General features: G+C 40.9%; 8 protein-coding genes, 1 long non-coding RNA gene and 2 pseudogenes across 19 annotated transcripts; 6 read left to right on the top strand and 5 right to left on the bottom strand.

Moving 5' to 3' along the window:
- The first annotated feature begins 2,855 nt into the window (after positions 1-2,855).
- On the top strand, positions 2,856-22,708 carry CIDEA (cell death inducing DFFA like effector a). Its single transcript, XM_045815171.2, has 5 exons — positions 2,856-2,988; positions 12,231-12,375; positions 13,769-13,915; positions 19,915-20,096; positions 22,102-22,708. The coding sequence occupies exons 1-5, from the start codon at positions 2,951-2,953 to the stop codon at positions 22,247-22,249; spliced, it is 660 nt and encodes a 219-aa protein (XP_045671127.1). The 5' UTR covers positions 2,856-2,950; the 3' UTR covers positions 22,250-22,708.
- Positions 13,928-16,594, top strand: LOC148107472 (uncharacterized). The gene is made up of 2 exons (XR_015722364.1): positions 13,928-14,824; positions 16,469-16,594. It is a non-coding gene; the product is annotated as an uncharacterized LOC148107472 (long non-coding RNA).
- Positions 22,709-47,249: 24,541 nt separating the features above from the next.
- Positions 47,250-62,177, top strand: TUBB6 (tubulin beta 6 class V). Its single transcript, XM_045815095.2, has 4 exons — positions 47,250-47,415; positions 47,797-47,905; positions 49,762-49,872; positions 60,684-62,177. The coding sequence occupies exons 1-4, from the start codon at positions 47,359-47,361 to the stop codon at positions 61,745-61,747; spliced, it is 1,341 nt and encodes a 446-aa protein (XP_045671051.1). The 5' UTR covers positions 47,250-47,358; the 3' UTR covers positions 61,748-62,177.
- Positions 62,178-64,462: 2,285 nt separating this feature from the next.
- On the bottom strand, positions 64,463-109,576 carry AFG3L2 (AFG3 like matrix AAA peptidase subunit 2). Its single transcript, XM_045815094.2, has 17 exons — positions 109,267-109,576; positions 104,834-104,933; positions 104,196-104,273; positions 101,241-101,347; positions 100,950-101,102; positions 98,279-98,353; positions 94,814-94,938; positions 92,784-93,057; positions 91,242-91,379; positions 88,659-88,812; positions 80,787-80,894; positions 80,562-80,687; positions 78,042-78,152; positions 75,094-75,209; positions 71,000-71,200; positions 69,063-69,257; positions 64,463-65,291 (listed from the first exon to the last, which is right to left on the bottom strand). The coding sequence occupies exons 1-17, from the start codon at positions 109,381-109,383 to the stop codon at positions 65,049-65,051; spliced, it is 2,421 nt and encodes an 806-aa protein (XP_045671050.1). The 5' UTR covers positions 109,384-109,576; the 3' UTR covers positions 64,463-65,048.
- On the top strand, positions 81,695-88,032 carry LOC123803548 (WW domain-binding protein 11 pseudogene; annotated as a pseudogene).
- A 30,620-nt stretch (positions 109,577-140,196) lies between the features above and the next one.
- On the top strand, positions 140,197-165,583 carry PRELID3A (PRELI domain containing 3A). 4 transcript variants are annotated; one of them, XM_045815155.2, is made up of 7 exons: positions 140,197-140,326; positions 151,787-151,955; positions 153,301-153,390; positions 154,178-154,248; positions 154,353-154,455; positions 164,560-164,675; positions 164,967-165,583. In XM_045815155.2, exons 1-6 carry the CDS (start codon positions 140,295-140,297, stop codon positions 164,641-164,643), a joined length of 549 nt encoding a protein of 182 aa, XP_045671111.1. In that variant the 5' UTR covers positions 140,197-140,294; the 3' UTR covers positions 164,644-164,675; positions 164,967-165,583. The 4 variants fall into 4 exon arrangements, with proteins under 4 accessions (XP_045671111.1, XP_087713614.1, XP_045671110.1 ...); XM_087857488.1 differs by lacking the exons at positions 164,560-164,675; positions 164,967-165,583 and adding exons at positions 155,972-156,059; positions 157,155-161,636; XM_045815154.2 differs by having other exon boundaries at positions 164,560-165,583.
- A 7,564-nt stretch (positions 165,584-173,147) lies between these two features.
- SPIRE1 (spire type actin nucleation factor 1) lies at positions 173,148-380,401 on the bottom strand. Of its 2 annotated transcripts, XM_045815141.2 has the most exons (17): positions 379,965-380,401; positions 355,802-355,836; positions 291,028-291,261; positions 279,012-279,137; positions 243,106-243,183; positions 238,932-239,096; positions 221,081-221,167; positions 220,287-220,416; positions 203,239-203,411; positions 200,411-200,501; positions 190,393-190,535; positions 187,917-188,090; positions 183,742-183,879; positions 183,073-183,143; positions 182,286-182,313; positions 182,053-182,189; positions 173,148-176,537 (listed from the first exon to the last, which is right to left on the bottom strand). In XM_045815141.2, the coding sequence occupies exons 1-17, from the start codon at positions 380,284-380,286 to the stop codon at positions 176,279-176,281; spliced, it is 2,391 nt and encodes a 796-aa protein (XP_045671097.2). In that variant the 5' UTR covers positions 380,287-380,401; the 3' UTR covers positions 173,148-176,278. The 2 variants fall into 2 exon arrangements, with proteins under 2 accessions (XP_045671097.2, XP_045671098.2); XM_045815142.2 differs by lacking the exon at positions 187,917-188,090.
- Positions 380,402-383,064: 2,663 nt separating this feature from the next.
- On the bottom strand, positions 383,065-414,132 carry CEP76 (centrosomal protein 76). Of its 2 annotated transcripts, XM_087857489.1 has the most exons (13): positions 413,733-414,132; positions 412,518-412,673; positions 411,082-411,163; positions 410,248-410,472; positions 408,837-409,022; positions 407,102-407,199; positions 406,632-406,760; positions 402,171-402,359; positions 398,224-398,390; positions 396,987-397,320; positions 394,623-394,840; positions 393,839-393,881; positions 383,065-383,282 (listed from the first exon to the last, which is right to left on the bottom strand). In XM_087857489.1, exons 1-13 carry the CDS (start codon positions 413,793-413,795, stop codon positions 383,142-383,144), a joined length of 2,031 nt encoding a protein of 676 aa, XP_087713615.1. In that variant the 5' UTR covers positions 413,796-414,132; the 3' UTR covers positions 383,065-383,141. The 2 variants fall into 2 exon arrangements, with proteins under 2 accessions (XP_087713615.1, XP_045671104.1); XM_045815148.2 differs by lacking the exon at positions 383,065-383,282 and having other exon boundaries at positions 391,652-393,881; positions 413,733-414,129.
- Positions 414,133-414,235: 103 nt separating this feature from the next.
- Positions 414,236-434,536, top strand: PSMG2 (proteasome assembly chaperone 2). 2 transcript variants are annotated; one of them, XM_045815150.2, is made up of 7 exons: positions 414,236-414,426; positions 417,887-418,058; positions 421,590-421,648; positions 424,955-425,073; positions 425,953-426,126; positions 433,519-433,639; positions 434,223-434,536. In XM_045815150.2, the coding sequence occupies exons 1-7, from the start codon at positions 414,370-414,372 to the stop codon at positions 434,313-434,315; spliced, it is 795 nt and encodes a 264-aa protein (XP_045671106.1). In that variant the 5' UTR covers positions 414,236-414,369; the 3' UTR covers positions 434,316-434,536. The 2 variants fall into 2 exon arrangements, with proteins under 2 accessions (XP_045671106.1, XP_045671107.1); XM_045815151.2 differs by having other exon boundaries at positions 417,887-417,953.
- A 26,543-nt stretch (positions 434,537-461,079) lies between these two features.
- On the bottom strand, positions 461,080-462,231 carry LOC123803604 (protein OSCP1 pseudogene; annotated as a pseudogene).
- A 24,032-nt stretch (positions 462,232-486,263) lies between these two features.
- Positions 486,264-568,510, bottom strand: PTPN2 (protein tyrosine phosphatase non-receptor type 2). 5 transcript variants are annotated; one of them, XM_045815080.2, is made up of 11 exons: positions 549,988-550,126; positions 543,606-543,696; positions 523,384-523,484; positions 517,858-517,956; positions 513,725-513,862; positions 506,405-506,614; positions 504,527-504,679; positions 498,644-498,825; positions 493,919-494,020; positions 493,027-493,119; positions 486,264-486,631 (listed from the first exon to the last, which is right to left on the bottom strand). In XM_045815080.2, exons 1-10 carry the CDS (start codon positions 550,096-550,098, stop codon positions 493,068-493,070), a joined length of 1,239 nt encoding a protein of 412 aa, XP_045671036.1. In that variant the 5' UTR covers positions 550,099-550,126; the 3' UTR covers positions 486,264-486,631; positions 493,027-493,067. The 5 variants fall into 5 exon arrangements, with proteins under 5 accessions (XP_045671036.1, XP_045671039.1, XP_045671037.1 ...); XM_045815083.2 differs by lacking the exons at positions 493,027-493,119; positions 549,988-550,126 and adding an exon at positions 568,315-568,508; XM_045815081.2 differs by lacking the exon at positions 493,027-493,119 and having other exon boundaries at positions 549,988-550,122.
- Between the last annotated feature and the right edge of the window lie 8,206 nt (positions 568,511-576,716).

The raw sequence follows: 576,716 nt of genomic DNA on the forward strand, positions 1-576,716 counted from the left end.
TGACCCTGCCACCTCTGCTGGTTCCCCACTGAGAGCCACGGTCGCTGTGCGTTCGGAGCTGTGCAAATTCACTCCAGCATGGCTGCCCTGAGTGGTCACGAGGCGTTCTCCTCTAGGAGCCCCCCCACACCCCCACAGGACACCAGACACGCCAAGCAACGCAGGATAGTGCCTCCGAGCACCACATGCTTTCTCACGCTTCAAGCCTCAGCCCCAGGGTCCCTTCCTGGACATCCTTCAGGCAGAATTCATCGTCTTGTTCCCTTTGCAATTTGCATCCACAGATTGCTGATAACATAGCACCTCGTTCATCAGTCTTCACAAGCTGCCCTAAGTGCCTGAGGACCCAGATGCCTGTCTAGACCCTAGAGATATGGAAATTAATTGCCCCCTCTTGCCCTGATTGGTTATTGGTGTCGGAATCTCCTGTGATCTTGACCTTCACTGTTCCAGAACAGGTCTAATACATTTTTATCTCAGGCACAAGAAAAAGGCCTTATATGTAAGGTGGGGATGTTTGGGGAGCTTGACTATAGACTGAGTATTAGGTGCTGTTAAGAGATCATTTTCATTTTGTTAGGAGTGCTAATGTCACTGCGGTGTGTGTAAGGAGGTCGGTGTTTCTTCGGAGACACAAGCCGAAGAATCTGATGTGAAGGGGTTCCATAAAAATTCAGATAAATAACAAGCAAATATGTCAAAATGTTAACAGTGGTTGAGTCCAGGCCCTGGGCATAAGGGTGCTCACATAATGTTCTGCCTATATGTCCCTACATTGGAAATTTTTCATAATAAAAAGTTTTCCAAAAGGTGAATTGAGTTGGCTTGCCTGGACCCCGTTCTCATCTATCAGATCGGGGTATGCGTTCGTCCATGCGGGCAGCTATAACAACTTACCACAGAATGGATAGCTTATCAACAACAGAAAGTTACTGCTCACAGTTCTGGGGCCTGGAAGCCTGAGATCAGGGCGAGAGAGCTGATGGGAGCTCTCTTCCTGGGTCACAGCCAGGACCTTCGTGCTGCGTCCTCCCAGGGCAGAAGGAGCTCGGGATCTCCCTGGGGCCTCTTTCAGAAGGCACCCATCCCTCGTGTGAGGGCTTCACCCTCATGGCTGACATTCCTTCCCAAAGTCCACCTTCTTTTTTTTTTTTTTTAAGATTTTATTTATTTATTTGAGAGAGAGAGAGCATGAGGGGGGAAGGGTCAGAGGGAGAAGCAGACTCCCTGCTGAGCAGAGAGCTGGATGCGGAACTCGATCCTGGGACTCCAGGATCCTGACCTGAGCCGAAGGCAGTCACCTAACCACGTGAGCCACCCAGGCGCCCCCAAAGTCCACCTTCTAATGCCATCGTGTTGGGCATTAGGACTTCAATATATGAATTTGGGGGTGGGACACAAACATTCAGGCCACAGCAGGGTATCAGTGGGAAGAGCCCCAGCCCCAGTGGCATGGAGCAGAAAACCCAGCTCTGTGCTCTGGGGCTGGCGAGTTCCCAGCAGGCCCTGTGGAGTCCAGGACTCTGGAAGGAAATTGCTTTTGGCTTCAACACACCTTCAAGCAAGTCAAATGACGTTTGTTGACCCCAGTGGCCCTAAAGGGAAAGAAGCGTGTGCTTGTTTCTGTGAGCTAAATTGAGGAATGCAGACAGAAGGAGCCACGTTTTGGGTGACCAAGTCAATGTGCTAAAACCGAGTTGAGTCAGGAGAAGGGAGGCAAAGGCCAGGCTACAGCTCTTGGGAAACACCACTCGCAATAGGGCAGTCAGCAGTTACTAATAATTCATGAGCCAGTCGCTCGACTATGTGCAGGACGGTATGTACTAACAACTCTATGTCCTCCAAAGTTGAGCTGGAATGAAGGGGCTGTTTCACAGCTAAACCCACTCAAGAGACTTCTGCTTGATTTTGTAGGTAAGAGCTCCGTGGCATCCCCAACGAGGTCCCTGCCGGCTTCTGAGGTCTCCAAGCAGCCAGAGTGCATCTTCTGGGGTGCTTCTCTGTGCCTTCAGGGCACGAGCAAAACCCCCCTCCGCCCTGCCTTGGTCTTTCTGTTGCCTTCCTTACTCTGAGAACGTCTCTTACTATAGCTAAAAGACTGTTAACAAAGTCCAAAGGTTTCTTTACACCTCCGTTTTGCATACCCTTCTTACTGTCCCCAAATGCCCACGATAACAGGAAGGGAGTCAAGGCTCCCCAAGCACCTGAGGGGCTATGTGTCAAGCTGTTTGCAGCTTGCTGCACATAGCAGTTTACCCTGCCTACTGGCTTGCTGAGCTTGGAGCGGGACTTCGTGGGCTACAGTCCGGGCGCCAACCCAGCACGCCCCAGGGTAACTCACCCCTGCACCTCCTCTCCTCCACCCTGGCCTCTCCCACCACGGCCTGGGTTTGAACACAGCACATCTGGGGCGCCGGGGTGGCTCAGTCGTTAAAGCGTCTGCCTTCGGCTCAGGGCGTGATCCCGGCATTATGGGATCAAGCCCCACATGAGGCTCCTCCGCTATGAGCCTGCTTCTTCCTCTCCCACTCCCCCTGCTTGTGTTCCCTCTCTCGCTGGCTGTCTCTATCTCTGTCAAATAAATAAATAAAATCTTAAAAAAAGAAAACAGCACATCTGCCTTTTCACAATCAAAGCCACGCTGCCTAGGCTGGTGATGTCGCCAATTACCTAACAAGGCAAACAGTGACCATCGGGGGACCCGCGGAGCAGCTGGGGGTACCGTCCTCTTCAGCTGTCTGCGAGAGCCGCTTCCCTCTAGGGGCCCCGAAGTTGCACGACCCGGGCGCGCTCCCACAAGGCCAAGCCGCGACCTTCGGCAGCGGAGAGCGGGTTGCCAAGGTCCTCGCCCCGCGCTGGGCGGGCCGGCCAGGGGCCGGGGCGGGGCCGGCCTCGGGGCTTTAAGAGGGAGCGGGCGGTCAGAAGCCAGCGTGTGAGGGGGACCCTAGCGATGGAGACCGCCCGGGACTACGCCGGAGCCCTCATCAGGCGAGTGCGGCGCCAGCCCGGCTCAGGGCCACGCCTGAGCCCCCCGCCCGGCGCCCCGCATCCCTCTCCTCTGAGCGCCGCACCCCCCGGGGCCCCTCGTCCCCCCTTCGCCTCGCGTCTCCTTGCATCTCAGGCACCCCGCAACCCGGAGCGTCCCGCGCCCCCGCGCCACACATACCCCTGCGCCTGTGCACTCTGCGTCCCACCTGCGCCCGCTGTCCCCCCACGCCCTGAGCGTTCCGCATCCCCCTGTGCCTGGCACCTCCGTGAGCCCCTTGTCTCACCTGCGCCCGAGGTCCCCCGGCACCCCTTGCACCCTGCCACCCGGAGCCCCCGAGGCCGCGTCCCAGCCCACGCACCCAGCCTCACCTCTGGTGCGCACGCCTTCTGGCAGCGCGGGCGGCAGAGCCCGAGCAAGCCGCGGGGCTCCTTCCCCTCCTCCAGCTGGCCGCTAGGGCAGGTGCGGCGCTCCCGAGATGCGCGGGCAGCCACGGAACAGGTGACAGTGGTAAGTGCGGGAGTGGCTGAATTTCTTGCTGCTGCTGCTGCCGCCGTGCAGATCCTCGAGGACCCCGTCCTGCGAAACCCGGGCAACGCCTCCACGGGGCGCGGGGACAGGGCTTCTAGGGTACCTCGGGATCGCGATGGGAGCTGGGGCGCTGGTGGGGACACTCGGCGGCTTTGGGATGGTCCAGGCTTACCCCTAAGGACAAGGGAGGGCTCTGAGCTCCAAAGGGAGGGTGGGCTGAGCCGAGAGCACCCCTTGGGCCCTGAATGCGCCCTGACCGCCTGCTTGATGAAGCCCCCCAAGCTTGTAAAGGAGTATTTGGGGGGGAAGCGCTCCCCCTGTTCGCCGCATCCGAGAGCGCCCTCGATGCCCAGGGAGGAACGAGGGGCCCGCAGACGCCTGCGGAGTCTTCGCCCCTCTCCCCCTCTCCCGGGGCTTTGCCACCCGCGGGGGGGGGGGGTGAAGGCACCCCAGCACTTCCCCCCACCCCAACCCAGCTTCGGTTCATCTTCATATTGATGTAGGAAGGAAGGTTAGGGTTCGAAGCCTATGGCCAAGAAAGAATTTTTGAGAGGTGTTTGGTGCAAAAAGGTGATTTTATTAAAGCACGGGGACAGGACCCTGTGGGCGGAAAGAGCTACAATGGGGTCCTGAGGAGTGGCCCATTATATACTTTGAAGTTGGGAGGGGGTTAGGGATAGCCTAAGCCTCCCAGGTGTTTTGGAAACAAGGTTTCCAGGATCCTGAGAGGGCTAGCTATTGTTAGCAAAGGTCTTTTATTACTGTTTAATAAACCCTCAGTCATCAGACCCTTCAGATGTATATGGGTGGGTCATATACTTGGGGGATGATTGCTAACATGTATCTTGTGGGGAGAACTAAAGGAAGTTTCTAAAGGAATTGTTATATGTTAAAGTAGACTTACAGGATCCTGGGGGAGGAGGAGGGTTGGGCTGGGATTGTCTTTTGCCCTAAGCAAAGTATTAACATATAGGCAGTTGAGTCCCCAGAGGAATGTCACTCTGCCTGTTTCAAGGACTGTCAGTGGGCTGCAGGTAGTTAAGGAAATTTAATAATTTCTCTTCTGCTTTTGTTTCCCACATCAATATTTTGACATACGGAATCCTGTCCTTGTTGATAAAATCCAAATATTGCATGGAAGTAATTTTTAAGTGTAGATTTATGGAAGGGGTAGTGCTTTGAAGATCTTCAAAGTACTTCAAAAGGGACAGAGAAGCCGTTGAGTTCTTTAAAATGCAGGTTTTCGGAGGTGACCGATCCCATTGGTAGCAAAGGGCAGAGGGACAGGGTAGGATGACAGGGAAGGGTGGCAGGCGAGAGAGTCACTTTACAAAACTGTTGTGATCACAGGGGCTGAACTTGCTGTGTGCACCACTCAAGGTTAGAAAAATAGCTTCCAAAATGTAGAGGTGGTCTGTCTGAACTGCACGGGCTTTCTCTTTAAAAACCCACCAACAAACAACAGCAGCAAAAAACAGAAGTCAAGTAGTAGGAACCAGGGAGGGCAAGAAACAGACTTGTTTCCTGAATCTTCAGTAATGCACGTAAGCATGAAGGTAAAGCCTTGGGTTTCTTTCCTTTCTGTTCCTCTCCTTTCCCCCCACCACAGTCCCGCTCCAGGGCATAACAGCTGGTGACAGTTTGGAGTGCAATTCTCAAATATGCAAACACCCATTCTGCAACTTCTTGGGAGCCCTGGGGAGGTGGCAGGTTTGAGGTTTAAGGATGGGGAAATAGGCACTAATTCCTCACTGGTGTTGCCTGGAGCAGGAGAGGCCCACCAATCGAAGGCCGACCCTGCCCTTCCACCCGATTCCTACACCAGGATGCCCAGATCCAGAATGCATCGGGGTGAGCTTTCTACTAGGTCAAGTGTGTAGGGAAGCGACTCGCTTGTGAAATGTTGGCAAAACAAAACATAAGGAAATGTCTACTCGAAGACACATCCCTTCTGAGCTTGGCAAACTCTAAAAGTGAGTGACCATTTGTTAGGGACACACTGTGCAGTTCTTTGAAAAAATCTACCTGCTTCTAAACTAAACTGGAAGAAAAATAATCCATACTACTTGTTGAAAGGAAAACACTTCTCTTCCCTGTCCCTTAGAACCATGTCCAGGCTGCAGACCCATTTGAGCCACAGGCAAGGTGAGGGCCACGTTTGTTAGTTAGTCTTGCTGAACTTCTGTCTCCTCCGTGTTCCTTAATTTGACATAGATGGCCCTAACTCTTTCATTAGTAGATGACTGTCTTTTGCCAAAGAAATAAATTAGTCCACATACACATCTTTTTTTAAGCTCAGCAATTCTAAAGTCTTAAACCAGTCATTAGTTTGTTATCGTCTGCGATCCCTCAAAACCATAGTCATAGCAAAAGCAGCCTGATGTCTCTCAGCAGAGCTCTGGACGTCCGGGATGCCCACACCAGTGTGTGTTGTCATAAACGGAGCTGCTCAGACTTTGGGTCTGTCCGTGAGAGCGTTCACACTGACCTTGAAGCTGGTTACAGAGCTGAGAGATACTAAACCGTGTGCAAAATTGCTGCTTTTGTTGCTATTTGGTACGTCCTTCCTTTCCTTGAACAAGGATCTCTGGGTTTTGTATAGCTGGCATTTCAGGACACATTTTACCACTGTCTTATTAGTGACGGAAGCAAGGAATTGCACTTTCTACAAGTCAGTCTCCCCGGTTACTGACGCTTACTCCTTCGCGGGTCTAAACTCTTATCTTAATAACATTTCAAAGTGTCCAAAGACTTCATGGTCATACACTGAATCCTCTCACTGCATCATGCATTTTGATAGGTTGGTCAACGTCCAGACGGGAGCCGGCCTCAGTCCCTGTGGGGCAACGGTGCCCCATGTGTGTAAGCCCATAACAAGCCCCCGGTGCTGCTGGGGAGCAGAAAGCATCACGGGGGCTGACCCTCCTCCAGCTGCAGCCATTGAGTTAGACCCTGACACGGTCCCTACCGCTTGCCCAGATCCAGCCAGGCCTGATGACCACTTTTCAATCCTATCTCTCTGCACTGCTGTATTGGACATCACCACTTCCCTCCCTAATGTCCTCGTTGTCACCAGGCTTTGGTGGTAGTGCTTGGTTGACTTGCCCCCCATGTCTGTGCTTACTTACATTCGGGTGGGTTCCTCCTTTCCGCCTGACAAGAAAACGAGGGACCGCTCAGACACGGCAACATACATTTCCCTCCGAATGTTCCCCGGGGAGTGGCCTACACGGCCTTAGAGAGCCACCTCATCACCGCTGACCCCAAAATGTTTCTCTCTGGGGGAGACTTTGTTCCCAGGCCTGCCCTTTTCCTCCTCCTTCCACTTTTGGAAGAAAGGACAGCCCACTGGGTGGCATGAAACATGCTTTTTCATGCCCTGTGGGGGCTGGCCTCGTCTTCCTGGGGTAAGGCTCTCTCTGCGTGCGCCTGTGGCTTGTGGCTTTAATTGCCCTGCTGTTACAAGTTCGGCATCCTGGGTTCCCTCAGGGAAAAACACAAAGATTTCTCTGTTTTCCTCACTTCTGGGAGATCTGCCTCTTCCCAGTTTTGAAGAATGTTCTAGGAAGTCTGACATCTCTTTTTGTCTTGATTTCCCCGAAACAATCTGTTTCCTTGAACAACCTGTTTCCTGGTTTTTCTTTTCCTTTTAGTGAGCTGTTTCCTTCCCGCCTCATCGGCTTGTCTGCACTTTCCCAGGATGAGAGGGTGACTGACATGTGATGTATCTAGTCCAAGGCTTCTCAGAGCTCCTGTCTCGATTCGATATATTATACTATTGAGGGGAGAATAGCAACACGTTTTAGGCGTTGTGCTGACAGCCGGGGAATAGATGATGCCGCCAGGAGGACCAGGAGTGAGCACGATGAGTGTGTTGCTTTGTTCGCGTAGCTAGCTGGTTGACCCTGCTGCTCCTTCAGCTGGAGCAAAATAAATACTCCTGTAATAATTGGTAAATGGGTTTAGCGTACATAAAATTTCATTTAACCCCTTTTCATGTTATCCATAAGAGAGTCTCAATTTTATATAATTTGATACATCGACTCACCCTCCTTAAACGGATTTAATTTTCACGTCTCTGAGGATTTTTTTAGGTGCGCTCCATAAGCCCGTTCTCTGACAACGATCCCATTCCTGGTTAGGAAACCTGACGGGTAAGAAGAGCATGGACTGTGTGTCCTTTTTGATTGAGGATGGCTATCTCGAGGGCAGCATGGAGAGGGAGGACCGGAAATCACTGCCGGCACTTATCTTGTCTGAAGTTGAAAGACAATAAGGGCTTTGTATAATCAGCTGTACTCCGGAACCAGAGCACTGGGGCTGAGGCGTGATTGTCTGCATCCAACACGGAATACAAGACCACGACTAACTAGGTCAAAGCTGTTCGTGCCCACGAGGTGTGCCGTTGGCCTCTAGCGCCTCCACCTAGGAATCCAGGACATGACCTTTGTTCTCCCATTTCTCTGATCTTGTCCTAGCCTGTCTTTTACTCGGTGAATAGATTGCATGCCAACAGTAAGCTAGGGGCTGTGGGGAAGTCAGAAAATGTAGAAAGAGACCCTGGCCTCAGGGAGTACAGATTCTAGAAGGACTCCTGGTTCATGGCAATGAGTTCCTGCTTTGTGGGGGGAAGAGAGGCTCTTGCTGGAGAGGGTCCAGGGTTGCCCTGTCCCGTAGGAGGGTTTTCACCTCGTAGGGCAGACACCATGGTGCACAATTGGGAGCTGGACTCAAACCCCTGTTCTAGCACTTGCTAACTCTGACCTTATTCATTTCTTAACCTCTTGAGCCTCACTTTGGCTCGTCAGACATGCCTGCCTTGTCAAGTTGTTGAGTAATGCACTAATGTGCACGGTGTCTGGCAGTGAGTGGAACTGGTGTCTTTCTCTCCTCAGAGGAACTTCGCCTGGGAGTTGTAAGTTTCAGCTGCCATGAGTAGGTTGCCACCAAAGCCCAATCCTAAATGTAGAGCGTAATATGGAAAATCCTCGCTGCCCGGTCCACCAGATCGGCAGAGACGGAACTGTGAGTGGGGTCTCTGCCGTGTCAGCTCAGCAGAACGCAGGCATCTTGTTCATCGGGTTGTGTAACCAAGGAACCTGGTGTAACTTCTTGTAATCAGGGCCAAAGTTCAGAGGCTGTCTGCCGGCCTCCCTGCTGTGTCGGTTCAAGGCTTGGATTCACTCGTTGGGTCTGCGCTCCATCTAATGGGGTGCCTGAATCAGAGGCCCTGGCACAATCCCCTTGCAGTTGCCTCCTTAGGATCAAATAATGCATGGACTCTGCCAGCCTTGAAGGGAAAGGAGCTGTCTTTTCCTTCTTAACTGCGTGACCTTGAGAAGCCGCTCTGAGCCTCAGGTTTCCCATCTGAGAAATGGGGTGATACTTTCCCTGTAAAGTTGTGATGATAATTAGTTAATATGTTAAGAGCAAGCACAAGCTGGCCATAGTGAGTGCTCAGATGTGAGCAGTTAGGACACACTAATGTGAAGCTGGCTGAGTGCACTTCAGACCAAATCCGTGCTAACGATCCAGGCCTGATTCCTAGAACGCCAGTTTGTTGCCGGGACAGAGGGATAAGGTGCAGACACTCGCTATTACTGGAAACCTTGCTGAAACTGGCTGATCATGCTCCGAGCATGAGCCTAACCAGACAGTTTTTGAGAGCTGGCTCATTACTATACTATCGGTTTTTCATATAGAGAATTACTTGGTAGGGGTGCCTGGGTGGCGCAGTCATTAAGCGTCTGCCTTCGGCTCAGGGCATGATCCCGGCGTTATGGGATCGAGCCCCACATCAGGCTCCTCCGCTATGAGCCTGCCTCTTCCTCTCCCACTCCCCCTGCTTGTGTTCCCTCTCTCGCTGGCTGTCTCTCTCTGTCAAATAAATAAATAAAAAAATCTTAAAAAAAAAAAAAAGAAAATTACTTGGTAAATCACTGAATTTTCACTATGTCTGTCTCTAGAGCTTCAAATTAGACCACATACTATTTAAAACATATATGCCTAATGCTAGTGTAGGCGTTATGGGAGATGCAACAAAAAAGCTTTCGTCTGTAAGGAAATTCCAATCTGGTTGGGAAAATAAAGCATGGATAAATAAATGACAGTATCGGTGTAAGTACATACGTATACGTATAAAATAAAGTACTAAATTCTAGCCAGGAGGCATTCACAAAAAAGTAAAGAAGTCTCTAGAATTTTAGCCTTCACAAGGTTAATCTAGACAAGCTTTTACAAGTGTCAGAAAGCAGTGATATCCTCACTTTGTATTTTCTACAAGATCGCCCTAACAATAAAGCCCTTTGTTTCCTTCTCCTGAATGTCACCGTACAAACCATTTGTCCAAACTGTCAACAACTATTTGAGCACCTGAAATCGGTAGGCACCGTTCAGGTGTAGGGAGAGCGAAGCTTACTGTAGGGGCTGTGAAGATTAAATGAGGTCATGTATCACTTATCGCAGCACCTGACACGCTGCTAACTTATGTTTATATATATATTTTTTAAGATTTTATTTATTTGAGAGAGTATGTCAGCAGGGGCAGTGGGGGCAGGAGAAGCAGACTCTGCGCTGAGCAGGGAGCCCGATGAGGGGCTCGATCCCAGGACCCTGAGATCATGACCTGAGCCGAAGGCAGACGCTGAACTGACTGAGCCACCCAGGCACCCTGTTTCTATTCTTTTAAATAATTTCTTTATGGTCATATTCTTAAATATAAAACAGCCCCTAGTCCTGGGTGAAAACGACACATTCTAGACCAGTCTCCAAAGACACTGAAGCCCCACCTAGTGCCGTGGCCAGGCGCCTGTGTTTCCCCTCACAGAGTTATTTTTAAATACCTTCTTGCATGTCTGTTTAAAGCACGTGGTGGTGTCAAGGGTGGTTTGCTTTAATTGCTCTCGAGAGCCTCCTATGTTCCCGTGTATGCAAACGTGTCTTACTCTTCAGCGTGTGGCACCTAGCGAACCTGTACGAGGCCAAGAACAGGTGCTTGGGTCCTAATCCCAGCTCTGGCTCCCACCGGCTGTGGGGCAGCTCTCTGGCCTGATTTTCCTCCGCTGCAAGTTGAGAAAATCAGGACTGTATCACAGAGTTTTCTGAGGGTTGAGTGAGTTAATATTGACAAAGCAAATGTTGGGGTGCCTGGCTGGCTCACTCAGTGGAGTGTGCAACTCTTGATCTCGGGGTTATGGGTTTGAGTCCCATGTTGAGTATAGAGATTACTTTAAAAAAAGTCTTTAAAAACAAAAGTGATTGTTAAATAACTGCTAAAGCTATAAGCTTCTCATTTATCCCCATCACATGTGTGTGTGTATTTGTATGTTATATATGTTATAGTATATATATATATTATATATATAATATATATAATAATATATATATTATATATATAATATATTATAATAATATATAATATATATTATATTATATATATTATATTTTCTAGGTAACTAAAATTTGATAATCAAGAGTTGGAGATTATTTTCCTCGGAAAATTGTCTTGATTTGGTTTTGTTAGTTATTTTCCTTCTCCGCGTTAGTTTTTATATTTTTTTATTTTTATTTATTTATTTATTTTTAAAGATTTTTTTATTTATTTATTCAACAGAGATAGAGACAGCCAGCGAGAGAGGGAACACAAGCAGCGGGAGTGGGAGAGGAAGAAGCAGGCTCATAGCAGAAGAGCCTGATGTGGGGCTCGATCCCACGACGCCGGGATCACGCCCTGAGCCGAAGGCAGACGCTTAACCGCTGTGCCACCCAGGCACCCCTGCGTTAGTTTTTTTAATAGTGAAATTTTGAATTAATTCTTTGTTAAATGTGGAACTTTCTCCAAAGTGTCATGTACCATATGGCCCAAAGTTCTTTTCCTTCTTGTTATTCCAGCCACAATTATTATAGTGTTCTGTTGTTCCTTGTTTATTCTAAATTAATTTCTAAAAATTAGCTTATTGGTCTAGTGACCAATATCTGGCTTTTCGGTTCCTGGCTTAGTCTCACTGTACAATATGTCATTTTTGTGCGTGTGCACCTAATTCTTTAACTCTGCTTGGCCATTTCATAGCCTCTGGAAATCTTTTTCTTTTCTTTCCTCTTCTTTTCTTTCTTTCTTTCTTTTTTTTTTTTTTTTTTTAGGATTTTTTTCAGCTGTAAAAGCCATGTTTGCAGAAGAGAATTCTTATTTCTTGTTTGAGTTTGATGCCCTTACCATTTCTTTCTCACACAGTTACCACAAGGACTTAGAATGTTCTAGTAAAGTGGGTGTAATAATATAATGGTTGTGGTTTTTAATTATATATATATTACTTGTTGGTTTTTTGGATATCAGAATATATGTGCATATATATATAAAATTTTCAATAATCCCCAACTATTGATTTTCTTTCTTTCAGATGCAAATATTAAAATTGTTTTAGGGGCGCCTAGGTGGCTCAGTCCTTAAGCGTCTGCCTTTGGCTCAGGGCGTGATCCTGGGGTCCTGGGATCGAGCCCCACATCAGGCTCCTCCGCTATGAGCCTGCTTCTTCCTCTCCCACTCCCCCTGCTGTGTTCCCTCTCTCGCTGGCTGTCTCTCTGTCAAATAAATAAATAAAATCTTTTAAAAAATAAAATAAAATTGTTTTAATTCTGTGAAATTTAACCCTCTCTTTAAAGGCTCTTTTTTGAAGATAACGTCCAAAATATTTTTATTTTTCTCCTCCATTTCCAGGCCCCTGACGTTTATGGGATCACAGACCAAGAGAGTCCTACTAACTCCCCTCATGCACTCGGCCCGCCCTTTCCGGGTCTCCAACCATGACAGAAGCAGCCGGCGAGGGGTGATGGCCACCAGTCTGAAGGAACTCCTCAACAAGGTGACAGGGGCCACAGCGCCTCCCCACTGCTCACAGGAGGGCCCCCGACCACACACGGGGCTCTGGTGTTGGGTACTAAGCCAGTGCAGAGACAGAAGTGTCACTGTCATGGCCTCAGAGACTCTAAGGGGAGAAGAAAAGAATGAAAGGGAACCTTACGGCTTCTCTGTACCATAAAGGATTTAGCTGCAGAAACAAAGGCCTTAAAAACAGTCATCAGCTGATAATGTAGCCTTTCTTCTTTGACAAAGGAGAACACAGGGAAGCAGCAGGCTTGGAAATCTGTTTTCGGTTACAAAGCCGAGGGAACAATAGTCCTTAATCTGAAACAGTGCCCGAGATCACCAAATAAGGAAGAATCACAGACTCTCAGAGTCTGTGGACGTGGGGTATGGAGGCACAATCCTTTTTTTTTTTAATGATTTTTTATTATATTATGTTAGTCACCATACAGTACATCCCCGGTGTCCGATGTAAAGTTCAATGATTCATTAGTTGCGTATAACACCCAGTGCACCACGCAATACGTGCCCTCCTTACTACCCATCACCGGTCTATCCCATTCTCCCACCCCCCTCCCCTCTGAAGCCCTCAGTTTGTTTCTCAGAGTCCATAGTCTCTCATGTTTCATTCCCCCTTCTGATTACCCCCCCTTTCTTTATCCCTTTCTTCCCCTACCGATCTTCCTAGTTCTTATGTTCCATAGATGAGAGAAATCATATGATGATTGTCTTTCTCTGCTTGACTTATTTCACTCCGCATTATCTCTGGAGGCACAATCCAGGCAGACTCCCGTGGAAATAAGTGAGCATCCCACATCTAGAGCCTACAGCAAGGGAGGTGCTCAGATACGTGACGCGAGACTAAGGCTCTTTACCGTACGGCTGCATTATTCGTTTTATCTGTCAAAATAAGTAATTTTAGAAACTGTAAATTACTCAATGTCTTCATTTGTCTCATGTCATTGAAATCTCTGAAGAAGGTAGATCCATTAAAAACCTGAACTTCTCTTTTTCCAAGCGAAGACTTAGTCCTAGACACCAGTTAAGGTAGATCTTTACCATTAAAATTTTAGCAAGATCAGACAGTACTTCTTTTTTTTTTTTTAAGATTTTATTTATTTATTTGACAGAGATAGAGACAGCCAGCGAGAGAGGGAACACAAGCAGGGGGAGTGGGAGAGGAAGAAGCAGGCTCCCAACGGAAGAGCCTGATGCGGGGCTCGATCCCATAACGCCGGGATCACGCCCTGAGCCGAAGGCAGACGCTTAACCGCTGTGCCACCCAGGCGCCCCCAGACAGTACTTCTGAAACGATAACTTAATCAGGGACTTTGAGTGGTCAAAATGGAATCCCTGCTTTCTTCCATGTCTCCGGTGCATTGCCAATCTAGACCCTGGAGGCCTTAGTTATCACCAGTGGACTGGTCACTTTGGTGCTGGAGGACGACGGAACCGTGGTGGATACGGAAGAATTCTTTCAGACCTTAGAAGACAACACACATTTCATGATCTTGGAGAAAGGGCAGAAGTGGACACCGGTAAGCAAAAACACTTATCCGAACAGCTACGGGGTAGACTTTTTTACCCACAAACGTACATTCCCTAGTTTGGTGTTGACTTGCCTTCTTTCTAAATATATACTTTGTATTCACCTAATAACTGGATCTGCTAACCTCAACAGGTTGCTTAAAAGTATTTTTGGGAAACTTGGCATCTTAGTGAGCCTGGGCTATATGATTAAATGCACGTAATTCTTTTTCTTAATTTAAGTTCAAGTGATTAACATATAGTGTATTATTAGTTTCAGAGATAGAGGTCAGTGATTCATCAGTCTTATATAATGCCCAGTGCCCATTACATCATGTGCTCTCCTAATGCCCATCACCTAGTTACCCATTCCCCACGCACATCCCTCCAACAATCCTCAGTTTGTTTCAGACAAATAAGAGTCTCTTATGATTTGTCTTCCTCTCTGGTTCCATCTTGCTTTGTTTTTCCATCCCTTTCTCTATGGTTCTCTATTTTGTTTCTTAAATTCTTCGGATGAGTGAGATCATATGATAATTGTCTTTCTCTGACTTATTTCGCACAGCATAATACCCTCTAGTTCCATCTACGTCATTGCAAATGGCAGGACTCCATTTTTTTAATAGCTGAGTGGTATACCGTTGTATGTATATACCATATCTTCTTTACCCATTCATCTGCCAATGGACATCTGAGCTCTTTCCATAGTTTAGCTCTTGTAGACATTGCTGCTATAAACATTGGAGTGCAGGTGCCCCTTCGGATCACTGCATTTGTATCTTTAGGGCAAATACCCAGTAGTGCACTTGCTGGGTCGTAGGGTAGCTCTGTTTTCAACTTTTTGAGGAACCTCTGTATTGTTTTCCAGAGTGGCTGCCGCGGCTTTAAAGCAAATAATTCCGAGGAACAGGTTTAGGCCAGTAAGTAGCTACAGATCCTATTAAGGTGTGCAGATGTGACCTGGGGACTGTTCCCTGTCCCTGTCCTGAGGATGCCAAAAAGCTAACCTAGCCAGTGAAGTTAAGTAGGGATGCGTGTGTGTGCGTGTGTGTGTGTGTGTGTGTGTGTGTGTGAATGTACAGTGATTTAGAAAGGTAAAGAGATTGAATAAGGGTTTCTATATCCAGGAAAACTACAGATTATATATATCTTAGATCCCACTATAAAACACCTAAAGTGCAAAGCAAAATATCAAAACATGTTTTACGTGCTTACCGACGTTCAAGAAAGGAAGACCCTCAGAGGCCAGAACTTTTAGGAACCAGAATCCAGAGACGTAGCTTACCTGTGAACATCTCCCCTGTGGCCATCCACTCACCTCGGTGACGAAGGGCTGCAGTTTTGACAGGTGCTGGCAGGAAAGGAGACAAAGTCTTGGGCTGACACAAGGTAAGGGGCCAGATTAGAGACGCCCACATAAAGCAGAGACTCTTGAAGTTCTCTCCCAAGAATCTGTGGACACAAGCTGCCCTCATGAGGTTTAAGGACTCTTGATTCCAAAAACATTCAAGCTGAGAATTTAGTTTCCAGAGCCCTGGGGAGGGAAATATCAGTGGAAGGACTTTATTCACTGAGTTCTCTTTGTTCAACTGGTCCCTCTGTCCAGCCCCAGTGACCTGGGGTTGATTGTGTCCCCATGTAACCAGTAGGAGCAAGGAGGCTCAGAATGAGCATGGATCCAGGCATCAAAGGGAAGGGTTTCCATTCCTAAAGCTCCAACAAATATGAGCTCACAACCAAACCATGGAACACCATGACCTAGGGCACTGTATGGGAGAGCAAGCGGACATAATGAAGTCAGACCTCCAAAGACCTTAGATGTTGGAATCATCGGACATAGAGTATAAAATGAGTGTATTCAAAATGTCCAAAGAAATATAAAAGGTAATCAAAAGTAAGAAGGGACAAGAGGTAATCAGAAAGGACTAGACTTGAAAGAATCAAATAGAAGTTCTGGAAATGAAATGAAAGTAAATGGAGACAGGCAGCACTGAAGATACGTCTCAAGAAGGTTCCATGACGTAGCATAAGAAGATGGCGGGTAGAGAACACGAAGGAACCTGGAGACATGATTGAGAAGGTCTCATATATGTTTGACATCCTTAGGGTGTTTTGTTTTTTATTAACAAGACAATGCATAAATCATTTTTTAAATGATGAATTTCATTAAGAATTTTGTTCACCAAAAAATACTATAAGTATGTAAAGCAAAAAGCCACAAGTGGGCAGAAGGTGTTTTCAATATAACCCAACAGAGGATTAGTATTTGATAAATTTAGGAATATCCCAGAAATCAATTATGGAAACAATGGACAGACAATCTGAGAGAAAAATGGGCAAAAAAACGGGGACAGGTGTCTGCAGAATGGACAATAAAACGTAGGAAAAAATCTTCAACCTCATTGGTGATTAGGAAAACATAAGTTAAGACCGCAATAAGATACCGTTTTACACCATTAGATTTGGTATTATTAGGCCTTTCCATTTTTTTTTAAGATATGGAGCAATGGACTCTTTACACTCCCACCAGCAGCTGTTTAAAACGGTGTGCCTTTATCCCATAGAACTGAAGTACCACCTACGACCCCGCCCGTCCTCTCCTGGACATACACCCAGCACGCGGACACCCAGCCACCCAGCCACGTGCTTCTGTGTCAATACACGTAAATAAATCCTCCAGTGTCTCTTCATTGAATGGAATACTCTTCAGCTGCGGAAACGCAAGGAGGGACAGCTACAGGCATCTCTATGGATAAATCTCATCGACTCTGTTGAGGGAAAACATCAGAGTAATCCGTTAAGCAAGTGATCTTCAAACTTTTTGACCTCAGGACCCCTTTACACTTTTAAAAATGAATGATGACCCCCAATAGCTTTTGTTTATATGGATTTCAATAGAAACTATAGATATCCATCAAGCAGAGGTTCTCAGCTGGGGCTAATCTTACCACTTGAGAGGCATTTGGCGGTATCTGAAGACGTTTTTGGTGGCCACAACTGGCGCGGGATTGGAAGAGCATAGGGTGAATTAGACAAATCTTTTTTTTATTTTTTTAAAAGATTTTATTTATTTGACAGCGAGAGAGAGACAGCCAGAAAGAGAGGGAACACAAGCAGGGGGAGTGGGAGAGGAAGAAGCAGGCTCCCAGCAGAAGAGCCTGATGTGGGGCTTGATCCCAGGACCCCGGGATCACGCCCTGAGCTGGAGGCAGACGCTTAACGACTGAGCCACCCAGGCGCCCCTAGACAAATCTTTTTTTTTAAAAGGCGATCTTGAGCTGGACTACTTTTTGCTTGAGGAAGATGTTGTGGGCAGAATAATGGGATCCCAAAGGTACCCCCAGCCTAATCCCTAGAGTCCATGCAGGTGTGACTTTACTTGGCAAATGGAGCTAGCAGGTGTGGTTAGCTTAAGGGTCTTGAGCTGGGGAGATGGGCCTGGATAAGCTGGGGACCAGTGTCATCACGGGGTCCTTACAGAGGGACGGGAGGGTCAGAGTGAGGGCCAGAAGCAGGGAATGTTGCAGGGGAGATGTGAGGAGCCAAGGAACAAGGGCACGTCCAGAAGCTGGAGAAGGTGTCCCCCCGCCCGCCGCAGCCTCCAGAAGGAACCATCCTGCCAGCTCACTGCGGACCGCCAACATCCAGATTGTTAGGGTCTAAGTCTCTGTTGTTTCAAGCCACTAAGTTTGTGGTAATTTGTTACAAGAGCAACAGGAAACTAGCTCAGAAGGGAAGGGCAGTTTCTGTTTGTTTTTATAGCAGACACTGGGTTAGTGGGCCCTTAGCACGGGTGGGCGCCGGGAGACCGAGCCAGAGCGCAGGGCGCTGGGGGGCTGTGGATGCAAATAATCCTGGGGGTGGGGAGTGTTCAAGGGGGCAGGAGGCCGCTCAGCCCCTTAACAGCCTGCTTGACAAGCGAGTTGGGGTCGGTGTCTTCTCTTAACTTAGACCTTTCAACCGTCTTCCCTCCAGCGGAAATGGGCACCTGGGAGCTGATCCTAAGATCCTACCCACCTTGCAGGCTCGTATTTTTTTTTAATCAGGGAGGCCGATTGTATTTAACTCCAAGGAGAATGGCCGTCCAAGAAAGAGCCGCCAGGGGTCGCCCGTCTTCAGTCTGGGCGCTGGGAGGCCTGGGAGGGAGCAGGCGGTGTGGCGACCGTTTCTTCTCCCTTAGCCAGCAGGTCTGAGAAATCCAAGTCGCCAGCAGATAGCTTTGTCACGGCTTGGTTTTGATTCAAGACAAAAACTTAAGGAAGACGTTTAGGGGGAATAAGGTACAAACTTCCATACGTCAGAAAGGAACATGAGACAGAAAGAACAGTAGCCAGATTATAGGTAAAATCTTCCTTTTTCATGCTTTTTTTTTTAAGATTTTATTTATTTATTTATTTATTTATTTATTAGCGAGCAAGAGAGAGAGAGAGAGAGAGAATGAGGGATGGGGAGGGAGAGGGAGAAGCAGACTCCTTGCTGAGCAGGGAACTCAACGGGGGCTTGACCCCAGGACCCCAGGACCCCAGGATCGTGACCTGAGCCAAAGGCAGACGCTTAACTAAGCCACCCAGGTATCCCTCATTCTATAATCTTAATTTTTAAAAATAATGTTTCTTACGGGCACCTGGGTGGCTCAGTCAGTTAAGTGTCCCACTCTTTTTTTTTCCTTTTTTTTTTTTTATTATTTATAATGATTTTTTATTTTATTATGTTAGTCACCATACAGTACATCCCCGGTGTCCGATGTAAAGTTCAATGATTCATTAGTTGCGTATAACACCCAGTGCACCACGCAATACGTGCCCTCCTTACTACCCATCACCGGTCTATCCCATTCCCCCACCCCCCTACCCTCTGAGGCCCTCAGTTTGTTTCTCATAGTCCATAGTCTCTCATGTTTCATTCCCCCTTCTGATTACCCCCCCCTTTCTTTATCCCTTTCTTCCCCTACTGATCATCCTAGTTCTTATGTTCCACAGATGAGAGAAATCATATGATAGTTGTCTTTCTCTGCTTGACTTATTTCTAAGTGTCCCACTCTTGATCTCAGCTCCAGTCTTGATCTCAGGGTCGTGAATTCAAGCCCCCCCCCCCCCCGCATTGGGCTCCACACTGGGTGTGGAGCTGACTTAAGAAATAACAATAATACTGCTTCCTCAATTCTGGACAGTTAGTACGCCCTAAAGAGGCAGCAGGACCTCTTGTGCATTAAACAGCAAGCTACCACCCGCATGTCTCGTTGCATGTGTCCTGCGTGGGAGGAGAGGAGGGTGGCTGCAGCAAGAAGGGTCGGGGTAGTTTTAGGGGAATTTATGTTTTAACTTCACATAGAGTCATTGCTGTCATTGGTGAGTTTAACAGTTCTAGCCTCCACTAGTCCCAACCCCAAAGGTTCCTCCGTCCTGGTGGTGCACCTGAATCCTCAGTACTGCAAGGTCAGTGCGTGCAGCCAGCCCGACGGAGAGCTGAGTTCCCTTCCTGCTTTTCGCAAAGCTTGCTGTGGCGAAGATGTTCTCGTGCTCTTTGTGACCCTAGGGACTGACAGAGGTCTCTGGCTTTCTCCCCTGACCTGGAGGGCCTGTTGATGTTTCAGGAGGACCTACATGGCATTTGGAACCAAACAGCTGTCCGTGTCCCCAGGAGGTCCGCGTTCATCCTGGGCGGTGATGAGAAAGCAGGGGCAGGCCTGGAAGTTCTCGCCCTGCCCCTTGCTTTCGCCGCTTGCTTCCGAAGCTTCCTGCCTGGCTGCCTCTCGAAAGATGGAAATGGTGCTGCTCGCTGCTCTTTAAGCAGACTGAGCACTACTCACGAGATCATGCACGTCAGTCAAGTCACCACGGGTGGCCCGAAGTGACTGGCCTGCTCAAAACATTCCTCAAGTCATTAGCAGCTCAGTCACTAACAGATTTTAAGCCAGCAGAGTCAAAACTAGCAAAAACCTAGAATTCTAGAATTTGCATGTCACAGCTGGAGATGCTCCTAAAGTCCCCCCCTCCCTTCCTGGTTCTAGGGTGGCAGCTGTGTCTCCGCTCGCCAGCAGCCAAAGAAAGCGGGAATAGCGAGAGTCACCTTCGACTTATATAAGCTGAACCCCAAGGATGTCATTGGCTGCCTCAACGTAAAGGCCACCATGTATGAGATGTACTCGGTGTCCTACGACATCCGGTGTACGGGAGTCAAGGCCCTGCTAAGGTAACGCTTCGGAAGGCAGCTGGGGGTCTGGGCGCTGCGTGGGCACTGCGGGGTGGCCTGTCCCCGGCTTGGTGCTCGGCCTGCCGCGCGCAGCCCCGTGGAGGCCCTGACCCGGCCGGTGGCTGCCGACCCGCACTAATTCATGCTGTCCTCTGGTAGTTTACGCCACACACTGAAGTCAGAAAACAAAAGGTCTTCAGCCAAAGTATTTTTTTTTTCCTCCAGAGACCATTAAATACTACATGAAAACAAAAATTAAATAAGAAATATAGAAAAGCACCAAATTTCTTTTAAAAACAAGGGCTGTGCATTTTAAAACCTGTATTCTAAGCAAAGAGTGACGGCTGGAATGTTCCTCTTCCACACACTGCCAGGGCACCGGCACTCCACAGGCTGGGGCCAGGCGGGCTGCGCGGCCCCCCAGGGGAGACTGCACAAGCCCAATCCCCAGTCCATACCCCGGGTCTATCTGAATACATTCTGTGTATTCCCCAGGAACACTCTGGTTGGACAGCCCGCCCCTGAGCCCTGCATGAGAGCCATCCCCCCCCCCCCCGCCCCGCCCCAGTCCCTCCCAGCCTTGCCTCTGAGCAGCCGGCTGTGGGACCTTTAACAGGCTGCTTAACCTCTCTGAGCCTCAGTTCTATCATCTTTAAAATGACAAGGCTGCTTCCAAGTTCTTTATCATTGCATAGGCTCTGAAAACACCTACAGACGGAAGGTCCTCTAGTAAAGTCGGATTGATCCTCTAAATAGCTAATTCCTGTGGAGGGATGGATGGAGGGGGAGAGACTGGCAGTGGCAGAAGGTCTTTGAAGCTAGTCTAGAAAGGTTTTGACTGCTGACTGTGCTCCGTGCACAGCCCCTCCGGGCAGGGGCCCCTGCTTCTCAGAAGGCACTGGCTCCTTCTCTCCACTGGCTCCGTCATCCTTGAGCCCAAGTGCAGGGCAGGAAATGCCTTGGGAATGAGACTGGTCTCCTCTGATGGGGCCGCAGGCCCAGGCACAGAGTTGGCTCCCACAGTGGCCTCTGGGTGGCCTCTGTTTCCCACCCAGATCCATCAGTGGCCAACTCGTAGACAACTGTCGCTGTCCCTGTGTTGAAATCTTGACTCCCAGGGAAGCTTCCTCTTTTGGCTGAGATGGGAGAAAATAGCTTGACTGCTTGATTTTTCTAAAGCGAGATAAGAGAGTTATACTAACTTAGAAAAGTATAATGAAGAAAGTGAGCTTCACCCCAAATCCTGCCTCAGCAAAATCTTTCTTGAGAGGCAAATGTGGCCTTCTTGTCCCTAATTCTTACCATCTGAGATCTGATGGCCCCACACGCAGCCACAGAAGTCATCAAGGTCCCCACATTGAAAGCATCACGCCAGGGGCCTGTCCTGGCACCCCAGGGGCAGGGGGCTCTCCAGACCAGCGTGGCTGACCCCCAGGCCTTGTGAAGTGACAGACCTTCAAAACTGGAATGAAATCCTTTTGCTTCAGACTCAGTAGAGAGTAAGAATTTGAGTTAAAGCCACTTTTTTCGTCCGAAATAACAGTAATGCCAGTCTGAGCCTTAGGGTTTAGATGCCGGAACAGGGCCCAGCTGGGATGTCCCAGCCACCCTAAGCAAACAGGTCACAGGGCCACTGTCCTTCAGCCTGGCTGCTCCTTTCACAGCCGCCTTGCCTGATTTTAATAACAAGTCCCGCACACCCAAGGTGGCTGGAGTAAGCAAGCAGCCAAAGGGCACACACTGTGTGCCCTCTCTGTGCTTCCTGATTACTGCACAACGGGCCACGTTTGGAAGTGGCTAGAGGAAAGGTAGTCCCAGGCCGTCTGTGTCAGCATCTGCACGTCAGCCAGCCCTGGCAGGCTGAGGGCGGTTCCCTAAAGCTTGCACATGTGAGCAGTGCCTGCTCTGAGTGCATGTTTGGGGGTGGTGAAGAATTCCTGCGCGTCTGTCCCTTGCGGGCCCAGAACGCCCAGCCTGACGTGTGCCTTTGTCCCCTCTGTTGCAGGAGCCTGCTGCGGCTCCTGTCCCATGCCGCCCAGGTGACCGGACAGTTGCTCATGTACGCTGGCTCATACATGCTCCAGCTGCTGGGTGACACGGAGGAGCAACCTCCCCGCAGGTCACATTCCAGACGGGGGTTCATGTGTGGATAGCGAGGCACACTGCAGGGACCCAGCCGGCTCGTGACCCAAGCATTCCCTCTCGAATGATGATTTTGAAGATGCTTCTGTTCTAATCCACACACATTTGTACACTGCGGGTCACCTGTGCTCGGGAGTGGCACCCAGGGGAAGGAGAAGGAGTTGATGGCATGTGAGATGGGGATGCACAGTGGGAGGTCCCAAAGGGAGGAGATGGGCAGGTGCCTCTGCAGGAGGAGGGGGGGCCGCTCCGGAGCAGCACAGCCCTGCATTAGGCCTTTCAGCTCCTCGCCTCCTGCAATAAACCGATCACAAGAGCTACTTTTCCTATGGGCAATGCTTCCTCTGGGCTCTTTCCCATTTCGAGAGGAACAAAACTTCTATATATAAGCGAAACTCAGCCAGAAGAGCTCTGCTAGCAGATATAATCACTTTTAAATCTTTGTAAAACTAATGAACTGTCAAATGTTACTGTGGGGTTTTTAAATACTTTTTTTAAAAAGGTTTTATTTATTTCTTTGTCAGAGCACAAGCGGGGAGCAGCAGGCAAAGGGAGAAGTAGATTCTCCTCTGAGCAGGGAGTCGGGCTCGATCCCGGGACCCTGACATCATGACCTGAGCCAAAGGCAGATGCTTAACCGACTGAGCCACCCAGGTGCCCCTGTGGGTTTTTTTTTTTTTAATGTAGGTCCTGAATGAGCCCAAAGGGACCCACAAGCTTAAGAACCTGATTTCTAGAGGTCTTCAACCAGCGTTTAGAGCTTAAAAAAACAAACCAAAACAAAACAAAAAACCCATGAAACTGCTTGAAACCCAGACATGAGGATGCATGGCACTAGTGGACCCCGTCTTCAGGTCCTAATGTCACCGGGGTTGCCAGGTGGGACCCCTGGTTGCGAATGGTAGGACACTGACCCGGGTAGCTGTGAGCCAAGACGGCGGCTGCAGCCACAGGCACTGCGGGGAACAGGCAGGCCCTCAAGCGAGGTGGCCAGGAATCTGCCTTCCTAGCTCTTGGTCCTGCTTCCGTTTGAGTTGGCGTCCTCTTCAGGCAGCTGTCCCCACATGAAAGTGAGAGGCCAGCCCCCCTGAGCAGGAAGTCCTGGGGCTGTGTGTGTCCCAGGGGCCCAGGAGCGAGGCTGTGACATGCGGGGCCACACACCAGGTCCTGCAGGCGGAGAAGGATAAGTCCCAACCACACGGGTGGGGTGGGGGCAACGTGGCTCCCCAGAGGAAATGGGGGCGCTGCTCCTAGCATAAGACCCTCCTAAGATGCTAGGAGACAAATGCTCTCCGACTCCGATTTGCGATTGTCCTCCTAGGAAACCATACCCCGGAGGCCTTTTTTCCTTTCCTGGCTGACAGTTCAGTGAAAAGAAACCCCAGCGAAGAATACCCTGCCCAGCCTTTCCCGGGGGCCTCGGCGTTGCTGCCCTGCACACGCAGTCCAGAGACCCTCCTGCGGTCCCGGCGGGCAGGTCTGCTCCGCCCGGGTCTCTGCCTTCCTGAGCTGCCTCCTTGGAGAGGCTTTTCCCGGCAGAAGAGACGAGAGTGAAAGGAACCACACAGCATTCCTCAAAACACAGCCTGGGCTTTCAGCATCATGACAAACAGGCATTTTTAGCACCCCTGCCCCCTTCTGTCTCCTTCTAGAACCGGACGCTGTGCTGGTAGCAGAGAAGGCTCAGACAGTGCCTCCGCCGCCCCATAAAAGCCCCGGGGCGAGGGTTCCTATATAAGGAGCTCTGCGGAGCCGCCTGCCCTCCGTGGGCTGGGGCCGCAGCTGGGGCTGGGCCGGGAGCTCCACGGGGAAGGAGAGGGCCCCAGCAACTGCTCCCGTCTCACTCGCTAAGCTAAGCCGTCTTTCCAGCACCCTCGGAGGAGTGGAGCGCGGCCCCAGCCTCTCCCTGACCGAGGGCTTGCGTCACTTCCCGAGGATTCTGCAGTCCTGGAAAGAGACTGCCTGGCTTCCAAAAAAGGAATTTTCACTGATGGGACTGATCCTGTTGACTCAGCCGGCGCCCTCCCTCGGTGTGTCCTTTTCCTCACCGTGTCCGCAGGGCACCCTGGCCTATTCTGGGGGGAGAGGGATTAAGCAGAAGGACAAGGGGGAAGTGCCGCCTCATTATCCAAAAGGGGATCCATTCAGAAGGACTTCTTGGAATCTGGGGGCTCCCTTCCCCTTATCCCGTGTGGTGCTTTGCCGGGATGGCCTGGGACAGAGCAGCCCCGACAGAGCGCTCAGGGAGGGCTAAACCCAGGCCTCCAGGCGCTAATGCTCAAGGCCTGCGGAGGGGGGAGGCAAAGGCTGACTTTGCAAACATCAAAGGCTTCCAGAGGCCCCTCATGAGGCTCTTGATGGGAGAGAGCCAGCGGAGTCAAACCCGACTCCATGTCTGGGCAGGGCCCCGACAGGTGCGGCTCCCCCTTGTCTCCGGCTGGCATTCCAAATGTGACACTTTCTCATTCTGTTGTAGTATCGCCAACCCACATTTAGCCCCCTGGCTGGGAGAAAGATGTGGTCCCCGCGGGTAGCAGGAACGGCCGGGCTGCTCGCCGGGGCTCCAGCCAGTGTGGACCCTGCAGAGAAAGGGCTACAGGATTTGGGATGTCACCAATAAATAACGAAGTCAGGAGCTGAAGCTGCTCCAGTGGCTCGTGTCCCTTGCAAGGGCTCAGGGTCTCTCCTTGTGCCCTTGATTTACAGACTTCTGGCAGCACAATTCAGAAAATGGGAAATCATCCCTCTGCGCGCCGAGTTCGTGACCTCCTATTTCAGGGTGCACCCCAATGTTTATTAGTGTGCCCCCTTTCTCAATCACACAGCTCCACGTCCCCACACATCCTGGCATCTCCACCAGGTGGCCAGGCCTGGCATGGACTGAGAGCGTTAACATGGCCAAAGACAGACTCTGATTAGAACCACCCGGCTGCGAACAGACTTCCCCATCACAAGACTCTTCATCTCTGTGATTAGGATTAAGACAAGGTGGTCCGGGAATTCCAATCCCAGACAGGTATTCTTGGCACAGGGTTAAAAAATGTTAACAGAGCACCTTTTGTCAGCCTGGCACTTTCCAATTCACCACATTTCTACTCTTCTGCCCAGCCCCCAGGAAAGTGTCTGTTGCCTGCTGGCCCCGGGACCCCAAGTCAGTGACCCTGCTGTAGGCTTTGTCAGACAAGGATCTTAAAACCAAAATCCAGTTACTCCAAGAAAAGTTCTCTTTCTCCTCACATAGCAAAGGTGTGCACGGCCACCCCTACACAGCAAAGGTGTGCACGGCCACCCCTCGGAGCTGCCCTCTCACAGAGAGAGCCAGAGCCTGGCCCTGCGCCTGGCCGTCCTGGGGACACGGGGTGGCTTTCCCGCAGTGCCCAGACCTGGGAGAATGTGGCCTTTCTCCAGGAAGCCATGCCTGGTGTGCTCATGGCCCAGGGACGAGCCGCAGACAGTGACCTGCCCCCACATCTGAGGAGTGTTGTTCCCATTCAAGGGGTCCTGCCTTGTTCCCAACTCCTCTGTAATAAATAAATCGTACGTAAATAAAACTGCGGGGAGCATCCCTCTCCTTTCTCTTATAGGACTCCTGTCCTTGTACAATTATCTGAGTGTCTGCAAGAGAGTCAGGACCACCGTCACGTGAACAACTGCAAACACCGGGCTTGTTCTGGGGCTACTTACGTTTGTCGCGCCCCGAGAAAAGCCCAGCTCTGAGAGAGGCCAAGGATGAAATGTGCCTCAGACAGCCGCCCAACAGCACAACTGGCCCCAAACTCTTAGAGCAGGTTTAAATCCCAGGACACAGATGAGTGGACCAGGAGAGGAGATTTTCCCCCTTAACTTTGTAGGGGTGGCAAACTGGGGAGAGAAAACACACATAACATTTAAAGAAGTGTGGCTTTTTTTTTTTCTAAAGATTTTATTTATCCATTTGACAGAGAGAGAGACAGCCAGTGAGAGAGGGAACACAAGCAGGGGGAGTGGGAGAGGAAGAGGCAGGCTCCCAGCATAGAAGCCTGATGTGGGGCTCGATCCCAGAATGCTGGGATCACCCCCTGAGCAGAAGGCAGACGCTTAAAGACTGAGCCACCCAGGCACCCCAGAAGTGTGGCTTTTTAAATCTAATTGTCAACTCACTACTTTCTACTTCAAGCCTCTGTCCCACTGAGTGGTCCCCTCACCGCACACCCCAGGAGTCCGTGCCAGGTGCTCTGGGGGCTAATATGTCAAGGTACCATCGCAGCTCCTGTCCCACCCAGGCCTCCCCCAAGATGCCCACTGGCTTTGGAGCTCAGCCTGTGAATGTCATACCACATCTTCCCCGCCCCACCTGCACGGAGTCGTCACGCCTCCACTGCTCGGAACCAGGTCCTCCCGGGCCTGGCCAGGACCTGAGGGCCCCCGCACCGTACAACAGTTGTGGTGTTGGGACTCCTGTGCCAGGCTCGGACAACTGCAAGGTGTGCTGGCTTCCAGGCTCCACCAGGAGAGGGAGTACAGGTCCACGCACCTGTTAGCTCCCCAGGCTTCTGACTCCAGGATCTAGGATCCAGGATCCAGAATCTGACCCTCCCAAAAGGACTCCATCTTTCCTAAGTGAACCTAGCCTGTACTTCTATTACCCCTTAGCAAGCACAAAAGCCAGGCTACAAACCGGGCCCTGTCCCTGGAAGGCTTGGGGAGGGTGGGTGCAGAAAGAGTACCCGTGCATCGAAATCACTACCCCGGCCACACATTCTCCTTGTCCACTAGGACATGATTCACGGGAACTCAGTGAGGGGCCATTGAGACGGGATGACCCTGAAGCCTGCCAACACCCGTCTCACTGGTGTATAGCCAGACCTGAAACATACAAACAACATAAAATCTGAATGGATGCTGCTTCCCCTGTACCCAACGCACCTCGGTGCATTACCGCTCCAAACGGCACTTGGCTTTAGAAAAGATCGCCCCTATCTCAAGGGCTGAATCGTGCCCAGATGAGGGCCCTCGGAGGGCAGGAGGATGGACCCAGCTGAGGGCCAAGCTGTCGTCTCAACATGAATCACAGATGTCACTGTGTCGTGGGTGTGTGCAGAGACCCTCCCACCCCATCCAGGACGCTGGTGCTCCGTCCTCATCCTTGGGATGAACACGTTTAGGGGTCACATTCCTCACAAAAGCAGCTCAGTCTATCTGTGGACAGTTGTGCTAGATTTTTTTCTTTTTTCTTTTCTTTTCTCTTCTTTTCTTTCTTCCTTTCTTCCTTTCTTTCTTTTTTCTTTCTCTTTTTTCTTTCTTTCTTTTTTTTTTTTTGGTCAAATATCTCGGTCCCTAAAACTTCCGCTCACAGGTTCTACCTCTGCCCTCTGAGTTATAAAAAAACGAATCCTACCTTCTCCCCCAGGCTGTGCCTTTAATCGCCCCAGGTGCCGGCCCTCCCAGCCTTCCCGCCGGCGTCTGGGGCCGCCCGGACCGACCCCCAGCCGGAAGGGAGCGCTCCGGGAGCGCAGGCTCCTTTCCTCAGCTTGGACTTGCCCTGCAGTCCTGCCAGGGTGGCGGGTGCACGCTAATATCAGGACAAGCTTTCGGAAGGGGCAGAATGAAAGCAGAGGGTGTTGTTGACTTGGGGGTCCCGCTCAGAGTGCGCGGACCGGGAGGGGTCTGGGGCCAGGGACCGGGCGGCGGGGGCGAGGAGGGGGCGTGGTGGGGGACGGGCGGCCGCGGGTAACGGGCGGGACCTCTTGGGGGCTCTGAGCCGCCAGTGCTGGAAGGATACCTCTAGGATCCCTCCCAGGGCGACTTCAAAACCTCTGGGAGGGCGAGAAGATCCCCTGCCAGGCTCCTGGATCCTGGGGCCATGAGTGCCTCGGGCCGTGCTGCGGCCTTTGGAGTGTGTGCGCTAATGCAGTTGTGCGAGTGCATGCCGTGTGCATGTGTGTGCGTGCCGTGGGCACATGTACACGCATGGGCGCGTGCATGGTGTGTGCGTGTGCATGCTGTTTGCACGGATGTGTGCCCATGCTGTGCCTGTGTGCACCTGCGTTGTTAAGGGAGAGACCTGAAACTGCTGAAGAGTTCATGTGAGAGGTTGGGCGGGGGTGGGGGGAGAGCCCAAAGAAGGTCTATTATTTTCATTACAACATTATTTAAATATGTACGAACATAAAATCAGATACGAACCCTTCATTCTGATTTCTTCTATACAACTGTTCTTTCAAATTTACATAACAAATATAAACAAGACTGGAAACAACCACTCAGTTCGGGTTAACAGCATTAATTTAATGTAGATGATGTTTCTGAAGTTAAACTGTGGCTTGCGATGGGCCTCTGACTTGCTGTAGGAGAACTCTGGGTTTGCTCAGATCGCTGCAAAGCTTCCCTTCCCACGACACTGTCCCACCCTCTGCCAGCACCGACTACAGCATCTTCACATAGAAAGTGCTCAAGAAATGTTTGTTAATTAATGGAATAAATAAATCAAGGAATGAAGTCCCCCTCTACTCTTCTCTTAGGAGAATTATTTGGCACACCACAATAAGGAGCACAAAAATACACAGAAGACTGAAATACACATATTATGCAATAACACGATCCTCTAAATTAAAATACAGTATAAAACTTCTCAGAGTGAGAATTCGATGCCCACTCAGAAGCTTGGCTTTAGTGGAAACTGCAGTGTGAGGTCCTACACTTGAAGACCTCCCTTCTCCCCGCCACCTGGCTGCCCACCTCCCGTTCTGTCTGACTCAGGGCACAGCCTCCCAGAGCATCATTTTGAAGCTGTATAATTAGAAAAAAATATCCACTCGCTCTGAATCAGATCTCAGGCGGATTGCAAGGGTGAGACTACACAAAGAATGTGTGAACATTTTTAAAGTAGTGGGAGCTATTCAGTCGCAAGTGACTCAGGTCTGTAAATTCCCCATCTTGCTGGGGAGTGATTTTTTTTTTTTTTTTAGATTTTATTTATTTATTTGACAGAGAGAGGCAGCGAGACAGGGAACTCAAGCAGGTGGAGTGGGAGAGGGAGAAGGAGGCTTCCCGCCGAGCAGGGAGCCCAGTAATGTGGGGCTCCATCCCAGGACCCTGGGATCATGACCTGAGCCCACCGGTGGATGCTTAACAGCTGAGCCACCCAGGCGCCCCATGGAGAGTGAATTTAAAAAGAAAGAAAGACAGGGGTGCCTGGGTAGCTCAGTTAAGGTTAAGGTTAAGCATCTGCCTTGGCTCAGGTCTCGATCCCAGGACCCTGGGATCGAGCCCCAGGTCAGGCTCCCTGCGGCAGGGAGCCCTCTTCTCCCTCTCCCTCGGCCTGCCGCTCCCCCTACTTGTGTGCTCTCTGTCAAATAAATAGATAAAAAATCTTTAAAAGAAAGACAGAGGCCAATAGCAAGTGCATTTTTCCCAATTCCCTTAAATTTTATTTTTGCGATGAAAAATAATCGACAACAACAAAAAGTGGCTTATTACTGATAGTGACGTATGTTTTGATTCAAGTTGAAAATACTAAAAACACATATATCTCATCAGAATAGCAATCATGTTATGGCAAAGCTCAGAATTAAAAGAAAATGTATAATTGTCGATAAGGAAAACCATTCACACTACAAGCCACTTATAATAATGAAAACTTTCAGAAATGTAATCAAAGGCAATTGATAAAGCAAAGGAGAAGCATTTAGAGGACATCAAAGTTCTTAGGGTTGCCTATGGTATGGTCAAAATAACAAACAGATTCAAAAATTAATTTTTAGGTATGATAATGGTTACGTTCCCTAAAGAACTCCCTACGTTTTAGAGCTATAAACTGAAATACTTACAAAGTAAATGGTATTTGGGATACGCTTCAAGATACTTCGGAATGGGGCAGGAAGTAAATGAGAATAGAGCTGCAACAAAAGTACTCATGAACTGACCATTGTTGATGGGTCCAGAGGGGTTCATTATGCTATTTTCTCTTTATGTTTAATATTTTCCATAATAAAGAGTGTTTAAAAACCAAGCATTTTCCAGGTGCCTGGGTGGCTCAGTCAGTTAAGCATCTGCCTACAGCTCAGGTCATGATCCCAGGGTCCTGGGACCAAGCCAGCCCTGGTCTCCAGCTCTCTGCTCAGCAGGGAGCCTGCTTCTCCCTCTCTCTCTGCTCCTTCCCGCCCCACTCATACTCTCTCAAATAAATAAATAAAATCTTAAAAAAAAAAAAGAAATCAAACATTTTCAGAACTTCAAGAAAACATTTATATGGATTATGGTCTTTCAATGAAGTGTTTTCTTGACTTGGTTTTCATGAGATGGGGATACAACAATTTTGGTTAATGGTCCTGTTTGTTCCAAAATGTCTAATGTGCCTTAGACAAGCTGGGAACTGAAGAAGACTGGTCAGGCCTCGATGGGCAATCTGTGGGGCTCGAGCTAGAAAAGCAGTGTGAGAACCATCACACTTTGTATATTCACTGTAATACAAAACTGGAATGGAAGTCCTTAAAATTCTGGAAAAGAAAAACATTAAAAAACATCTAAAAAAGAGATTTGGAAATTATAAATTATAGTCTCGGAGAAGCGCCAATACTTCCTTCGATTGTGTCAGAAAGAACATTTTCAGTTATTAAAAATGACAGATTAATTCCATAAGTTATAAAAGCGATCAAATATTTAAAATAAACTGAGCTTGAAGGAGAAGACACTTTGAAATGGAGACACAGGAAACGCCATTTGTAGATACACACAATGAAACATCAACTCCAGGAGAAAACTATTTTTTCCCATTGATAATGTCTAACCAATTATATCACAATGCACTTCTGGTTTGATGACAAAAGTGAAAAAAAGAACAATATTTTCCAGTATTTCAAGTTATTGAATTATGTTCCATGGCTTGAAAATGAATAAAAATCAACAAGATGAAACCACTTACTAAATAATGGCATTCTAATAAAGTGTTTCCACAGCTTGGTCAAAGACAGATACTGTATAAAATCTTAGGGAGTGTCAGAGAAGTCTAGAAGTCCTTCGAATGGAATTACTGCTGGTTTAGTAGAACTCATGAATACCAAGAGCAATACCGTTCTCCATACAAGTCACCCAATGTCTACCGATGTCATTCCCTGTGTCAGACCGCGGCTCAGGCGATGGCATCATTTAGCTAGCAGCCACCAAGTCATGCACGGAGATCATATGAACATTTCCTAAAAATCAAAAAGTGATTGAAAATTACTAAAATGATTTAACAAATTATGCTACAAATTTATCACATGATTGGGAGTTTCATAATGTACAGTTTTGTTTAGGAATAAAAAGAAATCGGTTTTTATTTTTTATTTTATTTTTGAGAGTGAAAGAGAGAGAGAGTGCGCATGCGCTTGGGGAGGGGCGGGGCAGAGGGGGAAGATCTTAATAAGCAGACTCTGTGCGAAGCTTCGAGCCGGACTTAGGACTCGGTCTCATGACTCTGAGATCATGACCTGAGCCCAAATCAAGAGTCCAGAGCTTAATCTACTGAGCCACCGAGGTGCCCCTCATTTTATATTTTGATTGATTGATTCAAGTTTTACAGTACTAGTTCATGCCATTTTTTAATATCACCCTGTGTTTGCCTGACATAGATGTTTTCTTTTTCTTTTTTTTTTTTAAATTTTATTTATTTATTTGTCATAGAGACAGCGAGTGAGAGAGGGAACACAAGCAGGGGGAGTGGGAGAGGAAGAAGCAGGCTCTCAGCGGAGGAGCCTGATGTGGGGCTCGATCCCAGAACGCTGGGATCACGCCCTGAGCCGAAGGCAGACGCTTAACCGCTGTGCCACCCAGGTGACCCGACATAGATGTTTTCTTGAAGACTCCTACAATACGTGGGTGCTGGTTCCAAGGTCTGCTATTTTGCCAGCTGTGGTGACATTGGGGGAGTTAATTGATATTGCTAAGATTTAATTTCTTCATCTGTAAAATGGGTATAATGTTATTTTTTCCTTCCCAAGAGCCATGTTATGAGAGTTGAATAAGATAATTGATGCTAAAACGGGCCGAAAATATTAATATAAACACAAACAGTAAGCTTCTATTAAATAATGGGAGGAATACACATAGTTCCTGAGAGCTGGAAAAAAATAACAGAAATACTAACAAAACTATCTAAGGCAGGTCACAAATGAGAAAAATAGTTTCTAAAAACAGATACTCAGATGAACTCAATGTATCAGACATGAGCAACAATTTCCTCCTTGCTTCTCTCCAAGTAGACTGGTCTCTTAAGCCCTGGGGAGACGAGTTCTCTTCCTCCCTCCTGGGGCATAGGCTCTTGCCCGGTGCTGGAGCCCCATGATGGCAGGTTTGGTATATTCACACCAAGCCTTCGGTGTGCACGCCTGGCCTGCCCTGGGCACTCGCAGGGTGGTCAAGACGAGAACATGGCTAGGTAGCCACTGCCCTTCAGCAGGGCCCCAGAGCGAGGCTTGTGGCACGGGACTGACCCTGCCCCACAGCCTGGCAGCCACACTCAGATGACCGGCAGAGCTGCCAGCCGTGGGGCGGGGGGGGGGGGGGGGGGGGAGGTGCAGAAAAGAAAAGAAATGCCCATTGTTCAAGCCACTGTGTTTTGGGGCCGTTGGTTGTGCAGGATCTTTCAGCAACAGCAAACACAACCCCCGCCCCCCCCCCCATGCCAGAGTCCTGTACTCCTCTCGGTTGTCTTGGCTACGCGTTTCTGTGGCGGGGGTGGGGGGGTGGGGGGGGGCTTCTCTCTGCGCAGTATCCCTTCCTGCTCTTCAGGTGAGACAAACACACCCCTCTTTGAGGAACAGCTGGTACTTGACTCTCCAATGTCTGGATGGAGCTGTGCAAACATGGCCCAGGCTGCAGCATCCGTGGTCCCCGCCACCTAAAAAGCCCAAGAGACCAACACCGAGCCCAACCTCAGAGAAACGAGAGGGAGAGCACAGGGGCAGCGGGGTCGGGGTCCTCTCTGCTCCCGTGGCGGGCCCGTGGCTGGGGCCCCCTTTGACTCTCTGAGTCACCATTTCGGGCAGGGTTCAAAGCAGGAAGGACAGCCACTCTGGACAGCTCCAGCAGGGAAGGGTGTGCTGCAGGGAATTAGGGGCTCTCCTCGGGGGGAGGACCGGAGACCGGAGGGCCGGAGTCAGGGCTGCCTGGGCTCTGCTGCCCTTGCTCTTCCGCACGCCCACCGCCCGAGTGGGTCGGCTGGGGTCCAGCGAGGTGGCGGGAAAGGCAAGAGGAAGAGCTCTGCTTCCAAACCAGCGCCCCCGCCCCAGGATCTCACCGGCCACCCACCGTTTGCAACCAGAATCCTTGCCCGCAGGAAGGGCAAAAATTGTGTTCAATTGTCCGACCTCTCCTTCTAGGAGGAGGGCAGTTTTAAGCACCCACAAGGATTCTGACCCCTGTTGGGTCAGTCATGTTCCAAATAACTTCTTTAAATTTTTGAATTTTTTTTCATTATGAAATAGTTCCATAGTTTGAAGACAGCTGTATTTGATTTGCATCACAATGCAATTAAGATCCTCGTTACCATGATTACCCTGCAGCTGAGGAAGCCTAGACTCAGCATTTAAGTGCGTTTCTCCAAGTCCCATCAGCGCCAGCCCAGGGCTCCGGGCGCCTCGCTCCATCTCTTCCCAGACCCCAGGAGCCTGGGGAAGCTGTTGCAATAGATGGGGAACGTGGACCTGGAATGGGGTTTGGCAGGCAGCAGGCATCGGAAGTGCTGGGAAGGAAACATCCTTCACACTGAGGAGAAAGAAAGACATAACAGAAATTCAATATGCTATCTTCAAAATATCTGACCCATTTATTTTCCCATTTCTTCCTGAAAAAGGCAAACCAAGCTTTACTATAAATCTGACAGGAACACACCCTTTTCTTTCTTTTATCAGGAAAGAGGTATACTGTCAAGGTTTGCTTAGGAAATCCTTCCGGGGCGCCTGGGTGGCACAGCGGTTAAGCGTCTGCCTTCGGCTCAGGGCGTGATCCCAGCGTTATGGGATCGAGCCCCACATTGGCCTCCTCCGCTATGAGCCTGCTTCTTCCTCTCCCACTCCCCCTGCTTGTGTTCCCTCTCTCGCTGGCTGTCTCTCTCTCTGTCGAATAAATAAATAAAATCTTAAAAAAAAAAAAAAGAAATCCTTCCACATGAAGCTGGGTTCAATATTTTATGTCTAATTTGCAACTGTGTAACATTTTTTATATTGCAAAGGGGGCTTTTATTGATTGAACTTCAATACTTCCTCCGTCCCAGGGAGCTATGAGTGAGGCAAGCCCTTCCTCTAACCACAGATCTGACCAAGGCCCGGCCAATCCACATTTGTGGAGAGCAGCCCCGCCTGCCCCCACATTGCCCCAGGCTTAGCTTTCAGTCAGGGTGGGCCACAGGGACACCCCAGGGTCTCATTACAGCTGAAGCCGGGGCTTTCGTTGAATGCATCCCCTCCTCAGAGCGCCTTTGCTATGCTCTCTCCTCTGATGGCACTGAGGTCAGCAGGTGGCCCAAGCTGCTGCCCCACACTGTTCTCCCCACCCGGCCCTGCCACCTGGGCCCTGGCAATGGCAGGACAGAACTGGCCTTAGCTTGTTCCAGAAATGGAAAAGGAACCAAGGGCACCCACATCACCCCCAGCTACGACATGAAAAAGGCATTCTTTTTCCTCCTGGTATCCTTGCACCTAAATCCTTGCACATTTCCAGCGTCCCTAGAACAACAGTCAGGGGCAGGGCTGGGCATCTGCAGCTGTCTGGGCGTCACCCACCTGCCGTGGCATTCCTCAGGCCTGTTGCTGCCTGCCAGGCCTGGTCGAGAAGGCAGATGGCCACATAAAAATAGCCGGGGAGCCCTCGAGGTGCCACTTCTCCAGCTGCTCTGTTGAGTGGAAGCCAGATGAGAGAGGGGACAAGGCATGGACTCTGTTTGGAGCAGAGGCTGGCTGCTCAGTGGCCGTGCTAGGCGGTGGGTGAGTGCAGACTCTCGTCCAGGGAGGAGGAACAGGAAGGACAGGGCCAGGGAGAAAATCTCACAGCTCAAGGAAAGCCCTGTGACCCCCAGCTCTCCCTGGAATTAACAGCGGACAAAATAGTTCTTCCTGTTTCATCAGTTTCCAATCAATTCTACTGCAGCTGAAACAGTTGTGCATCGCGCCAGCGTAGATACAGCCCCTGAGCTCCGGGACCCATTTCTTGTTTAAGAAGCTAGGATCTAGGGGCGCCTGGGTGGCTCAGTCGTTAAGCGTCTGCCTTCGGCTCAGGGCATGATCCCAGCGTTCTGGGATCAAGCCCCGCATCACGCTCCTCCGCTGGGAGCCTGCTTCTTCCTCTCCCAGTCCCTCTGCTTGTGTTCCCTCTCTCGCTGGCTGTCTCTCTCTCTGCCAAATAAATAAATAAAATCTTAAAAAAAAAAAAAGCTAGCATCTAGGCAACGGGGAGTTACTCATCAGCAGGCATAACGTTTCAGTTGAGCAAGATCAGTGAATTGCGGACATCTGCTGTGCAGCTTTGTATCTATAGTCAATAAGGATACAATGTATGCTTTGCTAAGAGGGTAGATCTCACCTGAAGTGCTCTTACTATGCAACAAAATGTAAAAGAAGAAAAGAAAAAGCAGCAGCTAGAGTCTAAGAGAAGCCAGAGGCCAGGACCAGTTACATGGCCTCTCTCAGACTTGGTTTCCTCATCTGCAGAAGAGTGAATGAGACCTGCCTTGGGAAGGACGGCCTTAAATGAGATGCGTTGCATAAAGCACCGTGCTCCCTGTCTGGAGCACTGTGGATACAGCACCTGCTGGCTTTCTCTCTCCTGTCAAGCGAGTGAGCCTTATAGCAGTGAGTCACAGACACACTTTAGGAGGGGCGAGCTGAAGAACTGGGAGATGAGCAGTCAGGGTGGGCGCAGAGCGATGCTCTCTGGATCACCGGGCCAGCTGGGAAGCGAGGGAGGGGCTGCCACGAAATTCCTGAGGACAGCTGAGACAGCTGCAAGCGGGTGGGCTCCAGTTTGAACTGAGCTGAACTCCCGGAACAGCTGTCTCTTACTACGGAGAAGGAACGATAAGAACGTCACATTGCTTTGGTCTGGAACTTTGGAGTCTGCAGGCGTCTTCACGCCCGTTACGTCAGGTGCTCCCAGCAAGCCTGTCAGGTGGAAACACCCATCCCACTCCAGAGCCCCGGAGCGGGAGCCGCAGGGCTTGTCCCCCACCTTCCCAGATGCCCCCCACCAGCAGGAGCAGCCAGGGCCACGGCCAAGGCTAGATGAAAACTCAGTCCCTAATTAGCCCAGTGGGGGAGAACTAGGCACAGAATTCAGGCAAATAACTGGTTGGTCATAATCTGTGGCAAACCATCCCGACTCTGCTCTGCAAATGCCATCGGGATTTATATTCAATTCTGAGAAAACCCTGGTGGACACTTCTTTGTGCAGGGAGGCATTACCAAATTTTTCCTCATTTCCCCTCATAGTATTCTGGGTCCTCCCTTCAGAAAGGAAAGTCCTCTGCCCTGCGAATTTTCTTCCACTCCACGTCTTCATTTACTGTCATTTACTGGATGCAGGCGCGTAGTAAGTAGTGCGCGAGTGCTGTGGGCAACATACGGCACATCCAGGCTCTAAGCTCGGGAACTGACAGTCTAGTGCAGGAGGCAAGCCTTCTAAATGTGGGACACCTGGACAATGTGATCGTGGGGACAGTGAGCGCATGATACTGGGGTTGGGGCAGACACACAGGGCAGACTGGAAGTTCACTGCTGACGTACCTGTGTGGCGACGTCATGTCCAACTGGAACCTGGGACCAGAAAAAGAGCACATCAGGGACGCCTGGGTGGCTCAGCCATTAAGTGTCTGCCTTCAGCTCAGGTCGTGATCTCGGGGTCCTGGGATTGAGCCCCACATCGGGCTCCCTGCTCGGCGGGAAGCCTGCTTCTCCCTCTCCCACTCCCCTTGCTTGTGTTCCCTCTCTCGCTGTCTCTCTCTCTGTCAAATAAATAAATAAATAAAATATTTTAAAAAAAGAAAGAAAGAAAAGGAGGTGAGGGACGTGGCCAGAGGGGCTCTGACAGAGGCAACAGGCAGAAGTCCCAAAGGCGGGTGGAGCACATTGCCAAGCTCCAGCCAGAAGATACAGGTAGCAGTGATGCCGAGGGGAGCAGGAAACAAGAAGGAGGGGCTGCACAGGGAGAGGCCCAACGCCTCAGGAGGCTCGGGCAGGGGGACCCACAGTAATGTCCAAGTCACAGGGAGATAAAGTTCTATGGTGGGAAGTAAGGGTCAAGGTTCAGGGCAGCGATTAATTAAATCTTTTTTCTAGGAATCAATGAACACAGGTTCAGGCGTATAAGATTTTTATCACAAAAAATGTATCCTGGCAGGCATACAAATGCTCATTGGATTCATCACGAACAAGATGCCAGCAACTCCGGTCAACCTCAGGAAGAGAAGGCGGAGGTCGCAGGAGGTCCCCAGGAACCCCTGCTTCCTGGGATTTGGTGCACAGAGCCACTCCTTGCCCGGAAGGTCGGAAGCATCATGCAGTCCCCCTCACTTTTGGGGCCTCCCAGCCTTGTTGGGAGACCCCGAATCTCATTAGGATGGGCCCTTTGGGTCCTGAGTGTCTAGTCGATTATTTTCGTGCTTTCCTGGGGTGGGGGTGTGGGGTCTGCTCTGCCTGTGCAAATAAGTCCCGTTGAAATTCTCCTTCCGTGATGTTTCCCACGTAACTGCCCTCTCTCACACGCTTACGGGCAGACGCGTTCATTCACTTCCATCACTTTCTTCCTTAATATTAACAGGATAAAAATATTTTCAAGTCACTTAGTAGTAAGAATGATGGCAATCCCTATTCCCAGCATATCACATTATTATAATTTTTTTTTAATCTGCTGCAGAGGTTTCTAAAACTTCCTGACAATTATAATCAGTCATAGCCCAGTGTCTGGGATGCAGTAAGCACTCACCATTTGCTGAAGAAAAGAGTGAATAAATCAATGAATCATCAACACTCAGAATAGTCTCCTACGACAGAGCCCAACAGGACAGACTGATGTTGGCTCTGACCTTGGAGCTTTGACCCCCTAACCCTGCCAGGGCGCAGGTCCAGCAAGGCAGAGGGAGGATCCAGGACAGACAAGTGTGGGTGCTACCCCCAGGGGCAGATCCGTCTGTAGAAATACATGTTCTGTTTTCTATTTCTCCTTTTCCTTTTAAGCATGGAGGTCTGGCTCTTCCTTTTGGTCCTCTTCCTGCCCTCTCCTTTCTCTTCCCTAATAGAATTGAACACTTACTGCTTTATCAACTAAGCAAATATTTGTTTGCTGACAGGAATCTATCAAAATCCTAGAGGAGAAGGGCACCTGGGTGGCTTAGTTGGTTGAGCGTCTGCCTTTGGCTTGGGTCATGATCCCAGGGTCCTGGGATCGAGTCCCGCATCGGACTCCTTGCTCAGTGGGGAGCCTGCTTCTCCCTCTTCCTGCTGTTCCCCCTGGATGTGCTTTCTCTCTCTCTCTCTTTAATAAATACATAAAATCTTTTTTAAAAATCCTAGAGAACACAGGCAGCAACCTCTGTGACCTCAGCCACAGCAACTTCTGGCTAGACATGTCTCCAAAGGCAAGGGAAAAACAAAGGCAAAAATGAACTATTGGGACTTCATCAAGATAAAAGCTTTCACACAGCAAAGGAAACAGTCTACAAAACCAGAAGACAACTGACAGAATGGGAAAAGATATTTGCAAATGGCATATCAGATAAAGGGCTAGTATCCAAGATCTATAAAGAACTGACAATCTTAACACCCAAAAAACAATCCAGTCAAGAAATGGGCAGAAGACATGAACAGACATTTCTCCAAAGACATTCAAATGGCCAACAGACACATGAAAAAATGCTCAACATCACTTGGCATCAGGGAAATACAAATCAAGACCACAATGAGATACCACCTCATGCCAGTCAGAATGTCTAAAATTAACAAGTCAGGAAACAACAAATGTTGGCAAGGATGTAGAGAAAGGGGATCCCTCTTCCACTGTTGGTGGGAATGCAAGCTGGTGCAGCCACTCTGGAAAACAGTATGGAGGTTCCTTGAAAAGTTGAAAATAGAGCTGCCCTATGACCCAGCAATTGCATTACTGGGTATTTACCCCAAAGATACAAGCGTAGTGATCCGAAGGGGCACCCGCACCCCAATGTTCATAGCAACAATGTCCACAATAGCCAAACTATGGAAAGAGCCCAGATGTCCATCAACAAATGAATGGATAAAGAAGATGTGGTATCTATATAAATATACACAATGGAATACTACTCGGCCATCAAAAAATGAAATCTTGCCATTTGCAACAATGTGGATGGAACTAGAGGGTATTAAGTCAGTCAGAGAAAGACAATTTTCATATGATCTCACTTGTATGTGGCATTTAAGAAACAAAACAGAGGATCATAGGGGAAGGGAGTGAAAAGTTAAACAAGACTAAATTAGTGAGGGAGAAAAATCCTAAGAGACCCTTAATCATAGCAAACAAACAGGGTTGCTGGAGGGGCGGTGGTTGGGAGGATGGGGTCATAGGGTGATGGGCATTAAGGAGGGCATGTGATGTAATGAGCACCAGGTGTTATATAAAACTGATGAATCACTGAACTCAACCTCTGAAACTAATACTACACTATATGTTAATTGAATTTAAATTTTAAAAATAAATAAGAGGTAATTACCTATTTCTCTTTCTCTCTCTCACACACATACACCCTTCCATATCACTCGATCACTTAAATCGATTTCTATTTCACTTAAACTTAATTTTTCACAGCCCTAGGACTGCAACAAAACGAAGTCGTCTTCTGCAGTTCTAGGACTGAGAGATTTATGCATTTATATGGTACATACCTGAAGACAAACATGCTGAGTGCCTGCTCTCTGCCAGACATCTGACAAAAAGACCCTCTACATACCCAATACATAGTCTGCCCAACAGTCTGGTAAGGCTGGAGTTATAGTCCCCATTTCCCCATGTGGCGGAGCGGAAATTAAGCCTACTCTGTACAGTCTCAAAGCTCCATGAGTCACTAATCCCAGCCGCCTCACTTTATTAGTGGGAGAGTTATGTGCTCTAACATTCCCAAGCAGAGGACACTGCAGACGCCACATAGAAAGGGACAGAGAACACTGTGCACATGAAACCATCAGGGATAGTCCCCGTAGGACGGGTGTGAGTAAAGTGGCCCTGGGGGGTATAAAGAGTTGTACTGGTGCGGCTCCCATCACATTAGGGCAGACTCTGGGTAGAGCTGGTGTCCTTCCCTGCTTCAGTGACAGGCTGAGTGTCCCCGGGGCCACCTCCATCTCTCCAATCAGGGCAGGGCCCCATACCTTCATTCACACACACCAGACCTCAAGCCCTTGCCCGCTGAGCCTCTAAGGTATTTCTTCTTTAAGGGAAAAGCACAGGATTTGTCTCTCTTTCTCTCTCTCAAAGAATTCCAGGCATCTGGAGACCAGGAGAGAAGGTTTGGGGGTTGGTAAGGATCTTCCTCTTCACAAAGAGATTCTTGTCCTCTGGTTGCAATGAGGTCTTTCCTGCCGTGCTCCCCTCTGCCTCTCTTCTGGAAAGAGGACTGACAACACGGATCGAAAGCCTTTTAATCATAGCGTTTGGTGCAGTAATTCCACTTTTAGGAACCCATCTTCAATTCTAAATTCACAAATATTTCATGCACAAAGATGTTTGTTGGAGTATGACTGACAGTAGCGGAAAACTGGAAACAGCCCAGATAGCCAAACGGAAGGGGATAATTAGGATGCCCTATAAAATGTTGTGCGGTCATTAAGGACATGGTTTTTATGAAGCACCATACAGACGCCAAGAAGCTACACTTACCAAGTTCAGTGTTTCAAAGCCCACAGGCAACATGAACCCAAATCAGTTTAAGAAAACTAGTTGTAGGGGCGCTGGGTGACGCAATCGTTAAGCGTCTGCCTTCAGCTCAGGGCGTGATCCCGGGTCCCTGGGATCGAACCCCGCATCGGGCTCCTCCGCTGGGAGCCTGCTTCTTCCTCTCCCACTCCCCCTGCTTGTGTTCCCTCTCTCGCTGCCTGTCTCTCTCTGTCAAATACATACATAAATAAAATCTTAAAAAAAAAAAGAAGAAGAAGAAAGAAAACTAGTTGTAGAATAAGACTGCCAGGAAGGGTTGCTGGAAGGGAGGAGGGCGGGGCATGGGCCAGGTGGGTGATGGGGATTAAGGAGGGCACTTGTTATGATGAGCACGGGCTGTTGTATGGAGGTGATCAATCACTAAATTCTACACCTGAAACTAATATTACACTACATAGTAACTAAAAAAAAAAAAAAGACTGTCAGGAAATGTGTCCAAATGTTAATTAATTATTTAATTAATTGATGGTGTTTTGGGAGTTGGATTTTTGTCTTTTGTTTACTTTTCAGTCTTCTCCAACTTTTGTGAAGCTTGTCTATTACTACCCCACCCCTTTTTTAAATTGTGGTTTAAAAAAAGTGCACAACATAAAATGTGCCATCTTAACTATTTTTAAGCATACAATTCAGGAGCGTTCAGTATATTCACAGTGTTGTGCAACAGATCTCCAGAATTTTCATCATGCAAAACTCATCTGCTAGTTTTTAATGGGAAAATAAAGATTATTTTAAAAAATATAAACTGCCCAAGGCTAGCCCTGAACATTGTCCTGCTTCAGCTGGTTTTAAAAATCCCGGGATGAAGGCACTTTCCTTCCTTCCCTTCGTCTCTAGCCTGTCACCTGGCTGGGACATTCCAGAGCCCCTTCAACCCGGGCAGCTCCTCCCAGCACTTCTCTCCCCTCCTCTGCAGCACCTGGGCTGATCGTTGGGGCCTAGGCCCCCCGCCCCACACCCTGCAATGTGTGCGCTCAAGATCAGGGCCAGGGTGAGGAACAATGAGGGGGGATGGTCCCATGAGTGTGGCCTGGGTGTGCTGGGCGGGGGGGGGGGGGGGGGGGCTGGCTGTTTAGACTCATGGTCTTTGCATCTTTTTTTTTTTTTTAAGATTTTATTTATTCATTTGAGAGAGAGAGAGAACAAGCAGGTGGAGAGGCAGGCAGAGGGAGAGGGAGAAACAGGCTCCCCACCGAGCTGGGAGCCCCACGTGGGGCTCCGTCCCAGGACCCAGAGATCGTGACCCGAGCGGAAGGCAGACGCCCAACCATCTGAGCCACCCAGGCGCCCCTGATCACTACTTTCTTAGAAAGAGGTGAAATGCTACAACGAGGTCGCATTTTAGATCAGCGGGCTTTTGTCTGATTTAAGTTAGGACATGTTGATCAGTCACAGGATATGAGAGCTGCAAGGGAGTTTTAAGATCGTCTGGTCTTACTCTGACTGATGAGGAAACGGATTTTATCTAAACCTAGAACCTCCAGGATGCAGGGTTAAGAGTCACAGTTAACTTTCCGATTCGTTTCCCATGTAGACCAGGACAAGCTGCCGACAGCCCCACACCACATGGTCTCCCTGTGGCACTCCAGGGAATAAGCCATTCCGCAAAAACAAAGTTATTCTCTAATCACACATCCCAAACCGGTCTTGTCTAGCAAAGGTCTATAAAACAGGATCTTTATTTTTGTTCCCAACCTAAAACAAAAGCGGCCGGAGGGAGAGCACGGGTGGGTGCGGGCCACCACGTCACCCGACCGTCACCACCGCCCAGATGAACCCAATCCTGGAAACTCCCAGCGGGGTGCGGTGGGGGCTGCGTGCGACGTGTGTGCGTCGTGCGTGTGCGTGCGTACGTGCGTGTGCGCGGGAGCTGGGCTCAGCCTCCTTGGTTCTTCGGCGCTTCGCTGAGCCATCTGCTTACCTTTGCGAGGCGGCGTCCGCAGCTTTCGGGCTCGCAGCGCAGCAGGGCTCCTGGCACACATAGCTGTTCAGCTCCTGCTGGTGAGGCGGGGTTCGAGGCAAAGGAGCCCCGGCCCCAGCTGCCCAGCCAACATCGCAGGGGCGCCCCAGAGCTCTAGAGTGAGTGGGCATTCGCCTCTTCCCTCTCTTCCCACTTGACTCAGAAAGCATGGGAGAGTCGGTGCCCTGTTTTCAAAGACCTCCAGACCTCGGAAGCCCTTCCAGGAGGTCCTCTGCCTCTGTTAGAGGCTCTGTTTCTCAGCCACGTGGAACTCTGTGCTCATTCATCCCATCTCTGTGCCCGGGGAAGGGAGAACAGCCAGCACCGTACTCTTGGCCCCAGCTTTTTACCAACAGAAACTGAGATTGTGGCCAGGCCGTCTGTGTCCCCCGTTCACTGGGCTCCTTCATGCACGGGCCCTGCCCTGCCACCATCCCTTCGTTTGAGAAGTTTACAAACCTATAATACGATAATCAGATGAACACCTATCTAGATGTACGTATTGCTAACATGTTGCCACAGAGAAGACGGTCCCTGCCTTGGGCTGCCCTGCTCCCCGCATGGCTGCTGGGATGTGCCCACACCACTGCTTCAGCAGCCAGGACAGGAGAATGTCCCCCACAAACGTCCCAACCTGCTTCCAACTCTACCCCCGCTTTGGTGGACGGTGACACTGATGAGCACAAAGGGGTGGCCCCGGGATGGATATGTGGGGGCTGGGGAGGACTGGGGTGTTCACGGGAGCACAGGAGGCCCTTCCCAGTGTGGGATGGAGTTGGAGGGGGAGAGAGGGGGGCAAGCTGAGAGTTGGGGCTGGAGGCTGGAACCCCCCCCCCCCCCCCCCGGCCACTGCCACTCCTGATGCAAATCCCCAAGGCGTCTGAGAATCCTACATTGGAACCTGGCCTTCCAGGCAGGAAGAGGCAGGAGGACCGAAACACACTTTCAAACTTCTGCAGGCTTGATTTGTAACTTGTGCAGCCTTAGACACAGGTGTCCTCTTGCTCCAGCCCCGTCACTGTGAGGGCCTTAACCATGGGCTGGGATCCTGTCACCCACTCACCAGCAAGGTGATGCCCGCTCTGAGCATCCGTTTTCTCATCTGTAGTAATACCTGCCTTGGAGGGATGTTGTGATGATTCTGTACGTTCTGTGGAAAAGCGTGCAGCAATGAGCCTAAGTCACCTTAGTTACCCGCCCTCGTGATGTGGATGGAAGGCCGGGGTGCCGGTCAACAGAGGGTGTCCATCAGAAACTCCAATAAATCAATTTTCCGCCGTCGAATCCCAGTTAGAGAGTTTCCTGAAGCCATACCGACACCTGCTTTCTGGTTCCATCAAATATGTCGGATTCAAATTCCCACCCAAGGACTAGCACTGAAAATGTGGTTATTTCCGCAAACCACCAAAGTTCCTGAAGTAGCTTTCTTTCTGTTTTAAAAAATTTTTTTTGAAGATTTTATTTATTTATTTGACAGAGAGAGAGACAGCCAGCGAGAGAGGGAACACCAGCAGGGGGAGTGGGAGAGGAAGAAGGAGGCTCCCAGCAGAGGAGTCTGATGCGGGGCTCGATCCCAGGATCCTGTGATCACACCCTGAGCCAAAGGCAGACACTTAACGACTGCGCCACCCAGGCGCCCCATGAAAGTAGCTTTCTTTCTGTGGCTTGATTCCGCAGGGGCTATGTGACCAGAGCTGAGCAAAGGCTCTTCCAGGAACCCGAGGCCCTCCACTCCCCCAGCTCCCTACACTGGACTCAGTACTGGGAGACGGAAAAAGGGAGCGTTTACTTGGAGTCAATAATTAAATGGAGCAATGGCCACAAACACCCGAAATAAGGGTGCTGACTGCTCAGAAGAGGACAGCCAGGTCACCTCAGGTTGAAAGTTTGACGGTGGAGTATGGGCAAGGCTGTGGTCCCTCACCTGCTTCCCTGGCATTGAGAGGGTGCGGGAGGGGACCAGGCCCAGGGAAATCGATCCTCAAAATTGGAAACATTTGGGAAAGTCCAAAAGAAAAAACATCTCAAGCTCTCCACCTCTTTCCAACCACACCCCCGTGAGGACTTTCCCAAAGTTTTCATATATCTAAAAAGAAACTGCTGGGGCAGAGTACAGAGCACTGTCCCTTCCTCTTGGTGTGGCATTTCCATTCGGCCTGGGAGGGGGTGCAGGCCGGGCTTCCCAGAGTCTCCCGACCTAAAGTGCTCACACAGGGAAACTCATGCAAAAGTCTCTGGTGGATGTACATTCCAGCCGAAGGTGCCACAGAAGCAGAGCCCTCGGATAATCCTTTTGTTTTACACATGAATAAACGGGAGCCCAGAGAATTGGAGTGAACACAAAGCTAGTTGGAAACAGAACCGGAATTGAAATCCAAGTCACCGTGACTCACCACGCAGTGGTCATTCCTTTCTACCACCCGACACCGCCTGGGAGAGGGACTACTGCTCCCTGAGGGCCTAACTCATGCCTGAAGTAACCGTGATTACCCCTGGCATACGTACATCAAGTACCTGCCGCATGCGTACATGAGAGAGTGAGCCCAGCCAGCTGGAAGCGTCCACAGCAGTGAACCAGAGAGAGTTCTAGGTGGGCGGGTGTCCGTGGTGAGCATGCCTATGGAGAGGGCTGGCAGCAGAGGGACTCGGGCCCGGTGGGGCCCACGGAGGGGGTGGGGGGAGAATGAGGGCAACTGAGCAGGGAGGGGTAGGGGGCCAGAGCCCAGAGGGCCCGGATGCCAGCCCCTAAAGTGAGGACTGTGCTACCTGCCGGAGGGTGTGAAGGGAACAGGTGCCTAGGAGGGGCTGCCCGGCAAACACCGGGAAATGGGAGGATTGGAGTTCAGAGAGAGGCCAGGGCTGCACCATGTTGTAAGAGAAATATGGAGCCATGCTTCGCGTAGGCACAGTTGTCTCCAAGTCCCCAAAGAGGGCTTAGTTCATTCTGCAAGGCATCGGCCTACCTTTCCGTGGTCCCTTGAGGATAGAGAGACCTTCCCTCTAGCGTCCTCACTCCTCCAGCACCGCGCTTACCTAAAGAACAGGCACACAGGCACGCCCCCCTCCGAACAGCAAAGGGAGTCCCTGGCACCCAGGAATAGGGAAGGTGAGGGAACGGACAGAGGTAGAATCCAGCCCTCTGCGCCCTCCTGGGGCCAAAGAGCTTTTTCATCGCTGACTTCCAATGGAGAGGCTGCATAGACACCTGTGGAGGGGTGTGTGTGTGTGTGTGTGTGTGTGTGTGTGTGTGTGTGTTCACTGTCAGATGCCACCAGGTGTTCGCTTTAAAACCCACTACAAAAGATTCGGAGTCGTCGGAATGGAATGGTACCTGTATTTCGAGACGGACAGGCAGGAAAGCAAGGACATTAAAACCAATGCCCTAGGTTAAGGGGCATGACGGGTGTCGGAGTCACGCTGAAACACTGCACTTTCGTGTCCCAAAGCCCGTCTCTCTGCAGGGTTTGACCCCCGGCGCGGGGGGAGGGGAGCGGGGAGCCGGGAGGCGGGTACCGTGCGCACCCACAGCTGCAGAGCCGCCCGGCCCGGCCAGCCCCGCGCGGCCCCGGAACCCAGCCCGGGAGGCTCCGGGTGGGACCCCCTCCTGCCCACGACGGCTCAGCGGGAACGGTCTCCCTCTGGGCAGGGTCGGCAACAGGGGGGTGGGGCAGCAAAATGGGGCGGGGAGGGGCCGGAGCCGTGTCCTTCCTGCCCGCCTCCCCACTTTTAAAGTTTCCAACGTCTCACCCTATCTCCGCCCCTAAACCGGCTTCAGTAGGCTCATTTCCCGGCCTGACTTCCCCAGCGAGGGGTCCTCAGTTCCCCTTTCTGTTCTCCCTCCTGGGACAGCACCGCGTGGAAGCGCCCCGGGAAGATGGCCCAGGGGGAGGCGAGCCGAGGAGAGGCGCCGGCAGCGGGGTGCCCAGGGAGGGAGGTCTGGGGGGCGAGGAGCAGAGGCCAGGGGGAGAGGAGGTAGGCCCAAAGCCCGCCTGGACGGGAGGAGGCGCGGCCCGGAGGGCGCGGCCGGGGGGTGGGGGCTCTGGAGGCGCTGGGGAGAGCGGGGGGCGGTGCGCGGTCCGCGGGGGCGGAGGGGGCGCGGTCGGGGAGGGCGAGGCTCGCGGCCATTGGTCGGGGCAGCCCGGATGGGGGGTGGAGAGCAGGCGGAGGGTCGAGTCCCGGGGAGCGCGCCGCGGGCCCGCAGTCGCCGCCGCGGTCCGAAGAGCCAGTGCCCCGAGCGCAGAGCCGGTGCCCGCCATGAGGGAGATCGTGCACATCCAGGCGGGCCAGTGCGGGAACCAGATCGGCACCAAGGTGGGCAGGGCACTGGGCTCCCTGCGGGTGGGCAGCTGGCAGGCCTAGGGTGTCGGGGCTCGACCCCTCGGTGCGGGCGCCCGCTGCGCACCCTCTGCGCGCCTCCGTCCTCGGAGCCCAGTCCTGGCCCGCGCGGCACCCGGGAAGTGCTCGAGGAGTGGCCCGCCCGAGGAGGGGGCGTCATAGCCAGGGACCCCCTGCCCCTCACCCCTATCCCCACCCCAGCTGGGAGCGGCCGCCGGCGGCTCAGGCGCGCCTGGAATTCGGCAGCCGGGCCCCGCGCACCCCGCCCCGCCGGGCCAGCCCTGGCGTGAGCCGCGGGGGAGGGCGCCCTAGGCTCCGGGTTCTGACCGTCTGTTCCCCCGCCTTGCCCTTCCCAAGTTTTGGGAAGTGATCAGCGATGAACACGGTATCGACCCAGCCGGAGGCTATGTGGGTGACTCGGCGCTGCAACTGGAGAGAATCAACGTCTACTACAATGAGTCATCCTGTAAGTAGTGCGGCGCCTCTGGGACCCCGCCCTTCCCCGTCCGACCCCGCAGTCCCCCTCCCAAACCCTCCGCCATCCCCGCCCGGACCCCGGTCGTCTCCGCCCGGACCCCGGCCATCTCCCCCTCACACCCTGACCACCCCCCTCTGGGACCCTAGCCATCCCGTCCCGGACCCTTGGCCACCTCCGCCTAGACCCCGGCCATGCCCCTCTTGGACCTCGGCCAACCCCCTCCCGGACCTGGCCTTACCTCCCTGGGACGCCGGCCTTCCTCCTCTGGGACCAACCTTCCCGGCTCTTCTCCGGCCGATCCAAGGTTGGCTCTAGGGATGCCGCCCTCGCGCGAGGGTAGTTTGCCCTCGGAAATTTTCCCGGGATATAGCAGGATGCCCGACTCCTTCGTCGCTTCCCCTGGGGCGGGAAATCCGCCGTCAGTTGCTTTCAAACAACCGAATTTGACCTATCACGGAGTCTGAACTCTTGAACTAGACAACCCGTTAGCGTGGTGAAATCACTTACTGGGTCAGGTCCGACTGCTTGTTTTGTTTTGTTTTTCAGTTTAAATGTATCTCTTAATGGAGATTCTTGGCTAAAAAATTGAAAGGCACCCCGTTAAATGACTTTTCTGACCTTGTACCAACCTCCAAAAGCACTTTATGCTCCCTGGAAGCTGAAACTACAATTTTGGATAATTGATAGAGTTCAGTAAAAATTCTAAGCTGTGGTTTATCCAAGTTTGGGAATAATATCACCTCTACCCTGGATATCTACATACGTATTGTGGCTACATGTATACATTATTTGTTACAGTTTTTATTATAAAAGTGATACGTGCCCCAAAAAAAAAACCAAAAAAACCCAAAAAAAAAACAAAAAACTAAGACTTTGAAAGAACACCCAGAAAATGCCAGCTACCCTTCCACGTGCATGACATATGTCCCAAGAAAGAATTACGCTGGTTTTTGGAGTCACTTGCTGTTTGTCCACACAAGAGTTGTGAAGAGCAGGTTACATCAATCACTGGGTTTTATTTATTCAGCAGCTAGAAGAAAAGGTCTGGACCAGCAGGACATAGAATATGAAATCTCTAGCTAGCACTGGAGAAAATTTCAGTTATACATTTGCACCTCTTGTTAACCCTTTGGTGCAGCTTATTAACTTCCTTTCTTCAATCTGGGTGTGTGTGCCACAGGACAGGAGTTGTAGGGCAGATCCTGTGTGCAATCCTATTAACCCCATCCTCCCTCAGAACAAGTTCCTGTCCAATAGGCAGGAAAATGTGCTTGCTAACAAAAAGGCTACACAGCAACGCTCGTTCATACATGAGAGTGTATCCCGGAAACAGCCCATGGGATCGTACCCATAACTAGCTGCTCAGACTACAGCTTGGATTCATGTATATGCGTGCCTGAGGGAGGTGCCCCAAAGTGGAAAGAATGTCAGAGCAACACAGTAATTTGCTGCAACAGATACAGTTTATTTCCATGGAGCTAAAAAGGTAGAACTTCCCAACAGGAAAGAGGTATCAGGGTAAAGTGGAAAATACAAAAGGCAGGAAGTCAGGAGACTTAACTTCTCATCCTGCTTATTCCTGGCACTTCCTCTGCCCATTCATGCTTGGGCTGGTTTCCTCACCGGAACAGCTTCAGCTGGGCTTGTGTTCCCTCAGGCCCCTCCCAGTGCTCATGTTCTGGGATCCTAAGAAAGTCCGTGTTCTGGACCTAAGAAAGTCTGTCTCTGAAGAAACCCTGCTTCCTACCATCCAGGCTGCTGTGCTGGGGGGATTTGCTATGGAGCAGTCCATCACTCTGGAGACCAGAAAGTGACCCTTGGGGGTGGGCTTTGTTCTCTTCCAGCTCAGAAATACGTGCCCAGGGCTGCCCTGGTGGACTTGGAGCCGGGCACCATGGACAGTGTGCGGTCTGGGCCTTTCGGGCACCTCTTCCGGCCAGACAACTTCATCTTCGGTGGGTTCCATCTCTCCTGCTTCCTTCTGCCTCTTTCTGTTTTTTTCACACATCAAACTAATTTATGTGCAAGATTAAAAGACAAAAGCTTAGGATGGAAATCAGCAGTCCCCAGTGTCATGACAGGGTGCTGCCCCTTTCAGTTCTTGACTTTTCTTTAGGAATTACTTTCTCTGCATCTCTAAATGAAATGTTTGTATTGATAGTTATCGGTTTAACAGATTTTGTAGACATTAACTTCTTTCTTCCCCTTATAAATTATCATAATATGATGATAATCATTTGTTTTGGTTCCTAAGTTGTTCATCTTTTTTTTTTTTTTTTAAGATTTTATTTATTTATTTGACAGAGAGAGAGACAGCCAGCAAGAGAGGGAACACAGGCAGGGGGAGTGGGAGAGGAAGAAGCAGGCTCCCAGCGGAGGAGCCTGATGTGGGGCTCGATCCCAGGACCCTGGGATCACGCCCTGAGCCAAAGGCAGATGTTTAATGACTGAGCCACCCAGGCGCCCCCTAAGTTGCTCATCTTTTAATTGCAATGTGTTTATACCTATATTTCTCTTTCATTGCCTATAGACAGTTACTCTGCTTTCTTCCCAAAGGCTGGCACCGTATGAATTTGTTTTGTTAGAACTGGGCAAATCCTTCCCTCCCTTCCTCCACCTAAGACATGGTGAAGGCCCTGCCCCTCTGCACTCTCCCGAAGAAAACTACGTCACATTAAATGAAGTGGCACCGTTAGTAGTACCAGCCTCCATCACCCTGGAGCCATGGTTTATAGAGTCAAGGTTACCAGACAAAATACTCAAAGGAGGAATATCCAAAATATGCAAGAAGAGACAGAATCCTGAAAGATTTTATTGGTACACGAACTGATGACTCTAGTAGAGCCAGGCCATGACCTGTTATAAAGGGGGCTCCGCAGGATGAATGTTCATAAAGTTTATGAATCCTTTGGGTCTTGTCCCCTTCCCCGTCACCATGACAACCTACACAACCAACGGGACAGGCAACATTTCTGATACTAAGTTGTTCAAGCATTGGGCCTTGATTGGCCCCAAGCAAAACCTCTTCTGGACCCTGCAGCCCAATGTGGTAATCACTAGCCACATGTGGCTATTTAAAGTTAATAGAAATGATCTAAAATCAATTCACTTCCTCAGTTGTACTAACTACATTTCAGGTGCTCAATAATTAGATGTGGCTAGTGGCACCGTATTGGAGATCCAGAACAGTTTTAGCCGGTTCTAGTGCAGCCCGTTCTGTTGGATAGCAGTGCTCAAGGCCTTAATAGAGATACTCTACTAAATGAGGGGAATGAGGAGAGGAAATGGAAAGGCACCACACGAACACGAGGCCATTCATAACCACTTCTCCCTTAGGAGCCAAGGTAGAGCCTACAGGACTTGAAAGTGGCAGATTTGAAAGTGTTCCGTTCGACAATCGTATTTTACTGTTAGGTACCACACATTCACTTGTGTTCTTTCTCAAAAACTGCCAATGTAATTGAGTAAGAAATGTGCCTAGAGAGAAAAATACTACTTAGACACAGAAGTACCTCAATCAAAAACAAACACAATTTCGGTGCCCGTAAAAGGTAAAGAGTCTTACAAGGAAATGAGAGACTCTTAAGGCCGATCCATGGCTTAAAGTTACGGTGGTATAGAAATGAAATCGATCAAAGATGTACTTTCCAACCCCTTCCTCAAAAGGCACCAGATAGAGACGATCTCATTGAGGGTAGCAGATAATCCTCTACTATTTAAGCCCTATGTATCTGGAGTATCTCCTACACAGTTAGTGCTTGATAAGTATTAGCAACATCCTAGGAATGCAAGGATGGTTCAACGTTGAGAAGTCAGCTAATAGATTAAGAGAGACAACATCTTAATAGGTCCCAAAAATACTTGATAAAATTCAGTATGCATTCCTGACTTGTAGAGGACAAAAACCCTATGTGCAAGCTGGAAGTAGAAAGATACTTCCTCTGTTTAAGAATTCTCTACCAAATCCATAGCAACGTCACACTCACTGGTGAAACATTAGAAGTATTCCAGGCAAAGTCACATGTGAGAAAGAGATGTCCATTGTCTTTACTATTGTTCCATGTTTTGAAGGTTCTAGCCAGTGCTCGAAGACCAGAGAAAGAAAAGAGATACAGGTCATTTAAAGGAAAAGACAGAATTGTTATTCGAAGGTGGAATGATTCTCTTGGATTTTCCGGATAGGCTATCCAATGAACAGTGATTGGCACTTATAAGACCTCAATAAGGCAGCCAGACCCAAGATAAAGACTCAGACGTTATTGCTATGGGGTGACCAACTGTCCTGATTTGCCTAGGACTGGGGGTTTCTCAGGACACTACCTGCTCAGTGCTGAAACTGGTAATAAGTTGATCTTCTTAAAGGCAATAATCAAGTATAAAATATAATGGGAAAATATCCTCTTCACAGTAGCAATGAAAGTTATAAATACGTAGGGACAACATTTACTAGTAGTTGGGAATGAGGAGGAGTCCTTAAAACAGACATTTTTCTCCCGACAGACTGGGTGGTACTTGAAAAACCAACAGCTAGCATGGGTGAGGTGGTTTGGGAGACCGAGTTGTACATTGTCAGAGATCAGCTTAATGGATTCAGCAAATCAGGAATTTTGATTCAACAGCTTCAGTTCAAGGAATTTGTCTTAAAGAAATGGTTGCACATGCATCATGGACATTGTGTATTGGTTTCTAGAAGAGCTGAACCCCTTTGCCCGCCCCTGCCCCCTTGCCCTCACCAGTTGGCGTGAGTCCCTGTCAGTTCAATGGACTGCTCCCTCAGCACCTGTGATGGAGACTTGATTCTATGTGCCCCGAAGGAAAAAAGGACGACTCCCCCATGGCACTGATCTTGACACAGATCAATGCCATCTTTCTCTTACTAAGTGGGCATAGATTTTTAGCAGCTGTAGACCTTGCATGCACCACTCCACTGGGTTACTGAGTTCAGGTCACCAAAAAGAGAGCACTGAATGGGGAGAAGGGAGACTTGGTGGCTAATTTCAGGTCTGCCACCTCTGCTGTTATCAGTTCCCTTCTTGGGGCTCTTTCAGCTTCATTATCTGAGGAATGAAGGGCCCCCAAGCATGCAGGCTTCTGTAAGAATCTGAGGGAAGCAAGGGCCCGTCTCCCCCGCGCGCACAGAAATACGCCTCCACATAGAAAGCTGCTCAGCTTCTGCCCTTGAACGTTGAACTGATGTTTGGTAAGACTCTGCGACGTTTCTTGAACCTGAATTACAGTTGGCTGAATCTACCTCAGTACACGTTACCAAACAAAATTAACAGATTTCATCATTAAGAAAAGTATACAGTTGACCCTTGAACAACACATGGGTTTAGGGGTGCTGACCCCCTGCACAGTCCAAAATTTGCTTATAATTTTTGACTCCCTGAAAACTTAACTGCTAATAGCCTGCTGTTGATTGGAAGTCTTACCGACAACGTCAACAGTTGATTAACACCTATTTTGTCTGTTCTCTATATATTCCATGCTGTATTCTTACAATCAAGTCAGCTAGAGAAAAGAAAATGTTACTAAGAAAATCATAAGGAGGAGAAAGTACATTTACGGTTCTGTACTTATCAAAAATCTGTGTATAGGGGCGCCTGGGTGGCGCAGCAGTTAAGTGTCTGCCTTTGGCTCAGGGCGTGATCCCAGCGTTCTGGGATCGAGCCCCACGTCAGCTCCTCCGCTATGAACCTGCTTCTTCCTCTCCCACTCCCCCTGCTTGGGTTCCCTCTCTCACTGGCTGTCTCTGTGTCAAATAAATAAAATAAAATCTTAAAAAAAAAAAAAAGAAATACAGGAAATGGAAAAAAACCTCTGAACTTGGCAAATCTGTATGAATTGTCAGTCTAAGAAAAGAGAAACTTGCACCCCCAGAAACAGGACTCACACATAGAGAAACCTGAAGACCCAATATTAAAATACAACTCAGTGAACCCCGTTCCCACGGGGAGGGGCGGTTAGTTGACACACACACGCACGCGTGCACACACACACACACAGGTGCCCCTTATTGCTTCTTGAGAGAAAATAGAAAAACATTATCTAATTGTATCCAAATGTATAACTAATTATATATAATATACACATGTTCACAGGCTTCGTGGAACCCTGTTATGTTTGATTTCTTACAGTGGGTGGTAGGTGTGTAGATATTAAGTCTGTTTCATAGCTTTTACATCGGTTAGTCTGTCCTGACAAATGTCGGCACGGCTGAGGCGGTGGCTCTTGTTGACGCGCTCGCTGGAGAAGGTTTCTGACAGGACCCTGGAGGCCACACGCCTCCCTCGCCTCACCTGTCTCTCACCCAGCCTCCCCTCAGCCACCACTCCTGTGCAGCCGGACCTGTGGAGCTTTCTGGTTTTTTGGAAGATTTTTTTATTTATCCATTAGAGAGAGAGAGAACGAGCAGAGGAGAGGAGCAGAGGGAGAGAGAGAAGCAGAGGGAGAGAGAGAAGCAGACTCCCCGCTGAGCAGGGAGCCCAACGTGGGGCTCGATCCCAGGACCCTGAGATCATGACCTGAGCTGAAGGCAGACACTTAACCCACTGAGCCACCCAGGCGCCCCATGTGGAGCTTGTTAAAGAGTCTTTATGACACAAAAAATATACCCGAAAAGAAAAAGGCTTTACGAGATTGGATCAAACTATTGAAGTTGTGCAAAGCTGGTTTCTCGTGGCAGCAGCTTCACTGATGGTGGAAGTTTCCTTTGGTTTAATTTACTTGAACTGAACACTGAGAGGGCCCAAGAATGGTCTGGTCTCATCTTTCTAGCTGTCAATAAGTGGGACAAAAAAGATTAAGAACAAATGCACACAGACCTACGGTGACCATTTAATGATCTAAGCCACTGCCCTTGTAAACCTTCAAGAATGTTAGAAACGGCATCTGGCTTTGAAGCTGCCTCTAGGATTGCTTCTTGTAGCTGCTGCTTTGTTAGGATATGCATCCCGATTTTTGATTCAGAATATTTTAAAATTTTAGCAGATTGTGCTGATGTGAAATAGCTTTAATAGTGATTTTTATTTTATTTTATTTTTTTTATTTTTTAATGATTTTTTATTATATTATGTTAGTCACCATACAGTACATCCCCGGTTTCCGATGTAAAGTTCGATGATTCATTAGTTGCGTATACTTAATAGTGATTTTTAAAGCCAACACTGAGGTGCCTGGCTGGCACAGTCGGTAGAGCATGCAACTCTTGATCTCAGGGTCGTGAGTTCCAGCCCCACACTGGGCGTGGAGCCTACCTACCAAAAAAAAATTAAATCTAAAGCCAATACTATTTTTTTTTAAAGACTTTATTGATTTGACAGAGAGAGAGACAGCCAGCGAGAGAGGGAACACAGCAGGGGGAGTGGGAGAGGAAGAAGCAGGCTCCCAGCAGAGGAGCCCGATGTGGGGCTCGATCCCAGAACGCCGGGATCACACCCTGAGCTGGAGGCAGACGCTTAATGACTGCGCCACCCAGGCGCCCCAAAAGCCAACACTATTTTTAATTAAGAACCAGGAATTGTTTCAATGAATGCTTATTTTGTTAAAATAGCATGCTTGTTTTGGGGAATGGAGAGGTGTCCAGAGTGTATAACCACAGTATATTGTTTGAGGACACAGTTGTTTTTAAGTCATTCTCTATTTAATGAAAGCGGCAGAATTGCCTAGGAGATGGGTCAGCCCCCAGGGGCTTCAGAGCTCCCTGTTTCCGAGTTGGTCAATTACAGTAAACCAGTGTCGTTCCAGCTCTAGGTATGGTTTAAAGTGGCTTTTAAAAAAACACTGACTTGAAGTAATGTATAATTTTAAAAGGGAACGTTATCTGCGTTTAAGTTTTGAACATGAATATACTTAAACCTTTTTCTTGACGCATTGCTGGTTGAATTGCTGGTTGCATAGCAGTTGTGCGCAGAGACAGTGGGCGAGAGTTTTGCGGGAGACACCGGAGTGCCAGAAAGCCTCTCTCTGCTCCTGTAACTTTCCCTTCCAGACTTGGGGCTAGAGGGGCTCAGGGAGCACTTAATCCCTCCCCGGATGGGAGCGAGAGGTAAACCAGAGGGTGGGCTGAGAACCCCTGGGGACCTGTTGCAACCCGCCTGCGGGAGCTTGGAGATTGCAGCCTTGTGTTCTATGGTCCTGAGCCGCTGAACGATGTCACAACAGCGCATTACAGAGCATGTTCAACTCATGACCCCCAAATATTTAACTGGGAACATCTGTTGCTAGGAGACGGTGGCAAAATATTTTCAGAAGTCACTGGCTTCTTCCTTTTGTCAAGAGCAGAGAAAACCTCCCGGCTTAATCACGCTGTAAATACTGAGGCAGCCGCGTGAGCCGTGGGAGCCGGGGGAAGAGTCAAGTTCGGGAGCTGGCCTTGCTGTGGCTGCATGTCTGCCTGAAGCTGCCTATTTGTTGTCCGTTGCTGGGTTCTACTCTGTTCTATAGCATTTTTAAAAAAGATTCTATTTATTTATTTGAGAGAGAAAGAGAGAGAAGGGGCAGGGAGAGAGGGAGAGGGAGAAGCAGGCTCCCCCCCGAGCAGGGCTCTCCTAGATGCTGGGGTCATGACCTGAGCCGAAGGCAGACGCTTAACCGACTGAGCCACCCAGGCGCCCCTCTACTCTCCTTGCCTCTTTTTGACAATCGCACTCGCGTTCTTCCCTTTGTGAAGGTGTGCGAGTCCTACCCCGAGCTGTGTGAGCGAGGCTAGCCCTGCTCTCGTTCCTCCCTGAGCCTCTGGTGCCTGTGGCTGGGCCACTGCGGGCTGGGTTGGGTGGGGAGGGGTGGCACGAGTTAGTGGGGGGCACAGGAAGGACAATGGCTATTTCTGAGTCAGCTGGGCTGGAAAAAAGAGAATCTCTGTGGGAGAGAACGCAGTCACCTCCTAGACAAGGAGATGGCCACCAGAGAGGGCCACGTGGCCAGTGCCCTCGGGGGAAGCCGCAAGCATGGAGGGGCTTGCTGCTGCCCAGCCTGGGCCCCTGGTGGAGCCACGGTGCCGCCGTGCCCATCATCCTGGGGCCTTTGAGCAGATGGGACAAAGACAACAGGAGTGAGAGGCTGAGCTCCCTTGTGAGGTGGGGCTGAGACAGCTGAGCAAGGGCCAGCTATGTCTCATTCCGTTGGGCAGCTCGGCACTCCTGGACCTGTCACTATGGAATATTTAATTGGGCTTAGTGTTTTCATCATGAAGTTAAAACTGCACATGCTTTCTTCAGACCCACAAGTATGCAGTATAAAAATGCAGCCTCCTCATCCCTTGTACAGATGACCCTGGGATTTTATTCCCTGGGGATAACTAGTGCTGTACACGGTGCCCGGTCTCTTCCCATGTACACATGTACTTGTGTGTGTGCGTGCACGCGCACACACACACACACGCACGGGAAGGCAGGCAGGCAGCTGAGTTGGTTTTCAGAAAATGTAATCATGTTACACATCCCATTTTGCGGCTTTCTGACAAGTTCTTCAACATAACTGGGACATCCCTGTGACTGTCACAGTGCCTTTCTGCTGAGTGGGTGTCCTCGTGTAGAAATGCCCCCACTTACTGATATTTTTAAAACTTCCCTTAAAGCCATGTTTTCATATTTTAATTTTCTCTTATCATAAGAGACATGCTTGTTTAGTTAGAATGTTATAAGCAGTATGTAGTGTTGAAACTTAACTACCCTACTATCCCATCTTTCAGAGACAGCCACGATTATTAGTTCACTGTGCGTTTCTCCAGCTCATTTCTTTTTTTTTTTAAAGATTTTATTTATTTATTCGACAGAGATAGAGACAGCCAGCGAGAGAGGGAACACAAGCAGGGGGAGTGGGAGAGGAAGAAGCAGGCTCATAGCAGAGGAGCCTGATGTGGGGCTCGATCCCAGAACGCCGGGATCACACCCTGAGCTGAAGGCAGACGCCTAACAGCTGTGCCACCCAGGCGCCCCTATGCCACCCAGGCACCCCTAGCTCATTTCTGAAATGCATTTTATATGTTTTAACAAAGTTTAAAATGTCCGGTTTGCTAGTTAGATAAGACACTTACGTGGCCCAGGACTCAGAGGGAACAAGAGGGTGTATAGTGAAAAGGTGGTCTCATTCCAACCCCAAGCTGGTGCCCACCTAGGCTCCTTCCCAGAGGCAGGACTCTAGGATTCCTGTGGTCATTCTGGGACACACATACAATGACAGCCAGCTGCATACACCATTTAGTACTTTGGGTTTTTCCCCCCCCCTTAGCAATATACTTTGAAAATCTTACCATCTCAGTGCCAGGGCTGATGGCTGCTCATCTTCCTTTGCATAGAAACCATCGTTGATTTAACCAGGCCTCTGTTAAAAGATATTTAGGTGGTTTCCTTTTTTCTTTACTGCTCCTCAGCACATATGTGTCTACATGTCATTTTCCACATGTGCCATATACCCGTCTAGGCAAATTTACGGAAGTAAAACTGCTGAGCCTCAGGGGACTAATCTTGGTAGATCCGCTCAGTTCTCCACAGAGGCTAGTCCTCGTTGTGCCTCCCCCACAGCCCCAGTATATGGAGGGGCCTTTCCCCAACTCTGGCCAACAGGCTTTGCCGGCTTTCCGATCTCTGTCAATTTCACAGGGGAGAAATTGAATCTCTTTTAATGTACATTTCTCTTAGGAATGCATCAAATGTTTGTTATTTGAATTTCCTTCCCTGTGAACCGTTTATATCCTTTGCCTATTTTCCTAAAGGTTACTGTTTTCCTGGGGCGCCTGGGTGGCCCAGTCTGTTAAGTGTCTGCCTTCAGCTCAGTTCATGATCCCAGGGTCCTGGGATTGAGCCCCATGTCTGGCTCCCTGCTCTGTGGGGAGTCTGCTTCTCCCTCTGTTCGTCTTCCCTGCTCACGCTTGCTGTCTCTCAAAAATAAATAAATAAATAAATCTTAAAAAAAAAAAAAGTTACTGTTTTCCTTACTCATTTGTAGGACTTCTTTAGGTATTCAAGGAGGATATGCCTTTGTATGTGACACAAGTCATTAGTAGTCAGTACATTTTAAACTTACTGAAGAGCCACAGGATTTTGGTTGTTTTTCTTGTTTTACAGATTTCCACCTAACACCCACAGTGTTTAGCACTGATAAATACTGTAGAAAAAGCAAGGAAATTTGAGATAAGACCCATTCCTCCAAAAATAGGCCCTTGTGTAAGGCCACACCCACAGCACACCGCAGAATCCAGGGGGGGCCAGCAGCAGGGCTCAGTATGAAGACCCCAGCCCGAAGTGCACGAGTGCCTCCCATCTGCTTGTCTCACCTGATTTAGCACTGGGCCACTCTCGGGAGGCAGTCGGAGTGGTGTCACTGCTTTCCCACTCAGCTCCCCACTGGTGTGCCCTGTGTCTGGTATGCACCTGCCTGCCCAGGGCAGAGAAGCTGGTCGCTGGATGGTGGTTGTGCATTGTTGCCACCAGCTGGGTGTAGACAAAAACCAAGTGAACATCTTTGGAGTAAGTGGAGAGAGGTCCATACAGTAGGATTCCAGCCCTGTCTTAGCTCTGAGCAGAAGGGCAAACAGCCCTGGCATCTGTTTCCTCTCGTTTTTTATGTCCACTTGACACAATCAGATCGGCTGCCAGCTCCTACAATGCATCCTGGTCCTTTTCACCCAATACATAGGGAACGTTTGAAAGGGATGCTGATGAATTTATTTTTTAATTATTTATGCATTCTTTTTAGAACTAGATTTGATATACACCCATTTACTAAATAAACAATGCCTTTTAATAATCTTCTTTCTTCTTAAATAACTTATAATTTTGGCTATAAATTACATTGCTTTGTTACCAGTTAAAATAATGGGCAACAGCAGTGCCTTGTTTTTATAGTTTATTACTAAATAGATATATTATGTCTCACCATCAGAGGGGCAAAGCCAGGCACGGAGGTGGGGGAAGGGGACCATGTTCATCATGAGCTCGAGGAGGTCAGCATTGAACATCGACTTTACTGCTTTTATAATTTACCCTACAGTGTGCTCGAGTGTAGTTCTAAGTGGTTTTTCTAATAATCCTTGAAATGTGTATTAACGTATTGATTTGGATTGAAAAAGTCATGTTTTTCTGACAAAGTAAGTCCGGGGCGCCTGGGTGGCTCAGACAGTGAAGAGTCTACCTTCTGCTGGGGTCATGATCCCAGAGTCCTGGGATCCAGTCCCACGTTGGGCTCCCTGCTCAGCAGAGAGTCTGCTTCTCCCTCTCCCTCTGCTGCTGCCCCTACTTGTGCTTGCTCTCTGCCAAATAAATAAATGAAATCTTTTTTTTAAAAAAGAAAGCAAGTCCAGTTTGGAGGATTGCTCTTATAATTAGGACTGTCTTTGCCAATTAAGAGTATATGGCTTACATTTTTTATAACCTCAATAAGCTAAGCTTCAACCTAAAAATTCTTTCCAGTAAAAACATATTTAAAACATTTAATTAAAAAATCCTATTGGCAAAAGTGTATTGGAATTAATATTTCCATTTTCCCAACTCTTTCCAAGGCTATTAGATTAAGACAAGTGCCTCTCAGTAAAAGAGGCAACATCTGGGTAAGTCCTGGTGGCAAAGCCTCTTGATTTCTTCCAGAAACAGAAGAGAAGGATGAGCTAACTCAGGTTGTTTCCAATGCTGCTTTCCATAGAATTGAGTTTGGGGCTTAAAGATGTGTTTTTTTCATCACCGTCTTAAAAGTATGAATAAGAGTGAGCTGCCCCCCATCCCCGTGCCGACCTACTGAAATTGTACGCCACTCTTGTGCTTTGTCCCAGGACAAACGGGCGCAGGCAACAACTGGGCGAAGGGGCACTACACGGAAGGGGCCGAGCTGGTGGATTCGGTGCTCGACGTGGTGAGGAAGGAGTGTGAGCACTGCGACTGCCTGCAGGGCTTCCAGCTCACGCACTCGCTGGGCGGGGGCACGGGCTCCGGCATGGGCACGCTGCTCATCAGCAAGATCCGCGAGGAGTACCCCGACAGGATCATGAACACCTTCAGCGTCATGCCCTCGCCCAAGGTGTCCGACACGGTGGTCGAGCCCTACAACGCCACCCTGTCGGTGCACCAGCTGGTGGAGAACACGGACGAGACGTACTGCATCGACAACGAGGCGCTGTACGACATCTGCTTCCGCACGCTCAAGCTGACCACGCCCACCTACGGCGACCTCAACCACCTGGTGTCGGCCACCATGAGCGGCGTCACCACCTCGCTGCGCTTCCCGGGCCAGCTCAACGCCGACCTGCGCAAGCTGGCCGTGAACATGGTGCCCTTCCCGCGCCTGCACTTCTTCATGCCCGGCTTCGCGCCGCTCACGGCCCGCGGCAGCCAGCAGTACCGCGCGCTCACCGTGCCGGAACTGACGCAGCAGATGTTCGACGCCAAGAACATGATGGCCGCCTGCGACCCGCGCCACGGCCGCTACCTGACCGTGGCCACAGTCTTCCGGGGCCCCATGTCCATGAAGGAGGTGGACGAGCAGATGCTGGCCATCCAGAACAAGAACAGCAGCTACTTCGTCGAGTGGATCCCCAACAACGTCAAGGTGGCCGTGTGCGACATCCCGCCGCGCGGCCTCAAGATGGCGTCCACCTTCATCGGCAACAGCACGGCCATCCAGGAGCTGTTCAAGCGCATCTCGGAGCAGTTTTCCGCCATGTTCCGGCGCAAGGCCTTCCTGCACTGGTTCACGGGCGAGGGCATGGATGAGATGGAGTTCACAGAAGCAGAGAGCAACATGAACGACCTGGTGTCAGAATACCAGCAGTATCAAGAAGCCACCGCCAATGATGGCGAGGAAGCTTTTGAAGACGACGAAGAGGAGATCAATGAATAGAGGCGCATTCCAGTCTCAGACACCACAAATCAGATGTTGGCTCTCTAACTCTGGAGCATCGTGACCCTGATGGCCACTACATGGTGCTCTGCTCTAAATATGTGGGTCTAGGCCTCTCACCAGTGCGACAAAATCGCACTACCAGTCATCTGGAAGGAAGAGAGTACATCGGAATAGCAGAGAATCGGCAGTCCTACCCAATCAAAAGATCCCTCCACAGATTTTCTACTGGAGGACTTGAAACAAAAAAGGGGCCATCAGCGAAGGGCTAAAAGAATTGACCTCCCCTTCTGTCAAGAATTTCAGCCATGCTGAAAACAGGGGTTTTCATCCTTTGTGATGAAACCTGAAGCTGTGCAGTGTTGCCTTATATTGAAAATGCAATCTGGAACTTTAAAACACCCTATTCATAATAAAACACTAAAACCGATTCTTTGCCTCTTCCAGCCTGTTTCCCTGATAGATTTGTTTGTGTGGTTATAATAGTTACTTGGGTACCTTGTCTCTTTCTGGGGTGAACTGCCCCTGCCACTCAGTGAATGAACTCAGAGGAAAGGCTTTCCTTCAACCCAGACCTTCAGGGTGGCAGCCAGAATTCTCCTGAGCATCAGAGTAGCACACACGTAAATAAAAGCCGGTTGTCCCCTTTTGCAATTGGGGGGACAGTCTTTCATCTTCCAGCTTCATGTCCTGGGCTAGTTCCGCCTTCCCTAACAGCTGGGCAGAGATTTGCCGGAGGAGCTACGGAAAATGACCTTCAGGCTTCCAGCCAGATCCAGGGGGACGTGCAAGCTCTTGGTGGGTGAGTGGGGAGCTGGCAGGGCCAGCTCCGAGGGCTGTGTGCTTCCTTCAGGAGTGCTCAGGCTCAGCGCCGAGGTTGAAGGCTATTTTCTATATAACAAATCAGCACTTTACAGTTTCTGTAACTTGACACAACTTCTGTTAAGAGGTCTTGTAAAGTCAAACTCCGTAGGACATGACCAGGCTAGTCCTACTAGTAATTAGCAGACATTGCTGTTCACCAGTGTTTCTGGTTTCTTTCTTTCTGCCCCTTTGAAGTTAGCTGTGAACGTGACTTTGGCCAAAAGAATGTGAATAGCACGTCACTTCCAGGTCGAAGTGTCTAAATGCTAGTTCTGGACCCTCAACTCTTGACTCTGACGGATTCCTCCAGTAACTGCTGAGCACAGCCCCCTCTGACCTTTGTTGGACAAGGAAGGAGCGAGGAAGAAATGACTGTCATTTGGAGCTATTTGGATCTGGGGTTACCCCACAGTATAACCTAGCTCCCCCACCTGACAGAAGGCCCGAGCTCTGTGATGCCATGGCTTACACCCAATAACTATTCTGTGCTGAGCCCCAACCTTGGGAAGACAGGGAATCACTAAAGACCATAGCATGACTTGAACTGTGGTGAAAACAGGCCCCATTTCTGCAGAAATCGGAACTATCCTTTGTGAGACCACAGTAAAAATAAGTATCTTATCATCCACATCTAACCTGGAAATATGCTAAGTTTGGCTGACCTTGGGAGAGAGAAAGGATGAGTGCTGTGAGCCGCTGGTGTGAGTCAGGCTCCATGAGGGAGCCAACATGAGCATTGCTCACCGCAGTGCTGTGGGCCTCCTTGTGCAGAGCAGGAAACCCGAGGACGGCTGTGGTAGCTATTCCAGGCCATGCTGGCTGCCTTCTAAGACTCCACAAGCTTGAATTAGAAATGCAGACTTGAGTTACCATCTGACCAACCACCTCATGCACAGCTTTGTCTCTTTCCTTACTGAATCAAACCTGACTCATGTTTGGCACCACCCACTTCATTCCACTCAGGAGGCCTCGCAGCCAAGGCCTACCAGACTCCTGCACTTGCTGGCGCCTCTCCCTGCAGTGGCATGAGGAAGTACAGTCTCCTCACTGTCTACGGATTGCGTGGGGAACAGCACACTGACACCCTGACGGCCAAGTGAATCATACAGCCTTCAAACAATTCTTCCCTGAATCACCTCCCACAAACATCCTCTGAGGAAGAGACGCAGTCAGTGTGTTACCTCTGCAGGTCACTGGGCAGAGCAGCTGAGAGACTGCAGTATGAGCGGAGGGAGGCTCCCATGCTCCTGGAATACTGAGTTCCGGCGTCCACACAGATGGTTCTGCGGTCCGGTGAGCTGGAGCTCGGCATCTCTGGGCCACCTGGAGGCGTGGTCCCGGGACAGAGCAGCCTGCCCACGCCGCCTCCTTCCCCAGCGGTCCAGTGCTGCTCCCAGGATGCCATCGGAATCTGCCTCAAGTCTGAGAAGCCGTCGTTCCCACAACATACTTAACTGCATCAAGAACACACAAGGCAAGCTGAAATAACAGAGCCACGTGATGGCCTGGGACAGCCGCCGGACCTGCTATGATCAGTGACTGCCAGACCCAGCTGCCAGGACCAACGTCTGGTCATGACCAGCCTAGTGACCAGCCTTACATGCCCAGATGTACCTGATGCCATTATCACTGATTCTTGCACTGACTTTGTATTAATGTACTTTATATCCAGAATTCATCACTCCAGAATGTACGAATCTAGAAGTTACCAAGCCTCTTGTGGGAGCTGGTAAGAACCAGCAGGACTGAGGTTTTGAAGGATTCCTCTCTCCCATCAGAACACTTAATTCCTTTCCATTATGTTTCCTAAAAGAAAATACCGCAAGCATACAACAGTAACCCTTTGTTGAGTTCAGAAGGAAAAAAGTACAGTACACTTTATTTCTGATGTAAAGAAGCCGTATTTACATAATACATTCATGTTTGTAGGTATGCTACAGCTCTCCATAGAAAACCATTCCATTAAAACAGCAACATGTGATCTGGATTCAATCTTTGAAATATTAAGTCAAATTAAAATATCCTTATCAGGACTCCAATGTAATTTCACAGCTCATCCACAGAGGGAAACTCTGAAGGGAAATAGGAATGAAGAGTGGGTGATGGAAAGAGAAAAATACACCTCTCCCCCACGGGCAAGCCTCCACGGATGGTCGATTGATCCCCGACACACATCAGCCGGCACCACGGATGGCAGAGGGAGCGGCGCTGGGTGCCCTCTCCACGCTCCCAGCCACTGTCTGAGAGCCTGGCGGGCTCGGGGACACATTCTCCTGGGCCTTTAGAAAGTCACCCTGACACCCAGGCAGTGACTTCAGAGGCTGAGGACTAAGGACTCCTCTTCCCACCATCTCAACCAGGTCAGCAGATGGTTGTGATTAACCCCGCAGTGCCCTTATTCCTCTGAGAAAGCCAGAGTCGACCACGAAGCCACAAGCTAAAATGGTCTCCCTTCTCGGATCTGGTTGGCGATTTTCTCATCCTGGGGCTCCTCTTTCTCCTTTTCCCGTTCTTTGTTCCAGTCCTTAAGGCCCTCTGGAAGCGAAGTGTCCTCATCCAAGCTGCCAGTGCCTTCTACAAATTCTTCATAGGTAGATTTTTCCGCAAATGGTCTGGGGCCCAAAAGTTCAACCATATCATTCTTATCTAACACTTCTTTTTCTAATAATAGAAGAGCAACCTGAAATACGAACAATTCCCATTAAACACAATTACTTCGCAAAGTTTTTGCAAAGCTAGTGATTTTTTTATTCATAGCTAACCCATTACAAACAGGATTTAAGACCGCTGAAAAAGATATGGACAAGGTCCCAGGATTTTAGAGTAAAATATACAAAATATTGGAAAAACAAATGTCCACCAGTAAGAGAGGAGCTAAATACATTTTGATACATTCACACAGTGAACAAGTATGCACCTGTAATGAAAAATCTGCTCTATATTCATCTTAGAGAGGCATGTTCAGTGAGAAAACGCAAGATGTACACCCCTTACCGTATGCTACATTTGCCTTTAAAAGGAGAGAAATATCTATCTTTTTATGTGCTTACATGTACACAAAGAAGTTCTGGAAGAACACATTACAAACTTATAGAAGTGGCTGGGAGGGCAATTTGAAGGAAAGGGTAGAAATAGGGTAAGCAAGAAATTTAAAAAGTTGTTAGTTGGAAAAGATAAAGACAAGGGCAGAGATACAAAAGGAAGCCAGGAAGGTTTATATGAACACATGTATCTTGAAGTTCTAGTCATTTCTATGCTTGAACCACAAATCTGACAGTGCACATCTTAACAGGACATCAGGAAAGGGACACCTGACCAACTACGTGTATGGAGGTGAGTAAGGGTGGCAGGGGAGCAAGACAATGGTTATCAGAGCGTCTGACCTTTACAAAGACAGCAAAGCAGGTTAAAATATCAATTGACCTCATAAAATAGATTTAGTTCCTAAGGTAACTCCCTACTTAGAAATTTGACTTACCTGCACTTTTACACTAGATGCCATGGTTTTAAGGATACCAAATAATAAAGCAATTTTATTCTGTTTTATCAATTTTAAAAAACGTTTTTATGGAATATTGCAAATATGCATAAAAGCGGAAAATGAATAACATATCCCCATGTAGCCACTATCAACAGTCCTCAAATTAGAGCCATTTTTGTCTCATCTACTCCCTAGATTACTCTAAAGAAAACCCCAGTCATATTTTATCCATATATATTTTGGTCTCTATTTCTAAGGGATAAAAACTCTTAAAAACCTAACCAGGTTATCTTCTTAAACCACCATTAATTCTTAATTTGCCTATTTACACAGTTGTGGGTAACCACTTACATTGCAGTAATATATTTTATTTAACCTAATATATCAAATGCAGTATCATTTTTCAAAAAGATTTATTTATTTATTTTTTATTTATTTTAGAGAGCGAGGAAGGGGGGAGGGGCAGAGGGAGAGGAGAGAGAGAGAATCTCAAGCAGACTCCAAGCTGAGTGTGGAGCCTGACACAGGGCCCAATCCCATGACCCTGAGATCAATGACCTGAGCTGAAATTAAGAGTTGGATACTCAACCAAGCCACCCAGGTGCCCCAAACACAGTATCATTTTAACTGCATTTAACTACATTTAACAAAGTAATGATAGAAACAATGAGATATTTTACATTCTTTTTTTTTTTTTTTTTTTTCATGGCAAGTCTTTAGAACCCTGTGTGCTCAGAGCACACTTCAACTGGGACTAGCCACATTCAACAACACAGGCTTGGTCAGAGGTTAATGGCAAGGGCTCTGCAGACAGAACACTGGTCCAAATCCTGGTCTTGCTGCTTATCAACTGCATGACCCTAAGCAAAGTTATTTAACCTCTCCATGTGCTCATTTCTTCTGTAAAATGGGATGATAATGTTTCAACCTCCTGAGGCTGCAGGGAGCTTTAGAGAAGTTTATACATCTTATGCAGTATCTGGTACACATGAGATGATGGGTGGATGCTAGCCGGTTACTCTTATTCTCCTAAAGCTTAGCCCTTATGTATTATCCTGTCTAGCAAAGGAGTAAACTGAGGCCCGGAATTTGGAGGACACTAGTCCAAGCAGCAAACTCTCCAGCCACGTCTCCTCTTGATGGCTCCCTATCTCCTGACTGGCTCAACATTACTCTTCACAGATTTTATTTTCTCAAATGGACCAAACAGTACTTCAGAACACTGCAATGTTTCAAGATCCTCACTCCGTTGAACCAATTTCCCTTTCCCAAACATGTCTTTGTTACCACTGTCAGTACATGCATCGTACATGCAGAAGGATAGGTAACTGGGTGAAACTCCCTGGACCTGTTTGGCATCTATGGCGTGCACCTGGAATCTTCCTCTTGAATCCGTGTATGCACACTGTCCTCCTGCAGCCAGGGGTCTTGAGTGAGCTCCTCCACTGTCTTCCATAGCTTAGGTCCTTCTTTTCCACAACTGGCTATGGGGGGACCACCAATAGATCCTATCTCCAGTCTGGACCTGCTGTACGTATTTCATTTGCAAATGCCCACTGCCTGTGTTCTCTTGGGTTCAAGAGTGACCCCCACCCCCTGTGTTTGCCACTAGGAGTCATCTCAAGGGCTTTCTTCTAGTTCACTCTGTGCATTTAACCAATCAACTTTTTTTAAACCAATCAGCTTTTTCAGATCTGCCTTTGCCCTACTTCCACTGCTAGCCCCAGCACCGTGTCAAGACTGTGAGACCCGCAGCAGCCTCTGAGCTGGTCTCTGCCACTCCCCCGGGCTGGCACACTGCCGCCACGCTCTCCTGCAAATGATGAACTTCATCGTTTCAACACTCTTTAAGGACGCCTTGCTATAAAACGAAGGGGCTGGATCAGATCATTTTGAAGGTCACTCTTATTTCTAAAACTGTGTTTCTAAACCTTCTAGCTAGCTTTTGAGAACCTCCGTACTGCAGCTCCCTCCCAACTATCCACTCAGCCTTGCCCTGCTCCCCACACACTTCCTGCTCCCCAGGCCTCCACGCCGCCATCTGCTCCCATCCTCAACTAGTTCACTATAATCTGACTACCCTTCTACATAAAATCTCAGTTCTATCTTCTATATGAAGCTTTCACCGACCACTCTGATCTTCCTCTCAGAGCTCGTGTGTGTGCTTTCCAGTGTGCAGGGCTCCCCGTCTCTCCGCCTGCACTGGGCACTTTTGTGAAAAGACATCTCAGATGCTTCTGGATTGCCTTACTGATGGAACAGCATATCTTGGAATATTCTTTTATCTGTGGCAATCCCTCCTAGAAGGCTTTCTCCTTTGTGCCTTAGGAATGTGGAATGTTCAAAGAAAAAAAATTCTAATTTGGGTTGCATGGATTCTGAATAATTAGTAGTTTACTGGATGCAAGAAATCCACTGAATTCAGAAGGAAGCCCTCCCTTTGGTAGGAGCTATCCTATGAAGTAGGACAGAAAACACGGAGCGTTATTTATTCGCAAAGCTCAAAATTAAACCAAAGGTAATTTTCATGTGCCAATTTCATGTGGGCTAGCTTTTATTTACACTTTCATCACTACCTGTTTATTCCAGAGGTGAAAGACAACGGTAAATTCCCATCAGTCCACTGTGCTCCTTACTGAGGCGTACGGGTAACACACACGGTAGGGGGAGGGCTGCCTCACTTGTGTATTTTGTGGTTATTAGCAGATTCCATTAATCCTGCACTCACATTCTAACAGCCACAAGTGCTGGGGCTGTGTCCTCCTTTTGCTCACTACTGCACTTCCACCGGCTCCGAGACAGAGCAGACACAGAATCAGAATGAAGAAAGGAACCCAAGACTTAGCCAGTTACAGGAAATGCTACTGTCTATAAACTAACCCAAATAGTCAATCCATCACTTTAACCCTTCTTTCTTTTTCTTTTTTTGGAAAAACCACGTGGAGAATTATTCATATGACTAGCACCTACCTTCTCCACATCAGCTTTCTTCTCTGTGAGGAGAGCCACTGTTCTTTTATAAGCATCATTAATAAGTATCCGTACTTCGTCATCTATCAGTCTGGCAGTGGCTTCGCTGTAAGGCTTCTCTAAAACCATATCGCCTTGACGTGGGAGATCAAAGGAGATTTGCCCAACCTTTTCATTCATGCCAAACTGAACAATCTGGAAAAGAATACATGGTTAGTGGTGGGCACTGGGTTCTGCTGACAGGCTGACTTATAAAATGACAGGGAGTTTTTATAATGGCATTAACTCTGCACACTTCACTGTAATACCTCTTTAACCTGGCACAATCTACATGGCAGCCCTGGGTTGGCTGAGTGGACAAGAGTGTTCTGTGCAGACAGTGCAGCAATGGATAGCATTTTAAACTACTCAACTAGGGACACAAGACAAGAAACCCATGGACAACATCTATGAGACCCGCAAGATACTTCTCCCTGCGTGAGGGCAAGGAGAGAAGCAAGAAGGATCCGACAGACCCAAGAGGATAAACCTGCCCTCCAGGCTCTTCCGGGAAAGGGCAGTGTGCCAACCTGAGAACAAGGGATCCTGGAAAAAGCGTGTGCATTTTCCTGTTACCTGAAGACATGGGGCCTAGCCCGGACCCTAGGAGCCCCCAAAACCAAAAAGCCCCACATAAAGAAGTTTCTGAAAGTAAAATCCAAATTGACTAGAAAAGAGAAGGCCCAGATGAAAGTGAGGAGTGGGAACAGAGCCAAGAGAACTCAGAAAGCAGGAAGCCACACTTGGTTTTTGTTTTTTTTTAATTAATTAATTTGAGAGAGAGCGAGAGAGCATGAGCTGGGGGGGAAGGGCAGAGGGAGAGGGAGAAGCAGACTCGCCGCTGAGCAGGGAGCCTGACGTGGGGCTTGATCCCAGGACCCTGGGGTCATGACCTGAGCCGAAGGCAGACACTCAACAGACTGAGCTGCCCAGGCGCCCCTCAAGTCTTTTTTAAAAAAGACTATTTTTTTAGGGATGCTCTCTCGCTCTCTATCAAATAAATAAAAAAGACTTAAAAAAGGGACAGACTAGAAGAAAAGCTGACATATGGGCGATAGGAGTTTCCAAAGAAAGTCATCTATATGAGGTTCCGAGACAGCAAAACTGTATTGTTTGGGGATGTATGCACCAGGGATAAACAAGGAAAATGTGGGTATGGCAGTAACAAGTCAGGAGAGCGGCTGGTCCAGCAGGAAGGGAGGGGACCAAGAAGGGACGCTCTTAGGGACAGCTCTTCGAGTACCGGCAGTGTTGCACTGTGGGATCACGGAGGCTTACAACAGAACTTTAAACTCTGCATACGTGCTTTGTAGACTCTTAGTAATATAGGTAGCCCCTGCCTTTCGAAAGTTCATCTTGTGCCGCTTCATTTTGGACCTACAGCAGTACTGCCGGAAGACCTACAGCAGTACCTCTTTCGCCAACCGGAAGAAACTGAAAGAGGACTTTCCCTGTTATGAAAAAAGGTGAAAAGAGCATTCCGCATGTGTTCTGCAGTGAGCTGTTCCAGAAGCAGCACACCCCTGAGCAGTGAGCAGCACTGCCAGGCTCCATGACAAGACGTGTCCCAAGGTCTAGCAGTCTACCAGAGGTTAGTTTTGCGGTCTGGTAGCTTTCAGAAACTTCTCCATCTCAATTAACAGTAAGTGCTTCTTCGCTTTCAGTCATTTCAGCTTTCAAAAGGTTTAATAGGAATGCTCGACATTCAGATAGTGGGAGAAATCTGTAAACTTTAAATGTTATACCACCAAAAAAAAAAACCTGTTTCTTTCGGGAATTCTTGCCTGAAAAGCCTAAGCTGTTCAACCCAACAGTACTGTTTCAGAGCCAGCCACAAATGTCCATTTCTTGGCAAACGTGAGAAAGCAAGGAAGAAACACTCCATTTCATATACTTACTTGAGCGTAGGCACTCTGAGTTACTTTTCTCAAGTCATCTTGAGCACCGGTTGTAATCCTTCCAAAGAAGATTTCTTCCGACACCCGGCCGCCCAGGGTCATGCACATCCTGTCCAAGAGCTGCTCTTTGGTGTACAGGTATTGTTCTTTGGGTAGGTACTGGGCGTAACCTAGTCCTTTGCCCCGCGGGATGATGGAGACCTGGCAAGTAGAAAACACGCAAAATGCTGAGGATTCCGCCACCAAACACTGACCACGATGTTTATCCATATATAGATAAGCTCGCTGCCGAAACCTAAGCACAGCAGCTGGGCAACCCGTCAGCCTTGGCAAGACGAGATCTAGCAGGAGCTGACTGTTCAGGGGGAGTATTTCCTCTTAGAATAACTTCGCCTTAGAGTTCTACAAAGTATTTCTTGTCTTTTTATAAAACACACTTGAAATTATTTAGTCTTGACCAAAGGACAGCTGGTGAGGGAGGGCTCCTTCTGACAGCTCAAGCCTAGGTGCCATTCAACTTCATGGAGCCCCAGCCACCTCCTCCTTTACAGGACCAAGGGGAAGGCAGGCAGACCTAGGTGCTCGGCAGCCTGCATTTTCTTTCCTAGTGCTTTTTGCAACAGAGTAAATTCCTTAAATTAAAAAAAAAAAAATCAACTTTATTGAGGGATAGTTTATATCCAGTAAATACACCCATTTAAAATGTACAGTCCAATGAGTTTTGACAAACACAACCTCCTACCACAACAGAGATACAAAATCTTTTCTTCGTCCTGCAAAGTTCATTTGTATTCCTTTCTGGTCAGTCTTCGCTCCCCTGCCCACCCGGCTACACTCCAGGCCCAGCTGGGGATATGCGACCAGTCCCTATGGATTAATTTTTTTTTTTTTTTAAAGATTTTATTTTTATTTATGTGACATAGAGACAGCCAGCGAGAGAGGGAACACAGCAGACGAGTGAGAGAGGAAGAAGCAGGCTCCCAGCGGAGGAGCCCGATGTGGGACTCAATCCCGGCACGCCGGGATCACGCCCTGAGCCGAAGGCAGACGCTTTAACGACTGCGCCACCCAGGCGCCCCCCTATGGATTAATTTCTGGCACTGCATATAAACGGAATCACACAGTATGTACTTTAATGTGTCTGGTTTCTTTCACCGTTTCTGAGATTCACCAGCACTGCTATGTGTATTAGTAGTTCATTCATTTTTACTGCTGGGTAACATTACATTGTATAAATACCCCAAACACCCACTTCATTCCTGAGGGACATCAGGGTTGTCTCCAGCTTACTGCTATTATGAATGAAGCAGTTAAAGTCTTTGTGTGGACATGTTTTTATTTCTCTTGGGTGATTATAGAGGAGTGAGATTGTTTGGTGGTATGGAAGCATTTGTTTACCTTCATAAGAAACTGCCAAACTGTTTTTCAAAATGGTTATAGCATTTCACATTCTCATCATCAATGGATGAGAGCTCCAGCTAGACTGACATCTACCAACACTTAGGACTAACTTTTTAACTTTGACCATCCCAGTGGGTATGTGGTGGTATTTCACTGTGGTTTAGTTTGCACTCTCCTGATGACTAATGAAATTGAGTATCTTCATGTGCTTCATGTCCACTTGTATACCTTCAGCTCTTCTGCCCATGGTTTCACTGGGTTGCTTATTTTTGAGTTTTAAGAGGTGTTTTTTTTTTTTTCCATATTCTAGATACAAGCCCTTTGTCATATATATATACTGCAAGTTTTTTCAGAATATGTGTCTTGCTTTTCATTTTCTTAACAGTGTCTTTCAAAGACAAAACATTTTTAATTTTGATGAGATCCCATTTATTAACTTTTTCCTCTGTGGTTCATGCTTTTTGTGTACTAAGACATTTTGCCTATTTAAGGTTACAAAGATTTTGACCGACGTTCTCCTCTAAAAGTTTATTGTTTTAGCTTTTACAATCTATTTCAAATTAAATTTTTTTGAGAGTCAATAACCTTTTTCCCCACATGAACAGTGAGCTGCCAGAATCATTTGTTGGTAAGACAATCCTCCCCACCTTGAATTACTGTGGCACCTCTGTTGAAAATCAATTATGTGTGAGGCTCTATGTCTGGGCTCTATTCCATCCCACTGATCTGTTTAGTCCCTTCCACAATACTACTCTTCATTACTGTAGCTATATACAAGGTCTTAAAATTGGCAGTGTAACCCCTTCAAACTTACTGTTTTGGCTATCCTAGTTGACCTGATTTCCATATAAATTTTAGATGTGCTTATCAATTTCTACAAAAAAATTCTGCTATGTCTATGACAGAGATTACTGAAACTATACATGAATCTAGGGAGAATGGTGATAACATTGAAGGAAATAGTATATCTCTCTTTTTTTTTTTTTTTAAGATTTTATTATTTGACATGGGGCGCCTGGGTGGTGACGTTAAGCGTCTGCCTTCGGCTCAGGGCGTGATCCCAGCGTTCTGGGATCGAGCCCCACATCAGGCTTCTCCGCTGGGAGCCTGCTTCTTCCTCTCCCACTCCCGCTGCCTGTGTTCCCTCTCTCGCTGGCTGTCTGTCAAATAAATAAATAAAATCTTTTAAAAAAAAAGATTTTATTATTTGACAGAGTGAGCAAGAGAGAATGAGTGGGAGGAGGGGCAGAGGGAGAAGCAGACTCCCTGCTGAGCAGGGAGCCCAGTGCAGAACTCGATCCCAGGACTCTGGGATCATGACTTGAGCCAAAGGCAGATGTTTAACCAACTGAGCCACCGAGGCATCCCTATATCTCTGTTTTTATTTAGGTCTTGTTTCACAGATCCTACAAGTACCTTAATAAATGTATCCCTACATATTTCATGTTTCTGGATGCTGTTGTAAATGAAACTGAATTTGTAAAATTTCATTTTCTAATTGTTCATTGCTAATATATAGAAATACAACTGATTTTTGTATACGGATCCTGAATTCTGTAACCTTGCTAATTTCACTTATTGGTTCTAGTGGCTTCTCTGTAGATTCTCTATGGTGGTTATTTATTTCCGTATTTATTTATTTTTTAAAGTAAACTCTACCCCAACGTGGGGCCTGAATTCATTACCCCAAGGTCAACAAGAGTGGTACCCTTTACTGACTGAACCAGCCAGGCACCTCTATCTAGGATGTTTTCTGCACACTTTAATGTTATCTTCTCTGTAGTCCCCTTGCTTCAGGGGATCCCCCTCCATTTCCAGTCGTCCCCTGACATTGCAAGTCAGACTGCGGCTTCCTGTTGTTCATGCTACACCAGTCTGGGGACCGCACTCAGTTGAAAAAGCAAAAATATACCAATCTCACTTCATGCACCCATCTTTCAGATTTCCCTTCGGTCTCTGCTTTCTTTTTTGCCAGGCTCTCTGGGGTCTCCCTGTGCAGGCATAGTTTAGTGGTCAGCTAGGGAGCTGGGCAGTTTCTACTTGGAGTGGGTCTCATTCCTCTGTAGCTTTCTTGCTTCCAGGATTTTCCTGTTAAATTTCCAATATTCTTCAAATCCCAAATTCTTTCCTCTGCCACCTCACTATGATAAGATCAGCCTCTTCCATCGCTGTGGCCATAGAAAAAACCCTCAGGCAAGGCAGCCACGAGCTCCCAATTCTAATCCACTGCAGCTACTGCTTTTCAAAAGGAAGCTCTCCTCCAGCTTTGGTCTGCTTTGGACACTGTTCCATCCCTTTAAATAAGTTTTCTTTTTTTTTTTTAAAGATTTTATTTATTTATTCGACAGAGATAGAGACAGCCAGCGAGAGAGGGAACACAAGCAGGGGGAGTGGGAGAGGAAGAAGCAGGCTCATAGTGAAGGAGCCTGATGTGGGGCTCGATCCCAGAAAGCCGGGATCACGCCCTGAGCCGAAGGCAGATGCTTAACCGCTGTGCCACCCAGGCGCCCCTAAATAAGTTTTCTTTCCAAACTTTGTAACTTCTCTGCAGGAGGGTTTGCATAACCTCTTCATCCCACCATCATTACCAGCTGTCTTGGCCAAAGCCTATCCTTTGTGGGAATGCCATTTTCTCCTCAAGTAATTGCTCACAGGATCAGTTGGCTTGCTTACTGTTCAACAAACTGCTTTACCTTTAAAAGTGGGTCCGCATGTTCCAGATACCACCCGGCAACTGCATGACCTGCCTCATGGTACGCCACGGTCTTCTTCTCCTCGGGCTGCAGAACCTGGGTTTTTTTCTCTAAGCCTGACAAAATAGTAACAAAAAACCAAAACCACTGCCTCAGTGGCACCGACATAAAAAGATAGTTGTACAATCAACACACTGCCTTATCTAAAAGGTGACTTAGAGACTAAGCTGCCTATGATAGCTTGGAAATTCCCAACCACATTCAGACTAAAAGTGAAGGGCCAACTCTAAAATACACCCAGCTCCCTACAGAATGCATTCACTACCCCCAGGCCCACTTTTTTCCTAACTCTCCCACTCTTTTGAGCCATATATCTTGGGCAATAAAAATGCAAAGTACAATTCAGCACCTAAGTCACTTTAAAACATAAAATTCAGAGAAGACAAAGAGGTCTGGAATGATCTCCTTTTTAATGCAGGTACTTGGAATTACCAAACGCTAGGTAAACAAACAGGCATGAGACTGCTTGCTCTCTGTTCCTGATGGAAGGCATACAACAGAGGAGGAAGGGAGCTGGCTGAAGATCTGAAAATACCTAGTCAGCGAGTTGGCTAGGCCAATGCTACAATACCAGGCACACTAATCAACTGACCCAGGGGGATCCAAGAGCCAGCAGCGGGGTAGACCTGAGAAAATAAACCCAAGAGACCCCCCTGGGTGGGGGGACCCCTACTCCAAGTACAAGTCTTCTCTGGCCTGGATCAAGGTGGATACTAAACCTCCTTTGCCCTTTTGTACCACAGAGACATAGTTTGTACTAATACAAATCGCCACGTGTGACAAAAGTAGTTTTGTTGTGTTCAAGGTAACACATCTGAGAGAATTTCTCAAATGATAACATCTTAGTGAGTCTGAAAGATTTAAAAAAAAAAAAAGAGTGCTATGTTCCCAATAACATAACCCAGGAGAATAACAGAGCTGGAAGGGCGGAGACTTACCGAAGGAGAGTTAATAAGTAGAGATAACAGTTCTTGCTTATATAAGAAAACAAGAACCCTGACCCCACCACCCCAGTTTATCCCTCGAAGTTTACATTTTCCCAGGGTGCCTACTCCAGGACAACTGCTTGTGGCCAGTGTAAACTGGTAGCTGAGCTGTGAGCAGGTAAGTGTCTGTGCACCTCAGAGCGAGGGCCCCTCTTGGACTTGCCACCCTGGCGTCTTTCACACTGAGCACCGACTGTCCCCCCACCTAAAAGGCATAGACAGATATGCAGCTTTCACCGGCCTCTACAGTGAATTGCTTCCATTCTACTTACAACTCTATCAACTTAGATTTTTTCCTTTCAGTAACGAATTTCTAGAATAAGTAGTCCATTCATTCGTTCAAGGGTTATTTACGTAGCACCTAATCCAGCTTAAACACACTGCTATACTAGCCTCTAGATCCTCGCTGGACTCTCCATTAATTTGGCTTTGTATTATCCACTCAGTTGAAACTGTCATGTCAGAAGTCACCAAGAACAATCTCGTTGCCAAATCCAAGGTCATCCTCCTCAATGTCTCACATCACTTGATCTTGCTCACGAGTGCTTTATAAACGTGTCTTTGCCCTTATCTTCCATCTCTTCTAACCTCCTGGGTCTCCTTTAATGGCATCTTTTCCTTGTCTTATTCACTGATGCACCTTCTGGGCCTGTGGCACGCAAGCTCTGGTGACTCCACTGGCTCACTTTCCTCCCCTCTGCTACCAAATGCAGGAAGTGTTTACTGTGTGGGCCCTTCCCCCGGAGCCCTCTCACCCACCCCCACGCCACAGGAACCACAGTCTGTGGCACTGTGGTGCTGCACAGTGCCACATGGATAGCCTGCCCCATCTCAAATTCTGCCCATCTCATCTTCTGCCAAACCAGCTGCCTCTTGAAGCACCCCATTCTTCCCAAGGCCTGTAAGGCTGTCCTTTATTTTTTGCCTATTACCACTGGAACTACTTATGCTAAAATCCACTATCTCACATTAATGACTACAAGGGTCTTTGCCTTCAGATGCTTCCCTCTTCTTCAACGTCAGAGTCTTTTTATTAAAATATCACTGATTATCATGCTACTCAATGACTCAAGAAAAATTCCACGTTAGTTCAATACTGGCCGCAGGACAATAGTTTTAAAAGCCCTTTAGCTTAACGTTCAAGGCTTTCTAAAATCTAGACTTAAGCAATTATTTCCAGCTTTGCCTTACCTCCCAAAGGAACTTAGTCTGACTGGCTTACCTTCCCTCCCTGAAACACACATAGGGTATAACACTGCTACCAACCACCTTCTGTTCCTGCCACTCTGACACCAACCTCGTCTTTCAATTGAGCCTGCTTTAAATCCCGCCTCTCCTGTAGAGCCCTGCCTGACCCCAGTGCCCTTCCCTTCTTTGAATGCCCAAGCTCTGGAATTGCTAGTTATCTTTTTATGGGTATTAAATTGTAAGCTCCCCAGAAAGCAAAGAAAACAGCTTATGTATATCCCTGACTGTGCTTGTGGGGTGAGCATTTCCTGCCTAAACAGTTGTTATAGCTGTTTACCCATCACCTATACCTAGCAGAGAGCACATTTAGTTCAAGCAATATGATTTTTGGAAACAGAAAGGTTTCCTTCAAAACACTGGACTGGTATAATTCAGGGGAAGACACTCTGCTGCCTGCTGCCATGTGAGTAAGTTGTGCTGTGCAATGCTGTCTGTCTCAGACTCACCCAAGCCAACAGCATCCATCTCTACAAGACCGTGGCTGGGGGTGGGGGTGCACCCTCGCAGCACTGAGGAAACACAGCAGGTCCATGGTAACCCTAGGCTGGGTGGATAGACTTTTCTTTGCTTCTAGATCTTGCCAAAACAGAAAAACCCATGGCCTCAAACTCATTTTATCAGCCTTTTGACTTGAGTTACATTCAGTTTGCTTACCACCAATCACTCGCTCAATTGCTTGTTCAAAGTGTTTCTGATTTATGGAATCTGAAAGGTGTCTCGCAGCAATCAGAGCCGCTTCATTACAGACATTAGCAACATCAGCTCCTACAAAATGAATGTACAGAACAGCTTACCCACCAAATATACTCGAACTGATTCGTCACACATTATGGATAACCATATCCACAGTCAGTTTCTCAACCAGCAGTAGACTGAATAGGGTTTAATGTAACATAATTCAGTTTCATTCATGATAACCATAAGCTGTTCTAGCATTCAGTAGTAACCTGGTACAATCCTGGTCCTTTGAACTAAGAAGCAAGTATTAGTAGTAAGTAGACAATTATGGGCAGCTACCTTTATAGGCAATATGGCTCATACAACAGTGAACTAAGACAGTCTTTAAAAAATGCCCATTAATTAACTTAGTTCTACAAGCTCTGCTGGGAGAGTGACTAATGTGGATATCAGGCAACACGCTGAAATATAATGAACATAAGCATTAAAATAACTCAGTGCATTCAGTTAAGTAACTGAAGTTAAATATGTGAAGCCTGCCAAATGCTTTCTAGATCCATAAGTCTCTTTTTAAAAATTAATTAATTTAACTTATTTGAGAGAGAGACAGTATGACTGGGGCCAGGGGGTGGGCTGAAGAGGGAGAAGCAGAGTCCCCACTAAGCAGGGAGCCCGACATGGGGCTGGATCTCAGGACCGAGATCATGATCTGAACCAAAGGCAGACGCTTAACCGACTGAGCCACCCAGGTGCCCCCATAAGTCTCTTTAAATTCACTTTTCAGATGAAGTACATGGTAACTCAAATAAGCTATAACACCTGTATATACTCAATCAACACTGAAATGTTATAAATTCCGAAGTCCAAAGATAAGAAACAAGTAAAAAAGTTAGGACATTTGAGATGCCTATCTTCTTCTAACCATACACTTAAATATATAACCCTCTCAGACTCTCCAAATGTTCCTCTTTAAGAAAGGCTCACATTTTACATTTAAAAACTCTTGGAATAAGCACAAGCAAAGATGCTCAACATCCATAGTCATCAGAGAAATGCAAATGGACCCATGAGGATACACCCGGGTGGCTACAATAAAAAAGACAGGCAATGACGAGCATTGGCAAGAGCGCGGCAAACTGGAGCGCCCATACTCTGCTGGAGAGAATGTAAAATGGCATAGCCACTTCAGAAAACAGTTTGGTAGTTCCTCAAAAAGTGACTCAGCAGCACTACTCCCAGGTATATAACGAGAGAAATGAAACGTATGTCTACACAAAAGGTCTACACATGGACGTTCATAGCACCATTATCTCTAATAGCTGAAAGATGGAAACAACGCAAACGACGGATAAAGATGTGGTCTATCCACACAATGGAACGTGATCCAGCTGGAAAAGGGATGAAATGCTGACACATTCTGCAACACAGCTGAACTCTGAAAACACTATGCTAAGTGAAAGAAGCCAGGCAGGAAAGATCGCATGTTGCATAATTCTTTTTATATGAGCTGTCCAGAATAGGAAAATCTATAGAAACAGAAAGTAGGTGAGGCATTACCTAGGGGGGGTAGAGGGAGTGGCTGCTAATGGATTCTTCTGGGGTGATGAAAATTATCTAAAATTAGACTACAGTAGTTACAATGTAACCCTGTAAATACACTGAAAACCACTGAATCATACACTTTACAATTCACAGACGAATTTTATGGTATGTGAATTTTGTCTCAATTAGAGTTGTTTAAAAAAAAAAACAAAACCAAAACCTCACAAGGCACCTGGGTGACTCAGTTGGTTGAGCGTCTGACTCTTGATTTCATCTCAGGTCATGATCTCAGGGCGGTGAGATCCAGCCCCATGGCAGGCTCTGTGTTCATCGGGGAGTCTGCCTGAGATTCTCCCTCTGCCTGTCCACTCAACCAAGGGCTCATGTGCGCTCTCTCTCAAACAAATAAATGAATCTTAACAACAACAACAACAACAACAACAAACCCCCTAAACCCAAATACAAATAATCCAGAGGCAGGAGGAAGAGGGTGGGGTATATGTGAAGGTTCCACATGAATTAATAATTGTTCCGGAAGCTAGGTGATGCCTGCAGAGGGTTTCTTTCTTTCTTTTTTTTTTTTTTTAAAGATTTTATTTATTTATTCGACAGAGACAGAGATAGCCAGCGAGAGAGGGAACACAAGCAGGGGGAGTGGGAGAGGAAGAAGCAGGCTCATAGCAGAGGAGCCTGATGTGGGGCTCGATCCCGGAACGCCGGGATCACGCCCTGAGCCGAAGGCAGACGCTTAACCGCTGTGCCACCCAGGCGCCCCTGCAGAGGGTTTCATTACACTATTTTCTCAACTTCCGTAGATGTGTGAAATTTCCCACCATAAAAAGGTAAAAATATATACTGAAGAGGCCCCAAGGTGAGAGGTAAAAGTAAACTGGTACCTGGCAAATGTCATTGACCTAAAGGACTAACACACAGAATGGGCTCTGTTCCACTCACCTGAAAACCCTGGAGTCAAGGATGCAAGTTTTCTTGCCAGTTTCTCCTTTTCCAGGGCACTGTCCAGTTTCAGTGGTCTGAGGTGAACTTTGAAAATAGAGGCTCTTCCTTTTATGTCAGGTGGTCCTTGAGAAATCATTTTTAAGGGGAAAAAAAAAAATCACAGTGAAACAGTTACATCTCTCCTCAAAAGAAGTGGACTGAACCCAATGAAGATCATCTCACCAATAAAGATTTGCCTATCAAAGCGCCCTGGCCGCATCAGTGCTGGATCTAGAATATCTGGTCGATTGGTGCCTGCCAGAATGACGACGTTTGTTGTTGTGTTAAAACCTAAAGAGACAATAACAAAAATGCAAGACTTAAAGCTTTAATAAAACATCATTTTTCTAAACACAAATACTGAACACTTGAATTTATATAACTATAAATTGAGAATATGATGTCCATTTTTTAAACACTTAAAAAAATTTTTTAAAGGTTTTATTTATTTGAGAGAGAGAGAGTGGGCACGCAAGAGTGAGTGTGCATGAGTTGGGGGAAGGGCGAGAGGGAGAAACAGATTCCCCGCTGAGCAGGGAGCCCCGACTCGGGACTCGATCCCATGACCTCAGCTGAAGGCAGGTTAACCAACTGAGCCACCAGGTATCCTCATTTTTCAATTGTTTTAAAACCAGTGAGCTCAGAGGTGCCTGCGTGGCTCAGTCAGTTGAGCACCAGACTCTTGATTTCAGCTCAGGTCATAATCTCAGAGTCCTGGGATCGAGCCCCACGTTGGGCTCAGTGCAAAGTCTCCTTGAGATTCTCTCCCTCTGTCCCTCCTTCAACTCAAGCTCACTTGCTCTCTCTCGCAAATAAATAAAACCTTTAAAAAAATAAAATAAAATCAATGAGATTAAATTTGCAAACAATGTGTCTAACCTCTCTGGGTCACAGGACAACCCAATGAATATTTGAAGACAGGTATCAAACTACACCTCAAACTTCTTACTCAGGCTCAACTTGCTTGGTTCTACCGGCCACTTCTCCAATGTCAATGCCTTGGCTATAGAGCCTTCACCCTCAGGCCTCTGGCCCCAAAAGAGCTCTGGTACTGTTACCCCACATATATGGCTCTACATGGACTGACCACCATGCGGTAAGGGAAGAGCTCTATCTTCTTAATCTGGATATAGACAGACCTTGTTTTATTGCACTCTGCTTTACTGCACTTCATACATATTATGTTTTTTACAAATTGAAGGTTTGTGGCAACCCTATGCTGTACAAGTCTATAAGTGCCATTCTTCCAATAGCAAAATTTGCTCACTTTGTGTCTCTATCACATTTTAGTAATTGCAATACTTCAACATTTTCACTATTATTATTATTAAAGATTTTATTTATTTGAGAGAGAGAAAGAGAGAGCACAAGCCGGGGGGGAGGCAGAGGGAGAAGCAGAATCCCACTGAGCAGGGAGCCCGATGTGGGGCTCGAACCCAGGACCCTGAAATTGTGACCTGAGCCGAAGGCACACGCTTAACTGACTGAACCACTCAGGCACCCGTTGTTATTTTTTAAAAGATTTTATTTATTTATTTGAGAGAGTGTGAGAGAGTGTGCGTAGGTGAGGGAGAGGGAGAAGCAGACTCCTTGCTGAGCAGGGAGCTTGACTTGGGGCTTGAAACCAGGAGCTGAAGGCAGACACTTAACCAACTGAGCCACCCAGGCACCCTCATTTTCATCACTGTATTTGTTGTGGTGACCAGTGATCAGTTATCTTCAATGTTACTAGTGTAATAGTTTTAGGGCACCACAAACTGCATCCATACAAGTGAACTTAATTGATAAATACTGTGTGTGCTCTTGACTGCTCCAGCGACCAAGCGTTCCCTGTCTCTCTACCTCTCCTTGGGCATCCCTATTCCCTGAGACACAATATTGAAATCAGGCCAATTAATAACCCTACAGAGGCTAAGTGTTTAAGTGAAAAGAAGAGTCGCATGTCTCTTACTTTACATCAAAAGCTCAGTAAGGCGGGCACACTGGAAGCCGAGACAGACTGTAGACTGAAAGCTAGGCCTCTCGTGCCAAGCAGTTAGCCAAGGAGTGAATACAAAGGATAAGTTCCTGAAGGAAATTAAAATGCTACTCCAGTGGACACATGGTGATAAGAAAGCAAAACAGCCTTATTGCTGATATGGAGAAAGTCTGAGTGGTCTGGATAGAAGATCAAACCAGCAACAGCGTTCCCTTAAGCCAAAGCCTAATCCAGAGCCAGGCCCTAGGTCTCGTCAATTCTGTGAAGGCTGAGAGAGGTGAGGAAGCTACAGGAGAAAAGTCTGAAGCTGGCAGAGGGTGGTTCGTGAGGTTTAAGGAGAGAAGCTGCATAACATAAAAGTGCAAGATGGAGAAGCAAGTGCTGATGTAAGCGATCAGAAGGCCTGGCTGAGATAGTGCGAGGGCGGCTACGCTGAACACCTTTCGATGTAGACAAAACAGCCCTATATTGGAAGCAGATGCCATCTAAGACTTTCACAGCTAGAGAGGAGTCAATGTCCGCCCACAAAGCTTCAAAGGTCAGGCTGACTCGCTTGTTCACTGCTAATGCAGTTGGTGACTTTAAACTGAAGCTAGTAATGCTCATTTACCATTCCCAAATCCCGGTGCCCTAAAGAATTATGCTAAATCTCTCTGCTTGTGCTCTAGAAATGCAACAACAAAGCCTGATAACAGCACATCCATTTACAACATGGTTTACTGAAAATTTTAAGCCCACGGTTGAGACAGCTGCTCAGAAAAAGATTCCTTTCAAAATGTTACCGCTCACAGACAATGCCCTGGTCACCCAAGAGCTCTGATGGAGATGCAGAGAGTAATGTTTCGTGCCTGCAAACACAAAAGCCATTCTGTAGCCCATGGATCAAGGAATAATTCGGACTTTTAAGTCTTATTTTTAAGAAATACATTTCATAGGACTGTAGCTGCCACAGATAGTAGGAAGGCTTCCCCATTCTAGATGCCACTAACAACGTACACGATTCATGGGAAGAAGTCAAAATATCACCACTGCCAGGAGTTTGGAAGAAGTTGATTCCACCCCACATGGATGACTTTGAGGGGTTCAGGACTTCAGTGGAGGTGGTAACTGCAGATGTGGTGGGAACAGCAGGAGAATCACAAGTGGAGCCTGAAGGTGGGACTGCTTTGCTGCAGGCTCATGGTAACACTGTAATGCATGAGAAGTTGCTTCTCATGGATGAGTAAAGGAAGTGGTTTCTTGAAATGGAATCTATTCCTGGTAAAGTTGCTGTGAAGATTGTTGAAATTACACTAAAGTAGGGCCCCTGGCTGGCTCAGTTGGTGGAGCATGTGACTCCTATCAGGGTTATGAGTTCGAGCCCCACACTGGGTGTAGAGATTACTTGAAAAATAAGATCTTAAAAAAAAAAAAGTTGGGGGGAGGTGCCTGGGTGGCTCAGTCAGTTAAGCATCCGCCTTCAGCTCAGGTCATGATCTCAGGGTCCTGGGATTAAGCCCGAGTGGGGCTCCCTGCTCCACAGGGAGTCTGCTTCTCCCTCTGCCCCTCCTCCTGCCCCACTTGTGCTCTTTCTCTCAAATAAACTTAAAAAACTGCCACAGCCACCCACCCTTCACAGCCGCCACCCTGATCAGTCAGCAGCTGTTAACACTGAGGCAGGACCCTCCACCAGCAAAAAGATTACAAATCACTGAAAGTTCAGATGATGGTCAGCATTTTTTACCGATACAGCATTTTTTAATTTAAGTATGTACATTTTTTTAGACACATATTGCACTTACTGGACTATAGTATAGTGTAAACATAACTTTTATATGCACTGGGAAACCAAAACATTCATTTGACTCGCTTTATTGCGATATTCACTTTATAGTGGTGGTCTTGAACCGAATCTCCAGTATCTCCGAGGAGTGCCTATACAATGCCGAGCTCAGTCACATAAAGCAGTTCAATACTCAGCACTGTATTACTCTCTCTGAGCACACAACAGCATCTGTGTATCTTACAGCAGGAAGCATTCTTATATCCTACAAACTGGCTTTCCTAATAAAAGAAAAAGCTGACTAATGTGGAAAGATTGCTATTCTCATAGGAGGAGTATTTAAAATCTGCCAAATTCACACTTGGTTATGCATGGGTTTTCCTGATGCTTCAGAGTCATAAATGGTTTTTTTTTTTTTTTTTTTAAAGATTTTATTTATTTATTCGATAGAGAGAGAGACAGCCAGCGAGAGAGGGAACACAAGCAGAGGGAGTGGGAGAGGAAGAAGCAGGCTCATAGAGGAGGAGCCTGATGTGGGGCTCGATCCCAGAACTCCGGGATCACGCCCTGAGCCGAAGGCAGACGCTTAACCGCTGTGCCACCCAGGCGCCCCCATAAATGGTTTTAAGAATGAGACTATCGGGGCACCTGGGTGACTCAGTTGGTTAAGTGTCTGACTCTTAATTTCAGCTCAGGTCATTCCGGGTGGTGAGATCAAGTCCTGTGTCAGGCGCCCCGTTTAGCAAGGAGTCTGCCTGAGAGTCTCTCTCTCTCTCTCTCCCTCTGTCCTTCCCCCCTCTTCATGTTTGCTCTCCAAAATAAATATATCTTAAAAAAAAAAAAAAAAAAAGAGGGGCACCTAGGTGGCTCAGTCAGTGAAACGTCTGACTCTTGGTTTCCACTCAGGCCATGATCTCAGTGTCAAGGGATCGAGCTCCATGTTAGGCTCTGTGCTCAGCTCAGAGTCTGCTTGAGATTCTCTCTGCCCCTCCCCCTACTCTCTCTCTCAAATAAATAAAAATCTTAAAAAAAAAAAAAGAGTGAGACTATAATTCTTTTGTGGATCATTTCACCAATTTTTCTCTTATTCAACAGCAGGGACAAACAACACAACACCAATATTAAGTTATGGCACGCTGCTAGGTTAGGAATATTTTGCTATTATTTGTACTGGTACAGGGGAGCCTTAAAAAAGGGCTGTTTTAGAGAACGCTTTTTAAAAATTGATACTATCAGCATAAGGATTCTCAGGTTAGAATATAGAAAACAATTAGAAAGTGTAGTTTATCTCCAAGACTGAAGACAGGAAAGAGACTAATTGTCGAGGCCCCAGCCCTGTGATGGCAGGAGAACAGGAAGCCTTGTGGCAAAGACCCAGCTTGGATAGCAGGAGGCGTGAAAGAGAGCATGCCGCAGGTTGTACGAGCTGCAAAATGCACTCGCGATTATCTAGAACTGCGCTGTCCGGTGCAGCAGCCGCGAGCCACGTGCAGCTACTGAGCATGTGTGGCTCGTGTGACCGGAGTTGTGCTGGAAAATTTAAGGTGCCCTGAATTTTGAATTTAGTAAAAAGAAAACCAGTGTCTAGTATCTCATTAATCATTTTTGTATTGATTACATGTCAAACTGATATTTTGGATATATTAAAGTGTATTAAAATTGAAAAAAAAAGTGTAGTTTAAAATATGAAAGACCTCCAAGATGGTGGTGGCTGGGTGGCTGACTGGCAGACAGAGGTGAAGGCCCCTATGAGGTAGAAGAGGCCGAGAATTGTCCCCTCCCCATTTCTTAAGTTCTAGGAGCCCAGCAGAAGTGTTGTTTTGTTTTTTGTTTTCATGAACAAGTACATACATACATATAAGCTGTCAACATGGATGGAGAACTACACCATCCACCAAGAGTGGAAAATTTATGAACCCCACAGACCAAGCCTGAAAAGAAGCCCGAAGACAGAATTAAAGAAGAACAAAAAACAGTGCATGATGGTATGAGCTGCAGTTTTGAAAATGAAGGATCCCACACAGATTATCCAGAACATGGAGAAATTGGATGGAGTTTAACCCGGTGCCTCAACCCCACCACTTGAATGCGAAGGCACTGAAAGACGTGTAAAGAGCTGCACAAGACCTCTGATGTATTACTCTACAACTCTATGAAAAGGAGAATCCGGATATTTACAAAGAATTGAGAAAGCTAGAAGCAGAATACGAACAGAAGAGGGCTCAACGGAGCTGATAGCCTGACGCTGTCCAGAATGCTCGGCCTGAGAGAGCAGACGGCATTCCCTTGCCGGATGTTCCACAGGCTCCTTCCAACATCCTGATCCACCAGGACATTCTACTTCCTTGTGTCCAGACACCCTCCACCCTTAGAAGACCCTAGCCTCAGCCTATGGACCTCCAACAGGGGCAGTTTCTATACTTCCTCTTCTTGGACATGGTGTGCCATGTTTGCCCCCTGGCAGAGAACCTCCTGGTCCCCCCCGCAGTCCATCACCTCCTCAAGTCTTGCAAATGTATGGCCGCAAAGGGGGCTTTGCCCTAGATCTTTCCCCTTGTAGACAGGATAAAGACATGTTATATAGCCTGGAATGCTCGATAGGGTCATGATGAGGACGTTTCCAGCACGAGTGAAGATAAGCATGATGCCCGTACTGATGACAGTGACATTGACAGATCAGATGGAGAGAGTGAAGGGGATGAATTTGTGCATCGTGACGATAACGAGAGACAATGAAGAAAAAGAGTCAGGTCTGAGTTTAAGATTTATAGATATGCCTAGAAAATCAAGGAAAAAAAGAACATGAAGGAGCTAACTCTTCCTCAAGCCATGATGCTTTGAATGGCAGGTCAGGAAATCCCTGAGGAGGGATGAGAAGTAGAAGAATTTTCAGAGGATGAGGACGAAGAGGACTCTGATGATTCTGAAGCAGAAAAGCAATCACAAAAACAGCACAGGGAAGAATCTCTTTCCGATGGCACATCTACTGCTTCTTCACAGCAGCAACCCCCGGCCCCCAGTCTTCCTCCTTCTCAGATCCAAGCACCTTCCGTGCTAGGACCACCTCCTGGACCACCTCTGGGAGCTCCTCCATTCCTGAGACCACCTGGAAGGCCAGGACTCCGAGGACCTTTACCCCGACTTTTGCCTCCAGGCCCACCACCAGGCCAACCCTGTGGACCTCCCCCAGGTCCACCTCCAGGTCGGCCTCTTGGCCCTCCTCCTCAGGAAACCTCACCAAGGCTACCTCCCCCCTGCACCTCCAGGTATCCCTCCACTTCATCCGGGCACAAAGTGCCCCCCTTCAGTGTCTCCACTTGGACCTGCCCTACTTTTTCCCACCAGCTCCCTTGCCGAACCCGGGGTTTAAGTGCTTCACCCAACTTGATTCAGCGATTCAAGGTGAATGATACAGGCGCAGCCACCAATGAGAAGAAAACCACAGCAATCCATCAGTGCCAAGCCACAGATCATTAACCCCAAGCCAGAGATTACTCGATTTGTACCCACTGCATTGAGGGTACGTTTGGAGAAAAAAAGGGGTCACTGCTGCTCCCCAGAGAAAGTCAGAGGATGATTCTGCCGTGCTTCTTGCCACAGCAGCTCCCACATCTGGTCCATCTGGTCCTGTCCCAGTGCAGACTAAAGATGATGTTTATGAAGCTTTCATGATGGAAGGGCTCCTGTGACAGCTCTTAATGCCAGAGCAGGCTTCCGCTCCCATCAGTGGTTTGTGGGGAAAGAGGCTCTTACTAAACTTAGTGAAAGAGTGACTTTCACTGTCAAGGTATTTTTAAATTTCAGTTCAAGGAATACCCTAAAGTTTAAGCCTTATTCAGAATTTATTGCATTAAGAGATGATTATTTCATTCAGAATAGACTGCTTACTAAAGTGCTGCTAACATCCATTCCCTTTCATACCACGATTTTCATCCCGTTTGTTCCCCTTCTGCAATTCTTTGGAAACTTGGGACTGGGGGGCGGGGGGGACATCTTTGTTATTTATTTGTTTTGATTCTCTTCTTGTGTGCGGTGGCCACCGGAGTAGAGATTTCTGAAAAAAGTTTGTTTTTAACCCCATCTTGCCTTTCATGTTTGAGTTATTTTAATATTTTCTTCTAAGTACTTTTGCAATCTATTAGTGAAATGGATTGCAATGTCATTTCCTAATACAAAGCCAGATATGTGGGAAGAAAATGTACAATCCTTTGATTAAAATTATTTCCTACTGACCTAAACTTTAAGTGTTTCATGGAATAAATAAATGTTCTACACCAAGAAAAATAAAATAAAATACGAAAGCTTGAATATTCACCATCCATTTCCACAAGCAGCTGATTGAGTGTATTCTCCTGCTCACTCTGTCCCCCAAAGTTGCCTCTTCCTCTCTTCCTTCCCACCGCATCTATTTCGTCAATGAAGAGAATGCAGGGGGCGTTCTTGCGAGCAAGGGCAAATAAGTCTCGGACCTGGATGAAAATATAAACACTAGAGTCACTTGACAAGTGAATATTATTTTCCTCCTACTAAAATAAGCATCATGCTTCCATCCAATAGAAAATCTTTTTGTTACACTGTACAGTACATATTTAAAAAGTTATAAGGAAGGAGGTGGCAAATGAAGTTGGTTGATAACTGATTTAAGGTAAACAAACATTTCTATAATAAGTTACTGTATATATATATATATATATATGTCATATATAATATATGCCATAGGCACTAAAATTATCTATTTTTATAGCAACTTATTAATACTACACATTTTTGCCCTACAAAAAGATAACACGATAGAACTGTAAACTTTATATTCAGTTTAAAAGTTCAAACTACTCTGGGGTTTGCATTTCATGCCCAAGGCAGCTGATGACAAGCAGACACTTACTAACAGATCTAGGCAGTACATATACACACAGCCAAGGCAGTCACTTACCCACGCCCACGCAGTGACCACCCCAGAGCGTAAGACAGTGTCCTGCCCTCAGCCCTGCTGCTACAGGAGCAGGTGTGAGGCCCCGCACCTACATTCTATCCTACTAAACATGTCCCCTCAGGCCACTGGTTCAGGTGGGCTGAAGGAGTGGCCGTCCCCACATCTCACCACCAGTCAAGAGTTCAGAGTCTCACCCTATCACCTGCCCCTTCTAAGAGATCCAGAAATAGTCTCCTATGCGTCACATCCCTCTTCACCTCACTCACCAAAGTCCAAGTCTCCCTGCCTGGACTTACAGGTGTTCATTGCTATACTTCTACGAACACATCCTCTAGCGTAACTCATGTCCCTCTAGAGCCTCCCCCGCTGAACTCCAGAACTGTGATCAACAGACCCCCAACCTCTCACACTCTTCCCTAAATACCTCCTTCACCCTCTAGCCTGAACTCAAATTTGGCTGTCCCTGAAAAGCTCTCAACTGGAAGGCGTTTTTTGTCTTTCTTTCTGGGCCCATGGGAGTTGAAGTCTATCACACATGCCATGACTACTGCCAAAATAGTTGTGCTGGAAAACCCCTGCTCAAGGAGGCTCTCACCGTGGGGCAGACACATTACCCTCCTTGTTGTAGCACTCCCTGGGCCTGATTTCCTACTCTTCCACCCCACCCCACCCCATCCCCATTGGACACTATTTTCTTAATGGTTCCTGGCTGGTCCATCCCCTGATGCACCTGTTTCAATCACCTTCTGTTATGCTCTGCCATGGCCAGCACTGCCAAAGTTTCCCTACACAACCAGCTTCCCGCAGTCTACTCTGACCCCCTCCTATCAGTCTGGCCTGCTTATGTGCTCAAGCCTCTCTGATAGCTGGCTCCTCTTAGATCTCTACCTCATTAGATTCATTGCTTTCCCACCACCCACAGCTCCTGTCCTGTCGTCAATCAACCCCACTGCTCCCACCCATATCACATTCCCCAGTCCAACATCATCAACACTTAACTCCTTCAGACTCCCCTAGCTGCCTGACAAGACTCCTAGGAATCCACCTACTTCGCCTAAGATGCCATCAGTGGTACGACGTATTACTGATACACTTGCCATTGACCTCCCCCCTCCAAATGCTGCCAGTTGATGACACAACACCTAGTTACTGATTATATGCTGTATCCTGATGTTTGGAAAAGCAACTGTGATGGTACTTTACCCCTTCGAGGTGTTAAAAAAAAAAAAAGTCAATATTTAATGAAATACACAAGGGAAAAATTTAAGTGCTGCTTTAAAAATTAATCCATACCCACACTTCCTGATTTCAAAACTTACTGCAAAGCAACAGTAATCAAGACTGTGGTACTTTTATAAAGACAGACATACAGGTCAACAGGATAGAATTTAGAGTCAGAAATAAACCCATGTACCTACCTATGGTCAAGGGTGCCAAGACCATTCAATGGAAACTTGTCTTTTTAACAAATGGTGCCGGGAAAACTGGATACATACATGTAAAAGACTAAAGATGGACCCTTACCTTATGCCTTATTAACTCAAAATGGATCACAGACCTAAATGTAAGAGCTAAAACTACAAAACACTTAGACGAAAACATAGGAATAAATACTTATGACCTTGGATTTGGTGACAGATTCTTAGATATGATACCAAAGTCCAAGCAATGGCAAAAAATGGATACACTGGTCTTCATCAAGATTAAATGCTTTTGTGCTTCGCTATCAAGAAAGAGAAAAGGCAAACCACAGAATGGGTGAAATTATTTGCAAATAATGTATCTGATTAGGATTCAATATCCAGAATATACAAAGAACTCTCACAATTCAATGACAAAAGGACAACCCAATTAACAGACTGCCCTAGTCTGGGCCGGGGCCATCTTTACCAACTCCATATTCAGGGGGAAGCTCAGGGGAGAGAGGGTGGAAGCTGTGCCATCATAACAGAACAAACGACTTACTCTAGCTGGACCCACACCAACAAACATCTCCAAAAACTCAGATCCACTAACAGTGATGAAAGGGACGTTGGCTTCTCCAGCTGTGGCCTTAGCGAGCAGCGTCTTCCCGGTGCCTGGAGGGCCAGTGAGAATGGCACCCTTCAGATATAAAAAAGGAAAAGTATCTTTAATTAGGATTTCAGAAAAGTAAATTGCATATCCATAAATAGTTCTGAGATATAAATCTGTCTATAAACTCTACTGATATATACCAGATGTTCCTCAAACATCTGAACTATGGCAGAACATTTTTATATTACTAAGAAAAGGATTTTTAGAGACTGTTCTTCAAAATTTAGTAAGAATGTGAAATCTTAAATACTTCGCTTATAAGATGTTTAGTGTTGCTTTTCAGACCTTTAGACTTAAGCTGAATATCTACTAATAAACCAACTGAGGTTTACTTAAATAAGCCAAGGAGACATAAGACAACACACTCTCAAATTACATTTTGCTTACTTTCGTCCCTTTAAAATTTCACGAAGTAAAAATTAATGACCAATCATGAACATAGTTAAAAAGAGAAAATGTGCTTGTTCAAACAGTATAATTATTTAAGTTGAGGAGATGCCTGGGTATGATGTACACAGGTACTAAGTAAGTAACAGCAAATTATATAATTATCAAATATGACTTTTTAAAAAATTTTATTTATTTGACAGAGAGACAGCCAGTGAGAGAGGGAACACAAGCATGGGGAGTGGGAGAGGAAGAAGCAGGCTCCCAGCGGAGGAGCCTGATGTGGGGCTCAATCCCAGAACGCCGGGATCACGCCCTGAGCCGAAGGCAGACACTTAACGACTGAGCCACCCAGGCGCCCCTCAAATATGACTTTTTACCCATAGAGGCAGGACATGGAAATCAAGGAAATGATGATCTCCTTCACAAAGGATTCCTTTAAATGTAAACTTTATTAATGGATTTTTTAAATAACTAAGCATACTGGATTCTTATACTTAATGACTGAGCCTGGCCCTCAGAGCACAAAGATCAACAAGGCCAGCCCATCGCCAGCAGTGGGCACTGGGATGTCTCCTTGGAGAGGGGGGAAGGCTGGAATTAGTGTTGTTTATCTCTTCACCAAATCCTGCGCCATGAGTCTGAGTGTCAGGCACAGGCAGAGAGTTTGCTCAAACTTGCTCAGGGAGGGATAACTGGGTGACAGCAGGGGGCAACATGCTCTCGTGCATACTTGCTGAGAAATGGGTTATCTAAATCTGACTGGAGGAAGAAGAAAGGCAAATCAGGGAAGGCTTCCAAGGGGAAAGAACACAAATCTTCCTGGGAATATACACACTACGTGCAAGCAGAAACATTCCCACAGAATAAATGATGTGAAAAAACCCCGGAATAAAGCAGAGACTGGTAAGACAGAAGGAGAATAACAGATAATTTATCATAAGTAATCAAACTTCATAAAATTATAACTTTAGAGATCAAGAAGTAATTCAAAAAATTTTGGGGCTAATCAGTTGAATATAATCTTCTGAAAGTTCACTTTACCTTTGGGATTTTTGCTCCTAGATCTTGATATTGCTTTGGGTTTTTCAAGAAATTCACAAATTCCATTATCTCTAGCTTGGCCTCCTCGCAGCCAGCCACATCTTTGAACTTCACATCTATCTCATCTTTCAAGACTTTGGCAGTGGTTTCTCCAACGCTGAAGAGTCCACCCATCCCCCGGCCCGTCCGGCCAATCCCGGCAGGCCCTCTCCGGATGGTGTACAGTAAGAAAGTGATGATGAGCACCGTGGGCAACATGCTCAGGAGAAACGAGCTAAAGGAAACCACACACAACACTGACATGTTTTTAAGTCTGGTAACCTCTGGCTTTGTAAAGGTTCTGCAAGATACACTTTTTGGTAACTGCTTAGGATACAACTGTACAGATTTCCTATTTTTAGAAAACCTGAATATTCTAATATTTTGTCTGAGGCACAAAGAGAATCTTAGTGCCTCAATATCACTGACGTAGAACTGCAGAAGATGAGACCAAAGAAAAAGCTGTTCTTTACATGCTGTCTTCTGAGATTTTCTTTCTATCCCGATAATCACCATTTATACACAAAACCGACCTAACCGTAATTCACTATCATTATATCTGCAGTTCAAAGAAATTTCTTTTGAATTACTCACTTAAAAGTTTTAACATTTTAAACATGATCTGGTGTTAGCCTGGGCAGAAATTCCAGTTCTCTTATTGGAATACACTGACTTATTCTAAAGAGATGTCTTCCAAATTATCAAATCCTTGCTAAGGTAACAGCAGACCAGCTTCAAAGTCCTGTGTACAATGGTGACAACTATCTCTTGGTGAGCGCTGTGCAGGCCACTCTTCGCAGCTTGTGCGGACTTAAAAGAATGACTCCCAGGGGAGCAATCATCTGTCCTTCAAACTCGTGCCTGCTCTGGAGGACACTGCTCAGATAGGACATAAAGCCTGGGGATACCTTTTGCCTGTCTTAGTAAATTTCAGTACAATTATGGGTATGGAGACGTACTCATATTGGTTAACATAATGCAATTTAGCTGAATTTACCCTAAGAAATTTGGATCAAAACCTCATAGACAGGTTAGCTCAAAACCAAAACCAGGATCTACTTTCTAAGTTTTCATCTTTTACAATATTTTAACTGCTCCTACCGCAGGCAGGAAGAACTGTGAAAACTTTACCTTTGGTTTATTTCTGGAGGGGAAAAAAATACACACCAGCAGTAAAAGTTTAAAGAATGTTGTAACAAAACTTTCTGTAACATTTCAGCAGCAAAGTTAACCGATTATACAACAGCCCCGGAGGCCGAAGGACATAGCATAGGTGAAACCACCTTGATAGCTATCTGGATCTAAATATGGAGGGAGGCCGCAGATCCACACAAACGGAAATGCAAGAAATCTCTAAAATAGAGTAACACTACCTGCTCGATCAGCACACCAGCAATCTGTTCTTCTGCTCTTTTACATATTCAGAAAATTTAAGAATTCTTTCTACTTTCACTCTTGAACTGGTCACTCCATAGTGAGGTATACTTCGATATGAATGGAGTGACTGTGAGGAAAGCTACCCCTGCGTAGTATGCGGGCGAGTATCCAAAGACAATATAATCCCCACAGAACTCAAAGATAAGTGACTCTTGAAATCAACGGGCCCTTCGTGAAAGACTCAGACTTGTAACCCTTAAGAGAAGCAACAAGTTCTGACAAGAAAGGAAGAAGAGTTACTTAAAATTCTTGGTAAACTCTGAAACATAAATATAAGTGATGGTTAAAAGGTGGCGATGCCACTCTTTCACACAAAGGGGCTCTTCATGCTAAAATCCTACTGAGGGACGGTCATACCCCAATCTACTGCTTAATCAAAGATAAATATAAATGTGTAGAAAATCAGTCATGAGCAAAAACCAGTAAATTACCAATGATTTACAAGAAGTCTGGCTACACTGGGAAAGGCCTGTTTGAGAATGCTGTCTGTAACCTGCCACCTGGTGACAGAACACACAGTGAGCCGCGCAAGGCACAGTCAACAGTCTTCTTACCCATCACTTTCAGCAATGTAGACAACAGGAACCCGATTCTCCCCTTCTATGCCCAATTCCTGCTGTAAGGTTTCCAGATTCCGCTCAAAGGTGTCCACACTGCCAATATTAAACCAGACGTACTGCTATAAAAACACAAAAACAAAATATCTTAAGAACGAAAGGGAAGCAAAGTTTAATTTACTGGAAGATTCAAGTTTTAAAGAATTTCTCAGAAATACTGAAAATTCAGAAATTGAAAAAAAAACCAACAATAATAAAAGATTGGTTTTAATGAGGCAGCAATTAAGTTTCACTCAGTGAGAACAATTGGCAATCCTTGCAAATAAGCATTTCTTAAGCAATATTCCTTAGTGGCTCTACAACTGTAACTCAAACATGAAAAATCTATTTAAAAAGACAATCCTTTTCATAAATACGTGTCCTTTCCCTCTTCTTCATTTCCCACATATTTCTCAGTTGCCCATCTCCAAACTAAAAACTAATGTGACACAGTAACAACACATAAAGTTTACTGAGCACTCACTAAGTGTTAGGCATCGTTCTTAGTCCTTTATTTACATGAACTCCTTCAATCTTAGAACCACCCTAAGAAGTAGGTACTATCACCAGAAGTCACATTCAAAATCTGAACATTAGGAAGGCAGCCCCCCCCCCCAACCAGCCAATGACAACAGACGCGTACCTCACTGTGTCAGATGTTACTCTTCTATTCACCTGATGTGGTGAGTTCCTGAGGCCCTGAGGAGGAACAGCTGAAGGGTCTGAGGCAATGGCTACCCACCCGCCAGCGCCAGCACGTCAGTATTCCCCACCGTGTTAGCTGTTTACTGGCTGAGATCAGCCCTCTTACCGCCCCCATTTTACAGATGAGAAAACTACAGCAGTGACTTCACTTGCCCATGGTTACAAATCGAGTAAGAGGCTGGATCCAAACCCAAGCAGTCTGGCTCCCAAGCCGGTGACCCTAACTGGCCCATTACACTGCCTCTCTTCTACAACCACACACGTACTTAATCACAACTCACACTTACGGAGTTTCTAATATACCAGAACCCACTCTAAGCACTCAGCAAGGAGGAGTTGCATTTTATAGCAAAAAAGACTCTGTTCCTCCTTAAACCTGCAATCACTTTAAAAAGTTTTTTTTTTTTTTAAATCAAAACAATAAATCTAGGATACAAAACTCAGATAATTTACAGAAGAGAGGAACATGTTATCCCACATTCCTCCCACCAACCAGTGCTACTGAGTAGAGGGTATCACTCTGTGGTATCTAAGTATCTAAAAACAAAAGATGGAGAGGAGTTTTGTAATATGTACGTTTTTTTTCTTAAGCTTTGTATTATATAACAGTCCTTGCTACATTGTTCATTGTCAAAGCTACAAAATTCCTGTGGTTACGAGCCCCTAAACAAGTCAGTAATAGGCTAACCACATGCGACTGAGCATTTCCTTACTTACACCTACTATCAGCTGGACACTGTGCTAGGTGCGTGACTCACAGAGAGAGTTGGGGCAGATAAAGGACCAGCCGCAGATCTGGGGACCAGATCTAGTTAAGAGCCTCTGAAGGTGGTCCTAGCTCTAAGTGATTCTTACACATACTGAAGTTTGAAAACCTCCACTGACATTCATGATCTCATTTAGCACTAAACACTAAAGAGTTGTGATTGCTGTTCTGATCTTAGCAATAGAGAAACCCAGGCTTAGGGGTCTTAGGCCATTGAGCCAGTAAAGAGTAGAGCTGATCTGAAGCTGAGTCTGTCAGAATCCAAAGATATACAACACAGCAACTAACACTGCTACCCTGACAGGTAGCAGGACACTGCAGGACATTGCAAATCTTCTGTTTCTGAAAGCTCAAAATAAAGGTTTTTATTAAACAGGTAATACAGGCCCTCTGTAGAAAGCTAAGGAAATACAAACATAAAGAAAATAACCATCTGTAACCTCAACATCCAGGGACAAACACTATTAGCAATTTTGATGCCATTCCTTCAAGATTTCATAATATCCTCTTTACAATCTTGAAACACATGCACAATTTTGAAATTGATATAAAACCTTAACTGCAATATAAAGGAGAAACAAAAAGCAAGCAATTTATAATAAAATAGTATGAATTTCAATACATAAATGTGCACGTCAATACTGGATGTAAAAATTGCCCTCTAGGGAAGGGGACTGTCCCGCTGAGCCACTGCTCTAGAGTGGCGAGATGAAAGAGAAACGAGGAGCCCCTAACATTAACCAGGTGCCTACTGTGGACATCTACCGATTTCCAATTTTCTGCTCTAGAAACAATGTTCTGCAGGACATCCTTGTATAAACATCTTTACATGCGTCCTTAATTATTTCCCTAGGATACAGTCCTGAAGCAATGCTACCGAGTGTGTGTGTACTTTCAAAGCTGCTGATATACACGCTGCCAAAGTGTCCTCTTGAAAGGGAGTGCCAATTTAATTTTCAGCACGAAAACTCTGAGGAACAGTTTTTGGGGGAAAAAAAAGGAGCGTGGTTATTAATGAACATTTCATCATAAGGTAAAGAGAGTGGGGAGGGGGGCAGAAATGAAGGCAGGCAAAAGAACTTACTCCTACAAGTGACTGAAATACCAGAGCCACACAGCTTTATTATAATATTATATTATATAGGAGTATTATAAATACTCCTCTATTTACTGATGTACTGCAAACAGAGGTGGTCACCATCCGTTCTAGTTTTCCTTAAATGTTGCCCCATCCAGGCAGGATAACTAGGAAACGGTTAATTAAGCAAAATCATCTGGAGGGAGGGATGCAACCTGGCAAAGAGATCTGGCCATGGGGGAGGGCGGTAAGACAGCAGGGCACCAAGGGACGAGGGGTCAGGCCCAGGGAAGGCTGGGAATCCCCCGGGAACCTCATTTGCCCCTCTGCTGCCTTCCCCAACAATCCCCTCGACCAGGTCTAGGGTGTCTGGAATAGAGTTCAAACTGGTTGGACCGGATATACAAGTTATTTTTGAAATGGGGAAAGAAATGTAAATTAAAATAATCCAATATCACATAACAGGTGGGAGAGAGATGATCGGAATGCTTCTTTAACCAACTCGAAGAAAACTATCTCAAAACATAAGCAATGCAGATTTAACAGTTTTTCCCTAACCAAACAATTGCTTTCTCAGTCTTGAGAAATCATAGATGATACTGGAACACCGAAAACTGGGATTTCACGGTTTCCTAAATGTACAGCCAAATGATTACCAAAACCAAACCCAAACCAACCCAAGTCTTCAGAACACAACTACATACACAGTGTTCACATTCTCACCCACGGTAGTGAAATGTGCAAGTGTTGTGCTGCCTAATTCTGGTATCCCCAGTGCACCGAGCCACCGCAATGTGAGAAATGCCTGCTTTTCCACTCTAAATCTGAAAAGTTAATTTTCAGCTAATCCACATCAATTAATAAAATCATTTACCCCATCGACGGGAGTCTTTCCTGGTGTAAAAGTCACTCGAACAAAACGCTTGTTGACGACTTCCAGTCGGTCTACCTGGAATTTTAAAAAGTTCAATATTCAGACATAAATTTACAAAAAAGACTTGAGAAATTCCCTCAAGCACATTAAAACTGCACATGCTATTTTAGACAACACAAAGAAGAATGACAAACATAGGGAGGACCCATGTCCCTCCCCTCCCCGGGCTGAAAAATAAAAACGTCACAAACACTGTTGAAGCCCCCGGTCATGTCCTTCCCAGAGGTGGCCATTCTCGGCATTAGGTGCTGCCTGTCCCAAAACACGTCCTGGTGCTTGTGTCACGCACAGAACATAACCCTAAACATACACTCACTGTTGCCTGTTTTTAGGACTTTAAAAAGGTTCTGCTTGGCATATATTCTTCTACAACTTTCTTCTCCTTCCTATCATATTTGTGAGGTTCGTCCTTGCTGGCATGTCAGTCCTGCATGGTATCCCACTTTACGAGCACACCCCAAGTCATTTATCCATTCTCCTATTAATAGACATTTAGGCTGTTTCAAACATTCACTACCACTAAGAATACTGTCATCAACAGCCCTGCATATACCTTCTTGGGCACATCTTCAAAAGTTTCTCGGACACGTACCTGTAGATAGATACAGTAAGGCTGGGTTGCAAGATATATGTACTTTACTAGACACTGTGAAACTGCTCTCCAAAGTGGCTCTCCAATTCACACTGCACAACAAAATATTCCTATTGGTCTACATCCTCAATTGCTATTAGAAGACTTTAATTTTTGCCATTCTATGGGTATAAAATGATATAAACTTTTTTTTCTATAATATCCGAACTATACAGGGTTCTTAAGAACACTAAAAACCTCATCTCAAAGTTCTAAGTTGACTTGGAGCATGAACCCTTTGGAAGAGGCTTGCTTCCTGCTGTCATTAAGTCTGCTCTGGCACAAGTGTGAAAGGTACAAGTCAATGGGACGCCTGGGTGGCGCAGTCATTAAGCGTCTGCCTCCGGCTCAGGGCATGATCCCGGCGTTCTGGGATCAAGCCCCACGTCAGGCTCCTCCGCTAGGAGCCTGGTTCTTCCTCTCCCACTCCCCCTGCTTGTGTTCCCTCTCTCGCTGGCTGTCTCTCTCTGTCAAAATAAATAAATAAATAAATAATCTTAAAAAAAAAAAAAAAAGAAAGGTACAAGTCAAAAATGGAAAGTGAGGGAGTCCTGATAACTCCAGGAGGAGCTGGAACAGGGGACTATCTGTTCCTAAAGGCACGCCATCTGGAAAGAAGTGACTAAAGTACTCTACTCCCCGTAAAACTGGGACAACAGCAGACTGATTTCAAAGAAGCAGTGGGCCAAAAGGAGATGCCTCTCTGGAGAATCTTCCCCAAGGCCCTGTCACCACACCTGGAAGGATGGCTACAGCCTCCTCCATACATGGACACGAGTTACTTCTTAGAAAGCAGGCTCTCGCAACATTTGGGATATATACATAAACATCTTGGCTTCCACAAGAAACATCTGTCTCAAAACCATGAGTAAATAATTGTTTCCATTTTTTCCATCCTCACCTTACTGTAAAACTTTTAAAAGTAACTGTTGAGGGGCACCTGGGTGGCTTAGTCAGCTGAACCTCTGACTCTTGATTTCGGCTCAGGTCATGATCTCAGGGTCCTGGGATCCAGCCCTGAGTTGGGCTCTGCACTCAGTGCTGAGTCTGCTTGTCCCTCTCCCTCTACTCCTCCCCCTGCACACCCTCTCTAATAACTAACTAACTAACTAATTAAATAAAACCTTTAAAAAAATACAAATAAAAAATAAAAATAACTTTTGAGTCTTTATGCCACCAGTAAGTATAACTATCTTACCTTTATTTTAATCATTTCATTGATGAAAAGCCCAGCAGCGAGAGGTTAAAAAATTTCCCCACAGTGACACAGCAGCCTGGTTCTCTTACTATCACTTCATTTCAGCAATTCTAAGGTGGACGTTTTTCATATTTTAATTTCTGAGAAATTAGGATATGTTTGACAACTGGTATTATTTTATAGTTTCATTGGCAGCTTACTAAATGTTTCTCAGGAATACATAAAATAACGTGTCTTACAGTCCACAGCATCTAAAAGATCCTGGAGTAGAGTATCACTGGGTAAAGACCCACTGGTAGTAACAATGGCTCCTGAGCAGCCCTGCCCGGGCCCCCACTTAGAGCCCATCTGCTCTCACTTTCAACACTCGTTGTCACTTATTTATCCAGTTCCAAGCCCACGGGAGATTACAAGCCCTGGAAGCATAAAGGAGCCAGGAGAGGCTGGCACACTGCAGCAGGGGGAAGAGGTGACGGAGAAGCACACAGGAAAACGATAAAATGATGAAAGTAGATAGAGGATGGAGGGAGCAAGTCAAAAGCTAGGTTCTAGTAGAAGTGAAAGAAAAGGATTTTGTGGTAAATGTGGGGACTGCTGGGCCAAAACAAACAGGGTTCTTGATTGCAAGTACTTTTTCTAGCATTAAAAAAAAAAATCGAGATGAAAACAGTAACTGTACAATGGACAAGCTGGGTATCTAGTTGACTGTTACTTTATTGGTGTAATCTACTGAATTTCACCTTTGGAACCACGATAAACCACTAATCCCATAAAATACTTACTACTCCTTTGGAAAGATAGTTATTGACAAAGTCCTTCCATGTGATTTCTCTCCCGGAGCTCTTGAACAGGAAGTAAAACATGACTCCACCCCAAAATAGAGCAGTCCAGAGAAAGTACATCTTGAATTCCTTGTCATCCCATGGAAAGTCACCCTGGGCAAAGAAGGAGACAGTCTCTGTCAAGAATGAAATGTCACAATATGATCTATGCTATATTGGACACACATCTCTCCCAACCTCTCCTGGGGCTACCCCACACCCTCCAAATTAATACACAGTTTGGAATCACACCTTCTGGAATCGGGACCACCAGTGAGAATCATCTTTCTTGCCACCTCGTTTTCCACCACCACCAGCTCCTCCTCCAGAAGGGCGCGGGGTAGCAGCTGGCTTTGATTCTGTTCATCAACAGAGAGCACATACAGCGGCACAGCAGTATTTTATATCTCTCAACAAAGTTTTCATTAATACGGTTTAATGAAAGACTTATACAAAAGTTCTCCCAAGACTTGATCTTTTTTCATTAAGATGTATCCAGAGCCAACTATTAATAGCTGGGACCTCTTTGTTGTACTATATGCTTAGAAAGAATATAGGCCTTTTATTTCTGGGAATCAGGAATAGGAAACCCTGATTCTGGAATCAGCCTGTGTGTTACGGTGTCGTGACAACACTCGGTATTCAAAGTTCGGATGAGTTTGAAGGAAATACTGTTTCACTCTGTTACAACTCACATACACTTCTTTGATGTTACTAAAAAATAAGGAGCCAGAGTTTCATTAGGCGCACACTAAATGTTAGCTTCGTTATTTGATAGTTACATCAGGTCTTTGTAAGGCAATCCAATCCTGTACCTCAACTAGATTTAAACCAAGTATAAAAGTCATTGAGCACAGAATAGGTATACTCTTGGGAGACAGAAGCATCAATTTGTTGTTACTGTGGCTTTAGAATAAGTTTTGACCTTGACCGAGGAATGAGAAGCATATCTAGGATTAGAATCCAGTTTTTTTCAAATTACCTTGATGCCTTGAGATTTTACTTAACCTCTTTGTGCTCCTGTCAAGTAGGAACAATAACGTGAATAATAGCATCTTCCCTATTTGGTAGGGTAGTATCAAAACTGAGAGGGAAGTTCCACAGTCTTTGAAAAAAATTAAAACATTCTACAAATCCAAAAAAAAGGACTTCTTGCAAAATTGCTTATTGCAACTGATCAGTTTGCTACGAGAAAGGAGACTAGCAGAGAGTTAGCATTTGAGGCGGCTTGCCGGCGCTTTACACACAGTATCCCGTGATCCCTGCACAATACACCACCAACCTGGTAAGTACCCTACTCTACCCATTTTACAGATAAAAAGGTGTAGCTTAAGAAACTTGGTAAGTAACTGGTTGCAGCGTTAAGTGACACAGAGAGTGACGAAGTTGTGTTTGAAGTGAAGGTAAAGGAATCCCTGAATCCCCACCTGCAGGCAGAAAGGAGGCGCTCCCCTTTCCCATTCCCATGAAGGGAATACTGTAACAGTTTCTTCTGTAAGCGAGGCATGACTTTGGTAACTACCAAAACCCCCCCCCAAAACCCCCAACAAAACAACACCCCAAAAACCTTACCCACATAAAATTAGTTTGCAAGAATCTGAAATTAGTCACTGTTACAGGCTGAATTGTGTCCTCCCCCAAATTCATGTGTTGAGTCCTAGCCCACTGTGATCTTACTTGGAAATAGGGTCTTTAGAGAAAGATAATCATGTTGAAAATGAGATCATATGGGTAGATCCTAGTCCAATAATAACTGGCATTCTTATAAAAAGAGTAAATTTGGACACAGAAATGCACAGAGAGAAGGCAGCAAGGGAGAAGACGGTCACTATAAGCCAAGGAGAAAGGTCTGAAACAGATCCTTCCCTCGTGACTCTCAGAAGAAACCAACCCTGCCAACACACTGGTCTTGAGCCTCAGCCTCCAGGACTGTGAGACATAGATTTGTGCTGCTTAGGACGCCCAGCTGTGCAGTGTTGTTTCAGCAGCCCTGGGAAACCAACTGCCATTAACATGCCTCCCCCCCGCACTTTTCTATCCTCTCAAAGACTCACAAATACTACTCTAACATCTTCAACTACGATGAAGCGATCCTTCTACTGTACAGGATGAAAAGCTGCAGCTACCTGGCACTGAGTTCCTGACGTGTTCACCCCACCACGATGCACCCAAGGAGCTTCTGCACCCCTGTCTTGGTGAGGTAGGGCCTGAGAGAGACAAGCCCTACCTGTAGTGAGGCGGAGGACTGGGAAACAGTAAAGCTCATTTCTGAAGTTGTCTGACAAGATTCCCTACTACTCTGGGACAGGACAAAGTAACACATATGCAAATGGTACGCAACAGGCTGTATTTTAAAATACGGACCTATTATCCTTAATCTGCCCCAAACCAAGTAACCAAAGTAACACATATGCAAATGGTACGCAACAGGCTGTATTTTAAAATACGGACCTATTATCCTTAATCTGCCCCCAAGCCAAGATAAAAAGACGAGCCACCATGCCCTTGGGAAACACTGTACAAACTGTCCATGTTTCCAGTCAGGCCACACTAGCACTTCTCCCTTCTCTTAACCCCTGGCGTTGCTTTCACTCTCTGCATTCTCTGAGCATGTATTTGTCTCTCCAACTAGATCCAAGTTCATTTAAAAACAAGGGCTGTATTATATTTTTCCTTACATTTCCCTAAAAAATGCCAACTGAAATGTGCCAGGCATTGTGCTAAATGCTATCACACGTATGAAACGGGGACAGGAGACTCAGGGCCTCCACAGTCCCCCCAGCCACCAAGCTCTAAGAAACCCTATCTGAAACCCCAAGCTAAGATAGGCTCTGACAAACAATTTGAAAAACACTGCACTATATCAAAATATGTGCCAGATAAAAATGCATGTATTAGGTTTCTAGGATTTTTCTTAACTATTTAGATGTGTAAAGTGTACTGACCAAATCTGCAGTTAAATATGACTGATATTGACCAGTCAATATCTCTAAGGTGAACTTAAATTAATTCAATTTGAAAAACTACAAGAAAATATGAACAGAAAAATAAGGTAAAATGAAACACAGGGTCTGTAGAATTTTGCATGTACTTGTAACCTTCCACTTCAGAACTGCCTTAAGAGAACACTTCCTTTGTTCAGCGAAAACGATTGGCAACATCATATGTTAAAGTAGTGAGTTCAAACATAATCTTTTTAAAAGGTACCTTTTTTTTCTCCTGTAACTTCTTTAGGTTCACTAGCTTTTTTCCCATTTTTTCCATTAGGAAAGTATTTTTCAAATCCTGTTGGAAAAAGAAGAAAAACACACACCCTCAAACTAAAATTCATTAGGTTTTATGTATGGGTGTTCATTTTTAAAGATGACACATCATTAAAACACTTAAGCTCAAAGTACAGCATTTCTTGTGTAGAAGTAACTCAATGCTTAAATAACCAAAGGTGTTAAAGAAATAAGCCTCATTTGCATGCCAATTTCATTACCTACAAAAGTGATATAATTGAAGGGGGTACATTTTCATCACTGCAATCAGACAGAAGTAGGTAGGGGGTGGTTTACAGGAGACAGAAACTAAGAGTCAACCTGAAACAGCTATGCATCTATTAGTGAACACCTGCTCTTGGCACTTTTTTTTTTTTTAAGATTTATTTGAGAGAGCGCGAGAGAGCACTAGCAGACTCTGCACTGAGCAGGGAGCCCAATGTGGGGCTCAATTCCAGGACCCTAGGACCATGACCTGAGCCCAAGACAGATGCTCAACTGACTGAGCCACCCAGGCGCCCTGCTCCTGGCACATCTTTAACAAGAGTATAGAACATTATGATCACACCTGTGTGTGCTTACCTTTTGGAGGGCGAGAACAAAATCTTTGATAAGCAGCAATTACATCTGTCAAAAGAGAATTTCTGCTGGTTGTTGCTTGAGTTGTAGCATATCGATAAAGCTGCAACATGACATATAAATAAAAGCATAAAAGTTATATCAAGATAAAACATTTAAAAGGACTTCTTTTCCTAATATCTCAAAGTGAATGAAATGTTTCTCCCCTCAACAGGTGGTTACACACCAGCATAGGGGATTCCCCCACTTTAAAAGGGAGGACTATCGTTGCCCGGGACTGTGCCACTCTATCCCAGCAACCCAACCAGGAGATACAAATTATGATCCAGAAGACAAGAATACTTCAAAGTCCTGCCTAAGTTAGAACTGTGGCCCAATTACTATTCTCCACCAACACATTCACCTGGGCATTGTTTACTCAATTTGCAGCATTCAAAAGACAAACTGACACAGAAAATCTGCTCCTTCATGCGGTCTCGTTTGCAGGGTCTATAAAACTGCGAGACTATTTACCAGAAATTTCAACAGCACTGCTTGTAAATATAATACTAAATTCATCTTAGTTCCAGGATAAGGAAGTTATGGTCCCACATCACTGATAATCCTTACACTAGTAACATTTGCTGAAGATATTTGATATATTGTCATCCTAGTGAGAATGCAGGTTATGCAAGTCCCATTATAGACACACCTCTGCTTTAAATAACATATGTTGCTATAAAGTTATTTTTTAAATACAGTCTAGGTAAATTACACTATAACATAAACAAACTGAACAGGTTCCCTACTGAGTTTTTAGATTCACAATTAAAAAAGCAAGGTGCACTGAGGGGATACATCCAAATCTGGCAGTGAAAAACTTTAAGTAATCCTATCCCCTGGCAAAGTGAAAATTCATCACCATTTTTGGGGAGAACAAGCTTTTAAATACAGATGAGAATGTTTAAAGAGAAGTTCATCTGTATTAGTATCCACCAGCATTGCCTCATTTATGGTCTGATGAGGAAAACAGAACACAAAACCACATCTGCCAGGGTGACAATAATCAAAAAGACAATAAAAAGCGCTGGTGAGAATGTGGACAAGCGGAACCCTCGGGCACTGCTGGTGGGAATGGGAAGTGGTACAGCCACTTTGAAAAAGTTCAGCATTCTCAAAATGTTAAATGCAGAGTTGCCATGTGATCCAATCAGTCCACTCCTGCCCAAGAAAATGGAAAACATGTCCACAGAAAACCTTCCACAAGAATGCTCATAGCAGCATTATTCACAAGAGCCAAAAAGTGGAAACAATCCAAATGTCCATCACATGATGATGAAGAGATAAATGTGGTATACTCGAACAATGGAATATTATTCAGCCATAAAAATGACTGAAGCCCTGATACATGGATAACCTTAAAAACACATGCCTAAACCTTAAAAACATTAAGAACTTAAAGAAACCTAACTTAAAGAAACCAGACACAAAAGGCCACATATTATATGACTGCACCTATATGAAATGTCCCAAACAGGTAAATCCAGAGACTGTAGATTAGCAGGTGCCTCGGGCTAGAGGACTGGTTGTAGAGAAATGGGGACTGACTCTAATTTGGTTACAAAGCTTCTTTCCTGGGTGACGAAATGTTCTGGAATTAGATAGTAGTATGCTTGTATAACCATGTGAATATACTAAAAACCACTCAATTGTACACTTCAAAATGATTTTATGAGATGTGAATAAAAGACTCAATAGAAAATAAAGAATGAGCTGATTTAACTTCAAATTAATACATGACTCTACACAGCAAAATAGAACAGAAACACTGACCCTGATCTTGGTTGACAGCACTGCTGGTCCGACAGAATTTGGAGCTACCGTTGTGTTAGGCCCTCCCTGACCCCTGGGAACACTTGGCCTATGAAACAACCACTGATAATAGGTAAGAATGTATCGTAAGTGAATAAAGCCTTTCCAATACCAAATCCATTAAGGATACAGATTAAAATGACCTGTTAGTCAAGGTGGATAAACCAACAAGTCACATTGATCCACTGAGCCATCTACTCCAGGCCACGCATTGCTAAGTGGTGGGGGTCTGGAAGTCAGAACCAATCCCTACCCCCAAGAAACTCCGAAGTGTAAGGGAGAGAGTCCTGAGGACAAATCTATTATAGGATGGTATAATACACACAGCAATATAAAACCTCTCAGAGGAGGAAGTGATTACATGTTCAAGGGACTGAAGGAGTTGTAAGAAAAGTGCCACCTAGGCCTGGGATTTGAAGGACCTGTAATCACCAGGCAGACGGTGTAAGAACTTCTAATTTTGTTAAAGCTAGAAATCTGAATTTTTTGAACGACAATCTTTAACACATCTCATATTAGGAACTTCAGGTACACATCTGTAATGGGAGGAAACAACTAGCTCCCAGGGATGCCACCATGAGGCTCAAATGCAATTACGTATGTAAAAGCACTGGTAAAATCGTATGGTGATACCTAGACTTAAATTACCATTTCCAATTATTCTGAAAGCCATTGGAGGGTAAAAGTTTACACCACCATATAAAGTAAGTCTTTATGTCACCATAAACATTTATTGACCGATAAACCTCCTTCTATTTTCAAATTGTGTTGACCTGGAATACTTCTAGCAATAATCCTGTAACTGCTTTTAACGCTGAGGTTATTTTCTTCTCTACGGGCACCATCAACAAAAATTTTCTCTGCTTATCTAATCCAAGCCCATTCAAAGGATACTATAAAAAATATCAACTCGCAAAATTTAAGGTTAGAGCACCTCATTTTAGAGGATTAGCTTTTATGTTTGACAGGATGAGCATTTTTTAGCTGCTTTTTCATCAGTCCTTATTCCTCTGAGCATAAAACCTGAAAATGGACATCTCATATCAAAATCTTTTCCCCAGAAAAACTGTGAGAATCATACTTCTGTGTCTAGCCTTTAACAGCAGCACAAACCTAAAGGCAAATGTTCTTTCAGACTCCCTTGCAGGAAGCACGTCAAAGCCATAATGTCCCCATAGAGATCTTATTAGCAACACCAGGGAACCTGTCACAGACCACCAATCAATCAGCTAGGGCTATCAGCACAGGGGACTTCCTTATACTTCAGCATCCGAGACTCACAGGACAATGTGCCACCCAAAAGAAAAAGGGCATTCAGATAAGATTCCTGACATCATAACTGCAAACTCACAAGGCAGATCCGTATCTGCTTCTTACTTGTCTGAGTCCAATATTCACTAGGGACAAAAGGAGAGGACAAGGTAAGATGGCAACATCCATGCAATGCAAACGTTAGGCCTAGCACAGGGCAGTAGAGTAAGAAAGAGATGAAGATACTCCAAGATTGGCAAGATTTTCCAAGAAAATCAGGAATGCAGGTACTATTAATATCCCATTTTAAGTGGAGAGGCTGAGATAATTTCCTCAAGGGCATCTGGCTAGTAAGTGACAGGTTCCTGTGACTGACTCAGGGCCCTAACCACCATGTTCTTTTGCCCCTATGCCCCTAAGTAAACCAATGCAAGGCTGGCCTCTAAAAAACCGGCAGACGGCAAGAGACCATGTGGCTGAAATAGCTGATACCGACTACCCACCCATTATATGAACCTTAACTTGACAGATTACTGCCGCTGTTCCGAGAAAACATATGATCATCACTACAGAAACACGTCCTACCCTAGCCCACACGTTGGAGCCCTGTTATCTGCTCGTTACCACCAGCAGAGAAACAGCCTCCTACTAAAGACAGGACTTCTTATGCAACAAAAAACACATTCTCTACTCTGAGGTGATGTTATTAATAATCATAGTTAATATGTATTATCTACTGTGTGCCAGACCCAGAATGGCAGCAATAGCCCCATTCAACAGAGGGAGAACTGGAGGCTCAGAAAGGTTGAGTAGCTTACCTCCAAAACCTGTGATTTCATTAAATCATGCTCATGTTGCCAACCTAAACACATGCACAACAGCTGCTATTTCCCGATACCATGAAAGCAGGTGAAAGAAAGGCAACCTATATTGGTGATATGACAGGCAAGTTCCTTAACGGTCTTAGGTCTCAGTTGCTCTATCTGTAAAATGGGCTCGTCCTGAATGACGTGGAGGACCCTCACACATGATCCTTTTTGAAGCTCCCTGACGCACAAGTATCTCATTGTTTTCAAAAATCCAATTCTATACCCAGGGTTTGACACGCACTGCGCGCTTACGAGAACCATGGGATAAATGATCTGAAACGCCGGGCATTCTGGCATTGAACACGCAGGGCACGCGGCCTCATTCACGCGAGGAACCCGCCCCGGACGCCCCAACAGGCGCGAGCGCTCCCAGGGGCCGGTGACCTTGACACCCTGCTCTCCCGGGCCGGAAGCAGGCCCGACGGTCGGGCCGGGGGCGAAGGGCGCTGGGCCCCCGGGACTCACCGTCCGGAGGCAGGAGCGCTCGGTGGGGTTCATGCGGCCGCCAGGCACGAGCAGTGGGGGTAGGCCGCGGGGCCAGCAGCCTCCCCGGCCCCACAGCCGCAGGCAGCGGTGCGCCATGGCCGCCGGCGCCGCCTGCTCGGGCCGGGGGCGCTGCGCAGGCGCGGCTCTGCGGCCGGCGGACGGGCAGGCGGCGACGGACCGCTGAGGCCGCGAGAGACAGCTCCGAGCAGAGTCAGCGAACGGCGCTACGGGTCGCGGGCTCACAAGCGAGCCCACGCTTCCGACGCGCGCGTCTTCTCCCGGCCCCACCCCTCCCGGCGTGCTGACGTCAGCCGTAAAGCGGGCGCTTGGGTCGAGGGCCGCTCCTATGGCTCCCGAGCGTCCTCGCTCCACTAGAAGCGGGGTCGAAGGAGGAGGAGCGTGCAGGGCGAGAAAGGGCGGTGGGCGGAGCAGAAGGGAAAACGGAGGGGTGCAGGGTTGGAGGCGGGGCTTAAGGGAGGCGTGCGGAGGGCGGGCATGGAGGTGGGCCTAGAGGGAGGAGCGTGAGGTGGTGGGCGGGGCAGGGGAGGAGCGCGGAGGCGGAGCTGGAGGCGAGGCCGAAGGGAAGGAGGGCGAGCCGAGGTAGGGACTGGAGGGCGGAGCCAGCCGGGACCTGCAGGGAGAGAGCAGCAAAGGCTGCTGGGGCCCAGGAGAAATGGACCTTTACTTATTTGGGCGCGAGGCCATTTTCGACATTTTAGGCATTCACGCTGGGCGTGTCACTCGCGAAATATTTTATTGAGCGCCTAATCAGTGGCGGCATCATCCAAGGCTCTGGAGATGCTAAGACACACATCCCCAACCCTCGGAGAGCAAAGCAAATAATCACAAATCAGTGAGCTAAATGCAGTAATAGAAGTGTTGAGACTGTGACATCTGGCTTGGGCCCATCGGGGACCGTTTCAAAGAGAAATGATTCTCGGATGAACTCAATGGAACTGTTTCGAACTCAATGCGCTGTTTCGCACACCATGACTGTGGAGTAGAGAGAGGACTTTGGAGCCAAGTTTTACATGTCACTGTTTTCTATTAACTATTCTAGTATGTATGATATAAATGGTAGCTATGTTATGGGGGGGAAGGAAAGGCAGGGGATGAGGCTGAGGAAGGGTACAAAGGTGGCATCAGAAATTTATTCACATATGCACATTACAGATAGGAAAAATCTGGAAGAACAGACACTAAAATGGTAATGAAATTTCTCACCTGTCACGGTGGCAAAAATCCAAACTGTTGACAACTAACTCTACTGGCAGGCATTCTCAGAAATAACTGGTGAGCACACAGAATGATGACAGCTTATAGAAGGAAATTTGGCAATGTCTGCCTAAATGTCAAAGGCATGTGTTCTTTAACCCAGATATTCCATTTATGGAAATGAACCCTAAAGAGGCTGCACGCATATAAAATGCTATGAGCACAAGGTTAATAATTACAGCATTGTTTGTAGTTACAATTATTGGAAATAACTTGAATATTCATCTATAAGGGACTGTTTAAAACAATGGTAAATTTATACCATTATTAAAACTTTTTTATTGAAGTATATTTGACATACAATATCCTATTTCAGGTGTACATGATAGTCAAAATTGTTAATACATTATGAAATGATCCCCATTAATCTAATTACCATCTATCACCATACAGAGTTATTACAATATCATTGACTATATGCTTTATAGCATATTACGTTCCCACGACTTAATTATTTTGTAACTGGAAGTTTGTACCTCTTAATCCCCTTCACCTATTTCACCCACCCCTCAACCCTTCTCCCTCTGGTAACCAACAGTTTGCTTCCTGTACCTATGAGTCTGTGTCTGTTTTGTTTTCTTTTTTTGATTCCACATATAAGTGAAATCTTCTCTGTCTACCTTATTTTACTTGGCATAATGCCCTCGAAGTCCACCCATGTTGTTGCAAATGGTGAAATTTCGTTCTTTTTATAGCTGAGTAATATTCCATTATACGTATGTATGTTTATATATATGTATGTATATATATACACCACATCTGTAGCCATTCATCTCTCGATGGACACTTAAGTTCCTTCTATATCTTAGCTATTATAAATAATGCTGCAATGAATATAAGGGTGCATATATCTCTTCTGATTGGTGCTTTGTTTTCTTTCGATAATACCTAGAAGTAGAATTGCTGGATCAGTTGGTATTTCCATTTTTATTTTTTACTTTTTAAAATTATTTTATTTATTCATTTGTCAGAGAGAGAGAGCACAAGCAGAGGGAGTAGCAGGCAGAGGGAGAACCAGGCAGAGCGAGAAGCAGGTTCCCCGCTGAGCAAGGAGCCCAATGCCGGCTGGATCCCAGGACCCTTGGATTATGACCTGAGCCAAAGGCAGAGGCTTAACCAACCGAGCCACCCAGGCATCCCTCCATTTTTAATTTTTGAGGAACTGCACACCATTTTGCACAGTGGCTGCACCAGTTTACATTCCCGCCTACAGTGTATAAGCGTTCCTTTTTCTGCACATCCTCACCAACACGTATTATTTCATGTTTTTTGATGATAGCCAATCTGACAGGTGTGAGCTGCTATCTCATTGTGGTTTTGATTTTCATTTCCCTGATGATTAGTGAAATTGAACATCTCTTCATATGCCTGTTGGCCATCTGTATGTCTTCTTTGAAGAAATGTCTATTTATGTCTTCTGCCCATTTTTAAATCAGGTTATTTGGGTTTTTTAAATATTAAGTTGGGTAAGTTCCTTATAATATTTTGGATATTAACCCCTCATCAGATACAGGACTTGCAATTATCTTCTCCCATTTTATTGATCTTCTTTTCATTTTGTTGATGGTTTCCTTTACTGTGCATTTCAGTTTAATGTAATCCCATTTATTTATTTTAGATTTTGTTACCCTTTTGCCTAAAGGGACAAGTCCAAAAAATTGTTGCTAAGGCTTACGTGGAAGAGCTTACTGCCTCTGGTTTCTTCTAGGAGTTTTATGGTTTTAGGTCTTACATTCAAGTCTTTAATCCATTTTGAATTTATTTTTGTATATAGTGCAAAATAGTAATCCAATTTCATTCTCTTGCATGTAGCTGTCCAGTTTTTCCACCGCCATTTACTGAAGAGATTCTCTTTTCCCTATTGTATATCCTTGTCTTCTTGAGTTGTTTTTTTCTGGGTTCTTTGTTCTATTCCCATTGACCTATGTCTGTGTTTGTGCTAGTACCAAGCTGTTTTGATTACTATAGTTTTGTAGTATATTTTGAAATCAGGGATTGTGATATCTACAGCTTTGTTCTGCTTTCGCAAGATTGTTCTGGTTATTTGAGGTCTTTGTGGTTCTATACAAATTTTAGGATTAGTTATTCTTTGTTCAAAATGCTGTTGGTATTTTGATGGGGATTATACTGAATCTGTAGATTACTTTGGGTACGATGGACATTTTTTTCTTTTTTTTTAATGTTAATTTCAGTATAGTTAATATGCAGTGTTATAGTAGTTTCAGGTGTCCAATACAGTGATTAAACAATTCCATATGTCACCTGGTGCTCATCACAGCAAGTGCACTCTGTAATCCCCATCACCTATTTCACCCATCCCCCCACATAATATGGACATTTTAACAATATTAATTCTTCCAATCCATGAGCATGGAAATTTTTCTATTAGTGTCATCTTCAATTTCTTTCATCAATGTATGATAGTTTTCAAAGTACAGGCATTTTGTTTCACCTCCTTGGTTGAATTTATTCCTAGGTACTTTACTCTTTTTGGCGCAATTTAAAATGAGGTTGTTTTCTTAAATTCTCTCTGATATTATTATTAGCATATATAAATGCCACCAATGTCTGTATGTTATTTTTGTATCCCGAGACTTTACTGAACTCATTTATTAGTTCTAATAGTTTTTTAGTGAAGTCTTTAAGGTTTTCTATGTATGTATCATATAATCTGTAAGTAGTGATAGTTTTACTTCTTCCCTTCCAATGTTGTTTCATTTCATTTCCTAATTGTGGTGGCTAAGACCTCTAATGCTAAGTTGAATAAAAGTGGTGAGAGTGGCATTCCTGTCTTGTTCCTCATCTTAGAGAAAAACTTTTTTCGCTTTCCTCCATTGAGTATGATGTTAGCTGTAGGTCTGTCACCTATGGCCTTTCTTACATTGAGATACATTTCTTCTACACCCACTTTGTTTCTTCCATACCCATTATGCTGAGGTACATTTCTTGTATACCCATTTTATGGATGTTTAATTTTGTCAAATGCTGTTTTTCTGCCTTTATTGAGATAATCATATGATTTGTATCCTTCATTTTTTAAACGTGATGTATCACATTGATTGATTTGTAAATGTTAAACCACCTTACATCCCTGGAATAAATCCCACCTGATCGTGGTGTATACTCCTTTTAATGTATTGTTGAATTCAGTGTGCTAGTATTTTGTTGAGGATTTTTGCATTTATATTCATCAGGGATATTGGCTGGTAGTTCTCTTTTTTTGCATGGTGTCTTAGTGTTTGGTATCAAGGTAATGCTGAGCTCGTAAAATGAGTTTAGAAGCCTTGCTTCCTCTTCAATATTTTGGAGTAATTTGAGAAGAATAACTACTAATGCTTTTCTTAATGTTTAGCAGAATTCATCTGTGAAGCTGTCTGGGCCTGGACTTCTGTTTTTCAAGAGTTTTTAAATTACTGCTTCAATGTTATTACTTGTAATTGTCATTACTATTCAGGTTTTTTATTTCTTCACAATTCAGTCTTGGGAGATTGTTTCTAGGAATTTACCATTTCTTCTTGATTGTCTAATTTATTGGCATATAATTTTTCATTGTAGTCTTTTATAATTCTTTGTATTTTTGTGGTGTCCATTATAATTTCACCTCTTTCATTTCTGATTTTATTTATTTGGTTCCTCTCTCTTTTTCTTTTTTCTTGATGAGTCTGATAGAGTATTACCAATTTTGTTTATCTCTTCAATGGACCAGGTTTTAGTTTCATTGATCTTTTCTATTGTTTTAAATAAAAATCTCTATTTTTTTCTGATCTGATCTTTATTATTTCCTTCCTTCCACTAATTTGGGGCTTTGTTTATTCTTTTTATAGTTCCTTTAGGTGTAAGCTTAGATTGTTTATTTGGGATTTTTCTTGTTTCCTGTGGTAGACCTGTATCACTATGAACATCCCTCTTAGAACTGTTTTTGCTGCATCCCATAGATTTTAGAAAGTTGTGTTTCCATTTTCATTTGTCTCAAGGTATTTCTTTGGTTTTCTCTGTCATTTATTAATTGACCCATTTGTTGTTTAGTAACATGTTATTTAGTACTCACGTGTTTGTGGTTTTTCCAGTCTTCTTCTTGTAATTGATTTCTAGTTCCATATTGTTATGGTGGGTAAAAAGATGTTTGATATAGCAGCAATTTTTTTTTAAATGAAAGAAATTTCTGCGCCCTTACAACAAGGAGCAATAGGGCCTGAAACAGCTGGTGGGGAGGAAAAACAAAATATATGAAATACAATTTTTAAGACATTGAATATCAGGCAATGAAGACAGTAATCGCTGAGAGACAAAGGACAAGATGAGCCCTAGGATTACCCCACCTTATTACAGGAGAGCATCTCCAGGCAGTGAAGCACAGAGGGGAAACCAGGCAGAGCCCAGTGGTCTTTCTGAGTTGAAGATATGGATCCAGGAACCTGGAAAGACCCATAATGAAGAGAAAAATCAAGCAAAGAAGATTAACCCTAAAATGACACAGGTAATAGAATTAATAGACAAGGATATGTAAATGAATTATTGTAACTATTTTTTGTTATAATTTCATCTTCCTTGCAGATATAAGAAGCCCAATGAATCACAAGCACAAGAGACATGGGGAAAGCTACAGCAAGACACAGAATAATAAAACTGCTCAATACTAGCAATTTAAAAAATCTTAAAATCATCCACAGAAGGAAAACATAGGTACAGAGGAACAAATATAAGGATGATAGCTTGTGGGGAACAGTAAAAGCCGAAAGACATCAAAGAACAACATGCTATTCAAAGAACATCTTTGAAGTATGTTTTTTTGATTGTCAACTGAAAATTCTTTATCCAGTGAAAATATCTTTAAGAAACAAAGGCAAATTAAGGACTATTTCAGGCAAACAATAGCTGAAAGAATTCATCACAAGATCTACTAAAACAAATGATAAAAGTCCTTTGAGCAGAAGGAAAGGTGTTCTCAGATGGAAATCTAGATCTACACAAAAGAATGAAGAGCACAGGAGAGAGTAACCACATAGTTAAAAAAAAGAGAGGTTTTTTCTTATTATTTAAATCTTTCTATAAGATATTCTATTGTTAAAGTAAAAATAGTAGGAATGTGTTCTGGGTTGTATAACATACATAGAAGTAAAATGTATGGCCACAAAAGCAGAATGGCCAGGAGGTGAAAAATGGTCATATAATGTTGTAATGTTCCAATTCTATATGCAGAGAGGTACATTATCATGATATTATATTGTGATAAGTTAAAGATGTATACTGTAAAACCTAAAATAACCATTAAAATAACACAACAAGGATTTATAGCTAAAAAGATAACAGAGGAGATAGGATAGAATAAAAGAATACTCAATTAATCCAAAGGAAGGGGGAAAAAAGGTGAGAAAGAGAAAAAAGAACAGTTGAAACAAAGAGAAAGCAAATTGCAAGATGATAGATTTAAAATTAATCATATCAATAATCACATTAAATGTAAATGGTCTGTACAGCCTAATTTAAAGGCAGAGATTTTCAGAATGGCTTACAAAAGAAATTCAACCACATCTACATACAGAAACCTACTTTAAATATAAAGACAAATAGGTGAAAAATAAAAGAACAGAAAAAGATATACCATGTTTACACGAATCAAAAGAAAACTGAATGGACAAAGTAGATTTCAAAGCAAAGAAATAAAGCACAGGTGCCTGGGTTACTCAGTTGGTTAAGCGACTGCCTTCGGCTCGGGTCATGATGCTGGAGTCCCAGAATTGAGTCCCACATCAGACTCCCTGCTCAGTGGGGAGTCTGCTTCTCCCTCTGACCGTCCCCACTCTTGTGCTCTCTCTCTCTCTCTTTGCACTCTCTCTCTCTTTCAAATAAATAATATCTTAAAAAAAAAAAAGAAATAGAGGACAAAGTTGTTCAGAGCAAGCAATATTACCAGGGATTTATAAAGAGTATCATTCTGTATGATAAAGAGGTAAATTCATCAAGAGGACATAATAACCCTGAACATCTTTGCACCCATTAAGAGAACTTTAGAATGCATGGAATGAAGACGGACAGAACTACAACTTAACAATTATATTTGGAGCCTTCAAATCCTTCTTTGAATAATTAACAGGACAATTAGACAGAGAACTCAGTTGAGTATACAGAAGACTTGAACAACATAATCAACCAACTTAATCTATTTAACATTTATAGAAAACAGCCCCAAACAACAGCAGAATACACATTATTTTGAAGTGCACATGGAAACATTAAAAGGAATCAAGTCATACAAAGTGTATTCTCTGACCACAATGGAATTAAGTTGGAAATCAATATCAGGAAATGTATCTGGAAAATACATCAGAAAAATATTTGGAAACTCAGTAACATACTTTTAATGACCCATGGGTCAAAGAAGAAATCAAAAGGGAAGATGCAAAGTTTTAAAAACTGATAAAAATTAAAGTACATCAAAACCTGGGGGATAAAGCTGAAGTGGTAGTTAGATGGATTTTTATTGCCCTAAATGCTTGCATTAGAAAAGAGAAAGTTCTCAGATCAATGATCTCAGCTTCTACCTTAAGAAACTAGACAAAGAAGAGGAAATAAGACCCAAGAAGAAAAAAGGAAGACAAGAACAGTAAAAATCAATGAAATTGAAAAAGGGCTGGGAGAGCAGGGAGAGAAGGAGTGAATGAAGGAATGAATGAATGAAACAGCTGTTTCTTTGAGAAAATCAATGGCCAGACTTATCAGGAAAAAAAAGACATAAATTGCCAATATCAAGAATGAGAGAGTTGGGGGCGCCTGGGTGGCACAGTGATTAAGCGTCTGCCTTCGGCTCAGGGCGTGATCCCGGCGTGATGGGATCGAGCCCCACATCGGGCTCCTCCGCTCTGAGCCTGCTTCTTCCTCTCCCACTCCCCCTGCCTGTGTTCCCTCTCTCGCTGGCTGTCTCTCTCTGTCAAATAAATAAATAAATAAATAAATAAATAAATAAAATCTTAAAAAAAAAAAAAGAATGAGAGAGTTGGTATCACTTCAGACTCTACGTACATAAAATGTAATAACGGAATACTATAAGCAACTGCAGGCCAATACATTTGACAAATTAGACGAACTGGACAAATTCCTTACAAGATATGAGTTACCAAAACTCACTTTTCAGACAACTTAAAAACTATATATTTATTAAAAGAATTGATTTATTAGTTAAAAACCTTCCACAAAGAATAGTCCATGCTTAGATGGCTTGATTAAGGAATTCTACCAAACATTTAATGGGGAAATAATACCAGTTCTACAGAAAATTCAAATGAGGACATACTTCCCAATTCTTTCCATGAAGCCAATATTACCCTGATATCCAAACCAAAGACATTACCGAAAAGAAATGAAAAACTACATACTAATATCCCTCATGAGCATAGATGCAAAAATGCCTAATCAAATCTTGACAAATTGAGTCCAACAATACAGAAAGAGCATAACACATTATGACCAAGGGGTTCATCCTAGGAATGCAAGTTGTTTTGACATTCAAAAGTCATTAGTGTAATTCACCATAGTAAGACTAATATATAAAAATACCACGAGGTCATCTGAATAGATGCAGAACAAAAGCATTTGACAGAATTCAACATCTGTTCCTGATTAAAACACACAAAACAGGGGCGCCTGGGTGGCACAGCGGTTAAGCGTCTGCCTTCGGCTCAGGGCGTGATCCTGGCATTATGGGATCGAGCCCCACATCAGGCTCCTCCGCTATGAGCCTGGTTCTTCCTCTCCCACTCCCCCTGCTTGTGTTCCCTCTCTCGCTGGCTGTCTCTATCTCTGTCAAATAAATAAATAAAATCTTTAAAAAAAAAACTTAAAAAAAAGAAAATATTAGCAAATCACCTAACAGAAACCATTCCTTAAGAAGCCCAGAATTTGGGGGCACTTGGGTGGCTCTGTTCTTTGAGTGTCTGACTCTTGATATCAGTTCTGGTCTTGATCTCAGGGTTGTGAGTTTGGGCCCCACAATGGGCTGCACACTGGGTGTGAAGTCTGCTTAAAAAAAAGAAAAAAGGGGCCCAGACATTGGACTTACTAGACAAAGACTTTATTTATTTTCCCTTTATTTATTTATGTATTTATGTATTTATTTACTTATTTATTTATTAAAGATTTATTTATTTTAGAGAGAGAGAGAGAGACTGTGGGGGGGAGGGGCAAAGGGAGAGGGAGAGAGAGATTCTCAAGCACACTCCCCACTGAGTGTGGAGCCTGATGCAGGGCTTAATCTCACGACCCTAAGATCATGACCTGAGCTGAAATCAAGAGTCAGATGCTTAACCAACTGAGCCACCCAGGCACCCCTTTTTCTTTTTTCTTTTTTTAATTTAAATTTTGAATATATGGAGAATATAGAGTGCAATATTGGTTTCTGGAGTAGAATTCAGTGATTCATCACTTAATGTGCTCATCACTTGTGCCCTCTTTATAACCCATCACCCTACCCACCTCCCACCATCAACCCTCAGTTTGTTCTCTATTGTTAAGAGTCTCTTGTCAGGGGCACCTGGGTAGCTCAGTCAGTTAAGCATCTGACTCCTGATTTTGGCTCAGGTCATGATCTCGGGGTCCTAGGATGGAGCCCTGTGTTGGGCTCTGTGCTCAGCAGGGAATCTGCTTGAGCATTCTCGCTCCTAGTGTCTCTGCTCTTCCCCCCAGCTCCCATGTGCACTCACGTGCACATGCACTGTCTCTCTCCAATAAATAAATAAACCTTAAAAAAAAAAAAAAGAGTCTCTTATGGTTTGCTTCACTCTCTCCTTTTTTCTTTTCCTCCTTTCCATATGTTCATCTGTTTTGTTTCTTAAATTCCACATATGAGTGAAATCATGTGGTATTTGTCTTTCTTTGACTGACTTATTCCACTTAGCATAATATACTCTACTCCACCCACGTCATTGCAAATGGCAAGATTTCATGTTTTTGGTGGATGAGTATTATCCCATCATATATATATATATATGTATATATATATGTATATATATATGTATATATATGTATATATATGTATATATATATGTATATATATGTATATATATGTATATATATATATATATATACCACACCTCAGTCAATGGACATTTGGGTTAATACCCAGTAGTGCAGTTGCTGGGTCATAGGGTAGCTCTATTTTTAACTTTTTGAGGAAACTTCATACTGTTCTTCAGAGTGGCTGCACCAGTTTACATTCCCACCAACAGTGCAAGAGCGTTCCCCTTTCTCTATCCTCACCAATACATTTGTTTCTAGTGTTAATTTTAGCCATTCTGGCAGGTGTGAAGTTGTATCTCATTGTGATTTTGATTTGCATTTCCCTGATGATGAGTGATGTTGAGCATCTTTTCATATGTCTGTTACCCATCTGGATGTCTTCTTTGGAAAAGTGTTTATCATGCATTTCCTAACTGGATTGTTTCTTTTGGGGCGTTGAGTTTGATAAATTCTTTGTAGATATTGGATACTAGCCCTTTATCAGATATGTTGTTTGCAAATATCTTCTCCCATTCCATAGGCTGCCTTTTAGTTTTGTTGATTGTTTCCTTTGCTGTGCAAAAGCTTTTTAACTTGATGACATTCCAATATTTCATTTTTGCTTTAGTTTCCCTTGCCTGCAGTGTTGTATCTAGTAAGATGTTGCTATGGCTTGAAGTCAAAATAGTTTCTGCCTGTGTTCTCCTCTAGGATTTTGATGGTTTCCTGTCTCACATTTGGGTCTTTTGTCCATTTTGAGTCTATTTTTCTGTATGGTGCAAGGAAATGTTCCAGTTTTATTCTTCTGCGTGTGACTGTCCAGTTTTCCCAACACCATTTGTTGAAGAGACTGTCTTTTTTCCATTGGATATTCTTTCTTGCTTTGTCAAAGATTAGTTGACCGTATAGTTGTGGGTCCATTTCTCAGGTCTCTATTCTGTCCCATTGATCTATGTGTCTTTTTTTTGTGCTACTACCATATTGTCTTGATGACTGTAGCTTTCTAATATAGCTTGAAATCTAGAATCATGATGCCTCCAGTTTTGTTTTTCTTTTCAGAATTGCTTTGGCTACTCAGGGTCATACAAATTTTAGGATTGTTTTTTCTAGCTCTGTGAAAAATGCTGGTGGTATTTTGATAGGGATTGCATTAAATGTGTGGATTGCTTTGGGAAGTATAGACATTTTAACAATGTTTGTTCTTCCAATCCATGAACATGGAATGCTTTTCCACTTCTTTGTGTCCTCTTCAATTTCTTTCATAAGTGATCTATAGTTTTCAGAGTGTGGATCTTTTACCTCCTTAGGTTTGTTCCTAGGTATCTTATTGTTTTTGGTGCAATAACAAATGGGATCAATTCCTTGATTTCTTTTTCTGTTGCTTCATTATTGGTGTATAGAAATGCAACAGATTTCTGCACATTGATTTTATATCCTACAATTTGCTGAATTTATGTATTAGTTCTAGCATTTTTTTTTTTTGAGGAGTCTTTCAGGTTTTCTACATAGAATATCATGCCAACTGCAAATAGTGAAAGTTTGACTTCTTCCTTGCCAATTTGGATGCCTTTTATTTCTTTTTGTTATCTGATCACTGAGGCTAAGACTTCCAGTACTATGTTAAATAGTAATGGTGAGAGTGGATATCATTTTCTTGTTCCTGACCATAGGGGAAGGGCTCTCAGGCGATATTAGTTGTGGCTCTTTCATATATGGGCTTTATGATGTTGAGGTATGTTCCATCTATCCCTACTTTGTTGAGGGTTTTTATTAAGAAAGGATGCTGTATTTTGTCAAAATCTTTTTCTCCATCTATTGACAGGATCATATGGTTCTTATCCTTTCTTTTATTAACATGGTGTATCACATTGACTGATTTACAAATATTGAACCTCCCTGCAGCCCAGGAATAAATCTCACTTGATCATGGCAAATAATTCTTTTAATGTACTGTTTCATTTGATTTGCTAGTATTTTCTTGAGAATTTTTGCATCCATGTTCATCAGGGATATTGGCCTGTAATTCTCCTTTTTAGTGGGGTCTTTGTCTGGTTTTGGAATCAAAGTAATGCTGGCTTCATAGAATGAATTTGGAAGTTCTCCTTCCACTACTATTTTTTGGAAAAGTTTGAGATAGAGTAAGTATTAACTCTTCTTTAAATGTCTGGTAGAATTCCCTTCTAGGACCACCTTCACTGCATCTGAAAGGTTTTGGACTTTCTTTCTTTCTCTTTTAAAAAAAAAGATTTTATTTATTATTAATTAATCAATTAATTAATTTGTCAGACAGAGAGAGAGTGAGCACAAGCAGGGGGAGGGGCAGGCAGAAGGAGAAGCAGACTCCCCACTGAGCAAGGAGCCTAAGTGAGACTTGATCCCAGGACCCCGAGATCATCACCTGAGCCAAAAGCAGATGCTTAGCTGACTGAGCCACCCAAGCATCCCTGAACTGTCATGTTTTCATTTTCATTTGCTTCTACATATTTTTTAAATTTCTTCTTTGAGTTCCTGGTTAACACATTCATTCTTTAGTAGGATATTCTTTTTTTTAAAAAATATTTTATTGATTTGACAGAGAGAGTGGGCACAAGCATGGGGAGCAGCAGGCAGAAGGAGAGGGAGAAGCAGGCTCCCCACTGAGCAGAGAGCCCGACATGGGTCTCAATCCCAGGACTCTAGGATCATGACCTGAGCCAAAGGCAGATGCTTAACCAACTGAGCCACCCAGGCGTCCCTAGTAGGGTGTTCTTTAACTGCATATATTCGAAGTCTTTTCAAATTTTTTCTTGTGGTTGACTTCAAGTTTCATAGTGTTGTGGTCTGAAAATGCGCATGGTATGATTTTGACCTTTTTGTACTTGTTGACGGCTGACTTGTGACCCAGTATGTAATCTATTCTGGAGAATGTTCCATGTGCACTCGAAAAGAATGTGTATTCTGCTGGCTTAGGATGAAATGTTCTGAGTATATCTGTTGAGTCCATCCAGTCCAGTGTGTCATTCAAAGCCAGTGTTTCTTCATTGATTTTCTGCTTAGGTGATCTGTCCAATGCTGTAAGTGGGGTGTTAAAGTCCCCTACTGTTATTGCATTATTATAAGTGAATTTCTTTATGTTTATTATTAATCGATTTATATATTTGGGTGCTCCCAAGTTGGGGGCATAAGTATTTACAACTGTTAGATCTTTTTGATGGATAGGCCCCTTAATTATGATATAATACCCTTCTTCATCTCTCATTATAGTCTTTGCTCTAGAATCTAGTTTGTCTCATATAAGTATGGCTACCCTGGCTTTCTTTTGATGTCCGTTAGCATGGTAGAGCATTCTTCATCCTCTCACTTTAAATCTGCAGGTGTCTTTAGGTCTAAAATGAGTCTCTTGAAAGCAGCATATAGATGGGTCTTGTTTTTTTAATCCATTATGATACCTTACATCTTTCAATTGGGGCATTTAGTCCATTTACATTCAAAGTAATTATTTATAGACAAGAATGTAGTGCCATTGTATTGCCTGTAAAGTCACTGTTTTTGGAGATTTTCTCTGTTCCTTTCTAGACTGGTCTTTTTTTCTTTACTCAGAGAGTCCTCCTTAAAATTTCTTGCAGGGCTGGTTTAGTGGTCACAAACTTCTTTAGTGTTTGTTTGTCTGGGAAATTCTTTATCTCTCCTATTCTGAATGACAGCCTTGCTGGATAAAAACCTCTTGCTGCATATTTTTTCTCATTCAGCATGTTGAATATTTCCTGCCATTTTCTTCTGTTCTGCTACGTTTCTGTGGACAGATCTGCTATGAACCTGATCTGTTTTCCCTTGTAGGTTAAGGACTTTTTTCCTTGCTGATTTCAGGATTCTTTCCTTATCTATATTTTGTAAAACTTGACTCTGATATGCCTTGGCAATGGTCGGCTTTGGTTGAATTAAATGGAGTTCTCTATGCTTCTTGGATTTTGATGTCTATGTCCTTCTCCAGATTAGGGACATTTTCAGCCTTAATTTGTTTGAATAAACCTGCCCCCTTTTTCTCTCTTCATCTTTTGGGACTTCTATGATATGAATGTTATTATGTTTTAATAAGTTGCTGAGTTCCCTAAGTCTACCTTCATGGCCCATTACCTTTCTTTCCCTCTTCTTTCCAGCTTTATTATTTTCCATAATTTTACCTTCTATATCACTGATTTGCCCTTCTGCTTCATCCATCCTCATTTTTATGGCCTCCATTTGGGATGACATCTCAGTTTATAGCATTTTTAATTTTGGCCTGTTTAGATTTTAGTTCTTTTATCCCTGCAGTAACAGATTCTCTAGTTTTTTCAAACCCAGCTAGTATCCTTATAATTGTTGTTTTAAATTCCAGTTCAGACACCTTACTTATATCTGTATTCATTAAATCCCTGGCCATGAGTTTGACTTCCTGTTCTTTCTTTTGGGGTGAATTTCTCCATCTCATCATTTTGTCCAGAAAAGAGAAGAAGAAAGAAAGAAAAAAAAAAAAAACAACCATAAAATGAGGAAAACAAAACAAAACAAAACAAAACTAGCTCCTGGGTGTGTTCTGGACTGCTTGCTAAAAGAATCTAGATTCCAAAATTTTAAAAAAAGGAAGAAAGAAAGAAAAACAGAAAAGAAAAAGAAAGGGAAAAAAGAAAAAACCTGAAAATAAACAAAAAATATATACAAAGTATGTATATAAAACTAAAAAATTTTAAAAAATAATAAAAAATTAAAAAGGGAATTGAAAAAATAATAGACTAAATGAAAAAAATAAATAAAGAATAAAAGTAAAAAGTAAGCTGGATCCTATTTTGCCTAAACCTGAAGCTTTGCAGCACTCTACGATCAGTAGACTTGGTGCAAACAAGTTGTCTCTGCTCATACTCTGGGGGAGGGGTCTGCTGTGCTGATTCTCAGGCTGACTTGTTTCAGTGGAAATGCACCTCCAGGGTGCAGGGGGATGGGGCTTGGCATAAGGGACTGTGGCCTTCACTAGGTGATGCTGTTTTGCTCTCTGAAGGCTTTCAGCGCTGATGGGCAGGATGAATATGGTGGTGACTCACTCTAGCCTGGATGTCGAAAGTTCATGGCCCCACTCTTCAGTGAGCCCTCACAGAACAGTAATCAATCACCTCACTTGTGTCCCCAGTTTTTGTCTGAACCCTGTGTTCACCCAGCCTGTGTTCAAGCTTTTTTATCTCAGGTGTGCAATTGAGTTTCAAAACTCCAAATTTTAGGGATGCTCGCAGCACAGACCCATGCTATTTCTCTGGGGGAGGGTCTGGCCACACTTCTGTGGTTTGCTGGCCAGTCCCAGGAAAACAGTTGCATGATTGCGCAGCAGTTGGCCGTTTATGGCAAAATAGAGCAGAAAGCTGGCATGAAGACCTGCTGCTCTCAGCCAGCTTCCCTGATACTATGCCTGGAAACAGCACAGCAGGTTGGCACCACCCAGTCTTCTTGCCACCCAGCGATCCTCAGACCATGCTGTGACTCCTGGGATTCTACCCTGCTTTGCCACCTGAGCACCTTTAAGCCATGCACATCCCCGACAGCAGTGGAGTTCTAAAATTTCAGATATTGTGTTCCACAGCTTGCAATACTTTGTGGTAACCTCCATAAGCAGGCTCCCTCCCCACCATCATATCCACAGCTATATCTCCCCCACGTCAACTCTCCGCACTGCCTACCTTCCAAAAGGTGGTCACTTTTCTACTTGTAGACTTGCAGTTTTTGTTCTCTCAGACCTCCAATTGATATCTTGGGTGTTCAGAATGATTTGATAACTATCTAGTTGGGTTTGAGGGATGAGACAAGTTTAGGATCCCTTTACTCCTCTGTCATCTAAACTCCTCCCCAGACAAAGAGTTTAAACCAGCTGTCTTAAATACACTCAAGGAGCTAAAAGAAAGCATGTACTAAGAACTGAAAAAATCAGGAAAACAATGTATGAACAAATACAGTATATCAGTAAAGAGACAAATTATAAAAAGGAACCATAGAAATTCTGGAGCTAAAAATTACAATAACTGAAATGTATTTTTCACCAGAACAATTCAACATCACATTTGAATAGGACAAAGAATCTGTGAACTTGAAGATAGGGCAACTGAAATTCTGCAATCTGAGGAACCCACAGGAAAAGGAATGGAGAAAAATGAATAGAGCCTACCGGACCTGTGGGACACCATAAGTGGATAAAATGCATTATGGGAGTCACAGAAGGAGAAAAGAGAAAGGGACAGAAAGAATATTTGAAGAAATAATAGCCAAAAACTTCCAAATGTGGTGAAAGTCATGAATCTACAGATCCAAGAAGCTCAACAAACTCCAAGTAGACTCTGAGAGACCCACACTGAGATACTTTATAATCAAACCACTGAAGCCAAAGACAAAGAGATGATCTTGAAAGCAACAAGGAAGAAGCAACTCATCACATACAAGAGATCATCAATCAGATAAACAGCCAATTTCTCATCAGAAACCACAGAGGATAGAAGGCAGGGGATGATATATTTAAAGGATTGAAAGAAAAAAATATGTCAACCAAGAATTCTTTATCTAGGGGCGCCTGGGTGGCATGGCGGTTGGGTGTCTGCCTTTGGCTCAGGGCGTGATCCCGGCGTTCTGGGATCGAGCCCCACATCAGGCTTCTCCGCTATGAGCCTGCTTCTTCCTCTCCCACTCCCCCTGCTTGTGTTCCCTCTCTCGCTGGCTGTCTCTGTCAAATAAATAAATAAAAATCTTAAAAAAAAAAAAAAAGAATTCCTTATCTAGTAAAACTGTCTTTCAAAAACGTAGGAGAAATTAAGTCATTCCAGAAAAACAAAAGCTGTAGGAGTTCATTTCCCCTAAACCTATCCTACAAAAAATGCTAAAGGAACTCTTTTGGGTTAAAATGAAAAGGACACCAAACAGAAACTCAAACTCTAAGAAGATCTCTGATATAGGTAAACAAATAGATAAATGGAAAAGTCAATATCATTGTATTTTTTACTTTTAACTCCATGTTTTATTTCCTACATGACTTAAAAGACAAGTACATAAAACTATAAATCTAGGTTCTTGGGCACACATTAAATAAAGATGCAATTTATGATAACAACAACATAAAGAGAAGGATAGAGCTGTAGAGCAGCAGTGTTTTTGTTTTTGTTTTTTTAAGATTTATTTATTTATTTTAGAGGGAGAGTGCGAGCAGGGGAGCCTGATGCAGGGCTTAATCCCAGGACCTTGAGATCATGACCTGAGCCAAAGCCAAGTGTTGGCTGCTTAACCGACCTAGCCACCCAGGTGCCCTGAGTGGCAATTTTTGTATGCTAATGAAAACACAACATACCAGGCACTGGGTGGCTCATTGGTTAAGTGTCTGCCTTCAGCTCAGGTCATGATCATGGGGTCCTGGGATCAAGTCCCGCATCGGGCTCCCTGCTCAGTGGAGAGCTTGCTTCTCCCTCTCTCCTTGCTCCTCCCCCCTGCTCATGCTCTCTCTGTCAAATAAGTAAATAAAATCTTTAAAAAAATTGTTTTTAAATAAAAAAAACCCCACAATATACCAAAACTTGGAATGTAGTGAAGACATTGCTCAGGGAGAATATTTGTAGCTGTAAATGCCTATATTTTAAAAAGAAGAAAGACATCAAATCAATAACATAACTTTATACCTCAAGGAACTAGAAAAAGAAGTTCAAACTAAACCTAAGACTAGAAGAATAATAAAGATTAGAACAGAGATAAATAAAATATAGAACAGAAAAACAGTAAAGAAAATCAATGAAACCAAGAGTTGGTTCTTCAAAAAGATCAAGAGAATTGATGAACCTTTAGCCAAAGTCACAAAAAGGAGAGGAGACACAAATATCTAAAATCAGAAATGAACGTGAATCATTACTATCAAACTGGCACATAAAAAGCTATAATAGTATGAGCAGTTGTATGCTGATAACTAGATAACTTAGGAAAAATACCAAGAAACACAAAAATTACCAAAACTGATTCAAGAAGAAATAGAAAATTTGAACAAACCTATGCAAGTGAAGAGACTGAACCAGAAATCAAAAACCTTGCAACAGCAAAAGAACAGGACCCGATGGCTTTGCTGGTGAATTCCACAAAACATTTAAGGAAGAATTAACACTAATGCTTTTCAAACTGTTCCAAAAATATAAGAGGAGGGACCACTTCCTAACTCATTCTGTGAGGCCAGCATTACTCTGATACCAAAGACAGATAGACATCAGAAGAAAAGGAAATCACAGACCAATATCCCTTATGAATATTCATGTGAAAATGCTCAATGGAATACTAGCAAACCAAAGCCAACAACATACTTGAAGGATTATACATTATTACAAAGTGGTATTTATCTCAGAATGTGTTGGTTCAACCTAAAATCAACTGATATAATATATCACATTAAAAGAATGGTAAAAATGATCATTTCAATTGATACAGAAAAGGCATTTGACAAAAATCCCACACCATTTTATGATAGAAAACACTTAGAAAATAAGGAGTAAATGGGAACTTTCTTAGCATAATAAAGGTCATTTGTGAAAAGCCCACAGCCTGGGGCGCCTGGGTGGCTCAGATGGTTACACATCTGCCTTCAGCTCAGGTCATGATCTCCGGATCCTGGGATTGAGCCCCACATCAGGCTTTCTGCTCAGCAGGGAGTTTGCTTCTCCCTCTCCTCCCCACTGGTGCTCTCTCTCACTATCTCTGTTGCTATCTCTGTTTCTCTCTCTCTCTCAAATAAATAAAATCTTAAAAAAAAAATTCACAGCTAACTTCGTACTCCATGGTGAGAGACTGAAATCTTTCTAAGATGAAGAACAAGACAAGAGTACTCACTTTCACCACTGCTAGTCAACATTTTACTGAAAGTTCTAGCCAGATCAATTAGACAAGAAAAAGAAATAGTTGGCATTCATATAGGAAAGGAAGAAGTAAAACTATCTGGATTCACAGGTGACATGTTCTGTTTTTAGAAAATAATAAACAATCCATAAGAAGTTATTAGAAGTAACAAATGCAGCAAAGTTGCCAGGTACAAGATTAAAACACAAAAATCAGTGTGCTTCCTGGAAGTCGACTCTCAACTATAGAGAATAAACCGATGGTTACAAGAGGAGAGGTGGATGGGGTCATGGGTGAAATAGGTGATGGGTATTAAAGAGGGCACTTGTGATGAGCACAGAGTGCTGAATGGAAGTGTTGATCACTATATTGTACACCTGAAACTAATATTACACTGTATGTTAACTAACTAGAATTTCAACCAAAAATGCACAAAAAAGAAAAAAAATCAGTTGTGTTTTTACATATTTGCAATGAACAGTCCAAAAGGGAAATTGAGAAAACAATTGCATTGACAACAGCATCCAGAAGAATGAAATACTAGGAAGAGGTTTAACCAAGGAAGTGGGAGACTAGCACACTGAACGCTAAAATACATTGCTGAAAGAAAACCCCCCAAGATGGAAGGACGTTCCATGTTGATGGAATGGAAGATTTAATATTGTTTATTTTTTAAAAAATTTTCAAAGATTTTATTTATTTATTTGAGAGAGAGAGCTAGAGAGAGAGAGCATGAGCAGGGGGGAGGTGTAGAGAGAGAGAGGGAGAAGCAGATTCCCCGCTGAGCAGCGAGCCCGATGCAGGACTGGATCCCAGGACCCTAGGATCATGCCCTGAGCCAAAGGCAGACGTTTAACCAACTGAGCCACCCAGATGCCCAATTTAATATTGTGTAAGTAGCATTACTGCCCAAAGCAACCTACAGATTCAGTGCAATTCCTATCACACTTCTAGGGTTTTTTTTTTTTTGTCCAGAGATGGAAAGACCAATCCTCAAAATTCATATGGAATTGCAAGAGGCCCCAAATAGCCAAAACAACCTTGAAAAAGAACAAAATTGTTGGACTCACACATCCCAACTATACAACTTACGACAATCAGAACTCTTTGGTACTGGCATGAGGATCGACACATGGGATAGAATTGAGAATCCAGAAATAAACTCATACATCCATGGGCAACTGATTTTGGCAAAGGTGCCAAGTCCATTCAATTACATACTATTTTAAATAATCATTTACCAGTGTTTTGGGAGCAGGACCTGGAGACGGTTCATGCAGAGCTGTGCTGCATATTTCCCCACCAGGTGGCAGGAGAGGTGTATCAATGGCTGAGAGGAGCACACGTGCTTTTCAAAAGCTCGGGAAAGGAACCTAGAGACGTAATATTAACATGTCCTAGATGATAATGAATAAAAGAAGGAATCATGACATTGGTGCAGGTTGTAACAGTGCAAGTGTTATGAATGATAATAGCAGGACATTTAGAATCTTCCTAATCACCACTTTACTTGATAATGATGAAATATTTTTGTTTTGTTTTGTTTTTCTTTTTCTAATTAGGCTCCGTGCCCAAGGTAGGGCTTGAACTCACGACCCTGAGATCAAGAGTCACGTGTTCCACTGACTGAGCCAGCCAGGTGCCCCAATAATGACCAAATATTTTCCTAAGAGTGCTGGCCACAATAGTGTCTGCAAATCTGAAGTTGCTAGATTTTTCCCAGTCCTGTCTTCTTGCGAGAAAACCGATGAGTGTTTTGGACACCACCCCCTGAGTCACAAGCCGTCTTCTGCAATGCCAGCAGGCATAATGGGAAGGGGGTTTGCAAGCTGGGAAGGACATGGTGTCTTCTGTTTCTAGTGAAAAACTATGTAAGCTGTGTGGGATAAAGTGCTCAGAAGCAGAAATAAAGAGCAAAATTTAAGCTATATATTGGAGGGACTTACTTTGGAAATTGTATGTAGGGGTTTGGGATAGTTCTGAATTTAGAGGACATGTCTTTGGATTCCAACAATATTCTCTAGGTAGGACCTTAGAAGATCTAGATGCATATGGCCCTCTGCCGTCTTGTTCTGACAGCATGGCAGTGTGAAATCTCTGTAAATCCAGTCTTTACTGTCGCTGTATTTGAGGGTCAAACACCAGAGACTAACGAGCCGTGGGGGACGTATGAACCGCTGAACCACTGTATCGTACTCCTGAAACTAATATAACACTGTATGTTAATTAACTGGAATTAAAGTAAAAACTTACCCCCCCAAAAAAAATCACAGCTTAATTTTTGTTATAATCCTGGGATAATGAAGCAATAACCATGGCAAATGGGAAAGAAACAGCTCTAAAAGTTCTTTAAACTTCTTACCTACTGGGAGATTGATTTTCTCTCTGAATTAAAACACTGTTCTGCTACAGCAGTTTTCAAACGTACTTATTTTTAGCAACAGACTCTTGTAAAAATGAAATTTTGACACAAGGTCTCAATATATAGAATCCAAACGGATAAAATGCAAAGTAGGACTCTCAGTTGAAAGCCTCTCAAGAGGAGGCCGGAGGGCTTCCCAGCCGGGCGACAGCCGACAGCCGGGCGACAGCCGGCTCTGCCAGGGTTCCTGCAGGTGGAGCCCCACCCGCCCCGTGGCCAGGCCACTCCCAGGTTCATGACTGCCGTGGAGTCATCCCTGACTCACTGAACAAGCAATTACCAAGTGCTTACTGTTTGCCAGGTCCTGGGACGGATCCTGGATACACAGAAATGAGTAAGGCTCAGTCCTCATCCTTGAAGAGCTCACAGTCACGTGGAGGACTCCTTTCCACACTTCAGGGAGCCTTATAACTGCCTAGGCTGCTCATCGAAAATGTCTATTTCTGGCCCCCCCCAACAGATGCCAATTTTAAGGTAAGAGGTGGAGCCCAGAAACCTGCCGCCTTAATAAGCATCAATCTAGCGGGAGAGGCAGAAACACAAACAAGCAGAGTCATCCTAGAATGTCGTGCTACAGTCATGGTGGAGGCGTGTGGGAACAGTCACAGGAGGACAGGGGAGTGAGAAGAGCCGGCGGGGTGGGGGGTTTGTCAAATGTAGCTTTGGAGAGGGTGCGACATAGACTGATGACACCAGAGTGACGTTTGGGCATGGGAATGGCACCATTCGGAGAGGCTGGCTGAGTGGCCTTGAGATCAGCTAGGGGGCCATTGGAGTAACCCAGAAGAGAGGTGGAGAAGGGCTGGGCTAGGTCAGCGGTGGCAGGTGGTAATCCAATGCTAACAATGAGAATGGCTGACACTTCTTTTTTTTTTTTTTTTTACGATTTTATTTATTTATTTGACAGAGAGAGACACAGCGAGAGAGGGAACACAAGCAGGGGAAGTGGGAGAGGGAGAAGCAGGCTTCCCGCTGAGCAAGGAGCCCGATGTGGGGCTCAATCCCAGAACGCTGGGATCACACCCTGAGCCGAAGGCAGACGCTTAACGACTGAGCCACCCAGACACCCCCAGCTGACACTTCTTGTTACTTCCCACCAGTCACTGTACTAAAGGACTTGCCCTAGAGTCTCATTTAATCCTCACAAATCCTACAGGGTAGCTACTGCTAGTATCCCCATGTCATAGATCATGACACGAACATTTGGAGAGGTCAAGAAATTTGCAGAAAGAGAGCCAGGACTGGCACCCAGGTTTGTTCATCTGCAAACCTATGCCTTCGACTACAACTGTCAAATCACACTGGCTCTTAAAGCATATAGAATAATGAATGGCTTAAAACAATCTGTAAGAGGTAAACTCTAAAGGACGTGACGACTGGTTGGATGTAGAGGGTAAGGGATTACTCTAGCTTGGGGCATCTGGGTGATACCATGACCCTGGAAAGTGAATTCTGGAAAGGAATTTGCTTACGGTGGAAGATGCTTGGGCCATGAGGAGTTTGAGGCACGGACCCAGGGGATATCCCGTGGGTAACCGGATAGATGGGTGGGAGGCTTGGGGTTGAAATGAGATCGAGACACAGGTTTGGGAGTTTGTAGAAACCATGAAACTCAGTGAGTTCACTCAGGGAGAAGGCGTAGAGTGAGAAGAACAGAAGAAGGCAGAGCGGGGAGAGGAATCTGTGAAGGAGACCGAGAAGGAATATGACTCAGCAATGAGATGTCATTGGAGCCAAGGTAGCAGAGTGTCAAGGAGACACCGCTCAGGAGTTCAAGTGCACTAGAGAGGTCTAGGAGGGAGGCTGAACAACAGCCACTGGATTGGACAATGGGATGGCTTCTGGTGACCCTACCGAGAAGAGTCTCGGGAGCCCGTCACACATGGGGAATCTAATAAGTAGTAACAAAGCGGGGAGAGCAAATGTGGACTCTTAAAGACGGAGATGAGAAGTGGGGAGACATTTTTCATAATACTTACAGGGGAGTGTAGCAGCCGGAAGAGAAGTTTCAGGAGCTTTACACACACAGCTTTGACACTGGCCACCATAAACTCCTAGGACGGCACGTGTCCTTCATCCTTCCCCTCGTCGCTTTAGTAACCGCACAAGTGACCCTGGTTTTCAAACCAAAAAAATGTGGAGGAGGCTTTTCAGCCAAAGGGAAAGGCGAGGGATGACTTTTGCTCCTGTCTTCCATTCCTTGCGAACTTTCCTTCGTTCCCACAGCTGCCGTGGCAACAACCAATCCAGACCCGCGCTGCTGTGGGAGGTTCAGGCAACAGCTGAACCTGTCATCCCGTCTTCGCCTGATGATTACTGGGGAAACGACTGGATCCTGTGCGTGGCGTAACCAACGAACACACGGCCAGTCGCCCTTTTCACGGGCACCTTTCCAGTTCTACAGAAATCATAAAACTAAAACAACAACAAAGAGCTGTTGGGTGGCCCTGGATCAGACCCATGTGTCACCTGGCCGTGAGCATGCCCGCCACACCTGCCGGAGTCTGTCCTGACTGCTTCACAGAACGCGTGTCACCTCCTGCTGAGTGTCCAGGAACTGCCTAGGAGCCGTGTGTCTGCCCAGCACCCCCTAAGCTAGCCTCCATTTCTGCTTGAATATTCCTATGGAACAAGAGCATTGTTTCATTTCACATTTATTTATTTACTTATTTGAGAGCGAGCGAGAGAGAGCGCGAGCACATGCTGGGTGGGGGGGAGGGGCAGAGGGAGAGAGAGAAGCAGGGTCCCCGTTGAACAGGGAGCCTCGCACGGGGTTCCATCCCAGGACCCTGAGATCGTGACCTGAGCTGAAGGCAGATGCTTAACCGACTGAGCCACCCTAGGGCCCCTCATTTCACATTTAATTAAAAATAACAAATCTTTGCCTCTTTAAGGGGAGGGTGATTGGGAATTGCTCCTCTGTTTTCTGCAAACCCCAAGCAAGGAAAAATCCCCCTACCTGGTTTGTTTGGGATGAGCAGGGGTACAGGAGCTCAGGTCCTGGGCTCCTCTAAGGACCCACAGACAGGTGCAGAGTCAAGCGGGAGATTTGGAGGGTTTTCTGTGTGGGGGTTAAAGTTAAAAGTTGGCCGTATTTATTTATTTTTAAGATTTTATTCATTTATTTGACAGAGAGACAGTGAGAGAGGGAACACAAGCAGGGGGAGTGGGAGAGGAAGAAGCAGGCTTCCCGCTGAGCAGGGAGCCAGACTCGGGAGCCAGATGTGGGGAAGCCACACTCGGGGAGCCAGGGAGCCAGATGCGGGGAGCCAGACGCAGGACTCGATCCCAGGGCCCTGGGACCATGACCTGAGCCGATGGCAGACGCTTAACGACTGAGCCACCCAGTTGCCCCAGAAGTTGGCCTTTTTTATAATCCAGAGTAGATATGGAGTGAAATGCCCCATGGGTGGAAGAAATGGGAGCTATGGAAGGGATGGCTAGTGGAGCAGGTACCTAGGAGACAGGGGACCCAGAAGAGCGGGGTGGTCACCTGAGACTGGAGGGTGGGAGGGGAGCTTGGCCTGGGTCTAGCTCATGATAAGAACCACTATATATTGGACACCTGCTACATGTCTGACACTGGTGGGCGCTGACAGCCATTGTGGCCCATTCAACCATTCTACAGACAAAGAGACTCGGGGTCAGACAAGTTAAACAACTTGCTCAAGGTCATACAATTAGTAGTTGGTTATCCAGTGTCGAACCTGGGCAGCCTCCCTCCGGGAATGGCGCTCTTAGCAGCACGGCACACTACATGGCCCAATGGGTTTTAAGCAAAAGGCCTGAAGTTGAAAGAGATCACACCTCTTGGCTTAATTGTCTCCATTTAGCAAGAAGTAAAGTCATCTGCCCAGAGTGGGGGGGACAGGAACTGAAGGGGAGGCATGGAGACAGTGGTAGAGGTTGGCAATCACCTGGGGGATGATGCTATTCAAAGACAAGGAAAAGTGTCCTTAGAGGGTCTGGATGAAACAGAACACCTATTGTTCCCTCTGCAATTATCTGTAAGATTGTGACCTCTTACCAGTAGCACAGAGTCCTCTGGGCCCTGACCAGAGATGACAGATTGTAGCATCTGTCCAACATGGAGGGGAGAGAACTGGGGTCAGTTCTTTGTGAACTGTGACCTAGGAAGTTCAGGAGACACTGACAGAATGGGAGGGAATGGAATGTTCCAGGGGTGAGATGGACTGGAGGCTGTTTTCAGAGGGTGGGTGTACCAGTTGGGGGCTTTAGGCTAAAATATGAATTCAAACGACATGAAACAATGAGAACACTTATGGCATGGCTGTGAGTCCCTGGCTAAGGGTGTTTCAGGCTGGCTGAGAAAAGGTTCACCATTGCCTTTTTCCTATCAGTTTCCATTCTCGGTGCTGATTTCATCCTCCTGCTTGAAGCAAGGGGGTCACACCAGTTCCAGGAATTAAGCAGTGGAAGTGATGGTTTCTGGTGACTTGCTCTTTGGAGCAAGGAACTTTCTCCCTCCAACCTCGCAGCAGGCTCCCTCATGCTCCGTGGCCGGCACTGGGTCACAAGCTGGCTCCCAAGCCTCAGACCTCAGCCCAGACCTGAAGCAAGTGGGGTGGGATCTGCCTTCTCTGAACATTTATGGATGTGAGAGAGGGGCCACCTAAATAGTCATTGTCCTGTTGGGGAGAAGAGACAGTCCCCCGTAGTAAGATACTGGAGCTTGAGATGTTTAAGGTGGAATTTGAAACATAAGCAAGATCCAGGCAGCAGGCCTGGTGGGGAATGGGTGGCTGAAGCAAGTGGGGACAAAGGTATCTAAAGTTAGGAAGGTCCAGGAATCAGAAGCCAGGACTTCTTCTTCTTCTCCTTCCTTTTTTTTTTTTTTTTAATTTTTTATTATGTAATGTTAGTCACCATACAGTGCATCCTTAGTTTTTGATGTAGTGTTCCATGATTCATTATTTGCATAGAACACCCAGTGTTCCATGCAATACGTTACCTCCTTAATACCCATCACTGGCCTATCCCAATCCCCCACCCCCTCCTCTCTGAAGCCCTCAGTTTGTTTTCCAGAGTCCATAGTCTCTCGTGGTTCATTCCTCCTTCTGTTTACCCCGCCTTCATTCTTCCCTTCCTTCTCCTACCGATCTCTCTGCTATTTCTCATGTTCCATAAATGAGTGAAACCATATGGTAATTGTCTTTCTTTGCTTGACTTATTTCACTCAGCATAATCTCCTCCAGTCCCATCCATGTTGCTGCAAATGTTGGGTAATTGTTCTTTCTGATAGCTGAGTAATATTCCATTGTATATATGGATCACATCTTCTTAATCCAGTCATCTGTTGAAGGGCATCTCGGCTCCTTCCACAATTTAGCTATTGTGGACAATGCTGCTATGAACATTGGGGTGCATATGGCCCTTCTCTTCACTATGTCTGTATCTTTGGGGTAAATACCCAGTAGTGCAATTGCTGGATCATAGGGTAGCCCTATTTTTCACTTTTTGAGGGACGTCCACACTGTTTTCCAAAGTGGTTGTACCAACTTGCATTCCCACCAACAGTGTAAGAGGGATCGCCTTTCTCCACATCCTCTCCAACAATTGTTGTTTCCTGCCTTGTCCATTTTTGCCATTCTAACTGGCGTAAGGTGGTATCTCAGTGTGGTTTTGATTTGAATTTCCCTCATGGAAAGCCAGGACTTCTGCATGCATCATCCACACAGATGTGGATGGTGCCCGGCTGGCTCAGTCGGTAGAGCATGCCACTCTTGATCTCAGGGTCGTGGGTTTGAGCCCCACGTTGGGCGTGGAGCCTACTTAAAAAAAATAAAATAAAATTTGGGGAAAAAAAAGAATTAGGGCACTATATGGCGAGGGCGGGGCAGTGGGAGTGGAGAGAGGAACCCGCAAGCCAAACGGCCAACTCCTCAGTAAACGACAGGGATGAGGGACAAGAGGGAAGGAGGGTGGGCGGTCCTTCCTTTCCTTCTCCACTAAACCCAACTGATTATAAGGTCTTCAAGTGTTTTCAAGTCTTACCCCCACTGTGCCGGCCCAAGAACTCATTTATCCCCTCTGTGCTGGGGCAGCAGCTGCTAGACCGGCCACATGAGAGTCCACTGAAGCAAAAGCCCCTGGGTGGATTCCAGGCATTGGTACTTTTCACAGCTCCTCAGATTACTCCCACACACAGCCATGGCTGGGACCACCGCTCTACCTCTCACGCTGTGGCTCCTTATCGTCTCAAAAGGCAGTTGGAGCAGATCCCTCCTACTCACTCAGTGGAATGAATGGATGAAGCCCCTATTCCAGGCACTGGGAATAGAAGAATGAAAAGCACGTGGTCGCCTCTCCGCCAGACGCCCACCCCGGGGATATAGGCACTCACATTGCCGCAGTAGAGACCCGTGGGTGCCTCCAGACAGGCAGGCTCCACAGCGTCAGGGTGACTCTGAAGACAGACTGGGACAGGCGAGGCTCTTGGGGATGTTAGCAACTTCATCTCCATTGCACTGAGCCCCCCACAGCCAGCCAAGTGTACTTCCCGGATCTTGCTTGTATTTTGAACTGTTTTGCCTCAGAGATCTCAAACTCTAAAATCTGTCAAAACCCCACTGTCTTCAAAATAAAAATCTCAACTTCTTGGAATGAAATATAAGGCCCTTTGTGATATGGCTCCTTGTCCACCTTTCTAGCTTCAATTCTTGCCACTTTCCCTGGGACCTTGCAATCCAGCCCTACAGGCAACTTACAGCCTCCTAAGAGCCCTGTACCCTCTCATGTTTCTGGATTTTTGCATCTACTTCTCTTTTCATCTGGAAGATGCTTCCAGGACAAGCACGGAGAAGCACATTCTGGCTGGAAGAAATAGTATGGGCAAACGTCTGGGGATGACAAGGAAGCACCTTGCCCAATCCGGCTGGCAGACTGGGCAAGGTAGATCTGAGGCAGTTGGTGTCCGTCGGCATCAGAGTCCCTGGGAGAACTTGTTAAACCTCAAATGCCCGTCCCCCTTGGCTCCCCCTGTACTGCATGGCGGGGCTGAGGGTGGGGCCCAGGATGTCCATCTCTGAGAGGCTCCCAGGTGCTGCCGCTGCAGGTAACAGAGCGAAGGAAAGTGTGGTCTTGGCCCAAAAATGGAGGTATCAGGATAGGACTTCAAGCAGGGAAGTGACTTGTTTGTTGTTCAACAATTATTGATTCATTGTGTACCTACTATGTTTCTGACTCTGGAAATACCAAGGATAAGGATAACCTAGTTCCTGATCTCAAAAGGTGTTTCAGCCTGGCGGGAGAGGCAGAGCAACGCAGGTGATCAGAGTGCACTGTGGTGAGTCTCGGAGGGAGGAGCGCATAGGCTGCGATGTCGTCATGAGGACAGAGCCGCGCAGAAAGGAGGACACTTGAGCTTGGTGTGGCTGCCTGAGAACCCACAGCTGTGTGTCAGGGAGACCTGAGGGCAGGGCAAGGGCAGGTGCCTGTAAGGCTGTGCAGCGTTGTCCAGGGACAGAAGTTGGTCCTCATCTCTCCCCCCTTCTCGGTTGCCCAGCGTCACCACTGCACAGCACGGCTCTGTACCAAGGTGCCACCTCGTTACGGTCTTAAGATGCAAACTCAGCAGCTCATCCCTCTCAGACCTGGAGCAACCTGCAGGAGCCGTCTCCCCTACAGGGTGTTCTAACTCACCATCCGGCTCCACTCCTTAAGCCTCACGCTCCATCTGCGTTTGCGGAAAATGCTGATTGTAAATGATGACGCTTTTTAAAGACCAAAATAACAGCACCTAGCTTCCTAGTGCTGAGCACATAGGGAGTGCTGCACCATGGGCCTGATCTTAATGGCGAGCCACTGTAGCACGGGTGTGAGGGGGAATCCTGCAAAACCCACTGTCCAGTCCTACATGGCTAGCTGAGGTCTGTCAGCAGCTCCGCCCTCCACGAGCCCCCAGAGGAAATGCTGTCCCTAACCCTCTGTGTCAGCAGTTCCATCAAGGGCCTCTTCGGCCAGGTGGCCCCTCCATTCGAGCACACTGCATTGCTCTGTGGGTTCTCTACCTAACTGCCCCTAGAAAGGACAGAGCTTGCCCCTCTTTTCAGGATGCCAAGGCAAGGCCTGGGAATGGCCAGTGCTGGTTTTCTGCTCCATCCCTTAGTGGGTGAACCCCCAGAGAGCTTTTATACTGACTTGACCCCCAGTTTGCTCATCTATAAAACAGGCATAGTAGCACCGACTTTGGAAAATTACTGTAAGGTGAAACCCATAGGTGGTAAAGGTCATCGTAAGTAGACAGTAGCCTAACCTAGGTCTTTTGGCTGTTTCTGTGAGCTCTTCCCCCTCCACTTCCAACGGGCTCAGGACTCCCAGCCAATGCCAGGTGCTGCGCTAAGCACTGGGATTCAGTAGCAGGCTAGAAGAGGTCCCCTGCCCTCACACCCCATCTCATTCTGTGCAGGTTTCTCTTCTTTGCCAAACAAGCATCTGTTTCTTTGCACCTGAACTTTGGTTGTGGTAGTGCAGAGTAATTACAAACCTAAAAAGCAAAAAAATTGATTTTTCCCTGGTGCAAAAGGAAAAGAGCCTCTCCTCTAGAAAACTTGTAAATTCTTTGTCCTTTCGAAATGTGTGTAAATTCTTTGTCCTTTCGAAATGTGTGTAAATGTTTTTAAAAAGCTAAATGTTTTTAAGAAGTAGGCCTTTTGCCAGTTCTAACCCAGAAATGTTTTTTCTCAAGGTCCTGGGAGCCATCTCTCTGAAATGTTTGCTTAATTTCCAGGAGTACCTGGCTTCCGACCTGCCTTCTATGGTAATGACATGAGAATTTTATTGCTCCTTTGGATAAAGACAACCAGCAAACAAAAACAGCCACTCTAATTACCAGGTAAATTTAGGGTGAACTCTGTGTGACAAAAGGTGCTGTCGAGTCCTCCCACTTGATGTAGGTCGCAGCTGCCTGCCGATATAAAGGGTGAGATTTCTTGCTGTCTTTGCAATATCTTTAGGGGACTGCTTGCGACACGCATTACGTTCTGGTTTCATGCGACTCAATACTTAAACTGATTTCTTTCTCTTCTATTCCCTTGGGGAGTTTTTGGGGGTCTGGCGGAAATTTTTATTTTTCTTTATACTTACCAACGGTAGAACCAGGCTGGCTGGAGAGCGCTTTGGGAGAACTTGGACAACCTGAACGATGAGCATTAGTCCCTCGTCTCCCATCCCTGCATTTGCAGCGGGTGCTCTCCGCACATCTCCCTGCCGCAGCGCAGATCCCCCACCCGCGGCTACAGCTGAGTCCCGCATCCCTATTTTTAGCCGCCAGAACCCTCGTGGCCCAGCAACAGGCAAGAGGGCGGTGCCTGAGAGCGCCCGGCCCCGCCCCCGCCCCCGCCGCGCGCGCCCCGCCCCCAGGCGCCGGGAGGGAGGAGCCGGGAGCGCAGCATCGGGCGCGCTGAGCCCGAGCCCGGAGCCCGCGCCCTGCGGCCGGCGGCCGGAGGCGATGAAGATCTGGAGCTCGGAGCACGTGTTCGGGTGAGGTCGGGCTGCGGACCACGGTGGGGTCCGGACCGGCGCCTGCTCCTGCCCCCGAGCCGCGGGGGGCGGCCGAGGAGAGGTTGGACCCCAGACCGGGCCCTCGCCGAGCCCGCCCAGCCCCGCGCTGGCCGCTCCCAGACCGCGGCCGTAGCATCCTAAAAAGAGGGGGCAGGCTCTGTCCCTTCTAGGGCGTCGTTAGGTGGAGAGCCGGCGGAGGGGTGCAGTCTGTTTGATGGAGGGGGCGCCTGACTGACGGAGGCCGGTGGTGGAGTCGTCGAAGCTGGAGAGCGGGGGTGGGCCTTTTCCTGGGGGGCTGGCGGAGGCCCGGGCCGCGGGAGGGATCTCAGGCAGCCGAATGGGGCCAGACGGCGCGGGCCAGCGAGTGCCCTCGGCGGCGGGCGCCGCGGTGCGCATGGAGGCCCGGGTGGACGCGGCGGGGAGGGGAGGGGACGTGACAAAGTGACAGTGCTCACTCCTCAGCCCACCCGGGAGCAGGCCCGGTCTCGCCTGCGCAATGCGTTCTTTGGGGCACGGAGAGCAGAGGCCTGGAGAGCAGGCCCGGTCCTTTGGTGAGATTGTGCAGTGCGGCTGAACACAGACACTAAGCTGTGAGCTCGGGAGGAAGCCAAATGTGGAGAAGGCTTGTGGGGGGTCTTTCACCCTGAATGCACTTGTGGGCATGGAAGGCCTCCAGGGCAGCATGGAAAACTGAGAGCTGTTTAAGAGTAAAGCTACCATCCTCGTGACCTAAATGGTGACTTCTCCTAAGTCGCTCGATGTGTGACACTGTGAAATTATACTTTTAGAATATTTTTTGAAGGAACAAAGATTTTAAAGGTTCCTTGACTCCACTTAGAGGAGCATTTCGTTTTTGGGGAAAAAAAAAACTGCGTCAAATGCGATTGTCATCCTTTGGCTTTTTTATGTAAAATTATTATAATAAAAATTTATCAAGTGGTTTAAAACTTCTGAAATTATTTTTAATGAAATCTTTAGACTTTACGGGATACAGTTTTAGTGTTGATTTTTGTACAGTCTGCAGCCTTTCTCAGCTGGGGATCCTTGAGAGATCCAGTGAAAACCCCAGTGAGAATGACTCCAGAGATTCTTTTCTCCGTTTGGGACATAACTGGCACCATCAGAATGCAGAGGGGAGGAGTTAAGTCATTGCAAACTGTGTGCCCAGGCGGTGGGGCACACCGAGAAAGACTGTCCTAGAAGTTAATGAAATGTTGCTTGACCAGCAGAAGTGAAAGGTCGGCTGTGGGTCGTCACTATTGATAAAATTCACCCACTTAAAGTGTACGATTCAATGATTCTTGGTCAATTTACAGAGTTGTACCACCATCACCATAGTCCGGTTTTAAAACATTTCCATCATGCTACAAAGACACCCCCCCCATTCCCATTCACAGGCGCCCACCACTCTCATTCCCAGCCCCAGGCAACCCCTCATCTGCTGTTTCTCTAGATTTGCCTTTCCAGACATTTCACATAAATGTCATCATAGAATATGTGCTCATTCGTGTCTGGCTTCTTTTACTTGGCACGTTTTTTTGAGGCTCATTGGTATGGTAGCCTGTATCAGTCCTTCATTCCTTACCTCATTCGTTTTGTGTCCCTGATACTCTGCCAGTGCCTGGCACACAGTAGATGCCCAGGGAGGGGCTGAGGAATCTCAAGGAAACCAGGTGCCCTTCCAGAATGAGAGCAGCTGTCCACCAAAAGAACTCCAGGGAGCCCCCAAACTGCCGTGGACTAGGTACTGATCCTCTGCCGTTGATTTTTGAACTCACAGTTGGCGAATGTGGAATGCAAGTGGCCGAGGATGATATTGGGTAGGCCCCTGTGGCAGACGGGTAGCGAGTGACATGATACTCTGATGGCAGGCCATCTGTAGGACAGTACGAAACTGGAAGCCTCACTTTCTAGCTAGGCTTCTTAAGGAGTTTCCCTTTGCCTAGTCCCTTAAAATCACTTTTTTTTTTTTTCCTTTGGGGATTATAAACCTTTCTTTTTCTTTCCATACATGTTTGCTTTTTATATATCTGTTGTGCTGGCAGGTGAATATTTGATTGGAAGTTCATAAATTTACTCTTGAAAGGCAAAGAATAATCAGGCACAAAAACTTTGGCATTTATCAAGTTTTCTTCCTATGTCCACATACTGAAGAAACCCCAGGGCCCAGGGGTGCCTGGGTGGCGCAGTGGGCTAAGTGCCTGACTCTTGGTTTCAGCTCGGGTCATGATCTCAGGGTCATGAGATGGAGCCTGCATCTGGTTCTGTGTTCAGCGCGGAGTCTGCTTGAGTCTCCCTCTCATTTTTTCTCTCTCTTTCTCGGAAATAAATAAATAAATCTTTAAAAAAAAAGAAGGAAAAGAAAAGAAAAGAAAAACCCTAGGGCCCAGAGTGGGACCCAGCAGAGAGCAGTATGAACACAGCTATGGAAATGGAGAGCCCTTTGGGAAAGCCATCGGAATTAGCATGTGTGTTACCTAGACAAGGTTCAATATAGTTTACATAGTAATGAAAAATACAAGACTGCAATATAAACATATAGAAAGGGACATTCAAAATTAACAGGTTTATAAGTTTCATCCTCACAGCGCTGACCAAGGTCTCAGGTAGGCCCAGAACAGAATCTTTCCTAACAGCCCACAGAAGTACCTTGCCGGCCGCATCAAGGTCATACGCTCCTTGGATTCCAGCAGCTACCAGGAAAGGTATCCAGAAGGCGATAACCATCTCAGGGAAGTCAGGAGCTCTGGAGGGGATGTGCCCTGCAGCAGGCTTGCTTTCCAGCCGGGAGCAGGGAAAAGCACCTCCCCACTGTTTCTTTTAAATAAGAGAAATTGAACGTTACAGACAGGACTTGAAGTGCCTCCCAGTGCTGTCCCCTTTCTCCCCACAGGCAGACAAGATGATGAACTTGGTGGGTATCATCCCTCTGAAGGTCTGTTTGACTACATTTATGTGTGTGTGTGTGTGTGTGTGTGTGTGTGTGTGTGTGTCCCATAGCTGCACGATATTCCATTGTATGAATGTGTCACGATTTATCCTTTCTCTTATGGAAGGGACATAACATTTCCCCCTTTATTCCATATCATACTGCAGTGACCACTCCTGTCTACGTCTCCAGTCCCTTTAATCAAGGGCCCACTTAGGCCAGCGATTCTCAAACTCTTCAGCCTCAGGACCTCTTTACACTCTTAGAAAATATTGGGTGCCCCAGACAGTTGTTATGTGGGTTATATCTACCACTATTTACCACATTAGAAATTAAAATGGATACATTTTAAAATATTTATCAATTCATTCAAATTAATAATGATAAATCCACGTCATTAATATAAGTAACATTTTTATTAAAGAACAAACCTGTATTTTCCAAAAGCACAAAAATTAGTAAGAGTGGTGCTGTTTCATTTTTTTTTTTTTTTGCTAATTTCTGGCATAATAGAAGATGGCTTGATCCTCCTGTCTGCTTCTGTGCCAGGGTTTTGCAGTCTGTTGTTTTGGTTCAAATGTATAAATAAAACCCAGCCTCACTCTATGAATAAAACCCATTTGGTATTTTAATGGTCTTTTAAAGTGATTGTGGCTACTTTAAGTAATTTGATGCTACAACAAGACCAGTGGTTTCTGAAGTTCGTTGCAACGTAAGATCTGAAACCATAATGACCAGCGTAGTTGGCCTGCCTCATACACGAGCGGGTCTCTCACTGTGACATCTCGCACCAGTCACTTGGAACATATGGGTTCATCAGGTTTGCGGGATGGGGCAGTCATCAGGCTCCTGGCAGAGAATACAAGTTTTCTAAAATTCTAATTTGCATTCCAAAGCTCAGATTTTCTCTTTGGCAGCAAATACAATCAGTTGTTCTTGAAGGGATAGGCTCACTGTATTCATTTTTGAGGAAATGTCTGCCGCATACCTAAGTCTGAATAACCAAAGTCCGTCCCTCTGTTGTTCCATTGAGAAGTGCTGGGGGGGCTGGGGAAGCAGCAGCTCGCTGGGCCCACCGCCCTCCAGCTGCCCAGCGCTCCCCCAGCCACCGTGGACCTCCAAGTGCAGCCGGTCTGCTTCCTGTGCGCCCTGCTCTCTTGCTCAGGACATTAATAGAGGGGTCCTTAGGGGTCTCATGTAAAATTAATAATCTTACTATTTCATAATGGATATTTTTAAGACACTGGCATTATTTTCCTGAGTGGACAGCAGTGAGTCCTGATGCCTGTGCCGTTTGGGGTCAGGGCCTTCATTCGTGGGGAGAGGCCAGCAGCTTTGCCCTCTGTTGCTTTTGCGGCACTGCACTGGGGTAAAGGTCAATATGGTGACAACGGCGAATCATGTCTCAGTAGCACTGAGGCAGTTTTGGCCTGGCAGACCTCTGGAAAGGGCCTGGGAGCCCCTGGGTGTGGACCACACTCGGAGAACCACTGGTCTGGGCCGAGAATTGCCTTGGCTGGGTGCGGGAGTGCGTGGCCTTGCTTGTGGCAGCCCTCATAGTTTTTTTTAAAAGCTTGTCATTATGGAAATTTTTAAAGTATGCAAAAATGGAGAGCTGAAAATAGTGAGTGCCCACTGCCATCTCCCACGTTGACAGTCACCCTCTCACAGCCCGGCTGGCTTCACGTGTCCCTACCCACCATGCCTTCCCCCTGGGTTATTTTAGGCAAATCCCAGGCATCCTATAATTTCATCCCACTTCATCTTTCTGACACCCTGGCTGTGGATAGAGAGATGCCTTTCCATTCCCTAGTGTGCCAGGTGGACCGAATCCTACCACCTCCTCGGCTGCTGGGCCAGGCGCCTCAGAGATGATGCCTGGCGCTTCTGCAGCCGCACTGTGCTCTGAGGCAGCCACCCCCTGGGAACGGATTCACACTCCACTGTGGTCACTGTGAGCCACAGACACAGCCGGGACCGTGCCTCCCAGGATGAACCTCAGCCGATTCCCGGCCTGCCTAACCTGCCTAACCCAGATGCCTGCGCACAAGCCCTCACACCAGGGTGCCGGCCCAGCATCTCTCAGGGCTTGGGCCGATTTACCACCCACAGCTCAGTCTCCCCCTTTTTTGCAATGCTTGATGTTGCCGGATTTTGCCAGTCGAATGAGTGTCAGGCTATTTCCTTTAGCCAGGAAGTAATACTGACTTGCTGTACTTAATCCTTGTTATTTAAAAAAATGTTTTTCCTGCATCTGTTGATGTCTATATTAACTCGTATTGGTCCTCCTGCTATAATCAGTAGAATTATTTATTATGTGAGGGTTTTAAGTGGCTTGTATTTAGTTTAAATCATTAGCTAGAAAGATGCAAGTTTTCTCTATAAAAGAAAAATTATTAGGTAAGGTATGCTTCATACGAATGCTTCAACTTTTTGCTAGTTTTAGGTAATTTTAGGAGGCAAAGCCAATTCTGCTTAAAGTAGTGATTTTTATGGGAACAACTCTTAGGACCTTAACCTGCAATGCTCACAGAGCATTTCATTGAAAAGGCCCCATGTAACTCGGTCCCTTGATGCTGTCACGTATGCCAGATTCTCCGTCCTTCCCTAGATCTTGGATCGACCATGTGTGGGGCAGTTCTTCTTCAGGGAAGAAGGCTCGGCTCTCTGGGTCCTGCAGAGTGATCAGGTGTCATCACATCTGTGCGTCTCCATCACTTTATGTGAAAGCTGGAGGACAGACCAGCTCAGCGACACGATTCCAGGGTTTGAAAAAGCATTTCTTTGCTTAAAAGAGGAGATTTTAGACCAGTTCCTGACAATTTAGAGGCCATGGAAGATAATGGAAAGAACAGAGGGTGGGGGGCTGGGAGACCCGGTTCTAGTGTGGGCCCTGCTGCAAACTTCTTGACACGGGACAGAGTTTTATGAGGATAAAGTAAATTAATGGTCAGTAACTCATATTTTATTTTATTTTTTTAAAGATTTTTATTTATTTATTTGACAGAGATAGAGACAGCCAGCGAGAGAGGGAACACAAGCAGGGGGAGTGGGAGAGGAAGAAGCAGGCTCATAGCGGAGGAGCCTGATACGGGGCTCGATCCCATAACACCAGGATCACGCCCTGAGCCGAAGGCAGACGCTTAACTGCTGTGCCACCCAGGCGCCCCAGTAACTCATATTTTAAAAGGACGTAACGTATGGAGCAAAACCTGTCATTTCGATCGTCCTCTTTGATATTTGACCTAGTAATTTCATTTCTAGGGTTTAATCTTAAGGAAAAAGTAGGTATGTGACAGATCAGTGTACACAAACATTTGCTACCGACTTTATTTTATAGAGCAAAACTGGGAGCTATCTACATAACCTACCGTAGGGAGCCAGTCACATGTAAATATCTACGGGATGGCTTACATTTTGTAAGGGGCGTGTGCGTGTGTGTGCGCGGGCGCGTCTGCGTGTGTCCAGCTCTTGACGCTGGGCTCTGTCTACACATGTTGTCTAAACTGGTCTGGGTACATCTGCAAAAATGATGGTGGTGTTGACATACTCATCTTTGCCGGGGGCGCGGTTGCTTCCTGGGAGCACACACATCCCGAGGGAGGAAGAATTAGGGGAAGAAGCTTCAGGGGGACGGTCTACCCTGCAAACCTGAAGGGGACACCTCTGACTCCGTGTGGACAGCCAGAGGGTTCCGAGCCGAACCAAGCAGTAAAGAAGCATCGTCCCAGCAGCAGGGCAGCCGTGAGCGTGGCTCGGGACCTCTCCGATAACAGGACACAGGACAGGGACAGAGGTGTCCACCCTTCACCTCAGGGGCTCAGGGCCAGAGAAAGAGTGTGGCCTCCTGCAGGAGAAGCTTCAGGGAGAGCTGGGGGCCCCTTCAGGGACTCCCACACAGCCTGGCGTCATCTTTGGACAGCGGAATTGTGGATGCTTTTATTTTCATATTTTATTTTTCAGTATTTTGGATACTTTTTATAATCAGAAACAAATATGTTGGACACTTCATGCCGCATACCACTTCAGAGCTGGGACAAAGTACAGTTGACCCTTGAATCATGTGGGGGGTTAAGTGTGCTGACTCCCTGCACAGCTGAAAATTGTGTGTAACTTGTTTAAAAATCCCCTTTCAGGGGCGCCTGGGTGGCTCAGTTGGTTAAGTGGCTGCCTTTGGCTCAGGTCATGATCCCCAGGTCCTGGGATCGAGTCCTGCATCGGGGGGGTGTGTGTCTCTGCTCAGTGGGAAGTCTGCTTCTCCCTCTCCTACTGCCCCACCCCTGCTCATGCTCTCTCTCTCTCTCAAATAAATAAAATCTTAAAAAAAAAAAAATCCCCTTGCAGTAAATGGCCCAACTATCCACACAGTTGTTCAAGCCAGAAACCTGGGCATCATTCCTGAGTCCTCCTCTCTCCTTAGTTTCAGGGTTAATACATAATTTATCATCCACATTGGGATGCCTTGGAAAGTGAAAGGGGATACTCTTCGTATGTGCGATAGGACAAAAGGCAAAAATTGGAACTGTCCTGGGCAAACTGGAATGTATGGTCACTTCCTTTCTCTTACAATTAGTTACAAAGTACTACTGCTTCCTAAATATCTGTTTTTGTTGCAGTACAGTTGACACACGTTACTCTCGTTGCAGGTGTCGCACACAGTGGTTCAGCGTCTCTGTGTGTTACCCCCTGCTCCGCACAGGTAGCCACTCTGTGCCCCACAGCGCTGTTGCGGGCCCCTGGCCACACTCCCTGTGCGGTCACTCTCATCCCCGTGAGGTCCTCCTTCCATGGCTGGAGGCCGGTATCGCCCACTCCCCTTCGCCCATTTTGTCCTTCCCGTTACCTCTCTCCCCTCTGACAACCACCTGTTTGTTCTCTGCATTTCTGCATCTATTTCTGCATTTTATTTGTTGATTCGTTTGTTTTGTTTTTTAGATTCCACATATAAGTGAAGTCATAGGGTATTTGTCTCTCTTTGTCTGACTTATTTCACTTAGCACGATGCCATCTAGGTCCATCCATGTTGTCACAAATGGCAAAGTCTCATCCTTTTTATGGCTGAGTAATGTTCCATTGTACATGCACACCACGTCTTCTTTATCCATTCGGCTGTCGATGGACACTTGGACTGCTTCCATATCTTGGCTATTGTAATTACAGCTGCAGTAAACATAGGGGGGCTATATCTTTACAAATTAATATTTTCGTTTTCTTTGGGTAAATACCCAGTAGTGGAGTTGTATGGAATTGTATGATATTTCATTTTTAATGTTTTGAGGAACCTCATACTGTTTTCCACAGTGGCTGCGCCAATTTTCATTCCCACCAACCGTGCACAAGGGTTCTTTTTTCTCCATATCCTCACCAACACTTGTTTGTTTCTTTTTTTTTTTTTTAAGATTTTATTTATTTATTTGACAGAGAGAGACAGCCAGCGAGAGAGGGAACACAAGCAGGGGAAGTGGGAGAGGAAGAAGCAGGCGCCCAGCGGAGGAGCCTGATGTGGGGCTCGATCCCATAACGCCAGGATCACGCCCTGAGTCGAAGGCAGCCGCTTAACCACTGTGCCACCCAGGCGCCCCAACACTTGTTGTTTCTTGTCTGTTTGCTTGTAGCCGTTCCGACAGACATAAGGTGGTAGCTCAGTGTGGGTTTTTTTTTTTTTTTAAAGATTTTATTTATTTATTCGACAGAGATAGAGACAGCCAGCAAGAGAGGGAACACAAGCAGGGGGAGTGGGAGAGGAAGAAGCAGGCTCATAGTGGAGGAGCCTGACGTGGGGCTCAATCCCATAACGCCGGGATCACGCCCTGAGCCGAAGGCAAACGCTTAACCACTGTGCCACCCAGGCGCCCCATCAGTGTGGGTTTGATTGCATTTCCCTGATGATTCGTCATCTGAAGCACCTTTTTGTGGATCTGTTGGCGCATTCGGAAAAATGTCTATTCAGGTCCTCTGCCCATTTTTAATTGAATTATTTGCTTTTTTGGTGTTGGGTTGAATAAATTCTTTATATATTTTAGATGTTAACCCTTTATCAGGTACAGCATCTGCAGATACCTTCTCCCACTCACCAGGTTGCCTTTTTGTTCTGTCGATGGTTTCCTGCGCTGTGCAAAAGCCTTTCGTTTTGGTGTCTTCCCAGTAATTTCTCTTTGCTTTTGTGTCTCTTGTCTTAGGAGATGTATCTAGAGAAATATTGCTACAGTCCATGTCAAAGAACTTACGTCTGTTTTCCTCTAGGAGTTTCATGGTTTCATGCCACACATTTAGGTCTTTAATACATTTTCAATTTATTTTTTTGTATGGTGTAAGAAGGTGGTCCAGTTTCATTCTTTCGCATGTAGCTGTCCTGTTTTCCTAGCACATTTACTGACAAGACTGTCTTCTCCCTATTGTGTATTCTTGCCTCCTTTGTGGTAGATATAATGACCACATAAGTGTCAGTCTGTTTCTTGCTTGCTACTCTGTTCTCTTCATCTGTGTGTCTATTTTTTTTTTAAGATTTTATTTATTTATTCGACAGAGATAGAGACAGCCAGTGAGAGAGGGAACACAAGCAGGGGAAGTGGGAGAGGAAGAAGCAGGCTCATAGCGGAGGAGCCTGATGTGGGGCTCGATCCCAGAAAGCCGGGATCACGCCCTGAGCCGAAGGCAGACGCTTAACCGCTGTGCCACCCAGGCGCCCCCATCTGTGTGTCTATTTTTGTGCCAGCACCATACTGTTTTGATAACTACAGCTTCGTAGTATAGCTTGAAACCTGGGATTGTGATACCCCCAGCTTTGTTCTTCTTTCTCAAGATCACTTTGGCTATTCAGGGTCTTTCGTGGTTCTAAACAATTTTTAGGGGCCACCTGGGTGGCTCAGTCGGTTAAGCGGCTGCCTCCCGCTCAGGTCATGATCCCAGAGTCCTGGGATTGAGTCCCACGTTGGGACTGAGCCCCACGTCAGGCTCCCTGCTCAGCAGAGAGCCTGCTTCTCCCTCTCCCTCTGCCTACTTGTGCTCTCTATCTATCAAATAAATAAAATCTTTAAAATAAATAAACAACTTTTAGTATGATTTATTCTAGTTCTGTGAAAAATGTTATTGATATTTTAACAGGGGTTACAGTGACTCTGTAGATAAAAATAATGTATAACTTTTGATTCCCCCAGAAATTAACTACTTAAAGCCTAATACGGACCTTACTGATAACATCAACAGTCAATTAACACATATTTTATACATGTATATATAAATTATATGAATTATATAAATTATATAATATTATATAAATTATATGAATAAATATATAAAATTATATAAATTATATAAATTATATGAATATATATGAATTATATATTATATATAATGCTACATATTATATTATTATTATTGTATTATATACTGTATTCCTACAATAAACCAGAGAAAAGAAAATGTTATGAAGAAAATCATATGGAAGGGGTGCCTGGGCGGCTCAGTTGATAAATCGTCCGACTCTTGATTTTGGCTCGGGTCACGATCCGAGGGGCATGAAATTGAGCCCCGCATCGGCTCTACACTCATCAGGGACTTTGCTTGAGATTCTGTCTCTCTCTGAAATAAAAAGTTAATCTTTAAAGAAAAGAAAGAAAATCATAAGGAAAATACATTTACAGTACTTTTCTGTATTTATTGAGAAAATCCACATGTAAGTGGACCCGTGCAGGTCAAACCAGCGTTGCTCACGAGTCCGCTGTAGCTGGTTCTCCGCAGAGCAGCGCTGGCTGGGCGTGGTAGCCTGTTCTAGATACGCATAAGGCAGGAGCATGACTGCACTGTAATAGTGCTGAGCTCCAGGTGGCGAGCTGGTCAGTTAGGTCAAGGAGCCCAAATGGAAGTCACAGCCAAGCCTTTGTTCACCGCAATAGTGGGGGAAAGAGGCAAATAAACTCCAACTCCCCAGTGTTCCATCCCTACCGCGGAATAGCACGGGACTGGGGATGGGGAGACGTGTGTCTCTCTACCCAGAAGCTCCAAAGGAAAGGGTGCTGCCTCTTTAGGGACTGGGGGAGGGCAAGGGGATGGGGGTGGGGTGGTGGAGGACGTGGACAGGAAGGTGCTGAGTGGAGGGAGGGAATGGCTCAGCCAAGGCCCCAGTGCTGGGGTGGCCTGTGAGTGCAGCACGTGGGCTGGGAATACAGACAGACTGAGCATGGCCACCAACAGCCTGAGACCTCTGTGTCCCCAGTGCCCTGTGAGTCCCGCCAGGCAAAGCCTTCGGATGGCCTCTGGTCATCCCAGATGGATCGCGGGATCCAGGATTCGGGTATGGAGCCGGATGCCTCAGACAGATTTGTGTCAATATACCTTTAATTAAAACCAAACCAAACCAAAACAAAACAAAACGTTTAATGAGGGCATTAGCATCATCCCCGTTCCACTCTGTGGGCCCCAGCATCTCTGGCTGCCCCCTGCCGCTCCGGCACACTTTACAAATGTAGGGACTGCCTGCTCATTCTGGGTGATTATATTTTTCCCACCAGCCACCCATGGGACACCGTCATCAAAGCTGCCATGAGGAAGTACCCGAATCCAATGAACCCCTGTGTCGTGGGAGTTGACGTGCTGGAGCGCAGTGTGGACGGCCGCGGCCGGCTTCACAGCCACCGCCTCCTCAGCACCGAGTGGGGCCTGCCCGGTTTCGTGAAAGCGGTGAGCCTGCCGCCGCTTGCCCCGCGGCACCCGCAGCACCCCGCCGCGCCACGATGGCCCGGCTGCCCCCGCCCTGTCCCCATCGCACAGCCAGGCCACACCCGCATCGCCGGGCTGCACCCACCTTGTCCCCGCCGCACCCGCATCTGTCCGGCTAGTGCCCACCTGCAGGAACTGACCTTTCCTTAGGGCACCGCGCAGGACTTCGGAGAAGCCTGCGAGATGGCTTGTGTCTCTGTAAACGGTTTAGTTTCCATCTCCGTGGTCCTGACATCCCCTGACGCCTGGTGAGGCTTCCCCACCCTCGGCCGCATCAGCACCGAATCCTTTCCTGCAGCACTTCTCGGCGCTGTGTCCCCTGGGGCCACCCTAACCAGATGCCACAGACTGGGGGCTCCAACAGACACTTGTTTCCTCACAGCTCTGGAAGCTGGAGGTCCAGGATCAAGGCCCTGGGGGGTGGGGGGTGATTTCCCTGAGGACCACAGGGGAGGGTGTTGTCCAGCCTCTCTCCTTCTCTCCTTGGTTGGCAGACTGCTGCCCTCTTGCTGCCTCACGCATCCCTTGTGTCTCCCCCTGTCCTAATGTCTCCTTCTTACAAAGGACACTGCTCAGATTGGGATAGGGTCCCTCCTAATGACCCCCATTTAAACCTAACTACCTCTCCAAAGGCCCTATTTCCAAATACAGTCACACTCTGAGGTGTTGGGGGTCAGGACGTCAACATATGAACTTTAGAGGACACATTCAGTCCATGACAAGTCTTGTGCAGAGCCATGGAGAGGTCATTGAAAATGTAAATCTGAGCATGACTTTCTCCTGCTTGACCGGACGCCTGCTCTCTTCTCAACACAGAGTACAAGCCCTGACATGAGCCCAACACCCCAGTAAGCCCACCTTCTCCCTCCCCTGCCATGCTGGCCTCTCAGTGCTCCAGGAGCTCAGGATGTGGGTCAGGGCCCAGGAGGCCGCATCTGCAACTGACCCCGCTAACCCCTGGACTCTGCCTTGGTGCCTCTCCCTCCCTGGCTAAGCCCCCCCCCCCCCCCCCCGGCACAGGGGCTTCCCCACGCTCCCTCCCCTCATCTTTTTCTTTTCTGTCAAGGCATTTATCACTGCCCTACACTCACCTCTACCAGAATTCATTCATTCGACCAGCATCGGCCTCTGCCACGGGGGCGGAGGCCCCTGGGGGTGGGCAGGGCTGTCCGTGGCTGCATCCCCAGCCGTATCTTTGTTGAATAGATCAAGGGCTTAATTAGTAAACGAAATGGCGTTTTGTGTTTGATGCGAGGGAATGACATTTTTGCCGTGTCACTATGCTAGTTTTGCTTTGTTTTTTTAGATTTTGGGGACCAGTAGGACTTTGACATACATCAAAGAACATTCTGTTGTGGATCCAGTAGAAAAGAAAATGGAGCTTTGTTCCACCAATGTAAGCAATGGCCTAAGATGAGAAAGGTGCTTGGTATTTCCTGGTGATGGTGGGTAACGTCTTCATTTAATTTTATTTCCGGCCCACCTTTGGTCTAAGTGATCTTTTATTTTTCATAGAATGGCTGAATTTACTTAGCAGTATTTATTTACCTTCTTATTCTAGTATAATAAATGCACAGAACAATGCGCATAATGAATTGTCACAAAGTGAACACACCTTTGTAACCAGCAGACAGATCAGAGACAGAGTGTGACCATCCCCCAGGAGCCCCCCCTTGCGCTCCCTTCCGGTGGGCGCCCCCACCCTGCCCTCAAGATAACCGCTGTCCTGACTTCCAACAGCAGAGGTGATTTTTAGCAGTAATTTTAAAAGCACCTTTTCCCCTTCACTCCTCTCTCACTCAAAAAAATTCATATTGGCTTACTGCACATTCAAAAAATACGTATGGGAAAATGCATGGACTAGAAACGTGCTTTATGTTCATAAAATCATATTCTATAAAAAAGCTCGTCAGCTGCTTTGCGCTCATTTAACTGGATGCTAACCCAGAAGCTGATGGTTTGGCGGTTGGAAAGAGCCTTGAAGGCCAGACCAGACTTAGGTTTGGGTGTGGAGGACAGGTGCCGGTCGCCGGAAGGAGCGGCCAGGACGAGGTTTCCCTGGGACTTGAACGTTCCTTCTGTTCTGGCTTCAGCGAGTGCCGATTTGGGGATGAAAGGCATGGACACATGGTCTGGGCAGAAATGCAAGAGAAATACAACCTAAAGCCATTTTTTGTTTTAAGATCACGCTTACCAACCTGGTGTCGGTGAACGAGAGGCTGGTGTACACACCGCACCCGGAGGACCCTGAACTGTAAGTCACCGCGTCCCGGGGCTGCGCGTGGCTTCCAGGGTGGGGGCGGCCCGAGGCTCCCCTGCGCCGGGCTGCTCCGCCGCTTTACCTGCTGCTCTTCCTAGGACTGTGCTCACGCAGGAAGCCATCATCACGGTGAAGGGCATCAGCCTCGGCAGCTACCTGGAGAGTCTGATGGCCAGCACGATATCATCCAATGCCAGGAAGGTACGGCTCTCGGCCCCGTGTGCACCCCGCTGTCAAGTGCCAGGCAGGGGGGGTGTATGGTCCCGAGTCCTTCTGAGGGCAGTGGCCCTCTGTGGCCGGTGAGCCTGTGATGTCAGAGCATTTCCCGCCGGTCCGTTCAGAGCCGGCCGCAGGGAAGGCTGGCCTAGGCCTGAGGGGGAAGTGTGGGGTGAACGTGGACCAGAAACCCAGCAGAGGGAACTGCCACTTCAAAGAGCCGAAACAGCACAGGCTCAGTGCCCAGGACAAGCCCCACACATTAAGGCTGTCAGGCAGCCTCTTCAGGAATTGTACTTTCCCACTGACTAGGCTTTGGCTGAGCTCCCGTCTGCCAGGCCCCCCTGGACTTAGCTGCCGGCTTTGTGCCTCCCTTCTGGCAGGGTGGGGGAGTAAGCTTTGTGGAGGCGACGGGAGAAAGGTTGGCTGGCAGGAGGCCATCCTCCCCAGGTCCCTAGTTGGAGGGCGGCCTTAGTGAGGCAGACACCGGTCGTGGAGTCCAGGCTGCCCTCTGCTCCCCAGATGGAAAGAGCTCGGGTGTGTGGAAGCTGTTCCACGAGTTCAAGGTAACGTCACTTGCCAGAGCAGGGCCTTTGCTTCTCCCCTTAGCGTCCCTGCCGGGCTGACATCTTCCCGGCTGTCCTCTCCTTCCCTCCTGTCTCCTGGTTTATTTTGGTCAGAAGTAGTTCTCCATATGGGGGATCCGTGGGAAGCCTACCATGCTTGTCACAATTTAACTAGAAAACTACTTATGGCCTGCGTTTAGCCTCGGCGCTGACAGAAGAGCCCGTCTGCCCTGTTTTTAAGGAAAATCCAAATCTGAGCAACGTTGGCAGTGGCTCAGCTCAGGCCCGGGACGGCGGGGGAAGCACGGGGCCTGCCCCGTGTCCGCACTGCGAGCCCCCGCGGGACGAGATGGAACCTTACTCATCTCTGTGTGTCCAATGTCTGGCCTGGGGCAGGCGCCCTAAACGTTTGCTGGAAAAAATAAATTACAGGAGGAAGGGACTACTTACTTGGTGAGGCCAAATCCCCCCGAGACCTCTTAGGAGAAAAGTCGGGGGAAACTCAGTGAGGCCACACGAAAGTCTTTTATTTCAGTTTAGGTTGGGGTTTGCTGTGTTGACACCTGCCAGAGAGTCACTTCCTCCCCCGCGCTGGGTTACCATTTGATAGCATCCCCAGGAGACAGGAGGAGGCGCGTGGGTCATCCTGGGATCTGGGTGCGATGAGCCCCGAGGAGGCTGCCAGGCCGCCCCGGGCCGGCTCTCCGGAGCTGATGGCGCGGCTGATGGGTGCCAGGGTGGGTGCAGCCCAAGCCGGTGTGAGAATTTCCGGCACAGCACGTGCCACCTGATTTCTGAGCTTGAGAAACCGCCCAGAGGGCGAAGACTGTTCCGGAACAGTGACGGCCAGTTAAAGTACAGGCTGTGGCCTGCTGTCGGCAGTGAGAGAAGCAGCATGTCTTACACCACGTTGAACTCTTTCTGTGTTGCTCCAGGGGTGGGCTGCTATTGAGTGGATAATTGAGAATTCCGAGCGCGCTGTGAGCTAACGGGGTCTGCGCCTGCACCTTGTGACGAACAGTGGTAACTATCTGCTCTTGGGCCCCGTAGAGAATTTAGCGTCTTGCCAGCCGTGTGCAGGGTGGGCGGCACCGGGCATTGCAAGGTGCAGCTGCATGCGTCTCCAGCCCCGGGCTCCTTGGCGTCTTCCGGAATGGAAACAGCCATCATTAGTTCATCCTCTTCCTCGTTCATCTCCTTGTTTCATGGCAGGATTTCCTTCCCAGGAAGACTTGGATATTTGTAATCTGGTCTCTAAGAGAGGCAGTCCAGCTTCTCCCCAGCTGTTCTCAGTACCTGCTTGCTTAAACGTTTCCTAGAATTAGTGCGTCATCAGGAAGGAGGCTTCCGCGAGTCGTTCCAGACCAATCAGAGGGGAGGAGTTTTTCATTTTGGGCAGGATCGGGATATTTGCACGTGTTCTTGTAAAGAATGCCCTGTGCCCTGGCATCAGGGCTGCTGGGGAGGGCGGTCCTGCTCTCACTTGCTGCAGGCCAGCACCAGCCGTGTGACTGCCGCTGGCTCTTTTCTTTTAGTGGCACAAGCCATTTCTAGCATCTTCTTGAGCTTCACGACCATTCCTTGGTTTCCTAGGCCACCAGGGGCTGCATCGTCAGAAAGGGATTTGACGCTTAATTGGTCAGCGGTCATCTTCATACTTCATAGGGGAGTCAGAGAGTTTTCTGCTTCCCTCTGTTTAGGGAATCCTTATACTCCTGCCTTGAAACCTCACCCTGTTGACTTTCCATACTGTGCTGCTCTGGGGCCCGCTTCCCACGGTGGGTCCGTCTGTCTGTCTGGCTGCAGCATGCGTATTATACACACTTGGTGCCTAGTCAGCAAACAGGAGCAGTATGGTTCAGGTTCCTGTAAGAACTTCTGCTGAAGCTTCAGTTTGCCAGAGACCTTCACCTTGAACCCAAGGTCATGATCTGCTGCTGGGTCTCTCTTCTTCCGTGGATGCACCACTAAGGTGACCACACGTAGAGACCCCGCCTGCCTGGTGAGCTCAGTGGGTGTGGACAGTGTGGCGTGTGTGGTGGGTCACTCTGAGCTGTGGACGGTGTCACATTCTGTTTCCTCATACACTAGAGCTAAACTGCCTCAATCTTTAATCAGATGCCTCACCCAAAAAATCAAAGAAGAAAGAAAGAAAGAACAAAAGAAAAAAAGGAAGGAAGAAGGAAAGGAAGAAAAAAGGAAGAAATAAGCGAGCCTTGAATACGGTTCGCCCCGTCTGGGAGAGGTGTGGAATCTGCTAGAATCTGCCACTTGCCTGATCACAGCCTCCACCGGGCTCTTTGGCCGTGACCTCTCAAGACAGGAGGCCCGTCTGTTGCAGAGTGAGACCCAAAGAAGGGAAGACCCCTAGCAGGAGGAGGCGAGGGCCGGAAAGCCCCCACCCTGCCACTGCCCACAGGCCAGCCGCCCCTGGGCCGGTGTCAGACTGCTCTGTGCCTTGTCTGTCTTCCCCTGGGCAGCAGCTCCCAGCAATATTCTGCTGACTCTTGGGATCTTACTAAACAACTTTGCTCTTTCCTGATGACTCCGTTTCCCTCCCATGCCCCTCGGCCAACCGTCTGCACCGCCAGTGTCTTCACACGTATCTGGCCACCGTCTGTCACGTCAGATGCTGCCGCCGTGCAACCTTCTCACCAGTGTTAGCGCAGGTCTGCACACGCTGGAATAGGGGCGTCCACCCCACAGTGATGCGTGTGGTGACAGTACCATGGGCTCTCCCATCACACAGCTGGCATTGGTCAAGGGAGCAAAGTGCTCTGCCCTCAGGCTGTGGCTGCTTGTCCTGGACTCTGGGACCAGCGACCCCCGGGAATGAAGGCTTGTGGTACTTGTCACCATTCAGACCTGTCCATGGGGTGGCTCATGCACATGCAGCCACTTTGATGAGACGGTGGCTGAAGTGCTTGTGAGTTTGAGCTGTCCCATTAGCTTTAAGGCACTTCCAGGTGGGAATTTTAACTTTCTCATTTTCTCAAGTAGAATGTAAAGTCTTTCAGTCTACTTTGAATTCAATTTTTTTTTATTTTTTAAAGATTTTTAAAAATTTATTCATTTGAGAGAGAGAGTGAAAGAGAGAAAGAAAGAATGAGCAGGGGGAGTGACAGGCAGAGGGAGAAGGAGAAGCAGACTCCCCGCTGAGCTGGGAGGCCAATGCGGGGCTCAATCCCAGGACCTGGAGATCGTGACCTGAGCCGAAGGTAGATGCTTAACCATCGGAGCCACCCAGGCGTGCCTGAATTCTAAAAACTTTAGAGAAGGCCTCCTCCATAAAGGATGAGTGGAACTGTATTCTACTGTTTTTTTAGATAGTGCTTTTTGTTTGATAATAGTACTAATCCAAAATGAAATTATATTCATTTATATTTTTATCAGAATATTTTATTCTTATAGCTCCTGGTAAAAATGGAGTTCAAAGACTTATAGTAAAATAACCTCCCTTACTCCTTCTGCAAAACATGTTTCTACTCTTTTGAGGGGACACTCAACTCTTTTGGCAGTTTTTGGCTTTTACTGCTAGATTTCTAAATAAATAAGCATATCCTGCTATCTCTTGATTTGCCAATTTTAGACATTATCTAGATATTATTTACCTGTTTGGTATTCTTTTATCTCTCTTATCTCTTTCTCCCATCTCCATTCCCCCAAAATAGCTATATTGTTTATGGTTGAAAGCACATTCAGAGTTTCCATAATTCTGAAAATACATAGCTATTGCTTATTACCAAGCCATAATTGCATTTTCTTTCTTGTACTACTTTTTCCCCCATGGAGATAATAATTGTCTAATTCTTTTCATCTATTTAATTTTATTTTTTAAAGGTCTCTGGCTGAGTGCTTCCACACTCTTACTCACTCTCTGCAGTATCTCGTGATGTCATTTTCCACAGGTCAGTCTTTTTGCACAGCACATTCCCTCCCAGTTTCCCTGGCACCATCCTTTCTGAAGTCAGGCCTTACTCTCTGACCGAACAGCCATGTGGCTGTCTTTCCTTTTCCTGGGCACTTCTGGACATTTTCTAGACCTTCTCCTCTCCTGAAACCCTTGTTTCCCTGCTTCCCTGCCTTCCTCTTTCTCTTTCCTCTCATAGGATGGGGAAGAATATCTCATCATGGCTTAGGGCTTAGCCCTAAGTCTCATCTTAGGACTTGGCACATCTGAAAATGTCTCTTCTGTTCTCATACTTCATTCATAGCATAGTAGGACATATAATTCTAAAAAAAAAAAACCACTCAGAATTTTGCAGGCATTGTTCTGTTGTTTTCCACTCAGATTAACGATCCTCTGTATGTGACTTCTTTTTTCTCTCTCTGAAAGCTTTTAGGATCTCTTTATCCTTGATGTTGTGAAATTTCATGTGGTTAAGCCTCATTTAAAGAGAACTTTTAAAATCCATTGTGCTGCACTGTGCATGTTAAATTCCTGGCTTTGGTATTGTATTCTAATTACGCAAGATGTTATTGGGGGAAGTGGGTAAAGGGTACATGGGACATTCCTGTACTATCTTTGCAGCTTCCTGTGAATCTATTATAATTTCAAAATTAAAAGTTAAAAAAATAGAAATAGTAACATTGTGGAAAATGGTAGAGGCAGGTGCTCCCAGAATTGGTCCCTCCAGTGAAACAACCAGTAAGCTGGCAAAAAAGTGGCAGAATCCACTTTTGTAGGACTGTGGATCCTAATAGAATACATCAACCAGGGGAGCACTTAATGAGTCTTGATTAACCTACCCTGCAGATTTTGGACTTGCCAGTCTCCATAATTATGTCAGCCAATTGCTTAAAATAAATCTCTGTCTATATATACACATTCTCTTGGTTCCGTTTCTCTGGAGAACCCTAATACATTATTAAAACTAAACTGGTATCAGTTCAAATTAGATTTTTCTGAGTTTAAGATATTAATTACAATTATCAGGGTAACTAGTAAGAAAATAACTAAAACATATCCTGTAAAGAAATAGGAGGAATCAGAATGCTACACTAGAAAATAAGCCAATCAAACACAACAGAGGATGGAAAGAATTCAGGAACAGAAAATTACGAAACTCGGAGAAAACAACTACCAGTGTAAGAAGTTAGTGTTTCTTTAAAATTAATTAGTTTGAAGATAAATAGATTAAACAAACCAATGAAAGGACAGAGACTGGCAGAATAGATGAAAAAAACATGATCCTACTCTCTATGCTGTCTACTCAGTTTAGATCCAAAGACACAAATGGGTTGAACGTGAAAGGATAGAAAAAGATTTTCCATGTAAAGAATAACCAATAGAGCTGGAGTGGCCATACTAATACCAGGCAACATCTACTTTTTTTTTTTTTTAAAGATTTTATTTATTTATTCGACAGAGATAGAGACAGCCAGCGAGAGAGGGAACACAAGCAGGGGGAGTGGGAGAGGAAGAAGCAGGCTCATAGTGGAAGAGCCTTATGTGGGGCTCGATCCTACAACGCTGGGATCACGCCCTGAGCTGAAGGCAGACGCTTAACCGCTGTGCCACCCAGGCACCCCAACATCTACTTTTGATCAAAAATTATTACAAGAGACAAACAAGTATATTATACATCAATGAGAGGGTCAGTTCCTCAAGAAGACCAAAGTTATAACCATTTACACACCAAGCTACAGAACCCCCAAATATATGAAGCAAACATTAGCAGAACAAAAGGAGAAAGGCAATTCTAAATAATAGCTGGAGACTTCAATAATCCACTCTCAATAATAGATAGGACATCTAGACAGAAGATCAGTAAGGAAATGGAGGATAAGAACAACACCATAAACCAACTTGACCTAACAGACACCCATAGAACACTTCATCCAACAGCAGAATAGACATTTTTCTCAAGAGCACATGGATTATTCTCCAGGATAAAACAGGTGTTAGGCCAAACACCAAGTCTCAATAAATTTAAGAAGACTGAAATCATACAAAGTACCCCAATGAAGTGAAATTTGTTTTCACTTTGTTATCCCAATGAAGTGAAATTAGAAATCAATAGCATATAAATGGAAAATTCAGAAATATATGGAATTTCAAAATTATATTTCTAATAACTAGTGAATCACAGAAGAAACTACAAATGAGCTTATAATATTTTGAGATGAATGAAAATGAAATCACAACATACGAAAACTTACGGGATGCAGCGATCAGAGGGAAATTCATAGTCGCAAATACCTACATTAAAAAAGAGGAAAGATCTCAAATCATTAACCTGACTTTAAGGAGCCGGAAAATGAAGATCAACCTAAACCCATGGCTTGCAGAAGAAAAAAAGATGATAAAGATTAGAGAAGAAATAAACAGAAGATAGGAAAATAGAATTATTGAATGAAAAGTTGTTGCATTGAAAAGTTCAACAAAGTTCACAAACTTCTACATTGACCAAGAATAAAGACAGTATTCAAGACAAAATATCAGAAATGAAAGTGGGGCATTACTACACATCTTACAGAAATAAAAGGATATAAGACAATACTGTGAATGATTGTAAAACAAATCAGATACCCTGTCACAAACTACTAGACACACACAAATTACCAAAACTGATTTGAGAAGAAATAGAATAACAAGCTGAGGGCTTCAGAGGGGAGGGGGGTGGGGGAATGGGATAGACTGGTGATGGGTGGTGGGGAGGGCACGTGTTGCATGGTGCGCTGGGGGTTGTGCACAACTAATGAATCATCGAGCTTTACATCAGAAACCAGGGATGTACTGTATGGTGACTAACATAATTTAATAAAAAAACATTAAAATAATAAAAAAAGAAGAAATAGAATCTCAATAGGCCTGTGACAGTTAAAGACATCGAATGAATAATTAAAAACCTTCCAACCAAAGCCTCACAGAGGGCAGCACAGGAAGAGCGCCTGCAGTTGGGTTTGATGCCCAGGCAGATGGGCTGAGGGCAGGCATCTGGCCTGACTGCTGACACTGCCCAACAGCAGCTGCAGACTCATAGCAGGCAGAGAGAGCCGCTGCAGATGACTGACCTGAAGGCAAGTGCATATCTCAGGCACAACAGTAGGACACACACAGCCCACACAGGAGACCTCCCTGAAGTGCCTGGTTCCAGTGAACAGGGAGCATGGTGCTATAGGACACCACCGGTCCTCTTCTTCCTAAGGCTACTACTTTCCTGATCGAGACATGTAGCAGAGTTTCCTACCCATAGAAGCAATCACAGACAAAATGAGGAGACAGAGGAATATGTCCCAAATGCAAGAATAGGACGAAAATCACAGCCCAAGAGCTAAATGAAATGTCTGTACGTACCTACATGTATTCATGCGTACAAAAAGCTTGGGTCAGGTCAGCAAGACATCAAAAACAAAAACAACCCCACAACTCGTGTTGGGAAGTGGGTGGTCCCTTTGGTTCTGGTAATGATTTCTTTGATGATTTCCCCACTACTCTCTCGTCTTCTTTTCTGGAAGTCTCTTAGTCAGATGTTCGCTTTCGGGATTGATCTCGTAATTTTCTTATATTTTCTTTCATCTGTGTTCTACCTTTTGGGAGATTTCCTGGACTTCATCTTCCAACGACTTCACTCATTTTTATTTGGGCAAATTGTAGTTTCAGTTTCTCGAGCTGTCCCGTTCCTGATGGCGTCCTGCTCTTGCTTCACAGATGTAGGTCTTGCCCCCTCTCTGCTGAAGTAGATGCGAAGTGAAGCTTTCCACGGCATCTCGGTGTCTCCTCTGCGCCCCTTCGCATGGGAGACTGCCCCAGCTGTCCTTAGTCCTGACATACCCGACACAGGCCGAGGTGCAGGGGGGGAGGGAGGCTCCCCACCGAGGGCTAGGCTTCAGTGCAGGGCGACACTGGAGGCTGTCCTGGGCTTTTGCCTGAGCCAGTGACCTTTTCTCCGGAGTGGTTCCATTTCTCCCAACAAGACTCCTCAACTTCTGGGGGCGAGGGGGGCAGCTGGGGTCTACAAGCCAGGCTCCCCAGCGGTCCCGTGGGTCCCCTCCCTGTGGACACCCCCAGGCTCTGAACGGCTCGTGTCAGGCCCCCTCCAGGGGCTCACAGCTCGCGCCTCTGCTTTCCACCTTCTTGTGGTGGCCGGTGAGGATGCTGACTCCGTGGATCTGAATTTTGTTTCTGTTGTATTCCCAATAGTTTCGTGGACAAAGGGCCAAAGGTTTTTTTCCCCACCATCTTGAGATCAAAGTTCTGTTGGCTTTAAAAACAATACTCTTTCAAAAAATACATAAAAGCAGTCCATTTTTATGGTAAAAAAAAAAAAAACCCAAAAAACCAACAACACAGGACTCTCTGTTGAAGAGGAAAAGCCTGCCCTTTAGAGGAGGAGAGCCTGGCCTCTGCTGGTTAACTCCTGATTTTTAGGAAGGCTTCCAGAAGTGTTTTACGCAAATGCAATTTATGTATTTTTTTCTTTTCTTTCTTTTATTAAACACAGACGGAACTATACTGTATATACTATTTAGTGCCTGTGTTTTTTCTATTTTAAAGCAACATTGTCTTAAAAGTTTCCGCCTGAGATTTAGCTGAAGTCTTAATTCCAGAAGGACTTGAGGGCTCCTTGCAGATAAACCCCGGATTTGCAAAGGTGGTGGGTGCGGGTCAGAACACCTGTCGCTCTGTTGCAAACCGTACTCTGCCCCCACGAGCGGGTGTCGACCTAGACACTGTTTGAACCCTTTCTCTTGTCGCACTAGGAGGTAACTCTGTTGCACTGAGGTTACGTGTAACCTGGCAGAGGTAATGGTTTAAAAATTGTCATGGAAGGGGTTCTGTTTTAGAGGGGAGCATGGAAATTTGTGACTTGGGAAACCACGTTGTGAAGCAGGGATAAGTGTATCAGAAAAGGTAGATTGTCTTGAGCCTCGAAATGGCTAGAATGTGCAGGGGAACCCAGAGTAGTTTCGGAGGAAGACTGCATTTTTAGGGCAAGGGTAGGTAAATGTCAGTTACTCAGCCACTTCCAGTTTTTGGTGGGTGGAAAGTGTGGTAAAAATAAGTGCATGGACGTGTTGGGTTTTTAATTCTCCTCTGCTTTCCATTATAAATTTAAAAAAATGTGAAGATAGTCATTGAGAAAGTGGTAGTGGTTATTTTCAAAATTTCTTCAGTATGAAATAGTTTGGCTGTGTAACTTTCATTTGGGTCTGGGAGTGGCTTCAGTATTTATTTGTGCAGCTCTGCTTGGAGTTCACCATGAGCACAAAAAACAAATGCTGTGTGACAACATATCGTGGAAGCCGGGCGGCAGAGCCACGTGAAATCCAATCTCACTTTTGAATTTGAGAGAATATTCAAAAGGCCAGCTTTAATCACAGCAAATCATCTGTCGGCACTGCTGTGGCGTTGCGGTTCAGTAGGTAACCCCAGCACCCGAAGGGGCCTCATGTCCTGAGATGCCCTCCTGCAGAAGCTTTAGAACAGAAGCGTGATGGGACCCGAACAGCGGCGGTCTTCGTCTTACAGGTCAGGGGTGCACACCCCCGGGAGTTCTCAGTGCTGTTCTCTCGGCAGGGTCGCGAGGCCTTGGAGTGGGTGATCGGCCGACTTAACACGGAGTTGGAAGGCCTGGCAGCCCCCGCCTGCGCCCGAGCGTGAACCCCGGTGGCGCCCAGGACCAGGAGACGCAGGTCCGGCAGCAGGTGGCCCCGGTCAGCCCCGCCCCCAGCCCCGCCCCCAGCCCCAGCCCCGCCCCCGCAGGGGACTGCGCGGTCGCTCCACACCTGGTCTGTCCTAGGGAGCGTTCCTGATGAGTGCATGCCTAGAGACGGTTAGGAAAGGGACCCTAGGAAAGCAAGTGAGTTTGCCACATCTTGGCCGATAGCTTACCTTCACCTTTATCTTTACTTCTTTTTTTGGGGGGGGGATGGAAAATTTTGTTTAATAAACAAGCAGCTAAATCTCTAATATCCCTTCCCCAGAAGCCAAAACATCAGAGTGTAAAAGGGAATGGCTTTCTCCCAGCGTTCACATAGAGGCTCTTCGTGGGTTTTGATCCTGAGTTTGCAAGGATCACAGACGCAGGAGAGTCCGGCTCTGGCGTGAGAGCTCCGGACCCTGGAGCTGCGCCCCTCCAACGCGGGCTGGCGGGGGTCTCTGCGCTGTGCTCTGCCCTGACCCGCCCCTGCTGAAGTTTGGGGGCATTCCACAAATGGTACAGCTGTCCTGCATGGACACTTAATTTACTGACCAGATTTTAGCTTCCACTAACCACAGAACTTAGATTTAATTTGGGATGTGGGTTTTTAATTATATGCATCCGGCAAATAACATAAAGCATCCCTATTTCATTTTAGTGTCTGAACATGAAATAAGATACTTTTTTCCTTATTTATGTTTTAACTAAGCCAACCAGTTTAGTTTTTAGAAGAGAAAGGACTATCGAGAGAAACTAGTTATTTCAATGTTATATTACTTGATTTTATTGCCCGAAGCATAGAAATAAATCCAGACTCCTGCTGCCTTTCCTTCGTTTCCAGTGTTACACCCCTGTTATTGTGGTCCTTGAGTCTAGTAGGAATAAAAGTTGAATACACTAGTTATTGTCTCCACTCTTCAGCTAAACCGGAAGTTACTGGGGTGCTCTTTCCTCTTGGAAGTTGGGCTTTCTCGAGTGGTGTGAGCACACAGGCCATCCTATGGTCTTTGCATTGGTACCTGCCTTTCTGATTAAGTAGCTGCTTCCAGAACGTTCCTCTAGAAGCAGAGCCAGGTGCTCTCTGGAAACAAGGGTTCCCTTTGGTTGTACTGCGTGTTCTTTGAAGATCGTTCCACCCATTTGGTGTTAGAACCAACTATTAAAACTGTATCTGATTTGAGCCGGTGGTTTTTTGGCTTCTGAAGAGTAGCTGACTGCCTCCAGTGTCTGTCCTCACATTAAGGAAGGGTTAGGCATGCTTTGATATGGGAGTTAATTGCTGGGTGTCTCTGCTGTGAACTTCACCTTTTTCTCCCCGAACGGCCCTCCCTAGCAGACCTCTCCTTATGGCTGAGCTTTAGTGAATGCCCAGTACATTCACGACAGGTATTCACACGTGCTGTTACACTGCAGGATCCAAAGAAGGAGCAGGCTTATTTATTTGGGTGACTTGGGCGGCTGAGGAGGGTCCCTTTGCGCACCAGCTGCCGGATTATAGCTATGCACGGGGCACATCTGGGCGGTGCTGACAACCGAGCTTCAGATTCCTCAACAGAAAATGCAGACGCTGATACCCACCCCAAAGGACGGAACCAGGAGGCAGATGGGAAGTGCCGCAGGGTAGCCTGGTGGCAGCTGGCCCACGGCGCTGTTAACGGCTGGCACTGGCCCACCGTTGGGCTGCAGAGTTCCGTGGGGGGCACCGCTGCGCGGGGCCGGAATTGGGAACGCTGGGCTTCATTGATGGAACATATGTTTTTTGGTCGTGCGTATATTTCAACTTTTATAATCACTGGTAAGAGTTAACTGTCAATGGTAAGAGAGGCTAAGCGGGAAGACGGTCGTGAGTCCTACCCCGGGACTGATTTGGGTTTCTGGCCTTGACTGCTCATCACGCCCTATGCTTGTCTTCCACTGTTACAGGACAGTTTGCGTAGGCCAGGGGCTGGCAGGCTACAGCCTATGAGCTAAGGATGGTGCTGGCATTTTTAAAGGGTTGTAAGTAACCCCCCCACCCCCCCAGACGAGGATGTGGCAGAGACCACATGAGGCGTCCAGGCCTCTTATTTACTCTCTGGCTTTAAGGGCCGACCCCTTTCTTGGGGATTCCACTGCCTCTCTCCGTCAACGTGAATAACACTAGATTTGTTTCCCTTTCACCAAACTGCTTTCTGTTCCCCCATTTCTAAGTAGTGCTTCTTCCATTTTCCAAATACAAAACCTGAGTTATTTGAGACTTCTTGCTCCTTCTCGTTCTCTCTGTAGCCATTTGGAAACCAAACGTTCCTTTAAAAGTCTCGGGTCAATTCTGTGCCTTCTCATTTTCGCTGGCGCACTCGGCCTTGGGTGCTTCTCACCCTGGTGCCAGCGGGAGGGCAGGCCACGTGCCACGTGGTCTCCTCCCACCCAGAGCAGTGTGTGACCGGCAGGATGCGCAGAATATTCCACGATGCTCTGTGACCTCCCAAGGCAGCTCATAGGAGACACCGTGACTTGTACCTTGCTCGCTGGTGCATCAGCGGCTCTGGGGCGAGCCAGCTGCCAGGTCCTGACCGACAGGAGGGGCCCGACAGGGAGCCATCTTGGCAGCGGATCTTCTCGCCTCAGGGAAGCCTTGAGCTAACTGCGGGCCCAGCCGCCATCTTGACGGCAACCTCATGGGATGCTGGGCCAGGACCACCCGGCTGAAGCTGCCCCTGATTTCCTGACCCGTGGAAACTTGTGAGATAATAAATGTTAATGTTTCAAGCCACAGCGTCTTGGGGTAATTTGTTATGTAGCAATAGATAACTAATAGTTCATTTTATATTAAATATGTATAATCGCTTTCTAAGTGGTCCCCTTTTCATTCTGTTCCACTTCTTGTTGACAGAGCATTTCCAAATAATCTCATTATAACTCTTCCTGAAGAAAGAGTTACAGAGGTTTCTCATTCCTTTTCGGAAAAAGTCAAAACCAGGCCCGGCTGGCTCTGATGCAGGTGGGCATCGGCCTGCACTGGGGGTGCCCTGACTGCTACCAGTCACAGCTTACTATGTAGTCCTAGACGTGTACGATTCCTGGGACTGCGTTTTTTAAAAATCTGTTCACCTGTGTGGCCGACCAGTGTCAGTTCCTCAGGAGCCAAGATCAGATGTTCTGCTTCGGGCACACAGTCCTAGGCCCCGTAAGGGCTTTGGCGATGTGAGAATTGGATTCGGAATCCTAGCAGCTAATAGGAAACAGCTGGAAATGCAGCAGGGCTATGAGCACAGCTTTGGAACTGGCGATGCCTCAGGCCGGATGCTGGGCTGGTGTTCTGACCTCGGGCAAATGACAGCTTGTTAGTCCTGTTTCTCGTCTGCAAGAGAGGATATTAATAGTGTCTCCATCGGAGTTGAGTGTTAAGGGAGAGAATATATCTGATAGCGGTATGTGCTCGATAACTGGTAGTTTATCAGTAGCTACTGAAAATCAAAATATTTTAAAAATTATGTCTTAATATAAGTAACACACATCACAGAATGTCTACTATCATAATGCTTATCTCCACAGTTTTCCTTATACTTGTAATGACCAAAGTGTTTTACTGTGACGAATTAAAACTACAGTTGTCCCTGAACAATGCAGGAGGTAGGGGCACTGATACCCACCCCCCCCAGTCAAAAAGCCCCATATAACTTTTGACTCTCCCAAACTTAACAGCCTATTGATTGGAAGCCTTACCAACAACGTAGTTAACACATATTTTGTATATGTATTCTATATGGAATTCTCACAATATCGTAAGCTAAAGAAAATACTCAGAAAATCACAAGAGAAAATATACTTACAGTACTTTACTGTATTCATTAAGAAAAACCAATCTGCGGTAAGAGGACCCACACAGTTCAAACCCATATTGTTCAAGGGGCAACCGAAGTGAAACATTTTGAAAATTTCAGTCCAGTTGGCACATCAAGTTTAATCAAAATGCTAGAGAAAGTTAACTCCCATAGTGTCAAAGAGGCAAGTGGTAGAAAGTTAATGAACACAGACTCAGTACCGATAAATACACCCTTTGCATTTACGCAGTAGCTTCAATTATAGGTCTCCAGGGTGCACATGAATTTTGTTAATGGGAAAAAGCTGGTCGGGGAGCAGGGCTGTGCACGGTGACTCCACCCAGGAGCACTGGAAGCAGACGTGGGCCCAGAGACAAAGGTGTGGGGCATGTCATTTATCAGAGATAGGTAGAAAAACCCAGACTGGCACATAAGGTTTCTGGAGCTCCAAGTCAACCATGTGAATGGTGTGAGGTACTGATCAAGCTTCTCTATTCTAATTAGCTGCTTTAGGACTGCAATGATTTATTGACTTAGAGGAAAGACATGGGCTGCACGTAGCAGTTACCTGTTAGAGAGCACAGATTAAAACTACAAGTGTTTTGAAGAAGTCTCGATGATTCCATCTTTGTGTTTCTCATTTGTTCTCATTTCCACAATGAACCTGCTCATTCATTCATTCATTCACTCCACAAACATTTATTGAGCAACTGTTACATGTCAAACATTTCCCCAGAAACTGGGGATACAGCAGTGAAGAAACCTGACAGAGATAACAATTTAGTAGGGTGTTTAGGTGCTAGGTGCAATGGAGAAAAAATGCAGAAGGGAGGAGGGAGAAGTAGGAAGTGTTGCAGGGAGACAGGAGAATTAAGGGACTGTTTAAGGCAGCCCCTTGGGAGAGTCGGCGCATTCTGCAGAGCCACATGAGACAGAACCAAGGGGTAAACAATGGGACTAAATTACATGATGAGTGCACTTCCCAACTATTGTATTAGAGTTGTTCAAAGATAGAGCTTCGCAGAAATAAGTGTCTCCCCGGTCCTGGACACGTTTAAACAGAGCTTAGAGCTTGCCGTTGGCTGTAGTGAGGACCAAATGCCTTCTTGGATCACTTTGAGCTCTGAAAGTCACTAGTAGAGATAAAATTTGGTGGAGAAGAGAGCCAGGCAGTGATGGGGTCTACCACACTGAGAGGGCCAAAGAGACGGGCTTATTGGCTGGGGGATCCCATTACTACGCTTGCAGGCGTATCCATATTGGAGATTCCCTGTAGCCGTGGTGACTGGTTCTTTGACCAAGCAGGATAACAAGAGTTGCCTGATCGTTTGCTTCTTTTTAATGCAATAAAGATAGATAGTCTGTTATGCGTAGTTGCCCCTAAGGCTACCGGCTTCTCTTGACGTCTGGACGGGAATACACAACACACTGTGGGATCAATGACTTACCAGGTCTGACAAGGTCTTCCCATTGCATAGTGTTGGGAGATGAACCATCAGTAACCAGACGTTATTGATGTAAAACGCTGGGGTTTTTGTGTCTGTTTTTAATATATATCAACTCATCTTTCTGAAATTTTCCTTTTTAATTTTGGGAGACCTACTCAGGATTTTTTTTTTTTTTTTTTTTACCATGAGGTGTAACGGACACACAAGGACTCAGATTCTTTATAGCAATTAGTAAAGCTGAATTTTTGTCTTTGCCTCCCCAAGTTTCAAACAGATGCAGCATGTTTTGCACTTTTTCTTGTGTTTGTGTAATACACATAATCAGGTTTGTCATCAACACAGATATTGCCTGGAAAGTACCAGTCACGTCACACTTCACTCTAATGAAAGGGCTGGCTTGGATGCACAAAGATTTTTCTCAATTTCTTGTTACGATTGGCTCAGGCTCTTCACTACTTACTGGTCGGTACCTATGTCGTACCGGCTGTTTGATCCAGTGTGTCGAATGCCTCTTCCTGGTTAAAACTGACCTTAGAGATCACCTCATCCAATACCCTTGCTTTAAAATGGAAGAAATTGAAATCCAGAATTGTTAAGGAACTTTCTCAGCGTCACATAGCTGTTGTCTGGAGCATAGTTAAGTTAGAACCATTTCAGATACTTGAAACCAGGTACTGCTGAAAGAATCAGCTTCGCTGATTATGGACTAGTTTGTTTCAGTCATCGAACAAAAGCTCATGGGCCCTGAAAAATCCTTTTCGCTAGGGTTGGGACAGAGAAAGGTCCCGTTCTTGCTGTGAAGAAGGTGTGTCTACCAATGGCTACACCTGGGGGAATATTTTCGGCTGTCCTACGAATCACTTGGGGGCTGGAGGGCCAGTCCAAGTTTCTATTCTGTGAATCTGAATTCTGAAATGACCTTGAGAGGGTGCTGGGATGACTCCAGGCTTGTCATCTCAAGTCACGTTCCCCTCCTTGGTGGGCAAGCTGCAATCTTTTTAGGCTTCTCTTTGGGCTGTCGAAAATCAAAATTGCTTCCATTTAAAAGTCGAAGTGATTCTGTTTCTTGTTTACACCTTAGGCTCTATAAAGCTGTGGCTACATTGTTCAGATTTACCTGTGCAAAGCCCTGCTATTGCTTCTTTCTTCCACACGCTTCCCTACAGCTTTCACACTGCGTTGGCTTCGGAACTTGATACTCAGGGTAGCTCTACAGAAATCCTCATTTGTCGTTGGCATTTCCACTTTTTCGAACCCTGCGGCTCCTGTAAAGAGTTGGGATGTGATGTCCTCTGCTGCGTCACCCTAGGGAAAGGGACTGACGACAATTCCTCAGTCACAAGGGAATACCGAAGCAAAGAATATATAGAAAGGCAAACTTGAAGTGAGCAAGCTTCCTCTAGGTTGTCCCTCCTTGCCAGCCACACCCAGGAGTTCCCCCTTTTTTCAATCCATAGACGAGATTCATTAGTACAGCTTGTGAGAGCATTCCTAGTGCAAGACCCACAGGGTCAGGCCCTCTGGGGAGCAAAAGAAATCTGAGCACTGAGTTGTGCTGAACGTGGTGTAAGTTTAACCATCCAGAGGATTCTTCAGTTCTTAAGCTGCAGGACATAAAGGAACTTTTGACGCCCCACTTTTCAAGAGCCATGTCTTATCAGTTCTGAAGCTCTTTTATTTCCACTGCTTCAATAATGCTGAGGTGGCTCGGATTTTGCTGCCGGCAGAAAGAGTGCTGCAGATTTTTTTGCATAGTAAGATCTAAATACATAAATTATATATCATATACATTTTAATGGAATGCATCAGAGTAATAGTGCAACGCCAGTCTGCCAGCTAATTGCACCTGAACATTTAGTTAGTGCAGGCAGAGTTTTATATTAAGTAGGTTCTTAGCTCCTCAACTTTTTGGGTAGATAAAAGGTTTTTAGACACGGGCCTTTGGCTGACATGGGAGAAGGAGCATACCCTGGATGAACATTATAATGAATCTGTGTGTGTGTGTGTGTGTGTGTGTGTGTGTGTGTGTGCGTGCGCGCACGCATTCTGCACAGAGACAAGAACTGGAGTCTAAACACATCATATGTGCAATCAAGCCCTTTTCTAAAAATAGTTCTCTTTATGAAATGCTAGACTATGGTGATTTACAACTGCCTTCCTGCACTGAAGCTGGGAAGGAAAGAGACATACGGTTAGAAAGGTTATCCAAAGCTTTCCTCTTCGTGGTATCCGAGTTTTCTGTATCTCTGGAGTCTAGGAGGCACAAGGCAAGGACTCTGACTTGGACTGAGCAAGTCAATGAACATTGGGGCATGAGCTGGACACACACACAAATGTCTTGTATATGTATCCTCACAGAGAAGCTTCAGTGGAAGGAGATCCTCAAAAGTGCCTGACAAATAAGGGGACAGCTTGTGTAAATGGGTATCAACCTCAGAATCAGGTAGCATTTGGGATATGTAAAAATCTTAAATGATGCTAGTTGGTTAACAGAAACATAAGAACTTCCCTAAGCTCACTCTGGGATTAATCTTTCTAATTTTCTCCTCAAGCAATTTATGCGCTACAATAGGAAATTTTCTTATGGGACATTTTAGGAATATGCCCCTTGAAGAATTCTATTTAGAAAAAAAATACATAAAAGCTTTATTTTTCTGTACATAATTTGTCTCCACCCATGTGACTTCTTATATAATGAAACATTTTACACTATTTACAGAATTTTAATTTCCTACACTGTTGAGGGTAAAAGAGGAAGTTATAGCTTCTTGGTAACACAGCCGAGTTATGGCAGTGGCTCCATTTAAAAAATTTTTTTCTTTTTTCTTTTATAAATGAAAGTTTTTCTTTACCTTTTTTTTTTTTTTAAGATTTATTTATTATTTGAGAGAGAGAAAGCACAAGCTGGGGGAGAGGCAGAGGGAGGGAATCTCAAGCAGACTCCCCGTTGAGCACAGAGCCTGACGTGGGGCTTGATCCTACGACCCTGAGATCCTGACCTGAGCCAAAACCCAGAGTCGGACACTTAACTGACTGAGCCACCCAGGTGCCCCTTTTTAAAATTTTTCTAGTGTGGTCCTCGTCAGATTGTCGATCTCAACCTGATTGTAACTTCTGATGATGCAAGTATCTTTGCCTTCCTAACCTAGACGGCTTCTGCCAGCTGGTTACCAAACGACATCGCCATTTTACAACAGGAACTCAACACAGAAGTTATGATGGAAAGCCATTTTATTTTTCCCTAAATTTTAAAAGACTTGAAGGAAAACGTTTAGTACCGTCATGTCACCCTGAATGCCAGCAATACCGTGACTTTCATACACACAGGAAGCCAGGGCGAAGTCCAGTCAGTGCACACATCTCTCCATGGCTCTTCGAACAGTTTTGCATGAACAAAATTTTCTGCCATTTTGCTTTAGCAAATAGCAACATAATTTAAACCTTTCATGTCTCCTATGTGACCCCTAAAATCCAATGCTATATTTATTAATACAGTTAGAAAAATAAAAGCCTTAAAAAATTCATGGTATGAGTTCACGGTGCTAATCACATCATCTCTTCAAGTGCAAGATCATTTTTAAAACTCCTACGTAACAACCTTCTGGTTTAATTTGAAAGGCTTAAGACTTGAAATCTAGTAAGACTGTTAAGTCAACGTACACATCAATTATTTCATTTTTACTTGTCCTGGGAGAGTTAACTCCCATTGTCCACTGAATGAATGCCTTTCAAACATTAACAAATATATTACAGTATTTACAAGCATTCTTACCTACTCTGACACTGGTAGAAAGTTAGGCTGTGGGGAAGGAATGATCTCCCAGCGGGGCAAGCTTGTGAAGTCTGGGACAAAAGAACAGGTGCTGGAGGACGAGCCAAGGGCTGCTCAGGTGAGCAAGCGAGCTCTCAGACACATCTCCTTCTGACCAGCTAACCACAGTTGTTGTTGGATCGGGTGGAAACGCTGAATAGCCGGAACATGGGGGAAAAGGAACACTGTGAAGGTCTGTTATTTTAGTAGTTAGGAAGAGGAAGACAGGCTTAAGGTCAGACTAAGGTTAACAAGGGTAACACCACGCTCCATAAGCTGTTAGTGAATTACTCTCTGGGAACTACCTAATTTGGTTGAGGTGTTGGGTACATGTCATGGATACGGGAGAAACTGTTGTAAGAAATTGTTTTGGCAATAAAAAGTGATGCAAATTCGATTTCTACGTTTTTAACTGTGTCACGGGTCTTCTTCTCACACTGCGGACTGTCTCATGTCGACCTACCACTCCCTTGACAAGCCTTGTTAATGCTGCTGACGGATTCACGTTCTAATGCTCTGGTAAGAGACCATAATGCCCTAATCAGCCTAGACAGCATCATACATCTGCAGGAGTGAAGCCGAAGATTGAGATGGGCTAGATATCTGCCTTGTGAACGTGAATGAAACTCTCACTTTAGGGGCTTAGTTTCTCATGTTTTAGGAACAGCAGTAAACTAGTCATTATTTTAAAGAGCATACTATCGTGGGTCATGTCTATATACATACACAAACACCATTCCCTTTCCCAGTCGTCATTTTAAGCCCCAAACCTGGGCCCTTATTGGGTGTGTGGCTTCCACCAAACCCTCTGGGGTATAGAGTCCAAATAGTCCTTGGAAAATTTTATAGGTGAGAGATTCACCCCATATAATGTTTAAATATTACATGAGAGTCTTTAGAATAATTTAAACATGTGCAAAATCAAGAAGGGTTCTCTGGTGGCCCACTTTTACATGCAAATACAGACGAACTGTTAACATGCATTATTTTAGTCAATCGGTAAAGTTTATTTCATAAGTATAAGTAATTTTAAGCCATTTACTAAATTGCAAATTTCAATCCATTAAAAACTACTACCAGAGCAGTTCTGAGGTATTACTGTTAATCTAATATAGAAATGTTACTATACGTTGATGTGGAATGGAATGCGACTGCCATGCCTTTTATTAAATGGTGCTGCTGCAGTGCTGACTGCAGATGGGTCCTATAGCTTTTAGGAAATTCTTGTGCGTGTGCATTAACTGATTTTCCAAACATCAATGGCAATTTGATTGGTTGGTCATTTCTACGCATACTAAAATAATAAAGTACAGCTCCTAGCATGGGACAAACAAGCTGAGAAATTTCAGGTATACAGTGCTACCCTCCAACCGGCCTTCATCGAAAACCCACCCTACTCATTCCAGTCGTTTACAAGGAAAACTTGTGCAAAAAGCATCCAAAAAGTCTATCAGCAGGTTAATTTTCTTGTAATTTTAAAAGAACTAGACAATGTTTTTTCCCCCTTAAAATTCATCTATAAAAATAAATAAATTTCAGTTTGAGACCTTAGGTACCAAATTGTGGCTTAATTTAGTTGTGATGGCTAAGACTATAAAGTTATGAAAAATGCAGTGGAAAACGGATGAGCTCCAGCTCATTCCCCGCAGTGTGGCAACGGCTGGCACCTATGCTGTCACATTCCTTCTCATAGTTAACCAAAATACACTCGACTTCTTGATAAACTTTAAGCCTTCCTTTGTCCTGAAACTCCCACAAAACTTTAATTCTTAGACCTCTGTTACAAAACTGCAAGTACCCATAATACATTCAAGATAGGGAATGAAAACCTGTCACCCGCTCAGGAGACACTGATCCATTGCACCGGGGCAAACACAGCAGCTCAGAGGAAATGGTCACCCACTGGGGTGTACAGCTTATCCAGATGTTTTGCACTAGAATGCAGGCATGAAGTCCCTCCCGTAGTCTTTAGCCCAGAGCAACAATAATTTAAAATCAGTTTGATAGTGTGAGCAAATCCTTCCAGGTTTTGTGCCGTGAGATGATGCACGGCCTGGCCCGACGACTCCAGGTATCTGGGATGTGGCAGGGCCCGGCCACTGTGTCCGTTAGATAGGAACACTGTCTGGTGGAAGTGCCAATATGACTTACTGCTTAGAACTGTGCTAACATCGACACCTTCGTGAGGCTGATTTCTCACGTCAGAAGCTTTTTGCCTTAGTCAGGAAATGATCTGAAGAACAGTAAGGAACCAAACTAAGGAAAAAGTCTCTGGCCTCCACATCCACACACAAAAGCAAGTTTCAGACCGTTGTTCTCTCTTGGTGCGAACAAGCGACTGGCTGACCTGTCACGTACCATCAATCGATATGAACACAGCATTCAGTCTGTGGAACAACGTGATGCAGCAAAAACCTGATCTAATGCGAATTCAAGCCTATTAACTAAGACCACGGCAAGGAGAGACAGTCCAGCTCAGTGTTCTCCCGCGCTAGTGCCGCCTCTGAACACAAAGCGACTGAAAGGCACAGGCTCAGATTTCATTGATAGTCCTCTCTGAAGGGCAGTACTCCGAGGCGCCCGGTGAGGACATATAGAAAGACTGCGTTTTCCTTTTTAACCGGGCTCTTTTGTTGGCCAACACCAGGCTGCGCCGGCTCGAACTGATGATTTCCGAAATAAACTTTTTGCAGTCTACACACACCTCCATAGCGCTCCAGTCCTCCATCAGCTCTTTGGGAAACTGCAGCTCTTCTTCTGATTTGTCCACAGACTTAGATTTTGAGGAGAACCTGGAACAACACAAAACAATACCCAGTATTGTTACTTACAGTTCTACTGCAGTACTAAGAAAATACGTGCAGAAAAAGTAAATCTGTTGCCAAAGCATTATGGAATGGGCGAGTCGCCTCAGGTTCTTCCAAAGGAAGAACTTCTAATTGGAAATAAAATTCAAAATATTTTTTTTTTTAAGATTTTTTATTTATTTATTCGACAGAGATAGAGACAGCCAGTGAGAGAGGGAACACAAGCAGGGGGAGTGGGAGAGGAAGAAGCAGGCTCATAGCGGAGGAGCCTGATGTGGGGCTCGATCCCACAACGCAGGGATCACGCCCTGAGCCGAAGGCAGATGCTTAACCGCTGTGCCACCCAGGCGCCCCTCAAAATATTTTTTTAAAAAAGAAACCAGGGAACATGTTTTATTAGGAAATAATAATACTGAAAAAAAAAAGAAATAATAATACTAAAAACTCTTAGTATCCCTTCCAGAATGTTTGGAAAAAAAGCAAATTTAGAGTATTCACCTGAATACCATACATGATATACGGTGGACTTTAACAACGAAAACGAATCAAAGTACATGTTGCTAATGTCCTATCGATAATTCAGAAGGGACTTCAAGTTCTTTCTCCAGTGACCCTGCATCAGAGTTGGTGACACGAGTCAACTGTAGATTGTAGGGCGAACTATAATAGTAAACGGAAGTCAGTCGGTCTTAATCCTGAAAAGTTACCTGTGGACCAGCTTCCTCAGCATTTTTGCATTTATCAAATGTACCTTCCCCTCTCCAACAATTCCTCTATTTGGGTGACTAATTACCTGGATTCCAGAGAGCTGGAGTTAACTAGATCAACATTGTCATAAATGTTTTGGTAACTTTTGGAAATAACTAGGAATCATCTACTCATGGACGACTTTAGTGAAACCAAACAGGAACGTAAGTTTAGAGTAAGTACAGAAAGGAACAACAACGTGCCCCACAGCCTTGAGCTCACAGGTGACGATCCACAGTCGGAGGCTATCATGCAGCAGCAAGCAGTGTCTCAGAGCGGAGTCGGCGGCCTGGGGGGGCCACAGTGCTAGGCACAAATCACCAGCTGGGCTCGGGGCTTCCCTGCCTCACTGCCCGCAGCCGCGGAGTGCAGGAGTAGCACTGTCCAGCACCCAGCACCAGCGCTGGGCTCCCTCCCCGACTGGGGGCAGCTGGTGTGTAAAAAACCCTCACTTTTTCGGCCCTGTGAGTGTGTGAACCAAGCTGGCCTGACCTCCTTCTGTCCTTCCTTAAAGACCAACAGTAACCTTACTCTGCATTAAATGCAAAGGGACTGGGACGCCTGGGTGGCTCAGTCGGTTAAGCGTCTGCTTTGGGCTCAGGTCATGATCCCAGGGCTCTGGGATCAAGTCCCACATTGGGCTCCATGCTCGGTAGGGAGACTGCTTCTCCCTCTGCCTGCTGCTTCCCCTGCTTGTGCTTTCTCTCTCTCTCTCTGACAAATAAATAAATAAATAAATAAATAAATAAATAAATAAATAAATAAAATCATAAAAAAAAAACCCAAAATGCAAAGGGACTGATATTCAGTCAACTTTTTTTTTTTAAATTGCCTTAAAGCTTTTGGCATAAAGCTTTATTTTTGCTGTATTTACAATAAGAAGATAAGCCAAAGTGATGGCAGACCATTGGAAACCTAGAACTAAACAGATTTGCTTTTAAAAACTAAAGAAGAAAGATTAGACTGTAGTTACATGCAAATTTTCAACTCCACTGAAAACATGGTCAGCTTTAAAAATGACTTTTTAAACTTATGTTATGTGAGTCACCATACAATACATCCTTAATTTTTGATGTAGTGTTCCATGATTCATTGTTTGCATATAACACCCAGTGCTCCATGCAATACGTGCCCTCCTTAATACCCATCACTGGGCTAACCCATCCCCCCACTTCCTCCCCTCTGAAACCCTCAGTTTGTTTCCCATAGTCCATAGTCTCTCATGGTTTGTCTCCCCCTCTGAGTTCTCCCCCTTCATTCTCCTAATATCCTCTATGCTATTCCTTATGTTCCATATATAAGTGAAACCATATGATAACTGTCTTTCTCTGCTTGATTTATTTCACTTAGCATAATCTCCTCCAGTTCCATCCATGTTAATGCAAATGGCGGGTATTCATCCTTTCTGATGGCTGAGTAATAGTCCACTGTATATAGGGACCACATCTTTATCCATTTGTCTGCTGAAGGGCATCTCAGCTCCTTCCACAGTTTGGCTATTGTGGACAATGCTGCTATAAACATTGGGGTGCATGTGCCCCTTCTTTTCACTACATCTATATATTTGGAATAAATACCCAATAGTGTAATTGCTGGGTCATATGGTAGCTCTATTTTAAACCTTTTGAGGAACCTCCATACTGTTTTCCAGAGTGGCTGTACCAACCTGCATTCCCACCAACAGTGTAAGAGGGTTCCCCTTTCTCCACATCCTCTCCAACATTTGTTGTTTCTTGCCTTGTCAATTTTTGCCATTCTAACTGGTGTAAGGTGGTATTCTCAGTGTGGTTTTGATTTGAATTTCCCTGATGGCTAATGATGTTGAACGTTTTTTGATGTGCCTGTTAGCCATTCGTATGTCTTTTTTGGAGAAGTGTCTGTTCATGTCTTCTGCCCATTTTTGACTTGATTATTTGATTTTTGGGTGTTGAGTTTGAGAAGCTCTTTATAGATCTTGGACACCAGCCCTTTATCTGTAGTGTCATTTGCAAATATCTTCCCCCATTCCACGGGTTGCCTCTTTGTTTTATTGACTGTTTCGTTTGCTGTGCAGAAGTTCTTTATCTTGATGAAGTCCCAAAAGTTCATTTTCGCTTTTGCTTCCCTTGCCTTTGCAGACGTGTCTTGAAAGAAGTTGCTATAGCTGATGTTGAAGAGGTTACTGCCTTTTTTTTCCTCTAGGATTTTGATGGATTCCGGTCTCACATTGAGGTCTTTCGCCCAATTAGAGTTTAATCTTTGTGTATGGTGTAAGAGAATGGTTGAGTTTCATTCTTCTGTATACAGCTGTTCAATTTTCCCAGCACCATTTATTGAAGGGACTGTCTTTTTTCCATTGGATATTTTTTCCTGCTTTGTTGAAGATTATTTGACCATGCAGTTGAGGGTCCATTTGTGGGCTCTCTATTCTGTTCCCATTGATCTAGGTGTCTGTTTTTGTGCCAGTACCATTCTGTCTTGGCAATCACAACTTTGTAATATAGCTTGAAATCAGGCAACACGACGTCCCAGCTTTGGTTTTCTTTTTCAACATTTTGTCGGCGATTTGGGTCTTTTCTGGTTCCATACAAATTTTAGGACTGTTTGTTCCAGCGCTTTGAAAAATGGCATTGGTATTTTGACTGGGATGGTGTTGAAAGTATAGATTGCTCTGGGCAATTTTAACAATGTTTATTCTTCCAATCCATGAGCATGGAATGTTTTTCCATCTTTTTGTGTCTTCTTCAATGTCTTTCATCAGTTTTTTGTAGTTTCTGGAGTATAGATCCTTTACCTCTTTGGTTAGGTTTATTCCAAGGTATCTTATGGTTTTTGGTGCTATTGTAAATGGAATCGATTCCCCAATTTTCCTTTCTACAGTTACACTGTTAGTATATAGGAAGGCAACTGATTTCTGTGCTTTGATTTTGTATCCTGCCACGTTACTGAATTATGAGTTCTAGTAATTTGAAGGTGGAGACTTTTGGGTTTTACACATAAAGTATCATTTCATCTGCAAAGAGAGAGAGTTTGGCTTCTTTTCCCACTTGAATACCTTTTATTTCTTTTTGTTGTCTGATTGCTGTTGCTAGGACTTCTAGTACCATGTTGAACAACAGTGGCAAGAGTGGGCATCCTTGCTGTGTTCCTGACCCTAAGGAAAAACCTCTCAGCTTTTCCCCATTGAGAATAGTATTTGCTGTGTGCTTCTCATAGATAGCTTTTATGAAATTGAGGAATGTTCCCTCTATACCTACACTCTGAAGAGTTTTAATCAGGAAAAGGTGTTGTATTTTGTCAAATGCTTTTTCTGCATCAATTGAGAGGACCATATGGTTCTTGTCTCTTCTCTTATTAATGTGTTCTATCACATTGATTGATTTGTGAATGTTGAACCACCCTTGCATCCCAGGAATGAATCCCACCTGGTTGTGATGGATGATCCTTTTAATGTACTGTTGGATCCTATTAGCTAGGATCAGATTGAGAATTTTGGCATCCATATTCATCAGGGATATTGGTCTGTAATTCTCCTTTTTGAGGAGGTCTTTGCCTGGTTTTTGGGATCCAAGGTAATGCTGGCCTCATAGAATGAGTTTGGAAGTTTTCCTTCTGTTTCTATTTTTTGAAACAGCTTCAGGAGAATAGGTATTATTTCTTCTTTGAATGTTTGGTAAAATTCCCCTGGGAATCCATCAGGCCCTGGACTCTTGTTTTTTGGGAGGTTTTTGATCACTGCTTCAATCTCTTCACTGCACGTAGGCCTATTTAAGTTGTCAGTCTCTTCCTGTTTCAGTCTTGGTAGTTTATAGGTCTCTAGGAAGGCATTCATTTCTTCCAGGTTGCTTAATTTATTGGCATATAGTTGTTGATAATAATTTCTAAAAATTGTTTCTATTTCTTGGTGTTAGATCTCTCCCCTTTCATTCACAATTTTATTAATTTGGGTCCTTTCTCTTTCCTTTTGGGTAAGTCCGGCCAGTGGTTAATTGATCTTATTAATTCTTCCAAAGAACCAGCTTCTAGTTTTGTTGATCTGCTCTACTGTATTTCTAGTTTCTAATTTATTGATCTCTGCTCTAATCTTAATTATTTCTCTTCTTGTGCATGGCTTAGGCTTTATTTGTTGTTCTTTCTCCAGTTCTTTAAGGTGTAAAGTTAGTTGGTATATTTGAGATTTTTTTCTATTTTTTTGAGTGAGGCTTGGATGGCTATGTATTTCACCCTTAGGACTGCCTTTGCAGTATCCCATAGGTTTTGGACCGATGTGTTTTTGTTCTCATTGGTTTCCATGAATTGTTTAAGTTCTTCTCTGATTTCTTGGTTGACTCATTCTTAAGCAGGATGGTCTTTAGCTTTCGAGTGTTTGAATTTCTCCCCAATTTTTTCTTGTGACTGAGTTCCAGTTTCAAAGCATTGTGGTCTGAGAATATGCAGGGAATAATCTCAATTTTTTGGTATCGGTTGAGACCTGATTTGTGACCCAGGATGTGGTCTATTTAAAAATAACTTTTAAAGGACACACAAACGTAATCATTTCTAAAGTAGAAAAAAATGATGACATTCAAATATGCTTCAAGCAGTTAGCCATGTTCCCTTGTCAAGTTACCTTTAAGAAGTTTTGGAGACCTGTGTGCAAGTCAAAACTATATTAAAACCAACCACCCAGCCACCCCAAACCACCCTGAGCCCAAACCCTACCTCGTCAGCAGTCCTCAAAAGGAGGATTCTTCTTTTACAGAGGATGATCTGAGGTCCCAGGCCCCTTGCTTACCTGGCAATGCTCCGGAGTGGCCGATGGTGGCCAGTGGTAGGCTTTTCTGGCCTCATGCAACTTTCCCCTCTTTGCAAGGCAGAAGGTCCCAATGAAAAGATGGGAAGAGTGGAGTATGGTTTGGAGGGCAGCCGCATCTATTACCCCAAATAAAACCAAGAACGATCAGTACTGTTAAAGAGACAGACTCCTTAAAATTAACACAAGTTATAATTTCACCAAGCTTAGCTTACCTTTTTGCAACACTGTGAACACACCGGCCTGTATACAAAATCAGAAGTGTTACTCAGCATGACACCATAGACACGACGGCTAAGTCAGAGAAGCCAATGGCTGCGTGGTTGTGACTTTCTATAATAAACTGCAAAAACTCTCTGGTTTTTCTACCAGCATGTAACGAATTGATACAACTGTGGATCACCAGGAAGACAATCTGTAACCTTAACTCTTACGCTGTTTCCTGTACAAGGATCAACTTACATCTGTCTGGGATTTTCTTACTTGTCTATCCAGGGATCACATGACAATCACATCTAAATTTTTTCTGTTCCAACTGGACATATGGTTATTAGAGTGATCTTAGTTATGTAAATAAAATACATGTGGAGAAACATCTTCCAAGTTCAATTCCGAGTAACTATTTGCTCTACTCTTTTTTTTTTTTTTTAAGATTTTTATTTATTTATTTGACAGAGAGAGAGACAGCCAGCAAGAGAGGGAACACAGGCAGGGGGAGTGGGAGAGGAAGAAGCAGGCTCCCAGTGGAGGAGCCTGATGCGGGGCTCGATCCCAGAACGCCGGGATCACGCCCTGAGCCGAAGGCAGACGCTTAACGACTGAGCCACCCAGGCACCCCTGCTCTACTCTTTTGAAGAAATCAGTTATTATTAACCCCCAAGCATGGCACAATCTGATAATGGGTTGGGTAATCTCTAATACAGTTCCTGTGTAGGAAAATGATTCAACTACGAATATATCGATATTTCTTTGACTACGGTCATTAATTACAAAAAACCTTACCTCTTACAGAACTGACAGGTATAAGACCAGGTGAAGAAGGAAAATCTCCTGGTTCGGCAACAAAAGCAGAGCTAAAAAAATACAAATTTAAAGGGAGAAACAAAGCATTGCCAGCAGTTAATCTCCTAACTTACACATCTAAATACACTTTACATTTATATATTGGGGAAGTTTCGCAGACAGAAGGAAAAAGGGAATTCAGAAACCCTGTTTTCAAGTTTGCCTCTGTGATAATTATAATTTGGCTCTGTATTTAGTTATAATTCCACTCTTAAAAGGTAGTAATACACCATAGCTCTCAGAGGCTCACCATCATGGAATCAATCTGAAGAAGGTTCTGAGACAGTCAACAGTCTCTTTCTGAAATATAGTTTCTTTACAAGCCTTTAAAATGCAGACATGGTTTTATGAAGACATGCCATTATTTATTGTGGTTGTTTTAAATCTTTCACAGTTTTTTATTTCTCAGGGAGAAACAAAAACACTTTTTTTTTTTTTTTTTTTTTTTGGTAAGCAAGGCAGAATAGGAATTGTGTATTAGAGAATAAGCCTCTTACCTCCTAAAATCCCCTACAAGTCCTATACCATCTGGCTGCCAGCAGACCACTCCCTCAGGAGACCAGACCATTCTTCTAACCCTGCTTATCAACCAACTTGAAATAGCTCTACCTTTCCTTTTTTCAGGGCGGTGTAGACATCTTTATACTGTTGGTATTTTTCCAGCTCTGCCTTCACCAGGACCTGACGAATATGCATCACTTCCTCCACAGTGAGAGCTAGGCATTCCACTGGATAGCAGAATTCCTCCTGAAATTCGAAAGTCCACATGAATGAGAAACTCCCACCCCCCTTTTCTGGCATTGCACAATTTCCCTTCAGATCAGACACCTGGTTAGTAGCTTCAGAGAAGAAAAGAGGTTTCCCGATGAACACTGGAACAGAGCCGGCTCACTCTGGGGACCACATCATTTCTAATTACACTAAGACAACGATGGCAGAAAACTTTTGGGGACCATGTCAAACACCATAGCCTATTGAAATTTCCAGGAAAGGAAAGTTCCTCACATTTGGGTGCATATTTTGCCTCAAGTTTCTATTCCATTAAGCACAGCTATGGCATCTATGCGTTGAAATGTTGAAGAAAATTTTCTTGTTCTAAACCAAATTGATGTGAGTTTTCTCTTATGATTATGCAGACATTCCTTCCTGTTGTGTTGTGTACTATATGCTAATAGAGAAATAGCAAATCTACAACACTGGTACTGTTTAGAAAACTGGTCTGTGGTACCCAGAAGAGCCAAAATAAGGTGGTTAGTAATTTATACTGAGAAGCATTATTTAGTGGTAAGTTACATCAGCACATCGTGAAAAATCCTAATGGTACGAGAGGAGCTGGAACATGTAACTACTGGAACCACCTCTCCAGGCTGCCCCCCAGTTCTCTGGATTTCTGTTGTTACTTTTAAACAACTGCCGAATACACAGTCAGCTCTGAAAAGACGTGGAGAAAATCTTAAGAATTTCACAATAAATATTTATGCCAGCTGTCTTATGTTAATGGTTTCCCTAAAAACAGCCGAGGAAGATGTTGATGTAACTGATCCCACTGAATAAAAGAGCCTCACCCCCATCTGCTCCCCACCCGGCTCTGCGCTTGATTGGTGGGTCTAATAGAAAGACAGAACGGTCTTGTGCATTCTCACCCTGCCAGGCTTCACAGGGGCCATTGTGGTGCAGGGACACTGAAACTTAATGTTCTCAGTACAAACACATTATAATTCACTCCCCCCCACACACAATAGCATTGCTCACAGGCATTCTGGAATCAAACAAGCCAAATGGGAAAGCACATGACTATGAATGCAGTCAGTTTATGGAGTTTTAACATTCAGTTCTGTCTTTCAATCAGAAAAACAAAAAACAAATCTAGGTTGCAAACTTGATAAACATTAGCATTTACTAAAAAAAGTAGTTTGAAGAACTGCTTCTTACTAACAATCAATACAAAATCATCTCTGTTCAGGTTGACTTGAAGAAAGTTAAATTTGCTTAAAAATGTTTTTGGGAAAAAATCCTGCAATTGAATTTTTAAGAGGAAGAGCTTACTTAGTATCTGGAGGGTGGGAAGGTAGTCTGTTCAGGAAGATTATATCATGTGGTCTAAGATGTCTAAAATACTTTTTAAAAAAATTACCATCACATAATTTTCTCTTTCAATGGGAAAAGCTTTCAAAGATAACAGGATTAAATGGGCTTGTCCAGTGTCTACTCTGTTTTGCTCCACCCTGAGAAAATAGCCTAGTGTCAAGTGGGAACAATGCACTGCCTGTGGTTAGGTTAGACCACTAAAATTGTGCATGAGATAAGCATTGTTGGCTGCACACGTCTGAATGATGACTTTTCTCAGCTTTTAACACATTTCATAAGCAGCTTTCCTTTGGTCTTTTTTATTCATTAGTGATGAGTGTGACTGTGGTGCATTTCTGACAGCCAACTATGTGGCCGCGGAGCTAGAACAATCTAAGTTATGAATCTAGCAACTGGCCAGGTCCTCACTACCTGAGATTGGTTGCTGTGCAGGTGGGAAGACAGCAAATAGTGTCAATTTAGTTAACTTTACAACTAGGGCTGGTAAACACTTCTGGTAGATGGGAATCCTTTTTATTTGCAGGGATATCCTAGCACACACAAGAGACCTGACAGGTGTTATTTCCCTCTTAGTCTCACGTCACAAACGGACTTAGTCAAGCATACTTTCGACTTACTGCTTTGAACCATATGAAAATCCAGTACTTCGTAGGACAGAGTAAGAAATTGTATGTGTGTGTGTTCTTGTCCTTTTTTAAACTTTCAAGTAGATTACTGTTGAGTAAAATAATTTCCATTGGGTCAAATGCTAATGTTTTAATTCTGGTGCTTTCCCAAGGACAACAAAACTTTAATGCAACATGAAAGAAAATAATAAATAGTTACTAGAATTATTTTTCATTATTTTTTTTTTGATTGAGAAAAAATACTAATTCAACAGCCCCGAAGCCAAATTAAGCCTTAGCCTTAACAGATCTTGCTGAGATGCTAATGCTTCAATCTGCGAGGAGCACTCAGGCTTTAACAGTGAGTGAGAGCTTTACACTGGGCTTGGTCACTCCTCCTCATGCCCTGAACTCTCTGTCAGAGCCAGACACGGACTTTAAAATCTGCCTGCTTCCCTGTGCTTGAATCTCACTCCTAAATTTAGGAAAGGGAAGCTAAATCTGAAAGAGTTTTAATAAAGATTCCAATATGCTATAGGAGATGAGCCTTTAGAACTTACTTCATATGTATGTCACTAAAATCACTAAGCTTTTTATTCAATATTCTGGTTACATTTACCATTTAGAAGGGTCAGAGTTAGGGAGCACTGGAATTCCAGAGCATAATGTAGACTCTGGTTTCTGAGTCACAGAGAGAATGGGAATGTGCATACTTTATACAGTATTTTTAATGAGCAAAAACTTTGTAAGTAGCATATATCCGAAAATTATCTAAAACCACCATTTTCTTGAGTTTTTAATAAACCCAAGGCAGATTTAAATTAAAATAGCACCTATTAAGTTTGATTACTCTTCTCTTTTTTCAAGTTCAACTTTAAAACTCAAAGTGAACTCTTTGCCTACAGTAATAGTATAGCCTTAGTAGACAGAGATCTCTGTTTGGGGAGGATTGATAATAAAAATGAAAATGCCAGCAGATCTTCGGTAATAGTAGTAAAAGTGACAGGAGTTAAAATGCCATCCCTGCACCTGACCATGTACTGCCCAAAGGGCCAGATCTAAAATGGGAAAAAGAAAAGAGATCTATCCTCTGTTTCATGACAGTAAGACGAGAAAGGAATTTGATGTATTTCATTTACATTCAGTGTCTCTTTCCCAAACCAAGATGGGAAATAAAGATTAACAAAGAAACCAGCTGCTGGTTCATTTGTCAAGGATAGGTTTAGTAAATAAAGGACCTAGAAGAGCCAGGACCCCGTATGAGGCGGAACAGGCCAAGCAGCTGTAAACACCGGCAGCGTGGCGGCAGTGCGTGCTGCTCTGGGGGCAGGGGAAGCTTTCAGCATAGTTTGAGAGCTTCTTATTTCACTGGGGTTTGGCAGGTATTATATTTTTTTTTAAAAATATATTCTGCATGAAAAACTAAAAAATAATGAAATGCATAAATTTAAAATATTTAAAATAACCCCATTAATAAAAGGAAAACTTAAAATTTCTACAGAGAAGTGGGTTGTCATAAAAACCACTTAACACCCTGACCCACACAACACAGCTCTGTGAAAGATGCTGGGGAACAGAGAGATTCTGAGCCCAGGGTTGGCACATGCTATGGGTGCACAGCCCCTTGGAGCCCATGGTGGGGTGTGCGGGAAATGGGGAATGACATGGTTCCATGGGTGGGGGAGTCCCCGTGGCTATGTGGCCTGGCAGAAGGCTGCTCTGTCAGCTGAGTGAGGGAGCAAACGCTGTTCCGATGGCGGGAAGGCCCGGGGAGGAGAGCACCCCGCAGGCTGCCGGGGAGTGCCTCCTGCACACGGAGAGGAGATGGCATGCCTCCTGCTGTACAAGTGGGTCGCTCACAGGTCCCTCTAATCTGATGCTGCATTTTGAGTTTGTTGTCCTTTCAAGGTCATTTTCCTTTCAACTGAGATCATGGTGTCATCTATGCATCCTACAAAAGACTGGAATCAACGATCAGAAGCAAAGTGCCCATCTAAGCTGTTAATTGTTCAGAGTGCGGCAGTTGTGGTATCACTGTCAAAGAGATAGAGAGAGTAAAATAATTCCCAGAACCAGCAGAAAGAGGCCAACCTTTGAGGATTTCCACCTGCTGGTAAAAGCTCTCTCACATAGATAATACATAGCCCCTGCTACCCCAAACATGGCTGCTTCAAAAGGATGAGAGCTGAGCAGAGAAGCTGTTTGTATGGTAGAAAACAGTGGTCGGAAAGGCGTCCTTGGCCAAACACTGGTTATCCTAGGAACCTGAACAATAGATAAGGGAAAAAGAAAATGGCAGGGGGAAAAGAAAAGGAGAAAATAATGCTGAACATGAGTGACCTACAATAGTGGTTACAGAGCATGAAAGAAAAAAACAAAACAAAACAAAAACACCACTGAGGACGTTAACGGTAGATTCCACATGTGTGTGACCACACCAACGTCTGCTCCCGTATGTACAAATCAGTAATCACACCAGGAAATGATTCCTAGAGACTCTCGGAGTTCACGCGGCAGACACTTAAGATGTTTCTAACTTGGCTGTCCTGGGAACAGCTGCCTCCCGGCCTGTGAGAGCGGGGCTGGGGAGCGTGCACCAAGCAGCACCTGCTCCCCAGCCCCTGGGGAAGGTACTGAAAGACAAGCTGCTTTTACTTCGATGGGCAATCATCCTCGATCATTTGACCAAGTGATGAAAAAAATTATGTTTTAAACATTCTAAGGAAAGTGAGGGAGATACAATAAAAAATAAAAACGAAAACCAATGAAGACGTTCCTGCCATTTTCAGTGGAGGGGTTAAAAATACAAAATGATTCCTCGTTTTCTTAAATCTAGCTAAAGTTTTAAATTGTCATACTTTTAAAAATGATACTTACCAAGCTAGAGGGCACTACCACAAGATGAGTATGACTTTATGGATTTCCCAAAACAAGCTCCTAGCAAGAAGGGTCACTACTCTGACTTGGATGTTACTTTGTCCCGGCTGGCGCCCTGGGCCCTCCGAGGGAGCTGTGGTTCCATGTGGAACCTGAACGCCATCCAGTGCTGGAGAGAAGTGCTTTCCCACCGACTTTCACTGAGACTCTTCTCTGAGACTGCGGATTGGTTTTATCTTGCTCTTCTTCGCCACAAAAAATAACTCACAGCCTGACCTAGAACACACTAAGAGTTCCCCTTTGTCAGGAATACACTTCTGGGCCCTCCATGTGGGCTGATGGTCTTTCTTCTTTTACTTCTATGGTATTTTTTCTCTTCTATTCAAAACTTCTCTTAGTAGCTGAAATTTCTTTTAATTGATCTGACAGTTCCTCTACATCGATAATTTTTAAATTTAACATGAACGATGGTGTCATGTGGTCACAAGGCCCAGTACACAGCTGAATGATAAACTGGCTTCTAAGAGAAAAGTTGGGTGAAGAGAAGAATCTCCTGATTATTGGACTGGTGATCTCTTACACACTTTTAAGCTGTGACAATAACTATATTTTGCTAAAGCAAAAAGTTGTTCATGTTAACAAAAGTCTTTGGATTCTGAAGTTTGAACTTGTCTGGTTAAGAGTTCTGTTTTTCTACTGGTAAACCACTGGTGAGGCTATAGTTAATCAACGTTTCAGTGATTATTTAGGAGTTAGAGGAATTCTATCAGGAATTGACATACAATCACTAGTTCTTTAATCAAACTGTTGGGGAACAGAGATGACTGACTAAATTTCAACACTATAAAGCTCTGTTCAAACTTGGTATCTTCACAATAACCACACTAGCTTCCTCTACTTTGAGGGAGGGACACCAGTTATTGCTTCATTTGAACCCTTGATGATTCAAGATTGTGTAAAAATATAGCCGAAAATATGGGATAAGCAGATTCCAGTGCTTTTTATTCATGAGTATCTGAGAGAACATTAGCTATTAGGTTGCTGGTAGAATTACTGATTGAAGTCTTCATTTCACCTGCAAATATTTGTGAAGTCAAGTGGGACTACAAAAGCATCTTTGCAGAGCTCCCTTGGTTAGAGAGTCTGTTACTTCTTCCTGGCAGGGGCCTACTGTCCTGGGAATCAACGCCACTAGACAAACCTGAAGTCTTGGGAAAACAGCAAAACTGTCATCCAGTGCAAACAGCAGCTTTGGCTCCAAGATCATAAAACATACTTGAAAACAATGTACAATGGTTTCTAAGGGATCAAAATTCTCCCCTCATACTTCTGCCTCAATAAAATAGTATACTGTAGGCAGACTCCACTAACTTTTTGATGAGCTTTACTAATTTTTAAGCAGACTAATTCCCTTTAAAAAGAAGAAAGCCTTATATAATAATACATATTTCAACCACTGATAAGTCTTCTGGAAAAAAAAGTACTTTAAAATGAACAAAGAATGGTCAAATTTCATTTAGGTTACTGTTAGAGTTGGTTTTCTTATGATATTAAAAGCAAATAAAAGTGTTTAAAGTTCATTTTAATGTTTGGAAGTTTTTTTTCCCTCCTAATCATCGTCTCAAGAAAGCTAATGATAACAGGCCTCTAACTGCTCCTTAAGTGACTATGAAGTCTTCCAGTTACTTACAAGAGATCGGGAGCTCTGCTTGGATGGTGGCAGAAACTGTCTTACATTTGTGGGTGTTTCCTTTTCAATGGAATGTCGTCTCTGGGGTGGCTGCCGTCTCTCTGGCTGGGGTGTTGATGATATGGGCAAGAATTTTGGAGGCTCTAAAGAAATGAAATGGACCAAACTGAAATGAACTTTCTTACAAAATAAAAATCTTAAGATTCTGAATTTCTAACAGAAAACCCTTTGTCACTTGTGACAAACACTGCTTTCAAAGATGAAGTGGTTATTTCATTAGAGGGTTAAGACTGGAGGTCCTTATGGGGATACTATGAGGATTGTTATAGAAAAATCTCTGCAAGATAAACTTTCCTAGAGAAATCGTGAGGAAAAAAGAAAAAATATTTCATATTTTTAATATTCATTCAAATTTATACATAAAAACACAATTATAGTCTCAGCTTCGTACATACAAATGCCCTCATGTTATATACCACCGAATTTTGCAATTAGAGTCTCAGGCATGTAAAATATGTAAATTTTGTAAAAATACATATTCTGTGTGTCCAAAAAGACTACCATGTCATGCCAAAATTTTCAAGCGTACAGTCCTTTTATATTCTCCTTTTTAAAAGATGAAATATAAAAACTCTTCCTTTTTGATGTTTATCAAGACATTTTGTCCTCAGATTTAAATCAAGCTCTATTTAAATTTCAAAAAGTAAATTCCAGTTTTGATGTTAATATTGTTAACACTGCTCTCTTCTACCTACTAATATTTTGGGACAGGGCTTAAAAGGAGAATGTCTTAGGGTTTGAATGGTTCTGGATTCACATTGTGAAAACGTAAGAAGAACATTAGAAATAAATTATGTTGCTAACCTCAGTTTTTTTGGTACTTCCTCCTACTCTCCCTGCAAAGTAAGCCTGCTGCAGCAGTGTTATGGGTGAAGAAAGTGAAAGTCAACACAAAGTTAAAAGTGACCCATCTATTTGCACAGTCCCACCAAGAGAAATCACCAAATAAAAACAACACAATTTCCACGATCAAGAAAGATACAGAAATCTATTATGTGATTTAATTGAATCTCTATAATATTTAACTGGCCTGGCCAAATACCAATTATAGGTAATAACCAAGGTCAGCCCCTACTGTTCTTGATATAATCTGATTAAGTAAATCAAAATATTAAATAATTTTAATCACTAAAAACTCCACGTGTATAAGAAATCGAATCAATGTTTTAAGAATATCTTAATATATAAGTGTTTTTCTCCTGGAAAGTTTTTTTTTCATTGCAGTAAAACATACATAAAATATATTTAGTGTATTTTATTTTTTTAAAAGATTTTACTTATTTATTTGACAGAGAGAGCACGAGCAGGGGGAGAGGGAAAGGGAGAAGCAGGTTTCCCCGCTGAGCAGGGCCCCGGGATCATGATCTGAGCTGAAGGCAGACATTTAACTGACTGAGCCACCCAGGCGCCCCTGCCTTTTTTTTTTTTTTTTTAAATATTTATTTATCTACTTGAGAGACCAAGCAAGCACATGAGCGGGGGTAGGGGTAGAGGGAGAGAATCCTCGAGTAGCCTCTCCAGTGTGTGTGGAGCTCCACACAGGGCTCAACCCCACAACCCCATGAGATCTTGACCTGAGCCTCAACCAAGAGCCGGACGCTTAACCACATGAGCCACATAGGCACCCCTACTGTCTTTATTTTTAACTGTACAGTTCAGTGGTATTAAATATTTACATCATTGTGCAACCATTATCATCTTCCATCCCCATAACTCTTCATCTTGTAAGACTGAAATTCTGTAACCATTACAATAACTTCCCATTCTCCCCTACCAACAGCCCCTGGCAATTACCGTTCTATTTTCTTTCTGTATGATTTGGACTACTCTAAGAACCCCATTATAAATGGAATCATACAGTATTTGCCTTTTTGGAATTGCTTTTTTCCCTTAGCAAAAGGTCCTAAAGGTTTGTTGGTGTTGTAGCTAATTGCAGAATTTCCCGTTTTTAAGGCTGAGTAACGTTCAATTGGATGGTCCATATTTTGCTTAGCTGTTCATGCTATTGTGAATATTGCTGCTCTGAGCAGGGATATATATCTCTTTGAAACTCTGATTTCAATTCTTTTTTTTTTTCTGCTTTCAATTCTTTTGCTTATATAATCAGAAGAATTGTTGGATTGTACTTAATTCTTTTTTTAAATTCTCGAGGAGTCACCATACCGTTTTCCACAGCACCTGTACCATTTCACATTTCCAACAGTGCACAGAGTTCCAATTTCTCCACATTCTTGCCAACACTTGTTATCTTCTGGTTTTTGTTTTGATAGTGGTCACTTTAATGGGTAGGAGGTGGTATCTCACTGTAGTTTTGATTTGCATTTCCCTAATGATTACAGTGATACTGAGAACCTTTTCATGTGATTATTGGTCATTTGTATGTCTTCTTTGGAGAAATGACCATTTGAGTCCTTTGCTCATTTTTTAATTAGGTTGTCTTTTCTGTTGTTGAGTTTCAGGACTTTATATATTCTCTGAATATTAATCCTTTATTAGATATATGACTTGAAAATATCTTCTCTTCTGTGGGTTGCCTTTTCATTCTCTTAATATCTTTTAATAGCACAGAAGTTTTCTATTTTCATAAATTCTGATTTGTCCATTTTAAAAAATCTGTGCCTTTGGTGTCATATCCAAGAAACAATGCCAAATCTAATGTCATGAAGCTTTTGCCCTATCTTTTCTTCTAAGAGTTTTATTATTTTAGGTCTTACATTTAGGTCCTTAATCCATTTTGAGTTAATTTTTTCATATGGTGTTAGGTAAGGGTCTAATTTCATTTTTTTATAAAGGTTTTATTTTTTTATTTGACAGAGAAAGAGAGAAGGAGTGTAGCAGAGGGAGAGGGAGAAGCAGACTCCCTGCTGAACAGAAAGCCCAACTGGGGGCTCCCTCCCAGGACCCAGAGATCATGACCCAAACAGAATGCAGATGCTTAACCGACTGAGCCACCCAGGTGCCCCTAACTTCATTCTTCCACATGTGGATATCCAGTTTCCCCAGCACCATTTGTTTAAAGACTATGTACCCATTGAATGGTCTTAGTACACTTGTCAAAAATCTTTTGACCATATAGGTGAGGGTTTATTCTGAGCTCTCTATTCTATTCCATTATCTATATGTCTGTCTTTATGCTAAAGAGTGTTTTGATTACTGTAGTTTGTAATAAGTTTTGAAATCAGGAAGCACAAATTCTCTAGTTCTATTCTTTTTCAAGACTCTTTTGGCTATTTGGGATCCCTGAGATTACATAAGATTTTAGAATGGGCTGTCTTCTGGGGCACCTGGGTGGCTCAGTTGGTTAAGCATCTGCCTTTGGCACAGGTCATGATCCTGGAGCCCTGGGATGGAGCCCTGCTCATCCGGGAGTCTGCTTCTCCCTTTCCTTCTGCCCCTCCCCACTGCTCGTGCTCTCTCAAATAAATAAATAAAATCTTAAAAAAAAAAAAAAAGAATGGATTGTCTTCTATTTCTGCAAAAATGTCATTGGCATTTTGATAGGGATTGCACTGAATCTGTGGATCACTTTGGGCAGTGTAAACATTTTAACAATATTAAGTCCTCCAATCCATGAACACAGGATCTATTTCCCTTTATTTAAGTCTTCTTTGATTTCTTTCAGAAATGTTTTGCAGTTTTTAGTGAGCAAGTCTTTCACTTCCCTGGTTAATTCCTAAGTATTTTATTCTTTTTGATACTATCATAAATGGAATTGCTTTTCTAATTTCCTTTTCAAATTATTTATTGTTTGTGTATAGAAATACAACTTATCTTTGTGTGATTTTATATTTTGCTACTTTACTGAATTCATTTATTCTAACAGTTTTTTTTTGTGTGTGGAATCTTTTAGGGTTTCCTTACATATAAGATCATATCATCTATAAAGAGATAATTTTACCTCTTTTTTTTCCAGTCTGGCTACCCTTTATTTCTTTTTCTTGCCAAATTGCTCTCCCTAGCATTTCCAGTACTATGTTGAACAGAAGCGATGAAAGCAGGCATCCTTGCCTTGTTAATGTTTCTTAGAGGAAATCCTTTCAGTCTTTTACCACTGAGTATGATGTTTGAGGTGGGTTTTTCATATATGGCTTTTATTATGTTGAGGTAGTTCCGTCTATTGCGAAGTTCCTCCTAGTTTATAAAGTTTTATTTATGTATGTATGTATTTATTTATTTTATTTTATTTTTTTTAAAGATTTTATTTATTTGACAGAGAGAGAGACAGACAGTGAGAGAGGGAACACAGCAAGGGGAGTGGGAGAGGAAGAAGCAGGCTCCGAGCGGAGGAGCCCGATGTGGGGCTCGATCTCTGAATGCCGGGACCACGCCCTGAGCGGAAGGCAGACGCCTAACGACTGCGCCACCCCGGCGCCCCTATAAAGTTTTTATCATGAACGGGTGTTCAATTTTGTCAAATGCTTTACAGCATCAATTGAAATAATCCTGTGGTGGTTTTTCTTCACTCTCTGAATGTGGCACATTATACTAATCAATTTTTATATGTTGGATCATCCTTCCAGTCAGGAATAAATCCCACTTGGTCAGGTATATAATCCTTTTAATATACTGCCGAATTCTGTTTGCTAGTATTTTGTTAAAGATCTTAAAAAAAAAATCAGTATTTGTAAAGGGCACTGGTTTGTAGTTTTCTGTCCTTGTAGTGTCTTTGTCTGGCTTTAGTATCAGGGTAATGCTGGTCTCATAAAATGGCTTAGGAAGTATTCCCTCCTCTTCATTTTTTTTGGGAAATGGTTGAGAAGGATTGGCAGTAGTTTTTAAAAAGTTTGGAAGAATTCACCAGTGAGGCATCAGAGTCAGGCCTTTTCTTTGTAGGGAGAGCTTATGCTTACTAATTCAGTATCCTGACTATGGTTGCTGGTCTAGTCAGATTTTCTCTTTCTTTCTGATTCAGTCTTGCTAGGCTTGGCATTTCTAGGAATTTGTTCATTTTATCAAGGCTATGCAATTTGATGGTAATTGTTCATGATACTCTCTAGCTCTTTTTATTTCTGTAGAATCAGCAGTCATGATCCCCCCTTCATTTCTGATTTTAGCGATTTGAGTCTTCTTTTTTTCTTAGTCTAGCTAGCTAAGGGTCTGTCAATTATGTTGATATTTTTGAAGAACCAATTTTTGGTTTCATTGATTTTTCTCCATTGTTTCCCTATTCTCTATATTTTATCTCTGCTTTAATCTTTATTGTTTCCTTTCTTCTGCTAGCTTTGTGTTTAGTTTCTCCTTTTTCTAGTTCCTTAAGTTGTAAAGTTAGGTTGTTGGTTGGTTTGTGCATTCATTCCTTCCTTTCTTAAAACCAGAACATTTATTGTGCCACTAATCACTGAAATTTCTTGTTTTTAATGTGTTTATAGCAATAAATTTCATCTTAGCACTGTTTCCACTGTGTCCCATAGTTTTGGTATGTTGTGTTTTCATTTTCACTCATTTCTAAATATTTTCTAATCTCTCTGGTGATTTCTTCTTTGATGCATTGATTTTTAAAAAGTGTGTTGTTTAATTTCCACAATTCTGTGAATTTTTCAGTTTTCCTTTTGCTAACTTTCCTTTCTAACTTCGTCCCGTTGTGGCCAGAGAAGACACTTTGTATGATACCTACCCCTTAAAATCTATTGAGACTTAACTTACAGTTTAACATATGGTCTATCCTTGAAAATGTCCCATGGGCCCTGAAGAAGAATGTATTTTCTGTTGTTGGGGGGAGTGTTCTGTATATGTCTGTCAGATCTAGTCTGGTTTATCGTGTTGTCCTGGTCCTCTATTTCCTTATGCTCTGTCTGGTCGTTCTATCCATCATTGTGAGAGGGTACTGAAGTCTCCAACTATGATTGCAGAACTGTCTATTTCTCCTTCATTTCTGTCAGTTTTTGCTTTATATATTTTGACGATCTGTCATTAGGTGCATAAATGTTAATTGTTCTATCTTCTTACTGCACTGAACCTTTATTAATATAGTGTCCTTCTCTGTCTCTTGTAACTTTTTTTTTTTTTAAAGATTTATTTATTCGACAGAGATAGAGACAGCCAGCGAGAGAGGGAACACAAGCAGGGGGAGTGGGAGAGGAAGAAGCAGGCTCATAGCGGAGGAGCCTGATGTGGGGCTGGATCCCATAACGCCGGGATCACGCCCCGAGCCGAAGGCAGACGCTTAACTGCTGTGCCACCCAGGCGCCCCTCTTGTAACTTTTTTAACTTTTTTTTGATTTAAAGTCTATTTTGTCTGATGTCAGTATAGATTCCCCACGTTTCTTTTGGTTACTATTTGCATGGAATATCTTTTCCATCCTTTCACTTTCAATCTGTTTGTGTTTTTGAATCTCAAGGGAGTCTCTTCTAGCCAGCATATAGTTGGATCATGTGTTTTTATCCATTCTGCCAACCTCTAGCTTTTGATTAGAGAGTTTAATTCATTTACATTTAAAGTAATTACTGATCAGGAGGGACTTCTGTCATCGTGCTATTTGTTTTCTAGACGCCTTAGAGCTTTCGTCCCTCTTTTCCTTCATTCTTGTCTTTCATGTTAAACTGATTTTTTAAATAATAAAATGTTTAAATTCCTTTCCCATTTTCTTTTTGTGTATATTCTGTAGCTATTTTCTTGGTGGTTACCATGGAGACTACATTTAACATCCTAAAACTGTAACACTCTGATTTGGATTTATAGCAGCTTAATTTCAATAACATACAAAACTCTGCTCTTCCCCAGCTTTGTCTCTGTCCCTTTTGGCTGCTGGTGTCACAAAATTACATTTTTTTAAAAAAGATTTTATTTATTTGACAGAGAGAGAGACAGCCAGCGAGAGAGGGAGCACAAGCAGGGGGAGTGGAAGAGGAAGAAGCAGGCTCCCAGCGGAGCAGGGAGCCCGATGTGGGGCTCGATCCCAGGACCCTGGGATCACGCCCTGAGCCGAAGGCAGACGCTTAACGACTGAGCCACCCAGAGGCCCCACAAAATTACATTTTTATACATTGTCTTCCCCAAAATATACACTAATAATTCTTTTAAGTGCATTCGTCTCTCAAATTACATAGCAAACAAAAAGTGCAGTTATAAACCATTTTTACAATACTATTAGCTTTTATAATTGCCCATGTATATTACTGAGATCTTTATTTCTCCTATGGCCTTGAATTATTGTCTAGTGTCCTTTCACTTCCCCCTATAGGACTTCTGAGCATTTTTTACTGGGAAGGTCTAGTGGTTATGAACTCCCTCAGCTTTTGTTTATCTGGGAACGTCTTAATTTCTCCCTCACTTTGAACAACAGTTTTGCTGGATATAAGACTGCTGGTTGACTTTTTTTAAGCACTTTGAATATACAGATTTTCCCCACTATCTGAAAGTAGAGCATTCCTGTGAAACCTTTTGTAAGCTGAAATAGCAACTGAAGCATTCTGTAAAAGTGAAAATCCTCTTTGGATTTCTTTCAGTTAGCTAAAACAGGTATTAATGTTGACCTCTCATAAAAAGTGAAGTGGTGTAAAGCAAACTTTCAGATAGTGGGGTGGAAAGCTGCACTGGTCCAGTATCTTCTGGCCACCAAAGTTTCTGATGAGAAATATACTGAAAATCTTATTGAGGATCTTTAGTATGTAGTGACTCATTTCACTCTTGTTCTGTCTTTGGCTTTTGAAAGTTTGATTACAGTATGTCTTGGTGTGGGTCTCTTTCATTTTAGTTGAGCTGCTTGAATGTTTATATTCATGTCATTCCTCAAATCTGGGGAGTCTCAGCCATTATTTCTGTAATTATTCTTCCTGCCCCTTTCTCTCTCTCCTCTCCTCTGGGGACTCCCACAGTGCATATGTTGGTCCACTTGACGGTGTCCCACAGGTCTCAGTCTCTTTTCCTTTTTTTTTTTTTAAAGATTTTTTTTTAAAAGATTTTATTTATTTATTTGACACACAGAGAGAGGCAGCAAGAGAGGGAACACAAGCAGGGGGAGTGGGAGAGGGAGAAGCAGGCTTCCTGCTGAGCAGGGAGCCCAATGCGGGGCTCGGTCCCAGAACGCTGGGATCATGACCCGAGTCGAAGGCAGACTTAACGACTGAGCCACCCAGGCGCCCCTCTTCAGTCTTTTTTCTTTCTGTTCCTCAGACTTGATGCTTTCCATTGTCCTATCTCCAAGTTTGCTGATTCTTTCTTCTGCCTGTTCAAATCTGCCTTTGGATCTTCTAGTGAATTTTTCATTTAAGTTATTGGAATTTTTGGCTCCAGAATTGTTTGTTTGCTTCATTCTAGGTTTTCTAGCTCTTTACTGATCTTTCCATTTTGTTCACATACTGTATTCTTGACTTTCTCCACATCTTCTTTTATCTTTGAGCATTTTAAAGCAGTTTTTTAAAAGTCTTTGTTTGGCATATCCCCCTCTTTTTCTGGGACAGTTTCTGTTGATTTATTTCTTTACTCTGAATGGGCCATACCGTCCTGTTTCTTTGTATGCCTTGTGATTTTTTGTTGTTGTTGTTGTTGAATATTGGACATTTGAATCTAATAATGTAGTAACTCTGGAAATCAGATTCTGCCCCTTTCCCAGGGTCTGTTGTTTTTTGTTATGGTTTTTGTTTATTGTTTTCTTGATTGTTGTAGGCTGCCTCTGTGCTGAGGATCAGCCTGAGAATGTAAACTTAAGATCTTCTCGGGTCTTTTATGAGCCATTCTCTGGGCATGCACTGTCACTTTATAATTTTCTCTGTATATGTAGTTTCTGAATATCCTAGTCTTTAATGTCTGGCTCCCAAAAGGGAAAAAGCTAAGAAGGAGGTGGGTAAGGAGACTAGCCCTTTAGATAGTGAATACTTTAGCATTCAGGGAACTTGCAACAAAGCAACAATAATCACTGCCACTTTGTCTACACCTTTGGAATCAGATGCAGCAATCAGAAGACGGATTCCCAATATTTGGAGGACTGGGTCCTTTTTGCCCACCCTAGCTCCTGTAAGCTATGTGCAAGCTGCTTCAGGAACAGTACACTGCTGCCTGCCATGTGGCTGGGGGTGGGGCACGAGTAGCGGCTATTGTGCTAAGAGCTGAAAGTGACTGAAATTAACCACAATTTTTCATCTAAATCTTCCCATGGAAGTTGAAAGCCTTCAACAGACTCAGAGTTCCAAAGGACTTACATCAGACAGATTCTGCCAGTACAACTGTTGTTGAAGTGGGAGACAGATTCCTGGTGCTTCCTACTCCACCACCTTCCCAGAATCCTCTCCCTTAATGTGTAATTTTTAAATCTTTTATAATGATCTTATACATAAAAAAGATTATTAAAAACATTTAGAAATGTGGTGCCTGGGTGGTTCATTTGGTTGGGTATCTAACTCTTGATTTCAGCTCAGGTTGTTATCTCAGGGTCGTGGGATCAAGCCCTGCATCAGGCTCCATGCTTGGTGTGGAGTCTGCTTGAGATTCCTTCCCTCCGCCCCTTCCCCCACTTGCACTCTCTCTCAAATAAATAAATACATATTTTTTAAAAAAGCATTTAGAAATTAGTTAACTTTAGATTTTGTGTTCAGAACCTATGAAGAGATATAAATGCGTTTTTACTACTCATCATGTATGTGGGTGTGGATATGTGTATATGTGTGGGTGGGTGGGAATGGTAACAAGTGTGATTATTTAGGGCTCCCAGCTTAAATTCAGACAAGGAGGTAAATTAATCTAAAAAATACACACAGACAGTTGACTTTTCCCCACAACCATTATCTGTAAACCCAAAGGTGACTGATCTAAGTTAAGAACCTGAGGCCCAGTTATCAGTTCAGCCCTACCTTACTATGTCACTTTAGGAATACAACAATATTTTTGCTCCTGACTAGGGAAAATTCCAGGGTTAGTTCCTTCTACCCTAAATGATCACAAAGCACTCTGGGATTCCCTATTCTAGGTCCAGTGTGTTTTTGAAGGAATCAGAGGCTAGCTCTTTGTACCACAAATACTCACTCTTCCTCGTGGACACAGCCTCTACTAAGGGATCTTCAAGGAAGGAGGGAGATACACTGCTGCTGCTGGTTGACTTGTGTAGAGTTTCCTCCTGAGAAAGGTGTGGGAAGAGAAATAGAGAGACTCCTAAGATACTAGTGCTCTCATGCTAATAACATTTTACTGTTAGAGATTTATTTTAATGTGAGGCACCAAATTATGTCAAAGGTTCAAGGAAAATAGAAGACAAGCTAGAAGTTATCTAAAAAGAGACAAGCCTGGGTTTGTGTCCTGGCTCTGTCCCTCATTAGGGTGATGTGACACCGCAAGTGTCTCATCTCAGTATCATCATTTGGTATTTAATACCATCTTTACACTGTACTATTGGATCAGATGATATAATGCACTCAAAATGCTTAACATTACCAGGCACACAGTAAATGGTGGTTAATATCATTATTAGGGAAGTATTTAACACATTTATAAAAGTAACAGATTGGTAACTGCATGAAAGTAGATATTATGTGTCTCATTCATTGTTGTTAGTAACAAACCCACCGTTAGTGATGAATAAATATTAATATTTGTTGAATAAATAGATGAAAATAAATATTTCACAAAATGTCACATGAATCTAGAAAAATGCCTACATTATGCAAAATAAAATTTAAATTCCGATTGCCAATGAGATGAGACCTTCTTAATTTGTTTCAGATTATACCAAGATGAAGTACAATATTCATGAAAACTTTATTGTCTACTATGTGATGGAGGGTATATATGAACCACAAGACAATGTATTTCCATAATATCTACAGAAACTTGCTAAATATTTTTAAATGTGCAAGAAAGAAAATTAGGTTAAAATATTCACCTATGACTATGTGAGACAAATAGTGAAAAATCTCTCTGACCTACTTAAAGCGACTTTAAGAACTAATTTAGCCATTCACAATAAATGGCCTCACCTAAAATCTACTGCTGAAAGCACTGGTTTCACATAAGCTACAACACAAAGGATCTGGTCAAAGAACAGGAGATGAAAAAAGGCGGTGTAAACCACACAGTTCGAATAAAGAAGGTCTGAATGGTGACCCCCCACTCTTGGTACATACCATGAAGACTAAATCAAGCAACAGAACCAAAGCCTTAACCCCAAACACGGTGTAGAGGTCACACAAATCTCAGAAAAGCTAGCAAGCAACTAGAACGACCTCCTCCTGCCTATGGAAGGTCAAAAGGAAATAAAAGCCAAGATGATCTCTTAGGAAAAGAAAAAAGGAGCCATACACAGTAGTCCCAAATAATTATGAGGTAGGTGCCACCTTGATTTAAACAGCAGAACCCCTCCCCCCCACCTCACATACCTCAGCCCTCCTTACCCAGAAACATTTTTAAAGCCCAATTTTACAGAATTCGGAGCATGCCCACATGCTCCACACCACTCCTCTTTACAGTTCTGACTTGCTCCCACTGTGAACAACTAAGAGCCCATCCTGGGGCAGCCAGGTGAGTGCAAGTCAGTCAGTAAGAGACAGAGAAGTGGTGAGGACACTGGCACGGTGTGAGGCCTTTTGGGATTTGCTCCCAGAAGCTGCTGGTGATCCTCTGCCCCTACAGGCCCACCACAGGCAGCTGCACTCAATTTCTCACTACTTGAAAACGAATCTTCGTTAGGCTTAGTTCCTGGCCCAGAGGAATCACACTCAGAAGGTGCCAGCGGACTTGGAGGTCAGATCTCCTCAGAGAGAGGATGTGGGTGTAGACTCCTGCTTGCTTGCCCTGTCATGTCCATTCCCTCGACTAAACACTTGGCTGGGGGATCCTGATGGTCTCTGACCTCTGAAACTATTGCCAGGCCTGCTCTCTGAAACTTGCTTGTTTGTACTGATTCAGCTGAGTGTCTCTGACACTCACGAAACTAGGCCTTTTCTAGTTCTACATCCTGACCAGTGACTCTTAACCAGGTCCTGGCTGGAACAAGGTCACTTCCAGAACTCCGGCTCCTTCACTGCTGCTTTGCTCCTAGGGTGGTACTGAAGGCTGCCAGAATCGTCTCAGAAACCAGTCTGGGTGATTAAAGAATAATTCCTTAATTCTAACTTGGATGAATGTGGAGCGGATGGAGCCAGCAACCACGACAGCAAACAGAAGCGGGGAGGCTGGCTCTGTGTGTGTATTGTCTGTCTGGCAGGGCCTAAGGGAAGAGAGAGGCAAGGAGGTAATTTCATTTTACACAGTGGAGATACATAATACCGATGCTGTAGACAGAGGGCTTGAGAGAGATTTAGGAAGCACTAGCATCCTGATTATTGCTGGAAAACAGGGAGGACGTGAGATCTTCCTCCAAAGGGCAGCAGGGGAAAGATGAAATCCGGAGAACCCTAGCAGAGTTTTCTTTTGCAGATCTGTCTATTGGTATTACTATTACAGAAAGAACAGGCTTCACTTTGGGTTGGTTTGTGTGTGAGACAGAGAAGAATCCATGGAAAAATACTTTTCTTTTTCCTTCCCCCAAACAAAGGGAAACACCCTGAAGATAATACATTTGCCTTTTTTTTAAACTTATTTTAGTACCACTATAATCTAAGACCACACAAATATTTCAAAACTTATTCCATAAACTATGAGCACTGTACTGGTCTTTCTGAAAAACCAGTGTTTTTGTGAATCCACTGTGAATCCACTGTTTCATTTCCTGCTAAACAAATGGATTTCAACTTTATTGACTGGAAGATGGGAAGAGATTAAGCAACAACTGAGGCAACACGGTGAGTAAACTAGGTCAGAGAGGGCTCACGTTCTGAACATGGAGTCAAGGTGTGTGAAGCAGGCCGTCACGGACTCACCTCGGAGTCAGAGCTGTCCAGCTCAGCCAGAGTGGGAGCTTTGAGGAGTTTCTTCCGCGGCACAGGCACCTGCTGTGCGGCACTCAGCCCATTTTCTTTCTTTTGTGATGTTAAACCTCCATTCACCATTGAGGATTCCACAACGTTCTTTGGAGGTTCAGGGGTAGTCACATCTGGCAAAAGAAAGGCAAAAGGTTACCTTTTCTCATGCTAAGAAAGGTAACCAGTAGACCAAATGCACTTTCCCAAGTACCCACTTGGTAGCACAAACCACAAGCCAGGTAATGTGGCATTTCCATGTCACACAAATACAAATATAATAACACTTATGTATATAAAACATTTTTGTTAGATAAGAACTGTCAGATTAGAGAAAACCTTTAGATGAATAGTAACAGATTCACATTTATACATCAGAATTTAGAGCTGGAAGGAATCCTATAGGTAACTGACTCTAACCTCTTAATCTTGCAGAGACCCAGAGAGGCTAGTTTTACTCTATAGTCTCCAAAGAGCTAGTGACAGATGGATCAAAGTGGTGGCATACACAAAGCCATAGCAGGCATATGGCTTTAAGATTTGAAAATGGTTTAATTTAAAAACCAAAATAGTGAATAATCTATATTTACATAAACGTGAACACAAAGAATCTGGGACCCATTCCCTTGGATAAAGCTGACTTAGATTAATTATTGAGAGCTCAAATCTGAGTGGGAAGGCAATACAACAGATCAAAGAAATGTGGCAGCAGAGTATGGAGTGTACAGAGTACAGAACACAGAGTACATAATGTATGAGTACAGAGCATGGAACATACAGTATAGAGTATAGATTACGGAGCACCGAGTAGTACAGAAGGTACAGAGCATGGAGTACACAGAGTATGTAATACAGAGCCCAGAGTAGAGAGTAGAGAGCACAAGGTGTATGAAATACACAGTACAGACTACCGAATATAAAGGATACAGTATACAGTACAGAGTATAGAGTATATTTTTGTAAAGTGACTTTATTTTGATATGCATATTATTCATTCAATTTCATTTTTCATAGTGCATAGCTATGTATGGAAGTATACAGGGAAAAATAAACATTAGAAATACCTTAGGATGGAAGTATATAGGCAAGGATGACATTCAGTATATCCCCATGAACAGGCTTAGAAGCATCACAGGACAGCATCCATTAGAAAAGAATGAAAGCCATGCAAAAAATCTATCCAAACCACGGCAGAAAAATGCAATCAGTACAAGTTATAGTTTCTTGTATAGGACAAAAGTATACATGTTCTTTGGATTGGAAACATAATATAAATAAATATGGTTTGGCTTTTATGCCCAAACCAAAAATCATCTATAGAAGTAACAAGTGTGGATGCCACATGTGACAATAAAACATTAAAGGCCACGGTATATAGTCTAGGGTGAGTAGTACAGAGGAGAGTACAGAATGTTAGTAGTACAGAGAGTACACAGAGTGTATATTGTATAGAATACAGAGTACAGACCAGAGCACAGAGTACAGAGTACAGATCATAGAACATATAGAGTATATAGTATGGAATACAGGGTATATGCAGCATGTAGTATATAGAATGTACAGAGCCCGGAGTATATAGTATGCAGAGTACAGGGCACAGAGTACAGAGAGCAGTGCACAGACTGTATACAGTACAGGGTACAGAGAATATAGTACGCAGTATACAGTAGAGCATGGAGTAGAGTACAGAATACATAGTACAGAGTATAGACTAGAGAGTACAAAGCATAGACTACAGAACACAGAATAAGAGTACTGAGTACATAGTATAGAGGACAGGTTATCTAGTATAGAGCACACAGCACAGAATATAAAGTACTGAGTATAGAGTACAGAGTATACGTTATAGTAAGATGCAAAGTTTTGGGTTCAAAGTCCAGCTCTGCTGCCAGTTGTCTGACAGCTAGGTTAAATTCAAAGGTTAAGCAAGTTACCTAACCTCTTGTTTCATCATCTGTAAAATGGGCCTAACAACAGACATGGGCTCTTTTTGAAGATTAAGTTAACAACTGCATACAATATACTTACTCAATACTGTGTGTAATAAAGGCAACACACAATAAATCTTGGCAATTATTAACACTGATTTTTATCTCTATTTGTAAGTAAATTAAGGCTCAGGGTGACTTAGCCAGTTACACAGCCAGTGTGTGGCCCAGCTGATACTTGATTCCTTGTTAGTATATGATTCTAAAGGCCACCTTTTTGCCCCTGTAACCTGTACTTACTCTTCTAATGCAAGTGGAACTAATTTTCTTCAGTATTTCGAATGATGTGTTAAACACAAAGTTTAATAACTACTAAATTAGAGCATTTACAAGCGAAAAAAAAGTGAAAAAAAAAAAGCAGTCACCGCATAATTTAATTTACAGACCAACAACACGAAACTGATCTTTGCACATGGAATAGTCTGTGAAACTCCTGTGGTTGAAGGTAAAGGGTGAAAGCATGAAAGTGGAATAAGACATGATTAAAGCTCCTTTAGGAGGGAAAGCACTGTCACTGCATTACTGTAAAATATAGCAGTTTCCCTCCCAACATACAATTTTTATACACTTGAAGTGCAAGAGGTGGATTTCTAGGAAACATTCAGTTAATAAGCATGTTCTGGCATAAACTTCCTTGACATTATTAAAAGAATCATGAAAATTATTATAAATGACACGTATCTAGTTAAGTATTTACAATTTTTGCTATTTTTAGGGATCAAAAAGGTCAGAGCACATGCCCTTGTGAACGAGAAGAAAGGGTCTGAGTAAGCAAGAAAGGAGGGAGGAAAGGAAGACATGGAAGACAGATCAGTCTGTCAATCATTTATTTAACATAAAATTTTTCATAGAAAACTTGACAAGACATGTGTTAATTTTCTTATTCCCTTTCCAGATGTTAAGTAGCTGTAACAAAAACATAACTGGGGAAGGGGCTGCGCTGAGGGGGACTAAGGGCAAAAGCAGCAAGTTTTTACAAAAATTTAAAGGTGAAAATCTTTATTTATTTTATTTTTTAAAAGATTTTATTTATTTATTTGACAGAGAGAGACAGCCAGCGAGAGAGGGAACACAAGCAGGGGGAGTGGGAGAGGGAGAAGCAGGCTTCCCAGTGGAGGAGCCTGATGTGGGGCTCGATCCCAGAACGCCGGGATCACGCCCTGAGCCGAAGGCAGATGCTTAACGACTGCGCCACCCAGGCGCCCCTAAAGGTTAAAATCTTTAAATAAATCTTTCCCAAGGGGGTGTAGAGAGCAATAGTCTGCCACACTTAACAGAATAATTGAGAAGCTTTCCAGAGAGCAAAGGAGGAAATGATAGGCTAACTGATTAATTCCTACTCAAGAAAAAAGGTAGTGTTCAAATACGGTCTTGAAGCATATTTTAAAAGATCTTATTCTATAGTTTATCTTATTCTATACACTTCCTGTAGAATTGCTCATGTTGTTGTAGTAGTTAGGCTTTCAAGAGAAAGCACAAAGTTAAAACACACACATCTTTTGTCTCCTCTTAGCTGCCCGGATTCCAGTCGAGGCGCCCACACTGCAGGTACCGTGAGAAAAGAAACCATCAGCTTTCTGAGGTGGGTCTCACATTTCCATTCCTCCAAGTCAGAGTTTCCCTATGGGTGAGACCACTAGTAGTGCATGGAGGAACACTGGAAGTTTTAATGGTTATATATTTATTTTAATTCTTCAGAAAAAAATATATCAGATAAATGGCTTTATAGATGTTTTTCCTTAAGAAATTTAAAAAAAAATCATGGATGGTATATTAAAATAATTTAAATAATACTGGTGGTACTTAAAGCCTGGCAAAAATCTAACCTAAAGTTTAGGGAATACTGTTGAGTGACCATGGCTGCCATGAGTTCATTTCATTGTCAATGCAGGAGATTTGAGAAATGACCTAAGAGCTCTCTACTTGTCTGAACATTACTATGAGGTTGATAACTGTATTTGAGCTCATTGACTGAAACTGAACTCATTGACTGAAATAATAACCTTGTACTGAATTCAAAGCTTTGAGATAAATGGAATTGATAAAAAAAATTATGTAACAGGCTTCAGGATGATCTCCACATATAAGACTAAATACCATGTGTGATTTTATCTCATACTTTATATTTGAAAAGATCCACTGGAACATATTTTTAGAGAAATTTTTAAGTAGTTTGATTACTAATAACTTTCTGCTCCAATGAAGAAATCCTTATTATTACTTCAAAGTATCAAGTGAGAAAACCAAGGAGTTGTACCTCTATATAAGATAGAACTTCTTGAGAAAAAAATGGTGATATTTATAAATAAGCAAAAACATTTAAGACGCTAGATATGGCTTTAGAAGTCACATACCTCAGAGTCAGAATCTAAAATGCATAACCATGATATTAAATACTTTATGTAGTAACTTTATATATGTTAGATTCACCCAACTGCTGCCTTATTTGGTTGGAGGAAATATGACTGTGATACAGATTACACATTTATTATTTGCATTGTAAAAATAAATTATACTTACCTTAATTAATGTTGAATGGATTACGATTTTCCACTAAGCATTAATATTTCTAAGACATACCTAAGCAGCAGAATATACTTCATTATGTCTTATTCTATACTTAAGTTCAGAGGCATTATCTATACTACATATTTAAGTATTTACTCCTTAGTGTGTTCATTTCCCAACTTAGAGAAGAACTGTATTCCAATCTTTGCAATTAGGTTACAAGAATGGATCAATTTTTTCCATTTATTATTTGGGACATTTTAATTGATTGGTCAAAATGCAACAATGAAAGCATAAAAGTAGCTAGCACAAGAAATCGAGAATGAAGCATGTGGAAATCATGAAGTGCACTTAAAATAGCAAATGATAAGCAGCTGAAAGCAAATACATTTTTTTGCTATTTTTTTATATCATGGAGGTTATGAGCTTCCTTCCCAAATCAGAAGCCACCATATAACCTATAAGAACACGAAATACACTTATATATAACGTGTGTGTGGGCATGCAAACTGTCCAGATCAGCTACCCGTGCTTAATTTATGTCAGCCAACAGTCAATGTGTTTAGATAGCCAGCCACTCCCTTGTAGTCCAACTGATGGAAACATCTCCAGAAAAAGAAACACAGTCTCTAGAATATATACTGCCAACTTTTGGAGATTATCAGTAACAAGTATGTACCAAAACATTTCTGAGTTTATTTTCCAGACCATTTTTATAAGGTTTTTCTTTTTCTTTCTTTCTTTCTTTTTTTTTTTTTTTTTACAACATTTACTCTCCAAATGGTTGATAAAATAAAAATTTTCAAATGAATAAAGAAAATAGAAAAAGCTCTTCGGTGGTCAGTCAAAAGTAGTAAGTGAAGATTGTAAAATATTTATCTGAGTTTTTTAAAAGCACAAATGACAGTGATGCCTGAGACCTACAAATATAAACAGAAATTTAAAAACAGTTGGGAACTAATTTAGCAATTGGAGGGTGCTCAGTAAATATTCATAAACAGAATAGGATACAAGAACTCTTTGGCTCTTTAAATATGAATTTGTATATAAGCTATGCCAACAATTACAGAGCATATGAAAGAAAACTCTGGAAGAAAATATTAGTGCCAACATCTTATCTCATTTTACATTCAAAACGACAGCTTCCAGGGGAGCCTGGGTGGCTCAGTCAGTAAGCAAGTGCCTTAGGCTCAGGTCATGATCCCAGGGTCCTGGGATGGAGCCCCATATAGAGCCCCACGTAGGGCTCCCGTGAGCCGGGAGCCTGCTTCTCCCTCTCCCTCTGCCACTCCGTCTGCTCATGCTTGCGCACGCGCTCTCTCAAATAAATAAAATCTTTAAAAAACAAACAAAAAAACAGCTTCCAAAATGAAAAATTCTAACTTGCAAAATATTTTATTTGGATTAAGTTGGCTTTGAAAATTCATGTATAAAAACTCAATTTAAAAAGGGGCTGATATTAGAGATCAAATTTAGTCATTAATGGTTATCTGTTTCACTATTAATCCCTGTCTATTTAACAGCAGGGATCTAAACTTGTACTACAAACACAGAGCACATTAATTATACAGTTGATCCTTGAACAAAGCCAGGCAGGGGTTAGGGGTACAGACTTCCACCCCAGTCAAAAATCTGCAAATAACTTTTGACTCTCAAAAACTTAACTACTAATTAAGCCTACTGTTGACTGGAAACTTTACTGATAATATAAACAGTCAATTGACACATATTTTGTATGTTATATGTATCACGTGTGTGTGTGTGTGTGTGTGTGTGTGTATATATATATATATATATATATACTGTATTCTTACAATAAAGCTAGAGAGAAGAAAAAATTTTTAGAGAAAAGAAAATATTAAGAAAATCATAAGGAAGAGAAAATACATTCATAGTCCTATATGCACATTTACTGAAAATAATATGTACGCAGGCAGGTCAGGCCAGGCTGGAGGCAGCAGTGGGCCTGGTACCATGATGGTGATATTTTGCAGCCTGAGGGCCTTAGCAGAGGCAGCTGCCTGCAGCCACAATGGCCTGGGGATACAGTAGAGCTGCCCTGTCTGCCTGCAAGTGCGGGCACACATGAGTGGGAGGGGAGGAGTCCATGCTTGGTATGGGGTGGCCCCAGGCCTGCAGCAGCCTGCATAGCCCCTGAGCCCTGTGCAGGGAGGACTAGGGAGCAGGGGGGGTGGGTGTGTGGGCTCCCTGTGCAGCACCACCCTGCTCTCTGGGCACATTACCTGCTTTAGCTCAGCATCCTGTCCACCAGCCCTGGGTGTAGACCCTGACCGTCCTGTCAGCAAAAGGGGGCAACCTGCAGCCCTGTTCAGTCTTGGGTCCCTGGGGGCTGCTGACAACCTCAACAGGCCTCCCTGGGCCTACATGGGTCCTCGGAGGGCAGGAGGTTAGTTGCCTTCCATTTGGTCCAAAGAAGACTGGGGTGGACAGTTGTACATAAATGTGTAGCTTTTGCTGTCAACTCCTAAATAAAAAAAATATGCCTGTAAGTGGACCTGAGCAGTTCAAACCCATGTTGTTCAGGGTCAACTGTATTTTACAACCAAAGCCATTAGAACATATCTGTATTTTTATAATCTCAAACAGCACTCAGAATCATTGGTGACTAGGCTCTACCCAGAGGGAGCACTGGGACACCAAAGACAGCTCCTGCCTGTCAGCTGAGGAGTGGTGGTCCTCTGAAGTAGCTGACAGCTTTGAGTCTAATTACTTAAATAACTGAATGCTTTAGAGAATACGAAGTGTCAAAGCTTTGTTTCTTGAAATTTTTTTCTATTCTCTTAAGGCAAAGTTCTGTTTTAGATTTCGACATTGCTGCTTTAGAAGAGTGTGGCTGAGGGGTGCCTGGATGGCTCAGTAGATTAAGCATCTGCCTTCAGCTCAGGTTATGAACCCAGGGTCCTGGGATCGAGTCCTGCACTGGCCTCCCTGCTCAGTGGGAAGCTTGCTTTTCCCTCTGCCCTTCCCCCTGCCCGTGATTTCTCTGTCTCTCTCTCAAATAAATAAATAAGTTCTTAAAAAAAAAAAGAAGAAGAAGAAGAAGAAGAAGAAGAAGAAGAAGAAGAAGAAGAAGAAGAAGAGTGTGGGTGAGAGACAGTGACCGTAAGGATGGGCAGTCAAATTCTATAACTACAGGGATGGCATAATGATTCTTCTATAATCCCTCACAGGCAACAGATTTATTACTGTAGTTTTAATATTTTTTAAGGATATGGTTTTCAAATAAGCAGAATGTTTTATCTTACTGACCACAGCTTAGAAGAAGCCTTTCAATTTTCTTCTTATACATGTTTGGACAAGCAGATGAATGAAATGTTTTCACAGAAATCACAAAACCCACGTCAGGTGTGAAGTGTTTTTTTTTTTGTTTTGTTTTTTTTTTTTTTTTTACCTGACAAGTCAAAACTGTAAGACATGCTAAGTGGCCGCATTGCTGAAAAAAGAAAACAAACAATAAAAAGAAAATAATTCAGCTTTAGGAATATACAGGGATGACGAAAAAGGGAGGAAGATTCAAGACCTAGAATGGCACATTTCAGACTTAAAGGCAGAAGGCAGTGAATAAAAATCTGAAATACAACAAAACCATGAGTTTTAGTTTCAATTATATCACTAAGACTTGAAATGGAGTAACAACAAAAGAAAAAAAATAACTTTTTAAAGAACATGTTAAGAATGAAAGCATGATAAAGATACAAAACACTTTAAAGAAACATAGTATAGAATTTTGGCTTAAATATAACATGATTTTAGGGTACACATCTTTTTAAATTTAAAAATAAATGTGTTCTTAAATAATTATTTCAGGATGAAAATCTGACCAAAATCTCTGCCCAAGGTGAAACACTTCATAAAAATTCTTCAGGAACTAGCATCACAATGTGTCACTATACTGTCTATCGTAGGCAGTGTAAACTAGCAGTTGAAGAGAGGCCCCAGGAGCCAGAATGTCTGAGTCTGAATCTCAGCTCTGCCACTTACTAGCAGTGTGATTCTGGGAAAGTTACTTTGCCTCTCTGTGCTTCAGTTACTTACGCTGTAAAATGGGAAGAATGGTACTTATCTCATGAGATTGTTGAAGAAGATTAAATGACCCTACCAAAAAAAGGTGCTTGCACATAGCAAACAGTGCTTCACACACAGTAGAAGCTCAATAAATATGATTTCTTAAGAATAAACTTATTTATGTCTTTAAATTTTTATTACATATGCTTAAAACCATTGAATTGTATACTTTATATGGGTGAATTTTATGGTAGATAAATTATGCCTCAATAAAGCTATTTTTTAAAAAAGCTTACTGCAAAGATTTGATTAATTTGGGTATTCATGACAGTGAGAATTAACTATTTTCACTGCGGCCCAAAACTCTTACCAGACTATCTATTCTATGACCTAGGCTGAGGAAGGACAGGTACCTTTACCGTCAGAAGACGACAGAACCTTAGATCTATAGTGGGGATGGAGGCATAGGCATAATGGGCAGAATGTCTCCCCTGTTCATGTCTTCCAGGTAGACTGCCTATAGAGTTCTAACACCTAAATTTAATAGAATGTAAGTATCTCTCAATATGTTTCTTGGCAGATGTTTTTAAAGGAATAATTTATACTTACAATCCAAAAACACAGTATTAAAAAAAAATGACGTGAAGGTAAAGCATTGAGTTAGATCCCAAATGCAACTAGGCAAGATGCTGGAATCATATGCAGATGTTTTCAAAAGCACTTATGTCAACAAAGGAGATGTGTATCTTAAATGGGGCAAATAAAGCAACAATTTGTTGACAATCACACTTATTATTTGATGACCAGGAAATAATATTTTAAGTATTTCATTCTAGTAAATAAATTAGGATGTAACTTTTAAATAAGCATTTTACTGTGTTTTAGTTATCTCGCAGAAAAGTAATCAGAATTTTATACTGATGAGAATAATCCTCCACTCACCATTCAAAAAACCCTACATTTCTTGTAGAAACACTTTTCTAGATATGTCTCCTCAGGCAAGGGAAACAAAAGCAAAAACAATCTAATGGGACTACACCGGAATAAAAAACTTTTGCACAGTGAAGGAAACCATCAACAAAACTAAAAGGCAACCTACTGAATAGGAGAAGATATCTGCAAATGATATAATTAAGGGGTTAATATCTAAAATATATAAAAAACTTATGTAACTCAATACCAAAACCCCCAAATAATACAATTAAAAATGGGCAGAGGACATGAATAGACATTTCTCCAAAGAAGACATCCAGATGGCCAACAGACACATGAAAAGATGCTCAACATCACTTATCATCAGGGACATGCAAATCAAACCCACAATAAGATATCACATATCACACCTGTTAGAATGGCGAAAAACAAAAATATAAGAAACAACAAATGCTGGCAAGGATGTGGAGAAAAAGGAGCCCTTGAGCACTGGTGGTGGGAATGTTAACTGGTGCAGCTACTGTAGAAAACTGTATGGAGGTTCCTCAAAAAATTAAAAACAGAATTACCATATGATCCAGTAATTCTACTACTGGGTATTTATCCAAAGAAAATGAAAACACTAATTCGAAAAGATATATGCACCTCTATGTTTACTGCAGCATTATTTACAATTGCCAAGAAATGGAAGCAGCTCAAGTGTCCAACAATTGGACATCAAAGAAGATGTGGAATGGATAAAGAAGATGTAAAGAAAATATGGATGCGTGTGTGTGTATATACATATATATATATATACATATATATTATATATACATATATATGTGTGTATATATATATACACATATATATATATATATACACACATATATATATATATACACACACACGCATCCATACAATGGAATATTGTTCAGCCATAAAAAAGAATGAAATCTTGCCATTTGTAGCAACATGGATGGACCTACAGGATATGATGCTAAGTGAAATATGTTGGTTAGAGAAAGACAAATACCGTGTGATTTCCCTCATATTCGGAATTTAAGAAACTAAACAAACAAAGGAAAAAGAGACAAAGAAAAAAAGACCTGGTGGTTACCAGAGGGCAGGTGGGGGTGGGTGGGTAAAACAGGTGAAGGAGACTAAGAGTACATTTATCCTAATGAGCACTGAGAAATGTATAAAATTGCTGAATCATTATATTGTACACCCGAAATTAACTGTATTAACTGTATGTTAACTGTATATTAACTCTACTTGAATTAAAAAAACCCACCTATTTAAAAAAGCCTGCATTTCTGTAAAAGGCATCTGAATTGGCAAGAAGAAGTCAAACTCTCACTCTTCACAGATGACGTGATACTCTATGTGGAAAACCCAAAAGACTCCCCCCCGCAAAATTGCTAGAACTCATACAGGAATTCAGCAAAGTTACAGGATATAAAATCAAAGCACAGAAATCAGTTGCATTTCCATACATTAACAATGAGACAGAAGAAAGAAAAATTAAGGATCCCATTTACAATTGCACCAAAACATATAAGATACCTAGGAATAAACCTAACCAAAGAGGCAAAGGATCTGTACTCAAAAAACTATAGACCACTTAATGAAAGAAATTGAGGAAGACAAAAAGAAATGGAAAAACATTCCATGATCATGGATTAGAAGAACAAATGTTGTTAAAATGTCTGTTCTACCTATAGCAATCTATACATTCAGTGCAATCCCTATCAACATTTTTTCACAGAGCTGGAACAAATAATCCTAAAATTTGTATGGAGCCAGAAAAGACCCTGAATAGCCAAGGGAATGTTGAAAAACAAAACCAAAGCTGGTGGCATCACAATTCTGGACTTCAAGCTATATTACAAAGCTGTAATCATCAAGACAGCATGGTACTGGCACAAAAACAGACACATAGATCAATGGAACAGAATAGAGAACTCAGAAATGGACCCTCAACTCTATGGTCAACTAATCTTCGACAAAGCAGGAAAGAATATCCAATGGAAAAAAGACAGTCTCTTCAACAAATGGTGTTGGGAAAACTGGACAGCCACATGCAGAAGAATAAAACTGGACCATTTCCTTACACCATACAGAAAAATAGACTCAAAATGGATGAAAGAGCTAAATGTGAGACAGGAAACCATCAAAATCCTAGAGGAGAACACAGGGAGCAATCTCTGTGACCTTGTCCACAGCAACTTCTTGCTAGACATGTCTCCAAAGGCAAGGGAAACAAAGGCAAAAATGAATTATTGGGACTTCATCAAGATAAAAAGCTTTTGCATGGCAAAGAAAATAGTGACAAAACCAAAAGACAACCAACAGAATGGGAGAAGAAGATACCTGCAAATGTCTTATCAGATAAAGGGCCAGGATCCAAAATCTATAAAGAACTTATCAAACTCAACACCCAAAGAACAAATAATCCAATTAGGCAGGGTGCCTGGGTGGCTCAGTCCGTTAAGCGCCTGCCTAGGGCTCGGGGATCTCAGGGGAGTCTGCTTCTCCCTTTCCCTCTGTCCCTCCACCCTGCTCATGCACACTCTCTCTCTCATAAATAAATAAAATATTAAAAAAAATCCAATCAGGAAATGGACAGAAGATGTGAACAGACATTTCTCCAAAGAAGGCATACAAATGGCCAATAGACACCTGAAAAATGCTCAACATCACTTGGCATCAGGGAAATACAAATCAAGACCACAATGAGATACCACCTCATGCCAGTCAGAATGTCTAAAATTAACAAGTCAGGAAATGACAGAGGTTGGCAAGGATGTGGAGAAAGGGGAGCCCTCCTACACTGTTGGTGGGAATGCAAGCTGGTGCAGCCACTCTGGAAAACAGTATGGAGGTTCCTCAAAAAGTTGAAAATAGAGCTACCCTACAATCCAGCAATTGCACTACTAGGTATTTACCCTAAAGATACAAATGTATTGATCCAAAGGGGCACCTGCACCCCAATGTTTATAGCAGCAAGGTCCACAATAGCCAAACTATGGAAAGAGCCCAGATGTCCACTGACAGATGAATAGGTAAAGAAGATGTGGTATATATACACAATGGAATGCTACTCCGCCATCAAAAAAATGAAATCTTGCCATTTGCAATAACGTGGATGGAACTAGAGGGTATTATGCTGAGCGAAATAAGTCAATCAGAGAAAGACAATTATCATATGATCTCACTCATATGTGGAATTTAAGAAACAAAACAGAGTAGCATAGGGGAAGGGAGGGAAAAATAAAACAAGATGAAATCAGAGAGGGAGCCAAACCATAAGAGACTCTTAATCATAGGAAAAAAACAGGGCTGCTGGAGGGGGGGTGGGGTGGAGGGATGGGGTAACTGGGTAACGAACATTAAGGAGGGCATGTGATGTAATGAGCACTGGGTATTATATAAGACTGATGAATCACTGAACTCTACATCTGAAACTAATAATACACTATATGTTAATAAAAAATTCATACAAGAAACTTGAAGTTCAATAATCAAGATATTCTGGATGCAGAAATTACGTATTTCAAACAGAAAAGGATTTCATAATTTAGCTAACATTCATTGAAGAAAATAAATAAGTGTTCTCCTCAAAATGCTAACTTTACAAAAGTGCTATAAATTTTTTAATGTTTTTCTAAAGAAAAATCCAAACATTAATTATAATTGTTTATAATTATTTTTTAAGACTTCTGGGAAGGAATATTACAATTAACCCTTGTAGAAGTAAATATCCAGTTTCTGCTGTCCATAATCTGATTGATCTAATCATAGTATTTATATATGCATTAGTGTGAGGTTTTCAAATAAATATCTGTGAATCATTAAAAAAAAACCCTGCATTTCTGAATTCAAATATTATCGACTTTAGATTTTTCAAATTATACATAGCAAATAAAAGACAACATATTCTCAAAGCACTTGCCACCCTTCTCTAGTATCTTCTCATTCTATTCTTCTGATACACGAATCTATCTTTTGAAATACAAATGACTACTGCATAAGAAAAGGATGCCGTTATTTCTTGGAAGATGAGGTTTGGATCTTTTCGAAGCTCTATGTATCACAAAGAGGAGAGAAATCAAGCATAACAGCAATTAAGAAGTTTACAGAAAAGATGTTTTTTAAAGGTACAATTTATATTTAAAACCCAAAATCTCAATTCAGTATATGTTAGGAAAAAGAAAACGACTGGACATGAACAAAGACTGGTGCACAAGAATAGTATTTTCAGACTTAACAGGAAAAAAAAAAAGGAGAGTCTGTCAAACAATAGGGAAATAAAACACACTTTAGCCATATATCAGGATACAAGGGCCTTATGAATGCTATTTAATGACATGGGAAGATGTTCACATCACACACAACGCTAAGTGAAGAGAACAGAATACTGTGCATACAGTTCTTGTCTCCATTTCATACTGCACAAGTAGATTCACAGGGGATGCTTCTGGGTGTTGAAACAACGGGTGACATTTCTTCTTCAAACATTTATGTATTTCCCCAATTTCTATAGTGGGATTCTGCTCACAATTACATGGAAGGGAAAGGTTATAAAAATATGTAGAAAACTTCTCAAGTTCAGTCTGCCAACCTCATCCTACTTAAACTCCCCAAAGCAAGATTTATGGTAAGAACCAACGTAGATCTGCAGAAATGAACCCAAATCCCTTACTTTCCAGTAAGATTCAAGATCAGTTTGAATGCAGAATTCTAGAAGTAAGACTCTCACAGATGAACAATCGCTTTCTATAACAGCTCAGTCCTGGCTGTTGTGAAACACCACTCGTAAGGTTAAAATAAAAAATAAAATAATAAGATGTCCTCGTAATGTAAAATTGATATTTACTTATTTTTTTAAGGTTTTATTTATTTGAGCATGTGAGAGAGAGAGAGAGAGAGCCAGTACGAGTGGGGGAGGGGCAGAGGGAGAGAATATCCAAGCAGATTCCCGTGCTGAGCCCTGAGCCTGACACGGGGCTCCATCCTAGGAGCCATGAGATCAGGACCAAGAGTCGGACACTTAACCAACTGAGCCACCCAGGCACCCCTGATATTTAATTATTCTGAAGTAGGTTTCCTGTTATTAAGCATCGAATTTGTTTAAAGTGAAATAGAAGAATATGTATGTGACAAAGGCTTGCAGTGACCCTTTCAAGCAATGAGGGTGTCCCCTTGACACTTACAGGGACTGCTAGTCTCTCCCTCAGATGGCCTCACTAATGCCTTCTGATTGGCTGCTGTTAATGGTCTTGCAGCATGAACATACATGACACTCTGGAGTCCTTATTCTGTAAGCATTTGCGGACAGGCATTATGCCTTGTTCATCTCTGCACCCCAGGAGATGACATGGTTGTTTAATAGAAAGTAAAGCTTCAAAAACTATCAGAAGAGTGGAGGAACTATATGTCAAATATCATCCACATTGTACAAGAACATCTATAAGTACTTCAACTGACGCTAACAATCCCTCAGCCTAATTCCTGTAAATCATGAAGCTTACTTTTCTCACGGTAATGTATTTGTTTTGCCTCATAGTTTTGTTGAAATCTTTTCTTTTACCCCATTTTTTAATTCTCAAGGTACACCAGTTTAAAAAAATCCAGTCTTACGCTTCCTTATTTTTCCACAGTGGTTCTTACTCTTAGAGGCTGTGCACTCTTTAGGAAACCGAGGAAAGCTATGGACCCTCTCCCCAGAAAAATGCACATACATACACTTTGTGAAATAAGCACACGTTTTGTATTTCAGGGGACTCACAGACTCTCGTCAGGCCCATTTGAGGACATCAGGATAAGTACTCTTGGTGCATATGGCTTCTTCTTCTTCTTTTTTTTTTTTTTTTAAGATTTTATTTATTTATTTGACAGAGAGAGACAGCGAGAGAGGGAACACAAGCAGGGGCAGAGGGAGAGGGAGAAGCAGGCTTCCCGCCGAGCAGGGAGCCCAATGCGTGGCTCGATCCCAGGACCCTGGGATCATGACCTGAGCCGAAGGCAGACGCTTAACGGCTGAGCCACCCAGGCGCCCCGGTGCACATGGCTTTTATGTTTTAGTTCATTATTATACAAATGCTTATATGGATTTGTCACTTAGCATGCTTTAAACATTATTTTAAAGAGACAACACTTGCTGCCATAAAAATTAGACAGGGATAAATTGATACAACCTTTATTCACTCAGTAGCTTTGTAACTGAAAATACATTCAAGTACTTCAGCACCTATGGGAGCACTTCTACAACAATGAACAAGACAGATCTGGGCCTTGCTGGCAAGAAGCTCACAAGGTAAAAGAAGGGCTGAGAGTCTAACAAAAGGATACGACTGAAGAGTTCGAGGTTGGAAGCAGGGACAGCAGTCAAAGCTGATGTGATAAACTAGACAAGAGAAGATGACAGGCTGGGTTAGGATAGTGTTGGGCTAAAAAGGGGGAAACGAACAAGATCCAGAACAAGAAACATCAACAGGGCTTGGCTGTTAGGTAGGAGTCAGAGATGACGCAAGGTTCTGCCTGAGCACACGGAGATGGGGAAACAGGAGAAGGTGGTTTCGGAGAAAACAGATGGGTTCCCCTGTCCTACTGTAGGCCCTAGCTAGCAGACAGCTGGATGAACGGGTGTGAGCTCAGAGAGATCCATGCACAGATGAGAGCTTTTGTAGCCAGAACAAAAACCATGGAAAAGGGTGTAGTTGCTCAGAGAGAGGTGAGCCCAGGACAGAAATCTAAAGGACCAAGGAGAGTCTAAAAGAGGCAGGAAAAGAGATCAGAGGAGAAAACTAGGAGAGTGTGGTTCCCTCCCTGTTCAGATGCCACTATCATCTATTTTCCTAAAGGAAGTTTCTCTGAATTCTTTGGGCATCTTTAATCTTATAAATAGGTGGAGAGCTGTATAGACAAAAATGTTTACAAATATTTTATAATATGGTCTTGCTATCTATCAAAATCGCTGTGTGTTTATAGTACACATTTAAAAACAAATACACATAAAGGAAGCTTGGGAATAAGTTAAGTGATATCAGGTAACAATCGATGCTTTCATCACATAATACTGTATCTTTAAACCCATAATTAAGACAACAGAAATGTGAAGTAAAACTATGTATCATATTTCTAAAACATAATAGCTTTGTATATGTATTACGGTTTATGAAGTATTTTGACCACAATCCTATTTAATTCTTACATAAAAGCCATAATTAAAGCACAGAGGAATTTTTATCCCCCTTCTGCCAATAAAGAAATCAACACTCAGAGAGGTAAAGAGACTCTCCTAAAGCCACAGTCTAGAGAATGGCAGAGTAGTTCCCACTAAGACATGGCGCTCCCATGTACTTCAGTATCCTATGGGGAAAGAATTTCCTGTTCTGTGAATTTCAAGTATAAACTTCAAGTAAGTACGTGTATGTCAGAGAGAGAGAGGAACAAACACTGCTTTTACTTTGCACCATTATGCCACTACTTTTCACTGGGCTGGTTGTACACAGACACTACTTCAAATGGCTGAGGCTAGACCAGCGGTGCAGTAAGCAGCTGACTCACCTAACCTGCTGCGTCTCATCTCCTCCGGTGAGACGGGCCGCAGCTTTCTTTCTGCTTTGATTTCTTCTAATATTCTTTCATGGAGGCTCCGTGGCCGTGGTGGGGTGGGTTTCAGTTTTCTGGCTGAGACCTTGGGGAAAAAAAAAGAATGGCTATAGACTTCAGTAGTTGTCCTTAAATAATTCTTACTGAAGTCCATTCCTATACTACAGTATTATGCAATTGTATTTTATTGATTGCAACACTGTCTTATAATAAAAGACTAAGCAAGAGGGAGATCACTGGATTTCACAGTAACTTGGTCATATGTGCTCAACCAATTGTAAGGAGTCCGTTTTGCTGAAGTTATAATTATGTTCACAATATGCCACCATGATAGGCAATCAACTGAAATGTAACCTATACTTTATCTATTACTATTACTGTTTTTAAAAGTAACATTTTTGAGGAAATCATCACAACCTTCTTGGATTACTATCGTTGTCTTCTTTCTATGATTGAAGAAATAAACGCTCAGAGAGGCTGATTAATTTGTTTAGGGACACGTGGCTACTGAACTGCACCGTAACTCAGGTTGTTTTCAGTTAAAACATCCTAAGACGGCCTTGTATTGAGTAATTTTCAGTATTTTTTCTGTGACTGAAGAATATAATTTACAGTTAGGCTTTATCATTCTGAGAACAAAAGATGGGTGTGAAAAAACTACCAAGAGAGCTGAGTTCCAGAGACCATGTCCTAGAAGAGAGCACATTGCTACGTGACCTCCAACCAAGGGGAACACTCAGATCACATACCGGATTCAAAGGGGGTCTTGATCTGATGAAGTCCAGGATGATTTCATGAGCACTTTTTTTTAACCGAGGGGGAATATCACCGTTGACCTGAAAGGAGACCACAAGTACAAGATTCATATGACTATAGGATTATCATTATAAGTTTCTGGGGACAGCTGACACCTCAAAATTACTGAAAGTGCACTCTGGCTCTACCAAAGACGTGTTTACAATCAATAAAATGGAAAATAAATAGCTGAGTGATTCAGAGCAAAAATAACCATGTAGAATTGAAGAAAATACAAGTTCATAAATTGAATCACTAGTTCTACCGTTTGGGGAAAAAATATACTAGATTCATCCTTTCCTACAAAAAGTTTCTAAAATTATGAATGTGAATGGAATAAATAATACTATGCTTTATTAATAATTTTATAACTTATAAAGCCTTCTACTTCTTACTTTCATCCTAGGTAACAGCAAGGACTGGTGACATGAGTCACATTCTGTAGATAAAACTCAGGCTCATGTCAAGGAGGGTCTCTGCTACATTCACACAATTAGTAAGTTCAAGAGTTTTGGTAGAGACCTCATCTGTCTCTGACTCCTGCTCTAATGTACTCACTTTTTATAGCAATTTGTTATAAAAAGAAAACTTTAAAAGCAATTTAAGAAAACCCCAGAAACCCACAAAAAAATAACAATCTAAACTCACATTCTGACCACCCCACAAGGCACAGTTGTGACCATTTTGTCCTATTTACTTTCCAGTCTTAATATGAAAAAAACAGAAGCTGCTGGCATTTTCTGTCATGCTCCTCATGAAAGATGGATGAAAAAAGAAATGTTAACAAGTTATAAAGACATGAAAAGGAAAACAGTGGCTACCACGAAGCAGAAGCATCTATCCATTTGTCTTCATTTCCTACCCACAACCTCCAAGTTCAAAAAACGTATTCTTTATAGCTAAATAGATTAAATGGTAAGCAGATGCATCACTGATAATTATTACAAAGAACACATTAAAATCACCTGTCATTCTGAAGCTCACAGAACCCTCAACAAACAAAAAGCTTAAATAACTTGAGCCTTGAAAAAACTTTTTTTTTCTATTTTTGTCTTCAGTAATACAGAACCACTTGTGATGATGTAAGATCACAACTAAAAGTGTACAAAGCTGAGCTATAGTTTATGGATTAATATTGGGGCCCAATCAGATTTCTTTTTTCCCTCGGCCTTACTGAGGCTGAACTGACAAAGAAAAATTATGCATATTTAAAGCATACAGCGTGATTATCTGGTATGTGTACATGCACTGTGAAATGCTTAACACAACCAAGCTAATTCACACATCCATCACCCCACACTGTTACTGTTTTCTTTTTTTGGGGGGGGCACTTAAGATGTACACGCTCAGCATATTTTGAGTACACAATACAGTATTATTAACTACAGTCACCATGCTGAGTCCCCAGAATTTACTTATTCATCTTATAATTGAAACGTGACCTTTGACCAACATTTAATCAACATCTCGCCAGTTCCCCCATCCCTGAGCCCCTGGAAACCTACTGTTCTACTCTCAGCTTCCATGAGTTTGACTTCTTAAAGTTCACCATACAAGTGAGATCATACAGTATTTGTCTTCGTGTGCCCAGCTTATTTCACCTCGCATGACGTCCTCCAGGTTCATCCATGTTGTTGCAAATGGCAGGATTTTCTTCTGTTTTATGACTGAATACTATTCCACTGTAGATGCATACACGTTTTCTTTATCCGTTCATCTGTTGACATTTAAGCTGTTTCCATAACTTGGCTACTGTGAATAATGCCGCAATACACGTGGGAATGCAGATATCTCTTTGAGATCCTGATTTCATTTCCTTGAGGTGATGACCTAGTCTGTGTCTAATATTTTAGCCTCTCCTCTTTCCACGTTTCAGTAGTTACAGTACTGAAGTGGAAAACATACTCTATATCCAGTCTCCACCTCATATGGGCTTTATTTTAGCATCAGGCTATTCAGCAGTGTTTCTCTGTGCTCTGAGCTTCTTAGAAAACTCAGTAAAAATCCTTTTTCTCCCCCTTCTTAAAATTTTATAGAAAACAGTTTGTCTCACTTTTTAAAACCAGTATCTGTATATATGTATCCATATACATATAGAAGTACATGTAACATGCCCCAAATGCTATTGAGTTGATGGCAGAATGGAGATTCACAGTTACCCTATTTCCAGAGTCACTGCTCTTAAGCATCATATATATTGGCTAAAACACTTTAAAAAGATGTTTGATCTTACTCATTAAGAAATGGAAATTAAATGAGATCAGACCTATAAACCTGGTAGATAAAAGTTTGAGAGTGTAACACAGTATTAGTGAAGAACACAGAAAAGGCATTCCTACACACTTATAAAAGGAATGGATTTTTTTGAATTAAAAAAATATAAGAATGGAATCCTATGAAGGGCTTTTTGTGGGTTTGGCTTTTATTGCTCACCATTATGTCTCAGAGATTCAATTACATTGCAGCATGTAGGAGAAATTAATTTTGTTGCTCTTATTCCATTTATTTGTTCTCAATTTACTTATTTCACTGTTGGCGGACACTAGGTTACTTCCACATTATGGGACAACAAAAATGTTAGTTAGTATATTCTTGGATAAGTCTTCTGGTGCACAATGTACACACCCATCCTATTTAAAGAAATCTCTGCCTACCTCAAGGTCAAAAAGATGTTCTGCTATGTCACCTGTTTGAAGTTTTATTGGTTTATGGTTGGAAGAGGTCACTGAGAGGACATGCCCACTGGCTGGACCTGGGCAATTGAAGGCTCCTTACCCCCACACCCTGTCCTTGGAATGTACATTCCATAACTGTTCCCGTACTAAGAGTTACTACTATGAGCCACGCTTTTCTGTTTTGTTTTGTTTTGTTTTTTGCTATCTATAATGTTTTGCTATAAACTGGACACTTAAAAAATATATTGTAAGAACTCTGGATTTTGATTTCTCCTTGCAGGGGAAGGGTATTGTTGTTTATTTGCTTAGTGACTTGTTTACACTAATTCTGTTAAGTCTACTTCCGCAGCCACATGTAGGTTCTAATGTCTCTGCTCAATATTTTTTCTTTTTAAAATTCGTGTTTTTATTTTTAAGCTTGGCTTTCTAGGAGTTGCCCCTGGGTCAGCCACGTACTTAGAGATCAGCCAGTGATAGGTCAGAAGTGGTACATAAACACAGTGACGCCAGTAAGGCTCCCTTCCTCTGTCACGGGAGTTAAATGTCTGCCCAGCTTTTACCTTCTGCGTTCACAAGACCTCTCTATTTGGCCAGGGATAAACAGCTCACTTTAGTCTCTCCCAAGTGGGCCCAGCATGAGCACAACCTTTGAGACCCGCAGGAGTAAGTGGGATCTTACCCAACTTTGGCTGTCTTGTTTCCTAGGTTACTTTGTTCAATTTCTGAGTGGTCTCAGCCACTACTGAGGCCACAGTCTAGCCTCCTTAACTCTCCCGATTGTCACCAAGCTCTCTACTGCTTCTGATAATGGCTCTGGGTGTGGACCTACTGTTTCAAATAAAGCCGTTCAATCCTGGTCAGCTGGGCAGAACTTCCAAGATACAAAGCTGGCACCAAAGGCAGTGGCATGGAAGCCATCTCTGCCTAAAATGCCAGACTCCCACTGGTCTTCCTTATATTTTAACATTTCAAGTAAATGGAAGGATTCTTGCCATTAAGCACAAGAACTGAATCCTCAAGTGACTTTTTTCATGAGACAGCATCTATCTGTAAATATCATGAAAGGCTGCTACTTGTAGCTGTCATAATCCAAAAACTTATTCAGCTTTTTGTTAAAAGAAACCACCATCCAAAGATGAAACTACCTGGTTAAAATTTGAATCTTCCTCTACACACACAGGAAAAAGAGTAGCCTGATAATGAATGCATAACTGTGGAACGCAAACAATAAGTGTGGCATGAGAAAGGAATATATTGTAGTACTGAAGTCTATTTCTTTTAGAGAGTAGATGTCAATTTTGGGGGTAAATTTGCTTACTGAAGTATAAGGTATACATGGTAAAGTGCAGAAATCATAATTATATGAAAATGAATATAACCTATTGAACTATCACCCAGCTCAAAATACAGAATACTAGCAGCTCTCCAGTGCCTTCTCCTAGTTGTTACCCCACCTCTACTTGTGATAAACACTATTCTGATCACCATAGATAAGCTTTGCTAGCCTAAGTCACTCATTTACATTTACCTGCTCTGTACATAAAAACATCTGAGTTTGCTGTTATATCCCAGGATGAAGCCTGGAAAAACCAGATTACATTCATAATATACTATAAGGATGTCAAAGAGAATCACACGCAATATTCTCATATTCATATAAAATACTCACAACTAAGAAACTTATTTCATTAGACTTGAGAGATCTGGTCAACAGGACCAAAAATCATTCCCTATATTTACAGTTAAGTTGCGTTTTTGCTTTTCAATTGTCCCAAATCCTTAAGCATAAAAATTATTTTTAGTATCCATGATAACATAAAAACATACAGTTTAAGATATTAAATCATACTAAAAATTATTTTTACTGCCACCTACTACAGCCTCCCCTTTAGCAATGTTTTGGAAATGGAAAACATTAAAAAATTTTTGCTTATTTATTTGAGAGAGAGAGAGAAAGAAAGAGCGCATGTGCCCGGGGTGGGGGGCAGGGGGCAGAGGGGGAGGGGAAGGGACAAGCAGACTCCGTGCTGATCATGGAGCCCGACACAGGGCTCAATCCCATGACCCTGAGATCATGACCTGAACCAAAACCAAAAGTTGGATGCTTAACCGACTGAGGCACCCAGGCACCCTTGCAAAAACATTCTTATATACCAATTACATTTGTGCATTAATATTTGTTTAAAGCAGTAGAAATCCAATTTATGTTATTTACTGATTAATAGTTATATAACATTAATAGAGTTTCATAAAACATGTGGCCTGCCACATACTCCCTGTACCACCAACAAACATACTTGAAAGAAAGGGTAAGATAGTTTTCTTCAGAAACATGGGAAGTTACATTTTGTCATTAAGACTTCAAATATACATCTAATTTTCACACCACAAGGTAGTTTACAAGTGTTTTAGACAAGTTGCCAGTACCTACCAAAGGCCTTAAAGACAAGTATATTCACTGATCCAATAGTTCCATGGTTAGAATTTACACTAAGGAAATTAATACAGTTTTTTATATAATACTAAGAAATGGTAAATCTACAACCACCTCATATTTGTTAGAACGGCTATTATCAAAAAGACAAGATATAACTGTTGGCAAGAATGTGAAGAAAAAGAAACCCTCGTGCACTGTTGGTGGGAATGTAAATTGGTGCAACCACTATGGAAAACAGTATGGAGGTTTCTCAAAACAATTAAAAACAGAAATAACATATGATCCAGCAATTCCGTTTCTGGGTACTTATCTGAAGGAAATGAAAACACTAACTCGAAAAGGTAGCTATACTCCATGTTCATGGCAACATGGTTTATAATAGCCAAGACATGGAAACAGCCTAAGTGCCCACTGACAGATGAATGGATAAAGAAAATGTGGTGCGTGCACACATGTCCACGTGTGCATGCACACACACGCACATGCACACGCGCGCGTACACACACACACACACAGGAGTAGTATTCAGCCATTAAGAAGGAAATCTTGTCATTTGCGACAACATGGATGGACCCTGAGAGAATTATGTTAAGTGAAATATGAGAAAAAGAAATACTACATAATCTCACTTATGTGGAATCTTAAAAAACAAAACAAAACAAAACCCAAAACTATCCCCAAACTCATGGATACACAGAACAGATTTGCTGTTGCCAGAGGCAGAGGATGGACGGTGGACAAAATGGATGAAGAAGGTCAGAAGATACAAACACCTAGTTACAAAATAATTATGTCTTGGGAATGTAATATACAGCATGGTGACTGTAGTTAATAATACTGTATTATATATTTCAAAGTTGCTAAGAAAGTAAATATGAAAAGTCGTCATCACAGGAAAAGTATTTGTAGTGATAAACGGTGACATATGTTAACTAAACTTATTGTGGTGATCATTTTGCAATATATACAGATACAAATCATTGAGGTGTACATCTGAAACTAATATAATGTTATATGGCCATTACATCTCAGTAAAAAAAAGGGTAAATCTCAACACAGGAGATTAATTAAATAAATTTTGGTTGTCTACTCAATAGGCTACTTTGAGCCATTAAAAATGATGTAGAATGGAATATAATAAAACTGTAAAAAACAAAGAGAAGCCTTTTATTTTTTATTTTTTTTTTATTAATAATGATTTTTTATTATGTTAGTCACCATACAGTACATCCCCGGTTTTCGATGTAAGGCTCGATGATTCATTAGTTGTGTATAACACCCAGTGCACCATGCAATATGTGCCCTCCTTACTACCCATCACCGGTCTATCCCATTCCCCCACCCCCCTCCCCTCTGTAGCCCTCAGTTTGTTTCTCATAGTCCATAGTCAAAGAGAAGCCTTTTAAAAAATATTTGAATTTAGAACCAGGAAAATGTATTACATATTCAAAACTAAATTATTAACAAATTTTTAATGATTTAAGAATTGTATTTTGTGATATGAAACAAAGTCTACAAGGTATTAAGCAGGGGGAAAAGAGTTCCAATACAATATGTACCCTTTAACCTCATTTTGTATTTATAAATTATATGTCACAGAAAACTCTTGGAATCAAATTATTACAAAGTGGTAGAAGTAGTCTTAGAGTGGAGAAATTATGTGATTTAAAGTGATTTTTCCCCTATTATCCATATTTTCTATAATGAGCATGTCTATCTTCAAAATAAAATGAAAAGTTAAGGGTGTCTGGGTGACTCAGTTTGTTAAGCATCTGACTCTTGGTTTTGGCTCAGCTCATGATTTCATGGTTGTGAGATTGAGCCTTGCGTTGGGCTCCACACTCAGTGCAGAGTCTGCTTGGGATTCTCTCTCCCTCTCCCTCTGCCCCTCCCTCCACTCGCGCACACAGGAGCGCACTCTCTCCCCTCTAAATAAGTATGTAAATAAATAAAGGAAAATTTAAAAAAATAAGAAGTTAAAAAGAAACTTAAAGTGATGTAGTGAAAATGGCAGAGTAGGGAACGCCAGTGTTGTGTCCTCCACAAAAACAACTAATAAGGTAGCAAAAACTGTCAAACTTTACAGAATTAGTTTACAAAGGCATTAAACAAACAACTCAGAACAAGCTGCAATAATAAGCTTCCCAAGGGTGAGGAGAATCTGATTGTGAGTTGCCACATTCCAGGTATTCAAAATCCAGGTGTCAGTAAAAAGTATGAGGTACGCAAAGGAACAAAAACTACGGCTTGTTCTTAGAAAAAAAGGAGGAAATTCATAGAAACTTCCCCAAGGAAGCACAGAATTGGACTTATTCGACAAAGACTTTAAATGGACTATCTTAAATATGCTCAAAGAGTAAAGGTAAACTGCAGACAAGAACTAAAGGAAATCAGAAGGACAGTGTCTCACCAAATAGAGAATATTAATACAGAAACAAATTATAAAAATAAACCAAACAGAAATTCTAGAGCTGAAAGTACAATAAATGAAATTTAAAAATCCACAAGAGGGATTCAACAGCAGATTTAAACAGACAACAAGATGAGTCAGCAAATCTGAACAGAGATCAACTGAGATTTTTCAGTCTGGGGAGAAGAAAGAAAAAAAAATTTTTAATAGAACCTGAGAGAGCTACAGGATACCATCAATTGTACAAACATACATGAGTTCCAGAGGGACACAAAAAGACACAAAATACGTGAAGAATTAATGGCTGAAAACTGCTGAAATTTGATAAACACGTGAATCTATTCATCTAAGACGCTATATAAACTCCAAGCAAAATAAACTCAAAGAGAGCCACAACAGGACATCTTATAGTCTAATTGTTGAAAGACAAAGGCAATCTTGAAAGCAGTAAGAAAGCAGTGATTGTCATACATAAGAGATCTTTAATAAGATTAATGGGTGATTTCTCATCAGAAATCATGAAGGCCAAAAAGTAGTGGGATAACATTTAAAGTACTAAAGGGAGGGGAAGAGCGCTGTCAACAAAGAACTCTGTACCCGGCAAAACTGAAGGTAAACAAGCACTGCAGGAGTTCACCACTGCCCTACAAGAAATGTTAAAGGGAGTTGTTCAGGCTTAAAAGGATACTAGGCAGTAACTTGAACCCATACAAATACTTACAAAAGAAAGGTAAAGTTAGCTATATAAGTAAGTATAAAATTCAGTGTTACTGAATTTTTGGTTGGCAACTACTCTTTTTCTCCAATACAATTTATAAGACAAATGTAAAACAATAATCATAAATCTATGTTAATAGACACAGAATGTATAAATCAGACATATTTTATGACAATAACATAAGGGGGAAATGAGTTGTGACAGAGAAGAGTTTTATACATTATTAAAACTGATATTAAGCTGATATTAGTTCGAGCTTGATTGTTATAAAGATATCAATTGTAATCTCCAGGGAATTACTAAGAAAAAAAGCTAAAAAACTACAGAAAAAATAGGAAGAGAATCCAAATGGGATATAGGAAAAAAGAAATCACAAAAGGCGGCACCAATGAAAAAATCAGAAGACAAATGAGATTTAAAACATATAGAAAACAAATATCAAAAGGCAGAAGTAAGTTCTTCCTTGTCAGTAATTACATTCAGTACAAAGGGAATAAACTCTCCAACTGAAGAAATTGACAGGGCGCCTGGGTGGCACAGCAGTTAAGCGTCTGCCTTCAGCTCAGGGCGTGGTCCCGGCGTTATGGGATCGAGCCCCACATCAGGCTCCTCCACTGGGAGCCTGCTTCTTCCTCTCCCACTCCCCCTGCTTGTGTTCCCTCTCTCGCTGGCTGTCTCTCTCTGTCAAATAAATAAATAAAATCTTAAAAAAAAAAAAAGAAATTGACAGAATGGATAAAGAAAATATGATCCAATTTTGTGTTGTCTACAAGAGACTCAACTTAGATCCAAAGACATGAATAAGCTGAAAGTGAAAGCATGAAAAAAGATATATATATATATATATATTTAAAGATTTTATTTATTCATTTGACAGAGAGAGAGACAGCCAGCGAGAGAGGGAACACAAGCAGGGGGAGTGAGTGAGGAAGAAGCAGGCTCCCAGTGGAGGAGTCTGATGTGAGGCTCGATTCCAGGACCCTGGGATCACGCCCTGAACTGAAGGCAGACACTTAACGATTGAGCCACCCAGGCGCCCCGAAAAAAGATATTCTATGCAACCAGTAATCACAGGAGAGCTGGGCTGGCTATATTAATATCAGACAAAACAAACTATCAGACAAAAACTGTCACAAAAGACAAAGAAAGACAGTATACATAGATAAAGGGTCAATAAATCAAGAAAATATAATAATTATAAACACACCGAAATATATGAAGCAAACATAGAAAAAATTAAAAATAGAAGTAGTTCTACAATAATAGTTGGAGACTTGGATAATGGATAGAACAACTAGAGAGATCAGTAAGGAAAGAGATAACTCGAATAACATACAGTCTAACTTAAAATAAACCAACTCACATAGAACATTCTACCCAACAGCCTGCTTTTCCTTAAATGCAAAAACAACATTCTCCGTGTTAGACCTAAAACAAGTCTCAACACATTTAAAAAGACTGAAATCATACAAAGCATCTTTTCTAATCACAAAGAAATGAAAGAAACCACTAGCAGAAGGAAAGCTGAAAACATTCACAAATATGTGAAATTTAAAAAAACAAACTCCTAATAACTAGCAGGTCGAAGAAGAAATTATGAGTGGAATAATAAAAAAACTGAAATTAATGAAAATGCAACATACAAAAACTTTTGGAATGCAGAGAGAACAGTGCTCAGAGGGAAATTCATAGGTGTAAAGACCTATATTAAGAAAGAAGATCTCAAATCAATAACCTGATTCTATATCTTAAGGGTCTAAAAAAATATAAGCTAAATCCATCACTTGCACAAGGAAGGAAATGATAAAGATTAGAGAAGAAATAAAGAATAGAAAAACAGACAAAACTAAGCCAAAAGTTGTTTCATTGAAAAGATCAACAAAATTGACAAACTGATCAAGAAAAAGATTCAAAATACAAATATCAGAAGTGAAATTAAAGTGAAGACATTACTACAGACCTTACAAAAATACAAAGCATTATAAGAGAACATAATTGTACATTAACAAATAAAATAATCTAGGTGAGATGAACGAATGCCTAGAAAGACACAAACTAACAAAACTGATTAAAAAGGAAGGAAGGAAGGAAGGAAGTGATGGAGGGAGAGAGGGAGTAAGTAGAGAGAAAGAGAAAGGAGGGGCACCTGGGTGGCTCATCCAACTCTTGATTTCGGCTCAGTTCATGATCTCAGGATAGTGCACTGTGCTGTGCTCCATGCTGGCTGTGGAGCCTGCTTAAGATTCTCTCCCTCTCTCTCTCTCTCCCCCTCTCCCTCTGCTCCTCCCCCTTGCTCACACTCTCTCTCTCAAACAAAAAGAGAGAGAGAGAGAGAGAGAGAGAGAGAGAGGAGATCTGAATAGACTTGTAATAGGTAAAAAAAATTCAGTCAGCAATCAAAAATCTCCCAACAAAGAAGAGCCCAAGAACAGAACACTCCACCAGTGAATTCTACTCAAACATTTAATTAATTAATTTGAATTCAATTAGCCAACATACAGTACATCATTAGTTGTTGATGTAGTGTTCAATGATTCATTAGCTGCATATAACACCCAGTGCCCTCCTTAATGACCATCACCCAAAAAAAAGAATTAACCTCAATCCTTCCCAAATTATTCCAAAAATTAGAAAAGGAGGCAACACTTCCTAATTTATTCTATGAGACCAACATTACTCTCATATCAAGCCAGACATGGACATTACAATACTATGGATTAAATTCCTTCTGAATATGGATGCAAAACTCCTTTCTCCTACTAAGCTGACTTTAGCAGTATATTAGAAGGATTATACCTCATGACCAAGTGGGATTTATTCCATAAATGCAACGATGGAACTATATACCACATTAATGGTAATATACCACATTAATGGAATGAAACAAAAGAACCCACATGATTGTCTTAACTTATGCAGAAAAAGGATCTGACAAAATTTCCACACCCTTCCATGATAAAAACACTCAACAAAGTTGGAATGGAAGGAAACTTCCTCAGCATGATAAGTCATTTGTGAAAATCCATAGCAAATACTATACTCAGTGATGAAAAACTGAATGCTTTCCCCCTAACATCAGAAAGAAGACGTGGATGCCTGCTTTTTCCATTCAGCACTGACATTTCAAGGCAGGTTAATTAAAAGGCACCCAGACTGGAAAGGAAGAAGTAAAAGTATCTCTCTTCACAGATGACATGATCATGTATATTAAAAAATATCCTGAAGAATCCATCAAGAAAACTATTAGTGCTAATAAACTCAGCAAAGTTGCAGGATATAGGAGCAACATACACAAATCAGTTGCATATGTACATATATGCATACATAATATATATACATATGTGTAATGTATATACACTAGAAACAAATGATCCAGAAAAAATGAAGAGAACAATCCCATTCCTAGTAACAACAACAAGATAAAATACTTAAGAACAAATTCAATCAATGAAGTGTAAGACCTGTATACTGAAAACCATAAAACACTGCTGAAAGAAATAAAAGACATAAATGAACGGAAAGACATTCTATGTTTATGGACTGGAAGACTTAATATTGTTAAGATGACGGTATAACCTAAAGTGATCTAAAGATTCAATACAATCTCTCAAATTCTTAATGGTATTTTTTGCAGAAATTGAAAACCTACTCTAAACGTCACATGGAATCTCAAAGAACCCTGAATTACCAAAACAATCCTGAAAAAGAAAAACAAAGTTGGCGGACTCACTTTTAGATTTCAAAGCTTATCACAAAACTACAATAATTAACTGTAATATATGTATTATATTATAATCTCTCCACAATGTGGGATGGGCATAGGATAATCATAATAGATCAATGAAATAGAAATCAGAGTTGAGAAATAAACTCATACATTCAACTGATTTACCACAACAGTCCCAAGACCCTTAAATGGGGGTAAGAATAGTTTCTTCAACTAATGATGCTGGGACAAACAGGTATTAAAATGCAAAAGAATTATGTTTGATCTTTACCTCACACCATATATAAAAATTAAAACAGATCAAAGAGCTAAATATATAGAAGTCTGAGAAGAAAACGTAGGGGTAAATCTCTATAACCTTAGATTTGGTAATGTATTTTTAGATATGACACCAAAAGTCTGAGCAATGGGAGAGAAAGAATAGATAAACTGGTCTTTGGCAAAATTAAAACCTTTATTAAGAGGGTAAAAAGACAACCTACAGAATGGGAGAAGATATTTGCAAATCATATGTCTGTCAAGAGTCAAATATCCAGAATGTATAAAGAATTTTTATAACTCAGCAATACAAAGACACAACACAATTAAAAAGTGGGCACAGGATCTGAACTGACTTTTCTTTTTCTTTCTTTCTTTCTTTTTTTTTTTTTAAGATTTTATTTATTTGTTTGACAGAGAGAGACAACCAGCGAGAGAGGGAACACAAGCAGGGAGAGTGGGAGAGGAAGAAGGCTCCTAGCGGAGAAGCCTGATGTGGGGCCCAATCCCAGAACGCCGGGATCCCTGCCCGGGCCGGAGGCAGACGCTTAACGACTGTGCCACCCAGGCGCCCCTGAACTGACTTTTCTCCAAAGATATACAAATGGCCCACAAGCACATGAAAACACATATAACATCATTAATCATTATGGAAATACAAATCAAAACCACAATGAGATTCCACCTCAAACTCACTATGGTAGGTATAATTAAAAACAAAAATGGACAATAACAAGTGTTGGCAAGAATATGGAGAAACGGAGACTCTCATACACTGCTGGTGGGAACATAAAATGGTGCAAGTGGTGTGTGAAGCAGTTCGGTGGTTCCACAATAAGTTAAACTCAGAATTAACATGACCCACCCATTCCACTCCTAGGTATATACCCAAAGGAACTGAAAACAAGTATTCAAACAAAACTTGTATATGATTGTTTACAGCAACACTATTCACAATAGTGAAAAGGTGCAAAGAACCCAAATATCCATCATGTGATGAATGGATAAAAAAATATGGTATATGCACATAACAGAATGTTATTCCACCGTAAGAAAGAATAAAAGTACTCCTACATGCTACAATATGCATGAACCTAGGAAACATTATGCTAAATGAAAGAAGCCAGACACAAAAGGTTACATATTGTATGATTCCATTTATATAAAATATCCAGGATAGATAGATCCATTGAGACAGAGTAGAAAAGGGGTTGCCAGGGGCTCAGGGGAGGGAAGATTAGGAGTGACTGCTTCATGGCTACAGGGTTTCCTTTGGGGGTGATGAAATTATTTTGGAACTAGATAGAGGTGGACGTTGCACAACACTGTGTATATACTAAATGCCACTATACTGTATATACACTTTATTTATTTTTTTTTTTAAAGATTTTATTTATTTATTTGACAGAGATAGAGACAGCCAGCGAGAGAGGGAACACAAGCAGGGGGAGTGGGAGAGGAAGAAGCAGGCTCCTAGCGGAGGAGCCCGATGTGGGGCTCGATCCCAGAACGCCAGGATCACGCCCTGAGCTGAAAGCAGACGCTTAACCGCTGTGCCACCCAGGCGCCCTGTATATACACTTTAAAATAGGTAATTTAATGTGACTTTTACCTTAAAATGAACTAATGAATGAGAGAAGTAAAGAATAAAAAACCAGACTCTTTAAAAACCTTTCATTTACCACAGAAGAATAATTATTTATGCTTGTAAATACCTTCCAATTTGGATGCACAATTCTTTGTCATTATGTCTAAGTATAATCACATACCATTATTTCAAAGTACATGATCTTAAGCCTCACCCAATGTCATGTTTTATATCATATTACAACCCAGCTGAGAGCTGTTAAATCAGCATCTACAAGAGGAATCCATCCCATGTAATTCTTTTTTAAAAATATTTTATTTATTTATTAGAGAGAGAACGGGTGGGGGGAGGGGCAGAGGGAGAGGGAGAAGCTGACTCCCTGCTGAGCAGGGAGCCCAAGGTGGGGCTCAATCCCAGGACCCTGGGATCACGACCTGAAGGTAGATGCCCAACAGACTGAGCCACCCCGGTGCCCCTGTCCCATGTAATTCCTAGTATCAGACAAGTTTAACTACTATTTAGCACAATTATTTTTTCTGATGAAAAATAGAATGATTTAGCTATATCGCGGGTGACAGGTGAAAGACTTTAGTTAGAAATGTTAATAATCTGGGGCACCTGGGTGGCTCAGTTGTTAAGCGTCTGCCTTCAACTCAGGTCATGATCCCAGCCCCGCCCCCCATTGGGTTCTCAGCGGGAAGTCTGTTTCTCCCTCTCCCACTCCCCCTGCTGGTGTTCCCTCTTTCACTGTGTCTCTCTCTGTCCAATAAATAAATAAAATCTTAAAAAAAAAAAAAAAAAGAAATGTTAATAATCTATTTAGCAGAAGCAACATTTACTTATTTTAATCAATAATACGAATTTCCAAATAATTCCTTCAGGATAAGGAGGAAAATCACCTGTGATTACTGTTAAGTGTTTCCACTCAGGATAAAGTTAAGTAGACATTTTTGAAAAAGATGACACTGTCAAGTATTGGCAACAGAAATTATCTTGCATTATTAGTAAAAGTGTAAATTGGTACAGTCTTTCTGGAGAAAAGTTTCCCAACATGTATTAAAATTTAAAATGTGCATTATCCTTGATCTATCCATCTCACCAACAGAAATTCAAACCAAGGAGATAACTAGATGAGATGTCTGTATGAGGATATTCATCATAATACTAATTAAAAAAATGAAAACTGGAAACAATCTAAATGTCTATTAATAGAGTCTTGGGTAAATAATTCACAGTGCACTAGGAAATACTGTGAAGTCATTTAAAAAAGAAACCATCTACATTTATTCTTCACAAGAATTATAGAGTGAAAAGGGCTCCAATTATGGAGAACTTCTATTGTTTTCTTGTGTCAAATCCCATTATTTCTTGGACTTTGAATGATATTTTTTGGCATATAGCCTCTTACACTTAGCTTATCACACTGTTAATTAATGTTTGCCTAATTACTAGTGGCTCCCACCATACTGTGAATTTCCTGAGAATGAGGACTGTATTATGTCTTTTTTCCAGAGTCTAGAACAGTGCCTGGCACACGAGAAGTGTTCAATAAATATTTGTTAAATTAGGGTGACTGGGTGGCTCAGTCGGTTAAGCATCTGCCTTTGGCTCAGGTCATGATCTCAGTGTCCTGGGATTCAGCCCTGGCATCAGGCTCCCTGCTCAGTGGGGAGTCTGCTTCTTCCTCTCCCTCTGCCCCTCCCCCCTGCTTGTGCTCTCTCTCCCTGACAAATAAATGAAATCTTTAAAAAGATTTGTTAAAATTAAGACATACAAAATATGGCATATGTTTTTAAATGCTTAAATGCACTTGTAATCAAAGAAATATAGATTTTAAAAATGAAAGAGAATTTTCTCCCAGTCAAATCTGTCAATCCCCAAAGATACCCACTTTGGTCAAGGATAGGAGGAAATGGAAAAAACTATTATGTTATAAATAGTAGTCATCACAATATAACTGTGAATTTGGCCACATGTGTGTAGCACACAGCACAGATTCTGAGGTCAGACAGAATGAAAATGAAGATAGGCTTTGCCTTATAACTAGTTGTCCGAAATTGGGAAGTTATGCAGCACCTCTAAACTTCAGTTTCCTCACTCGTAAAGGAAATCAGATTTACTGAGAAGGAAATCAACATCATACTTAGCTGCAATACTTAGCTGCAATACTGCAGCATATTAAAATTAACAAAAAGCTGAAAGAGCTACTTAAATCTATTTTTTTAAAGTTTATTTATTTATTTAAGTAATCTCTACACCCAGTTGGGCCTCAAACCCCTGACCCCAATATCAAGAGTGACACGTTCTTCAGACTGAGCCAGCCAGGTGCATCTACATAAATCTATTTTAAAACTAAGCGATGTGTTTCATAAGAATCTTCCACATAAAATAGCTAATTAAATTTTCTCAAAAAATGTGGATATAACTCATTAATTCATCCCACAACTATTTGTTGGGCACAGTATTCAGTATCTGGCTGTGTGTCAGCCACACGGTCTAGTCACAGGGGATGTTAACAGTGAAAGAACTAAGTTCCTATCATGGTAAGAGAGATAGAGAGCAAATCTGAAAATACATGGCAACGTGAACTACCGAAACATGTGGGTAGAGAGGCGGAGAAGACTTCTCTATGACGGGACACTTGAGCAGAGACCTGAAAAGTGATAAGGCAAGTTACATAGATGTATGGGAAAAGAGAGTTCCAAGAAAAGGGGCAGCAAAGGCTCAGTTGCAGAAGCACGTGACAGCAACAGAGAGCAGCATGGCTAAGGAGGAGAAATCAACCAGGAAGGGTGGTAGGAGCTGAGTTCTGAAAGGTAACCCGTATCAGACTCTGTGGGGTTTTGCAGGCCAAGGTACGGATGTGGAGTTTGTTCCAAGTGTGATGGAGAACAGTGGAAGGTTCTGAGCAGGGCAATGACATCATCAGTTTTTACCTTATGAGGTTTACTCTGGCTATTTTGGGGGAAAATTGACTAAAAGGGGAAAGAATGAAAGTGGGAAGGCCACTTAAAGGCCACTGTAATAGTGTGAGCGAAAGACAGTGGCTTGGAACAGAGAGCATCTGAAGTGGTGTTGGTGAGAAGCAGTCACGTTCAGGATATATTTCAGACATAGTGCTGTCAGGATTCCACTTCTAAGAACTTAACTCAAAGACTTCATATTGCATGGTGCACTGGGTTTACGCAAATAATGAATCATGGAACACTATGTCAAAAACTGAGGATATACTGTATGGTGACTAACATAACATAATAAAAATTTATTATTAAAAAAAACAAAGATTTCACTGTTGCTATTCAAGAAGATGTAAATTCAAGGATACACAAAATAGTCTGCTTAAAACATGATACAAGCTGATTGGTTTAATAAACTCTGGTATAGCCACAAAGCTATAAAAGAGGTAGTCCTTTAGAAATGATGATTTTGAACACTTAATGACATGGAAAAATGTTCATATACTATGTTAAGTGAAAATAACTGGTTACAAAGCAAAGTCTTCAATATTAATCCATTTGTCTAAATAAAATGTACAGAAAAAAGATTGGGGGCGCCTGGGTAGCTCAGTTGGTTAAGCATCCAACTCTTGATTTCAGCTCAGATCACGATTATAGGGTCATGAGATAGAGCCCATGTCGGGCTCTGTGCTTAGCAGGGAGTCTGCTTGAGAGTCTCTCCCTTTGCCCTTCCCTCTGCTCACCTGCTCTCTCTTTCCCTAAAATAAATAAATAAATCTTAAAAACAAACTAACAAACAAACAAACAAACAAACGACTGAAGGTTATACACCAGCATGTTAACAAAATATTTCTCTGGGTTGTCACTTTTCTTCTTTGAGCTTACTGTATTTTTCAAATGTTCTGTAAAGACAATGTATAACTTCTATGGGAAGAGACGATTTTTAAAATGTAATACTGAGAGGAACATTTTTGACAAATAAGATTACTGAAGAATAACCATTTGAGTCTATTAATAGTTTTCTTTGTTACATACCATTACTTTCCGCAAAGTGTATCTTTTGGATCGAATATCGTCCATTAGCATCTCATAAGGGGTGAGCTGATATTCAATGGGCAAAGGGTTGTACTGCCGCTCTTGGACCTTCTTAAGTTTTACTCCATTCCGCAAATCCCTCATCACCTGAACCCAGAATCGAGCCTAAAAGAACCAAGGGTGGAGAGATGTCCGTGAATAAATTTGTTAGTTTCCTCTCAATAGCTACAAGTCACAGAGAAAAAATGAAGAGCTTGGCTTGCAAAACACTGAATAAACCAAACAAAGCCACTTTTCAAAATCAGGTTTAAGAATATTAAAAGGTGGGTAAAAAGCCAGTCTAGAATCACAAGCTCTAAGCGCTGAGTGTAAACCCTCCCTCACCCACTGTGGACGGTCTCGTTAATGGCCTCAGTTCTTCATGCCTCCTGTGTCTACACCCTGTTACGTGATTTTGCTCACTAAAGAGCAGTATGTCCCACACCCTAATATTGGATTTGGCTATGTGATTTGCTTGGCCACTGAAAGAGTAGTTGATATGATGTGACCAAAGGCTGCAAAGGCAAATGCACAATGGGCTTGTCACTTGTGCTTCTATTATTGCCATGAGGACCTCACGCCTGGACTGGCATGCTGCCCAGGAGAAGGATGAGGCATACATAGAGAGGAGCTGCCGCAACTGATCTGCACACTCATGAGCTAAATAAATGTTCTGCTTTATGTGACTATGATCCTGTAGTGGTTGGTTATACAGCATTACTGTGACCACAGCTAATTGATATAACCACCTATTAGCTACCTGACATCCAGCAAGTTGCTTCACCTTTCTGAACCCTCAATTCCTCATCGATAAAAGAAAACGGTACTTCATAACTTGCTGAGATGGTCAGAGCTGATATACAGTGTTCTGTACACAGAAAATGCTCAAAAATCATAATTTTTATGTTATTACTATCCTTGCACAAATTACTTAATATCCATTTTCTTAACAAATAATGGTGAATTACCTTGTTGGCTCTTCAAGAAAATGAGATATATATGAAGTTCTTATAATAACATAAAACACATTAAATATGTATATTATTATTATACCTTAATTCTTTTATTTTCCTGCCTATAAGCTAAGGTGTCATAGTCTCTACTTCTGTGAAAAGTAAATCATGATGATATTAACTGAAACACTGTAGTTTGTTAAAATTAATAAGCGGCTCAAATAGCTACTTAAATATATTTATTAAAAACCAAGTGACGGGGCATCTGGCTGGTTCAGTCAGGAGAGCATGGGACTCTTGATCTCAGGGTTGTGAGTTTGAGCCCCATGTTGGGTGCAGAGATTACTTAAATGAATAAAAAAAAAAACCTTAAAAAAAACAAGTGATGCATTTCCTAAGCATTATCTACATAAGATAACTCTGGATTAAATTTCTTAAAAATGTCTTCAAAAACAATTTATGATTTTAAAAACATGTATGCCATTTCTTATTCCACAAAGGATTTGACACACTTAATACTGTGGTCTATCCACTAGAATACCTTCTAAAATATTCCTATTTTAAACAGATTCTTAGATTCTGCCATTAAAGTTACTCTAATACAATATTCCTAAAATATTTAGATTTTTCTTTTGAGAATGCTCTTGTCCCAAATTCTCTTAGACTCATTCCTTTAAGATCTAGTTCATATATCATCTCAACTTTTAAAATTCTGTCTCTTTTCTTGACCTCCCTGGGCTTTAAGAAACTCTGACATATGTGACTTTTGAATTCTCAAACCAGATAAATTAGAAGATAATTACTCACATTTGAAGATTTTGCTATAATTAGGAAAGGATTCAAACAGACCTTTTATATACACAGTTCTTTATATATATTATCGTTTGGCAAAAATTTTCAGAAATTTAATTCAGAAATTAAAGTCACAGTTATCAAATAAAATTATACACAACTGTCATTGTATGTACTTCCAGAGATTTAATTTACCTCATATTTCACCAGGGAGATCCTGAGATGTTTAGATACTGCCATTAAAGATATCCTAATTCTCCCTCATTCTATTCCTCATTCTTTACTCATTTCTAATATTTCTAAATAATTCGTTTTAATGGCCTTACAAGAAACAGACTGGTGATCTAGGCAAACAGAACTCTCTGAAGTTAGTGCATCTCTTGTCAGTGATCCTACTAGTTTTTAAAAGAGCTTGCCTGAAGGCAATACATTAAATTTTTCGTTCAAGTTTATGTTAACTGTGATAAATTCTGACCACCTAGAGTTATTTTTCTGGCTTCCATGTCTAAGAAAATAAATTTAAAATGTATTAGCCAAGACGAAATATACCTGGAAAAAGACTACTGAAATATACCTGGAAAAAGACTACCAGAGTATTCTATACGAAGGAAACTTGATTATCAGTATTATTCTAAAATGACAATACCCACTTACAAGATATTACAGCTACTTGTTTTTTAACCTTACTCTTAAATGTTTCAGATTAATATCATTCCAAATATCTAAGTAAAGATATCATCAATAAATTAAGAATATTTACATTCATACAATACATGTAGATCCATACAATGGAACAGACTACTACTAGTAATAAAAACATTAAACTATTGATACAGGCAACAACATAGATGAAATCTCAAAAGAATTATGCTGAATGGAAGAAGCCAAGCAAAAAAACAGTACATACTATATGATTACATCTATATAAAATTTAGAAAATGCAAACTAATCTATAGTGAGAGGAAGCAGATCACTGATTGCGCCTAGAAACTGGGGAGAAAGAAAGCAAGAAGTAGGATTACCAAGGGGTATGAGGAAACTTTGGGGAGTGATGGATGGGCTCGTTATTTTGATTATGGTGATGGTTTCCTGGGTATGTATGTGTGTGTGTACATGTCAAAACTTATCAAATTGTGCCTACTAAATATGTGCAACTTATTGCATGCTGATTATAATTTAATAAAGTTATTAGAAAAGAATTAAACAATTAAAATCTAATATGGTCAAAAGAACTTGTTCATATCCCCCAGATCTGCCTCTATTCCTAGTCCCCCATTTAATGATGTCCTTATTTAACCATTATTTCTCCTTAACCTGAAAAGTCAGAATCCTGAAATGTGCCTTCCCACTGACACCTGAACATACCTCAGTCTAATTTCATGACATTGACTCTCCTGTCCTCAACATGGTCATGCCCACCCAACTCTAAGTCATATATGAGGGCAGGGACTCCTGGTTTCACTAAGATCTAGAATCATGACAGAAAAACAGTGACTACTCAAAGTGTGTCACATAAATAAACTGCAGTCATCTGTGCTGAAAGTCTGTCTTGTTTAATGAGGGCAGAGATCCTGTATTATTCATTTTGCATCCCTGGAACACTAATCCAGGAACTGTTCATTGGATAAATGAAGGTACCACATTATAGTTTCACACTGTATCCTGAAACAGAGCTTAAACTTTGACTTACAAGAGTATGTTGAAGTATTAATACAATTAGAAAGGTCAACATTTTAAAATACCTAAATTCTCAGAAGACATTGGGGGTGGCTTTAATAAAACCAGTTAGTTTTGTAAAATGGGGAATAGATATTTCCTCAAATATAAGACTAGACATTCAAATTCATATAGTATCAATTTGTATTACAGCCCTTAATAACAAGCGTTTTATTTTTTAAAGAATTTCTTTATTTCTTTATTTGAGAGAGAGAGAGAGAGGGAGCATGCGCAGGGGGAGGGGCAGAGGGAGAAGCAGGCTCCCCAGTGAGCAGGGAGCCCAACGTGGGGCTCGATCCCAGAGCCCTGGGATCATGACTCAAGCTGAAGGCAGACACTCAACCAACAGAGCCATCCAAGCTCCCCACTAACAAGCATTTTAAAAAACATTACATTGTGGGGCATCTGGGTGGCTCAGTTGGTTAAGCATCCAGCTCTTGGTTTCAGCTCAGGTCATGATCTCAGGGTCCTTAGATCGAGCCCTGCGTTGGGCTTCCCACTGAGTGGGGAGTCTGCTTCCACCCTCTCTCCCTCTACCCCTCCCACCCCCACCTGTGCACTCTCTCTCTCCAAAATAAATAAAATAAATCTTTAAAAAACAAAACAAAATCCCAAAAACACATAACACTAGGTCTTCAACACTAAGCAGAACAGAGAATGTCCAACGACCTTACCCAGTCAGCATTTTTCAGCTCTTCCAGGTCTGTGTTAGAGTCATCACTCTTTTCCATTTCTTGAATCTTCTTAAGATTCTACCAATTAAAATGAAAAAAAAAACATTTAGGTATAAAAATTTCATTAAGCTACCTTCTCAAATTAAAATTTCTAACAGATACCTTCAGACAAAGTATATACAGAAGTGTTATTGAAGCAGATAGTACAGAATCTATTTCTCTGTAGATTTCAGTCAATGGTAGACTAGAATAAATACAATACTACAGAGGGATGAACAGAGATTGCTCATTCTAATTTCCTTCTAGCCTTGTGGCTAAATTTGTCACCATATTTACTTGCACCCCTTAAGATGTATTGACACTGCCCTCTCCCTCAACCTCCATATTCAATCCACCCTTAAACCCCAAAGATATTACTTCCTCCGTATAACCTAAGCCCTCTTCTTTTTCTCTCCCCCTGCAGATCTCTTAATCTAAACACTATCTAATTTTTGCCTGATTTCTGGTGTGGTCTTGCCCTGAATGCTCTCCTCTCCTCACCCCCATGTCTGGTCTCTTTCATTTCCTACTTCTGCTCTTCCTTCAGGTATTGGGCTCAACAGAATCACCAATTCTTCAGGAAAACCTTTCCTTCCCCCTGGATTAAGCCAACTCTTCCTGCTACACAATGGCATATAGCACCACCCACCTTCCTCTGTAGCCCTTATTACACTGTAATTTTACATTTGTTTGTGCCTTCCCCCTAGGTTTCATGAAGCAAAAGTCTATTCTCAGGGGCTAATATAAGCACTGGCACTTTTTATGCTCCATATATATATATCTGTCAAATAATTTCATGAATAAATTTCAATATATAAAATGCTTTTTATTTATTACTTGATACATGTATATATTGCAAAAATCATTACTGCGATAAGGTTAACTACCACCTCTATCACCTCAGATAATTACCGTTTGGTATATGCGGTGAGAACCTTTCAGATCCAGATCTACTCTCAGCAATTTTCCAGCACATAAGACAATATTGTTAACTATGGTCAACATGCTGTACATTAAGTCTCCAGAACTTATTCACCTTATAACTGCAAGTTTGGACCCTTTTCCCCTCAATTTTTAATTTTTTTTATTTGAGTATCGTTGACACACAATGTTACACCCTATGAAACTGCATTAATCCAATATTTGCAATTTTAAGAAAATCTTGATAAGTAAAACGTCTATTCACCTATTAATTACCAGTTTGCGTTATGCCATTCTTACTTACAATAAATCAACTCTAGTATATTTTACTTTTTGTTGAGCCTATTTTCCTGATTGCATGTGGACCGAGTTTAAATGTACTGTATGCAATCTAGTTTATTTTATATGAAAATAATAAATACTTAATAGGAAACATTTCTAAAACATTTATTTTTGGCTTCTCAACATCGCAGATTGACCTTCCGCAAAATGAGAACACCACCACCTGCTTTTTTTTTGTACTTAATTAATGTGTGGAAGTATTAATATACAAAGAATAAAATTACTCTGCACATTTGAAGAAAATGTGGTATAAATAATGCATTAGTTCTTCTCTTGTGCTAAGAAGAAAATTAGCAAGTAGTTTCACTTGTTTCAGAATGTGTTTCTTAATTGCAGGTATCTTCCGATTTCTGAAAGTTCACAGAAGCCTCTTCACTTTAACTGAAGACCTGCCCTAGCACCTACACTGTGTATGCCAGCTGAAAGAAGTCCAAGAAATTTTGCTTTTAAGGAAAAGGCCATTACCGTCCTAATGTAGGTCTTTCACAATGTAGGTTTTCTGTAAAAGTGAAGTGGCATAATGTGAACTTTTGGAAAGCAGGGGAAACCACATTTTAAAACGAAGTCAGTTTTCTTCCTTGAGATTATGTAATAAGACACTTGCCACTCCTCAGCATGCTCCATTACCATCTTTGGGCCTGTGTTTCCCCACCTTTAAGAGGAAGGTATTACCATCTACCTCACGATGCTGCTGTATTTAAAATACAATCAGTTAGTCATGGGAGTTAAGATGGCGGAGGAGTAGGGGGCCCCTTTTTCAGCCGGTCCCCCGAGTCGAGCTGGATAGGTACCAGACCAGCCTAAATAACCACGGAATCAGCCTGAGACGCAGGATGATGCATCTGGATCTCTACAAATGAACATCTCCAGCGCTGAGTATTGAGGTACGAAGCGGGGAGCCATGAAACCGTGCACGGATATCGGAAGATAAACGGAAGGGGGAGGGAGCTGCCGCGTTTGGGCGCCGGGAAGCGGCAGCCACCTGCACGGGGGAGCGGGCGGACTCACAGAGGGCACCCGCGAGAGAGCGGACTGAGACCGGTGAGCCGTGAACGCCGCGCCACCAGGCATCTCCCGGAACACCGGAATCCCGGTGTGCTCACGGGATCCAGACTGAGACCGGGAACTCCCGGAGTGCACGCGGGGTGGCTGGCGGCTGGCGGGCCACCTGCACGGGGGAGCGGGCGGACTCAGGGTCGGCACCCGAGAAACAGCAGACTGAGACCCTGAACCGGGTGCGCGCGTCACCAGGCTTCTCACGAAACTCCGGAATCGAGGTGTGCTCACCGGGCATAGACTGAGACCGGGAGACCCGGGAGCCTGCGGGGCGGCCGGTGGCTGGCGGCATTAGAAACACAAAGGACAGAGTCGCACCGGCCCTGGAAGTGAGGGCAGGGACGCCGGGTGTGGGGCGCACATCCCGGGACGCTGCAGGGTTGAGCAGCACCAACAGTAACAGAGTTAAAGTGGCCAGAACATCAGTGGAGAACGGGCCGCAATCCCTCTGTTCTGCGACAATGCAGCCTCTGCTGCTCTGACCCTCAGAAGAGGCATAGCCGGCCGCCAGGGAAAGCCGCCAGAGAACAAAAGCCTGGAAATACCGGCTCACAGCGTGCCCATCCCCATTCCCCCTCACAGGGGACACGGAGACTCTACCCAAACCGGGCTGCCTGAGTATCGGCGCGGCAGGCCCCTCCCCCAGAACACAGAAGGCAGGCTGAAAAATCAAGAAGCCCACAACCCGAGGCGCCTGGGTGGCGCAGTCATTGAGCGCCTGTCTCCTGCTTAGGGCGTGATCCGGCGTTCCGGAAAGGAGTCCCTCATCGGGCTCCTCCGCTGGGAGCCTGCTTCTTCCTCTCTCACTCCCCTGCTTCTGTTCCGTTCTTGCTGACTGTCTGTCTCCCTCTCTCAGATAAGTAAATAAATAAAATCTTTAAAGAAGAAGCCCACATCTCTAAGATCCCTATAAAACAAGGGGCACGGCCTGGGACCCAGTCAATAATTTTGGGCTCTGGACAACCCCGCAACCTCCCCTCATTAGAATGACAAGAAGGAGAAGCCCCCCCCAGCAAAGAAAAGACAGTGAGTCAGTGGCCTCTGCCACAGAAGTAACGGATATGGATGTAACCAAATTATCAGAAATGGAATTCAGAGTAACAATGGTCAAGATAATGAGTAGACTTGAAAAAAGTATTCAGGAAAATGTTACTGAGAATATAGAATCCCTAAGGGCGGAAATGAGAGCGAATTTGACAGAAATTAAAAATTCTATGAGCCAAATGCAGGCAAAACTAGAGGCTCTGACGGCCAGGGTCACGGAAGCGGAGGAAAGGGTTAGTGAATTGGAGGATGGGTTAATAGAGGAAAAAATAAAAATAGAAGATGGTCTTAAAAAAATCCACGCCCACGAATGTTGGCTACGGGAGATTACTGACTCAACGAAACGATCCAATGTTAGAATCATCGGCATCCCCGAGGGGGTGGAGAAAAACAGAGGTCTAGAAGAGATATTTGAACAAATTGTAGCTGAAAACTTACCTAATCTAGCAAGGGAAACAAAAATTCGTGTCCAAGAGGCAGAGAGGACCCCTCCCAAGCTCAACCATGACAGACCTACACCACGTCACATCATAGTGCAATTCGCAAATATGAGATCCAAGGATACAGTATTGAAAGCGGCCAGGGCAAAGAAATTTCTCACGTACCAAGGCAAAGGCATCAGAATTACGTCAGACCTGTCTACACAGACCTGGAATGAGAGAAAGGGTTGGGGGAGCATTTTTAAAGCTCTTTCAGAGAAAAACATGCAGCCAAGGATCCTTTATCCAGCAAGGCTGTCATTCAGAATTCATGGAGAAATAAAGACATTTCAGAATCGACAGTCACTAGCCAATTTCGTAACCACGAAACCAGCCCTACAGGAGGTATTACGGGGGGTTCTATAAAAGTAAAAAGGCCCCAAGAGTGATATAAAACAGAAAGTCACAGCCAATACAAACAAAGACTTTACTGACAACATGGCAGAATTAAAAGCATATCTCTCAGTACTCAGCCTTAACATTAATGGTTTAAATTCTTGCTTTAAACGCCACAGGGTTGCAGATTGGATAAAAAGAAATGACCCATCCATTTGCTGTCTACAAGAGACTCATTTCGAACCCAAAGATGCATTCAGACTGAGAGTAAGGGGATGGAGTACCATCTTTCACGCAAATGGACCTCAAAAGAAAGCTGGGGTAGCAATTCTCATATCAGATAAACTGGATTTTAAACTACAGACTATAGTTAGAGATGCAGAAGGGCACTATATTATTCTTAAAGGAAGTATTCAACAAGTGGATATGACAATTATAAATATATATGCCCCCAACAGGGGAGCAGCAAGATACACAAGCCAACTCTTAACCAGAATAAAGAGACATATAGATAAAAATACATTAATAGTAGGGGACCTCAACACTCCACTCTCAGAAATAGACAGAACACCCTGGCAAAAACTAAGCAAAGAATCAAAGGCTTTGAATGCCATACTCGACGAGTTGGACCTCTTAGATATATATAGAACACTACACCCCAGAACCAAAGAATACTCATTCTATTCTAATGCCCATGGAACATTTTCAAGAATAGACCATGTTCTGGGACACAAAACAGGTCTCAGCCGATACCAAAAGATTGAAATTATCCCCTGCATATTCTCAGACCACAACGCTCTGAAATTGGAACTCAACCACAAGGAAAAATTTGGAAGAAACTCAAACACTCGGAGACTAAGAACCATCCTGCTCAGGAATGACTCGATAAACCAGGAAATCAAAAATCAAATTAAACAATTTATGGAGACCAATGAGAATGAAAATACAACAGTCCAAAACCTATGGGATACTGCAAAGGCAGTCCTAAGGGGGAAATACATAGCCATCCAAGCCTCACTCAAAAGAATAGAAAAATCTAAAATGCAGTTTTTATATTCTCACCTCAAGAAGCTGGAACAGCAACAGAGGGACAGGCCTAATCCACGCACAAGGAAGCAGTTGACCAAAATTAAAGCTGAAATCAATCAAGCAGAAACCAGAAGTACAGTAGAGCAGATCAACAGGACTAGAAGCTGGTTCTTGGAGAGAATCAATAAAATTGACAGACCACTGGCAAGACTTATCCAAAAGAAAAGAGAAAGGACCCAGATTATTAAAATTATGAATGAAAAAGGAGAGGTCACGACGAACACCATTGAAATTGGAAGGATTATTAGAAATTTTTATCAACAGCTATATGCCAATAAACTAAGCAATCTGGAAGAGATGGAATCCTTCCTGGAAACCTATAAACTACCAAGATTGAAACCGGAAGAAATTGATTTCTTAAACAGGCCAATTAATTATGAACAAATTGAGTCAGTGATAAACAACCTTCCAAATAACAAAACTCCAGGCCCGGACGGTTTTCCTGGGGAATTCTACCAAACATTCAAAGAAGAAATAATACCTATTCTCCTAAAGCTATTTCAAAAAATAGAAACAGAAGGAAAGCTACCAAACTCATTCTATGAGGCCAATATTACCTTGATCCCCAAACCAGGCAAAGACCCCCTCAAAAAGGAGAATTACAGACCGATTTCCCTAATGAATATGGACGCCAAAATCCTCAACAAGATACTTGCTAATAGAATCCAACAGTTCATTAAAAGGATTATCCACCACGATCAAGTGGGATTCATACCTGGGATGCAAGCGTGGTTCAATATTCGCAAATCAATCAGCGTGATACATAATATCAACAAGAAAAGACTCAAGAACCATATGATCCTCTCAATCGATGCCGAAAAAGCATTTGACAAAATACAGCATCCTTTCCTGATTAAAACCCTTCAGAGTGTAGGAATAGAAGGTACATTTCTCAATCTCATAAAAGCCATCTATGAAAAGCCTACTGCAAATATTATTCTCAATGGGGAAAAGCTGGAAGCCTTTCCCTTAAGATCAGGAACACAAGGATGCCCACTCTCGCCACTATTATTCAACATAGTACTAGAAGTCCTTGCAACAGCAATCAGACAACAAAAAGGGATCAAAGGTATTCAAATCGGCAAAGAAGAAGTCAAAATGTCTCTCTTCGCAGATGACATGATACTCTATATGGAAAACCCCAAAGAAGCCACTCCCAAACTATTAGAAGTTATAGAGCAATTCAGTAACGTGGCGGGATACAAAATCAATGCTCAGAAATCAGTTGCATTTCTGTACACGAATAACGAGAACGAAGAAAGAGAAATTAGGGAATCCATCCCATTTACAATAGCATCAAAAACCATACGTTACCTTGGAATTAACTTAACCAGAGACGTAAAGGACCTTTATTCTAGAAACTATAAATCACTCTTAAAAGACATTGAGGAAGACATAAAAAGATGGAAAGATATTCCATGCTCATGGATCAGAAGAATTAACATAGTTAAAATGTCCATGCTACCCAGAGCAATCTACACTTTCAATGCTATCCCGATCAAAATACCGAGAACGTTTTTCAAAGAACTGGAACAAATAGTCCTTAAATTTGTATGGAACCAGAAAAGGCCCCGAATCTCCAAGGAACTGTTGAAAAGGAAAAACAAAGCTGGGGGCATCACAATGCCGGATTTCGAGCTGTACTACAAAGCTGTGATCACAAAGACAGCATGGTACTGGCACAAAAACAGACACATAGACCAATGGAACAGAATAGAGAGCCCAGAAATGGACCCTCAGCTCTTTGGGCAACTAATATTTGATAAAGCAGGAAAAAACATCCGGTGGGAAAAAGACAGTCTCTTCAATAAATGGTGCTGGGAAAATTGGACAGCTACATGCAAAAGAATGAAACTTGACCACTATCTCACACCATACACAAAAATAAACTCCAAATGGATGAAAGACCTCGATGTGAGACAGGAATCCATCAAAATTCTAGAGGAGAACATAGGCAGCAACCTCTACGACATCGGCCAAAGCAACCTTTTTCATGATACATCCCCAAAGGCAAGAGAAACAAAAGATAAAATGAATTTAAGGGACTTCATCAAGATTAAAAGTTTCTGCACAGCCAAGGAAACAGTCAGAAAAACCAAGAGGCAGCCCACGGAATGGGAGAAGATATTTGCAAATGACACTACAGATAAAGGACTGGTATCCAAGATCTACAAAGAACTTCTCAAACTCAATACACGAGAAACAAATAAACAAATCAAAAAATGGGCAGAAGATATGAACAGACACTTTTCCAATGAAGACATACAAAGGGCTAACAGACACATGAAAAAATGTTCAAAATCATTAGCCATCAAGGAAATTCAAATCAAAACCACACTGAGATACCACCTTACGCCAGTTAGAATGGCAAAAATAGACAAGGCAAGAAACAACAATTGTTGGAGAGGATGTGGAGAAAGGGGATCCCTCCTACATTGTTGGTGGGAATGCAAGTTGGTACAGCCACTCTGGAAAACAGTGTGGAGGTCCCTTAAAAAGTTAAAAATTGAGCTACCCTATGATCCAGCCATTGCACTACTGGGTGTTTACCCCAAAGATACAGACGTAGTGAAGAGAAGGGCCATATGCACCCCAATGTTCATAGCAGCAATGTCCACAATAGCTAAATCATGGAAGGAGCCGATATGCCCTTCAACAGATGACTGGATTAAGAAGTTGTGGTCCATATATACAATGGAATATTACTCAGCCATCAGAAAGAACGATTACCCAACATTTGCAGCAACATGGATGGCACTGGAGGAGATAATGCTAAGTGAAATAAGTGAAGCAGAGAAAGACAACTATCATATGATTTCTCTCATCTATGGAACATAAGAACTAGAATGATCAGTAGGGGAAGAAAGGGATAAAGAAAGGGGGGGTAATCAGAAGGGGGAATGAAACATGAGAGACTATGGACTATGAGAAACAAACTGAGGGCCTCAGAGGGGAGGGGGGTGGGAGAATGGGATAGACCGGTGATGGGTAGTAAGGAGGGCACGTATTGCATGGTGCACTGGGTGTTATACACAACTAATGAATCATCGAGCCTTACATCGAAAACCGGGTATGTACTGTATGGTGACTAACATAATATAATAAAAAAATCATTATTAAAAAAAATAGATAAAATAAAATACAATCAGTTAAATCATATAATATATAATCATATAATCAGTTAAATATACCAGAACCTTGCCTCTGAGGAAAGCAACTCCAAAAACGTAGCTCTAAATTCTCCGTACTGCCCCAGCCCCATTCCAGAGCCTTGCCCTTTTCCAATGGTCCTGGCTGCTTCTCTTGGCTGCAGCAGGGTGTGGGGAAATAATAATGACAGCTAACCAGTGCTGAGGCTTCAAGCAGCCCACATCTAGCCCCAGGCACAAACCTCGTTATGGCTGGACTCACAGCTGAGGCTCACAAAAGCTAAATGACATGGCTACAGTCTCCCTGCAGGTGGAATGGAGCAGAACGAAGTAGGTAGAAGTGGCATCAGGGTCCCAGACATGAGGTATGATGTATGGAAGGAACACCAGATGACTGGTCCTGCTGGGAACCTAAGTGTCCTGATGCTGCCCCCAATGGCTTAGAAAAGTCTTAGAAAACAGATAGATAAAGTTGTACTTCACTTTTGCTAAAATTAGTATTTATGAATTCATATTACACAAGAAAAAAGAACAGAGTTTATGAATTGTAACTGGGCTTTGCAGATTTGGGGCACTTAATACTTGGTACAACATTATGTCAAAATCTGAGTAATAATCATTATTACTAAATTAGGACTTTTCATTTTTTGTGTCTAAAGACATACCAGATGTCCTGGTATATGTAATATTTCTGATATTCAAAATACCTAATTTTTTTGCTAGGGATTACTAACTGTCATTTTAAAAAGCTCTGATGGGGGCGCCTGGGTGGCGCAGTCATTGGGCGTCTGCCTTTGGCTCAGGGCGTGATCCCGGCGTTCTGGGATTGACTGACACCAGTTTTTTTTTTTTTAAGATTTTATTTATTTATTTGACAGAGAGAGAGACAGCTAGTGAGAGAGGGAACACAAGCAGGGGGAGTGGGAGACGAAGAAGCCGGCTCCCATTGGAGGAGCCTGACGTGGGGCTCGATCCCAGAACGCTGGGATCATGCCCTGAGCCGAAGGCAGACGCCCAACGACTGCGCCACCCAGGCACCCCTTAAAACCAGTTTTCAACCCAAGTCCACAATCTTAATCAAGTATTCCTATTTTGAAATCAGAGCTGAGCAGAGAGGCGACCGAAAGGAGAGGCACACACACTTTTATTTTGTTCCTCTGAGGACTGCAATCCAGGCTCTAGATCAAAAAACAATTAATGACTTAAGGTATATATTATTCTATTGACTAGAAGAGTATTCTTTCCAGCTTTTCATAATTAAAATAGTGAAAGAACAGAGATTTAAGGAGGTGAACTCCCTCTGGACACCTAGGCACTCTATCAGGCTATGATGTCTCTATTAGCAGCAGGGCTCCTCCCTCCCCAATCCAAAAAAACCAAGAGCTGAGAGTAAGTACCTTATCTCTTACTATTTCTTCCCACTCCAGCCTTCGGGCATTTGCATTGGCTATTCCCTCTTGCCAGAATGCTTTACCCCACATATCCACATAGCTAATTCCCATACATCCTTCTCATTTTTGCTCAAATGTCACCTTCTCAATGGGACCTACCTTGACAATCCTATACAAATCCCAAGCTCTATGCCCTGCAACTCCCCTCGTCTACGCCATCTTCCAGAAAGCACCTTGCCTTCTAACACTCTGCATGACTTAATATGTTTACTGCCTGCCTCTTGCTGCCAGATTTTAAGCTTTAATACTTAAGGAAGTATTTTTGTGTATTTTGTTCCCTGATGAGCTCCTCAAATCTCTAGAAGTATGCCTTGCACTTGGTAGGTGCTTGGTAAGTATTTGTTGAATAAGTGAATTAATAAGACCTTTCAGCCAAGAACAGTCAAACTCTTAAATCTCCTCAACAGTTCTTGTCGAGTCAACTTTAATAAGAAGTTTCCATTATGAAAGGGAAAATTATTCAGAGAAAAACCTGAATTTTCTCCTCTAAAGTCAGAATGCACTGGAGGGGTGGAGAAGAAAACTGTCTATGCCACACAGAGAAATATGCTCTCCAGTTCAGGGAAATAAATATGTAACCCAAGTTCACATTAAAGTGTCTCATTCAGTCAACAGATGATAAAATAAATAATAAAATTAGTAAGTTAAAAGGAAAAATTAATAAGCCTAATACCACACAGAAGAAATGAAGTAATAATAATACCAAACAGGTCAACAAGATTCAGTCAGCATCAAAATATATTGGTTTGAATCCTTAATGCCTGAGAAGATCAAGTGTGTGTACATGGGCCAACACCTTAACAACACACCTTCCCCATCTGTAACCAAGAGCACAAAGAGCCCCATACAACACTGAATTCTTTCTGTCGTATTTCCCCCATCACCTTAAGGCTGATTCCACAACGAGCACTGTATTGTTTACCAATGATCTATAAACCAGAAGATAATGGAAAAAGCTGAAAACATGTTGGAGAATCTCATTTTTACAAGCTAATATTGTTTTTTAAAAATTTCCAATCGTCTCTAGGCCCTTCTAGGATCCAAACAACAGGCAAGACAAACAGTATGGATACAGTAGAAGATGGGTGGTCTTTGGCAGATGAAAATATTTATCTTTTCTTCTTGATTCCTGCTACTACTACCAAAGTTGATTATAGCAAATCTCTCAACTGTTCTTTCTGCTCCAGTTTCTTCCTCATTTGGTTTAACTCTTCACTCCCCTATGATGGGTTCCCAGTGTCTCTGATGTGGCCTTCAAACTGGGGTACCTGTTCTTCTGGGGACCTGTGGCCAAACAGTACAGCGATATGCCAGGGAGCATTTACAATGACATACAAACAGGACACATTTCCTGGAGTGAATTTTACTCACAGATAATGTAATGGATGCTGTGGTCGGCTGCCCAGGTCCACAACCTGCACCCCCTTCCGGAATGAAGTACTCTCTTCCACTGGCTGCCGGAGGTGTTGTTTGCCAAAGGCTCAGAACCTGATCCCGCTCCAGGAGCAGCACTCAGCACTCCGAGCAAGGAGCAGCCTTGCCGCGGGTATGCCCCGCCTCTGGGGTAGCCCGCACCCAGTCATCGGTCTGTGTGGCAGTACACAGGTCAGGCCCCCTTGCCTCCCTTGGAACAACTCTGAAGGGCCATCTCAACTTCAGAGCTCTCTGTGGGACTGGCTGAGGCCTGCTGCACCGGCATCATACTTCAGCTTTTCCTTCACCCGCTCAAAGCCATTCCCGATAAGACCTCCTAAATTCAAATTTTAGCCCTCAGAATCCGTTTCCTGCAGGAACTCAATCCACACATGGAATGATTTTAAAATATTATAACAGATGCAGACATATAAAACAAAATTTACATGGATTTTAAAGTTAAAAAACATGACCTCAAAGACATTTTGACTTGCAGTAAACAGTATATCCCTCAGTGGGCGTCTGCTGCTTTGTCTAGAAACCTTGAGTAGGGCTAACCCATGCCCGGCGCACCTTATCGCCTACGCACAAGGGTGAAGACACAGCCTCCACCAGCCAGTGGGGCCCATTTTCCTGACCACAGGGACTGGTTCTTGCACAGGTACATTCCTGAATTTTCCTCCAAGATACTTTTGCCCCAATTAAGAGAAAAGACTTTCTGCTGGAGTTACTGAACTGAGAGAACATGAGGTTTAAGCTACAGACTGCCATCTTACCTGCCTTTTAGTAAAAGCCCATCCTGGGGAGTGAGACAGAGAAAGCCAGCCCTGGTTATAGGTTTTGAGACACTGTACCGAGCTGTACATACCCTTAGACTTCCCATTTATGTGAGCCAGTAAATCTTTCACCCAGTCTACCCATGCTAACTTGAGTGGATTTCTGTTACTTGCAATAGAAGAGTCATGATTTAATAAGTCTCCTTGGTCCAGAAATATGAGTCATGCTTCTGTGTCTTAGGAGTACTCTGGTGGAATAATAATATGAGAAGCACATGGTCCCTTTCCCACCCAACCTTAAATTTTACTGCTCTCCAACTCATCCCTGACTAAATGTAGTCTAGATGGTCTCACTGTTGCACCTTTACACATCTCTACCTTTACCTCTGGGCTGTGATAAAATCCCTAACTCCCTGCTACTAAGAAAAACTATCCACTCTTCATAATACTAAAGATAGCTTAAATGAACAGTCCAAGAATTTCACGTTTCCTTATTCTTCTGAACAGTAGCAGAAACTGTAGTTCAGACACTTCCTAGCTTGTGACTTTACACAAGTCATTTAACTGCTCTAGTCCTTGGCTTGTTTCCCCATCTATAAAATGCAGATAATAACCACTTTTTGGATTTTGTTAATATTACATAAAATGATACAGAAGAAATATTGAATACAGCCTGGTTCATGTAAAGCATTTAGTATTAGTTATAAGCCAATAAATATCTGTGAGGATTTTATTATGAACACTTTCTCAAACACAAAAACATTTTATTCTTTTACCAAATGAGATCTTTCTCTAGTCTCTTCATGAAATCAAAATCTTGACTCACAAATAAATCAAATAAAATAGTTGAGAATCTGTGACTACTATAATTGAACAAGCCTGAACAAATGTGCAACTAGAAATCTCAGGTTTTCTAGTTAGCAGAAAAAAAAAACCATCAGTAATTTGAAAGTAAATTCCATATTTTTCTAGTTTTAGTGGCAAGCTTCAGTCAATTATATTCTAGCTTCTGAATAAATTATTTTACATGTACAAATATAATAACAGATGCCAACTTGTGCTTGGAATATGGTGAGAAAGTTCTAAGTGAGCACCCCCACATGGCAATTAACTCTGCATTTCTGACATAACAATTCTCAAACTAGCAATTAGAACTGCTCCATGCCAACACTTTCTGTTTCTGGCATCTTAAAAAATAAACAAATAAAACCTACTCTGTGAATCACAAGTATATCAAATGCTCAAAGAATAATTTTAATTCAATTGTGTAGAGTCAACATCAGCTCACATACAATGCCCGCCCTTATAAATATACTCATGGAGGCACCTAGGTGGCTCAGTCAGTTAAGCATCTGCCTGCAGCTTAGGTCATGATCCCAGGATCCTGGGATCAAGCCCCACAGTGTGTTCCCTGCTCAGCGGGGAGTCTGCTTCTCCCCCTCCTTCTGCCCCTCCCCCCGCTTGTGCACTTGTGCCAGCTCTCTCTCTCACTCTCTCTCTTGCTCACTCTCTCTTTAAAATAAATATATAAAATCTTAAAAAAAAACACACAAATCAACAAGTGAAGACCAATACTCCATTAGAAGAATGGGCAAAGGATATGAACTGGGCAACTGATAAATACAAATGTGTCTTAAGCATATGGAAAGGTCCCCAATCTCATTCATTCATAATAAGGAAAATGTAAACTAAAACTATAGAATACAAATTTTCACCTATCACCTAGAAAACACATTGTGTCGGAAAACACTCTCACACAATCCTAAGGACAGTATGAATTGGTAAAACTCTACTGAAGACAATTTCATACTTAATAAAAATTATAAATGCACACTTCCTTTGAACCAGAAATTCTAATTTTCCTACATATATGATTATACCCATGAAAAACAGCTTTAGAACTATCCATTGCAGCATTATTTGTAATCGCAAACATTTGGAAGTAATCTAGTAATTGTCAATAAAGGGCTGATTAAATCAATCACACTATATCCACACAACAGAATCTTATGAAGACATAAAAGATATAAACACTATGTACAGATATGAAATGATCTCCATGATATATTCTTTTTTTTTTTTTTTAAAGGTTTTTTATTTATTTATTCAACAGAGATAGAGACAGCCAGCGAGAGAGGGAACACGAGCAGGGGTAGTGGGAGAGGAGGAAGCAGGCTCATAGTGGAGGAGCCTGATGTGGGGCTCGATCCCACAACGCCGGGATCACGCCCTGAGCCGAAGGCAGACGCTTAACCGCTGTGCCACCCAGGCGCCCCTCCATGATATATTCTTAAATGAAAAACAGAAAGTTCAGAACAGCATAAAAATGGAAGAAAAAATATTATATTTTTGTTAGTTATGGATAAAATATCTCCATAAGGACAAAGAAAAAATTAACAGTATTTGTTGTCTGTGGGACAGGGACTGTGTAACTAGGAGGAGGAAGCAGAAGGGTATGATTTACTATTTCTGAAGAAACAGTACTCCTGGAGTGTTTGAACCATGTGAATTTTTTTGTTAAAGTTAATTAAATTGAAGGATTTACAGGACAAGTAAAGATTCTTCTGCAACATTTTAAGCAGGGAGAGTGGTGATAAGAGCAAAGATACCCAGGGCAGAGAGGGCAATTTAATTATTTCTGATGAGGTGAGTGCTTTGCACATTTACTAACATTCACAAAATAATAAATCAATCGAAAAGAGACAGACATTGACAAGGGCCCTGAAAAGTTAATGACGGATGATATCATTAAAATGAACAAATGGCAACCTTACAAACAGACATCTGGCGGTAGTTCTTTCTTTCAAAACAGGATATGTTCACCACTTGGAAGAACATAAACCCATTTTAGCTGTAGGGAGGAATTAAACACTACAGTTTTATTATTGGAGGTGTTGTGAGCAGGCATGAGGAGAATGAAAGAGAATACGAGAAAGCTGAGTAAAATACACTTCAATATGTGAATGAGACAGAGGTCTTGTGGCTTTAACTTTGTGAGTGTAGTCAAGCAGAATATAGTCGGAAGTCACATCACATGCAGATGCCTTAGTGTAACTGAATGTGGTCATTGGCAATGGTATAACACAGGTGGATCTGATCTTGGCCGATAAGAGATGGTGGGTGGGAAATATTTACATTTGATTTTTTTCAACCAATCGCAGGTAATAAAATGTGGTTATTTGATTTTTTTAAAAGATAAAAAATATTTCATAACAGTGTAGTCAATTCCAAAAACATTGTTTTTCCCCTAGCAAAAAGATACTTTATCTATCTATCTATCTATCTATCTATCTATCTATCTATCTATCTATAATTTGTGTGTGTGCATAATATTCCACTTTAAGTAAAATATTTGTTAATAGTCTTATCTAAGATAAACTGAGCTCAAAGATTTCATCATGAAATTCTCATTTCTTATATAGGACTAATAATAATAGGACACTTAATGAAGTATCACAGTAGTTGTTGATTATGTAGTATAAAAACACTCATATAATATTGTGAAGACTTATTATAATGAGCCATGCTTATTTCCAATTCATCTACTTACCCTGTAATTCCAATATCTGGTCAAATATTAGCAGCTAAAGATAAACTGGCTTCAATCTAGGCATCTAAAGATCATCCTCTCATCACAGGATTTTTATTACATTTAGGGTAAGATTTAACCATTCAGAAGAATTTGAATGACAAGGTTTAAAATAAAGTCACATATAACTAAGGATCCTTAAACATTCAGAAAATCAAGACAGTGGCATAATGCTACTATATTTATCCTTTTTTTTTTAAGAACTAGATCTCATTTTTTTATTTTAAGAGAGAGAGACAGAGAGAGAGAGTATGAGTGGGAGGTGCATGGAGGGAGAGAGGGAATCTTAAGCAGATTCCACGCCCAGTGGGGCTCAATCTCACCACCCTGAGATCATGACCTGAGTCAAAATCAAGAGTTAACTGACTGAGCCACCCAGGTGCCCCTGCTATTTTTTCTAAAAATTTTTATTTTTATTCAAGTGTACTTGACACACAATGCTATATTAGTTTCAGGTGTACCATTTAGTAATTTAAGAAGTTTGTACATTACACTCACCAAGGCTCACCAAAAGTGTGGCTACCATATGTGCCCTCACATCACTATTAAAATATCATTGACTGTATTCCTTATTCTGTGCCTTTTACTCCGGTGCCTTTTCCATTTCGTAACTGAAAGCTTGTATCTCTCACACCTATACCCATTTTACCCAACCTCTCACCTTCCTCCCTCCCCTCTGGCAACCATCAGTTTTGTTCTCTGTATTTATAGGTCTGATTTTACTTTTTGCTTATTCATTTGTTTCCTTTATTTTTAGATTCCACTTATGAGTGGAATCATATAGTATGTATTTCTCAGTGTGAATTATTTCACTTAGCATAAGGCCTTCTAAGTCCATCTATGTCGTTGCAAATGGCAAGAGCTCATCCTTTTTTATGGCTGCATAATATTCTAGATCTTGGCTATGGCAAATAACACTGCAATAAACATAGGGGTGCATATATCTTTTTGAATTGGTGTTTTTGTTTTTTGGGGGGGTAAATACCCAATAGTGGAATGACTGGTTCATATGGTAATTCTATTTTTAATTTTTTGAGGAACCTCCGTACTGTTTTCCACAGTAACTGCAACAGTTTGCATTCCCACAAACAGTGCACAAGGGGTCCTTTTTCTCTACATCCTTGCCAGCACTTGTTATTTCTTGTCTTTTTAATTTTAGCCATTCTGACAGGTGTGAGGTGGTGTCTCACCGCAGGTTTGATTTATATTTCCCTGATGATGAGTGATGTTGAGCATCTATTTTTTTACATGTCTCCTGGCCATCTATACAACTTCTTTGGAAAAATGTCTATTCAGGTTCTCTATTTTTTAACTGGATTACTTGGGTTTTTTGGGTGTTGAGTTGTAGAAGTTCTTTATATATTTTGGATCTTAACCCCTTCTTGGATATATCATTTGCAAATCTCTTCTCCCACTCAGTAGATTGTCTTACTGTTTTACTGATGGTTTTGTTTGCTGTACAAAACCATTTTTATTTTGATGTGGTCCTGATAGTTTATTTTTGCTTTTGTTTCCCTTAAGTTAGGAAACATATCTAGAAAAACATGGCTATAGCTGATGTCAGAGAAATTACTGCCTGTATTCTTTAAGATTTTTATAGTTTCAAGTCTCAAATTTAGGTTGCTTTAAAAAAAGATTTTATTTTATTTATTTTAGAAAGCAAGAGAATGTGCGGAGAGGGGCAAAGGGAGAGGACAGGAGAGGGACAAGCAGACTCCCCACCCAGCACAGAGCCCAACGCAGGGCTTGAATCCCAGGACCCTGAGATCACGACCCGAGCCAAAACCAAGAGTCAGATGCTTAACCAAATGAGTCACCCAGGTGCCCCTTACATTTAGGTCTTTAATCCATTTTGAGTTTATTTTTATGTATGGTGTTAGAAGGTGGTCCACTTTCATTCATCTATGTGTAGCTGTCCAGTTTTCCCTAAACCATTTGTTGAAAAGACTGTCTTTTCCCCATTGTGTACTCTTGCCTCCTTTGTCATAGATTAATTTCCCATATAATCATGAGTTTCTGGGCTCTATACTCTATTCCATTGATCTATGTGTCTATTTTTGTGCCAGTTACAACTTTATGGTACATCTTGAAATCTGGGATTGTGATATCTCCGGCTTTGTTCTTTCTCAGGATTGCTTTTTGCTATTTGGGGTCTTTTGTGGATCCATACAAATTTTAGGATTATTTATTCTAGTTTTATGAACACTGTGGGTATTTTGATAGGGATGTCACTGAATTTGTAGATTGCCTTGGGTTACAGGGCTACTTTAACAATATTAATTCTTCTAATCCATGAGCATGGAATATCTTTCCATTTATTTGTGTCTTTAGTTGCTTTCATCAGTGTTTCAGGCCTTTCACCTCTTTGGTTAAGTTTATTCCTTGGTATTCTGTTCTTTTTGGTGCAATTGTAAATGGTGTTTTTTTAATTTCTCTTTCTGTTACTTCATTAGTAGTGTATAGAAACAATTCTGATTTCTGGGTATTATGTATCTTGCCACTTTACTGAATTTGTTTATTACTTCTAGTAGTTTTTAGATGGATTGTTTAGGGTTTTCTATGTATAGTATCATGTTTTCTGCAAATAGTGAAAGTTTTACTTCTTCTTTACCAATATGGATGCTTCTTTTTTCTTTTTCTTGTCTCATTGTTGTAGCTAGGACTTTCCATACTATACCGAATAAGAGTGGCAAGAATAGACATTCTTGTCTTGTTCCTGATCTTAGAGGAAAAGCTCTCAGTTTTTCACCACTGAGTATGACGTTAGCTGTGGATTTTTCATATATGGTCTTAATTATGTTGAGGTATGTTCCCTGTAACCGCACTTTGTTGTTTTTAATCACGAATGGATGTTGAATCTTGTCAGATACTTTTTCTGCATCTATTGAGATGACCATATCATTTTTATCATTAGTTTTGTTGATGTGGTGTATGATGTTTGATTTACAAATACTGAAGCATCCTTGCATCCCTGGAATAAATCCTACCTGACTGTGCTGAATGATTTTCTCATGTATTGTTGTATGTAGTTTGTTAATATTTTATTGAGGATTTTTACATCTATCTTCATCAGGAATATTGGCCTTAGTTTTCTTTTTTGTGGTGTCTTTGGCTGGTTTGGGGTTGAGGATAATGCTGATCTTGTAGAATGTATGTGGAAGTTTTCCTTCCTCTTCTTTTCTTGGAATAGTTTGAAGAGAATAGGTATTACCTCTTTTTTATGTGTTTGGTAGAATTCACCTGTGAATTCATCTGGTCCTGGACTTTTATTTTTTGATTACTGATTCAATTTCGTTACTCATAATTGGTCAGTTCAGTTTTTCTATTTCTTTCTGGTTCAGTTTTGAAAGACTGTATGTTTCTTAGAATCTGTCCATGTCTTCTAGGTTGTCTAGTTTGTTGGCATATAATTTTTCATAGTCTTTTCTTATAAATCCTTGGTATTTCTGGGGTGTCAGTTGTTACTTCTCTCTCATTTCTGATTTTATTTACTTGGGCCCCTTCTTTTTTCATGATGAGACTGATTAAGATAGTCTGCCAATTTTGTTTATTTTTTCAAAGAACCAGATCTCAGTTTCATCTATCCTCTTCTGTTGTTTTTTTAAGTCTCTATGTCACTTATTTCTGGTCTGATCTTTATTATTTCCTTTTTCTTCTGCCCACCTTAAGGGCTTTCTTTTTCTAGTTCCTTTAGGTGTAAGGTTAGACTGTTTACTTGAGCTTTTTCTTATTTCTTGAGGTAGGCCTCTATTGCTATTTACTTACTTCTTTAAACTGCTTTTGCTGTGTCCCGAAGATTTTGGACTGTTATGTTTCCATTTTCACTTGTCTCATGTATTTTTTATTTCTTCTCTTATTGCTTCATTGACCCATTGGTTGTTTAATATCATGTTGTTTAGTTTCCACATATCTGTGTTTTTCTAGTTTTTTTTTTCTTGTGATTGATTTATAGTTTCATACCGTTGTGGCTGGAAAAGACGCATGGTTATGATTTCAATCTTCTTAAATTTATTGAGGCTTGTGGGGCACTTGGGTGGCTCAGTCAGTTAAGCATCCAACTCTTGATTTTGGCGCAGGTCATGATCTCAGGGTCCTGGGGTCAAGCCCCATGTTGGGCTCCATGCTCAGTGAGCGGGGGCATCTGCTTGAGGATTCTCTTCCTTTCCCTCTACCTCTCCCTCCCCCACACTCACGTGTGTGCTCTCTCTCTCTCAAATAAATAAATCTTCAAAAAAATTTATTGAGGCTCATTTTGTGGCCTAATATGTGATCTATTCAGGGGAATGTTCCCTGTGGACTTAAAAAGAATGTGTATTCTGTTGTTTTTGAATGGAATATCTGTGTCCATATGGTCCAATGTGTTATTCAAAGACATAGTTTCCTTACTGAATTTCTGTCTGGATGATTTATCCATTAATATAAGTAGAGTGGTAAAGTTCCCTACTATTATAGTATGACCATCAGTTTCCCTCTTTATGTCTGTTAATATTTGCTTTACATATTTAGGTGTTCCAGCTGTGGATTTTTCATGTATGGTCTTAATTATGTATTTAGGTGTTCCAGTGTTAGGTGCATAGATATTTACAACTGTTATAACCTCTTGTTGGATTGATCCCTTTATCATCACGTATGTATCCCTTCTTTGTCTCATTTTGGTCTTTGTTTTAAAATCCATTTTGTCTGATATAAGTATTGCTACCCTGGCTTTTTTTCACTTCCGTTTGCACGGTGAATGTTTTTCTATCCCTTCACTTTCAGTCTGTACATGTTTTTAGGTCTGAGGTATGTCTCTTGTAGGAAGCATACAGATGGGTCTTGTTTTTTTTAATCTATTCTGCCACCCTACGTCTTTTGATTGGAGCATTTAGGCCATTTACATTTAATTACTGATATATATGTACTTATTGCCATTTTTAAATAGTTTTCTGGTTGTTTTTGTAATTCTCCTTGTTCCTTTTTTTTTTTTCTCTTTTGCTCTCTTTGTGACTGATGAGTTTCTACAGTGTTATGTTTGGTTTTGGGTTTGTTACCAGGAAGCTCATACATAACAACCTAAGGAAACAGCAATCTATATTAATTTGATGGTCATTTATGTTCAAACACATTCTTAAAAAACAAGAAGAGAAAAAACATCTTTTTCCCCTTCTCTTCCCTTTTTACTCCCTTCTCCACCTTATCATATTTTACATCTTTTTATTCATAATTTTCTCATGTCTAATTACGGCCATATTTTACACTTGAAGAAGTTCCTTTAATATTTCTTGTAAGGCTTGTTTAGTGGTCATAAAATTCTTTATCTTTTGTTTGTCTAGGAAATTCTTTATCTCTGCTTCAAATCTGAATGATAACCTACAGTGTTCTTTGTTGTAGAGGACTCCCTCTGGCCTGCAGTTTCTGCTGAAAAATCAGCTGATAGCTTTATAGGTTTTCCCTTGTATGTAACTTTTTGTTTCTCTCTTGCTGCTTTTAAGATTTTCTCTTTAACCTTTGACGTTTTAATTATTATGTGCCATGGTGTGGACCTCTGGGTTCATCTTGTTTGGAACTCTCTGTGCTTCCTGAACTTGGATGTCTAGGCATAATGCTTTTAATTTTTTTAATTCTTCTTAAGATTTTATTTATTTATTTGAGAGAATGAGCGAGAGAGAGAGAGAGAGAGAGAGAGAGAGAGAGAGCATGAGCAGGGGGACAGGGAGAAAAAGACTCCCTACTAAGCAGGGAGCCTGAAGCAGGGCTCAATCCCTGGGCTCATGACCTGAGCCAAAGGCAGAGGCTTAACCAACTGAGCCATCCAGGTGCCCCTATTTTTTTAAAATTTTTTATTTAAATTCAATTTAGTTAACATATACTGTATTATTTGTTTCAGGAGTAGAATTTAGTGATTCATCAGTTTAGGCATAATGCTAATTTAAAACAGTTGTAGCTATTTGTATTCGCAAAGGAAAGACAATGTTTCCTTCCCTAGGTTAGGCGCTCTTCTTAGGTGCTTCCACAGGGCCCTGCGTTCACTTACTGTGTCCCTCATCACACTGCTGGAATGGCTGCTCCTATACTGTCATTCCTACTTGAGTGTAACTTCTGTGAGGACAGAAACCACATTTATCTTGTTCATTATTTTGTTCCCAATAAAAATGGAAGTAATAATGGCACTTAATGCATGGCTTATTGTGAGAACTACATGAATTAATGCACATATAAATCTTAGAATCTAACACAGAGTAAGTGTGGAATAAATATTAGCTATTATTAACTACAGTGGCACCTATCACGCAAGAGACACATTAAATATCTGTTGTATGAATGAATGAATTTTGCCAACTGATTCTAGTTCTGAAATTGAGTGCTTCTTCACTCCTGAGCATTTGTGACAGCTAAGTATGGCTGTTATGCTCTCTCAAACCTTCACCAAGCCACCCAGGTCACTCACGGCTTCTCCCAGGTTGAGGTTTATAGACCCGTCTTTCACATCCTCCTCAACTCTTATCTCAAGATCCATTTCTGTAGTTTGTCATTACTTCTAAAACATTAAAAAGTAGCACTAATCCCAATTCTTTCCATCACCATAAGCAGCTAATTCATTATAAGTATAACAGTAATTAGAATGTACTATGATTAAGCGATAGCAGCAAAACAGACTGCTCTATGAATAAATACAGAGAAAAAAGAAATTAAATAGAAAAACCATTTCAGAGTAGTAGACATTTGAGTTAGGTTGTAAGAATAAGTAAGCATTTTCTAAGTGAGAGAAGAGGGGGAAAGGGGCATTTCAGGTAGATACAGAGCCTCTGGGAGCTCAGGGACTGGAGGAGAGGTTGCATATGCGAAAAAGGAATGAAGAGCCTGGAGAGGTAAAATTGGGGCCTGATTGTGAATGGTCCCCTATGTCATGTCAAGGGTCTAAACTTTCTACCTACAAGTACCAAGTAGCCAAAAAGATCTCTACACAGGGACATAACACTGGTGGGTAGACTGTACATGTAAAGGGAAACATTACGAGGCTTTGCCATTGCCCAGGCAAGAGATGCCAGTCCACTGCATGAGGAAGGCACAAAGCAGTGAGAATATGAAAGAGGCTCTGCATTCTGGAGACAAGAATGTCACGGGACCAAGATTCAAGATAGGTGGTATGAAAGAAGATCTACAGTAGCTGAACCAGATTCTCTAATTTATCCAACACTGATCAAATATTTACCGAGGCCCTATTATATTGGGATACAGCAGTGAATTAGAGAAAAAAGGTCTCTGCCCTTGGTGAGATAATTTTCTAGTTGGCAGACACCAATGAGTAAGAAAACTGTGATAGCTGTGAGGAAGGAAATAAACAGGGTAACTGATTTTAAAGAAAAAGGCTGAGTGCAATAAATATATAAGAGTATTGAGGGGAGACCTGAGGATATGTCCTTTCAGCTTAGGCCTGAAGAATGCAAATAAAAAACCATAATCAAAATGGTGAATGAAGACAGAATTTATAAGAGGAGTTTAAGATATCAATAAGAAACGAATTAAGAACCACACTTAAGAAGAGATCAAAGACCATTATAATCAGATAATCAGAAGTGACACCTGTAGAGGCTGCCTCTGAAGAAATCCAAGATGGCTTAACTATATAGACATTTTATCCCTTAAAGATCAAAACATTTGGAATATTCTACTTTAGTTCTTGGGTTTTTATGTATATGCATATTATGTATATATAAGAAAGTGCAAGGGGAAAGAAAATTTTCATCACTTCACATACACAATCTCCTAAAAAACAGAAATTATGACTTTATTTTTATTTTTTTAGAGAGAAACAGAGAGCATGCACATGCGAGTGGGGGGGAGGGGCAAAAGGAGGGAGAGAGAAAATCTTAGGCAGGCTCCACACCCAGTGGGGCTCAATCTCACCACCCTGAGATCATGACCAGAGCCAAAATCAAGAGTTGGACACTTAACCAACTGAGCCACCCAGGTGTCCCCAGAAATTATGACTTTAAAGTCTATTTTACATGCTTTCTAATATGGAGTTCTTACTGCAATAATATGAACATACAATGTTTCACAAATCTCAATTATTTTTACTGTTCATTCATTTATGACTAATATTGTATTAGGAATTTCTTCTTTACTGGAATTTTTTTTTACCATTAGATTTTAAAATACAGAATTTTTAGTGGATACTGACATTGATATAGTAGTAACGTCAATATTGACAACATTGAGCTTTCCTCTAAAATCTACAACACTGAATTGCTTTCCTACAGAATCCATTTCAAGTTTAAAATATGATGTAAAATAGTATAAAATAGTATATAAAAACTTCATAGCAAATTTTACTGGGCATACACTTAAAATGTTTATCTGTATACTTTTTGCCTATACAACAAAACTTAGAAAAATGAGAATGAATAAAACAAAGATTTAGCCCCATAAACTGTACTTTTTGCAGAGAAGTTCATGACTGGAGGAACTAAGCTTAGCTAAATGCCCTGTCCTCCCTTTCTAAAGATAAGTGGACAGAAATCTAGCAAATGCTATGTGATGCAAGAAAGAAGTCACGTGAATAATGAAAGAAAATGGTTCATCAACCATAAAGGGGCTTTTAAAAAATGACCATTGTTAATATAAATATTATAAATATAAATTTAAATTGAGTTATTTGCTTGAAAAAAGTGTTCTTCCATCGAAAGATAGATTCTTTTTACACAGTATACTTCTCTGATACATCAAGTTTTTCTTTTTCTATTACAGTAAATATACCTCTACTGCGTAACAACGTATTAATGTAGAATTGGGGTGTGGAGTCAAGCACACTATACACTAATAACGAAGAGGTAATGGCGGTTGGAGCATGCTAGGAACATACTGGAATAAAATCAATGACTTCTACTAATCTTAAAATTATTTTCAGTCTTTGACATTTCTAGGATGTTCCTGTCTTGTCCCATCTCACAGCTTCATATTATTTCACACCTAAACTTAACATGATATCTTCCCCTCCTCCCACCCCTTTCCCATTTGTGTGCATGTGTGAGACAGACAGACAAGACACACACACACACACACTCTCTCTCTCTCTCTCTCTCTCTCTCTCTCTCTCTCTCTCTCTCATGAACCCTCTCCTCCCCCAGCTCCAAATTTTATTCTCTCTGGCTCCCACAAACTTCTTTACAATCCCGCTCAGAAGTCTAGACTAAAGTATACATCTACATTTCCCTTCAGGAACTCTCTTCAACTTTGTTCCAATACAGTCTGCACTATGTGACTGTTCTTATAATTATAAGAAAACAGCAGTAACACATTCGAGCACCTTCACGGGGATGAAGACAGAAATGCTGGCATCAGAAGTGCTGAGAGTTGACTTCTGTGTTAGCCCCTAATCTCTCTAAGCCTCAGTTTGCCAAGCTGCAAAGTAAGAGTCACAGGATTACTCATGAGGCTTAAATGGAGGAAGCAACAGAGGCCACTTTGTAGCTGTAGGAATATAATACAGGAAAGCAGAAGGGATTATAGTTTGAGGGACTGATAATTTCATTTAATAATAGTAACACAGGGACTGATGATCAAACATTACCTAGACAGCACTGGAGTAAAGGACATTACCATTAATATAACTTCCTTTTTTCCAATAAAAAGCTTACATTTGAAACTGCCAAGCTAAATTCTCCACTCTCCAGCAGCCACTCTCACTAACCACATTTGCTGGTAGGGTTTGGGTGGTGGCAGGTTACTGGCAGTAGGGCACAGGCTGTCTCTTCTTTCATACAACCTGATGCACTAAATGGATTGCTTAGCCAGTCCCTCCATCTATAATTACGTACAAGGATATCATATTGCTTGTAAGACACCGTAATATGTACTTATTTTCAAGGATATCAAATTGCCTTTGAGACACAGTAACAGGAGGCCCATCCGAAACTTCTCTATCATTCACAGAATAACCTTAATGGATCTCATTCATTGTTTAAGAAGGAAATTATCACATCATGAAAAGATTAGAATGAAAATGAATTTGCTTTCTAAATAAACAGATGATGAACTACAGGGCCCTGTGCTTTGTAAAGTAAGCCAGGTCTAATAAACATAATTACTACGTCATAGAAGAACTGTAACACTTGGGAACAGATCACGGGTTTTACTTATATTTTAATAAATTGCCAATTGAGTACATAAGAAATTTAACATGAAGCACTTTGGTCTATGAAATTAGGAACATTATCAGCAACTGAGTTCAAATGTTTTGATACTAAGATTTTACCCTAATTTTATACACACACACACACACACATGCAGATACAAGGTAGTGTGAAACATCACTGATGATCAGATAATAAACTTGTTAAATCAGAGGCTATCACTTCGAAAATTCCACTTGATATATATCAACTCACAGGTACAGAAGAAATGCTTTTTGATTCTTAAAATGCATAGGCATACCTCAGAAATATTGTGGGTTTGGTTCCAGGCCACCGCAATAAAGCAAATATCATAATGTGAGTCACATGAGTATTTTTGCTTTCCCAGTACATATAAAAGTTATGTTTATACTATATTCCAGTCTATCAAGTATGCAATAGCATTATATCTAGAAAAACAATGGACAGACCTTAATTAAAAAATACTTTATTGCTAAAAAATGCTAAACATCATCTGAACTTTCAGCAAGTCATAATCTTTTTGTTGGTAGAGGGCCTTTCCCTCAATGTTGATGGCTGCTGACTGATCAGGGTGGTGGCTGCGGCAATTTCTTAAAATAAGACAACACTGGAGTGTGCTGCATCAAGTGATTCTCCCTTTTGCAATTTCTCTGTAGTATGTGATGATGTCTGATAGCATTTTACCCACAGTAGAACTTCTTTCCAAATTGGAGTCACTCCTCTCAAACCCTGCCACTGTTTTACCAACTAAGTTTATGTAAAACTCTAAATCCTTTGTTGTCGTTTCAACGATATTCACAGCATCTTCCCCAGGCATAGGTTCCAGCCCAACAAAACCACTTTCTGATATTATAATAGTGTTGTATGGTGACAGATGGTAGGTACACTTGTGGTAAGCATAGCATAACATACAGAGATGTTGAATCACTATGTTGAACACCTGAAACTAATGTAACATTGTGTGCTGACTACACTCAAATAAAGCAATTTTTTTTTACAAACCACATCCTTCGCTTATCCATAAGAAGTAACTCTTCCCCCATTAGTTTTATTACAGTGAGATTACAGCAATTCAGTCACATTTTCAGGGCTCCACTTCTAATTCTTTTGCTATTCCTACCACATCTGTAGTTACCACCTCCACTGAAGTCTGGAACCCCTCAAAGTCATCCATGAGGGTTGGAATGAACTTCTTCCAAACTATGCTAATGTTGATGTTTTGACCTCTTCCCATGAATGCTTTTAATGGCATCTAGAATGGTGAATCCTTTCTAGAAGGTTTTCAACTGATTCTGTCCAGATCTATCAGAGACATCACTATCTATTGTAGCTAGAGCCTTATGAAATATATTTTCTCAAATAGTAAGACTTGAAAGTTGAAATTATTCCATGATCCATGAGCTGAATAGATGTTGTGTTAGCAGGCATGAAAACAACATTAATCTCACTGGACATCTCCATCAGAGCTTTTGGGTAGCCAGTCAGTACACAATAACAATTTGAAAGGAATCTTTTTCTTTCTTTCTTTTCTTTTTTTTTAATAGGTCTCAACCGTGGGCTTAAAATATTTCGTCAACCGTGTGGTAAACAGATGTGCTGTCGTTCAGGCTTTGCTGTTCCATTTATAAAGCACAGGCAGAGTAGACTTAGCATAATTCTTATGGGCCCTAGGATTTTCACACGGTAAGTGAGCACTGGTTTTAATTTAAAGTCATCAGCCGCATTAGCAATGAACCAGAGAGGCAGTTTGTCCTTTGAAGCCAGGCACTGATTTCTCTTCTCTAGCTATGAAAGTTCTAGATGGCATCTTCTTCCAAAAGAAGAAGTATCTTAGCTAGACCTCGTAGATAACTTGCTGCAGCTACACCAGCACTTGCTGCTTCGACTTGTACTTTTATGTTACGGAGACGGCTTCTTTCCTTAAACTTCATGAACCAACCTCTGCTTGTTTTAAACTGTTCTTCTGCATCCTCTTCCCCTCTTTCAGCTTCAAAGAACTGAAGAGAGTTAGGGCCTGGCTCTAGATTAGGCTTTGGCTAAAGGGAATGTCGTGACTGGTTGGATCTATCCAGACCACTAACACTTTCCCCATATCAGCATTTGCTTTCTTAATTCATGTATTCACTGGAGTAGCATTTTAACTTCCTTTAAGAACTTTCCCTTTACATTCACAACTTGCCTAACTGATGCAAGAGACCTAGCCTTCAGCCTATCTCAGCTTTTGATTTGCCTTCTTCACAAAGCTTAATTATTTCTAGCTTTTGATTTAAAGTGAGAGACGCGTGACTCTTCCTTTCACTTGAACACTTACAGGTCTTTGTAGGGTTATTTATTGGCCTGATGTCAATATTGTTTTGTCTCAGGGAACAGGGATGCTCAAGGAGAGGGAGAGAGATGGGAACAGCCAGTCAGGGGAGTAGTCAGAATACACATTTATCAATTAAGTTTGCTATCTTATCTGGGAAGTTTGTGGTGCCCCAAAACAATTACTATAATAACATTAAAGATCACTCATCACAAATCACCATCACAAATATTACAAGAATGAAAAAGTCTGAAATACTGCAAGAATTACTAAAATGTGACAGCGACACGAAGTGAGCAAATACTGTTGGAAAAATGTCATTGATAGACTTGCTTGACACAGAGTTGCCACAAACCTTTAATTTCTAAAAAAAACAAAACAAAATAAAACAAGAAAACCCCACAGTATCTGTGAAATGCAGTGAGGTATGCCTGTATAAAGTATTTTAAGACCTTTAGAAAAAATATCAAATTAACAGGGCATTTTAGTAAGAGTGTGAATTTAGTGCTCTTGAGAAAAGGTAAAAATGACTGTCATACATAACACGAACGTGTACGAAAATATTCATAATTTCAAGAAAGCAGCATACATTGCAGAGGGAAAAAAAATTCATTTGACCATGATAAGACTTTACCTCTAAAACCTCAGTGTTGACAAACAATTTATGTAACATAAAATCTGTAATTAAATGGTACAGAATGTTAAGTGTCAGGATTTCCCCATATTTTATAGCTTGCCTTATCAATACTATTAAATGAGTTTTTATGTTAAATTTAAAGAATATCAAGAGCATTCAAAGACCTACTATGTCCCCATAAAAGTTCTCAGTTTTACTAAAAATATTTTAGCCAAATGTTTCTAAGAATCACAAATGCTTTCAAAACTGACTTCTTTCAACCAGACAAAAACCTCTGAAGTTCTGGAAAAACAAAGATATGAGGTATAAGTTATTTCAATTCAACAAATATTTCTGGACTGTTTCCTATGTGCATATACTACATTAAGAGTCGTAACATAAAGACGATTGAAAACACACTCGTTTATCTCCAGAAGTACCTGGTCCAGCTGTGGAGGGAATAAAAAGCACGAAGACATAAGCAAATAACTACCACAGAGTATAAGAAGTGCAAGCCTGAAGGATGAACTAGATAGAGAGGAACTGGAGGATATAAAACTCCGCTGGGTCGGAGGGAGGTCTGAATATTGCACAAAGGAGGCAATACGTGAGCTGAGTTTACATGGATAAATAGGAGTTCACCTAGCAGACAATGGGAGAAGAGAATTCCAGGCAGAAAGGAGAGGATGTGCAAGGGTCACAGACCTACGACAGCATGATGTATTCAGAAACCATGAGTAATTTTGAGTGGACAGTGTAAAATGCAAAGAAGATAGTGCTGAAAAGAACAATACAAACGTAAGTAGGGGAAATATAATGAAGGGCCCTGTGTGCAACAAAATGGAGTTTAAATTTTAGTCTGTAGCTGATGGGGAGCCATATTAATCAGGGAAGCAACACGGTTCTTTTGAGTTGCCAGGTGTCTCATGGTCAGGTGAAATGAGCCAAACCAAAAGTACCTGCACAGTGAGAACAAGAGGCCAAAAAGGATGTTTTGCTTCTCTTGTTCCACTTATTTCCCCACAGAATGACACCCCACAGGTGACATGCAGGCAGGTGGGGGAAATCCTCTCATTGCCGAGGAGTAGTGGACAAAACGTTCCTGCCATTTTATGCACCTGAGGGCTGGTGGGAGGGAAAGAAGGAAGGATAGAAAGAGAAAGTTCTGACTCAGAGGGGAGGAAAGCTCGTCAGTCAAGGCCCTGGTGAAGGCACCTGGGCTAGGGATGCAGATGTGTGGGTGAGCATGGCTGGCCCAGAGGGGAGCTCAGTGTCTTTGCCATTCCCTCCAGAAAACCAGGGTGCAGAACCCTGGCTGTGTACCAAGTCAAATGTGGGAGGGCAGCTTCCCCTAGCCTATGAAAACTAGCCTATGGTCACACATAGGTATGGGACTGGGCTGGACTCCTCGGATCAGACCTGTGATCTACAAGAATCATTTATGGACAATGTGAAAAATGAAATTGATGAAGAGGATTCACAGTGACAAGGGGACTGGTGGGAGGCTAGTATAACAATCCAGGTTGGACATGTGACCTGAACTCCTGGGAAAGTGACTGAACCTAGTCCACCCAGGAAGGGCTGATAAACTGGGAGAAAAATGGGGGGGTCAAGAGACTGGAAGATGGGCTCAGGTGGCAGTGAGTGCTAGAGCTTGCCAGGGCAGTTAGGAAGGGGGAATGAGAGCCCAGGATTTCCAAGGTGGAATAATCGCAGGTGGTCACATGGCCAGAAGTGTGCTTAGGTAAGCAGAGCAGTGAAATAGAGGGGAAGTCAAGGATACAGAGCTATGGTTTCTTTTTATCAAAGAAATCACACAATTTGGTGGCAGATGACAGTGGGCAGACAATTAAAGAATCGTTGAACACTACATCAAAAACTAATGATGTACTATATGCTGCTAATTGAACATAATAATAAAAAATAAATTTTAAAAATAAATAAAGTTAAGCATTTAATTGAAAAAAAAGAAAACTTGGAGATATACACTTAAATATATATTATACATTTTAATTATATTTTTAAATATATCTATTTTTTCCTTTATAGAAAATCAGATGATGTGTATTAAGAGAACAATTTTCTATTCTGCCTAAAGGTTTGGAACTGTATGTGTCAGAAACAAAGTCGACCAATAAACTCTATACCAAATTGCTGGAGAAAAAAAAGTAACAGAAGCGGACAGCACGAGATTTCTGTACAAGAAGAGCAGTTGTTTGGAAGCGGCAGAGGAGAGAGAGAATATTACCAACCCACCACAGTGCACAGATAGGAAGATATGCCAGAGAGAGAGCAGCTTCCCATGAGAGGGAAGCACCAGAAAGCACTACCCTCAGGGAAGTGAGCATCCTGAGAAGAGTCTGAGGGCACTGAGGAGTCCTCTCTAAAAACGGAGCAAGTTCCAGAGAAAAAAATGGAAAGCAAGGAAACAGAGTAGGAGAGGAGAAAACAGGACAGAACCAGTATCTACAAAGAGCTAAATCTGGGGTGGTGCCAGAGGATGACGTGATGAGATGGGGCTGGAATGGCCTCAGGGGCCCCAGCTTCGGTCAGCGCCTGGCCAGTCTCTGCGGGCACTGCCACACAGCCACCAGCCACTGTTGTTTACTCTGCTTGTGAGATTTTTATTTAAATAAACTTTGAAAACGTTTAAATTTCTTTCTTGGAATGTGTTTGACAAAGCTCTAATCAAGAGCAAAAAAAAATTTTTTTTAGCTCACTGGAATAAAGTAGAAAAAAATACTTATTAATACAATTCTTTAAGCTCAGAACTGGCTCCTGAGAATGTGTGACAGTGCATTTAATTTACTCTATCAACCCCACAGGACTATACTTACACCCTAAAAATAATGCTTGTTTCTCTGGAGAAGGCAATCTCAAACCTAACAAGCTGGGGAAGACAATTACAGGCTTAAAAAGTAATCTTTTCTACTATTTACTAAACCTTCTTTGAGGTTGTACTTTCGGATGTTTACTCTGAAGCATTTAATCAGATCTTACAACCTCTCGTTCTATCCAAGAGGAAAAGCTTGTCCATGATGTATTTACGATTATTCTCCAAATAACACTTAGTTCACCCTTTTCCACCCTTTGAAGACCTTCCTCTTGGTCTAACTCTATAAAATCCTAAAAAAAAAAACCACATAGCTTTTCATTGGCCTATAACAAAAAGACAGACTATGAGCAGTATCCAGGCTAGGACAGAAAAGGAATGCTTAGAGCTCTTATTCATACGTATGAAATGGATTTATTAAGGGTGATCTGGATGACACATCTGTCACTTACTACCAGAGCTAATTAGTCTTATTAGGCTAGTATAGGTTAATATTTTCCTTCCAGTCTTACACACCCCACTGTATCCCTCCCCAAACTGTGTCATCGTAAGTTTTAAACTAGTGCTTCAGATAAACTCTGTACTTTAGTCATAAAAGAAATGATACCCACCACCTATCATGTACTGAGCTCTTACTGTGTGCCAGATGCTGTGCTGCTGTATATAGATCTCATGAATCTTCACAACCATCTGTGTGATATACAATATGGTGATTCAACTTGTAAATAAATTAGAGTGATTCTCTTTGGACTCTACACATAACAGTTTAACTCACAGACACTGATGAAGAATAATGAAAGAAAGTAGCTAAAATGAGATTGTCAACTATATGAGTATTAATTCCAATCATCTCCATTAAATATTTAACCAAATCCACTATAAAATAAATTATCAAATATGTAGCCTCCTTCCTAAGTCCTTATCCCTTCCTGTATATCTTTAAAGATAGAAAGAGTGGCAGAAAGATGGTGAAAAGCAAGTCATATGGGAAACTGATTGAACTAATTCAGTAGCATTTTATTTCTCATTTGTAAGGAAGCTTTATAAAATGGATTCACACACTTTCATTTAAACAACAGATTTAAAAAATTAAGAACAAATTTAATTTTAAACAAAATCAGAAATGAAAGAGGAGAAATAACAACTGAAACCATAGAAATACAAAGGATAAGAGAATATTACCAAAAATTATACACCAACAAACTGTACAATCTAAAAGGAATGGATAAATTCCTAGAAACATACAACCTCCCAAAATCGAATTAGGAAGACAGAAAATTTGAGCAGATGAATTACCAGAAATGAAATTAAGTAGGTTATCAAAAAAGTCCCAGCGAACAAAAGCCCAGGACCAGACAGCTTCATAGGTAAATACTACCAAACATGTAAAGAAGAGTTAATATCTATTCCCCTCAAACTATTCCAAAAAAATAGAAGAAGGAAAGCTTCCAAATTCATTCTATGAGGCCAGCATTACCCTGATACCAAAACCAGATAAAGACACTACAAAAAAAGAGAACTACAGGGGCGCCTGGGTGGCGCAGTTGTTAAGCGTCTGCCTTCGGCTCAGGGCGTGATCCCGGCGTTGTGGGATCAAGCCCTACATCAGACTCCTCTCCTGGGAGCCTGCTTCTTCCTCTCCCACTCCCCCTGCTTGTGTTCCCTCTCTCGCTGGCTGTCTCTCTATCAAATAAATAAATATAATCTTAAAAAAAAAAAAAAAAGAGAACTACAAGCCAATACCTCTGATGAACATAGATGAAAAAATCCTCAACAAAATACTAGGAAACAGAATCCAACAATACAGTAAAAAAGTCATTCACCACAATCAAGTGGGATTTATTCCTCGGAATCAAAAGTGGTTCAACATTCACAAATCAGGTTTTGGATAAAAACCATATGATCATTTCAATAGATGCAGAAAAAGAATCTAACAAAGCACAACATCCATTCATGATAAAAATCCTCAATGAAGTAGGTTTAGAGGGAAAATAACTCAACAGGATAAAGGCCATATATGAAAAACCCACAGCTAATATCATATTCAATGCTGAAAAACTGAGAGCTTTTCCCTTAAGATCAGGAACAACACAAGCATGTCTGCTCTCACCACTCTCATTCAACATAGTCCTAGAAGTCCTAGCCATAGCAATCTCACAAGAAAAAGGAATAAAAGGCATCAAAATTAGTAAGGAAGAAGTAAGACTTTCACTATTTGCAAATGACATGACACTATATATAGAAAACCCTGATTTTCCACTCAAAACTACTAGAACTGATAAATGAATTCAGTAAGGTCACAGGATACAAAATCAATGTACAGAAATCTGCTGCACTTCTATACACTAAAAATGAAGCAGCAGAAAGAGAAATTAAGAAAACAATCCACCCGCCAAAAAGAAAAGAAAATCAATCCTGCTTACAATGGCACCAAAATAATAAAATACCTAAGAATAAATAAAAAAGAAGGTGAAAGATCTGTAGTCTGAAAACCGATCAAAGAAACTGAATATGACACAAACAAATAGAAAGATATTCCATGCTCATGGATTGGAAGAACAAATATTTTAAAACGTCCATATTACCCAAAGCAATCTATAGATTTAATGCAATTTCTATGAAAATACCAACAGCACTTTTCACAGAACTAGAGCAAACAATCCTAAAACTTATATGGAACCACAAAAGACCTCCAACAGCCAAAGCAATCTTGAAAAAGAAGAACAAAACTGGAAGTATTACAATTGTAGATATCAAGATATACTATTGAGCTACAGTAATCAAAACGTTACAGAACTGGCACAGACACTGATAAAAATACATAGATGAAGAGAACAGAATAGAAAACCCAGAAATAAACCCATGATTATATGGTCAATTAATCTGTGGCAAGGAGACAAGACTATGCAATGGGAAAAAGACAGTCTCTTCAACAAATGCTATCGGAGAAACTGCACAGCTACGTGCAAAAGAATGAGACTGGACCACTGTCTTTCACCATTTATACAAATAAACTCAAAATGGATTAAAGACCTAAATGTGAAACTGAAACCATAAAAATCCTAGAAGAGAGCACAGGCAGTAATTTCTCTGACATCGGCCATAACAAAATTTTTGTAGCTACGTCTCTCGAGGCAAGAGAAACGAGCAAAAATAAATAATTGGGATTATATCAAAATAAAAAGCTTCTGCAAAGCAAAGGGAACAATCAACTAAAAGACAACCTAACAAATGGAAGAAGATATTTGCAAATCACATATCCAATAAAGAGTTAGAATTCAAAATATATAAACAACTTATACAACTCAACATGGGGGAAAAAAAAACAAATAATCCAATTAAAAAATGGGCAGAAGACATGAATAGACATTTCTCCAAAGCAGACATCCAGATGGCCAATAGACACATGAAAAGATGCTTAACATCAGTCATCATCAGGGACATATAAATCAAACCCACAACGAGATATCATCTTACACCTGTCAGAATAGCTAAAATCAAAAACACAAGAAATAACAAGTGTTGGCAAGGACATGGAGAAAAAGGCGCCCTTGTACACTGTTGGTGGGAATGCAAACTGGTGCAGCCACTGTGGAAGACAGTATGGAGTTGCCTCAAAAAATTAAAAATAGAATTACCATATGATCCAGTAATTCCACTACTGGGTATTAACCCCCCAAAAAAGAAAACACCAATTCAAAAAGATACATGCACCCCTAGGTTTACTGGAACATTATTTACAATAGCCAAATTATAGAAGCAGCCCAAGTGCCCATCGATAGATGAGTGGATAAAGATGATGTGGTACAGATATATAATGAAGTATTACTCAGCCATACAAAAGAATGAGATCTTGCCATTTGCAACAACATGGATGGATCTAGAGGGTATAATGCTAAGCCAAATAAGTCAGAGAAAGACAAATACCATATGATTTCACTCTTATGTAGAATTTTAAAAACAAAACAAATGAACAAATGAAAAAGAGACAAACAAAAAAAGAGACTCTTAACTATAGAGAACAAACTGATAATTGCCAGAGGGGATGTGGGTGGGAGGATGGGTGAAAGAGGTGAAGGAGATTAACTACACTTAGGGTGAGCACTAGGTGAGTAACGTATAGAATTGTTCAATCATTACATTGTATATATGTCAACTATACTGCAATTTAAAAAAAATAGATTTAATTTTGCCTAAGTTGATTCTTTCCTAAATAATTTTCAGCACTCATTATAAGGATGGTAATAAATATTTTAAATATTATGATGGACAGTGTTGAAAATTCAGGTTAATCTTTCACAATGTCAATAAATTTTAAAAAGCAGTACTTACCTCCTTTGCACTCTTAATTTTAGTCAGAAATGTATGCAGCTCCATTGTTTCTGCAAACAGTGCACGACATACTGCCTGATAATGATTTGGTGCCTCTGATTCTGCTGGAAGATGAGCAGCACATAACTATGGAAGAGGAAAGTAAAATAATAATGCTCATTTATTATTTTGGGGTTTTGGTACCTTAAAAACAGACATACCTCATATATTCATATTTTCATATGCAAGGCAATTCCCATCATCCAAAGTCTAATGCATCACAAACCATCAGTAAAATCTACACAATTATATGGGAAAAGTGCTCTATTAGCAAACATCCAACAGCACAGATGAACCTTATAAAATTTGTTAGCTCCTATTTGAAAATGATAGGACATATATAAAAGTTTTGGTTGCAAGCAGGAAGTGAACTACCATTTACTATTAATCATAACACAGGTGTTTTAATAGCTATCATTTATTTTTTACCATGCCAGGCACTTGTATTTGACATGTCATATACACAGCATAATGGCATTTACTCTTCAGTGTAACCCTGAATTATCTCCCTTTTATAGCAAAGGAAACTGAGGCTAAGAGGACTCAAATGACTTGTCCACAGTAAGAAAGCTGACGTGAGGGAGAAGAATTAAACACAGTCTTATAGGATTCTAAAGCCCAGGCTCATTCCAATACGTGCTGAACTGTGTAACGCAGTAAAAAGACAGGGGCCCCTGGGTGGCTCAGCCAGTTAAGCGTCTGTCTTTGGCTCAGGTTGTGATCCTGGAGTCCCAGAATAGAGTCCTGTGTCAAGCTCCCTGCTCAGCCGGCAGTCTGCTACTCTCTCTCCCCCCTCCCCCCGCTGCTAGTGCTCTCTCTCTCTTGATCACTCTCTCTTTCTCTCAGATAAATAAATAAAATCTTAAAAAAAACCAACTATCAGAATGATAGGTGGACCACTGGGAAGATGCTGCATCAGTAAATGGAGAGTGGAATCAAGAGGGCAGAGGGCAGAATAATTCCACCGGTGGTAGCTCCAGTCCCAATGTCCTTTACTGTACATGGTCCACAACCCCCAAAACTACTGGTCGGTAAAAGGTGCAATTTAGATTATACACAACAATTTAGAAAAATCAAACACCATTTAATTTATTAGATTGGAAAAACACCCTCTCCTGAGTCTAGTGCATGGGAATAATTTTACTCTCGTAAAGTAATAATTTTGTATCCACACACTACAGTTATGTTTTAAGGTACTTCATTTGCTTTAAAAAGCTGTGAGTTCTCCCTTAATTCTTTACTATCATTCAGTAAATTTGATATTAATTCAATTACTAAAAATATACATTTTATTATATTTTAATAATAAAATATATCTTTGTAGATTATCCTTCACAATGTGGCTTTTTTAATTTGTAATAAGTATCATACACAGTTTACTAGATAGATTACTAACTTTAATAAAGTATATTCTTCTCAAGAAAAGTATCTTGGGTTTCAGTAAGAAATTTTCTCCACAGTACCCAAAACAAGGCTAAGAACTGATTTATCAGAAAGCATGAAAAGCAAAAATCTCACAAGCTATACAATGGAATATTATTCAACCATAAAAAAGAATGAAATCTTGTATTAGCAACGACATGGATGGAGCTACAGAATATTAGGCTAAGCATTACATCGGAAACCGGGGATGTACTGTATGGTGACTAACATAATAAAATAAAAAATCATTATAAAAAAAAAGAATATTAGGCTAAGCAAAGTAAGTTGGTCAGAGAAAGACAAATGCCATATGACTTCACTCATATGTGGAATTTAAGAAACAAAACAAACAAGGGCGCCTGGGTGGCTCAGTAGGTTAAGTATCTGCCTTCAGCTCAGGTCATGATCTCAGGGTCTAGGGATGGAGCCACATGTTCGTTCCCTGTTCAGTGGGGAGTCTGCTTCTCCTTCTCCCTCTGCCTCCCTGCTCATGTTCTCTCTCTGTCTTGCTCTCTCTCTCAAGTAAATAAATATTTTTAAAAAAATTATCGTTTCCAAGATAATGAAAAGCAACTACTAAGAGTTTCATCTTTATCTAACTAATCCCATAATTTTACATTATAATTACATGATGTATAATACGGCAGAATACTTTTTTACTATAATTCCTGGTAAAAAATATATTTTATACAAGACTCAAATATATGCAAACAATCTATGTTTTATACACAACAATTTCACAAAACAAAACGTACACATTGGATTGATTTCATGATCCACTAATAACTTGTGACCTGCAAGTTGAAAAACACTGGTGACAAACCATGAGAGACTCTGGACTCCGGGAAACGAACTGAGGGTTACAGAAGGGAGGGGGGTGGGGGGATGGGGTGACTGGGTACTAAGGAGGGCATGTGTTGGGTTGAGCACTGGGTGTTATACACAATAATGAATTGTTGAACACTACAACAAAAACTTATGTTGTACTATATGTTGGCTAACTGAACATAATGAAAAAAATAAAATCTTTTAAAAAATTATAAAAGAAAAACACTGGTATAAAGGTAATAACTAGGTCTAAAAATGTATTTAAAAATGCATAGCACATAATCCTGTACATACATAAAATCCAAAGGAATCCACAAAGAACTATCAGAGCTAATGAGCAATTTCAGCAAAGCTGTGGGATACAGGATCAACACACACAAAAAGGTGTATTTCTGTATCAATGAACAATTGGAAAATGAAATTAAGAAATCAATTCCAGGGGCGCCTGGGTGGCACAGCGGTTAAGCGTCTGCCTTCGGCTCAGGGCGTGATCCCGGCGTTACGGGATCGAGTCCCACATCAGGCTCCTCCGCTAGGAGCCTGCTTCTTCCTTTCCCACTCCCCGTGCTTGTGTTCCCTCTCTCGCTGGCTGTCTCTATCTCTGTCGAATAAATAAAATCTTAAAAAAAAAAAAGAAATCAATTCCATTTATAAAAGTATTTAAAAATGATTAAGCAACAAATTTAACCAAGGAGGTGCAAGATACATATACTGAAAACTGTAAAACATTGCTGAAAGACCCAAATAAATGGAAAGACATCCCATATTCATGGGTTGGAAGGCTTAATACTGTTAAAATGGTAATACTTCACAAAGTGATCTACACATTGAATCCAATCCCTAATACCAGTGAATTTTTTTTTTTTTTGAAGAAACAGAAAAGCTGATCCTAAAATTCATATGGTACTGCAAGGGGCCTCAAATAGCCAAAACAACCTAGAAAAGAACAAAGTTGGAAGACTTATAGATTGAATTTCAAAACTTACTATAAAGTTACTGTAATCAAATCAATGTGGTATATAAGGAAAGACCTATAAGTCAATGGAACAGAACTGAGAGTTCAGAAATAAACCCATATATTTTTGGTTGATTAATTTTGACAAAAGTGCCCAGACCATTTAATGAGAAAAGAACAGTCTCTTCAACAAATGATGCTAAGAAAACTGGATATCCACATGCAGAAAAACGAAGTTCACCGCTAACTCATACTATATAAATAAAAATTAACTCAAAATGGATCAGAGACCTAAATATAACAGCCCAAAATATAAAACGCTCAGAGGAAAACATAGGGATAAACCTTCTTGTTCATGGATTTGGTAATGATTTTTTAGATATGATACCAAAGCATAACCAATAACAAAATGGATAAATTAGACTTCAGCAAAGTTAAAAGTTTCTGTACATCAAGGGACATTTTCAAGAGAGTTAAAAGGCCCACATAATAATGGGAGAAAATATTTGCAAATCAGATATCTGATAAGGGTCTACTATTCAGAACATAAAGGAACCTTTTTTTTTTTTTAAGATTATTTATTTGAGAGGGAAAGAGAGTGGGGACATAGGGGAGAAGGCAAGAGAGAATCCCAATCCCAAGCAGGCTCCACACCCAGTGCCAAGCCCAACATGGGGCTCCATCTCACAACCCTGAGATCATGATGTGGGCTGAAACCAAGAGTCAGATGCTTAACTGACTGAGCCACCCAGACACTCCTATAAAGAACTATAAACACAACAAAAAGACAACGCAATTTAAAAATTGATTTAAACAGATATTTTTCCAAAGAAAATATACAACTGACCAAAAGGCACGTAAAAAGATGCTCAGCACCATGAGTCATTAGAGAAATGCAAGTCAAAACCACAATGAGGTACCACTCAGACCTAGTAGGATGGCTACAAAAACCAAAACCAAAAATGGAAAATAAATGTTGATGGGAATGTGGAGATATCGGAACCCTTGTGTATTGCTGGTAGAAATGTAAAATTGTACAGCCACTGTGAAAACCAGTTTGGTGATTTATCAGAAAGTTACCATGTGAGCCAGCAGCTCCACCCTTAGGGGGAACATCATTAACCTTGAACAACAGGGGTTTGAACTGCTCAGGTCTATGCACACGCAGATTTTTAAAATACAAATACAGTACGGTACTGTATTGTATTTGTAAATGTATTTTCTCTTCCATATGATTTTCTTAGTAACATTTTTTCTAGCTTATTTTATTGTAAGAAGGCAGTATATAATACATATACAAACTATGTATTAACTGTTTGTGTTATCAATAAGGCTTCTGGTCAACACTTGGCTTGCTTAGCAGTCAAGTTTTTGGGGAATCAAAAGCTGCATGCAAATTTTCAGCTGTGCAGGGGGTCAATGTCCCTAACTTCTGCTTTGTTCAAGGGTCAACTGTTTATCAAAAAGAATAGAAAGCCAGTGTTCAAACAAAAGCTTGTATATCAATGTTCATACCAGCAACTATTCATAGTAGCCAAAGGTGGGAACAATTCAAATGTTCTGAACTGATATGTGGAAAAACAAAATGTGGTATATACATACAGTGAAATCTTATTCATTCGGAATAAAGCACTGACACACATTATAACACGGATGAACCTTAACCCCATTATGCTAAGTAAAAGCAGCCAGACACAAAAGATCATATATTGTATGATTCCATTTATATGAAATTCCCAGAACACACAAATCCACAAAGTCAGAAAGCTGATTAGTGGTTGCCAGGGGCTGCAAGACAAGGGATAAGAAGTGATGAGTATGGGGTTTCCATTTGAGGTGATAAAAAGGCTCCGGTACTAGCTAGTGGGTATGGTTGAACAATACTGTGAATGTACTTAAATGCCACTAAATTGTACACTTTAAAATAATTTACGTGATAAGTTGCATATATATTTTACCACAGTTTAAAATGTTGTAAAAACGTAACAAAGGATAATGAAATTTCACAAAGTCTCCATTGAGCCAGAGGGAGAAATAGTCCCACAGAGGAGAAATAATCCAAGTGGTTATTTCAGTGTCCACGAACTGCTTGACTTTTATTTTGTTCTTTGTTCCTAAATGCATCATTTCATTTAATCCTTACAACAATCCAACTGATAGATATGGAAACTGAGATTTAGAATAGCTCAGTAATTTACCCAAATCACACAGCTAGGCAGCAGAACTGGAGTCAAACCCAAGCAGTGTACCTCTAGAAGCCAAGTTCTTAAGCACTCTACTTTAGAATGAATGTATATTACTTTTATATTAAAGAAAATCATATTTTAAAGTAGTTAAGCATACAGCATGGCATACAGTAAGCATACAACAAAACCATCTTTTACAGTTACCAAAAAAAAAAAGGGGGGGGGTGGACAATATGGGGGAAGAGGAACATAATTAACGGAGTAGGTTCTGTCTCCTATCTATCAACACGAGGTTATATGACCTGGGAAAATTTATTTGATGTTGCTGGATTTCAGTTTATTTCAAGAGAGGAATGGACTGTTATCTCTTACTTAACCTACCTGCCATTGTTCTATGAATAGATTTTTAAGTTTAAATACCACCTAAAGGCTGATGACTCCCCAACTCCTACTCTAGGCCCCTCCTGATACCTGCTTATCAGAAAAAGAGCTATTTTACTTTTATTATTATTTTTTAAATACTTTATTTATTTATTTATTTATTTATTTATTTATTTATTTGAGAGAGCACATGCAAGAGAGAAAGCACAATTTGGGGGGGGGCAAAGGGAGAGGGAGAAGCAGACTCCCCATTGAGCAGGGAGCCCGACTCAGAACTCGATCCCAGGACCCTGAGATCATGACCGGAGCCAAAGGCAGATGCTTAACTGACTGAGCCACCCAGATGCCCCTATTTTACCTTTATTCTTGAAAGATATTTCGTTAGGTAAAGAATTTTAGGTTCTACTTTAGAACTTTGAAGGTATTATTCCATTATGTCTTCCAGCTCCCACTGTTTCTACTGAGAAGTCACTGCAGTCTAATTTTTCCTGTAAGATTTTAATTTTCTGTTTGTGATTTTTGGCAGTTTAACTATGAGGAAACTAAGTTATTTTCATATTATTTTACTTGCTCTTGATTTGTGGGGCTTCTTGAATTGGTGGCATAGTGTTTTCCATGGTTTTGGAAAATTTTTAGTTTGTATTAACTAATATGTATTAACTGTTAGTTATGACCTTAGTATGTATTAATTCTTAGTATTTGAATATTTCTTCCATCCTCCCTCTTCCTTGTTCTCCTTTCAGGATTTTAATTGAATATACTGCCTTTTTATCTAACCCACTATTCTGCACTCTATTCTTTTTGTGTCTCCGTATTTCATTCTGAGTACTTTTTACTGACAATATTCCATTTCATTCTTTTTCTCTTTATCTCTGTCTAGTCTATTAAACCCATTCACTAAACTTTTATTTCAGTTAATTTATTTTTTGGTTTTAAATTTCCATTTGGCTCTTTTTATATATTTTCCAGTTTTCTGTTCAAAGTTTCAACCCTGGCTCCTGGAATCTTCAACATAAATTTAAAAATCTGACAACTCCATTATCTGGATTCCTCGTATAGAATCATTAACACTATTGCTAGAATCCAAATAAATTTTCTGAAGTTTTCATTAAACACATAAGACCTTGTTACATATTTTCAACAAAACTTGAAAATATTGGGGCGCCTGGGTGGCACAGCGGTTAAGCGTCTGCCTTCGGCTCAGGGCGTGATCCCGGCGTTCTGGGATAGAGCCCCACATCAGGCTCCTCCGCTATGAGCCTGCTTCTTCCTCTCCCACTCCCCCTGCTTGTGTTCCCTCTCTCGTTGGCTATCTCTGTCTCTGTCAAATAAATAAATAAAATCTTTAAAAAAAAACTTGAAAATATCTGCAAACTTTGTTTAGATAGATGTGATTAGAAAAAAAAGACAACCTACAATACTTGCTAACGTTTTGAAACGTTTTGATGTTTTTGTCAAATAAGTTAGCATCTATATTTTTGAATGCGCCAACAGGAGGAAAAATTTTATTTATTTTTTAAGTAGGCTCCACGCCCAGCGTGGAGCTTGAACTCATGACCCTGAGATCAAGACCTGAGCTGAGATCAAGAATTGGACGCTTAACCGACTGAGCCACCCAGGTGGCCTGAAAAATTTTTATTTGATATCACATCAAAGATGTATGCCAGGAACTCAGAAATTCTATATATAATCCCAATTTTTTTACCCTAATTAGTATCAAAATACTATATACACCATCAAGTTCTTAAAACTTCAGCACAATTGAGAAAAGAGTTTTTGCTTAAATTCTAAATTCCAAAGCATTTATCGATCCATCACCCTTTGCTTAGAAACATGTAATTACAATGTTTGTAATAAAAACTCAATCATCCCAGAAAAGAAAATGGCATAATCACAATGGTATCGTCTTAGATGTTTAGAATTTATCACATTACAGTCCTTTGTTGATAATATTAGACTCCAGGATTTCCGCATAATTTATTGTCAACTGTTGAAATTCAAATGTTTTTAAAAATGTTCAGTTCACAAAGCTTAGAATTTTATTTGCAAAACCTAAGTAAAATATCATTTTAAACTATAACTAAAATGTTTTACCTAATGAATATAATCATATATTTATCACAGAAATTAATAGCTAAACAAAGAAAAAACTGTATAAAAAATGTCTTCACTAAATTTAGCATCATACAGTTAGGATAAGTTACTAAATTTTTGCCTAGATCAGTAAAAACAAATTAGTATGTTCCCAGCAAATTTCAAAACTTAACACGACATTCTGAAGTACAGAGAATTGCAATTTCTTTTTTTGGAGTGTCTCTAATTTGACTGATGAACACAGTTCACCCAACTAACCTATGTTCGGAGGACCTTTTTTTTTTTTTTTAAAGATTTTATTTATTTATTTGGCAGAGAGAGATAGCCAGCGAGAGAGGGAACACAAGCAGGGGGAGTGGGAGAGGAAAAAGCAGGCTCATAGCAGAGGAGCCTGATGTGGGGCTCGATCCCATAACGCCAGGATCACGCCCTGAGCTGAAGGCAGATGCTTAACTGCTGTGCCACCCAGGCACCCCTGTTCGGAGGATCTTAATTCAGTAATGACAAGCTCAAACAAACATTCTGCCCACAGTTGTATATGCTCCATTAAACCTAGGCAACCTTCGTACACAAATGAAAATAACAGATTTATCCTATATCAGCTATTTGGGCTTTTTAGAAATGTATTTATTTATTTGAGAGAGAGAGAGAGAGAATACGAGCAAGAGTAAGTGCAGGGAAGGTCAGAGGGAGAGGGAGAGAAACTTTAGCAGACTTCCCACTGAGCACAGAGCCCAACTTGGGGCTCCACCTCATGACCCTGAGATCATGACCTGAACCGAAACCAAGAGTCAGCTGCTTAACCAACGGTGTCACCCAAGCACCCCTGTATCAGCTATTTGTAATACGTGTACATTTTGAAAATGAAGACAAACTCTGCACTGGGCTAATCTAGTTTGGCATAATAAAATTAAATACATAAAGCTTGTTTCTATTTTAAATCACATTCTACAGTACTATTTGTTTCTTAAACTTTTCCTCTGAGTTGTTTTCACAATTGTATGCAAATTCTGACATTACATGGCAAACCAAAAACCTACTAGCTTTTTATAAGCAGGGCTTATTGTGTGCAAACTTTGTGCTTATATTTGTAGAAACATGCCACATTTTGTTTTAAATTATGAATTAACACTGAAAGCATAACTTATAAGACTACTCACGGCCAATACCATACTTAATATACTAAAATTTTACAATCTTGTATTATATAAATGGTAAGCAATAAGAGGAATGGAATTTCTGAAGCTAAATGGTTCACCCTGAATCACAACATCACTAACATACTATTTCAGATTACCAGTTTCTTCCATTCTTTATCCATATACTAGTATATGCAGGTCGCTTTTCTATTTATTAAAGCAGAAATTTTCCATATTACTAAATAACTCACAGAATTATAATTTTAGAGACTATATAATAGTCCATCTAGTTGATAATCATTTCTTTGCCATTTATTTCATTTTAGAATAGTGTAAATTATGCTGCAAAACATATCTTCAATGTATCCATGCAACATTTTCTTCTTTTAAAAGTTATCTCTTTGTACAGATTCTTAACTATGAAGAACAAACTGATGGTTACCAGAAAGGAAGTGGCTGGGGGGATGGGTGCAACAGGTGACGGGGACTACGGAGTGCACTTGCGATGAGCAGCAGATGCTGTACAGAAGTGTTGAATCACTATACTGTACACCTGAAACTAATATTACACTGTATGTTAACTAAATGGAATTTAAATAAAAACTCTAAAAAGTAATCTTTTTGTACAAAGGAGAGGTAGTTGGCAGAGGTGGGGGGGCGGGCAAAATAGGTGAAGGAGGTCAAAAGGCCAAACTTACCATTATAAAATAAGTAAGTCCTGAGGATGTAATATGCAGCATGGTGACCATAGTTAATACTGTATTGTACATTTGAAAGTTGCTGAGAGAGTAAATTTTAAAAGTTCTCATCATAAGAAAAAAATGTGTAACTATGTATGCTGATGGATGTTAACTAGGCTTATATGAAAACCATTTCATAATATGTATTTGAAATCATTAACTTACACACCTAAAACCAACATAATGTCAATTATACCTCAATTTAAAATTCTTTTTCTTCTTTTCTTTTTTCTTTACTGGCTGCTTGGAGTTTATTTTCCATTTGGTGCAAGGTACACAGCTATAAGGTGTCAGGAAAGTTTGTGGCTTGGATAGTAAAGAGTGGGGTTCTTTCAACTTCCTTTTTGGTGTTTTGCTATATTAAAAAGTCCAAACAGCTTCTGCTTGCTGCAACCTACCTAATATCTAGAGGGGTGGGGTGTGGGGGGGAAGGGTTCTGATAAGCCTAGCGCCTTTTAAAGCCTGGTGTTGGCCGCTCAGGATTGGAGCCCAGTGCTGGCTTTCCCAGGCTGCTTCCTCATGGCTTCCAAAGCTAAGTCACAGGTGATTGTCCTGCTGGAGGCCTGGGAAGATTCTGAGAGTTCTGGGGACTCCAACACTGTAGCCATGAACAAAGAGAGTAGACTTGTAGAAAAAGAAGCTTGCCCACCAGTGACTGATTGGCCTTGCGGACGCCTGCGTGGTGAGGAATGCCTTCCACAGGACAGTCTGCACCTCTGCTGGAGCTGTTACTGAAAGTGGAACCCAGGTGGTGCCAGTAATAGTCATGGGTGGCCATGAGCAAGAGCCACTGGAGGGGATGGCTGCCATGCTGTCGCTTGTGGGCTGGTGGAAACCTTGGTGGCAACCCCTCCCACGCCTTGGCATGGGATCACAAGTGGCGGGGATGGGGACACTAGGCCACGGAGCCCATCTGCAGAGGGGACCACCGAAGGCCACTCCACAACCCAAACACACACGGGGTGCACCCGTTTGTATTGGGGTGCTGTGTTACTTAAAACAAGACTATGGACTCTGAAAAACAAACTGAGGGCTTCAGGGGGGTGGGGGTGGGGGAATGGGATAGGCTGGTGATGGGTAGTAAGGAGGGCACGTATTGCATGGTGCACTGGGTGTTATACGCAACTAATGAATCATCGAACTTTACATCAAAAAAAATTTAAATTAAAAATTTAAAAAAAATGAAAAGTACTGCAAGTCTTAAAAGAGATAAAGAATATATCTGAATTTCATAGCATCTTAACTGTAGAGTCCTGTTCTAGATTTCTCCGGATATTTATCATCTAAGAAGGAACAAGAAGCAGGGTATGCTGCAGTATACCTGAAAAGTACTATCTTCAAGATTCCTCTCTATTCCTGTCTCTGAGATGCTTTCAAAAAAGTTGGAAATAAGTGATATATAACCAATACTGCTTACAAAATCTAGTAAACATCATATGTAAATAACCAAACAGAATGCTCTTTTAAGACTGACAAATCTTAATTTTAATCTCTGTGCATTTAGCATTATGTCCTTCAAGTACACAGAGAGTTTAAGGAGAAAATTTGAATTCAAACTATAAACCTTGTTTCATTACATATAAATATCACTAAGTAGGTCAAGAAAACGAAGTAAAACATCAGCTGTAATATTTCAGATGCAGAATCTTTATAAAATTAGTGGATCACAGTTGTTATTTACTTCATAAAAAGGAAAATGCAGAAGTCAACTGAAGACATCATGCACAGTTAAGATGGTGTTAAATATGTAATATTAAGGAGTATATGATAACTAGAAGTGGTTTTTTGAGAGTTATAATTCAATCACATATGGCCATGTTGAAGTTATGAACAAATCACAAAACCAGGAATATTTTAGTTTCTTATTCCTTTCACTAATAGCTGAAGATCTATGAACTATTATCAAAGGCTGAATTCCCATTTACTTTTTTTTTCAGTTTATAACTTATTTTTTCCCATATGCTTTTTTAAAAAAGTTTTTATTTAAATTCCACTTAGTTAACACACAGTGTAATATTAGTGTCAGGTGTACAGTTTAGTGATTCAACTCTTCTGTACAACACTTGGTGCTCATCACAACAAGAGCGCTCCTCAAATCCTATCACCTATTTTCACCTCCCCCATCCCCTCCCCTTCTGGTAACCACCAGTTTAGTTTGTTTTCTACAGTTAATAGTCTAAAGTGAAATAACAACTCTTAAAAAACCAAATAGTATGTAAATTGCCTCTTTACCTTCATGACATCTCTATATGACCGGATGGGTGAGACTTTTCTCTTTTCATCTTCTTCATCTTCCAGGCCTTCATCTGCAGCCTCATAGCCTTCATCGTTGCTGCCGTCAGCTTCCACCGTATTGGCCATGTGATCAATGAGCTGCTCCAGGGGGGGGCTTAACTCCCTTTCTTCATTCTCCTTCAAACCATAGTCCAGTGCTTTATAAATAACAATTCCAAGAGATTCAATAACCTAGGGACATTAAAGAAGGTGATTAATGGAAATGACTAAACAGCTTTACAGAACTTTAAGTCATAAAATATTTAGTATGACACTTAAGCTAGGCTTAATCTATTTCATTTCAGAAACAAGGCTTAATCTTTCAGAAACAGGTGACAAACTGGATTTGAGGAGATATTTAAAAGTCTCACCTATGCATTAAAAAAAAAATCCTAGGTGGAAATTTTTGTGTGATTTCTTCAATCCAGTATATAACAATACATGAACTCTTTTTGTTTTCTTAGTTTTATACTATATACTAAAATCTATATTATCCATTCATATAAAATACTAACCAGGTTGATTTTCCACATTTTCAAAAGATATTTCTGAAATCAGATAGAGCTATCAAAGAACTCTTACACCTGTGTTTATCAAAGCCTATTTCATAGAAATACCAGGGATCTGAGAGACTGAAAACTCAGTTACCAGTAGCAGCTAACTCAACCTTAAACAAACAAACAAATCTATATACAGATACACACTGCTCACCGAGTGCTGTTTAATTATTGGAAACCTATCTCTCCTATGACGCAAACAAATTAAAGATTTTTCGAACTGTGATTGCAATGTGGTGCACAGACAATCCTCCCTACCCCCACAACGCCACCAACAGCACCTCATGAAAATAGAAACCTGATTTAGGAACACTGGTGTACACCACTGTCTAATATCACCCTCACAAGTGCTCCGGACTTTGGCCAATATAGGGAATTCTACTTTATTCTTCAACACAGCCTTTCTTTTCTGCTCAGAAAAATCACATATAAACAACCCTTCTATTTTATTTTGCAATGTTAATGGCTCATTTCACCTTAGCTATTTTGTGGGGAAGAACACAGGCAACGAAGCCAAAGATTTAGGATTAAATACTTACTTTTGGGGTGCCTGGGTGGCTCAGTCAGTTAAGCGTCTGCCTTCTGCTCAGGTTGTAATCCCAGGGAGCCTGATTCTTCTTTCCTTTGCCCCTCTTCACCCCCCAGCTTGTGCTCTCTTGCTCTCTCTCTATCGCTCTCTCTCTCAAATAAATAAATAAAATCTTTAAAAAAAATAATAAATGCTGATTTTACCACTAACCATTTAGGATTAAATCCTGACTTTTACCACTAACCATTTGACTCAGGGCAAATTATTTATTTTAGTCATGATTTTTCTTATCTGTAAAATGAGTATCAATGATTATCTACATCTCATGAGATTTTAAGACTAAATGACATTCACATAAGTGGAATACCTATATCTGACTTACAATAGGTAGTGAGTAAATGTTATCTCCCTCTCTTCCCTGCCTCCAGGTCTCCTTTTTCCAATGTTTATTCAGCTACACAAACAAACAGATCTATCCTTCTCTTTATCCCACTTGTAGCCATCATCAATGCTGTCTTTCTAAAAAAGTTGTTTAGGTGGTATCAAAAAAAGGAAAAATCAGTAGTTTTAAAGATAAGTTAAACACAATAGAGTTATTGTCATCACATATACTACAGTCCTTAAAAGCATTCAGGGCATTCACTCAAAAAATGTCCACAAAATCTGAAATCCACCTTATCAAGTGAAATAATATTTTATCAACACAAGTTTCAAAATGAATATAAAGACTTAAAAATTCAATTTCTGATTTTTTTAAGGATTTTATTTATTTATTTATTTGACAGAGAGAGAGAGACAGCCAGCGAGAGAGGGAACACAAGCAGGGGGAGTGGGAGAGGAAGAAGCAGGCTCCCAGCGGAGGAGCCTGATGTGGGGCTCGATCCCAGAACGCCGGGATCACGCCCTAAGCCGAAGGCAGACGCTTAATGACTGAGCCACCCATGCTCCCCTCAACTTCTGATTTTTAAACAATACTGTTTTTTTACTATTTCTCACTGAAAATACAGAATATTTTCATTGATTTGTATAGTCTGACTTGGAACTCTAAACCCTATTTTCAAAGTTGAAGGGAAACAAGAAAAAATAAATAATCAGGAACACATCAAAATAAAAAGCTTTTGCACTATGAAGGAAATAATCAACAAAACAAAAAAACAACCTAATTTAGATATTAGATATCTGCAACCGGGATATCCAATAAGGGGTTAGTATTCAAAATATATAAGGAACTTCTACAACTCTACACCAAAAAATAATCCAGTTCAAAAAAGGGCAGAGGAGGTGAATAGACATTTTTCCAAAGAAGATATACAGATGGCCAACAGATACATAAAAAAAAATGCTCAATATCACTAATCTTTAGGGAAATGCAAATCAAACCCACAATGACATATCACCTCTCAACTGTCAGAATGGCTAAAATTAAAAAGACAAGAAATAACAAGTGTTGGTGAGGATACAGAGGAAAAGGAACCCTTATGCACTGTTCATAGAATGTAAATTGGTACAGCTATTGTGGAAAACTGTATGGAGGTTCATCAAAAAATTAAAAATAGAATTACCATACAATCCAGTTATTCCACTATTGCATACTGACCCAAAGAAAACAAAAACACTAATTCAAAAGGATATATGTACCCCTATGTTTACTGCAGAGTTATGTACAATAGCCAAGATATGGAAGCACTGATAGACAAATAGATAAGGAAGATATGGTACACACACACACACACACACACACACACACACACACACACACAGGAATATTATGCAGTCATAAAAAAGGATGAGATCTTGCCATTGCAACAACATGGATGGATCTAGAGGGTATTAAGCTAAGTGAAATAAATCAGACTGGGAAAGACAAATACTATATGAGTGCACATATATGTGTAATCTAAAAAACAAACCAAATGAATCAATACAGAAAACAAATGGGTGGTTGCCAGAGGAGAGGGGGATTGAGGGATGGGTACAATGGGTGAAGGGGAATGGGAGATAAAGGCTTCCAGTTATGGAATGAATAAGTCACATAAAAGGCAAACCACAGGGGCGCCTGGGTGGCTCAGTCAGTGAAGTGTTTGCCTGCCACTCAGGTCATGATCCCAGGGCTCTAGGATTAAGCCCTGCGTTGGGCTCCCTGCTCAGCAGGAAGTCGGCTTCTCCCTCTTCCTCTACCCACCCACCCAAATCATGGTTTCTCTAAAATAAATAAACAAAATCTTTTTTTTTCTTTTAAAAGGCACAGCATAAGGAATATAGTCAATGATATTGTAATAGTGTTGTGGTGAGCACAGCATAATGTATATACTTGTGGAATCACTATGTGGTACACCTGAAACTAATGTAACATTGTGTGTCAACTACACGCAAAAAAATAACAAAAAATGACATAAAACCAACCATCGCAAGTTTACCCCTTGAGAATTCAGCACTCATACACATCTCCTTAGCCTGCCACCGGGTAACTGGCTGATCACCCAGGGGAACAGTGCCATATTGAGGACTTAGTGTTAGTCTCTGTTTGATGGCAGATTAGGCCCTCTGCAGAGGCTAAAGCTAGGTCAACCCGGGTGAATGGAAATCTATGTTGATAAGCCCCTGCAAAATCTCCATCCCGGCCACTATAGCCATGTTCACAAACCCACTGTGTGATGACAGGGTAGCCGGGAAAGGAGGCTGACCGGCGTCCACAGAACAGGCCATCCCATCCACTTGAATATTAAAATCCTTCTCTACTGAGGTCACTCGTTGGTGAGCATTCACATGAGACACAAATATCTTCACATTTTTTTTTGCCCAGATAAGTCTATCCACCTATCTGTTCCTTGTCACCAATATGCCAATCATATTCCCTCCAAGCAAAGTGTACAACCAGGTGTACTTTTCAAAGTTCTGCCCACTGGGAGGATTTCCCTTCAGCACTCTCCTTCAGGGACATCCCTGAAAGGGGCTACATGCTGCAGGTGTCCACTTTCAGGTGGCACCTGCATATTATGCAGAACTATCTGCAAACCAGGCCCATGTCTTCTCTTCTTCTGTCAACTGATTGTAGAACTTCCCACAAGGCAAATAGGTATAGGCCAGGAAAGAGAAGGGAGTGTAGCAGAAGTGTATGTGGGCAGCGCTTTCAGGGCCTACTTGCACCCAAGCACATATATACGATTCCAAATGATGAGGCAGTGCTGCTTATACATGCCCAACTTCATGGCTTGAAGGGTCAGATAATACCCAGGTCATGAGGGGCAATTCAGGCCACATGGTAACTTGGTGGCCCATGGTTAAGTGTTCAGTCTGTACTATGGCCCAGTAGCAGGCCAAGAGCTGCTTCTCAAAAGGAGAATAATTATCCACAAAGGATGGCAGGGCTTTGCTCCAAAATCCTAAGGGCCTGCACTGTGATTTGCCTATTGGGGTCTGCCAAAAGCTCCCAACAGTATCTCTATCCACTGCCAATTCAAGCACCATTGGATTTGCTGGATCACATGGCCCACATGACAGAGCAGCTTGCACAGCAACTTGGACTTGTTGCAGAGCCTTCTCTTGTTCTGGGTCTTACTCAGAACTAGCAACTTTCTGGGTCATTCGGTATGGGTCAGAGTAATACAATATATTTGCAGGAATATGTTGCCTCCAAAATATGAAGAAGCTACTAGTCATTGTGCCTCTTTTTTGGTTGTGGGGTTGGGGGTGGGGACTGATGCAACTTATCCTTCACCTTAGAAAGGATATCACCATATGAACCATATTGCTGGACCCCTAGAAATTTCACTGAGGTGAAAGTCCCCTGAATTTTTATCAGATTTATTTCTGACCTTCTAACACACAAATGTCTTACCAATAAATATAGAGTAGTTGCTATTTCTCACTCACTAGTCCAACCAGCATAATGCCATCGATGTAACGGACAAGTGTGATATCTTAGAGAAGAGAAAGGCAATCAAGATCCCTGTGAACTAAATTATGACATAGGTCTGGAAAGCTGATATACCCCTGAGGCAGGACAGTGAAGGTGTACTCCTGGCCTTGCCAGGTAAAAGCAAACTGCTTCTGGTGGTCTTATTGACAGGTACAGAGAAAAAGCATTTGTCAGATAACAGCTGCATACTAGGCACCAGGGGATGTGTTAATTTACTCAAGCAATGAAGCCACATCTGGTATAGCAGCTGTACTGAAGCCACCATCTGGTTAAGCTTACAGTAATACAGTGTCATTCTCCGTGATCCATCTATCTTCTGCACAGGCCGAACAGGCAGGCTGATTAGAAATGTGGGAATCACTACTCCTGCATCTTTCAAGTCCTTGATGGTGGCACTAGTCTCTGCAACCTCCGCCCCCACCCCCCGAAATGTGCTGTTGCTTTTAGTATACTATTATCCTAGGTAGAGGCAGTAGCTTCTACTTGGTGTTCCCCACCAAAACAGCTTTACTTCATTTGTCAGGGAATGAATGTGGGGATGCTGCTAACTGCTATGTCTATTCCAATTATACATTACAGAATTGGAGAACAACTAGATTCAGGATGGGTTCACAAATGCACTGGTTTCTCTGTGAGATGGACCTGAACTTCAGCCCCATTGATCATCTGACCTCCCTAAGCTGGTAGACCAGTGATGTGTTGGGTCTACTAGAATCAGTGTCAGTTCAGAGCCAATATCCAGTAGTTCCCAAATAATCTGATTAATTCCTTTCCCCAGTGCGGTGCATCCCCTTTGGGGATGGCTGGAAGGAAAATAAACGATGTAAATTTTGGCAGTGTAGAGGGGTCTTTCTTCAGCAGGACATGGCCTCTCCTTCATACAAAGGGTTCTGGGTCTGTAAATGACTCAAGTCTGGGAACTGACTGAGCGGTGTCATGACTGTGTTTTTACAATTCAACTTAGACTTCTGTTCACTTAATCTAGAACTTTTTCTGCTTATACAGGTAAAGTAAGATTTTAGTGGGCTTCCTATCCATTTTACTTCTAGGAACACCATGATCAAGTAGCCAACGTCATAGGTCTCTGGGCATCAGACTATTCTGACTGCTGCTTTGACCCTATTAATTCATTATGATCAACCTTGCCTGTGGTCACTGAGTACCACCACCTGGTCTCTGTACTCCAGGGTCCAGCTACTCCCCTTGCATTTAGGTTCCCTAATTCAGGGACTGCAGTGCCCCTTCAGTAAAGTCTAACCTATGAAGAGTGATCGCAGAGCTCTCCAAGAATGCCACGGCTCCCCTTATAAATTTGTTTCTCACAGTCATGATAAAAGGTGTGTTTAGACAGACATTCCCAGAGCAGGAGAGTAGGTCTTAAATGACAAATACACTCTAACATTCTGATCTTTTCTCACCTTACTATAATATACCTTTTCAACCTAGTTTTCTTTTATTATCACTCATGTACACTATTGTCCAACTGTACTGATTTCTTACTCTCCTTTATTTGCTCTACACTTTGTCTCTATGACATTATTCAGTATTGTTCCTACTTTCTACATGGACTTTCTCCTGTACTTTTGTATGTCCAAATCCTATTCATTTTTCCATCTCCCTGCTCAAAGGAATCTCTTCCATAACGACTTGCTGACGCTGATAAACAGCTGCCAGCTGTTACATCACATTACAGTCTCTACGCACTGTTCTTCCTTGAGGAAAACAATCATTTTTTTCCCTTCAAAATTACCATGACATTAACTTATACCTTTATGTGGTACACTTCATTTTTTAACTTGGATTATAGTTAATTATGTACATATCTTAATTCCCCAAAAAGATTAAGCTCCTTAAAGGCAAAATCCTCTATGATTCATCTTCATCTTTACATTACTTTATAAACAGCAAAGACTTAACAGTTAATGAATGAATGAACCAAAATATAAATTATTTCCTCTCAGACTTGTATGGTTTAAAGCTGGATATGGAATTTATGGACATAGGCAAACATACCTGCCACTTCAATCTTTCTCATTCCAACAGACCACTATAGTGGTGTTCCAGCCCTGAATAGCCTCTGAAACTTTCTAGAGGGTCTGTCTCTTAGCTCGAGAATAAACTAAGTCTAACCTGGTTTAAACACCCTAAATTTATTCACCTTTCCTGATTTAAATCTGAACCATAAAGTAGTTCCATATCTAACCAAACCTCTCGGGAATACAGCAAAATGAGGCTGGGCATTAGACTGACATGTACACCAGGTGACTCACTAACTCCATTGACTGAGGGAACTTCGAACTTTTTACTAAAATGTATACTCGGTTCTTCAGACAGTCTTGAGCCATGGAATAGGGGTGACCACCAGAGCAATAATCAAAGCATAACTGTACCTAGACATACCAGCTTGCCTAGATATATACTTACTTATACTCATTTTAGTAACTCACTTGCCAAGGAGCACCTGGGTGGCACAGCGGTTAAGTGTCTGCCTTCGGCTCAGGGCGTGATCCCGGCATTATGGGATCGAGCCCCACATCAGGCTCCTCTGCTATGAGCCTGCTTCTTCCTCTCCCACTCCCCTTGCTTGTGTTCCCTCTCTCGCTGGCTGTCTCTATCTCTGTCGAATAAATAAGTAAAATCTTTAAAAAAAAAAAAAGAAAAAGAAACTCACTTGCCAAAACCTCTGGAAATGTTGAGAAAACCCATGGGAAATGGCAATGTCAGATCTAAAATATTCATCAGAATTACCAATCTCCAGGCACCTGGAAAATCATCGTTCATGTCCTGTCACACTGGCACCACACACCCCGACCCAGACACTTCCAGAAAGTCTGACATTCAACAAAGTGAACAGGAATTACAGCATAAAACCTTAAAGTTAAATGGAACAAGTGAAGGACACTAGAAAGCTGTGGTTTTTAAGCCTAACCAAGTGATAAAGGGTGGAGGAAAGAAGGCATTGAATAAAACCACATATTCCAAAATTTAAGGCTGCTATATCATCATGACTCATTACCCCTCAGTAGTAATAACTGGCTATAAAGCCCTACAGCTCTGGGGTAGAGAGACACATGAATGGAACTGAGTGTTCTCTGGCCTCTAGACCCCGCCACGCCATCAATGAGGGTAGCCTCACTACAGAACAACAGCACAACCACCAACACCAATGTTTCATGTAAAGCACTCAAGGTTGGTGTAAGTCCACTGAGTCCACATGCACTCTTCCTCTTACCATGCCAACTCACTTCATCTGGCCCTTCTTCACGCTGACTTGTACTTCCTACAAATATTTTGAGTCCATATTTGTCTCCTTTACCAGAATGTAAACTTCTTTAGGACAGGGATCAAGTATGATTCTTCCTGGTATTTGCTACAATGCCTAGCACTTTGCTTTACACAGAGTATGTGCTTTAAAATCTTTGCTAAACACATGAAAGTTATGTTAATAGCACAAAATTCTTTAACGTTAAGCCTGATTAAATGTATTCAATCTATATCAAGGTTGTCAAGTAAGATGCCTCACACAGCAGCTGCTACTGACCTCACCATCATGCCTCACTGCCAAAAGCCCCTCTTCTCCAGCCTAAAAATTAAAAAGTTTCTTCAACTCTTCAGGTCCCTTTGCCAATTAGATGAATGAGATTTCTTTATATTTGTATAACATTTTATTAGGAAAATGTTTTCCTTTATTTATCACAACCTGTGAGGTAGACATTGTCTCCATTCTAAAGATGAGAAAACTTAAAAGAGGGTCAATAAATTGTTTAGCATCAGTTAACAAGTAACAAAGCCAGGACTCCAACCTGACTTTGCTACTTAGGAGATTCCATACCCGGAAATCTACTGTAATCAAGCTGCACATCCGAACATCTCCTAGTCTGCCAACATCTGTCCAAAATGTGGCATCCAGTATTAGATCCTATTCCACACGTAGTACAATCATCAAAGAACACAAAAAATGGGCATCTTCCTTGTTCTACATCACATACTTCTATAAATATGCCCAGTTTTATATTCAGATTCCTGTTAAACCATTTAATTGCGGACATTTTACGTTTACATTCAACCACAGTGACAAATAATACACACAACATAACTGCCATCTTTCTATCTTAATAAAATAAGTGAAACATAATTGTAGCTCGTGTTTGTAAAGAGGTTATGTAATGCTGGTGAAAGGGTTTTGCATTTACCTCAAATCTATTTTATCTTTGTATTTTGATCATTTTTTTTAGCTGAGGAACATCATTTAAAATCTAAAGTCTACCAGCTAATTCATTTACTATCATTTCTTTCTTTTTTTTTTTTTTAAAGATTTTATTTATTTATTTAACAGAGATAGAGACAGCCAGCGAGAGAGGGAACACAGCAAGGAGAGTGGGAGAGGAAGAAGCAGGCTCACAGTGGAGGAGCCTGATGTGGGGCTCGATCCCATAACGCCGGGATCACGCCCTGAGCCGAAGGCAGACGCTTAACCGCTGTGCCACCCAGGCGCCCCTCATTTACTATCATTTCTAAACTTTAAATCTGCCAATGTGGGTATGCCTTCTGAGTCTTCATAAAATTGATATAAATGCTAAATAGGGTAGTTGCAACTAAGAAGCCCTTCAGAACACCAGAAGCAGTTTTCTCACACTGACGCCGATTACAATGTAACCCTTACTGACCTGACACTTCTCTACACCTTGCTCACAAAAACAGAAAAGATTTTATAAAATTTCCTGCTGCAATCTCTAAATACTAACTGTGGCAGCCTCACATCTAGTAAGATCTATCCAGAGAAGCACATTTTACCGTTAGTGAATCTAGCTAACGTCCAGTGTACACAGTTCCCTTCCCTTCACTCATTAATTCAGTTGACAGCTATTTGCCAAGAGCGGAGTATATAGCAATAGAAATGGAATAATGAAAAAACACCTCTGTGAAGTCTCTGGCCTTCACAGAGAGTCTGTGTTAGACAAAACAGATAATAAATAAATCATACGGCTGTGCTAAACATTATAATAAAGAAGAGAGGGTGTTATGAGAATGTATAATAGCGAGCCCTAATCTAGTTTGAAGATTTAGGAAGCCCTTGTTAAGGCAGTAAGTTTTAAATGGAGACCTAAAAGGCAAGTAGAGCTAACCAAGAGAAGAGGGAGTTAGAGTAGAATCCTAGAGAGGAAACAATGACTATAAAGGCCTGGAGGTCAAGAATAACAAGGAATGACTCGGAGAAAAATCCTAATGACAAAAGAAAGGCTAGGAAGAGTCTAAGAGGTGGGGAGGGAGGTTTCACACAGAACATAGGGCCTTGTATGAGCTATCTGAAGTACCTGGATCTTCATCATGTAAAAGCAAAGGCAGGCCACTGAAGTGATTTGGAGAGGGGGATGATCTGATCATGTTTTATTTTTAAAAGATATCATGCCACAGTAATCAAGACAATGTGGTATTGGCAAAAGAATACAAACAGATCAATGAAACAGAATAAAGCCTAGAAATAGACTCACAAAAATATAGTCAAATGAACTTTGACAAAGGAGCAAAGGAAATTCAATGGAGAAAGGACAGTCTTTTCTTCAAATCGTGCTGGAACTGCAGGACATCCACATGCAAAAATATAACACAGACCTTTCAACTTTCCCAAAAATTAACTCAAAGACGGATCATAAACCTGAAAGTAAAACACAAAATCATACAACTAGAAGATAACATAGGAGAAAAACTAGGTGATCCTGGGCTTGGCAATTTTTTAGATACAACGCCAAAAGTACAATCCATGAATGAAAAAAATCGATAAAATGAACTTCATTATAATTAAAAAGTTCTCCATGAAAGGCATTGTTCAGAGAATGACACAAGCCCCAGGCTGTGAGAAACTGTTTCCTAAACACATTTCTGATAAAGGACTGGCATCCAAAATATACAGAGCTCTTAAAATTCAATACAAAAAGGAACCCAATTACACAAGGAGCAAATGACTGGAACAGACACCTCATTGAAGAGGATATATGGATGGCAAATAACATATGAAAAGATGCTCAAAATTTTAAGTCACTAGGGAATTGCAAATTAAAACGATTCCACTACACACCTATTAGAATCACTAAAATCTAAAACACTGACATCGTCAAAAGCTGGTGAGGATGTGGAGCAACAGGAACTCTTACTGTTTGGTGAGAACGTGAAATGATTCAGCCACTGTGGAAGACATTTTGGCAGTTTCTCACACACCTGAATATATTCTTACCATAAAATCAAGCAATTGTGTTCCTTGATATTTATTCGATAAGCTCAAAACTTATGTCCACACAAAACCTGCACACAAATGTTTACAGTGACTTTATTCATAATTGCCAAAACTTGGAAACAACCAAGATGTTCTTTAAGAGGTGAATGGATAAACAAATGGTGGTACAACCATACAATGGGATATTATTCAGAAATTTTTAAAAAATGAGCTATCAAATTATGAAAAGACATGGAGGAACCTTAAAAGTATATTGCTAAGTAAAAGAAGCCAACATGAAAAAGCTAAGGACTATGTGACTCTATATGATTTTCTGGGAAAGGCAAAACTATGGAGAAAGTAAAAAGGTTGCAAGAGATTTGGGGAGCCAGGGAGAAAATGAAAAGGTGAAGCACAGAGGATTTTTAAAGCAGTGAAACTGGGGCGCCTGGGTGGCTCAGTCGTTAAGTGTCTGTCTTCAGCTCAGGGCGTGATCCCGGCATTCTAGGATTGAGCCCCGCATCAGGCCTCTCCGCTGGGAGCCTGCTTCTTCCTCTCCCACTCCCCCTGCTTGTGTTCCCTCTCTTGCTGGCTGTCTCTCTCTCTCTCAAATAAATAAATAAATTTCTTTAAAAAAAAGTAAAGCAGTGAACTATCCTACACGATACAGTAATGTGAGCACATGCCATATACACTTGTCAAAACCCAAAGAATGGGTAACACAAAGAGTGAACCCTAATGTAAACTATGGAATTTTGTTAATAATAATACTAAAGATGTATCAATATTGGTTCATCAATTATAAGAATATACCACACTAATATGAGATGTAAATGACTGGAGAGACTGGAGGAAGAGAGGGGGATGTAGGAACTCTGTACTTTCCAACCAATTTTTCTGTAAACCTGAAACTGCTCTAAAAGAAATATTCTACTAATTTAAAAAGAGAAGGATAGTGTAGCTTTAAAATACAGCGTTGGAGAATGGATGAGAAACGGCCAGAGCAGATGTGGGAAGATTAGTTAGGAGGTTACTGCAGTAGAGTCCAATCAGAGATGACGGTTTCTTGGGCTGGGGTGATAACAGTGTGCAGACAGGAAATGGTGAGGATCTGAAAAGCCTTCTCACAGGTAGAATGGATAGGAAAGAAGACTTGGCAATGCATTCAATGCAGGGAAAAGGAATCAAAGTGATTCTTGGGTTTCTAGCTTGGGCTAGTAAAGAGAGCAGTACTACTTACTGATATACAGAAAATGAGGAAAAAGAGATTCAGAGAGAGATGGTAAGTTCAGATACCTGTGAGAAACACAATCACAGTTGTTAGATGGGCAGCAGATAGTCCACTGCTATATGGATTGTACAAGAGAACTGTGAGCTAGGGTCACAAAGTGGGACTCCTTGGTAAATAATTGATCAACAAAGTCAGGAGTGTATGAGACAGCCAAAGGAGAGAAAAATACACAAGGGAAGAAGAATCAAACACTTAATGATTGACCAGCAATAAGAAATCAAGAAACTAGACTGTAAAGGAGCACTAGTATTGAGGAAGGGACAGAAGGATGAATCAAAAGATCATGATATCACAAAAGTCAGAGAAAACATATTTCAAGAAGGAAGACATGGTCATGTGTATTGAATATGGATGAGGTAAGGGAAGGTCTAGGACACATCCCTGGATTTAGTGAAGCAGAGGTTACTGGTGACTTTAGCATAGGCAGTCTGGGTAAGTAAACAATGCTGTGTGTACACGGTATGATCAGAAGTTTTTACAAAGACAGGGCGCCTGGCTGGCTCAGTTGGAGGAGCATGCAACTTTTATTTTCAGGGTCATGAGTTCAAGCCCCATATTAGGTGTAGAGATTACTTAAAGTAATTTTTATGAAGACAAAGGGAACTATGTGACAGCAGCTAGAGATGAAAGAGGGCAGAGGTAGGATTTTTTTAATTACTTTAATTAATTACAACTTTCAAGACTACAGAGTCTTAAGCATGTTTAAATAGTGATGAAAAGAAAGTAGAGGGGGGAAAGTTGATGATGATGAAGAGGCCAGAGTTACTGACAGGGACAGAATAATTATTCCGTGACTTTGTTCAGCAAATCAGACCTCCAACAGAGGTTAGTCACTTCTCAAAAACAAAAAAACAAACAAACAAACCCAAAACAACAAAACCAAAAATTCTTTCTCTAAAATTTAGACATGCTTTTTTTTTTGCCTTTATTAAGTTGCAAAAAGGTCCATTTGCACATGTATGACAGTTACTCCTCTATTCGCTATTATTTCCTGAGCACTTCTATGTGGATATGTTATAAATTCATTAACATGCCATTCTAAGTCTTTTACCTTTTGAGCCCAGTGAACTTTTCCATTCACAGGTCCACACTGCGTGTATCATTTCAATCGTTTTCATATTACCATACCTTTCTTTATCCATGCCACTCTCTGCTGATGGCATTTCTCTCTGACAAATCCTACCCATCCCTGAAAACCCAGCTCAGTGTTACCTCCTCTATGAAGTATTCCTGTTCACTCCATAATTGATCCTTTCTACCCCGTCACCTTTCCCTGCTGTTTACCTGACTTTTACCATAGTACAGCTGACCATCAGCTGCACCAAAAATGGCAGAACAATCATTCTTTTCAAATGCAGATGAAAAATTAAATAGCACGCTTCTAAATAAACTTTAGGTCAAAGAAGAAATCTCAAATTCAAAAATATTTCATGATAATGAAAATATATATCCAAATCCTTGGGATGCAACTAAAACAGGGCTTAGAAAGAAATTTATAGCTTCAGATGAATAGACAAACTCCCTAAAGACCTAACTGACCAAAAGTTGGAAGAACTCAACAGTGAAAACTACAAAACACTGCTGAAAGAAATGACAGATCTGGATAAGTGGAGAAATACACCAAGTTCACGGATCGAAGGACTAAATATGGTTAGAATGTCAGTTCTCTCCAAATTCACCTAACAGTCAATGCAATGCCAATCAAAACTCTCGTAGGACTTTTAGAGAAACTAATCACCTGATTTAAAGATGTATATGGGATAGCCAACACAAATTTTGGAAAAGAATAACAAAGTTGGATGACTGACACCACCTGATTTCAAGACTTACAATAAAGCTACAGTAATCAAGACTGTACAGTACTGGTATAAAGGTGGACATAAGAAACAGAGAATCCATAATTAAGCCTACATATATAATCAATTGATTTTAAACAAAAGTGCCAAAGTAGTTCAAAGGAGGAAAGATACCATTTCAACAAATGGTGTTGGAACAACTAAATGTCTACATGGAAAATAATAAACCCAGACCTCTACAACATACGCAAAAATTATTTTTAAATACATATCAAAATGTAAAAGTTAAATCTATTACAATTCTAGCAAAAAATATTTTCTACATACATATTCATGTATGAATTTGAGATCGGCAAGTATTTGTTATATAAGATGTAAAAAGCACTAATCACGAGAGAAAAAATTGAAAAATTAGATTTCACCAAAATTAAAAACTTGGCTCTTCAAAAGACAAAAATAACAAAATGAAAGGCCAGGTCATAAGTCACACAATGGGCAAAATTATCTATAATATGTATATGTGTGTGTATATATATATATATATATATATATATATATATATATATGACAAAAGACTTCTACTTAGAATACATTTTTTAAATTTTAGAACTCAGTAACAAAATAATCCAATAAAAAATGGGCAAAAGATTAGAACATAGACTTCTCAAAAGGAGATACACAAAGGGCCTACAAGCATGTGAATAAATTCTCTGTGTCATTAGTCATGATGGAAATGCCTATCAAAATGACCAGGTAACATTTCCATCCTCTAAAATGGCTAAAATTTAAAAGATGGACAATAATAAATATTGATGAGGATGTGGAACAACTAGAACTCTCATATATTGCTGGTGTGAATACGAAATGATAACTGTTTGGGAGCTTCTCATAAAAGCTAAATATACGTTTATAATATGACCTACCAATTCTACTTCCAATTATTTACCCAAGAAAAATGAAAATATACATCCACAAAAGGCCTCGTACATAAAAGCTTCATAGTACCTTTATTTGTAACAGCCAAAACCCGAAAACCACCTGTCAATCAACAGATGAATGGATGAACAAACTGCAATGCATCTACCCAGTGAACTACTACCCAGTAATAAAAAGGGGCATACTACTTCTCATAGCGACACACATGAATCTCAAAAGCTCTTTGCTGAGCAAAACAGTGAACACAGAAGTACGTTCTGTATGATGACATTTATATGGGGCTGAGGCGGGGATTGACTACAGAGGGAACTTTCTGGGGTGATGAAATGGTTAGGGTGGTGGTTATATGAGGGTACGAATTTGTTAAAACTTATTAAACTAAACTGGACACTTAAAACATCTTCGTTTGTTATACTTAAGTTACACCACAAAGTTGATTTTTAAAAAGAGCTGAACAAAGTATTTCCATCATGAAGAGAATACAGGACCAGTAGTCATGAGATGGAATCTGTTCATTATGTGATGTGTGACCCTGAGCTGGTCACTTAATCTCCATGGATCTAAGCCTCTTCAAAAGTAAACTGAAAGAAAAACCAACTAAACCAAGTAAAATTAAAGAAAAACCAACTAAAGTCCTTTCCAATTCTGACATCTGAAAGAATAAGAAAATTGCAGAACTGGAATACCAAAAGAGAATACATAGGCTATAAATATAAGAACTTTTGCTTATGGAAATGTCACAGTTGAATTACAGAGGTTAACTGGATTTTATTTTCTACAAGCAGGTTTCTAAGTAAACTGCACTTTAAAAGAATTAAAGAAAAATTTTATCAACAACTGTCTCTGAAAACCCTAAACATCATAATGGGAACTTGACTGTCCTATTTTGTTGGGACATTCAATTTTGGAACTGGTTTCCAACTTAAAAAACAAAAACTCAGACCCTAAGGGCTTTTAGGAGAGGGAAAAAACCCATACAAAAATATAAGGACAATCAAATCTGAAGAGCTAGGAACAAGACAGGAATTTTACACCACTGAGAGAGGAAAACTTTATCCACACACACAGAATAGTAATAAAACTTATTCTAAAATGTCTGGAGCTAGACATATAATGAAATACTGTTTCAACTTTAAAAGGAATGAAGTTCTGATATATGCTGCAACATAGATAAATCCTAGAAATCTGCTAAATAAACTAGGCACACAAACACAAACGTTGTGAGTCCACTTATATGGGATATCCACAAAAGGTAAACGTCTAGAGACAGAAAGTATATTAGAGGTCAGCAGGGAGCTGGGAAAAGGGGAATGGGAGCCATTACATACTATAAAGTTTCATATGGGATGAAGAAAAAGTTTTGGGAACAGTGGTGATGGCTGCATAACATCGTGAATATAGTGCCACCGAACTGTACACTTAGAATGGTTAAAAATTTTCACTATGTGTATTTCAGCACAGTAGAAAGTCTGATAGGGGCTGCTCAGTGCTTAGGAAGTGCTATGACTCAGCAACATTCAGAAAGACCTGATTTCTCTTATCTGCAGGGGTTACTAAGGTTTCCAAAAAGAAATAAAGGGACCAGTTTATCTGCTTTTCCACTGGAACTACAACTCCTTTAGAACCCCAGCTCTACTTCACACTACTTCTCTGTTCAGAGTCCTGAGCGCAAGATATAGTTTGCTTGAATCATCAAGGCTTTGAATCGACCTGTCACCAGCATTTGACAGAGCTGACCATGTCCCTTTTTTTTTTAATCTTCTCTTGATTCCACACTCCTCTAATTTTCTTCCTATTTGACTGATGACCTTGACAAGAGAGGCTTTGATGGACTAAGTCTGTGGAAACAGGAGAAGAGGACATGGAGGCAGTGGTACGGGATAGAAACGGCTCTTTCTGCTTATTTCTGAAATAATACCCTTGAATAGGTGTTTGGTACAGACACAGGGAAGTAGACTGGGTAGTGGGAGAATGTGAAAGTTCTCTTCGGGTTGCTTCTACTTTCTTGAGTGAAAGAAGCACAGTTGCAGCTGAGAGTGAGGAGGGAGAGGTGGGTGTTGGAGAGATGAAGAAAGAGAAAAGGTTTGAAAGTTTCCCAGCCATCAAGAAAGGTGGTCCATTTAAAAATCTAAATTTTATTATGTCCCTCTCTTGCTAAAACCTTTCACTACTTTTTTAAAAAACGGAGTACACTACATTAAGGAATTTTCCCATAAATCCTGGGCACATGTAGAAGTGCTTTCTTCAGTCAGAGAGAAAGTTACACCTGGTTTGACAGGGTGTGCACACGATCCCAGCTGAGCCCCTGGGACTAAATGGCAGCCCAGAGCGACTGTTACTGCTGTGGAAATGACAGAGTGATCTATCACAAATTACTGTAGGGATTGTGAGCTGTAATTTCATTTCACGCACAAACTCGTTTTTAATTAGAACTGGACAATAAGCAATAAGGACAGTGTGAATCCACAGCTACACCACATGTGAGATGCTACAAATATTTGTCAATTACGAAATAAAAAACAAGGTGATGCAAGTGAAATCTGTAATAATGATATTCATGTTAATAAAATCAAAATCTAGGCACTATGATTTTAATAGCCGAACAAGGCTTATTTATGTTTTTTCCAATAGCATATACTTGATTGCTTCATTTATATTAAATAAGAAGTGAAGGTCTAAAAAACAAATCAGATCTTTATCTCTTCAATTAGAAATCAGAATAAATGTATTTACTTTTCCTTATAACATAGTAATTTCCTAAACAATTTAAAGAACTAATTTTATTAAAAAGATTACAAAATATAGTGGTGGCCCAAATGTTCATCAACCGATGAATGGAAAAAGAAAAGGGGATATAGCCATACAAAAGAATATTATTCAGCCATTAAAAGGAGTGAAGTACTGATACATGCTACAACATGAAAGAATGAACCTTGAAAGCATTATACCAAGTGAAAGAAGCCGGCCACAATAGGTAATATACTATGTAGTTCTATTTACATGAAATGTCCAGAACTGACAAATCTATAGAGACAGAAAGTAGATTACTGGTTGCCAAGGGCCAGGGGCACTGGGGAAAATGAGAAACAACTGCTAGTAGGTATAGGAATTCTTTCTGGAGTGAGGAAGATATTCTAAAATTGATTGTGGTGATGACTGCACAACTCTGTGAAGATACTAAAAACCAATTTAAATGTACAAATTATATGCTATGTGAATTGTATCTCAATAAAGCTGTAAAAATATATATTAAAGAATCTTTGTCTTCAAAAACAACACATTGTTAGATAGGGGGATTTAGTCAATCTGGATAAACTGACAGGAACATGCCAGTGAACTTTATATGTGCTCTAAGACAGACTAAAGTTTGAGACATGGTGAGTCACAGGAAGAAATACAAACTACTCTGTGCACACAAGGCCCCTTTTGACCTGGGGTCCGCACGCCTCTCTACCTTCAAGCCCCGCCATCTTGTGGTCCACACATGCTCTAACAACTTTATAGTGTTTCGTGCCTCTGGGTCGTAGCATATGTCCGTTCTTCTAGGTAGACCACTCTGTAACCTAACAAACATATATCCTTCTCTTCACAGTCAGTTAAACGTGGTATTTGGGAGTGAGTAAAAGACATTGTTGAACACTTACAATTTAACAGTCTCATGTATGCTGCACAATAAAGGGACCAAGTCCTATTGTAAGCAGCAGCTGATACAGTTTATGTGAGAGTACTATATAAATGTAAGATATTATCATTGTTATTATGAGGATAGATTCGGGGGCACCTGGCTGGCTCAGTCAGTGGAGCATGTGACTTTTGATCTTGGGGTTGTAAGTTTTAGCCCCACACTGGGTGTAGAGATTACTTAAAAATTAAAAAAACAAAAACAAAAACAACCTAAAAAGGGGGGGGGTGCCTGAGTGGCTCAGTCAGTTGAACATCCAACTCCTGATTTCAGCTGAGGTCATGATCTCGGGGTTGTGGCACAGGGCCCTGTGATGGGCTCTTTGCTCAATGGGGCATTTGCTTGAGATTCTCTCTCTCCCTTTCCCTCTGCCCCTCTCCCTGCTTTCTCTCTCCCTCTCTTAAATAAATAATTAAATCTTAAAAAAAAAAAAAAGAATAGATCTGGAAAAAACATTGAGCAAGGAAAATGGAGGCTTTTCTGAGGAGAAAAACTTCACTTTTCTTATCTCCAGATGATTCTTCAATTTACCCTCAAGGATAAAGATTGTTTCATTACGTCTCTCTCCTGTGCCTAGCACGATGCCTTGCACATGGCAGGTAATCCATAAATGCCTGCTAACTACTACCACTTCCCTGAGTTTCCTAGCTAAGTAATGAAAGAAAAGGATTTGAGAATAACCCACAAGTGAGATCAAGAATCCCTGAGAATGGGGAACATGTCCAATGTCATCAAAAGAGTGCAAAATAATCATGACATTTAAGTCAATGATCCTATGTTAGTCATTTCAACAGAAAGTTCTCAAACTACTTATTTAAAACATTATTACTATAGTACTTTGAACTAAAGTAACTTTCATCTGAGTTGCTTAATATACTTGATTAGTAACCATTAATTAAGGTTCTATACTGTACAAAGCATAATTTCCGTTTTGAAAACTGGAAAACCAAAGCACCGAAGGTAAACAACAAAGATTAAAAGGTGAAAATAAAAAACTAAAAAAAAATGTTTTTTATTCTATCCTGATTAAATCTGAAAATACCATCCCCACTAATATTTTTCCTTAACTCTATCTACTGAATCAAAAATTCATTATGAGAGACTAATGTTCTAAATGCTTAGTTTCAAATACAGACAAGGAACTTGATGAACTACTTTTTCAATCATAGGTTTCATTAACAGTTGTCTGCAACCCTAAAGGGTTCACATTCCCACGAAGTTTGCTCCTTGAAAGTAAATTAATTTCCTAACCCCACAGATGAGTCAATGCAAATAAAACAGCATCATGAATACAATACAGTAAACCAAAATCAAAATTGGGTCCTTTGTGTTCCAGTCAATTATTTAAATCATTATCAATGTTGGCTAAGAGAATCAATACCTTAAAAATAGGAAAAAGGCTAAGATCTCCAGTCCAACCACTCATTCTGTTTTAATCCCCTTTGGCTATATGTTTCCAATGATTGATTTTATTGATATAAAAGCACAGAGGCATGTTCGGTCAAATGATCTTCTGTAGAGCACATGAAAAAGATGTAGGAAAGTTTAAAGAATTATTTGAGAAAAGTGAAAAATTTACCACTGCCCTTTGGTGTTACTCAAACAGTGATAACCAGCTATCCTCCAGCTTAACTAACTAACTAACTAACTAACTAAATAAATAAATAGATTGGGCACCTCGGTGGCTCAGTCAGTTAAGTATCTGACTCTTGACTTCAGCTCAGGTCATGATCTCAGGGTTGTGAGATCAAGCCCTGCGTCGGGCTCCACACATTCTGTCTCTCCCTCTCCCTTTGTCCCTCCTCCCCAAATAAAAATGAAATAAAATAAAATAAATGAGGAGCTGAAATTGTGGTAGGTTTCCTTGTTTTAGGGAAACTGTGGTCCCGCCCTAACTGAGCAGATAAACAGATTACCCACTGATCAATGTCTCTCTTCGCAAACATTAACCCTATCAAGAGAGTCACAAGTTGTTTTGAAGTAGAAAAGCTGTCTCAAAGAGGAAACATCTCAGTCCAAAGTATTGCAAATCTAGCTGATAATCACATTATCTGGGGGAATTTTTTGTTTCTTAATATATGTATCTCGGCTCCATATCAGACCTACTAAATCAAAATCTCAAAAGTATGGGGCCAGGTATCAATATATTTGAAGGTTACCTAGATGACTCTTATGATCACCTATCCATTCTTTGATTCATTCATTGATTCATTCAATAAATATTCACTGAGCACCTACTTACCAGGTGTCACACCTGGAGGTGCAGTGGTGAGGAAAACTGGCATGATCTGGACTCTGCCCTCATGGAGCTTAGTGCAAGGATCAGACAGAATGAATAGCCAGGCGGAGACTGCAACTGGAGAATGCAGCTCCAAAAAAGGGGCAGTGGCTTTAGTATTTCAGTTGAATACTTTCATGTAGAAATGCATAATGGTATTGCCCTATGTGATTTTTCAAAAAAGGATAAAAAGGGGGAGGAGGGACCTAAAACAAAACATAACAAATAGATAACATAAAATAAGAAGAAATGAGTCTAAATACATCAGAAATTATAATAAATATAAACAGGTAAAGAATGCCTATTAAAAGACAGACTCGTGCACTGGGTGTCATACACAACTAATGAATCATTGAACTTTACCTCAGAAACCAGGGATGTACTGTATGGTGACTAACATAATATAATAAAAAAACATTAAAATAAAAAAAAGACTCTCAAATGAGATTAAGAAAGATAATCTAGCAACACATTGTATACCATAAATACACCTAAAACAACACAGAAAGCTTTAAAACAAAAGGGTGGAAACATATGTATGGAAAAATGCAAGTCAGAAGGAAGCCAGAACAAAGCAAATAATGCTAATATCTAAAGAAAAGAGAATTTAAGGAAAGCAGCACTTAAAAAAGCAAAAACGGACATTTCAAAAAATAATTATGAGTTTGCATGCACCAAATAATATAGCCTCAAAACATAACACCAAATATTTTAAATTAAGTTTCACTTTGTGATTAAGACTAAATCTTTAGGGGCGCCTGAGTGGCACAGCGGTTAAGCGTCTGCCTTCGGCTCAGGGCGTGATCCTGGCGTTACGGGATCGAGCCCCACATCAGGCTCCTCCGCTATGAGCCTGCTTCTTCCTCTCCCACTCCCCCTGCTTGTGTTCCCTCTCTCGCTGGCTGTCTCTATCTCTGTCGAATAAATAAATAAAATCTTTAAAAAAAAAAAAGACTAAATCTTTAATCGCAACAGGAAATTTTTAAATATCTTCTTCAGAAACTTATTAAACTGACAAAAAAAATAAAATTACAATGAATGAAATATGAACAAGCCAAATAGAAAATATACACATACACATGCATGCTTGCATGTGACACATAGAATAATAAAACATTTCATCCTTCAAAGCATAAGCATGATTTTTAATTAGAAAAGGAAAAGTTGGGGGTGCCTGGGTGGCACAGTGGTTAAGCATCTGCCTTCGGCTCAGGGCGTGATCTCGGCGTTATGGGATCGAGCCCCACATGGGGCTCTTCTGCTATGAGCCTGCTTCTTCCTCTCCCACTCCCCCTGCTTGTGTTCCCTCTCTCGCTGGCTGTCTCTATCTCTGTCAAATAAATAAATAAAATCTTTAAAAAAAAAAAAGAAAAAAAGAAAAGGAAAAGTTAGAGAAACGAAATAACCAAGAAACTTTAAGAGATGAGATGTCCTTCAGACAGATGTCTTTCAATAATAGCGGCAATTTAGATGTCATAGTGAAATATTCAGACAACTGTTTCCTTTGCTGAAACTATTCATCCCTTCCACACATATAACAAAAGACCAGAAATTTAATAAAACACTTAAATCACCAGAAACATACAAATCATTCTTCACAAATCAGTTATTTTGCCTCCATAATCTTAAAACATTAAGCCCTATGGTGTAAATTGTTATTCCCACAAATAATTTGGTTTGACTGATCTCCACGTTCACGCTTTTTCCCATAAGGTTCACAAGAACTTTATGAAGTAGGGACAGTTATCGTCCCCATTTTACAGATGAGGTACTAGGCACAGATATATGTGAGGCAACCTTCCCAAGATTATGCAACATATGACTAATGAAGCCAGGATGTGAACCCAGGAAACTGACTTCAAAGACTGCCTCTTTAACCCAACATGATATCGCCTTTCCCCTTATGCGCAGAAATGACATTACATCCAATTTTTCATTAAAATTTATTAGACATGACAGCTAACATTTACTGAACATGAACTATGTGTCAGTGTCTGTGCCAAGTACTTCAAATGTATGGGTATCATTAAATTCGCACGATAATTCTATCATAGGTATTATTCTTACTCTACTTCCTTCTGATAAAGAAATTGAAGCACAGAGACGTTAAGTAATTTGCTCCAAGTCACATAGCCTGAAAGCCACACAAATAGGCAGAGCCCCTAAAAAGTAGGTAGCACCTAAGCCTGTGGCAGTCACGCAGTGGTAAGGATTATCACATATAAAATAAGATTCTGAGAGATGATGTGACAAAGGGGGGAGAGTACTGGATTGGGCACAAGCAGACCTATATCTGCATTCCAATTTTCCCACTTAGCTGTGAGACTCTCAAGAAAAAACTTAATCTCTCTGGCTTCGGCTACTCAGTCTGTGATAAGACAACGCTAGAATGGTTCTGATGTAATTTCAAACTCTAAATAAATTACTAAATATTTATCTTATACTGATAAGGCAGCCAAAGCAACTGAATAAAAATAAAGCTGGATAAATGGGTCCAGGAAGGTATTCTAATAGAACCCTCTACCATAGCAGTTCTCAATTTCAGATTCAAAGAACACCTTTACACTGGGATGCCTGTTAAGAGTCAGAGTCCCAAGGCCTTCCCAAGCCTGCTGAATAAGAATTTATAGGGAAGGATCTGGGACTCCACATTGCAACAAACCCTTAAGTGACCCTGTGCACTCTGCATTTGAGAAGTACCACTCTAACATGCACTGGAATTGCTGTCTATTGACTTAGGGAGAATTCAGTTCAGTGTAAATGATCTATTCTACCTCTTCTGCTTTTTGAAGCCAAGAATTCTTTAAATTGCTTCATTCTAAAAAATTAACAGCTTTCTTAAGATATAATCACATACCATACAATTCACCCATTTAAAGTCCACAATTTGGTGGGTTTTAGTATATTCAGAGTTATGCAGCCATGACCACACAATTTTAGAACATTTTCATCACCCCAAAAGAAACCCCATATCCATCAGCAGTCACTCTCCATTTTTCCCTAATCCTATCCTCTCCCCTTCTTCTAGACAATCATTAATCTACTTTCTGTCTCTATAGATTTTGGATGTCTCTATATATTCTGGATGTTTCAAATAAATGGAATCATACAAGATGTGATCTTTTGTGACTGGTATCTATCACTTCGTGCCTTATTACATGCTGCATCCATGTTGAAGCATGTATCAGTACTTCATTTCTTTTTATTCCCAAATAATGTTACATAGTATGAATGTACCACATTTTATTCATCTATTCATCAGTTGATGGTTGTTTCTAAAATTGCCTAATTTTTTAAATAATATTTTTTATTATATTAGTCACCATACAGTACATCCCTAGTTTTTGATGTAAAGTTCCATGATTCATTACTTGCGTATAACACCCAGTGCACCAGAGAAAATAGGAAATTAGATTTAAAATTTTGCATTAAGATTTTTCGAGGTAGGGGCGCCTGATTGGCTTCGTCGGAGGACCATGTGGCTCTAGGTCTTGCAGTCATGAGTTCAAGCCCCACGTTGGGTGTAGAGATTACTTAAATAAATAAATAAACTTAAAAAGACTTTTTCAGGTAAATATATCAACATGTTCAACCTGTTCACTATAGTAAATCTCACTACAGTGTAAGAAATGTACTACTTAAAATTAATAGCATACTTTCTATTATTTACTGATATTAAAACAAATAGGCTACCAAAACATGAGTATAATCATCACATGTTTAATAGCAGAGACTTTTATTTCCAAACCAAATCCTATTTCTTTCAAAACCAGTTGTTAAATGCCGACTCTGCCACCAGAGGTTATGGCTTCTGTACTGGAAAATTACCGACATCACTTTCCAGTTCACAATTGCTCTCCTTGTTTTACTTTTTTTTTTTTAACCTCCATGGACTTGCTCCAGTCTACTTCACAGACCTTATTTCCTTCCACTCCCTTTCTTACTTGTCTAGTGCTGACCTACTAATTGTCTTTACAGGCAAATCTGTCAGCTTGTAGGAGCATTTCTATTCAAAACTCTGGAAACGACACTGATTTTCCTGAGTCTTTTTTTTTTTTAAACTTCAGAGTTCTTTTATTAAGCTCTCAATTTAAAACTTAATCCTGTTTCAATTTAAATTTCTTTTCCCACTTTAGATCAGGTCGAAGTTTTCTTCTAATAATTGACAAGTTCCAAGGCACAAACATCTTTCCCACTGGACTCAGTGTGGTCCAGACCACATCCACTTTGGTCACTGTTGTAGTCTCAAAACCCACAGAGAGCATGGGTAGTTATTCATACGCTATTCATATTCTTGTTGAAGGACTGAATAAAGGAAAATACAGCTTAAAGTCGATTTTTATAGTAATGGCTAACATCTGTTGAACTTATTTATGTGTTCAAGGGCCTTTGCTAATAAACATTTTCATACATTATCTATTTCATTCTCATCACAGTAGTATTAAATAGATATTATGTATATTTCCCTCTCTCAATTTTAAAGAAGAAACTGAAATTAAATAAAACGGTTAGAGATTAAGTTAGCAATGGAGACAGAACTCAAATTCTGGTCTGCCTCAAAGGCCATGGACATAACCACTGAACGACTCTATTCACACTGAGTCAAAGGCAACAGAGGGAAAGCCAGGAACAGTAAGTTTAGAAGCAGGGACACTCATGACCACAGACCATACCACCAGGGCGGTGGGCCAAGGGAGGAGGTCAGAAGGCAGCCTAACCCTCTGGGGGTTCCAGGAGAGAAGGCAGGCAGGCTCTTTCTACAACCTTTTTCAAAACACACACAAAGGGTGCAAAAGGTACCAAAACTGCCAGGATACATAAAATGCTTCCCTCAGTCCCCTCTGCTACTAAAGTTGCTCTTATGTAAAACTAGTTCATTCTGAATAGTTCACACCTCATTATTTCTGAAGCAAAAAGCTTCTGTGCTAAACTGAAAACAAACAAAAAAAGCACAACCTAAGAACAGTCAGGGCAAGGACAGCCACTAACAACCAACTGCCAGTTCCTTCTGGTTCTAATTCAGTCACAGCCACCATCTCAATGCTCATTTTTATCTCTGTTGAAACAGGGAAGCAGAGAACAAATTTTTTAAGGATTAAATTACCTTTCTGCTACACAGAGTTGTGTAATGCAATGACATAAAGTTATCAAAATAAGTATTTTCCCATTGTCCGTATATAATTTACCTTCATAAAGCAAATACATACCGATAAAGAATACAGACTTAAAATTTTTAAAGGCTTAAATACATAATAAATATACTCTCAGGACAAGCTGGGCTATGAGGATATTTTAATCGTGCCCCTTCTGGAACATCTTTCCTACACAGCAACCAAAATGCCATTCTAAAAGTTATCTCCTAATTTCTGAATGGGTTACATTCTGAAGTTCCATTTCAATGCAGTCTGACAACTGGAAAATAATTTTTTTCTATAAAAAAGCTATAAAAGACTGCAATTGCAGGCCACAAGAAACTATTTTAATTGAAAATTCAGTGTAAAAGTAGTCTGAGTCCCATGCTTTTCCTGTAAACCTCTGAGCCCTGAGTGGGAGGACATATCAGCAACGTGGAGGTCTAAAGCTAGCTATGAAAAGAAGCAATGAGGGGAGCCTGGGTGGGTCAGTCGGTTAAGTCTGCCTTCAACTCAGGTCATGATCCCAGGGTCCTGGGATGGAGCCCTGCATCAGGCTCCCTGCTCAGTGGGGAGACTGCTTCTCCCTCTGCCTGCCGCTCCCCCTGTTTGTGCTCTCTCTCTCTCTCTGTCAAATTAATAAATAAAATCTTAAGAGAGAGAGAGAGAAAGAAAGAAAGAAAGAAAGAAAGAAAGAAAGAAAGAAAGAAAGAAAAGAAAGAAAGAAAAAGAAAGAGAAAGAAAAAGAAAGAAAAAGAAAGCAAAGCAAAGCAGCAATGAGTAAAGAGGGACGGGAGGACTGCCAAGGAAGCCATTCTCAACACAGGCAGGCAGGGACAGGCAGGAGTGCTGCAGCTTCCTTGGCCAAATGGGGCACTCTTTCTTGAATCAAGAACCTAAGGGCCATATGCACCCCAATGTTCATAGCAGCATTGTCCACAATAGCTAAATCGTGGAAGGAACCGAGATGCCCTTCAATAGATGACTGGATTAAGAAGATGTGGTCCATATATACAATGGAATATTACTCAGCTATCAGAAAGAACAATTTCTCAACATTTGCTGCAACATGGATGGCACTGGAGGAGATAATGCTAAGTGAAACAAGTCAAGCAGAGAAAGACAATTATCATATGATTTCTCTCATCTATGGAACATAAGAACTAGGAAGATCGGGGGCGCCTGGGTGGCACAGTGGTTAAGCGTCTGCCTTCGGCTCAGGTTGTGATCCCGGCGTTATGGGATCGAGCCCCACATCAGGCTCCTCTGCTATGAGCCTGCTTCTTCCTCTCCCACTCCCCCTGCTTGTGTTCCCTCTCTCGCTGGCTATCTCTATCTCTGTCAAATAAATAAATAAAATATTAAAAAAAAAAAAAGAACTAGGAAGATCGGTAGGGGAAGAAAGGGATAAAGAAAGAGGGGGTAATCAGAAGGGGGAATGGAGCATGAGAGACTATGGACTCTGAGAAACAAACTGAGGGCTTCAGAGGGGAGGGGGATGGGGGAATGGGATAGGCTGGTGATGGGTAGTAAGGAGGGCACGTATTGCATGGTGCACTGGGTGTTATATGCAACTAATGAATCATCGAACTTTACATCAGAAACCAGGGATGTACTGTATGGTGACTAACATAATATAATAAAAAAAAAATTAAAAAAAAAAAAGAACCTCTGATATGCATATGTTATTGCTTGTAGTTTGTGAAATGAGCTATATAATTCTCGTGATTTCATCTGCCTAAATATAAACTCACTGGAAAATATCTAGCCAAAATAATATCTATAAAATATATAACCATTTATTATCATCTTTATTTTTAGAGATGGGAAAAGAAATTGCAAGTTATTTGCCAAATATTACAAAGCCAGTGATACAGCAGTGAACCAGACAGAAGTCCCTGTCTACCACCAAAGTCCCTGTCCTAGAAAAGTAAGACAGACAATAAACAAGATTAGTAAGTAAATTACAATATATTAGAAGGTGCTATGTACCATGGAGGAAAATTAAGTGTGAAGTGCTGGGGCGGGGGGTGGAAGCAGTGTGCAATTTTAAATCAGACAGTCAAGGTAGACCTTAAATCAGATGGTTACACAGGAGCAACTGGAAGAAGTTAAGAGGGAAGGTATGTGAATATCTGCGGAGTGTTTAGGGCAGGGGGGACAGCCAGTGCAAAGGTCCTAAGGAGGGAGTGTGCCTAGAATGTTCTGTCAACAGTAAGGTGGCCAACTGTCTGGAAAAAAGTGAGTAGGAGAGATAGTATGAAATAAGAAGTATTGGAGCACCAGATCCCATTGGACTTTGTTGACTGTTGTAAGGACTTTCACCTCACACCAAGGGAGATGGGGAGCCCCTGAAGGTTGTGAGTGGAGGAGTAACAATGACATGACTTATGGCTTAAAAACGAATGCCCTAGCTCTTGACTAAGCACAGATTCTGGTGGAGTAAGGGCAGTAGGAAGGAGTGCTGGTGAGGAGTGGGCAGTTCCCAATTATATTGTGAAAGCTAAATCAAAAACATTTGCTAATAAACTGATGTTTAAGCATTAGAAATCAAGGACGACTCCGAGGTTTCTGTCTTGATTAGATATGGAAGACTTTAAGAATAGCAGTATGGGGGGGAGGGTGCATCAGGAATTCGATTTTAGGCAGATTAAGTTTGAGATGCCCATTAGATATGTCAGAGGACCAGAAAACTGGCAGGTAATTTCAGGGGGGCAGTGCAGGTTGCAGATATCAAGTTGCAAGTTGTCAGCAAAGAGATGATATTTGAAACAATGAGGACAGATGAGATCACTGTCCCAGATTCAAGAGCTTGAGTATAGAAAAGAGTTCACCAGGATTTCCTTTTTCTGAGATAATGAAGAACTGCCAGCAATCTAAAGTTACTTATTCAAGATTTATTTGAAGGGCTCTATAAATGCGTGATAATAATCCATTAAATTCACATAACATTTTAGACATATAAATAATCCCATTTTTCATTCATATATGTCTTCTTTCAAGAACAAGATTTTTTCTGATGTCCGATCATCAGAAAAATCAGGAGATCATTTTTAGAAGTGAGCTCAAAGATCATCTGATCCAATCACTGTTTTACAGAAAGGAAGATGAAGACCAAGAGAGGTTAAAGTACCTGCCTAAATCCACACAACGCATCAGCAGGACATCACGATACTCATCTGCAGACTCCAAACACAGCCTCCCTTCCACTGTGACTTTTTCTGGTGGAGGAGTTCCAGCTAGTCTTCCTGCAAGCAGCTGAAAAAGCTCCTTAGGGGACTCTACCACAACCACCCTCACCCCTGAGCGTGTGTCATGTCCCAGAGGGACTCACTGCTGTAAGGAGTTATCAGTACCATCAAAGACAATTATCACCTAATGACAATACTGACAGCTGTGGAGAATTCATTTCTACTATCTTATATTTTCTTTGTGCTATTAGGTCCTCTGATCCCTGTCCAAGGATTTGTTGAATGGTTACACCTCTTGTTACCTGATCAAAGCCCAATTATTAACTACAAAAAAAAAAAAAAAAAGTAAGCCATTATTATCTTCGTGCAGTTTTAAATCAACTTAAACCATAATTACAAAACTCTCATAAGAGTTAATGACTAGGGATTGGGAAGAAGACTTTTAAAAAAAGAGTTAATGATTAATTATTACTTAAGATGGGCTTAAAATATAAATAGAAAATATCATCTATTAATTGAAATTTGCTTAGAAAGCAATTTAACCACTTAGAAAATTTAAGACCACGGAGACAATGAGAATTATCACTTAACTATCGGTAAAGACTAATATAGTATTTAAATGACAGATTGATTAATTTGATAATGCTAAATATTAAAAATTAGTCAAAGTTTAACAATATGAAATAATAGGTTTTTTTATTCCAGTATAGTTAATGTACAGTGTTATATTAGTTTCAATATAGTGATTCAACAATAATATGAAATAATAGTTTTGAAAGTATTTTGCATACTGTAAGCACTTTACAAATAAAAGATCTTATTTATTATGCTGATCTGATAAATAAAAAACATGAGATTGGAAAAGATCACCAGTTAATGATACGCACTGGGAAGTGGGGGATGTTTCATGCATGCATTCATTCATTCAAAAAAATATTTACTAAGTTCCTGCTATATACCAAGCACTGCATTGAGAGCTGGGAAATACAACAGAGAATAAGACATAGTTCCTCTTCCTGAAGGAGTTTCTAGTCTACCGGGAGATGCAGTTAAGAAAGCATGCAATTAAAATACAGCAGACTGAGTGCTTCTGGGAATAAGTACAAAATGCCACCTATGAAGCACACTAGAGGGGCAACTAATTCAATCTTGGAAAACTTCCAAGAAGAAGCAATGGCTAAGTTTAGGTCTGAAAACTGTACATTAGCTAGACAAAGAGAGAAGTGTGTTATAAGCAGAAGAAATGGCATGACAAATGTCTGGAACTTAAAGAGAAGATGAAGTTTTCAAAGCCTTAAAAGTGAATCAATAATACCAAAGTAAAGAATAGGAGGAGAAAAGAGATGAAGCCAGAGAATTATGTATGATCAAACTCAGACTATTAAGTGAATAAATACATAACCTAACTATTAAACAATGAAAGATCAGTTAAATAAATTATAGTATATCCATACAATAAAAATACTATGAAACCATAAAAATGATGCTTAAAAATACTTGATAAGATGATTTCCTAACTTCACCTCCTTATTGTAAAAGTTAATATAAATAATCCAAAGTAGGTAAGAACCTTTTCCAAAAGGCCAAATGTTATTAAAAGAAAACTGTACATGTGACTCATTCATCACAGGGTCGGGCAAATGGTTAGACATCTAGAATCGTGTCTGTGCTTTTTAATCAATTATCTGGCTAACCTTTATTGAGTGCCTGCTTTGTACCAGGTACCAAAATATGGATGCGAAGATAAATAAGACACAGGCCTTGCCCTGAAAAGGCCCACAATCAAGGAGTAAACACACATGCAAGCAGAAAGTACAAGTGTGGGAAATGCTAACAGAGATATGGGAGAGTCTCATGAAGTACTGAGGACAGAGGCTTGCGAGGAAATGTCAGAAATGTGTGACAAGAGTACCACTTCGGGTATCGTAGAAGCTGCTCTTTAATATCTGCCTGATGTACTCCAGTGAGTCACATTTATCCCACATTACCTTGACCTATTTGCCACAAGGCAAAAAAAGCGGGGAGGGGTTGGAAGAGACACTACACCAATTATACAAACTGGGCTCACAGTGCGGGGCTGACGCACTAAACCTGCTCCACAAGGAACCAACTGCTGAACTACACAATGACCTGCCTCGGCATCTTATCAGATAGTCCTTTCCCATTCTTTAGCACTACGGGTTGTCAAGGGCAGATACACAGTCGGGTTTGACTGCATATAAAAAGGGAGCTTTCAAGGAAAGCCAAACAGCTAGAAAAGAGGAAGCCCTATATCAGCAATCTTACAGAGAAAGAAAACATACATGAAGGGCAAAATAAAAACCAGGAAAGAAAGGTAGAATCTGCTTTCTCCTTAAAAACTCACCACCAACGCTTGAAACAGTTGGTTTAACTTCCTATTCTTATTTTTGACTTTTTCATTTCACAGCCATTGTACCTGTCTTTTTCACCATACTACTTCCAATTTTCTTTTAAATACAGTGGGAACAATTAAATATAAAACATCAAGCTAGCCACTCTCAGTATTTAAACCTGTATTACACAGAAACTTAGGAAAAAGTATTTTCCCTACGAAGTTAATCCAGACAGAGTAAATCACATAAGCAGCTGTCATTTGAGTTATTACCCATGTCAGACATTCACTGTGAAATTTCATGAGAAAGAGAAATCCATGGCTCATATAAAATCCATATTTCTTTTTTTTTTTTTAAGATTTTATTTATTTATTTGACAGAGAGAGAGACAGCCAGTGAGAGAGGGAACACAAGCAGGGGGAGTGGGAGAGGAAGAAGCAGGCTCCTAGCAGAGGAGCGCGATGTGGGGCTCGATCCCATGACTCTGGGGTCACACCCTGAGCTGAAGGCAGACACTCAACAACGGAGCCACCCAGGCACCCCTAAAATCCATATTTCGTAATGACTGTGGCACTGGACCTAATTTCAAAACACTGGTTAATCTTAATAATTAAAATGATTGTGTCAAATAGCTCACAGAATATACAGTTGGGAGATGTGACTTTTGTCATCTCCTTTATAACAATTCATTACATGTTCCTTAAGAAGATGAATGTAGATATGAGCACCTAATACCACAGCTGCAGCAATGCACTGCCCTGTGAACCCTCTTCATGTTTCCCCTCCACCTGTAAGAATGAGCAACCCACTCAAAACCTGCTCTAATCCTCACCACTCCATTACCTTCTTTTAGCCAATAACAGATCTTAACAAATGCCTTCCTGCCTTTCTTCCTTTGCTTCTTTACATAACCAAAGTATACCATTTTCTCCATCTCTTACCTCAAAACCTCTATACACCATTTCATTTTTGCAACTTTAGTCTGTCAATCTCTCTCTCTCTTTCTCTCTCTCTCTCTCTCTCACACACACACACACACACACACACACACACACACACACACACACACACAGAGTTATTCTCAACCGCCTGGCTTATTTACAACTCCCAAGTTGAAAGAGAGCCCACCCACTGCAGCCATACCCGTCTGGGCCTGTGTACTGGAGCAAGCATGAAAGAGGGCTAAAGCCAACAGGCCTAAAATCTCAGGGAGCCAGCTATCACCCACAGACACAAAGAGTCTGTGGTGGGAGAGCAGTGCCTGGGTACTGCTGTAACCCTGTGGATAGACCTTGAAGACTCACACAAACAGGTAGGAACCAGAACAGCTTTCCTATGCTGAACTGGTGCCAAAAACTAAGGGGAAACTGTATTGTTATCTCTGTATCTCTGCGTCTGGCACTTCGGAACATTTGCCAAATGAATGGTTTCATCCCAGGGCCTCCAAAATAGTTCAACTGCCAAAGGAGTGTTTAGAAAGAAGAAAAGGAAACTATGCATAGTAATAATTTACTGAGAATTAAATAGTAACGGCCTCAACAGCTGGCTTCTCTTACACTAAAAGTATACAAAAAGCAGAGTAGATACAGTCTCCACTATTTTTTTTTTTTTAGATCTGCCCACCTGACTAAAACAGCTGCTTAATTTCCTTGCTCCACTTTCTAGAGGGCATAATTAAATATGCAGGCCGGAGGAAGAGGAGAAGAGTGGACTCAAATGGCACAGATGCCCACATGACTGCATAGCTCAATGTGTAGGCCCGTTCTCTGCCCCCGGCTCAGTACATTCACTCATATCTGGATAGGTCTGCCCAACGCTAGAGGGAAGATGTGGGTGAGGAGCTAGCCAGGACGGTGCTGGCCAGCGGCGCCGTGCAGAGGCAGCAGAGGTTTCACATGCTTTGAATTTTTACACAAGAGACTAGCCTGAGTCACCAAACTAAAGGGTATATTATCTTTGACATTTAAAAATTGTGAAATATACCGTATAAAATAAGAAAACAAAGTATTATTTATATCATTTACTCCTAACATTTTTTTCTTTCTTTTTCTTTAAAGATTTTATTTATTTGAGAGGGAGATAGTGAGAGAGAGCATGAGAGGAGGGAGGGCCAGAGGGAGAAGCAGACTCCCAGCTGAGCAGGGAGCCTGATGCGGGACTTGATCCTGGGGCTCTGGGATCATGACCCGAGCCAAACGCAGATGCTTAACCGACTAAGCCGCCCAAGTGCCCCAGCATTTTTTTCTTATATTCACTTGGTATAATAATGTCTCCCTAAATATATACATTCATTTTTTAAATTAAAACGGGGGGGGGGCACCTGAGAGGCGGAGTCAGTTAAGAGTCCAACTCTTGGTTTTGGGTCAGATAGTGACCTCAGGGTTGTGGGACTGAGCCCCAAATCAGGCTCCACACTCAGCTTGGAGTCTGTTTGAGACTCTCTCTTCCTCTCCCTCTGCCTCTTCCCCTCCCATCTAAAATAAATAAATAAATCTTTTAAAAATATATAAATAAGAATTGAACAATGTTTATAAGACACCTCAAACCTAAAATGCCCTTCAAATTATGTCAGAAGCAATAATTCCTTCCAGAATAACCCAAATTTTTGGTTCTCTATTAAAAGTATTGTGAATTCTGCTAAGATATCCTTTAGAGAGCATATAAAATGCAAATTACATTTTAATGACCATACAGAGGGGAAAAGTGCACTTCTTTCACCACTTGCTCCCAGGCTGTACTGTCCCAACATATCTTTAACATAAACTACTGTTGGGGCACCTAGGGTGGCACAGTCAGTTAAGTGTCCAACTCTTGATTTCGGCTCAGGTCACGATCTCAGGGTAGTGAGATACAGCGCTGTGTCAGGCTCCGCACTGAGCATAGAGCCTGCTCAAGATTCTCTCTCCTTCTCTCTCCCTCTGCCCCCCACCCCCCACTTGATCACTCTCAAAAAACAAAATAAACAAACAAAAAAAGCAAAAAAAAAAACCAACCCCATAAATCACCATTCATGTGGGGGTTTTTTTTTCCTTAAATAACAATGAAACTTCATCAAGCCAAATTAACTAGCAATTTAACAATTTTAAATAGTATAAGCTTTTTAAATGCAGTTATTGTATGATATCAAAAAAATCTGTTTTAATGAAAAAATATATAGTTTTAAATTATCAAAATTTATATGTAAATAGATGTCACTAAAGTTAGTACTTTATGATCAACAGGGCAATAACAAAAATAAGCCCATAAATTAACCTTAGTATATATTAAGATATAGTAGATTAACTTTCTATTACAAATCAGTGAAGTAGAAAAATTATTAGGTAATGTCCTCAAAAACAATAAAATAATATCCTTCACATTGAACCATACCCAATTTTCAGGTAAACACTTAAATAGAGCTATTTGTTTAAAGTATTAGGAAAATATGTGAAAATTTATCTGCCAATAGTATGGGAAAGATCTCTCATATTTAAGAGCAAAGAAGAATCCATTTTTTAAAATTCTGTAGGACCAAGACAACATATAATGTAAAAAGGCCAAGGAACTGATTACAAACATTACTAAGATATTAAACAGAACAAAGAGATAAGACATACTAAATAATGGGCTCTTAACCAATATGAGGATGAATATCACAAAGCGAAACAAGCAAAGGACATGAATAGACAACTCACCAAAAAAATACACATAACCAAAACTACGGTTTTTGTTGTCATTAAAGGTTCAATTGCACTAACAGATTAGTACGTATTTTTTAATGAGATGTCATCTTTTGCCTATCCACTTGGGAAAATATTTTTATTTTTTTAAAGATTATTTAATTTAGAAGAGAAAGAGAGAGAGAAAGAACAAGAGTGCGAGCAGAGGAGGGAAGAGGGAGAAAGAGAATCCCAAGCAGACTCTGCTCTGAGCGCAGAACACAACACAAGGCTCAGTCTCACAACTATGAGACTGTGACCCAAGCCGAATAAGGAGTGGAATGCTTAACTGACTGAGCCACCCAGGTGCGCCTTGACAAATATTTTTAAATGTTGACATTCAATATCACTGAATGTTCAGGTAAATGAACATAATTTGGCATCACTGGTGAGATCATAAATTGGCACGATCTTTTGGGTAGACAATTCAGAAATATGTCAAGTCTTAAAAAATTTATATACCCTTTGATCTAGCTATTCCACCTCTCGGCAGTTCCTTATGATAAACTCCTAATATAGGATTTGCTTTGTTTACCCAAGCGTTACTCATAACATAAAAAAACTAGAGTCCTAATCTTCTGCTTCATAGGACTGGTAAATTATACAACTTAAGGCCATATAATTACTATATTACCAAATATTTAATGTCATCAAAATATTCATAATGAATTAAGTGATAAAGATATGCACGTGTAATACATTTTACACAACCACACACCATTAGAATAATATACACTGTAATCCCATAGTCAGGACCAGGTATCAGTCCAAGAGTAGGCAAGGCGCAATATTTGAGTCAATTAGAGACATAGAAAGATTTGCTTGGAAGACTTCTGGGAGTGATGATCTTCCTGAATGGATAAATCTGGGTTGGGGCGTGGGGGTGGCTAAGTTGGTTGAGTGTCAGACTCTTGGTTTCAGCTCAGGTCACGATTTCAGGGTCATGAGATCAAGCCCTGCATCTGGCTCAGTGCTCAGTGAGGAGTCTGCTGGAGATTCTCCCTCTCCTTCTTTCCCGCCCCCCCCCACCCCCATGCGTGCTCTCTCTCAAATAAATAAATGTTTAAAAAAGAAATCTGGGTAAAGGATATACAGGACTTCATTGAACTGTTCTTGAGACTTTCCTATATGTTTAAAATTATGTCAAAATGAAAACTTCCCAAAAGCTTAAACTGACTTAAATGGCAAGGGTACTTACAGGCCCAGTGAGAAGGCATGCAGCCCAGATCCTTATGGACAAGCACCTACAACCTCAGGAAGAACCGGCTTTAGGATAACACTCACACTGTGGACTGCTGAGCAGAAAGACAGACAAAACCTAGCTACTAGATTGCTGAGCTGCTACATAAAGCCCATCCTGAAGCCCACCCCCCTGGACTTTTAGCTTCTGAGCCAATAAACATCCTTGAAATTGAAGACAGTTTAAGTTTTTTGGAAACTTTCATTTCAATATAATTTGTAAACTTACAGAAAATTCTCTAAAATTGTCCTAAGATTTCCTGTACAGTTAACATTCTGCACCATTTCCTTTATGTTCTCACTCTCTCTCACACACAAACATACATACATATTATCTCTTGAAACCACTTGAGACTAGATTACACACATCATACCCATAACTTCTCTAAATATTATAGTATTTGCTTTCTAAAAATAAGGACATGTCTTAGATGATCATAGTACAATTATCAAAATCAGAAAATTTAACATTGATACAATCTAATCCACAAACTATACTCAAATTTCACCCAAAATATGTCTTCGTAGCTATTTTTTCTAACCCAGGGTCACCTATTTGTATGTTGTCAAGTCTCTTTAGTCTCCTTTAACCTAGAAAGCTCTTCAGCCTTTGTCTTCCATGACAGTGACACTTCTGAAGAGTACAGGCCACATCTCTGGTCTGCCTCATGTTTGCCTAGGTCTACATACTTGGCAGGAATACCTCAGAAGTGATACTGTGTCCCTTTCAGTGCAACACAAGGCACATGATGGTGGTTTGTGTATCCTAGTGATGATAACTTTGATCTCCAGAGAAGACAGACTCTTAGGTGCCCCCACGATCCCCACCTCCTGGTGTTGATACACTGTGTGACCCCCCCTTGAGCGTGCGCAGAACCGGTGACTTGCTTCTAACCACCAGAATACAGCAAAGGTGACAGGGTGTTTTACAGGTACGTGATTATATTACCCGAGATGTAGTTTCTGCCCAGCGAGAGCCTCCTCTCCCTTGCTGGCTATGACTAAGCAAGTGGCCATGCTGGAGAATCCACATGGCAAGGAACTGCAAACAGCCTCTAGGAGTTGAGGGCATCTTCCAGCCAATGGCCAGCAAGACAATCAGGCTGTCAGTCCTACAACCACAAGGACCTAAATGCAGCCAACAAGTACATATGCAGGAAGTGGGCCTTCTGCAACTGGAGCCTTCAGGTAACTCAGCCTTGGCTGACACCTGAATTAAAGTCTTACTCGGTCCTGAGCAGAGGACCCAACAAAGCCATGCTCAAATCTCTGACTCACGGAAACTGTGATATAATAAATGCGTGACTGTTTTAAATGGCTAAATTTAGGGACATCTGTGTGGCTCAGTCGGTTAAACATCCAAGTCTTGATTTCGGCTCAGGTCATGATCTCAGGGTCCTAAGACTGAGTCCCATGTTGGGCTCTGCACTGGGTGTGAAGCCTGCCTAAGAATCTCTCTTTTCCTCTCCCTTTGTTCCCCCCTCCCCCCCGCCGTGCATGCACACACACTCTCTCTCCCTCCAAAATAAATAAATCTTTAAAAAATAAAAAAATAATAAATGAATAAATTGGTGGTAATAATTTTCTGCACATTGTTGCACAGCAACAGAGAATGAATACAGTTAAGGAGGTTCTGCCAGATTACTCCAGTGTATTATTTCTCCATTTGAAATCGTATGTAACTGATACAGAGCTCCTCTGAAACTATGTCAACATCATAGTCCTCATTAAATTTTCATTGGCTAGTTTTAATAATCACTAACGATTCCTGCCTAAGCCAAATATTACTATGATGTTTAGAAAATGATGTTCTACCCGTCATTTCTTCTACATTTATTAGTTAGCAATTTAGTACAAAGAAGAACTTTCTGTTCTCTCCCATTTATTAATGTATTTATTTATATATTAAAAACTCATGGATCATTTTATACTATAACAGAGTTAATCCATTGTCAGTATTTATTCTAATGCTAAATATTTCCAGATTTGGCCAGTGGTTAGCTTCTTCAAGCTAACTCTTGGGTCCTTGTGACCAATCCCGTAACTTTTTTAACCTGCCTTACTGAGGTATAATTTCCTTACCATAAAATTCACCTAAAGTATACAATTCAGTGATTTTTTTTTTAGTAAACTTACAAAATTGCACAACCATCACTACAATCAAATTTTCAAATGCCAATTTTTTTAAATCACTCCCAAACCAAACTTCATGCCCATTTGCAGTCATTCCCCTCCCAGCTCCAAGAAACCACTCATCTATTGTTTCTAGAGATTTCCTTTTCTGGACATTTCATATAAATAAAATCACATAAGATGCAGTCTTTTGGGTGTGGATCTTGTTCACACAGCTGCTTTCGAGGTTCATCCATGTTGTGGCATGTGTAAGTACTTTGTTCCTTTTCATTGGCAAATCTTATCCCATTGTATGGACATGTTTCCTCATAACGCTCTGTGTACTACTTGGTTCCTGGTCTACCAAGATGTCCTGTGCTCATCTTGTACTTCCTGTCCCAGCCCTGGAATCAGCCGTTTCTCCGAGGAACCTTGGCTATTTTTAGTGGAGAAGGCTATTTAGAAACCAAGATCTGGATGGCTAGGTGTCCTTGGTATTACAGGCATTTCCTATTACTTCCAGCCCCTTTTCCAATGTGCGTGTGTATTAATATGTTTCTATAAACACACACACACACACACACACACACACATGAAAGGGTGAGCTACTTTTTGTTGCTTGCAGTTGAAAATATCCTAACACACAGATAGCAACATCAAAGATGAGATAAAACTCCCTTCCTTTCTCTAGTTAGAAAGGAAACAGCAGGGGTGCCTGGGTGGCTCACTCGTTAAGCGCCTGCCTTAGGCTCAGGGTATGATCCCAGGATCCTGGGATCGAGCAGGGTATGATCCCAGGATCCTGGGATCGAGCCCTGATCGAGCCCTGCATGGAGCCCTGCATCGGGCTCCCTGCCCCGCTGGGAGCCTGCTTCTTCCTCTCCCCCACTCCCCTTGCTTGTGTTCTCTCTCTCTGTCAAATAAAAAATCTTAAACAAAAAAAAAGAAAAAGAAAAAGAAAGGAAACAGCTAATCTGTAAAAAACAGATTAGACTTTTAGTTTCATTCTGTTTCATAACTGATATGTATCCCTAAAAAGCTTTGCTTGGACCTTTTGGCAAGGAAATCTTTTCCAAGCAATGATCCCAAATGCTTGATGTTAAATTTTTATTTTTACTATTCTCTCGAGAATTTTGCATACTAGATGCAAAACTATTTCTGTTGAGTTGAGACACTCCCTACCCTGCCCCAATCCCTATCAATTCATCCTTAGTATAATAGTCAGTGAAGGGTAACTTCTCAATCGTGTGGTACTGTGACACTTTGAGACTGTTATTCCACAAATACACTCCAAATAAAGGGAAGATAAAATTTTTTTAATGTTTCTGAGACACAGCCATGCTCAAAAGAAGATGAACATCTCTGTGGGCCTGAAACAGAACAGAAAACACAGCAATAAAGGTCTACAGCTATGGTCTCATGATTTCTGCATCCAGAAGCAGCCAGGAGTTAGGAACTCATGCGTAGCTAGAGACCTGGAATCAGGAAAGGCTGGGGAAAATCCAACCTACCACCAAATAAGGCTGATAAAAATGGCGAGTGCCATGTAGCCTACAATTTGTAGTAAGTGGACTGCCTGCTCAGGGATTGAATCTATCATATTTCAAATATCACTGTAGGATGAGCACTCCACCACCAATATAAGCCAAAGAATATAACAATGCCCTAGTTATGCAAGAAGTCCTTCCATGGGCCTCAGGAGTTCAAGTAGCCACTGACAGGGGCGCGTTGGTGGCACAGTCAGTTGAGCATCCAACTCTAGGTTTCAGCTCAGGTCATGATCTCAGGGTCCTGCAACTGATCTCCACATTGGGCTCTGCACTGAGCACGGAGTCTGCTTGACATTCTCTCTCCCTCTCCCTCTTCCCTTCCCGCTCATACACTTGCTCTCTCTAAAAGAAATAAATCAATCTTAAAAAAAATAAAAAAGAATCCATTGACATTGTATGCAAACATGTTACTCTATTTGTGTGCTTTCTTTTTGGGGAAGATTCCATGCTTTTTGTCAGATTTTCTTTTGTTGGTTTGTTTTTCATCATATTTTCAATGAAGCCTGTAACCCCCATATAGCAAAGAACCATCACTCCAGTACATATGTGAATTAACACACTGTAAATCACATGATGGTCTCCAGAGTCTACGGCACAGTATGCTTAGTTCTGCCACTTATTTCTTCAAGTGTTTGACTGCCAGACAGCTTGTGAGCATTAGAAAAACAGCAGAAACAAAGTCTCTGCTTACTATCAGTGGGAAAGGGACGAGCCTGAGCGAAGTATTTTCTGAGCAAAGCCGGAGCAGATCATGTCACTGCTCAAGTCTCCCATGGCTGCACACCAACGTTCACAGCAGTACTATTCACAAGGGCCAAGAGGGGGGAAGCAACCTACACGACTACCAACAGATGAATGTATAAACAACATGCAGCATACTCACGGAACAGAGTATGATTCAACCTTAACGAAAAAGGAAATTCTGACACACGCTGTAACATGGATGAACCTTCAGGTTGTAAGTGGAACAAACCAGTCACAAAAAGATAAATATGACCCCACTTATATATGGGACCTAAAACACTCAAATTCATAGACACAGAAAACAGAACGGTGGATGCCAGGGGCTGGGGAGAGGAGGAGTGGGGAGTTATTTAATGGAAAGAGACTTTCAGTTTTGCAAGCTGAAAAGGTTCCAGAGATCTATTGTGAAACAGCATGGATATACTAAACACTACTGAGCTGGACACTTACAACTGGTTAAGACGGTAAATTTTATGGAGGGGTGAGAGGGAAGAAAAGGGGTGTTTATGTACCTACCTAGCTCAGGGCTATTCTCCTGCTCTAGCTTGTTTCCAGGGCTGCTTGCCTTACTAAAACCAGTAAATTATTTTTTTCCCTTTAATTACCTGATTTTTATAATTAACAATCTAATGTTCCCTTTTATTAGTACTATACACATAATTAAAAAGCTGACTTACCCTCACACCTGCTGAACAATGGAATAAAAGATAATTCTGTTAGGACATGCAACTTGCTTTATACTTAGCTCAAGGTAAACAAATTTCAGAAAATATTTCAATTATCTCAGCAGTCATCTGATAGAAGAACAGCACTGCATCCGACAGCTCCGCTACCACACTTTCACCGTGACTCACGAAGTGGCTTAAACAAGAGCACATTTCCTAGTTTCTAACTGCCTGAGTAACTTGTGACAATCACAAGGTCCTGTTTCTTGAAAATGGATTGTGCTAACTCAACAATATTCATGGAAAGGCTTTAAAAGCAATAGCAGTTCATCTTTTTAGAATGGCTGTTAACTGCTAACTTCCCCTTACATTCTACATTTCAAGTTACCTTCAAGAGATGCTTCCTGGCTCAACCTGATTTCACTTTTCTTTCCTGGCTGAAAAGTGAGATCCCTAAAAGACTAAGTTTTATGGGAATCAGCTATCATTCTTTAATTGTGGCCAGGCCCCTAAGGCAAGGAGCATGGCTCTGGCTCCGCCGGCCCTCATCTAGCTCAGTCATGGGACTGGACTTGGGTCTGGACCAAGGAATGGAGCAGAATGCTACCGAGTCACTCATGACTAATAAGAACGCAAAACTGTGTTTACAGTTTCAGAGTAGTTCACCTCACAGAACCCTCCCCCACACAAATATGCCCACGATGTCTCTCTTATTGTTTTCTTACTACAAACGCAAAACATACTCATTATAAATCTTAGAAAATACAAGAAATGTAGAAAAACATATATACATATATCCCAGAGGCAATCACTGCTAACAGTTCACTATGTTTGTCCTCCACATAATTTTTTATAAATATTGGATCATTCGGTACCTACTGTTTTATAACTTGTTTTACACTATAATGGACCATCTCCCCAATTCTGCATTCCTCTCTTCTAGGCCTGTGGTCCACCCCTCCTCAACTCCTGAATCCCTTCCATTGTACCCTCCAGAACCAACAGTCCCTTATAACTTCATCTTCTCTGAATGATACCCCTTCACCTTCTTGCTCTAACCCAAATATGAATCTCCCCAGAAGGCAATGTTGGTCCTGGTTGTTCTTTCTGTGATAATCCTCAAATCACTGGGACTAAAATTGTGGATGTCCTCCTTGCTTCTCCCTGATGCCTCCTCACACATTCTCCCTCCTCCCTTCCTCCTCAAAGCTCTCCAGCTTCCCCTCTTACATCACCAGACCATATACATATACCTACTCTCCCTCCCTGTTGCTGCCATCTATAAAGCCCCAGTTAACCCAACATAGCTTGATAATTTTAGCTGCTGGTTTCCTGTCAGTCTCCCCTCTTAATTCTTGGTGATGTTAAATGACCCTCCCAACACCCCAGCCTCTCACTTCCGTGAACTCCTCTCCTGCAATGTTTCCTCTGGCAGACCTCAGGCATTCCCTGTTCACAGCAATACCCCAGACACCCAGTCACCAATAACTCCAACTTTCCATCACTTCAATTTCAAAGGTCCCTCTCTTTGACAACCTCCCTTAACTTTATAACTAACTCCTTCTGGTATCTGACTCTAATCATTATTCAACCCCACCAGAATCTACAATCCATTGATCCTGTGTTCTTTTCTCTTTCCCTCACCACTCACCCTTACATTTCAACTTCTTCTTAATCAGGTTAAATTCTGAATTTATGATTATAATCATAAATCTCTCTGCCCCTTGCCTACCTAGAATCTATGCAGTATATCTGAGAATATGCATCTACTTTTTATTGTTAGGCAAGCCCCTCACCATGCTGTTCCTTACTCCCCACTAAGCCTCATAGACTTTTTAAAGATAATTCAGGACTAAAACTTTTCTCATCCCTTCAAGTTTCTCATTTCTTCAACATTTCTATTCCTTCTTCTCCCTACTCTTTTTAACTAAGTGTGACTAGAAGTACTTGAAGCATGACTAGCCCAAACTGATAAGTGAAGTAAAATATATACCAGATTTGAAAGACTTTAGTATGAAAAATATATATATAATAGTCCTTTAATAATTTTCATATTGATTAAATGTTGACGTGATAATGTTTTAGATATACTGGGTTAGATAAAATATATTACGAAAATCAATTTCAACTGTTTCTTTTTCCTTTTTAGTGTGGCTACTAGAAACATTTAAGTTGCATATATTCCAGGGCACCTGGGTGGCTCAGTTGGTTAAGTGGCTGCCTTCAGCTCAGGTCAAGATCCATGGGTCCTGGGATCAAGCCATGCATCAGGCTCTCCACTCAGCAAGGAGCCTGCTTCTTCTTCTCCCACTGCCTTTGCCTCTGCCCCTTCCCTCACTTGTTCTCTCTCTCCCTCTAAATAAATCTTTAAAAAAATAAATTGCATATATTTCACTGTATTTCTATTGCGTGGCACTGCTCTAAACAGTTCTAAACAGAATGGCTCCTTTTCCCTGAAAGAATTTCTTTCCTTGGTTTTTGTTTAAATAACAGGAGGCTGGGAAAGAAGATGGAATACCTCATGCAATTAAAGGCAGAAACTAAATAAAATCTCTGTAATGCTTTGAAATTATTACTTGGATCTTCACGTGAAGTTAAAAATTCTTAAGATGACATTTTTAAAAGACATATATGTAATCATAAATTACACTTAAATGGCATTAAAACACAACATTATCACTATCTGTAAAAGTTTATCAGCTGTAACTTAATGATTTAAGCACTTTTCTCAATGCCCTGTACACTTCAATAAAATATTTACAGCTATGATGTTAACACCACATAAATTAATTTTATCCACACCAAATGATTTCTGTGTTTAAGGAAAGAATCTTGCTTTACTTGCTTTCTAAAATGTTAAAAGAGTGAAATAAAGCACCCTCTGCCTTTCATTTCCTGCCTTTAGAAGTCAGAGTTCAGTAACAGATCATTTAAATACTGCTCCTTCTCAAAGGAATCTCCTTAGCAACCTTTTACAGCTTGTCATGGGTTACAGAATTCTCTCCATCTCCCATTCTTAAATGGGCCTGTGTCCCTTCCAGAACAAAGAAATTTAAAACAAGAAACGTAACTAGCTTTTTGAGAATTTTAAGGAAGTTTCACAATCTCCTTCAATTCTTTTGCCAGCTCTTTCCCTCTAAGCATTTTGCTCTCCTCCCATCCCTTCCCTGCCCAAGGTAAAGTCAGGTCTTGTAACCATGGCCTCTCTAAAAACAGCAGCGGCCTCCTCTAATGCTTCCTGGTGGTCCTTATTCAAGCCCATACCTACTGGCCAATACTGTGAAACCCCAGGCCTATGTCACAAATACAGATTGTTGATCTGTTTTTAATTAATTTATTCAATTTCTTTCCTGTGTAAGCTACAGAGAAGTTATAGAATAGTCTATTTGAAAATAAGAAAAGTATGAAATCATGCAAATGATGATTGCCTTGTTCCTTCTCATTACCACGGTATTAACCACCTAATTTTATTAACTATACAGAAGAAAAAAATAAAATTCCAAGTTTAATAAGCCAAAATTTGTATAAATAACAATTTAAAGAAATAGGAATTGTTGCCTCTAGAGTAAAGGGGGAATATTTGTGTCCAAAACATATGCCAAATTAGACCAGTGCCCACAGTCTTTTGTTTTATGGCATACCCAAAAAGGTATCATTTTCCCCTAACTTTCCTTTCTGAGATGGACAGTGAAATATGGGGGCAGCCACAGGAGAAAAGGAAAGGAGCTCATCTCACAGCAAAAAAAAAGAATTGAGACTCACATTCATATAATCACCATGACCACCAATGCAAAATGAAGAGGCTACACAGCATGGTTTTTAAAATATGGATCCAATCATTTATGAAATGTAATGGAGAGAGACACATTATTCTATTCCCAACCATCTACTCTCACTCATGTATTTCTCTCCCTTACCCACTATCCACGGAGAATTTTACTTTTGCCAGCCCAGTTTCTAAGTTGTCCACAGTACAGAATGGAGACTAACAAGAAGAAAGATATGGGATCAATGTCAGGAAAAGGAGGATAGGAGTGGGGCAAGGAAAGGGACATCCCTTCCATGATTTTGGACTCTCTTTTGGTGTGGAGAATCTAGGTAGCAGCTGAAATGAAAAGAACACAGGGCAGAGAGATGAGAAGATGACAGACTGGGATGGGCTCCAGGAAAAGTGGGATGGGTGGGGTGGTTTTGTTTAAGGGTAGGTGTAAGAGGAGCGCTCCAAAGTAGGTACAAAGGTTGAGGGAATTGGGGGAAAAAAAGAATTTAAGGAAATTTTGACAATTTTATTAAGTGTTGTTATAACCTATAAGAACCTATGATCCACCACAAATTCCTCTGAGAGAGAGTTTTTCAATATTTTTGACTATTACAACTGCGTTCATTTCCTACTCTATGTAGCAAGTGAGCAAGTGTTTGAACTCAATAACTATGGGAAGAAGAAAGTAAAATTAGAGAAGAGCATAGCTTGATCAAACGAGCTCAGATTCTGAACTCTTATTCAGTTATGTAACACCATGTGCTACTTTTTGTTAAGATTACTAATAAGCCAACGATTTTTTTTTTAATTTTATAAAGGCAGTACTCTAGCAACATAAAAATTCTTGAGGGCGGCACTGCATTCCCTACACCAAGCACTGAGCCAGTAAATGGCAAATGCTTGACATATGATGTTTGGAATAAGTAAAATTTTACATTTTTACCCATAATTCCTCCTCCCTTTCACAACTCTTTTCATTTACATAAATCTCTATTTGTCCATGAGAATTGCCCCCCAGATAATAAATTCAAATTACAAAGCAAGGGACTTATTAATTATCCACAGATGCAACAGCCATAATCTATAAAACTGTCAAAGAACTTTCTGTTGAAGAGAAATAAGCAATCATGTCAGATAAAACCTCTATGACTAAAAACATGAGAGTTCAAACTAATGTACTGTATGGTGACTAACGTAACAGAATAAAAAATTTTTTAAAAATAAAAATATTTATTAAAAAAAAAAAACACAAGAGTTCAACAAGTAAAGCCAGTCACCAACTCCTAGTTTGAAAGCCATATATGCCTTTCAACTTTATATTCTAGAAAGTACTCTTGCAATAAAGTTGATATTCTACATATAAAAAGATCCTTGGAAGAAACAAAAAACAGCCCCAAATTCAGTTACGACGGGCCAAACTAAAATCTGTTTCAACACACAAAATTTACATTTCTACCTGAAATATAAATTATGTAAACACGTCTCAAAAGTCTCTGATTTAACATTCAAACATTTAAGTATTCTCTTGTAAAACAGACTTGAAATAAATTATTTAAATAGTTTGGAGGATTACTACACCTTCCAACTCTGAGTTCCATAAAAACAATTTTTTAAAAAGAAACAGCAAAAAGATGAACTAGAAGGTAACCAAATCGAAAATAAAGAAATAAAGCTATCTCTGAATATTCAGAGATAACATGATCTTCCACATAGAAAATCCTAGGACAAACTACTAAAACTAATGAATGAATTCAGCAAGGTTGTAGACACAAGTTCATCATACAAAAATCAACTGTACTTCTAAATACTTTCAATGAACAATCCAAAAATGAAATTTAAAAAAAAATACATTTATAATAGCACCAAAAGAATAAAATACAAACTTAACAATGCAAGTGCAAAACTTATGTTCTGAAAATTACAAAACATCATTGAAAAAAATTGAAGAACATCTAAACAATAGAAAGACATCCTATGCTCATGGATTGGAAGGCTTAGCACTGTTAAGAGGCAAATACTACTCAAAGTCATCTACAGATTCAATGCTATCCCTATCAAATCCCAGCTAGCTTCTTTGTAGAATTTACACGCTAATCTAAACTCATATACAAATGCGAGGGATCCAGGAGAGCCAAGATAGTCTTCAAAAAGAACAAGTATGGGGGACTCACACTTCTGGATTTCAAAACTTACTACAAAGAAAGAAACCGATTAAGATAGCATGGCATTGGCATGACAGACTAGAACTGAGAGTCCAGAAATAAACTCACAGATCTACAGTCAACTGATGTCTGACAAGGGTGCCAAGACTATTCAATGAGGAAAAAATAGCCTCTTCAAGAAATGGTGCTAGGACAACTGGATATCCACATGCTGAAGAATGATGTTGGTCTCTTATTTACTTCACATCATATGCAAAATTAATTGAAAATGGATCAAAGACCATCAAAGTATAAGAGCCAAAACTATAAAACTCTTAGAAGAAAACACAGAGGTAAATGTGCATAATCTTGCGTTTGGCAATAGATTCTTTTTTTTTTTTTTTAAAGATTTTATTTATTTATTTGACAGAGAGACAGCCAGCGAGACAGGGAACACAAGCAGGGGGAGTGGGAGAGAAAGAAGCAGGCTCCCAGCAGAGGAGCCTGATGTGGGGCTCGATCCCAGAACGCTGGGATCACGCCCTGAGCCGAAGGCAGACGCTTAACGACTGCGCTACCCAGGCGCCCCTGGCAATAGATTCTTAAGATACCAAAACAACAAGAACAAAAGAAAAATAGATACATTAAATTTCACCAAAATTAAAAACTTTTGGGCTCAAAAGTATACCATCAAGAAAATGAAAAGAAAGCCACAGAATGGGAGAAAATATTTACAAATTATATATCTGACAAGGGAATATATAAAGAACTATCACAACTCAACAATAAAGATAAATAACCCAATTTAAAAATACGCAAAGATGAACACAAAGATGTACAAATGGCCAGTAAGCACATGAAAACATGCTCAACATCATTAATCATCAAGGAAATGCAAATCAGAACCAAAAGAGATAGATGCCATTTTACACCCACCAGGATGGCTAGAATCAAAATATCAGATAACAACAGGTTTTGGCCCTTCCTCCCTTCCTTCCCTCCCTCCCATCCTCTTTTCTTTTCTCTTTGGGGGGTGTAACTCTTTCTTTATACATATATCGGGGATGTTAAAAGTTACTGATGCCTGATCCCTCTCCTGCAGCCTCAAGCCCTACCATGGGGGAGAAAAAGATGAATATCATTTTGTCTGGAATGCCTTAACCAGCTGTAAGACTGAAATGATCCCGATAAGCAAAATTACATCCAAGGAGGACTTCTAAGGGAAATGAAGACTCATTAGTTATATAAGAATCAGTGTCTGGAGAAGGGGAAAGAGATGGCGGAGGAGTAGGGGACCCCTTTTTCAGCTAGTCCCCTGAATCGAGCTGGATAGGTACCAGACCAGCCTGAACACCCACGGAATCAGCCTGAGACGCAGGAAGATACATCTGGATCTCTACAAATGAACATCTCCAGAGCTGAGTATTGAGGTACGAAGCGGGGAGCCGTGAATCTGCACACAGATATCGGAAGATAAACAGAAGGGGGAAGAGCCGCCAAGCTAAGGCGCCGGGAAGCAGTAGCCACCTGCACTGGGGAGCGGGCAGACCGCGAGAGAGCAGACTGAGACCGTGAGCCGGGGAATGTGTGTGCAACCAGACTGAAAACCGGAGCTCCGGAGTGCTCACTGGAACCGGACTAAAATCGGGAGGTCGGGAGCGGGCACGTCCAAACTGAAAACTGGAGCTCCGGAGTGCACACTCAAACTAGACTGAAACCCAGAGCTCGGGAGCACGCCCAGGAACCGGGGGCGGCTGGCGGTGTTAGAACACTACAGGGTTTTTAGCAGCACCAACAGAAACACAGTTAAAGTGGGCAGAAGAGCTCAGGGGAGAGCAGACTGCAGTCTCTCTGTTCTGAGACAGAGGCTAGGATATGGCCACTGCTGCTCTGACTCTCAGAAGAGTCACAGAAAACCGTCAGGGAAAGCCACCAGAGAACGAAAGCCCGGAAATACCAGCTCACATTGTGCCCATCCCCATCCCCTCTCACAGGGGACAGGGGACTCTACCCAAAGAGGGTTGCCTGAGTATCAGCGCGGCAGGCCCCTCCCCCAGAAGGAAGGCTGAAAAATCAAGAAGCCCACATCCTTAAGGTCCCTATAAAACAAGTGCACACTGCCTGGGTCCTGGTCAATAATTTGGGCTCTGGGCATCCCCGCAACCTCTCCTCATCAGAATGACGAGGAGGAGAAATCCCCCCCCCCAACAAAGAAAAGATATAGAATCTGCGGCATCTGCCACAGAACTGATGGATATGGATATAGCCAAATTGTCAGAAATGGAGTTCAGAGTAACAATGGTCAAGATGATGTGTAGGCTTGAAAAAAATATTAACAAAAATATTAACAAGAGTATAGAATCTCTAAGGGCGGAAATGAGAGCGAATTTGGCAGAAATTAAAAATGCTATGAATCAAATGCAGTCTAAACTAGACGCTCTGACGGCCAGGGTAAATGAGGCAGAAGAACGAATTAGTGAATTGGAAGATGGGATGGTAAAAGAGAAAGTTAAAACTAAACTTGGCTCAAAAAAATCCAATCTCAAGAATGTAGATTACAGGAGATTACAGACTCAATGAAATGTTCCAATGTCAGAATCATCGGCATCCCCAAGGGGGTGGAGAAAGAGAGAGGTCTAGAAGAGATATTTGAACAAATTGTAGCTGAGAACATCCCTAATCTGGCAAAGGAAACAAGCATTCTTGTCCAAGAGGCAGAGAGGACCCGTCCCAAGATCAATGAGAACAGACCTACACCCCATCACGTCATCGTGCAATTCGCAAATATTAGATCCAAGGATACAGTATTCAAAGTGGCCGGGGGAAGAAAATCCTCATGTACAGAGGGAAGAATATCAGAATAATGTCAGACCTGTCTACAGAGACCTGGCAGGCCAGGAAGGGTTGGCAAGGTATTTTCAAAGCTCTATCTGAGAAGAACATGCAGCCAAGGATCCTTTATCCAGCAAGGCTGTCATTCAGAATTGATGGAGAGATAAGGACCTTCCAAGACCAGCAGAAACTGAAGGAATTTGTGACCACCAAGCCACCCCTATATGAGATATTAAGGGGGGTTCTATAAAAGTAAAAAGGCCCCAAGAGTGATACAGAACAGAAAGTTACAATCTATAGGAACAAAGACTTCACGGGCAACATGACATCATTAAAATCATATCTCTCAATAATCACTCTCAATGTGAATGGCCTAAATGGTCTCATAAATGCCACAGGGTTGCAGATTGGATAAAAAGACATGACCCATCCACTTGCTGTCTACAAGAGACTCATTTTGAACCTAAACATACATCCAGACCAAAAGTGAACGGATGGAAAACCATTTTTCATGCCAATGGACCTCAAAAGAAAGCTGGGGTAGCAATTCTCATATCAGACAGAGTAGATTTGAAACTAAAGACTGTAGTTAGAAATACAGAAGAACACGATATTATTCTTAAAGGATGTATCCAACAAGTGGATATGACAATTATAAATGTCTATGCCCCCAACAGGGGAGCAGCTAGATACACAAGCCAACTCTTAACCAGAATAAAGAGACATATAGATAATAATATGTTAATAGTAGGGGACCTCACACTCCGCTCTCAGCAACAGAGTGATCACCTAAGCAGAAAATCAACATAGAAACAAGAGCTTTGAATGACATACTGGACCAGATGGACCTCATAGATATATACAGAACACTACACCCAGAACAACAGAATATTCATTCATTCTTTTCGAATGCACATGAAACATTCTCCAGAATAGACCATATACTGGGTCACAAAACAGGTCTCAACCGATACCAAAAGGCTGAGATTATTCCTTGCATATTCTCAGACCACAATGCTTTGAAACTGGAACTCAATCACAAGGAAAAAATTGGAAGAAACTCAAACACTTGGGAACTAAGAACCATCCGCTCAAGAATGATTGGGTAAGCAGGAAATTAAGACGAAGATTAAACAATTTTTGGAGACCAACGAAAATGAGAACACATTGGCCCAAAACCTATGGGACACTGCAAAGGCAGTACTAAGGGGAAAATACATAGCCATCCAAGTCTCACTCAAAAGAATAAAGAATCTAAAATGCAGTTTTTATATTCTCACCTCAAGAAGCTGGAGCTGGAACAGGAGAACAGGCCTAACCCACGCACGAGAAGGCAGTTGATCAAGATTAGAGCAAAAATCAATGAATTAGAAACCAGGAGCATAGTGGAGCAGATCAACAGAACTAGAAGCTGGTTCTGTGAAAGAATAAATAAGATCAATAAGCCACTGACCAGATGTATTCAAAAGAATAGAGAAAGGACCCAAATTAATAAAACTATGAATGAAAGGGGAGAGACCAAGACTAACACCAATAAAATAGGAAGGATCATTAGAAACTTTTATCAACAGCTTTATGCCAATAAATTAAACAACCTGGAAGAAATGGATATTTCTGGAAACATATAAACTACCAAGACTGAAACAGGAAGAAACTGATTATTTAAACAGACCGATTAATTATGAAGAGATTGAGGCAGTGATCAAAAACCTCCCCAAAAACAAGAGTCCAGGGCCTGACAGATTCCCCAGGGAATTCTACCAAACATTCAAAAAAGAAATAATACCTATTCTCCTGAAGCAGAAGGAAAACTACCAAATTCATTCTATGGGGCCAGTATTATCTTGATTCCTAAACACGCAAAGACCCCATCAAAAAGGAGAATTACAGACCAATATCCCTGATGAATATGGATGCCAAAATTCTCAACAAGATCCTAGCTAATAGGATCCAACAGTACATTAAAAGGATTATCCATCATGACCAAGTGGGATTCATCCCTGGGACGCAAGGGTGGTTCAACATTCACAAATCGATCAGTGTGATAGATCATATCAACAAGAAAAGAGTCAAGAACCATATGATCCTCTCAACTGATGCAGGAAAAGCATCTGACAAAATACAGCATCCTTTCCCAATTAAAACTCTTCAGATTGTAGGGATAGAGGGTACATTCCTCAATTTCATAAAAACCATCTATGAAAAGCCTACAGCGAATATCATTCTCAATGGGGAAAAGCTGAAAGCCTTTCCCTTAAGATCAGGGACACGACAAGGATGCCCACTCTCGCCATTACTATTCAACATAGTACTAGAAGCCCTTGCAACCAGCAATCAGACAACAAAAAGGGATAAAAGGTATCCAAATTGGCAAAGAAGAAATCAAACTGTCTCTCTTCGCACATGACATGATACTCTATATGGAAAACCCAAAAGACTCCACCCCCAAATTACCAGAACTTACAGAGCAATTCAGTAATGTGGCGGGATACAAAAATCAATGCTCAGAAATCAGTTGCATTTCTATACATGAACAATGAGACTGAAGAAAGAGAAATTAGGGAATCCATTCCATTTACAATAGTACCAAAAATCATACGTTATCTCGGAATTAACCAGAGACGTAAAGGATCTATATTCTAGAAACTACAGATCACTCCTGAAAGACATTGAAGAAGACACAAAAAGATGGAAAAATATTTCATGCTCATGGATAGGAAGAATAAACACAGTTAAAATGTCTATGCTACCCAGAGCAATCTACACTTTCAATGCTATCCCGATCAAAATACCAATGACATTTTTCAAAGGGCTGGAACAAACAGCCCTTAAATTTGTGTGGAACCAGAAAAGGCCCCGAATCGCCAAGGAATTGTTGAAAAGGAAAAACAAAGCTGGGGCATCACTTTGCCGGATTTCAAGCTGTACTACAAAGCTGTGATCACAAAGACAGCATGGTACTGGCACAAAAACAGACACATAGACCAATGGAACAGAACAGAGAGCCCACAAATGGACCCTCGGCTCTTTGGGCAACTAATCTTTGACAAAGCAGGAAAAAACATCCAGTGGAAAAAAGACAGTCTCTTCAATAAATGGTGCTGGGAAAATTGGACAGCTATATGCAAAAGAATGAAACTTGACCACTCTCTCACACCATACACAAAGATATACTCCAAATGGATGAAAGACCTCGATGTGAGACAGGAATCCATCAAAATCCTAGAGGAGAACATAGGCTACAACCTCTTCGACGTCAGCCACAGCAACTTTTTTCATGACACATCTCCAAAGGCAAAAGAAACAAAAGAAAAAATGAACTTGTGGGACTTCATCAAGATAAAAAGCTTCTGCACAGCCAAGGAAACAGTCAAAAAAACTAAGAGGCAGCCCACGGAATGGGAGAAGATATTTGCAAATGACACTACAGATAAAAGACTGGTATCTAATATCTACAAAGAACTTCTCAAACTCAATACACGAGAAGCAAATCAAAAAATGGGGAGAAGATATGAACAGACACTTTTCCAATGAAGACATACAAGTGGCTAACAGACACACAAAGAAATGTTCAAAATCATTAGCCATCAGGGAAATTCAAATCAAAACCACACTGAGATACCACCTTACGCCAGTTAGAATGGCAAAAATTGACAAGGCAAGAAACAACAAATGTTGGAGAGGATGTGGAGAAAGGGGATCCCTCTTACACTGTTGGTGGGAATGCAAGTTGGTACAGCCACTTTGGAAAACAGTGTGGACGTCCCTCAAAAAGTTAAAAATAGAGCTACCCTATGACCCAGAAATTGTACTACTGGGTATTTACCCCAAAGATACAGACGTAGTAAAGAGAAGCACCATATGCACCCCAATGTTCATAGCAGCATTGTCCACAATAGCTAAATCGTGGAAGGAGCCGAGATGCCCTTCAACAGATGACTGGATTAAGAAGATGTGGTCCATATATACAATGGAATATTACTCAGCCATCGGAAAGAATGATTACCCAACATTTGCAGCAACATGGATGGGACTTGAGGAGATTATGCTAAGCGAAATAAGTCAAGCAGAGCAAGACAATTATCATATGGTTTCACTCACTTATGGAACATAAGAAATAGCAGGAAGATCGGTAGGAGAAGGAAGGGAAGAATGAAGAGGGAGGAAACAGAAGGGGGAATGAACCACGAGAAACTATGGACTCTGGGAAACAAACTGAGGGCTTCAGAGAGGAGGGGGGTGGGGGATTGGGATAGGCCGGTGATGGGTATTAAGGAGGGCACGTATTGCATGGTGCACTGGGTGTTATACGCAAATAATGAATCATGGAACACTACATCAAAAACTAAGGATATACTGTATGGTGACTAACATAATATAATAAAAAATTATTATTAAAAAAAAACACCAGGTTTTGGTGAGGATGTGGAGAAATGAAAACCTCCAAATACTGCTAGTGGGAATGTCAAACAATGGAGTTACTTTGGTAAACAGTTTGGTAGTTCCTCAAAAGTTAAAACATGGAGTTATCAGTTGACCCAACAATTCTATTCCTAGGTATATATCCAAGAGACATAAAAACTTATGTCCACACAAAACCTTGTACAGGAACATTTAAAGGAGCATTACTCATAACGGCCAAAAGGTGCAAGAGACTCAAATGTCCATCAACTAATCAATGGTACACCATAATGGCATATCCTTACAGCTGAATATTCAGCAGTAAAAAGGAATGAAGTATTGATACATGCTATTACATGGATGAACCGTGAAAACACTGTGCTAAGTTAAAGTTAGTCAGGTACAAAAGACCAAATATTATATAATTCACTTACATGGAATACCCAGAATAGGTTGATCTATAGAGATAGAAAGAAAATTAGTTGTTTTTTGGGGTGGTGGTAGGAGTACTGGGGAATGCTGGATGATAGCTAAAGGTACTGGATTTCTTTCAGAAGTGACAAAAATGTTTTAGAGTTAAGAGTGATGATGGTCACATAATTCTGTGAATATACCAAAAACCAATGAATTGCACACTTTAAATGGCTGACTTGTTTTCTGTGAATTATACCTTGACAAAGCTGTCACAAAAAATTAAGAAAGCACCATCATCAAAAGAAACTAGGGAATTATCACAATACCAGTGAACTACCTAATTTTACTGATAAGGAGTTTCTTTAAACTCTATCTGCCAAATACAGTAAGAATCTCTACTAGATTGAGGGATTATGTCAAGAGACACTGTAGTGAACAGTGGAAGCTCTCTTAATCAGCCTCTCTCTATCTCACACTCCCCAGTCCCTCTAGATCATACTGACAATCTCCATGACTACTAACAGCCATGAGTAGGCAAGCTACTCTACCCCTACCAGGTGAGCCATATGCTTATTTTAAACATGCTTATGCTTAAATTTTGTCTGTAAGGTTTGTTCCCAAACCCATGCATTCAAAAGCACTTATGTGCTTACAATAACAATTTAATGAAATAATGTAATAAACTGATGAAATATGTATATATAAATACTATCCCAAAGAAGAATATAAGCAAACAGCAAATGAAGAATGCACATCAAAAGAAGAATGATCTTAGGAAATTGAAGAAAATTTCATGGATGCTTGGGTGGCTCAGTTGGTTAAGTGTCTGCCTTTTGCTCAGGTTATGATCCCAGGGTCCTGGGATTGAGCCCCCCATCAGGCTCCCAGCTCAGCAGGCAGACGGCTTCTCCCTCAACCCCTCCTCCCTGCTGTTCTCTCTCTCTCTCACACATTCTCGCTCTCTCGCAAATAAATAAAATCTTAAAAAAAAGGAAATAGAAGAAAATTTCAGACAGAAATGTTTCTTCTCTTGAAGAGAAAATGGACCTATGTCTAATCCTTAATATGACCTACAAGACGTAGCACCACCTTGCTCTCCCTACACGTCCTACAACTCTCCCACACATTCTCTTTGCTTCAGACATCCTGGTGTTCTGTCAGTTTCAAAAAGTTTGAACTCCTAAGAGTTCTCACTGTGATTTCCTTCTGCCTGGAAAGTTCCATCCATGTATCTAAACCCTTTCCCTCAGTCTGGCTAATTCCTTGAAGCCAAGTACCTTTTATGCAAAGATACATGTACCTCTGAGACTAGCACCCAATGGATGCTCAATGAGTGAGACAATTTTGTTATGTAAATATGGGAAGAAACGTCTAAAAGAATAAACAGCCATTACCACTAGACGGTAGGATATAAAGTGTTTGTTACTTTCTTCCTGGTATCTTTCTGTGATGTACTAATTTTGACAACAAATATATATCATTTCTTCAAAGGTGAAAGGTACTTTGAAAAAGGTAATTAAAAAATCTAGCCCCTTCCCACCTTGATCCTTCAACACTGTAGTGTCTATGCTGAAAAATACTGATTTATTTTACTAAATAGTTAAACTTTTCATTAAGGCATATTGATACAACTCCCTGATAAGGCGAATCATTAAGAAAACTTTCTATTCTGGGGCGCCTGGGTGGCACAGCGGTTAAGCGTCTGCCTTCGGCTCAGGGCGTGATCCCGGCGTTCTGGGATCGAGCCCCACATCAGGCTCCTCCGCTATGAGCCTGCTTCTTCCTCTCCCACTCCCCGTGCTTGTGTTCCCTCTCTCGCTGGCTGTCTCTATCTCTGTCGAATAAATAAATAAAATCTTTAAAAAAAAAAAAAAGAAAAAAGAAAACTTTCTATTCTAGTCTAAGTACATAGAGGTGCTTCAGATACCTGCAGGGTAAACTTTCTGCTCCTTCAAGAATACTATGTTTACTCCCAGATAATTTGGGCTATTCGGAAATCCTTTAGCAGACATACATATATAACTGTTACTGGTCTTCAAATAAAGTAAAAGCTATACAAATGAACAATGGTCAAACCACGTGCCCTGTACTTAAGACATCTACAACTACAACACAGAAAGACATTTTGATAATAAATGTTATGAGAAAGAAGAAAAGAGGTCAGAGCGGAGAAAAGGGCAGGGAGAAAGAGAGAAGCAAGGAGGGAGGGAGAAATGAATTTTAAATGTAACAAGTAACTAACATAACGTGCCAGTCTCTATCGGATGACACATGTAATCTAAGTGAAATTATCTATTTATCACACCATTAATAACTCACTACCAACCTCTACTAATACTCACACTCAGAAGCAGCAACTCAAAGGCAGACACAATTTACTCTGAGGACACATAAACCAATTTCCAAATCATTTAAGTTAATGTCAACCAAAAAGCCATGTAAATTCAGGCATGTTTGGGTTTCTAATCCTAAAGCACAGGAAGCAGAATATGAGCGTCCTTCCCATTTCTTTTGGTCTGTTGACCAAGGAGAAAAAGCTGTTACCAGCAGTTAATGGAGACTATGCTTCTAATCCTTTCATAGAACATATACTATTATTTTAACCTCTTGTCATGCAATTCCTTTTATAAAACCTTAAAGTAAGGTTTAAAATCAGAGAAAGCCTTCTGCTGAAAGAGCAGTAATTGTCTTTTTGTTTCTGCTTTAAGATTTAATTAGTTTGGTATCAAATACTAATTTCACAATCATTTAAACAGGCTCATTATGCAGCTAAAATTATGCACAAATGCAAATATTTTCATTAAAATATTACAGCTGACCCTTTAATAACACGGGTTTGAACTGCATGGGCCCACTTATACTGTTTTTTTCAGTGAAATACAGTACAATACTATATGTGTATTTTCTCTTATGATTTTCTTAATAACATTTTCTGTAACTTACTTTAGTATAACAATATAGTATATAATACACATGACATAAAAGCTTATGTTATTGGTAAGGCTCTTGGTCAACAGCAGTTAACCGTAGTTAACTTTTTGGGGAGTCAAAAGTTACACATGGATTTTCAACTAACCCCATGTTGTTCAAGAGTCAACTGTATACACTTCTTCAAGTTACATTTTTTTTTTTAAGATTTTATTTATTCATTTGACAGAGATAGAGACAGCCAGCGGGAGAGGGAACACAAGCAGGGGGAGTGGGAGAGGAAGAAGCAGGCTCATAGCAGAGGAGCCTGATGTGGGGCTCGATCCCAGAACGCCGGGATCACGCCCTGAGCCGAAGGCAGTCGCTTAGCCGCTGTGCCACCGAGGCGCCCCTCTTTAAGTTACATTTTTGAGTTCCTTTTGAAATCAACTAATGGATACCAAATGTCAATTAAAAGAGGTATTACTCATCCAACTGGCACCGAGTCTGCATGAGCCAGAGGTAAAATCAAAGGTCAGTGGGCTGATTTAGCTAAACACAAAACGGGAATTTTTAAACATTATAGTGTGTTAACGCAGCGAACTCCCACATACTACTTTTGGAAGTTTATTTTAGACTGCTCAGGAAACAAAAAAAATTTCATATAATCCTGTTTGTGTCAAAAACTGTATATAATCAGAATGGAGTAAGTCCAAGACACTAACTCTGATGTATTTCTTGGCTCGTTCTCAAGGTCTTTGGGTTCCCCCACAAAGCAGACTAATTCTAGGTCTGGTTCCCCAGGAGCTTCAAATATATAGAACAACTCTTGAGTCATTCTGAGTAAGTTAAAATCAAACTACTTCACAAATTGCTACAGTACAGAACTCTATGTTCATCTGACCAACGGGGATGGGGGCAGGGTTGAAGGTTCAGGGGCTGCAATCATTCCTTTGCGCAGTTCACACTGAGCAGGAACACAGTCCCTGGCGACACAATACCGGGAACTGTAGTCACAGGTAAGAGATATATACGGAATAAGGAGACACTCAGCCATTTCACCGCCCCAAACGGGGCACTAAACTAATTTTTAGCATTATGCAGATGCCTTACACTGCAGATAAACAAAGGCTGAATAAAGACAAACAAATGAAAGGTGAAGGGAAGTGGTTCTGCAACATGCTGGCTATACGGCCCTGAGCAAGTTACATAACCTCTCTATACTTCAGCTCTGTTTCTAGAATTTGTTTCTAAGTTTGCTATGAGGATTAAATTAATGTCTATAAAGTATTCAGCATATACTTAGCTCTGAAGTATTTTTTAAAGATGCACGTGGGAATGAAACAGTATTTATATACAGTATATATGAACTCTATTCCTAAGATGTGAGCATGAATCTTTCAAAGTTTCTGTCAGTAAAGGTTACATTTTTCTGCTATGCTACGATTTTTATAAACTAGCTTTATCAAGGTTAAAGTATTGACAATAGTTAATTTAACTTTATGTAATGCTTTACCCAGTCCATTTAAAACAGAGCTCATCTACCAAGGGAAAAGGATTGTTCTAGTTATTTATTTAACCTTTCCTGCTAAAGGGCAAGGGCCTCAGTGCTTCATAATTAGTGGTGGTTAATAGAAAACAGGAACGTGATGAAATTTGGAAAGCTAAAAATTTACAACAATGAAAATGTCTCAATTAAAATACTTAAAAATTCAAATCCTTTATGTTATAACATTTTTAAGAGCTTGGCAATTTTCTTCGAATATAAAAGTATAACCCACTAAATTATTTAGATAATGGCAGTAGGAAAAACTTGTAAAATGAGGGTAAAAGCTCCCCCAAGTTGTGGACCAGAACTGCCTGCTTGACAGGCAAGTACCCACAGGTACAGGTCAGTCTTAATTTAAGAGTTTATAAATGACCAGGCTGAGCTGTGAGCACTTCTGGAGAGGGAGAAGCAGGGGTAATGCACTGTTTAAATTACATGCCCTTCTCAAAATGAAAGGACAAAATACAGATCAGTGGTAGACAGGGGCCTGAAGGAGGGAAGGAAGGTGAGGGAGCGACCACCAAGGGGCACTGGAGGAGTCTAGGGAGTGACAGAACTTGATTGTGGAGATGGTTAACACAACTGAATATCTGTTAAAACTGGAAGAACTGTAACTGAAAAAGGTAAATTTTACTGTACGTCAATTATACCTTCAAAAAATGTAAAAGAGATGTAGAAAAAAATTAAATTGCCTATTAAACAATTTTGCAATGTCTTTCAAAACAAATTATATGAAAGATTTTGCTTAATGAATTCAAATGCTAGAATATACTTTTAATTGAATAAGTTAAAAAATTTTTCCAAACAGGGGCACCTGGGTAGCTCAGTCAGTTGAGCCTGGGACTCTCGGTTTTGGCTCAGGTCATGATCTTGGGGGTCGTGAGACTGAGTCCCACATGGGACTCTGCTCACCATGGGGTCTGCTTGGGGAGTCTCGCCCTCTGCCCCTCCCCCCTATTCGCACATGCATGCGAGCATGGGCTCTTTCTTTCTCTCAAATAAATAAATCTTTAAAAAAGTTTTTTTCCAGTGAGAAATAAGGTATAATACTTGATCTTTTAGAAACATTAAGCTGTCCTGAGATAAAAGACCACATAAAAGTTGACTGAATGCCTATGTATGGCCTCCTTGTTTTCTCTAAACTCATAATTTTGTTTACTTTTTCTGAATATAGGAAAAGTAGTAAAAAGAGAATTAAAGTAAAACTAGAAAATAATTCATAATATGATTTCTACAAAAACTATTAAAATACACAGTTAAACACTTAAAGTTACACGTCTCAGTGAGGGAGGGTCCTGAAGGCCCGAAAGGTAAGGGATTTTGCTTTCCCTAGCAGTCACCCTGAGGCTCCTTGAAAAGATAACTTTCTCTATCCCAGAAACTAGACACCTCCCAGCTTAGAATAATAAGCTATATTAACTAAGCTAGGCTTTATGCTAAACTCTCTGCAACCACTTGGGATGCGTGGGTGGCTCAGTCGGTTAAGCGTCTGCCTTCAGCTCAGGTCATGATCCCAGGATCCTGGGATCAAGCCCCGCATTGGGCTCCCCGCTCAGTGGGGAGCCTACTTCTCCCTCTGTCTGCCACTCCCCCTGCTTGTGCTCTTTCTCTCTCTAACAAATAAAATCTTAAAACAAACAAACAAACTCTCTGCAATTCCAACAACTTACCTTTCAGATGAGGAATCTTGAGGCCGAGAAGGGTGGAGCCAGAATCCCGGCCTAAGCACAAACACCCACCACACCAGCTCCCAGGGAGGAGGCCTGCACCACAATATGGAGCAAGCAACATGCTACTCCATCTTCTCCAGGGCCCTTCACAGTTCCACTCATCTACACCTTGTGGGCAGCTCCTCTCTTGGTCTGCATTTAATGCCAGAGCTTGATGAGCACCTCCTTTCTCAACAGAAGAACAATGGAAGGGCAAAAAAAGGGGCTCTAGCAATCACCTTTCTGATCCAGGATCACCTCACTCTCCGAAATGACCCTGTTGTCTTACTGACAGAAAAGACCGGCTTAAATCCTTATTATCAAAGATTCCCTCAACTTCCCACTGTCTTCCTCAGGACTGTGGTTTTACTGCACTAAGCCCTCAATTCTGTTTCTCAGGCATAAATACCCATGCTAACCACACCCCAGCCCAACAGCTCTCAGACTTGTGGTTTTAGGACCCTTTTACACTAAAAATTACTAAGGAGTCCAAGGAATTTTTATGCATGTGAACCATAATCTATCGACATCTCCTGTATTAGAAATTAAACTGAGAAATTTTTAAATCAAATCACTTTAATTAAATCATTTAAAATATTAAATATGTTAATAGAAGTAACATTTTTATGGGAAAGAAACCTCTATTTTTAAAAACAAAAGCAAAAAAAACCAAGAAGAGTGATACTGTTTTACATTTTTGTAAAACTCCTGAAGGTCATGCTTAATAAAAGCCGGCTAGATCTTATATCTGCTTCTGAGGTCTGCTATGACATTTATAGTTACACAGTCATGTAGCCAAGGAAAACACCACTGTACCCTCAAGAGAATGAAAGTAGAAAGGCAGATAATGTCTTAGTATTACTTCAAAAATAGCCTGACCTTGAAAGGGTGTCAGGAACCCCCCCCGAGCCCTCCTACCACACTTGGAAAACCACTGCTCTAGTCAAGCCAGAGGTAGTCCTACGTCTGATTTCAGCAAACCCACACTCTCTAACTTGGACTCCAACCTCACTCTCTCGCTTCCTTACCACTGCCATCCGCACCCCTCCGAAGGTACCTCTTCCCTAAAACACAAAACTTTCTACTTAAGCTGTCTCCTCTTTCTCTCAAGTTACTAAACTTCTTGAAAAAGTAGTTCCCATAACGTCTACTGCCCCTCCTTTTTATTATTTTAATTAACAAAGTAATACACAGAGAAGTTCTCATTTAAAACAAAAATCCAAACAATACAGATAAATCACCATCCACAATTTCAGTCTCTAACCACTGGCTACCCCTAGAAAATACTCCGAGCTGTTAGCTAATCGGATTGAACTTTTTATTTCCTTGTGATTTTCCCTCATCAAATAGTTACTTTAAAAAATCCTGAAAGGAGGGGCGCCTGGATGGCTCAGCCAGTTAAGTGTCTGCCTTCAGCCCAGGTCATGATTCCAGAGTCCTGGGATAGAGCCCTGCATCGGGCTCCCTGCTTGCCCCTCCCCCTCTGCTGCTCCCCCTGCTTGTGCTCTCTCTCTCCTGTCAAATAAATAAATAAAATCTTAAAAAAAAAAAAATCCTGAAAGGAGGTTCTGTTCAGATTCCAATTCTTTTGGTTACCCAAGGTATAGGTCAAAGAATAAGGGCTACTAACTAGGAGATTACGGAGATAAAATGAGTGACTTTCCTATACCAAGTGAGTACTAAACGAAATGCTACAACCATGCTGATTTTATGGTGATACAACGTAAGACAGAATAAGAGACTTAGTCATTCTAATATATATAGAGAAAAGTGTCCTCAGGGTTTGTATAACATTTTCACATGTATTTATTTGCTCTTTAAAATTTCATAACCCATGAGGTCAACAGGAATTATGATTAAGGTTTTACAGATAAGAAAGCCAAAGGTCTAGGAGAGCAGGAGAAAAAATTACCACTCAAAATTACATAGCCAGAAAAACGCACACCAGAAACCACAGACAGAAGTTATATTTTCTGACTCAAATCAAATCCCACTCCTTTATATTACATTGAACAGGACATCAAAAATTCTCACAACATAGAAATATTAAGTTCTACTTTTAAAAAAATTAAGTTCTTGCCTATTTTTAGAGCTAATTTGGAAAAAAAATTATCTCTACTTCCAAAGTTGAAAATACAAAAATGAATTGCATAATTTCTGAATGCAAAAAGGAACAAATTATTTTTGCTTCTTTATTATACAATACAATCCCTTAGGAAGCTTGCATTTTATTTAAAATAACAGTTGAAATTTACTAAAATCTACATCAACATGTAGACATATTATCATAATAGAAAAATAACTTCTTAAATTCTTTATTTAGGCATTGCCATTAACAAAGACCCAAGACTCCTAATGTAAAGATGATGCAACAGTTGCTGAAAAGAACACCAGACACACATACTTCATGGATGCTCCCCTCATATTTCAGTGCTACTCTTGAAACTCCTGCAAGGAAACTCCCACAGGAATCATGTGGAAATTCCTTAAAGTTCACAACCAGGATTTTGAACTAAATTATTAAAGAGTACTAAACCTGCTTATACAAATAACAAACTATTTGATTCATTATTAATCTTACTGAAATATTGTTTCCAAGACCCTATTTTTTTTCCTACACCAAGGCAGCTCTACAGGAGCTCAACATATTTAAATGATTTATTTATTATGACACATTAGACTGGATTATGAAAAAAAACGAACTTAAACTATTTCTTATTAAGGGCTCTGAATCTTAGTATCTCAATTTCATACATAACAACATGGGAAAGTTTTAAAGCCATGATTAAGCCAATCTTTTTAACACACACTAGCATTTTAAAAATATGGGCAAGAGGGGCGCATGGCTGGTTCAGTCAGTGGGGCATGCAACTCTTGATCTCAGGGTTGTGAGTTTGAGCCCCACCGTGGGTGTGGAAATGACTTAAAGATAAAATCTTTAAAAAATATATTTATATGGGCAAGATAACCGATTTTTCTTCATATTTTACTCTTTTTAAATGTAAAAGATATATACCTGCTTTCAACATATCCTTGTCAGAAGACCAAAAACCCATGAGATATAGTTCAATACTTAAGTTAATCTAAAGAGCTGCAAAGCTACTTTACTAATAAATATTTGAGTATTTCTCTTACCTCTGTTTCTGTACAATGTGAATATCCCAATTTACCTGTAATAAAAATACAAAAAGTTACTTCCAAAGGATTTTAGCTTTTTTTATCACTGATAAAAATATTTGAGCTACTCTGGCATGGCTTCATTATACCTATGAAAATCTATGCAAATAGAAGGTGCTAGAATGACCAATATTCTAGATGGTCCTGCCTAGAGATTTGTTTAAATAGGCCCATAAGAAAATACTAAGTAGGAAGATGGGAAGAATATACTCAATTGTAATAAGACCTATAACACACACACACATATTTAATATGCATATATACAAGTTAATGAAAGTTAAATAAAAATATTTTTATTGAAGTCTTACTTTCTTTTAAAATATCCTAAAATACTTTAAAGGTATTTAAAAGGTACCTTTCAAAATACTCTAAAAAACCTTCAAAAAATCTTTAAAAGACTCTTGGGCTTTTCTCCAAATATATATTCCAGTTTAAAAGTGCAGTGATCATTTCAATGAAAGCATAAATGTCTCAAACTAATACTTTCTTTAATATATGATGGCTGTTTTTCTTTGATACATGATCAGACAAAACCACATTAATTTAGTAATTTTTCCAATAGAGGATCACCTAAAGAATAACTATAATTGAACAATATTTGGCTGTACCAACATCAGTATTTTCTCTTCATCACTGAAAAATAGCAAGGAACATGTACAATTATATATTTCTGTCAATTTGGATGAATAAAATATAATTTTTAAATAGAAAAAGAGCTATTTTAAAGATCACTTATTAGCAGTTTTAACAAAAAAAAATAGGTTACATATTTATATTGGGTAGTAAACAACTTAATTTGCCCAGTTCACACTTCTTAAATATCACTGTCCTCAGTTCAAACATACATTAACCTCTACCTCCTTCCCTCCAACAACACTCTCCTTCCTCCTAACTGCTGCTTCTCTCCAGCCTCTGACTTCCACACCTAGCCCTAGCCCACAGTGGTTGTTCCAGCAGTCTGTGTTTTCTTTAATGCTTAGTGAGTATTCATACACCTTAGAGTTTATGATGATACCACAAAAAAAAACCAAACCCCCAATGTATTTACGTGCCTCCCAACTCTTAAAATGAAAAAATTGAAATCCACAATTTCTAATGACCTAATGTGAAATACTGGCTGAAACTGAGACCAGAAAACATGGGACCGTGGGTTCTGTGGATTAAAAATTATATATGGGCAATAAATAATTAAGATTACATGAACACAGAGATAAAATGAGTTTAATATATAAAGGTTTTTCATACTATGGTTTGATAAATACATAATTATTATTTATATATTTATGTATTCATAAATGAAACTATGTATTATAGTTTTATATCATATATTTTTATTTATATATATATGCCTGCTCAGAACGGTAGTGCTTTTGGTAGCTTAATTATCCTATGACTCCTATAGAGAGGGTGATCCGCTTAACCTAGGAAAGCACTGTGAACAGGAGCAGTTCAAAGAAGGGCACAGACTACCTGTCAACAAACATTTAGAGTGTCTACTCTGTGGAAGAGAAGGAGGGAAGGAGGAGGCAGGGAGGGAGGGAGGGAGGGGAAAATACAGTGTTAAGACAATAATAACAGAGAGTAACCTCTCTGAGAGTACATGGATGTACATCTTCGGTATAATAATTCTCAAGGTAAAGAGAACTGCAAAGAAAGTGGTAGGTTTGTTGTTGGTAGTAAAGTTGGTAAAAAAATTTTGAAACTGTTTTGTATGGGAATCATGAACTGAGAGAGAAAGACCATACAAACCTAACATGTGGGAAGGAGAGGAAGAGCCCTGTGGTAATGAACTGCAATTAGGGGTATTATCTAATTTCATAAATAAATAAATATAAATATATATTTATATAATATTTATATTTATATATATAAATAATATATAATATTATATATAAATAATATATAAATATTATATAAATAAATATATATATATATATTTCCTAGCTCTTCCTCCAAAAGAGGGAGAAGTAATAGCATCCCATTTTGCAAGAGCACACCTAGCCCATTCCCCCTCAAAGGAACCAGTACTCAGGGGATTGGCTGACTCCATGGATGGGACAGATAGAGGTGAGGCCGTTTCAGACAGTGTGCTGTGTAAGGCCTAACCCTGAACAGACGAGGTTATGAGTGGGTCCTACCAAGATGTGAAATTACAAGATAAGCCAGAACATCTCTCTGACCAGAAAGTAATGAAGTACTCAAAAGAATAACAGAGTGATGTCAAAACGACACAAGTCCTATGAAATAAGGTTTTTTCAATGACCTCTATTATAAAACTGAAAATGTTTTCCTATAAAGAGTACCAAAAATTTTTGTGTGTGTGCACCACCGCTTCTGGTTATTCAATCGGATCTGGTGACTAAATCATGCAACTATGGAAATGTGGTTAAGTATGAAGTGCCTGATCACCTACACTACTCTGCCATCCAAATCCCTGACCAGACTCTAACCCAGGAATCAGAAAATCCCAATTACATGACAGCAGAGCTTAAAGGAACCTTGGAAATGATCTTGCCCAATCCATTCATTTTACAGATGAGTAATCTAAGCCTGACAAGTCAAATGACTTGCATAAAATAACAGAGCTAAGAGTAGACTCCAAGGATCCTGACCCTTGTTACAAGCATTGGTGTGGTTTTGTTATCCTGCGCTCCATTCCCACTTGCCCGGACCGGTGGGATTAGGGAAGGGGACCACAGAGCTGCTACCGCAGCTGCCTACCCATTATAATACTGTTTCTGGAGAAATGGGGAAATGTACTCCCTGATCTAGCAGTTGGAAACTGCCAATATAACTACCAAGAAATTTTCATTTGACAACTTTTGAGTCCTTCAAAGGTTAACCACCTTTCCAGAACCAAACCTAAGGAATCCCTCTAAAACCTAGAATCCTATGACTTCACTTTCTACAAGTCGAGTAAACTAAGCCGATGGTAGGCCTAACCAAGGCTTCAGATTATTAAATGCGGTGAATTAGTTCTTTCAATAAGACTAACGACTTTACTGATTGTTAATTAAGAGGCTAGATTAACTATCTGACAATGTAAAATAAAAGGAAATATTTGGAATGATATTTAAACATTAAATTTCAAAATATTCCCGTATTATTAACATACTTATACACTAGGAAGAAGGATGATTTGCACAGCAAGCCAAAACTTCAGCTCGGTGTTTCCCAAAAAGAATGGGCATTTTAACAATGCTAGAAGAATCAAGGCTGTGTTTTTTAGGCCCTTCTTTTTAACTCATTCTGAAATACCCGATCTGCTCTTGAGATTTACTGGACAAGTTCCCTCATGTCCTAGGAAACATGAAAACCAGTCTTCCTATAAACTGATATAAAATGGCTTTAAGGCATGCCTGGGTCCCTCAGTCCCGCATCAGGCTCCTTGCTCAGCCGGGAGCCTGCTTCTCCCTCTCCATCTGCCTGCCATCCCCTCTGCTTGTGTGCTCTCTCTCTCTCTCTGACAAATAAATAAAATCTTAAAAAATAAAACAATAAAGTGGCTTTTAAAAATAAACTATTCCTAATGTAAAATGTCATAAAGAACACAACTAAGATAACGAAGACATTTTAAATCCTAAACGTTGATAATCAGACACTTTCATTCAAAAGTCTGTTCAATGTTACCAGAGAGAGCATTTCAATGAACACATCTTGGTAGACCCACTCATAACCTCGGCTGTTCAGGGTCAGGTCTCACACAGCACTCTATCTGAAATGGCCTCACCTCAGTGGAATCACAGAATCTGACGAACCACACAACTATGGTGGAACTTAAGGCGCAGTTTCAGGAAAATACAAGGTGCTCATGTGGATGAATACTGCTTTAAAATTAAGGTGGTGGAAACCTCAGCATACGGCCGAATTGTCTGTCACATAGTCACATGTCAATATGACTCAAATTAGCTGAATAAGCAGAAGGCAAACATGCCTGCCAGGAAGACCCGGAACCCCTATAATCTTTACAATAAATAAACAGCTCTCAGAATTATTCTCCAATTTTTTCCCATGTGGACAAACTGCAGGCAATGACTGGGTCCATCTGACCCTGGGAAAGTATGTTATTTTTTCATGAGCTGAGCATTCAAGAGATACACCCTGCCCTGCCAGCTTGCCTCTGCCCCCTCAGTCATTCAATAAATATTTGCTGAACACCTACTAAATACTAAAATACTGGTGATATAGCAGCAAACAAGCTACGCATAGTTCTTGCTCCCTAGGGCTTACATCTTAGTGAACAGAGACCCAAAGAAGCAATCAAATAAAATTTACTATAATTGGTAATGAATGCTATTAAGGACAGAAAAGGGAGCGAGAGAGAAAATAACAGAAACGATCCAATTTAGAACAGTCAGGCATGATTCCTTGAGACGACATTTAAACAGAGACCGTGAGATTGGGTAGCAGCTAACTGCGGGGCTGAGGGAAGAACCTGTTCCAGAACCAGGAGGCTGCCTGTGGTAAGGCTCTGGAAGTGTTGGGTAGGTTGGTAGCATAAAATGCATTTGGAAAGACAGGCAGGGGCAGATCACACAGGCCTTTCAGGACAGTGTAAGGAGTTTAGATTTGATGTTTAGCACAACAGGAAGCTACTGGACGTTAATATTAAGAAAGGACATGAGCTGATTCGAGGTGCGTTTCCAGGTTGGCCCTGCTCTGCGGTCAAGGTGAAAACATGGAGGGCAGACAGCCCCACTGTCCTGGATAGCAACAGGGTGGGGGTGGGGGGCAAACATGGAGGGCAGCCTGCCCAGCGGGTGGCAATGACCAGGAAGAAAAGTAGAGAATTAAGATATAATTCAGAAGCAGAATTGGGGCGCCTGGTGGCTCAGTCGTTAAGCGTCTGCCTTCAGCTCAGGGCGTGATCCCGGCTTTCTGGGATCGAGCCCCGCATCAGGCTCCTTCGCTGGGAGCCTGCTTCTTCCTCTCCCACTCCCCCTGTCTGTGTTCCCTCTCTCACTGGCTGTCTCTCTCTCTGGCAAATAAATAATAAATAAAATTTAAAAAAAAAAAAAAGCAGAATTGACAGGACTTGCTAATGGATTGGACTGGGGGTGGAGCAGGGTGATAAAGAAAGAATGATACCCTGAACAAGTCCCATGTTTTCAGGAACAGTGTTTTCAAAGACTTCATCAAAACCAATCAAAATCAAGCGTAAGTTTAAGAACTCTAATACTCTGGGGGCACCCAGCTGGCTCAGTCAGAAGAGTGTGTGACTCTTGATCTCAGGGTCGTGAGTCTGAGCCCCACGTTGGGGGTAGAGATTACATACATACATACATACATAACTTTTAAAAAAGAGCTCCAGCACTCTACAAGAGACAAGTATATATTAGATCCACTTTTTGGACAGCTTTTATATGAATACTAGGGAAAGAGAGTACAATTTTAAACAGGTCAAAATTTAGCAATAAAATAATCCCTGCAGCCTAATCACACCTGGGTTTCTTAAACATTGTGGCCACTGAGGGCTCAGAATCCATGACCAGATGTTTCAGTGTCAAAAGTTAGGGCACTGAAACTTTGCATTCATTAGCTTACACCCATCTCCCCAACAAAATCATTTTTGCCATGTTACATTTTTACCGAAAAAAAAAAATGTTATACGTTTGACACAAGAAACAGCCGTATAAAGGACACTTCTACTTTGGTTGTTAAAGGATCAAATCAGCATCCTCTATGCCATAGCATTTCACAGTAAAGCTGCTCAAAGATTAACAGGAATTTAGGATTTAGACATGGGAGAAAACTGGTATACTTGCTAACCAAACAAAGACTGTGTGCTCAAGTTCCTCTTCTTGGCCTGCCTGTCAGGAGGAATGAAATAAAATTTAATGTTCCACTGCCACAACAGCCCTGTGCTAAGGTATTTTCTTCTTCACACTGTTGATGTTTAACCAAGAATTTAAATAAGCCTTTCCCTTGGTTGCCCTGAGAAGGCAGTGAAGCAGGAGAGCAAGAGCAAGCCCTTAGACTTGCGCAGTCCTAGTTTCGAATCTCACTTCCAGACTTAACTAATTGTTTGGTGTGACTTTAAAGTAAAATGCTTCCCAGAGTTTCCCACTTTCTCATCTACAAAAAAAGGGAATGATATCTACCTCATGAGGCTTATGTGAAAATCAGATGAAAAACAAAATGTTTTGAAGGGCTCTGCATGATGCCTCCTGCAGGAAGGGGCTCAGCAAATTGTAGCTAAGCTTACCACTATTAACCCTGTGGAAAGACAGAGATAATAGATAAAACAGAGTCCTAAGGAAAACTAGCATAGCAAAATATGTTTACTAGGATTACAACTATGTAAAAGAGGTATCGATTTTGAAATGAAAAAGTAGCTAAATCATATGAAGAATCATAAAATTCCACTCATTTTTACACTTCATTAAGACCTTTAAAAGCCACTACCTTTTACATTATACCTCTCTGCATTGGTTCCTAACACATACCTTCCCCCCACTCCTTATGTGATGGTGTCCAGAATGATGACACTCATCAGTCAAATAGCTGGAGCTCAGCAATGGCTCAGGCTGGGGTGGTGGGAAGTGAAGTTTCATCAGTTATTACTCAAAACTGAAAATAAGAAAGCCTGAAATGGCAATCTCTACAATCAAATCATAAATAAAAAGACTATAAAGTCTGCAGAACTTGTGAATATACTACTTAACATGGCGAAGTGATTTTGCAGCTGTGATTAAGTTAAGGCTCTAGAGATGGGGAGATTATGCTGGATTATCCAGGCGGAACCAACATAACCACAAGGAGCTTTATCAGACACAGAAGAGTCCAGGAAGGAGCTGTGATGATGGAAGCAAACTCTGGAGCCATGTGAATGCAAGAAGGGGGACACAAGGCAAGGAATGTGGAAAGTCTCTAGAAGCTGGAAGAGGAAAGGACCAGATTCTCCCCTGCAGCATCCAGAAGGAACACAGCCCTGAAAATACATTGATTTTAGCCCACAAGACCCATTTTCAGACTTCTAACCACCAGAACTTTAAGGTAATAATTTTGTGTTGTTTTAAGCCACACAGTAGTGGTGATTTGTTACAGGACGTGAATACGCAGACCATGAAAAGGTCAAAGCAATATGACATGCTCTCACCATCCCAAACACAACCCCAGGCTACCCTATGTACGGTCTAATCCCATGCAGAATATCCCAGAGTAAGAACTCACCCACGAGCACAAGGCAACAGAACACAGTGGTTAAGAGCAAGGGATCCAGGCCAGACTCCTGTGGCTTGAATCCCAGGAAGGTTGCTGGCTAAATTTAAGGCCTCTACACGTCAGTCTTCCATTTGTAAGGCGGAGGCTAAGAAGAGCACCTATCTTGCGGTGCCTGGGTAGCTCAGTCAGTTAAGCATCTGCCTTTGGCTCAGGTCATGATACCAGGGTCCTGGGATCTAGCCCTGAGTTGCTGGGCTCCCTGAGCAATGGGGAGCCTGCTTTGCCCTCCCCTTCCGCCCCTCCCCCTCCTTGTGCTCTCTCTCTCGCTCGTGCGCTCTCTCTCTCTCTCTCATATGCTCTCTCTCTCAAATAAATAAATAATCTTTATGAGGTGCCTGGGTGGCTCAGTCAGTGAAGTGTCTGCTTTCGGCTCAGGTCATGATCCCAGGGTCCTGGGACTGAGTCCCGAGTGGGGCTTTCTGTTCAGTGAGGAGTCTGCTTCTCCCTCTGCCTCTGCCTGCTTGTGCTCTCTCTCTTTCTGTCAAATAAATAAATAAAATCTTTAAAAATAAATAAATAAATAAAAATAATGTTCAAAAAAGAAGAGTACCTATCTCATAGAATCGTTGTGAGGATCGAAAGTAATAATACAAGAAAACTGCTTATCTCACTGCTTGTCAGCACTTAATATTAGCTCTATTACCATTTAAGACTTTGAGCCTTCTCTCCAAGGATAAAATAAGCCAAAAGACCCTTGTCTTCCAAACCCAAAAGCTATAAGTCACCAGATCACTTGGCCCCTTAGATACCTACGTATAATTTAACGTAGCCCTCCCGCATGACTTGGCCTGTAGGTGCAAAGCCCACCACCCAATATCTGTAAGTTCTAGGGGTCTCCTGTGTCTGCACGCAGTGTCAACCTGAAGAGAATGCAGCTGACCTTCCATAAATTTGTTAAACTTTCCTGAAGATACGAGACTCACAGGGAGGCATCCCAGTCCTCACCCTTCCCTGTTCTCCCCTCGTCCTCTCACCACCTCCCTCCTCCCTGTCTCAGATAGTTTAGTGGTCACCTTTTACTGCCAGCGCACACCCTTGAGGGTCTTATCTTACTTCCTAAGTGCTCCCTCCAAAACTGACAGCACTCTAAGAATGATTCTGGTTATTCTAATTTTGCATCTCCCTACCCTGAACATCTCTGGTTGAAAACTTCATTTCTATTTTTACAATACACCAAGTGGAACTATTCCAAGCACCTCTGCCAAAACGTATTAAAGACAAAAGGCATCCATCCAAACTACCCCGAACATTTCTAGAAACAACATGCCATTCAAACCAACCCCCACAGTGCTCTTTTAAACTCTAAGAAAACTGGGGCGCCTGGGTGGCGCAGTCGTTAAGCGTCTGCCTTCGGCTCAGGGCGTGATCCTGGTGTTCTGGGATCGAGCCCCGCATCAGACTCCTCTGCTGGGAGCCTGCTTCTTCCTCTCCCGCTCCCCCTGCTTGTGGTCCCTCTCTCGCTGGCTGTCCCTCTGTCAAATAAATACTTAAAATCTTTTAAAAAAATAAAAATAAAAAAATAAACTCTAAGAAAATTAATGAAAAATCTCATTAATACTTATAATTAATACTTACTCTGTATATTTTAATGCTGGTGTAAAACCTTCATTTTTACAGCTGAGGATGCTCAAGCCCTAGAGAGTAAATGATTCCCTGCAGGTCAAAGAACTGTGACAGGTGCCCAGGCTGCTGACCCACCCAGCTGTCCTACATTCTCCCAGGAAGCAATGGATGCCCAAAAGTGAAGCACAGGGTCAGCACTAGTGGGGAAGTTGGGGGATATTAAAAACAAACTTTCTTTTTTAAAAATTTTAATTTATTTGAGAGAGAGTAAGAGAGAGAGAGCATAAGTGGGGGGGGGGGGGCAAAGGGAAAGGGAGCCCAAGGCAGGACGGGGATTGTGACATGAGTTGAAGGCAGATGCTTAACCAACAGAGCCACCTAGGTGCCCCTAAAAACAACTTTCTAAGTACCATTTTGGTTTACTTGTCCACTGCTCATGACTAATAAATGTGGGTAAAGAAAAAAAACATGCTATAAGAGTTTTATGCCCTCTTAATAGGACAAAGAATCCCTGACTAATCAATATGAACAATACATTTAATCACATTTTGTAGGATTTGGGCCACAGTCTTATTATTTTAAAGAAGTGTAGAGGCATAAAGACATCACATTTTTTGGAAGAGCTGGTAAAAAGTGGATTCAATTGGCGGGGGGGGGGGGGGGAGTTCAGAGGGAGAGGGAGAGAATCCCAAGCAGGCTCTAAGCCCAGCAGCACAGAGCCCGATGCAGGGGAATCAATCTCACAACCTTGATATCATGACCTGAGCCAAAATCAAGACTCGGACCCTTAACCAACTGAGTCACCCAGGCGCCCCCAAAACCATGGCTTATTATTGCCAGTCACTTTCCTAAGGACTAGAGTCTAGCCCTTGGACCTCCTATCAGTGGCTAAAACCAACTATCAGACTTCCCCAGCACAGACCACTACTGGCTCTTACCTGTAGCTACTGTCTGCCCTTTCTGGCTCTCTTGGGGCCTGGCTGCTCCACCAAACACCCCTGATTTTCATCCTTCCATGAGGGTAGGTCTCACCACCATCATGGCCACCCCCAATCTAGGAGTAAGTTTGGCCCAGACCCCAAACCCTCCCAACCTATTTCATGGTACCAGAGTAGACAATTTATAACCGATCTTGTTGTGAAATTAAAGTTTTAAAAAATATGTTTTCTTGGGGTGCCCCACTGGCTCCATCACAGAAGCATGTGACTCGATCTTGCGGTTGTGAGCTTGAGCCCCACATGGGGTGCAGAGAATATAAATAAAACTTTAAAAAATATCTTTTCTTAATTATTAGTGTTCTTTTTCCCTTCTTATTCAGCAACCTTAATTAACTAAACTTTATATCATCTCACAGAGCAAATATCATTAAATATCAAGTATTTTCCACTAAAAAATAATTTCAGCATAAAATTTCAATACAAATATTATCTTTGTCTCTTTTATGTAATTTGGCAAAGCTCAAAACTTGTGTAGCAAAAAGGTTTCATCTCTTGTGCCAGTTCAAACTGAATGGTAGTGACAGTCTAGGATACTATCCTCAAAAGAGCTGTGAGGGCAAGTATGGGGTGGGAGGCACCCGTGACCATTTAGCAATGTCTGCCTTGGGAACAGAAGGGAGTGACAATGCAGAAACCACATTCCTGACACTCCTGTGTCAGAGGACAGGATGATGGAAGTTGTGATTCTTTTGTAAACAGTGTGGATTTGGATTAAATTTTTCCCTTAGTGATATTAATTCAAACATTAATTGCTTAAATTTCATGAGACCTCAAAAATACACTGAGATCACAGCACTCTATCACTTTATTCAAGAATAAGGAGAACTTCGAGGGGGAACTTCCCCAATCCAAATCATATGAAGAGGTCTAGCAGCAAGTGCCAATCCCAAACATTTTTGTATTTCCTATCAAATGAAGAATTCTGGTTTTCATGCATTTCATAAGCATAACTGTGTTATTATCCTTAGAATCTCCTCTCCCACTTTGGTATCTGATCATGACTGAGACCATCCTAGCCAACAGAAACCCTGCCAGAGAGGTATCTCAGGTACTTCTACCCCTAAACATAAGAGCCTTTAGTTATAGCACCATAACTGCCACCCATATTCACTTACCCAAACATGTTACAATAACAAGCGTCAGAGCTGAAAATTAAAACCACACCTTCTGCTGCCTACCCTTATATCTTTTTTTTTTTTTTAAGATTTTATTTATTTATGTGACAGAGAGACAGCCAGCGAGAGAGGGAACACAGCAGGGGGAGTGGGAGAGGAAGAAGCAGGCTCATAGCAGAGGAGCCCGATGTGGGACTCGATCCCGGTACGCCGGGATCACGCCCTGAGCCGAAGGCAGACGCTTTAACGACTGCGCTACCCAGACGCTACCCTTATATCTTATATCCATGTTACCATGTGACATTCAACAGCTGATCTGCAACCTTCTTGAAGAGCAAAGGAACTCGGTAGGAATAAATATGACTCCACTGGAAAAATATTTTTTCCAGGACAATTTAATTTCTAACAAGTATAAGTCATCATCTTCCCACCCTACGCTGCCTCTCCTGCCTTCCCAGCAGGCAGGCACCCAGGTGGGAAGTCTGAGAGCCTTCCAGGATTCCTTCCTCTTTCTCATCCTCATACCAAAAACTAAGGGCCATGTCCTGTACTATTTCCTAGATTATTCTCAATCTGACTCTCTCTCCCCATTTCTACTGCCCTTGTTCAGACCTCCATCATCTCCTATCTGAGGAACCATAATACTCCCAACTGGTTAGGCAACTTAAAGGCTACTCAGATCTCATGATAGTATGAAATGCCTACTGGTATCTCTGCCCTTGTTTTTACCCAATTCAATCCACCTTTTACAGAACTCCCAGAGTCATCTTTCCAAAAAGAGTAATCTGCTTACATCATTTTCCTGCTTCAAAGCCCTATATGCTCTCCATTGCCTATACAGGCTATAAATACAAACTCAACAGTCGGCACAAAAATGTCCTTCGTAACCTGGTCCCAATCAACATACCTTTCTAGCCTGTCTCATTCTCCACCACGCCCCCACACATCCTATGCTCCAGGCACCGTGGACGCCCACTGCAAAGAAGACAAACAGGTTCAACTTCACGTGCCAACTCCACAAATAATTGGTAGTGGCTGCCTGAAGCACAGCTGAGATCTCTGAAGCTGCTTATAAATTTAGCAGCAAAAATGCCATGACTGATTAAACAGTGTCTGCTTCTGGTATGGGGAAGTGGGTCACACTCTACAATCCACGTACTACTGTTCTTTGAACAGTTCTTCCACATTCCTGCTTCTGCCTAAGTGTCTTCCTTTTATCCCACTCCTCATCCTTCAAGGCCTCTCCAGAAAATCAGTCTCCTTTGTGAAAGCTGCCTTATATCATACCAGCAGTCAGTCACCCTCACCCTTGGGCTCACACAGTTTTCTGTACATCTCTATTTCTTAAGAATTGCTATAAATATACTGTGAGTGTTAGTTTATGCACCTGTGATCTTCTTGAAGGTATGCGTGCACTTTGTTTTTCTTTGTGCCTTCAAATCCAGTACAGCACACTCAGAAGACACTAGTACTAGTGAAATGAATAAATGAAATGGCATAATGCGAGATTCCTCTAACATGGTATTATCACTAAAATCCAGGAAGAAATGGCCAAGCCCAGAACCAGACAACTTGTGGTGACTGTTAGTGGCATTCTACCACTACTCATCATCTCTATCTATATACATCTTTATCTCTCAAAAGTACAAGGTATTAAAGGAGCATACTAGATAGAAATTTGGCTTCCAGTCCAACTAGGCCATGAAGAAAATGGGAAATGTGAGGGGAAAAAAGACAACAGACCCAAATTTTAAAAAATGCATTAGCACAGTAGCATAAAAAGATCTGAGAGTTAGTTTTCAGAAGCTAAATACGGACCTGCAGATCCCGCTATTATTAGGGATACAGACTTTCCATATACATGACACTAGTCAGATCCTTCTTAAATTTATACCAATGTCCTAGATTGGTTTCAATATTTTAAAGTTTGTGAGGTGCATAAGGGAAATGCAAATCAGAACTACAATGCGGTATCACCTCACACCAGTCAGAATGGCTAAAATCAACAACACAAGAAACAACAGGTGTTGGCGAGGATGCGGAGAAAAAGAAACAATTGTGCACTGTTGGTAGGAATGCAAACTGGCGCAGCCACTGTGGAAAACAGTGTGGAGGTTCCTCAAAAAGTTAAAAATAGAACTACCCGATCACCCAGTAAATCACACTACTGGTATTTACCCCAAAAATGCAAAAAATTAATTCAAAAGGATACACACACCCCTGTGTTTAGAGCAGCATTATCTACAATAGCCAAGATATGGAAGCAGCTCTGTGTCCACTAACTGATGAATGGATAAAGAAAAGTGGTGCATATGTATATAATGGAACATCACTCAGCCATGAAAAAGAACGAAATCTTGCCATTTGGAATGAAATGGATGGAGCTACATAGCATAATGCCACGCAAAATAACTCAGTCAGAGAAAGACAAATATCATACAATTTTACTCATACGTGGAATTTAAAAAACAAAACAAATGAGCAAAGGGGGAAAAAAAGAGGGAGAGACACAAACCAAGAAACAGAATTAATTATAGAGAACAAATGGATGGTTACCAGAGGGGAGGTGGGTGGGGGAATAAGTTAAATAGGTGAGGGGGATTGAGAGTGTCCTTGTTGTGATGAGCGCCAGGTTATGTATCGAACCGCTGAATCACTTTGTACACCTGAAACTAATATAACACTGAATGTTAACCAGAATTAAAGACTTCAAAAAAATTAAAATTAAAAAATAAAGTTTGTGAGGTGCAACCATTTTGGAAAACTTTTGGCAGTACCTACTAACATTGAAAATACCCATACACTATGAGCTCGCAATTCCACTTTTGGGGATATACTTTATACAAATGCTAATTTTGTTCACCAAAAAACATGCTTACTAATGTTCACAACAGTATTATCCATAATTCCCAATAACTGAATACCCAAATGAAAGATCCAAAAAATCAAACATCCACGGATAAATTATGGTATATTCATACAAGGGAATATGATACTAAAATGTGAATGAACAAACAACAACTATATGCAACAAAATGGATCAATCTCACTAAGTTAAGAGAAAAAAGTTAGACATTAGGTAGTAGAATGTCCAAATACCTAAGTTCAAATATAGGCAAAACTTACAGTGTTAGAAGTCATGACAGTGGTGACACTTGGAGTGGCTGGTGACTGCAAGGGTTCGCAGACAGGCCTGCTGGGATGCTAATAACGTTCTGTTCCTTTACCTGTATTCTGGCTACACGAGTGTATTCACATTGTGAAAATTCATCATTTATGCACTTTTCTAGGAGTTACATCTTAATTAAAATTCGCTGTTAAAATGAAGACAAAATAAGGATGCCTGGGTGGCTCAGCCGATTAAGCGTCAAACTCTTGATTTCGCCTCAGGTCATGATCTCAGAGTCATGAGATGGAGCCCCACATTGGGCTCTGTGCTGGGCATGGAGCCTGCTTAAGATTCTCTCTCTCTCTCCCTCTGTCCCTCCTTCCCACTTCTCTCTCCCTCTATTAATTAATTAATTAATTATACTACATAAACGAATCTAAACTATATCCTCCTTGTAAAGAACACACCTTAAATATAAGAATACTAAAAACTTGAGGGGTGCCTGGGCGGCACAGCGGTTAAGCGTCTGCCTTCGGCTCAGGGCGTGATCCCGGCGTGATGGGATCGAGCCCCACATCAGGCTCCTCTGCTATGAGCCTGCTTCTTCCTCTCCCACTCCCCCTGCTTGTGTTCCCTCTCTCGCTGGCTGTCTCTCTCTCTGTCAAATAAATAAATAAAATCTTAAAAAAAAAAAAAAAGAATACCAAAAACTTGAAAGTAAAATTATGGGAAGGAATACACCATGCAAAGATTAATCAAACAAAGCTGGTGTTTAAAAAAAAAAAAAAAAAAGGAAAGCTGGTGTAACCATATACATGTCAACTATAGCCACATTAATAAAAGGGTAAAACCACCATACTATAACTTTAAGTGGGTATGCACCTAATAATATAGCCTCCATATACAAGCAAAAACTGACAGAATAATGCATGAATCAAAGAAGAAATCACAAAGAAAACCAGAAAGATATCTGAATTCAATGATAATAAAAATGTGATATATCAAAACTTCTATTCACCAAAACATACCATTAACATGAAAAAGAAAGCTACAGAGTTGGAGAAGATATCTGTAATACATATAACTGGCAAATGGCTTGTATTCAGAGTATATAAAAATCATAATATATAATAAGAAGAAAAGGCAAAAAACATAATATATATCGATTAGAGGTTACCAGGGCCTGGGGGAAGTTGAGAATGGGCAGTTTAATGGGTACAGAGTTTCTGTTTGCGTGATGAAAAATTTTGGAAATAGTGGTGATGAGGGTGGGGGGATGGGGTGGCTGGGTGCTGGACACTGGGGAGGGTATGTGTTGTGGCGAGTGCTGTGTGTTGGGTAAGACTGATGAATCACAGACCTGTACGCTTGAAGCAAATAATACATTATATGTTGATTAAAAAAAAAAAAAAAGACAAGTAGTTAAAAGTCCTGAACAGGAATTTCACAAAAGAGGCATCATCATGGGCAATAAACATATGAAAAGGCACTCAACATGATTAGCCATCAGATAAATGCAACTCAAACCCATTATGAAATATGTACCATAACATACCTGCCAAAATAGGTAAACTTTTCTTTTCTTAATGACATTTCCAAAATAGCACAGTGGATATGGTACAACAGACACACTGCTAATAAGAAAGGTAACCTGAAAAGCCACCTTGGAAAACTACTTGGCAATATCTACTAAAACTTAAGAGACACAAATGCAACAATCCAGCAGTTTTACTAGATATATACCTACCAGAAGTGCATACATATATTCAAGACAGTTTATAGTGGTGTTATTTACAATAATAGCTAAAACTCCAAACAATTCATATGACCATGCATAGAATTTTGGTATTTTCATACAACTGAATATTATATAGCAATGAAAACAAACTAATGCTACATGCAATAAAACAAGTAATTTCCCATAAATACAATGTTGAACAAAAGAAGCCAAACACAAGAAACACATATTGTAAGATTCTATACTTACAAAGTTCACAAGCAAGCCAGCCCAATCTGTGGTGATAAAAACTAAGACAATGACTATATATGTGAAGACTTGTAGGCTACCTGTAATGCTCCTTTGTTCTCAATCAGGTTGCTGTATACATGGTTGTGTCACTAATGACTTGTGCACTTTTCTGTATGTATGCTGAACTTCCAAAAAAAAAGGGAAAAATTTGTTAAAAAACCAGGAAAAGTCCAAAAAATCAATTTTGAGAAGGAAATGTGAAAAGAAATTATTTTTTTAGACAGAAGAAAAGTGGCCAAAGACTGAATTAACACAACATACCAAAAAAAGTATTTAAGAGCTCCTGACCAACATTTCATTACCAGGCTATCATCACTGAAACAAAAAAACGTATTGAACTCTCATGCAACTAGATGAAAATTGCTTAAACAAAAAAACACTATTGAACTCCTACACAACTAGTCGAAATTTGCTTAAATTGCTTAAAAATTTGTTGGGACATTTTCTTAATGTATTTCCTTTGTATGATGAGGGCAATACCAGCAGCAAAACAGAATAGGGTGTCATGGAATGTCTATCCTTCCTACATTTAAAAATCAATAGAATGCCAGTGAGATAATGACCTGAGAACAGCAAACGCTGAATCAGATAAGCCCAATAAACTTGAAACATGAATAAACAAATCTTACCCCATCTTGACCCCGTTACACTACCACTCAAAAGTAACTCCGCAGCAGTCAGAATTAGGAAAAATATTACTAGCTTTCCCAATTAATTTGCATTGCTTTATATAAATCAGTATTTTTCTGGTCCCTAAAGTATTCATGATCCCATGCAACGGTCTGAAATACTTTGCCAAAACCAAAAACCATTTGCCCAATGATAGTTTTCATTTTTTGTTTGTTTGGTTAAGACATTTTATGAGCGTATCGCAAGAGTATATTTTATCCACATGCTGTACTGCAGAGCAGTAATGAAAATGTATGTTTACAAAATGGGGAACCGTTTCAAATGTGGTTGATCACCAACATTCTGCATGGTTCCACTGCAGCTTTAGGGACACCTCTAGCCCAGAGTATTAATAAGTACTTACAAGAGGAAGGCCAATAATCACAACATTTGTCCAAACCAGTTCTTGACCATCCATATAATCTCAGTCAATCCATACTTGACTGAAGGCCACATTTCACTGACCTCCCCTGAGCTCCAGTATATCCAAATTGATATCCCAATATAGGCTGCTCTGGTTTTCGTTCCCAGGTATCTATCTCTCCCCTCTGATAAACAGTGTGTACAGACTGGCCTCTCTTAACCTCTCTATTCAACTTGGCTCTACGGTATTCATTACATAACTGCTGAAGGGATGAGCAAATATACAAACAGACAGTGGTAGGCATGCCAATAAAAGTGAGATACCAGAAAGAGATACTTAATAAATCTAACAAAGTTTGAACATCAAAAATAACTAAACCTTCTACTATTTCAATTCGTCTTCCATATTAAAAACAAAACAACCCCAGTATCAACAAATATAACCAGTGCGGAGCTCCTTAGAGGTATGTCTGATTATAAGACTGGCACAAAAAATACATGTCGTAAGCCGTAACGCATCTTGTAGTGCCAGAAAGTGAAGATGTGCTCAAAAACACGAAAGGATGGCTGCAAGTCAAGGCACACAGGAGAGCGCCTGGGTGGCTCAGGTCACGATCCCAGGCCGCTTCTCCCTCTCCCTCTGCTGCTCCCCCTGCTTGTGCTCTCTCTCACTCTCTCGCTCTCAAATAATAAAATCTTAAGGAAAAAAAAAAAAAAAAGGAGGGACACAGGAGCCAACCTGAAGGCGCTCCCACTGGCGACAGTTGGAACAATCTGAGCAAAAACATAACATGGTAATGAATAACAAAGTATCAAATATACATGATGCTAGGATGATACAAATAAGTAAACGGGGGAGAAGGGACAAATCTTCCTTACAGAAGAATTCCAAATAATATTAAGAAGTAATGTAATATAAAATTATATGAAGGAATATAACAGTAAGTAGTAATAACAATATTAATTCATCCCTCCTGGAGGAGGCCCCCTTCTCCAATGCAGGCTGGACTTAGTGACTCCTTTCCAAAGAACAGAGTATAGAAAAAGGTAAAAACAGTGACTGTCTAACGGAGAACCCCGGCAAACAAAGGTGCGCATCACCAGTGGTGCTGTGTGGATATAATGTGCCCCAATCCTATATGATGAGAGAAGCCTTCCCCTCAGTGGTAATTCCAAACACATAACCCCAGTCTAGTCAAGAAACCATCAGGCAGATCCAAACAGAAGGACAGTCTACAAAACCCCTAACCAGTACTCCTCAAGACTATCAAGTCAGGGGAAACAAGGAAAGTGTAAGAAATCACGACAGACCAGAAGAGACTAAGGAGACCTGAGGACTAAATGCAACATGGTATCCTGGATGGGATTCTGAAACAGGAAAAGGACATTAATAGAAAAATGAAGTCCAGAGTTAATATTAGTCCAGAGTTAATAGTTCCAAATGAAGTCTGGAGTTAATAATAACGTGCCAGTGCTGGCTTCTTGGTTTTGACAAATACACCACACTAGTATGGTAACATTACGAGAATTAGGTGAGGAGTATACAGGAATTTTCTGTGCTACCTTTCCAACTTTTCTGTAAATCTAAAATTATCTCCAAATAAAAAGTTAATCCAAAAAACCCACTATATTTGGCAATAGGCAATATTTTCCTCATAATTTTAAACAAAAATCTGGAAGAGAATAGTTTCTCTTTTTTCTACTTAGCCAGCAGGAAGCAAATGAAAAATGTAATATGGCTTTGATGACAGTATTATAAGAGTAGGATGGGAACTGTTGCCATTTTACAGAATTCATGATGCAGGAAAATGATTCTGACCTAACAAATAAAACAGGCAGAGCGTGACTCGTCTTCTCTTACCAACATGTAGTCCTTGGTAGATTAATGATTGTTTTCTTCTAAAGTGGAGTCAAAATTCTTGGTGAGGCTAATGGCTTCCCAACAAAGTCCTAACTTATTTACATACCCTTCCCTGTATATGACTAAACTCCCCTGTTTTCCTTTGCATAGGGCAGAAAAAACAGATACAAACCACAAAGCATTATTTCAAAATTTTTCCCAAAAATGTCTGTGGCTATTCCCACACAACCCAACACAACTGGAAGTAGTTGGAGGGTAAACTGGAGTAAAAAGTGGCAGCAATCTTACCAGTTATGGCTAAAATATCTTAATTGTGCAAATGACCATCTGCACATATCGTGTGCAGGGGCCTAGAAGAGGCCCATGTAAATGAGTGGGCTCAGAGCTGAAGCTGCATTAGCTTCATGGTAAACTAATCGCTGTGTTTATGTTTTATTTTCTCTTCTTCAATGACTAGAACTATTTATCTCTACATTACTCATGGAAACTTGAACACTGCTTGTACATATGGTAGGAACTCAATGCATTTTTTTTAAAAGATTGTATTTATTTATTTGAGAGAGAGAGGAAGAGAGCATGAGCTGGGGGAAGGGGCATAGGGAGAGGGAGAAGCAGACTCCCTTCTGAGCAGGGAATCCAACTTGGGGCTTGATCCCAGGACCCCGAGATCATAACCCTAGCCAAAGGCAGACATTCAACGACTGAGCCACCCAGGCATCCCTGCATGTTTTTAAAACTGAATTAGCCCAATATATTGGGAGATATTGTACAAATGGAATAATTCTTACCTATCACTATGCCTGATGAGACATTTCACGAACCCCTAATACCATCTTTCACCCCTAAACTCTACTCTGGACACATACACATACATCTCAAATATTCCTTTCATTTAATGATCAGCACATTAACACTCGAGAATTATACCAAGAATGAAAAAGAATTCATGTTTTAAAACATGTTTTCACTATTTCAACCTTCTCCACAAGTATTTGGTTTCTCTTTAAAATCAAATAGGATATTATTTCAAGACCATTTCTCCCACCAAATTAGCATGAAACTTACTGAGAAGCTTGACTGATCATGTCCCCTTTTCAAATCCCAGACAAAGCCCAAATGTTCCCTATACCAAGGGATGCCTTTATTAGTATGCACGCAGGCTTTCATTGTTCCTCCCAGGAAAACCTACTACCAATCTAAGACGATTTTAAATCAAGATGCGGTCGTAATTTTTAAAATGTTCTTTATACATCTAACATCAAAGATTTTGAAATCAAAACCGGTAATAAGTTATTTTTGTCAGATGGGTATTAAGGCCTACGAAGCTGCTGAGACCATACAATGGTTCTAAGCTCTAAGACTACTGTTATTAATAAATCTCTGTGGCATCCCAGGAAAAAAAAGTTCTAATCTTACAAAGGTCTGGAATATAACCTAAATTCCATCAATAACTACTTCCTAAATAATGTGTATAATAAAATGAGTTCCAAATGCCAGTTAGGCATAGTGGTGACAAAGAGCAGGCTGTATATGGAGAGCCTGAGTGTCTTTAACTTGTTAATTAAAGGTGTGAAAGCAAAACTTCATCAACCTGCATATAAGAAACTATATCAGGTTTACTGTAAGTACATAAACATTAGGGAAAATAAAAATGTTAAGTTAGACACCTAAGAAGAATCATAAGCCCTCTTGATTCTAAGCAATGTTTCCTTCTGTCATCACAGAAATACTTCAAAAAAATATACTGCTTAAGACCCTATTTCATAATTTAATCATTTTTACTCTTAAGATATCCTCCAAAGAGCTAATTTTTCCTTTTTCTTTAGCTCCTTCAATCCTATATCACACTGCTTTCATGGCCATCCATGTTAGTATATGGCCCTAGATTATACAGGAATGCTAAACAAAATTGCTTGTTCTTCATTGTCTTCCTCCCATATTGGTCTCATTTCCATGCCTCCCACATCTTTCATCATTTTCCTAATTCTCTTTTGGTAGGTCTAGTTGAATTCAAACTGAATATGAACATTCCGGATGTATCGACCCTGTTAAAAGTAAACAAGAACTAAAATCAGTTACTACAACATTCGACCCCAAAACAAGTCAAGCAAGCATGTGAGGGGTTCTTTCTTTCCATGGGACTAAGTGGAGCGATACCACTTGCTCATTCAACTCAACAGCAGAGGGAACAGTGGCCAGCTCAAAGATTCAGTCACTCGATTACAGCCAGGATCCACACTGAACACAATTCTCCACACTGAACACAATCTTGTGTATCACCCATCATCTGCTAGACCACGGCTCTCAACACGGGACAACTTTGCCTCCCCAGGGGAAACTTGGCCATGTCCAGGGACTTTTTTGATTGTCGTGACTTGGGGGAGGAGACGTAGTTACTGGCATCCAGTGGGTAGAGATCAGGGATGCGGCTGAACATCCTACACGGGCACAGGGCAGCCCCGTACTGAATTATTCAGCCAAAAATTAGAATGAGAAACGCTGACCCAAACATTTGTGTCCCAATTTTGAATAAAAATGCAGAACAGCAGGACCACAGGCACCATGGTAGTGCAAAAGGACACAATTAGGGGAGAAAGGAAACTAAAACGTACTGAGTATCTGCTCCCTAACAAGCCATGCTTCAGTCACTTTACATGCACCGTCTCACTTAAACCCTCTTGCGTGAAAAAGTGACCTCATTTTACAGATGAGAAGGCCAGACTCAGGGTGATTGTATATGCAGAGCTTAAGTGTCTTTAACTCATTAATTAAAGGAGGTTAAGGAACTTATTCAAGGTCACTCAGCTAGGAAGGGGAGGAATAAGGACCCAAATTCAAAGCAAATCTGTTTCTAAGCCTAGAGGTTAAAAGACCTGGATTTTGATTCAAAGTCACCAATATATATTTAAGCAAGTCCCTTAACTTCCCTAAACCTCCATTTGGAAATAAGTCAATGGATAAACTGTGTGAAAATATAAATGCCGTTGGTTGCCAACAACATACAATCCTATTAAACATCCTACAGTGAAAAAGTACGTCTTAGAATTGAGGCGTCATAACTACCATTTTTCCTTAAAAATAGAATTTATACATGTGCACAGTACTAAATTATTCAGCATTTTTAAGAATCAATATTAAGTGTTCAGAAGACACTTGCCGTCTGTAGCCACGCAACTACTCTTAAATCCTAGGAGGAAATAAACATAAGCAACATTTTAGTATGAACTTCCTAAAGATTTTTAATCGATCAAGCCTAAAATGCTCAAGACTGTATCAAGAACTTTAGTTGGCCTCTCTCAACAACTGGTAGCAGAGATCATGAGCCAAACTAAGGAAGAAGAGGGTGGTTTACAAATCCATTACCGCTACTGCAGGGAAACTATTATTCTCTCCAAGAAGATAAAGTTTTACATTGAGGTCAAGATATTATCGCTCATACTAATGATACAAAATAATAATTCATTTCAACATGAGATTCTGATTTTTTTTAACTACCACGAGAATACATCAGTCTTTGACAACTATAGTAGGTCCATAAATACAACTTAAACCATACTCTTCTGGGAGAAAGACAATGTAAACTCGTGTCTGTTCCTTCCAGAAGTCAACACTACCACTGCTGCTTCTAAAAGAGGGTTGCACACAACCATTTTCCCCCTTGAAATGCCAGATTCCAAGGCACAGCTTTGCCATGTTTTATAATAAATGTATATTTGCATATCGTATTAATACACTGTAAGTAAATTATAATACCAAGTATTTCCCACTAACATTAAGTCCAAGTTTAAAAACAATAAACACATCAAATAAACTAAAAACTATTTGAAATAATTTCAAGAGAATTATGAAGAACAGATTTAAATAAATGAAAGTTCTAAAATGTGTTTATCTCTCTCTCACACTCATACACACACACACACACACACTTTAATGTTCTGGGGGAAGTGAAAGAATTGATAACTAAAACCTTGAATTTTTTTTATTTTAATCAATTTAGATAAGGATTTGCATTAAATGTCATTTTACTGACTAATGAATTACATCTTTCACCTTAAGCATTTTGACACTTCCATCAACTTTCTAAAAGTGAGGGCGTATTATTTCTCTATGTTTTTAATATACCTGCTTCTCAAAAGACTGAATTATATAAAAACTGATAGGAGAAACCTATTGTCAATCCCCTCATCATCATCACTAAATCTCTGCGTAAGCCCTAGCTACATAATAATGTGTAGGTGATAATCTTGAAGAATTTACACTAGACAATAACCTAACTAAAATCCATTTTATCTGTTTATCTGACACCCTGTCAACTTGTCACTTGACAAGCCTGTTTTTCCATCACAACAAATTTTAACACACAGGTAAATAGTAGTTATTTTTTAACTTTCAGGAGCTAGAAATCATTATTTCGTCTTCTCCTGTTTCTCCCAAAATAGCAAAATTCTCCTAGGGGCTTTTTATATTTCCAAACCGAAGGAATTTGTTGCCAAATTTAAAAAAAAATACTATTAGCTGACTACTCCTTCTGAAAGGTGTAATTTTCCTGACAGCAGAATTAACTATCCTTGACGCGATCTCACGTGAACCTTTCACAGCACCTACCACATCCCAAGTAAATAGCCCTGGCAGGTGAGTATATATACATAGCTTATCGTGAAAAGGACCCAGCCCACTCCATTTCCCAAGCAAGACGCGGGCAGCTGTCCTATGACAGTCTGTACAATTACCAGCACCTTGGGCAGGTCCGCGGCCCTACTGGGGGGCACAGGCCCGCCCGGACGCCTTCCTCACAACCCCTCTTTGTGCCGCTCCCCGCCCTCCACCCCCCTGCTCTGACCTACGTGGGGCCCCGGTAGACCACAGCGCAAACACCACCGCCCCCCGCCCCCCGCCGGCCCCAGGCCTGGCTCCTCCCGGGTCTCCCTTGGGAGGTGGGCGTTCGCGGGGCGGAAGGGCAGGGCCCAGGGACTGCGAGGAAAAAAAAGGGGGGGCCGCGGCGGGGGGTCCTCCTGTCGGAGGCGGGGGTCGCGCAGCGGGAGGGCAGGGCCCAGGAATACGAGGGAGAAAAGGGGGCCGCAGGGGGTCCTCCTGTGGGAGGTGGGGGTCGCGGGGCGGAAGGGCCGGGGCTGTGAGGGAAAGGGGGCCGCGGGGAGGGTTCTCCGTGGGGGCGCAGGTCGGCGGTCTCACCCGCAGCGGGGGGCGGCTCTCCCGCGTCGTCGGGCGCCAGGGTGACGGCGCCGTCCCTCCAGACGCGGATCTGAGCGGCTGAGCGCACGCGGCGACGGGGCTGGCGGCGGCCGGCGTCCGCGGCACGCAGGGAGCCGCAGCACTGGTAGCACACGGCCCACGCCTGCTCCTCGTTGATGGGCTGGTTGTAGAGCCGCAGGATCTCCTCCAGGCTCAGCGCGTCCGGAGGGCCGCCAGCCGCCCCGGGATCCGGAGGCCCCTCGCCGCCCGCGGACTCCGCCCGGGGCTCCCCGCCGCCCGCCGGGCCCGCCGGCTGAGCCATCCCGCGGCTCGGCGCTGCGCTCGGCCGCCGCGCCGTGTGCCGGCGTCTCTTCAGCTCCGGAGCATCGTCTCGGCGCGCCGCCGCCTCCACATCCCCGGAACGCCCCGCCCAACCTGGCCGCGCGCGCCGCCGTGGGGGACCAGGCGGGGGACTGGGCGAGGGCCCGGCGGCCGTGGGCGAGCGAGGAGCGGCGAGGACGCCGCGGCCGTCCTGACCAGGCCGCCGCTGCCGCCAGCCCGTAGCGACGCGATGGCGTCCGCCGGCCCCGCCCCGCGCCCGCCGCGCGCTCAGTGCCGGGGCTGCGGAGCCGCCCCGCCAGGGGTCCGCACGATCCGGAGTTCGGACGTGCGCTCCGCCGCCGAGCTGACCGCGCCGACCGCAGCCACCCCCCGCCAGGCTGGGAGGCCACTAGCACTGGATGCCCCTGGAATTGGCTCGCTGGGAGTCTAGTTAGGAGCTCGAACCCAGTCTAGAGCAAATTCCTAATAAAGGTCAATGAAACCGCTCCGGCTCCGGTCCCCGGGCCGCCCTGCCTGCTCCCGCCCACCGCCGGACCGTCCGCTGGGCACGGGTCCGGCGCCTCTTCCGAGCCTCCACACGGTTTCTCCTGACCAGCCTACTTCGTACTGCGCCAGGCCTCGCCCCTTCATCATGCCCCGGACCCTCTTCTGCTCTTTTGGGGGCAGCTGTCGCCATCAATATACCATATAATTTATTTAGATGTATTGTGTGTTGAATAGGTCTTCCTATCTTCCTTGTAAGCCTCGTAAGGACAGGGACCTTTATGGGTTTTGCTCACGGACTTCTCCCTGGTGTGTAGATCAGGGCCTGGGATATAAACATGTTGTAAATAATTTGTAGACGTTGGTTTCAGCGTCCTTCCAGATTCATTTTGTAACGTTTGTGCAACTCCTCACTAAGAATGTCTCCAATGATCGCACTCATCATAGTCCAGTTAACCCACTATGTTCAGACGATGTGGAATTAATATCACAGTGGCAACATTGAACTGAGGGCAATAAGCCATAGAATAAAAGAAAGAAATACTGCACTCCCCAGGGCCTCGCTGACTTCATTAAGTTATACAATATAACATAATTCTTAAAATAATCACTCATCAGTAAATGAGTTTAACTGGTAACTTTCCACTCTGGGGCTAGTCCTGTGTAAGAACCTGACAGAGGTGAAAGTATCAACCAAGTAAGAAATGTATAGTAACTACCAATTAAACTTTTAAGGCAGTTTTGTGTGTAATATTAGATCTCACACTCTGAACAACTGCATCTTGCAGTAAAAATTGCAAGGGTCTATTATAAATGCTTAAGATACCACAGTACATACAGCCATAGTGGGGAGAAGAGAGAAAAGCAAAAGGATATTTTTTATAAAGAGTAAGGAATTGAAAGGGGAGAAAAAAGCTTCTCCCTAGTCACCTTATTATAGTTTCACTACAAGAGCTACAAAAAAACCCTTAAGTAACATCAGTTGTAAGTTCATAACCCCATTGTAAAAATGCACGAAGGTGTGCCAAAACCCTAAGAAGGGTCTAATTACTTACATAGATAGGATGGATAGATATGGATATATAGATACATAAAACCTCTTGATTGAAAAACCGAGAAAACATACCCAAAATTTGCTATCTTAAAAGTTGAGGTTCTGTGTGGATTTTGAAAATACAGAGGACTTTAAAAACGGTTCGAACAATGCAGAAAAACAGCTGAATGGTCTACTTTTATGGACAACACCGCCATCTCCTGGCCTTCTGGGAATTGCGGTGCCACTGCACTTCGACAGCTACAACAAAAATCAATTACATTTTTGTCCTCACATTTTCTCACCCCACAAAACACAAGTTAAATGAATTACCAAGCTAATGAATCCATGAGCCAGTCCCTGGCTACTCCTGTTACAGGGCAATAAAAAAATCTCCAAGTAAAGATAACAGTGAAGGGTAGGAGGGAAGGGGTGTAGGTGAAGAAAAAGAAAAATCCAAATTTTCCCTGAAATGTTATCATTAAAAGATGTATTCTTTAAATCAGTTCACAACAGAAAGATTTTTTCCTTTCCTAAGTGATAATTTTTAAACATACATTTTGGGAAGAAAAACATTAAGGCTTGAATCACAGGAAGGTTATATAAAATAGGGCTTTTTTCCCCCAGATACGAACTCATGACAGATATACCGTATTTAAAGTAAATTTCTTGCCTTTGAGAGCTTATATGGAATTAAGTTGAGGCAAGATGACAAGCATAATATTGTTGGATACATGCAGAAAAAGTAAAAGATAAATCTTAAAAATCCTAGCTGTCTTTTATAAATCTATTATATAACCTGAACATTTGATACATTTTTGTACAAAGACAGTGTAATTTTTATACGATTTTCAGAACCATTTGAAATTTTGATAAGCCCCACATCCAGTACCATAAGACTCCATGAAAGTGCTGACAACTCAAGACTATCAGAGGTCCGTATATTCTCAGGACTCAACAGGACTGTGGAATAGCTTGGAGTAACCTTGCCATTTCCTCATTTTCGATTCAGATTCGAAGCCTCAAATACCTTCTTATGCAGTATATTTTGTTCCAGTTTCTATCATTGATTTTATTTTTTTATTCTTGGCTTCACCACTTTAAAAAAATTGCTCTATATATCTAAAATGTCTGAATAACTCAAATCAACATGTAAATGTCTTTTTCAAAGTGCTGTAAGACCTGTGAAAAATAGTGGCATGTGTTACTCTGAATATGATTTTAGTTTTCATTGATTTTGTTGTTGCATTTATTAAAAATGGAATCCTTGAAATTTTTTATCTTATATTTACTTATCATTTTTGCAGAATAAATGTACTTCATGCTTCATACTCTGGACGTGCTGGCTGAGCTGCTCTGAGTCTTTCAGGGAGCAAGGCCTTCAGGGAGCACGATCTGCCTGTGCAGCCCAAGCTTAATCCAGTCACTCCCAGACAATTGCTCCTAAGAGGCACATTCACCTAGAAAAGTGCACCAAAAAGGAAAAAAATAGAACAGCATATTTTTTTTCAGTGGCATAACCTAAATTTTCATTGCCCACAATTATAATACTTTATAATTTTAAAGTGATGATTTTATACTTTCAAAGTACTTTCTTCAGGTATACAACTTGAAGGTCAGACATTACTATCCCTGTCTCACAAATGACAAAATATAGGACTAGTAAATGAAAGGGGTGGGACTAGAATCCAGGCCTCCTGACCAGCTCAGCTGTTTCTGCTACTTATCTCTCTCTACATTTGCACAGAGCAAGAAAAAAGTCCTCCCACTTCATTCCTCACTCCAGCAAGAAAGAGTAGTATATAAAAAGCAGATGCTTTAAATTTGTACATAGCACTACAATCAACCAAACTTTTAATATTTTAAATACCTTGAATGAATGATGCGATGCCCCATCTCCCTCCATTGGTCCTTGTGATTTCACTGGCATTGAGTTTCACCATAGTGGTGATCTCCCCATAGTAATTATCTTCAAAGTGACCTATGATAACTCCATCCCCATCAAAGAATTGCAAATTATCACTCCCCTAAGGAGGTTAATTCCGTCAACAACCCTAAATGTAATTTGAAACTCATCTCTTGTGATTTCAATAATCAAACTAAATATTAACCCAAAATCTTTAAAATCAGTCATGAAAATTAGCATGTGACCTCATACATAGAATCAGAAGTCCATAGACCAGATAAGAACACACCAAAATTGAATTCTTCTGGTCTATAAACTTGTAAAAGAATTAACTTTTCTATCCGATGGCAAAGATATTGAGAAACATTTAGAAAATACCCATGAATGCCCTTTTACTAAGTGGTACCCTAAACCGGTGTTTTCCACATGCTCATTTTATAGCATCTAACCTTTCAAAATTTACCTATCCTACCTTGATGAGATCAAGTTACATACCCACTGATAAAAACTGAGGAAAAGTAGAGGAACGAGGCAAAATATCTGAACAGTAGCATATCAGTATATTCATGAAGGATTCTGGAAAATACTAGGTCAAACAATAGTCATGTTTCACTTAATGTGATTCTCCTTTGAAACAATTATTTTTAAACCAACGAGGAGAGATGGTCTTCTGATTTCAATATAAGTGGAATTATTAGCTTCAATTAGTAATGAAGATTCACTTTGGAAAAGACCTCAGAGGTCTAAATTTGAGGCCAAGCCACTATTTTACACGTATAAAAATTTGAGTCTGCAGACGTCGAGTGACTTACCTCAAATTACTGACAGTTACCAAAAGTACTTCAAATATACTTCCTTTAACATAAGCTTTCCAGATCCTGTTTCTTAGCCATATTACCTACTTCTCATCAAATTTCAAGTTAGGATAAGCAGTAGCTTATTTCTTAATTCTAATGGAAAATAGAAAACAATACAAGGCACAAAAAAATCTTTATTTGATGGCAAAATTTTGATGTTTGACAATAATTGCTTGAAAATGTAGAATTCTCAATAAAACTTCTAAGAAACCAGAGTTTCAGGTTGTAAAAGTTAAAGAGAATGGATTTTCAGACTGAAGTCATACTTTGTTGATGAGACAAAGCTAAAATATTTTTTCAAACCTCCATATTTAATTTTCACTTTATACAAAAAAGATGGCCCTTTCTTGTTGTGCAAAACATCTGTCTTTTTTACCTAATGTGCTGGTAGAAGTCTGGAGCGGCTCTTGGCTCTACTACTCTACTATGATTCTGTGAAAGGCTCATTTCTCTTCCCAGGTCACTATGTAACTTAACACAAAATATGGCTTACGTTAATTCAATTGAATAAGCAATGAATTAAGCCTTTCTTTGCTAATTTTTGTGGAAGGTATAGGTAAGGCTGTACTTATATTTTAGCAGTGCTTTTCCAGGTTTCTCCTTCAAACTATTTTCTTAACCTGAATTCCTGTGTCCTCTTGACCTTTTCTCAATAGTCATTAATGATATGGGAAACAAAGGCAGAAGAAAAATGATTAAATTTCCTTACTACCTACAGCCCATTGACAAGTCCTTGAAACAGGCAGAGTGACATTCCTCTAGGGAATCAAGTGCCTAGATATTAAAACTTTGCTAAGGGCAAAAGGCAATCCTAGCCTGACCCCCTCCCCCGCACCAGGATCCTGTAAGTCTACTTTAACATATGAAAATTCCTTTGGAAACTTCCTTTATCTCTAAACCCCCCAAGCATATGACCCATCGATATACGTCTGTAGGGTCTAATGACTCAGGTTTTATTAGACAGTAATAAAATGACATTTTCCCAACAATAGCTAGCCCCCTCAAGGTCCTGGAAACCTTGCTTCCAAAATTCTTTAGAGACACTTACCCTATCTCTAACCCCTTCCCAACTCCTCAAGACCCCAGTGCAGCTCTTTCTGCCCACCAGTCCTGTCCCTGTGCTTTAATAAAATCACCTTTTTGCACCAAAGACACCTCAAGAATTCTTTCTTGGCCGTCGGCTTTGAACCCTAACATCGTCTTTCTTACATCAATTAATGAAGTACAATGTTTTTCTCTTATTTGCTATGCATGCTCATTTCTCTTGGGAACAGCAAGTGTAACCGTCGCTTCCATTTTCTGCCTAGTAATCATAATCCTTTCTAAGAGATGTTAGAAAAAAATCATTGACATTAAAATTCATAAAGATATGACTCCTAGATCTCAACCTAAAGCTATGACAATATTTTAAACACGCTTCCTTACGCAATTGTTTTAAGGGTATAAAATTATTCGCCGGGCACCTGGGTCTCTCAGTCGGTTAAGTGTCTGCCTTCAGCTCATGTCATGATCCCAGGGTCCTGGGATCGAGTCCTGCATCAGGCTCCCTGCTCAGTGGGGAGCCTGCTTCTCCCTCTCCCTCTGCTGCTCCCCCTGCTTGTGCTCGCTCTTCTCTCTCTCTCTGTCAATCTCAAATAAATAAAATCTTTTTTTTTAAAGATTTTATTTATTTATTTGACAGAGAGAGCACAAGTAAGGGTGGGGAGCGGCACACAGAGGGAGAGGGAGAAGTGACTCCCCGGTGAGCAGAGAGCCCGATGTGGGGCTCAAACCCAGGACCCTGAGATCATGACCCTAGCCGAAGGCAGATGCTCAACCGAGCCACCCAGGCACCCCTAAATAAATAAAACATTAAAAAAAATAAAATTATTCCCTTGCAAAATTTGGTAAGTAATTGTCATCCCTCAACGGCAATATTATCCTAATGCTACTGACATTTTCAGTTTTAACTAAATTATATAGTGTTCATTTTTTTCTCTTTGTAGCAGAAGCAATTTTTAAATTTTATTGATTGTGCAGGATTATAAATATTGGGCCAACTTTCCTCAGCTAAAGCAGAGCACTAAAGCAACCACCAAGATAATTTAGGCCAACTGTTCATGATCTTTACTCTGATTTAACACATAAAATAGAAGACATTCATTTATACAGCATTCCTCCAAGTGTATCTGGGGATTTTTGAAATTCTCAGCCACCTGTGTAGATACCTCCACTTATTTCTCTCTCACTCAAGAGAGCTTGCCATTATGTAAGAGGCGAATATAACATAGTTAAAAGCCCAAAAGCGTAGTGTTAACACCTTAAATTTGTCTTAACTATTGTAAAGTAAGTTAATGCATTAATATTTTAAATTCTTTCAAAGCACCTGAAATAACTAAGATAGCAGCTTGCCGCATGCAGTCTTAGTTAGCAAGTCAGAATTACAGCAGTATCCTGCCATTAACTTTTATCTATGTAGTTCACAACACAAAAAGTAGCATTTTTCAGTGATTGAGTACTGAATGACTAGAATCTGTATTACACGTATTTTAGAAGAAAAACATACCATGTAAAGACATTTCAAAAAGACTTCAGCTAATTTTGAAAATGTATTTGAAAAAGAACCTAATATTGCCATGGAATTTTACAAAGAGGTAATTTTTGAATTAACTTTTTCTACTATATTTAAAACAACCTCTACTTGTAATATACAAGTTACTTAACTGATTCTTACAATTAGATTTGTTAAGAACTGAAGATTCCAACTTAACATTTTGAACTAATCTAAAGACATTAGTTTTAGTGATGTATTGCCAGAAAAAAGTAACCAAGTTTCATTTGAAACATTATTTACTTTAGCTTAAAAAATTAAAAATTCCATATCACTGGATATAAGCTAGTATAAATCTAAAGCTGATTCTTGTAAGTGGAGATGTATATGAGAAACCCTAGAGCGACCATCAAAAAATAAATAAACTTAAAAATATAGTGACAAAATTATTAAAGACATTTAAATGCTACATTAGAAAATATTTACTTAATGCAAGTGAAAGCAGTAAAGGGGAAATAAAGAAACAAAAAAAAGTATGAAACAGGGGCGCCTGGGTGGCACAGCAGTTAAGCGTCTGCCTTCGGCTCAGGGCGTGATCCCGGCGTTATGGGATCGAGCCCCACATCAGGCTCCTCTGCTATGAGCCTGCCTCTTCCTCTCCCACTCCCCCTGCTTGTGTTCCCTCTCTCGCTGTCTGTCTCTATCTCTGTCAAATAAATAAATAAAATCTTTAAAAAAAAAAGTATGAAACACAAAGAAAACAAAAAGTTAAATGGTAAACATAAACCCAGCTATATAAATAAGAAACTTAAATGTGAATGGATTTAACAACACAGACAAAAGGCAAAGATTGTCAGGCTAGGGGGAAAGAAAAAGATTTGACGATACACCATCCACAAGAGACACTCAGAAAAAGTAGACTTTAAAACAAAAATATTATTAGACATTATCCTTTTATGATAAAAGGATATATACATATAACAATTACAAACATATATAACAGAGCACCAAAATACATGAGGCAAAAAGTGAAAGGAATGAAGGGAGAAATAATTCAACAACAATAGCTGGAGGACTTTACTACTCTCCTTTCATTAACAATTGAACAATTAGAATAGAACCATTAATGGGTAGATAAAATATTTGAACACTATAAACCACTAGACCTAGCAGACATCTACAGAGCACTCCACCCAACAACAGAATATAGTTTTCTCTCTTTTTTTTTAAAGATTTTATTTATTTATTTGACAGAGATAGAAACAGCCAGCGAGAGAGGGAACACAAGCAGGGGGAGTGGGAGAGGAAGAAGCAGGCTCCCAGCGGAGGAGCCTGATGTGGGGCTCGATCCCAGAACGCCAGGATCACGCCCTGAGCCAAAGGCAGGCGCTTAACCGCTGTGCCACCCAGGCGCCCCAGAATATAGTTTTCTCTTAAGCGCACATGTGAACATTCTCCAGGATTAACTATGTTAATCCATAAAACAAACATCAGTACAATAAATCAAAAGCAAGGGGGAAAATTGGGTAATTCACAAACGTATGGAGAGTAACACACTAACACACTCCTAAATGGCCAATGGGTTAAAGAAGAAATCAAAAGGGACATCAGAAAATACTTTGAGGTGGATGAAAATGAAGAAAAACATACTGAAATCCATGGGATGCATCCAAAGGAGGGGCTAAAGGAAAATTTATAGCTGTAAATGACTATATTAAGAAAGAAGAAAGATCCGAAATCAGTAACCTAACCTTCCAGCTTAAGATACTGGAAAAAGAAGGGGCGCCTGCGTGGCTCAGTCGTTAAGCGTCTGCCTTCGGCTCAGGGCGTGATCCTGGAGTCCTGGGATCGAGCCCCGCATTGGGCTCCTCTGCTGGGAGCCTGCTGCTTCCTCTCCCATTCCCCCTGCTTGTGTTCCCTCTCTCCCTGTCTCTCTCTCTGTCAAATAAATAAATAAATAAAATCTTTAAAAAAAAAAAAGATACTGGAAAAAGAAGTATAACTAAACCTAAAGCAAAAAGGACAGAAATAATAAAGATCAGGGTAGAAATGAATGAAAAAGGAACAGAAAAACAACAAAGAAAAATCAATGAAACCAAACCCTAGTTCTTTGGAAAGATCAACAAAATTGGGGGGGAAAAAGAGAGAGAGAGAGAGGGAGAGAAGTCTCCCATTACTAAAATCAGAAACGAAAGAGGAGTTAAAACCACTGAACTTGCGAAGAAATACTATGGATGGTTATTTGGTCATACCCAATAACGCCATGCCCACAGGGAGAGAAACTCACATTGTGCAGAGATACAGCAAAAAGAAGTAAACTCAAAGTCAGAACTTGATTCTAGAACAGATCTATTAGAAATACGTATCTTTGGGGGCGCCTGGGTGGCGCAGTCGTTAAGCGTCTGCCTTTGACTCAGGGCGTGATCCCGGAGTTCTGGGATCAAGCCCCACATCAGGCTTCTCGGCTAGGAGCCTGCTTCTTCCTCTCCCACTCCCCCTGCTTGTGTTCCCTCTCTTGCTGGCTGTCTCTCTCTGTCAAATAAATAAATAAAATCTTAAAAAAAAAAAAAAAAAAAGAAATACGTATCTTTGGACAGGGAACTTCACTTCTCTGGATCTCCATTTCATTACTATATAAATTATGTGGACCAGAAGACCTAAGACTCCTTTCAAGTCCAAAATCCTCTAATTTCAGGCCATGAAATTGCATAAAGACAGTTAAAACCTTAGTTTTAGGGGGCACCTGGGTGGCGTGGTTGTTAAGCGTCTGCCTTCAGCTCAGGGCATGATCCTGGCATTCTGGGATCGAGCCCCACATCAGGCTCCTCCGCTATGAGCCTGCTTCTTCCTCTCCCACTCCCCCTGCTTGTGTTCCCCCTCTCGCTGGCTGTCTATCTCTGTCAAATAAATAAATAAAATCTTAAAAAAACAAAAAACAAAACAAAAAAACGCCTCTAGTTTTAGATGCAAAACCAAAAAGCAAAAAACAACCTAGTTACCTTCAAAAACACTAGGAAACATCTGGAGTATTAGTACAAGTCTAAATTCAGTAGAATCAGAGAAGGAAGCTTTCATAAGAACATATGTGAACTGGGATGCCTAGGTGGCTCAGTCACTCATTTTGGCCCATGTCATGAACTCAAGAGTCCAGAGATCAAGCCCCACGTCAGGCTCTGTGCTCGGAATGCAGTCTGCTTGAGGATTCTGTCTCCCTTTCCCTCTGCCCCTCCCCACCGCTTGCTCATTCTCTCTAGAATAAATAAATCTTTAAAAAATAGAGAATATATGTGAACTAACGACCAGCTAATAACCTCCTCTACTTCCCTTCTAATATCCATGACTACTTCAACACTGGTGTCAGGTAGTTAATTCACAAACCAAATACAAGTCAAATGTAATTACAATGACTATGCCAACCACATCTCAGAAGAAAATACTAAACATTTAATACCCACATTTACATGCATTAATGATTATAACTCAACTTGTGCTTTAAATGTAGAATGTGCTATAAACATTTTAGGTTCTTCAAAATTAGATGGCTTCCAGTTCATATATTTGGCTATTTTGTTTTTAATATTTTATATATGCTTTGGCTAATCTCAAATTACTTCTGAACCACCAACAGCTAGAAAACAATGCTACTTTTTCATTGGTTTAGAAGTTAAAAGCATGTTAAAAATCAGATCATCTAATTCCTGTACTTATCTCCTTAAGTAGGAAGGACAAAATTGTTATCTAAGAGTCAAAAAAAAGGATAAAAATTGCCGAACTGTAGTCTAACCTATATTCTTGTTTACTACAGCATGAAATTAAAAGTGTGAAAGGGGGGGCGCCTGGGTGGCACAGCGGTTAAGCATCTGCCTTCGGCTCAGGGCGTGATTCCGGCGATCTGGGATTGAGCCCCACATCAGGCTCTTCTGCTATGAACCTGCTTCTTCCTCTCCCATTCCCCCTGCTTGTGTTCCCTCTCTCGCTGGCTGTCTCTATCTCTGTCGAATAAATAAATAAAATCTTAAAAAAAAAAAAGTGTGAAAGGGTTAGTTTAAGCAATCGATGATTTATAACTAATGCCTTCTGATGGTCAGTTATATGACACAGAATACTACTTTAACAGCAATAGTCTTTTCAAATATAAAGCCTCCTCTTCACTTGGTTCAAATCTTGTCTTTGCTAAGAAGTAGAAAAGTGGGTTTCAAATATGTGTACTTTCCAGAACTGCCAGGTTATAGATGTGTTTTTGCAGATGATATCAAAAAATGTACACCTCAACAGTAGAAAAAAATTTAAGGGCATTTGGGAGTGTTCACTTAGATGGAACTAAATTTAATACGTTTTATTCAACAGGCTCATGTTTGAGTAATAAAGTTTCTAGGTTTCTGATACTCTTCTACTAAATAAATACACCTATATATTATACACACACACATATATATGTATAGGGGACTGGATTAGTGTACATATTGTCAAAAAGAACACATTAAAGACATTATATAAAAATTTTATATTTTTAATAGGAAAACAACTTTTATGACAGCTAAACAGACAAGGTAAATTTAATTTTTAAAGAGAAAAATTATTGGTAATAAGAGAATTCTAGTGATAAATGCATTGAACGAATCTTTTGAAATAAACCACCTTTATAGGAAATTATTCATGTCAGACTCTATTATAAAGTGCACAAAAGGAAATTTATTTTAGAATTTATACCAAAGACGCAGTGTGAATACATGTGTTACTCTGATACAGTAAGGCAGGAAGCCCAGCCTCAATGATAACATAGCCTTAATCTTAATATAGTCTGCCTCTTAGTATGTACCCCATAAATAGTGTGTTCCAAAAGAAAATTATAAGCACTTTTCCCTATTGAAAGCTTTATGAGTAATTCTGGTAACAGAGGAAAAAAGTCTTAATTCTTATTTTGCTAATTCTCTAAAATCATGTCAGTCTCACATGAAACATCTGATTACTGTTTTCAATGAAAATTAAGAGGGATATTTTCAGATTTTTTAAACAAGTTAAATCATAAATATCATATATAAAAATAAGCAAAAGGTAAATTTTAGGGTATCTCTAGGTTTTAATTTTTTTAAAAAACATTAAATCATTTTATTTGCAATGAAGTGATGAAAAGAGTAACTTTGCACAGCCAACTGGTATCATGTTTTTTGTTTTTTTTTTTTAAGTAGGTTCCACGCCCAGCGTGGAGCCCAACATGGGCTCAAACTCACAACCCTGGGATCAAGACGTGAGCTGAGATCAAGAGTGGGACACTTAACCGACTGAGCCACCCAGGTGCCCCCACAGTTGCTTTAAGACCAATGGATGAAGCAACTGAATCAAGATCTGTGCAGAGATGCTGAATGGACAGTCAAATCTATCAATTACGCCATGCGGCTTCTCACAAAAAGTCAGACTGCTATAGCTGTTTTAATGCTCACTGCTGTTACCTTTTAAAACTAATAAAACTTGCTCGGTTTTAAAGCAAATATCAGCATGGAGTCCCTCCCATAAGCTCATTTTTCGGTAGCCTCACATAATGATTCTCCAGTTTAGTCCTCACATATACACTGATGTTTTTATCACAAGGAAAAAAAAAGGAAGAAAGAAAAACAAATGCGGTTTTATAAGATGGAATCCATGAAGAGGCTAGTAATGAATCCTTTGACTATAGAATATCAGCAACAGACTGCCAATAATAATTACAGAAAATAGTTTATCAATATCATAACAAAAGGGTATGATGAATTTTTTCTAAAATACTCATTTTGGGGGCACCTGGGTGGCTCAGTCAGTTAAGCATCAGCCTTCAGCTCAGGTCATGATCCCAGGGTCCTGGGATCAAGCCCCCCATCAGGCTCCCTGCTCAGTGGGTTACCTGCTTCTCCCTCTCTCTCTGCCGCTCACCCTGCTTATTATGTATGCTCTCTCTCAAATAAATATTTAAAAATTTAAAAAATAAAAAAATACTCATTTTTATAATGGATCAAACGAACATATTTATAAATTATTTATGTACTTTTATGTGAGGTTTGTTTTGTTATTATTATTTATGCTTTTCTGCTATTAGTTTTTCCTACTCTTGCATCAAAGTCTTCCCATAAATCCCTGGAAAGTCACAAATATCCCTATGGCCATGGGTAAACCACAAAAGTGATAATTCATCAAAATGTATTTTCATCTATTTAATAAATAAATCTGTTGTGAGGCTAACTTCTCCTAATTTATATAAAATAATCCCATTAATCTATGAAAAATAATGATCATATTGATTTTACTATGGCTCAAACCCTTAGACAAATAAATATCTCTGATTATCTGTTAATGTAAAGAAAACGGAGTAAATTTTATATTCATATTTAAACTACTGAATACCTGTAAACAAAGTAGCATTTATTAAAATAAAATATACACTTAATTTTTACTAAATTCCACTCAGATTTATACAATTTTTTTAACCTTAATTTTTAAATACACACGATTTTTTTCAAACATTATGTCAGGTATATACAAAAGTGAAATATGACATCCAAGCCAGAATGCGATTTTTAAAATAATAACCTCTAAACAGCTAGTAATATACAATACACAATAAAACACAGGTATATTCTTATAGAAATGTTAGTCCTATAATACTGAGCGATATTTACAAGCAAACATGATCCAAACAGCACATGCAGATTCAGGGTAAGTAAACACTCGGACACGAACTGCCAGTCGCACCTGGTCTCCACGGCAACAGATTATCTCTTCACAGAAAGGAGACCTATAGAAGAAAGAAAGTGAACTTAGGTTTTATTTCTAAGTAAATCAATATTTAAAATTATTTTTTATTTTTTATTTATTTATTTTTAAAGATTTTATTTATTTATTTGACAGAGATAGAGACAGCCAGCAAGAGAGGGAACACAAGCAGGGGGAGCGGGAGAGGAAGAAGCAGGCTCATAGCGGAGGAGCCTGATGTGGGGCTCGATCCCGGAACGCCAGGATCACGCCCTGAGCCGAAGGCAGGTGCTTAACCGCTGTGCCACCCAGGCGCCCCTAAAATTATTTTTTAAAATCCTGTCTCTGCTACCAATAACCCTGTGATTTTGGTTAACGTATTCAAATTACAGAGTATTTCCTCAGTCTATAAATTTAAAAAATTACAGTGGACAAGATCAGAAATCCTCAACTGAGACTGCACCAAAATCAATGGGAAAATTATCCCAACTACCTAGAGCTACATTTCGGACCTAATGAATCACAATCTGTGGCAAAGAAAATAATAAATCATTATAAAAGTTCACCATGTGATTCTAAAGTCATTCCTAAATAACCAGACTAACAGACCACTAAAATTCCTAGGTTAATAGGGGCGTCTGGGTGGCTCAGTAGGTTGCATGTCTGACTCTTGATTTCAGCTAAGGTCGTGAGATCCACTCTGTCTCTCTCAAACAAACAAACAAATAAAAATCTTTAAATTGCTGAGCCAATAACATTTATGAATTCATAAATCCCACCTTACCGAAGACATGTGGCAAATGCACGCCTTGCATTTCTATATACAAAATGTATTGGGAACCCTTTAAACGTGTGACCATCGGGTACAGCCCTCCTTATGGCATCTTGAAATTCTTCATTGCCTGCAGATATACTTGTTGTACGCTCAAATTCGTAAGAAGCCAAAGCTGGTGATAAGAGATAGGAAAGCTGGTCTTCCCAAACAGTAGTGAGACCAAGATCCTACAGCAATCAAAAGATAAAAAGAAAAGGTGAAATACACTAATATTTTAAAAACCAATTGTAAGTGCTTACTATTTGAATGTATGCCAATAGATCTTTAAAACCTGTCATAACTTTTTAAACTTTCTATTAATTATTATAAGGACACATACAGATAAAGAAACTACAGGTATCTGGTTTTACTTTTTAGAGAAAAAAAAAACTTTTAATATATAAGATCAATATAACATCAATATAATGATGTTAGTAAAGGCTCCAAAATCTATGCTTCCTTAATATCCACTAGAAAAGACTGCATGGAAGAGTCCTACTATGGAAAACTCAGTGATGCTGAAATTTGAAATCATATTTTATTTAACTTTAAAGAGTTTAGTAACATTGAATCTGCTTAATTTGATTGCTTCAACATAAATTCAACTGTAGTAGGGGAGAAAAGTCAACAAAAGAATTGCATGTATAATTAAACTCAAACATTTATAAAAAAACACTAACTTTTATACTGTAAAGAGATAAAAAGGTGAAAAAGACATGCTATAGGCCTTCAGGGAGCTTAAAACACGTTTCTTTTCTTTTCTTTTTTTTAAATTTTATTTATGTATTGACAGAGAGAGAGAGCACATAAGCAGGGGGAGGGACAAAGGGAGAGGGAGAAGCAGGCTCTCCACTGAGCAGGGAGCCTGACATGGGGCTCGATCCCAGGACTCCAGGGATCATGACGTGAGCCAAAGGTAGATGCTTAACCAACTGAGTCATCCAGGTGCCCCTTAAAACATATTTCTATGGAATGTTGAAGGCAATTATGATTTCGTTTATAACATCAAATGAACTATAGATATCTAGACACATATTTTAAAAACATTGTTACAAACATAAAAAACTTTCAAAAATTCTAAATATTTTGATGATCGTAATAGATCTCTACCATTTCCTGATTTTGTATTCAAGGTTTTAACTGGTTCCAAGTAACCCCAAAAGTCTATGATCATCATCTTTTTACTGTGGCAAAAAGTAAATCTCACTTGCTGGTTTACAGGCACCATTAACTTAGAGATAACACGTGTATGTAGCTCAGTTTTCTTTTTCTATATAAATTCTTATAACATAATAAAATACTGATCTTGTTTGTAAACAAGACCCAAGAAAATTAAAAGGCAGTATAAGTGATGGAGGGAAAGGGGCAGTAGTGAGGGGCTTTCATTTCCAGCAGTGTAGTGAACTAGGTCTTTGAACAACCTATTGCTAAGACCAAACTACAAATGCCAGATTAAATTATTTTCCAAAATATACTTTCAAATGCTCTGATGAGTTGGCAAGTAAGTACAGCAGACTTTGGAAGCCGAAACTAATAGTAATTGGGAGCCCAGAAAACATATTTGATAAATCAGTTTGCTTTTGATGGCTTCAAGGAACATAGAAAACAGGATTCACCAAAGGTGGGGAGTCTATTAGGGAATCTGAAAAAGTGAATTAGAAATAAATCGTCTGGGATTGTAGTCCTTTGACGGTTATATGTGTTGCAAATAACTTTTCCCACTCCAATTGTGCTCTTTTCACTCCCTGACTGGTTTCTTTTGATGAACAAAAATTCTTAAAATATACTAATCTTTTTATGTTTTTTATGTCTTCTTTAATGTACAAAAGAAATCTAAATGGCAAGAAATAAGAGGTTTGATCTCATTAGTAATCAAGGAAATACAAATTAAAGCTACAATGAGGATATAATTTTACATCCACCTGAATTAGTGTGACAGGAAGAAATAAACAAACAAAACCAACCTGGAAAAAAATGAATATGAAGAAATATAACCCAGTATTTTCAATGGGAATAATATGAATAAGTACTTCACAAAATAAGAAATCCAAATTAGTGGTATTCAGGAAAAGTCTGACCTAGTTCAACATTCTTTATTTCTAGAAGGAAGTAATAAATTCTAAAAGTATCAGTGAATTTGGAAATTTTTGAGTCTTCGAACCTAACTCTCATGACTTTCAAAACTACAAGCTTCTTAAGGGCAGGAACTAAATCTGCTTTCTTCAGGGCTAGAACAGGGACAGGCTCTATAGCATCTGCCTCCCCTCCCCAGACGGTTAAATATATAAACAAATGAAAAAAATGCATGAAACTACAAATTTCAGTGTTAATTACCTTCCTGTGTTCTGACACCAGCAGCCTTAGCTGCATTTCTATTTCGTTGCTTGTTACGGAAGCATCAATTGTGGATGCACATAGAGGGGGAAAGGGAGGAAGGGATGTTGTAGCTCCCGGAGCACACACAGATTTGATTGCTTCTTCACTCATCGGTTTCCATTTGGATTCATCATTCAAATCAAATACACAGATTTCCACCGAGTCAGAAGGCTGACAGTTTCCTAGGAACATCTGATGATTGAAAACACAACCAATTGTTCGATATGGGTACAATGGTTTGGGCGGTTCGGCAACTGGAGATTCATCAGGATTGGCAGGTTTGTGGATGTACCTAAAAAAAGGAAATCATAATTTTATATAATAAAAACTTAAAAATTAAGAAGGCAACACCTTATTGAGAAAGATACTTAAGGCTATAACTATTTCCCAGGACTAGAGTTTAATACTTGTTTTTTCTTATTATAGTTCTAGTTTGATTACTCCATAGTAATTGTATGGCACATATTATGATATAAAAATCAACTTTCTTCAACATGAAAATATATTCTATGTATAACCATTAAGATCAAAACCGTTCATCTCAGATAACACAGTTAAAATAATTTAGCTATACGGTAATAGGTACAACTAATTAAAATAATTAGCAACCAGGGAAAAATCCAGAAAACTGAGAAGATGGCCCAGGGCACCTTTAGGAACTCCAACATTTACAGACAAGATGAAGGAGAAGTGAGGACAGCCAGACGGGAATAATGAAAACTGAAAGTGCTATGGGAGAAGCTAAGGAAAGAGATGGTCCCAGGAAAGAGGGAGGAGGACTGAACTCTTTCAAAATCTGATGGCAGTCAGAAGAACTAAGAAAAGTACACAGTGAATTTACCAATGTGGAGTTAGTGACATCAAATTTTCAAAAGAAATCATGATTGACAACCTGAACTTATTTTTAGGTGTGGGGAAAGACATCATAAAAAACATATGCCAATTACACAAAATTAAAAATAAATCATTTATTTTTTTACCAATATTATGTTAGTAAAGTATATTTAGATGTACAAATTTTCTTCAAACTTAATAGCTATTTTAATTGATGTAATCTTTTACACAGTTACCAAAAAGGCTCTAATAATGACAATTATCAGTATGTGCCTTTGAGTACCATCAATTTAAACAAAGAACCTATAATTTAAAACATTTACATCTTCATTTTAATATCCTTGTAACATAGCTGACAAACCTGTGTCCTGTTAAACTCTCCCAAAAAGTGATAGTTCCATCGGTTCCACAGGTCATAACCCATGCATGAGGTACTCCTTTTGCCTTAGTCCCAACACAGACAAAGGCTTCTAACCCATACCCAAGAAGAAGGCTGCACAGAAGGTTAGCATGATCTTCACAGTCACCCTAGAAAATGAAATGAATTACGTATTTACTCCTTCACAGTTTCCTCACTAAATATCCAATACAAAATTATAATTAAAAAGCAGTACTGGGGCGCCTGGGTGGCACAGCGGTTAAGCGTCTGCCTTTGGCTCAGGGCGTGATCCCGGCGTTATGGGATCGAGCCCCACATCAGGCGCCTCCGCTATGAGCCTGCTTCTTCCTCTCCCACTCCCCCTGCTTGTGTTCCCTCTCTCGCTGGTTGTCTCTATCTCTGTCGAATAAATAAATAAAATCTTTAAAAAAAAAAAGCAGTATTAATTTTTTCATTTTTTAAAGTTTTTTTTTTTTTTACTTTTAAGTAATCTCTAAACCCAACCTGGGACTCAGTCAAACTCACAACCCTGAGATGGAGAGTCACATGCTTCACTGACTGAGCCAGCCATTTATTTACTTAAGTGAGAGCAAGAGAGAGCAAAGAGGGAGAGGGAGAAGCAGACTCCCTGCCCAGCAGGGAGCCCAACTTCAGGCTTGATTCCAGGACCCTGAGATCATGACCTGAGCTGAAGGCAGCCGCTTAACTGACTGAGCCACCCAGGTGCCCCTAATTTTTTCATTTTTAATCATTAGTCTAGCGTTAAGCTGAAACAACTGGGGACAGGGGTAAGAATACACTAATTTTAGAAGAACCTAAATTATTTTACAAAGTCAGTGCTCACAAATCTGATAGTCATAACATATATACTTTAAAAGGGGACATTTGGATTCAAAAGTTTATAAAAAACTTATAGAAAGAAAAGTAGCAAGATTTTAAAGATGAATAGCTAAAGAGCTAAAGGACATGAACAGACAAGATGACAAATGATACATCAAGAAATGCAAATACATGGGAAAATACTCAAACTTAAAACAATGAGTTACAGTATCTATTCGTGATCATTTTAACACAATACACACCAGGAAAACTGATGAAAGAATAAAATGTCAACAATGGCTATAATTATGGGAGGTTATATATCATTTTCCCTTCTATTTTCTAAATTTTCTTTGACAATATTACTTTAACTTAAAAATATTGGGGCGCCTGGGTGGCATAGCGGTTAAGCGTCTGCCTTCAGCTCAGGGCGTGATCCCGGCGTTATGGGATCGAGCCCCACATCAGGCTCCTCCGCTATGAGCCTGCTGCTTCCTCTCCAACTCCCCCTGCTTGTGTTCCCTCTCTCGCTGGCTATCTCTATCTCTGTCAAATAAATAAATAAAATCTTAAAAAAAAATAAAAATAAAAATAAAAATAAAAAATAAAAATATTATGAAAGCTACAAAAACAGAAAATATCTGATAATCTAATAAAAAATCAAAATATTAAATAGTAAGGCTACAATTACATGAAGATATGTATTTAAGTGCAGGACTACAGGTAATATACAAAAGCAAAAGTAACTATTAAGCTCAGTGTTAGCATGAGGGGTGATTTCTTTCCCCCCAAATTTTGTATTAGTGGCTCTATAGTGCTGTTTTTTGATTAACTATACTAGAACCAATAGTATTTTAAAATGTCTAATTTGACTACTGAAAAACATAATATCCAACCTTTTAGACCCAGTAATTTCTATACTAAGATTTTATACTAAAAAATTTCAAAAGAAAAATAATAATACTCCCAAAGATATTCAGCAAAAAAACTCACTCCTGAAGATATCAAAAAATTAGAAGCAAGCTACTGTAGCCAAAAGAAACAGTTCCTACAATGGCAATAGTTAAGTAAATTTTGTATAACAACTAAAGAAAACTTTACACTTATACAACCATTAAAAGATGGAGATCATAAAAATTATAGTGACACATGGGAAAATGTTCATAGCATAATGTTAAATTATAAAGCAGGACACAGGGATGCCTGGGTGGCTCAGTTGGTTGGGCATCTGCCTTCGGCTCAGGTCACAATCCCAGGGTCCGGGGATCGAGTGCCATATCGGGCTCCCTGCTCAGAGGGGAGCCTGCTTCTCCCTCTGCCTGCTTCTATCTCTGCCTGCCGTTTCCCCTCCTTGTGCTCTCTCTCTCTCTGACAAAAAAAAAAAAAAAAAAAAAAAAGGGAAAAATCTTGAAAAAAAATAAAGCAGGACACAAACTTTTATTTATATCTCAATTATAATTATGAAAAAATGATACAAACACAGGAGAAAAACACAAAAATATAAAAAGAGATGAAAAACTGGCAATAGAATTATGGGTGACATTTCACCTTTACTGCTTAATGCTCTTGTTTGTGCAAGAATAACTTTTTCAGTAATTTCAAGCTTCGGGGGCACCTGGGTGGCTCAGCTGAAGCAGGCTGCCTTCGGCTCAGAAATGATGCCTGCATCCTGGGATCAAGCCCCATGCTGGACTCCCTGCTCTGTGGGGAGTCTGCCTCTCCCTCTCCCTCTGATCCTCCCTCCTGCTCGTGTTCTCGCTCGCTGTTTCTCCCTGAATAAATTTTTTTAAAGTTAATAATTTCAAGTTTCTAATTTAAGATGTGCTTTCTCTTTAAATGAACTCAGATAAATAAAATAATGACTCGAAGGGGTGATTATTTGCTTTAGGAAAGCATTATTTGCGTAATTTTCAATATATACCATTCCTGCTATATTTGAAATAAAAAAGCTTAAATCCACACACACACAACTTCTGGGAACCACCACGTGAGAATAAATAAAAATAATTTTTTGATAATGTTTAACTGTTTTTTTTTTTTTTTAAGAGAGAGTGAGTGGGGGGAGGTGGGGAGAAGCAGAGTGAGAGGGAGAGAGAAGAGAATCTTAAGCAGACTGTGCTGAGCACAGCTAAATCAAGAGTCAGATGCTTAAGTGACTGAGCTACCCAGATGCCCCTGTTTTCAATTTTTTGTTTAAGATTGTATTTATTTATTTGAAAGAGAGCATGAGCAGGGTGAGGGACCGAGGGAGAGGGAAAAGCAGACTCCCCACTGAGCAGGAAGCCCAACAAGGGGCTCAATCCCAGGACCCTGGGATAATGACCTGAGCTGAAGGCAGACACTTAACCAACTAAGCCTCCCAGGCGCCCCCTCCTTCAATTGTTTTTAAGATAAAATCTTCCTAACAAATCAACCTCTAAGCTAAATAGGCTCTTCTGTATAAGCTTTGCCTCGTGAATAAATACTCATACTACTTATACAACCTCAGACCAAACAAAATTATTTCAAAACAAATAATAAAAAAAATTAACTCTTTTCTATTTCAGTAGAACTGAAATTCTAAAGATAGTCTTGTTTTTATATTATCAACATTTTTAGAACACAGAAGATTAAAAATATCACATAATCTATAAAATTCATTTACTGAAATCAGTTAACATCAAAAATGTACACAAATTCTTAAATATATAGTTACACTTGAAACTACACAAAATACCATGCAATCCAAGATTTTCTTCCATATTCATCTTGTAGTGCCATTTTCTCTTAAAAAAAAAAATGTATCCTCCAAACAGATTTTAAAACATGAATAGTACTAGAAAGGCCATGATTCTGGTCCCAGCACCGTCTCTAATTCACTGTTTAATTTACTTCTATATCTTGATTTCTGACACTACGGTACTTATTTCCACACCTCACAAAAATCATCTTCTGCTACATAAGAAATTACACAAGAAAATAAAGATGCTAAGTTTTTTCCTTATGCATTAAAAACAAAAGATTCTGACTAGTTCAAATTGATGATTTACCCACTTTTCTATTTTCGAATGCAATCAATTCACAATAACTATGATGTACTGCATTTTAATTCTATTACATGTGTAGAATACCTTGTTTCTACAGAGAAAGGCCAGCAGAGTGCACCACTGTTCCTGTTTACCTCCTCCTCCAATAACAGGGGCTCTTTCATAACCAAGGACATTAACAAATCTTGCTGCTTGCCTTGGAGTATCCAAAAGCCTCCCAGCTCGAAGTGGCTTAATATAGGAACAAACTGGTCTATTTATCCCATTTTCATCCTGGGGGAAGAGGGAAAAAACATCAACTGTAAGGATAGATTAATTATTCCCAATTTTAACACTTTTTCTTAGACTACATTAATGTGGGACGAAATAATTCTGGATACCACTTACCGAGTGCTTACCCTGCATCCAACACCAGGCAGCTAAGAGCTACGCATACGATTTCTCTTTTAATCCTCTATCACCTCTTTCTGTTTTCATTTCATAAACGAAGAAACTGAAGCTACAGGTATTATGCAACAGAGCCAGGACTCAAACCCTCAGCTGTCTCCAAAACTTGTGACAGTAAGAACTTGAACTACCATGATTCAGCAATCTCACTCCTGGATATAGATCTGAAGCAAATGAAATCAGTATCTCAAAGAGATACGTGCACATCCATGTTCACTGCAGCATTACTCACAATAGTCAAGATATGGAAACAAGTAAAATGTCCTTTAACAGGTGAATGAGTAAAGAAAATGTGGTATTACATATACAAAAGAATATTACTCAGCTATAAAACAGGAGGTCCTGCCATTTGTGACAACACGGATGAATCTGAAGGGTATTATGCCAAGTGAAATAAGCCAAATGGAGAAAGACAAATCTGTATCGTGTCACTTACATGTGGAATCTTTAAAAAAAAAAAATAAGGCTGATTTCATAGAAATAGGGAATAGAAGGTGGTTGCCAGGGGTTGGGGAGAGGGAGGAATAGGGAAGATGCAGGTCAAAGGGTACAAATTTTCAGTTATAAGAAGAGTTAAGTTTGAGGATCTAATACATAGCATGGCGACCAGTTAATACAGTAAACTTGAAAGTTGCTGAGAGCAGACCTTAAGCATCCTCACCACATGAGAAAGAGGTAACTATGTGAGGTGATGGATGCGTTCATTATCTTGATCTTGGTAGTCATTCCGCAAAGTATATGTATATCAAATCACTATGTTGTACACTTTAAATATAGACAATTATATTTGTCAATTACTCTCAATAAAATTAGGAAAAAAGAAAGAATTCCTCTGAAAATAGAATAGGCAGGTAGTTGGAGGATGGAGAGGGGATCTAAGCCAAAGTATTCTTTCACATTATCATACAGAACTTAATACTGTATATCCAAACAGAATAACTGTTCTGATTTACTGAGCCAACAAATTATCAGAGAGCTCATTTTTAGTTTGTTTCCATTACATTTGGAGATCCACAGGAAACAAGGATTTGTTAACCAAGTGAGCTGAAAGCAGACTTTTAAAAATCATTTAAGGAAAACATCTTACATTTTAAATATAGGATGTATCCTAGCATTTGAGCTGAGTAACTGCATACAGAAGTCTCTGATGACTGTCCACCGTTGTGCTTTTAGAGTTAATATTACCAAAGCCCACATTTCCCTTAACTTCATGATTACTGAGATGACAAAGTCAAAGGAGTACTTTCTACTCAAAATTCAAAGACAATTTAATACTCTCTATCATGGCAAGGCTCCTCAGAAACAAGGCCTAACTCAGTCAACAGAAAAATAACTGTTTCAATTACGAGAAATCTTTCCAATAATCTTTCTATACCACAAAAACATCACCTCTCCATTATAATCCCATACCTTATCAAGAAAAAAAAAACCTATTATTTACATTTAATTATAGTGAGAAAGATCATGAATTTTTTGATGTAGAGCAAAGTATTATTATGATTTGACTCATAACTATGGTTCTCAACTCTAAAAGGCACTGATTTTTTTCCCTGTCCTCTCCCACCACTACCTCCCTGCAAAGTGTAAAATCCATGGTGGTCTCTTACTCTCCATCTTCCCCATGCTATCTTGGGAGTCAGAAATAGAAATAGAATAAAGGGATCAGCTAGGAAAAAGCTCAAACAGAATGAAGAACCAAAGACAATTAACAAAACTAAGGAATAGAAACAGGAAGAGAGGAAATTTAAGTGAAGGGTGTTTCAAGGCACACATTTGAAAACCAGAAAATCATGATTCTAATTTTGGACGGAAGTAGAAAACTATTATTTGGATTTCTTTTACATTAACTCAGTATTAATTATTAATCTAGTATAGTGTGAGAATATTAAGTCTTGAAATAAAAATCTGAACATTAAAAGGAAAGTCTCAATCCTTAAGTGATTTTAACATTTTCTTAAAACTTAACAGCCTTAAAGATCAATTTCTATAACTTATTTTAAAATTTCTTACACTAGAAAATTTAAAAGCTATCATTAAGTGAATTACTATTATACTATAGCAAAACATGCAAGGGAGGAAGAAAAAGTACAACAGCTTATTAAGTATAACAACTCTGAGAATTTACAGATATTTGGTTAGAATAAAGGTAATTAACTGAGTTCCTGAGTGGGCCATTTAGTCCTATTCTTACAACTCCACTAACAGAAAGGAAAGGAATGAGTATTCAAAAAGTGGATGCATTTGCCCTAAATCAATCATCAATAGTAGCATCTTAAAATACAAGATATATCATTATATGTTTCATTACAGCAATCTCTCTCACATTATCTATAATATATCCCCATAAACGAACGTCTTGAAAATTTCTGTATTTTAGCTTCTAAACCTGCACTGTCCATTAAGAATGCTACTAATCCTATGTAGCTTTTTACATTTTAATTAAAATTAAATAAAATTTAAAATTCAGTTCTTTATTGCCACATTTTGCATGCTCAACAGCTCAATGGCTATCACACTGGATAGCACAGAGAACATTTCCATCACTGCAAAAAGATAGTCCTGCTGTAAACTATTTTCTCTTGTGCCTAGAAGCATTGGAAATTCATTTTCAGACCATGTATAATAATTTTTTGGTTTAGAACTACAGTTTTTTTGATTAGATTGACTGCCTTAAATAAATGTTATTGTTCCTTCACTTCATATCTAGTCAAATACAGAACGCAGCAGCAAAAGATACTTCTGGGGAACTGAAGTAAGATAAACATCTTATTTATTCTCTCTATATGACCAGAGGTGATCCAGTCAAACCAAAAAAGCACTAGTCGAAACTGCAACTTAATGGAGTCTCTATGACTAAGTTGCTGTTTGGTATTAGGAAAAATTCTTTTCTCTTTTATACTATTAATTTTTTATAAAAAATGGCAATGCCTGGCCAATTGACAATCTCATACGGTTACCATGAGACTAAGTGACCTTATGTGGTTCAAATCTTCTTACAATGAATTCTAAGAGATGGGAACTTAAGTAATATTTCCTTAAAAAACTCCCCATTCCCTGATCTGCATAACTGCGTATCTCATCCTCTTCCTCCTCCTCTTTAATTTGTCATTTCTCTGATCCACTTCCTCACCCACCCATTCTTCTCTGGTCCCAGATTCCACATGGCAATACGTAACCACCTCAGACTAAACAGACAGCAGGGAGCCAGTTATATTTTGACTGGTTTCTCTTTGCCCCATCCTGACATCAATGCTACCTTGTCTGCCCAAACAATGCATAAACAATGCTACCGAAAGTGAGAAGCTGCTTCCCTCATTTCCACCACTAGTCAATTAGGCTCTTTCACTTCTAAGCTCCTCATCTAGAAACTGAACTACGCTTAGCCCATCCTACCACGTAGGATAAACCTAGAGGAATGCACAGGATCTGAAATATGTTAGTCAAAATAATACCATACTAAAACTCTTTTATAAGCATCTACATAAAGCTGAATACATATAAAACATTTGAATGGTTCCTTAGAAGTTACAAAAAACATGGATCTGATCACATATTTTATTCTGATTTGTTAATTGAGAAAATAGGCTTAGAATACAGGAAAAATAGAAGCAGAGATATAGAACTGAAATGCTGCAGTTAAATATTACTGGTCACTGGCTCAGAGATTTTGGCTATATAAAATTATTACATGTAATAATGTCTTTAAGAAAATAGCCTAACAACTTACATGTCTAAACATAAATGCCCAGAGCCCTAATTCTGCACATGAAAGCTGAATTTACATTATCAACTGCAAAGTATCCTAGTATTTAATCATTTAGAATTAAATATCACACACCGAGTTAAACAAAGTGGGTCTTCATCTATTTTAAATTAAATGTATTCAAAAAAAATAACTGAAAATGAAAAGCAAAATAAAACGAAGATTGTGTTATGTCACCTACTCAGTGAAAGAGTATTGCAAAATCAGATTTGTTTTTACAAATAAAGTTTCATTTGTCTGGAACACATTTTACAAATTCACCTTAAATGAAATTTACATATACAACAGTAAATCTCAAATACAGGTGTGAACCTTTTCTAATGCAATTTACAAACCTGTGCAAAAATCTTAACCAGCCGTGAGTTGTGTGAGGGTCGAATTTGCAAATATTCTCTCCACCACTGCTTTGCGTATACAAGAAATAATCGCTCTTTCTCTGCAGTTTTCTGACGTTCCAAAGCAAGCTTGAAATTTAAAAAAATATTTTCTTCAATTTTTATTTTTCTCCTTAAATACTCTAAAATATGTAACAATTCTACACACTTCTCTCCATCTAACCACCACCCTAACATAAGCTATCATCTCCACCATCTGTAAGAGCCTCCTGACTGACGTCCCTGTGTCTACACGCCCCCATAATGGTTAGTGATCTTTTCTCCCAAGACAAACATTTTTAAATAAATCATACTGTCATTCTCTTCTTAAAATAAGTGATAATTTTCTAAGAAGAAAGAACTTTCTAGGATCAACAGGTAAATATACTACACTGAAAACAAATACACAAGAGAAATTCAGAATTATTTACCTGTGTGTTGACTACTTCTTGAGATAATGTTTGATTGAGTGGTGGGTACATCTCAAGTTTTATATTTAAAATTCCCACAGAAACTTTTGATTCCGTGCCTATAAATATAAATAAATATTTAGAACTTCAGAGGTTTCCAAACTACGTGTATTTAGTCAACCAAAGTCTAAACAAAATAATTAAAAGAATTTTGTGCTTTACCATTTACATGAAATACAGATAATATTCAACATCATCTTTAACATTCATATTAAAAAATGAACCAAATCAAATTAGTTTTCATTTTGCATGAAGACCTTTATCTAATTATAAGATTACCTATTTTCTGAGTTTGCTTATCACATTTTAAGGGGCTGTTTGGATCTACAAGATTTGGCATTCTTAATTTTTATCTTCATTAAATGTATGCCAACCAGATTTACGTTAAAAACAAAGAAAAGCAACAGTTAACATCTCATTCTCAGAAAATATTTATACTTGTCATATATAGTAATTCCTATGTAGGCCTTCCTTTTTGTTTTTTTTTAATCCCTTCCCATTTTTCACATCCCATGTGAGTACAAATTTTCAATCCATGCCTGGATTTAAAGAATTAGAAAACAAATATACTTCTTACCATAACTATTTACTATTTCTCTGGTGAATCAGAATATACTTGTTTCTTGGTCACTACTATGATAATCATGTTAGGCCTTTATCTGGAGACAAATAATGGGTATCTTTTGAAAATAAATATCCCACATAAAAGTTTTGCCCCCTACTTTCTATCTAAGGAAAAACACATTCCGGGTCTGACTTACCAGAATCTAAAGTACTAAAGCTATGCTGTCCACTGGCCAGGTTGGACTCTCTGCCTTAGTTTCAATACGAAAGTAATTCCTTTACATGTGATGCATAAAATATTGTTAGGTTTTATTTTATTAGCAAATATGTATTACTCATCAGATAGCATGCAAGAGTCCAAGGAGACAATGGTGAACAAGATAGGCACCATCTCTGTCCTCAAAGAGGACTATTCGTAGATCCTGTCAATGAGCAAGTTAACCCCTCTTTGAGTCCCACAGTTCCACATGTAAAAAGCTGGAAGAGTATCGACTCCATAACCCATAAGAACCACTGGTACTAATGGGGATGCACTGTACATTGGAGTGTGCTGGAGTAGAGGGTTTTTACATATGCATGTGTATGAAGAATCTTAATTTTCTTTATAGTCTTATATTTAATCAAATAAATTTGAAAAAAGCAAGCCAGCCCCATAAAGAATTTTTTCCTTAAAACAAGGTCAGATTGACTGTGAAGTTCTATATTCATAACATGCTTCATGACATTTCCCAAGACTACAATACTACAGTCCAACTGTAATTCTAATGAAATTTTTTTTTTAAGTATTTTTTAAAAAGATTTACTTTCAAGAGAGAGAGAGAAAGGGAGAACGCATGCAAGTGCAGGAGGGAAGGACAGAGGGAGAGGGAGAGGGACCCTTAAGCAGACTCCGTGCTGAGCACAGAGCCTGATTCGGGACTTGGATCTCACGAACCTGAGATCATGACTCTGAGATCAATACCTGAGTGGAAACCAAGAGTTGGGCACTTGACTGACTGTGCCACCCAGGCACCCCCTAATGAAATTCTTTTTACATGTTTCCATCTTGGTTTATAAAGGTATTCAGAAAACATAAAATGTATTTATAAATAAGCTGTGGCTATAAAAAAGTAACCATGATTAATCATCATACCTACACCCATAAGTTCCACAGTAAGACTGGTCACTCCATTTTCTGAGCCCAAAACTGATCGCCATTCAAGAAAATAGGATGCTACCAAAGTAGTCTCACCAAATATGTCTGTTTTGATTAGCACCATATGAACTGGATCACTTATTGATAACATTGTTGTTGAATCAGCCATTCTAGTTCCATCACCTGGCAACATAAACCAAACAAATGCACCACATTACATATTCCGTTAGGCCAACATAGAAGAATCCCTTTAATTACAAAGGATACTAATAATAAACTTATATAAAACCAAATAAAATAATTTAGTAATGCCTCAGAAAGCATGCAACCGATTACTTTATTAAAAAAGTACAATCCTGGGGCTCCTGGGTGGCTCTGTTGGTTAAGCGTCTGCCTTTGGCTCAGATAATGATCTCAGGGTCCTGGGACCAAGCCCCACGTCATGCTCTCTGCTCAGCAGGGAGTCTGCTTTTCTCTCTCCCCACCCCTTCCAGCTCATGCTCGCTCACGCTCTCTCTATAATAAATAAATTAATTAATTAAAAACCAGCCTCATTAGGGCAACATTTTTCACTGGGGGCAAAAAAATTTTTCATAATGTATTAACCATCTTAGCAATCTAAAATTCTGAAGGTATAATTCTGCAACTTTGCTAAGTTTACAAATATAAATATTTCTATATTGAAATAATATATAAAATACATTTATAGAAATAATGTAATACAATTGTGGGAATCAAGTATATAATTTTAAGGTTATAAAAATGAGAGTTACAGATTCCCATCCTAACTTTTACTTTTGAAAGTTATATTAACATTGTAAATCTATCTTTCATAAATGAAAAGGATTATGTCTCATTCTCCACTATATTCTCAGCACTTGCCTAGCATAGCATAATGCACCTAACAGGCATTTACTGATTGACTGACTGATTTGAGAACATGTGTGCACAAGTGGGAGGGAGAGAGAATCTTAAGAAGACTCTGTGTTGAACGCAGAGCCCGATGCAGGGTTCGATCCCACAACCCTTAGATCATGACCTGAGCCAAAATCAAAATTTGGATGCTTAACCAACTGTGCCACCCAGTCCCCCCACCCCCGGGCAAAAGACATTTAAATGTTTACTACTAACGAAGCAACCATTAAAACAGTAAAAAAATAATCTTCAGGGAAAATTAATTAGCAGAAAATAAAGAAGGTGGGTGGAAGTAATTTATATAAGAAAGAGCAGTGGAGAAAATAAAAGCAAAGAAAGAAGATTCATTCATTATAAATGATTATAAATTATTTTTTTAATTTATAGGGGACATTGTAAATGTCCCCTTACAGCAAAAGTTGTTATGGTTGTTCTACAATAAAACCTAACAAAGATTTACTCAGTTAAGCGACAAATTATCATGGCGCCTTACCTAAGCTTTCTCTGTGTACTTCAAGTAAAAAGCCATCATGAAAATCTGGTTCACAGGCACATGGAACGGGTTTAGAACGAAAACGTTGGTTTCGAAAATGTAAACATAAAGTAAAGGTTGAACAAACTTGTCCTGGTAAAGGCTCAGGTTCTTGTAGATGTTCCAAGAAAGCTTTTCCACCCAAAACCTGAAGGTAAAGATACCTCCGTGTTGGATCAATATTAGCTGTAAAGTGTAGCAATATATATGAGGAAACTGCCAAATAACTTAAGGAATGTGATCAAGACAACAGGAAATAACAACTTAACAGAAATAAAACCAAAGACTAAATAAAGAAAAAGAGTAACAAATTTACTCTATACCAGGACCATTTACAACCAGGGAAGAAAACATACATAATAAGATATCTTTATCTGAGTTTATATTCTGGCTACTTTTTCCCAGCTAGAGGCTTAAGAAATCTCTACTTTTTAGTTACTTATCCAACACTCCTTCACTTCCACAAACCAACTCAGACAAATATAAACTCAGGAAGTGTACTGGTTAGGTAATTACCATTAAAAAAAGCAAGGCTGTATAATGTTTGTAAAATATATTATTAAAACATGAGAAACAGGTGATCCTGTTTTTGCTTCCACTCTGTGATACGTTAAATCTTCTGACATACATACTTCATGCAAAACAGAATCTAAGTTTTTTGGATGATTAATCCCAAAATGTTAAGTATTTCATTTGGGAAAGAAAAAATGTTTTCTATCAAATACCAAACACTACAGGACATCAATATGTAATACTGTGCAAAACAAAATCAACATTAGAAAGAAATACACATACTTTTTTTTAACAACGTTGATTGTCTATCAGTAAAACAAACAGGTTGTTTTGGAGAGGAAGGTAGTTCTTGATCAACACTGTCCTAGAAAGGCAGGAAAAAAAAAACAAATTAGAAAACAAAAATTATAGCTAAGCAAGGAAATGTCAATAATGGGACTAAGAAGTAAATAAAAGTAGATAGGATAAAGCCTCCTCAAGGAAACAAAAATTATAGCTAAGCAAGGAAATGTCAATAATGGGACTAAGAAGTAAATAAAAGTAGATAGGATAAAGCCTCCTCAAGGAAACTCTTATTTTCTTAGCATATGAAAATAATGAAAAGCCCGCAAAAAAGATGATACGACTGGTCACGCCTAAAGTCTAATTAGGAATTTAACTGTCTTCAATGTCCACAGAATGCAAAAAACAAATCCTTAATACCTTAAACAAGCTTAAACTTCTTCTAAACCTATTATGACATTTGGCTTATGATTCTACCATGAACTGATTTTAATAAAGGAATGACATTCACACAGCAGAAGCTGTTATTGGGTCAATTTTTAAACAAATGGGTTTATAAACCTCAAAAACCAAAAAAGGAGGCTGTGTTAAAGTACTTATTCCCTGGTGTATTATGCAGCCCATCCAATTTTTACATTATATTACCCAGGTATTATTAGGTCACAGTTTCTCATTATTGCCTCATTTTCAAAAGAAGGCCTACTTACTAATTTGTGCACTGAGGCTATCATCCCACTACTGACCTATTTGTATAAAGAGATTTGAAGGTTCTTATACAATTATTTTCTTACAGAAACTGGTAATTTGTTAATCATAGAGCATGGAGTTCCAAAAGAATATGTTTATTTTAAAAAAATACGCCTAATCTAAAAAAATTATAGAATACCAGTGAAAAAGAACTAGGTTATGGTGAACTAATTTAACTGAAATACGTACACTTACAGACCTAGAGAATAACAGAAAATTCTGTCATTTTAGAGAGAAAAATATAGTATGTAACTCCAATCTCCACTGCCCGCCCCCATCTTTCCCTTCATTATAATCCTACTTGCTACAGTCAAGGGTAGAGTTAGCTTATACATGAAGTAAGATATTACTAGACAGGGGCGCCTGGGTGGCACAGCGGTTAAGCGTCTGCCTTCAGCTCAGGGCGTGATCCTGGCATTATGGGATCGAGCCCCACATCAGGCTCCTCCGCTATGAGCCTGCTTCTTCCTCTCCCACTCCCCCTACTTGTGTTCCCTCTCTCGCTGGCTGTCTCTATCTCTGTCAAATAAATAAATAAAATCTTTAAAAAAAAAAAAAGATATTACTAGACAAAAATGGTCTTGTTTTAAAGTGATTTTACTAAAAAGAGGCCCCAAATATGGACCCTATAAGCAGCATTAAGCATGTGAACATACTCTCAAAATTTTTCCCCTAAAAGATAAACTCACAGTAACAAAATTAAGTTCTTTCATCACATCATCAATGATTCCCCGACGTCTAAGGGCTTTGATCAAATCTTCTGTTGATAACTGTTGTTGATCCGGTGCCAATTCTTCCCGTATTGTCTCAGCAAGGATTTCTCTTATTCTGCCATGGACATCCATCTACGTAGAAAACTCGCATTACAATTTACATTTATGAAGCCATCAAACATTGCCAATTAGCTAATTTCTTTCTAAAACACCCAAAGGGGAAAAATAATGGAAGAGTAAGTAAACAAAATTCAGGATGGCTTCTCAAGCTAATAGTAAACGTAAAATTGTTACTAGAATTCAATGAGAATAAAGGATTTTTTAAAAGAAAAAAATTTTAAGATGCATTTTTTTTTTTAGTACAAATTCTAGAAATAATTTCTACTGGTTATCCACTACCTTTGTTACCATTTCCCCACAAATAACACTCAACAAAAACAGACCTTTTGAAAGAGAGCGTAGTATAATTAAGAGAACACAGACCTGGAGATCAGAGTATGAATTTCAGCCTTCAACTTATTAGATGTGACCCTGAGTCAACCTTCTTACCCTTTATGAATCTGGAAAAAATGGTGCCCTAGCAAGATTACTGTGAGGCTTAGGTAATAAAAGATGCTAAACACTTAGCACAAAGCCTGGCATACAAGTGCACAATAAACGGTAGCTTTTATTACTTCAGCTTACTGAATTCGGCTAAGCACCTTTAGGCTCTTCTTGAGCTCCGAAGTATCACAAACACGTTCATTACAAGACTTTCAGTAACTTCCCTTTCACGACTTAAGAATTGCTGATTTGGTTCGACTTCAAAGACACAAGTTTCACCCTTAAAGAAATTCCAATTCCTGACCTCTGAATATACACCCGCTCCAAACCCAACCTGTACTCAACCTGACACCCAGAGACCGCAGGATGACCGCTTCATCTTCACAGCTGTGCTTCACACTGTGCCGCGTTCCGTCCCCTCAAACTCTCACTAGCACTTGCCGGCATTGTGCTCTTTCACCGAGGCTAGAAAGCGGCCCCGGCTGCAGACTCGGAGCCCGCCCAGCCCGCGCTCTGCGCCCCAGAGCCTGCGTTCGCGTCCGCGGCAAACTGGCGCTGCCGCCGACCGGGTCTCGGGACGCCAGGCTGGGCGCTCCGGACCAAAGGCGGCCGAAGAGGCCCGCGTTGCCGGGCGCCCGCGGCCCTCACCTTGCTCAGCTGCTGGTGGATGAGCTGCTTCAGCTCCGAGGCTTTCTCCGGAGGTAGCGACATGCTGGGGCCGGCGCCTCACCGCGCTTCTCCACGCTTCGGGCGCGCCCCGGCCAGCCCCGGAATGCCAGTCGCGGCTGAGCAGAGCCGGCGCGACCGCTCGGCCTCACGCAGCTCCCGGGGGGCGCGACGCCGCGTCAGGGCCGGGGCTGGGCGGGAGCCGAGGCAGCGGCGGCGCTCAACTGTTGCTTTCAAACGGCGCGGACTACCAGGGCTCGGGCTGCCCCTCTCCCTGCCTGACTCCCTCCGCCGGCCGCTCCCTTCCCTGGCGGTCACCATCCCGCCAGCTTGGCGTTCCCCATCGGCCTGCCCTGCCGCGGTCTCCGCAGGCACTGCCCGCCCCCATCTTTCCCCAGTCGCGGGCCCTCTCCGCCCTGCGGACCGGCAGAGAGCTGGACGGGCCCTTCAGGACCCCACGCCGAGCGACTCGGCGGACCCCGCCCTGCCCCCGTCACTAGGGGCTCTGGGGACTCCGGCGCGCCGGCGCGGCGCGGCGCGGCGCTCGCGGGTTCGCGTTTGCGCCGTCCTCGTTTCTCCCACGTCCGGGCTCCCCCGGTTCTCCCACTTCTGTGCGACCATGTTCGTTCCCTGCGGAGAGTCAGTCCCCGACCTGGCGGGCTACACCTTCCTAATGGTGAGTCCCCGCTTTCTCGAGCTCCGCGTGCTCGGCTTGGAGTGCTTCCTCTCGGGAGGCGCCCGGGGGGCCCCCACCGCGAGTGGAGGGGTTTCACCGGCCCTGGGACAGAGGGCGGTACTGGCTTCTGTTTCAGGTGTTCAGCCTTACCCGAAGACAGGTTGTCGCTGGATGCGGCGCTTCTGATAGAATCTTTGTTGGCGCTATCACCGAACGTTTCTGAGACTACAGTTTGTAGTCTTCGTTGACTGTGAAACGTAATGTGTTTGGGTATTACAGGTAACGTTGTGATTAGGTTGAGCGGGCCATATTCTCTTCATTATAGCCTAGAACATCTTTCTTCAGCTAGTATCCGAGCCAGTCTTAAGCTGGCAAGACTTTCTCATTAACGAGAAAACTACGGATAAGGTAATAAAAGTCTTTGCCAGTAGCTAACACACGGTTTTATTGCTCCAAAAATTGCCCATATTCAGTCACTGTTTCAGTAAACATTCTGTAGTGTAAAAATACTAAAATAAGACTAGGTCCTTGTCCTCAAAGGTGTGCAGTCTAGTTGGAAACACACGTGAACCGGTAAGGGCAATAAATGCTAGGGTAGCGCTTTGAAAAGGGAACAGAAGAACCCTAGGACTTATTGGGAGGGTGAGGGACACAAGGACCTGTTAAAGCTTTATGTGTGGAACCGGGGGTGGGGAGGGGGATCCCTCATAAATACAGAGAACAGATCGGTGGTTGCCAGAGGAGGGTGAGGATGAGGGCTGCTTGAAATGAAATAGAGGAATGCAGTTAAAAGGTACAAACCTCCGGTTATAAATAAGTGTGGGTATGTATTGCACAACATGGTGACTATAGTAAACAATACTGTAACAATACTGTATTGTGTATTTGAAACTTGCTAAGAGAGTAGATCTTAAAAGTTTTCGTGACAAGAAAAATTTGTAACTGTGGTTGATTGATGTTAAGTAAACTTATTGTGGTAATCTTTTCACAATATATACATATATCAACTTGTGTTATATACCTAGGACTGATACAACATCATATGTTAGTTATATCTCTTTTTTAAATGATGGTAATCACTTTTGGGCAATTCTCACCTTAATGATGCGTGCAAGAAATATGAATGAATGTTAAAATTAGTGTGTGATAATGAAGAAGGAAATTTTATATAATTTCAAAGTATCTCCCTGAAAAATATTTATTAATCACAAAAGGGAAAGGTGTCCTTGCAGGAGATGAAACATGTATGTACCATATATTACCATGTTTACTTTGGGTTGAAGACTTGACGTCAGAATGAGGCAAAATTGAGTCCCTGATGTCAGGAGGTTATCTTAGCAGAAGGAGAAGGGCCTGTGGACATGCTCTGAAAGCTGGTACAACCTGGTTAGGGTCTTAGGCTAGTTCTCTCAGGTAATGAATTCAGGGCCTTGCTTTTTCATAGGCTGCAGCCATATCAGTTGACCTTGAGTCCAAACTTCTGCAGAGACAGCTAGTAAGATACCTGGCAGAAGAAAAAAAAGGGAAAGATTCATAGGGAAAGTAATGTCCGAAAGATCATTGTTGGTAACTTTGACAGATACCAGTAGAGTGGTGAAGGGAGGGAAGCTATATTGGAGTGGTTTGAATAAATGGAAGAAGGGATGGAGACATGTATATATATGTATTTGTTCATCAATTCAGAGATAAAGTTCCTGCTTATGTTTTAGTGGACAACTGGGGAACTTTGGCTATGGAGAGACACCAAGAAGTGAAGTGGTAGTTAGGGGAGTATGTGGGATCAAGGGAGGGTATTTTATCAGAGTGTGGGGTGGGGTGGGGAAGGGCGTTGGAGGGTAGCCAGCGGGTATTTTAGAAGAAAAGATTTCAGCATGTGTATATGCTGATGGGAAGAATCCAATAGTGAGGAAAAGGTGGATGATATAGGAGATCGAGGCTCTAACTAAAGCAAAATCCTGGAGAAGGGGAAAGGGAATTACAGGAGAAACCAGGAGATTAGTAGATGAGAGCAATGAGAAGTGGGAGACCACCCTGAGACCCAGAAAAGTAAGATGAAGGGAAAAAAGCAATTGTGCTAGAAGAATGCAAAAGAAGAGCAACGTTAAAGAGATACTTTGGAAATAGAATCAATGAAAATTAGACATTTATTAGATGTGGTTGATAAGAGAAAAGGAAGACGTTTCTCAGTCTAGGTAATTAGATGAGTAATTGTGCTCTTTTCTAAAATACAAAACGTGAGGGCAAGTTTAGGCCGAAGTTTAGTCTTGTACATGTTGAACATGCGTTGTCTGTGAGATAAGCATGTGGAGATATCCATTAGGATCTGAAGTTCAGATAGATATTTTGGGCTATAGAGATTGACAACTGGACTCTTTGAAGTCGTGGGGATAAATATGTGTGTGTGTTTAACGTGAAAAGAAGCTGACTCCAACCTTTGGGCACTAACAAAGCAAATGGAAAGATGACCCAAGAGGACTTTACATTTGCTTTCCCACTGCTTGAAGTGTTCTTTTCCCTGGTCTTTGTGTGGCTGTCTTGCTTACGTCTTTTAGGTCTATAATTAACTGGTCAGCTAAAGTAATTCTTTTCTTGATCACCCTGTTTAAAATTGCAGCCAAGCACATACATATACACACTCTCACTTAGTTTTTCTCCATAGCACTTACCACTGTATACAGGCATACCTCAAAGATATTGGGGGTTTGGTTCCAAACCACAGCAATAGAGTGAATATTGCAATAAAGCAAGTCAAATGAATTTTTTGGTTTCCTGGTGCATGTGAAAGTTATGTTTATACTGTACTGTATTAAGTTTGCAATAGCATCATGTCTAAAAAGACAGTGTGCATACCTTAATTTTAAGATACTTTATTGCTAAAGAATTCTGACTATCATCTGAGCTTTTAGTGAGTCATAATCACTGATTGCAGATCAAATGATAACAAATATAATAATGAAAAAGTCTGAAATATTGACAGATTTACCAAAATGTAACAGACACAAAGTGAGTAAATGCTGTTGGAAAAATGGCTCTGATAGACTTCCTTGAGGAAGGGTTGCCACAAACCTTCAATTTGTAAAAAAACACATTCTCTGTGAAGTTCAGTAAAGTGAAGTATGCCTTCATTTCACTATTTTGTTACATTAAACTATTCCCTCACTAGAGTGGAAACTCCATGAGCGCAGGAACTTTTGTCGGTTTGTCTTACTGCATTCCTAGCACCTAGAGCAATGATTGACATGTCGTAGGTGTTCCATAAGTGTTAAATCAGTAGTCTCAAAAGCAGAGGAAGCCCCTGCTGACACCTCAGTTGCAACTAAGGAAAGTCTCTATCCAGCTATGACGTACCTGAGCATAACCATCCAAAAGTAGTCCCGTGATTATTATCTTCTGTCTGTACTTCTAAAAGTGCTGCTAATTTTGGTGACTTAATGAACATACTCCTTTTTTATTATTTCAGCCAGCAGTATCTGTTGGAAATGTTGGCCAGCTTGCCATGGACTTGATTATTTCTACACTAAATATGTGTAAGATTGGTTACTTCTATACCGATTGTCTTGTGCCGATGGTTGGAAACAATCCATATGCAACTGCAGAAGAAAATTCAACAGAACTCAGTATAAATGCTGAAAGTGTGTAAGACTTAAGCCTGTTTTATTCTGTTATAAGGAAGAGTTGTTTTAACTTAGAAATAGATTCTACAGATACTGTTTTATAACAAACATTTACTTAGTGCCAGCTTTGTGCAGAATTTATGACCTAGCCACGTCCTATTCTCTTACATCTGGTTTTAGTTCTTAGCCTTTTCTAAATGGCAACTCCTATGATGACTGTACTTGTTTAACTAGAATTTGAGGTTTCCTTTTTTTTTTTTTACATAAGCGTTTTTTTTTTTCCTTCTTTCATCCTCAGTTTTAATTTCTGTTCTTTCTGGCAGGCATAAGCATTGCTAATACCAAGGAAAGGGGAAAAGAATTCCACCGGGTTCAGTTCTGTATGTTTAACATGTGCTACCTTACCTAAGCCTCGTGGTCATCCTTTCGTATTATCATAGAATCCATAATAATGTAATATCAATAAGGCTCAGAGAGATTGAGTTGCCTAATATTACTAGTAGGTGTAGGCTTTTCCCATGCCATAAATCGTAGTTCTTCATTGAACTCTCAAGCCTGATTAATTGGGGGACACAGTTGCTATGGCACTGACCACTGTGTTTATAATGTGGTACTGCTCTGAGCTATCAGGGGAAAGCTATTGATCATGAAGTACAGGAGTATCCACTTGCTTTGACGGCAAACTGCTCTATTGGCTGCTCGGTTTTCGGTTCACCATTTTGAGGTGAAAGCCACAGGTGATAGAGTAGCATGAAATACCACTGATGGACTAAAAAACAAATGAAGAACCTTTTTTTTTTTTTTTTTCTCCATCTTATTAATGGTGCCATTGGCTTGCAATAATGAAATAAACTTTCAAAAAATAACCTTACGGGGCGCCTGGGTGGCTCAGTCAGTTAAGCGGCTGCCTTCAGCTCAGGTCATGATCTGAGGGTCCTGAGATTGAGTCCCTGAGAGGGAGCCTGCTTCTCTCTCTGCCTGCCGCTCCCCGTTTGTGCTCCATCTCTCTCTCTCTCTCGCTCTCTCTGACAAATAAATCTTTAAAAAAAAAAATTAAAATTCCTGCAGGAAAGATGGCTCTGTTAACACAAGACTGAATTTCAGTATTGCCTTAAAGGATAAAGGACTGTAAATGGTAGAACTAGAATTTGTATACTTCCACTAGTGATAACAACTATCATTTTATCGAGTATTTCCTATGAGCTGGACACTGTGCGTTTAAATGTATTAATTCATTTAATCTTCACAACTACTCTCTGGGTAGTTTTATTAATGAGGAAACCACTGCACAGAGAAGTACATGTCACATGATTAATAACTGGTGTAACTGAGCATCTAACCAAGTCTCTGGCCCCTGAGACTTGCCTTTTAAGCACCACACCACCCTGCTAATACACTTTCACTCTAGTAGAAGACCCACTGGCTTTTCTCTGACACAAACTTGCAGCAAGTCAATTGGAAAAGTCCTTTAATCCACTTTATTTTTAAGATGAGGTATCTTAAATTGTAGACATCATGACATTGTATCTTCAGATAAGCATCTTTTAAGAACATTTTCTTACATGGATAAAATACCATCACATTTAACAAAATTAGCAATTTCTTAGTGTCTTCCTATACCCTATCATATTCAAATTGTTCCATTTTACCCCAAAATGTCCTTTAAAGTTCGTTTGTCTAAACAAAGACCCACAGTAGTCATCTGATTATTGTGCCTCTGAAATTTCTTTTACTCTAGAGCAGTCTCTTTTTTTTTCCCCCTTCTTCATGAAACTGACTTATTGAGGAAAAACTGGACCCATTGTTTTATAGAACATCTCACCAAATGTAGCAACATTTGATATCTTCCTTGTGGTGTCATTTAGCTTGTTCCTCTAGTCTCTGTATTTTCTATAACAATACTTAGGTCTAAAGGCTTGGTTAGATAAAAGCTAAATATTTTCCACCAGAATACATGAAAGGTGATGTTGGTTTCATATTGTATCACATCAGAAAAGTAATGAGAAGCAGGATCTTAACCCGCCATGCAGGTTAAAAAAGATTTGCATGATACACTGATGGAGAACATGAGTGTTGCTCTTATAGGAGGTGGTATATCTTACATTTTGCTCACTCCCTACAGATATATCTCTTCCTATTAGGTCTGTTGAATTGCACTAGATGCGTATGTCAGAGGTAGATTACAGGCCTGAATGGCCCACATCTTAGTACCTTTCCCCTAAATTTGTGCTCTTTTCCCTAAATATGTTCTCTTCTCCCTAATTCCTAAACTTCCTGCTCTTGCCTCCTTTGTCCTGAACATACGTGGTAGTCACTAGACTTGCTGAGGCGGTATAGCCCCCCGTCACACCCCACAGGTCCAATAAGACACTCCCCAAAAGACCTATAACTGGAGAGACACGAACTACCAAAGGATTTGCTGAAGTCTGGGTTATTCACAGTAACTAAAAGCTTACCCTTCAGCACGGGAGCCTAATCCTGCCTCTAAGAGACTCCATATTTTGTCCTTGGTTCATCTCAGAGCTTGTCATTCTTGGGCTGGGACATGTTAAGCATTAGCAAAGTAGGCCCCTTATAGAATATGATGAAGGTTACGGATCCTTTTCCCAGAAGAAGAGCATACACATCGACTCACATAAAATTTTACATTTATCTTGCATGTTATCTTTCAGAAACTCCTAAAGAACATAAATGTGCCTATTTCAGAGATGTTATCATATGGCTGACATTCTCCTGCATTTTATTCTTCTCTTAATCCCAATGAGTTTCGCTATTCTCTAAAAAGAGGGGAGACTATCTGGAACTAAAAACATTCTTAAGAATGATTTTATTTGTCATAACGCCAGAAGTTTTCAGAGGAATACTTCTCTGGTTTTGCAATCACAGAAGAAAAATAATTTTTGTATTTTCTTAACAGTTACCTCATCAGGGGCGCCTGCATGGCTCCGTCCATTAAACATCCAACTCTTGATTTCGGCTCAGGTTATGATCTCAAGGTTGTGAGATCAAGCCCCACATTGGGCTCTGCCCTAGGCATGGAGCTTGCTTAAGATTCTTGGGGCGCCTGGGTAGCGCAGTCGTTAAGCATCTGCCTTCGGCTCAAGGCGTGATCCCGGCGTTCCGGGATCAAGCCCCACATCAGGCTCCTCCGCTGGGAGCCTGCTTCTTCCTCTCCCACTCCCCCTGCTGTGTTCCCTCTCTCGCTGGCTGTCTCTGTCACATAAATAAAATAAAAATCTTAAAAAAAAAAAAAAAAAGATTCTTTCTCTTCCTCTTCCCTCGACCACTAAAAAAAAAAAAATGAAATAAATAAACCATTAACTTGTCAGAAAGAATCTGTTCCATAGAATAAAGCCCAAAGGTGCATTTTAAGATACTTCTAAAGTGTTTTATTTTAACTGAATGATATAGTTCATATGTTTTATATTTAATTATTGAAAATATTAGGTATAAATACAATTCAATTTTAGTTTTTATGTTAGTAATTTCACTTGTATAACTCCATCATTTTGAGTATCTTATTATTTCATTTTTTTTTTGTCTTTGTAGTATATTCATTGCCTTCAAAGAAGCTAGTGGCTCTTCAGTTACGATCCATTTTTATTAAGGTTAGTATATTATATTTGTCTTTTTAAGTTGATCAAAGTAAAATACAATGAGAAAATACTAAGTCAGTATTGAGAATTAAGATTCAAAACTCAGTTCTGCTCTTTTTACTGTGTGTACAGTTAAGAAAAGTCTGGTTCTATAGAGAACCAATCTTATAAAATTTCAGAGGTGTTATCATTATTTCATTATACTGAAAGGAACTGGGACATACAGGGTGGGTCTTATATTCTCTTCAGGTGGCATTGGTGAAGACATTTAAGCATAGGGATATTTTTTATTTACTCCATTTGTTTTACATTTCAGCCAGTGGCATCTACATCTAAATTATGTATGTGTCAAAATAAATTCTGAATCTAACTTCTTTCCTCTTCCACTGCTACCACTATTGTTCAAACCACTGCCTTCCCTCATGCTCCTGATTTTGTTCTTGTCCACCCACTCCCACAAATACCTAATAGTTTGTTTTCAAATAGCACCACCAGTGATCCTTTAAACCTAAATCAAATACATCACTTATCTCTTCAGACCCTCTGGTGGCTTTCTGTTTGATGTCCAGTGAAATCACAGCCCTTACCTTGGCTCCTCCTGGTTCTACCTCTATCCTGGTATGGTGCCCATTAGCCACATGTAGCTATTTAAATTTTGATTCATAAACTAAAAGTAAATAAAATTAAAAATTAGTTCCTCCTTCACACTAGCCACATTGGAAGTTCCCCACAGTCACATGTGGCAAGCGGCTGCCATAAAGAGCACTTCGGTTATCACGGAGTGTTCCCTTGGGCAGCTGCTCTGCCTAAGCCAACTTAGAGCCGTTACTCTGTGCTCATTGCCTGTTTCCCTCTTTCACTCACCCTGCTTCAGCCACACCGGCCTCTCTGTGTTGTTCAAACAGATTAAGCTCACTCCGGTCTCAGAGTCTTTACATTATTTCCCTGCCTGGAATACTTTCCCCCTAGATACCTAAATGGCTCACTTCCTTCAGTCCTTGCTTAAATGTTACTTCATCAGAAATGCCTTCCCTGACCACCCTTTCTATTCTCTTATCCTGGGGTGGTTTTCTTCACAGCTGCTCACTACTTAGCATGTCATATATTTGTTTATTATCTACGACTAGTATTAAGTAAGTTTTCTGAGAGAGGTGACAATGTGTCATTCTCTCTTATATCCTCAACTTCTAGCATAGTGCCTAGCATGTAGAGAAGCGTTTGGTAAATATTGGTTAAGTGGATTAAGTACCATCTGTTTGGGAGGTCAGAAATATGTCAGTGTTCCAGAGGCTCTCCCCCGTGCCCCATCCTAGTTATGTTATTATGTAAATGGAATCTTATGGTATGTACTTTATGTCTAGCTTCCTTTACTCAACATTCTATTTGTGAGGTCTGTCTGTGTTGTTCGAGGGAGAGGCAGCTTGTTCATTCTCACCTCTGTGGGATTCTGTTGCATAAATAAACCATAATTTATCCATTGTATTGTTAATGGAACATTAGATTTTTTTCAGCTTGAGATGACTGAATAATGCTATGATTATTTTAATATTTACATTAGAACCACTCTTTACTTTTTTTAGTTAATAATATACTCCAAGGGGCGCCTGGGTGGCTCAGTCGTTAAGCGTCTGCCTTTGGCTCAGGGCGTGATCCCGGTGTTCTGGGATCGAGCCCCACATCAGGCTCCTCTGCTGGGAGCCTGCTTCTTCCTCTCCCACTTCCCCTGCTTGTGTTCCCTCTCTCGCTGGCTGTCTCTATCTCTGTCAAATAAATAAATAAAATCTTTAAAAATAATAATAATAATAATATACTCCAAATTTTGCAGTGAGAGTTGCTAATATTTCTACGTTATGCCATGCATGTGGCTTTTCCTGTTCTCTTCTTAATACCTGGGTAAGTTCAAGAATTAAGATAGGCAAAAAAAAAAAAAAAAGAAAAGAAAAGAAAAAAGAATTAAGATAGACAAACATGTCTAAATGAAATTTTTGGTAGGTGGAAATGGTGATTTCAAAATAGCAAATATTTACTGAACATGGATTTTTTGCACCAATATAGCTATGAGAAATATATATATATGTACACACACTTACATATATATACATAAGTATATAAATAAATAAATAAATAAATATACGTATATACACACACACATATATGTCATATATATATATATACACACACACACACACACACACACACCTGTAATCAACAGTCCAATGAAGTAGGTACTAACATTATCCTCATTTTACAAATGAGAAAAACTGAAATACAGAAAGGTTAAGCAATTTTTTTGAGACATATGGTCTGTGTAGGGGTGGAGCCAGCATTCTAGACCAGGCAGCTGGACTCCAGAGCCTGCTTCTTTTAATCATACTATACCACCTTCCTATTTTAAAAGCTAGCTATTTCTTATCTGCATTTTAAATTTTATTGAATAATTATTTTATTAACTGTGAAAAGTTTCCATAAAATGGAAACTTCATAACCCACTTTCCAGATTAACCAGCTGTTAACATCTTGCCACACCTGCTTGATCCACTCTCTTTGCGTGTGCATGCACACGGTTTCCTTCTGGCAAAGAATCCAAAAGTAGACTACTAATGTCATATTTTACCCGTAAATACTTCGGCATGCATCGTTCGAGAATAAGGACATTCTCCTTCACAATCACAGCAACATTATCTAAAAAATCAGCATTTAATAAATTATTCAGTGGTATCATAAGACATACTCAAATTTCCCCAGTTATCCCTAAAATATTCTTCAATTCTGGATCCAATCAAGTTTCACATGTTACATTTGGCTATAATATCTTTTTAGTTGGTAGCTGTTGATGTAGAAATGGCCTCTTCCTCTTTCTGTTCTTCACAGTATTGACTCCTTTGAGGATCAATGCCAGATGTTCGGTATCCTAGGTTCACCTGATTATTTCCTGGTCATGTTCAGGTCCTAAATTTCTAGAAGAACATCTCATAGATGTTTATCTAATAGTTTTTAAGTAATGATAGATTACTTAGGTAGAGAACTGGGAAATTTTCCTTTGTCAGTCCGAATAGAATTTTTTTGAAATCTAGATTCCTCCTGATTTATTTCTTAATTGTTAAAGATACAATAAAAAATTCATTGCTCTTCATCCCTCATTTTCACTTTAAGGACAGTAAGTGGATCTAAAAATAATTATTATTTTATGTATATGAATTATTTATCATCATTTTATAAATATTTATAAAAAATACTTTATAGAATACTCTTACATACTCTTATATGCTAAGATCTAACTTTTAGACTTTCTTTTTATTCTTTCAATGGTATACAAAGTATAAATCCAAGCCATTCTGTGAAAAACTGCTTTCCTGGGTGAAAAGTAGTAACTGTGCCAAAGTTATTGTTCTTTCAAGCAGTCATTCATATCACCGTAATGATCTACAGCTTCGCAGGTATGTTTTTGCCTTTGAAAGTTTTCATTACGATTTACACAGTATTATGATGGTGTCTCTATTAAAAAGCTAAAGTAAGTTTTAAAAGCCACGTGTATCTTTATGTCCCCACTCTGGAATTTAGAAAGAAGATAAAAGAAAGTCGAGAGAGAGGAGGGAGTATGGTTAGGTAGTCCTGTGGTTGAGGCACAAGGAAAGCTTTGGTGTAAAGACAGAGATGGTTCTGGAACTGTGCTTCGAGTGTTTGGTATTGTGTGTGGCGACATTACAGAGCTCAGCTGATGAAGAGAAAGAGGGTACCTAAGATTCATTGGATGACAGTTTTTTGGAAGATTGAATTCACATTTCTATTTATTTCTATTTATATAGCCATCACAGAAATCCAGTTGCCTTTAAGTACCGCTCCCAGGCATGTCAGACTGAATGCCTAAATAGAAGGCAAAACATCCAAGAGATAGAAATAGAAACTGTTTTATTTCATTATCATTTATACACCAAAAAATCGTGATGAAGAAATATTAGCCAAGACTAATGTTTCAAAATTGGAGCTAATTTTTAGTAATCTCACAGTAGATATAACATGTCTAAGAATCTCACAGAAGGCCTCAGGGCCAGAAGGGAGCATAGCTGTGGGAAATAGGTTATCTTCATGATGTATTTGCCTTAGTTTAAGTTGGCCTGTGTCTTTATACTCTCTCCTAAGTATAGAAATAGCAAGCCAGAGCAGTATTTTTACATGTTATTCTTCCATAGACTGCTGAAACTCGTGCTTTGCTTAGCAACAGAATACAGAGAGAACAAACATTTGCTTGAAAAACTTGCCTTAATGTTCAGATTTAATGTGGGTTTTTAGAAAGTTAATTATATGATTGCTTCTAGTACTCCCTTCAGATACCTACTCACACCTTTTGTGCAAAAAAGTGTTCAAACTAAAATAATGAGCCTTAACTGGGAAGAAATGGAAAAAAGCCCGTGTATTCCTGAAATAGATGATTCTGAGTTTTGTATTCGTATTCCTGGAGGAGGTATCACAAAAACACTCTATGATGAAGGGTGAGTTTGTCTGTCTGTTCGTTTGTTCCCTACCTGTTTAAAATAAAAGAGGGGTGCCTGGCTGGCTCAGTGAAGCGCATACGACTCTTGATCTCAGGGTGATGAGTGGAAGCACCACATTGGGCATGGAGCCTACTTTAAAAAAAAAAAAAGTGAAAGTAAAATAAGTGGGAGAGTGTGTTGGATTCTTACTGGAACTTTGAAAATTATCTATAAAATAGGTACTCTGTTACATTCAGGGGAGAGATTGAAATTTAGTCTTTGGTTCCTAAAAAACCATATTTAATGCTTTATAATGTGCAGCATGTTAAGCATTCTGATACTTACTCTATGCAACCTCTACAATCAATCTTTTTTTATTATGGTAAAATATATGAAACATTAATGTAACCATTTTTAAGTGTACAGTTAAATGCCGTTAATGAATTCACAGTTTTGTATACCCATCACCAACTATCTGCTTTCAGAACTTTGTTCTAGGGGCGCCTGAGTGGCTCAGTCATTGAGTGTCTGCCTTCAGCTCAGGGCATGATTCTGGGGTCCTGGGATCGAGCCCCACATCGGGCTCATCCGCTGGGGGCCTGCTTCTTCCTCTCCCACTCCCCCTGCTTGTGTTCCCTCTCTCGCTGGCTGTCTCTCTGTCAAATAAATAAATAAATAAATCTTTAAAAAAAAAAAAAGAACTTTGTTCTAAAAAGAGAATCTGTACTTATTCAATAATAACTCCTATTTAGTTCTGCAAAATCCATACTAATGTCCTCACCTTCATTTCTGATTTTAGTAATTTGGGTCTCTTTTTATTCTCAATTTTGTTTATCTTTTCAAATAAACAACTTATGGTTTTATTGATTTTTCTCTATTGTTTTTCTGTTCTCTATTTTATCTCTAATCTTCATTATTTCCTTTCTTCTGCTAACTCCAGATTTAGTTTGCCTTTATTTTTGTAGTTCTTAAGTGTAAACTTAGGTTATTAATCTGTGAAATTTCTTCTTTTTTAAAATATGCGTTTGCAGCTCTAACTTTCCCTCTTAAACTGTCTTAGCTGCGTCTGTTTTTGTTTTCAGCCACCCCTAAAACTTCTAGTATATTTTGTGATTTCTTCTTTGACCCATTAGTTGTTTGAAATTGTGTTGTTTAATTTCTGCAAATTTTGAATTTTCCAGTTTTCCTTCCATTAGTGATTTCTAGTAGCATTCTATTGTGATTGAAAAAGACACTTTGTATGATTTTAATCATTTTCATTTATCAGGTCTTATTTTGTGCCTTACCAAAGGCCTGTCCTAGAGAACGTTCTGTGTGCACTTGAGAAAAATGTGTATTCTGCTTTTGTTGAGTCGGGTATTCTGTATCTGTCTGTTACGTCTAATTGGTGTACAGTGTTGTGTAAGTCTTCTGTTTCCTTCTCAGTCTATTTGTTCCAATATTGAATGTAGGCTGTTGAAGTCTCCAACTATTATTGTAGCACCGTATCTAGTTCTCCCTTCAGTTCTGTCAATGTTTCCTTCATATATTTTGGGGCTCTTGTTTTGTGAATATATATATCTTTATGTTTGTTATGTCTTCTTGATGAATTGGCCTTTTTAACAATATATAATGGCCTTCTTGGTCTTTCAGAACAGTTTTTGACTTGGAGTCTGTTTTGTCTGATATTTGTATAGCCATCCTGCTCTCTTGGTTACTATTTACTTGGAATATCTTTTTCCATCTTTTCACTTTCAAACTGTGTGCGTCCTTATATTCAGAGTAAGTTTCTTGTATACAGTACATAGTTGGATCATGTTTTTTAATCCATTCTGCCAGTCTGTCTTTGGATTAGAGAGTTTAATCCATTTGCATTAACAGTAATTACTGATGAAGGACTTGTCATTTTGCTGCTTGTTTTCTATATATCTTATAGCTTTTTTGTTCATTTCCTCCTTTACTGCCTTCTTTTGTGCTTAGTTGATTTTTTTATAGTGACATCTTTTGATTCTCTTTACATTTTCTTTTGTGTATATTCTGTAGATACTTGCTTTGTGGTTTCCATGGTGATTGCATGTAACATTCTAAAGTTATAGCAGTCTAATTTGAGTTGATACCAATTTAACTTCAATTGCACACAAAAACTACTCCCGTACACACTGCCTCCCCCAACCCGTTATGATAATGTTGTCACAAATTACATCTTTTATATATTGTGTGCCCAGTAACAGATTTATAGTTATTTTTGTGAATTTTTCTTTTAAATACTCTACAGTCACTCTTGATTAGTCTTTGGGAATCATGAACTTTTAGAAGGCAAGTGAAAGTAAAGGTGGAAATTAGAGATCTTTTTTTTCTTTTAGCCCTTTCTTGTAAATTGATTTATATGACTTATGTGATGGCCCAGCCTGCTATCAGATTTGTAGACACTTAGCCTGTCCCCATTTTTGCCTGCCCTTAGCTTCCTGTTTCATATGACCCGAGGCTAAGTTTGGGGCTAACCAGTAGGCCTTGCTGTATGCTTCAACTCCCTCTGACTCTTCCGTCTTACCAGGAGTTAATGTGCCTGGTGGGGTCATGGAAGACAGGGCCGATGGTTATGAAGAGGGGGAGGGGAGGGGGAGGAGCAGCATTTAGAGGGTGGCATCTGCTGCTTTTCAAGCTCATATAGTCTGCTCCCTGCTCTCCCATGAAGCGAGATGAATAAGGAGCATCTTCTTGTGCCATCAGTGGTGGCTTTAGGGAATTGGGCAGAGCTAACCTAGAAAAAATTTAAATATGTCCCCGCCATCATTGTTCAAAGTCAACCAATAAATCTGCCTCCTTACTTAACATAATACATTTCAAGAGTGTATACTTAGCCTTGCCAAGTAGAATGACTGGTTTGCTTGCTCTAAAATATACATTGTGACTTCTGCATGACCTGAAGAAGTCATAATAGTAACGTAAGTAGTAGTCATGGTAATAGCAAGTTAAGCGCCTGGTACTGTTCTATGCACTTTACGTATATTAAATTATTTAGTTCTCATAATAAGCTACATGTTATAAATAAGAAAATTGAAGAGCAACAAGATTAAATAACTGCAAAAAGCCATGTGGGTAATCCGTGGCAGAGCCAGGTTTCAAACCTAGGCATCTGGCCTCAAATCCTGCACTTTTAACCACTTCATTCTAGACCTAGCATTCATGGTTCAGGATCACAGAGCTTTATTCTTTGTTTAAAAGTTGAACTTGTTCCTTGTAATTTTTTTTGCCCCTGCTTTTTTCCAAAATATTCAAGACTTCTCTGTTAGAAAGGATACAGGCATTTCAGCTTGTTTTCCAGTATAGGCTGATTTTGTCTGTCTCTGGCCATACATGTGTACCATTTCAGCTTTCTCTTTTTTCCTGAAAACCTACTCTATTCCTATTAAAACCATCATTTCTTTCCATTTTTCTTTTTTTTTTTCCTAGTCTGTCATTGGTGTTTTTACTTCTTTTCCTATCTAGCTTATTCCCCATAATATAAAATATCACTTCAACTATTCTTTTGATGGAAGCCCTGGTGGCTACCTAATCATTCTCTGCACCTGCCCTACGGACCACCAGCTTTCAGTCCTTCTCTTGCTTCATTCAGGCCACATCATTTGTAGCCTAGACTGCAGTGCGATTGGACTGCCGTAACAAAATACCGTCAGCAGGATGGCTTAAACAACAGAAATTCATTTGCTCACAGTTCTGGAGGCTAGAAGTCTGAGATCAGGGAGCCAGCATGATTGGGTTCTGGTGAGGGCCCTTTTCCTGGCTTGCAGATGGCTACCTTCTGGCCATATCCTCACATGGCAGAGAGAGACCTCTCTTTCCTTGTTTCCTTTCAAGGCCACAGTCCTGTCAGATTAGGGCCTTATGACTTGGTTTAATCTTAATTACCTGCACAAAGCCTATCTCCAGATATAGTCACATCAGGGGTTAGGGCTTCAGTTTTGGAGGGACAGGGTTTGGTCTGTAGCAGCTACCATCAAGATCTTTTGATTGATTCCCCACTGCTTCCTCCATTCTCACTCAACTCTGCTCCATCTTGAGTGTTGCTAGAATTAAAATTCAAAACTGATCACAACATCCCCTGAGTTAAGTCCATCAGCAGTTTACTTGCTGTGTACAGAATCTGGTTTGTACTCCTTAAGGTGCCATACGAGGCCCTGCAGAATTTCCTTTCCTGGCTTATTCCTTGGTGCCCTGGACTCCAGCTAAACAACTAGCAGTTTCCTAAAAGCTGTCTCATTCTTCCTTTGCTTGTGCTGTGTACTTTTCTCCTCTTACCTACCTTGCAAAAACTAACACAGTTTCCAAGAGTCACCTCACACAGCACTCCTTGTGTCCTCACTTGCTTCTCCCTTCTGCACAAGGAATTTACTACTCTTTTTGTATTCCCACAGCTCTCTGCTCCTTCACACTGACTTGTTAGTTCTTTACAAATCAGTCTACTTTTGCTTTGGATTTTGTTAGAATAATGGCATTAGACTTGTCATCTTACCATCAACAACTGGCAATTGGACAAAATTAATGAAACAACTTTTTCAGACACTGGGTAGCAAACAGCACACAGTTGTGGTCCCTGAGAGAAGGCAAATAAGTCCCACAATCGCCCCAGCTTTCTCCTTGCAGATACTTTGTGGACCACCAGCAAACACAAAGAAGGGAGGTAACTGGAGCAGAGTGGTCTTGCTGAATTGTGAAGGCAGATATCGTGATTGGGGAATGCTAGGACACCTGGAATGAACAAGGTGTAGAACCAGAGAAGGGCTATTCAAAAAGAGCCTTAGGGGTCTCCCTGAGTCTTTGTCAGAATTCTGAGCCACACATGTGTACGGTAAAACTCCATGAGACCAAAGAATAATTTCTGGGTAGCTATAAACTTGCTCACAAAGTTAGCAATGATAGCAAATGTTATAAAAGTTAGACGTACTCAGCAAAGAACATTTGGAAAGTGTAGAATAGTCCAAAGAAACAGTATTTATAATACTCATTTCTATCACCAAGAAATAACTACCACTACTGATTTTTCATTTGTTCTCTTTCCAGTTCCTTTAAAATATATTTGAATTGATTGTGTGTATCTGCAAGATACATCAACTCTAACTTTAAGAGTTTATCCCATTTAAAAATGTTTCTCACAAAATCAGTTTTCTTTTAATTTTGTAATGCAAATCTTTTCATTTGTAATCAAACCCATGCTTAATGTTTGGTGCAATTATACATTCACTGCAGTAAAGAATTCTTGAAATCGAGAAAACCATTTTTGCTAAATTTTTTGTGACATATATTTTGCCTTCCCATTATGAGAACAAATATATATTCTGATCTCTGGAAGAGGTAATATTAGTTACTCTAATGAAAGGTGGTGGCAGTGGTGTGGCTGACCTGAAACCCCTTATACTTAATAGGAATCAAAGTACATTTATAATTTAATAATGGATGTATCTCATGTGCTAGATTTTAATGTCACAGGAAGTAATAAAATTAGCCATTCTCCGCTTTCCATTTTTACAGAGAGCACCAGAGGATGGTATTAAAACTATTATGCTACTCTTTGTGTTACAAACTAATAGTGGAGGCGCCGTAAATTCAAACATGCCCCTGCATTTTTTAACCTAGAGGCTTGAAAATGAAGGCACAGCCAGGGAAGCTAGCCTCCTCTAGGCAGGAGCCATTTCTAAGGCTACCATAGCATAAATGTTTAGGAACTAGAAACTTCTGAGTCATCACACTCACAGTGCTACCACACAAAGCTTGAGAGCCCCTAAGATATTTGAGAGTTACGTAGTGAGGTGATGGAACTAGTGCTAACAACTTCCGATTTCTAATATTTATTTATTTTAGAGAGGAAGGGAGCATGCGAATGCAGGTAGGGGGCAGAAGAAAAGGGAGAGAGAGAATCCCAAGCAGACTCCACCCTTAGTGTTTAGCCCAGTGTGAGGCTGGATCTCTCGACCCTGAGATCATGACCTGAACTGAAATCAAGAATTGGACGCTTAACTGTCTGAGCCACCCAGGCACCCTGACCAATTTCTGCTATTTAGAGACCGAGATGCTGTGGTAGGCTCTCCTGGTACATCTGAGACTTCTGAACCTAGCTCTCAGAGTCTTCATATCTGAAATCCCCTGCTTAGAAACACAACTCACCTTTATTTCTGTAGTTCTCTGTTAGTCATATGCTCTCAAGTTTTGGCATTACATTTTTCTCCTAGTTCTTGGTTTTAGGGTATTAGAAATAATTTTTGCTTTTGTTGACAAACAGGAAGCTTTTTGCGTTTACCTCTATCTCATTGCTAGCTTGAGGCATTTATAGCACACAGTTAAGAGACTTTTGGAGTCCGAAAGACCTGGGTTCAAGTCCCACTTCTGCCACTTATTAGATATAGAACTTTGAGTATGTTAACTACATTTTAAACCCTTTCAACTTCAGTTACTTCATTATAATAGCTATTGGGCACTGTTTTTCTTTGCCTCTACTGCCTCCTTTACACCTTACAACAACCTGTGAGGTAAGTTCTGTTGTGTTTCCTCTTTTACAAATGAGACACACTGACGCTCTGATTAAGTAACTTGCCTAACATGTCTGGTAAGTGGCAGAGCTAGAATTTGAATCCAGGCATTCTGTCCATGTTCCCATTATTCCAAACTGATTCAGTTATAAAATGGAGATAATTATAACTTCCTCAAGAATTGTTGTAGGGATTGAACTATAAAATATACAGACAGTGCTTCGCAAATAATAAATCATTCAATAGATGGAATCTGTAAGAAGTAATAGTAAAGGGACACCTGGGTGGCTCAGTGGTTGAGCGTCTGCCTTCCGCTCAGGTCTTCATCCTGGGGTCCTGGGATCCAGCCCCGTGTGGGGCTCCCTGCTCAGTGAGGGGCCTCCTTCTCCCTCTCCCTGCACCCCCACTCATGCTCTCTCTTGTTATCTCTCTCTCTCTTTTAAATAAATAAATAAATAAATAAATAAATAAATAAATAACTTAAAAAAAAAAAAGAAGTAATAGTAAATTTTTTCCCTTTATTCAATTCCACAGTTTTCCTTCACTGCTTTAGGTTATTAGTAACAAGGGTGATATTTTCTTTCAGTCTCTTTGCTATGATTCTTCTGAAAATCACTATTTTCTACAGCAGATTTGGGAAGTAGAACATATTTCAGTGGGGATGGTTTTTCATGCAGCCTTGTATGAGAAACAAACTTGCATATGCCCAGAGTGGGCATTACATGGCTTCTAGTCCTGTCCCCACAAATAGCATATATCTGGAGCAAAGGGGGATAAATAAGTGATCTTATTATGTGGCATCTTCTCTTTGCCTCAAACCTGGCAGATTTTCTTAGCTATAAAAACACAGATGGAATCAGCATTTTGTATCAATAGAATACTTAATTATTCTCTGTATTTGTTGTAGCTGTTCTAAAGAAATCCCAGTGGTGGTTCTGCTGAAATTTGTTTCAGAAGGAGATAATATCCCAGATGCATTAGGTCTTGTTGAGTATCTTAACGAATGGCTTCAGATAATCAAACCATGTGTAAGTTTTACTACACCTTAAGCCTCTGATTTTTCTGGTTATGTATTTATAAACTTTATTTTTTATTCTATATAAGTAGACCAGATAAGTGAAAGTTTGTTAAATATAGATACATCTTTATATAAAATTTAGTTCAGTTGAACTTTTGAAAAGAAAAGAAGGCATTAGGTATAATAGAAGTACCATAGTGATATGATAGGTACTGCCTTTTTAATTCATGCTTTTGCTAGGAACAAACTGATACAAATCACACAGCACATTATTATTATTATTATTATTATTATTATTATTATTATTTAACCCCTATTCCTTTCAAATATGATCTTACTTGATGGACGCCATAGCCTTTCTGGCATATCTTTATGATTTAGAACTTAAGGAAATTTATCTTCAGTTAACATAGAGACAGAAATTTATTGCTTTGTTTTTTCCTTACAATAAAACTCAGCTAAAAATGTCAGAACCAAAAAGAGCAAAGACTAACAAAAAAACTAGAGAAGGGAGAGTTTTATGTTACTTAAGTGCTAAAAAAGGATTTGGTGGTAAAATTGAAGGATTAAAGTATTTTGTTCTTCAATTACAGTGTGATGACCCCACAAAATCTGCCTTGCAGTGGAAAATGCCAAGTTCGTGGAGATTACTCTTTGGCAGTGGTCTTCCCCCTGCACTTTTTTGATCTTTTTTCAGTTTTATACTTTATGTCCCAGGACACTTATTACCAACACAACTGTTAAACAACTATATAAAAACTTACATTATCTGAGAATGTATTAGAAAATAAATCTTTACTTTTCACAAAAATCTCAAAGAAAATGGATTAACAAAAATTTGTTTTGCCATACTTTTCACTATATAGAACAAATGTAAATTTTGTACAATAAAATATTTCCTAAGTAATTTTGTCTGAAATGTGTCCTTTTTTTTTTAAATCAGACTTCTGTATTAGTTTCCTGTTTCTGCTGTAATAAATTACCACAAACTTAGTGGTTTAAAACAACACACTTTATTATCCTGCAGTTCTGGAAGTCAGAAGTCCAAAAGTAGTAGAATACTTACTTATTCCCTGTATTTGTTGTAGCTGTTCTAAAGAAATCCCAGTGGTGGTTCTGCTGAAATTTGTTTCAGATGAAACAATATCCCAGATGCGTTAGGTCTTATTGAAGATTTTTTTTTTTTTAAAGATTTACTTATTTGTTTTAGAGAGAGTGTGAGTGAGGGGAGAGACAGAGGGAGAGGGAAAGAGAGAATCCTCAAGCAGACTCCTTGCTAAGCACAGAGCCCAATGCAGGGTTTAATCCCAGGACCCTGAGAACATGACCTGAGCCAAAATCAGGAGCTGGCCGTTTAACCAACTGAGCCACCCAGGCGCCCCTCGTCTTACTGCGTATCTTGATGAATGGCTTCACATAATCCACTGGACTAAAAGTCTCCAGAAACCGATACCAAGGAAATGGAAATCTATTAATTAGATGACAAAGAATTGAAATTCTCTTAAGGAAGCACAGAGATCTACGAGAGAGCACAGACAACTAAATGAAATCAGGACAACCGTGAATAAGCAAAATGAGAGACTATCAATGAAGAGAAAGAAAACCATATAGAATTCTGAAAAATTTACTAGAAGGGTCCAACAGCAGATTCGATCAAGCAGAAGAAAGAACCAGCAATTCCGATCATTGAAATTAGCAAGTCAAAGGAATAAAAAGAAAAAATAATGAAGATGGCGCAAGCCTAAGGGACCTATAAAATGGCATAAAGTCAACCAATATATGCATTATGAGAGTCCCAGAAGGAGAAAAGAGTGAGAAAGAGACAAAAACTTTTTTGAAGAAGTAATGGCTGAAAATTTCCCTAATCTGAGGAGGGAAATGGACATCCAAATTTTGAGAAGCTCAAAGGACTCCAAATAAAATGAACCCAAACAGGCCCACACCCAAGACGATAGTTAAAAAAACAAAAAAACCTCAAAACTGGAAGACAAAGAATCTTGAAAAGTCATCAGGAGAAAAACGACTCATCACATTCAAGTGAACCCCCACAAGATAATGAATGAGTGGATGCCTCAGCAGAAACCTTAGAGCCCAGAAGGGAGTGGGATATTATATTCAAAATGCTGAAACAAAAAACTGGCCAATCAAGAATACTATCCAGCAAAAGTATTCTTCACAAATGAAGAAGAGATAGACTTCCAGATGAACTAAAGCTGAGGGAGTTCATCACCACTGGATGTGCCTTATAAGAAACATTAGAGGGAGTCCCACCCGTTGAAAAAAGATGTTAGCAACATGAAAGCCTACAAAAATCTAAAACTCTGTGGTGAAAGTAAATAGGCAAATGCAGAGTCCTTTATCACTGTAATGGCGGTGTGTAAAGTACTTTTAGTTCTGGTATAGACAATAGAAGACAAAAGCATTAAAAATTACTATGAAACTATTTTAATATAAATTTTTATTTTATATTTTAATAATATAAAGACATAACTTGTGAATCAAAAAGTGGGGAGGGGGACAGGTGGAGAGATGTAAAAGAATAGAGTTTTTGTGGGGCACCTGGGTTGCTCAGTCAGTTAAGTGCCCGACCCTTGATTTTGGCTCAAGTCATGATGTCACGGTCATGAGATCAAGCCCAAGTCAGGCTCCATGCTTAACGCAGAGTCTGCTTGAGATTCTTGCCCCTCCTTCCCCTTTGCCTCTCCCCCCATTCATGCTCTCTCTCAAATACATAAAATCTTTCAAAAAAATAGTTTTTGTATATGATTGAGATTAGGTTGTTATCAGCATTAAAATAGATTGTTACAACAATAAGATGTCTTATGTAACTCCTGCGGTAACCACAAAGAAAATGTTACTGAACCCAAGTTCAGCTGTCTGTTGCCTGAAAGATCATAACTCATGAGACAAGTTTTGGGGGGAAAGGAATTTGAGCTTTATTCAGGAGGCCAGCAACCTGGGAAAAAGGTGGTCTCTTGTCCAAAAGCCAACTCTGAGATTTCTGCCTGGCCTGGGGGTTTTAAAGGGTGTAGAGTAGTTGATCAGTAAAGAGAGTGCAGCAGCCTGCAACATTTCTTAATGATGTGCAGACTTGATGTTGCCAGCTATAAACATCTCAGTGTGGGGGTTGTGCGAGGGGGTGCTGTTCTTTGTTTTGTGTAGAATGCTCTGTTCTTTCTGCAAAGGAAGGCAAGGTCTACAGATACATAAAGGGAGGTCAGTAAAATCATTTGTGTAACCTAAAAGAAAAAATCATTTTGCTAAAAAAAACTTGCTGGGCTAATCAGAAAGCTGAAGTGGCTTCAAACAGACTTACTGGCCTCTGTGGCCTGGGAAAGTTCTGGTTCTTCACTCCTCAAGGCCGGTGATCTGCAAATCTCAAAGTAAATTACTTCTGTTACAGCAAGGGCCTTAGGTCAGCAAGTAAGGAGTTTGTTAACTTGAAGCAAGTTAACCCTTAAGACTGATTGGAGTGCTGTTACAAAAACAGCCATAGAATTTACACAAAAGAAAATGGTGGGGCCGGGGGGGGGGGGGGGGCATTAAAGCATGTCAACACAAAAACATCAATGAAATACAAAGTCAACAAAAGGAAAAGAGGGACAAGAAAAAACAAAATGGCAATAGTAAGTGCTATGGATGTTCTGAATGTTTATGTCCCCCAAAATTTGTATCTTGAAATTCTAACCCCAAAGCCCTTAGCTAGACAAAAAGAGAAGACTCAACTAAAATCAGAGATGAAAGAGAAATTAAGACTGATGCCATAGAAATACAGTAGATTTTAAGAGACTAGTAAGAAAAATTATATGCCATCAAATTGGATAACCTAAAAGAAATGGATAAGTTCCTAGAAACACACAATCTAGTAAGACTCAATCATGAAGAAATAGAAAATCCAAACAGACCTATAACTAGTAAGGAGGTTGAATTAGTGATCAATTACTAATCAGTAATCAATTACCAATTAAAAAACTTCCCAACAAAGAAAAACCCAGTACCAGGTGGCTTCATTGGAGTATTTTACCAAATATTTTAAGAATTAACACCAATCCTTCTCAAATTCTTCCCAAGAATTGGGGTGCCTGGGTGGCTCATTTGGTCAGGTGGCTGACTCTTGACTTCAGTGATCTCAGGGTCATGGGATCAGGCCCGAATTGGGCTCCACACTTGGTGTGGATTCTGCTTGTCCCTCTCTCTGCTCCTCCTCTCTCTCAAATAAATAAATAAAATCTTAAAAAAAAAACCACCTCTCTTCCCAAAAATTGAAGAGGAGGGAATACATCCTAACATATTTTATGAGTCCCCATTACTCTGATACCAAAATGCAAAATGCAGATCAATATACCTGATTAATGGCAATGCAAAACTCTTCAACAAAATACTAGTAAGCCAAATCAACAGCACTTTAAAAGGACTATACACCACGAACAAGTAAGATTGATCCCTGGAATTCAAGAACGATTCAATAAAAGAAAATAACTGTAGCATTAACAGAAAAGACAAAAATCACAAGATAATTGATGAAGAAAAAGCACTTGACAAAATTTAACATTCTTTCATGATAAAAACATTCAAGAAACTAGAAACTAACATCATACTCAATGGTGGAAAACTGAAAGCTTTTCCTCTAAGATCAGGAACAAGCCAAGGATACCCACTCTTGACACTTCTGTTCAACATAGTCCTGGAAGTCTTAGCCAGAGCAATTGGGAGAGGAAGGAAGGAAGAGAGGGAGGGAGGAAAAGACATCCAAATTGAAAAGAGGAAAGTAAAGGTATTTGTTAGCAGATGACATGATCTTACATGTAGGAAACCCAAAAGATTCCACACAAAAACTGTTAGAACTGTTAAATACATTCAGCAAAGCTGCAGGTTACAAAGCAACACTCAAAAATCAGCTGCATTTCTATACACTAACAATGAACAATTCAAAAGGAAATTAAGAAAACAATCCCATTTACAATAATAACAAAAAGAATAAAATACTAATAAATGTAACCAAAGAGGCAAAAGACTGAAGTGAAAACTATAAAACATTGCTGATAGAAATTTAAAAAGACATATATAAATGGAAAGGCATCCTATGTTCATGGGTTGAAAGATTTAATATTATCAAAATGTCCATATTACCCAAACCAATCTTCAGATTCAAAGCAATCCCTATCAAAATCCCAATGGATTTTTGGGGGCAAAAATCCCAAAATTCATACTGAACCTCAGAGGACCTCAAATAGCCAAGACAATCTTGAGAAAGAACAAAGTGGCAATCTCACACTTCATGACTTCAAAGCATATTACAAAGCTACAATAATCAAAAAAGAATGGTACTGTCATAAAGGCAGACATATAGAGCAATAGAACATAACAGAGAGCCCAGAAATAAGCACATACATTTATGACCCAGCGATCTTCAGTGACGGTGCAAGGACTACACAGGGGGGAAAGAACAGTCTTCAACACATGGTATTGGGAAACTGGATATCCACATGTGAAAGAATAAGGATGGACCCTTACCTAGTACCATATACAAGAATTAACTCAAAATGGATTAAAGAACTAAACCTAAGACCTGAAACTAAAATTCTTAGAAAAATAATGTTGGAGAAAACGTTATGACATTGTAATGGGAAAGAATTTCTTGGATATGACACAAAAGTCACAGGCAACAAAAGCAAAAATAGACAAATGTGACTATGTGAAGCATTAAACTACCGTACAACAAAAGGAATAAAAAGGCAATCTATAGGACAGGAGGAAAATATTTGCAAACTCTATCAAATAAGAGGTTAATATCCAGAATGTATAAAGAACTACAAATCAATATTAAAAAACCCAAATAATTCAAAAATGAGCAAAGAACTTGAATAGACATGTCTCCAAAGAAGATATACAAATACCTTGCAAGCTTATGAAAAGATACTCAATATCTCTAAAAATCAGGACAATACATATCAGAACTACAATGAGATATCATCTCACATTATTAGAACGGCCACATTAAACACACACACACACACATCAGAAAATAACAAGTTTGGTGAGGATGTAAAGAAATCGGAATCCTTTTGCACTGTCGGAATTCTAAAATGGTGCAGCCACTATGGAAAACAATATGGAAGTTTCTAAAAATATAAAAAATAGAACCACCATATGATTCAGCAATTTCACTTCTGGGTACATATCTAAAAAAATTGAAAACAGAATCTCGAAGTGTTATTTCACACCCAAGTTCACAGCAGCATTATTCACAACAGCCAAGATGTGGAAGCAACCTAAATGTCCATGGATAGAGGAATGGATAAAGAAAATGTGGACTAAATATACAATGGAATATTATTCAAACCTAAAAAAGAAGGGACTCCTATCATATGCGACAACATGGATGAACCTTGAGCACATTATGCTAAGTGAGATAGGCCAGTCACAAAAAGACAAATACTGCACAATTCCTCTTATATGAAGGTATCTAAAGTAATTAAACTCATACAAACAGAAAGTAGAATGGTGATTGCCAGCGGTTGGGGAAAGGGACAATCAAGGAGTTGTTGTTCATTAGGGATAGAGTTTCAGTCCCACCAGATGAAAAAGTTCTAGAAATCTGTTGTGTAACCATATGCATATAGTTAACAAGACTGTACTATCTTCTTAGATATTAACAAGGTAAAGTTGTATTATGTGTCTTTTGCCACAATAAAATAAGTTTATAGGAGGAATAAAGTTTTTAGGGAAAATTAAAAGTAATGATTACAAAAAAAGTGTAGAGTATAACATGTATATACACACCCAACTTTTTAAAATAAAATATTAAGAATACCAAAAAAAAAAAAAAAAAAAAAAGAAGGCGGAAAACCACAGAAGTTTTGCAACTGATTAAAATGTTTCATTTGGGGGCTCCCGGTGTTAGGTGGTTCAGTTAGTTAAGCATCTGCCTTTGGCTCAGGTCATAATCCTGGGGTCCTGGGATTGAGCCCCTCCTCGGGCTCCCTGCTTGGCGGGGAGTCTGCTTCTCCCTCTCCTTCTGCCCCTCCCCCCACTTGTGCGCGCTCTCTCTCTCTCTCTCTCTCTCTCTCTCTCGATCATGTGCTCTCTCTCTCTCAAATAAAATCTTTTTTAAAAAAAATGCTTATTTTGGGGATGCGTGGGTAGCTCAGTCGGTTAAGCTCCTGACTCTTGCTTTTGGCTCAGATCATGATCTCAAGGTCATGAGATTGAGCCCCAAGTCAGGCTCTGCACTGGGCGTGGAGCCTGCTTAAGATTCTCTCTCTCCTGTCCCTCTGCCCCTCCCCCCATACTCACCCACTCTCTTTCTTTCTCTCTCCCAAAAAAAACCCTGCTTTTTTACCTAAGGATTTCCCTTTGTAGTGTATTGATTTTCTTATCTGTCTTCTGACCTGTGTCAGAGAGATATTTAGATGACACCTCTGGTGATGAGTTTTGATGAGATCCCCTAAAGAGGTCGAGAGGCATAGGAAAGTTCAGAAGATGTGCTGTCGGGCTTCACGAGGACTGCAAGCTGACATCTGCATGTTCTCCTCAGTCCCAGTGACAACCTGAAGCTCCCTCTGCTGTTCACCACATGTAAACTTCAGCCTGCCGGCCGGAGCTCACCCTACTTGCTTCTGCTCCTGCAGCTGCCTGCCTGCCTTGCTGTGGGCTCTGTTTCTGCTTCACCTTCCTCTCCACTTCTGGTGACCCACATGCCGACTCCCCAAAAGAAGCAGCTCTGGCCAGGTCCCTTCTGTCTAGTCTGGCACAGGCCTGGAAGCCTCTCCCAGGCCTTTGGCCCCCGTACCACCCCACAGGCCATCAGCTGTGCAATGATGACTATACAAATAGTGACCGGGGAAGGCAGGTTAACTGGCAGGCTGTGGGGCCTTCATAGCCTGTCCAGGTCACATCAAATGGGCAACGCTCTGTGCTTATCCCAAAATTCATCTGTATTCCTTTTTAGAAGTTAAATTAGAAAAATCAAATCCTTGAAGCTCAAAGCTATACCAAATATAATGTCTACTCTGAGCCCTCCCCCCCCCCCGCACCGCCCGCCCCCTTTTTGGGAGTTATTTTCAGTTCCCTGTGGCAGATTTAAAGATAAAAATATGCATGTATTATAGGAACAGGGAGGAGATGACCCGAAAACGGTCTGGTTGGGCTAGTCTGAGGAAGTGATGTCCGCTCGAGTTGAGTGGAAATTAATCACACAGCTAGAGGGAAGGGGAGGGGCCCGCCGGGCAGCCAGAAGAGCGTGCACAAAGGCGGTGAGCCAGGAAACAGACATGGGGTGGTGTCAGTGGCCTGAGTCTCTCACCACCAACTCTCCACCCTGCACTTTATCTTTGCATGCCAACACCTGACACCTAGTGTCTGCTCAGTAAATGTTTGTGGAGTGAATAAACAATTATATATGCAGATTTTTTTTTTTTTTTTATCTGGGAGAGCCCAGTGAAAATTCACAATGAGTAGAATATACTGGGTGTACTGGGGACTCGTTATCATCACATGTGTGTGCTCTTTTAATACTGTGGTGATAGGATTAGAAATCAAAGCAGCTAAATTGCTCTGTGTGTTAGAGGAGAAACAAGAAGCTGGTGGCTAAGGAGGAGGGGAGGAAACTGGGAGCGACAGATGGGAAGCTTTGTGGCTGGTACTGCAGGGGAGAACAGGCTGAGACAGAGGGTAGGACAGAAATATCTAAATTAGACCTTTTTTTCCCCAGGCTTGTACCTTGTAAACATGTACCTCCGTTAATTCCTTTCTCCCCTGGCTGCCCGTGGGGCTCTGCTAACGAACCTTGGTAGTCTTTTGTCTTCCAGTTCCAAGCTGTAGCTGCACGTGACACATGCAGACCTTTCACTCTCAAACAATCCCAATATTTCTGAAAAGTCTAGATTTGGTACTGATTTACCAAATTTCCCAGACCTGGGTAAATTTTCATAGGATTTTGGAAGTAAAGAATGAATGTGCAGAGATGATGCTATTAGAAATGAATTGGGGCCCCAGCAGGGCTCCCCACCCCACTAATACTCTGAGGGCACAGCTGGTCATGTAGCGACAGCCACAGGGCAGGCACCCAGCTGCTGGAGCAATTTGCCCCGCTTGCCTGGAAATCACAGCAGGTGATGCTTTCTGGCCCTGATGGACTGCACCTGTGCCAGGGCCCCTCGGGCGTGCGGCGCAGCTCCGCGCAGGCGCACACACGGGATACACAGTGGGGGAAACATGCATTCGGAGCCTCTCCACCTCGGAGGGAAGTCATGTGCACACACCAAAACAGACCGGACAGAAGTAACGTAAGGAGAACTAAGTCTAAGCCATCCTCCGTGGTCCAGGCTTGTTAAAAATACATTCATTTCCATTGTCCTGCGTGTATATCTTACAGAAGAAAACTCCTGGCTGTCCAATGGGTAGACTTGAGGAGGAGCTTAAAGAGGACACGAGCTGTTTCTTAGAGGTCACTGTCACATAAAAACCTCAGTTTTCTAAACCTCTTGGATTCGAATAACCAGAATAGAGTATCTATGCTTCACGTTTAGGAGAAAGACAAAACAAACAGCTACCGGAGATTTAGCTAACCAAAAACCCCCAGGATCTGTCCCAGAGTTTGTCCAGGAATGGCTCAGGGACTAGACCTTCCCACATTTGCCTCGTTTCCCGTGAAGAGAACCGAAGACTGGACAGATGGCCCTCTCGTGGGAGAGCACTGCATTTTAAAAACAGAATCTCATTACATTCGGTATGTTCTACTCGACTACACAGGAATGCTTTTTCAAAAATTCTTAAAAACCAGAGCAATCTCAGGAATAAGCCTTAGGAATACAAACAGTAACCAAAATAGCTTATCATCGAATAGATCATCTGCTTGGCCTTTTATTATAAGGTACCCAACACCATTAATTTCCTCCTACTCCCCCCAAAAGAGAAAAGGGGTGATCAGGGGTTTTCAACTATCCAGTCCATCTGTCTCTTTAATTTTGTAACTTATGTGTCATAAAATTTGCCATTTAAAATATGTAGTTCAGTTGTCCAGTATATTCATAACGTTGTGTAGCCATCAATTTCACAACCTTTTTTATCCCCGAAAGAAGCCCCTTACTCATGCTTAACTCAAGCAGTTAAAAAACATCTCTCCCCATCCCCAACCCCTGGCAACAACTAATCTACTTTCTGTTTCTATGGATTTGCCTATTCTTTTTTTTTTTTTTAAAGATTTTATTTATTTATTTGTCATAGAGATAGCCAGCGAGAGAGGGAACACAAGCAGGGGGAGTGGGAGAGGAAGAAGCAGGCTCCCAGCGGAGGAGCCTGATGCGGGGCTCGATCCCAGAACGCTGGGATCACGCCCTGAGCCGAAGGCAGACGCTTAACGACTGCACCACCCAGGCGACCCATGGATTTGCCTATTCTGAACACTTCATATAATTGGATTCATAGAATATGTGCCCTTTCATGTCTGGTTTCTTTCACTTCGTGTAATGTTTTCAAGGTTCATCTATGTTTTACCAGGTATTAGTACTTCATTCTTTTTTATTGACAAATAATATTCAATTTATGGATTATACCATGATTTCTTTATTCTTTGGCTATTATGGATAATGCTGTTATGAACATCTGTGTACCAAATCTTATATGAACATACACTTTTATGTGTTTTACATACTGTATTATTAGTCTGAGTTCTCTAGAAAAACAGAATTTATAGGAGATATATATTACACGCACACATATATCCTTATAGTAAATCAATTAGATATATAGATATATATATCTGTATATAGAGAGAGATTGGAATTGGCTCATATAATTATGGAGGCTCTGAGAAGCCCAAAATCTGCGGTCTGCAGCTGGAGTTTCAGGACAGCCAAGGGTGTAAGTTCCAGTTCAAGTTGGGTCTGAAGGCAGGAGAAGACTGATGTCCCAGTTCAAAGACAGGCAGAGACAGCGAATTCTCCCTTACTGAGTCTTTCTGTTCCGTTCAGGCCTTCAACTGATTGGATGAGGCCCATGCCCATCGGGGAGGGCAATTTGTTTTACTCAGACTATCAATTCGTATGTTAATCTCATCCAGATATACCTTCACAGACACACCCAGAATGAAATTAAACCTAATATCTGGGCATCTCAGGGCCCAGTCAAATTGACACATGAAATTAATCATTGCAGACATACACCTAGGCGTTGGACCTTTGCATCATATGGTAACTCTTTTAACTTTTTTAAAAAACTGCCAAATTGTTTTCCACAGGGGCTGCACCATGTTCGGAGATCTCCAGTGAGGGGTGAGGGTTCCAGTTTGTCCATATCCTTGCTGTAGCCATCCTAGTGGGCGGAAATTGGTACCTTACTGTGGTCTTGATTTGCATTTCCCTAGTGATTGATAATGTTGAGCATTTTTGCATATGCTGATTAGCCAATTGTATATCTTTGGAGAAATGTCTATTCAGATCCTGTGCCCATTTTTAATTTGGTTGTTTATCTTTTTATTAGTAAATTTTAAAATTCTGTGTAATAGACCCTTATCAGATGCTTGATTTGCAAGTATTTTCTCCCATTCTATGGGTTATCTCTTACTTTCTCAATAGAGTCCTTTGATGCACTTAAGTTTTTCATCTAAAATGAATCTTTAGGGATGCCTAGTTGGCTCAGTTGGCTAAGCGTTTGCCTTCGGCTGAGGTCCTGTTCTCAGGGTCCTGGGATCAAGCCCATCGTTGGGGTCCCTGCTCAGCCAGGAGTCTGCTTCTCCCATTCCCTCTGCCTCTCCCGTGCTCGTGCTCTCTCTCTCAAATAAATAAATTAATTAAAGCTTTAAAAAGAAATAAAATTAATCTTTAAATTGAGTGATATAAGCTCCCCCTTCTCCCCTACAGAATATTTTTTGAAGACTTTATTTATTTTAGAGAGAAAGAGAACAAGCATATGAATGGGTGGAGGGTAGAGGGAGAGGGAGAGAGAATCCTCAAGCAGACTCCCTGCTTAGAGTGGAGCTTGACCTGGGGCTCGATCCCAGGACCCTGAGATCATGACCTGAGCAGAAATCAAGAGTACGCCACTTAACCAACTGAGCCATTCAGGTGCCTCCCCACCAACAGAATCTTGAGTCATACCACATTGCAATAATATGAGTATGTTGTTTTGATCTTTACACCATAAGAAAATAAGTCCCTGTGAATTCACAGAAATCCAGAGGCTTGTGTTTCCCCACACCTCAGTACTGGGGTTTGAGGAACTTTAAATCAGCTTACAGGCCAAGGGTCCCAGCCCTCATTTGGGTTATAGCACTATTACGGAATCTTATTTATTATTCTTCGTTGCAAGGGTTGTTTACTACTTGTATTATAATTAACACACTAGGTTAGCAATACTTGGAGTAAAATAGACTTGTGTGGCCCAGCTGGAGAAGTACATTCAGAGCACCATTCCTATGGCGAGGTGTTTTGAGTTCTAAACAAGCACGTGGTAGAATCACGCCATCCACAAACAAGTTGGAAACTACCTGTGTATGATTCCATGACTTATTTCAGTCATACAACTTGGTAGATTTTGAGCATTAAATTTCCATATCTTGTGGGGCGCCTGCGTGGCTCAGTCGGTTGAGTGTCTGCCTTCGGCTCAGATCGTAATCTGAGGGTCCCAGGGTCGAGCCCCACGTCGGGCTCCCTACTCCATGGGGAGCCTGCTTCTCCCTCTCCCACTGCCTACTCTCCCCTGCTTGTGCGCTCGCTCTCTGTCTCTGACAAATAAATAAATAAAATCTTTAAAAACTTTTTTCCATATCTTGCAATGTGTATTTATTCTTAAGGGATAAACTCTTACCTAAATAACGGACAAAAGCAGAGATTGAATAAATTGACAATAAGAGTTAAAACAAGATCTTTTTCATTCAAAGAAAACATTTTTATGTACCTATAATTTAGTAGGCTTTTAAAACTTGTTATTGATAAATAGACTATTTTCCTAATTATAAAATTAATGCCTGCTTATTATAAAACCTTTAGAAAATACAAAAGAGCATAAAGAAGAAAATAGGTATTATCCATAATCCTTACAGTCAAAATTAAAAACCACTGACCTTCTGGTGTAATTCTACCCAAATATATACATACATATATATATATATATATGCATATATATATATATACATATATATACATATACATATATACATATACATATATGCATATATATGTATATAGATACAGATTTTATATATATATACAGATTTTAAAAACAAAATTGACCTTATATTGTATATAGAATTTTGTCTATATATTTTTAAAAATTCTCTAATTATATAAGTGATGAATACACTTTCACCAGAACAACTTTAAAGGATACTGAGGTAAAATGCTTCCTCAGCTCGTCCTCCCCCCCCCACTCCTCCTTCTCCCCAGAGACCACCATGCAAGTTTTTCCTCTATCCTCTCACTTTCCTGTGCGTTCCCATTATGCAGGAATTCACTGTCTAGCTTTCTATTAAAACATCCAGCAGAGGGAACTGTTAGACTGTTTTCTCCTTTGATATGTAAATCACACCTCTTTTTGATTTACAAAAATCTAAGCGTCCTGGATATCATTTACACAATGCAGAATGATACATCAGTTTATAAATATATTATTCCTACTGACTAATTTCTAACCTAAATAAAAATCTTAAATCTTATTTTCTCCCTTCAACTTTCTTGTTGGTTGGTTTTTGTTTCCGTTGACCTTGAAATTATGTGATTTTAAAGGATACTGCTACTGGGTATATTTATGGGGGAAAAATCCTTTCTGTTGGCAGAAATATGTGTTTTTTTTCCTTTGAGAAGATAAATCAGATACAATAAAAAAGAGGTGTAGATGCAACCGTTATTTAATGTGGCAGTAATTCCATTTAAAATCCTAAATAGATTAGAATAATTGAATAGAAACTATTTACATTTAGGTACTCTGACAATGTTTTTTTTCCAAGATGATAAATTCTGTGTATGTATGCTAGGAATACTTTATGTAAATAATATTTGTATTTTTAATTTCACAGCAGTTCTCAAGAGAACCCAACAGAACTTGCAAGCATATTCCGTCTCTTGTGCTGATGCTGTGGGGTTTGTTTTCCCAGCTGTTGTTGATTTGCATATTAACTAAAATACCCTGAAAATGGTGGTTAGGCGATGAGGTGTCCTAGTTATGAGAAATTTCCAAATCACTGACTCTCCTTCAAATGCCACCACTTTTCGTTTTTAAGCATAGGAAGGGAACATTTCCAACGAGTATTTTATGGTTCACTCAGCTTTCTAAATAAAGGATTTTGAACCTAAGTTTTTTTATGGTTGACTACATTGTATTTTTAAACCCTATGTAGTCATCTCTGTGAACCTTTTTTTTTTTTTTAAGATTTTATTTATTTACTTGACAGAGAGAGAGACAGCCAGTGAGAGAGCAAACACAAGCAGGGGGAATGGGAGAGGAAGAAGCAGGCTCCCAATGGAGCAGGGAGCCCAATACGGGGCTCGACCCCACGACCCTGGGATCACACCCTGAGCAGAAGGCAGACGCTTAACGACTGAGCCACCCAGTCACCCCATCTCTGTGAGCCTTGATTCGTTTTTCTCTGCTAGCCAGCTAGGCGTATCTTCAGACTGCTAGTACATATCATATGCTTCATTAATATTTGATGAAAAAAAAGAATGATCTGAGTGTCCTTCTCCTGTCATCTTGCATGTAACTAACAACCCCTGTCTCAGGTCTCAGCCGTTCATCCTGTGTCCTCCCCACCCCTCGCCCCCGCCACCACTCCCATGATTCTCTCACCCCTACCTGCCCCTTCAGCTTGCACCTCTAATCTGCTTGTATAAAAACAAAATAGGCAAGTCTAATTCTTAAAATTGTGGTAAGTAACAGAGAATTAACAGCCAGTGGAGCTCAGAATGAAAGCCTAAGGAACTTGACTTTGGAGCTTTCTGTCAGCCACTGCCCTCTTTATTTATTTTTTTAAAGATTTTGTTTATTTATTCGACAGAGATAGAGACAGCCAGCGAGAGAGGGAACACAGCAGGGGGAGTGGGAGAGGAAGAAGCAGGCTCATAGCGGAGGAGCCTGATGTGGGGCTCGATCCCACAACGCCGGGATCACGCCCTGAGCCGAAGGCAGACGCTTAACCGCTGTGCCACCCAGGTGCCCCGAGCCACTGCCCTCTTTAAAACACAGATTCATCCTTCTGAAGTAATCGGCCTAAGACTGGAGCATTTTGTGAAATCCATGTGTAACTTAGCCTACAAAAGTACAAGACTTATTTATAACAATGAAAACTTGAAAACAAATGAAATTGGAGATTGGTTAAAGGTAAAGTTGGGGACATCTATAAGATAAATATCAGCTACCATTTAAAAATGGTCTTAGACAGTAGTTCACAGTGATCTGATATGAAGAACAAAGGCAAAAGAAATTTAGAAAAAAAATTAAATCTCCTTAAAACTTACAGCCCATCGACAAGTCCTTGAGAAGGGCAGAGTGACTTTCCCCCTAGGAACTCAACTGCCTCGATGTTAATACTTTAGCAACATTAGCCCGACCTCCAGGATCCTGTGAGTCTCCTTTAACATATAGAAATTCCTTTGGAGGGGCGCCTGGGTGGCATAGTCGTTAAGTGTCTGCCTTCGGCTCAGTGTCTGCCTTCATACTCATGATCCTGGGTGGTGTAGTCGTTAAGTGTCTGCCTTCATACTCATGATCCTGGCGTTCTGGGATCGAGCCCCGCATCAGGCTCCTCTGCTAGGAGCCTGCTTCTTCCTCTCCCGCTCCCCCTGCCTGTGTTCCCTCTCTTGCTGGCTGTCTCTCTCTCTCTGTGTCAAATAAATAAATAAATAAATAAATAAATAAATAAATAAAATCTTATAGTTAAAAAAAAAGAAAAGAAAAAAAAGAAATTCCTTTGGAAACTTCCCTTATCTCTACCCCACCAAGATATATGTGCGATCATCCACCAAGCATGTGGCCCACTGATATAAAACTGAAGGGACTCGTGACTAAGGTTTTACTAAAACAGTAGTAAATGACCTTTTCCTAACAACAGCTAGCCCCTCAAGGTCCTGGACACCTTGCTTCCAAATTCCTTACAGACTTTCACTATCCCTAACCCACTTCCAACTTAAAAGTCACAAGCCCAGTGCAACTTTGTCTACCTACAGGTCCCGTCCCTGTGCTTTAATAAAACCACCCTGTTTGCATCAGAGACACCGCAAGAATTCTTTCCCGACCATTCGCTCCAAACCCCAACATTGTCACATCTATCTACATGGAGAAACCCATGGGAATCTGTTGGAAATGATGTATCTATGAAATGAGTGTTTATTTTTATCATTTATCTCGAATTTTGATGAACCTCTATAAATTTCTTTAACCACAAAAAAAAGTAATGGAAAAATATTTAATGATTTGAAACCATGTTCACTTAACCATATGGTTAAATAAATGCAATGGGTTACAAAACACTCTTTATCCTATAATCTCAATTTAGGGGGAGGAAAGACGTGTCCATGCATAGCAAAAAGATGGGACTGCTCTTTACCAAAATGCTAGCAGCAGTTACTTATGGGTGATTTTTAAATTGTCTTCTGTTTGTTTACCCACAAAGCCTAAATGTTCTGGGGTTAACATATTGTTCTTTTGAAATAATGGGTAGAAATGTTATCTCAGACTACTTTGAGTCAGAGCACTTTAGTGCCTGAGCCAATAGGGGGCGTCCTCAACATCAGGCCCACGAGTTCAGCCACCACTCACAAAGGAACCAGGTTCCTATAGGTAGCTGGTTGCTGAAATCAACTTAATGTTGTCATTGTTTCAATATTGTTCACTAAATAGCAGCAGGTACGTGTCCTTTCCATATTTCTTTTTTGAGTCGGGCTATGGTATCCTCTTCATAATCAAAAGAAGGCAAAATTTTCCAAATTTATTCTAGGAGAATTGGCATTTCAAGGGAATAAAGTGGGATAATTTCAATGAAAGGGATAATAATTTAGGGGAAAAATTTGAAGTGAGTGAGATTGCCCAGGAAGCAGGTTGTAATGTAATCATACATTTACTCAACCTGTGGTAAAATGTCTCCAAGACGAGAGGATGAGGCCAGAAGTACAGCAAATAGAACATGCTTTGTGTGTTTCGACTTATGAATAAATCATTTCAGATCATTTGCATTGCAAATAGGGTTTAGAACAGTTGATGTTTATCAATATATATTTGAAATGATAGGGATTTTTAAAAATTCAATATTTAGTATCTTCAGTCTCAAGGCTTAAAATTCTATCTACATGCTGCTGGTACTCAAATTTATATTTCCAGCTCAGTTTCTCCCCAGAACTCTAAATGTAAACATCTAAGTGCCTACTCAGTGTGCCAAACTCATGGCGTGTAGGAGATCCCTTGGCTTCACTGCATCTAAAACCAAATTGCCACCATCCTGGTCAAACCTGTACCTTACCATTCTTCTCTACCTCCACTAACATCACTGGCTTCCTCCAGTTGCTTAGGCAAAACACCTGGGCACCTTTCCTGTCTCTTGCCTTTCACAAATGCACATCCTATCAGTAATCCCTGTAGGCTCCCCTTTCACCATATCTAGGACTGACCACGGCTCACCATCTTCACCATCCCCTGCTGTAAGTCACCATCATCTTTTATCAGAAGAATTGTCTCTTTGTCCCAACTTACCCGTCTGTCCTCTGTTCTCCTGCCAGGGATCCCCAAAGGCTAAACTCCAGTCTGAGTGGCCCCCTGGGAGCAAGACAGGAAAGAGAATGGTGGACAGTGGGCCTGCAGGCACTAATAGACACGGTGGGGCTGGTCGCTTCATACATAAAGAGGGTAACTTGGCCCACTGAGTGATTTTCAACTTAAAAAGTATTGTAGGAGAGGAGAACCCATTTTCCCTCTACCCTTCTAGGTTCCTGGCTGAGGAACACTCCTCCCAATAATAAAAGATTAACAAGACAAAAATAAACAATTTAAATTGCATATGAACATATGTGCGTACAAGAGCACCACCTCATATACCTTTTAAACAAAGAAACAATGGATCAGTGAAGAATGGACCAGACAAAGGGGTTTGGGCAAGGGTTATTAATATGGTGAAGATGTCACAAGTTTTGTTTGTACAGTCTTCTTCTCCCTAAACTCCCTGTCTCTGGTGATAAGGATGCCTTCTACCCTCTTGGTACAGGAAGATTATCTTTCATGTGAAAGATTTATCTTCTGCTTTCAATGAGACAAGGAAGGATCAGAGTGTTTTTTTGCACCACCTGTTTCTCAAGCATGTTTAATTCAAAATAATCCATACGCCAAAGTGACATATGCCATATGCCAAAATTTCTAAATGACATATTCTGGACCCCAACAGTATCATTGTTGGTCAGACTCTTATTACTTTAGTTATTTATAAAACTTGAATAGTGCTATTCATTTGAGGGATATGACATCATTTCCCACTTAAAATGATGCTGGGTATATAGTAACATTACCGGACACACTTGAGGTATTTAAATGTACTGTGGCACCAGGGAAAGGGGAGAAGTTGGTGGAGAGAAGTGGGCTCGGTACCCAGTGATGACAAGGCAATTAGTGGAGTCAGCTCTCTTACAAGTTCATACTGGGGTGGCAAAAGGACCTGCCAAGAAAGGAATCATGGCTGGCATTCATGACATCCATTGCCCAGGGCTAGGAAAACAACCGCATGTCCCATGGGTGGCAATGAGCAGGCAGCATCTATATGTGGGCAGACTGTTCTTATTTAAAAGAAGTGAGGGGTGCCTGGGTGGCTCAGTCATGATTTCAGGGTCCTGGGACCGAGCTGCACATCAGGATCTCTGCTCAGCAGGGGACCTGCTTCTCCCTCTGCTTCTGCCGCCTGCTCCCCCTACCTGTGCTCTCTCTCTCTCTAATAAATAAATTTAAAAAAAAGAAGGGATGTGTGCTTTCATGTGAGCATGTGTGTGTACACACTTTCTTAGAGTTCAAATGTAAGATGATACACTTAACTATTTGTATTTAGGCATTTTTTTTCTCTTTTTAAATTAAGTTTTTAATTTTAACTCCAGTTAGTTAAAATACAGTGTTATATTAGTTTCAGATGTACAATTTAGTGATTAAACACTTCCATACAACACCCTATTGTTGGGTGTTTGGTGTTGGACAAGTGCACTCTTTAGTTCCCATCCCCCACTTTCACCCATCCCCCCCACCCAACTCCCCTCTAGTAACCATCCATTTGTTCTCTACATTTAAGAGTATGTTTCTTTGTTTGCCTCTCTCTTTTTCTTTCCCTTTGCTCATTTGCTTTCTTAAATTCTACATATGAGTGAAATCATCTGATATTTGTCTTTCTCTGACTTATTTTGCTTAGCATTATACTTTCTAGCTCTATCCATATCATTGCAAATAACAAGATTTCATTCTTTGCTATGGCTGAGTAACATTCCATAGTGTATCTATACCACATCTTCTTTATCCATTCATCTACTGATGGACTGGACACTTGGGCTCAATTTATTTTTTATTAATTTATTTTATTGAATTAATTTTTCTGTATGGTGAAAAAAAGTGGTCCAGTTTCATTCTTTTGTATATAGCTGACCAATTTTCCCACTCCATTTGTTGAAGAGACTGTCCTTTTCCGTTGTATATTCTTTCCTCCTTTGTCAAATATTAGTTGACCATATAACCGTGGCTTTATTTCCAGGTTTTCTATTCTGTTCCATTGATTTCTGTGTCTATTTTTATGCCAGTACCATACTATTTTGATCACTACAGCTTTCTAGTATAACTTGAAGTCTGAAATTGTGATACTTGCAGTTTTGTTTTTCTTTTTCAAGATTACCTTGGCTTTTTTTTTTGTGGTTCCATACAAATTTTAGGGCTTTTGTTCCAGCTCTGTGAAAAATGCTGCTGGTATTTTGATAGGGCTGCATTAAATCTGTAGAGTGCTTTGGGTGGTATAGACATTTTAACAATATTTGTTCTTCCAGCCCATGAGCATGGAATATTTTTCCATTTCTTTGTGTCTTCAATTTCTTTCATCAGTGTTTTACCCTTTCCAGAATACAGGTCTTTTACTACTTTGGTTAGGTTTATTTTTAGGTATTTTATTATTTTTGGTGTATTTGAAAATGAAGTTGTTTTCTTAATTTCTTTCTGATGCTTCATTATTAGTGTATAGAAATGCAACAGATTTCTGTATTTTGATTTTGTATCCTGCCACCTCACTGAATTCTTTTATCAGTTCTAGCAGGTTTTTTTGTGGAATCCCTAGGGTTTTCTCTATATAGTATCTTGTCGTTTGCAAATAGTGGAAGTTTTACTTCTTTACCAGTTTGGATGCCTTTTGTTTCTTTTTGTTGTCTCATTGCTGTGGCCAGGACTCCTAGTACTATGTTGAATAAAAGTGGTAAGAGTGGACATTCTTGTCTTGTTCCTGACCTTAGGGGAAAAGCTCTCTGTTTTTCCCCATTGAGTGTGATGTTTGCTGTGGATTTTTCATATAAGGCCTTTATTATGTTAAGGTAGGTTCCCCTCTAAACTTACTTTTTTGATGATTTTTATCATGACTGGGTGTTGTACTTTGTCAAATGCTTTTTCTGCATCTATTAAAATGATCATATGGTTTTTATCCTTTTTCTTGTTGTTGTGATACATCATGTTGATTGATTTGTGAATATAGAACCACACTTGCATTCCAGGAATAAATCCCACTTGATAGTGGTGAATGATTTTTTAATGTATTGTTGGATTCAGTTTGCTAGTATTTTGTTGAGGATTTTTGCATCTATCTTCTTCAGAGATATTGGCCTGTAGTTCTCTTTTTTGGTGGTGTCTTCATCTGGTTTTGTTATTAGAGTAAGGCTAGCCTCATAGAATGAATTTGGAAGTTTTCCTTCCTCTTCTGTATTTTGGAATAGTTTGAGAAGAACAGGTATTAACGGGTCTTTAAATGTTTGATAGAATTTTCCTGTGAAGGCTTCTCGTCCTGGACTTTTGTTTCCTGGGAGCTTTTTGATTACTGATTCACTTTTATTGCTGGCAATCAGTCTGCTCAAATTTTCTATTTCTCCCTGCTTCTGTTTTGGTAGGTTACATGTTTCTAGGAATTTAACATTTAGGCATTTTTTTTAAAGATTTTATTTATTTATTAGACAGAGATAGAGACAGCCAACGAGAGAGGGAACACAAGCAGGGGGAGTGGGAGAGGAAGAAGCAGGCTCATAGCGGAGGAGCCTGATGTGGGGCTCGATCCCATAACGCCGGGATCACGCCCTGAGCCGAAGGCAGACGCTTAACCGCTGTGACACCCAGGCGCCCCCATTTAGGCATGTTTTAAGGCTATTTTATATAGTGCTGAATGACCAGTGTGCCCAACTAAATTCAATATGCTGAGTGACAATTCTTCATTGAATATTTATTTGGGGGAAGATAATTAGTGGCCCTTACATTGAAGCCAACACAGTGATCTCTTCCAACTCCTACTCCCTTCCACCCACAGCATGGTTTCCCACTTCCCTTCCAGTGTAAAATGATTCCTCCCAACATTGCTGTGACCAGCATTTTCCCAACCAAACCACTGTTTTCTCTGTCATGGCTTTTTAAAAAAAAGTCAGGCAGATGAGTTTCATAGAGAGAAATTCCCTCTTACTTTTCAATATCTCACTTTTCAGTATTTGACATTTTGAACATTTTTGTTCTTGAGACAAATTTGAAAATAGTAATTACTCAGTAAATATTTATGGAGGACCTACTATGTGCCAGGCACTGTTCTCGACACAGCAGACCCTTGCCCTCTTGGGAAACTAACATTCTAGATCAGCAATAAGTAAGAAGCATAGTAAAAATGTACTCTGCATAACATGTTGAAAGGTAATAAGTACTATGAAAAAAGTAAATTAGTCTGTCACCAATGCCAGATCATTTTTTTATGTCACTGTCTTGCTCAGAAATATCTAATGCTGCCCTCGGTGTGTTACCCAAGCCTTTCTGTCTGCTCCCAGCCCACCTTCCCACCTCATTTGGTACTGGGCCATCTACAAAAACTCAGGCTTGGGCCCTCACTGTCTCCCACCACCCTCCCAGCTCCAAGTCATTGTTCGGATTGTCTCCTGACTCTTGGAATGTGTGTGGATGTGGCCTATGAAAAATGGTGGTCCGCTCCCCAAAGTCTTTGGGACCTCTGCAGCACACACCCTGAACACATTGACCTCTGAACTTCCTGGTGTTTGTTCTCTGTCCCTGACATTCAGACCCTTAATCAAATGCTTCCTTGAATTGCTACTTAATGATTACTGAACCATGCGTAGGGATTATCTCCTTGTGGAGATTATTGACTCCTGGGGTGGGGGGGGGGGCAGGCATCATCCTCAGGATTTAACTCAACTGCTTTCTATGTACATGATAGGTACTCAGAAAAATTCCTATTGTTGAATAAATGATGGATAAACTACTAAATAGAGACATTTGTATACAACTTCTGAGTTGATGGACCAGACCTCCTTCCCTGCTCTTGAAGGACAAGAAAAGATGAGTGCTGATTTTGTCATTCTATCTCCCAAACACCAGTTTTCAATCTCTGCACAATTGTTTATAAAACTGATTTGACATAAAACGTAGTATTTTCAAGCCACTTATATTTTCTGATTACTCTCTGGAAGCATTCTGTAAAGGAGTTTTTGGTTGCTTGCTTCTAAAATTCTAACTAACGTATGGCCTGCTTGGTTGTTAAGCAATTAGAATCTCATTCAGTTAATTCCCTGTCGTGGCTGTCCAACAAGTCTCACTGAATTCAGTTTACCTTGCACAGCCATACCCAGGGCTGTAACAAGAAACTCTGAATGCCGTTACAATTCAGATCTGGAGAAGCTCTTTTTCAAGAGGCAGTAAACGTCAACATCTTCGAGGACATTTCTTCCAGGAATTGCTTTTCAGTGACCGTGCACACAAAAGATGGAGAGGAGAAACCACAAAAGACAGCAGACGTCTTGGCAAAGTCAGCAGGCTGCTCTGGGGGACTTAGGGGTTTGCACGAAGAAAACCTAGCCACAGCCATAGGTTTTATTGACAGCACCCTCTTGAAACTGCTCTGATCTTGAACACACAAGCCAAAAATAATTAAAGCACCAATTGACGAGCTTTTTAAAAAAGGTTAAAAACGCTCATTTGAAAGCCCCTGGGACAAAGAGTATACTACGGAGAAGTACAGTGGTCAGCTCAATACTCTAAGTACAGGCAAACTCGGGGCTGTCGCAAATGACGTATGGAACCTTTGAGACTTTGGATAACCTGCAAACAAGGCCATGCACATGAAGAGACAGAGCTGCCTCGGTGGCTTCAGTTTCCATGTCTGATCTATCAGCCTCTTTTTTTTCTTGAAAACTCCTATCTTCTTCTCCTTCTAGATCTCAGGGAAATCCAGGATATCAGCCATGCTTTTACATAGAGTTGTTGCTTATTGCAGGAGAATTTGGAGACTGGACTTTGGGGCAAAATGTGAAGCCTTGAACATGGAGTTCAGGGAAAGTCCTCATGTTAATGGCATGAGTGCTTCCCTGGTCAGCCTTTGGGTCTTTCTTCCCCTTTGCTCTGGGAGCACTGGATTTGGACCTCCAGCCATAAGAGATGCTGCTCACTTCCTGAACTCTTCCAAATGCTTCCTCCCCGTGGGGAGTTCCCAGTTACAATGGAGTCTAATGGAATAGAGAATCTGAATCCATACTCATGTATAGGTGTTTGGGAGAACAAAAGAATCTAACGGAATTGATCATTAATTGCCAATTAAGACAAACATTCAAAAATGGTTAGCCAACCATGTAGCAGCTTACACTTTAAAAAAGTGAAGCCCCATAATTCTGCCCTTACACTCACTAAAAAAAATGTGTTTGGCCCACTGCTAGGGACATGTGGTATTCCCAGGCTAAAACAAGCCCAAGATGGAACTCTGTAAGAGGAACGGCTTGCCCAGTTTTGCCCACCCACCTTGCGCTCCAGAACCACAGGAAAATAGAGACCACGCGCCAAACCCACATGGAGGGATTCTTTAACTTGGGAATGAATACATACAACACGGAGATTTGTTAAGAACGACTGACTCCAAATTCAAGAATGACGTTGCATGTAGTTTCCTGTATTTTAACTTTGGAATGTGTGTGTGTGTGTGTGTGTGTGTGTGTAGTATAACAGAGTATAGTATAGGGTAGTAGAAATATGACTCTTTGGTTGTGACAGAACCTCAAAATGGCTTAAACAGAAAAAAAGCAACATTTTTTGGACTCAATAATAGTGGAGAGAAGCAGTTTGCTTCAGGCACACTGATGCTGTCACCTGGGCTTGGTCCCTGTCCATGTCTTAGCCCTGTTTTCTGCTATGTTGGACTTGCTCTTGGTCAGGTCCTCTCTGGGGGGCATCCTAGCAACGTCAGGCTTATACCCCCCAGGACTCACGTCCAGTGAACATACTTCCCTTCTCCAAGGGTCCTACTCAACCTGGGAACACAGGCCAGGACCTGCACCAATGACCATAGCTGGCATTGGCCAGGTAGTGCACTTGAGTGATGGGAAATGGTGGCAGTCAACCCACCAAAATGCATGTACTGAGCATGCAGGAGGAAGATAAAGAGCGATATCAGGGGAACCTGACTGGCTCAGTAGGTAGAGTATGCAACTCTTGATCTTGGGGTTGTGAGTTTGAGCCCCATGTTGGGTATAGAGATTACTTAAAAATTATAAAATCTTTAAAAAAAAAAAGTCATACCAGTCAGAAAGAAGTGGTAAGCTGCTGAACTGGCAGAGATAGTGGGATCACCATCTAGTATAGCTCTAAGTGCCACTAAGATGGGTTCAAGATCTCTTCCTGGGATTTTGCCCTCTCTGGATGAGGACACATGCAGCACTGGCCACCTGATAACCTCAGAGGGTGTTGGCCTCAGGGTGAGTCAAGACTGTGGACAGGATCACAGAACCAATCTAGAGCTCCATGTATTAAGACAGAGTTATAATTAACTTGGATCCTGCCCTACTTCTGGACCATTCTATAAGATAATATAGTTCTCTTATTATTTAAGGAAGTTTGTGTTGAGTGTGTTGCTCACAGTCAAGAATGTCCTAACTCATGGATCTATAATCAAAAAGGTAAAAGACGAAAGCACATTAATTTTTTAAAAGTGATATTTTTGTTATATCACGAGTTTTCTGAACCTGAATATTGAGCTGTGTCTCCTACATGGCAGTCTATTTGGGGATACGTTGAAAATTCTCCTACTTTACCTCAGCTCATCAATGGAAAACATTTAGAGCAATCTTGGACTCTGAAAACAACTTATGGATATCTGAAATAATTCAATCATAAGTTAAAATCCATGTAAGTATTTTTGCAATGGGGAGATCAGCTCACACCACCTTAAAGGAGTGATTTAGCCTCAACTGTGGAGAAACCAGGTATGGTATGCAGTAACTGGAATGCAATAGGAAGCATACAGCATCACTCATGAGGACTTGTCACAAGTATTTAGCCTGAATTTAACCCTTTAGATCTAAATTCTGATATGTGGGAAACATAGGGGATAGAGAAGTAAGTTAAACACCACCATGCGGAAACAGTTGAATCTAAAAGGCAGACAATTTATAGGAGGATAGTTGTATTAGTTAGCTCAGGTGCCATAACAAGATACTACAGACTGGAGGGCTTTAACAATGACATTTATTTTCTCCCAGCTTTGGAGGCTGGAAGTCCAAGGTCAAAGTGCCAGCAGGGTAAGTTTCTGGTGAGGCCTCTCCTCCTAATTCAAAGACAGTCACCTTCTTGCTGCGTCCTCACATGGCCTTTCCTCTGTGTGTGTGAGGGGAGAGAGAGGGAGGCTTCATGTCTCTTCCTCTTCTTATAAGAACACCAGTCCTACCAAATCAGGGCCCCAACCTCATGAGCTCATTTAACCTTGATCACCCCCCTAAAGGCTCTGCCTCCAGATATAAGTAGGTGTTAGGGCATCAACATATGAGTTTTAGGGAGACACAATTCATTGTTCAGTCTCTCCAACAATCAACAACATTAACAAAAAAGGTGAGGAGACCAATGAAAAGACACCTAGAGACATGACAGCCAAATACAATGTGTGGTCCTTGATTGGATCCTAGTTTAAACAAACCAGTTATAAAAGATGTTTTGGGGACAAAATTGAAGAAATTTTAATATAGATGGGATTAAGGAATTTTTAATCTTGTTAGATATTATAATGGTGTTGTGACTATGTGGGACATTTTCTGCATTTTTCCAGAGTTGTATCATGAAGCATTTAGGAATATTTGATATATGTAATTTATTTTACAATGCTTTACAAACAACAGACATAGCAAATATGGGAAAAATGATTCTCCTTCCATCTTTTTTTTTTTTTTTAGTACTTTCTTCACCCAACATGGGGCTTGAACTCATGACTCCGAAATCAAGTCATATGCTCTTCTGACTGAGCCAGCCAGGTGGCCCAGAGGAAAAGTAATTCTTAAATCTAGCTGATGGGTACTTTTCTCTATATTTGACATTTCTATAACTTAAAAAAATACACACAATTCTTTCAAAAATAATTTTCTTATAAAATGCTACCGTATCATTTCCGTATGAAGTTCTGCTAAAATTATAAGGTATCTTATATAGATTTATTAATACTTTTACAATTAAAAAACAGACATTATACATTTGTTTTCTAGAGTGCTGAATCAAATTGCCACAAACTGGTTGGCTTAAAACAACACAAATGTGTCCCCTTACAGCTCTAGGGGTGAAAGTCCAAAAAGTGTGAGTGGGGTCACGTCTCTCTGAAGGCTCTAGAGGACGACATTCCCCTGCTCTTCCAGCCTGTGGCGGTGGCTTTCAGTCCTTGGTGTTCCTCAGTGTATAGCGTCATCACATGGCCCTCACCCTGCGTGTCTGGGTATCTGTGTCTTTTCTTTTTATAAGGACACCAGTCATACTGGATTAAGGGCCCACCCACCGGTATGACTTCACCTTCACTTAACCAATAACATCGGCAGTGACCTTACTTCTAATTAAGATTCTGGCAAGAATGTGATTTTTTTTTTTTTTAAGAACATGATTTTTGGTGGACACTATTCAACCCAGTACATATTACCTCAGGGATTCTTGCACATCTTCCTGGACCTATTTGGCCAGGTTGTCCCACCAGGTCATTCCCGGTTATATTTAAAATTCCTGAAGGGCAAATTTGTCCCCAGAAGTATTGAAATAAGATGTAAATGGATGGCTTAATACAGGACCAGAGATGCGGATTCCGGGTTTGTGTCAGGGGTACCATGAGGATAATCTCTGAATACACTTCTTTACCTCTTCATATCATACTGTGCTTTATTTTTATTTATTTATTTATTTATTTTCCAATTTAAAAGTCAGAATCTATTTTGCTGAAAACATGTGTATGCATGTGCCAGGCCAGCACAGCTATAACTCATCCATCATGGCAAGCAGATCGTCCCCCTTGCTGGTGCTCTGCCTCGACTGGTCCGTGACCTCAAACTCCCCCATGATGCGAGCCAGCTCCTCGTTCTTTTGCTGGTCCTGAGTAGCTTGCATGTTGATAACCTCATAGGATAACTCTTCTGGCCTGGTTAGTGCTGCTTTTTCCTTCTCTTCATCGGTGGTGAAGAGATTCAACCAGAATCCTGGCTCAGGGCCACTGGGTTTCTTAATCTCCATTCCTCCCATTTGCCTGGCCAAGAAATTCAGCTCTTCTTTAGCAAGCGGGTTTGGAGCAATGCTTTCCTGTGTCCGGGAAGCTAAGCTTTTGGATGCTCCAGACATGTGGGTTTCCACGGGCCGGTTCATACTGTACCTATTGGTTCCCAGTTTCAGGACTCGGTCTCCATAAAGTTCAAAAGAACCTTTTTTTGGTGCAGTGACATAGTGCCCACCGCTCTTGAATTCTACCTTCTTCACTTCCTTGCCTTTGTTGTTGAACATTCTGATGAGTCCAGGAACTTCAGTTCCCCAGGGAACGGGCCGGACACCGGCAACACAAAGCGACCATTAGAATTCTGGACTTTATCCTTTAGAAATATGGACTTTGTCCTTTAGAAATATGGATGTGCAGGTCCTGGAAGAAGATGAGGAGGGTCTGGCAAATCAGCTGGAACTCCCCCGCAGGGAGTCCTCCATATACCTCAGTCAGCTGCCGGAAAGTCTCCTCCACCTGATGCTGGATGGCTGGGGAGTCTTGGATGAAACCCTTGATGGTGTCTAAATGATTGAAAGTGACCAGCAACACATCCTTGGGGTGGGGACACAGCAGTACTTGGTATTTGAAAGCCATAGTCATCAGGTCATAGAGCTTATCCATGCTGGCCTGGTTCAGCCTCATAATGGAGGCATGAGCCAGGCGGTCATAGACAGTCCTCAGGGCCTTCTTGGAGTAGAGCTCTTGGGTTTGAACAATTCCTCCATAAACTTTCAATTGAACATGGTTGAAAGGATGTCATTCAGAACTTTGTGGGCCTTGTCTCTCAGGATGTTTTGGGCCCGCAGCCACTGGTCCAGGATGTAAAGCATCTCCCCACCCAAGTTCAAGAAGAGCAGCGGTAGTGTCCACACTAACATGGTGTCAGATGCTGGCGGGGCAGGCGAAGGGCCACGGGGCTGGGTAGCCCCATACTGTGCTTTAAAACAAGAAAGTTTAGAGATTTCTGTTTTTTTTTTAAGATTTTATTTATTTATTTATTTATTTGACAGAGAGACAGCCAGCAAGAGAGGGAATGCAAGCAGGAGGAGTGGGAGAGGAAGAAGCAGGCTCCCAGCAGAGGAGCCTGATGTGGGGCTTGATCCCAGAACGCTGGGATCATGCCTTGAGCTGAAGGCAGATGCTTAGTTTAGAGATTTCTATAACTTTTAAATATGAAGCATTTTGGTTTTAGAATTTATTTGCTTAGCTGCTTGGAAAGGAATTAACATCATGTTATCCCTGGAACCAGGTAAGAGAGAGCAGATTACACATTACACAAATATTTGGTTTTAGGATCAGGAAAAATGTGTCCAATTGTGAAACTGAATATGAAATGATTTGTACTCAAATACACAAATGTCCTCTGTGAAATAAGACTGTATGAGGCTATGCTTAGGCCATGATAATTAGAAAATTCTTTCCCTGGATTTGGTATTTGTCACTGACTTTTTCAGTTACGTATTTTATACCAGATTTATAAGGTCCTGGAATTTTACTTAATGCAAAGGATTATCTCTGGTTTCATTTAAGTCAAACAAAGCTGAATGATAACACGAATACACTATCAGAAATGTACATAGCAATTAGCAAAAGTTCCCACCTCTTCTCACCTCACCCTCCCCAATGAGTTCCTCTCAATAGAGGAAACCACTGCTAACATTTTGAGTTCTCTCCTTTAAGACCTTTAACAGGAATATAAAAAATTACTTATACGTTTCCGTGTATGAATGAATGTGTGTAGTTTATTTATTTACATAAAAGTTGAATTATATCATATATATTTTGGAACAACTTGTTAATCTTCTTAACCAAGCAATATGTCACACTGTTTCATGTCAGTATGTAGTATTCCATCATGCATATAACAGTTTATTTAATTCAAGCCTCTCTTGATGAATGTTTAAGTAGTCTCCAATTTTGGAAAGCCTCATTTTAGCAAAGAATTCTCAGCTGACAATACCTTCTCATTAGTAGTAGCTTTAATTCAAGCTTCTTAAAGGAATCTGGAAAAATAAGATTGGAATGTAGCAATCAAGGACTTAGCTAACGGAACATTTAAAACTTTTAGTAGTTTTTCATTCTTCAGTTCTATTATTGACACTAAAATTAAAAAAAATATTAAGGAGGAAAAAGCAAAGGGGACTTATGATTTCAGGTCCAGCATGTAAGGAGCTTGAAGGTTGTCACTGTGTCCCAACAAATAGAAAGCTGAACAAACTGAAAAATCAACTCTTCCTACATCCACCAGAGAATTGGGGGTCATGGGGCAAACTGCTGCCCTCAAAATTAGGAGATAATAAGAATCACAAGTTACCAGAGCAGAATCCCATGTATAGAAATCCTTGGGGAAACCTATTGCCAGGATAGGAAAACATGAATTATAACTGAAAAACTGCTGGAGGCTCATTGTGGGCAAGTCTGAGAGTTAAACACTTCAGGAGACTCCACATATGGGGAGCGGTAGACACACTTTTGTGAGTTTTACCTCCAAGAGTTCTACCAGTTGCTCACAGTGAATACTGGAGAGAAATATTCTCCTGTTTCTGACAGAGGAAGGGGAAAAGTAATCATTTTAAAATTCCCCAGAGCATTCCATTCTTTTTAACAAGGTCTGTTCTCAGAAGAAACTATTTGCCAGAGCCAAATCTGCTGGGGTTAACAAGGTCTGTTCTCAGAAGAAACTATTTGCCAGAGCCAAATCTGCTGGGATTTTATCAGAACCTAAACCACCTGGGAGAAGGGAAATATCCAATTCCAGCCCATTCTAGCCATCCTGTTCTAGGAAAGGTGGTGGAGGTGGGGGTGGGGAATGAGAAGCACTTGGAAAGTTCACTAAAAGACTGAGGTACAATTGTTAAGTCTATAGAATGCTTTCCCTCCCCCCACACCTTACCATCACGTTATTAAAGAACTACTGGTAGCAGTTCCTTTTACTCAGTATACCATATATGGTTATAAAGAAAAAATTAGAAGACATTCTAAAGGCAAAAAACACAATTGAAGAGACAAAGCAAACATTAGAAGTAGACATGGCAGGTATGTTTGAGTTATCAGATGAGAAATTTAAAACAATTATAATTAATATAATAATGTCTCTAAGGAAAAAGTAGACTGCATCAAAGAACAGATGGGCGACATAAGTAGAGAGTTGAAAATTCTAAGAAAGGAACAAAAAGAAACTCTAAAGATCAACAACACTGTAAGGGAAATGAAAAATGCTTTTGCCGGGCTCATTGGTAGACTAGAAACAGCAAAGGAAGAATCTCTGAAGTTGAGGATATGTCAATAGAAACTTCCCAAACTGAAAAGCAAAGAGAAAAAAAATGACTGAACCCCCCCCCCAAAACAGAACAGAGTATCCAATAACTGTGGGACAACCAGAAAAGGTACAACATAGGCATAATGGGAATACCAGAAAGGAAAAAAAAAAGTACAGAAAGGAACAGAAAAAAGATTTAAGCAATAATAAATGAGAATTTCCTCCCAAATTAATGTTAGATACCAAACTATAGATCCAGGAATCTCAGAAAACACCAAGTATGGTAAATGCCAAAACAAACAAACAAAATAAACCCCCCTACTACACCTAGGCATATCATTTTCAAACCACAGAAAATCAAAGATAAAGAGAAAATCCTTAAAGAACTCAGAGGAGGAAACACCTTCTTTATAAAGAAGCAAATACAAAATTTACATGTGATGTCTCCTTAGGAAGCACACAAGGAAGAAGAGGGTGGAATGAAATATGTAAAGTACTGAGAGAAAAAAAAAACAGCTACTGATTAGAATTCTGTAACCTGTTGAATTATCCTTCAAAAGTGAAGGGGAAAAGGATTCTGGGAAGATGGTGGAGTAGGAAGCACCAGGAATCTGTCTCACTATGTAGACAGCAATTACACTGGTAAAATCTGTCTGATGTAATGATTTTGGAACTCTAGACTGTATTTTTTTCTTAAGATTTTATTTATTGATTTGAGGGAGAGAGACCACAAGCAGGGCGAGGGGCAGAGGGAAAAGCAGACTCCCACCTGAGCAGAGAACCTGATGCAGGGCTTAATCCCAGGACCCTGGGATCATGACCTGACCTGAAGGCAGACATTTAACTGACTGAGCCACCCAGGTGCCCCTGGAACTCTAGACTGTACTGAAGGCTTGAAACTTCCACTGGATGACTTGAATGGTAAGTTGTGTTTAATTTCTGCTCTTAGCACAACAGCTAACCCAGGGGTGTCTCCCTTTGGTTTAGGTCATGATCCCAGGGGCCTGGGATAGTCCCACTTCTGTCGCCCTGCTCAGTGGGGTGTCTGCTTCTCCCTCTCCCTCTGTCCCTCCTCTCTGCTTGTGCACTCTCTCTCTCTCAAATAAATAAATAAAATCTTAAAAACAACAATGACAACAACAATAATAGCTACTCATGCCCCAGCATGTAGCAGACAGCTATGCACATGTTTCTAGGAGCAGCTTGCACATGGTCTGTGGGAGCCAGGGTAGTAAAAAAACACAACAAAACAAAAAACAAAAAATATCTCCTCCAATTATCAGTGATCTGTGCTCTGATTTATGATTGCTTTTTCTGATCACAGAGGTACACTCAAAGAAATGGGTAAAATTTTGTTGCAAATGAAACTCAAGGGATTTAATAGGCCATTGGATTTCTCCCCTTTTAATTTTATTCTTTCCTCCCTTTTGGGAGCCAGACATTAAAGACTAGAACAATCAGGAGCAACTGCATATATGGGAAAATCACTGTGAATGCCAAGAGAAAGGTGCAGGCTCAGAAAAGACCTGAAAGTACTCATTTACACTTCAGGCTCCTCCTTGGTACAGGAACAACTGACAATAATAGAAAAGGAAGAAGAAGGAGATGGAGATGGAGGAGGAGGAGAGAAAGAGGAGAAGGAGGGAGCAAAGGAAGGAGAAAGAGAGAGAGAGAAAGAGGAGGAAGAGCAGGAAGAGGGAGAATTGGAGGAGGAAGAGAAAAGGGAATAAAGGGAAAAAAAAGAAAATGAAAATCCTGGAGAAAGGGGAAGAATCTAATATCCAGAATTATTATTATTAGATTCAGATGTCTAGTGTTCAACAACAAAAAAAAGACATATAGAAAAACATAAATTATGGCCCATTCAAATAAACAAAGAAACCAATAGAAACTGTCCTTAAGAAAGACATGATGGCAGATCTACTACATAAAGACTTTAAAACAATTATCTTAAGCCAAGGAACTAAAGGAAGTTGTGGATAGAGTCAAGAAAATGACATATGGACAAAATGGAAATAATCAATGAAGAAATAGAAAGCCTAAAATAGAAACAAATAAACAAAATAAATTCTGGAGCTGAAAAGTACGATAACCAAAATAAGAATGCACCAGATGATTCAAAGGGATAATTGAAAAGACAGAAGAAAGAGTCAGTGAACTTGAAGATAGGACAATTAAAATTATTGGGTCTGAATAACAGAAAGAAAAAACGATTGAAGAAAAGTGAATAGAGCTTAAAGGACTTGTGGGATGCCATCAAGTGGACCAACATACACGTTATGGGAGTCTCAGAAGAAGAAGAGAAAAAAAGGCAGAGAATATTTGAAGAAATAATTGTCAAAATTTCCCCAAATTTGATGAAAGACATGAATATAAACATCCATGAAGCTCAACAAACTCTGAGATGAACTTAAAGAGACACACAAGATATATTATAATTAAATTGTTGAGAAACAAAAAATAAATTTAAATGTGACAAGAGAAGAGAATTGTCACATACAAGGGGTCCTTAACAAGATTTTCGCATATTTTTTTTTAAAGATTATTTATTTATTTATTTATTTATTTATTTATTTATTTATTTATTTCTTTGACAGAGAGCCAGCAAGAGAGGGAACACAAGCAGGGGGAGTGGGAGAGGAAAAAGCAGGCTCCCAGTAGAGGAGCCTGATGTGGGGCTCGATCCCAGAATGCTGGGATCGCGCCCTGAGCCAAAGGCAGACGCTTAACGACGAAGCCACTCAGGCGCCCCAGATTTTTTTTTTAATCAGAAACTTTGGTGGCCAGGAGGCAGTGGACTGTAATATATAAGGTACTAAAGGAAGGGCAGTAGCTGAGAGCAAAGAATCCTGTATCTGGCAAAACTATCCTTCAAAAGTGAGGGAGAAATGAGGACATTCCCAGATAAGCCAAAGCTGAAGAAGTTCATTACTAGTAGATCTTCCTTGCAAGAAATGCTAACCACAAAGAAAAAGGTTACAGAATAAAGACACCCACGAGAGAGAGAGAAGGAAATTAAAACATTCTACTACCAAAAATCAATAAACACAAAAATAGACAGTAATGCAGAAAGTTAAGGACAAAAACCTATATGGCATATAGAAAACAAATGACACAATGACAGAAGTAAGTACCTTCTTAATAAAAATTATTTTAAATATAAATGGGTTAAATATTCAATCAAAAGACACAGATTGGCAGAAAGGATAAACAAACATGATCCAAGCATATGCTATCTACAAGAGGCACTTTAGATCCAAAAATACAGGGGCGCCTGGGTGGCTCAGTTGTTAGGCCTCTGCCTTCAGCTCAGGGTGTGATCCTAGGGTCCTGGGATCGTGCCCCGCATTGGGTTCCTCTGCTATGAGCCTGCTTCTTCCTTTCCCACTCCCCCTGCTTGTGTTCCCTCTCTCGCTGGCTGTCTCTCTCTCTGTCAAATACATAAATAAATAAAATCTTAAAAAAAAATACACATAGGTTGAAAGTGAAAGAATGGAAAAGGATATTCCAAACAAATAATAATCAAAAGACAGTGGGGGTGACTGTACTAATATCAAACAACATAGGCTTTAAATTTTAGAAGCTTATAAGAAACAAAGAAGAACATTATATATTGATAAAAGTTTCAATGCAGCAAGAAGATAGAACAGTTATAAATAATTACACACCTAATGACAGACCATCAAAATATGTGAAACAAAATTAACATTTGAAGGGAAAAACACACAATTCTAAAATAATTGTTGTAAACTCCAATATTCTGTTCTCAGTGGATAGAACAACCAGACATGAAATAAGTAAGTAAGAAAATAGAGAACTTAACAAAATAAACCAACTAGGTCTAACAGACATATGCAGAACACCCCACCCAACAAGAACACATTCTTCTCAAGGGCACATGGGACATTTTCCAGGATACACCATTTGTTCTGTCACAAACTAAGTCACAATGCATTTAAAAAGACACATAATAGCTTGTCTGATCACAGTGGGAGAAAGTTAGTAATCAATTACAGAAAGAAACTGGAAATTTCACAATTGTGGAAATTAAATAACATATTTTCAACAACTAATAGATCAAAGAATAAATCACAAGAGAATTTAGAAAATAAACAAAAATAAATGAAAGTAAAAGATAACATACCACAACCAATGTGACACAGTGAAAGAAGTGCTAAGGTGGAAATTTATAGCTCCGAATGCTTATATTAAAAAACAAGAAAGATCTCAAATGAGCAAATGTATCCAGGTAATAGAAAAAGAAGAACAAAACCCAAAGCTACCAGGAGAAAGAGGAAATAATAAGATTAGAGCAGAGATAAAGTTGAGAATAACAAAACAACAGAGAAAATCAATGAAATTCAAAGTTGGTTCTTTCAAAAAGATGAAGAAAATCGACAAACGTTTAGTGGACTAAGAAAAGAAGACTCAAATCACTAAAATTAGAAATGAAAGTGGGGACATTAATACCAATTCTAAAGAAATAAAAGATTATACGAGAGTCCTATGAAGGATTGTATGCCATCAAATTGTATAACCCTAGAAATTCCTAGAAACACAAAACCCATCAGACTAAATCTGAAGAGATAGAAAATCTGAATAAAATAACCTGTAACTAGTAAGGAGACAGAATCAGTAATCAAGACTCTCTCAATGAAGAAAAATCCCTGGACACAATGGCTTCACTAGTGAATTCTACCAAACATTAAAGAAGAACTAACTTCAGTTTTTCTCTAGCTTTTCCAGAAAATTAACGAAGGAGGGAACAACTTCCTAATTCATTCTATGAAGGCAGCCTTATTCTGTACCAAAGCCAGAAAACACTACAAAAAAGCTGCAGACCAATATCCCTTATGAACACTGATGCAAAATCCTCAACAAAGTACAAACGAGCAAATAGATATCAGCAGCATATTTAAAGGATCATACACCATGATCAAATGGGATTTTTTTTTTCTGGAATGCAAGAATGGTTCACCATAAGAAAACCAATCAATGTAATATACCACATTACAGAACAAAGAACAATAGCCACACGATCATCTCAATTGATGCAGTAAAAGCATTTGACAAAATTCAACACCCTTTAATGATAAAAATATTCAACAAACTAGGAATAGGAGGAAACTACCTCAATATAATAAAAGCCATATATGAAAAACCCACAGCAAACATCATACTCAGTAGTTAAAGACTGAAAGCTTTTTCTCTAAGATCAGGAACAAGGCAAGAACACCAGCTTTCATGACTTCTATTCAACACATTAGTGGAAGTTCTAGCCAGAGCAATTAGGCAAGAAAAAGAAATGAAAGGCACCCAAATTAAAAAGGAAGAAATGGAATTATCTCTGTCTGCAGATGATATGATGTACAAAACCCTAAAGACTGCACAAAAATTGTTAGAACTAATTAAAAAAACTCAGCAAAGTAGCAGGGTTTAAAGTCAACACACAAAAATCAATTGTATTTCTATGCACCAATAAAGAACAATTCTAAAAGGAAATTAAGAAGACAATTCCGTTACGTTAGGATCAAATAGAATAAAGTACTTAGGTATAAACTGAATCAAGGAAGTGAAAGACTTGCACACTGAAAACTATAAAACATTGCTGAAAAATTAAAGAAGAGATAAATAAATGGAAAGACATCCATGTTCATGGATTGGAAGACTTAATATTATTTAAAATGTCAATACTATCCAAAGCAATCTACAGAGTCAGTTCAATCCCTACCAAAATCCCAAGGATGATTTTTGCAAAAATACAAAAACTCATCTTAAAATTCATGTGGAATCACAAGGGACCTTAAATAGCCCCCCCCCCCAAATCCTGAAAAAGAACAAAGCTGGAGGTCTTACACTTCCTGGTTTCCAAACTTACTACAAAGCTACAGTAATTAAAACAGTGTGACACTGGCATAGGAGAGACGTGTAAACCAATGGAATAGAACAGAGATCACTGAAATAAAAGTTTGCATGCATGGACAAATGACTTTTGCCAAGGAGGCCAAGACCAAGCAATGGGGAAAGGACAGTCCTTTCAACAAAAAGTGAAGACTGACTATCCACATGTGAAGAAATGAACTTGAACTCTTACCTAACACCATAAATAAAAAGTAATTCAAAGTGGATCAAAGACCTAAACTTAGACCTAAAACTATAAAGCTCTTACACAAAAACATCGGACAAATCTTCATGACATTGGATTTGGCATGATTTCTTGGATATGACACCAAAGTCACAGGCGACAAAATTAAAAATAGACAAATTGGACCTCATGAATATTAAAAAGAATTATGCATCGAAAGACAGCATCAGCAGAGTAAAAAGATAACACATGGAATGAGAAAAAATATTTACAAGTCATATCTCTGATAACAGAGTAACATTCAGAATATAGAGAGAGCCCCTAAAACTCAGCAACAAAAAAACCAAACAACCCAATTTAAAATGTGGGCAAAGAACTTGAATAGACATTTTCCAAAGAAGATATACAAACAGCCAATAAGCACATGAAAAGATGCTCCATATCATTAATCATTAGGGAAATGCAAATAAAAAGTACACTCATTAGGATGGCTACCTTAAAAAAAATTAAGCAGAACATAACAAGTGTTGGCAAGGTTGTTGAAATTGGAGCCCTTGAGCACTGTTGATGGGAATATAAAATGGTACAGTTCATCTGGAAAACAGTATGGTGGCTCCTCAAATAATGAAAAATAGTATTACCACATGATCCAACCATTCTACTTCTGGGTATAGATGCAAAAGAATTGAAAACAGTGTCTTGAGATATTGGTACACCCATGTTTACAGCAGCATTCTTCACAACTGCTAACATGCAGATGCAACCCAAGTGTCCACGGATGGACAGCTGGATGAGCAAAATGTGTATGTATATACAATGGAATATTACTCAGGGTTAAACCGGAAGGATATTCTGACATATGTTACAACATAGATGAAACTTGAGGACATTCTGCCAAGTGAAATAAGCCAGTCACGAAAAGACAAATACTGCATGATTCTACTCATATGAAGTACTAAAAGCAGTCCCAATTACGCAGGCAGAAAGTGAGATGTTGATTGCAGGGGCTAGCACAGGGGGGCTGGGGGATTATTGTTTAATGGGGACAGAGTTTCAGTTTTCTAAGATGAAGGTGGAATTGGTGACGGTTGCACAGCAGTGTGAATGCACTTGGTACCACCGAAATGTACACTGAGAAATGGTTAACACTGGGAAATTTTATGTATTGTGTATTTTACCGCAATAAAAATTTTGGAAAAAATGGAGATATAAAGACTTTTTCAGACAGACATAAATTGAGGGGACTTGTTGCCAGGAGACCTGCCTTGCAAGAAATGTCAAGAGAAGTTCCTCAGAGAGAAGGAAAACGATGTATGTCAGAAGTTCAGACCTACCTACAGAAAGGAAAAACCTTAGAGAAGGAATAAGCGAAAGCAAACCAAAAAAAACCTCAAACAGAATAACGTTCTCTTTCTTTCCCTCTCCCCCTTTCCTACAAATACAGCTAAAGAGGAGTCGTAATTGTTTCTGATGATTTGAATGCATTCTTATAAAAATGAAATTACTTTATATACATTATAGGCATATATATTCCTAGAGTATTGTTTAAACGATAATTTTTATTTAATTCTGGTGAAATAAAGAGGTTAATTTTAATCTAGAAAACGAAAATTATTTTTGCTCCTTTTCCACATAGTCTTTATTGTTAGAAATAATTATGTGCTCTTAATTCAACAACGATATTTGAAGTCGGGAGAACCTTCATAGAAGGTTTTGGATTGTCCTCTTTGCATCAAGAAAAACCTTTTCTTTGTGTTTGAAGTTCTGCAAAACCGTCTCTCAACTTCATCTAAGCTGAAAGATAGTTTATGACTCTCCTTTCTTTTTTGGTATGCCGATTTCCTCCTCAAATATAAATGGGGCTAGAGATGCTAGTACTGGCCTTTTTAACAAGCTACAGAAATTGTATTACATTACAAAAGAACAGAATACACCAGGTCAGCTGCTCATTCTTCTCTCTGCTAGCACCGCACTCAGGAATGTGTGTTGGTAAAACGGATCGCGCACATGTCCTTTTGTCTCCCAGTGCCATCCCTGCGCAGACAGCTGGTTAGAGCACGTGGCTGTCTCTGAAGATGGGAAGAAATGTCACCTTGGTTGCAGCCTGTAAACCTCTAGCCCAATGTCACATCACCAAAACAAGAAAAGATGACAGAAAACTATTAGTGCGGTATAAGATGTGGCCTCCAAATGCACAATGGATTGATAGCAATAAGAAAGAATAATGAAAGAATATAACACCATGAAATGTTAAGAAATAGCCTCAGTGTCAATAATTCTGAGCCAACGCATCAGAATAGATAATATTTTTTCTTTTAAAAATCTGCTTTATAAAGAAAAATAAAAATCCGCTTTATATCTTATAAAGATTTCAATAGTTTTCCTTTAAAATGTGTGTGTCCCCACAGCCTAAATCTGGTATAAAAAAATTTCTCTGGGGGCGCCTGGGTGGCACAGTGGTTAAGCGTCTGCCTTCGGCTCAGGGCGTGATCCCGGCGTTATGGGATCGAGTCCCACATCAGGCTCCTCCGCTATGAGCCTGCTTCTTCCTCTCCCACTCCCCCTGCTTGTGTTCCCTCTCTCACTGGCTGTCTCTATCTCTGTCGAATAAATAAATAAAATCTTTAAAAAATAAAATAAAAAATAAAAAAATAAAAAAAATAAAAAAAAATAAAACTGAGTAATAACATACAAAGAGTGAGGCACACAAATCTTAAGTTTAGAGCTTGATTAATTTTAAAATTAACTCCCATGTGGGGCGCCTGGGTGGCACAGCGGTTAAGCGTCTGCCTTCGGCTCAGGGCGTGATCCCGGCGTTATGGGATCGAGTCCCACATCAGGCTCCTCTGCTGGGAGCCTGCTTCTCCCTCTCCCACTCCCCCTGCTTGTGTTCCCTCTCTCACTGGCTGTCTCTATCTCTGTCGAATAAATAAATAAAATCTTAAAAAAAAAAAATTAACTCCCATATAACCCCCTCCATAGTTGAGAAACATCCCCAGCCTCCCAGAAAGGAGTTGGGCTTTTGAGGAAGAAATAGAGGTTTTGAGTACCAAAAAGGCTAAGAACCCGAAGAGATTAAAGCATAGAGTTGATACACTAAAATGTCCTCAAAAATGAGATCAGGGAGATGAACCGTAAGAGACTCTTAATCGTAGGAAACGAACCGAGGGTTGCTGGAGGGGGATGGGGTAACTGGGTGATGGACGTTAAGGCAGGCACGTGATGTAATGAGCACTGGGTGTTATGTAAGACTGATGAATGACCGAATTGTACCTCTGAAACTAATAATACTGTATATGTTAATTAACTGAACTTAAATTTTTTTTAAAAAGGAGAAAAATGTCTTCAAAAAGAGATGACATGTTCTAGGAGAAAAATATGTGTCTCTCAGAAGACAACCTGCACTCTGCTTCCCATTAAAGCCAAGAATGGGGTGTTATGGATTGAATTATGTCCCCCCCAAATTTACATGTCGAAGCCCTAACCTCCAATGTGACTGTTTTTGGAGACAGGGCCTTGAAGGAGGTAACTGAGGTTAGATGAGGTCATTAGAATGGGGCCCTAATCCAACAGGGCTGGTGCCTTTACAAGAAGAGGGAGAGACTCCAGAAGGTTTGCTGTGTCTGCAGTCCCCAAGGAAAGGCCGCGTGAGGACACAGGGAGAAGGCGGAAGCCTGCAGGCCAGGCAGAGAGCTCCGGCCAGAAAGTGAATTCGCAGGCACCTTCATCATGGTGCCTCCAGAATTGCGAGAAAATGTCTGCTGTCCAAGCCACCGTCTGGTGTTTTGTAATACTGTGGGCAAGGAATAACAGAAACCCCAGAGAGACGCTGTGGAGTTTGAGAGCAAAAGAGGCCGGGGCCCTCGTTTCAGGGTGCAGCCTGTGGAGACTGCCAGCCTCCCAGATGTTCGGTACCATCGGCCACCGCAGCAGCGCAGACGTACCAGGAGATGGTACGAGACAGCCCTCTGAGCCTCCCAGCCCCTGCTCAAGCTTCCTGAGAGGAAGGGCTGCAGGGGCCTCCGGGCTGGGGCTCCAGCCAATGCACCCCAGTCTGCACAAACAGGAGGCTGTGCAGGACCACTGAGTCCCGCAGAAGATGCACCTGGACCGCGATCCCACCCTTCTCCACCCTCTGGGGGAGATGCAAGTGAGGACTCAGATGCCGCTGTAGACGGAAGGGGGGGCAGCACCTCGGTCTCACATCTTCACCTGCCTCGACTGACCACGTTTACCTGGAAAAGATTACCTTGATTTTCTCATTAAGCAGACTGATTACTCAAGGCAAAAATTACGTGCGATTATAGGAAAATATGAACAGCTTTCTATACCCAAGCTGTGATCTGTGAAATGTGTACTAACAACAAAGCCATTTATGTGGATGTGGTTTATACACGTACGTGCTCCCGTGTGTGTGTGTGTGTGTGTGTGTGTACACCTATATATATATCCCCACCTACCTATCTTCAGTTTTCCTAGTTTACAAGTCATTTAGATTGAGTTCTGGGAAACCCAGGACAGGGGGTTAGTTAACCGATCGGTGTTGGTTAGTAGACCATTAAAAGTCAAAGCACTTCTTTCCCTGCAGACTGGAGGACCGTCAGGGCAAGGACTATTTAACAGGAGAGGCACCAAGACAAACTGCCCTGCACACCAGAATCCTGTTCCTTCCCCCTGGAATAAGATTCGTTTTAATTGAAGGCGGCATGACTTGCAGATTCATACCACCAGGGTTAGCAGTTTGGGGAAGAGCTTGACCAGTTACAGACAGAAATTGCTTACAGTAAATACCATTGCAAGGAAGGATTCAGAATAAGTTATTTCCAGTCTCTCTAGAGAGTGGTCTCTTTCAGCAGTTCCGTTGATCTGGCTCTGGAAATCTTTTGTGATATCTATCCTAGTATACAAATATTAGCCATGTGGTGCCTTTGGAACATGTCCAATTCTGCTAGGCTGAACTACATTTCCCAGAACTCACCTCCTTGTACATTTCCCGTTAAGGCGGCCGTAAGAGACCTACCTACGGGAGATTTGGAGGGTTGGCACGAAGCAGTAGGCGTTATATGACTTGTACACACGGTGGGTGTAGAAAAGCAGTGGGCTGCGCTGTTCCACCTTCCCTGAGCCAAGCCCTGGGTCACATATGGATGTCAGCTTTGTGACGGGTGGTGCCAGCTTCTCCTGCAGGACACCTGTACCTTTCGAGGCTGTCAGAGCTGTCATAGCTTTCAGTCCACCCTCATGGGTCCAGCTCATGCTCGTGGGTCCCAACTTGTCCTTGCTTTCCCATTTTACAGCCCTTTATAACCACTGCCCGCCCCACTCATTTCGGGTTCTAGCTGCAGATGCTAAGACAACAGCCTTAAAGAGTCCCCTTAACTGGCTCCGACAGTTGCATGAGACCAAATCAATTCCTTCACAAATAGTTTCACTGATACCTACATATACCCTTACCTCTGACTGATCCCTGACAGCAGAATTTGGTACTGGATGTGGAGTGGTTCCAGGGAATGGAATCTTAAAGCCGAATTCTTTCAATTGATTCTGGGCTTTCTGAAATTGGTTGTCTGTTCTGATTAAAGATATTAATGACTCTATTTCCAGTATTCACAGGAACACGGACAGTTGGTGGCATGCTCCGGCAAAACAGGTTACTCAGATTATCATCTGTAGATACGTGTAATCAGATACCTAGAGAAGGCAAGGCTCTAGCTGACCAAGTACTTGTGGCCACAGATGCCTTGAGTAAAAATAAAGACTAAAATGGAGGTAGTGGCTTGTTTCTAAGTGTGCTGGAGAACTTGGAAAAAAGAGAATGGTAACCTCAAGGCTTTAAATTCCCAGCTCAAAGTCCACATAAGGAATTTGAACATTCTATGGCTTCCCAAAACAAAACCCCGATCTCCTGTATACACAGGGAGGGCTAAGATTTCTGAAAAGCACACCCCAAGTCTCACTTGAGTGTGGCTGAATTGCAGTGCAGATTGAATTGCCTCCCAGGGTCTCTTGTGGGCACTGACGAGAGAGGAAAGGGATGCAGACGACTGGGATGGTACCATATGGGCAGGTTCTAAGGAAGCACGTCAAGAACGACACTTCCTAGAATCTTCCTCCCAGCGTAGCTCCAGTTTGGAGACGGCCAACGAGAGCCATATCCACAAAGTTTTGCGTGTGGATGTGACTATCCCAAACAAGCAAATTAAGAATTATTTGGATACTTTAGTGACTTAAAAAAAATTCAGTGGGAATAACTCCTTTGGATTCATATAACTTACAAACCATGAAGTCTGCATCCTACAAGAATCAATTCGTGAGCGATCCCGGCACATCTTGATAAGGATACGCATCAGTTGCGTTATCGCGTTTCCCATACGTCTGTTTACTACCCTCCACCAAAATTCCGCCTAGAGAATGATATTAAGTTTTTATTAGAGAAAGTACAGGTCCTAGAAAACTCAATGCCGAAATATGAATTCTTACGTGAGGAAATGGGGCTACGTTCATTCTTCCAATTTTCCAGTCTGTATTGCTTGAGCGCCACAGACATGACCTATAAAGACACTTTCCATGTGGACCCAGAAAGGTACCGAGTGATGTTCCCCAAAACCAAACACCTTTACCAGGCATTCAGCTTCCTGCTTGGAGGTCAGCCCCTTTCTAGGGCAACGGATTTATTTAGGCAAGATTTATCTATTTATCTTAGAAAGAGTGTGCACAGGCTGGAGAGGCAGGGAGAGGGAGAGAGAATCTCAAGCTGAGTGACGAGCCAGGCGCCGGGCTCCATCTCACCACCCTGAGATCACAACCCGAGCTGAAAGAAACCGAGACGCGGACGCTTGGCTGTTGTGCCAGCGAGGCGCTCCAGCGATGGATTTATTTGTAATGCCTACGCTAGGTTGTGCGTGGGTGGCTGAACTCTATTTACACAGAGCAGCAATACGCCCGGATGAAATACTTAGATGCCCTGCAACTAAGTGCATGCATGTGGCCAAATTCTGGCAACTGAGATGAGAGTGGACACGGCCTACCAGCTTCAGGGAAACCGGCTTAATGCGAGCTGACTGAGCCAGCAGGGCTACTGCTCTTCTGGAATGCGAATGTGATAACTGGAACTCAAGCAGCTATCTTAGACCTTCAGATAGTATTGAGAATAAGACCCATATATGGTAGAGTAGAAAAATAGCACATGAATCCCTAAGTTGCTCACCAGTCCCGAACTATGTGTATCTGCTTTTTTTTTTTTTTTTAAGATTTCATTTATTTATTTGACAGAGACAGCCAGCGAGAGAGGGAACACAAGCAGGGGGAATGAGAGAGGAAGAAGCAGGCTCCCAGCGGAGGAGCCTGATGTGGGGCTCGATCCCAGATCGCCGGGATCACGCCCTGAGCCAAAGGCAGACGCCCAACAACTGCGCTACCCAGGCGCTCCTGTATCTGAATTTCTATCCTGTGTAGGCCGTTCTTCTTTCCAATCTGTTAGTAGCCACAACATCTCTTAACTGATATACTGTGACCCGGAGGTATTTCCATGTTCCAGGTGAACTAACTGCATTGGACCTGTTATATTTAATGGGACAGTCCAAACCCATTCTACTGTCACCTTCGCAAATGGCCACTGATTTCCTGGGGTGAGAAGGTTATGAGAACTTGGTCTCCTCTCAGGGAGTAACTGCCACCTCCATCTGGAGGCTCATTATTCTGAGCAACAGCACATCTAAACCTGATTCCCTTTCTCTTCACTTGGCAGTGGGGGAGTGCGGTTCCCCCCACATCTTAGTTTACTTCCTGCCGTCATGACTCTTTCAGCCCACTGAGTCGTGCCTAGGCAGGCACTGTAAGCTGCTTCCAAGGACAGAGAGGGCAGCATGGCTTGGCCGGGAGCTCCAGGATGACGGTCTTCCAAGGCTCAGGGAGCCTCCCGGGTCACGAGGCCGCTCCGTACACCTGCTCCTTTCTCCTAAGCTCTAAGAGGTGGTGTGGCCCCTCTATTTCCACTTCTTCCAGTGCTTCGGTTTGGTCTCTTCAAAAGGTACTCATTTTTCCTGATTACACTAACTTTACACATTCTTACTAATGAACACCAGTAATTTTTTCTTCTCCAGGACAATTGATTTCCTTTGTTTGACAATGTCCATAACATTCTTCCACATCTGTAATAGTTCTAGTGTGTATGTCCACACTTAATGTATCTTTTAAAATTTCTATCTCCCTGTAGAAGGAAGTCCATCTCTGCACTTTAAAGCTAGGTGACAGCTTAACTGTAGAATTCACTTAATTTGAATAGATCAATATTGATTTTTGGTAGAAAGAAGAACTTCCTGACCACATTACAACAATCTTTTCTTAAGAGTGGGGTAGCCTCTCTTCCTCGATTAAAAGCCCTGGACCCCAGCAAAGTTGCCATAAAAATGCAATATATGCATCTCCCCTCCCAACCCCCAACACTTCTAGTGTGTTACCATCCTTCTGTATCTCAGTTGTCTATGTTATGGATAAGCAATCCCAAAATATCAGTGGCTTGACACTACCGTTCATTTCTCACTCTCATTACATGTCCCCTGAAGGCTAGCAAGACACTCCATTTGGCCTTACCACTTGTAGGGACTTAAGCCAGCAGACTCCACCATCTTTTAACTAAACCATCGGAACCCCTGGCCTCAGTTGCCTGGGCAGGGGAAGTGCCAGGAGAATTGTGCGTGGGCTTTCCCCACCTCACTGCTTTTCACATTTCACTGTCAGAACTAGTCACATGCCCCATGCAGCTGCTGGGGTGGGGCCGGGAAATGGGAAACACAGATGAGTAAACAGAATATTTGGTAAGGAGTAAAGGTTCCTGCCATAAATTCTACACAGAACTGGACTGAAATCAGATTTAACACTTAAATTGAATCATCTTACAGTCATCTGAATTTTTAGTTTTCTACTTAAACACTATTATTTTCCAAGCATATTAGTTTTCATTCCTTGCTTTAATGTCAATTTCTTCTATTGTTTTTTGCCTCACTCATTTACTGTGCACAATTTACAGAGCTCTAGCACAGATTTTTCCAGTCTCACCCATAAGAACACAACAGGCCAACGTAATTACTACTTAGAGGAATTCTGATTTCTTTCCCCCTTCTTGCAATTTGCTTCTGTAACCCATGGCACATTTTACCCTCAAAGACATGTAAAGTTACAGCATTTCTCAGTTCCATTCTCCCCTCCACACCTAAAATGGTAGTTTGTTGCTGTTTTTGTTAAGATCATTTGACAGAGTGAGCGAGTGCATGAGTGAGCACAAGCAGGGGAGAGGGGGACAGGGAGAAGCAGGCTCCCGGATGAGCAGCGAGCCCAATTCAGGACTTGATCCCAGGACTCTGGGATCATGACCTGAGCTGAAGGCAGCCGCTTAACCATCGGAGCCACCCAAGTGCCCCCTAAAATGGTAGTTATCCAACTTCTGCTTGGAATGCCACTGCATGGCAGCCAGAGAGAGTGTCCCTGGGACCTCTCTTACCCACTGGTCAACTTCTGGGGGCAGCCTTGAGTATTTCTACAGCCCAGTTGTACATTGGGCTACCTTGCTGTTATCTCGACTTCCTTAAACTGTTCACTGGGCCGGGCAATCTGACATACTGGAACAGCAGGCGAATTTTGCTGTTTGGTTTGGTCTCAGAATCCCTCCACCGCCCAGATGTCTCATGCCATAAGCCATCCGGTCTCCACCTGGGAAGAGTCAGCTCACTGCTCACCCCTTGGGGTTCCCAATACTCCGTCCAAAGTACAATCGCGGCGGTGGGGCTTTCACATCAATTTCATTTTGAAAGTAGCTGCAGCATTTCAGGTGGGGTAAGAACTGCTGGGAAAAGATCCATCGAAAGACCCAGCAGGTTACATTAAATCCCTAATTCAATTAAGATAAACTTTTATCAAAAGTAAGGTGATCACACAGGGCAGTGGGAGATATAGCTTCTGTTAATTTCCCTTAGACCCCAGAAACCTCAGGAGTCACGTGTCCATGAGTCTCAAAGACAAGAGGGTAGGGTCTCACCAGGTCTGAAAACGGATTCTTGCCTTGCCACTGCCCTTTTCAAACTGGAGGCTTCCAAAAGAACAGACAGTAGCAATCCATGCACTTTCCTTTAACCTAATGCCTTTAAACACTGGCCTCTCCTTTTCCTGAGCCAGACTTCTTGTAAAGCCCTATCCTTATCCAAGGAAAGCAGCGGAGTGTCCCAGTATCCCTGAATAATAACTCTGCTTCTGATTTCCCAAGTCTGGAAAGCCCATTTCTCCACATCTAAGTAGGTACCTTTGTTCATCACAGCACTTTATGGCTAGTTTTAGTCACGTATTTGCTTATTTACATGGTGACTGTTTAGCTCTCCCACAAGACTGTAGCAGACCACAAACGTGTTCTCCCCCCAGTCACTGAATATGCAAGGCCTAGTATTGTGCTTAGCACATAAGTGTTCAATAAATATTCATTCAACAAATTAATGAGCAAGGAATATTGCACTAATTCCAAATGGTTTAACATAGCTGCCCCTTAGGGTGCCCATTACGGACAGCAGTCACACTTAAAGCATAAGCAACAAAAGCAAAAATAAACTACATCAAACTAAAAAGCTTCTGCACAGCAAAAGAAACCATCGACAAAGTGAAAAGACAATCTACGAAGTGGGAAAAAAAATATTTGCAAACCGTGTATCTGACAAAGGGTTAATGTCCAAAATATATCAAGAACTCACACAACTCAACAGCAAAATAATCCAAATAATTCAATTAAAAAATGGGCAAGGTACCTGAACATTTTTCCAAAGAAGATATACAAATGACCAACAGGAACATGAAAAGACGTTCAACATCACAAATCATTAAGGAAATACAAACTAAAACCCCCATGATATCACCTTATGCTTGTTAGAACGGCCATCACCAAAAAGACAAGAGGACAGATGTGGAGAAAGGGAACCCTTGTGCACTGTTTGTGGGAATGTAAGTTGGTACAGTGACTAAGGAAAACAGTATGGAGGCACCTCAGAAAATTAAGAATAGGGGGCGCCTGGGTGGCACAGTCGTTAAGTGTCTGCCTTCAGCTCAGGGCGAGATCCCGGCATTCTGGGATCGAGCCCCACATCAGGCTCCTCTGCTGGGAGCCTGCTTCTCCCTCTCCCACTCCCCCTGCTTGTGTTCCCTCTCTCGCTGGCTGTCTCTCTGTCAAATAAATAAATAAAATCTTAAAAAAAAAAAAGAAAATTAAGAATAGAACTACTTGTCATCCAGCAATTCCATTTCTGGGAATATACTGAAAAATAAAAAATACTAACTCAAAAAGGTATCTGCACTCCCATGTTCATAGCAACATTATTTACAACAGGCAAAACATGGAAACAACCTAGGTGCTCATGAATGGATGACTGGATGAGGAGTGGAACATCATTCAATCATAAAAAAAAATAACAGGAAATCCTACCATTTGTGGCATGGATGGACCTATGCTAAGTGAAAGAAGAGAAACACAACTACTGTATGATCTCACTTAATATGTGTAATCCACTCATGTGTAAACAAAACAGTAAACTCACAGAAAAAGAGATCAAATTTGTGGTTAGTAGAGGTGGATGGTTGGGGGTGATGAGGGAGAACCGGAAAAAGGTACAAGTTTCCAGTTATAAGTACTAGGGATGTAACGCACAGCATGATGACTCTAGTTAGCACTGCCGTGTGATACACACATGAAAGTTAAGAGAATAGATCCTAAGAGTTCCCATCACAAGAATTCTTTTCTGTTTACCTATATAAGAAGGTAGATGGGTATTAACTAAACCTACTGTGGGGATCATTTCACAATATATGGATATCACACCACCATGCTGTACACCGTAAACTTATACAGTAACAATGTCAATTATTTTTCGGTAAAAGGATAAAACAAAAAAAGCAAAAAAAAAAAAGGAGGACAGTCAGGTAACAGCCCAAAGATGAAACGGTGCACACAGCATGCGAGGCTTCGGGATTTAAAACAAAGGCAAGTTTTTCTAAGGTGCCATTAGCTAATTTTAAGGAGGGTAACACTCAGATCTTTATTTTCAATCACTTGGGAGGCTGTGCAGAGCGGATTGGTGCAAACAGGTGTGTCACAGGAGGCAGGAGAGTCTACTGCTGTGGTCCCCATCTGTAATGAAAATGTGAGTAGGATTAACAGAACTTTGTGACCGACTGGACGTGGAGCCTAAGTAGAGGAATTCAGAATAAATCTCAGGTTTCTGATGGGTGCCCCAAATTAATTAGAAAAGAGCAGGAAGGGGAGTTCGGGATGAGGGAAATTAACATTCCATTTTGGGGTTTAAGAAACTTATGCTGTTACCATTTGTGGAATTGGATATATGGGTTTTAACTAACACCGGGGCAGCACTGGAGGAAGTTGCGTATCATCAGCACAGAGGAATCAGAGAAAGACTTGGGCCAAGATAGATCCATCAAAGTAAGTATGTTGAAGGCCCAAAGAGAGAGAGAGTCCTTGGGAGCTCCAATGTTCAAGAGTCAGAAGAGAAACCATCAGAGTGGAAAGACAACCTACTAAATGGGAGAAAATATTTACAAACCATGTGCCCGACAAAAGGTTAGTCTCCAAAACATATATAAGGAACTCCTACAACTCAATGGCAGAAAAGCTAATATACCAGTTAAAAGGCAAAGAATAGACAGTTATGCAAAGACATATAAATGACCAACAGGTATATAAAAAAAATGCTCTAATCAGGGAAAAGCGTGCGTGTGTGTGCGCACACACACACACGCGCACACACACACACACAGATATCACCTTATACCTGTCATGGTTGTATTATCAAAAACAAGTGTTGAAGATGTGGAGAAATTGGAACCCTTGTGCTCTGCTGGTGAAAATGAGAAATGGTGCAGCCACTATGGTGAATGGAGGTTCCTTCAAAAATTAAAAATACAACTACCACATGATCCAGCAACCCCACTCCTGGGTATTTATCCTCAAGAATTAAAAGTCAGGATTTTGAGGGGCACCTGGGTGGCTCAGATGGTTGGGCATCTGCCTTCGGCTCAGGTGATGATCTCAGGGTCCTGGGATCGAGCCCCGCATTGGGTTCCCCGCTCGGCGGGGAGCCTGCTTCTCCCTCTGCCACTACTGTTCCCCCTGTTCCCCCTGCTCGTGCTCTCTCGCTCTGTCAAAAAAATAAATAAAAAATCTTAAAAAAAAAAAGTCAGGACTTTGAAGAGATATTAGCACTCCCATGTTCACTGCAGCACCATTCATGAGAGTCAAGACGTGGAAACAACCTAACGCACTGACAGATGAATGGATAAAGAAAATGTGACATATACAGGTGATCCTTGAACAACACAGGTTTGAACTGTATGGGTCCACTTATTTGCAGATTTTTTTTCAAAAATACATAGGACATTTTTTTTGGAGATTTGCAACAATTTGAAAAAACTCACAGATGAACCATGTTGCCTAGATGTATCACGTTAATGTTTCCAATACTGTATTATGATGGACTGTATTACTGTATGCCATAAAAATTTTATAACGATTCATTCATTAACGTAATGCTAGGCTACCTGGAAGCCATCATATTGATTACACTAAGCCACTGTGAAGCAACTGTGTTGATTACACTAGGTTACCATAAAGCAATCATATTGCTTTTTTGTTATCAACTCATGAATCATTATTCCTATAAAGAAATCTGAATTTTTCAGATTACCTTTTCATTTCTGATGTCTAGTGTCAGTAATATGTATCACATCTACAGTATTTTGTATCATATAAGACAATACTAATACAGGTAGATGATTAATCTTATAAACAGAGAACATAAACTTATGGTATAACATAGTACAGTACTTTAAATGTATTTTCTTTTCCTTACGATTTTCTGAATAACATCTTTTCTTTAGCCAACTTTACTGTAAGAATACAGTATAGAATACACAGGACATACAAAACAGGTGCCAGCTGTTTGTTATTGGTAAGCCTTCTAGTCAACAGCAGGCTTTTACTAGTTAGGTTTTGGAGGAGTCAAAAGTTACACACAAACTTTTGACTGTGTGGGGGTCAGTGTTCCGAACCCGTGTTGGTCAAGAGTCAAATGTATGCATATAATGGGATACTATTCAGCCTTAAAAAAGGAAATTCTGTGATTTGCAGAAACATGGATAAACCTTGAGAGCATTATGCTAGGTAAAACAAACGCGTCACAATAAGCCAAATACGGGGGGATTCCACTTACATCAAGTGTCTAAAATAGTCAAATTCATAGCATCAGAGTGGAATGGTGGTCGCCAATGGCTGGGGATGGGGCAGGAGGAAATGGGAATTATATTCAACAAGCATAAAATTTCAGTTAAGCAAGATGAAAAAACTCTACAGAGATCTGCTATTAACACCTGTAACTACTGTTGATAATAATGTGTTACACACTTAAACATTTGTTAGGACAGATGTCATGTTAAGGGTTCTTACCACAAAAAATCAAGAGTCAGGCAGAAAAACGGAGGCAATGAAAGCAAAGAAAGGTCTTACTGAGTTTAAGGAGAAAGCTTCCAAGAAGGAGTTCTTAACGTTGTTGTCAAGAAGTCATATAAGGTAAAAACTGCAGAGTAAACTCTCTGTGGCTACAGTAGGGGCTAAGACGACTGTCCTGGGTCGCTTCTGGAGTGATACAAGAGAGTCAGACACTAGTTGGGTAAAGGGTAGATGGGAAATGGGAAACAGAAGTAGTTAGTTGAGTGTAGATGACCTTGGAGAACTTTGTTGACATAAAAAGAGGATTACCTTGCTGTACTATTTTGTGGTATAATGACCTTTTCATGCATTCTTTATGAAAGATTTACTAGGGGTTAAGAGTTTGCTTACTCCTAAAATAAACCAAAAATGCCGGAAAACGAGGCAAAAGAAACATAGGTGAGTCACTGCATTTTTAAAAGATGAAAGAGACGTATTCGGTGAACGGTATTATCAAACTTTCACAGTTGGCAAAACAAAAACAATTACGAGTTTGTCGGACTGTTAAACCGATGCTCACATGACACAGAGGCTTGAGTGTCTCGTCTAGACAACAAGAATATCACCGGCAACCTGACGACTGACTGGGTATGTAGCCCAAACTCAAAACTTAGTTGGGAAATTAGATGGTAAAGAAGCCAAAAGCCTCACTCAGGAAGGAACTCTTGATCTCTTATAACAGGAGATGTCTGAGAAAAGCACGATGTCCAACACAAGAGTAACAGTGATTGTAAAAATTGCACTGAATTACTGTACATATTTGAAAATAATGTAATACCGTTATCCACATTCATAACTTTTCTAAGTAACAAAAGGAATATTATAACTTTTCTTTTGTGCTTCCACCTAACCTGTTTTGATAGGAAGACTATTTGAGAGGTAACTAAAAAAGATCTTAAAAAGTGACCAGCGTTTTGAACCAATTTCGATTTAAATGTCAACTGCAGGTTATAAAAAAGTGGAGTTAAACCCTTTAAGGAAACATTCATTATCTGAAGCAGAACTGTCCTAAGATAACGCACACAAACCAACATAGTCTATTTAATAAAAATATTTAATGCTGCCAAAAAGTATAAAAATACAGTAGGAATGGCAGAACAATACAAAGTAGTCTCTCCTAATTTATTTCTTTTACATCTTTCTACATTTCATACACGTATTAAAAAACTTAACAATCCATCAAATTAGGGGTTCTGCAAAGTCTTCTGCTGGTGGTTCTCTTCGTTCCCTGGATGTAAAGTTTACTTTGTAAACAGACATATGTGAGGCAATCTACAGGTTTATCAAGCCTCACTTTAGTTTCCGGAGTGGGCTTCAGGTCTTGCTTTGCACATCAATGGTTCAAAATTTATAGCTGCAGAATATTCTCAAGTCATGAATATTTAGGTGTCTGTCAATCTTGGCCTAAAACATAAAATAAGAAGTCATCTATTCAATTCATATTGACCAAACACGCAGACGTACATAGATAGAGACAAACATAAAAGGACTAACAATGAACTAAAAAGGCAACTAAAAAACATTCCAACATGTCACATTCAACCACACTAAGTGCTTCACTGTTATCTTGGTAAATCTGTTTATGTGCTCGATTTTCAAACAGAACTGGTGGTGTGAGGTAGACTCATGTTAAAGCACCATAACTCATATGGCTTTTTCAAGGATTACCAATGAATTTCTCAGGTCATCCTGTATTACTTAAGAAATGACCTCCATGTGAGATACTGACAGACAGACAGGTTTAAAAAACTGTACCCACAACAGTTTTGCAAGATTATATGGTATGCGCTAGACTTACCAATACTTTGGGATTCAATGCAAAAGTCTAATCCAATTTGGACCTCCACTGTATCATACTGCTAAAAATATTAGGAATGTAATGTTTCAACATAAAGTTGACTTAAATCTTTAAATCACAGACTATTAGCAGCATGCTTTTTTTTTTGTCCCGAAGGATAATACCAATGATTATAGCAATACAGAACCAAAGTGACATGATTTAAATTATTACCAATATAAAAAAAAAGACATAAAATAACTGACAGATTTATTGTATTTTAATGTCAAAAAGTGAAGATTAATGAGAACTTAAGTAACAGATGAAATAGCTATTTTAAGGGCAGTTTTTGATGGTATTTCATAATATTTGCAAATAACTGAACTTTTGAGACGGTATTTTTCTTCCCGACTTCCTTATCACAAAAAAACCCCAAATCTAAATACTTGTCATTGTTGTGTCTCCACATAAAATAGGAATATAAACCATGTCCACACATTCTCCCAAAACATTTAGTCAAAAACCCTCAAGATACTGTGAGCTGAGCTTCCTCCTGACTACTGACTCTTTCTACTGAAGAGTAACAATCCCAAGCACCTTGTGTTCTGAACAGCTCTATCCCCTTGTTGTCCAGCACGGACACAGAAATGTCAAGTCATTAAGAAAACATTCTCACCAGATGTCTGTGAGTCACAAAACCTACCACAGGTGCTTACTGCAGGGCCCTGCTGAACCCTACACCATGCTGGATGGAAGTAAGGAAAGGTACTTCCTACTGACTCTGATCGCTGCAAAATATGGATTTATTTCCCACACGTGCAGAAAATCTGCTCATCAAAACAAAGTAACTCAATCCAATCAATCAAGGTGAATGAAATAATGGTTTGGTTTAGAGAATATTCTGATGTTCCAGTATTTCTCTGGTTCAGTGTTAATTCAGACTGTTTTCACAAATTCTTTTGGAGATAAAAACTTTGTTTCACTTAAAAAATAAAGAGCGTTACTTTGGATTTTAACAGGTAAAAGGAGTTGTCTAATTTTTTTCATTTAGAAACAGAGTCCATGTGTCATAATGGAAGCAGCATGAGGTTTGGAGTTACTGGAATTCTACAGACAGGAGTCTGAATTTCAACTGTCATGTACTAGCTGTGCAATCATGGGCAAGTTACTTATTCTCTGACTCGGTTTCCTTATTTTAAAATAGGGTAATGTAGCTAGAAGAGGTGTTAAGCAGATTAAATCTAGATGGTGTATTTAAGCTGACTGGCAGAACAGCATGTGTCCAACAAACACTGTTGTTTTCCCCAGCACAGTGTTAGAGATTCACTTATCAAGGAGAAGCTATCGTGCGTAACAACAACTAAAAGAACCTGACAACGTTTTAAAAAATTCACTCTTTTTTCTTTGTAGATATTATTCTGGGGGACAAGAAAATAAGATAAAATCATTGGGAGCGTTAACTGTTTTTAAAGAACGTATTTATTTGCAAGACTGAAGACAAATGGGCTGTATTTTAGGAAAAAATATGTTCACTTGAATCATGTGTTCAACAAGTCAAAATAAAATGGGTTCAAAGAAATTAAGTGGAATAATTAGCCATGCTTCACATACTGCCCACTGCCCTTACTCTGGAACACGGCCAGGTTTACAGACAGAGAACGATCTTCCCAAGCTGGTTCCACACCTGAAGTAATGGAAAGTCAAAACTGCTTCCGAAGTATTTTTTGCCACCAGATATTTGCACTACTTTTTATTTATTTTATTGAAAAGAATCATAAAACCTTCTGTAAGGTGAGCAAAGCATTGCCTTCTAGACAAAACAAACTTATCTAGTTTCCTTCTCTTGAATTCACCAAACCCCCCAAAACTTGGTTTTTTTAATAGTAATTTGAAATACCAACCTCATTGTGTCTATAAAATCTATGTCAAATTAGAGCAACAATAAAGAATTGGTGCTTTTCTTTAAAAAAATGGTCTCCATAAAGAAAAAAAAAATACCCATGCAATTCTCCTTATAGCTCCCCAAAATACGCTATGTAACGAAAAGCCAGAGAGTACTGGACTCCATAAGTAAGGTTGCCACTATATCCTATAATTTCCATATTCCACTGTACATTGTAACACCAAAAGAGAGAGTTCAAGGGACTGAGCTTTTCATTCTCCCAGTGGACTTCACAGAGATGGTCAGAGCTCTTTAAAACTTTTTGTCAGGTTGTCACTGATAAAGACAAAGCCTTTCAACCCAAGTAAAAGCTTCTCTTCTGATGCACTGCTTCCACTTAGCAACGCTCTGCGATGGAATAACTGACAGTGAGAAAAAATTCTCCCCAAATAAATTTAGTAGCCAAAGGAGACAACCATTTCTCTGAAGAGTGTTGAGGAAAAGCACTGTGCAGAATTGGCTGTTCTTGGAGCAATCTGAATGTGGTAAATATTGAGAAACTTCCTGTTGGTAAGGGAAAAATGACATGGCCCAACTCATACCATTTTCCTAGAAGTCTATTCTTTCAGACACTACCCAAGAAAGTGAGTAGCTTAAAATTCCTCAATTAAAAGCTTAAGTTGTCAAATCTGGATGAACAGCGAAATGGCTATATTATGGTGAGTACATGGAATTTAGCCTAAAGGGCGCAGTATCTGACGGGGGATCCCGGGCACCTGCTTACACAACCCATTTCTTCCCATGAAAGCATGTCATCACTTACACGTAACATATCGGATGGAATGAGAGAGCTGGAAGTTCTAAAATATTCATTCACTCTTGGAGGGGCTGTTGGTGATATTGTCCTATAAACACTGCTTTGAAAAGAAGTGTAAGAAAAAAATGGAATCAAATCCAAACAAATGAACTAGGGAAAAAGATAAAGGAAACAGGTCCACTCCAGAATAAATCATCCAGGGAATGACCAAGACCTGCATATTAAGTCAGGAGAACTTAGTTTTGTCATGTGGAAGAGTATTACCTTCAAATTTTTTATTTGTAAGATTTTGTGCCCCTATCCCCTAAACAAGTCAAGCCCAAATTAAAGGTTTCTTAAAGTAAGAGAGACTTAAATTAGCCACCGACGTAGAAATAAGAACACAGAACAGACGCACTTAGTTTCAGACCAGGATCACTGCACCAAGACTGACCTCGGCTTCCCCCACCCTGGGGTGCAGCAGATTCGGAGATCCGCACCCTTGCTCCTTACTCCCCGCCCCCCTAACAAACCCACGTGGACCGCTGTACGAAAAAATACATCGATGTTTACAGAAGGCGTGATTCTTAGACTTCTGCCTGAGCACGGGAAGAAGTGGACGATACATAATGGCGTTAGGCTTATAACAGACTACATTAAAATACAACCTCTGTAAGTTCTGTGTCTGAAAGTAAAAAGTACGGCAGACTAGGTTTTAAAATCTGTACAATAGCCAGGCAGGCACTCTGGAGATGTAGGTACGTGCTGAAATGGAGTACGAAAAGGTTAATGACGGTATTTCTAATATAATCAGGTTCTGGCCTGTGTCTATTTACATAGAATCTAGTCGGATGTGTTTTTCTAAGAGGGAAATGACTCGCAGAGGGTAAGTCTTTCGTTGAGAATAATCTAATTCTAAACTACACTACATATAGGGGACTGGTCAAAGACAGCAGCATAAAACAATGTAGAAATGTCCAGTCTCAGGCTGATCATGGCTTCATAACACCACCACCTACCCCAGAAGCTTGTTGTAAGGATTAAATAGGCTAAACTACGACAGTGCTCATTAGCACAGTGCCTGGCACCTAGTAAACAATCGATATACGGCAGCAACCACCACTGTGAACCGACACGGAAAGCAAAGGACCTGATTTGAAGAGTAGAGCTCTGCTCTGTATCATAAACTACTTTTCAAACCAATACCTATTTTTTTATTCATACCATCAATTCTAGTTTATTTAAAATGAAGGGGATAAGCACAAGTATACATAAAATTAAGAGTTACAGTCCCTTCTTATGACATGCCTGTTAAGCAGAGCTATTTAAAAAAACAACAACACACTTCATCTCCTTTCTCTTGTTCATTTCATGGCCGAAATATTAATACACAGTCAGTATTAATTTGAAGATAGAATAGGAAAAGGACAGAGCACATATATAAAATACCCCTAAACATGAGGAATGGTCTTTATATTGTTCTAAAGTTCTCTATACACTTTTACACATTACTTTTTTTTAACTGTGTAAGAATTCAAGAAAAGGTATTATTTTTATATGTGGATAAACTGAAGAATGGAGAATTATATTTGTACACGTTATATATATGCAAGCATAGATAAAAACTGCTCATAGGCCAGCATAAAATACTTAAACTTGCAGACCAATACATAACCAGCTGGTATAGCCAGAGAAGATGGCATTAAATCAAAGACGGTTATCAGTTTATCGGTAGAGACAGATATGAACACAAATGGCTTTTTGTGTTCATATCTTCTGGCTTTTTAAAATATCTCTTCTTCCTTAACCTATTCAAAAAATACTACCTGATTAAAATGAACTACACACCGGACTTTCAAAATCTGTTATTGTTAGAAAATATTAGAAGACCTAAGGATACACATATTTTGTAAAATGTAGACTCTATTGTGGATTGCTAACTTTGTCCCCTGGCTGTTCCCTGAGAAGGCAGGAGCCCTTGTCTGTGTCCTTCCCTTGGACTAGCACGCCTCCTTTCATAAAGGGTCAGTCTGATGACCCTGGGCACCACAGCACATGGCCATGTATTTTTAATAATCAGTATATGGAACCCACCAAAAATATTATTACTGGCAAAAACTTAACACACTATCAGCATCTGTTTGAAAGGAGGAAAGATGGGTAACCCTTGCAGAAGTTTCTCAACCAATGTTTCCTTCACTGATTATGACTGTTAAGATATATTACAACAAACACCGCGTGAAGGACAGAATGCAGACAAAAAGCAAACTAAAATCCTGAACCCAGCGAAGCGTATTTACCCTGCAAAGCAGCAATGTGCATCATGACCAGAATTCGCTTCCTTTTTGTTTAAGGCAAGGCTATCTTCAACTGGAAATTTCGTATCATCTATCCATATTTGACTTGCAGAGTAACATACTGTATTTTAGCAAATATAAACCAAGGCAAATTAAAAACGTTGGAAACCAACAATGACGGGTCCTGGTACCTGAACACAGGCTTAATACAGACAGACATTAAAAATATATATATATCCCTCTTACCTCCTCTCCATTTAAAGGTTACAGGACACAGTAATACTGAATTAGGACACAGGCACAAGTTACACAAATCTGATTTAATATGTAGTACCACCTACATCCTGCTTTCAGACTTTCAGCATAATTTAATACATTCGAGAAGGCTACTCAAATCAATACAAAATACTTATCTATACAAATGGTTTTCAAACTGTTTTAAAATCGTAACTGTCCCCTTAAAATAAATACACCTCAGACAGAGATCATACATAGCATATAAAACAGATAAAGCAGAGATGGTCTGGCTGAAAGTAAAGGCGGGTAGCTTGGAGTCCTTCCAACCACCTCTCGGAGACCCCTCAGAAATCCAATGAGCATAGCTTGAAAACCACCGAAATAATGTGATTTTGCTATATCAGCAATTAAATTTATAACAACTATTTAAAGTTTAAGTTAAACAAGTCAAACGCTGAATGGAATGTTGGGATCTGAAGAAGGCTAGCACTCAAATGAGCAGTTAAGTTCATCAAACAATATGTTTTAAAAATACCCATTAAGAAGTTAAAGGGACAAGGTCAGGTTTGTACATCATCACGCTATTTATTGAAGTAGAAAGAACTTGAAAAAATTTTACTTCAAAACTTCAGTCTAGGAAACTGAAAATATGGATAATAAAATGCTGCTCCTTATTTTTATTTCCTAAGTCATGATTTACCCCAATTATAAATTAGGGTAATTACACTGAAATTTTCATGAAAATTAAACAGTATTCATCATGGGCTTTACAGAAACCAATTTCTTTACAAAGTCTTGACCAAATGTTACCTGACTATGCCAGTAAGGAGAATTTTCCTTCAAAGATATTTTTAGGGAAAATTTTTGTTTCTTTGTTTGTTTTTCTTTTTAAAATTGGGAAAACTGTAAAACATAAAAGAAATGCAAATATATAGTAAAAATTGCTTACTCAGAGTTAGTTCTAACTGCTTGTATCAAACTTCTCTTTAGGAAAAGGTATTCAGTACAATTGAATCAACACACAATTTATTTTTTCATGGTAACAGATTTTTCAAATTGAGCTTTTAAAAAGTACATTTAACTACAAAAGTAAGATTAAATAGATACTTATAAAATATATTTACCCTGAAATGGTTAAGAATATAAAATGTTGATGCCCATGTCAACAGTACATTATACATTACACGCATTATTTAAAGGTCATTTTCTTTCCAGTAATAATGTAGATAAAACCACAATATTTATTGCTTGTATCTAGTGCAGGTTAAAATCCAGAAAGCCTCCAAAAACAAACCCTTGTGGTAAAGGATTTCTCAATCTGGTCAGGTGAAATATTACGCTTAACATGTATGAATACAGTTGCAAAATGTACCAGTTTTCAACAAGCATTCAAGTCTTTATTTCAGATAGCCGTTTACAGTTTGGGGACAGCGCCCTGAGATGGTGGGCTGGGGACTGAATATGTCACTTATCTGGTTGGTGTCTATCCTACCGCACTGTTTCTGGGGTGCGAGGAGTTTGCTAACAGACAAACCCTTGTGACTAACGTTAACACTCAGCTACGAGTGCAGCAGCTTGCTGGGCAGAACTGTTTATTTATAGGACATTCTGCTGAAACAACAGCGTCCAGCCAACGAAAGCACCCACCAGTATGAATGACACAAACCCCATCTTAGTGAGAATAGGTTGCCAATATAACCACCTTTTCCTTTTTCGTTCAGTCTCATTTAGCCTCTGTTTCATCTCCTGCACCTTCTGAGCCGTGTTAGCTTTTCTGTCCTCTCGAATTCGTTTCCGTAGAACGCTGGAAAAAACAAAAACAGATAAAAGGAAGTGCATGGCAGGACTTATCACTCTAATACAGAGGACTGAAGCCCAAATACCCACCCCCCGAGCCCCATGTTTTTAAACTCATTAAAACACTGGAATAAAAAAAAGAGGGGGATTTTCAATATTCTAAGTGGTCCACAGATGTACTCTTGATAATTCAGCAACAATTTCTGGTACAATATTCTATTAATAAATACTTTCAGCAGGACCTGAAAATAATAAGCATGGTGCTTTCTTTGTTGAATTGGGAGCTGGTGGCTATCAGCTTTCTTTCTTGGTAAACCGCTGGAAGAGGTGCGGGACAAGAGACCCTGGCATCCGAGCCCCTTTCGTGTTTACACGTGATTTGTCACAAAGGCCACTGGTAAAAGCTATCTACTTAATACTTCTGTAAAGACTCTATCATGGGATGCCTATTGCTGTCTGTCCACACATTGTTTCTAGCTTCCATTTTCCTATTCAATACAGAATATTTGTTCCAATGGAAGCTCTCCAACTCTCAAGACACATGGTCCTATAATACTGTAAAGAAGAATGGCCAATGACAACATGTACATTACTATTTCTTCCCTTTAAAACTTTTTTTACAAAATCCATCTACTCTTTTTTCACTTATTGCCTAGAATATAGCAAAAATCTAACTTTTGCCTCTGAATTAAATATTACCACCACAGCAATTTTTCTGAAGTATAGCTCTCGGGTTGTGTAGCTTGATTAAAATCTTGAGTGCCTTTCAGTCTACTACATTGAGAGCCAACTTTTCTCCCAGCCAAAACGTTTAACCTGAATCAAGTAATGAGAAACAATCAGAGGAATCCAGATTGTGGAGTGTTCTAAAAGGCAACTGGTACAGGAGCTGCAAAAATGTCAAAGTCAGGGCAAGGAAAAAAAAGAAAGTGGTGAACAATTTCAGATTAATGGAGACCAAAGAATCGTATCAACCAAACACAATCAATGATCCTTGATTAGGTCTTGGATTATTTCTTTAAATAGCTAAAGAGATTGGGATCACGAAAATATTCTGAAATTAGATTAGGGTGATGGTTTCACGACTCTATAAATATACTAAATCCACTGAATTGTATGCTTAAATGAGTGAACTTTATAGTATCTAAATTATATCTCAAATAAAGTTACTTTTTAAAAAAAACTATACGGTAGTTTTTTAGACAACCAAAGAAATTTGAATGTAGACTACATATTAGGATTTTTTATCAATGTTCAACTTGTTTGGACTCCTGGAACCTTCAGACAGTGCTGGTGGGAATGTACAACGATGCAGACACTATATAAAACTGGCAGGTCCTCAAAATGTGAAAAGTAGGGTTCCCTTATGTCCCAGCAACTGCATTCCTAGGTATGTATTCGAGGCAACTGAAAACACATGTCCACACAGAAACTATCCAGTGTTCGCCTGCTGTACGCAACTTCATTCTTGCCCAAATGGTTTTTGGCTATTCTCCAAACCTGCTCCCCTCTAAACTAGGTATCTTCTCTCTGGTCCTCTCCTTTCAATTCTGTTCAATTTCTCCCTCCACTCAACCCCTACAGCCCCTCTATTCTTATCTTACAGCATTTAATTTACAGTAAATAATGGATGTTGCTAATCTGAGTTCTTATTTTACCCCCTAAATATATTTGCAACTCAGGGTCTCTATTTTGCCTATCTCTGTGTGCCCTATGATTTCCAATGTCTTCTTCACTTTACCTATCATATAATACCCGGGTATCTTCGGCTGTCTGAACTCTCTGAATATTTGCTATAATGACTTGCAAAAATTATTACTCAAAATTCGCTCTTTGAATTTAAATTCACTATTAACAAATACGTGTGTACCCGTCAGTGAAAAAAATTTAAGTTGTATTCAAGTGCAGGCAAAGCATATATGAAACAGGCAAAAGAATACAGAGCTCCCATCCGAGGGGCCAGCCTTCCACAGATCCCTGGATTTGCTGCTGTCGGGAGCCTGTGGCCACCAAACAACCTGGTTCCAACTTAGATGGAATCTTTAACAGATCGTTCCATTTAAAACTTTCATCGCAATACAGAAGATGATTACAATTTTTATTCAGTGTTGATATTTACCATGTAAACCCAATATGAATTCACTGAGTGTTATGTGATTCTGTAATTAGTGCTTGAAATATTACATAGCAGTTTAAGAGGATTTTTTAAAGAGGATATTTATATTTAGAGAAACTGGTTATGGTTTTGGTTGGGCTGAGAACACAATTTTTCCCATTTAAAATCAGTAACGGAAGAGAGGCTCTTGCTTTCCAAAACTGTACTACCCACATGTTTTCAGGAATGGAAAGAAAACAAGTACCAAGAGACGCCATCACTTAGTTTAAGAACGCCAATTCCAAAGAAGTAAAAACTATTCTCAAGTTGTGATACAATAAAATCTTTATTTACCTAGTTGGGCCTAAGGAAATTACACCCATGTAATAACCTGCCCAGGTTTTCCTACACAGTTATCTAATTCAGAAGCCACAAACTGGCACGGAAGGACTCCTGTGGACCTCTGCCTATGGAGGATCATGTGGAATTCCTCACCATGGCACGCCCAGCAGGCTATAGCCGATACGTGTTTCAAGAGGCATACTTCACACCATGAAAACGCACAGGATCCAAATAACCTGACGTCTCATTTATCCAAACTGTTCTCCACTCAGTGATCTGGGTTTATGGATTGCACCGTAATTGCAAACATTGGCTTTTAAACTTTGATGGTAAACCTTAACAGCAAGAAGTATCTTACCATCACAACAATGTAACTGCACACACAGACATATTTATACAGGCACACAATATATATATCAATATACAGAATTTATATATGATATATACATATATAAAAATGTTAAAATAGTTATTATCTGTGATACTCTCATCTATTTTATTCTCTAAACTCCAATTTCTATTTTATCGTATTCTATTATTTTAAAAATGCTTTTTTTATAACTCACTAAATTGATTTCGTGACTATGGGAATGAGACCTTCAATATGAAAAAACTGACTTGAAGGATATTTAATAATGAAAGAAAACAAAGTATTGTGTCCTACTCCCTTCAAACGGAAATTCTTTCAGTAAGATTTCGATTTATTTTATCAGCCTCCCTAATGCAAAGCTATAGATCAGTATGAAAATTTATTAGGACTGAACAATACAATTTTTCACAGCAATCTTTATTTTATGCTCTTTTACTTTTCTACAACCTGCTCCCTCAAATAGTTCTCTCTGCTTACAATCCTTACTTTCCTACTGGGGCTTTGCTTCTGCTTTCAAGCATGGTCTGGTCTCCTCTCTCCTGGGGGAAGGCTGCGGGGAGACAGCAAACAATATATACACCCACCACCTCCCCGCTCCCAATAAAACCACCTCTGCAATCACTCTGTAACTCCTGAGTGGTTTTCCGGATCTCCTCGGAACTGTGAAATTTGGACAACTCGTGGTTTACCTTGTTGGGTCTGTGTCCTTAAAGATTAAAACCCAACACCTCTGAAATACTAAGGACACCAATTCAATCATTGAGCCTATTTTCCATTTAATTCTGCACATGGTACTAGCCAAAACACCATTAGGAACCTGAGAATCTTATCACTGAGAAAGATAACGTAATTGAAAACCTGATTTCTTCATTTCAAAATATTATACTTAAGGTGAAAGAAGGAATAAGCAAATTAATGCTTTAACTTGCAGTTTAAAACCAGCAGAGCCATAAATAAGGGAGTACCACTGCTAAGTTGTAACAAACTCTTCAGTATAATACGTAACACATATTTCAGGTAATTTTTATACTGGGAAATACAGAAGTGAAGCTACTATAATATACAGGGGACCTCAACGACTTCCGCGGTGCCACAACATCCCAATGTAACAAACAGGACTAAAACATAAAATGTGCCACTTAAATAAAAACTATATTCGACAAAAAGAAAACATCACTGAGAGACGCTGAAGAGGTGAAGTGAACACGCTCATTCCCTCACACCTCAGGATACCAGCTTCCTAATGGGTGGGAGAGAACTAGAGCCTTAGAAATGTAAATGTTTTAATTTAAAAACTTGGAATGTTTACACATTCATACGGATTCAAAACTCGAAAAATATAAAAAGGCATTTTGGGTTTTTTGTTTTTTTTTTTAAAGACTTCTCCCCTTCCAATAATGTAATGAAGTTTAAATACTCACTAAATTATTTTATAACTTCATTAAAGGCACATTATCCATTAGATTACAACTACAGCACGAACACTGATACTTGTACAAATGGCAGGTATTCATACCACTTATTTTCTGTATCATACTATATGTTTTAGCATCTAATTATATTAACTTTAGCACTCGAATTAGTATTGAGTTAAACCATTTTCCAACTGGTTGCAGTCTGTAAGTACTGGCTTCTTAATAGGGCTGAAAGCCCTTTGAGATCAATGATGTCACCACATACTACTTAAATACCCTTAGGTAACAAATAAATGAATAGCTCCATAAATTCAATTTAAACAAAGGGCCTACACGAGTTCATATCCACTGAACTGATTAAAATAAAAAAGTCTCATCTTTTCAAGCACGTTATTGCCGTAAGCTTACCTCTCGCTGCTCTCCTCCGAAGTATCTTGCATTTTAGAGGACAGTCCTGTGTATCTGTCCCCTGTCAGTTTTTCTTCTTCTAGGCCTATCCTATTACCATTGTATTTTTCAGTCATTATTTTGGTTGGTGAGTGATCAAAAGCAGGACATAAGTCTTCCTTAGAAAGTTCTTTCCACCGTTTCTAGGTAGGGAAGAGAAGTGACAAACAGATGCAAACACTGAAATTTTACTTTTCTTTAAATAAAAAGGATATGCAAATTGAAATTATATAGTCAACTTTATGAGAACCCTGTGATGCTAACAGAAGAATGAAAAAGGTATTTTACCAAAACCTCTTCCAGGTGTGCCTATTTTAAGCTTAAAACTTAAACATAATAAAGCATTTAATATTTATGTACATCACTATACAGCTGAATATAATAATCTTAATGAAATCAAGTGGACTTCAACCTACTTGAGACAAACCATATTAGGACCTCACCAAAACATTAGTCACAGTAAGTGAGATTTTAGCCAGAGCCAGACTCTGCTAACACCGGAAACAGTGACCAACATGGCACTTGGATATATGATCTAGCACCTCCTCGTTCCTTGCCAGGCTGGTCTCACCGAGGAACAGCAGTGAGATCTCCAGGCAGGTCTCTCTGGCCAGAGGACCGTGATTCGTTTTTTTCCAGCTCCAGGTAAGCTAGCCCACCACCAGGTCAGACAAAACTGCTAGCATGCCTAGACTTCAGGAGGCAGGATTTAGACCAAGATGAAGAGAAATTCCATTTCCTTCCTCTACGCAACAGGCTGTCATCACCCACCCTGAGAGCCTATTGTGATTAATGACATAACATGCCCAGCATCGTCTGGCAAATGTTAAGATTCCTTTGCCCTCACTGCCACCATCCCTAGCGAAAGGAGAGGTGCGAAGTATATCTGGGCCCCTGGAAGATGAAGGCAGTGACAAAGTGCTAGCCAGAGAGGGAGAAGGCAAGTATAACCTGGGCACGAGGGACCTCTAGCTCCTCAAGTCCTTCAGGGGCTGCGAACACAACCATCCATCTCCCAGCTAATAACAAGAGTAGGAAACGTGGCAGTGAGAGCCAGTGGTTTTGATTATGCATGACTCTGACACTGGTGCAGAATGACTTGCTATGGACAGGGATGGCCCTCTTTGAAGATCTTACCACAGAAGCAAGGAGTCTAGAACCTAATGAATAAGAGACTCTGTAACTTATTGCCTGAGGATTTTAATGATTTCGAACACAGATGTAACACTGCAATTTACATGTGTCTGGAACTTAATGAAACACGCTTTCCCTGGAGTTGCTCTGGTTACAAAATGGCGCTGTTAAAAACAACGCGCGTATATTAAGATTGTAAAAAAAAAAAAAAAAAATCTTTGGAAAATTCATTGATACCCTGATAAATTCGTTTCTAAGTTATTTCACTATCCTACAACAGAGGGATTAAAAAAGAAAAAGGCATTTTACCACACTCTACCCTTCCCATATAGAACTATTTTACTAAGATGCATAATTAATGTATCTTTTTTATAACAGTTGATTTACAAAAAATTTAGAGAATATAACATTCTGTAATTTGCTACATTTGGAGGACAGTTTGATCTATCTGACTAGAAGATGAAGAACATGCAGAGCCTGACTCTGAGAGATGAGGCCAGAAAGGAAGCAGACCTCAAGGAAAGAAGTCTCTCAACTTATTTAAGAAACAATGGATTGGAACCCACCTTTCCTGAGCAAGGACCTAAGAGGATGCAAACCATACCCAGAAAGAGTGTTTTGCCCATACCTGAGAAAGTGCCATGATGGAACATAAGAGCAAGATGTTCTCACTTTAGAGGACCACGTCAGTTTTCTTTCTTCCCGTTTAACCTTTTTGTTACTCAGTCCAGACAGCATTTTGTATATTGAAGATGCATGTGGGGAAACTCCTCAAGCGCTTACTATACCCACACTGCCCTAACTCTTCAGCTGCACCAGCTCTCAATCCTCAGAAGAACCTCAGGACGTAGGAGCTACTACTGTTATATTATCATCCCCCTTCTACAGAGGAGACGGGTTGAGAGAACAGAGGTAACCTGCCCAGGCTATTCAGCTAATTAACAGAAGGGCCAAAATTTTCATGCTACAATCCCTCATGATTATTTGTATCTCTGAAAAGCTCATCGATTTCAGATACCAGATCATTTAAGAAAGTACCCAAAAAAATTGCTAAATTGTCTCCAGAATTTAGGCTGATTTTTTTTTTTTTAATTTTGATTCTTTCCTGGGGACCCAGTTATAACAACTTGGCCTTATACTTGGACAAAACTCAACAACATCAACAAACAAAAGACAATAACAAAAATCAAATCTTACTGGACCACTTCCCAGAATATGCAACAAATCTGGAATCTGTCAACAAGAAAAGGACTCAGCAAAAGGGGCGGGGGGGGAGGTTGGAGAAAAGGAGGTATTTAATGCTAGTGAATTAAAAAGAAAAAAAGGCAGTGTCATTTTGCCCTGTCTCTGGGCAGCAAACTCACTCAGCTTTGCCTTCCCTGTAACCCACAAGCAAGCAGGCACTCCAAAGTCACCTGCCTGCTTGTCACTGCTGCCTGGGGAAGCCAAGGAATCCATCAGCTACAACTTCATTCAAGCTCTCTCATCTTGAGGCCTGGAGTACAGAGTTTCTGGACTGAGAGTTTCTTATCTTCCTATATCTATGCTCATGCTGAACCACACTCCCGCATGTCACAGGCTGCTATGAGCAACGCCCTGCACACCACCTGCAACCCCACCCATTTCTCACTGAAGAAAGTCCCTTGAAGGAGCACTTAAAGTGACGTCATTAAACTCAAAACCCACTATAATTACTTTATTAGTAGTGCCAAATTACCAGTTAGAGATCTTACAACATCAGTTCTGAATTGCCAATCTAGACGTCATCATGGATACTGGGAGTAATGTCTTTTTATGCCCAGCCTTGTGATATATTTTCAGAGCCAACTAGAAATTATCTGTATTTATCTAGGTAGGTCAAGATCATTGGCAACTTCCAAAAATAAATGCATGTTGTATGATTATAAGCACATACATGTTATTTACTGATTTCAGAAACAACTGCTTTAGTTGTGAATATTAACCACTCTCCTTTATCCCAACAGGTTCTAAATCACTTTATTTCTACATAAGTCAGAAATCTTCACAGAAAAATTAACATAAAACTGTATCCAATAATGAAAATACCACTCATATAATATAAAATCCAAATGAAGACTGAAGGTCGTGAAGACAGAGGTCCCCTTTAGGAAAAAGTATCAGAAACACAGAAATATGGCTCAGGTACTGCTGAACAGACAGTTCCCTGAGATACACAGGTTCAAGAAGCATCAGCCTCCCACACCCCTGGCCACAAGGTTCACACCAGAAAGAAGCTCCCTTCTTTCTTCTTACAAATAGTAACTTCTTCCAAAATTCAGAGTAAAGAGGAGGAGGTAGCCATATGGAGAGAAAGAAGAGTCTTTTTATAAATTGGTTACCTTATCCTTCTATGTCAAAAAAGATACTTTTATGGATCAGTTAGATTCATGCAGTTTGAGGTTTCTACATTAACTTTAGATCTTATGGTTTAGGATTTCAGAGAACTTTACTTCTCTTAAATTTTTATTTTAAGCAAAGGTTCCACAACAGTACTGTCCAGTGAAATATAATGGGAGTCACACACACAATTTGCAAATGTCTGGTAGTTGTGTTTAAAAAAAAGATGAATTTTAACAATATGTTTTATTTAACTCAATATAAGAAATATTGTCATTTGAACATATAATTAATATTTTAAAAATTATTGAGGTATTTTATACTTTATTTCCCTGTACTTAATCTTCAAAATCTGGTGTGTATTTTATACTTTAAACAGATCTCGATTCAGACTAGCCATATTTCAAGTAGTCAATAACACATACGGTTAATGGCTACAGTACTGGATAGCAAAGTTCCAGAGAAAAATATCTACGTAAAAGAAACAAATCCATATACATTTACTCATTAATTATCCTTATAATAAAAAAAATTATAGCATCGCACAGGAACCCTTAGACCATTTCTGTGGAAACTGACCCCTCCAAATGGGTAACAGGCTTTTCTGATCCTGAGTACCTGAAAAATACAGAGACATTTCCAACATCCTACCTGAAGAAGGGGCAGAGAATGCTTTGGGTTTGCATGCAGTGCTGGCTGAAACTATATGGAAACTCTGATGGCTATAACATACCAGATAAACTGAGACAGAAAAAACTCTCCCAAGCCAAAAACTACACTGTTGTAATAATAATAAAGACCACAAAAAAAGTATGTTCATGAAGTTCATCTCTGGAGTGAAAAAGATCCTCGAAGTGAGTGAGTATATATTCTGAAACTAAGGAAATTTCAAAAAATTCTAAAGTGGAGGGAGGGATACTATCCAAAGGACAGCACACTTTCCCTACAATTAGTCTGTAAGAACGTCCAGGAAATAAGCAATGAACAACTAGGGAAGCTACAAGTGTGTGAAAAAAGTTTGGTTTAACTATTTAACTTTTCTCCAACTCCAGATTGGAGTTTTTCAACTTCAAACTGGAGAGAAGTTCACAGAGATTAAAAATAAAAAAGACATTTTCCTAATCTTAAACATTTGAGGTATCTTTTACTTCTTCTGAATCACTGTTCACTGCCAAGCAAACCCAGTGTTCCCAAAGTCTCACTTCTGAAGAAGGGTCTCAGTGTTTTGTGGGCCTAATCTACATACTGAGTACTTTATGGACAGATGGCCATGTTTCTCTTCATTAAAGATTTACTCTTGTTTCTTGGTTTGCCTCTCTCTCTCTTTTTTTCCCTTTGGTTATTTGTTTCTTAAATTCCACATATGAATGAAGTCATACGGTAACTGTCTTTCTCTGACTTATTTTGCTTAGCATAATACTTTAGCTCCATCCATCTTGTTGCAAGTGGCAAGATTATAAGACCTTAAAATTGTACTGATAATAGTTTCTCTTGAATAGTTACAATAATACTAATGATCAGAACAAAAGTTAGCTGAGAAACAGAATTGCTTAAGAATATTTTGTCTTTGAAATTTACATATATAATTCCATTATCACAGGTGGTCTGATCTGAGTTATAAAGGAGGCTTAGTCAGAATATTTCTGTCTTGCCCAGTAATCACAGAAATTAAAGGGCCAGTGTATGTGTTCATAAGAGAAATATAAAGAGATTTAATCTATTTATATCCAATACTATGTGACCAGATCAGACAAGAAATGCGGGTCTGTTGTTACTTCTGTTTCTATTTTATATTTTAAGTTAGTACATAACAATTTCTGATAATCAGTCTTCCAACTTAGTTTTTGCAAACGTGGAATAAAAACGTCTTCATGAGAGCATAGCCAACAATCAGAGAAATATAACTTTCTACTGGAATTTCGTTATGTCTGCCATAAGTACTCGAGCTGCTCACTGTTAACAAAATTAAGTATCTATTACATAAATTAAGTATTCTATAACTGCAGGTCAAGCTTTTATGTACTAAAATTACCAAAATTCTCTGGTTTATTTTAATGCTTGAATGCTCAAACTAACCTCCTTACATGAAAATTCCATTTTCTTTAATAAAATCTTGTTCCCACTAGGGCTTTTGAGTAACAGGCAAAATTTAAAATGAGGCTGAGGTATGTATGAGGAAGTGAGCTTAGGCTTTACAATTTTAAGATGGCCAGCTGGGTTTTCCGCATGAATGTAAACATGCTTTTTGGAAGGAAGGGAGAAAACAAGTGCTTCAATGGAGTGCAGTTAAATATATTTGATGCTAATCATATGTAATACACAGGTATTATTTATTTCCCTAAAAAAGTTTACCTGTATATTTGAATCTCCCTTTATAAATTTTGCTCCTTCTATTATAGTCATATATGAAAATCTGAGTTGATCTGGCGTCTGAATAAGTCCCATTCGATATTTCCTCATATTCAGTAACAGTTGTTTAATGTTAATATCATCTCCTTTTTCCATCTGCAAGAAAGGTAAAAATTATTCAAGCCTTTTGTTGTGAGAGCCCAGGAAAGAGAAGCAATACAGGATAGCTAGCTGCTAAGCATTTTGCAATGTGCAGTGTGTCTCCCCCAAGAACAAGTTACCACTGCAGCTATAACTCTTTCTGTATAAAACAGCTACCCCATTCCAACACCTTCCCCACACTTCAACTGTTCAAGCAGTAGATGGAGGCTGTTAGCAGATATACAACTGATTCCAAACCAATCATACTAATCTTATTTACTTTGGCCAGTGTTTGTCTAAGTTAGAACTTATGACCAGTTCTGGCTTAATGTAAAGATAAATCCACTGAGATTAGTGTTCTTTTTTTTTAAAGGTCTTGACAGAAGTAAATCTTTTTTGCCCAGCGCCCTTCTGCCTTCATGTCTGTGTCCAGCAGCCATCTAAAGATGGTGGAGAAGAAAGACAGTAAGAGCCTAGATCCACAATGACACTGTTAAGTCACTGCACCAGCTCCGGACTATCGATCTCGTATTATAACCAGCATAACCCTCACCCCAACTGAAAAAGAAAAAAGGTGGAAGTTACGTCTGGCAGGGAATAGGCACAAACACACAATCTGGTTTTTAATAATCATTCACCATTAAGTGAATAGACAGTAGAATTTTTTTAAAACGTGTCAAAGTTCACTTTAATAGAACAATCAGTTTTAAGAATTTACTTATTTGAGAGAGAGAGTGAGTGAGTGTGGGGCAGGAGGGGGAGAGGGAGAGGGAGAGAATCTCAAGCAGACTCTGCACTGACTGCATGACCAAGATCACGACCTGAGCCCAAACCAAGAGTCAGGCGCCTAACTGAGCCACCCCGGTGTCCCAACCCGGTTTTCTTTTAAACTTTTTTGTTTTTTAATTTTAATTTTAAATTAAGTATGCTCTATGCCTGACATGGGGCTTCAACTCATGACTCCAAGATCAAGAGTTGCATGCTCTACCGATTACGCCACCCAGGCACCCTGTAACAATCCAGTTTTTGATTGAAGTATATTACTTACAGGCAGAGTAGTTAAGTAATACAGTGAGTGTGTTAAGACTCAATCACTCCTATACTCTAGAGATGCCTTATGCCCCATGTAAGGAAAAATGGACGTTCTAAGAAGAAAAGGCACAGGCCTGTATCCAGGCTGGGGCTGGGAATGGGTTGGTGGAGAAAGGATACAGCCCTTGGGGGGCAGAGATCGGAATCTCAGGGGAATAATAATACTAACATTTATTGAGTGCTTAGAAAATACCAGGGACTGTTCTAAGTGTTCTAAATCTATTAATTCATGTAATTCTCGAAACAGCCCTGTGAGGAAAATCGTATCATTATCCTTAGTTTGTAAATAAGGAAACTCAGGGCAAGAGAAATGTTGTGCTTGTTTGAGTTGGAAGGAATTCAGTATTATATATATCTTTTATATTCGAAAAACAAGGAAAGGGGAAGACGTACTATTTTTGTAATATAAAGCTACCAGGGGAAAAAAAGTCTTGGAGATCTCTAGAATCATCTTGGACAGAGCCTCACCACTCACAAATAAGAGGCAGTTAAAAGGGTATAAGTGAAATTTTTTAGATTTTTCTGAAGAAGGCAGAAGTTTGAGTTTGAATATCACAGTTCTGGGATACCGACATTAGAGTTTACTTCTGCCAGGGAAAACAATAAAAAATTAAACAAGACTAAAGTTAGAGCATAAGAAGCACTTACCAGAACAAGACAGGTATCTACTAGAGAAAAGGTGCCTGACCGCCCAATGCCTGCACTACAGTGGATCACTGCAGGCCCATGTTCAGGATTCAAGGAACCAGACTCTCTCACTTTAAATAAGAAATTGAGAAATGAAGCTGGTGATTCAGGGACTCCGAAATCTGGCCAGGTAGTATAATGAAAGTGAGATATTGTTCTGGTTTCACCACTCTAAAAAGTGAAAATCAAGGGAAAAGTTAGTTCTAATTTCTTTTCTTTGAAAAAACTACTTCAGAAAGAATATGTGTTTCGTGTAATGCTTTTAGTCCTTATGGACTTTTGTACCACGATTTTTTTTTTTTGTTTGGCTTTTGATTATCACTCACACCAGTTTGGAGTTCTTCAGGAGAATTTGGAATTTATTAATAATAGCTAACATTTCTAAAATATTATTTTGCAGTCATGTCCTAAGCTTTTTATGTATTAACTCAACCCATACAACAATCCTAATAAAACTCCTTTTCCAGATGAGATAACAGAGGCCAAAGGTTAAGCAATTTACCCACGGCGACACACTGAGAAAATGGCGGAGCCTGACTGGGAAGCTCTTAACCACCGACCTATACCATACATGTGGCCAATATTTTAATTCATACATCATGATAAGTGTTCCTTTTTTTTCCTATTTAAAAAAAAAAAATCCTACCAGTGTAATTTTACGTGTATTAATGGTTTCCTTTTTAAGAAGGCCCAACATTTTTACATACAATTTTTCTCATTATATGAGTTATCTTGTAGACTCTGCTACACAGGCTCAGAGGAGCAACTCAAAAATTAATTTAAAGAAACAATCTTTACGTTTTTAATTGAAATTGCTCTCTAATTGCCGCTTTTCCCCACGGTAATAATTTCCAATCTTAAAACTGTTTATATGACTTTGCTGATGTGCTAAAATGGTTTACCAATATGCTAAATGCTTCCTGTCTCTTAAAGCCTGCCTGGCATTCACTATCACTTCCTGGATATTCCTGATGAGCTTTATTTCTGACTAACTCATTATGAAAATGTTCCTAAGCTTTTGCCAGCTGCCTTTTGCCCCAAGAAGCATTCTGATGCCTTCTAGTCTTCATTTTTGCAAACCGAAACAATAACCCTCTAACATATCTCCGTGCAATTTCAGTTTCATTGCAGGATGTTTTTGGAGGGAGAAGCCATACAAGCAACATTAGGGGGGAAAAAAGAAACCCCACATAATAATTTTAATGGTTAACAGCTAAAGATTATTATTACAACATCCTGCTTTTGGTACAAGTTTTCAAAATTCACTTTCATTTTTTTTAAAAATAAACTTTCCCCTTTTTTTAGTAGAAAGAAACTCCTAAGTCCCAGACTTGGTTATATGAGGTATAACAGTGATAAAATACAGTGCAGAAATTCTTTTAAAAATTTCACATTATATACTTTCAGTGACTAATTTTCTTAAAATTCAGCTTTCACAATTCCAAATACACTGATCCACAGGTTCTCAACATACTAAAGGTACTAGCAGATAGAATTAAAATGATCACTGGGATTGCTAAATTTCAAAACATTTCCTTCTAAAATTATAGCTACTGTATGTAAAAAAAAAGGGGGGGGAGTAAATCTAAAATTAAATTTACTGTATTAAAAATAGGTACTGAAAACATTGCAAAATAAGACAGGTAAATTTTAGTTTCTTCTTACAAAGCCATAAATGGACAGGTAACAACATCATACCAGCACGGGAATGGGCTAAAGTGGCTACTCTTGCTGTAGCCCAGGGGCATGGAGAACTCCAAGTCACATCTTCCTTTAAACAGGGTCTAAGATTCCAGGGGGAGTGTTTACCCCCTTCCACCCCACCCCCAACAACTGCTGTGTTGTGGTCCCACCCCATCCCCAACGACTGCCCTGTTGTGGTCATCTGCCACCATGCAGTGCTGACCTTGCACAGCAGGGCCAGAGTTTGCCTTGTGAGCCTAAATCAGGTCCCCTGTGGGCCTGCCGGTGCTCCCAGGTCTGGGAGGGGTGGTGCTAGAACCCTGCTCACCTGTGAGCTGTGCTCTGCAAGGTATGGCTCAGTCTTCCCATACAGTTTTTTACTCCCTTATGCTCACTTACGGCATCACCTCCTGGCTTAAAATCTAGAATTAACCCACAGTCCTGAACAACTGCTTGCTTTTTTTGCGCCTGTATGATTTTGGCTCAAGACTAGCAGTCTCTTGATATTTTTCGAATTCAGGTCACGCTGTCTGGGATACTCAAAGCCAGTTCCCAGAAACGTTCACGACTGTTTGTATAATGCAGTCTTCCCCACTAATAGATTTTTGAGAATCAGTCTTTTTCTTCCCCTAACAGGACCAGACTAAAGAACTTCTTAAGAAGTTAATTTTTATTAATGTGTCCCTACTGAAACAAGATTCAAAATCACAGCTCACAAAAATCATACAATTTCCAAAGGAACACTTCATGAAGCAGTAAGATCCATATGTTTACTACTGAGAACTGTTTATATGCTTGACTGGGCCTCTTCTCTCTCTTTTCTGTGCTGGAAAAAAAATGAGAGGGGAAAAAAGGATTGCCAAAGGCTAGAGAGCTAAATCAAAATTCATCTTTATTCCAAACAAGGTCTACATGCAGACTTTACACTTTTTGACAAACTCCTTACTTCAAAACTGGCTGAAGGCCCCTTTCCTTCTCCCAGATCATTAAATCACATCAGTCCTCCTGTGATGCCCAGTTGTCCTCTCCCATCCCCTCCCACTGCTGACCTCACACCCCGTGCACACCTGGTTGCACCCATGCACACCTGGTTGCATTCGCAATTACATGGCTGTCCCCATCTGCACATGCCTGCCAAATCTTCTTTGTAAAACACTGCATTATATATACCACACTCTGCACAAAGTGTCAGTGGTTCACTGTTCTTTTTAAGGTGAATCTTATTTATATATTTTGAAGGAGAATTCTATCCTTGAATAAGGATATCTAATTCAATATATATGGAGGCCAGGAAGATAAGCTAGGAACTGAGTAGGTATAAGACCATGGGCAACAGCAGGCTTATAGCAATTTCAGTGTATGCCACCTAAAGCCATTCAAATTCAAAGTTAACTCTTATTTTATACAGATAGATAAGATTATAAATTTTCTAATTCTTACAAAGAAATCTATGCAGCTCTTTGGTCCTAGGCCCAATTATTTTCACACTTCGGGCATTTACAGAAGTAGTAAGATTATATTTCCAAGACTTTCATCATAAGGCCAATTTTGTCACCTGTAAATGGTTAAAAACAGTACTTACCTTATAAGGCTATTGTGAGGAATAAATGAAACAGTGAATGTAAAGTGCCTAACCTATGCCTGCATATGGTAAATACTTAACAAATACCTTTTCTGAAACAATTATACTAATCGTCTCTATCGTAGCCTCTAATAAGCTCCAATCAATTGTAAACCTCTCCACATTTTCAGCTGCTTCACTTAGTATTTCCTCTACACCAAGGAGCAGCAAAGTTTGTGAACCCTATTTCCTAAATACAAATTTATACGAGATCTGTAGGTCACCGTCAGTGCCTCAGTTCGGTCCCTCAACAATTTTTTGCCAGGATCATTATATGGTCTGTATTAAATAATTAGTTATTGTAATTCATTTTGAAAGATGAACAAAACTCACCAGATCAGGAGGAGAGGAGAGTGACAGAAACAGGTAGGCATGGGGCTTGCCGTCTAAGCAGAGAGAAAAGCAATACACAGAGGTGTCGGGCCCCCAAGGATCAGCCTATTTGAGAAGTGTAGGACTGTCAGCAAGAACAAACCCCGAGTGCCTGTGGTGGCAGACAAGGAGGAAGGACCAGTCTGGGCTGGGTCTTGGACTTCTGCATCGGCCACAGAGAAAGATATTTTAGGGCAGGGTGGAAGGATCACGCCTGTGTTTTAGAATAACCACTCACTCGGTGCAATGGCAGAGGGAAGCACAAACGTAACAGGTAAGGACTACCCATGGGGAGCTGAAAACCTTGTTATGGAGTCAAAGTACATACATGCGCAAGTACTAAATAAGCCAGTAAAATGGTAAAATTTAAACTATGGCGAGAAGTGTAAGATCACAGCGATTAGGAATGAATGCGTCAGGGACACCTGGGTGACTCAGTCGTTAAGCGTCTGCCTTCGGCTCAGGTCATGATCCCAGGGTCCTGGGATCCAGTCCCATGTCTGGCTCCCTGCTCAGCGGGAAGCCTGCTTCTCCCTCTCCCCCTCCCCCTGCTTATGTTCTTCTCTCTCTCACTGTCTGTCAAATAAATAAATTCTTAAAAAAAAAAAAAAAAAGGAATGAATGCATCATAGATGAATTAAGAAAGACCTGAGTAAGAAATGGGCCAAGAGGTGGTCCTGAAGGCTGCACAGGATATAAAGAGGTAGAGAAGAGAGGATGACACTCCAGGTAGGATAAACTGTTTAAACTATTTTGAATCAAATCCCAGCTGAGCATGATAATAATTAGGCACTCATCCTGTTTTGGGCAAATCTACAGGGACAGAGAAATAGAAGGCAGCCAGCATTACAACAGTATTCCTGGAACTTGAGAAACACAAAGCTGGCCAACAATATTATGGAAAATAGTGAGGAGCAACTAAAAAGAAAATCCTGAAAGACAAATAAGCACTCTAGATGACCTTACACTTTAAAAGCCCTGCAAAACCTTCCCCGTAGCTTAAGTCACCGGGCCACTTTAAAAGCGGAGATGGAACCTCTTCATTCAGGGGCAAGAGTTCAAACTCTTAGCTCTAATGAAGACACTGCAAAGGGCTGCTGGTGTGCAGCTTTCCTGCTCCCTTAGACCAGAGGTCTGTAAAAGAGCAGGGCCCACACAGCTCACAGCTTTGGCCCCAGACCTGTTAATACATACAAGTTAGACTCCTTTAGCAGCAAACCAGTTCTCTGCAGCTCCCCGTGAGGCTGGTGACCACCCCCCACCTGCAGCATCACCTCTCTCCCTCATTTGGTATTTCTTTCTCCCTCAACTTGTTCAACTGCCTTTGTTCCTGCAGTCCTTCCCAATTCATTGATATGACAAAGGTAACAGATGCGCACAACTAAAGCTAATAATTGTGAATCCCGCAAGGAGTCTCAGGCCTGTTTCAGCATCAATTCACTTGATCCTTATAGCAACTCTTTGAGGTATGTGTGTCCTTATCCTCATTCTGTAGATGAGAAACTAGGCACAGAGGGTAAATAGTGGGACAGTCACACAGCCAGAAGGCGTACAGTTGGGATTTAAACTCAGGAAATCTGGATCCAGAATGGAAATACTTAACCAAATGCAATTCTGCTTCTTATGCTGAAATGCTATTTTGTTCTTCTAACATTCCTAGTTCTTACTAAAGATTCTAAGGTAGAACGTAAACAGACCGTTGCTATTAATTATGGTGGACTCTGAACCCAGGCCAATAAGAAATCACAGTTGCTAACAACTAAAACAGTGGTTGGCCAGTTCACATGCTTCAATTCAGAAAGATGCTTTAGAACCAAGAATCTTCCTTTACTAGGACAATTAGCACTTCTTTCAAAAGACTTAGCCCCATGTCATTCCAAGTCAGGAGATCTGGATTTGAGTTCTGGCCTGTCACTTATTAGCTGAGTAATCTATTTACAGGAAAAATCTTATAACCTAATGGATTTTAGGTTTTTAAAAAATACAGGAAATATGGAAATATTAAGACTATTTACTCTATCACATTATAGGAAGGCTGTGGGTCAAATAATATATATGTAAAAGTGCTTTGCAAAATGAGAAACAAAATAACAAAATTCATTTGATTTTATTATTAAGGTATGGATCAACTCTGAATTAGGATAGGTTTCAGAAACAGGGAAAAACATCTATGCCCTTCTCCATTCAAATCAGTTTTAATGCCAGAAGCAGATGAGGTACCTGGGATAAATACCAAGAGAAGATGATTCGAAGAACCATGAGAAGTTTATAGAAAAGCAGTTCTGTTTCTGGGAATAAGGAACGCACGATCTAGTATCAAACAGTTGTTGAGGTATCCCGGGGCGGCTTAAGACATATGTAAATGGAATAGTTGGTGCAAAAAACTACAATAAGGGAAATTCATAAATAAATCTAAGTCCTGTAATTCCCAACCTTGAGGCTTCTTAGATAACCTAAGAGATCACATAAAAAGCTTACTTATGGACGTCATGGGAAGCTGGGCCTGGGCCTCAACAGTATGCACCTGTGCTTGCAGTCGGCCGCAAAAAACAGAGGTGTTCGAAGAGATCCACCATAAAATGTATTTCTACATTTCTAAGAGAGAGAGAGAGTGTGTGTGTGTGTGTGTGTGTGAGAGAGATGCACTTTCTATATCCCTTCTCTAGAAAACTTCTTTTGGTCAATGATCCCATGTTAATCATTTCATTCAGTTAATGGTTAACTAAAACAGTATCTCACTATATAGACTAGATACATTCCTGAAATCATTTTTTCGCAAATATTTTTCCTATTTTCTAGTTTTCTTATCTCATTTCATATTTCCCAGTTACCCTGATTCCAACACAAAGAAGACAAAACAGGTAGGTGGTAAAAGGGGGAGCAATGCTTTGATCCCCAACCTGACAACAGCAGGTTCACAACCCACCATGTCCATGTATCTCAACCAAGAAATAAGGAACAATTCTTGTATTTCTGGCAAAGGCCCAGTAAACGTTCTTGGGACCATGTGCTAAATTATTTCACCATTTTCCTCAATTCAGTAAGGACAAATGTCTCTGTGGTGAATCATCTGAATTAACAACATTCCAGTAAGTTATTTTCTTGACTCGCCTGCCACCCTCAGAAGCACCAATTATGTGCAACTGTTCTACACCCCGTGTTCCGCATACACATCTTCATCTGATCTCCATGACAGCCCTGAGGGGGCGCTATTACAATCTCTGCTTTACAGATGAGCAAAGGACGAGGGACGTTGAGGAACAGGTCCCAAGGGCATTTCTACTAAACAACAGAGCTGGGATTTTAATCCACGTTAGCCTGATTATAAAGCTCTCTCTCCTCATCCCCAAGTAATCTTAATAAATTATCTTCAATCCTCATCTATCAACCTGAACTTCAAAATCCTTAGTTTCTAGGTCTTCTCAAGAGTCCTCAGAGAGCTACTGCATATAGGAAACGCAATGTAAACACCATGGTCATGGCTATGTACTACTGTAGATACTATCGAAATGTACGTGCAGCCTCAAACTTCAAATCTAATGACAAAAAGTAATTCTGGAAATCAGCAATATAAAGTCCAATCTTTTGGGCATGAAAAGTCTTACACTGATATTTTCTAACTGTAGTAGATGTACTGTATAATATGACTTCACATCTTCTGACAAGAACTTGACAGTGAATCCTGTTTCTTTAAACAGCATCTCTTGATCGTCTTTTGTTGGCCAGTACTGTGCACATTTAACCTAAATTTAAGAATATGTAGATATTAGTTCATAGACATTATGAAACCCTAAAAAGCGGGGAAAGGAAGACAAACCATACACATATATGCTATATTTTTTCAAGTACCCAAATCTATGAACAATTGCACTGTAATTTGAGGCTCAATGTATTTTAATAAGATTGACATTTTATAAAAGCAGGTTTGTAAAATGTTCCTATAACTTATACTAAAAAAGCCATAAACAGATATGTTCATAAAAGTGAATCTGTCATTTCCAAAGCATGATAACCTATATTTTAACATCATACTGGCATTCACTTTACATTTCTAAAATTATCAACCTCTTGTAAGAATCTTTTCTTCAAATAGTATGGAAAGGGCTTTATTTTACAAGTATTTTCTACAAATACCTATGAATCTGCTACCAAATACTATTTATCTAGAAATAACATTGTATATTCACTTACTAAAATTAAGTCAGGGGAACGAATCAGAAGATAAGCCCCCTTTGGGGCGCCTGGGTGGCTCAGTCAGTTAAGCATCTGACTTCGTTCAGCTTGGTGTCATAATCTCAGGGTCCTGGGATGGAGCCCCATGTCAGGCTCCCCACTCAGCAGGGAGCCTGCTTATCTCTCTCCCTCTACCCCTCTCCCTGCTTACGCTTTCTCTCCCTCTCTCTCCCTCTAATAAATAACATCTTTAAATGAAGAAGAAGATAAGCCCCCTTTATCTAGGTACATTCTGGCAGAACTACTAATATGGAATTCCTATTTGTGACAATAAAAGCATCTTCCCAAAAGCCAAATTATGAGGCCAACAGACCATGGCAAGGTGAGGTGAAGAGCCACTTCTTTAGGGAAAAAAACACCACAAAAATGTCATATAAAATATGGTCATTTCTTCTTTTCCAAATCACGAACAGCTATAAATCACCAACAGTAACACCACCACCAAACAAATAATTACTACGAGCGGATACTTCCAAAGGTGCTAAAAGACATTTTAAATATGATACAAGAAGTGAAAGAGCATAAATGAGAATGAGAACAACTCAGAAATGAGGTGATAGGAGACAGAAAAAAATTACAAATCAATATCTGAAATATCATTTCAGAAATGAAGACTAAACTAAAAGGAACAGAGAGGCATGAATAAACACAACAGAAGATGTCCTAGGAAAAAAAGAAGAGGAAAAGGAAGACATTTCTTAAATAAAAAACGAATGGAGATACAGGACTTAAGAGAAAGTGACAAATACAAGAATAAGCAAAGACAATCTAACGTGTATAATAGGCGGACCCAAAGAAGAACACTAAAGCAAGCCAACAGTAAACACTAACAAGAATAATCAATACATTTTTCTTTAAAAAAAAAAAAAAATCACGTATTGAAAGAGCATACTACGCGTCCAGAAAAACTGACCCAGAATGACCAACACTAAGACATATTTTGGTAAAATTAATGGGATTTGGGAGGGAAAAAAGCCTTTGGGTAACCTAGATAAAAAGAACACATGACTTACAAGGGAAATAAAATCAGATGTCCAACTGACTTTGTCAGTAATCTGTTATGCCAAAAGGAAATGGAGTAATGTATTTAAGTTGCTCAAAGAAAAGCAAATGTCAGCCAAGATTTTATATCCTGCCCAAGTGACTTTTAAGAATGAAGAAAGCAGATTAAACTCTCACCGACAGGTAAGACATCAGGAACTATAATGCCTATGAGGCCCTTTTAAAGGATGTGCTACAGAATGAGCTGTCTACAGAACAACGGGAGAGACATCAGTAAGACCAACAGTGTAAATTAAATATATATTTACATGTAGAACTAAGATTTCGCAAGGGACATAAAAGAGAGACTATAGTATGTTATATACTCGAACAAGGCAGGTAAAGTACAACTTAAAAACAGAGACAGGAAAAACAAAAAATTTGAAACTTTTTCAGTAATTATTTTGGTGATGGAGTCGATACTCTTATTATGAGTATTTTTGGTGTGTAATATGGGACAAAGTAAATGAGTCATCATAAGATATTCTTTATCCGTACTGTCTTTGAGAAGCAGGATTCATGGTATGGAAAAAGGAGGCAACAGATATAAGATAGAAAGGGTTAAAGCCAACCACCTACAGTTCTAAATTTGAACTGGAAGTATCATTATGAACACTTGAAGTATGTTATCTAACGCACAAACATATTTTTTCCTTAGCTCTGTTCACCAAAAAGCTCTAAAAACAATGATCAACCCAGCATCAGTAAACATCCTTATTTTTATTGACATCTTGAAATACCATTGCCCAATAAAAGAAACCAAGGTTCCTTACAGAAATGGCTGATTCTATGGATTCTATGGAGTAGAGATTAAGTAGTCATTCCAGATAGTAAGAAAATTATTAGAGACTAAAGACTAAAGAAAATTATTAAAGACTCTTTGGTTTTATGTCTTAGGTTTCTGATTCAGAGCCCAACTTGAAGAGATTCCTTCTAGCCAACAGAGGAATAATTCAATTACTAAGATGGATAATAACTGCGATGGAATGAAGTACATCAAATATGTTTAAATCTATGAGTTCATAACAATTGATCCCCTCCTGCCGCTGCCCCCACACCAAAAAATCCTAACTGGTCACCTGCTGAGGACGCTAGGCAATCAACTATTTTGAAAACTGCTTTTCCTATATAAAAGTGGTCAGCTAATTAGAAGGGAAGTTTCTTTTCTTTTCTTTTTAAGATTTATTAAAGAGAGAAAGAGAGGGGGAGGCAGAGGGAGAGGGAGAGAGAAACTCAAGCAGAAACTTAAGCAGACTCCATGCTGTGTGTGGAGCCCAACGTGGGCTTGATATCAAAACCCTGAGATCATGACATAAGCCTAAACCAAGAGTCAGGCAGGCGCTTAACTGACTCTGCCCCCAGGCGCTACGAAAGTTTCTTTCTATAGAAGTATTCCAACAAAAATGTAAGAAGGAATGATAAAATTGGAATATCACTATTCTGTAACCCCTAAGTAGTTAAGGAACTAAGCACTGACCAGCAATGGCTGCTAACACCATAAAAAGAAAGATAATCAGACCTTATGGGCCTCTTCGTAAACAAAGCAGTATCACCCATGAAGTCATCTTCCCCAAAATAATTAAACCTGAATCTTATTAAGCATCTAGATCTAGCCACCATAAATATGACTTCTAATTTCTAGTGGCGGTCTTATCTTACTCATATAGTAATTATACAACAAAAGGAGCGATGAAACTTATAAACCATCTACTTTGTAAAGCTGCTCAAAGTGTTCAAACAATGTCACCATCACTTAATTTTTAAGTAATGAAAAAGCCACTGTAAATAACTATGCTAACATTGCTGGACATTCTGGTATGTGAATGCCACTGAGGATTTGAAAGAGAGTAGAATAATTCGCAAAACCATCGAAAGCCACCAAATATGAATTTAGAAAAAAGTAAGAATCAGGAGTCTGAAGATCTTGGGCTGAAGAGACCTTACTGACAATACCTTCCAATTTGCTTCTTTGACAGAAAAAGAATCTAAATGTACAAAAGTTAAAAGACTCAACTAATTAGCACTGTGTTTAGACTTTACCTCAAGTTTCAATAAATTTATACATTTCCAAACTCACGGTCTCATGACCGAAGAGTCCATAAAAACTCATATACAAAAACCTTTCACTTTAATCTTTTACAAACTTTTCAAGATTTTGATAATAATAAATTGTAAAAATTCTAATGAAGCCTAGGGATTCCAAAGATCTGTGTCACCACTGGTCAATATTTGTTTCATTATGTTTACATCTTGGAGGGTAGTGATGTACAACTATTATTTAAATACTTAAGGCAAGAGAGGAAAAGGATATACTACTTCTGGTCAGAAACAGCCTGACCGCTAGCCTTTAGCAATTCAAGGCCAAAACCAGTGAATGAATGAATACCCCAAAAGAAATATGAGAACATTTATAAGCTAATGATATAGGCAGTACACTAAGTTGCAAATATTAAGTGTTACTCACCGATTCCTTCTCCACAACTCGATTTAGCATGACAACTGCTTTGGTGTTTTGCTGCCAAACCATGAGCCAGAAATGGCAACCTGTATTAGGAAGTGGACCCTGTGAGAACAGAGAAGAAAAAGTAGGTAAGAGAAAGGAGATGGAACAAGGTTCAAGGAAAATTCCTTCAAGTATGCTTCTGGTTTAAGAACAATGTATATACGGGGCGCCTGGGTGGCACAGCGGTTAAGCGTCTGCCTTCGGCTCAGGGCGTGATCCCGGCGTTATGGGATCGAGCCCCACATCGGGCTCCTCGGCTGGGAGCCTGCTTCTTCCTCTCCCACTCCCCTGCTGTGTTCCCTCTCTCACTGGCTGTCTCTCTGTCACATAAATAAATAAAATCTTAAAAAAAAAAAGAACAATGTATATATAATAAGTAAATCATGACTTTAAATCCACTTGAGTTAAAAAATAGGTCTGTACTAGTTGCTTATAAATGATCAAAACTGACTTTTATTGACTTAGGCAGAAAAGGAATTTTTCAGGCTATCAGATGACTCAGAGTTGAGGGCTGGAAAGCCAGGCTTCAGTGGGAACCAATGTCAAGGCAAGATTCTGCTCAAAGGAGTCAGCTGGGACAGCGCTCCTGACGCTGGCACTACTATCACCTCACTTTGCTGGCACTGCCACACGAAGGGGGCTATAGCAAACACACATAACCTATAAACAAACCAGAGTCAAAATCATGGGCAGAAATGTCTGACTGGTCGTGTTCCAGCCGCAAAGGAAATTTCTGTCCCTTTCGGCTTCCGCAGCAGGAAGAGAGGCCCTGCCTGCCATGGATCACGGCAGTCCTACAAAAGAGGAAATCTGTGCCATCACTGGCCAACCGACCACCCCAAGTGAACCAGAAAAAGATTTCCAGAAAAAGCGGAAATTTCAAAGTGCCTGAACCACTACAAAGCTGTTAATTTGCAAAAACCACAACAAGTGCGACCTCAATAGAAGACTTATAAGGGGCAATGGTTCATATTACAATACTGCCACAGGGGAAAAAAAAATCAAATCCAATTATCTTCACGTGTTGCTTAGCTGTAGCACAAGGCTTAGGGCAAGTAAGACATGAAAAGGCCATGATCAAATTATAACTAATTTTAAAGGTGAAAATGAATGAGGCTGTACTGCAGCTAACACAAGTCAGCAGCATTCTCCTCCCAGGACAGAGGGAGGGGAAGCTTCGGGGGCTGCAGGCCAGGTCTCCGGAACTTCAGCTTCCCATGTCAAACAGGATGATTCATGTGGTTTGAGGGTGAAAGCATCTTTTGGGCAGCTGTATTCCCTGGTTCGTAGCAGATGCTCTATTAATATTATTTAAATTAATAAACTCTAAGCTTCTAAATTATAAAAAGGCCAGAAATATACTTAGAATCCTGAGTAATGACAACCAAATGTTTGAAGATACTGTTTTCCTCACTCAGTGTATGTTATCTATTACTTGATCTACTTCTAAGACAAAACAAAGTATGAAAATCCCCAGTAAAATGAATGCCTTTTCTTTCATCTAAAAAAATGGATCTCCTGATTCACCAGAGAAGTCACTCCTTAGTGTGTATACATGCAGAAACACAAAACACATTCTGTCAGTGGTTCTAAGGTGGTTGGGGTGGTGGGGGGGGGGGGTTCTCTCAGGTCTTCCAACCTACAAGCAATACTAACAATTTTTTTCTTAGAAATGGAGATTGAGGGGCGCCTGGGTGGCACAGCGGTTAATCGTCTGCCTTCAGCTCAGGGCGTGATCCCGGCATTACGGGATCGAGCCCCACATCAGGCTCTTTTGCTGGGAGCCTGCTTCTTCCTCTCCCACTCCCCCTGCTTGTGTTCCCTCTCTCGCTGGCTGTCTTTCTCTGTCGAATAAATAAATAAAATCTTTAAAAAAAAAAAAAAAAGAAATGGAGATTGATAGCAAGGACTGATATATATGTTTTTTTTTAATTCAGAGGGAAAAGGTGACAAAAAGAAGAACAAAGGACAATTAGAACAGCTAAGGTTTTAATAAACATTCAGCATCTCTAGTTTTCTCTGTCCTGTAAAATATTCTCAGACTTCAAAGAGCTTACTAAGAGGCAAGGAGAAGTCCTTGTCCTACTAACTGAAACATATCAAGTGCCACAAGAGTAAGGGGAAAACCATCAGATCTTTGAGAGTAGGAAGGATGCTACAGCAAGCCTTACAAATGAGGAGGGTCACTGATACAGGGAGACATCGTGGAAGGACAGGGAGCAGGTAAGGGTCCATTCGAAGCATAGGGCAAGGCAGGTACAAGTATAAGGTACATCTGAGAGACAAAGAAATCAATGAGTGCAAAGTAGAGGTATGCATGCAGTAGGAAACCACAATACAGGAAACAGTCACAAAACTCTTTAAGAAGTAAAGTGATATGACGAGATTTGTATGTTACAAAAATAATATGTATGTTGCACAAATAATGTAGGCATTGCTAAAGATGGATTAGGAAGGAAGGGACTGATAGCAAAGAAACAATTAAAAAGCAACTGCATTAGGACTCTGGATGATGAGCATAGGTTTAACCCAGGTGAGAAAAACAGGAAGGGGGCTGGCTGGGTTAAAAAAAAAAAAAGAGTTAGATGTAGAAAATGCAGAATTTGCAATGTAAATGAGTCATCTGGGTAATAATATCCAGTGAAGACCTGGAAAATATAGGGGGAAAATTCAGGAAAGAATAAAAAGCTAAAGACAGCCTTCTGAGTCCTCCAACTGTAAATGCATGGAGCTCTGACAGGACACATAGAGCAGTCTAATAGGGACAGGGCACTGAAACACAATTAGTAAAAATCTTCATTATCATGATGGGTTTACAATACTTTATAAGAGGATTATTATTACTACTATTACTACTACTAATAAAAAGCAGTAACAAATGCCACAACAAATAATCCATGGAAGGCTTACCACAGTACCAGGAACTATAAGAGCTTCGCTCAGCATGGTTTCACAGATAATATAAGTATATATCTATAATATATATATATATTATATATGTAGATATATCTATCTACATATATAATATATAGATATATCTATATATATAGGCTTGGGGAGTTAGGTAGCTTGTCCAAGGTCACACAGCAATCTTATGGTAGTAGAACCGAATGATTAAGAGCATGACCCAGGGAGTCAATGGGGCTTCAAATTCTGGCTTCAACTCACTTGTTGTATGGGCTTGATAAAGTTGTTTAATGTTCCTGGTCTCTTTAGATAATTCCTCCTGCATAAAACCAGGGTGATGACAGTTTTTACCAGAGAGAGTTATCCTGAGCCTTAAATTATACAAAACACATAAAGTACAGAATAAGGTTACAAAACTGCTGTTAATTTTATTTCCTACTATGATGTAAAGTTCATAATAACAGGGTTTTACTTAATGTCTATTTAATTTTTTCAAAAAATTTTTAAGGGGGGGAGGGGCACTTGGAGAGGGAAAGAGAGAGAATTCAAGCAGACTCCACACCCAGCATGGAGCCCAAGAGGGAGCTGGATCTTACAACCCTGAGATCATGACCTGAGCTGAAACCAAGAGTCAGATGCTTAACTTCCTTGAGCTACTCAGGTGCCCCACTGTCTGTTTTATTTAAACAATGCCTACCATACAGTAGGTACTCAATAAATCTTTGTCAGACAAATGAGTATCCAATGAAGTAGTTAGACCAGGATTTGGGCACAGATGCTGTGACTCCAGCGTCTATACCCTCTTAAGACATAAAGGTTTAACATATGGTTCCAGAGAGCTGAAGTCTCGAGGGTAGACTGAAAAAGGGGGAAAGCTCCTAAATCAGAATCCTGAGAAGCACCTACAAAATTTAGGATTATGATGAGAAAAAAGAACCAATAAACGAGACTGGGAAAAAGGGACAGAGAGAGGATGAAAGGAGCGTGTAAGGGATTTAGGGTAATCAGTCTTTTCTATTTTTGAACATTAGAGTTATTTCAAATAGAAAGTAAACTGAAATTCTAAAAGTCAATTTATTAAAAATGTCATGAACGCTAGTACGAAAAACTCCAAATATTACAAAAAGGCAGAGAAGAGCAATTAAAGTCTGATTATTGCTAATTCTTAGAAATAACCAATATTAATGGTAGATGTGTAATTTATTTAGCCAGTCCCTCACAGATTACTTCTGTCCTATTATTTCTGGTCCTGTGCTATTAAAATTAAGTTGCAATCAACACCCTCACATATATGTTTATGTCTGTACATATTTAACCACTGAGTATTATAAACTTTTAAGTCTCTGCTATTTTCACTGGTGAAAAGTGATAACAGATCACTGGTTTAAAATTATATTCCCTAATGACTAGAAAAACTGAGTATCTTTTCATAGGTGTATTGTTTACCTTTATATTTTTCTTTGAACTGTGAATTTATGTTCCTTGCCAGTTTTTTTTTACAGTTTCTCTTTTTCTTTTTTTTTTAACATATAACAGCTACTTTAAGTAAAATGAAGTAATTATTTTTCATTTCCTGCCAATTAGAAATAATCTAATAGAATATCTTTTTACTATATGAGACTTGTCTCTTTTATGAGACTATATGTTGTCTCTTTCAATAACAGGTTATTCTGATCCAAATTTTTAAAAAGCTCAAATATTAACATACAGCTTATCTTTTGAATTTAAAAATCATTTACTGGGGGATATAACAGCACTGTTCATTAAGTCTCTGTCATTTGATAAAGGGTAGCTGGTGTGGATAAATCAAAATAATTTCTATTATCAAAGAACGAAAGAATAGTAGTGCTGGAATACGGGTGTGGCCAATGTGCCAAGAAGCAATCGGGCAGAATACCACAAAGAATCCTCACACTTGGGGCGCCTGGGTGGCACAGCGGTGGAGCGTCTGCCTTCAGCTCAGGGCGTGATCCCGGCGTTGTGGGATCGAGCCCCACATCAGGCTCTTCCGCTATGAACCTGCTTCTTCCTCTCCCACTCCCCCTGCTTGTGTTCCCTCTCTCGCTGGCTGTCTCTCTCTCTGCCGAATAAGTAAATAAAATCTTTAAAAAAAAAAAAAAGAATCCTCACACTTTGTGGCCTCCCAGCCAGTATTCTGGGCACCTGGTCTTACCACCCTCACTCTGAACAAAGGCCAGATATCATCAAAGGCATGTTCATATTCTCTGAAAATACTAGCCAGAGAAGGGGGTTGGTTGAGAAGGGCTTTCAAAGGGCCTCTCGTTATGATACAGATTATGTGAAGAGAACTTAACAAAGCATTAACAAACATTTTGTATCAATATAAAGCAAGGAAGATAATTTGCCTTAGAAGAACTGGCCTAAGCCACTCCTTAAAAATTTCCCTTTTTCAACTTTAATTTCTGTTCACATACAAAAACGTCCACATTTTACTACATAGCAACAGAAAAAACTGAAATGGCATTTCATTTCCAAAAGAAGACATCCTTTTAGCTGTTTCAAAGCAGACCAACCACGACAGCTGCCGTGCAAGGCATTTGCCTGCATCACATCACTTGCCTGTGTTAAGATGTAACTCCTTTGCGCTTCTTCTATATCCACTAAACTGGCATTTATATAATCGTTGTCAGCATTTTGCAGCTTAACACGACTGTGATCATCTGAAACAGAGAATGATAAACCAGAATTGTCACTTCGAACCTCTCATTTCTTTTTTACTTTAATATTAAAGTTCTATGTATTCATAAAATGATAGAAGAAACAAAACAAACAAAATTAAATTAGCACCACAAGAGAGTTGAGTCAAGTTCTAAATTATTCCCTTTTTCTTGAAGGAAGTATAAAAAATGAAATCTTGGGGGGCGCCTGGGTGGCACAGCGGTTAATCGTCTGCCTTCGGCTCAGGGCGTGATCCCGGCATTACGGGATCGAGCCCCACATCAGGCTCTTCCGCTATGAGCCTGCTTCTTCCTCTCCCACTCCCCCTGCTTGTGTTCCCTCTCTCGCTGGCTGTCTCTCTCTGTCGAATAAATAAATAAAATCTTTAAAAAAAAAATAAATAAAAATAAAAATAAAAAATGAAATCTTGGGGGCGCCTGGGTGGCACAGCGGTTAAGCGTCTGCCTTCGGCTCAGGGCATGATCCCGGCGTTCTGGGATGAAGCCCCACATCAGGCTCCTCCGCTATGAGCCTGCTTCTTCCTCTCCCACTCCCCCTGCTTGTGTTCCCTCTCTCGCTGGCTGTGTCTTTATCTCTGTCAAATAAATAAAAAGTCTTAAAAAAAAAAAAATAGAGTAACAGGTGTAAATCATTTAAAATCCAAGGCTCCCATTTCTGTGAATGAAACCAATGCATATAGACAGAGACAGGCACAGGGATTAACAGTAACACACAAAAGGGGAAATAACACAAATTTCCAAAATGTCCAACAACAGTTAAAATACAGCATATATGAAAGATATACTACTTGAATGGAGCCATTAAAAATCATCCTTCAGGGTTAGAAAAAAGTAAAAATCTCACAGATTTAGAATTTATGCTGATCTAAATATGTAGACTACAAAACGTTACCTTGTATCATTTTGATGGAAAAGGAGTTTTCTCAAGGAGAGAAGGCATGTGCATAATAACAAAGTTAACACTGGCTTAGTATCCGAAATATGCAACTGTCAGAAGAGTGTAACTGATTTATAAACCGAATACATGTTTGATATTTAATTCTGGACACCACATTAGATTTAAACTGCTCCCCTGAAGGAAATTTATACTAACTATTCTTTTTCTCCCCACTTTTAAACCAAAAAAACAAAAACAAAAACCTGTGTACATTATCTCCGAAAGAAAGAAAATGTTAAATGGCTACAGTTTCACACATCAATTTATCTGAGATGTTTCTGCTGGACTGAACCCAAGACCTCTGTAAACATTACATGTCATTTGCCAACAGGAAAAACTAAGACCTTGTTATAGTAAATCACTTATACTAGTGTTCTCGGAAAGATGATGTCAGCAAGCACTTTTTTTTTTTTTAAACAGTAACTTTTTTTTTTTTTTAAACAGCTTAATCATCCTTTAACTGTTAAACTACGTGCGCCGGTAAAAGGTCAGCTACCTAATCAGCAAAACAAAGACCATATATCTCCTAGATAACACTGACGTATCAGGAGAATGTCCGCTTTTAGAATGGTACACCATCCCTAAAATTGGCGTTCCACGAGAATATAATGCCAAAGGAATGTATTTCCTCCTGTTGTAATTACAGAAAGAACACAAACCCCAAAGGTTAATCATATCTATTGCACAAGTGAAAAAAAAGCAATTTGGCCAACAGAAGCAAGAATCCATAAAAACTGGGAAGGTTTCTCTCCAGGGCACTGGGAACTGAGTTACCTTGCAGGTTGCCATCCAAAGTTCTGGAGGAAATAAGCCCAGAGAAAGACCTTCAGCAGTTTGTTTTTAAGAGTATTTGACACCCTGCCCTCAGGACCTTGAAGAAGAATTCAGTTATTTTCCCTCTAGCTTTAAAATCTACACCAGCTGTCACTCCAATACATTGAAAACTCCGAATCACACAATGGTAAAAGCACAAATATATTTCCTGGAATCCCAGGGTCTGACCGAAGGGGAGCAGGGTGCTACTTAAAGGACACCCAGGTCCTCCAGAGTCTGGCCCCAAATGGTGACCCTGCTTCCCTCTAACATTTATTTATAGAGTCAACAAAAGCAAAGGAACACTGAATTTTCTCGGGAAAAAACAATTTTTTTTTAAATTTTGCTAGCAGGTTAAAACTAAAAAAGGAAGGTAATCCTTGGGAAAACTCTCTAGCTATTTGGAACTGGCTACAAATGTTGGTTGAACCCATATTTTCTCCTCAGGACTAATTAAAAACAAAACTCTAGGGGCGCCTGGGTGACTCAGTTAAGTGTCTGCCTTTGGCTCAGGTCAGGATCCCAGGGTCCTGCTCAGCAGGCAGTCCGCTTCTCCCTCTGCCTACCCCCCCCCAAATAAATAAATAAAATCTTAAAAAAAAAAAAAAACCCTCTGAATTTCACCTACATTATTAGAAATTTATATTAATTCTGCTTTATCAAGAAGATTAATAAAAACTTTAAAGTGTATTTAACATTGATTACGTAAGGAAAAAAAGAGTTTCTAGTGATAAGTAAAATATATCATGTTAAAACTATCTACAAAGATAGTAACTATACAGTACATTTCAGAAAGTGAAACTATCAATGCCTTTTTATGAGAAAATATGACTTTATGATTTATATTCTCTAGCAAAAGTAACAGACAATGCCTCTTCTCCAATTAAGAACCACTTCATGTATGGTTTAAAATATCTGTGAGAGTGGACACAGGTCCCCTCACAATCTGGGAGTCAAAGGTCCCTTTCACTGCCCTGTTGCTATCAGTCAGCCCCAAATCTGTGAAGTGTTCGTTCCAAACCAAACTTCTGACTTCTGAATTAGTACAAAAAAACAAAAACACCAGAAAGTTAAATGATTTCTCCTCTCCCAGAGTTTATTCTGCCCAGAAACCTCTGAAATGAGATTATCAAATAGACAGAGTCCTATAACCCCTGGGCTCTAAATATTAAGCCCCAAAGCCCCCAGTACTTTATCATCTTTCTAAATAAGTATATGGTTATCTCCCTCTTTCTTATGTTTAAAAAAACCCAGCAAAGGGAGAAAAATGAAGACAGTTCAAACTACACTGCATGAGAAACCAAAAAGCAATCACAGGAAATCTTACTTCTCAACATCTAGTAACAGCAAGAGCTAAACTATCAAGAATATGTGTGTGTGTATGTGTATTTGTATATTATATATTAAAAAATATATTAAAAAAATATATACACACATAAATATATACATACATATATTTAATGGGGGCACCATCTGTTCTTAATTCTTGTCCCAAAGTGAATGAAGAAATGCAATATCCAATAGAATTGCAGCTTGTAAACTGGATAAAAATTGAGCAAACTTCTGATGAATATTCCCTTCACCTCCCACCCTCAAACAGTATGTTTTCTGAGAAATGGTTTCATCTGTCAAGAAATGACGCTCTAGCTGTGGCCTGAGCTGACAATACAGATTAGCTTCCTCTTTCAATAATGTCACAATAAGCCTTTTTTTTTTTAATACCCCCTACCCCCCTTCACTGGTTCACCTTTTATCATTATTGTAAAAAGATCTCCTTTTCGAAAGTCTTCCAGGTCAAACAGGAAAAAGGATTCACACTCATCATAACCATCCTCCAAGGCAGAGATAAACAATCATTATCATCAACTGGGCAAGGAGAAGACTGGCTCCATTACTACAGCACTGAAAGGCTTTCCCCTTTAATTCTCCTATTCTCAACCAGAGGGAAACCGTAAGTTTTCAAATACTGATGTCTATATTTGTAGGTTACCTCCCTGCAAGAATGCAAACCATTTCATAGATATGTTGACCCTCTTTTTTTTTTTTTTTAAAGATTTCATTTATTTATTTGACAGAGATAGAGACAGCCAGCGAGAGAGGGAACACAAGCAGGGGGAGTGGGAGAGGAAGAAGCAGGCTCATAGCGGAGGAGCCTGATGTGGGGCTCGATCCCATAACGCCGGGATCACGCCCTGAGCCGAAGGCAGACGCTTAACCGCTGTGCCACCCAGGCGCCCCTGTTGACCCTCTTTGACTCTACAAGCTAAATACCTGAGGCATAAATACTATTAATTTCTCTCTTGAATCAAGCAATGAGCCAAAAGCAAAGTTAGAACTAAAATCCAAGTCACCATAAAAGCACTACCGTATTAATGAAGAAACACACACCTTAGTAAACACAGATTATTAACATTTCAATAGTTTCTTCTGAAAATAAAACTAGATTTGACGACTGGTTCCTTTATTAACGACATAACCAACTACACCCACTGTACAGAATTTTGTGCCTAGGATGTCAGGTACTGTATGACACACCTTACTATATTTCTGCTCTCAATCCTTACAACCCTATGAAGTTGACATTATCATGCTCATTGTACTGACACTCGGGGAATCAAGTCATTACCATACACACACTAGAGATGCACAAGAGGAGATTCAAACTAGGTTCGTAGGACTTAAGAGACTATGTATTTCCCACACTACGTTGTCTCTGATATGTCCAAATTGGTTCCTGTACCATTCCTTCCGCACACCCTAAATTCTTACTGGCATCACCTTTCACACTGTTCTTTGCATCAAGGATGACTTCCGTCTTCACTTCTGTCACACAAACCTCACTTCAATGAAGATCCAGACTATGACTTACCTGCTCAAACAGCCTCTCTGAAGGAACCCTCACCTTCACTTCTGTCACACAAACCTCACTTCAATGAAGATCCAGACTATGACTTATCTGCTCAAACAGCCTCTCTGAAGGAACCCTCACCGCGAAGGTCCATTCTTTACATTTAAATCCTTCAACAACTTTATATACAATTTTCATTCAACAAATAAATTTTAGGAGCCAGGCAACAATGATATAAAAATAACACATAATTTATTTATAAAGCTTTTTAAAAAAGAAAAAATTTTAGAAGAAAAAATTCTAGAGGTGGCTCAGTTGGTTGGGTGATCAACTCTTCATCTTGGCTCAGGTCTTGATCTCAGGGTCATGAGTTCAAGCCCTTCATTGGGCTTAAATTTTTTTTAATTAAAAATTACTTTAAAAATTAATTTTAAAAAGAAGAAAAAGAGAAAAAATTCTATTAAGTAGTAATTTCTAGTACCATCTTTATTGGGCTATGTGTTGTGGGAAGAAAGCTGACCAACTGATGCCTGAGGAGTCCGAGTGAGATGAGAAGGCTTCGTTACGAAGATGAAGGAGCACACACACAAAAAGAAGTAAAAGGGAATGGTATATCATGAAGGACCAGCAAATTCAAAAAGCCTGAAGAGGTCCCAAAACATGTTAAGGCCAGACTCTGAAGAGCCTTGTGTGCTGTACTCCAGGCACAGGCTACCTCAATGAAACTCTTTGAAGGACTGATACAAGCACGTCTGATTTCAAGACAGTAACTACCAGCACTATGGAGGACAGATTGGAACAAAAGGAAGACAACTTAACACACTGATACACTAACAGTTTAATCAAGAGATGAGTACAGAACCAAATAGTGGCAGGAATGGAGACAGTTACAATGAAGCATGTCCCAGGGACACACCATCACCAACTTGCTAACCAAGCAGGTGCTGTTCTAGAAACATCCAGAAGGCTCAATCTTTTTCAAACAATAGGTTGACTTATCTGTGACTTCAATCTATTTCAATCCATCAAGATTCTAATTTCCTAAACTTGATAGGACAATGTTAAGTGATTAAATCTCACTTCCACACATCTCCCAATTGAAAATCGATATTTATTTTTTTTTTTTAAGATTTTATTTATTCATTCGACAGAGCCAGAGACAGCCAGCGAGAGAGGGAACACAAGCAGGGGGAGTGGGAGAGGAAGAAGCAGGCTTCCAGAAGAGGAGCCTGATGTGGGGCTTGATCCCAGAACGCCGGGATCACGCCCTGAGCCGAAGGCAGACGCTTAAGGACTGCGCCACCCAGGCGCCCCACCTGGCTCTACCCATCTATGTGAGCACAGACACAGCTGTGATTTATATAGAAAGGAGTAACGTGCTACTTGAGAAACATTATTAGCATCCAAGTTAGTGAGCCACTACACCCGGTGATACCAAGAGGTCGCGAAGTCTCAGTTCTCTTGTAAGATGAAATGGCTAGACTAGACCAACCCTTCTCAATTATTTTTAATGAATGACCCTCACTTAATATCCTAAAAGTACCTAACACAAAACTCTTTGAAAAGTCTTATTTCATCTGAAAAATTTATAGGAACTTAAAAATTTTACTTCATTGTCCATCTGTATTTTAACGTAAGCAACCACACCTTCCTTCCCTCCCCACGTTCCGAGCATAATCAGTGGTCCTGGAAGATGTGCCACGTTTCCCCAGGACACTAAGTTCCCTCCCTACACACTTCTGCTCCTCCCTCCAATCCCCAGTGTTAGTACCCTACAGCAGAGCTGCCCAAGTGATGAGCTGTGGCCACAGTGGGGCCCTCTGTTAGAAGGCTACATTATGGCAAGATTTTGGTCTACTCAGCGCACAGGGCAGCAGCAGCAGCGCCAACACCTTCAGCCATCTGCAGCCTTCTGTTAGAGTTAAGCTCTCTGTAGCCGGGGACCCTGTCATGTTCACCATGTATTCCCACTGCCTAGCACAGCACCCTTACAAGTACCCAATTCAAGAAGGCATCAAATGCAGAAACCTGGAAAGATGCTGGTATAACCCAGACTGTACTCCAATTTCCTGTTTTACAGGCACCCATTTGTGTGGGTGTGCACAGTTCTATGCCATTTTATCACATGTGGAGATTGTGTAACCACCACCACAATCAAGATACAGCCCTGTTCCATTACCACAAAGATCCTCTGTGCAACCCCTACAGAGTCGCACTCTCCCCCAGCCCTGTCCCTAACCCATTAATCTTCTCTCCATCTCTACAATTTTATCATTTCAAGAATGCTGTAAAAATGGAATCATACAATATGTAACCTTTCAGATTGGATTTTTTGACTCAGCATGAGTCCTCTGATGAGATCCACCCAACTTCTTGCATGTTATCAATAGCTCATTTCTTTTTATTGCTGAGTAGTATGCCATGGTATGAATACACCAGTTTGCAAACCACTCACCAGCTGATGGACGTTTGAGCTGTTTCCAATTTGGAACTATTACAAATAAAGTTGCTATACACATTCATGAATGCATTTCTGTATGGACAGAAGGTTGCAATTCTCCGGGATAAATGCCCAGAAGTGCAATGGCTGGGTTATACAAGGTATGTTTAGCCTTTTAAGAAACTGCCAAACAATTTTCCAAAGTGGCCATACATTTTATGTTCTCACTAGCCTTATATGAGATCCAGTTTCTATATTCTTGGAATATTGTAGCCTCATTATTTTAGCTGTTAAAGTGGGTATGCAGTGATTCCTCACCAATATGGTTTTAATTTTCATTTCCCTAATGGTTAATGATATTTCCCTAACAGTTAATGATGCTTTTCATATGCTTATGTGCTTATCTGCCATCTGTGCTCATAATCTTTTGCCCATTTGCTAATTGGACTTCTTTTGGTTTTATGGTTTAGTCTTTTACTGTTGAATTTTGAGAGTTCTGTATATTTCTAGGTATGAATTCTTTGTGGTTTATAATTTCTCCCAGTCTGTCCTCATCTTTTCATCCTCAACACCCTAAAAGGGTCTTTAGCAGAGCAAAAGCTTTTAGTTCTGGTTTACTCCAACTTACTGATTTTTTTCTTTCATGGACTGTGCTTTTCGTGTCACATTAAGAACTCTTCACCTAGCCTTAGGTCCTGAATGTTCTGTTTCTTCCAAAAGTTTTACACTTTATATTGAAGTCTATGATCCACTTTAATTTTTGTATAAGGAAGTTTAGGTTGAGCATTTTTTTCCCCCTGTGGATGTCCAATTGCTCCAGCAATGACTGTTGGAAAAAATCATCCTTCTGCCATTGAATTGCTTTGCACCTCTATCAAAAATCAGTTCACCACACCTGTGTGAGTCTACTTCTAGGCCTCCTGTTCTGGTTTACCAATCTCTGGTTCTATTCCTCTGCCAATACCACATCATCTTGATACCATAGTTATACAGTAAGTCTTAAAATTGAGCAGACTGTTAGGTTTAGATGTCATATTTCTTTAGTCTCCAACATAGAACCATTTCTCAGTTTTCCCTTGGGAGGGTTTTTATAACCTTTTGAAGACTACAGAGTGTCAATCCATTTGAGTTGTCTGATATTCCCCACGAATGAGTTCAGGTTGCGCACTTGGCAAGTTCAGCAGAGTGATGCTCTGTACTCACTGCATTCGACAGGGCAGTTCAGGATTTCAATGTGATGTGTCCCATTATTGGTCATGATTACTTGTTTAAGGTTGGTGTCTGCCAAACTCCTCCTCTGCACATTTACTATTCCCCTCTTGTATTTAGTAAGTATTATTATATAAGGGCACTTTAAGATTATGTAAATCTTTTGTTCTTCATCAAAGTTTCACCCACCAAGTTTACCATCTATTTCAACATTTATTACTTGCCATCCTACACTAAGGTAGATCTTTCCTTTCTCCCCATTTATTAATTCACATTTCTTTACATCAGTGCAAACTCATTGATTCCTATTTTATTCAGCAGGTTATAATCATTATCTATTTAAAATGCTCAAATCACCCCCAGATTTGGCCCATGGGCTTCAAGATGGTTTCTGTGTCCTTCTGACACAGCCTCATCATTTTTTGACCATCCTTACCTTCTGGGGCTACAAGACATTCCAGGCTACTCTTATACTTTCCCTGCCCCAGCCCTAGGGTCAGACGTTTCTTCAAGGAGCCCCTTTCCTCTTAGTGGAGAAAGAAATTTGGATATCAAAAGCCAGGTATGTCCAACGCTAAGAGGGTGTCATTGTTCCCAAGACTTCTCAGTGGTCAGGGCTAGGAAATACAAGCATGCACACACACACACATCTACATTTCTACATATCTGTATATCCATATTAACTGAAAACCACGAGTTCATACACTAATTCTAATCTAACATCACAGGGTTCATTCTACCTTTCCTCCACTCTTCAAACATGCCCCCCCCACCTTTAAGCATGCCTTCCCCCTTATTTACAAGCCTTCCACATGCTGATCCCCAACCCCAAGGGCTTTTAGATTGAATTATTCAGAGGAGAGAGGGGAGCTTAATGATGTCTTTAACGGCTCCTTTACTAGCCTACTATTAGAGATAACAGAAACTATATATAATTTTTTAAATATCAATAATGCCCTAACTGAAATATAGAAGAAAATAAATGGAAAGTAGTTTATAATAAGATAATATCTATTTTAATATATATAAAGAGTTGAACAGAAATACACCAGAGGAAAAAAACCCCTATAAATTTCTAAAATGTCTTCTAGGGGATGGTAAACACCCTTATTGAGTGTCACTCCTCTACAGGGTAAACTTAATAAATAAAATTATAAGGCAGTAAGATTGTGCCAGAATACAGAAATAAAATGCTATAGAAGCAAACTAGTAACTTCCAGTGGGTACCTCTCAGAGGAATGATAGCTTTGTCTTGAAAGATGAACAAAACTTTACTGGGAAACAGGTGGTCCAGTTTCAAAAAAAAAAAAAAGGCTGCACCTGTTAAGGAATCAACAGTGTAAGAGGAGAGAAAGGTGAATGGGGGAAGTGAGGAACAGACGAGGAATGAGGCAACAAGTGAAGCATATCAGACATATTTCAAAATTATCTAACCAACCCTCTATGATTCAAAAAGCTGGTGACCTGAATTCATCAACTGTGTCATTCATTCGTGACCTGTAGTTCTATTGTTCAAGCTTAACAGAGGACAATGAATTCCTTTTGCCATGTGCAGCTCAAGTACCTGAAGTCAGGTACCAGGTTGTTCAGTTACAGTTCTCGTTCCCCACCTCATCAATTCTAGCTTCTTCACTAAGAATTCTTACTCCTTGGATCCACTCCAGTGCATCAGTGACCTGCAGAAATCAATTATTAAAAGTCCAGAACAGGGGCACCCGGGTTGTTCAGTCTGTTAAGAGTCGGCCTTCGGCTCAGGTCACGATTTCAGGGTCCTGGGATGGAGCCCTGCATCGGGCTCTCCTCTCAGCCATGAGTCTGCTTCTCCCTTGCCCTCTGTGATCTCTCTCACTTCCACTCTCTCTCAAATAAACACAACCTTTAAAAAAAAAGGTCCCAAATAGCTTTGATTTAGACTTAATTAAAACTGAAGATTAAAAACAACAACAACAAAAAAATCAAAATTAAAGATAGAACCAAAGGTCAAAGTCCTAACAAAACTGAAAAAACCTTTAGGTAAAAAAGTTGACAACAGAATGGATTTGAGAATGTGAAGTGCACTTGGTCTTTATTTCTAAACTTTAGATGGAATAAGGAAGAATGTTAGCAAATATTCACATAAGAGTTACCATAAAATTTAAGTTCTATCTGTACTTGTTCGGATTACTATTATACAACAACTTTTATCCAAATCTGCTTACTAAGAAAGATGACAAGCAGATTCCTGTCATGTATAAAGGTCTGTTTTAATAATTCAGAGATCTGTTGTCTTATAATTCTGAGACTACCAAAATGTTTCTTCACAATTCTTTGACTTGTCTGCATATTTTCTGGATTATAAAGAAAACAGTATCATCTGTAACTGTGATGGTTTTAAAACATGTCCACAATTCTTTGAGAATTCTTCCATCTGATGGTAGAGCATCAGTCCTCTCCCCTAGAACCTGGATGGCCACTAATGGAAAGAATGTGATGGAAATGATGGGACTTCTAAGTCTAGGCAGTACAAGGCAATGCAGTTTCCAGCCAGCTCTCTCAGAATGCTCACTCCTGAAACCCAGCTACTATTTGCAAGGAAGCTCAGGTCATAGGGTCTTGCTCCATGTAGGTGTTCCTGCTGACAGCCCACAACTAAGTAAGGAAGGCCTCAAGGTGACTCTAGCCCCACCTACCATCTGAACTACAACCTCATGAAAGACCCTGAGCAAGAATCTCCTGAGTCCAATTAGCCCCCAGATTTGCATAGATGATAAATGACTGCTGTTGTTTTAAGCCACTGTTTTGGGGTGGTTTGTTATATAGCACCAGATAAAATAGCAGCTTTGTTTCTTTTTTTTTTTTTTAAACTAATCTGTATGCCTTTTATTTCTTATTTTTTTTTCTGTAGAGGCTAGGCCCTAAAGCATGAGGTTAAGTAGAAGCGGTAATAGTGGGCATCCTTGTCTTGTTCTTTCATTTTTGTTTAGAAAAAAAAAAAGGGGTTCTCACATGTTATCATTCAGACTTATGTTATTGTAGGCGTCTCTTAGATAGCTTAGGTTACAGAAGTTCCCCTCTCTTTCCAGTTTGCAATGTGTTTTGTTTTTAATCATGAGCAAGACCGACTTTTTTTTTTAAGTATTTATTTATATATTTGACAGAGACAGCCAGCGAGAGAGGGAACACAAGCAGGGGGAGTGGGAGAGGAAGAAGCAGGCTCCCAATGGAGGAGCCTGATGTGGGGCTCGATCCCAGAACGCCGGGATCACGCTCTGAGCCGAAGGCAGATGCTTAATGACTGCGCCACCCAGGCGCCCCACAAGCACTGACTTTAAATAATCTTTCTGCATCTACTGAAATATTCATATGACTTTTTCTCCTTTACCTCGTTGTTGTGGTGAACCAACATTTTTAAGATTTTTTTAATGTTAAAAAAAAAAAGATTTTATGTTAAGCCACCCTTATATTCCTAAAATAAACTTACAGACTGCTGTATTCAGTCTGCTAATCTTTACATCTATATTCATGAGGGAGATATGCCTGTAACTTTTATTCTTATTAAACTTTTCAGGTTTGGTTGTCAAAGTTCTATAACAAGCTCACAGAAAGAACTGGGGCCTATTCTTAGCACATTAATTCTTATTCTGTTTTAAAACAGTTAAGACAACATATTTTTTTCCTTTTTTTTTTTAAGATTTACTTATTTATTTTACAAAGAAAGTGTGCGAGCAAGTGAGTCGGGGGGAGAGGTAGAGGGAGAGAGAATCCTGAAGCAGACTCCCCACTGAGTGCAGAGCCTGACCTGGGGCTCAATCCCAGGACCTTGAGATCTTGACTTCAGCAGAAATCAAGAGCCAGACATTAACCAACTGATCCACCCAGGCACCCCAAGTCAACGTATTTTCTTCGCACTGTTTTTGCTGCTTTATGAAAGTTTTGGTAAGTAGTATTTTACATAGTCACTTTTAAGCATTTTAAAATGTCTTTTATGATTTCTTCTTGACCCATTAATTACTTAGAAATCTTTAAATCTCCAAATTTATGTGACTTTTTATCTTTTTATTAATAATCTATAATTGAATTGCATTCTGGTCAAAGAACACGGCCTGTAAGACAGCAATTCTTAAATTGTTAAGATTTACTTTACAGCCAAGTCGATGGCCCATTTTTTATAAATATTCCAAAGTCCTAGAAGAAAATGTATTCTACAATTTTTGGACATAAGGTTCTATATATTTTTCTTATTAAATTAAGCTTAATTGTGTGGTTAAATCTTCTATTTTTTTACTAATATTCTGCCTTGTTAAAAGGCCAAGAACATGGACTTGTCTATTTCTTCCTATAATTCTGTTTGGTTTTGCTTAATATATCTTGAGGCTATTTTATTCTTACACAAATTAATTTATTATACAAATCTCAGAGCTAATACTGGCATTTGCATTCAGAGTAGCTATGCCATTTGGGCAGGCAAAGGAGGTCTGGACGTTTTCTTTACTTTCTCCCCACCTACTAACTTTTTATTTTATTTTTTTTAAAGATTTAGTTTATTTATTTATTTCAGAGAGAAAACCTCAAACAGACTCCCCACTGAGCAGGGAACCAGCCCAACATGGGGCTCAATCTCACCAGCCCTGAGATCAGGATCCTGAGATCAGGATCTGAGCCGAAATCGGGAGTCGGACGCTTAACCGACTGAACCACCCAGGAGCCCCACACCGGCAAACTTTTTATAAAGTATGTTTACTGAAAATCTCATTTTGTAGCACCAATCTTATTTTGTATCTAACCTGCCATACTACCAGAATCAAAAGTCTCTGTGTTACTTTCCTTTAAAAACTGACAGTTTCACATGGATGAACCTCGAGGATATTGTTACGTGAAATAAGCCAGTCATAAAAAGACAAATATGGGATGATTCTACTTATACGACGTATCTAAAGAAATCAAACTGATAAACGGAAAGTAGAATGGTGGTTGCCAGGGGCTGGAGCGAGGGGAAACGGATGTTGTCGTTCAATGGGTACAGAGTTTTAGTCACACAAGATGAAAAGATCAGTCGTACATTAACATGCATATAGTTAACAATACTACAGTGTACGCCTAAAAATTGTTAAGAAGGTAAATTTATGTTATGTGCTTTTTTACCACAATTAAAAAAAACTGTTTCAGAGTCAGTGAAAACAAATAACAGTTTATTAAAGACTTGCTGGCACTTCCTTATAGACCAAACATAGGATTTATAGAATTTCTACCTGTAAAGCACAAAGTAAGGAAAATTTCACGATTTAGCACTAGTCTCTAGTAGTATAAGCATAATTCTCAGAGATTATTAAACTCTTTTACTCTCTTCTCAACCAACCAAGTTCTTGCCTGTCTCTTTCACAACTGTCTCACAGTTAACTGAGACAACTGAGGCATCTTTCGGTCATAGCAATTGTAAGAAGATTGTGGACTTCTTCAAATTCTTTCTATTTCAAAATATCCCTGTTTATGTTTCTCATATTCATACCGCCAAATGTAGTTTCGATATGTCAATCTTAGGACCGGGGCCAGACTGGATATGTAAGAATCATGTAAGGAGATTGTTTAAAAACACAGATTCCCAGACCTACTGATGCAAAATCTAGAAAAAATCTGGGACTCATAAAAAAGTAATTTATGTTCAGTTCCCCTTTACCTAGCTGGTTACCACGTATTCTCTTAAAAGCTATCCCTAACTCCTTAGGCACAGCTCCACCAATACACACGGTCCTATCTCATGATACATAAAACAGCACGAGAGGTTTGTCGCTCCCTCATTATAATGTGAATTATCAGAGGGCAGGGTACATATATTCGTGGTATTCTCAGTGCATAGCATAGTGTGAGTCAGCTGTGCAGCTGGTTTTCAATACATGTTTTCTGAACCAACCAACAACTGTGAAGTATTATGTATGGAAATACATTTTTAAATTTTATAATGACTATCCATAAGTAAAGGTATATCCGCATAATCCAGGGAGCTTTTTAAAAAACACACATTCCTGGGTCCATCAATATTTAATGAGAGTGGTCACCTCCATGACCTCCTCCAGTGTGTGAGAACAATACCCAAGGGGAAGTCGTGGTGAAGATATTTGGAAGAAGAGGATTTTGACTAATGTGGGTCAGAAAGAGGAAGATGTTTCAAAAAGGGAATGATATAGTCAAAGACACTGAGTTACTAGTAACTGGTCACACTGGGGGGTGTCTTGCTGCCTCAGTTAGTGGAGGATCTGATGCTTGCTTTCCAGGTTGTGAGTTCAATTAAGCCCCATACTGGGTGTAGAGATTACTTAAAAATAAAATGAAAAATAAATAAATAAATAAATAAATAAATAAATAAATAAATAAATAAATATCTTAGAAACTGGTCACACTGGGAGAACTCTAAGTGATTCACGTTTACCAAAATCAATAATTTGTAAGCAGGGCACCTGGGTGGCTCAGTCAGTTAAGCATCTGCCTTCAGCTCAGGTCATGATTCCAGGATCCTGGGATCGAGTCCGATATCAGGCTCTTTGCTCAAGTGGGGAGCCTGCTTCTCCCTCTGCCTGACGCTTCCTCTGTTTGTGCTTGCTCTCTCTCTCTCCGATAAATAAATAAATAAAATATTTAATAGTAATAATAATAATAATTTGTGAGAAAATGGCCAGAAAAAATCAGGAGGTATGTGAAAGGTCAGTCTCCAAAAGGTCTTGTATGATAATGCTACAAAACTAATTTCTCATAAAACTTGTGGAATGTTACTGGAGGGGAGAGTGGAAAATATGCCCATTTTACAAAGATTACCCTGGATACCGCATGGAGAATGGACTAAATGGGAACAGAATAGAGACAAGGAGACAAGAGGCCACTGTAATAATCCAGAAGAGCAAGAGTGAAGGCCTGAACCAAGCCAGTACAAACAGTGAAGAAGAGATTTAAAACGCATTGTGGGGGCACCTGGGTGGCTCAGTTGGTTGAGAATTTGACTCTTGATTTTGGCTCAGGTCATGATCTCAGGGTTGTGAGATCGAGCCCTGCACGTGAAGCCTGCTTGGGCTTCTCTCTCTCTCTCTCCCTCTGCTCCCCCTCCCACCAGTGCACATGCATGCTCTTTCTCAAACAACTTTAATTTAAAAATAAAACACATTGTGGAAATGGAATTATAATTACTTAGTTATCAAGCAGATATGGGAGCTGCATGAGAGAGGAGCCTGAGTTTCTAGCCGCAGCAAATGCGTCAATTGCAGTACCATTTATGAATATGGGGAATAAAGCAGAAACAGCAGGTCTCAGGGTTGGGACTGACGGACTGTGTGGGGAGGAATGCTAGATCAGTATCTAGACTTACCGAGTCTGAGGCAGCTACAGGACATCCACAAAGAGACAAGTGCCTTGCATAAATGGGTCTATAGCTAAGAGAGACCTAATCTACAGATGAGATTTAGGATGACAAGCACATGGTAACCAAACACACCAAACCCACAGAAGATGAGACCATTCACAGAAGTGTGAAGAGTGAGGAGGGGGAGACAGAACCCTTAAGAAGATAGTCGACTGAGGAAGAGAAGCTCTGAAAATGCCTGACTAACCAGAGAAATAATAGCAAAATAGGAAAAAAATGGCTTTAGGGAAGGAAGGCAGAGTCAACAATGTCAAAAGTCAGAGGGATAAGAAAAGAAACCAATGGAAAGTCCCTCATTGCATTTGGAAACTAGAAAGCTTGAAAACAGTACTTCAGAATAAAAGTTTCAGTGGGGAGTTTGGGGCAGAACCATGGACTGAAAAATGCAGAGGTGATGAGGATGGAGAGACAAATAATATGGTGTCTTTTTTTTAAGACTCCGTGCAAACACGTGCACGTGCTCACGTCCGCACGGGTCACAAAGTAAGTGGAGCTGAAGTGGGATAAGGTGGTTGCGATGAGAAGAGGCTGAAGCGCATTTGCATAGTAAGGGAAAGGAGCTATTAGAAAGAGGCTGAAGACAGGAGTCAGAATGGTGATGACAGAGAATGAGGCCCTTGAGGAGGAATGAGGCATCAGGATACAAACCTAGGACAGGAGGGGGAAGGCTTTTTTTCCTGGGACTTCAGGAAAACATGAGTGCAGAGAGAAAGAAGTTTCCGGGTGGCAGAACATGAAGTTGAAGAGTATTTCCGGATTTTTAAAATGTTTCTCTGCAGAACTGAAGGCAGATCACATTCTGCAAGTGGTGGGCGTGGGGGTGGGTTGAGAGCCAGTTTCCTTTGGGACAAGCCAGAGCAGAGGACCAGTGGGAGTGACAAGGGCACAGAGGAGGATATCAGGGCACCCAGGCCCAGCCAGTAACCGAGCCCACCCAAGGCACACACATGAGCCCAAAGTTACAGAAGCTGAACGACTATCTGACGCTAGGTTTCTCAGGGTAGATAGAATTAAAGAGCCACAGAGATTATCTTTGTCACATATTAGAACAGCAAGAAAGTCATTAAGTAATAAGTAGGGTGGGGGAGGAAGTAATGCACTGTAATAAATGAAAAAGTCAATAAACTAAAGATCCTGATGCAGTCAAAGGGCTGGGAAGACAGAAAGTAGCCAAGGAGCCCTCAGGGTAGCACATTTAAGATTTCGGGCTGAGAGCTGACGAGGTCCAGAACTGTAAGGCTATTATGGCATCACGTGGTTCCTTCTCAGAGACACAATCCCATCCAGGCACAAAGAAAGAGGTACTGAGAGAAGAGGGCAAAGAGGAAGATAGTGAATGGGTTGTGAGCATTCAAACCTGTGAGAGGAGGCTGCAGCCAGGGGCTGTGAAGTCAGGTGAGGACAGACGCAAGAGCGGTAATGTGATGTGTCTGGGTGGCACAAGCCTCAGAGCGGATCGTTTTAATTTGCAAGCTGGAGACTCAGGGCTTAGTTAGGAAACTCTGGTTACGGGGGAAGCAAGAACAAGCAGCCTCTACCTGAGAGAGACAGAAAGGTACTTTACTCAGGGGAGCGCCAGACTTCAACGAGGAGAAGATAGAGGGAGAGGGTTCGCTGAGTGACAGGCTCCCAGAAGAGCGCAGCTCCAGGGCACACCACAGATACAGCGTCCAGAAAGACAGCAGGGGGCACTGGGCCGCATCTCCTCTGAGGCATACTAGCTACCTACGCCAGGCCAACGGCCCTCTTCCTCAGAAGACATACAGAAAAAAAGAGCCCAAGCTAGTGAGGATGGAGGTGGGGTTAGTAAGGACACTGTAAACGGAGCTCTCCTTGCAGCCTTCAACCTGATATGTCCAACAGGCAGTGGGGTACATGAGTCTAACATTTAAGAGACAAATCACAAGAGTTTCACTGACTTGTACACTTGAGAAGAATTTAGGTTGCAAATGTCTTACTTTTTTTTTTTTTAAGATTTTATTTATTTATTCGACAGAGATAGACAGCCAGCGAGAGAGGGAACACAAGCAGGGGGAGTGGGAGAGGAAGAAGCAGGCTCCCAGTGGAGGAGCCTGATGTGGGGCTCGATCCCATAACGCCGGGATCACGCCCTGAGCCGAAGGCAGACGCTTAACCGCTGTGCCACCCAGGCACCCCGCAAATGTCTTACTTTTAAGTCTCAGTTCCAATTTTTAACAATTCCTCATTTAGGTCAATTTGATCAAACTAATGAGGGGATTCAAACATAATTTATCACATCCAAAGATTGCAATTACAACAGATTTATGTAAAAATCAAAGACAACTCAGGGCATGGCACAGGAGGAAGGGAGCGGTTGGCTGGGGCCACAGAAGGGAGGGATCTTGAGGCGGAGCTGTTCCACTGGTCTGTGCCCAGACTGTGGTGGAGACCCCACATTCTACCATGTAACCGAGCTGAGCAGAACTGAACACAGCCACAAATGAGCGCAGGTAAGACTGTGGAGATGTGGATGGATCTCATCCATGTCAATTTCCTGGTTGCAATTATGCAAAGATGCTACCACTGGGGAAAACCAGGGGAAGGGTACGCGGGATCTCTGAGTGCTATTTCTCACAACTGCATACAGATCTACGATTATCAAAATATGAAGCTTGGTGTTTTGTGTTTTTTTTTAAATTAGAGGCAACAAAGCAAGTGTACAACTGGGACACAATGTCTTCAAAACTCATGGCCAACACTAGAGATTAGCGTTCTAGCTCAATGATACTCAACAGAAATGTGGAGAGGGTGAAGGGGCACCTAAGTATCAGAACCAATGCCCACACCCCATCCCCTGCACACACACACCGACACCAGAACTGTTGCCATGGTGAGCTAGACTTCAGAGGAAGTTTGTCCTATCTTCAAGCGTGCTGCAAGTGAAGAAGAACAGAAAACCCCTCTCTGCTGGCGACTGACCCTTACAAACACTACTGACTGGTAAGGAAAACATGCTTAATAAGTAATTTATAATAAACATGAAATATTTTAAGAGATTACTTCTCATTTGATTTGTCCAAAACCAGCCAATACACTTTTCATGAAGTGTACTTGGTCAACAGAAAGAAGAATGTTCTGTTCCTTTAAGAAAAGAAAGTATGGATCTTTCCCCCGGTAATCAGATTTTCAGTGGCATATCCATACCCTCCTAGCAAGGAATACAACATATATAAGGGTATACAATCTGTGGCCTTGAGGGAGATTATTCAGCCGACACAGGAGGCCTCAGCACACGAGCACCATACCCTCGTTGACTAGAGGAAAGAACCACAAACAAGCAGGAACCGAAATGGGACAGATTCAATATTTTTTTTAATATCCCTACTAACAGTCAGCCCTAAAGAAAATACCTATGCCCACTAAAATCAAACATGGGCTAACATGCAGAATAGCAAGGCAGCCTAATTTAGTATTTGAACAAATGGTATCAATCAGAACAAAAAATCACCTCAGGATAAACACATTTTTAAAACCGTGGTATGACACCTGTTCACAGAATTGTGCATAGACATCAGAATCCAAATGTTCAACCACAAGGGAACTGTTACAGAAAAGAATGGCATATCCAAAGCCACTACCAAAGCCACTGAAAGACTTATTAGAGGAAAATGCTTACAAGATATTGTGAGGTACGGAAAAGAACTACAATTAATATGTGAAGGATTCTAATTTTAAATTTAAAAGAATGTGTATAGGGGCGTCTGGGTGGCTCAGTCGGTTAAGCATCCGACTCTTAGTTGAGTCTTGGTTTCGGCACAGGTCATGCTCTTAGGATCAAGAGATCAAGCCCCACGTCAGGCTTGGAGCTCAATATGGAGCCTGCTTGAGATTCCCTCTCCCTACACTCCCCCTGCTCACATGCGCACTCACGCTCTCTCTCAAATAAATATTTAAAAAATAAAAATAAATAAAAGAATGTGTATATATGTTTATTCAGAAAAAATACAAAAATGATATAAATCCAAAAGTTTTTAATTTGTTTTTAAATAATGGGGTTTCTTCCTTTACATACTTCTGTATTAAAAGTTTCTTACTGTGAGTACATACTACTTTTATAATTTGGGGAAAAAAGCAAACTACACTGATAAATATTTTAAGAATTTTTAAAAGGTTATGGAATAATATTAACATATACATATACGAACACACATAAAAAACATGTATGATTACAATTAATGTTAAAGAAAGAAAATTATGCTTAAGGAAAAAAAGTCAGTAGGAAATACACCAAAATAACAATGGCTGTGTTTGAAGGATGCAATAAATATGAGCAATTTTCCTTCCTTCTACTATTCTGTGCCTTGAAGTTTTTCTTTAAAGAATGTGTATTATATTAATATGAAGAAAACCACTGTACTTATCAACCCTGATCCCAAACCTTTTTCATTGTATTCTGCCTCCTGGAACAAACCAACACACACGCACGTGCACACAAACCCACAAGTACTTACATGGGCTTACATCTCTGTATCTGTTTCGATTTCTGTTTTCTGGAAACTTGGCCACTCTATGAGGATAGTCATGGGACTCATTGCGAATTTCCTTAAAATAACAAAAATACATTTTAATATTCCTCTTAAATTGTATATAGCAAAACAGATACTTTACCAGCCAGTATAAAGTAACATTTATCAAGCCAAGTGTAACACAAAGCTCATTGTCTACGTTCTCTCATTCAATTCTTGAAACACCAATAGGAAAAACTATCATCCTGTTTTATACGTGAGGGATGACAGGTTTGAGAGGTTCAACAATCTGCCAAAGATCATAAAGCCAGTAAGTGGCAGACCCCAGAACTGAACAAGGTCTTTCAGGCACATGCACTCTGGATGTATTTACATATTGCCATGCAATATTCAACACCTACAAGCAACATTAAACACTTTATGTAACACAGAACTAATGCAATGGGGGTATCTCAGGCTAACCACATCATACTCAGATTTCTTACTAAACTCTCGATAATATCTACCTCTATTTTGGAGTTTCCATCTTAAAACTTTCGTCTATTTCTTCATGTTCACACCATATTACTGTGCCTTTGAGTCCAGAAATATCCTCAAATTTTATTTCTAGAGCCATAAATGCTTAGCAACCACCACTAGGCCAGAAGCTCATTTTAGGACCCTTACAGTTCTCTGTGTTCCACGGTGGAAGAAATCCCGTGAGGACATGGCTGCACTAAGCACTCAGCTATTTGGTGTATCTAGCATGAACAGCTTTTTTTACCCAAACAGAACACATTATTCTGAGAATGCAGGTAAAAACAGAAACACTACAAAAAAAAGGGTGCATCAACAGCAAAAATTAATTTGGTTTTTGCTCACCCTATCACATGTGAGAATAAGCATTTTAAAAGTGAAGCACCACATAATTGTATAAATTAAGCATAAATAAATTATTCAAGTTACTTCTTGACAAATGCTCCTCCTATGGGTTCCCCGCCCTCTTGTATACCACCAGCCCTAGAAGAGGTAAGTTTCTAATTTTCACCCACTGGGCCTTCTAAGATGAAAAGAGTAGGGAACACAGACCATCTCTCACTCGGGAGGAATGTCAGTCACACTGTGTGTGCAAAGAGCATGTGGAACACAACCTGTGTTGGCAGAGCTACTTTGGAAAATGCAATCTGCCACAAACATGCAATAGAAACACATTCATATACACACTGCAATTGTTGCTACTGACTTTTTAATGCTTCTCTCTCATCCAGCAATCTCGCTGTGCTAATATTTTGTAGTGGCTCTGAATTTCTCGATATTACCAAACAGTGGTAATTCTCTTCCCTATATTTTGTATTTCTTATTTATTCATACTTATTTCTTTTTCTTATCTAATTCCATTGGCTAGAATTGCCTATTCAATATCAAATAGATATATTTTTTTCTCGATTTTGAAAAAACTGCTTGTAAGGTTTAACCACTAAGCATAATATTTGCTTTGGGCTTCTGATCGATAGACACCCTTCTCAAATTAAAATGGTTCTCCTCAATTTCTAGTTGGCTAAACATTTTTTATCATGAGGGGGTGTTGAATTTTATTCATTGTTTTCCCTGCATTTATGGAAGTGATCTTATAGCTGTTCTCCTTTACTCAGGTATGTATTGAATTACAATTTACACATTTTCCTTTTAAGTTCCTCCACGTCCTTTCATGACTTGATAGCTCATTTCTTTTTAGTGCTGATTTAAAAAGTGCTGGGCACTTTTTAGTGCCCATTGTCTAGATGTACCACCATTATTTTATTTAAGATGTATGCATCTATGTTTTTAAGTTAAATTGACCTCTAATTTTCTATTTTCATATGATTTATTCAGTTTTAGTATCAAAGTTATACAGCATCATATATTAATTTGGACAGAAATATTACCTTTCAGTTTCAAATACTTTTCAATGAAAGCATACATAACAAATGTAATTAGCTGAAAAAATGAAAAAGTGTCAACTATTTCCACATATTACGTCTATTAAGTTTTTAAATGTTAAGTAATAAATTTCATATGTAAAATTAAACACATTCAGGTCTAGGCTTATATTTATTTGCATAACTTCACACTTTATAGAGCTGAAACACTACAAAGTACAAGGAATTTTATATTGCAAGTTAGTAACTGATATAAAAGAAAAATATTTATTTAAAATAATACTAAAACAGGGACACCTGGGTGGCTCAGATAGTTAAGCATCTGCCTTCAGCTCAGGTCATGATTCGGGAGTCCTGAGATCCAGCCCCACACTGGGTTCTTTGCTCAGCGGGGAGCCTGCTTCTCCTTCTACCCCTCCCCCCACTCATGCTCTCTCTCTAAAATAAAATCTTTTTAAAAAAATTTAAAAATTACAAAGAATACTAAAACAGTTTTCTGTTAATAGCTTTTCTGTATTAAGTGTAGAGAAAACAAATTGGCAAGAATAAAAAATTCTGATAACACTACGCAGATAGTAGTATTCTCATATATTACTGCAAAATGTAAACAATGTTTGAGAACGACTTAATAAGATCATAAATTTGACATGCCAATTTTATCCTCTAGGAATTTATATCATGTAGCCACACACCTGTGTGCAAAGATTTATGCACAAGGATGTCCACTGTACATGAGAGTGAAAAATTAGCAAGAATGTAAATGATCTTAGGAGTGAACTGGTGAGATAAATTATAAAGCACCAATGCAGGAGAATACATGGGAACAAGGAAAAAGGACAAGTGCTACATACAGTGATATGAAAAAATTTCAGAGAAACAACGAATGAACAATTACGCTGCACAGTGGGAAAAAATACAAAAGAATATGCACTCATGTTGGGGAGGGAACAATCCACTCAAACATAAACATGCCTAGAATACAGTGAATAATTCTAGAAGGACATGAGAAATTAGTAACTTTGGGGGGGGGGGAAGACTGAACATCTAGGGATAAATAAATCTAGTACAGATTTATGTAACTAAAAATTTGTTTTCATTATGAAATACTTCACACAGAAAAACACAGATAATATCACACTCGTGTTACCATAAGTGAGATTAAACACTTACTGCCACTTTTGAATATCTCCTTCAAATTTTTAATTTTTTTTTTTAATTTTAAAGATTTTTATTTATTTATTTGACAGAGATAGAGACAGCCAGCGAGAGAGGGAACACAAGCAGGGGGAGTGGGAGAGGAAGAAGCAGGCTCATAGGGGAGGAGCCTGATGTGGGGCTCAATCCCAGAACGCCGGGATCATGCCCTGAGCCGAAGGCAGACGCTTAACCGCTGTGCCACCCAGGCGCCCCTCAAATTTTTAATTTTTTAAAATCTATTTACTTTAGAGAGAGAGTGTGTGCATGCACAAGCGAGGCAAGGGGGAGAGGGAGAGAATCCTCAAACAGATTACACATTAACCATGGAGCCTTCATGGGGCTCAATCCCACGACCCTGAGATCATGACCTGAGCAGAAATCAAGAGTCAGATGCTCAACCGACTGAGCCACCCAGGTGCCCCCAAATCTCTTTTTTTTAGGAAAGAAAGAAAACACATCATTGCAGCATTATTTATAACAGCCAAAATGTGGGAACAACTTAAGTGTCCATTTATAGATGAAAGGATAAAGATGTAATTCACACAAACACACACACACACACACACACACACACACACACACACACAAAACAATGGACTACTACTCAGCCACGAACAAGAATGAAACCTTGCCATCTGTTACAGCATGGGTGGACCTTGAGGTATGCCAAATGAAATAAATCACAGCAGAACGACAAATACTGCATGATTCACTCATATGTGAAATCCAAAACAACAAACAAAATAAAAACAAACTCACAGATATAGAAAACAAACTAGTGGTTACCTATGGGGAAGGGGGTTTGGAGGGTGGATGAAATGGGTGAAGAATGCCAACTGCATGGCAATGGATGGTAACTAGTCTTGTGGTGGTGATCACTTTGTCGTGTATACAGATATCAAACTATAAAGCTGTACACCTGAAACTTATATAACTAAAAAAACAAAAACAAAAACAAACCTCCACGTATCAGATATAACTAAAGGCTTTCCCCTACCTTGCCCTCCCCCCAACTGCTTTCCAAAGTAACCGGCCCTTTTAACTCCTTTTAATTGGACACTTTTTGTGCTCTTGGGATTTCAAACCATATATTCATATATTACTTTAAAATAAACTAGCTAAAATACTAATAAATACTAGTATAATATCAATCCTAATGCTACATAGTTTTAAAAATCACACTGAAAAGTTGTTGCAACCCACAGAATGGGAGATATTTAAATAGTTGCAAATCATATAGCTGACAAGGGATTGCTATCCAGATTATATAAAAAATTCCAATTAAAAACAATTTTTTAATGGGCAAAGAGGGTTCTTATATTACACTAGCCCTTCTTTAATGCTTGTGTTACACATATACACCTATTTTCCACACTTAAGTCCATCTCTCAGCTGCTGATTCCCATTTTTAGCTTACAGAAACAGTCATTTGTGTACACTATAACAAGTCATTACTGATGTTGTAAAAAAAAAGGGGGCGGTTGAGCATCAAGTATGGGGTAGTGAAGAGATTTTAATTTCCAAAACACCATAAAACAGCCAAGTTCTCAGGATTAAGAAATACATTCATAAGAAATACGTTCTATTTTCTCAGTTAATTCAAAAACAACCCACATAGCTCTGTAAGAGTCCATGCTCTCAAATTTCTAATGTTTGCTCCTCTTTATGTTTCTTTAATTTCAGGGCATTTAGGAAGACCAGAAGCCCCGACACCTTTTTTCCTTCACCGTGCCATACTAGAGTCAACACAGAACCCCCCGATACTTTAAAAAGCAGCTCCAGAGGTACATACTAGTTGCCCATCCCAATATCCATTCTTTCTTACTCAAAGTTTCTAATTTTTACTTTCTAATTTACAGTTAATCCAACTAAAATCCTGTATTTCCCAGCCTCCCATACAGGTAACGACAGTCATGAGACATAGTTCCAGCTAATGAGAACAAGCAGAAATCACTGGATTGGACTGCAGGAAAGCTTGTATCCAAAGGGCTGGCTTTGCTGATTGTCCTCACTTCTGCCTGCCCTGGGAACAAGTTTTGATGTTGGGGGTAAGGGGTGGGAATGGGGAGGAGACACCCTGTGCCAACAAGGTTAAAAAAGCACATTCTAAGGAAGGCTAAGCAGAAATAGAGGAAACCAGGTCACTGAGGACATCAGGGAGCCAAAGTAACAACTCTGGACTCCTTTCTCCAGAACTGTCACTGCAGCAGAAAAATAAGCCTCTGTTAAGTCAGCTACTGCCTGATTTTCTTCCTCACGCAGCTAAATGCAGATCTCTAGTACACACAGTATGGCCAAATCTCAACAGTAACTAGGTCCGACACCGAAAGAGTCATTTTCAAGAATACCTAGTACACAAAAATAAATAATTTTATTACGTACTTTGTATAAACAATAAAACACATGGTGTTTCTCAAAACAGGAATGGGAAGATAGGTGTTGAATTTACTAGGTCTGTATTGTATTTGGCAAAATCAGCCTCTACTGGTGTTTGATGCTAAAACATTCCCCTCCTAGAGCAAAGAAAACCCATAAACAGTAGCCCGAAAGACTACAAGAATGTCTCCTGTCAGCAGCAAAACCTGCAAACCCAAGGTTTCTCAAACTCGGCACTACTGAGATTTGGGGCTGGATGATTCTCTGTTATGGGGACTGTCTTGTGCACTGTACGATGTGTCGCAACAGTGAACACTGGCCTCTACTCATTAGACGTCACGTCGTAGCACCCCTTCTTCCAGCTGTGACAAACCTCTTCAGACACTGCCAAATTTCCATGGACAAAAAACCCCACCACAAATATACGCCACCGATATCCAGTTGAAAACCACTGTTCTGGGCTCCTGGGTGGCTCAGCTGGTTAAGCGTCTGAGATCGGCTCAGGTCATCATCCCAGAGTCCTGGGATCGACTCCTGCACCTGGCTCCCTGCTGGGGGGGGGGGGGAGCCTACTTCTCCCTCTGCCTCTCTCTCTGTCTCTCATGAATATAAATAAATAAAATCTTAAAAAAAAAGAAATGAAAACCACTGTTCTAATCTGATACCAACTCTTACCTAATTAAAGCTAATTTAAATGAGATCTTGTTTTAAAGAGTAATTTAATCAAAAATTTTAAAAAATCCAATTTATTTTGTGATTTTTGCTCAAAAAAGGCTAGGACTAATTGGCTCCCTAGTTATTTCTCTTTTAGTGGCAATAATCCAGAATGTGGGTAACTCATGTAACAAAGATCGCTTTCATGGAGTTATTTATAATGTTGAAAAGCTAGAAATAACCTGAATGTCCAATGACAGGGGAAAGACTGGTTGAAAAAACAGTGGTCCATCCAACTGAATATAATGTAGCCGTTTAAAAGTCGGGCCCTCGTACCATCTCAGCAGTAGCATAAACTCAGAGAGTCTCCTGGAATGATAATACAGGACAGAAACAAAGAAATAACAAAATCAATAAGTGGAACGGAGCCACTATTTGCTATTTGGGAGAAAAATTCATTTAGCTCCTCAGAATATTTGTAATATATATATACATATACATATATGTATATATACATATGTATATATACATATATGTATATATATATATGGTTGACTGTATTAAGATTACCCATCATCTCCTTTTCCAAAGAAGCCTAATTTCGGGAACATAAAATAATCCACTTCAACCAATGGCCTTATAACTTACATCCAGGCAGAAGATTCTAAACTTTAAATTCTGAAGATATTTACTTTCAACACACCGACTTTCTCTTATTATTTCACCTAATATTTTTATACACTTAACATTTAATCTCTTGATATTTACTTTGACATTTGGTTTGAGTGAGGAGTTAAACTGACTCTACTAACAGACTCTAATTTGCCGATGCTCAAATAAGGCTAGCCTGATATGGAGTAAGGCACTTGCTCGTTAATCATCTAGCCACTCTTCACTTCATAAACAGCCACGCCTATCCCGGACATACACCCTTAAATGCCATTCACAGCAATGAAGAGCAAACTATGGCTCTTATTTTTTTTAGCACAGTCGACACACAATGTTACATTAGTTTCAGATGTATAGCTTAGTGACTGGACAAGTATACATCACGCTATGTTCGCCATAAGCATAGCTACCATCGGTCCCTTTACATTGCTATTACGATATCACTGACTGTATTACTCTGGCTCTTATTTTGACAGAAATTGAATGTCAAGCTTTTACAAACCATTCAGCTCAATAAAAAGTTTGTTTTCTTGGATATAAGACAGTAACAAGTCTTGAACAAAAAGGGAAAAAATGGTTTTAAAAACTATTCATTTTGACCCTGCAACCACCCCCCCTGGGTGGGACATGTGTGACATTCTTCCCAGAATCTTCCAACTATCTTAATGCCCTGCTAGAGGAGAAAACCACCTTAACTTAAAGGTCCTCTTTAGCATATGAAAGTTCTTTTGAAATCTCCCTTTTTCCTTACCTCCCTCAACCCCAAAGTATATAATCAGGCACCCCTCACAACCCCGGTGCAGCAGCTCTTTCTGCCCGCGGGTCCTGTCTCCGTGCTTTAATAAACCATCATTGTGCACCAAACACATATACGCACACACACACACACCAAAACCTATTCGTTTTGTAAGATTAATAAGAAATTCTGGACCAAGCAGGGTTTGATATTTTATCTCTTCATTTCTTCTAAGAGAAACTATAAACCTATTAATCTAAGTAAAGTCTAAATTACAAACTCTTCGGGGAAAAAAATTCATTATAGTGCCTATAGTTACTAGAACTGAAATAGGAAGAAATTTTCTGCTACATTTCTTTATGAATGATTTAAGTTACATATTTTAAAATATTTAGTTTCAAGTGGATGCGCCCATAAAAATGTTAGTCTCCTAAATGGACTGAAAATTTCCTTTATAATTTTGTTAACTCTAACAGGCTAAGATTTCATTCATCTTGCTTTATCTGGCATACTTTTAAAAGTAAAATTTCAAAATAACTGGTAACTTATTTTTAAAAATGCAAAATATTTATTTATTGTTTTCAAAGACTATTTATTTGAGAAAGAGACAGTGAACACAGAGCGGAGGTAGGGGCAGAGGGATGAGGGAGGGAGATAATCTTAAGCAGGCTCTATGCTTAGCATGGAGCCTGATGCAGGGCTTGATCTCACTCACAACCCTGAGATTATGACCTGAGATGAAATCAAGAGTCAGACGCTTAACTGACTGAGCCACCCAGATGCCCAAACCCAACACATTTCTTAAGTTTATTCTTAAGTATTTTTAAAAATTTTGTTATTTCAACTGATCTCAATATGACCACTTTTTTCCTCCTTTAATCAACGAGGATGAATTACACAGTATTACACTCCCTTGTGCTGACCATCTTTATAGTTCCAGAATAAATTTGGGAATGGTGTTCTGTATCTCTAGATAATATCTGTCGATGACACATTAGAATTTTAGGGCTATAATCATAGGTAAAATTAAATTGCCTACTTGGAAGGGGAAGAGAAGATGCTAACTCATTTATTTTTACCTTTCCTTTGTATCTGTCCTTTTAAAACTTTATTTCATTTTATTGTTTTTCTAGCTTGGATGAAATGCTTAGCCCATTAATACCCTTTTCTTTCCTCCTTGCTTTAAAGACCGGTCAAATCCTGTTAAGTTTAGAAGAGTGTCATGCCATTATTTTCTAGGTTTCTAATGGCATACTGATTTCTTCTTTTACCCAAAAATGATTCGTAACGGCTGCTGTTTTCTATATGTTATGCTTCCTTATTTCCTTTTCCCCCCGTTTTTTCTGTATTAATCAAGTTTTATTTGTTCCTCTTTCCCTCTAGTAATTTAGAAGTAAAAGTACCATTCCTATTCTACGGGGGATTAGTCTTAAATTTTGTAAAAGCATGTCTGAACTTGTATTTTTCTGCTAATGTGAAAGCATCTATCAATAAATCTCTACTGGGAGGAGAGCATGGGTGGCTCAGCTGGTTAACTGTCTGCCTTCAGCTCAGATCATGATCTCAGGGTCCTGGGTCCCTCTGTGCTCTCTCCCCCTCTGTCTCTCAAATAAATAAATAAATAAAATCTTTAAAAAAAAAATCCCTACTGCAAAATCTATGGCACAATTATCATAGGTTTCACTACCCTCTTCCTACAGCCCAATCCCCCATATTTTCTTGAAATAATCTAGAACTCCGGATCCCTATTTTTTACATTCTCAATTATTTCAAAATTAATTTCTTATCATTTGCAGTAAGGTTTACAACAATAATTATTTAGCGTTAACTCTAGATTTTACTTGGCTTCACTGCCCAAACCTTGATTCTATAACTACTTCATTTCTCTCAGCTCTTGAGTGACATTTCTCCATTCTCTTCCGGCATCCGATGTCAGAGTGCGTAAGTCTGATGCAAATCTGACTGGTTCTTCTCTAAACGTAACTTGTTTTTCTACCTTACAGGGTTTTTTCTTTTATCCTGAATACTTAGAAAATTCATCAAGACACACCTAGGTTTTTATGTTTTTTAATATATTCTTGGTGAAGACTTTGTGGTCCCCTTTAATATTGAAACTCAAGGCTTTCTTCAGCTCAGAGACACTCTTCCATTATTTCTTTGGTCACTGCTTCATCTCAGGGTCCTCTGTTCTCTCTCTCAGAACCATGTAACACAGAGATTTGAGACATTTACGTGTTTTAAATATAATCTCATAAATTTCACCTTAAGTATCTTTTCCCTGAATTCAGAGATTTTTCTCACACTAACTTGGTATTCTGCATTATTTTGCGAGTGAGTCTTAAATTTTTTTAACAATTATGTTTTATAAGTTTAAGAACTCTTTCCTGTTCTCGGTTTATTTTCATAACCTGATCTTGTTTTGGGAATCTGAATTCCAGTTTTCCCTATTTCTTACACTATTTCACGTGCTCTAAATGACCCAACTAGTCTCACTTTCTTGAAGTGCTGAATTTTCCATATGCCTAACATTTGTTTGTTCATTCTCACAGGAAGTGCAGGCATCAACTCTTACCCAAGCTTTTGTGGATGCTCACACTATTTAATATCAAAATCCCCTAAGTTTTGGAATTGGAGGATGCTGGTCAAAAGACAAAATTTTCAGTTATAAGATAAATAAGTATACGGAGGTAATGTACAACATGATGGCTATAGCTTAACACTACTGTGTGATACAGAGAAAAGTTACTCAGATTCAATCCTAAAAGTTCTCATCACAAGGAGAAAATCGTTTTCCTTCCTGTCTTCTTCCTATTCTATTTGTATGAGAAGATGGATATTAGCAGGACCTATGTGGTAATCATTTTATAATACATATAAATCAAACCATCATGCTGTATGCCTTAAATGTATACAGTGACATGTATCAATCATTTCTCAATAAAACTGCAAAAAAAAGTCCTCTAAGTCTCAAATATATGGGTAAGACCCTTCTCTAGTGCCAAATAATAATGTAGATTTTTTCTTATCACTGCATTTTGGTCATTTCGGTGATAAATAAGAAGAACAAAAAAGCCTCTATTGCATGGGACTAAGGACCTGAAAAGTTATATCCATTTCTCATGATCTATCATTACTCTTGTTGTCAATGTTTACTGCTATTTATACAACTGTATCTAACGACCTTCTCTTTTTTGGTAATCAGACCTCAGAATTTTCCTTGAGACTATCATAAGTGCCATAAGAAAAGTACGCTCACATTTAAAATAAACACAGAGGGGCACATGCATGGCTCAGATGGTTAAGCATCTACCTTTGGCTCAAGTCATGATCTCAGGGACCTGGTATGGAACCCCACATTCCTGCTCAGCATAGAGCCTGCTTCTCCCTCTCCTGCTCCCCCTGCTTGTGCACTCTATCAAATAAATAAATAAAATCTCAAATAAATAAATACACACACACACACACAAATATAAAATAGACACGGAAGTGGATTTACTTTCACCTGGGAAAGTTAAGAGCATTGTGCACGAATAGACTTAAAAAGTGACCAGGAGGGGTGCCCAGCTGGCTCAGTTGGTGGAGCTTGCGACTCTTGATCTCAGGATTTAAAGTTTCAGCCCCACACTGGGTATAGAGGTTACTTAAAAGAAAATCTTAGGGGCGCCTGGGTGGCACAGCGGTTAAGCATCTGCCTTCGGCTCAGGGTGTGATCCGGCGTTATGGGATCGAGCCCCACATCAGGCTCCTCCGCTATGAGCCTGCTTCTTCCTCTCCCACTCCCCCTGCTTGTGTTCCCTCTCTCGCTAGCTGTCTCTATCTCTGTCGAATAAATAAATAAAATCTTTAAAAAAAAAAATCTTAAAAAAAAAAAAAAAAAAGAACGACCAGGAGTATGCCCCCCAAAACAAATAGAGAATGACAGGTCTAAGCAGACAAAACAGCTTGTGCAAAGTCATTAAGATGTGAAAGTACATGAAAATAAACAAATAAAAAAAAATAAACAAATGAAAGAATGAATAACTGATGTCTTGCAAGAAGTATAAGCAGCACAAAACCCGTGGTGCACAAGAGAGGAAAATGCAAGAAATGAGGATGAAGAAGCATAGAGATGAAATTATACAGGCATTTATTCATGTTTCATTCGCCCAATACATGTATCGGAACTCTGCAAATTATATAGATGGTACTCTAAATGGCGGGAAGAGGGAGGAAAGACGGATGGGATACTCAGCAAACAGTATAATAAAAGCAGACAGTTATTTAGGGGAAAAAAACTGGTCAGGAACACGACAAGGATTCCTAATTTCACCACTTCTTTTTTTTCCCCCCAAGATTTTATTTATTTATTTTAAAGAGTTTATTTTTAAGTAATCTCCACACCCAACCTGGGGCTCAAACTCACAACCGCAAGAACAAAAATCTCCCGCTCTACCAAATGAGCCAGCCAGGCACCCCACACTTTTACTTCTACTCAACACAGTACTGAAATTCTAGCCAGAGCAACTGGGCTATAATAAATAAACAGGCATTCAAACTGGAAAGGAAGTTGTTAACCTATCTTTATTCACAAATGACATGACCTTATAGGTAGAAAATCCTAAAGAATCCACCCCCACAAAAAAAACCTGTTAGAGCTAATAAACAAATTCAGCAAAGCTGCAAACACAAAAATCAGTATTTCTATACACTCGCAATGAACCCAAAGAAGGAAATTAAGAAAACAACCCCATTTACAAGAGAATCATAAAGAATACTTCAGAATAAACTTAACCAAAAAGGTGAAAGATCTGTACACTGAAAACTACAAAACACAGATGAAATTAAAGACAACCTAAATAAATACAAAGAAATCCTGTATTCATGAATTGGAGATTTAAATACTAAGAATACAAAACTACCTAAAGTGATACACTGATTCAATGTAACCTCTACCAAAATTCCAGCGACAATTTTTGCGGAAATGGAAAACCTCATCGCAATATTTATATGGAATTTCACAGGACCCTGAATAGCCGAAACAATCTTGAAAAAGAATAAAAAAGTTGGAGGACTCACACTTACAATTACAAAACTTACTGTAAAGCTATAGTAATTGTATCAGTGTGGTATGGCATAGAAACAGTCACAGAGATCAATGGAATAGGATACAATGTTCAGAAATAAACTCAGATCTATGGTCATTTGATTTTCAACAAAAAAGCAAATTCATTCAACGTGCAAAGTCTTTCAACAAATGGTGCTGGGAAAACTGGATACCCACATTCAAAAAAATAAAGATGACTTTTACCAGACAAAAATTAACTAAAATTGATCAAAGACCAAATTTAAGAGCTAAAGCTATAAAATTTTTAGAAGAAAGCACAGGGACTGAAAATCATCATGATCTTGGATTTGGTAATGGATTCTTAAATTATGACACCAAAAACACAGGTGACAAAAAATACACTGGACTTCATCAAAATTAAAAACTTTTGTTCATCAAATGACACTATACAGTGAAAAGGAAACACAGAGATTGGGAAATAATATTTGCATATCATATACCTGACAAGGGATTAATAACCACAATATACAAAGAATTCCTACAGTTCAACAACAAAAGGACAATGTAAAAATATGCAGACACACATTAGAATGGCCAAAATCTGGAACACTGCTAACACCAAATGCTGACAAGGATATAAAGCACAGTAACTCTCATTCATTGTTGCTGAGAATACAAAATGGTACAGCCACTTTGGAAAACAGTTTAGTGGCTCCTTACAAAACTACATATACTCTTACCATATGATCCAGTTATTGCACTCCTTGCAATTTACCCAAAGAAGTTGAAAACTTATGTCCACACAAAAACCGGATACATAGCAGCTTTACACACAACTGCCAAAACTAGGAAGCAACCAAGATGTCCTTCAGTAGATGAATGGATAAACAATGTTACATCCAGACAATGGAATATTATTCAGTGTTCAAAAGAAATGAACTATCAAGCCATGAAGACATGCAGGAACCTTAAATGCATATTACTAAGTGAAAGAAGCCAATCTGAAAAGGCTACTTACTATATGATTCCAACTATATGACATTTTGGAAAAGGTGAAACTATGTAGACAGTAAAAAGAACAATATGGTTGCTGGGGTTAGGGAAGGGGGCAGGGATGAATAGGGAGAACACTGAATTTTTATATATGATGCCATAATGATGGTTACGTGTACATCTGTCCAAACCCTCAGAATGTACACCACCAAAAAGGAACCCCAAGGTAAATTATGGACTTTGGGTATTTACAATATACCAACGTAGGTTCATCAATTATAACAAACATACCACCCTAGTGGGGGATTTTGATAATGTGGAAAGCTATACATGTGTGAGGGCAGGAGGTATATGAGAAATTTCTGCATCTCCTCCTCAATTTTGCCGTGAACCTAAAACTACTTTTAAAAAATGAAGTCCTGGGCACCTGGGTGGCTCAGTCGGTTAAGCGTCTGCCTTTGGCTCAGGTCATGATCTCAGGGTCCTAGGATCAAGTGCCACACTGGGCTCTCTGCTCAGCAGGGAGTCTGCTTCTCCCTCTCCCTCTCCCTCTGTGCTCGCCCTCTTTCTCAAATAAATAAAATCTTAAAAAAAAAAAATTAAAAAAAAGTCGTTTTAGGAAAAATAGGGGAAGGATTTGAATAGACATTCCTCCTAAGATACCCAATTAGTCAATAAATGCAGGAAAAAGATACTCGACATCCTTAGTCATTACAGAAATGCAAATCTAAACCACTTCATACCTACTAGCATGACTATAACTATAGAAATGGAAAACAACAAGTGCTTGTGAGGATATGAAGAAATTAGAATCCTCAAACACTGCTAGTGGGACATAAAATGTTGCAGCCACCACAGAAAAGTTTAGCAGTTACTCAAAAACTTAAACACAAAATTACTATATTATCCAGCAACTCCACTGCTAGGTCCAAATCCAAAAGAATTAAAAAACAAGGACTCCGGTGGCTATCTGCACAGCAATATTCACAGCAATAACCTCAGTATCCATTAACAGATGAATGGAGAAACAAAATGTGGTATATACATACAAAAAAATATTAGCCATAAAAAGGAATGAACTTGATAACAGGCTACAACACATAGCTCAGCCTTGACAACATGATGCTAAGTGAAATAAGCCAGACACAGAGGGACAAACATCGTACGGTTCCACTTGTATGAGGTATCTAGAAGAGGCAAACTCACAGACAGAAAGTAGAGCAGAAGTTACCAGGGAGAGGGGGAAATAGAGTTATTGCTTAATGGGTACAGAGTTTCTATTTGGGGTGCTGAAAGGGTTTTGGAAACAGTGGTGATGGTTGCACAACATTATAAATGGAATCAATGACATTGAATCGTACACTTAAAAATGGCTAAAATGGAACATTTTCTTATATAATATTATACCACAAAAAAAATTAATTGAGGGGCGCCTGGGTGGCACAGCGGTTAAGCGTCTGCCTTCGGCTCAGGGCGTGATCCCGGTGTTATGGGATCAAGCCCCACATCGGGCTCCTCCGCTATGAGCCTGCTTCTTCCTCTCCCACTCCCCCTGCTTGTGTTCCCTCTCTCGCTGGCTGTCTCTATCTCTGTCAAATAAATAAATAAAATCTTAAAAAAAAAAAAAAAAAGATTAAAAAAAAAAAATTAATTGGATGTCTACCTCATTCCTTTCATCAGAATAAAGCCCTGGTTGAGCAATTATTTAAACATTAAAAAAAAGAAACCATAAAATTGTATAAGAAAACACTGAAGAAAATTTTTTGTAATCATAGACTAGACAAGGTCTTCTAATTCATGGCACAAAAAACTAGAGAAGCCTGATAAATCTGATTTCTTAAAAATTAAATTTTCTATATGAAAAATACCATAAACAAGGTCAAAAGGTAACTTCCTTAATATGTAAAAGAACTTTTTTTTTTTTTAAAGATTTTATTTATTTATTTGACAGAGATAGAGACAGCCACGTAGAGAGGGAACACAAGCAGGGGGAGTGGGAGAGGAAGAAGCAGGCTCATAGCGGAAGAGCCTGATGTGGGGCTCGATCCCATAACGCCGGGATCACGCCCTGAGCCGAAGGCAGACGCCCAACCGCTGTGCCACCCAGGCGCCCCTGTAAAGAACTCTTATACATCAAAAAGAGAAAGGAAATACAAATGGCTTTTTTTTAAAAAAGAGAAGCTGTTCAACTTCACTCATTACAACAAAATTGCAAATTGTAAATACAGTAAGACTATTTTTCACCTCTCAGATAAAGATCAGAAAGTTGTTACTATAACTGGGTATAGAAGTCAAAGGAAACAATCACTTTCCCATACCACTGACGGAAGTGTACACTGATATAACTTCTTCGGAAGGTTATTCATGGCAACATTGTTTTTAATAGCTAAAGACTAGAAATAACCTATAGGTCCACAGGTGAATGGTTAACAAATACTATTAAACTGTTAAAATGATCCAGATGGAAGGATTTCCCATAACAGATTAAGTGAAAAAATCAAGGTGTAGAACGGTGTGCTAATATTTGTTTCATAGGGGTGCAACAGACAGAGGGAGGGAAAAAAGGAAGCAGGCAATGATTAAAACATAGATGACTGCAGAAGCGGTTCTCACTGTCATGGAGTAACTGCAGTTTTCTAAGGTGACCCCAGCATACCAACCCCTGACTAGGAACAGAGTGATACGTACTCTGGGAGCCATACAACCTTAGCCCAACCCATCTAAAGAATTTCTGGAAGCACTATTAAGTACAGTTCACCCTTGAACAAAATGGGTATTTTCTCTTCCTTATGATTTTAATAACATTTTCTTTTCTCTAGCTTATATTATAAAAACACAGTATATAGGGGCGCCTGGGTGGCACAGCGGTTAAGCGTCTGCCTTCGGCTCAGGGCGTGATCCCAGCGTTCTGGGATCGAGCCCCACATCAGGCTCCTCCGCTATGAGCCTGCTTCTTCCTCTCCCACTCCCCCTGCTTGTGTTCCCTCTCTCGCTGGCTGTCTCTATCTCTGTCGAATAAATAAATAAAATCTTTAAAAAAAAAAAAAACACAGTATATAATACACATAACATATAAAATATTTGTTGACTATGTCTTCTGTAAGGCTTCCAGTCAACAGTACGCTATTAATACCTGTTTTAGGGAGTCAAAAGTTACATGTGGATTTTTGACTATGTCCCTACCCCTGTATTGTTCAAGGGTCAACTAGATATTGCAAAGAGGAAATGACAGCTTTCAGAGTATAAAACTGTTCAAATACAGTGAAACAATAAAATAATTCAGTATGAGAATTTCTTCAAAGGAATGAAAGCAGTCTGAAACAAAGTTAGAAATGATCAGTGACATAAACCAAATTAAACTGACAGAACAAAGAGCACATTAAATCAGACATATTGGTTGCAAAAGGAGTAAGAAGAGTATTAAAACAAACATGAAAATACCACACTGAAAAAGTACCAGAAATCCACAGATAAAAGTGTCTAACCTAAAATCAGTTTCTTGACCAGGACTTCTTTCCCAAAGGTCATCAACCCCAACAGTTTGAAATCACATGCTAAATTTTAGAGGATTTTATGTATGCAGACATTCCTCTTGTTCACAGATTTCATTTTAAAGGTGTTTAAAGATGTTTAAGATCTTTATTTATTTATTTGACAAAGGCGGGGGGAGAGGCAGGGAGAAGGAGAAGCAGACTCCCTGCTGAGCAGAGACACAGACTGTGGCTCTATGCCAGGACTCTGGGATCATGACCTCAACTGGAGGCATACGCTTAACTGACTGAGCCACCCAGGTGCCCCGATGTTTAAAATCTTTAAAAGCAAGGATTTCACTGTTAAGCCAAAATAACTGAACATTACTACTATGATACCATAAACAGAACATTAAATTAGAACTACATTAAATACATTTAAAATAGCACTACATTCATTTTTAACAGCTATTTCAGACAACAGCCAGGCAAGCTACAACATCATTAATTAGTATTCTACCCAGAATAGCAGAGTCAGAATTTATATTTTTTAAAAGTATCCTGCTGAGCCATATTTCTTCCTCAGTTATCAGCCACTATGTTTTAATTTTACATGCTAAACTGAAACAGTGCATAGCTAAGCATGCCTCCCAAAATAATGGAGAGTATTATAAAAGTTCTAATATGCCAGTTGGTGCCAGTTGGTTTAAACAAGCCCCAACAAGAGCACCTGGGTGGCTCAGCTGATTGAGTGTCCAGCTCTTGATTTTGGCTCAGATCATGATCTCAGGGTCATGGGACCAAGCTCCGTATCTGGGTCTGTGCTCAGCACGGAGTCTGCTTCTTTCCCTCTCCCTCTGCTCCTCCCTGCTCATGCTATCTCATTCATTCATTCATACATACATACATAAAATCTTTTTTAAAAATGAAAAAAAATAAACAAGCCCTAACAGCTTACCAAGAAACAGCGACTTAACAGAGCACTAAGAGATCAAGCAGGGAAACAGAACGACAAGAGAACAGGAGACTGCAAGAGCTGTAACAGGTCTCTAACTGGGAACAGGTTATGAGCATAGTAGCAATCTGGGAGAAGTCAAAGAGTTCTTGGAGATTGCAGTTAAAATCAAGAAAGTGAGGGGCGCCTGGGTGGTTCAGCTGTTTGAGCGTCTGAATCTTGACCAGTTCATGATCTCAGAGTTGTGAGATGGAGATCCCCATCAAGCTCCATGCTGGGTATGCAGCCTGCGTAAGAGCCTCTCTCCTGCTCCCTCTGCCCTCCCTCAAAAATCAACCAATCAAGAAATTGAAAAAAGCAAGCTAGAAAGGCTAGAGGACAAACGTGACAGTCTGGATTTCCACAACTGCAGGCAGGTATCATAACTACAGAACATACATAAGAGGCAAAACTCAGTTATAATTTCTAGTTATATATTCTCTATTGGGCACCATTCCCAAGGCTGCTTTCCCTTAAAGTGGTAGTCCTTACCTATTGAAGAGTCACAGAGATCCACATAAGAACAAAAGCTATGGAATCACCTAGAAACAAAATACCCAAATACACTCACACATACACATAATTTAGCATACAGTTTCAATCCATGGATCCCAGATACTGTTTTAAACGCCTCCAATCCCAAAATGACCCCACCTATCATAACACATTCCGTTCTCTCCTTGCTACGAAAAATTTAAATGATTCCCTCGGTGTCGTTAATCTCAAGTAGATCTTAAGGAGAAAGCAATATAAGCAGTCACACTGGCAAATTGGGATAACATAGAAATAAGAATCATAAAGACTAAATTTGGGTCCCATCTGTGTCACTGTCGGATATGGTGGTAACCTTATGCAAGTCCCAACTTCATGATGGACAGGCATCTCCTCAGCTGTGAATGAGGGGGCTGGAATAAACCAAGGTGCTGACATGTTATCTATTTAAAGATTTTTAAGTAATCTCTACACCCAACGTGGGGTTTGAACTCACAACCCTGAGATGGAGAGTCACATGCTCCACCAACTGAGCCAGCCAGACACCCCAAGGTGCTGACATTTTAAAAGGGGAGCAGTGATTCATACTCTAATAAAAGAATATAGAGGGTTCAGGAATCACATAACTTTGCCTAAGGAGACCAGTGGCTAGTCTTGAAGAGGTTTCCTAGACAGATAAGGAAGGCTCAGAATATATCCAACATACATAAAGACTCCAAAGTGTGAGAAAGCAGGCTATTTTCAATGAAATTCAAGGAGTCTGTATAGCAAGAGCACATGCAACCATGTGAAACCCCAAACCGTAAGATTAAACAATTGTAGGACAATGTGCAGTAACCACTGCAAAGAAAGTGTTCTAGAATAAGAAAGCTTTGGTTTATCCTATGGCTACCCACTATAAATAGTAGAAAAATAGACTTCCCTTGATGCCCTACTCCTAAAATTTAGCTAACTCACAAGTGTCTCTTACTCCGACAGCATTTGAACTACAGCTTTCTAATAAAGAAAAATGACCAGTTAAGAGTTTCATGGCTCCTAAACTGATTAGTCAACCAAATTCTTTCTGAGCCACCGTTTACTAGAAACATTATTCCATGGCTTAGTGGGGGTTTTTTGCCATTTCCCTACAGTTTTACTCCCTTCCCTGAAAGCTCACAAAACTTCATTCTTTTCTCTGCCCTTCTCATGCCCCAGCCTGATTCAGATAGCAATCAGCAGTGACTCAAGGCAAAAAAGCAGTCATGAACATTTCTCAAAAGGCAGTTAACCTGAGACTACATTAATGTCATTAGTTTGTCAGTCAAGCCAAATTAGACTTTTCCAGCAATCTCACTTCTGCCAGCTGTGCCCTTTCAAGGCCAGTTCTTCCATCTGTGTGCTTTTGCTCCCATCAAGTACCTGCTTTTCAAGGTTGCTGGCACCAACAGTAATCTCTTCTATTTCTTCAACTTCCAACCTCCCTCTTTAGGCTTATCCTCCCTGCCCCCCACCCAATGAAAACATATCAACTCAGCCTTCTCTGATAAGAAGTCATTATTCAACAAATATTTCTCATGTACCTAGTAAGTGCCTGATGCTGTCCAAGGCCTTGGCACTGCTACCATGAAGCTCTGATGATAGTGCAGAAGAGAAATTCATAGTCTGTTCTGCTCTAACCCCATAATTCATTCCCAAGAAACCTCCTATTACCAAAAGCTCCGTTGTAAAAGCAACTGTTCAAAACTGGGTAAAACGGAGTAAGGGGCCAAAGAGTTTCAGACTCAAAATAATCAATTCATTTTTCCTTTCCTGAAAGACTTTCAATAAGGTGTAAAGTGAAAGTTTTCACACCACTAAGCAAGTCCAACGTTTAGTTGTATCCAGTGTTTGCCCAAGAGCGAAGCTTTTCTTTTCCTAATCCAATTAGCACTGCCAAAAAAAATTAACACAAATATCACCCAGTCTTGTGACAAAGCAGAGAGCCCACTTAAGCACTTTTTCCCTACTCAAGTAACAGTAATGCAAATTTGTGTTCCCTAAATAATCTGCTGTGCAGTACATTCAACACAATGCTATGAAAGGGGAAGTCGTGGAACACTACGGAGTATGTAACAGGGGATCATATCCTGCGGGGAGGGGCAGGAAGCCCCCCTCCCCCAAGGAAGTGAGTCTTCAGGGATGAGTAGGAGGTAGTTAATGGGGAAAAAAGGGGGATAAGTTGTGGTAAGGCAAAGAGAGCTACAATTATGAAGACCCTCAGGGAAGAATGGACACATATTTCAAGGAATAGAACCCAGTGGCAAGAGGGAAGTCAGTCATATAGGGAGGCCGACCATGTGGTCTTGTGAGCCACAGAAGGATCTGAACTTTACATCATGAGAAGTGGGAAACCACTGAAGGTTTTCAGTAAGAAGGGACATAACTGTGCTTCATTTTAGCTACCTTCCCCACTCCATCAGTCAAGTTGGGCTTCCTAATAGAATGGTCTACACTTACCTGGTTATACTTCTTCCCACCTTCTCTTCTCAATGCCCAGCATCTGACTTCTGTACTCCACTGAAATTGTTCTCTTTAAAGGCGTCTAGGGGCACGTGGGTGGCTGAAGTGGGTCAGGCTTCGACTCTTGATTTTGGCTCAGGTCAAAATCTCAAGGGTTGTGAGATCAAGCCTCAGGTCACTCTTCACACTGGACACGGAACTTGCTTAAGGTTCTCTCTCTCCCTTCCTCCCTCTGCCCACCTCCTCCTTCCTTCCCTCTCTCTCCCTCTCTAAAAAAACAAGAACAAAACAAAACAAAACAAATAAAAAATAAAGGTATCTGTTGATCACCCACTCCTTAAGTCAATGGGCCCTTTCAGTTTTGACTTTATTTGTCCCGTCTGCTGCATGTGGCCCTCCTGGCCATCAACTTCCTTCACACCCACAATCAATTATCTCCCTACTTCCATGGTTATTCCTCTCCAGTTTTTGCAAGCTCCTTTCTTTACCTATGCCCTTAATTGTTGGTGGTGGTCAAGATTTCTGCTGTTGGCATTTCCAAACCCTCCATATTTTCCCTAGATGATCTCATTCATATCTAGGACTTCAAACACCACCTATGTGCTCATGATTTCCAAAATCCTATTCACAGCTCAGACCTACCCTGAAGTCCATATTTATATATTAAACTATTTCTATTTTGACGTCTTACAGGCATCTCAAACTGAACAATTTCGAAACCAAACATATCTTATCCCATTACCACTTCAAATCTGTATCTCCCCTTCATTCCTCCTGCCACTGCTTTAGTTCAGGAGGTCAACAGTCCTCTCCAGGTGTTTTCCAACAGACTACTTCCCTGTACTACCTGCCTAGGGATGGCCCCATCAATCACACTAACTAGTAGAACGATCTTACTAAAAAGTAAATATAGTGAAGCGACACCTGGGTGGCTCAGTCGGTTAAGCGTCTGCTCAGGTCATGATCCCAGAGTCCTGGGAGTGAGTCCCGCATCGGGCTCCTTGCTCAGCAGGGAGCCTGCTCCTCCCTCTGCCTGATGCTCCCCCTGCTTGTGCACTTGCTCGCTCTGACAAAAAATAAGTAAAACCTTTAAAAAATAATAATAAAGTTAAATTAAAAATTTTTTAAAAAGTAAATACAGCATGAGCATGGTACTTCCAGGCTTACAATTCCTCAATGAGTCCTATCAACTAGCTCAAATTCCGTAGTCTGATCTACAGGTACCTAACAGGCTCTGTCTTACTCTCCAGCCTTATCCCTTCAGCACCTCAACTTCATTCCATACTCCTCACAAGGCTAACTTGTTGGTAGCCTCTACACACATTCCTTCCTTCTCTGGAACACTAATTCTTTCCCCCTCCCTTATTCTCCTCACCGAGCCAACTTGTCCTTCAAGACTTAGGTAAGGCCATCCCTCCTGCAGGAAGCACCACCAGAACTCCCAGGTGCACCCCTTTGGGGATCAGATAACACCCTGTGCTTAAAACTAGCTTTTGCATTTCTTACTTTTATGTTTCAATCTTCCTACCCATTTACTACTCCCATCAGGCTGGATCCTTGAGAGCTGGGACTCAGTCTAACAATGGTACATAATAGATGTGTTAGGAGTGAATGAATGAAAATAGGGAATGGCGATGAGGCCATCAAAAGAACAAGTCCTAGAACTGTGAGCTCCTCAAGAGAAGAACTTTGCTGCATTCTCTGCCCAATCTCAAAGGCCCAGAGCAGGGACTGGCACAACACTGGTGCTCAGTACATATTTGTAGTATGGCTGAATGTATATTCTAGAGTCAAAGGAAAACCTTCTCCTAGTCTTGCTTTCCATTTCTAACTTTCTTGGTTTGTGACCCACTTTTATTATAACACCAGTATGTTTTGCATGATTTCTACTGACCAAACTAATGCTCTTCTTCTTCCATTACGAAAAAATAATAATAGCATTGACTAACCTACTAAAGGATTCCTTGGCATAAGTCCCTGGAAGGGTTTCCTGAATTCCTTGAAATTGAATGTGAAATTTTCAGTGGATATAAGAAAGTGCATTTTTCTGGTGAGAGGGATTACAGTTTTCATTAAATTTTCAAAGATATTAATGCTATCCCCACCCCCCCAATCAAACTGCTTACCCAAAATGTTAAGCTGAAGTTGCAGCATTCACCTTTCTCTTCTCAAATCCGTATTTTGATATATCACTATCAACTTGGAGACCGTAGCTTCTGTTTAAACAAATGTAACTGGAGAAGACACAGCTAGCAGGCTCTCACATAAAGATTTCTACTAGAATGTGCATTTAAAATATACTATAATCAGTAAAGCCATTACTAGCTTTCTTAAAAGTTAGTACTCTAACATACTCTGTACTAATGTGAATTAGGTTATTTATTATACTTCCTGCTAATGTGTTCAAGAAAAAAATGTTACATTCTGATCATAATGACAAAGAAACATTCTTTACTGTCCTTTAATTAAATGAATTTAAATGGGGAGAAGCCCAGGATCATCCAGATTTACGGGAAAACCTTTTTTTTCCTTTCTTTTTCTGTATAGTGACCCGAACAGCAGAAGCAACATTTAACTCACCAACCACTCAATTTAATCTTGGAAACAATATGCTAATAATTAAGCAGTACAGAGCAGGCAACTAAATCATTTTCAAAGAGATAAATTCCTTTATGAATTGAAAGGTTCTCCAGTTGATGTTAAGAAACTAGTCACAAAAGAACTCAACTACATGATTCCACTCATATGAGTTCGATAAAAGGCAGGATTATTGCATGGCGGTAAGAAATCAAAACAGTGGGTCTATGCAGGACGGCACCTTCAGGGTAATGAAAAGGTTCTTCATTTTGACCTGGCTGATGCTTACACAGGTGTATACATTCAGAAAACTCGCTTAACTCCATACAAAAAATCTGTGTTTTACTGTATGTTAAGTACTCCTCAGTAAAGAAGATTTAAAAGAGAACATCCTTATTCTTTCTCTTAACTAACACAACCAAAGCCAGATATTCTCGTTCCTGGAAGCTGTTTGTGGAGGCCGACCCACGCGCTGAGACACTGGGCTCTCTGAAAACATGAACACTGCCGATTCGCCGGGAGCTTCCGCCGTCACTACGGTTTAGGCACTGCCATTTCGAGAGGCCCCGGAGCCACCCGTAACAGCACGGCCAGAGCGGGCTGTGCCTTCGGAAATGGGTGCCGGCCGGCCTCAGCTCAGCCACAGAACACCTGGGCAGCGAAAAGGTGTCCGCGGGCAGAGTCCGCCACCAGGCCGTGCGAAAGACCGCAAGCGTGCAGCTGGATCTCCGCCGCGCCCCCCTCGGCCTCACCGCCCTTCTCTCGGCCCCCCTCGGCCTCTCCGACAGCCCGCGGGTCTCACGGGTAGCCCCCGGACCTCCCAGGTAGCCCCCCCGCCGGGCGGCGGAATACATCCTCGCCCGCCACCAGGCGCCGCTGTGGAGCCGCCTTCCAGAACTAACTCTGCGCTTGCGCGCACGAGGAGCACCCCCGCCCGCCCAAGGTCTTTTTTTCAGAAGGCCCCAGAGACTCGGTCGGCGCAGGCGCGGCCCTGACGCGGCCCGCGCGCCGCCACTTCCGCCCCGAGCAGGAGGCGGGGGAGGCGGGAGGGAGCCGGCGGGCGCGAGCCCGGGTCCTCGGTGAGGACTGTGGCTACTGCGCGAGCCCGCGACTCACCAAGTATAGCTGCTGCCAGCGATTCTGAGCATCCAACTCCTCAAACTCCCGCTCGACGGTGGCGGACATGGCGGCGGGAGCGAGCTGGCGCGAGCGGAGCCTGCGCCGGCGGAGAGGCTCAGGCCCCGCACGATCCGGGGAGAGCGCTGGCGCTGCGGCGCATGCGCGCTCCGCGCCCTGCCCCGCCCCCACGCCTCGCTCGGCCGGCCGCGGGGAAAGTACCTGGAGCGTCGGACGTCAGCGCGCCGATTCGCGCCGCCGAGAGTCGGACGGCGGCGGGGCGGGGCGCTCGGAGGAGGCGTGGTCCAGAGGGCGCTCAGGTGGAGAGAGGGCGGGGCCGAGGGACCACCCAGAGGCTGCTGTCTGGGGAAGTTCGGCGCTAGGTGACCGGCTTCCTGGGCGTGAGCGGACTGGCCCCGGGGAGGAGATAGCGTACCGCGAGTTTCCCGGGAATGGAGCGGACCGAGAAAGTCCTTTGGGAAGACCTCCTTAGTTCTTGCTATCCCATTTCTCTTTTTCTCTTTAGTCTTAATTTTTTTTAATGCAGTATTTTCGTTTGATTTAAAGGTCATCTAGGTCAGTTTACAGACCTGTGTCCAATTTTGAAACATATGTCTCAGCTCCCTCGGAGAGTATAAACCAGCCTAGATGCCAGCTCTTGTATGCCTGAGGGTTTTGTGCCAAATAAACCGGTATAGCGCAAAAGGCAACCGCTTCTGGAGTTACGGAGAATACATGTTGTTAAGTAAACGTCATACAACTTAAAAATTAATGTTACCTATAAAAAGAACAATCTTTTACAGCACAAACACACTAGTTACGGAAACCATCGCTCTTCAAATTGAGTTAATTCATTGCTGGTAAACCATTGCTTATAGTAGTATAGTATCTTGTTACATAATCTTCTTAAGAAATGTGAAGGGTTAGAAAAATTTTAGCGGTGCTACCCAATACTGACATTTAAATTTTATTTTTCTTTTTAAAGATACTTATTTATTTTCAGAGATTTTATTTATTCATTTGAGAGAGAGACAGCACGAGCAGAGGGAGAAACAGACTCCCTGCTGAGCAGGGAGCCCAATACGGGGCTGGATCCCAAGACCCTAGGATCATGACCTGAGCTGAAGGTAGAGGCTTAACTGGCTGAGCCACCCGCTCAGCCCTATTTATTGAGAGAGAGAGTGCAGGGGTAGGGGCAGAGGGAAAGGGAGAAAATCTCCAGCAGACTCCCTGCTGAGCACAGGGCCCAATTTGGGGCTTGATCCCAAGACCCTGAGATTATGACTTAAGCCGAAATCAAGAGTTGGAGGCTTAACCGACTGAGCCACCGAGGTGCCTGGATGTTTAACTTTTAATTAAAATAATGAAATAACAAAAAGATTCACTCCTTGAACAAATTCTGCTCAGGTTCCTCTGAGCATTTTTTCAACTAGGCATTGACTTTTGGACTTCCCTGTTTCTTTGCATTGTCTAATTCTAGCAAGAATCTTACTAAGTTTATCCAGAATCCCCCATTTCTCAATATCTGATCACCCTCGATATTCAATCACATTCCTCATCTTTCACTGTGCCCTAGTCATATCTGATCATCCTGGCCTGCCTGCTGCAGGAATCCTATTAGGTCAATTTAGTCAGAATGCCCCTGATATTTTCCGTGTTAAAAACAAGACAACACTCCTAAAATGGAGTTGCTTGCTAAGCCCCCTATTACCAAAACTACACTTACTGTTTCAGCTCTCCCAGAAATGGGATCTTAAATGAGTCAGGAGTCACCTGATCAGCACTAGTTAGGTAATCTGTTGATAGACCCCTGCCATCCTCTGAAGGAAAGTAACCTTGCAATAACCAATCTCCTTTTGCCTCTAGTATAAGTAACATATTCCTGCCCCCGTATGCCTGTGGGTCTTTCAGTTTGTACAGCTCCTCAGATCATTTCTGTCTGCTAGGTTTGATGATGCCTGATTCATGAATCATTGAATATAAAGCCAATATTTTTAAAATTTACTCAATTGAATTTTGTTTTGTAATGCCTCTTAGTAATTTTCTGTCCACTGACCTTTTACCCTAGCTGTAAATTCCCGCTTGCCCTGTTTGTATTCAAAGTTGAGCTTAATCCAAGTGTCCATCAACTGATGAATGGATGAAGATGTGTGTGTGTGTGTGTGTGTGTATAGATATACATATATGTGTGTATATATATACATATATGTGTATATATATGTATGTGTGTATATATACATAGATAATGGAATATTACTCAGCCATCAAAAAGAATGAACTCTTGCCATTTGCAGCAACGTGGATGGAGCTAAAGTGTGTTAGCTAAGTGAAATAAGTCAGTCAGAGAAAGACAAATACCATATGATTTCACTCATGTGGAATTTTGGAAACAAAACAGATGATGCTATAGGAAGAGAACAAGAGGAGAAGGGGGTGGCAAACCATAAGAGACTCTTAACGATAGAGAACAAGCAGGGTTGACGGAGAGAGGTGGGTGGGGGATAAGCTAAATGGGCGATTGGGTATTAAGGAGGGCACTTATGATGAGCACTGGGTGCTATATGTAAGTGATGAATCACTAAATTCTCCTGAAACCAATATTACCCTAGATATTAACTGGAATTTAAATAAAAATTTGGAAGGATAAAAGAAAGTTAAGCTCAATCTCTCCACCACTGCAAAACCCATTGCAGTGGTCCCTATTCCTATTGCAATAGCCCCCGTCACTATGAATAAAGCCTTCCTAACATCATTTTCAACAAGTGTGAATAATTTTTTCTTTCACAGAAAGTAAGAATTCAGTTCCTCAGTTGCACTAGCCACATTTCAAATGCTCAATAGCCACATGTGGCTAGTGGCTAATGTATCACAGAGCACACATATCATCAAAGTTCTATGAGACAGAGCTGTCTGAAAGGATTAAAATACATGGATGAAAAAAAAAGTCCTTATATACACAGTGAACATTTTTACCAGTAAAGACAATAAGCTACAGGAGGTAGAAGAAAGTGTAGTAACAGAAAATTAAGCAGCCAACCAGCCTTTCTCTTTACATAGTGTAATTTACAAATACATGGAACTCCTCCAGAAATATCCCACAATCTAATGGCCCTGGTTTCTGAAGTTCTGTCACTGAAACTGATTATTTATATTAAAGGCATGGTATCTCCCGAGATTGTTGGGAAGGAAAAAGTTCTCCTTCAACCCTTCCAGATTCTTTGGCTGTTTCTAATAATCAAATTAACATAAAACATTAACAAGAGAAAAACAAAGTTGATTATATACATATGGGAGCCCCATAAGACTATGATATTCAAGGATGAGCTCAGCAATTGAGGCTTATATGCCATCTTGAGCTAAGGAATAGGATAGGGGTCCAGGGCTTCAAAGAGGAGGAGGGTGAGTCACTGAACAGTAAGAAGAGCTTGTATTTGGTAATTAGATGTTTATTCTGCCACACAGAAAACGAAGTTATCTCTTGGTAAAAGCTCTCTTTCTGGACCAAGCCTTCTATCCAAATTCTTTTAGTTAGTTTAATGAGAAGTAAAAGTTTTTCCTGAGTCTGCTGGGTCTTGACTGCCTTCAGCTGAAAATAGTCCATACGTCAAAGTAGCATATTTGGGCGGACTTATTCTGAGCCCCTTCCCTCACACATTTGAAACTTCCCCAAGAAGTTTCACAGTCTACAAGTTAAGCTCCAGCTCAATGAACCAGGGTCTTAGTCCTGAGACTAGGCTAGTTTAGTTAATCAATTGTGTCTCATTTCAAGAGACAGTGATACAGGTGGGCTCCCAAAGTTAGGCCTATGGTGCAAGCAATCAAGTATTTAATAAGAGGCGTTTCTATGGGGAAAAAGAAAAAGAAAAACAAAGGTTAATAATTGGAGCAGCTTAGAGTCCCAGTTTCTGAATTCTGAAGGCAGCTGGTCAAGAAGATTTCTGGATGTCCAGCCTGAAGCATCTTTGGATAGAGTGAGGGCAAGCAGTAACAATCCGATAGATTTTCCTGATATGCAGTTTGAATGGGTCTGGTGGTCTTTCTGAATGGCCTACACAGCAGCAGGCATGAAGATTGTCTATACATGAATGGCTGTGGTGATTTCTCTGAAGTTTATATCAAGTTGTCCAGCATTAGTTTGCATGGCTTCAGGAAAAGGGCAGTTTTAGTTCTCAATGATTCCAAGTCAAAAGAGTGGGAGAAAATTGGAAATGTTAGCTTGAAGAGTTATAGATGAATTTTGGAATAAATTAGAAGAATGCAGGATCTAGCCCAGTTTTTTGAGAAAGTAAAATCTCACAGACAGTTAATAGTGCTAGAATTTTATACCCAAAAAGGTATATTACTGAAACATAATTTTTCCTCTACAATTTTGCTCGTTTTTATCAAAGATACCCACAGCAAGACTAATTCATCTGCAAACCAAATCTAATTTCAATAAAGTTGGCTTGATTATTTACGTAAGTGCATCAAGACTGTGATTGACCAGATAGGCTCTTTTAAATCTGGTTGGCTGGAATTTTTCATAAGGAATCTAAGATTGAATTTTTAAAAGCCTCTTGAAGCTAAGAAGATACACTGAGGACTCACCATCAGACTTTGCCTGCAGTACCTATAGATTGGGGTGAATTCCTCTTTTCTCAAGGTACCCAAAATATCCTTAGGTTCCTGTGCCTGCAGGGAGCAACCTTTCTTACCTGATGCTGGGAACCCTATAACCAAGGTACCAAGCCAATTTTTCCAATGGGCTTTATTGGCTCCACGACGTCAACTTTAGTTCCGTAAAGCTATCCAGTTGTATCTAAATGTATTTGTATCTCTCTCAAATATAACATTTATTTAAAGCTTAGTATTACAACAATGTTTCCAATTGTGTTCTGTTACAAGAACAGATTCTTATTGAACTTATGTCAATAACTATATTGCCATGAAAATAAGAATACTCACTAAGAGTTTCTGAATTCTGGAGGGATCCAGTAGGGAGAAAAACATAAATATTTCAACTCTACTTATAAGGGGATAATTTACCAAATTTCTGTCAGTCGTAGTTAGCTTGAGAGGAAAGATTCCATTATATCTGGAAAGTACAAATTTTTAAATCAACAATATTTTCTTTTTTCAAGTTTGTTTATTTATTTATTTATTTATTTATTTATTTATTTATTTATTTATTTATTTATTTTTAAGTAATCTCTACACCCAGTGTGGGGCTAGAACTCACAACCCTGAGATCAAGAATCACATACTCTACCCACTGAGCCAGGAAGGTGCCCCAAGAATCAGCAATCTTTTAAATACAAAAACTCATAAATAATTGTAATTATCGTCCTTAGTTCATGTAGTCCCGTGTAATAAATACTTGTTTTGCTTGAATCCAGTTTTTTTTTTCCCCTGTTAATTCTGGAAATTCTTACCCAGTTCAGTTGTACAATCTTAAAGTTACCAGAAATCTGTATTAGTCAAAATCCTTTCAACAAATCTCCTTGGAGATGAAACATATTTGCAAAAGCATCAGTGTAAACAATAACTGTCCATAAATAACAAAAACTTAAAACTGCCCATGGTTAAAGGTCTGATGAGAGTTCATTATAATGTAATTTACAAGGAGATTGGGTTGTTTTTGTGACGTGTAACATTTTAAGATCATAACTACAATTATTATACAGGGACACAACAGAATTTTAGGAATTTTATATAATTTCCAGAATGCTTATATTAATAATATTCACACACATAAAAGAGGTTTATCATCACTTATTTGAAAATGCTTCCCATATAGTTTAACATGCCAAATAAGTTTAATTAGTTTAATATCTCTCTTTCATAAGGAGAGATAACAAATCTTTTAAGATGTTCTAGGGATCCTCTGGAATATCTCCTATCTCGAAGTTAGTTCTAAGTCAAAAAGCCTTTGATTAAAATTTGAATTATGGGGATTTGTCAAAAACATCAAAGCGTTTGAACATTTGATTAAATAGGATCACAGGTCGGGGCACCTGGGTGGCACAGTCGTTAAGCGTCTGCCTTCGGCTCAGGGTGTGATCCCTGCGTTCTGGGATTGAGCCCCACATCAGGCTCCTTTGCTAGGAGCCTGCTTCTTCCTCTCACACTCCCCCTGCTTGTGTTCCCTCTCTCGCTGGCTGTCTCTGTCAAATAAATAAATAAAATCTTTAAAAAAAAAAAATAGAAAAAAAAAAACAAAAAAAAAAAAATAGGATCACAGGTCATTATGAAACGATACTTTATGTATTTAATCACAGTAACAAAACATTTAAAAAGCAAATACAAAATATTACATAGTTGTTAGCAAAACTTAGCACTTTTAATATTGAGAAGATTCCGTTTTTTTAAGTAATCAAAGATCTAGTTGAGACAAAATGAGGAGTGGCTGGCTGGCTTATTTAGGAGGAGCATGCCACCCTTGATCTCGGGGTCATGAGTTCAAGCCCCATGTTGGGTACGGAGATGACAAATAAATAAACTTCAAAAAAAAAAAATAAAATGAAGCACAGGGCATTGTGGATTTTTAAAAATATTTTGTTTATTTATTTGAGAGAGAGAGAAAATGTGTGAGCGAGGGGAGAGGCAGAGGGAGAGGGAAAGAGAGAATCCCAAGCACACTCCATGCTGATCATGGAGCCTCACGAGGGGCTCAGGCCCACAATCCCAAGATCATGACCTGAGCCAAAATCAAGAGTCAGAGGCTTAACCGACTGAGCCACCCAGGCACCTCGGGCACAGGACGTTATTTTGATAAAACATAGAATTTCTGTTTTCTGGGTAGATTACTTTAAGGACAAAGAAAATCCTTTCACAAGCTCTTATGATCAACAGCAGACCAATAGTCCAAGAAAACTTTGTCCTTTTAACAGAGGAAAAAAACAAATTTTAATTGTGCATCGGCTTATTTTTGACATTGCAACTCATTCACTTAATTAAATTTATTTCAAACTCAAACAGCCCTGACCATACCAAAGAAATAAGATTCCTTTCCAAAGATTCCTTTTCCACAAGTCTTTTACAATTTTCTTTTTTCTCAACAAAACACACATTTAACTTTCCTTGAACACAAAGATGTTTCCCTTGTTATTTCAGTAGCATTAATCACGCGTATTAATTAGAATTCTTAACCTTTAGAAACCTTAATTCCTAGTGAAAACAAAAAAGTAAGCAATTATGAACTGTGTCATACCAGCACTCTCTACATTGGCAAATTTATTAATACATTTCTTAATTTCTAGAAGCATGTGCTTCTTCACAGTATAATGTTTGAATGTGACACATGTTTACCAACAGGTCCAAATATCTTTATTTCCTCTGTAGTAGTGTTTTTAAAAACCCACAAAATTCAGCTGAGTATATCTGAAGGCTCTTAGGTTCTAGAGAAAATGAGGGTAGAATTGGCAAAATTCATGAATCAAACAGAATCCTGTCTAGCAAATGTTAAGGAGACCCATGGAGCTAAACAAAATGGAAGACCTTTGGCAGAAGGGCCAGTAATAAATGTTCAATATTTTCTCTTATTTGGAAATTATCTAGATATTTAATGATTATGCATCATCTAATTTAACTTAGCAAAACATTTTAAGTTACCAAAATGATTTGAGGTATTTAAGTAGATATACCTTAAAACAAATATTGCTGTCAAGTTCATTTATACATTTTTATCTTACTTAGATCTATTTAATTCACTTTTCCTTAACAACTATATTTAGATTAGTTATGAAAATTTCATGTGATATTAAACAGCTAAACATCATCTGAAGTTATCTTTCTTACTGACAAATTCTGTAACAGAGATAACATGAGCTTATATGACTTTTAGTAAACCTAGGTGGAATAAAAGTATTATATTTAATACTAAAGACACATCGGTATTAATTAAACCAACAAACTTAAACTTGCTTTTATTTTATTTTTAAGATTTTATTGATTTATTTGAGAGAGAGAGCACAAGTGGTGGAGAGTGGCAGAGGGAGAAGGAGAAGCAGACCCCCACTGAGCAGGGAGCCCCGCATGGGGCTCGATCCCAGGACCCTGATCATGAACTGAGCTGAAGGCAGACTCTTAACTACTGAGCCACCCAGGTGCCCCTAAACTAGCTTTTATTTACTTAAAATTATCCTAGATCACCAGAACTTGAGAAACATTTGGATTAATTTCTATTATATTTCTGAGACTTAGAAATGTTTAATTTTTAGGTGCTGAATTTTAAGCCAATTAAATAGAGCTCCTTTACAAATTAATTTTGGCAATACCATTCAGGGGCAGAAAAATATCACACATCTAAACATACGGACATAGAAATACATAGACATACAGACAGACACCGAGATCATGTAGTTACTAATATTTGCAGAGATTCTTCCTATGCCCAATTTCCAAAACTTACCCTCTCCCCCCGC

Source organism: Ursus americanus, chromosome 30 (genome assembly GCF_024610735.1).
Source record: "Ursus americanus isolate L20-20 chromosome 30, mUrsAme1.1.p, whole genome shotgun sequence".
Classification (NCBI taxonomy): domain Eukaryota; kingdom Metazoa; phylum Chordata; class Mammalia; order Carnivora; family Ursidae; genus Ursus; species Ursus americanus.

Coding starts and splice junctions, on each gene's coding strand:
- AFG3L2 (XM_045815094.2), bottom strand. CDS start 109,383: ATGGCGCACCGCTGCCTGCGGCTGTGGGGCCGGGGAGGCTGCTGGCCC. Junction 101,348..104,195: donor AGTTACAGGAGAAAAAAAAG/GTACCTTTTAAA, acceptor GTTGATGAACAG/AATCAAAGCCAGCTGCTACC. Junction 78,153..80,561: donor CTTGACTCCAGGGTTTTCAG/GTGAGTGGAACA, acceptor TTCATTTTGTAG/GAGCTGATGTTGCTAATGTC.
- PTPN2 (XM_045815078.2), bottom strand. CDS start 550,098: ATGCTACTGCTGAGATGGTACGAGGGCCCGACTTTTAAACGGCTACAT. Junction 517,957..523,383: donor GGAGTTACATCTTAACACAG/GCAAGTGATGTG, acceptor CTGTTCTCACAG/GGTCCACTTCCTAATACAGG. Junction 498,826..504,526: donor AGGGAGATTCAAATATACAG/GTAAACTTTTTT, acceptor TTCCCTACCTAG/AAACGGTGGAAAGAACTTTC.
- CIDEA (XM_045815171.2), top strand. CDS start 2,951: ATGGAGACCGCCCGGGACTACGCCGGAGCCCTCATCAG. Junction 12,376..13,768: donor TGAAGGAACTCCTCAACAAG/GTGACAGGGGCC, acceptor TTGCCAATCTAG/ACCCTGGAGGCCTTAGTTAT. Junction 13,916..19,914: donor AAGGGCAGAAGTGGACACCG/GTAAGCAAAAAC, acceptor TCCTGGTTCTAG/GGTGGCAGCTGTGTCTCCGC.
- CEP76 (XM_087857489.1), bottom strand. CDS start 413,795: ATGTCGCTACCTCCGGAGAAAGCCTCGGAGCTGAAGCAGCTCATCCAC. Junction 407,200..408,836: donor TGTGGAACTTATGGGTGTAG/GTATGATGATTA, acceptor TTATATTTATAG/GCACGGAATCAAAAGTTTCT. Junction 402,360..406,631: donor TGGTTAAGATTTTTGCACAG/GTTTGTAAATTG, acceptor CTCTTCCCCCAG/GATGAAAATGGGATAAATAG.
- TUBB6 (XM_045815095.2), top strand. CDS start 47,359: ATGAGGGAGATCGTGCACATCCAGGCGGGCCAGTGCGGGAACCAGATC. Junction 47,906..49,761: donor CTACTACAATGAGTCATCCT/GTAAGTAGTGCG, acceptor GTTCTCTTCCAG/CTCAGAAATACGTGCCCAGG. Junction 49,873..60,683: donor GCCAGACAACTTCATCTTCG/GTGGGTTCCATC, acceptor GCTTTGTCCCAG/GACAAACGGGCGCAGGCAAC.
- SPIRE1 (XM_045815141.2), bottom strand. CDS start 380,286: ATGGCTCAGCCGGCGGGCCCGGCGGGCGGCGGGGAGCCCCGGGCGGAG. Junction 188,091..190,392: donor AGCAGAGCTCCCGATCTCTT/GTAAGTAACTGG, acceptor TCTATTGTTCAG/GTTCCTAGGATAACCAGTGT. Junction 176,538..182,052: donor CCACTCCGGAGCATTGCCAG/GTAAGCAAGGGG, acceptor GTGTTGTTCCAG/GTTCTCCTCAAAATCTAAGT.
- PRELID3A (XM_045815153.2), top strand. CDS start 140,295: ATGAAGATCTGGAGCTCGGAGCACGTGTTCGG. Junction 140,327..151,786: donor AGCTCGGAGCACGTGTTCGG/GTGAGGTCGGGC, acceptor TTTTCCCACCAG/CCACCCATGGGACACCGTCA. Junction 154,456..157,154: donor TATCATCCAATGCCAGGAAG/GTACGGCTCTCG, acceptor ATCTTTAATCAG/ATGCCTCACCCAAAAAATCA.
- PSMG2 (XM_045815150.2), top strand. CDS start 414,370: ATGTTCGTTCCCTGCGGAGAGTCAGTCCCCGACCTGGCGGGCTACACC. Junction 414,427..417,886: donor CGGGCTACACCTTCCTAATG/GTGAGTCCCCGC, acceptor TTATTATTTCAG/CCAGCAGTATCTGTTGGAAA. Junction 433,640..434,222: donor TTCAGATAATCAAACCATGT/GTAAGTTTTACT, acceptor CTTCAATTACAG/TGTGATGACCCCACAAAATC.